Source organism: Spea bombifrons, chromosome 2 (assembly GCF_027358695.1).
Source record: "Spea bombifrons isolate aSpeBom1 chromosome 2, aSpeBom1.2.pri, whole genome shotgun sequence".
Taxonomy (NCBI): Eukaryota; Metazoa; Chordata; class Amphibia; order Anura; family Pelobatidae; genus Spea; species Spea bombifrons.
This window is the reverse complement of record NC_071088.1, coordinates 83,410,276-83,972,732: the sequence shown is the minus strand read 5'-3', so window position 1 is coordinate 83,972,732 and position 562,457 is coordinate 83,410,276. Positions and strand designations below refer to the sequence as shown.

Sequence of the window (562,457 nt, the reverse complement as noted above, 5' to 3'; positions counted from 1 at the left end):
CATATGTATTTAGTATTTATATGTAATACGGTACTAATATTGGTCTATTCAATAAATATTGTACTGAATGTTCCGATGCTTTCAATGTAATGTATCTGTGGCTGGAAAAGAAATATCTATTAATGTCATTACTGTCAAATCCTTCTTTGTTTGCGTTTATAGCTATTAACCACAATGGAAAAAAAAAGTCACTTCTAACCACAAAAATCACTTTGGCGATGAAGATAATATGCAGAATTATATAAATTAATAAATCAAGTTATACTTTTAAAAGAACAGCTGTGCCCATTATTACCCATTAACTGTTAAGACATCATAACCTTCCTCTTATCAGAGTATATTATTATTATTATTTATTGTTTTATATAGCGCCATCGTACTGTATTTCTATAAGCTTAAACCGTCCGCCCATCCATACTTCCCAACATTTGACATGACCATAGAGGGCCACTTTGGGTTTAGGATGTGAGGCTAGATGTGTTGCTGGAGGGTCATGCTTTATTAAGATAAACAGACACACACAGGAACACTGACAGCGAGGATCTGACAGTACAATAGGGACATCCGGGACCCCTGCTGTCAGAGATCAGCTTTGCAATGAACAGCAGGGAGTAATCGCGTAACAGAAGGAGAGAATCTGCATGTTGGTAAAGGTGGGGTATCCTAATCTCTTAAAAGAAGGGTTGTACACAATCTAACCTAGCATTGGCAAAAGACGAGGTGTCACATTGTAATGGGTACATTTTTACTTTTATATTGTGTTCGGTATTATATACTGTAAGTGAAAAATTATTTAAATTACCCCAGCACTGGTAATGAAAACGTAACAACGAGTTTTTATACGAACGTTTGCTAGCCACAAATTGCCACCACAACGTACAGTGTCATCCACAAATATTGGCACGCTTGGTAAATATGAGCAAAGAAGGCTGTAAACATGGTCCTTATTGTTTAACCTTTTGATCACAATACCTGGGAACTTCTGGGGTCCGGCTACCCGGAGCCTTCCCTTGCGGGACGGGGCCAGGACTGCACACTGACGTCAGCAGGCGGTGCCGCTGACGTTAATGGGAGTTCCCACTGGCGTCGGGGGAGTTCCCCGCTGATGTCGGGGGAGTTCCCCGCTGACGGCAGCGGGAAACACCCCCATTCAAAGTAAAATGGGCGGGGAACCCAGAGGATTCGGGTGATATTGGTTCAACCATGACTTCCTTATTCACAGGGTATAAATATTAGGTAATACATAGGCCATATTCCCTAGCCGTGACATGCAGCAAGAGGTTGTTGAGCTTTACAAAATTAACACTTTTGTGGTACCCACACAAGTTTTTTGTTTATTTCAGGACAAGAAGTGCTTTCTTCAGATCATATTCTTTTGATCATATTATCTAATTTCCTATAAAACAAAATAATAAAATATGTTGAAAAATTGAAAAGAAAAGACCTTTTTTCACTTTTATTTGAAAAATCTTTTACTCATCCAAAAAAGCTAATGAAAAAAAACTGCTAAATAGATTCTACTATTTGTCCTGAGTTTAGAAATACTCAATGTTTTTATGTTGTTTTTCTTTTTTCTGCAAGTTATTGGGCTATAAGTACAAGTAGTGTTTTGCTATTTCAAAACCATTTTTTTCCCTGATCTGGTTATTCTGCCCCATCCACTATTTCGGGTATCTTTGAAGCCGGTCAGTGCAATTTACCCCATCAAACCATATATTTTTGAAAACTAGACAACTCAAGGTATTTCATATGCTGGTATTTAACCCTTTCCATGTATGATATTCAACCACCAGCCTTTGCCAAAGTTTGTGGTAGTAATTTTTTTCCCCACACAAATTGTACTTCAGGTATGAATTATAGCTCCAGGTATATGTCACTATCAAACAACAACCCAATATGTGTTCAGCAACATCTCCAGAGTACAGTGATATTACCCATGCATTGGTTTTGTCTGGTGTTTGGGGCTTAAAAGGCCACATTTGGGAAGTGTGCTTTTTTTCCCCCATTTTGGTCAGTCTGTGTCTATGCCCTATCTTTGAGCCCGGCCACTCCAATTTATCACATCAAACCATTAATCCATTATTTTTTTTTTAATTAGACACCCCTTCGGTATTTGAATTGCTTTCACTTTAACTCTTTCCATGATTTTTGTGAAGATACAGAACTAATTTTAGCACTTGCTCATAATAACAAACTTTTTTTATTTTATTTATTTTATTCTTTTAGGACTTTTTAAAAAAAAAATGCTGGAACTGGATGGTCCCTCTGATGCATAATTATTTTTAATAATAACTGGAAATGTTATGAATCAACCTGGAAGAGGACATGTGTCTATATTGTCTCAGTACACTGTGAACAGGATGGTATGAATGGCAAGAAAATATCACTGCTGGAGAATTGCAGAAGTTAGGTGGGTCTTGGGGTCAGAAACTCTCTAAAACTAAAAACTGGCATCATCTATATCACCACAAGTTGCTTGGAAGAGTTTCAAGAAACTCATCCAAAAAACAACCTCAATTGTGTTCAGTTGGCCAAACACTACTGGAACTTCAAATGGGATCGTTATGGTCAGATGAACCCAAAACAGAGCTTTTTGCAATTAACACCAGAGGTAGGTTTGGTTCATATGGAAAAGTACCTCATGTCCATGGTTAAATATGGTGGTGGGTCTTTAATGTTTTGGGGCTGGTTTTCTGCCAGAGGACCTGGACATTTTGTTAGAATGCATGGCATCATGAACTCTATCAAATATTAACATATATTAAATGAACAAATGACTTTCTTTGTCAGAAAGCTTAAAATGAGCTGTGGTTGGATGTTTCAGTCGGACAATGATCCAAAACATTCATCAAAATCAACACAAACAAGGTTTACTGACCTTAAAATCGAGGTAATACCATAGCCACCCCAGTCCCCTGACTTGAACCTCATAGAAAACCTGTTGGGTTAAGTGAAGAGAACAGTCCACCAGTGCTGACCTCGAAAGTTGAAGGATCTGGAGAGATTCTGTATGTAGAAATGGTCTCAGACTCTTTGCCATGTATTCTCCAACCTCATCAGGCATTATAGGAGAAGACTCTGGACTGTTATCTTGGCAAAAAGGGGTAGCACAAAGAAGGGTGCCAATAATTGTGCCACACATATACGGTATTTAAAACATGTTTTTTTTTATAAACCTGTGTTTTAATTGCAGATGTTTGATATCCATGAGAGCAGAGTATTTTAGTATTTTGTGCATTTTTTAAGAAAATCAAAAGGTTAAACAAATAAAGACATTTTTTTCCACAGACCTCTTTGCTCATATTTACCAAGGGTGCCAAGATTTGTGGAGTGCACTGTATATATAAAGTGTCATACCTCCAGTGGTCCCTGTTACCCACATATTTTTCAAACAGGTTCACTTTAACAAAGCATACAATATAGTTTAGCTTCCAAAACAAATAGGACACATGAACTGACAATATTAGGCTCCAAACTAAGGGCATTGGCAATATGCTCTGTAAATTAGTTTTTGTAACCTTTTTGCAGTAAAAAGAGTCCAGAAATATCAGCTTATTTCAATACAAGCATCCCTGTATGAACTGTCTCTGTGATGCTGAGGTACCCCCTAATATTTTTCTATCCCCTCAACAGGGTAAAGCCGTCATGGGTTGTGGTATTCTGCTAGCCACTTTCCATATACCACTGTTTACATATATACCTTGTTCAGAGCAGGCATAGGCAAAATGTCTGTCCAAACCTGTAGAAAGTCTTTTGGAGGCCATTGGTGCCTAAGGACATGTAATGAAATGTTTGCGGCACAGTCTATTTCTACCCATAGCTGCATATGTCAACCAGGGGCACAGTAATGCAAGAGTGTCTCTACTCTAGCATAGATATAAAAAAAAAGCTGAATTACAACATGACGCGTACAAATGACTGCAATTTAAGGAATAAGATCCCCAACCTTACTGCATTGGTAACAAGTGATACTGTGGATTTAGTTGTGGTTTAAGATGTCAATGAAAGGTAAGGTTCTCTTTATGGGGGACTTTTCCCTGATGTAGACTGGAAAAAGCAAACAGCTGGGCCATCCTCGAGTAGAGACATCCTAAATTCCTTTAAAGGAACCGTGTCTTACATAATTAGTACATTACATTTATTTATATAGCGCCAACAGATTCCGTAGCGCTTTTACAATCAGCGAATCATTTAAGGTCGCACACAATAAAAACCTGGTACACAAGGAGAAGAGGGCCTGCAAGCTTGCAATCTAGCAAAACCAGGAAGGATGCTGTGCTGGATTTAGTATTTACAAATGGAGACTTGATTTGAGATGTCATTGTACTAGAGTGTTTTGGTTCCAGTGATCCATTGCACCATACTAAAACAAAGTTTTTTTTATTTTAGAAAGATAGATTTTTCTAAAATGGAAAGATTTTTCCAGGAGTCCAGGAGAACTAGATCTATTAAGAGATGTTCTGCTAAAGGCAGCAGAACATTGCATTAAAAATGTTAGTAAGAATTAAAGAAAAAGGAAATGACTGTTTTGCTCCACAGATGTGGTAAATATATTGAAGGAAACAAAAGTCACTTTTAGGAACAATAAAAATAAAAAGGAGTAAAAATGAGGAAGGTGTGAGCAAATATAAAACTAAGCTTTGGAAGGCAAAACACATTATTAGATGCACCAAAACAAACACGGAGGAGAAAATTGCCAGGTTAACAAAAAGGGTGATAAAGCGTTTTTTAGATATACAAGTGAAAGAAGAAAACATAAACCAGGAATAATTACCGTATTTGGTCGAATATAAGACAAGGTTTTTTTCTGAGCACATGCTCTGAAAAATACCCCTCGAGTTATAATCTGACCTCAAATAGAGGTCTGACTATAGTTGTCAGGATTCCACCCTGCTAGCCCGGACCATGCATAATTATTTTGCTGTCATGTCCATCTGCTACCACTAGTGGCCACCCTCCTCCCTCTGGAGTGCTCAGAATCAGATTACCTGGTACAGTTGAGCTTTATTACCTGAGTGAAGCCCTGCCTTTAAAAGACCTGTCCTGCCCTTCAGTCAGGGCCTTTGTATTAAAGTGCTTGAACTGCTCTGCTTTGGCCCTGTACCTGACCCGGTATTGATCCTTCCGTCTGCCCTGCCAGTGGGCTTCCTTCCTTCTGCCCTGCCAGTGGGCATCCTGCCGTCTGCCCTGCCAGTGGGCATCCTGCCGTCCGCCCCTGCCAAGAGACTTACTGCCTGTACTTGCTGTTCCTGTCACCTTTGTTAATACAGTACCTTTCAAAGTATTCTTCCAGGTGCTGTGTTTCATTGCCCCTGTCTGTACCATCCCACTAGCAGTCATGCATCGTGGGGTACAGACAGAACCCCTTGTATCCCCTGCGACTGGGCTTCTACCCGACCTGCTTACCAGGGTCATGACAATATTACTAAGATCCAGATCCCTGCAGCACTGCAGGCGACCTGGATCCTACTCTCTTGCAGCCGGTGAATGTCTGCGTTATGTGCACTGACAACTTCTTCTTCTGCCTGGCACTTCCCCTGGGTGATATAACTTTCCGGTGCTCCCCCATAGAAGCCCCAGCGGAAGTGCCAGGCAGCAGTGGAGCTTGTGTGTGCGCATAGCACAGACGTTCACCGGCTGCCACTGAGGAGGATCCCCCACAGCGCTGCAGGGGACCTGGATCCTCCTCTCTGGCAGCTGGAAGTACCGGGCAGATGTGGAGGTTGTATGTGCCTATTTCGCAGATGTTCACCGGGTGCCAAGTGGGGAAGCCAGGTCCCCTGCAGAGCGTGCCAGATACTGGTTTTGTTTTCTAATAGCTGTTAGCATTGCAAATCATGCACTCCTTCTTACCAAATGTGACACATAATTGTAAAAAAAATATACATTACATACCTATATTATCTATATATTTTGTATCACTTCTACTTCCAAAACATGTCTTTTATTTTCTCACACTAAGCATTACTAATTAGAAGGGAACACTCTTTCAGTCCAGTATTAAGGGGATTGTTATTGATAATAATATGGACATTGCATACTTTAATCTGCAAACAATATTGTATAGATTTATTTACTGAATTGCCAAATATGCCAGATTTGTGACAGATCCACACAACAAAAAGACACTGGAAATAACACGTTCTGCGGAACATGGTCCAATAATACGAAAGAAACAGTATTTTCCACTGTGTAAAGCTCTTCAGGACATTCTGTTTGCTCATAGTAAAGATTGCATCAAAACAAGTGCAGTAATTGTGTTTTTTACATCACACATTAATATTCCTTTAAGCTGGATCTTCTGCCATTTATGTCTACTGCGGCAATCCATAACCTAGGAAGGCAAAACATCCACGTATTCCCGCTCATCAATTTCTGCAAAAAAAAAAAAGAGGTAAGAAAACTGGAAACTGGTCAAAACTAATTTCTAAAAATAGAATATGATGTAATTGTTTTAGTTGAAGAACTCAAATACAGTAGCTTATGCACTAATTATATTTTTGCATGCAAACATCTCTGTGATCAATAGTAACAGTTTGCTTATTACATATCATGTCTGTAACAGTTTGTTCACATGACTTGCAACTGCAGTGTTTGCACGTCTCCCATTATATGTATTTCTACTTGTGTGCAACTCTAAAAGCACCTTAATGCAAGTCACATCTAATGCTAAAGTAGCTGTATTGTAGTAGATAGATATTGGACATTGCCACCTCAGCCAGAATATATTTATATGTATTTGGAGTGCCTCCCTATTTTTATCAGAATTTTTTACTAAGCCATGTAACTTGTTTAGCGACGCAGTATATACGTTTCCATGCATCACAAAGCAGCCTTGTTGGAGCTGCGATTGAGGTCTGTGTTGCAAAGAGCCCTCACCATCCTGTAAAAGCAGGAGTGTGATGCAGCTCAGCTATGGGCTCTGTTAACATGACTTTAGGCTATTACATTGGCCACACATATTGACCACATTGGCTGACTTTTCCAGGAAACATATATTTTTACATATTGTTGACCAGCACAAAGTGCTGCTATGCAGTATCTGGAATGAAAGGGAATCAGTTTCTGGAGTTATGCATGAAGTAATACATATTATATTTATTTAAGTTATATATCAAATTATACATGGCAGCACTTTACATGTGCTTATCAACTATTTATATGTGTGCTGGAAATCAAGGCTAATCTGGTCACCATGCCTGAGAACTCTCAGGGTTGGGCCAGAAGAATCGCCGCTTCTCTGGTTTTCCGGGTCCACACCTAAATCCTCCAGGTCGTGGAGCAGAGTCTTGACATGCTCCACTCCCCGCCCATTTCCCCTTACTAAATGGGGGTATTTCCCGCCATGTCAGCGGGAACGTCCACTGACGTCGGTGGGAACGCCCACTGATGTCAGTGGGCAGTCCTGGCCACATCCCACAATGATAGGCTCTGGGTAGCTGGAGCCCACAAGTTCCCAGATATGTTGGTCACCCTATTACTGGGACAATTAACTTTAGCCTCAGATCTGAAAAACAATAGAAATTAGATGGGCATGAGTGGTCTGTGTGGTCCTAGAATATTTTTCATAATGACATGAAAATCCATTTTATTATACCGCTGCATACTTCTATTCAGTCAGGATAACATAAACTTTGATCCCTACTTTGCACACTATAATTACCTGCATAGGTCTCTTCTACTTCATTTGATTGTTTTGCAAAGCTTTTGGATTTCGAGGAAAGCTTCAGAGATGTTTGTTTATTTACTGGATAAAGAAGACGGTGTGCCAGACCTTGATTTGGTTTTTCATAGTTGGTAATAAGATCTTTAATATCTTTAAACCTATGTTCTTCAACTCCTTTGGCAGTCTGCAATTGTAGGCACATAATGTTGCTTAGTTTGGCTTTTGGGTTGCTTGCAAAGACTATATTGAATAAGCATATGCATATTTTGGAATATTTCCTAGACAAATGTATTAATTATTTTAACTTCTAATTTAAAATATTTATTCTTGCAATAAGTAATAGATAAATAAGTAACAGATTAAGACATTTCAAGTCCAACATGATTTTAGAGGGAAGGTACAGTGAGGCTGAATTAGAACAGTGCATTTTTTACAAACTTAGGTTATCAAAATATGTAAGTCTTTCATCCAGGTGGCCAGAAGGAAAGAGAAAATATACAATATAAAAAATATATATTTTAATGTGAGTTTAAGAACTAAAACACGCATACAGAAAACATTAGAGGGGATAAATATAATAATATCGAGTGCCATTTGCTTACCTGGATTGAGTACAATCCATTCTTGTTTTGGAATATCCTGTAGGTATAGATCAGTCTTCCAAACCTATCAGCAAAATATAAAATCTGGAATAATCTGCACATGTACTAAAAATAAATTATTGTGTTTTTTTTTGTTGTTTTTTTACCTTTAACCTAAATATAAAATATATATTGTCGTTCTAGAAATCTTTTGACAATGTGTAGATGATTAAAAATAATTATAAAGTATCAAGACTTCGAAAAATGAGATATAAAAAAATCGGCAAACATTTTGACAATGTATGGCTTTTCATTAATTTCAGTTTTCTCCTTAAAAATAAAAGATCAAATTTACTTACAAAATGCACAGACAAAAGGCTCCAGCAACAGTTTCACTGTCCCTCAACAAAAAGCTTCCATTTCTTCCTTTCTTCACTAACAGATGTTCACTAGTTTGTTTGCTTATACATCCATAATAATATGGCAATTTTGACAGGTCATCCATTAAAATGAAAAAAATGGGAATATGGGAAGAAATGCTGTTTTGCTTTCGCAGAGTGTGAGTGAGTGTGAGTGGAGATGGGACATTCACAGTGAATCAATCATTTTAACAAGATTTGTGATATCTACTAGTTCTCAGGTTAGGCGTACAGGAAATAAAGTGGCGATGTCCTGAGTGACCACATACAGCCGCTTTCACAAGTTATTAGTCTTTTTTTTTCCATTGGTAACCTGCATTGTGTGTATACTTTTTTCTATTTTGTATATGGTTTGAACTTTACACAAAACGTGTAAGAAAATAAAAATAAAGACTGAAGAGATCTACTAAAAGGAGAGGGATACAGATACCGTGGACCACTTATAAAATAAATAATATAAGTAGGTGATGGGAGACACATTGATGAGAGAGGCAAAAAAATGATACTGGAAATGGATATAGGGCAAAGATGCAATTTTTTATTGCCATTAGTATGAAGGTTAAGGAGCATGTCCCTGTATATTAAGCAGAGGCAACAATCAGGCTGTTGGAGACCGTAATTTAGCATATTATATGCCTCTTTCATAAATGCCTACGTGTCTCTGGTATAAAATCTAGACCTGAAGCTTTTTAGTTTACCTAACATTGTCACTCTATCCTATTTTAGAATGGTCTGGCTAAAAAAATGTCCAGTGGTTCCATAGCATTTAGTAAAAGATCAGTAAAATCCCTGCTTCTTGGTCAAAGGAGAAGGCTAAAACCAAATATATTTAGAAAATATAAAAATTCCCACCTGATATCTTAAATTTAATAATTTGGATACGTTGTGGAAACTATTTTGAACAAATAAATAATTATAATCTCTTATTTTTCTCTATCTGCCGCCAAAGAAAAGGAAAAAGAATATACCCTTTCCCAGCATAGGAGAGGACGTGATACAGTGGCGTCGCTACAGGGGGGCAAGGGGGGGCAATTGCCGCCCCCCAGGATATTCCTTGCCCCCCCTGTTGCCCCCCCGCCGAATTTGGCGTCACCCAGGACAGTCCCGCAATGGGACTTTAACCCCTTGACTGCTAACGACGGCATGGTGCCGTCGCTAGCAGTCCCAGTCAGGTGCTAACGACGGCACCATGCCGTCACTAGCACTACCCTACCTTAATAGAGGTCTGTGGACCTCCATCACCACCTACCCCGGCGATCTGCCCCTCAAACTGAAAGGCCACCCGATCCGCCCGGTGACGTTTCGCACAATGACGCGATGACGTCACCACGCAACTTTATTAACAACTGACAATTGTCAGTTAAAGAGGTATGGGGGCATGCTGCTTAGATGCCTGTATCTCAGGCATCTAAGCAGCTACAGACCCCCAACATATACCATTGGAAAGGTAATTGGAACGGTATATAGACTGTAAAAAAGAATAAAAAGTTACAAAAAAGTAGTTACTTAAAAAAAAAAAAGTTTAAGTATTCTAGCTAAATGATCACTGTGGTAGCCAATGTTACCACAGTGATCATATAGCTATAAAAAGTCACATTCCCTCTTTAAAAATGGCCGATACTAATTTTTTTGTCCTATGATCCCTTTGATCATGGGGTTAAATTTAGCCAACGGTAGAGGGAGGCAATTTTTGAAATCCTGATGAACTGCAAATATTATTAAAATCAGCCATTTAGCCTGTGCGGTACGTGAGTAACCATATCATCCCTGGAGCGCCTTGCATTTTTGATGCAAAACTTATTTTTGCTGTAAAAGTGATTTTTTTCTCTCCCTTTACCATCATTTATTTGGGATTGTAAGGGGAAAGAATGGTGTGTGCTTCTGTGAGTGAATGTATTTAAAGTATGGTGTGTGCTTCTGCGAGTGAATGGAGATATGAAAGGCGTGTGAATGGTCAGTAATTAGGGTTGAAGCCTTGACGTGGCATTACTGCCCACGTAGGAAGTTAAATTATGGTACATAAAGTACACATTTGCAAGAACTACACCTCTTGACGCATCAAATGAGGGGCTGCATGTGTTTCTAGTACAAACCTGGAGTGCGCAAGACACAAATGAACGTGTCGCTATGGTTAGAAAAAACATATTTTCTAGCCAAAGCGACATATTCCATCACTATTTGTGCACTCAACTTTTGTCCTAGAAATATATGTAGCCCCTCATTTGAAGCTCCAAGGGGTGTAGTTTCTTAAAATGGATGAATTGTCCGAATGAGGGAGAGCATGAGTTAATATGTGGATGAGTTAAGTTAAGGTATTGTGTTGTTTAAAGGATTTCAAGGATTAGTCGTACTAAATTGTGGCTTCAGGCTTCCCATGTTGAATGATCAAGTATTGGCAATATATATATATATATATATATACCGGTGTGTGTATATATATATATATATATTTATATATATATATATATATATATATGTTTTTTCAGTGGTATGATTTAATGGTGGAAATTATTAATGCCCCCCCAGTTTGACTGTGGTATCTTGTGTGCCTCCCCCTATATCTTGTTTCTAGAGTCGCCACTGGTGATACAATAACATGTTGGGCATATTACTTGTTCATGTGTGATAGACATATTACATTTAGAACTCAAATATCAAGAAAACCTTAGCTAGAGGTCATAGTATTTTGTACTATAATAGATCTCTAACTATCCTATCAGTAAGAAACCTTAACGATTTTACATGAGATTGTATGTTATTTAGAGAGGTTGCGTTGTAAGAGATATATAAAGTAGTAGGAACAGAGGTGCTATGTCCGCATCATTTTTTGCTATTTTGGGTACTTTAAAGGTCACAAGACCACTAGCAGACTGTGATGCATATGCTGTCCGTGGGCGAACATTTACTTTTTTCTCATATTTCCTCTGTTTTAAATTATTTTATTCTTTAAATAAGATACATGAGAACCATTGCTGAGTTTAACCCCTTCATGACAAATTTAGAAAAAAATGACTGTTTCTAACTTTTAGTTGAAAAATCTTTTACTCATCTATAAAAGGTAATGAAAAAACCTGTTTAGAAATACCCAATCTTTTTATGTTTTTTTGCTTTTTTCTACACATTATGGGGCAATAAGTACAGGTAGCGTTTTGCTATTTCAAAGCCATTTTTTCCAAATCTGGGAATTCTTCCCCCCATGTGCCATTTCGGGTATCTTTGAAGCCGGCCAATGCAATTTACCCCATCAAGTCATATATTTTTGAAAACTAGACAGCCCAAGGTATTCCAAATGCTAGTATTTTAACCCTTTCCAAGCACTAATTCTACCATCAGCCTTTGTCAAACTTTATGGTAGTAATTTTTTTTGCATTTGTTTTGTCACACACATTTTCATTCAGGTATGAATTAAAAGGTTCTGGTATATGTCACTATCATAAAAGACCCGAATATGTGTTCAGCAACATCTCCTGACTACAGTGATACCTCACATGAATGATTTTCCCTGGCTGTTTGGGGGCAAAAGGGCTACATTTGGGGCATGCGCATTTTTCAATGTTGAACTTTGGCATTTGGGGGTCCACTGCCCATGCCCTATTTGATACATCTTTGAGCCGGGCCATTTCAGTGTGCCCAACAAAACCATATATTTTTGAAAACTAGACACCCAAGGCTATTTTAAAGGCTGGTATTTTAACTCTTTGCATGCACACATTTTACCACCAGAATTTTTTCAAAGTTTGCAGTAGTATTCTTTTGTGTGTATTTTTCCCCCACACACCTATGTTATGTATGAATTTACAGCTCCTGGTATATGCCGCTGTCACACGACACCCCAATATGTGTTCAGCAACATCTCCTGAGTACAGTGATACCCCACATGCATGGGTTTGTCATTTTTGGGGGGAACTAAAAGGCCACATTTGGTACGTGTGCATTTTTCTAATTGGAAATTAGATGTGTGGCCATCCTTCCCCCCGTGTTAATTGGGACATTGTTGAACCCGGCCAATTCAATTTACCCCATCAAATCATACATTTTTTAAAAGTAGACACCCCATGGGCATTTAATATGCCAGTATTTTAACTCTTTCCATGCGAGAATTGTTTTAAGCTAATATGCTAATTTTAGGACTTGCTCACAAAAATATATTTTTATATATAGATTTTTTTTGCCTTTTTTTTCAATATGAAGGTTCCCCTGATTATTATTATTATTTTTACATTTTACTGGTTTTTCTACTATTTTTTTCTAGTTATTATTAATTTTATTTTATTTTTTAATTTATTTTTACTAATCACACTGATTAGAAAGCTGGGCTCCATTGACTTGCATGGTTGAATGCAGTACCTGTATTCAACCTGCAAGTGAAGCCAGAGTTCTCTAGAGGGTCTGGAGACCATCTAGCGAACTTTTTCATCTTTATTTATTTTTTTTCAGGACGGTCGCCATCTTGCTGATGGTGAAGATCACCGGCAGCGGTGGCTGTGACCGCTCTCCGAAGCGGTCACAGTCCATCCTGGGGTAAGTGTTTGATGTCGCTGGAAGCCTCCTGATCGAGGCATTCCAGCGACACCATTTAAGTTTAGGAGGTGATCGTTGATCGCCTCCTAAACGCTTTTAAAACGGGTGTCCACCGCCATACAATGTATGGCGGATGTTGACGCCCCGGGGAGGGGCCAGAGATGGCCCCTAGTGCCGATCGTGGCGTTGCTGATTGCCTCGAGGTTGAGGCATTACAGCAACGCCGTTTGGGTGCAGAAAGCGAAAGTAGATCGCTTTCTGCACCCATTTAAATGCCCGGACCGGCAATTGTCATCAAGGGGTTAAAAAAATAATTCACACGAACTATCCGATGGGGCATCCTGTCTTAGCCATCTGTCTCAGACAGATTTTTCTTTTGTTTTAATGAGATGAAAGCAAATGCACAGAGAAATATATCAATTCATACTGCACATTAAAAGAAATAAAGACATTTATACGTGTACTGTTATTTTATTCAACCAAATATTTTTTTATTTTTTTTTTCATTTAAACTTGTAATTCCACTCTAATTTGACTTGCCGCACAGATTTGTTCTTTTTGGTGTAGTACAAGTGGGATGGCAGGAATGGGGTCCAATAACTTGTACTTTGAATTCTAAACCTGATCACATGAGGATGGTAATGTATGTTATTGTCACAGGGTAATTAAAAAATACGCTCTAGCTCTTGTTGATCTGTAGTACAGCATCTGTGATCCTCAACCGGTTTGTAATTTAACAGCACATACAGATTTGCCTGGTTTTAATTTGACTTCTGAGTCTTTATAGCAGGGAAAAAAGGGTTCATGCTAGATAATGCCCTTTTTTTCAGTTTACATAAGCTTAGACCACATATCACATTTCCTGTTTTGTACTCACCCCAGGATGCTTGAGGTTAGTTTTACTCATTCGGTGAGCAACTACAGTCTCTGAATTTCCTCTGCATTTTCATTTACATTAAATTAGCCTTTATAATATTCTTCCTTCATCAAACTTTTAGTCGTTAGGTGACAAAGCATATTGGGGAAAGCTATACAAACAATCTGTATGACGATAGTAATCCGTAATTTAAAAAAAGGAAGGGTTACATGTGATTGGAAGGGATATGGACCAAACACAAATTGAACCAGATTTAACATAAACCTTTCAATACCTTGAATAATAAATAAAGACACCGACAACTTCAAATTGGATAAAAAGGCCATGGTCTTTTATTTAGCTTACAATGTATCATTAACAAATTACTTACATAAACAAACTTTGTAACCGTAAAAGCACTCTTGGCCCAAGCCCCAGAGTGCAACCATACTTAACCACTTAAAGACCATCCGCCCTAAAGCCAGGACAGTCAAATACACCACCGGTTCAATCCCTTCTCCATTTTTTTTAATATAAGAAAGGGGCAACCTTAACCCCAATAAAATCCATGACAATAGGGGGGCGTGGCCTGGCAACGGAGCTGCATGGACGCGTGAGTGTGTAGCTCTGCCAACACGTGAGCATAAAACCGGCTAAAACAGCTTGAACACCGGGTTTTTACCTGCCAGCTTTCTATCTCGGCACTCCTGAGACAGGTGGGATGTCTGCCAGACACCCTAAGAAGACCCCACACAAGCTACCCCATTACTTCACCAAAGATGCCCGGCACGGTGATAGGCCCCAAGATGGCGGCAAGCCTTCTTTCGCGCCTCAGGCAAACGCTCCAGATGAGGATGAATTGGGCCTCGACCCTGCAGCGCCAGTGACTCCAGTGATCCTACGCAGCATGTTGGACTCCATGCAATCCTCCATGACGGATGCCATAAAGGGCATGCTCACCGACCTCAGGCAAGACCTGGCCCAGCTAGGCACGCGCACTGAACACATGGAACATAAATTTAAGGACTTTACACCAACCTTTAATGAACTGGTCGACCGTCACAACATGCTGGAAGACAAATATGACACATTGCTCTCCAAGCTGGCCGACTTGGAGGATCGCTCCCGTCGGAACAATCTGCGGCTTCGGGGCGTTTCGGAGGATGTACCGGATGGTGAATTAGCGGATTACGCCCGGGAGTTCTTCCTTACTCTCTTACCTGATACCCCGGTTCCAGAGCTTCGTATAGACAGGATTCATAGGATTCCGAAGCCGAAATCTCTCCCGTCAACTGTGTCCAGGGATGTGATTCTGCGACTTCACTATTATTCCACCAAAGAGGCTATTATGCGCCAAGCCCGCCGGCTCTCACCGTTTCCTGCACCGTACACCCAAATTCAACTCTTTGCCGATTTATCCTCCGAGACCCTGAATCGGCGACGCTCCTTTGCTCCAATCACTTTGGCGCTCCGGTCCAATCATATTCCCTACAGATGGGGCTTCCCCACCAAGCTGCTGATTTCCCGGAATGGTGTCCTGCATGTAGCCAAACTGCCTTTGGAGGGCCTACACCTCCTCCAGCGCTGGAATCTAGTCCAGGACGACGAGGACGTCTTGAGCCATCGAGACCCTGCTTCCGTCCCTCCTAGACCCCCTGCGGCGGATGAGCCTCCTAAACCCAGCCGGCAGAGGACGACGCGACAACACTACTCACGCACGCACACTAAGGATCCAGAGAGGCCCTCTGCGTTGCCTTTGGCGACCCCACCGGTGTCTTCCTGAAGCCCAGCAGCGATTCCAGCGATCCTGTTTCCCTCCCTCGACGTTTCGGGGAGTTTTGTCTGTGGACGCTATGCGGGTAGTCTCTCCTGACTGAGGACGGGGCGCGTCTTCCTTCTGGCGACCCGATGCCGTCCTGTTTCGGTTGCAGGGTTGGTGAGCCTGGATGGGCCGTTGCCCTCCTTATTTACTTTGATTTTTGATTTTCATCTGCACGGTGTGTGGTGGACAATGTGTTTTCTTTGCTTTTTGTTTTCTGTGTTCCACCGCTGTAGTTGGGGGGGCTGGCCGGTCCCAGATCTCGGGTCCTGATTCTCGTTGCGCTGGGAAGATTCACTGTATTTTATTTTATGTGGTTTTTTTTGTTTTTTTTTCTCATCACTGACCCTTTTGCTGCTCTTTTGGTGCAGCTTTCGCATGGTTTGATTACACACACATACACACACACACTTTTTCTGTTTTTCCCATACATTTGCTCGTCATATTTCTACCTTCCCTCACTGACCGGTAACTCGGCCTTGTGCCTGGTATTATGGTACTGCTTGTTTAGTTCCTATTTTATATGTGCGCTCCACCTCTGACAAGGGTCTTCACTGTATTTTACACTGCATTGTACTTCTGTGCTGTTACGTGTTAGTGCTATGTGTGGTGTACTATGAGTTTTGCCTCGGTGTTCTGACGTCATTATGTTATAATGCGAGCGTGTCAGCAGTTCCTGGGAATTGCTGTTTTCTTGTTTTCTCCCCCTCATGGTAACACTCTCTGGTGGGTGTTCTGTTTTATGCCTTCTCTCATTGTGTGATTACTTAATACCTACAGTGATTGGTTTTCTCATATAGTCTCTGGCTGCTCATTTCTTCTTTCCTACCTGTCTTCCTTTTTTTTTTTTTTTTTTTTTTTTTGTTGTACGTCGGCTGTCCACATGCCGTTCAGGGTCCTCTCTCTCAATGTTAGGGGCTTAAATACGCCCCACAAGCGTCATATGCTATTTCATGAACTCAAATCACAGCGCGCAGACGTGGTGATGATTGTATTGATGGCGTCCCTTACACACTGCTGAACCTTTACGCCCCTAATACAGGGCAGTTACCGTTTTTGGATAGCGTTCTTGCTAAGTTACATGATGTGCGGCATGGCAGAGTGATTGTGGGGGGAGATTTCAATTTAATTTCAGCCCCTAGTCAAGATTCCTCGGCTCGTTTATCCTCCAAGTATTTGAAATCGCTGATTGCCCAAGGGTCCAAGTTTCAGAAATTGCTTCACCAACATTCCCTTTCGATTCCTGGCGTATCCTCCACCCTATGGATAGGGAGTATTCATTCTATTCCACAGTCCACTCCAGCTACTCCAGGATTGACATGCTCCTTGTTGACAAGCTTACCTTGCAGGATGTACAGGCGGCTGACATTGGACATATTACGTGGTCTGACCATGCCCCTGTGTCGATTTCCATCACCAAGGGCTATGGAGCGGCTCCGTCAGCCAGATGGCGCCTCAATGAAAGTTTACTGCACCAGGCTGATGTTCGTGCGGAGATCGCTACTGCGCTCACACAGTACTTTCAGGACAATGATACCCCTGATATTACCCCGTCCACACTATGGCTTGCTCACAAAGCGGTCATCAGAGGTCACTTAATTAAAATTGCTGCTAGATTGAAAAGACAACGTTTGCGTACCCTGACTGACCTCACTACTCGTCTTACCGCTCTGGAGCTTTCCAACAAGGCGTCTTGGTCGGCTGATACGTATGCACAGCTCCGGGACATTAAGTCGGAATTGCGCCAGCTCCATCTCCAGCGTACAGAATTTGCCCTCCGTCGGCTACATCTCACCTATTATATGAAGGGCAACAAAGCCGATTCCCTTCTCGCACGTCGCCTCCGGATTCAGGAATCTCAGAGTTCTCCCCATCATTTGGTTGACTCACACGGACACAAGATTTTCAATCCTAAAGAGATTGCGGATACATTTGCGGACTATTATGCATCGCTCTACAACCTTCCTCTACAATCTGACCTTCCTCACCCTCGCTCCGTTGACATGTCTGCGTTTCTCGACTCGCTACCTATCCCTAAGCTTCCGCCTCCCCAGTGGGATACTCTGGTTAAACCGCCTTCTACTGAGGAAATTGAACGCACCATTGCCGGCCTCAAGGCCCATAAAGCCCCGGGACCAGATGGTTTCTCGAATACTTATTATCGGACTTTCAAAGATATTGTTGCTCCCCGCCTCGGTGCTCTCTTTTCCAGTTTCATGAGTACCCAGCATTTTCCGCAGGAGATGTCTGAGGCTACCGTGGAACCTCTGGCGATTGGCATTCGGCATGACCCTAACATCAGGGGCTTCGACGTGCGGTCTACAGAAACTAAAATATGCCTTTATGCGGACGACATCCTTCTGACGCTCACTGAACCGATGGTCTCCCTTCCAAACCTGCACGCTCTCCTGGAAGCCTTTGGTCGTCTTTCGTACTACAAAGTTAACTGGGACAAGACGCAGGCCCTCAATATTGGATACCCCGACCACTTGATTGACGTCCTCTCTAGCAATTTTGCCTACTCGTGGCGTTCTAATTTTATCACCTATTTGGGGGTCCGCATTACCAAAACTGCAGCCTCTTTATTTCGGTCGAATTACTTACCTCTGTGGTCCAAAATATGTCAAGATCTCCAACGGTGGTCAAAGCTGGAACTCTCTTGGATTGGCCGGGTTGTCCCTTCCCATCGCAGTGCCTACCATCTTTTTTCGGACTGTCCAGACGCGTTTGTCCAAATTCATCTGGTTGAATAAACGTCCACGGCTTTCCCTTGCACTTTTACAACGGCCTAAACTGCTTGGAGGTCTCGGTGTCCCTAATGTCAAGAATTACTATGTTGCGGCTCACCTAGCGCAGACAATTCTCCTTTTTTCCGACAAGGCGTCGGTGGCATGGGTGGATCAGGAATCTACACTGGCAACTCCGTATACAGTGAGAGACTTATTGTGGCTTCCTAAGGGCAGCCGACCTCCACTTCGTGATTTGTTGCCTACTACTACATTGTCTCTGGTGCTGTGGGATAAACACCGTGCTACGCTCCGCTTCCCGATGGAACTACACAGCGCTGCTCCGCTATCGGCCTTGAAACCTCTTCTCCCTCATGTGGCCCTTGATTGCTGGATAGACCAAGGAATCCTTTCCATATTTCAGCTCTTCTCTCACGGACACATACAGTCCTTTTCGTCTCGCCAGACTCTCTTTTCGCTCCATAGTCGTGATTTTTTCAAATACCTGCAAATTCGTGATGCCTTGCGTAAACACCTCAGGCACCCTTCTGCTACGTCTCCCATGACACCGATTGTTGCACTATGCCTAAAAGCACCTCATGTCTCTCACACTATTTTCCTATGTTACTCGGCTCTGATGGGTCACAGGTCTGAGGTCAAGCTCCCGTACATGTTGCAATGGGAGAAGGAGATTGGGTCAACGTATGACGTTCAGGTGTGGTATCACGCTCTCTCTGCCTTTCAGGGAGTGTCTAAGAACGTCGCGCACTTTGAAACTAATCGCAAGGTTCTGTTCCGCTGATATTTTGTGCCCTCCAAGCTAGCTACCATGTTTCCCTCAGCCTCCTCTCTATGCTGGAGAGGTTGTGGTGAAGTTGGTACGATGTTGCACGTCTGGTGGAGCTGCCCGGTGCTCTGTCCCTTCTGGGCTGACGTCTTTACTCTTATTACTACCTTGCTTGCCAAGCAGGTAGTTGAGGTAGCTCTTTTAGACATGTTTCCCCGATCTTTACGACATACACATAGAAAACTCCTAGCACACGTGTTGAATGCAGCTAAGATTTGTATAGCTCGCAAATGGAAGGAGGCTTCTCCCCCTACTATTCAAGACGTTCTGTATTCCATCACAACGACTCGCACCTATGAGTATATAGCTCACTCAGCCTCCAATACCACACACATCTTCCAATCCACCTGGGAAAGTTGGGATGCATATTACACACACACATTCTGCCCCACCCCACAGGGTCATGCCTTGGGCACCATGCGTACTCCTTGGCTTGTGAGGGCGACTACTGCCGACTAAGATTCTCTTTTTTTTTTTTTTTTTTTTTTCTTCTTTCCTTCTCTCTCTCTCTCCCTTCTTCGGCTCTCTCTCCTTTCTTTCTCTACCCTGCCAGAGTATGTCTTATTTAGTTTGTTCATTCCATTCTAAAAGAAAAATGTTTGAGATGTCCTGATACATGTTATACATGCTGTACATTTTGTTTGTATTTCTTTGTACATTGTACCGTTGACTCCAATATCTGCTGTTCGGATGTTTTGTGACTGTACTCCATTTCTGTCAACTGTGGATGTCTCAATAAAAATTTCAAGTGAAAAAAAAAAAAAAAAAAAAAAATCCATGACAATAATACATTATATATATATATATATTTTTTTTTTTAATATAAATTATGGGAGGGAGGGTGGGCGCCTGAGAAGCAGCTCGTCCATGTTCCTACCCTTGGCTCTCCTGCTATGCTGCTGCTCACCAGACCGCAGGTAAGAAAACACCACCTCAACAGGTTCCATTTTATATGTAACTCCTGACCTAACCTATTCTGACCTTTACACAACCCCTCTATCCCCACAACCACCAAGCTGCTTGGCGATGGTCTTGTAGCCCATTCCACCCTTGTGTAGGTCTACAATCTTGTCCCTGACATGCTTGGATAGCTCTTTGGTCTTTGTTGTTGTTATTCTGTCTCTCACTGTTCAAATAAACCTACCATTAAAATTATAGACTGATCATGTCATTGTCAGTGGGCAAACATACAAAATCAGCAGGGGGATGAAATCATTTTCCTTCACTGTATTTTATGTATTTATGTAATGATGATATTTTGACATATTTTGAAGATAATTTCTCTTTTATCTTTTGCACTGCACAGATCATATAGATATTTTGTAGATTGTGGATGATTGCGGAAGGTTGTGTGACAAGGGACAAAAGGAAGGAAAGCCCCTCTAATAGCGATAAGCTGTCCATGCAGCTGTCTCACTTCATTTGAATGCTGTTTTGACATGCCTCTTGAACTCAAACGTAGTTCTAGTGTAGGCTGGTGCACTGGATGTCCCTGCCCCGTCTGTGTCTGGGAACCAATCATACTCTTAGAGAAGGCTGATGCTGATCCATTCCTTTTGCCCTGGCTTCTGCTGGCATCTGTTGTGGGTTTTCTGTTGGCACAAATGCTGCCAGTTTGCCCCTGGAGCAAAGCTGCTCTGTTCTGCTTATGTATTTGTTAGTTCATACCAGAAGTTAGATATGCTAACTCTTCCTTAAGACATAATTTGCATCTTGCAGTGTACTCTCCCACACTCTCAAAAATGATCCCACACTTTATTATGGGGCTGTACATCAGGGTACGTAGTAATGGTACTATAGTTTTTTTCCATGAAAGTATTAGTGAGAGTAGTGGTGGTGGAAGTCATGGTGGTGTCAGCACATGTAGTGGAACCAGTGGCACAGCCACACTTCTCTTGCTTCTGCAGAGACAAAGGAGAAACAAATCTAACGCAGAAATTACTAGAAGATGTATTGCTTGACTCCTCCTCCTCTGCCTCATAATCCAAATCCTGCAGGTTGATGACCACATCCTGTTCAGATTTTGGACGAGGTGGAATTAGACCCACTTCTGCTGAAAGGGTTGACCTTCCTCCTTCTTCATCAATTTCGTCTGGCCCAAAAACAGATCTGCTGCTATCATCTGACTTTGCCTCTCCATCTTTGCTCTAGGGAGTTGGAAACATTCCAGTGTTGGCCGTGCTTAGGTATGTGGTGGCACCAATAGTGTTTGTGGTGACACTGCTAGTTGTTTTATTCTGTGCTTCACCATAGAATATCTTACAAGAAATCTTCACCTTTATCCCACCAAGACACTATAACATGACTCCTGAGTGAGCACTCCTTGGTAGGGACTAAAATTGCCCTTCACTTTGGTAGGAGGGATAGGGAGGATTTTACCACTACTATAGCCAGGATATTTGCTGGATGTGGCTGGTTGAATTTATGACTCCAGGCAAGCAGGCTTCAGCCTACTTGGAAATCAGAAATGTAATAATGAGCTCCTGCATTCAGCAGCAATAAGGACTGGAATTGCACGAAAAACGCAACTCCAAAAAAATATTTGCGCAAAAAGTCCTGCACTAGTTAAAGTGAGGTGATAATACTGTATTTATTAATTTAATCTATGATCTAGTGAAATATATATATATATATATATATATAGCATACGAGAAAACTATGGAAGAGTAGAAGACCTACAGTACATCACTAAGTGAGAAACAGCTAGTTACCCAGCACTTCAATATATTGAAGAGGAAGTTATTCTCACATCTTGAGATTGACCAACTGTACATTACAACGCAGATGAAAGGAGACCCAGAAGAATAACAAACCTTTGCAGCTGACACCAGAAGCCAGAACTTAACTACTAACCCTGCCATAATAGAGCACAGCATCTGAGATGAGGCATAAGATCGTGGATAAACTAACTACAGTCAACCTCAGTGGAGAAGGACCATCGTCTAGCATGCTAGAAGATACCAATAGATGCCTCACAACCATCCCTACTGCCACCATGACAGTGAACAGTGAACTGATATAAGCTACAGCTGCTGTAATCCTGGAAATGCTTGGCTAGACACTCAGGAAGGACCCTCCATGGAAAATGTGGTCAGAGAAGGGTGTGAAGGTTAAGAACAAGACTTACCTACTTGCAAAATGCAAAAGCCTAACTCCATCTGAAGCTCTAAAGACTGCTAAACAATGGCTCTTTCCACTGAAGAAGAATAGGTTTTGCTGGCAGTATAAGTGCATTACTTATAAACTTTGAAAACGCAAAGAAGGCACAGACAAGTTGTTTGAGGGGGAATTATGGTGACAATGTGTATACAGCAGGCAGCAACCCATTAAAGCTTTGGATTAGCCACATGAGCTTATTGTGGTAAGTGGGAGTCATAAAGTGCACAGAGTGCCAAATGGGTAGTCCAGGCTTGTTGAGTGGGAATATTTAATATTTTCTTCTGAATGCTAAGTAGCTCAGTGGGAGTACAGAGACGGATTTAGGCCAGGAGTTGGCAAAAGCTCCTGAAAAGAGAGATGTTCCTAAAACACCAGAGACAGATGTCTGATTAGGAAGTAAGAGGATTCAAGGATCCTGAGACAGAGAATGTCCTATCATGAACCTGGTCCTAAAGAATGGAGAACAAACTTAAGTGATGGCAAAGTCCTCCAATCATGGGACCCAGTCCAGCATTAACGACAGTGACAGGTAGGGAGTTTGACTGGGTAGTTACACCTGTCAATTGTTACACAGTTGCCCTAAGGTGAGCTCAGTGAGGTAAAAAAAATGATACATGAGGTATAAATGGCTTAGCATCAAGGAGTGAGGCTTCAAGCGCATATTTTATTATTGTGTAAATGAAAGCTCCTTTTAATAAATTGATAGTATGTTTGTTATGTATGTTGACCCAATATTAGAAAGTTTCCTAATGGGGCTACAAATGTTCACAAATACTTTTTTTGGTTGCTGCTACTCCATCTGGTGGCCATCATTGGGGCCTATTCAATACAGAGGGAGTTTGCAAGAGAGTTGAACATTTTAACTACATGTGTCTTATAAAAGGCAAACCCCAGTTAGCTTTATCTGCAATAAGGTCTGAATTAATCTTGCATAATGCATAGGTAATGTGAGACCCTGTAACCATGTATTCCACAGGGGTTGGTCCTTCCTAGAAAAAAGTTCAGGAGTCGAAATGTTCAATTGTCCTGCAAAGTCCCTCTTCAGTGAATGGATCCCATTGAGGCCACAGCCATCTTCTGGTGGCCACACTAGCAAATTCTACTTCCATTTGGTCATACCCGAGTCCTCTCTGGGTCACTCCCCACCCGATTCTCCTTCCACTCCCAACCCAGTTAATGCTACTCGAGGCTATAATCACCCTTAAGCAGATAGGTCTGCCCTCAAGCATTGTTAAACCCACCTCATCTTAAAAACTCTGCTCCGGGTACCCTGCTCTCTAAAGTTCCCAGGAATGCATTTGGTACAATGTGAAAAACAAATAGAAAAAAATAAAATACATATGCGTAACATTAGCATTTAAAACATATTTCAATTTAAACACTCTAGAATCCACTACACATATAAACATACATTCCCATAGACATATACAAACACAGACGCACACCTCCAAACATTTCAAATGCCAAAGATTGACTATTTTGTTTGTCTGTGTGGTTAGAGGTATGTTTAGGGGCCATTGACTTTATTATGATCTTTTATGTCACTTTGTGACCTATTGATAGCTATTAACATAACTGAGTAAGCAAGAAAAAAAGAAAATACATTTTATTTACACAAATTAATTTCATTTCTATACACATTACTATGACGTTTAGGGCTGTAAAAAACTGTGATGCAGTGATACGCAGTAATCATTTCAAGCTTCTCAAAGAAGGCAAGATGGATTTGGTTCCCAAAAAAGGTACTGTCTCTCCTAAACACGAACCATTGTAAGATATGATCACATAGCCTCCCACACACGTAAATATATATATATATATATAGATATATATATATATACAGATATATATATATATACAGATATATATATATATATACAAACACGCACACTCTCCAACATACATACTACCCCACATTGTGCTTGGAGCACTCTTACAATTGCCTCTAAAAATGTTATCATTGAAGAGCATCAGTGTTACCCACAATCAACTTCTGTTGTTCTATGCATGTTTCCTGTTTAAAACTGAATTTCGCAGCTATCTATTTTAAGTGGTTTGCATTTTCCATACAGACATACATAGCAGCATTTGTTATATAGAAGCAAAAGAATGATGTGCTATTTTGTGCAATAAAGATGAACGCAATGTTAGAAGGACAGACTGGAGGTAAGAAAATATCATTAGCATGTAGTTATAAACACTCTTAACATAGCTACCTATTTTAAGTATGTTTACAGTTTTGGGGCACTTCGATGGTATGTTATATCTGCTGATCAATCTCTATGTACAGGGATGCACCATCAAATTAAGATATTTTTTATTCCTTTAGACTGCACACAACTCTGGGCATCGCTTGCAGTTATGTGTCCTATGATGATATTGTCCCTAACCTTTAATATCGTAAACTGTGTCAAGAAAAATAGAAAAGGTAAGTGTGGCTCTAAACTTATAACTAGAAAAACATTCAGTTAGATCATTCTTTTAAATTATATGTGATATTAATGTTCACATTTTGCAGAACTATGTAACATATTATTTGAGGACTAAACATTAGTCTATTAAGTTGCATGTATTACCTAGAAGTTTTGTATACTTCCCAACAAGATTGGGAACCAAACATTTCGATTTCCATGAGGATCCAAATTTGTATTCTTAAAAGAAATAACAAGTAGCTTTAAACTCTTCATTCACATATAAATTTACTAGTGTCCTTTCTAACAATATATACTCACGTTTTTACATCAATCCGGCTTTTGACCTTATTGATGCACAAAACGGTTTCAATATAACCTTAGCTTTTTATTTGCAAACTTTTTTTTATTTTTTATATTTTAAAATAATAATAAAAAAATGGAATTCTATAAAACCATAACAATTACAAATAGTTGCAGTCCAACTTTTCACAGGGCTATATTTACAATTAATAGGGGGCCTGGTTGGGTCCCATACACCCACCAATGATAGAGGAAGTACAAAATAGACATGCTATGGTCCATGCGCTGGCAGAGAAAAGCCAATGGTATAGAAAAGTCAAACACAGATTGTGTTGCCATACTTTATACTTAGCTTGTTGAATTTGACACACGCAAAAAGATGCCTTATTGCCACAGCAACCAATGGGCGGTCTAATCAACTTTTTCAAAAGTTGAGCTAGGATCACTTTCTCTGCTTACCCCACCTCTGTCTTAATTCTTATTTTTATATATCATGCATCTCGTATGGCAGAATGATTACCTCTCATTGCACTTCCATGCACGTTTGCTATAATTCCAGTAAACCTATTGAATGTCAAATGAAATATATATTATTTTTTAACAGGTAAACAACTGAAATACTCTGATCATTGCTCCATGAGGTATGTTTATGTCTTAGGAACATGGACAGTACACGTTTTCCAGCAATAGATTTAAATAAATCCTTAAAATATACAATGAAATTACAAACAAATCACTGAATGCAAATAAAATACAATTTTAAGGACGAGTGCCCTCTTTCTACAAGTCATGAGTCTATCAAACAATAGATTTATACAATGAGTGTAACAGTGTAAGAGTAGTGTAATAGGCTGAAGTGTCTTATTATATACCTACATGTGTGTTGTAAATGTGATATGTACACATCAGGTTTTTATGATGACAGCTATGCTGACTTTTTTATTTAAAAACAATAACAATTCTGATACTCATTAGACTAAAACCACAAAGCAGTGTTCTTTTTACAGCAGCTGCTTATTTTAGCACTTCCTAATTGACAATGTAGTTGACTCAAAGTGTTTTTTGTTAACTTTTTAACCTGATGCTTATATCAGTGAGTAAGATGATATTTGCTGTCATTCTTATGAAGCACTTAATTATCTGGTGTGAATGACAAGAAAGATCGATTCAGAAAAGATGTTTTCTCTTTCTGGCTGCTTGGTTTGGACTAAATACGGAGTCTTTTTTTTATTCCGTAAATTACACTCTGGGCCATACCTAAAGGGGTAGATTCCTGACACCTTCTGGACTCACCTTGCACCTAAAGCAGCATCATCTCAAGGTTCAGGAAGAGATTCAGACTCGATTTTGCACTGCAGGACCATCAGAAATAGCTGTACTGCACCAATGGATACACATGGACCATTTTGATGAATGAATCCCTCAGAGTAAGAAAAGAAATTGCATGGCACAGCAACAGAGGCAGGACAGGGTACATGGTATGCATTGCCAGACAGACACATCCAGCCACCAGACTGAATCCCATCTGATTCTTACAAGTCAGGAAGGAGACTACACCGCAGAGGCAGGACAGGGCAAGGCACATGGCAAGCTCTGCCAGACAGACACAACAAGACTAAATTCTAAACTAGTATTAGAACAGGAACAAGAATTGGTCCCCCAGAGTAAAGAAGGGGATTGAGGTGCAGGCCAGGGCACAGGTCAGACCAGGCACAGGGCAAACAGACATATCTAGCTACTTGGTGTGGGACTGAATTTCCCCAATATTACAAAGAACTAAAAAGAATTGATCCCCCAGAGTCCAATATATCTAACCTTTCCTTTCACTCTTTGCTGATTTGAATCAACACATCTTATAACATTACATTGTTTGCATTTTATGCTAATAAGGACATATCGGACTAATTACATTTTATTTTGTCTTTTTTAGTTATGAACGATATATTGAAAACAACCCAATATATGGCAACCTAAATCAACCAATTCTTGGTAGGTTGTAATGCACCTGCACCTGCATCCCCTTTTGCTAAGCTTTCCATTCTCTCTCTCTCTCACCACCTCTGACATGACATTTACAACTTAAACCAAACTGCCTCTTTTTAATGTTGCTCTATAGCAGACCTGGGCAAAGCACGGCCCGCGGGCCACATCCGGCCCGCTGAATAGCTCGGACCGGCCCGCAAAGAGTGTCCTGGTGACTCACCAATGAGTCCGGTGTCCCCCCCCGCCCCGGTCACTTACCTTAAACTCCTGTGTTGGAAGCGTTTGTCTCGGGTGCCGGCGCTTTACGCTGGGCGCCGGCATATGACGTCAGACGCCGGCGATCAGCAGTGAAGCGCCGGCACCCGAGACAAACGCCTCACGCTTCCAACACAGGAGTTTAAGGTAAGTGACCGGGGCGGGGGGGGGAGATCCTGAGAAGGGGGGGTTAGGGAGTTAGAGGGGAGATACTGAGAAGGGGGGGTTAGGGAGTTAGAGGGGAGATACTGAGAAGGGGGGTTAGGGAGGGAGGTCTTACTGTGTGTGTGTGTCTTACTGTGTTTGTGTGTGTGTGTCTTACTGTGTGTGTGTGTATCTTACTGTGTCTGTGTGTGTCTCACTGTGTCTGTGTGTGTCTTACTGTGTCTGTGTGTGTCTTACTGTGTCTGTGTGTGTCTTACTGTGTCTGTGTGTGTCTCACTGTGTCTGTGTGTGTCTTACTGTGTCTGTGTGTGTCTTACTGTGTCTGTGTGTGTCTCACTGTGTCTGTGTGTGTCTTACTGTGTCTGTGTGTGTCTTACTGTGTCTGTGTGTGTCTTACTGCGTGTGTCTTACTGTGTTCATAGCTTATTCAGTTATTGTAATAAATATTTTAGCCCATTTTTTAGCTCAAAATATTTTTTCCTTTTTTTTCTCCTCTAAAATCTAGGTGCGTCTTATCAGCAGGTGCGTCTTATAGAGCGAAAAATACGGTATGCACTCCGAAGCCTTGTTCATTTTGTTCACTTCTGTGCTGTGCTAATAGTTATTCAGGCCTTACTTATTCAAGCACCTCTACCAATGACGTAGGCTTGAATAACTTTATTAAACAGCACATAAGTTAACAAAATGGACAAGGCTTCGGAGTTTGTAGTTTGTAGAGGTCTGGCCCTCTAAAACCATTCCAATTTCTCATGTGGCCCCATGGGAAAATTAATTGCCCACCCCTGCTCTATAGCATTCTTTTCCTGGTATGTGCTTACCTTCTACTTCAATCACTGCCCCTATCACTCCTCTGTATTTCTGTTTGTGTAGAGTATATAGACAGTTTGGTGGCCATCAAAACAACTTTTTTATTGACCAAGTAAGTATTAAATACATTGGGAAATATATACATTTTATCTGTATTTTAAACAATATTACTATGAAATATAAAGGAGTTCTTATTTGGTCAATACCATTAATTGGTAGAAATGATCATAAATGCTTCCCAAGGTTAAGCATTTGCCACAGTGCCCTTCTGTCTATGACATTGTAGCTGTTCATCATCATCGAGTAAATATATTGATTCTAATATTTTTATTTATTCTTTTAAAGAGAATGTGGATGAAATTTCCAGTGGACAGATGTCCAATGACCCTGTGATAAACAGAGAAGAACGTAAGGTATTTTATTCACCACTTTAATCCTGAAACAAGCATGGTTGGGATAACATCTTGCACATCGTTGGAACATTGCTCCCTAAAAGTCTAGTAACATGGTGACACAGTTGCCATGTAGACCTCTCATGAAGCCCAGTGGTAACTGGGCAATTCTGGTCAACCACTTTAGTAGCCAATAAAAGGATGCCCCTAATGCTCTGCCCTAAGTAAAATGTTGAAATAGTTATTTATATAAATGTAAACTTAGGTAAATGTAAATGTGAGTCAAATATAAAAAAAAACAATGTTCAAACAAGGATAGTATGTAATATCATATGATTTACAACTTTTTCAGAGAAATGGTAGCCATACACAAAAATTTGAGGGATGTGTACAAAAAAGGTATTGTAATAAATGCTTGAAACAATTATTTTATTTTACACTCCCACAGCTGAAATCCCAAGAAACAATGTGTTATGCAACACTGGACCTCAGCTCGACAAGGCCTAAGAAAAAACAAACAAAGACCAAAACAAGACCAATAAATCCTGAGGAATATGTAGAAAAGATATCATCTGGAAATATATATGTTAATACAAATATATATCTTAATATGAATCAGCTAATAGCTGGAAATGAAACTGAAGTTGAAACGATCCATAAGGACCCAATGCAAATTCAAAGACGATTACAGAAAATAAGAAATAACATGGCTAGAGAGTTAAACAGTCAAACGGATTAGCTATACGGAGAGAATATTTGGAACAAATTGGGGTTTATTCACTAAAGCAGGAGAACATTAAATTTTAGCTAATTTCAGTATACATGATGAAGGTCCAACCCTAGTGCTTCAATAAAAGCTTGAATGGACCTATATAATGTAGAATTATATCAGTGGGGTTTTTCTGTGACTCTTAGACAAAATTTTGCATAAATCACTCAGTGGAAGCCACAACTGGCACTCTGCCACTCTACCTTTAGTGAATAAACCCTACTAACTAGGACTTTCTGACATTACACACAACTATAAAACAAGGCAGCAAATATACACTGAATACCAGACTAAGGGAAATACAGAAACGAACTAATGAAAACATCAATACATTTGGCAGTATTTTTAATTTCTTTTTACCAGAAGAAAATTCAGTTCATAGTGACCATTTATTATATATATATATATATATATATATATATATATATATATATATATAGTGCAATAAAGAGAATGTGCATGAATACTAGAGCAGATCTACTTCTTGGTTTGGAAAAATAAGTGTATCTTTGAGCTTTATGGTTGTATATATCAGAACATAATGATAATTATCTGTTCTTTAGCAAGTCTAAAAATTAGGTATTCAACAAAAATAAAGCCAAAATGAAGAAGCCATGTGTGAAAAACTAAGTATACCCTTACTACTTCCATAGGAATTAAGATGCTATGTGGCAGACAGGTGCTGCTAATTAAATGTCATTGATTAATTGATCATCGGCAAGCATGACCACCTCTATAAAAGCTAACGTTTTAGAAGTTTGCTGGTCTGGAACATTCAGGTGTGGGTTAATGACAATGACAAGGAGGAAATACATCAGTAAGGATCTTGTTAAAGCTCATGACAATATAATTAGAAAAAGGCAGAAAAAGGATGGTTTGTTTGGAAGGGTTGCCAGGAGAAAGCCCCTTCTCAGTAAAAAGAACATGGAAGCACTGGTTAGGCTTGCAAAGTTTCATCTAAAGAAACCCCAAGAATTCTGGAACAATGTCTTTTGGACTGAAGTGGAATGTTTGGCTAAAACTAAACACAGCGTATCAGTACAAACACCTCATACCAACCGTCTTGTATTGCAGCCACAGCACCTGGGAATGTTGCATTGAGTTGACCATGAACTCCTCTGTATACCAAAGTATTCTAGAGCTAAAGGTGAGGCAATCAGTCAGACAGCTAAAGCTTGGCCGAAACTGGGTCATGGAACAGGACAATGATCCCAAGCACACCACCAAATTTACAACAGAATGGCTGAAAAAGAGAAGAATCAAAGTGTTGCAGTGGCCCATTCAAAGTCCAGACCTCAACCCGCTTGAAATGCTGTGGTAAGACGTTAAGAGAGCTGTGTATATATAAAAAAAACGCCCACAAACGTTGGGCCAAAATTTCTCCACATTGATGCGAGAGCCTGATAAAGTCATACAGAAAACAATTACTTCAAGTTATTACTGCTAAAGGTGGTTCTACAAGCTATTGAATCATAAGGTGTAATTAGTTTTTCACACATGGCTTCTCCATTTTTGCTTTTTTCTTGTTGAATAAATCATGACACAGTGTAACATGTCATATTTTGTTAGACCTGCTAAGGAACAGATGAACATGTATTTGTAGTCTTGTGCAATGAACCTTCAAATAAATATATGTAATGAGTAAATAATTCCATAAAACGTTTGCAATAAAAATTTGCAGTAGCTTTCAAATTTCTAATAATTATGTATTAATAAGTATGGAAAACAATTGTCAGAAGCCCCTATTGTAAACATACAGTATATAGATACACTATATGGACAAAAGTATTGGGACCATTACACAAACAATGGTGTAATGACATCACATTATTAATTTATATAGCACCATTATATTCCATAGTGCTATAAATACATCAACATTAATATGTATAACAGCTTCCACTCTTCTGGGAAGGCTTTCTGCAAGATTTTGGAGTGTTTCTTTGGGGATTTTTAAGCATTCATCCAGTAGAGCATTTGTGATGTCAGGCACTGATGTTGGATGAAAAGGCCCGGCTCACAATCTCCAATCCAGTTCATCTCAAAGGTGGTTGATGGGGTTAAGATGAGGGCCCTGTGCGGGCCAGTCAAGTTCTTTCACACCAAACTCATCTAACCATTTTTTTATGGACCTTGCTTTGTGCCCTGGGGCACAGTCATGCTGAAATAGAAAAGGCCCTTCCCCAAACTGTTCCCACAAAGTTGGAAGCATAGCATTGTCCAGAATGTCTTGATATGCTGAAGGGGAAATACAAACAATGCAATGTCATAAAAGTCCCTGTTGGCCTAATGGTTAGGTGTCCAAATACTTTTGTCCAAATAGCGTAGCTGTGTGCGAACAAGTTGTTAGCGATTTTAATGTCAATAGAAGAAGTACATAACTCATTACCCATAAGATGTATTGGTTTATATGTTGATGATTATCATGATAAAAGTTTAAAATGTGTGTTGTTTATAAGAGACATGCAACAGAAGGTCTAAGAGGTGATACCAAAAACAAACACAAAAAACACTGCACATAAAAGAAGTAACACTTAAAAGTTTAATAGCATGATATGGTACAAAGCAAGACAAAAATATTACATTGAAAATATAAAACATTAGGCCTCGGCAATTGCCATTTTGAAATCCTTGGCATGATCCAAAAAGGTGGGAGCATGTTTATCTTCTAAAGAGAGTGGAAGTGAATTAAATAAACCATTAACAAATCATAAAAAGCAAACAGAAGCTCAAGAATCATTAATGGTAAAAAGAAAAGTAGAAAAGGACTTTTGTAAGAAGAAGACATGTACAGAGGAAGGACTATAATAAACACTAATCATTTTATTCATGAATACTCCAATACCACAGATTCGCTTTAAGTGAAACTGTCATCGGGAACATTCCATTAGTTGCTAAGATGATTGCTTTGCTTTTAGCACTTTGCATCATAACCTTTCTTTATAAATAAACTTAGTGCATATAATAGTGCTCATGCAAGTCAGACATCCCAATTTTAGTAAGGACCTATTCAGATGTGTGGAATCCTGTTTTGTGAGTTAATCGCTGACAGTGTAGCAATCTGACAAGGAAGGGGACGAAGAAAATGTTTGTGAACTATGAAGGAACGTGACATATAGAAGTAACAGAACAAAAACATCTGTATAGACACTGGGATACCTAATGATCTTAAAAGATCATTTTGTTCTTTTTTTAAAATATATATATATATATATATATATATATATATATATATATATATAATTTGATGCTTTTTCCTCCGTCTCTAAACAAAACGTAGACTGCTGCTTAAATGGTTTCAAACTGCATTCATCCTCTTAATTGTTATACTTGTAGTTGAGTTGCCGGTAAACACTGAAAATAAAAATAAAAAAAGGCGTGTTACAACATGTTGCAAGGTTAGATTTATTTACTTAAATTGTGCTATTATATCTACTGTATTCTTGTCACTTTAATACAAGATTAGAAACATCATTCTTAGTTCTTTGAATGCCCAAAACTTTTATAAAAATAAACAAATATTAGAAAGGTTTCAATCATCCCTTACTAAATGAAAAAAAGACAGATTTGCTAAGGTTTGTTTGCTCAGCATAACATATGGTGCAATTAATGTTTTACCACAGTGGTAAAGGAAATATGTGGGTTAATCACCGTTATTCATTTGTTATGAATAGCAGATAAACATATCACAAAAACTTTCACGAGAATTATTATACAAGATTAATTCTAAGACAAGGAGAGGGAGTTAAACTATCAGCTCTATCTCCCTGATCCAATTACATTTTCACACGTTGTAAACATCTAAATTAGGTGGGATACCCACAATGGATCCACTGAAGGACATCTTCTTTCTTGGAAACAAAAATAGTCGATAGATAAATTATGTTTTTAAGTATAGGGGAAAGGATATGAAGCCCCTCATCTCAAAATACCTGTTATTTATCCTATTTAGAGAGGTAGATGAGCTGCATGTCTTTGGACTTCTGGGACTTCCACCATTGCACACCCTCTGTGACGATGAACCTTTTAAAGAAAAATGAATTATACCAGGACCAAAATTTGTTAATAGGGAATTTTAGCTGCAGAGATGAGGTAGGTAGGACTGTAGCATGAAAATCAAGGCATCATTTACCAAATATTTTCCCATGTAAATATTTGTCTTCATAAACTACGAGGAAGGCCAGGAAGTATATTTAAAGGGGCACTCTAGCCATCATATAGACATTATGCATTTAATAGCTGTGTGGACTCATTATACAGTAACAGGCAGAAGGTCTGTTCTAGCCCTTGTGCACATGTGGGGAATGTGTAATTTCAATATGAGCACTTTCCTGCCACTGATTGGCAGTTTCAAGCAGCAAATCAGTGGCAAGAATAGTCAGACCATGGAGGGGTTTCTATTTTTATATGTTTTCATTTTAGAAGAATGCATATTAAATTACTCACAGAACATTCTTTTTTACAGGGGCTATCAAGGGCATTACATTGCCCCTTTAAAAGGTAACCAAAGAATCTGAGGATGCGGACAATAAGTATTCCATTTTAAGTCTAAAAAGTAAATACTGAAATTGGGCAAAATTATGTATTAAGCCCAGTTAGTAACAAAAGCCCTCTGGCTTTAGACCACAACTCCGAGAATGCACAATGAGCCACTTGCAATTACAATGTGAAAACTACAGGTTACAACACAACACTGTTGGCTTATTGTTTGGCTTTATTCAGTAAGAGGTGAATGTATAAAATGCATGTTAACAGCTGACTCAGTCAATGTTTTAAATCCTAGGTAATCTGTCTAATAGAGAAATAACAGCCTGTATGTGGCCCAGTTTCAGTTCAGATTAAGTGTGCAGAATACATCACATGACTCTCAGAAGGATGTTTAAAAAAACAATTAAAATATATATTTAATTAAGCTTCTGGGAAAGGATGAAAATGGGTAGTACACATTGTTACACGTCATCCACAAGAGCAAAATGCAGTAGTTAGATATACATATCTTTCAGCATTCTCTTGTATTATCTAGATAAAATTAATTTAACATATTCACAAATTATAAGAATGACAGACTTACCAGAGGGAAATAGACTCTGAGGTTGTGTGGGCTTTCCGAAGGATGAAAAAACATCCTGTAATTAACAAAAACAGTATAGATGTGAATCAAGGGATCAGGGAAGAGTATGTCGAAAAGTGTATATTTAAGACTAAAAAGCATTAGCGTGAGAAAAGACTGGAACTAAATCCTAAAACCATATGACTTTGTCCAGAAAAAAAAGCCCCCTACCTTGATAAATCTTTCCAGGTGTAAAGGCTACATAATCAGCCTAATTGCAGATGATGCAGAAAAAAGAAACAAGCTACATAGTGTATTATACTAGTATCATTTGTCAGACACAAATATAACAAATGAAAAATAAATTATTAAACAGAGATCATAGCACATCTAGAGTAAAATGTATGTTATACTTTACAAATGTTGACTTTCCCTCGTTAGATTTCAAGCCATTGGATGTTCCCTTGTTTGTGTCTATTTAGTCAAGTTTCACTACATCAGACACTTGTGCCCGATAAATAAGCGGCCTTCACAATGCGCCTGGCTATCATCCATCATCCTTTCAATACTTATATGAAGTAGTTAAGTTAAAATGGGGGGGGGGGTTAGCACTTACCTACATTTAATATTGTATCATATACTGGATGTACAGTTTCCAGTTTAGATAATTTGCCATTTCAATGAACTCTTGCCAGACCATATCATGGGCTTGAAATGCAATTGTGTTTTTCTTTTTATTATTTAAGAACTCTCATCATGCGATGAGATACCACAGTGTAGCATTTGAATTAATAGCGTTAAGCTCTACGGTAATGACAGAAGAACGCCACTTACCGGATTTCGCCTTGGAGAGTTGCGATGCTGGAATGTGTCTAAAGCAGCCATTTGAGGAGATACGTTTATTCTGCTCCACGGTGAATTCCAGTTATCTGCACAACTTCCTCGTGAAACACGCGGTTCAAAGGAGTCTGCCATACGGTATCTTTTAAGCCTAGATAACGACAGATCGTCACTCGCTAACCTTTTGCCTCTGTTGGAACCGGGTGAATTCACCAGAGCGTTTACGGTGTCTGAAAAGCAAGTTTGAGTAATAGACAATGAGGAAGATTTTTGGTAGGAATCCTCTAGAACAAGCTTCTTATACACCAATTCAAAGGCAACCGAGTAATCCGTGGCGCTTTTAGCAGCCCTTTGTAGACTAGGCAATGTAGAAAAAGAGTGCCTTCTTCTTAGAGTACTTTGAACTTCATGTTGCTGCTTTACCAGTCTGTTGTGGCTTGGGGAACACAGAACAGCGGATTTAATCTCATACTGCTTCGGGGGATTTTGGATTAGGCAAGTTTCCGACAAAAGTTTTGCAGGCGATTTAGCAAGAAGACTATTTCTAAGCAATGACGAGGAAAAACGAGGCAACCTTGCAGACAATTCGTTCTTTTGTCTCCAGCGCTCTGGACTTCCCGTCACACAGGTCTCATTGCACGTGAAAGTCTTGTCAGCATTAAGAATGACAGTTTGGGACAAAACAGGAACTTGTGGCACATATGGCTTGGAAACTTTAAGCATTTGTGTTGTATCTAAACATTCAGAGAAAGGTCTTCTTTCCATACATTCTGTGATGCCAGATGTATGCATATGACTGTTATGCCTAGGACTCCGGTTGCTTGGCTTGCAGTCAATGGCGAACTGGTTTGATCCTTTGTTCGGGTTTGAGGTTAGCATAAGTTTTGATCTCTTCTGTTTATAAAAGGCCTGCTTTGCCTTCACGAGATCAAGCCTATGTTTATTAGCACACCAAACATGACGCCTATAATACCGGATTATATTTGTAGCAGCCCTTTCTTTTCTTGGAAAATCGATCAACCTGCTCAGACACTCAATCATATTTGGGTAAAAGTCAGCTAGGCTGATGTTCCCTAGATCAGAGGCATTGGATTCTTCATCATCATCTGCAAATTCATCATCTGTTTCATGTTCCACCTTCGCTATTTTCAATAATGTAGTACCATGTGGCACAATGTCACTATTGTGCCTCCCAATGAATCTTTTAAGTTGCGTGAAGAAAGAGCATTTAGAAGGAGATGAAACATGATTACTGCGTCCGTTTTCAATATATCTTCGAGAGATATCTTTTTTACAACCTAGAAATGAAAATGCAAAACATCAGGGTGGATCTCTGTGGTTGCCAATAGTTCAAGTTGCAGCTGTTTGGTAACTTGCCATGCCGAATTCTCCATTTTTAGATTTATTTTAGGAAGAAAAAAAAACCCCATAATATATCCATTTAGAATGTAGCAAAAAAATTCTTATATACTGTATTCAGCTGGTTTGTTAATAAGGGCAAAAAAACTAATAAGATCTGCAGCCAGCTGATTATATCCAATTAAAATTATTACTACCTGGGCCATTCAGTTCGGTCTTCAAAGGAGAGTATGTGACTGAAAATCCTTCACCTGCTTTGCGCTCAATCTAGAAAAAAAAAATTATTTAACAAAATCATTAGTCTGGCATGTGTTATCAAAACTGAGGTCAGCCAAAATAATCTATACTTACACAAATCTTTGAAGCAGGTACATGATCATCTGACTCAAGAAGGATGTCAGCATCTGCAACATATGTTTTACCATGTCTTGTATCTGACAGATGCACTAATGGTATAAGACTCTGGGGGGAGAAAGGCATTCATAAATAATGTAAATTCACTAAGACAGAGAAAAAAAAAGGGATTAAAAGTGAATATGTGACATAGTATGTCTAACAAGTAGAAAACTCACTGCAAAATGTATCACTTAAGGCTTATATATTTACCTTAAACTCCACCAACTGACCCTTATTTTCATCTTTGGAAGGCAGTTCATTAGAGTCTTCATCTGCAGAATTGTGGGACAGGTGACGATGTCAAACATTTAGACTTGCGTATATACGAACAAACAAAATCAATGTGACAGTTGATCTTACCAGAAATTTCAAATGTTTCATTGAAGATGTCATCGGACACCTAAAACAAACATATTAGATGCCATATATAATTGGGTGAAAACAAACAGTTAAATTCCAAAAACAGTTAAATTCCAAAAGTATTGGGAGCTAGGAAATAACTGTGTCTATGTATAAGTTTCATAGCTTGTAAAATAGGAAAGAAGTATTTCACCTTGAGCGGACTACAGCTACGAGCCACGAAAAGTAAGATACGTTTTTGTTTTGTTTTTTAATTAAATATATTGTTGCCATGCATTGTTTGTGGTATTGATCATATTTATTAAGAGACTGGAAATGTACCTTAGAATTTCCCAAAGGAAGATCTTGTGTAACATCAAGATTGCATTCACCTTGAACAAGGGGAGGAAAAAAAAATGTTTTTTTTTGCGGTTGCCAATTATTTTCAATGAGAACACAGAGGATCTCATCTAAATACACTGAAAGCACATTTTTAAGGCTGTTTCCTTTAACACCTCAATCTGAAATTACACTAGTGGTTAAGTGTACTGTATTTGCTCGATTATAAGACAAGGTTTTTACAGAGCAAATGCTCTGAAATATATCCCTCGCCTTATATTCGAGGTTGTCTTATACTCAGATCTCAACTTGAGGCCCGACTACAATACTAAGATCAGACAACCTCTGCTGCTGCCGGCACTTCCTCTGCGGCTCCTATGACGGAGCGCCCGCATCACACGACCTTCCGGTGCTCCACCATAGAAGCATTGCGGAAGTGCCATGGAGGTTGTCTGCGCGCATCACACAGACCTCCACCAAGTCTAGGGAAACACTGGTAAGTCGGGGGGGGGGGTTAAAAGTGGCATAAGGGGGTATATTGGTTTTCTGGAGGCAGAGTGGCATATAGGGGGTTAAAAGGCATATCAGGGAGGCAGAGTGGCATATAGGGTTATATAAAGGCTATCTGGGGGGCACAGTGGCAAATAGGGGGTATATTCCATGGGCAGGTTGGCAAATAAAATTAAATAAAAACATTTTTTTTTTCTCAATCATAGTTTTTATTAAATGTGGAAAAATGTGAAATGTGAATTAATATTTACTGGTAAACTCCCCCCCCTATAATCGCGTCGTCTTATAATTGAGCAAATAAGGTAATTACGCCATAAAAGCTAACGAATTTCCTCAGCTGGAAGAAGTCTTATTTGGTCTCAACTGTTATTTTTACTGCTACCTGAATGTTGTGAGGTATATGATGTCTAAGCCTTGTAAACCAGTTATTTTTACTTACCATGTACAATGCTGCCTCCATTGTTTGCATTTTTGCTCTCTCCAAGAACTTGTATCTAAGACATGCAAATACAGAAAACACAATTTTGTATTTGAAGCTAAAACCTATATATTTATTTCTATACACCTATTGTACAAAACAAAAGGCCTCAAGCAGATTGTAAAATGGAAGGAGTGAGGAGGTTCTCTTCTCATCCCATCCCCATTCAGGCTGTCCCCACTGCTGTGGGATTATGCACACTCTGCCTCAGCCCAGGCTTTCATTGTACATCGGGCATTTATAGCCTTTAATTCCCTACCTTTTTTACTTACTTAAAATATGTGGACAATTTGATTTTTGCACTCAGATTAGTTATGCATTTATAACTAAATATGCCTATTTTCCGGTTAACTATGTCTTATCAGACATTAAGCAAGAATGGAATCACCCAGAAAATAGACTCAATCTATCTAGACGTCTCTTCCCATTTGATCAAGAGCTGGCTCTTTCACGGAATTCAGCTTCGGTATCCAGAGTGGTGAAGGTTTGACTATCTCAGATTGAAGATATAGCTTATAAACCCAAGGGAAGAACTTTTGAAGACTATCGCTGCTGTGACATTAGCAGTAGACTTTCTGCACAATGCCTCCTTTGAATCCACCCGTATGGCTGCTACAGCTTCCACTTTTCCGCTCATCGTCAGCTTCTTCCTCAGAAGCATGCCACTATTGTTGCAGTCAATCTTCAAGGCTTAAGCCAAATCAAGTTGGAAGTACTCCAATTTCCAACTGTCACATCAAACTACCTTCCTGGGTCTGCTCTTAAACTCTTCAGGGAAAGTCTTTCTTCACATCAAGATAGAGTGCCTTCTTTTCCTGACAAATCAGGTTCTTTCTTCAAGAAGAAGACCCCTAAGGACATATACTTCCCTCAAAGGTAAAATGGCGGCTGCAAGATACGCAGTATCCTGGGCCCTAGCGCAGTTTAATCGAAAAAAAAGTAATTGGTCTACTAATCGATTATGAAAATATTTGTTTGTTGCAGCCCTAGTGCAACTGCACACCTATGTCAGGACATCCCTCAGCTGGTGGCTTCAGTGCAACTTGCTCTAAGCAGGCAAACTGTGGAGAAAGCTCTACACCATTGGCTGATGTATCTAACTGGCAAGAAAGTCCTAATACAATTGGACAGCGGTGGCCTATATCAACAAGCACGGCGCTATTGTGTGTCGCAAGGGATCAACAGGGAAAAAGGTTCTACGTCTTGCTAATGTTGTAAAACAGCCAATTATTGACTATTCTAGGTACATAAATTCTGCTAATCAAGCCAAAGCTTAGGGGACATTTTTGACTTCAGTAAAAATACCCTTTTAATAAATACCTTAGCCGCTGAATGTCTTCTGGGTATCTTCTTTTTTTCAAATTTACGGCCATTAAACATTTCAACCCCTATATAATAAATATGTTATTATTTAAATTAACTAAAGACAACAAAAATATCAGAAAGGCATTCAAAACATGCATGTGTAGAAACAATGAATGAAGAACACGAGATACTAAGTTGCAAAATAAAACAAGGCTCATTAACTTAACATACAAATCCCACTACATTTCCAAACTAATGTAATATTTATAGCAATATTATTGACAAAATTACCACATTAGGCATAACGCATACTTGCACCCTTACCATTTATAGTGACAGCCGTCATTTCTTCTATATTCAGAATGAGGTCATTCTCAAAGGGCTTGTTGTACTGTATTTACAGAAACACAATAAAATGAAGGTAAAATACATCATTTCCTTAGCGAGCTAGAAAAAATGTAAACAGGAATTCCGTTTCATAACACAGACTGTTGTAGACTTTTTTACTGCTTGTTCCAATATAAAAACATGAATGTTGCAATTTAGTTCATATTTTAAACGTTCTTTATTTATTTTATTTTTTTTAAAGGTTTAATAATTTCGGAATTTCTGGAACGGTCCCAATATCTTATGTACTGCAAACAGCGAAGACTCACCTTTTCAAATATCTTCCTCATCTTCTCTTGAAATATCTTCTCGTTTCGGTCCAATGCAGTAATAAGATCTACATGTGGTTCAGGGGCTGAATTCATATCATAAACCTAGTACGGAATGGTCAAATAGAAGATTACAAATTGGGAAGACAATAACAACAGTGTCATTTTTAGGGGAGCGGGCTCCTCTACTAAGATTATTCCAAATCAAGGCTAAAAGCATAAATATGCGGTGACCTTCCATAGTGAAACCGCTCATCCAGTTAATGTTGCTGTTCCACTTATTCTGCAGAATGTAACATAATGTAGCTAAAGGCAGCATTAACACCACCATTTCCTAGTGGAAATAAATAAGTGTCAATGACTTAAAATCAAGCACTGATAGCCTTCTGTGTTGCTTTGTGTGATTAAACCTGCAGAGAAAAAAAAATTAACGTGTTTGCTAAGGTTTATTTCCTTAATATATTTAAATATGTCAGTGCTTGGACCACTTCACACACACACACCTTATAAATCAGTCATCCTTTGAGTCCTCGTGAAACGTACTATTTCACGAGGACATCTTTCCGCATGTTACGTACTAATTGTTATGTCCTGTCTACCCTTTGTACAGCTCCGCGATATCTGATGGCGCTATATAAAACAATAAGTAAGAACCGTGCAGCAAATTGAACAGTTTATTCAAAGCCCATACAGGATCCGAACAGTGGGAACTAAACAACGGATCCTGGACGGGCTTTGAATACACCGTTCAACCCAGTGCACAATTATCACGCATTTTCACGAGGACTAAAAGAGTGCCTGTTTTGTTTACTTCTGGGACTATATCTCAAGCGCCTTACTGGAGCGCCCTGGACGGAGCACCATCAGCCTCCAGTTAGCCCACAGGGTGAGCCTGTTCCTTCCATCGGTAGCGGCAGCCCAGTAGTATATATCTTCTATAATTGATCTCCATGACCAAAAGCACTATTACTATTTCAGTGCTGTTTCCAAATGATACAGATCTGTTATTGATTTATATAATATCATATTCCGTACCGCTCTACAATGGGTAAACAGGAAATACCAAGTAGTGCATCATATAACATGGTCTTATAGAAACAATAGGCCCTGCCAAAGCAAGCTTAGAATCTTACAATTATCATAGATAGCAGACAATTGCCAAACGTCTTAGACCGGGACAACAATGAAATTACTCAACCCTCCCGCCACTTTGTGCTTGTAAACGGCACTTTTCGTCCCAAACCGGTGCAGATAATAGTTACATACAGACAACCCAGCAAGTCCTGGGAAGGAACGGCCGATATAAGAAGCCTAACACCCGCATGAGGGCGGATCAGGTACTACAAAAGTAACGAGGAATAACGTTTGGCATGGCACGTAGCCACCTCCACGCGGGGAATATAACGATTACCTTATTTGATTCTTGGGAACTTGTTTCCCGCTTGCGCTTTGCCATCACTGCCACTACCATCACAACCAAGTCACAGTAATTCAAAAACAACGTTTCAAACCGCTTTCTATTCCTATTGGACAGAAGGAAGAACGCGTTGATGATGTCACCTGAAAAGACGTAACTGCGGTTACGCGCTCGTACTAAGAGTCTGCCTGAAGGGCGCTCCGTTGTTCGACGTTCGATTATGGCTGGGCTCGCGTTAGTTCGCCATGTTTTGTTCTGGCACAGCGGCATACTCTCAATCTCCTGGTGTAATCCGAAATAGCATTATTCGGGTGCCGTGACATTTTTTTAGTGCTTTAGACAGCATGGCAACTATATAGCTACGTCAGGTATGGTGAAAACAGGCGTATATTGACACGTTTTGGAGAAATTACTTGTTCCTGCCCTATTGAAAAATGGCTGCGGATTACAGTCCGGGAGCTGTGTGTCAAATACATGCGCGTGGGGAGGGGGACAGACCTTCCAGGACAGGGGGTTCTGTAGCTGTAATATGGCTGGGAGCAGGTTGGAGAAATTGGGGACTGTCTTCACCAGGTAATCCTGTTGGTTAAAACCCCCACTCATGTAGCAGTCTTTGTGGCTTGTTTTACTCTAGTTTTATATCCAGATTAATTTGTAACCAGTTTAGTAAAGTCATTGAGTTCTGGCTGGTTACATCTAAGCCTCTGACCCTCTAGTTTTAGACCATGTCCTCTTGTTCTAACATTGTGCCTCCTTTTTAAATAAGCTTGTTTCCTGTACTTTGTTAAATGCCTTTAAGTTTCTATTGCATTCACCCTCTCTCTCTTTTCCTCCAAGCTATACATATTAAGACCCTTTAACCTTTGCTGTCAATTCCTGTCCTGCAAACAACTTACCATTTTTGTAGCTCTCCTCTAAACTCTGTCCAGTGTGTCGATATCCTTCTGGAGAAAGCTTTTTCCGTTGATTCCTTTTTTTTTTTGTATGCTCATGCCATTTATCTCTTTAATAATCACACTACCCTCACACTTGTCCTTCCCATAGAGTACGAGATCTGCTGCGTGCAGGTGTAATCAAACCAAATGAGAAACCCGTGTGGTTTGATGTGTATGCTGCTTTTCCACCAAAAAGAGAACCATTGTATGAAAAGCCACCAAAGCGAATGCGACACCCTCCCGACAATGTGCCTGTCATTCTCTACCAGGAGGATGTAATTCGAGCGTGAGTGAACTCCTTTCTTGATTCAACTTGTTTGCATAATGTCATTTTCTTATGTCCCCATATTTAAGAATTTACTTAATAAACTGTACGTTTGCATTAGAGTTGAATGTTTTCAACTCACTGACTCATGTATTATGACGAGGAATCCCCATTGAGCTGCTTCTGCCGGAAGGACCAGTCAGGATTGCGTAATGTATTGTTAATGTGGGGTGATCCCCACCCGTATGGTCCATTTTAGGGCTGCAACAACTAATCGATAAAATTGATAATAATCGGTAATGAAAATCGTTGACAACGATTTTCATTATTGATTAATCAAATCGATTTTTATCGATTATTAAAAAGACTAGACTGATTAATGCCAATTACTTTTTCTCATCTGTTCTTGAACTTCATTACGTGTGCTGCTTTTTTTTTTGAGACTTTTTAATCTAATTCACTTTGCAAGATGGTTTCTATTTAATTGATGTTTAGATTCATCAGGGCTGGCAGTATTCATGCCTGGGTGTGTCTAGTGAAAATACACTAGACTTGTGCATTCGTCTTCGGGCGAACATGAACACGAAGAGTGCCTTTTCGTGTTCGTTCCGAAGACATGAAGAAGAGAAGACAGCGGCAGTAAAACGTAGACTAAGACCAAGACACACACGAAGAATCTTCATGATCGTCTTCGTCTACTAATCTCCCCGGTCCCTTCCCCATCTACCCTACCTTATCTTCGCAGCATCGCGGGATTGACGGAAGCGGAAATCCGTAGGTTCGCATCAGGGGTTACAGGGCAGTGCGAGTGAGCCTGATGGTTGCCTACAGGGACCTCCTCTGGCATCAACCAATTGGTTGATGCCAGAGGAAGACCTTGCAGGTGACCAATAGGCTCACTCGCACTTCCCTGTAACCCCTGATGCGAACCTACGGATACCTTTTCCGTAGGTTAAAGGGCCGTGCAAGCGACCAATGGGCTCACTCGCACGGGCCCTTAACTCCTTAGGGTGCAACAAGTGACGGCACCAGGATTTTAAAAGTCTGTACGAGCAACTCTAGAGAAGACAGGAAGGGGCGAATATTCGCAGAATACGAAGATCTCTTTATTTTTTAATTTATTTTTTTTACGAACACGAAGAGTCCCCTGGTGCCCAAGTCTAAAATATACCAAATTATCAATTAAATTTTGTTAATTTGTTGTGGGCAATTACTTTTTCACATAGGACCAGGTAGGTTTGCAAATATTATGTTTTTTACCCTTTACATGGAATTATCATTTCAAAATTGTATTTTGTTTACTTGGGTTATCTTTGCCTAATATTAGAATAAGTTTTAATGATCTGAAAGTGTGATAAATATGCAAAAATCAGGAAAGGACAAATACTGCACTGTATATTATGGTTTCTCTTTTAGCCAAATTAGCTTTTTGTTCACACCTATAAATATAAATTATGCATTTCAGTTGCAGAAAAAATATAATTTTTTTTAATTATTTCTCCTCAGTAAATTCTATGAGGCCTATGGCAATGGCCCCAAGATGTTTGAATTGTCGCGAACAAATTTCAAATCGACATGCCAGAGGTAAGATTCTGAGATATTTTAAGTACATCTAGGAATAAATAAAATGAAAATATTTTTGTTTAACATTTCTTATTAGCTTTGTGGATCACACAGCTTTTTTCCTGCAAGACTATGGGAAAATGGGTGGAGAAATGTGTAAATACAAGTGAATTGATTTGGATGTAAAAAAAAAAAAAATCTAATACATCCTGCTTATAGAGTTCATTTACTGTGTATATTGCGATAAGTATTTGCCTGCAACCAAGAGAACCTATTTGAAATTATATGCCGTATCTGCTTGAATATAAGACGGCCATATAGGAAAAAAGTTTTACCAGTAAATATACATTCACATGCAAACTATTTTTTTTTTCATTTATAATAACTATGAAAAAATGTATTTCTTGTTTTTATTTCCCAACTGCCCCCCAGGTATGCACATTTGCTCCCCCTGGCTTGCCATTCTGCCCCAGGTATGACTTATACCCCCCTATATGCCATGTGTATGTGTGTAGACGACCCCTGCTGCTGCCCAGCACTTCTGCTGGGTCTTCTATGACTGGGCACCGGAAGGTCATGTCACGCCGGCGAGCTCCGTCAAAGAAGCCCCAGGGAAAGTTCTGGGCAGCGGCAGAGACGTTCACCGGCTGCCGGAGAGGAAGGAGGATCCAGGTCCCCTGCAGTAGGGTATCTGGATTTTAGTCTTATGCTCTGACGAGGGGTATTTTTCAGCGCAAGTAGGGTAGTATACTCCCTCCCCAAAAGTGTGCATCATAAAGGATGCATTGCCCTTAACAAATATAGATACTTTTAATGCCAAGTCTGGGGTCAAATGTGCATATCTGGAGTAAAACTTTTTTTAGGTATTAAAACCTAGTTTGAGAAAATATTGTGTTTGGGTTTTTGTTCCTTTAAAATATAGCTTTTTATTATGTCAGTAAAATAAGAAGGCAATTAGATAAATCCAATTGTGATAGAGATGAAAGTGTTGTGTGCACAGAGTACAGCGGCACATGTTAATGTAAATTTTAAGTTTTGTATTCTGTTTGTTTTTAACACCCAGTTTGTTCATGGAATAATTTAAAAAAAACGAAAAATTTGCATTTTTTTTTATCCGATTAATTACAAAAATCGATTATGAAAATGTATTTATTATGTTGTAATATGAAGTTGTTCATAAATGGAGGCAAATGTAAATATCCTGCGTTTAACCTTGGGAAAGTCTACTCAGCAATCTATGCAACCTACCATGTGTTACAGTATGCTTTGAATTTAATTGTAGGTTTGTAGATAAATACAACGAACTTCAGAAGCTAGGTGAACAAGATGAAGACAAGCTGTTTGAGGAGGCAGGGAAAGCACTGTTGGCTGAAGGCATCATTTTAAGAAGAAAAGGAGTTCCTATGGTAAGAATGCATAATCAAGTTTTTATAAAAATCCTCTAAACTGATGGTGGAGGCTATTTTATATGTTTTCCAAAATCATATATCATCTTTACTACACTGGTGATAGATCTTCACGCTATGTAAGGTTGCATACTTTTCCAAGTATTTGTGCTTAGCTGTTGTTTGCCATTCGCTCATACTGTTCCTAAATCCAAACCAGAAATAATTATTTCATCATGTGAAACTTTTGCCAGCAGAAACTTAAACTTTCTGCTGGAGACGCTTGTCATTTTATATACAAGCAGTCACTTAAGTTTTTGCCATAAAGATTGGGAAGGCTTATTAAATGTTTGTCATTACACCTTCAAAGATAATAATAAATTGACAGATCTGGGGAGGTTGATTTGCTTTCCATATAAGTGCAATTATTGTTTGCTCTATGCTTAAGAGCGACTTTAAATAGACACATCACCTATGGTATGCAAATTAATATATGTTTTAAATTATGTATTTTTGGATTTGAAAATATATCGGGGGGGGGGATTCATCAGATTCACCAACAGTGACTTTTATGACATCGCCATCTTCATTAATATGTAGTTGGTCCCCCCTTTGCAGCTATAACATCCTCTACTCTTCCAGGAGTGTTTCTGTGAGAATATTTGCCCAGGTCAGGCACTGATGTTGAATGAGCCTGGTTAGGAATCTCTGTTTAGTTTCATCCCAAAGTCATGATGGAATAGAAAAGGGCATTCCCCAAGCTGTTCCTACAAAGTTGGAAGCATAGCCCAAAATGTCTTGGTATGGTCCCTTCAGCAAGGTCCATAAATACATGTGTGGAAGAGCTTGACTGGGTCGCTCAGAGCCCTGACCTCCGCCCCATCGAAAAACTTTGGGAGCCAGGCCTTTTAGTCTAACATCGGTATCTGACCTAAAAAATGCTCTACTGGATGAATGGGCAAAAATTCCCCCAGAAATACTCCAAAATCTTGTGGTAAGCCTTCCCAGAAAAGCGGAAGCGGTTATAGCTACAAAGAGGGTACAAATACATATTAATGTCTATGTATTTAGAGTGCAATGTCATCAAAGTCCCTGAAGGTATAATGGTCAGGTGTTTCTATTCATTTTGTCCATATAGTGCATCTCCTGAGCTGTAGTGCATGTATGCAAGTTACTCACTGCCAGTCATCTCAGGCTGTGGCTTGTGCATGAGTTCCATGGTTCTAGTGAGACCCCTGCGCGCATGTGCAGGAAGTGCTTTCCGTTGGTTTCAGTGGAGGTCCTTTCCGCATAATGATTGGCTACTTCAAGCAGGTAAAACTGTGGCAAAATGCAGACTGTGGAGGTAACCTACCAATGCAGCTTTGTAGTTGCAACTTTTTTCAGCAGGTACCTTATTTATTTGTACAGATAAAAATGCATTTATTTCAAGTGCTGTAATATGCATTCTTTGTTGTAAGGTCCTTTCCTACAAAGATGTGTTTATTTGCCTCCTAACAAAAAAAAAATGTCCTCTAATTGAGCTGCTACTGTTTTCTAGGTAACACATCAACAATCGCTAACAACTGGCATTCAGGATCCAGTACCTGATATGAACCTCAAAAATATGCCAAAAGAAACACAGGAAGAATCATCAAAACTCTGAGACTGGCATACAGTCCACCACTTCCTAGCTTGATTGTTGCTAACTGAATGACTTTACTTTTCTGTATGTTTTTGGTTTTTTTTCTAAATTAACTAATAAAGAATCATAAAAAATGTAGTCGGTTGACTTTTTTTATTTATTTATTTATTATATTCACTTGTTTAGCATATCTGGTGTTATGTGGAGAGGAAACCTTTATCCCCTTGCCTTTTATGCATTATGATGGGTCAAACTTGTAGAGTTCCTCCAGGCAATTGGTTAGACCATATGGATATGCAAGCCATTCCTTCCATGACTGAAACCAAAAATAAGGGCTGCTTCCCCCTCCAAGGGTTAGCCCTTTTCTATTTTTACAGAGACCATAGAATTGGAATTTATTCAATAAACAGGGAGTTGCTAGGGCATTTTACATGAGCTTGGCTGGCCCTGTATGATATATAGTTAAGGCAGTGAAGTTTCATCAAATTCAAATGACACCACTCATATTAGACGGTACTAGATAGTAGGTGCATCTTCAATGCCACTGTCATAAGTAAATCTAAACTAAGCAGCAGCCAGTATACCAACACTTGTGGCTGACCCACAACACAAGGATGAGCTTGTGGAGGATGACCAATATCTTCTGTGGGGGTCCACTGTGAGCAGATTGGCACAATGTCAAGTCTATTAAACACAAGATTAACTTGAAACAATTGAATGTGGAAGCTGCAGAAATATTCACCCCTTCGTTCCCCTATAGACGTACTGGGACGTCCAAAAAACGCCCACAAAGAAACCCCTATGGACGTCCCGGTACGTCCAGCCCTTCGTGCAGCGTCGTTTGACAGCCTGGGCTCCCCACTGACAGCAGAAGCCGGCTTTCTGCTGTCCGATCGCCTGTAACAGCTTCCGGCATGAAAGTCTGTGAGGACCTGCATAGAGATCACAGTGTGATCGGTGCAGGGGGATCGCGGGGAGGGGAGTGAGAAGAAACCATCTCTCTCACTCCCCCTCCCGTCCTGTAAGTGAAAAGCTGAAAAAAAAACATTAGTCATTTAAAAAAATAATATTAAATAAATCATTAAAATAATAATATAAATAATACAAAAAAAATTATAATGTGAGCTGTGATGTCTCTGTGACATCACTGGCATGTTCAGGAGGTCCCTAGGAGGACCTCCTACCATTACTGTGTAAAAAAAAAAAATATAAAAAATACAAAAAAATGTAAAAAAATTAAAATTAAAAAAAAATATATAAAAAAAATTCTTAAAAAAACCTTACATCCCATTGCCCTAGCATAACATCTAGCCAGTATAACCCTCCTGCCCCCGTTCACAACCCCCAAACCCGTTAAGCCATAGGCATAAAAATTATACAAAATCGTACACCTAATAGTATTCTCCCTGGTGCTGGGAAAGTATGGAAAATCTATATAAATTAGGTATTTCTGAAATCAGGACACCTGAATTGATAAACTTGGAGGGGATTTTCCATTACTTTACCTAATTTTGTGAGGATTCAGAGGGAAAAAGTAAAAAAAAAAATAGTTTATTTTTCTAATCTTCGCTAGTTTTTACTAAATTTCTCATTCAAAATTTTCAGCTAATCATCCAACTATGGTATCAAACGAAAGCTCTATCTCTCCTTGAAAAAACAATATATAGTTTACATACACTATTCACAGGAACAGAGAATAATCGCTAAACCGACATACCCCAAAAATGGCAAAATTGCTCTGGGCTTTGAGGTACCAAAAACCCCTGGGATTGAAGGGGTTAAACAGTGTTTTGAATAATAAAAACAATGCCGGACTGGAATGTTTCCCCAGCATTTTCACTTAACCATCACTATTAAATTTCTCTCTCTCTGGGACATTAAAGAGAGTTCTTTTCAGTTAACAAAAATTATACCACATTGATGCAGCAGTGTCACAAATTGAGAGCTGACATGGGATTTAAAATAAAAAAGAAAAACTGAAACTTGATTTTCTTTTTTTAATACAAATATTTTTATATTCCTGTCTCTCCCCTACATCTCCTCACTCATCTCTAAATACACTCCTACCCGGTCTCTCCACTCGTCCAATGATCTATCGTCTCGTCTGATTTTTTAGCTCTCATGCGCACTTACAAGATTTCTCCAGGGCTGCCCCTATCCTCTGGAATGCTCTCCCCCAACCTATCCATCTTTCTCTGTGCCTTTTATTCCTTCAAAAAAAATCCTTCAAGACCCACTTCTTTAAGAATGTGCTATGTTGTAAGCATCAACCCCCCCCCCCCCATATTCCTTTAGCTTTCCTAGTCCCTCTCCTGCAATACTTTTACTAGTGTGGCTGGTTCATCCCTAACAACGGCACTTTTACCTATTGTGTAATACACCCTAACTCCCTCTAGACTGTAAGCTCGTTTGAGCAGGGCCCTCCTCACCTGTTGTGTCTGTTAGTCAATTTGTTATGTTACATACTACTTGTTATGTCCTGTCTACCCATTGTACAGCGCTACGGAATTTGATGGCGCTATATAAAACAAATAATATTGATCATATGCATTATACAAGTGATAAGATGTAATGGCTTTTCATATAGGCCCTGCAATGTTATGGCGGTATCTGCCAACGAGTACATAATAGTGACACAGACAGAAGCAGTCCTCGGAGAAGATAGGGTGACATTGAAAAAGAGTGTGGGAGAGAATAAATGAGGGTTTGAGGGTGTAAGTGAGAGTGACCAGCCCCTAGGCTTAATCAGCTGTGCAGTGGATCTGAAGTGTATATATATATAAAAAAGTCATTAATCTAGCAAATATCGTGTGTCTGTGTGTATGTATGTATATATATATATATAATGTATAATATATAATGAGTCAGGGTGTTTAGTATGTTGGGCCAAGACAATTGAGCTACAACACTTGCAAATGGTTAATGTGCAGCTGCCTGAAACCATATGCAAAAACTAAACTAAAAATGTATTTAAAAAAAATATTTGGTGCAAGTGATAAGTTTGAACTCTGTCATAATGTTTGCTGGGAAGGAAAGAATAAAATGACAGTACTGTTAAGGTTTATTTGCTTATTATGCAAATAATGTTTTGTCTAAGCGGAAGAGCATCTTTATTATTATTACTACACATTATTCATACAGCACCAGCAGATTGCACAGTGCTATTACATTAGATGAGAATACAAAGACGAAGAGGAACACACATATATAATACATGGGTATGGAAGGAGAAGACCTTTTGTGCACTTAGTCTATTTGGATGTTGAAGAATGAGACGAAGGTGAGACTGCTTGGACGAGGTCACAAGAAGAAAACAGCGGCAGTTCTCAAACTGTGGAAAATAGATGGTTTCTTTTCAGAATGCAAGTTTGGGGTATTAAGATATTAGGTTGCATGCTACACTGAACAGGTCCCCGCTGCGGGGGATCTGGATCTTAGTCTCATAATCAGACCTATTTGAGGCCTGATTATAAGACGACCCTGATTATAAGAGGAGGGGTATTTTTCAGAGCTTCTTTTTTGTTGCAAAGAAAGAGGGACCCCTGCTACCCTGCATCGATAATAGAGGATTTAACAAAATAACCATAAAGAACAAGTATCCTCTTCCCCTCATAACAGAACTTTATGACCAACTCAAAGATGCTACCATATTTACTAAACTTGGAAAACTGGTTTTAATACCAGGTATTGGCACTGTGAATACCTTGTAATGGCCCGGCAGTGTTCCAGAACTTTGTGAATTACGTCTTTCGTAACATATTGTTATCTCATATTACAATGGTCAAGAACACATTTGTTTTACACCAAAGCTATTGGCCATTCTATCCCAGAGCGATCAAATTATCAACTGTCTTCATGCCTGCTCTTATTTTTCAAAGACATTTTCTCCCACGAAAGGAACTATTATATAGGGAATCATGAGCTACTGGCTATCAAATTAGCCTTAGAAGAATGGCATCATCTTCTCGGGGGGAACCTTCTACATTTTGCTGCAGTGAGGATCCTCATCCAGATCCACCCGGAAGTTACAGTGTGCTTCGCATCATTGTCCTGTTGCATGTCCTAACTTCAGCCAAGCTTTCGCTATCGGACAGATGGCCTCATATTTGACTCTAGTGTTCTTGGTCGACTCAATGACTGCAAGGTTCCCAGGTCCTGTGGCTGCAAAACGAGCCCAAATCATCACTCCTCCAGCACTGTGCTTGATACTTGGTATGAGGTGTTTGTGCTGATGTGCTTTGTTTGGTTTTCACCAAACATCGCACTGTGCATTATGGCCAAACATTTCCACTTTGGTCTCATCTGTCCAAAAGACATTGTCTTGTGATTTGTTCAGATGCAAACCTAAGTTGTGCTGCTATGTTCTTTTTAGAGAGAAAATGCGTTCTTTTGGCAACCCTTCAAAACAAACCATATTTGTTCATTGTACATTTGTACTGCTAACCAAGGCCTGTAAAGTTTGAGATGTAACTGCAATTTCTCTGAGTTTTGCACGGTCTGACCTTGGGGTAAATTTACTAAGAGGTCCACTCCTGGGAAGATTCACAACTGTCTTAAATGTTTCCCACTTTTGAATACTCTTTCTCACTGTATAATGATAGACTTTCAGTTGATTGGAAATGGCCTTATAACTCTTCCCAGATTGATGGGCAGCAACAATTGCTTCTCTAAGATTATTGCTGATGTATTTTCTCCTTGGCATTGTGTTAACACACACCTGAATGCTCCAGGCCAAAAAACTACAAACACTTCGGCTTTTATAAAGGTGATCAAACTTGATCAGTTAATCAAGGGCATTTAATTAACAGCACCTGTCTGCTACTTTGCCTTTTCATTCCTATGTAAGCAGTAAGGATGTATTTGGTTTTTCACACATGGCTCCTTCATTTTGACTTTTTGTTGTTGAATACATCAGGGCACAGTATAGTTTATCATGTGTTGTTGCTCATCAGAGGTTGAATTTACCTAATTTTTAGACCTGCCAAGTAACAGATGATTACTATTAAATCCTGATATGTAAAACCATTGAATTTAAAGATGATGTACTTTCTTTTTCATGTGACTGTACATCATCCTTACAATAGGGCATTTGATAAACTTCTTTAATGTCTTGAAAGAGCAAATATCCAAATTATACACTTTACTGTGTCCTTGACCATTTAAGGCTTTAAGCATTAAATGTCCAGATAAACTGGAGAATTCCTGTTTCTACTTCAGACTCGTGTTGGCAATAAAGTGGCATTAAAATACAGCACTGAATGGGGTGCATTTGCAATGCCTAAAACAGAATTACATTTACTAAAACATTACTTACTAATAACAGATAACAGTACATAGGAAATCTAAGTACCAAAAACTTAAAGTGCATTTTGTTTTTGCTTACAAATGGGCCTGGGTCAGTGCCCTGCAGCTCTTGGTGTTGACAGCTATAATTTTGTTCCAATTTTATATTTGTAGCTTATAAGCATGCTCACTTTGCCGTGATGTGGAAGCATGCAATTTGAGTTTTGAAAATATGCAGTATTGCGTTAATAGAAAATATCCACAAATCTAGTGTAAAAGGAACATTTACTTTTTTTCCCTCTATGTAACAATGTTCTATATGAATTGGAACTACTATCAAAATGTACTATGTTAAATATGTGTTACATTAATACTCAAAAGAGCAGACGCAGTCTACAGGATGTGTTAAAATGAAATGAAATGTAATTTTAACAATTTTAATATGCTTGATGTCAATCAATCTCTTGAAATTCTTTGATTGTCTTATAACATCTAAATGTACCTTCACACAAAGAGATTTTTTCGCCTTTGGTTTCTCCTCTTACCTCCTACAGTTCAGATAACCTGTGAAGGGCATTTGAACAATTAAACTGTAATTGGTAATGCATTATTTAATACTATCTTACAATGCAGCCTAGTTCTTATTTTCTTTGTTTCTTTTTTTCCCATTTTTTTTACTTAAGTTATTTTGAATATAGATTTTTTACATTTTATGTACCTGAACCGATGTTGGATGGAAATAAAACATGGGAATTATTATTTGAAATGAGACATAGAAAGGATCCTCTTTTTTCACTTTTGCTTTAGAGAAGAAATCAGTAAACTCAATATATTTCATAGATGTCTGTAAACAGGAATTCTTAATGCCCGAGTCTTTATTAATCTCAGTAAAAATATATATATATATAAATATGGAATACCATATTACTTATTCTGTACTAAAACTCATATCATACCTGCAATATTTTCACTTACAATGTTAATGTTTTTTTTTTCTATAATTTATGACGGCTTCTCAATGATTTGAATGTTTAAAATCATAACACTGAATGCAAACAGTGTCTGTACAAACGAGTGAAGGGACACCGAATGAACATGCATGCCTCTTCTTAAACCAAAAACATTTGCTTTTTCCAGTTTCCTCAAAACTTTCTTATATTTTTTATACTTACTTATGCATTATCTAAAAATGGACCCTAATTAAGTGATATAGTAGTACCATCAGTGAGTGCTAAATGAGCTGGCAGGGGACATGGCACACTGCTGATGAGACAGGATGCATACTCTATAGGGGGCAAAAGAAGAAATCAATTTGTTTTGCTCATTATAGAAAAAAATGATTTCTAATCTGAAACTGCTCATCCAGTGAAGCAGCCCTCCAACTGAGAGGCTCAGAACCTGGGAACAGACCTGCCACAGGGATATTAGGGCATTTGGTGAGAGAGATAATATTTTAATCTATGCAAATAAAAGTGATTAGAAATAAAGCACCTTTTAAAACAAAAAAAAGTAGATCACAATGCTCATTGACTCAACTTTTGTCATAATTTCACTAAAAGTTTTTTCTTTATGCTTAGAGAATTATATGTTGTAAAATTCATTGTACTTAGTTGCTTATCATTAGGTAAGTGGACTTTAACCCTTTTGTAATCCGAAGCTCCTACATTGCTTGATTTAGATATTTTTATAGTTTACTCTGTCAATTGGCAGAATATGCTAAGATTAAGTTCACGTAGGGTGGACGAAATGCGTTAGGTGCAGGTTGATATATGCCATACCACGGAACAAGATATGTGCTACCGTGTCATTGTATTTTAAATGATGAATAAAAGCTAACTTTTACTGACCGCTACATGAGGATTATGTTTGGCTGCACCAGGTTTAGTGCTGGCTGTCTGGTACAATGGAATTGCTTTCTTCTTTATGCTAAAGATTTGCCCTAACCATTTTCATCTCTATGGATGTACTTGGCATATTAAGGTAGTTTTAGGGTTGAAAAAACTGTAACCAAAAAAATTGCCTTAAATAGTAACACCACACACCTGAGCCATGGTGCAAGAATGCGCCCATAAATATTGCATATTGGGTTTCATTCTATTAGTGCTTTGAGCATATTTATGGTTTCAACTTATTGGCTGCACTCAGGGCCGACCCGACAATGGAGCCGAGTGGGGCAACTGGTCCAGGCAGACCTTTTTTTTTTACAGCGGAAGAGAGAGAGAGGGGCGCCGAGTGGTTTTCGCTTACCAAGTTGTCAGTACCCGCTCGGCGCCCCTCTCTCTCTCTCCTCTGTGGCGAGTCTTCCTGTTCGGTCTCGGTGCCGGCTTGTAATGCTGAGCGCTGGAAGATGACGTCATTTCCAGCACTCAGCATTTCAAGCCGGCACCGTGGCAGAGCAGGGAGACTCGCCGCAGGAGTGCTGAAAGGTAAGTACAGGGGCGAGGAGGAAGGGTAGAAGGGTCAATTCAGCCATCCTTACTGGAGAAACTTGCCAGTGTTTTCCCATCGTAATGAATAGTCAAGTAAGGGTGCCCACAAATATACTACACACTCTTACCTACTCCCTCTTTGGTGAATAGACCCAGTTGTTTACAGTATGCCATCAGACTCATGAGTGCTGTGTGTGCGAATAACCTTAAATAAACACACAGACAAATGAACTTGGATATAAAAAGGCTGTGGTATTTTATTGAGGCTTTAATAAAACCACAATTAAAATTAACCGTTTATTAACCATAACTTAATAACCATAACTTCATACATAATAATTTAACCATTAAGTCAGCCCTACTAGCCAGACTTACAACCAAAATTAAAAAGCTGTCCACCCCCCCCCTCTAATGGGCAGGTGATCCATACCCTCAATAAAAACCACGACAAGCCATTAATACATTTTTTAAATTATTCTTTTTTTTTTGGGGGTGAGGGGTGGGAAGCTCAGCCCAACGCAATACAAGCTGGCTAGTTACCTCAGATTTGTGCGAACAATTTTACCTGCGCAGCGCTATTTATATTAACGTTTCCCGCCTTAATCTCTCACACGACCCATAGCCAATCAGCGGCTCACCTAACTACCACGCACAGCTTGAATAAAATGCGCTTGTGCTACTACCCGCCCTATTAACCCCTACCCGCCCAAAACCCTCATGCAACATTAAGGGCTATGCGCCCCCATGTTGCCATAAAGGTTAGAAATACTATTAAATATTAACTATTCACATTAGATATTTACACTCCAGCACCCAGCACATAGGGGCAGTACTGTGTTGCAAGCAGGGCCGGCCGAAGACTTAACGCCGCCTGGGGCGAAGTTTAAAACGCCGCCCCCCCCGCCGATGCCGGGGGGGGCGTCATTTTAAACTTCGCCGACGCCATTATCTACCCCCGCCCCCCCCGGTACTTACCTTTAAACAGTCCTGCGGTGAGTCTCCCTGCTCTGCCACGGTGCCGGCTTGTAATGCTGAGCGCCGGAAATTGACGTCACTTCCGGCGCTCTGCATTACAAGCCGGCACCGGGACCGAACAGGGAGACTCGCCGCAGAGGAGAGAGAGAGAGAGGGGCGCCGAGCGGGTAAGCGAAAACCACTCGGTGCCCCTCTCTCTCTCTCCTCCGCTTAAAAAAAAAAAAAAAAAGCGCTTGGGGCGGCAAAGTGCCGCCCCTTCTAAAGTGCCGCCTGGGGCAATTGCCCCAGTCTGCCCCATTATAGGGCCAGCCCTGGTTGCAAGTTATTTTTTTTTGTTTCCAATGATGTTTTGATGTAATGTTAGGAAGTTTATATGTAATGCCAGAAATATTTACTTACTGAGAGGGTGGTAGATAAATGAAACAGCCACCCAGCACATCAAGGGCTTAAAGTGAGAACAAAATGTGCAGACTACAAATGGTTGTCATCTGCTATCAAATTCTGTTTCTATTCAGTTACATTGTATTTTTCTGCTTTAGTGGGTAGAAGGCCACATTCCCTTTAAATAAAACAGTGCTCCATGTAAGACATTGCATCTGTCTGTCATAAGAGTGAAGACAAAACTGTTATAGTACAGCCTTCTCCCTGCAGTCCCTGAGTATCCAACTGGCAACCTTGAGATTTAAAAAAATAGTCAAGTGGTCAAATACTGGCCATTTGACAATCCTAGATGGGATAGTGCCCTGGAATATATTCAAGGGAGCTTTTTCAGTAAAAAAAAGAAAGAAAACAAAAACAGAAATATATCAGCAGCTAAGGACCATCTAACCTACCTATTTAGCCTCACATAAAACCTCAAACCTCATTAGGTTGGCCTCAAGAAAGCATTACGTTTATCTTATGTATGCCTTAAATTCCCCGATGGCATTAACCTAGGTTACTTCTACTGGACGACTATTCCGCACAACCACCAACTAATTAATAAACATTTTTTTTATTTAACTTACAACATCTATAATTACAGAAATGTATCATGTGCAGCTACTAAATATGTGACATCAATGCTTTAAAAACAGAGAGTTATCAAGATATGTTACTCGATGGACCCTTAATTACCTTGTTAATATAAACGTGACGCTGTACACTTTGTACATGTGGGAAACCACATAAACCAACACGGAATACATTTATTGACAGGCATACACAGTGTTGTTTTCACCTTTGCATTTGCTGTAGCTGCCTGAATTTCACTTGATGTGCCACTAGGTGGTGCTATGACATTTGTGGTAGAATCCTCAGCAGAAATGTGGCCTGCACTTTAAATGATTAATATAAGCATTGGACCGATATTAACAAATCTTGCTAAACTTAATTGAGATTCACAACTAGGATCCCTTTCATTTTATCAGTACATCATATACAGGTACTGATATTCATTCTAATTTTGTATAGTATCATCCAGGGGGCTTGGGGTGTAATATTTGGTTCACATAAAGTGAGTAGGTTAATTTACAGATCATTTGTGTAATGGATTATTTGTAATAAGCAAAATAAGTCAAGTAAATTAATCCTTAGTCATTACTGTACCACAATAATTTCTCATAAATTAAATAAAATAAATTTAACGTTGTTAAAAAAAGTTTGTTATGCTGGAACTGGCATGGCTCCTGCTCCTAACTATTAAAGTTGAAACATACAGAATAATACATTTGCCTTACCCTGCATAGTTAGTATTTCTTTCTCAAACTCTATTTTGTATGTAAAACATCTTATTGGGGTCTAGTAGCTGTATTTCCCTTAGTTGTTTGGAGGGAATGGCTCCTTGTAGGACCATCAAGCTGGCCTTCAAAATTGTAAATCCCACCAACTAATGCATTTACTCTTGAAAATATGTTATTGGGGGCTCTCTAAAATGTAGTTTTACATTTACAATGTTAATGTGGTTTATTAAACAGCAGAAGGGGCCATACAATTTTGATCTGAATTGGAAGAGTAGCCTGTTTGTACCTCATACACTATGGGGGCAACATAGAGTACATGTTCTAATTGATTTTTCTAAATGTTCACTTGAGATTTAATTTCCACGTGTGAATTAAGTCTCAATTAAATGGTATGGTTTTTGAACTAAGAGAAAGTTTAAATTGGTCAACAAATAGCAGATGTTTTGACACAACCAGGAGATGTATATACTATATTCAGGTTGCACTCATGCATTTGGTAGCTAAAACTAATGAATAAATTTGACCTAAAATAACTGCTAAATCCGGGCAAACCACATTATTATAAATCTATCTGAATATTGAGACACTTAACAATGAGAAAGCCTATGTGAAAATGTGATTATTCTCACACAAAGAAACTTTCACACACTTCCAGATGATGTCACACACACTTCCAGATGATGTCAAGAAAGACTCAACTAAGATGAGCCACTCAGTAAAGAAAATTCTGCTCTTAAATTATTCCTTGAAGTGCTATACATATTCAAAGTGCTCCCAAACCACCCCCCAGGTTTTACGTACCTATTTTGTTAAATAAACCGTTCAGACGGAAAGCAAAAAACTCATACAGGTATCCAAATGTTTATCACAGGAAGAAAATTAGTCAGTGTGTTTATCTAGTACAACCAGAGCAAGATATGTAAATAGTTAAAATGCAGCTGCCTGGAAAATAAATGTTTTAAAAACAAAAACAGCACAATATGTTTGAAAAACATATATTTATCTGATACTAATTATAGAAAAATTGGCAGGAGCTCCACTATATCAAGAGCCTTTGCACAAATATAACACATTCAGCCCTACCCACCTGTGAGCTTGCAGACAGTATGAAGGGTCAACGCAGACAGTATGAAGGGTCAACGCAGACAAGTTTCTTCTGCAAGAGGGGCTGAGCTGGCTCTGTTTACTGCATACGTCAGTGGGGAGAAAACACTTAATACATCTTATTGATTGAACTATGGATTATACAAAGCCAATACACAAAGCTCACAGGGGTAGGTCCTGCATAATGCATAACTCTTGTTTTTTGGGCACTGACCCTCTGTCTCAGGTAGGTGTCCTATTCTCTAGCTTTTGCAGGCAGTGGGGAGCATGGGCTGATTGGAGAGATCCTCTGACCTTCACAGACCAGGCCTGGGATGTTAAAAAGCAATGGAGATCTGCACTGTTGCAGCTCGTACCTCGTTCGCAGCTCTTACACGCCCCCTTGTAGTAGAGGAAGTTGTTCAGGTAAGACGGATGAGATAAATCCTACTTCAGGGCGGCCCAGGCCCTTGCCAGATGTAAAAAGGTTTCCCAATTTGGGCAATCAGGGGTATGATAATGCATGGTAGTATGAGACAGGTGAGATGTTCTTCTCTGCAGCCAACCTCTAGCTATGTGTGTGGGCCATGAAATGCAACACGAAGCTCAGGTAAGTTATTTTAGGACCAAAATGGTAAAAACAATAAGAAGAAATAATAATTAAAAAAACGTATAATTCAACAAGGCATTTCTGGTAGGAAGAATTGTAGATGAGTAAGATGCAGGGTGAATGCAAGAATTATATCTCGTACGCTGACCCCAGAATAGTATAAAGCATAGCAAAACATGCAGAATAATAAGCTGACAAGATGTATTTGTCATTTTAATGGATGCTGTATAACCCCTATTGCTTTGTGCCTGCTTGTGTTACAGTCTGTGCCAGAGATGATAAAATAAGATTTTGGCCAGAAGATAAAAAAAAAAAAGAGTTCCAATTTATTCATTAAAATGCTTATGTCACCAAAGCAACAAGTGCATAGTATCAAGAACATTTTTTGTCTGTAGTACACATGTGACATCTCACCTTTCGCTTCCCATTTCAAGGTCGTTTACAAGGGGCTCAAGCTTTCAAAGAAACTTTAAAGAATTTTAATTAAGTTCAACTTATGTTAAAATTAACACCAGCTTTTAATGTCTCTGCCAGATGGCTAAACCCTGCAATATTCGGCTGTAGTTCTGCTTCTGATAGAAGGAGATATTTCCTACTTCCTATCTCTTGAATAACTGACTCATCCTCAGATCACAGAACCAAGAAAGATTTACTTTTCATTAAATTTTGTGTGCTGCATGAACTGTTCTCTATTACTGTATGTCTGGCACGACACAACCTTTTAATGTTTGGGGTAAATCTTAATATTTAAAAAAAAAAAAAAAACAGAAAAAACACTCAAAATGCTTTTTGTGTCTTACCTTAATTCTGTGTATTTCATATAGAATGAAAGAACATCATTTTCACATTTGGAAATGTATCATGCATACTCAGGAAGCTTCTAAGGTCTAAATATATAGCGCTAAGAGCTTTAAGTGTATTAATTGTGCATAGGCAGAGAAAAATGATATCCATGTGCACTCACACTTTTTAAATCATAGACCCTAAGTCAGCAACCTAAGTCAGCATCAAAAATGCAATGCACAAGAGAATTGTGGAGTTGTATCTGTTACAAATGATTACATATAAAGATGTCAGAAAAATCAATAATTAAAAGTACCGTATTTTCCGGCGTATAAGACGACTGGGCGTATAAGACGACCCCCAACTTTTCCAGTTAAAATATAGAGCGCCGGGACATGACGTCATCCCCGCACTCGGCATCAATAGCCGGCGTGTAGTGATTAGGGAGCACGGAAGCCGAGGTCTGAAGTGCCAGACCTCGAGCTCCCTAATGTTGGGCTGGTTAGAGGGAGGTCGTGATCTCCCCAACCAGCCCTGCTCATCAGGCACCCGCTGATCAGGGCTAGTTGGGGAGATCACGATCTTGCACCTACCTCGGCGCGGCCCTGAAGACCGAGCCAGGGGAGGCGGATTCTCCGGTTCGGTAAGTTTCAGTACCCGGCGTATAAGACGACCCCCGATTTTGAGAAGATTTTCACGGGTTAAAAAGTCGTCTTATACGCCGGAAAAATGGTAGTCACACTAGATGGGGCTTGCGTCATAGTTAACTAAAGCACTACGTTTACTATACTTTTGAATCTGGAGGCTGCATAGGACCCCATAATTAATTGTTTTACATGATGCATGACAAATACACCAGGTCCCAATACGTCCTGGTGTCCACCCTGGCATTCTGGCATGTTTGACCTTGGGACTTCAATAAAAAAAATGCATACTGCATGAATTGCACTAGTTATATTTGGCTATTCCTTTATATGGCCAAAAGTATTGGGACACACCATTTAATTACTGAATTTAGTTGTTTCAATCAGACCCATTGCCAGAGCTGTATTAAAATGCTAGCCATGTAGTCTGCATTTACAAACGTTTGTGAAAAAAATGGGTCCAACTCAGTGAATTGAAGCATGGTACTCTGATAGGATGCCACCTTTGTAAGTGGTATTGTTGGAAAGTGGAAAAGCATTTAGGAACAGCAGCCATGAAGAGAAGAACACGTAAAGTCACGGAGGGGGGTCACTGGCTGCTGAGGTACATGGTGCCTAAAAGTCACCAACACTATGCTAATTCCATAGCTGAAGTTCCAAAATTCCATTGGCATTAATATCAGCACAAAAACTGTGTCACTGTGTGACAAGTACAATGCCAAGTGTCGGGTCAAGTGGTGTAAAGCACACTACCACTGGACTCTAGAGCAGTGGAAACATGTTATGTAGAGTGAAGCTTCTCTGTTTGGCAGTCTGATGGGTAAGTCTGGGTTTGGCGGATGCCAGGAGAACGTTACCTGGCTGAGTGCATTGTGTCAACTCTAAAGTTTGCTGGAGGAGGCATAACAGTTTTTCAGAGGTTGGGCTAGATCTCTTACGTACAGTGAAGGAAATTCTTAATACTTAAGCATACCAAGACATTTTGGACAATTCTATGCTTCCAACTTTGTGGGAACAGTTTGGGGAAGGCCCTTTTCTACGCGAGCATGACTGTGCACAAAGCAAGGTCCATAAAGACATGGTTGGATAAGATTGGTGTGGAAGAACTTGACTGGCCAGCACAGAGCCCTGACCTCAACCCCATCGAACATCTTTGGGATGAACTGAAACTGTTATTGGGAGGCAGATACATTTAAACATATAAAACCTCACACACCCTCATCCAAACAGAAAAAAAAACAGTTGTTGTTCAGACATGGACAACCGGGCAAATGCCACACAATGCATGCTGGCACACGATATGAGAGCATAAAAATGTACCATGCCCCCAAGTGCCAGGGCCACCTCTTAATTGTTGGTTGACAGGGAGTACACAGTACAATGTCATAGAACAAATCCAGATTTTCACTTTCCTCTAGCTTTCCAGTTCCTGAGTGGAAAAACTGCTAACATATCTTCCTAATTCCTAACGTCTGTTTAATTCAGCCAGGCCATGCAAACAATACTTCCTAGTGTTCATTATTGCACTTTTTTTTACTTTATCTCATCTACCATTCTACTATACATTTCTGCTCATTTTGTTTTTATTGCTAGTCTGGACCAATTTAGATTTACTTAGTTGGGTTCTGGTATTGATCACCACACCTACCATTTATATAAATATCTTGTAATAATTTACTTATGTCACTGCTATGAAAATGCATGAGCCCAGCACTATACATACCGCTCAATGAGTAAGTCCCATCAAAAAGCCATCATGTAACAGAACATGAACATAAAGTTACATTTCATAGAACCACAAATCCAGCTTACAAAATCCATCCACAATTTGAGATGTGTCTTAATATACAGCAGTGTGTACACAATTCCTGGTCCACTGAGTGTTTATCCCTACGGTTCTTTCTAAGCTTAGGCGTGTTGTGCCCTTTTAAAATGAGCTGAACATTACAAGGCTACGTATGGCAGCATTTCAGCAGATTTAACACCCAGAGGTGGTTTTGTAGTTCAGGCAGACACTTATGACAATTTTTGCACACTCTTTGTTTTCTGTTCTCACATCTTCCAGGTGTACCCCATATAAACAATAACTGAAATAGCTTCAAATATGCAAATTCCACAGATGTATAAAAAAAAACATTCTACACACCTCCTGTGACCTGACTACTTTTACATTATAAGCCGTAAACATGTAATGTACTGGGAGTTTACTGGATACAGTGGGTGGGACAACTACCAGGATATATATATATTTATATATATATATATATATATACATATATATACACATATATATATATATATATATACACACATATATATATATATATATATATATATACATATACATATATATATATATACATATATATATATATATACATATATATATATATACACACACATGCACACAGACAAAAAATTGGTGTGACTGCGTATTACCTTCAAAACAGCATCAATTCTTCTAGGTCAGTGATGGGCAACCTTTTTGGCGTGGTGTGTCAAAAATCGGCAAAAATCGTGCATAACTCGCGTGGTGTGTCAGTTCGACAAAAAAACATAATTTTGCGCAATTTATAGTTTAAACTACAAAAATGTATAATTGCAATATATATAATTGTATTTAATAAACCAAAAACAAATTATTTAACATACCTGCTTAGTAACTACTTACCTTTCAGGAATCCTGCGGTGGGGGTGCAAGGCCTCTGTCTCCCAGCTCTGCCACTGTATGGAACAGTATAGAGTGATGGGAGTTATGATGTACTTTAGAGCATAATTATATAATGAAAAATACATTGGAAATGGTACAGCATAACACCCATCACTCTCACACCCTTACCAATCCGCATTTACCAATCCACACACAGACCAGTCCACACACATATACTAATCCACACACATACAACAATCCACACACATACACCAATCCACACACATACACCAATCCACACACACATACCAATCCACACACATACACCAATCCACACACACATACCAATCCACACACACACACCAATCCACACACATACCAATCCACACACATACACCAATCCACACACACATACACCAATCCACACACACATACCAATCCACACACACATACCAATCCACACACATACACCAATCCACACACACATACCAATCCACACACACACACCAATCCACACACATACCAATCCACACACATACACCAATCCACACACACATACCAATCCACACATACACCAATCCACACACACATACCAATCCACACATATACCAATCCACACACATACCAATCCACACACACATACCAATCCACACACACATACCAATCCACACACATACCAATCCACACACATACACCAATCCACACACACACACCAATCCACACACACATACCAAGCCACACACATATACCAATCCACACACATATACCAATCCACACACACACCAATCCACACACATACACCAATCCACACACATACCAATCCACACATATACCAATCCACACACATATACCAATCCACACACACACCAATCCACACACATACACCAATCCACACACATACACCAATCCACACACACACCAATCCACACACATACCAATCCACACACATACACCAATCCACACACATTCCAATCCACACACATACACCAATCCACACACATTCCAATCCACACACATACACCAATCCACACACATACACCAATCCACACACATACCAATCCACACACATACCAATCCACACACACATACCAATCCACACACATACCAATCCACACACACATACCAATCCACACACACATACCAATCCACACACACATACCAATCCACACACATACACCAATCCACACACATACACCAATCCACTCTCACTGTATGCTTTCCTACCTTTCCTCTTTTCTCCTTACAGCTCCTTTTCCTGCTCTTCGCTCCTCTTCTTCTTCTTCAGTTCTTCTGTCTTCTCTGTCTTCTTCCGGTTCAGAGGGCACGGACAGCGGTGGGCGCGGCTTCAGTGTTGTGCGCCGGGATCTGACAACAAACCCCGGTGCACAACAGCTGTTGCCGCGCGGATCGCAAGGGAGCGGTATCGGAGGTCTTTAACAGACCTCCGGCTCCCTTGAGTGATTTTAAGCCGGGTTCAAGGGAGATCCTTGAACCGGCTTAAAATCACTCAAGGGAGCCGGTGGTCTGTTAGAGACCTCCGATACCGCTCCCTTGCGAGCCTGCTCCTCCACCGCCCCGCCCCCCGCTAGGTACGCTACTGCACGTCCCGCCCCCCCCTTTTTTTGGGGGGTGACACGCGCAGGATTTCCTGCGATTCATCCTCGGCTCCTGCACGGCCGCCGAGGATGAAAGAATCTGTGCTGGAGGAACGGCTCCTCCAGCACAGATTCTTTCATCCTCGGCGGCCGTGCAGGAGCCGAGGATGAATTGCAGGAAATCCTGCGCGTGTCACCCCAAATGGCTACGCGTGTCAGCACTGACACGCGTGTCATAGGTTCGCCATCACTGTTCTAGGTACATTTGCACACAGGTTTTTTTTTAAAGGAACTCAACGTTAAGGTGGTCCCAAACATGGTTCTCCTGTGGATTTAGGAAACCTCAGTTGCTTCTCTCGCTTCATGTAATCCCAGACAGACTCGATGACATTGAGATCAGGGCTTTGTGGGACTCCTTGTTCTTCTTTACCCTGAAGATAGTTCTCAATGACTTTGGCTGTATGTTTGAGGTCGTTCTCATGCTGCAGAATCAATTTGGGGCCAATCAGATTGATAAGTATCTCCCTGTACTTCTCAGCATTGAGACCAATAACTGACCAAATCCTCAACTCCAGTTGCAGAAATGCAGCCCAAACTGGGATGTGTATAGTGTAGCTAAAAATATGCTATTTGTTGAGACATTTTAAGGGGATAAACCTTACATTAAGATAATCATACTAATCACAATTTTCCTCCGGAAGAGAAGTGATAATATACTCAAATATTCTTGGTATATAATTCAAGTATAATTTAAAATACAAACAATTATGTGATTATCAACAATTGTCTAAAGGAAAGCAAGAACCCTGACATTATCCAGATTTTTTGTACTGTGCCCAAATAGCACTATTTTGTTTTTTAATGTATTTCCTTATTAACTATGTACTGCACATAACTTACAGTGATACCCAACTCTGGACACAATAATTGAAGTTGCACTGTTTAAACCGTGCATTGTGATATTATTTACCAATGTATTTCTTTATTGGGAAAGGAAAATGGCTGCTGTCACTCAAACCCATTAATCAAAATGAGGTTGCTATGGAAACCACTCATGCAAAAAAAAGCTCAGATGTCTCAACAGAACAAAAATAATACTTACATTCCATAAGAAAATTGTAAACATCTGATCATTGTATACACTATCATATTATTTTGACTGTTTATTTAGCTTTATGTTTCAGGCAAGTAAGATTTTGCATTGCACTCAAATGCATTAGAGCTTGTCAGATGAAAGCATATTTCAGCAAAAACAAGGTATTTGGTATCCAAAATCTACCGCGGCAGATAAAACACACACATTTAGAATTGTACAACGGTTCTCATGGAGATCTAAAGTATCAGTATATTTCCTTTAAAAGGGTCCATTGTGTATCATATATTTCACATCATAGATACCGCTTCATTAAAAGTTTAAAGGACATTAATTGCTGTTTATTGAAATTATATTTTAGAGATGGAGATATGCAAATCATTGGAGCAATCTGCAGCAGAGCTTAGTGCAGTTTTAATTAACCAAATTTGTTGCTTATCTGCAATTATGAATCTGGATTCCTCTGGAGCACGTGGCTTAATTTGCATATGGCAGAGACTATAAATATGGATTAACAAATACCTAGGGCCATACTCTTTAGAGCTAACACATGTATTAACATTTATGATAACATTTGGGATAAAGGTTTCTGGTTATGTTGTCACACAGGGGTGAATTCTTTGTGACAGCAATTTAAGAAAAAAAAGAGTGCTGCCGGAGATTGGGTTCTATGCTGGTTCAAACCTTGTTGATGTGTTAATTCCTGATAATCTAAAGGTAGTGTATAGCATTGTAGTTTGGTTTAAACATCTTAGACTAGCAATGGTAAAAGCAGTCCAATAAAGCAGACAATGTAGACAAAAGAAAACATTTTCATTTTATGTAGGAGTGGGGGACACTGGACATACGTCTTTTTTTAACCGTATTTGCTCTATTATAAGATCCAAAATCTGAATATTAATTTATGAAAAAAAGAAAAAGCCTGAATATAAGACGAACCTATAGGAAAAAAGTTTTATCAGTAAATTTTAATTGTTTTTTTAATAAAAGTTACGATTGAGAAAAATATTTTGTTTTTATTTCCTTTTTTTTCAACCTGCCCCCCCAGTTATGCACATCTGCCCGCTGGCTTGCCACTCTGCCCCAGAAATGCCTTATACCCTCTATATGCCACTGTGCCCCATGATATGCCTTTTAATCCTCTTAATGCCACTGTGCCCCATGATATGCCTTTTGACTCCCTATGTGCCACTCTGCCTCCAGAATTGCCTTATACCCCTATATGCAACTCTGGCATTTAGGGGGTTAAAAGGCATATTATGGGGCAGAGTGGCATATAGGGAGGTATAAGGCATTTCAGGAGGCAGAGTGGCGTATAGAGGGTAAAAAGGCATTTCTGGAGGCAGAGTGGCATTCAGGGGGTTAAAAGGCATTTCACAGAGCACTCTGCCTCCAGAAATGCCTTATGCCCCCCATTTAACACTCCCCCCCTCCTCCAAACTTACCGGAGCTTCTGAGTCCCCGGTGCGTAGTCCGGGCAGCGTGTAGAGCTCTACGCCATGCGCGTACACAACTGCAGCCGGGAGGAGGTGCGGTTAGCAGCGGGGGTTGCGTCCATCGCACAGACCTTCCCCGGCTGTCAGAGATCACGGGGAACTCTGATCTCTGACAGCCGGGGAAGGTCTGCGCGATGGACGCAGACAACCCCCGCTGCTAACCGCACCTCCTCCCAGCTGCAGCGGAAGTTGTGTACGCGAATCACGTAGAGCTCTACACCCTGCCCGGACTAAGCACCGGGGACTCAGAAGTACCGGTAAGTTGGGGGGGGGATCCAGGTCCCCTGCATCGCTGCGTGGGATCTTGATCTTAGTCTCATAGTCAGACCTAGTTGAGGTCTGATTATAAGACGACCCCGATTATAAGACAAGGGGTATTTTACAGAGCATTTGCTCTGGAAAAAAACTCGTCTTATAATCGAGCAAATGCGGTAATTATGTTTACAGAGAAGTGAGGAGAAAACACAGCAGTTCATTAAACGCCACACCACACATATGTCATATGGGTTAGTGGCGTCATGCACACAGGGTTAGATTATGTTCATCAACGTTCTTTCCAAGACATATATATATTTCACATGTTCCCTGGTGAACATTTAACATGTGCTGGTCAACAACATTTAAAATGTATATGTGGTTACGCAAAGTTGGATGCGAAAAGGGTAATGTATTCCTTCCTGTAGGTTTATGCTTTCACATACTGCAGTTCTGAAAAAAGGATATGGTCATCCATCTGGGAAATCAACAAGGTGTATTATTTTACTCCATTTTATTTTAGCAGTCATAGTATTATATAGTTCATGCCAATGTACAGGTAGCTCTTGAATAAGGCCTTGTCACATTTTGTTTCTGTAAGACCAAACAGTTATGTGATTCACCGCTTGTTATGTTCTGTTTACTAGACTTGGACAGCGGCGTAAAGTTTGTGAAAGTTTTCTTCGTATTTGACTAAATTCACCTTTCTCCGTCTTCAACGAAATTCGTCCAACATTTTCGTTTTAAGAAATCCCATTCATTTGTATGGTTGCCATGAAAACAAGAAATAAACGTGTAGAAAAAGTTCAATGGGGAATTAGAGACCAATGAATGGAGGAAAGAGGGTCAAAATTATCATAGAGTTATAGGGTTAAGGATTGTAGTGGACTGGTTAAATGATCTTAATTAAATTAATTAATGGTTTTAATTAGATTAAAACTTCAGAGAGTCTTAGATACTGTGAGAAATGAGAAAAGACTGTCTGAAGCTCACCAAGTCTCACACAGAAGAATCTCACTCTGTAAAATGCTCAGATGCAGCACAGCAGTGTCACAGCAAAATGAACGGATCCCCTGGCTGCTCTGCTCTTATATAGGCTCTCCATTTTTAGTCTGCTTTTTCTTTCTATGAAAGATGCAGCACAGCCATTGGACAAGCCCTCATCATAATGTGACAGGAGTGAGCTAAATGGACAAATGAAGATCAGCTTACTTAAAGCAGGAAAATGGTGAGATTCTCCTCCTCATAAAATGGCGCTGCATGTGAAGGAACAAATGTATGAATTATGAATGTGCAAGACTACTGTTTAACCATTGTTCAGCGCTGCAGAAGTCATACTTCCTAAGTGTTCCCTTTCTGTGGGGCAATCCCAATTTTCCACTTCTGCAGTCAGTGAGAATCTTGAATCAGTTGTTGAAATCCTCTGATTTCCCTGATTGGCCCATTGAGCTGAGAAATTGATTGAGATCTTCGCCGTTGTACTACAGCTCCCATGTGGCCTCCTAGCAATGTATTGAAGCCAGTAACATACCCAGGCTGGGGAGATGGGAACAGATCATCAAGGCTTACATGGGTGCACAACACCCCAATGCACAGCGGGAGTTACGAGAGCCATCGGTAGTAATGGTGTGAGCTGCAGTAAAGTCGGCACAGCTCTCGATACTTTCTTTTGTGCTTCCTTTAGAAGTGGAGCATCATGATAGGATGTCATATTCCAACACCAACTAGGAAAGACAGCAGCAGAGGGGAGCAGGCATCTGGCACTTCCCTCGGTTAAGCCTAGAGACTGGATTGACTATATAAAGACATTATCAACAATAATATTGTAACTGTACATGTATAGTGTTAATTAAGTGTAGATCAAGATTATGACCCTCCCTCCACAAGAAGTTTTGGACAGGTTGAGAAATAAACAGCCTGCAACCTAAGGTGTAACATACCATTGATTTGGGAAACGGTGCCTGCTGTACTTGTCATGGGAAGTCAGTGTCACATGGGGTAGTCCTTTTTATCATAATATTATATTTTAACAGGCATCATTAAGCATGGTAGTGTACATATCATGTAACATAATACCCAACAAGTGTTCACAAGACAGAATGACAACGTCATTAACTCAGACACCCTGCATGGTAAACTGTCAGCAATCTCAATAAAAAGGATATTCCCCAAGGCACATAAGCTCAATTGGTGGGACTGTCCTGGCAAATAGTTTAAATGTGTACAAAAATATAAATGTGCGTATTATATCCAATATTTTGTGACATGTATACATTTATGGATCAGATGTACTTTTTTTCTGACAAACTGGACCCAGACAGTGCATTCAGTTTTATATATCTGTCTGGAAAAAAGTATCTATTTCAAAACACTAATTGATTTTTAGGAACCATTGTCTCAATGTAATTTGCATGAGACTACATAGCTCTCCACTTATCAATAATAGAACAGACTGCAGCTCACTTATTGTGCATTGAAATTGCAGGGAAATAAGTCTTTGCAGCTGTACATATTTTTGAGGGGGACATGATGGCCATAAATGGTGTTAATTATTTCCTGATGGAAAGCTTTAATAAAATATACACAAAATAAACCTCTCCTGCCTTTATGAAAAATAATACTCTTCTTTTTAAAGAGTTCTGCTCCAAAGGTTCACCTCATTCAGGTGGGAATTATCCACACAATTGCGAGGCACAACATCAAAGGATAGTAATAATGGAATATTGGGTGAAAGCATTAGTCCATCTCTTCAATGACTGTGGATTGCTCTGCAATGCCTTTAGTCCACCACATACTATTTACAATACACTTCTTCTTCCTCTGACCATGGAATGAATAGAAATACATATCTCCAGTATATTATAAAGCTGTAATAATAATTTTGGAGGAAGCTTGGAAAGCATTCACCAGGAAGTGAAAAAAATTGCTGTGTAATCCATTAATCCATGTTTAAAATAAAACTCTAAGAGTAACACTGTTCTAAATAAATCTACCCCTAAAATGAAACCTAAAAACCATTGGAGTGTCTTACAGCTGCCATTGCAAATGGACTCTCTATACAACCCTCCATGAGAAATACAGACTTTTTTTTATTGTAAATGATGTATTCTGCCAAGGTGACCACATCAGCTGGCCCAGGGCATAATATATATATATATATATAAATTTCACATGTTGTTGTGTATAAACAGAAAATGACATGCAAATCTTCGATAAGATAAAACAAATGAAAATGAATGGCAACACCTCTGAAATTTTGTTACAATTTGTTTGCCTCGTTTTGGCGCCATTGCAACCCGAATTAGTGCTGTTTAATGAGGTAGTAGTGGGAAGGGATTGTGTGTAGGAGGGTACATATAAATGACTGATGGGTAGAAGATGCCAAAAAATTGGAGGGCTAGTCTCATTGGTGGTTATGGCTGTTATTGAGTGCAGCAACCTGTGGAGTTTTCTGTATTTTTTTTTTCAACCTGGCCAATCATAATTTACAGGGGGAAGGGACAAGAGGCGGCTCCTCTGCCATACTGTCAGTTTTTTCCCATTCTTACCAACAACTACGATCAATTTTGAAAGGTCTGTGAGATGGAATAATTTCAGTTTTTGTGGGTTAGGCAGAGGCGGCAGAAGGCGTGTGTGAGAAAGTAGATGACCCCTGGTATACCAGTCCAAAGTAGTCTGAAGCCTTCTTGTCGGAAATACAACCAGCCACTTGCAGCACCCACAGCATTAATACTAGCAAACATCCTGGCTGTTATAGTGGTAAAATATTCTCCACCAACTAGTGGAAGGCGTTATTTTAGCCACTACCAAGGACTCAAAGAGAGGTTGAGAGAATAAAACAAAACAGAATAGAAGATGCTAACATTATTTTTATTATCTTTTATTTGTATGGTGCCAAAAATTTACACAGCGCTTCTTACAATACATATGTTCAAGGGGTATGACAAGACTAGAATTGACAGACTAAGACAAACCGATAGATCAAGTGGAGAAGGCCCTGCTCGCAAACTTACAATCTTGAGATTACCAAAAGCACTGCTAATCACTGGTACTCCCCAGAGTAAAGATGGGCAGGCACTGTCCGATGATAGCAGCAGATCTATGTTTGGGCCAAAAGAAAGCAGGTCTTACTCTGCCTTGTGCTCAATATGGCCTTGTGAACAATATGGTCAATTACGATGACCTGGATTTAGACTATGACCCAGAGGAGGAGGAGTCAGACAACACATCTTCCAGTTATTTTTTCTGTTAAATGTGTTCTTTATTTCACTCTACAGAAGCAGCAGCAGAGTAGCTATATTATTGGTTCCTCTACGTGCACTGGAACTAGTACCACAACCACTATCACTGGTAGCCTGGGTAAGGTGTTAGGACAACAAATGCATCAAAAACTAAATGAATATTTTGTCCGAGTCAATTTTGATTACAAAACATACTGATGAGCAAATGCATGCGTCCTTATCACATAATGATATTTTGACTTAAAAACTGCATGGATTCAGCATTTGGGCTATGATCCTTACAAATTCGTCTTGGGGAGGGGAATAAAAAAAGATATTAATAGTCTCCTCTTTCCTGTAACAAGTGACTACAAATGAGATCACTCCAAAAGTTTCAGCTCAGATATTTCTCTAAATTGCTGTAGTTCCACTATGTAGCTTTATATGACAGAACAAAGTGTACTACTCAAGATCGCTACTGCTTGTATAATTTGTGTATAGTACAACAACTGAGCATTCCACACATACAGTAATTCTCAAGATTGTAAGCAGGGCTCTCTCTACCTAATGTATTGGTTTGTCTTAGTCTGTCAATTCATGTCATACCCCTTGAATATATGTATTTTATTAAGCGCTGCGTAAATTGTTGGCTCCATATAAATAAAAGATAATAATAATTTAATGACCAAATATTCAACAAGACCATGCATAGATACATTAGATTTATTTACAGCCTGACAGTAAGTTTAACAAATATTCAGATGGAAATGATGGTCTTGCTTTAGGAGCTTACAATCCATTGAAAAACCGGGGGAAACCTCTTTCCTGAGCCAAGAAATTTAGGCAATGGGGAAGAGGTAAAGAGGCTGGGAGGAGATGAGGAGGATATTTTGCTCCCCCCTAGAAAAAATCCTGCATCTACCCATGGCCCAACCATGAAAATCCCAGGCGTATAGGACATTTTCCAAATTCAGGTTAAGTTAATAAATGTATTTTGGGTATTTTTTCTCATTTTTATCTAGCCGTGTACAATTTATGTAGATGAAAAACTTTCTTGTTAATGTTTTTAAATTTTATTCATACATATAATGTCTTAGATATATAATGAATATGGTTTCAAAAAAAAGTCCTACTTGTGCTGAAAAAAACACAATATATAATTTGTGTGGGGAAATTAATTGAGAAAGAGTGAGACTACAGAGATATAGTAAACATATGAAAATAGCTCTGGTCTTGTAGCGTAAAAAAAACAACCCTGGTCCTTAAAGGGTTAAATTTGGTTACTTTTCATGTCTTCTTGCCGCCTAGAAACTCAAGACTGCACAGAGACATAATGTATCCCTGCTTTTAACCTAGCAGCCACCAGCCTTTTTTTGAAAAAAAAAGCTCACAAATTGTTTTTCGTTTTAGAAAAAGAGCTGCTCTGACACTGAGGCTGGAGGAGAAAAGGATATAGAAGTATCAAAAAGAAAGAAATTGAGCATGTTCTATGCCACAAGAATGCCACTTTCTATGGCACCAAGAATTATGCTATCACACAGGAGTATTAATACAAGCCCATGTATGAAGGTAGTGGGGATTGTGCTCCACCAAGGTACTCAACCCTCTCCTCATCCAATAATAGCAAAGAGCTTCATGTGCCGCCACAAAAAACGAACAAAGAGGAGGGAAGGAAGTGACTGCTAGCTGCCTATAAAGATGGCAATGACCCAGGTCACCCTAACTTCACCCCTATATCCCCTTGGGATACACCCCCCCCCACCATGTAATACGCACTCACACTTATGCATGTGCCCTGTACATCAATGTACACTAATTCCCAGGGGCGTTTTCTCATGTAAACCCAGTTTATAATCTTACAGGAAGTTTTTAGGCTGAGATCATAGAATGCATGGATATGTATTATGGGCGGGGGCAATAGCTCCCTGGGCCAGTCCAAAAATCTTCAGACTAGGACAGTCATATTAAAGAAACTAAATCTTAGTAAAAAATGCATCTCTACAAGTATTTTAACCGTTTTGCACCTCTGCTTCACTCATTTTTGAGAGCTACAGCCATCATCACCCTTGTCATGTGGCATGCTGTTGGCGTCTACTTTGCCACCCATGTACCACTTACCTGGTTGGGACTGAAAGGATTAAACTTTCAAATAAAATTATACATCTATAAAGGTTTATTTGTTTAACGAGACACACCAGCCATCATATGGCTCTAACCCCTGGGGGGTTTCGTAACCAAAAGGACCAAAATATTTTTTGTTATTTTTAACATATCTTTATTAAAGCAAGACTCATATTCGATGAACTCACACAAATGGTACATAATTTTGTTTAACAGAAGTAGGACCTTCTTTTAAAATCACATAAATATATAAACCATAATTTATTAGTTAGCACATTTTTGGAATCTTACTTGATTTTTCTTCTACAGCTGAACAATGACCCAATTTTTACCAAACGTGGAAGAGGTCACTATTTTGTTTATTTGTTTTATTATATATTAGCACTGTTCCCAGTGCATTATGGCTCGAGATCCCTTTCTGGATCTCGCATACATTTTGTATGTCAGCGATGCTTCAAGAAACCAATCAGTGGAAATAAATGTTAGACAAGAGTGGAAGAGTAGGGCAGCTACAGCAACAGAGATGCAGCTTCTAGTACTTTATTATGCATTCTTCTTTAATGAACTGTCACTTTACCAAACTGGATTGGAGTGGGAGAGCACCTTTATATAAGAGTTGTCCAAAGGAAATTCACCCCATTAGCCCTAAAGCTCCCAGTAGTTTGCAAGTGATATATCAGAGACCCATGGATGAAAAACTTAATTTGTACACTATCCCTTTAAATTTTGGTTACATAATCATAGATGGGTCTGGGTATCCCCATTTATCAAGTGAGAAGTTTTGTTTTTCTTGTTCTTACACTGCAAAAATGGCATCCCTAAGTTTCCAAATTCCTAAATTATACTTAATATGAGGGGATACAGTCAGATGTGCCGCTAAGCATTCATTCAGGTAGAAAATCAATGATAAAGCTAACAAATGCAGCCAAATGTCTTCAGCTGTAACAAATCTGCATTTATTATCTCAGTCTTTCTTGCATGGATTAAATACTGTGAAATAATTCTAACATTTGTTTTATAATAGAGTTTTATGGATAGAGCAAATTATATGAAGCTTGAATGAGAAAAAAGACAAAACACATTCCTAAGAAGGACATTTGATCAAATATCCTTTATGGCAAAAAAAAGGGTCTGGCATTCAATGTTTCTGGCTAGGTTAAAATATTTTTGTACAGCAATTACACCTCATTAACAGACATTAAGAAATACTTATATATGTACGTTTTTTTATTTATATAACCTGTTATACAGGTTGCTTGAACCATTAAGGAACCCAGCATATCCTGGGATAAGGGAGATATATCATAAGGTAAAGTAGACCTCCTGGATTTATCACATTATCTAAATTACATATATATATATATATATATATATATATATATATATATATATATATATATATACTTGTGGGAATAAATCTACAAAAGTAAACTGAAAATATCTCAATATTCTTGGGTTTCATAATTTATATATTCATTTTATTTAATGGGGGAAGGTCACGCCACTTACCCTTAGGGGGCACCCTCCCAAAAAGTGCATCCAGGCATCCAAGACACTAGGCTCACCTAGTGTATAATTTGACAATATGCAAAACTACAATTGCATTTGGCCTATGTCTCTTTAGGTCGGCTGAGGATAGTGGGTATTGCAATGCATTTTTAATTTAATATAGTGCCCTAGATACTGTTTCATTCAAAATAACATAAAAAGGTAAAATATGCAATATTGGATTATGTCTATCCCGTGGCAAAAAGTGCTGTAAATCTGAAACTCTCAAGAGCTATGTATTAAAACTGTACATACGCTAGAGTCTGAAATCCCCTGAACATGAAACAAATATGTCTTTTAATTAGTTGTGAGATCCTTCAGACTAGCATGGGGTATACTCCTGCCACCTTGATTAATGAGCTAACAAAAATGGTACCAGACAGACGAAGAGTTAATTTGCAGACAGGTATGATGGATGAGAAGTCCTCACTTGTTCACATGTGTGATCTAATTATGTGACAATACACTTGCCACAGGGAAGCAACAGAAGAAAAGACAGTGCCTGCACATTGAGGCAGTTTATCTGATCAAACATAATTTCAAATAACTGTATAACACCTCAAGGAAGATGCAAACAGATGTCTAGGGGATGTATATTTTTATGAAGTGTATGTCTGCAACTGGTGAATAATGAAGCCTAATTGATGGTTCATCGGCAGCTAGGCAGTCTAAGGCCCAACGTATCCTTGCGGGACACGACCAGGGCTGCACGCCGATGTCAGTGGTCATGCTGAGGTGCAAGGTTCTGCAGGGTCAGGTAATGTCAGCTCTGTTTTAAGAATTCAACCCACCCTAGGGGGCATTTTAAACAATACGCACCTAATAATTATACATGTTTTACATTATAGGCAGTCAGGGATGGACATCCAATGCATTACAGTGAACTCCTCATCCCATAATAGTCACCATAACTGGTTAACCAACATCAGTTGTGTCCTACAACTCCCGTCATGCACATTCTGGTAAATGTATTTTGCGCAGCTAACGTGAAGAATTCTTATAGCGAAAATATTTGATATATAATTTCTGTAACAAATTAAGGAAGCATGTTTGTTTGCATTTCATCATGCCATGTGGTCTGACTGCACTCCCTTTAGACCACTTGGCCCTTCTGTTCCTTTGCTGCTGTGCATGTTGAATGATTCATAGCCAGAAATGTTGCTCTCATCTGCCACTGAGCTCTTGAGTTAAACAATATAACTTACTGAGTAGTACGTCATTGCTTCAGCACTGTCCAGGTTTATAAAATACTAATATATTAGCTCACCTTTTTACCTTTTAAATAATCTATCAATCCTTTAAGTTAAACCTTGGGAAGACAAGGTAAAATTACTCACAAGGTAATGTCACATATCCTATAACTGCCTACATTCTAAGAGTAACCCCTGACATTTTATTAATTCCACACCATAAACGCAATTCAAATACTGTGTGAAGGGATGAAGAATGTGTGGAGAATGAAGCAATCTATTTGGTAATACAACATCTTGTAATTTTAAGTCGACACAAAACTACTAAAGTATGGAAAGCAAGATTTATTAGGTGCAAGTAAAAGCAAGTAAAGAGTTGTATGGAACAATGAAACAACTGGCACATGGATTGGTCACAAGCAGGAACAGATGTGCAGGGATAGAGCACGCCTACATTATTATTTAAAAGTTTAAAAATATTCAAATTACTGACTACATCAGAGAGTACATGGTTTGTCGGCCCACATGATTTAGCTCTTACTGCTCATTTTTAGTGTTGAGCAGTCTAACGGATTGCTGGGCCATGTGGCACACCAGGCAAGTGCCTGGTAGACTGGTGGTCAATAGCACTGCAAGATCATAAAATGTAACAACATGTGATTGTGCGTATACAAATAGAAACCCTCTTGAAAATCATCATGGCAAGATTGCTAGTTATGTCCAGTGCCAACCTATTTGTGGTGTTAACCTCAGCTCCCCCTCTTTTAAATTTTTTTTTGTGTGATCTCTTGCACTCTGTCTTTAAGATCTCAACATTTTATACAGCATATATACAATATAATATTGCACTGCATACTTACTATTATTATCTTTTATTTATATAGTGACAAGAATATACACAGGGCTTCTTACAGTACAAAACTAGAACAAAGAAGACTAAGACAAACCGATACATTGGTTCAAGAGGGCCCTGCTCGCTGGACATGTGTTCAGACACCTTTTTTAGTTTATTTGTTCAGTATCGTGCCCATTCTGTTTGGATAAAAGTCAGGGGGCATTTTTAATTTGGGAATGAAATTCATTGCCCGGTGCCCACATTCACTCTCATGCTCTCATTTACTCTCTCTCATGCTCTCGAAATGTTTGCCTACCTTCTTTGCTGAGCACTTCCACTGACCACTTCCACTGACCACTTCCACATCATCTCATCCTTCCGCTGGAGGTTGCAGTGATGTCCTCTCCCAACCCCCGTTTGCCTGAATCATTTTTCCCATTTACGTGTGTAATAAAAACCCTAGTGCAGAGTAAAGAATACTCAATACTGTCCTAACCTCAACATCTGAGAAAAGGTATTTAGGAATAATTGTATCAGAAGACTTAAGGGCAGCTAGACAATGTAATAGAGCAGCAGGAAATGCTGGCAGAATGTTTGGTTGTATAGGAAGAGGTATTAGCAGTAGAAAGAGGGAAATGCTCATGCCGTTGTACAGAGCACTGGTGAGACTACTGAGACCGTATCTCCAAAAGGATATAGATACTTTGGAGAGAGTTTAGAGAAGGGCAACTAACCTGGTTCATGGATTGCAGGATACAACTTACCAGAAAAGGTTAAGTGATCTATAGCTTGGAAGAAAGATGTGACAAGGGAATGTGATAGAAAAATATAGATACATAAAGGGAATAAACATGATAAAGAAGGAGAGTATATTTAAAAGAAGACTATGTGCTCTTGTTGTGGTAGTTTATCTTCTTTTAAATATACCCTCCTCCTTTATCGTGTTTATTCTCTTTACGCATTTAAATGTTTCTATCATATAAAGAGGCAAAGGTTTAAAAGTAAGATCAGGAAATAATACTTCACTGAGAGGGTAGCAGATGCATGGAATAGTCTTCTAGCAGAAGTGTTAGAGCTTAATACGGTGAAGGAGTTTATACATGCATGGTATAGGTATAAGCAGTGTTCCCTCTAAACTGTGCGCTTGTGCGCGCGCACATAGCTTTCAGAGGGAGCGCACACATCCAAAAAATTGTGCGCACAAGGGACTGAAGGGGGGGTCCGCTACTGGTTGTGCGTACGGCAACCCTGCAGAGACGGACAGTAATGTCCGCCGCTAGAGGGACAAGGATCTTCCTTTAACCGTCTTTAAAAAAATCAAGGGAGCGGGAGGTCTGTTAATGCAGACCTCCGATCCTGCTCCCTTGTGATGCGTGCGGCAACTGATGCTGTGCGTCGAGATTTGATGTCATATCCCGGCACACAACACTGAAGCCACGCCCACCGCCTTCACTGCACTGGAAGGACAGGAATGAAGAGGAGGAGGAAAAGTGACAGTGACAGAGAAAAGGTATGAAAAGAGTGAATTAGCAAGTGTGTGAGAGTGATGGGTGTTATGCTGTAGTTTAAACTGAATGTTTGTGAAAGAGTGTGTGTGATAGCATGGATGTGTAAGTGTGTGGGGGAGGGATAGCATGGCATAGGGAGGCTGTAATCATATTCCTATCATGCTCAGGTTCCAGCATGTACTGCTGCCTGGGCATGATAGGAGTGTGATTGCTGTTAGCAATTATATATTTTTTGTCCAATTTTGGTGTGTTAACCACACCTTTATTAAAAGTAAGTAACACACCAAAATTGGACAGAACAATTCGATAACAATATTAATATATATATATATATGATTGCTAACAGCAATCACACTCCTTTCATGCCCAGGCAACCAGTACATGCTAGAACCTGGGCATGATAGGAGTGTGATTGCTGTTAATCATATATATATATATATATATATATATATATATATATATATATATATATATATATATATAAATATTGTTATTGATTTTTTTTGTCTAATTTTGGTGTTACTTTTAATAAAAGTGTTTTTTTTGTTTTTGTTTTTAAAGGTGTGTGGGGGGTCATTTTCGTTTTCAGTCAAGTGAATGCTGAATTTTCAGGTCCAAAATTTTCTTTTTGGTGCATCCCTACTATATACTAGGCCAGACACTAAAGTGGTAGGCCTACACCACATCAATGTTTGGCTTAGTATATAGTGATTGGGGTTATGCTGCATTATTGTCAATGTCTGGCTCAATGTATAGTGTTAGGTGTTATGTTGTACCACGGTCAATGTGTGCCTCTGTATATAGTGATAGGTGTTATACTGTACCACCATCAGTGCGTGCCTCAGTATATAGTGATAGGTGTTCTGCTGTACCACTGTCAATGTTTGCCTCAGTATATAATGATAGCAGTTATGCTGTACCACCGTCAATGTTTGCCTCAGTATATAATGATAGCAGTTATGTTGTACCACCGTCAATGTTTGCCTCAGTATAAAATTATAGCAGTTATGCTGTAACACCGTCAATGTCTGCCTCCGTATATAGTGATAGGTGTTATGTTGTACCACCGTCAATGTCTGCCTTAGTATATAATGATAACAGTTATGCTGTACCCCTGAAATTTAAATATAGAATAACAATTTAAATTTAACATTTGCAGAAGCATATTGTGCGCACAAAATTTTGGCTCTGGGAACATTTTTGTACAAGAGAAATTTTCTGTGCACACCACCTAAGAAAAATTAGAGGGAACATTGGGTATAAGGCCATCCTAGATATAAGATAATGTTACACTTTGATAACATGTTCAGGGTGGAATATATTTTGAGTGCCCATTACTAGTTACAGTACTATTATTAGGTGCCATAGCCAATTTTCATGCAAAGCTAACTGATTGCACCTTCTGTTCCACACATATAGGGTTTACATCCATACAGAGTTTCCCTTGAGATGCAATTGTCTTAATAAATTATGCTGGTCACTATGGAGGTGAGGCACATAATTAGAAGTGTCCAGAACTATCTTTTAGAACCTGATTTGAATATAACATACCCTACATTTTAAACATTGACAATACGTCAATGCAGCTAACATTAAGTGGAATGCAAAGAATGAAAAATGCACAGTCTACAAACATTATTAAACATTAAGATAAAATGAACTGAGTAATATGAGTAATATGAACATTTGCAGCAGTATACCATCTCTCAGAATAAATAGTTATGGATGGAAACATCTCTGGGGGGATAGAGAATAAATGTCAAATACATCATTGTAACACTTCCAAGCTACTGCAGGAAGTCAAATTATATCTCTCTTAAAAAAAGCTCTCCTGCTTGCTTTACTTGCAGGAAACGACTCAAGATACTTCCATAATATTATACTGAGAAAGTCCGCCCTAATGTTGGCATTACTCTAATGAATATTAATGAGTTACAAATTACATTTTGTGATCCATGAAAGACAAGCGCTGGGTGAGAGGCATTGACTCATCCTTTTGCTGCAAGCAATATACTGGATGCTGAACAATTCTGACAGGTTGAAGTGATGAGAAGGTGACATACTGTGTCATGATACAGTAAATTACCTAGACCTCGACTCCAGTCTGTTGTACACACATGCATGCACATGAAAACAAATTCTGACGTGTACTAATGTTATTATCCCACAGAAATTAGAATCAAGTCTGAGCCTATAATGTTTCACTGAGAGAGAATTGGGGTTATATATTCCTGCGTGGAGGAGCAGTCTATTTCAGTCATAGCATTTAATTATGATTGGTATGTTAGAGCCCACCAGAGCATAACAAATTGTCATTATGTTATTCTGCTGAGTCTAATTTAATTGGCAAGTTGTCACAAAAGCAATTATCCATCATTTATTTTGTTGCCATAACCACATCTTGGAGAGCACCTGCTGCCTTAATGTAAAAATGTTCCAAAGTGGACAGAATTCATGCCACTTTGCTGACAATGTTCTATGTTTGACTTGCTTTCTATTATAGTTCATTCTGTGCCAGAGAGGCCAAGAGCACAGTATGATGCACTATGTGGCCTTTATGCAGTGAGAAACATTAAGCAAGTTACAGCTTTCTGCCGAGTGTGTGTAAATATCAACACACAGCAGTTTCCAAGAGATTTGACATAAGGTGACGTGATTAAGGAAAGTAATTATGATGAACAAATCATTTTATGGCCTTTTTAAGGTTTATTTGCTTCTTAGACTCACACGGGTTTATAAAAAGGACACTTTTTTTTAAATAATAAAGATATCGTGTTAATATAAGAAAGAACCCCTCATGGACAGATCCCCAAGAAAAATGGTCTCTCTCTACTATTACCATGAATGTACAAGTGCCACATACACCACTCTGACTCCCAATTCTTACAGTGTAAGTGGACAAGTAGAAGACAGAACCATCTAAAAGTATGGGAAACATCATCTATTTCAGTAGCATTAATGGATAAACAATGAGTATACACCTTAATTTCATGTGAGATAAAAATCATCAGACTGAGGGTACCTGTCAGGCCCAATCCAGGCTGCAGAGCTGCTTATTTCTGGTTTTTCCAGTCCCCCTGTCTCGCTACAGTTCCCCTGTCTTGCTGTAATCCATTCCCGGTTTTCCTTATGCTCTGCCATTAACTTCTGATTCTTGAATTTCGGTCCTGCTCTTGGCTTTAGCTTCTGTTTCCTTGTATAAGTTGTGCCCCACATGTTTGTTATGTTTGTCTCAGTCTGCATTCTAAAGGTATGTCTTTTATCTTAATTCTGTGTTTAGATTCAATGTTTAGTTTTATTAGTAATTCAGTGGGCAGGGTTTAGCGCTAGGACCCACCGGATAATGGAGTACTTTGGCGTAGTGGAGGCTTAGCATATCATGGCCATATGATGTGACTAAATCTCCAATTGTTATCATATAGTCCTAGGCTAGTCCTGTGTTTATGTCTGTCATATTTTATGTACCTTTGCCCTCTTTTTTCCTCAATCATCTGAGGATTTCGGTTCCTCTCTCATCTCCCCATGTCCCAGTTAAGATATCCTATCCTTGCTTAAAGGAGAAGCGTCTGAGGATCTCGGCTCCTCCCTTGTGTTCCTTGCCTTGTTACCTGTCCTTTGTTGTGTCCTGTACCATGTATGTCTTGTCGGGTTATGTTTAGAATCTGTGTTCTGTGTATTCATTTTTCTCTCTCGCTATGTTTCTTGCTTGGTCTCCCTGTTTCTTTCTCTGTCCCCCTTGCTCACTATTTCCCCTGTTGCTCGTTGAGTCCCCTTGCTTGTTATGTTTCTCAATATCTTCTGCTATTACTCTGCTTAGCTTGCCTACTCCCAACCTGCAGCATCCTGCACATTTCTCTGTATAGATATGTCTCATGCCTGCTCCAGGGTGCCTGCAGGATATCGCCAGGTTCTGTTTTGTTCTGGACATCATCCGCTGCCAGGGCCCTAGTTGTGGTCCTACAACCCTAGATGCTCAACATCTGGGAGAACGCAGTCCCCTTCACCCAGCCCTGTCTGACTACGCTTCTGCACAATAACTCCTGTACACCATCATTGGGCGTTCTGGGTCATTGCCGTTGTCTGTATTGGCCCCGCCCCTGACAGTACCTGTCCTGTGTTTATGGCCCTTAGCACAGTCAAATGATGCATTCTCCTTGAAGTTAAAAGCTGTGTTGTAAGCTATACAAGTGTAAGCGAAAAGTGTCATTAATACATTTCCTTTGTTAACATCACAGAGTGGCTTCAAGGCAATTCCTGGAAATGTTGTCATGTTCACTTTAGTTAGTGACTAAATTAATTAAATGCCTGTTAGTTTTCACATGATATTGTGCTGTTTGTGTACACATACTTCCAACTGTATGCTAAATTAAGTTACATTTATATAAACTTTGTAGCCACGGAAAACACAATAAAGCTTTTAGCTGTCTTGAAGGATGAGACACATAGCAATCGCTGAACATTCCTGACATTAGTCAATATCATACACCTCTAATGCCACGCATCGTGCCCCAAGCTACGGTGAACACGTTTCATATTGAGCTTCAGCGGGGTTATATAAGTCATAATACATTTGAATGCAATGGAACTGGAAAGCATCAGAGAGCAGGCTTGAATTTGAACACAACTTTTTAGAAAATGTACCTTATAAGAATGTATAAACGTGTATACACACCGTTACATTTCCTTTCTGCTATTCAGGATTATATGTTTCATTTAACTGTTATATTATATTCAGAATTTTGACAATAACAGTGATTATTGTATCTACCACTGCTTTTTTAAGCAATTTAATTTAGTAATGCCAGATATATTATGCCAAATAAAAAAAGAGGGGCACTTGGGAGAAATGCACTCCCCACCCATTAAAGGCAAGGAGAAATAGCACATTGATATTAGGTCAGAACACATCAGAGGCATACAAGTGCAAAGAGGACAATCCTATAACAAGCTAAAGAATTTAAAAGTGCCATAATTTATTGGTCCTTAACTGCAAGCCATTGAAAGGCTATCTAAAACGGATATTAGATTTAGGATTTGGGCAGGAAATGGGTTTGTCCTGTTAGAAAATAAACAGTTTTCACCATATTCTTCCAGCAGGTGGAGCTTAATAACTGCGAAATGATTGAAGAAGACGTTATTTCGCCATAAAACTGCATCTATATGAAAGTGTCCGATGAGAAAACTTAACCCCTTGAGTTCTAGACAAGTGCATAATTCATTGGTTTTTAGCGACTGAGTACTAAAAGTCATTAATGTGTAAATGCAGAGGGGAAATTCTGAATTGTGCTCCAAGCAATTTACACCCTATGGGGACAGTGCTTGATATGAGAACACACAGGGTCAGAACCAAGGATTGAGGCCATTAGATCTCACTATGTAATTTCATTCATGAGGGAAAATTGATAAAATGAATCCATATTTTAAAATGTACTAAATGACCTTCTAGCTTAGCATGTCCTTATATTATTATTTGAAGAAGTTGTCTAATTATTTTAAACAAAGGTTTATATATATATCAATATATTTACCAATGGGTATAAAACAGTTCACAGGATAGATGAGTGATGAACAACTATTTTGCTTCAGGTAAGCCTATAGCTGCCCAGCTGAGAATGCTTTTTGCCAGGACCCCCAGGGCACAAACAAGTCTTACACATCATGTGCCTAGATCCCTACTGGTGGAGAAGGTATCCAATAGGGGAGTGGACTAAAAGCTGTATTGGGCAAACACCCATTAATATTTGTGAGCAATACAATGATTATTTCTATATGTATTCAAGGCTGCTACATAGGGGGGCCATTTATTGAAGAAAATTTTGGTTTTGCCTTGTTTTTGTATAGCAGATTCTAACCAGTCCATACGGAAGCCAAACTGTAGCCTAGTTAATACCATATATAAGATCAGGTGGTTGAGAATCTATCCACCGTGATAAGATGACTTTTTTTACTAACTGCAAAGACAATGAGTAAGATTGTTTTATCTTTAGCCAAAAATGATTGACCATTGGCTGCAGAATGCACACCAAATAGAGCCTACTCAGACGAGATTTTGATAATTCAGACCTTAGGTATTACAGATGTACCTTTGAACTTCTGACCAGAAGATCTGGATATGTCTACACAACCATAGAATGTGGTATAAATCTGACAACTGACATTTTGGACACATAGAATGGATGGGCCTACTGGTTCTTATCTGCCGTCACTTTCAATGTTTCTATGTAACTGTATATTAGGAGCCAGCTGTTGCTTCAGATAAGAACAAATGAACCTATTGAAATTAAATGTCAATAGTCTAACAGGTTTGAGAGATTCATTATGTGAGGGTTGCTGTAACTTGACCAATGCAATTCTAAAAATGTTATGTTGCCACAAGAATTGTTGTATTTATTATGGGCTCTGATGTCCTTTTTGAGAGGGATAGGTAACATATGTATTGGGTATAGTAGCTTTGGAAATACAGTAAAGATGTTAAGATGAAAATCCCACCCGTAAATGATATGTTAAACTCAGGTGTTTTTTTTAAACCCAGTTTTAAAAAAAAATAGTAAGCTAATGCTAAGATGTCCCGTCCTTGGTTGAAGGCATATAACCATTATTTCAGACAATACTTTAAGGTCTTGATTTAATAGAGAGATTGTCCGATAGGAAGGAAACAAGGTAGCATCACGGTTTGGCTTTGGGAGAACTATGATCCGTGAAACATTAAAATTTGTGGGAGGTGCTTTACCTACCAATAGGCCTTTATAGATGTCAAAAAGGTAGACTGGCAAATGCATAGATAGTAACTTATAATATTCTGCACTAAGGCCATCAGGACCAAGAGTTTTATTATTTGCCGGTGATTTAATAACCAATTTAATTTCCTGTATGGTAATTCAGCTCATCTCCATTTTGTTGAGATCATTTTGGGATTTTTGCCTTTTAAAGTATAAAAATGACTCTCCTTATAAATATTCTGGAAATATTCAGCAAATCGATTTGTGATTTTATCAGGGTCATTGATCATGGTTTGGCAATCATCTTGTAATTTAAGTATTCTATGTCTTGAATTTAGTATGTTTGATCAAATTGTCCAATAATTCTGTTATTCTTATTTATTAATGCTGCCCGTTATGTTTCCGCACCTGAAAAATGTGTTTCTTACATAATTATACCTTAATTAAGACCTGTGCCTTCTTAGTAGCCCAAGTTTCATAAAGGGATTTAATTCCTTTTGTATATTCTAGCTGTCACTTCTGTACCAACGGATTTGTGTTTAGAATATGCATGGGAGAGGTTCCTACTAAGCTGTAATATCTTTGCCTCAGCCTCCCTCCTGCGCCCCACCACATAAGCAATGATGTACCCCCTCATAACTGGTTTGGACACTTCCCAGAATAAATTGAAAATTGTCCAACTTTTATCATCAGCACAGTTGTTCCATTCTATTTCTAGAAAGAAACATAAAGCTTATGGATGGTAAAGAGCAGTTGAGAATCTCCAGTTTCATGATACCGAGCATGTTTTTATTAACCCCCGATCCAACCAGATAGGGGCATGATCTGAAATAGCTGTAGGACCAATCTGTACATCCTTAAACCTATACAGTAAAGTGTCAGGAATCATGAAGAAATCTAGTCTGGAGAAGAGCTGCTGGGATGCATCTGTTGCTAATCCATGGGGTTTTTAATGTATTGGATCACACCAATGAGTCTCCTGTAGATAAATTATATCAGGGCAGAGATTTTTTTAGATGAATTAAAGACAATTCTTCTTTATCAGTTTAAGCCTTCAACAGTCCAAAATAAAAAAGGCCTATTGTATGTACCTTTCCATTGGTACACTTCAGGAAACTGGAGCTAAGGGGCATTAGCCTAGACCAGGGGTAGGCAATCTTTGGCTCTCCTGAGTTTGTGGACTACATCTCCCATAATGCTCTTACAGTCCTAATGCTGGCAAAGCATCAAGGGACATGTAGTTCACAACATCTGGAGAGCCGAAGGTTGCCTACCCCTGGCCTATACCAAGCTGTGACAAACCAGGCAGATAAATCCTAACTTCCAGTCTTAGGGGGGGGTTCAGCAAGCTTCCCTCAAACCAAAAGTGAATGAGTGCAAAAATGATGGACGCAAATATCAAACGCAACAAATGTTAATACTTCCCTGGGAAACCGCAGCCTCCTACTGATGTGCTTCTTCCAAAACCAATGAAAACAAAAACGAAAAGGGGACAACTTGAATACACAGTAGTGCAATATCTAAAAAACATGTACAATAAATAAAATGGGAAGTAGTTGCACTCACAAACAGATGTCTAGGAGCTAAGGGGTTGATGGTTCCAAATGTCCGGAGATGATTGTGCAGACTCCAACAATGCACTTGGATGGAAAATACCCTGTTAATTTCAAAATGGCACTTAGCTATCATATGCATTAAATTGCATTTGATGGCTATAGCATCCATTTAGGCAAGTTTGTAAAAATGCTTAAAAGCTGCTGAAAAATAGGTCTTGAATTTTTAAATTATGTCTCTGTTTAGGGTTAAATTACCACTGCACATAGCAGTAAGCATGTTATGTGTTTCTGCCTTCATTAAAATTCATATGTTATGCAAAAATGGCAGGTGGAGATTTACATTCTGACAGGTGGATGTTTAGATTGTTTTTTTGGAGAGTGTGTTTTGCATTATATTAACCAAATAGCTAGGAAATACATGTATTAAACACACTTATTTTGTATTATGTTTTATATTTCTATATGTAAGTATATTGTAAATTATATTTTTTATAGAAATGTTACTACTACTACTACAACATAAAACATATATATTTAAAGCAGCAGACTTGTTATTCCTCCAATACACAAATACAGGCCAGCGATGCAAGAATCCTGCAAGTTTATTTAGCATGATCCAGTTTATTTAGAACATCAGCTAGTGACACATAGGTGAAGCACTTTTCAGCACCACAGGTGAGGAGTTTGTACAAAAGAACGATGACATCACAAATGTCATGCCTGACGCAGCTGGACATTTGTAGCTGTCTGTTGCGTATGGCATCTCAGCTACAGCCAGTGCTCCAAATGCTACAACATAAAAGTAAGGCTGTCAGCAAATCAAGCTCCCTGGTAACAAATAAGTAACAAATATAACATCAAGAGCTGCCACCAGTCTGTTCCAAGCAAAATATCCAGGACATAATGTTTCCCTGTAAACTGAACAAGTTACTTGCTGGCCTAAAGACAGAAACCATGCCAAAGAAACCTTTGAAGTCTTCCCAATAAAAATATATCACAGGGGACTTAACTATTGAACCCTTGCCTCTTGTAATTATCTAGAAACACAATGTCTTCATGTGCATCAAAACACATAATATGAGATGTAATAAACACAGGTACAAGTATCAGATACATTTCTCATGGGTGTGATCACTAAAGTGTGAACAAAATGAACTAGACTTGTACAAACTTAATTTTTAACAAATTCTGCTTAATTAATGCAATCTAATGAATCTCCAAAAACAAGGAAGGACCCTCAACGAAACAAACAAAAGAAACGTTAAACCTCCAAATATTCACTAGAAAGTTGTACATTTGTTGTACAAAATGAGCTATTGATAGAAGTATGGCAGGAAGTCATTATGGGTGGTTTCAACAGGCTGTGAGGTTTTTCTTTACCATTAAAAGGAGAAGGGACAAGCATAGCTTAATAGCAGCCAGAAACAAATGAGAGTTAGAGGTGTCAGTGACATTGTTGGTGTTAGACTCTGCTGTGAGCAAGGCTCATCTTTCATACTACAAGTAGTTCCAGTGTTCTTCTAGTGCAGAAAATTTACTGGGGTAGATTGTAGAAGCTGTACAACTACTAATATTAGGATTGAATCAGAAAGCCTTTTTTATTTTGCCAAGGTAGCAGGTCAGATTGGTGAACTAGTAGAGAGGGGAGCTAACACCAAGGTCTGTGCCTCAGTTACTAGCATGATCAGTTCCTGACACAGGCAGGTCGGGGAACTATGTATGTGCAGTGTGTCTTGAAGTACTGCCTCTGGGTTGTGTTTCAGTAATACCAGCAAAGCCTCATATTTTTATCGAGCTCAAAATAAATTTGTGTTTTTTAATAATTATTAATAGTTAGGCCAAACTAGTAGTTTGGGCATGTGTGTCCAAGTGGTCCTTCAACTGTACTTTTACACCCACCAGACTCTACCATTGCCCACTCTGTGTGGCTGCCAAAAAAGTAAGTTTTGTATTTTTTCTGGTTGTATTGAGAATCAAAGTTAAATATTTTTGGATCCTAGAGCAACAGTGGGCTCTTCACTCCATGTCCGCGAAAGAGGATCTAATAAGGTTCCATACAAGCCATCGTGGACACCCCAGAGTACATACTGGCCACCCTCTATGACCCAAGGGTGCTTGGGATGCAGCACAAAAAGGGCATGGTCAGTGAAGGAAAGAACACAGCCTTTCCTGCACTTGGCAGAGCAGATGGTTTTCTTGAAAGTGAATTTTTCCCAGTTAGGTTAACCGGTGCTCAATATTCAAACTGAGTGAGGTTCTAGTGATGCTGCTCTATCAGCTTCCCTACTTTTGGTGGAAATGTAGTCCATACCATGTGCCTTGATGTGTCTGTCTGCTCTATTGCCTTTCTTAATCTGAGGGATACATTTGTAAGAAATGTCTAATTTTTGGAGAAATTCATATAGCTCCATGAAATGCCAACCTGTTTATGTCCAATTATGAAGAAACATACACTATATGGATAAAAGTACTAGGACACCTGACCATTACACTAACAGGGACTTTTATGAAATTGTGTTCTAAATACATAGACATTTATATGTAGTTGGTTCCCCTTTTGCAGCTATAACAGGTTCTACTCTTCTGGGAATGCTTTCCACAAAATTTTAGAGTGTTTCTGTGGGATTTTTTTTGCCCATTCATCTAGTAGAGCATGTGTGAGGTCAGACAATGCTGTTGGATGAGAAGGCCTCATAACTGCCGTTCCAGTTCATTTCAAAGGTGTCCAATGGGGTTGAGGTCAGGGCTCTGCGCAGGCCAGTCAAGTTCTTCCACATCAAACTCATCTAACCAAGTGTTTATGGACCTTGCTTTGTGCATGGGCCACAGTCACACTGGAATAGAAAAGGGCCTCCCTCGAACTCTTCTCACAAAGCTGGAAGTATAACATTGTCCAAAATGTCTTGGTATGCTGAAGGGCCTGCCCTACTGCTGCTGCTGCTCTATCACCATCCTTCTGGGTGGATCAGTTCATCAAAATAAAATTAATTTTGAACACACCTGGTGGAGCAGATGGTTTTATTAACACAATTAGGTTACCCAGTGCTTAATATTGAAGCATGCTGCAGGATGTGTCTGTCCATTGCTGTTGCTGGTGGTGGTCCTGCATTGCAACATCTAGCATGGATTTCTTCCTAAGCCACAAGATGATGCTGCTATAAGTGAAAGATTAGGCCAGAAGGTGTCAGGGACCTCCCCCATTCAAAATATGACTCTGAATTTAGCTTCTGAATGAGAATGACACTCCGAATTGTATTCTAACCAAAAGATCAGGAAATTAAATTAGTTGTCTGGAAATGAATGGGGCAAAAATGAAATGAAAAATGTGTTCAAATTAATTTTGTTCACCATGCAAAGTCTAATATGAACTCTTCATTATGTATTGCCACCCCTACTGAGTTTCTCCCACAAGAAGAGCTAAGATGACATTGCATGCAGAAAACTGACATTTTTGGCCAACCCCAACTCACAAAGACCTCACTGTTTAGGAAGTAAAATATGTAGGTTTAAAAAAAAAAAAACATCGGACACAAAATTCACACAAAGATCCCCTCACATCATAAGATAGACACCCAGAATCCCATGCACTCATTCATGGTGGTAGAAAGCCAGACACAGGAGCCCCGGTTTCCCTGGGGGAATGGGCTTTTATGCCCAGCTGTAATCACCAGTACAAATATTGTACTCCCTCTAAACTAGGGTGATCTCATTGGCCATTTCTTCTATGCATATACAATTAAGGGGGTAGCAGAACACTCATCTACAGACACCAGACAAGCCAAAAGGCTTGTTTTTTTCCTCAGAAATCTCATGGTGCTGCCACAACCACAAGGGATTCTGGGTAGGCACATATATAAAGTGTTTTGCACAGGGCAATGTGTTACACAAGTACCTCATCACACATTTGAAACATTTATTTAATCCGTCAAGCTGGTTAAAAGGCGTTTATTAAACTCTATTTTGTGGCAATCATTCAAAAATGTATGGTATTTTCATTCACCCTAAATTCTAAAAAATATTTTCATAGGATCATGTGTTCTTTGATGTAAGCTGAGTTTAGTTGGTTCACTCAGAACACAGGTGTAGTAGAGAATGATTCTATGAGACACTGAAGTTCAAAGGTTATTAAACATTGGTTGACTATTTAGCTATAGCAGAAATCTTTTAACTTCATGGGGACCTTGGCTCTGTACAATTCATTGGCAGAATGTGGTATTGGCTTGGAGCACAAGCTAAATGTTGCTGAGAAAGATTTCTAGAACAGATTCGGAGCTACTGAGTCACTCAATGGGAAAGCACTCCCTGCAGAGTATTCTGGCAGGGATAATGAGCACACTGGAATGTCTCACTGCTGATCCCACCAGGAGACTTGCTGATGAATTGTAACCTATATCAGAGAAGGAGCTGACGGTAATGTCTTATGGATTTGCAAGCCGATTAAGCTGAAGAATCACACCTCACCTTTAAGCCTTCAACACATAGTTGGCTAATATGCTTACCTGTAAACAGTTTGTCTGATGGGCATTTGCCTGGAATAAAACACAAATGTTCCTAGCTTCTAATAACATACAAAAACTGATTATTCTAAATGGCATCTTGTGTTTTATTCTGTAAGATGAGAAGCTGCTTTATTTGGAGGCAAAAAAAGAAGAATTACCTGTAGTTAGGATTATTTGTCCTATGTGTTTTTTTTAAACATAGGTTAGCATCTTCAAAATAATGATATGGACACTGAGAATAATATCGTTATATGTAGATACCAACTACTTTCCATTATGACTCTGTGGAGACAATAGCACAATAAGTCAAGTCCCAGCAAAGGAGCTATATTGCGTTCTCCACTACTTCCAGGAAGATTGTTTCTACTTACGAAGAGCGAGTGCATCTGCCTGTGTGTTTCATAGGAACATTCCCATAGTGTCTCAGAAGGGCATTAGCATGGCAGCAAATGATCCCAGTTAAAGGCCCTTGGTTCCTGAGACAATATTTCTGATATTAATGATACGTAACATTCTATACAGTTCTATGCAGGTTTATTTCTACCAGTGCATACAGTCATTTTCAATTTGTCCACCCAATATCACAAATTAACTAAAACCACATATTAGAACCAAAAAAAAACATTTTGTTCTAATGCCCAGATCAAATTTAACAATAAGCAAAGGCAAATGAGCAAAATAAATTCACACATACATGTAACTGACTGCGTGAACCTTTTTCCTCTATATCTGTGCTTCACAAAAATTACATGTAATTTATGCTGGGTATGTTTCTGCCATCATGTTTATTTACTTTTGATATATGTATGCGAAACAATCACAATATCAGGACATTTACTGTACATAGATGTTATGGGTGAAAAAATGGAAATGCCTTGTTATTCTATTTTAAATAAAAAAATGGTTCTGATAGATCCTGATTGTAGTGTGCTTTATGTCCTCTCTATTTTATAGATCCTGCCTACTACTGATGTGTATGGAAAGTACAACACTGTGACATAGTCGTCATAGATAACAAGATCAAACACAATCACAAAATGGAAATATTTCAAAGTAAATGTCTATTGCTCTCAGAACCTTTCAGAAATGTATTTTGTGGCAATAAGTGATACATTTCCCCAAAAAGAGAATATTTGACTGTGTTTATCAGACTAACTCTCTAATGCAGAAATACAGAAAAGATAGCAGGATATTTCCTACATGGGCGCAGCCTCTACCCAAACAGTTTGGAATCTAGTTTGGCAGATAATAAGTGGAAATTGGATGTCTTACCAAGCACATAAGTAGGTGAAAGTGGCATTTAAACCTACCTTAGTTTGAAAGAAATTGCCATGCGGCCCTCTGCTAATCTGCTAAATGGATTGAAGCACAGATAAATCAGAGATATTCTTAATTATTTTCTAATTCCCTTTACAAGAAGGGAACTCCCTGATTTCTAATGGCATATCTTCATAAATGTACAGAGCCCCTTTATCAGCAACCAATGGCACGTTGTGTTAGAAAATCCAAGTTTAGGTTTAAAAGGCTAAGTGATTAGAAATCCTTTGTGGAATTACATTACACAGCTAGAAATGTTATGAACATGCTTTGGGGCAACCAACATCCATTTTACAAACCACTGCCATTGGGCATGGATCAGATTTTTTTTTTCTTCACATTAGGTATTTCATTTTTTGGTCACGAGAAGTGTTATTGTTTAGCAGTGGCACCCACTTTTATTAGTGTATGTTTTTATATACTAGCACTAATAATTATTACATGTTATGCATTTCAAAACAAGGCCCTACTTATCTTGAAAAGGCAGTGACTACGTTGTGTCGGTACATCAAGCAGGGAAATCGGGATTTATGGTTGAAAGATGGTAAAAATGTTATCAATTAAAAAAAAAGCTCCAGACCCCTGTTCCTGAAGGGGTTAAAGATAGAATTGTAAAAACCTAAACACAAATCATAATTGTGGTTCATGTTGTTAGCGATCACAGCCAATATTTAGTTCTAGGCTTATATACGTGTTTCTTTTCAATCTGCATTCATTTATGCATACAAAAAGGAAAACAGTTTTTTGCCCACAGGTCAGTATGTAGCTGCTTTTATTCAATAACCAGTTGCATCTGATATTTCACTTTGTCTAAACTATGCAGTTTGACTAATGTTATTATTCAATTATCCAATAAGCAAAATGGTTTTTATAGCCTTCTAAAATATCCAAAATGTTTTTTGTATGCCTTTGGATTGCTATAGAGTAATTGTGAAAATGATTAGCGCTAGAATGATTTTATAGAAAGAAAAATAATGAATAACCTTCCGAAATAAATAGGAAACTACTTCTTTCATAAACTGTGTTTTACTGACCAGTTCAGAACAAAGAGGAATGAAAGGAATTTTAGAAATCTACATTTTACTGAATTCAATGATTCCAAACAGTTTTCAAGGGCATAGTCTGATCCCAGGGGAAGAGATTATATTAGTCTCCTCTTAGGCCGTCATTTGATGCAAAATGAGAAATTATCTAGTTGTGTCATGGTGTCTTATCTTATCCTTCACTGTCTCCAGCACACCAAAGGGAAGGCGGGTGCCACATGCCATGCCCTGTCTGTCTGGCTAAGCCTACTCGCATCAGCCTTTACAGGCACAAAGGATCACAACAGTAAGAAAAGGGCTGTTTCTGACAGTACAGACCTTTCTAAACTGCATTCTCTTCTGCCTGGCAAACCTAGATACCACACGTCAAAGTCGATTGTGCGTTTGACTGTGGATGCCAAGCATTGTCCCCTGTGAGGAGGCAGGAGAATCCAAAAAAAAATGAGGCACCCCAGGAAAGGTTCTTGGTATGAAGATATTTATGTAAGATCAAGTCGTGTCCGTTACAAAACGAATAATTGTAACTACTGCCAATGAAATCTTTGCCTGCTACAGTTATATTGTAAACACGCAATACTAGTTGCATATTTATAGTATTAGCTGATGGTGGAAATATATTTTATGAGTCAGCACAACCAGATTCTAAATCAGGAAGAGATGTATGTATTGTTCCAGCCCTCACAATGCACACACAATGGACGAGATGATACTTACTTAAATATTATATAATTATTGTTGTGTAACCCATTCCTACTGTAGGGACTGTAGCCTACAGGAAAGTCCACCTAGTTCTTTACTAGCCTCCCTCCTACCTACACCATATTTGCAGGTGTAACACATAGTTGCAACAGTTGAAAGGATTACCTTGCAAGTCCTTGTCTGAAGCTTGACAACTGCTGTTTTGAAATATTTTTAAGGACCCCCCATAACTTGCCTCAATCTATGCACCGAGAGCACAACATGCCAAATCTGAGAACCAATCGCGCCAATATTTTTACACAAACTGGAAAACATGCTGTGTTGTGCTAGCCCACAACAAGCCTCCCTAAATCTATAACCCCTACCTTCCACCTTGCAGTTAGCCCAGCTTACGTTCTCCACCCCCGCAAACACTGACCGCTGCCAGCGCCTGCTCAGTAAGCAGTTAGCTCCTTTCAGTGTTGTTAATACTACTGAGTACCTTTGATTACAAGCAGTCAACTTGCTCACACTTGTCACAGCAATATAGAAAACAAGAAAACCATCCTCAAAATCAAACTGACCAATATTTTTAATAACTGCAATGTTTTGTATCAGGAACATTTCAGCTAAAAATATTGTAGACTTAAACATTTAACAGAAACAGATTATTTTTATGTATTCTCTACCTTTTTTTTATTAAAAAGCCGTATTGAATAATGATTTTGTGTGTCTTTCCAAGAGCAAATAATTACTTTCACTTAAGAGCCAAATGAACCCAATAGACGGTTATAGTTTTGATCTTCACTGATGATTTTAAAAAGCCAACACGGATAGGCACTCATCAGGATCTTTAAAAATAGGCCAAAGGGGATTGTGCGGTGGATATATTAACTTTAAGGGCAACTGTTTATTTTGGTTTCAGTTGCACTACTAATACTATTGGGACAGACATCTACATACCTGGGAACTTTCCGGGTCACCTGGGTGAAGCGCGGCTTCTTTGGTTCAACAGGTTGACACCGGAATCCCCGGAGTCACAGGTCAGTGGGACCTCCTACTACATCAGCATGAAAGCTGACTTGGCTGCATCCCGCAAGGGAGGCTCCCAGTAATGGACATTAATGGACTTAATTTTAAGTGAATTCTAAGTGAATTAATGTATGTATTGTTTAATTTTCCTCTTTCTTATAAATATAAACATACTTCAATACTGAACATTCCAGGTGTAAATCCGCACAGATGAGATGTCACTTGAGGTGAGGAGGGATGGGCCGGAAAAGTAGGCAGGGCCACACCATGAGTAGATAGGACCAGCTGGGTGCCGTACCTGTAGCGTCGTTGTGCAATTCTTAGCTGCAGAGCATTGTAAGGTGGCCGTATGGGAGCTGCAATGGAGGTCTGTGCTACAACAACTTCCTGATTTCCTGAAATCGGTGGCTCTCTCCTGACAGGCCATGATCTCCACTGCCTCCAAAACCAGGACAGTGAGCAACTACACAAGCTATGCTTGAAAATAGACAGAGCTGGATGAAAACTTGGGAAGTATGCATGTAACAAGTATCTTTGGCCCCCAAGCATTCACTATAGATAAAAGAAGAACGCAAAAGTTTACATCTACTTAAACAGTCAAAGCAATTTCCATGCAGATTTCCGATACTGTCATTATTAATTTTTAAAAAAAAATAATGGAAAAAAAAGAAAAAATGTAATGTTTCTTATCAGATTGGAAGCAAAATAAAATAGTAAGGATTATTGAATAAAGAATAAAGAAAGATTGGCAGTATTGGGAAATGACAATAGAAATGTAAAATAAAAAAATATCATACAATATACAAAGAACTTTCTTACTCAGGGCGAGAAATTCATTTCGCCAAGATAACCACTACCAGGACTGACATCTTTAAACAATATTAATGTCTACATTCTATGACAAGTGCTTCAAAAATTTCCTTTGGATTTAGGTAGCAGCATATCAAAATAATCTGTGGATTGCTACCAGTGAGTTTATCTTATGTGCAGATAGTGTGGGTGTTTTAAGCTGCAAAAGGAAAGAAAGATAAGGAAGCAGGAGTAGGTGAAAACTTGACTGGATGACTAAAATGAATATATTGGAAAAAAAAAGGAAATTGTAATGGGAAATAAAGATTGTAGAAAAGTAAAATATTTAAAAAGATATAGGAGTTCAAGAGATGCGTGAGACATTTCTAATAAGCTGGATGATGGTAGGATGATCCTGGGACATCCATCACCAAAATGTGTGGAATATTACAGAGATAATGGGACTGGAAGAAAATTTAAATAGAATAATTTAATACGTGTAGATTATGAGAACTGACTTGACAGGCTGGTACTTATGGCACAATACTTTGTTACAGAAGACGTGAGATTACCAGTGGTCAATGGACGTAGCCATGAATTATTTCAATGATTAAGGTCATTAATGCACAGTAAAACCCTTCCCCACTTAATGTGAGTAGACACAGACTCGGAGAAACAAGCCACATTAAGACCATAAATCAAAACAGAAAGGCAGCTGTTTTAATTATTCAGTGTCTGAGATTAGAATTTTCCTAAAAGAGAGAGACACATGAAAGACCTGGGGAGGAAGTGACCCTTTATATCTAAGATTTGCCTTTAGCGAAACTTATAGTACTCCATTTGACCATTACCAACCTGTAGGGGGTAATTTGCTAAAGGAAGGTGCTATTAATCTGAAATCTCACTCATTGAAGAGAATGGCATTAATAATTATCTTGTAATCAGTATTTTTCCTCTGTTCTTCCACTTAATTTCGTTAGTAATTTTAAAATAACCTTCTGCTGCTTCCACATTACAACACATATGCTGTGATAAAAAAAATGATATGGCATCTTTAATACTGAGAAATAAATATTGAGATTTCCTGCAAAGCTGTGAACATGTTTTCAGCATTACGTTTTAGGATGTTGTGATGACATCTCATTGTGAGACCATTTATCTGATTTTTACTGAATTAGTAAAACATTGCAAAATGGCCTCATCAAATAAACTTGTTTTATCCCAGCCCAGTGTTATAACTACAAGAAGTGCAGATGAGACTGGTCACAGAGTTTCCTAATAGCAGTAAACCATAGCAGTGTGCTCTGTGTTCTTTCTGGACCATTGCTCTCTAGGTCATGATGTAGGATATGGCATCATGGCGAGTGAATGATGGATAGAACAGCCCCACAGATACAAACATCTCCTGCTTCAGTCCAGTAAACCCAAGGGAGGTCTTCACAGACAATGCTGTTCCTTCCTAACAAAGGAATAAGAGATCATTTTGTTATTTGGATACCTTAAAAGGCAAAGCATAATAAGAAACCAAAAAAAAAACATTTGGTTTCTGTGATGAACCCACTGTAGTAGCATAACTATTAATGTTTATGCGTGTGGGGATGTGTGTGATGATGATCACTCTTATCCTCAGCTACCTCTGATTATTGAAGGGTAGTCTATAACAGAAACACTAAATATGTATTTAGCTATATTATATATTCATATCTGTAAGCCTCCAAAATCCGAGACTCACTACAAAGTTTTTGAATGGCTCATGGTTTATGAACACCCCCTTCATTACTTTTGATAATGGATACTATGGCTGTGTGTGTGTGTGAGAGAAGCAGAATGGGCTATGTAAAAAATTCATCAACCCAAGTTAAAAAAATAATTGTGCATAGGTGATTTTTCTGGAAGCAATTAACAAATTATTTATGACCTAACTGCAATATTTTTATTGTAGTGCCTCAGAATTCTTTCATAGACTAATTGGTGACCATTGAAAAGTCTGAACTATTAGACTAAATTAATGAAACATTTTCCAAACTATACAAACTGTATGTAATCTCACATATTAAGTAAACCTTAAAAAGCATGTCTCTTGTTAGCTTGTTAGGTAGTCATAGCACGTGCCAAGGTATTCATTTTGGGTCCTCAGGTGACCAAGCAGTGTAACCTGCCTTATAACCTATACAATGGGTACAATATTCAATCTATGTCACCTTGTTTGTAAATCCATTGTATTTTTATGTCACTGTAGAATTTATTTGGAGCGTTTTCAAAACATCCGTATTGATTACAACATTTGTTCACTGGAGTTTCCTGTGAGATGTGGATTGATTTGATTTAAAACTCCCCAGCAGGTTACATGGCTCACTGTTCTAATACTTAAGAAGACTTCTGGAGAAGGTGAACAACCAATGGCAAAATTATGGCAATTGTCCTTAACAGCACAAAACACACCAGGCCTTGGTTGTCGTAAAATACAATGTACATGATTAATGGCAATTTTTAAGGCATGCTGGACATACCCCCTTCAAACTTAACCTAAAAGGCCATTATTTTTGTGCGGTGTACAAGAGATCTAGGGCAATCTGGAATGTACATTGGGGTTGATAGTGTGAGGCTGTGCATTAGAGCTATATGCCAATACTAATTTTGATGACCCATAGAAAGAGACCCTGAGCGTAACATTCAGGTTTATTCACAGGAAAGTTTCCAGGACAGTTGTGGGTTTGGTTCCTTGACTCCACTATACATGACGAAGAGCCAACCTCAGCAAGGTTGGCTGGCCCTGTATGATGTATAGTTAAATCTGTGAGATTTTTTTCAAGCACTCCATACACCTTCATTCAGCCCTTCCCAATGGAGAAACCTGAACGTTTTGACCTTTATAATGAACGGTAAAATTAGTGTATTACAACCACAACTCTCCTACAAAGTCTCCTCCTAATTCTCCCTCTAGTGAATAGACTCCCTAAATGTAGTTTTACATGTAGTGTGTAAATTGTTCCAGCGATCTGATTTAGTAGAGTGACGCAATAAATATATATTTTATAATTATAAAATAAAATTTGTTATATGTAAAAAAAAGGGATATGATGATTATCACACATATGAAAAAATGCATAAATATAAGATAAAAAAAAATGATAAAGAAAAAAATGACCACCAACTTCCCAGTCTAGGGCACAGAGTCGAATACGATAAAGGAGGTGTCGTTTTCCATGTACAGATTCCATGAAGTAAAAGCTAATCAAGATAGACAAGACATGGTTATTCCTGAGGGCCAGCTGCTGTAGCAGACACCACTTTAAGCCTCACGCTGTGCTAATTATCAGTCATTTCACAAACTTTCTGAGGAGGTGACTGGCATTTCAAAAGCTTCCCCCTCGCATCAGAAAAGATTTAATAATCAAAATGCTTGGTTTTATGGTGGCTAAAGCCTTATGTGATCAGAAAGCCACAGGAATTGCTCTTCCTAATGCATGCTGTAAGTAGCTGCCAAGTGGATATGGCTCGGCAGGACAGGTGTACCCATGTTGCTTATTTTCCACACTGTCTCTTTATTGTGAAAGACGGCACAAACAAGAATTTAAGAAAATAAATAAATGGAAATGAAGGTGTGCATCCATCTAAGAGTGTAAACTGGGCTATATACGGCATAATAAGTTCAATGCAAATCATCAGTTGCCCTATTGTTCTCTGTCAATCACAAATCACTAGTGGATTATATAAGTAATGTGCACATGAATGGAACCCAACATGCTTTAACTCTATTTTTGCCCTTTTGGGATTTGCAGGCGATATGCTGTTCTTCCCCGTGGCAAGGTGGAAAAAAGAAAAATCTATATTAAAACATTATATTACAAGAGATAAGCAAAGGACACTTTTTATCACTATTGGGAAATCTGGGGGGGGGGGGAAATGTATTTAGTTATTAATGGCTAATATGGAATATGGTTTAGAGTCTCACCAGTGCATCAACACACCCTAAATACAGAACACAAAACAAAATCACCTTATGTCTGTGGCAAGCGAAATACAAATTGCATTTACGTTTTTAAAGCAAATAAAATATCAAGCCATAGTGAAGACCTGAAGCTAAACACTCCAAACGTGTTTTTTTATTCCAGCAGCAGTTACTGTGAAATCCGGCTTAATTACTCACTACTAAGAATGCTTTGTATATTATACATGCAGTTTATTTATACACCTGGTAGGTGATTTCACACATATTGATTCTATAAGCACAATTTAGTAGCCATCCTGGATGTGCTTCCTGATTTCCTATGTCTCTTGTTCAAACTTTTAGGTGGTATCTACAGTATGTTGTCACTATTTCTAATGGACCTCTTTAGGAGGGACAGTTGATCCTTCGTCATCTAACATCCCTCTTTTTTTTTAAGGAGCTTAGAATGTTTAGCAGGTATGAACGTATCGCCATGTTTTACAGCCATAAAATTCACAATGTGTATGTAAGCAACAGAAGATATATTTGTATATAAATTGTGTAAATAAAACACAACCAAAAATAAGTATGCCACAAATCAAAATAAAAAAAAAAACTATATGCCGCAACACTTACCAATACCGTGAATTAACAGTTTAATTTGACCATTTTAAATGTTGGGAGGTATGGCCATGTGAAATCTGCACTAGTAAACAACAATGAAAAGGTAAGAAATGTGAATGCTCAGAGAACTGATCCAAGAAGGTTAAATTAGCTAACATTACGCCATGTATATGATGTTCTGAAAGATATATTTAATTTGGAATCAGCACAAAATATATACTGCCTTTAATCTCTGTTAACTAAGACAAGTGGTTAATAGGTTTAGGGCATGCCAAGTACAGATGAAAATGCAAACAGAAAAAATCAAGAAGGCAATCAATAGACAAAAATGTAAAGTTATACTCCAAAGTCAAATCCACAAAAGGTGAACAGCAAACAATATCTAATGTAACTCAGATGGAGAAGTGAAGAATATGAAAGTAAGTAAAGAGAGCCCCAAGGACTGGAATAAGTGAAGGGGTGGCATGACAGGTTGCGCTGTGGATGTTCAGCCTGCCAGTTCATGGGAGGGAAGTGAGGACAAGGAAGGGAAGAACAATAAGGGTGTTTCTGCAATGGGCTAAAAAGATAGTATGGCCCCTTTGGACCTCTCTTTTTACTGAAGACTGCAGAGGAATGAGAACTTTCCCTATAATGCAGTGGTGACTATTTTGTTGTTTTTTCTTGTTTTCTTCCAACAGGGTTGAAGCCTTCATCTAGGGTGCAGTTGCGCTGTTGATCCTTGTCATCCAACGGGTGTGACAATAAGCAGCAGTATGCCTAGTTGATGATGGTTGTTAATGTTGCCTATAGGCAGTGTCCCTTAAAGAAAGTAAGTTTATGCTGGTCAGCCTGTTATTGTAGAGTTACGGCAGGCGAGGTTATGACAGCATTGGTTATAGATTGGTATAATTTAGGTGATATTTATTCAAATTTGTTTATGACCTTGTGATGCTGTCAATTGAAGAAGTGTTTACGTGGGTGACGAATGCATGACAGAGTTAGCGTCATAATTTTTATGTCTTTAAAGGTGAGTGGGTCACAGTGTGCAGCATAAAGTCGAATAAAGCGATGTGGCCATACATAATCCAAAGAAAGTTGATGTCTTTCATCGTTATTTACTGAAAGAATGAATTAAGCAGTGCGCAGTCGAGGCATTGATAATCATTGCTTTAAAAAATATATAATTCTAACAAATCCAGTCCAGAGATTAGGCACATTCTATGAACCACTATGCATTTACCGTTAAAATTTATGCATTTTGGAAAATGTATGCACATTGTCAAAATAAGCAGCTTGACTATCACCGGCGTCAATCTTCTGTACCTCAGAAAAGGTTGGCATTTCACTGTCACTAGGAAATAACATTACCCATGGCATACCGCCATATACATTACGCAGCTAAACTCATACATTCTTAATAGTCATCTGATATTGTAAACATGCATATATTTTTTCCTGTCTAAATATACAGGAAAGGGAGATACAATACAATTTCAATACTTCTGTTAAATAACACATCTATGGTCTTACTGGATATTCATGCTGACCATCAGTGACTAAAGCTAAAAATAAAAGAGCATATGAAAACTAGGGCGCAATCTGAGCATATTCAAGACGTGGTAGCGATGCTCATCTAATGAACTCAGAGCTAGAAGCAATCTTTCCTTGGAGAAATCTTTATGTTTAAATTCCTAATACATATCCTACAGTGTAGCTCATCATATGGTGCTCAGCACTGCGATATAGATCAGCTCGTTGTTACCCATTTGTCACAGAAAAATCACGATGTCTGTGGCAATAATCACTGGAGGGAAAATAACCTCAAATATATTTAATCAAATTAAATGCTAATGGCAGCAATTAATTCATAATGACATATTCACTGAGAACTTCAAATAAATCAAAACTTGAATCTGCCATGAATTATATTTTATCTGCAAGGAATAATCACAAAACTTTATTCTGTGTATTTATAAGAAACATATTCTGTAGAGGTTACAGCATACTCACGACGCTATGCAGTTTAACCCTGTTAGAGAGGACAAAGATATTTTCCCCTTCAATGTCTAAGGTTTTACACCAGTCACAGAATCTTAGGGTAAATTGATATATTCTCGGGGACACAGAGTGTGGATCTGACTACTTAAAATATGGGCATCAAAACTGGTACTGGTTCTCACTAGTATATTACAGCAGAAATCCCTGCTTAAATATGACTGACTACATTCTGAAAAACTATACCTCCTTACAGGGCTGTTATTGGGATAATTTGGCCATCAGTCTATCTCCATCTAATCAGGTGGACCTAACATAAGCTACCCACCCATAACCCAATAAAGACAAAAATACAGAGTTGGAGTTCAACCAAGCCACAGCGTTTTTTTTCTAAAAACACACTGTAACTCGTGAACGTTTCTTTTGAGCAACCTCTGTAAAACAAAACAATCTGGGAATCTAAAGAAAAACCTTCAGCAAGATCCTGTGAGAAATCGGCCTAGATGTATGTGTAACAGTGTTTCCCGATGAAAGCTCAACCACCGGCTGCAATCCTACTAGCATGGTGGTGCCATAAACCACCAACTCCTCTGGGGCCCCACTCCATAGCCCCTCGGCTAATGCTCTTAAACATCCTCCCTGTGAAGGCTACCTCCTGCTCTAGTGCCAAATTCCATGGGACCATACGCCAGACCAGACAACTACCTAAAAGAAAGGGAGGATGGGAAACAATCTAGATAATATCAGATAAAGTGATGGCATACCATGTGAAGAGCAAGCTTAAATATCCTACTATCACCGCCACCCCCAAAAGAATCTGTCTAACCAACTCCAAGCCTATCATACAGTGCTGGCCAACCTGCCGTCCAATAATATACCCCACACTACTTTAAATCTACTGATATGCATCTCCTCCTTGATCTGGGCCCAGTCATGGTGCTTTTACAGTTAACTTAACCTCCAGAGCTGTACTTTACAGTCCTCATGATGGTATATCAAAGGCTTTATGATCTAATAATATAATAAGTGCTTTGAGGATAGGTATACGTTTTCCAGGTTATACACTTTTCCAAGTTGTTTTCTCTTGTTATTAATCAAAAGAATCTACTAAAACAAATCTTTTATTCTATTGAACTTGTGTTTGGTCATTTGAAATATCTATGAGGGAACAGAGAAGAAAATAGTTTTAACTATAAAATGTCTCTGTACGTGGAGTACACATACCTGCTATAAATTTGGATTACACTCCTATATGTGTGTTGGACTGAGATTGATGTTAGGTGACAATGCAGGACCATGGGAGCAGTGCATACTAGTTAGAAATAACGAAGGGCACCCAGTGAGCTTCTTTTTAAACTATCCACAGACCACTAGTTTAAATATAGGATACACTTCTCGTTATGGTGATTTTCCATGTTTAAATCTGTTCTATCAGGGTGTGTCAATTATTTTAGATTTCAAATATAAGAAGATAGGTAGCCATAAAATGATGCGAATCAAAAGTGATTCTTTTTTTCTATTCTGTGTTGTTGAATGAATCGTTAGAAATATGATATGATATATTATACGGTTCTACTGGATCCACCTCTAACTTGAACAAAATCAATGAGTGTTTTTGAACTGTGCTATCCTTTTGGGGAGAATGGTCACCCTGTCCCCTTTTCTCAGTATATTTGTTGATCAAAATAGTAATGTTTTGAACCAAGGCCCGGGTGGGTGTACGGCACAGTTGGCGCAGGGAATCCTGATCTGCTTGTGTAATTTGTAATTTAAACAAATCTACAGCGTGTGAGTCTTGAAGGTATATTTTTCCTTTGGATCCTGCTTTTACCTTTTCAAGTGCTACGATGTGTATGTTTGATGCGAATAGTTGATGTGCACTGTTCTTGTTGGGAAGCCTAGATTTGTGAAATAGGAGTTTGGCGAAACATACTAGATAGCATATTTTGAGTGTGGAAATAATTTCTATTATTTTATTAGAGAATTACCCATGTCTTCAGCACCTTCTTACTGAAGTAAAATGTATTCTTATTAACAGGCTAGTAGATATTTTAGTACACAAACTTTCTAAAATGTTAATATATGAATGTGATGTTTGCCTACATTTTCCGCAGTAACAATAGATGACAGGCACCTATAAGATTAGATTTGTTCCTGTAATCAGAAAAAAATGATAAACCCCTTGTTATATTAGATATACTGGAATAAAGTAATTTGATGAAGAAGAAAATGTCTACACTATATCCAGAACTACTGTAGGTGCTGCAAGTTTTACTTGAAAGTTCATTATGAGCTATATAGAAGTTGAACATTAACATGATCAAAACAAAAACAATAACCTAGCCTCAATTCCTTTAATAATATTCAAAGATGTTAAAATATATCTGGGAGCAATGTTCTCTCTAAGCGCACACGTTTTGCAGCCAGTGTTTTGGATGCTTTCCAATAAAGCCTTTCTTCAATTGTTGAACTGCTCCAAATTATGTGAATATAAATGTACGTGCACGGAGAGAAAAATAAGACACACGACACACTCTGGGTCAGGTCCAAAATCACTCTGCTTTATTTTGTTTATATTATAGATTATATAGGGACGTCAAAAAGGGACGTCAGGTTACGTAAAGCTTATTAATTGGTTAATCCTGAAACTATGCGGAAATAGGCAGAAAGGCAGAAAACCGTTAGAAACAAATATTAGATACTTTCCTGCAACAAGATATAGCCAGAATGGCGCTTGCGGTTAGTAAAATATAGATAACTGAATACACTGCTACTTGCGTCTCTCACGTATCTGCGTGAGGTGTAACCCTTTATTGGTCGAGGCCAGCTTATATTCATTAAAACAATAAGCGTTTCTTGCTGATATATATAATGGTTCCATAACAGTCCCCCCTTGAATATACGATGGCCGACTGTCCCTAATCCTGACAGATCCTACCGGACATGATCCCGCATCCTCTTCACCTGCAGTGGCGACAAATTATCCCTATTGGATAAAATCCCGGTTTCAGGTCTTGGACATGTCCCTCGGATCTATATGTCCCTACACGGGGCGGGGATTACTGTCAGGGGGAACTATCGAACTAGATGGTGTTTCATAAGAAGATGCAAAGCTTGGCATCGTGTCATCGTACATAAGCATTAACGGGATAGTCTCGCCTACTGCAAACATTTTATCGCATAGGCGTTGAAGACAAGGGACTACACAGAATAGCATAAAAGCAACAATAATCACAATAATCAGTAAAATTATTCCCAGCTGGACCAGAGCTTGTTTCCATCCTTTGAGCCAGCCAAACCATTCGGCCCATGGATGATCGATTCCGGAGTTGCGCTTTAATTCGTCTCCTAGAGAATTTACTTGATTCTGTGTGGGGGGACCGGTCAAATTGCTGTATTCAGCACAATTACCATTAGAGAATTTACCAAGAAATTTGCCTGTTCCTTTGGTGTTTGAAATACAAATATAAGTGCCAGAATATATAGTAATTCCTCCGTTGAGCTTGGGAGCCTCGATTAGTAGAGGATATTCTCTTTTCCATTTCTCACATTCGGTGAATTTGTTACTGGTATTGGTATAAAGACTCAACAGACATAGTAGTGACTGATAGGGCAACTGTAGGGGTACTGTACCCAGATGTGGACGGGCTTTACCACACACATAGCAATTGGACTTATTGTGCTTAATAGCAGAATATTGCATCCACTCGAGCCATAGATTAATATCATTATATCCAGTTTCTATGGCTAAAGTATCATCATAAGTGGGATTCGCTATAGCTATCATACTTTGAATGGCGCGCAGAACAGCATATGGAATTTCCGGTGGTTTCGAAACTGGTTGGTTTGATGGTTTACCTTGTGGCTCTTCCCATTCTAAACTATTGTACATATCTTTAAGATAGAAGGGGGCCTTGCCGCTCATGAAACCATATTTGTAAATCCCGAAAATATATTTTCGAGCATCAGTTGGCCGGGGATTCTCTATAGTAAGGGTGTATCGTTGGTTATCACCAGTTCCGGTGGATATGAGAGTCATTCGTGAGAGCAATGATTTACCATATTGATCTTTGAGGGCTAGGGCTTCAGGGGGCTTATATCCCCATTTGGTTCCTGAATTAGTTATAACAGAGCCCCAATACCTGCAGTCGTCCCCCCATTGCCCTCCAACATAGCATATGTACCCAACACATTCTCCTATTTGAACATCACAATACCCGGGGTCAAAATTGTCGGTGGTATCCCCTTCTTGTGTCATCACCCCGGTATATACATTGGTGTAGCGTTTAGAAACACAATCTATAATGTGACAAAATTGGAATGAGTATGTGGCTACTGTTGTGCTACTGGAGTTGTACCAAAAAATGGGAGGACCTGCTTGTTTTGCATCTCTTGTAATGGCTACCCGACCCCCCTGGTGACTGATAGCTTGGGCTGGTTTTCCCCATGTATGTTGGAAAATGAATGATAATAATAGTGGGATGCCCACTCTTTTGCAAAGGATATGCATTCTAGGAGTCATTGATTGGAGGATCGTATCCTTTGACTCTCTTGCAATGCGATGCGTGTATCCACGTGGGTTTCCCTTGAACTTTTATTGAGGTAGGAGTCGTTAGTAGCACTTGAAAAGGGCCCTCGAATCTCGGTTCCAAAGTAGATCGGACGTGTTTCTTCACGACCACCCACTCTCCAGGCAATAGAGAGTGAGTACCTTCGAGGATATTGGGATCTGGAATAGAAGAGAAAACTTGGGTATATATATTAGATAATTGAGTAGTCAAAGCAATAACATATTTTGCCATTGTTTCATAATTCATTTGCAACTGTTGTGGGAAGTATTGTCCTAACCTAGGGCTACTTCCAAAAAGTATTTCGTGTGGGGTCAGTTTGTGTGACGCCTTTGGCGTATGTCTGATAGCAAAAAGTACGATGGGTAGGCACTGTACCCAATTTAGACCAGTCTCTTGTGTCATTTTCAATATCTTTGATTTGATTATGCCATTTAATCTTTCCACTTTCCCGCTACTCTGCGGTCTGTAGGGAGTATGGAAAGCAAGATGTGAACCTAGGATTTTCCACACTTCTTGAGTGACGTTTGCCGTAAATGCAGGTCCCTGATCACTTTCTATGACTTCTGGGACACCGAACCGGCAAATGAGTTCCTGAATAAGCTTCTTTGCGGTAGTGGGTGCGGTTTGGTTTCGTACTGGATAGGCTTCTGGCCATCCGGAAAACACATCTACCACTACCAGTACATACTGAAATGTCTGACACATCGGCATTTGAATATGGTCAATTTGAATCCGTTGGAAAGGGTATTGAGCATTCGGTAAACATTTGGATGGTGTAGGTTCTGTCCTTCCGGTATTGCACTGAGCACAGATTAAACATGATTCGGTGGTTCGTGCTAGCATTGGGGTGATTCCTGGTGCGATCCAGATTTTGTCGATAATCTCCTTCATAATGGTTTTAGACTGATGCGTCGGTCCATGAGCTAGTGATGCGACTAAAGGATATAAAGTCCGGGGTAAACAAAGATATTGGCCTCTGGCCCAGGCTCCCCGCTCATCCTCGGATGCTCCTTCTTGTATCCATTGATTTTGTTCCTTGGTTGAAGCTTGTTGTTGTAATTGAATTAAAATATCCCAGTCTAATTCCATTGGTGCTTTCTTGGTCACCGTCATTAAAGGGACCACTGAGTCTTCATCGAGAGCTGCTTGCTTGGCTGCACTATCTGCTAAGGCATTTCCTTTTGCTTCCATAGTGTCAGCCCGTGAGTGTGCCTTGACTTTGATCACTGCAACTTGTTTCGGGAGTAGGGCCGCAGTCATCAAAGCTTCAACTGCTTTCCCGTTCTTGATTGGAGTCCCTGCTGCGGTGATATAATCTCTTGCCTTCCAGATGACTCCAAAATCATGTACAACTCCAAAGGCGTACCTGGAATCCGTATAGATATTCGCGGTAGAATCTTTAGCCATAATGCAGGCCTCGGTGAGGGCAGCTAGTTCAGCCTCCTGAGCCGACTGATCCGGTCGTAGAGCTTTTGCACAGAGTACAGTCGTGTCAGTCGTAACCGCCATTCCCGTATGGAAATGACCCTTGTCATCGGCATATCTGGAGCCGTCCACAAATAGGGTCCATTCTGGGTTTGAGAGTGGGGTATCCTGTATATTCGGAGGCGAACCGACTTCCGCTTGCATCATGGTCAGACAATCATGTGGATCGTCCTCGGGTGGTACATCTGGAAAATCGACATTTGATGACTGTGTATGCCACAATAGCTGTTCCTGAAGATCTTCTTCTGTGGCTAGATCAATAAAATCCGTAGACGGAATATCAGTATACCCCCCCCTTGGAAGTGGAAGGAGGGCAGCCGGATTGAGAACATTGCATCGTTGAATAGTAACATTGTCGGGCAACAACAGACTCCCTTGGAGACGAAGATAACGCTGAGCAGTGAGATGTCTGGGTTGAGTCTGTTGTAAAATAGCTGAGATGTCATGTGGAGCTAGAATTGTCAAGGGATGTCCGAGGACAATATCTGAAGTGACGTCCAGAAGACAGCTGGCAGCGTGAATAGCCCTTACACAGGAAGGTGTCGCGCGAGCAACTGGGTCCAATCGTTTGGAGTAGAATCCGAGGGGACGATGTCGACCACCGTGCATCTGAGTGAGAACACCTGTGGCATGGCCTTGCCGTTCCATAACATAGAGACGGAACGGCAGAGAATAGTTCGGAATTCCTAAAGCTGGAGATGAGGCAATCATTTGTTGTAGAGCGTCGAATGAGTCCAGTGCCTCTGGTGTTAAATAAAAAATTGCTGGTAGTTCTCGAGGTATACAGTCATAGAGTGGTTGCATTAGCACAGAAGCGTCGGGAATCCAGGGACGACAGTATGAAATGAGACCCAGAAAGGTCTGTAGCTGATGTGGAGTTTCTGGCGGAGCCAACTCCAGGATGGCCTTTTTTCGTGCCATTGTAAGGTGTTTACGGCCTTTGGTAATACAGTGTCCCAGAAAAATCACTTTTTGAAGGCATAACTGTAGTTTCGATTTGGAGACCTTACAGCCAGCTGTAGCTAGAAAATAGAGTAGGTCCAGGGTAGTTTCTTGACACGTGGATGGGTCTGGAGCACAAAGAAGTAGGTCATCCACGTATTGCAGGAGCTCAACTTCCGGGTGAGCGTCTTGCCATGAAGAAAGCACAGAAGACATAGCTTTGCTGAAACTGGACGGGCTGTTTTGAGCTCCTTGTGGCATCACCGTCCAGGTGTATTGCCGACCAGCATGTGTGAATGCAAAAAGATATTGACACGAAGGGTGTAATGGAATGGAGAAAAAGGCATTAGCAAGATCAATTACAGTGAACCAGGATGCCGTAGGTGGAATACTGGATAGAAGAGTATGTGGATTTGGCACAATAGGGGTATCCAGAACCGTGGCTTCGTTGACAGCGCGTAAATCTTGTACCATCCTGTACACTGGAGGTTGGCCTTTTATCTGCTTCTTTTTGACTGGATACAGCGGAGTATTGCAAGGAGAAGTAGTAGGTATTATTGCACCGGATTCTAGGAGTGCAGCTACTTGAATAGATATTGCATCTAGTTGGGCCACTGATAAAGGATATTGGGCCTTGTATGGAAGAACATTAGGATCCTTAAGCACAACTTGTACCGGTGGGACATTGAGACGTCCAATGTCCATAGGTCCAGAGGCCCATAGGGTAGCTGGAAGATGGTCTAGCATGGTATTCAAAGAATTAAATAGATTATCCCAGGTTTCGGCACCAGGATCATGTACTACTGCCATAAGCATACAGGTTTCTTCAGGGGCAAGAGCAGTGTTGAGAGTGACAGTTCCTTTGTCAGTGAAGGTAATATTGGCTTGGATTTTGCTGAGAAAATCCGCTCCTAGAAGATTGAAAGGGCAAGTGGCACTGACCACAAATTGAGCTAGAGTAGATGAAGGCAGATGTATTGAAGAGCTTGTGACGGGTAAGGGGCGTGTGAGTGGGTTGTGTTGAACCACGCCTTCTAACCCACTACAGGGGAGTTGTATATCAGATAGCCAGGATGGTAATGCATCCGTCTCACAAAGCACGCTACGAGCAGCGCCAGTGTCAACAAGAAATGAGCAAGGTTTTCCGGCTACATCAAGAGTGATCTTAGGGGAAGGGCCGGAAGGAAGGGCGGAGACGGCCATGCAAATAGAGTCCCCCTCCTCCATTTGCTCGCCTATTTCCTATGGCTGAGGAGGAGGAGGTGGAGGAAGAGTGTTCTGGTTCTGGTTTTGGTTCTGGGCTTGATAAGCGGCCCATAGATGGCGACTACAGCATACTCTTTTAAGATGACCGACTTTTCCGCATCCAAAACATTTACGAGGTTGTCGCTGTCTGTCCGTGGCTTCATTAGTGGCGTCGGCTCCGGTCATTACCGCCATGATGGCGGACTTTTTCTTGCTGTTTCCTGCCTCCAATCCTTTAGCAACCTGTATAAGGACTTCAAGATCCATTGACCTCCATTCCGGGCGGCAGGTAGTGAGTACTTTGTTGAGATCAGAATGGAGGCCGTCTACAAAGGCACGACCCAACATACGAATATGTGCCACTTCTTGGAGTGAGAATCCTAGATCACGAAAATGTCGTTTGATTCTGTAGGCATATTTCTCCACTGACTCTCCTTTTTCTTGAGTTATATCCTGTAGAGATACTGTTTGTTCGGACAATCTGTCCTTCGCCCAGATTTCCAATTGCTTGATAAACTGTTGACCTGATTCAGTGGATCTGGGATCGCAAGGTAGATAAGATGGGTCTCGTATAATTTGGTTGAGAATAAGATCTGCGTAGTCTCCTGCTTTTGGCTTGGACAATACTAACAAGGTCAGACCAGGTACATCCATAGGTAGTCCAGGCCTGTGAAACTTTTCGATAAAATGGCATTGGATGTGTATCAGGTTCAGGGAGATCTTTGACGATTGTATACAGTTGTTGCGGATTGAATGCTACATACTTGGAACGCGGCTCCGTGGAAGCGAGACCATCTCGTGGAGTAGCATTTTCTGTGGCGAGTCGGGTGGCTTGTACTATAGCTGCAGACATAATTTCAGCGAATTGAGAAGAAAACGGATTATTGGGATTTGTATTCCCCATGGATGGTGGCTGAGGGGCTGACGTACTTGAGGGCTGTTCGGTATCAGATTGTCGAGTATATCTTATACGGCGATGGCCTATAGGAGAACGTACAAAAGGTAAGCTCTGGTAAATACTTTGGGATTCCTCCCCCTCCTCTGAGCCCTCTTCTGATAGACTGTCATGAGTGCCTATTTCTTCATCAGTGAAAATAGGTTGGTGCTTAGGCCTAGCTCCCATCTCCTCAGCATGGAGAACAGGTGGGTCAAAACCCACCAAGGGGGACTGTGTGTGTTTGGGCTTAGTTCTTCTTTGGGGTTTAGTTATTGGTTTCGGTCTAGGTAACCTTTTTCCCTTTTTAAGTATCATACTGCTGTCGGCATCGGATTGGGTTGGGGCAGCTGTTGCGCCCTCGGTCGTATCTATTTCCTCCCCTTCTGGACTGTCGCCTGGGCCCATCATCATTAACGGGACAGTAGTGCTGGGTGTAGGTACCGGGGGTGTAACTACGGGAGGAGTGGGTGGAAATAGTACTGTTTGAGGTTTTTCTAGTGTTTTGCCTTCCTGGAGTAGTAGGCCTTCCTCAGCCTGGTGTTGGGCCGGAAGCATAACAGCACTAGTAGATATATTTTCCTTCTTTGTTTCCTCACCGCTTGCCATTATCATGATTGGGACCATATGTCTGGGTGCTGTAATCTGGGTAGGTAATACAAATGTGCCATCCGGATTAACTACTGGGTACAATGACACTGTGGGAATAGACATAGAAGATAACGGAGCTGGAGGTAGGCCAGAATTTTGGGCGTTGTCAGTTAACAAAGATGGCCTCGATGCCTGTACCGGATTTAACATGGAAGGCGGGGCAGGCAATTGGTGGGGATTTTCCACTGAAGACAGTTGGTGAAGTGCGTCACAAGATGGCGCTGGTGTCTGTGTCAGACACGACACAGTAGCCGGAGTAGACGGGGGGCGGGGGGCCTCACAGTACAGACAAGAGCGACGGCTTCCTGACGTCATTGCATTACAGGCTGGGCAGCTCCACCCCTTGTCCGACGACTCGGCGCCATTATAGAGCTGTGGCGTATAAGACATTGGAATTTTACACAGATATCTTGAGTGCTTTTCATCATACATTTCTTCGCCATCTAACGATTTAAATTCTTTGCTACAATCTAGCCAGATTTTAACAGTATCTTTCAATCCGTCGTCGTCTAATTTTCCTGCTTTTTCATTTAGGAGGTTTTGCCAGGTGCAAATTGATAAGGTTCCTCCTCTGGGTACTTTATATCGTTTTTCCAACTTAGATAATTGCTTAATGTATCTTTTCCCTCGTCTGTCAGCAACTAATTGGGAGGGAGTACAGAACCCACTTGGAACGCTGTTATCGTTCCCCATTCCGCAGCGGTATCGTAACCTTGTCCGCAACCGTCCGAAACCTTCTGATACGAGCGAGGCACACACACACTGTAGTAATATTATGCACTGGGGACAGGCGACTGGGCTGTCCAAAATAGTGTTAGTCTTACGGCACCGTCTGGGATCAGAGCAACTGGGTTGATCAGGTGTAGACTTGAAACACTTTACCGATTTCTACAGTGTGCTAGGGACAGACGACTAGGCTGTCCAAATTAGTGTTAGTCTTACGGCACCGTCTGGGGATCAGAGCAACTGGGTTGATCCGGTGTAGACTTGAAACACTTTCCGAAACCTTTCCGAAACAGTGTGCTCGCCAGCAAAAGGGAGGCACCACAGTTCAACAAGTGATTATACAGTAGATTTACATGGGGTTCTTTTATTGCCTCTCGAGGGTGCGTCAACCACCTGAGTTCCCTCCTCCGAATACACACGTGAGTAACGAGAGACACACAAGGTAGATAAGAAACGATCTTACCTTGTAACTGGGCTGCAGTCCCAGGGTCTAATCGTCAGCTCACGGCGTGAACTCTCCCCGGGAGGGACCTCCGACAGGTACGGCTTCCTCGAGCCCCACGTTGGGCGCCAACTGTTTTGGATGCTTTCCAATAAAGCCTTTCTTCAATTGTTGAACTGCTCCAAATTATGTGAATATAAATGTACGTGCACGGAGAGAAAAATAAGACACACGACACACTCTGGGTCAGGTCCAAAATCACTCTGCTTTATTTTGTTTATATTATAGATTATATAGGGACGTCAAAAAGGGACGTCAGGTTACGTAAAGCTTATTAATTGGTTAATCCTGAAACTATGCGGAAATAGGCAGAAAGGCAGAAAACCGTTAGAAACAAATATTAGATACTTTCCTGCAACAAGATATAGCCAGAATGGCGCTTGCGGTTAGTAAAATATAGATAACTGAATACACTGCTACTTGCGTCTCTCACGTATCTGCGTGAGGTGTAACCCTTTATTGGTCGAGGCCAGCTTATATTCATTAAAACAATAAGCGTTTCTTGCTGATATATATAATGGTTCCATAACACCAGCACACAAAGACATTTAATGTGTATACAGGGTCGGCGCTTCCTCTGCGGCGGACTGGGCTACATGCCACTGGTGGAGCAGGGCTGTTTGGGGAGATCATGGATCTCCCTCTAACCAGCCCAAAAATAAAGGGAGCATGAGGTCTATTCATACAATTGATGCTAAGCACCGGGATATGAAGCCTCAGCAGTGAAGCCACACACACCAGAATGGAGCACTGAAACAGAGGCCTGTAAGTACAGAACTCGCGCTACCACCACATGACTTCAGAAAGGTAAGAGATGGAGAGGAAGGGGAGAGAAAGATAGTGAAAAAGGGGAGAGATAGTAAGAAAATGGAGAGATAAAGAGAAAGGCGAGAGACAACAAATAGGGGCAGGCACACCGTCACAAATTTTTGGGGGCCCATACAGATTATATGGGCCACCCTTCCCCGAGATATCCTCTTTTTCCTCACACCACAAGGATTTTCTCTCCTACTAATTTATATGGCACAAATGGCACAGGCAGGCTGTTTGGAGGCAGTGACAAACTGTTTGGTGGCAAATGTGGCACTGACAAGTTGTTTCGGGGCAAAGATAGCACAAACAAGCTGTGTTGGGATAAAGATGCCACAAACAAGCTGTTTGGGGACAAAAATAGCAAGACAAGCAGTTTGATGATAAAGATGGCACTGACCAACTGTTTGGGGGCTAAGATGGCACTGGGTCTCATTACAAATTGTAATAAACTGTTTTCAGAATCCACTCTAACCTAGTTTGCTGCTTTTTCAATTACCTTGCGGCTGCTCTTGCGTAACATCCGCACAATCACATCCTGTGCCAGCGTGCAGATGTCATTGCGGTATCGGGGAAGATTAGTAATGCCTTTGTCAGTGAGAGCTCCTGTACCAGCCACCTCTAATTGGTGATGGAGGAGGACAAGAAGTATGGCATCATGAACTCCGCAAATTTAGAAAAAAAACTTGGGGGAAAAAAAGGACAGCAAGACCCCCTTAAAACTGTAACAATTGTAGCCCTTGATGAAGAGTAAAATTAACATGAGAGAAAATGGATTTATTAATGATGTTTTTGTATTATTATTTGTAAAGTTTAAAAATGTTAGCAATTGTTACATGGGACTGAGCTTGTCATGTATATTTAAGATACTTCTTGTATTTAAATATGGAACGGCACATTATTTTTCCAAACACAGCATCCAGTAGACCATTGTCACCGTTTTATTTCCAGCCTACTTTTGGATAGAATTACTATTTAAAGAGTCTTTGGATCAGAATGCTAGCTTGGCAATGAACCAGCCTGGAAAACCAGTTGGTAATGTACTCCTAATCAATTTTACTAAAAACGTAGTTACTTTCTTAAGCATATCTGCAATAAATATTGGCATATCCACTTAATTTATACCATGTAGTCTCCAGAGCCCTGTCTCTATTTTCCACAGATATATCAAGATATCAGTTGTCTCCATAATGAAAGGAATTATCTACACCAGTGACACCAGTACTGAGCCAGCTGTCAGAGCACATATTTCTTGCAATACATCACACCAGTAGCATCTTAGACCATATGGATGCAGCTCCTTTACTACTATCCACTCTGAGACAGTATACTATTAACCCTTTCTAGTATGAAAATCGATTTTGCTATAAAGCTGTAGAAGGTGTTTAGTGTATAATTTTACCATCTTAAACCTAAGGTAACATCTTAATAGCAAGGTGCTACTTAGTACTAAAGGTTTAAAAGATAAGGAACGCAAAGCACGTACGATAGGGAATGCTAAGAAAACAATATGAATTGTTAAATGTTTGTTAACCTTTATATAACCTTTAGAAATCATTAAAAGTGTGAATTTTAACGCCAATACACACACACAGATTGTTCTACCTCTTGGGACATAAAAAACAGTTCATGTAATAGATTAAGATTCTAGGCTTGTTTTTTTAATCATTAACGCAATGCGTATGTACCTCCCCTGTCTGACTCCCCATAGTCAAAGATTTTGACATAAACAGGTTGCTGGGAATTATGAGCCCAAGAAAATAAAAGAAAAAAAATTACTTCTTATGAAGTGTATGCTCCCATTGAATTATGGGTAGAGATATAAAAGATGTAAGATAAGAAGAGGAAATATCATAATTTGGAGAATGTTAGTCATACCCAAAACAAGCTTTATCATTTTGTTTTATTACAGTTAATGTCAAAATTTGTTTTGGAGTAGAAATTGGAGGTCAAATGCAAGACTGGAATGAAAGTGTCTACTTGAAAAATATTATAAAATAATAAAATTAATAATGATTATTCATATATTTTCAAAATGATACAAAAACAGAAATTTGTGTTACAATCAGTATAAAACAGCCCTGGTTGGGATGAATGTTAATATGTAAGTTCCCTAATTAAGACTAGAGGAAATTTTTTTAATGTGGCTCTTCTTTTACATAAAGAGAAATGAGGGGCTGAAATTGTACATTGATGGGAAGAGGACATGTGGGGAGAATGAAGAAAAAACATGATAACAAAAGCAGGAATGTTGCAAGGTGGGGAGAAAAAAATCAATGAGTTACTTGACAAGTGCATTGCCACAGATGGTGGTACAGCATTACTCCTATCATTATATAGCAAGCCAGACACAGATGGTGGAACAGCATGACCACCATCACTGCATACTGAGTCAGAAACTAAAGGTGGTACAGCATAACCCTCATCACTATATACTGAGCCATGCACTGACTGTGGTACACCATAACTTCCATCACTATATACTGAGCCACACATTGGTGGTTTTCCACATGGTGTGTGGAGGCTCTGCCCTTAGACGGAAGCCCTGGTTAAAACAAAAAGTGGAGCTATAGGAAAGGAGTCAAGGACACGAAAGCGGTCGGTGGAGATTCATTGTGTGATCTCATTGATCGTTAGAAAACCCTTTTGCTATTATGTTAACACAGCTAGCAATTTCCATTTCAATAAAAAAACACCAAGTAACCTCAAACATTTGAATGATTGTGTATATATAGTATATCTATTTGTGGTAAGGGTAAAACATGCTTAATAGGTGTAAAACCTGTGCAAAATGCCCAGTGGTTCTGGATAGAAGCCTAGACCCTGAAAACGCCTCCCGCACGTGAAGGAAACGAGTAACTTGTACCAAGCAAAACCCCCCTTCTCGCACCTGCTTTAAAGCAAATAAGTGACAGGATGCCCTGGAAGTATAACAGGATGCACCTGTTGCAAATGTAACGCCCTGAAGGCGGGGATGCTGAAGGGGGTATAAATACTAGACTTGGGCGCCCCGGCCAAGTCTTTGTGTTCATCTTCGTGGGGGGGGGAATCTTCGTATTATGCAAATATTTGCCCGTTCCTGTCTTCTGTTCGGGCGAATATTCGTGTGCGTTCTTCGTGTTAGTTTTTTCTTTGCTTTTCCAGTTTTTAGGGGGTTAATACGGGGTTAACACGGTACGTACAGACTACGCAGCAGCTTTGGCACCAGGAGTTTAAATGTCCATACGAACAACTCTATTGGTCGCCTGCAGGGGCCTCATCTGCCATCAACCAATGAAAACCTGTACTTCATTGGTTGATGGCAGACGAGCCCCCTGCTGGCGACCAATAGGGTCGCTCGTACAGACTTTTAAAATCCTGGCCCAGCAACTTGGCCAGCAGAGACCCCTGATCTCCCTGCTACAACAGTTTAAAATCCGTACGAACGACCAATAAAGTCGCTTGTACAGACCTTTAACTGTTATAGCAGGGGGACCAGTGGTCTCTGCCGGCCAAGTTAACCCCTGACGGCGAACCTACGGATTTCCGCTCCCGTTATCTCCGCAGCATCGCAGGGGTTAACGGGAGCAGAAATCCGTAGGTTTGCTGTCAGGAGTTAAAAAGTCTGTGCGAGTGAGCCTATTGGTCGCGTGCAGGGTCTTCCTCTGGCATCAACCAATTGGTTGATGTCAGGGGAGCACCCTGCAGGCAACCAATAGAGTCGTTTGCACAGCCCCTTAACCCCTGACGCCGAACCTACGGATTTCCGCTTCCGTCAACCCCTGCCATGCTGCGGAGATAAGGTAGGCTAGATGGGGAAGGGACCAGGGAGATTAGTAGACAAAGACAAGGACTAACACGAAGATTCTTCGTGTCGTGTGTCTTCGTGTACGTTTTACCGGCGCTATATTTCCTTCTTCGTTTCTTCAGGACAAACAACGAAAACGCACTCTTCGTGTTCATTTTCATGTTCGCCCGAAGACGAATGCACAAGTCTAATAAATACCCCCTAAGACCCCTTTCTTTTTTCCATGTAACAAAACAGAATGCCTAGATGTGATAATTGTATTTATCAATAATTATTGAAGCTTTCCAAATATTTCAGGTGTTCCATTGTTCAAAGGAAAAACAGTCTTAACTAGTGATTCACATCACTAACGTTTCCATTAATCATATTGTACAGAGCTAAAGAACAGTGGTTTTATTCTTAATACTTATGTATTTTTTGATTAGATCTTATTAGTAACGGCTAGTATAAGCACGAAATGTGTTAAGTCTCTTTTGACCTGTATCCATCTGTTTCTGTAAGCATGGATTCAGTATATTATATATTGAGATAAGTGAGTGCGGAGTTTTGTTCTATTTATTTGCCAAATGTAATTTTCCCTTTCTCCCTAACCCCTTTTTTATTTTGTCTGTTAAAATGTAAACTGCTAAATTAACTAAAATCCACTTTAAAAAAAAATTAGATTCATATTTAGACAAAAAATTTATCATCTAAAAATACATTTTACAGCGGATTTTAAATGAACTGAAACACATACATTTCAACATAGGGAAGCATTAAAGTGGAAGGGACCTCATTTCCTTGTCCATTTCACTGAACATTTAATGACCAGCTGTTGGCTCATAGAATGGATTATTTGTTGCATACTTGAAGCCTGACACTTGTGAGACTTGAAATTATGGCTTTCTTTTGCTTCACTTGAGACTTTGCTTGCTCTCTTTTATTATTGTCTTAAACGGGTGACCTTCAATGTGGAAACATGTCAGATTGGTTACATGCTACAGGAGACATGGAGTTTATAAGTCTCTTATAGCCAAGCGGAAAATAGCACCAATAAATCATAAGAGCAATATCACTGCTTTTATGTACTCTGCCTTAATCACTATCAGTATGAAGGAACATGTAGCTCTTGGGGAATTAAAGGGAACAGAACAGTTAGGTCCATTCTAATAGAGATAATTGCAGTTACAAGTGTACTGAACAACAGATCAGAGGTTTGCTGACAATAATTCTTTTGTTTGTGCAAAATTGCAAGAACCCATGAATGAACTTTTGCCGTCTATCAACTTTTGCCCGTAAACTGAACTTATTTTCAACATCGTTTAATCAATTTTTTATTCATATGTGTATTTTCCATATCCAGGAACAGAAAAAAAAATTTGTGTTATTTGCATTACTTTTTATTGCTACTTACAATTTGCTTTGGTGTTAAACACATGTGCATATAACAAATATATTTTCTATGCTCTAGGGAAGATGTTTATTCAGATGTTTTCACGGTTTTGTATTCTAATACCTGGCTTGCCTGTCACACTTTATCTTGTATTACATTAGAGAAAGTAGACACTGAGATAACAGCCTGTATTTCAAACACAAAAGGCTGAAGGTCATTTCTAAAGCCCTCCAGTGTCACTTGTCAATCTCTAACCTTCCTAACGTGTCCTTCCTGTGCATTCACCTAATAATCCTTTATACTATCATACTGTTTACCCCACAAATATGTTCCCCGGTTTCCAAGAGGATGGCAGTTTTATATATAAAAAAAAATATCCAACAATAATGCCTGTCAACTTTCATTAAGCATCCATGGAAATCCATTCCTATTTCAGGTGATTGTAAATATTCAGCCAAGCACCTCATTTACCAAGGTCCTGATTTTATTTTCTAAGCCCCACTGTCTTTTCCTAGAAGCTTCCAATCTACTTGGCAGACACCGGGTTTCAGCCGCAGCTCTTTGTATTTTTTTTTTTTATTTTCAGAATTGTGGCATAACAAAAAAGGCTTTAATAGGGAACGGGAAGATTGTCAAGTTTCATAAACCAGCCAAGGAATCTGTGCCGCTTTATGTGACAATGTCAGCTCTTCTCGGAGTTCAATAAGCAGGTTAACAAGCTTTCACAAGGATATCTCGCTTAAATATTTGCAACATAAACAGCATGTTTTGAAGGGTGAAACACTAACTTTTTGTGTTTTTTTTTTCCCTCTCTGCTTCAATTTCAGTTTTAGAAATTGAAAGTTTACCAGAGGAACAAAGACGTCAGTCTCAGCCTTTCCTGTTTTCACATCTTTCATTCGATGTACACACTATGGAACACTGAGTCAGAAATAGCTTAAATTCAAATATTTTCCATTTGGAAACAACCTAGTCAATATAGTCTCTATAATCAGCTGAAAATGATCTGAAAATTAGTGAAGTAGGTTATATTATAGGATAGAAGGGTAAACATCTATAAGATGGCAGAGCATTAAAACATAGAATGAATTATGATTGACTGCGAAGCCCTAAGTGCACATTATCATTGCATCCATAAGTGGTTGCACGCAAAATATGTGCCAAATAAATACATGCATTGAGTGAAGAATGATTCTCAATACAAAATATTTTGGTCTTGCAGAATTATAGTTTAGTAAACTTGCAGATGGCTACAGACCTCAAAGTGTTAAAATGCAATAGGTTTTAGGATTTTCTCACACATCATATTTTTGTAAGTCTGTTTCTGTTGTGAAAGAAGCACAGGGAGTGGCCAATTGTCCATGCATATTTATTTGTAGGAATTTAATCTTTAATGAAGTCTCCCAATTTCATGTGTTTCAAGAAAATCTCCGATAATGAGGAGGACCCAGATAAAAGAAACGTGAACCAATGGCAAAATCTGAATTCTGTTATGATTCGTTCAATTGTTTGCCACGTTTTCCCTGCCATTAAAACCTTTTTTGGCGTCATTACAAGCTGTTTTGGTGCTCTTTGATGAGGTAAAGTGGGAAGGCACTGTGTGTAGAAGGGTACATATAAAATACAGATAGGTAGAAGTAGCCTAATGGGGGGATATTCTTATTGGTGTGATTGATGGGTCCAACAACCTGTGTCTGTGTGTGGGGGTTCCCTTACTTTTTCCACACTGTCAAATCAGCACTTATAAGGGGAAGGGACAAGCAAAGACAAATAAGTGTAGTGATGCCATTTTAGCCTGTCAGTAGCAGCCGCCGACTGATGGGAGTTCGAGTATAAGACAGTCAGTTACAGTGACAGTAACAGTGTTGAAGCTGAGTTTGAGGCTCATCTACCATATTGTCAATGGTGCAGACAATTTACTGGGGTGGAGTGGACTAGAGAAACTGTCCAACTATAGTTCATTTTACTGATTTACTGGGACTGCGGCAGAAGATGGACTGAGTCAATTGGGGCCCTTAACAGATTCTCGCACCAGGGCCCTGAGGTTTCTAGTTACGCCCCTGTGTAAGTGAATGGTGATTCCAGAAGGTATCAGGGACCTCCTCTTTGGAAATATATATATACAGTATATACAGCACAGTAGCATATAACAATATGTGCAGCACACTAGAATGAAAGTGTTGGAGGTAGAAATATCTAGAGCTAATGTTAGTCTAAATTGTTAATGGTAGGTAGAATTCTTGCATGCAAGAATACGGGTAAATATATTCATTTCTAGAGAAAGGCAACTGAAACTTGATATCGGAAATGTTCAAACACCATAAGAAAGGATATTAGAAATATTAAAAATAATTCAGAGACTGGAAATTATACAAAAAGAAAAGTAAAGATTGGGATATATATTGCTTTAGCTGTTATGTGGAAAACTATATATTTGCTAGTTTATGTGCTAACACTGTATTTAGAGAGAATGAAGAATTTATTCTATTTGGGTCATCTCTACATAGCTCATTAATAAAAACAAAAATTAAAGCCTTGCTTCTTTTGAATGAATGAATGAATGAAGCAAAATTGCAGTTACATAAATGTAAGGGTCTAATATTAGTTAATTCATGTTATAGAAGACATAACATTACTGCTATTTCACCCCTTTGCAAATATGTTATCATAGAACATCACCTGGGAATGGAACAATAAAATGAATGAAAAATACACTTTTCTTTTATCTAAAGCCACTTCACTGGCATTTCATCCTCACAACCCCCCTACATCCTAAAGATTAATTGATATTGGTGAGTCAACCCTTTCTGATGATTTTTTTTTTTTGATTTCAGAACCCTTTCTATCTTCGTTTAAAGCTTTCTGATTTTTATTTTTTTATAAGCTGCCGTGGCTTTTATGGAATCTCAAATGATTGTCCGGTTTGACAAATTGGTTTCTTAAAGCCAATTCTTTAAAGAAAAGGATGCGGTTTGACAAGACAAGAAACAGCTCATCTTTAAGACAGGAGGATAAATAAAGCAAAAAAAATCCTCTTTCCCCGCACCTAACTCTGCTGTTGTTGTTCAATGGGTGTCTCGCTTGTCACAGATAATCTTATCTTTCTATGATAGGTAGGGAACAGGACAATAGAGACCTAACCAGGCTGTAGGTCTGATAGGATTCTGATTAATAGAACTGTCCAATAAGCACAGGGCACTGTGCAAGATGATTAATGGCATTCAATATGAACTTTGAACCCCCAGCAACAACATATTGAGAAGACAGAAAAGCACAAATAGATGCTGTATTATTACAACTGTGATTGATTCCAGCATCTTTCCCGTTGTTGAAAATTGTGTTGACAAGAAAGCAAATTCAGCACAGTCAGAGTTATATGTGGGTTCAGAGGTTTCATCTCTGACAACTTTAGGTGCCAACTGCCAGAACAGGAAGACATATTACACATCTTGTACAACAGTAATCTTACAATGGACTAATTTGGGTATGAAAGTGTGCCGCCCATGAAACAAAACACACAGCAACATAATGTATTGCATCTCTCCTGAAACAAGCGTAGCAGCAAAAAATGTTTTTTACATGCAAGCAGATTTTATGTTGTTCATCAAACAATACTTTTGTAAAGCTCTATATACAAAAAGACATGCATTGTATCTTGGTTGATTCATTGCATGGGCTGGCACCCAACATTTCAATGACAACGCACTGTTTACACTGTGTATTAAATGGTTAATTCTTCTTCTTATAACACAATTGTTAGGAATACACTTTTTAGGAACAGATTTTTTTAGGAATACATAGATATTTCTATGACCAAAGATAACAGAGACAGCACAGCTTCTAAGATTAATTCGTTATGAGGACAAAGTTGCTTACGAAACAAATTGATAACAGATGGTAGTAACAGGATGACGGCACCTGCTTGCTATATCTGCATGTCTTGATCTTAGGCTTACCTATAAGCCGGTAGTGGTAGCCCAGTGTATTTTTCCCCATGTTACCGGTTTCCCCATGTTACCGGTGGCTTTTATTTAAATTCAATGTTGCCATTTTTGGTGACAATTGCAGTTAACATATATTTGAAGCGTTAGGATAAGTATGGACATCAGCAGTCAGATGGGAACATTTCAGACATATAATGCTTGGTCTTAGACCCCTTGTTTAGGTCTTTTGGTGAGATATAAGCATTATGTACAATTTCTGCATAGGATGCCATTGAGTATGTCTTCCTGTCGCAATTGGGGACATTTCTTGGTGGAGTAACTGGTGTATGGAGACTATGGTATAGCCTGCTTATCTTATGTGTGACAGTAGCACTGTTATGTATGAAAATATCCAGATCATTAGACCAATCTTGAGTTGTAGAGTGTGTAATTACTGACCCTATATTGTGCTAGGAGATATGCAAACCACGGCATCCTAATGTTTGGATACTAGACCACGCTCCAAGATCTTTGTTAAACAGCTCCTTTGTGCTATTTATTGCGATATACTTTGTAATCCTTCCCCATGACACATTTTGAATAATAGGTCAGGGGTATCCTCTTGAAATGTATTGAAAATATTGCGTATACTGCCATAGTTGTTCCTTATTAGTTTCCAACATTTGATGATAACATTTGATGAGTAAATAACTGGATTTTCCCTGACCTGCTTTGGCAGTTCACTGTCGGGTATATGTAGGAGAGTAATTAGCAGGATATTGTCACAAGTTGTGTGTATATGAATTTCTTTGTGTCGTTTATCCACTCTGTAACGCAGCCCTATTATAGATTTTGTTGTCTGGCATATTTAACCCCAAGTCTGTCTGTTTTTTTCTGTAGCTTAGTAAGACTGATTCTTGGTTTTCGGCCATTCCAGTTAAATTGCTTATTTATTTTTCTAATGTCCCCTGGAGTTATAATCAGCGGTAGCTGTTGTAAAAGCTACTTCAGTTTTGGAAAGCTGACCATTTTGATTAAATGTGCTCCTCCCGTAAAGGATAAATGCATTGGTTTCAACACTTTCAATTCTTCCAATACCGCTTTACATGTTTAGATATCTAAATGAGTAATACATTTATCTGCCCATGTGAACCATGTGAATGTATCTAATCATGATAGCATTCTTGTCTTCCCCAAATTTCAAATTTGGCTAGATTGATATTAACAAAATTTGCATTAAAGGTGGGATTGATTGAGATGGGTTTGAGATGAATAACATGAGGTCATCAGCAAAAGCTATTATTTTAAGCGTACTTTTTACCCATTGTGACACCTGCTAGACATTTGAATACATTTGCTGGTTAGCCACCACTGCCATTTACAGATCACCCACCCAAAACAGATTGTTTGCATCTGACAAAACCTAATTGGTACAGAGTTAATAAGCTTGGTAAGAAATTGTGTCATAATTTTGGCTAGTAATTGTATGTCTTGATTTATAAGCAGTGATGGGTCTCTCCCCACTTTATGTATTTTGTTCTTTCTCGCTCTTATATTTGGATATTATGGATATTGTTAAATAGATCGACCAGGATGGGAGCAATATGAAGGGATAGAATTTTATAGAATTCAACTGGGAGTTTTCTCATTAGCTAGCATACTAATGGTCGTTGAATCTGGACCGTCACCTTACTATTCAGAATCTCCCTCTGCCTATTAGTTAGTATGGGGGCGTGTTCCTTTGTGTATAATCCCAGAACGTGTTGCTTGTTCTTGGGCATGTAATGCAATAATTTGCTTGGTTTATTGTAAGATCTAAAAAAATGTTCCTATTGTGATCTAAAGTGTGGTCCAGCGGGCTGTTATTTGCATTAACATTTCTAGCAGTTGTTTTAACTGTGTATACTTTTTGTTATGGGCTTCAGACCTATGTGTTTTATACTCTTAGAAGCACATAGTTTTTCGTACTACTCTCTTATATTTAGCTTCATATGAAATTATATGGCCTCTTGGCATTCCCAAATAAAAGATGTTGGTCCATATGTTCTACATTCTTCTCCGCATAATTTGCCCAACCTGCTTTTATGCTTTGTTTCAAATTTCCCCTTTCATTCAAGTTGGCCGGGAATCTCCAGTGTTGTAATGTAATGGAGATCCAAAAAAAGGCATGGTCCGATATGGTTATATTTTAAATTTTAGTGTGCTGTATCATGAGCAACAAGTGAGAGGAAATAAGAATGTCTATACGAGAAAAGGATGAGTGTAAAACCCTTTTACCTGGGTTGAGAGTGCTGCATGGGTCGAGTAGCTGGAGATGGCGAATCAATTGTTGAAAGCCGTCAGGTATCCCAGAGAATGCAGTAGGGGTCGGTCCACTTTTATCTAAAGATGGGTTAGCAACTGTGTTGAAATCTCCCCTATATTTAGAGATAAAAATTGCAGCATTTGGATTTTCTCTCGCTTGTCAGTCAAAAATACTAATAATAAACATTTTAAAAAGAAATAAAATATAAAAATAGGTGCCCATTGATGCTACCATGGCATCATATGGAGAACCATCTAGTTTCAAGAAAATAATAACAATTTTGAAAATTAGTAAAAAAAAACAAAAACAAAACCTCAGCATCAGATTTTGACGTTTAGTCACAGTCGAGTGACATATCTGTGGCTGCAACATGTAATCGTGGCAGTGATACTGAGGAGTGGGCAGCGCCTTATTGGCCAGCTATCCCGCCTTTTACAGCAATTGTTGACATCAATATTGATGTGTTATATATTATTTGTGGGGATTTTGCACAATATCACTACTTGAAGGAATATAGCTGTGTTTTGTTTACTTTTCAAATTTAGTAATTGGTTCATAATACATGACACACTATTTCCTGGGACATATACACCACTTTTTTTTGCTTATTGATAGGAAAATATCATATCACTCATGTTTCTTGGTCAGGATTTAACATTTCCCTTTGTTTATATTTTTTTCATGTTTTCTGGTTGCTCTTGCAATTGTCTTGTCGTCTCTGAAACCTCTTGGAGTAATTTCAGTTTAGTGAAATGACACCTGCTGACGAGAAGAGAATTCATTAATACCTTTGAGGTTTCTAGATGCTATAGAGTTCACCGTTGCCAGACCAGTGAATACAATAGCAATTTCTGGCGGATGATGTTACAGTGATTTAGGTGGCTGGATTCCTGGCCCACAAATCATTGCAGTGAGTTCATCATGTGAAGGATGGATACTTCCACCTAAAGGATTGCCTTTATGCTTGATTTTTATATGATACTTTATCTTTCTGTGTCTCTATTTTAGAACATTTATACTGTAAATTACTCATTTTTAAATTGTTAACTATACATTCATCACAAACACATGGCTATCTATTCAAACAAAATGAACACGACTGAAGATAAATAAAATTCAACAGCCGTTTGCGTTGACTAAAATGTATCTGATTTAATTTATAGCTTTGTACTTGTATTCAGTTGTTACTTTAGGATATTACTGGAAATCTTTTTTTTTTTTCAAGGTAACATTTTGTGACACAGCCCAACTGAAACTATCATAAAATATCAATATACTGTATGGTCAGGTGTCCCAGTAATTTTGTCCATATATTTATATATAATATATTGGTAAGCCTTTCTCCAATTCTGGAACTTTATATTGACCCATTGACAGCCACAGCATTATTCAGCCTTGGACTGGTAAGTTCCATACAGTGGCATCATTAGCAATCTTATTCAAGGAGACAGGAAAGGAACTACAAAACGAAGCTGTTTCAGGGGTCATCAAAGAAATATTTTGTTGCCACAAAGCTGCATGAAAGTTGTAACAGCTAACAGACTGTCCACACATAACCAGGTACTCATCACAAATAGTTATCATAGGAGATGTTTCTGTCCTTGTGCTGATGAATTTATATATATATATATATATATATATATATATATATATATATATATATAGTACATAGGCATACATACTTCATACAAAGGACTTGCCCCAGTACCGAGTTTCCATCCACGTAACTGTCCAGGACCCATATTGCACACAAAGGACTTGCCCAGAACCCATATTACAGTCAAAGGACTTGCCTGAGAACCTGGATTGTACACATAGGACTTGCCCCAGCACCCAGATTGCATTCACAGGACTTGCCCAGCACCCAGGTTGAATCCACAAGACTTGCTCCAGCACCCAGGTTGCACATATAAGGACTTGCCCCAGCAACCAGACTGCACATAGCCACACGAGACTTACCCAGGACCTAGATTGCACTCACAGTAGACTCCTCTCAGTCAGCGCTCCTCTAAATCTGGTTCATGCTCTCCCTTTATTCATTCTATATCCTTTGGGCCCAAAACAGTAACAATAATGGATAGACTGTCAAAATACACACAAATACCTGCCCATAAACACACATACCTGTCCATACAAACACATACATATACACATATTCACGATTTCCACTACACATAAAATATCTTAGTTTACACTTGCCCTTGTATCCACACTTGTTTGGCCTTAGAAATACTTGCCCTAACATACATTTTCAAAATACAAACACATTCTCTCTTCCCTTTCTCATAATTTCTCCCCTATCTCATTATCTCTCCGGTTTCTGCCCATCGTTCCCCTTTTGTCATTACCCCCTTTATCTATCCCCTTTCCCTTAATATCTCCCTTGCTCATTATCTCTCCCATTTCTGTTTACCTCATCTCTCCCTGTTCTCATTATCTCTTTATCTCTCTCCTCTTTATTTATCCCCTTTCTTTTTGATCTTCATATCTCTCTTTCTCTTTATGTCTTATTTAAATTTCTCCTCTTTATAAAGGCACAGGAGTCTGGATATATATGGAGATAACAGTCTATATTGGAATGTGCTGGCAGAACAGGAGAAACAGGACTGGTCAATAAGCGTGATAAAGGCAGATGCAACACAGCAGCATACAGACAGGGCATTGGACTCATGGCAGGGCACGCGGCAGGGAGCCCTCAGGCAGGGCACACGGCAGGGAACCCTCAGGCTGGGCACACAGCAGGGAGCCCTCAGGCTGGGCACACGGCAGGGAGCCCTCAGACTGGGCACACAGCAGGGAGCCCTCAAGCAGGGAGCCTTCAGGAGGACACACAGCAGGGAACCCTCAGACAGGGCACACGTAGTCAGGCAAGCCGGGTCAAAACATGTGATCACAGGAACAACAGACAACTTGGAAGCTAATAGCAAGGTCAGGACAAGCTGGGTCAGCACCAAGAGATCACAACAGCCAAATCTGAAGTAGAGATTAAGGTGAGGACAAGCCGGGTTCCAATATGGAACAGCACAGGGCCAGGAAGCAGAGAAACAGCAAAGCTGAATAAACTACAATACAAATGTATACACTAAAATACCCAGGCAAACACACACTAACATACCCAGGCAGACACACAAACTCCCCGTCCAGTCCACCGCAGAGAAGGCGCCCCATGTAGATCTGCGGTCTATAGGTAGCACCGGCCCTGAACACACACATCAGCAGATATGTTTAACATGCACAACCACATGCATTCATAAAGAGAAACCCCCACATACACACTTACTTTCAGAAACACATCCAAGTTCCTACCTACAGAGCATTTGTTCATGTATCTCACAGTTCCTGGCTGGGCATAGAGCCATACAACAACTCTTACTGACTGTAACATGTGACCACTGAAGCATCTGTGTACAGGCTGATCCTGTCACATATTATATATCAGCAAGGTGTACCCAAAAAAAAAAAAAGTTATACAAAATAGTGCAATGTATCATATAAAACATATGCAATGTATACTATATTAAAATACACTTCCAAGAATCATGGCATTTTACATAATAATATATAAAATGCAAACAAGCATGTAAAAGCAGAAAACAGCTTCTATTTAGCCCCATGCTGGGGTTCTCATCGTCCTCTAATTATAGCTGTGGTGTCCTTGGATGGGATGTGCAGTGGTCGTGAAGCTCCAAAATCAGGCAGAAGATTACATAAAAACGGAAAGCAGCTCAAACAATCCATGGTGAATGCCTGGCATTCCTAAGTAGCAACTCAATATCTCCAAGTAATTATTCATTGTTTAATATTGCACCATCATAATCCACAGGGCTGCACAATGGGTAAACAGAACATAACAAGTGGTATATAACATAACAATTCATCTTTCAGAAACAAGGGGTAAGGAGGGCTTGGATAAGTGAGCAGATTTAAGTAGGGGAGCCACTATGAAACCTCTGAAAGTAAGTCAGGGTTTTTTAAATGCATCGTACAGACAGCCAGTGAAGTGACTGATAGAGAGGAGAGGTGTTACTTAATCGATGGTTGAGGAACATAAGTCTGGCAGAAACATTCATGGTGGATTGTAGAGGGCCGAGATGGGTATGAGGGAGACTAGCTAAGACATGATTAGGAATAGTCAAGGTGAGGGCATGATCAAGAGCCTTAGTGGAACTTTGTGTAAGGAAGGGGCGAATGCAGGCAATGTTTTTAAAATGGAGATGGAGAAAAAAGGCTGACACCAAGGCAGCGTGAGGGGATGGGGAAAGGATTGCACCATTGACATTGAGGTGAACTGTTGAGAGAATGCTAGCATTGGAGAGAGAAAAGGTAAGAAGTTTGGGTTTAGAGAGATTGAGTTTTAGGGATTGTGCAGACAGGATTGTGAGGGAGGGTGAGATAACAGGAGAGGATTGGTAGATCTGGGTGCCATAGGTATAGAGGTGGAATTGCCAGCCAAAGGTTAAGTTTAGTTTGCCAAGTAAGGTAGTGTAAACTGAGAACCCGACTGAGAGGGTTGGGGGGAGTGTTAGTGGAGGGGAGACACCAAAGGTATGGTCAGAAAGTTGGGATGTGAACCAGGAGAGAGCAGTGACATGGAAACCAAGATTGTGGAATAGTTTAAAGGAGAATACAGTGGTCCACAGTGTCAAAAGCAGCAGAAAGGTCCAGTAGGATTAGCAGAGAGTAGTGGCCCTTGGATTTAGTAAGGGTGGTTTCAGTAGAATGATGGGAATTGATGTAAGCTCTTGGGAGCAGGGCTTTCCTTACCTGTTGTTTCTGTAAGTCAAATTGTTATGTTATATCCTACTTTAAGCGAGGCAGAGATTGAAGATATGAGCTAATGTAGGAGCAAGAGTATATGAGAGAGACTGGGTAAGATGATAAGGCATAGGATCAAGGAAACATGAGGTTGCACAAGAGGGATGAAGAAGAGCATGAATCTCATCTTCAGTGACAAGGGAGAACTGGTTTAACGTAGAAGAGGAAGAATAGGTTAGTGTATGAGAGGGTGCAGAGTCAGAAGGAGGGCAAGAGCAGCAGAAATACTGAGCAGATATTTCACATCTGATTATTTGCATTTTATTATTGAAGTATGTGGCAAAGTCAGAGGCAGTAAAGTTAGTGGAAGGGGTAGTTATTATGAGACAGGGAGGAGATAAAGTAGGAAATGTAGATTTCCTTAGCAAGGGTGAGAGCAAAGTAATAGGAACGCAGCATTGATTTATAATGAAGGAAATCAGACATAGAATGAGGCTTCTGTCAACTACGCTCAGCAGTATGGGAACGACACCAAAGGTTTTGGGTTAGTATCGTGTGCCAGGGTTGGAAACGTGAGAGTCATGAAGAGCCAGTAATAGTTTTGGCTACATCTCAAGGCCAAATGTGAGGTTGGAGTTATAGAAAGAGGAAACAAGGTTCGGACATGACATGTTTAAGATGGGAGAGAGGAAATAAATTGGTTAAGAGTTTCTGAAGATTGAGAGAGCTAAGGTCTCTGGTTGGGCAAGGTTGGGCAAGTCCATAATCTGTGGGCCCTTTCACTCGTACACTCTCATTCTGGTTCACTTCCGCTTCTGCCGACCATTTCTGCTTCAGCATTTTCTTATTTTTTATCTTCTCTCGTTTATCTTCTATTGGAGGATGAGCAAAAGCACCTCAATTTTAGCGGAAGTTCACCTTAGGACAAAATCGCAGCGCTTCCTTTCTTCCCCAATTGGAGGATTGGGGAGAGGACGTCACCAGAAGCACCACCATTTTAGCAGAAGTTCACACCAGGATGAAGATAGAAGTGAGAAGGTAAAAGATAAAGGATAGAAGATGAAAGACAGAAGGTGTATATTCTGCAGGGGGGGGCTTGACCTTGATCCACCCCTGCTTGGCTTTACAAGCCCTCTGGGGCTCAATGTAAGATAGCTGACCTAGAAATTCATTATTTAGCTAAACTTCTCAGTCACACTACTTATTTTCTGGATACTGAATATTCCCTTTTGGGAATACATTTACACCTTCTGAAACAGTTAATCTTTTAATGTGTCTTATTTCAACAGCCATTATAACATACAAGTAGTAATTAATGAAACATTACTAGTACATGTTTAGATACATTGGGGCAAAAGGAAATGATTTGGCTCAAATAGTGTTATGTTCTCTAACCAGCTAGAAATGTGAAAGATGGAAATCTGTCAGAAAAACAAGCTTTGTGATGAAAATCATTCAGGCTTCCATATAGTTTGCTAATGATTTATATGAAGTGGTGAAATTAATTGAATATTCCTGATAGTAAACAGATTCCAACTTCACAGCAAACAGTACTTATTAGAACACCCCTGAATAAGCACACTTAAGTAATACATTCAACTGTATTATTGACCAATTCATTTTGGTTTTATGTATACATTTTGTCTTCTGTATTTCTATAGTGGTCATCCTTGAAAATATTGATTAAGCATTTGCACCTACTAAACTAAAAGCATTCAAAATCACACGTAGTGCCTCTCCTAAAATTTCACTTAAAAATACTAAGGGGACACTTTTTACTACATTGAAATATCAATGGCAATGCTGTTGGAAAGTATTTTACACATGCATGCCATCCGTATTTAAACATGAACACTGTTAATCAACTCTGCCTGTACTGCTTTCAAGAATATTATCTGCCACCCTCCATGACTTACGGCATAGGAAATTTGTTTTTAAATGTTTTTCATTAATTTATTCTGTTTTTTAACATAGCAAAATATTATGTTTGAAATGTAATTTTAGCATACAGTTTTAGATATTTAAGACGTTTTTATTTAACTATTGCGTTTTATCTTTAATGTACAAGTAATACTCCAGGTTCCTTATAAACCATTTCTTGCAACCACAACTACAGCATGTAGCGTGTACACAGTGATAATAAATGCTTAAATATCCTTAGGCAACATCGCATTATTAATCAGGCTTGTAATTCTTCTTCTAATTGCTAATTTGTTTTCATACTTTTCCCCAGCTAGTTGGTTTTGCAATGGTATAATAATTGGTTAGTCATTACCTTATACCATTTGACCTGCACTTTTGCATGAACTATTTGCTTTTCGTGTTCAGCATGTAAACAATACTGTAGTGGTTTACAGCCGAAAGCCTAAGTGGATTCTCTCAATATTTTTCTCTGTTACTTAAAAAGAATTGTTATTAAAATCAAGAGAATTTTAGAGACAGAAAGATACATTTCACAATGTGTGGTAGCCATAGATATACTGGATTTCCCAAATGGCAAAGCTTAGTAGATGCTCTTTTGCACAATATAGCAATAACTTGATCGATCACAGCTACATTTACATTCCAAATTGCGTTTGCTTGTGAATTGGAAAAAAAAATTAACTGCAGCTTGCAGGAGTTGGACAAAGGTCAATCTCGTAAGTTCACCAAAGCCAACTCAAACACGCACTTCCAAAGAAAAACAAAAACTTGTACCCTGTTGGCACTCAAAAGGTGTAAACTTTACAGATTTTCAGGCCCCATCTAGTAAAGCTATTAGTCATTTTTGTCCCAAGGAAGGGGACCATCCAAAAAATGATATACCGTATTGGCTCGAATATAAGCCATATTGGCTTGAATAAATTGCATGCAGACAACCTCAGCTGCCGAGGCTTCTATGACGGAAAAGCACCAGCAGCAGAGGTTGTCTACGCGCATATAGGATGGTATACTAACATATGTACTTTTACAGATGTGTTTTACAGATAACAATATAATAAAGGGGAGGTACAACAAATGCAATCGTTTAATAAGTACAGTAGTAATAGTAGCTTGGCAAATGTTTCGGAGCTCCAGAGACATGGAGTGGCGAAGGAGGAAGCCTTTAATTAATTTATTTTTGTTAAAATATTTTTTTTATATAAGTTCCAAAGTTTCTCTTTCTATCAGTTTTGCTCTTTATCCTTTTATTAAAAAATTTGAATATAAAATTGTGTACCAAAAAGGGTACATTGCCTTTATTACCCACCATGTTTTAGTCACTGGGGCCCATCCATTGTGAATCATACCACCCATCGCTTTGAATAAACCCACAGTGCAAACATGATATGCTTTCTATAACTTCCCAGTCAGTACATGATTACCATGTGTCCTTGCTTCGTACTTCAAGAGCTCTTTGTATAATTACTTAAAGAATATTCAAGTGGTTACATGATTTGTTGTTGAAGCAGGATGGTCTTAATGAAAATATCATCCATTCCCTATAATGTACGTCTCTGAACAGATGTTCTTGAATAATTTTTTATTTCAGGAAACTACTGTGTCTTAAGCTAATTTCTTTTCACCTTCCTAAAAACACTGTTTTATTTAACCAACATGAAGTCTTAACAAATGCTGCTGACAGAATTAAGGCGATAACCATCAGAACACCTTGTCCAATGTGATGGGGGGGTTTTTATGTTTCTTATTTAGATTTTAGGGAATCTAAAGTAATACCAATTCCTTCAAATTTGAGTATTCTGTTTCTGATTTGTGCTAGTTGAAAAAAATGCATCTTTTTGCCACCAACTTGGCCTCTTCTTGCCAGTGCTACAGATATTATCCCAGATCAAGCCATATTTTCGGTCCCACTAAGCTTTTGCTTGCAGTAGGGACCATTGGCTGGTTTGGGATATTCTCTGATCTCCCTTGACTGGATCACTGAGCTCTAAAATAATTGGAGGTCTTAACCTTCAAAATTCAACCTCTTATAATTCCAATCGCTTGAGACAGCAATGAAATAACTACCACAATCATAAGCACCCCTAAGACCCAACTTGTAGGGTCCTCTCTCTAGGGCACCGGGAAGGAATGTCATATACCAGCACTCTGGCAGCTTTTGGGACTAAGAACAGGCTTCCTTAATACAAAAGTTCCAATTACCAGAGAGGCATTCTCAACCATCCCATTAAACAGCGTCCCATAAAATGATCTGCCACTGGTAATGTGGGAATGCAGCCCCAGTATTCTTATATTCCTACCATGCAATACACACATACTTAACGTTTATAAAGGTGAAACATTTGAATGAGGGAAGTGATCCAGAACTATTGTCCTTGACATATGCAGCACCAAGAGATACACTGCCACACCACCACCTAAACTATGTAATAGTTGTAATGTTTAATATACATGTATTTGTACTGTTTCATATTAATTCATCTGCCAGAGTATTAGCCATCACCACTACTTTCATCATTTGACAAGGTAAGGTGGGTTTGGTGCACAAAGAGAGGTAGTCATATGGAAAGGTAGCTCATGCCTACAGTTTAATATGGTGGCAGCTCTTGTTTTGGGGCTGTTTTTTTGTTAGGATACATTGTATCTGTCAGGTGCCTACCTCCCGGCGGCAGCGTGTCTCAGCTGTAATCTTCCATTGGGGGAGGTGCGGGTGTGCAGCGGGGCTTTGTTCAGTGGCGACTCTAGAAATAATATATAGGGGGGTACATAAGATAACACAGTCAAAACTTGGGGACACTAATAAATTCCACCACTAAATCATGCCACTGAAAAAAGTAAAAAAATATATATAAATAAGATGCCAAAATGATGTCAAAAGAGTATCGGGGATTAACTTTAGATATTATATATATATATCTACAATGTGCAGTGTAGTAAATATAAGTTTATTTGCTAAAGTTATAGCACTTTAAATTTAATACAATGAGCTCTTAGGAGCCTTAGAACATATTTCACATTTCTGATCACTTTAAAACATTGCCGATTGTGCACCAACTGAATACCGTGGTACTATAGTAACCGGAACACAATAATGCTACACTGCACTTCCAGGTATGTGCGGTGTTATCACACACATGCGCACTAGCGGCATTGACACACCGATTTTGGCACACACCCACTCACTTTAGATTGGTAAGTTCTCTTGCTATTTTATTATAAATATGTGTTTATTTTATTTCAAATGTCCTGATGAAAGTCAGCAATGACTGAAACGTTGACTTGACTTTGTTTGAATAAAGAAACGTTGTTAACTTGAAGACCTGGAGTGCTGACCTTTGCAACTGGCAAGGGCTGTACACAAAATGTTTTAATATGGTCAAATGACTCCAGAACACATTAAACATAAAATCTCAAATTACATAAATGTGTATATATATATATATATATATATATAAATATGATTGCTAACAGCAATCACACTCCTATCATGCCCAGGCAGCCAGTACATGCTAGAACCTGGGTATGATAGGAGTGTGATTACAGGCTCCCTATGCCATGCCACCCCACACACACACACACTTCCACATCCATGCTATCACACACACACACTCATTCACAAACATTCACTCATTCATTCCATAAATCACGCAAACACCCTCCCCCACCCCTTACCTGAACTGCAGATCTCTCACTCGCAGACTTCTGCAGGGGCCCGGCTGCTTCCCTCTGTCTGTTGCTGTCGTCCCGCCCCCAGGGGAAGAAGGATCAGAGCAGAGTCATGTGACATGCATTCACATGACTCTGCTGGGTTCCTGCTTTTCCTGGCCGGTACGAGAGACACTGCTCGCACAGTGTGTGCGACCAACGGACCGGTAATCAGCCTGGCCCCTGCGGATGATTATATTTCGGCATTTTGCCGATAATGCCCATTTCGTCCGATATATTGGTGCATCCCTTAAATGATCTTTTAATCCTGTCAGAAGCATATTTTATCATTGTTGTCAGTACCATCGACAGAGGCTGCTAAGACAGCAGTTGTGCTGAAGCAAATAGAGGCATGTGCAAAAAAAAAGAATCAAAGAAATGGTATAATTGCACATAGTGCTTGTCTACAGCCTCTAAAAACTGAAGCTTGACAACCTGTATTAAATGCCTATGTCAATGCCAGTCCCATACATGATTGTGCTCTCAAGTTAACGGTGTCTTTCATCTATGTTTTGTATAGTGTTTGCATTCTGTCAAGGCTGTGTGAAACCCTATTGTTATTATGTGAACCTAAGCTCAACAAACATCAACCTAAAAAAAGAGTACAAAGGAAACAATACTTTATGTGCAAAAGTGTGCACGAGATCTGAAAGAAAACTAAGCTAACAAATTAAGTAGCAGACTGTTTGGAAAGGGAGATACAAACATCTTTGATATGGATATGTATACAGCTACAAGAAGACACCATGGTGCTGCAGAGCTTTATCAGTGTCAAATTATGACAAACGACATGGGGAGTAGTCCTAGTGCTGGGCAACATTTCTACTGCCATTGCTGCAACATCTTGGTAAGGATGCGGATATTTTTAGTTTTTGTGCCGCAGGGTTCCATTTATGTGGTAATTAATCAAAAAAAGAACTTCATCAGTTTCTCTTCTCAGTAGTTGCCCAAATGCAAATAATTAAAGAGTCAGAGAGACAAAAATCCTTAATCTGTTATAGGCACATTAAGGGTTAATAGATTCAGTAAAAGTAAAATTGAGACTTCGGTGGACATAAGGGCATATGATATGTCAATTATGTTGTCTGCATTAATGCACTCAGAACAAGTTCGATATAAAAATATTCAATTTACCACTAGTTGCCCCAATGTTCTTTTGTATTTTGTGGACAATCAATGTTACGTGCTTAATTAAAGAAACGGTGTTAGTGAATAACATCAGCTACATGGCCAATAGTTTTAATCACTGATCCTTACAATACTCTTCTATTGTTCCTTATTCAAGGCATGTTTAAAAGTTTTGTAGTTTGGTTTGCTAAAATAGGTTGTAATAAAATATACCGGTAATAGAAATAGCTTAATGAATACCTCCATATATGTATATCTGATCATTGTGCGGTTAATTAACTTAGGGGAGAAATCAATGGTGACTGAATGTGTAATATTATTAAATTTGCAATTTATTAAAATTATTCCTATATTACAATAGTAAAAGATATGAAAACTTTGACCTTTTCAACCTTCTTTTCTTGTTGATATTTAAATGCAATGGAACAATGTCCCTTCATATAATTTAGACCAGGGGCGTCCAACCTGTGGCCCTTCATCTGCTGCAGGACTACATATCCCGTCCTCCTCAGCCAGCCCCTTAGCTGAAAGAGCATTATGGGAGATGTAGTCCTGCAGCAGCTGGAGGGCCGCAGGTTGGACGCCCCTGCTTTAGATTTTATTTTTGGTTGATGAAGTAGGTTCTTATACACCTCAGTTCATGCCTCACCCTTCTTAGCTGCATGGCAGTCAATTATAGGAGTAAGACTGGAGCTCCAGGTCACAGTATCCTAGTATAAATAATGATATAAAGCTGTGTCACCACTCAACTAATTTGAAAGGAGTAAAAATACTAAATTGAAAGGAGTAAAAATATTATTATGGTTATTACAGTTTGGGGCTTATTGCTTCTTATATAGTTGTAGCTATTTTAATTTATAACCAGTAGGGGTCCTTACAGGTCCTATAACCAGAAACCCTTCCATATGCAGCAGCCAGAAAAGTCATGACTGGGCCCAAATAACAACAAGTTGTACCATATAGGAGGTGCCCCACAGTCATTGTGTTCAGCAGTTGCTCTTCTACCCAATGTTTGTTAATTGTTAATGGGTAATTGTTCTGTTTAGTCAGAAAAGAGTTGTAACATCTTTTGCTAAAAAGGTTCAATGCTTTTAGATATGTTATTTTTCAATCATTTTTCACTGTAACTCTGAAGTACATTAGCTTCTTATCATCAGCACTTTTTATATTTTGCCCAAGTGTCTAAAGGAACCGCCTGGTCGACCAGGTGTGTCCGATATCGGATCTATATTCGCTACTTTATCTCAATATGTAGATATCTGTCTTCAACCTGTGGTCATTACTGATATGTTGGGCACCTTGAGTAATGTAACATTGGAGAATTCTTATATCTTAGTCACGTGTGATATTATATCACTATATATGAATATATCACATGAAAGGGGCCAGGAAGGTATACAACTAATACATACCCAACCCATCAGACACAGTTTATACTATTTGGATACTCCATAACAATTATTTTAAGTTTGAAGAAGATACTTTTTATTTACAGCGCATGGAGACCTGCTTTGCTCCCAGTTATGCAAATCTTTTTATGGCTTTTTGGGAGGATTCTTTTGTTCTTTCTTCGTATGCTCACCTATAAATGTTTGGAAAGTGATCTTTATTGTATTCAAATAACACCAACTGGGGTATTAAACTAACTAATCAGTGCAGCAAAAACTACATTTATGTGAAAAACTCCACCATTAAAACTAGCACTCATTTTAAAAAGGCGGATGTTAATAGTTATGTTCTTTTTTTCATAGTGGCCATCACAGTGCCTGGTTGACCAATATTCTATACTCTGCCCTTGGGTTTTTATGCCCTAGATGCATTACTTTGCATTTATCCACATTAAATGCCAGTTGCCACAGCTCTGACCATTTTTCCAGTTTACCTAAGTCATTCGCCATTTGGCTTCTTCCTCCAGGAACATTAACCCTGTTCTAAATGTTTGTGTCGTCAGATATGCAATGTCTAACGTACCACCTTGATCAATTACTTTAGTCACCCAAAAAACCAATAAACTTAGTTTGGCAAGATCTTCCTGAGGTAAACACATGTTGTTTTTGATCTTGATGTTCAACAATCCTGGCCTTTAACATAGTTTCCATTAATTTCCCCACTACAGACTTACTGGTCTGTAGTTGCCCGACTCCTCACTACTGTCTTTTTTGTGAATGGGCACAACATTCGCTAATTTCCAATCCCCTGGGATGACTCCTGTTACCAATGATTTGTTAACTAAATCAGGTAACAGTTTTGCTAGTACACCACCAAGCTCTTTTAATAACTTGGGGTGTATCCCATCAGGCCTCATCGACTTATTTGTCTTTATCTTAGACAACTAAAGTAGAACCTCCCCCTCGATAAACTCACATATTTCTAATGACTCAGTCTTTTTTTCTAATTGAGGTCCCATTCCCTCATTTGTACAAATTAAACTGAAATATTCATTGAGGCAACCAGCTAGACCGTTATCCTCTTCTACATACATTCCTTCTTTTGTTTTTAATCTGACTAATCCTTTGTCTTACTTTTCTCATATATATATATATATATATATATATATATATATATATATATATATATATATATATATATATATGTAATTGCTAACAGCAATCACACTCCTGTCATGCCCAGGCAGACAATACATGCTAGAATCTGGGCTTGGAGTGTGATTACAGGCTCCCTATGCCATGCTACCCTCCCACACACACATCCATGCTATCACACACACATTCATTCATAAACATTAATTTACTCATTCATATACTCAAACTCATATTCATGTAATGTCTGGCATAGTATATAGTGATGGGAGTTATGATGTACTTTAGAGCATAACTCCCATAATTATATAATGAATAAGACATTGGCAATGGTACAGGCTACAGCATAACACCCATCACTCTCACACATTTACTAATACACTCTCACTGAATGTTTTCCTACCTTTCCTATGTTACTGTCACCTTTCCTGCTATAGCTTCTTTTCCTTCTCCTCTTCATTCTTTCTCTTGCTCTTCTTCTTCTGTGTCCTTCCGGTGCAGTGAGCGTGGAAGGCGGAGGGCGCGGCGTCAGTGTTGTGTGCCGGGATATGATAGCAAATCCCGACGCACAGTTGCTGTGCGCATAGCAAGGGAGAAGGATCGGTGGTCTGCATTAACAGACATCCCGCTCCCTTGATTGGCTCTAAGCCGGTTAGAGACAGATCCTTAATCTCCCCAACCGAGCCTGCTCCTCTAGCGATGGACATTACTGCCACCACGCCAGCACCCCCCCTGATGACCAGGGATGGACCAACCCCCCCCCCACTATGTACGCTTCTGGCGATAAGCACACTCTTAAAACGTCCTCCCTAAATATGTATTTTCCCATTTTGTGGTGTGACCAAATTGGTTCAAATAAAAGCAGTGCTGTAGGCAGATAAAGGACAACAATGAGCACATTGTATTATTGTACTGTAAGGAGAAATACAGAGCAGTATACAGGTTACACGCAGTCCTCACAGTTGAAATGATGAAATCCAAGTCAGATTTTTGCATAAATAAACTAAAAAAGTGATACGTACAGTGTTTAGACAAAGGTTATACATTAATTTAACAAGGAACAGCATGCAAATTAAAGTGCAGTATAGAGGGCTTTAGTAGATATTAATAATTCATATGCTGGCAAAATATCTATTTCAGCCAGGGATGGCAAATATAAGTCCTTTTTATAATTTTGCTGCCCTTTTTTGTTGCTGATTTTAATGTCATTGCACTTGCATTATTGTTATAATAATCATACTTTTAAAAGTAATGTTATATTTTGCTGATGCTGAATACACAAGTAGTAATTATAATAATTTTCTATTATATTATTAGTAATAGTTGTATTACTGTGTTACAGCAGGGTAGGGGTCATGGACAGATCTATGCAATACCAGTTTAAAAGAACACTACTGAGATAAAGATAGGCAGAGAGAGATATACACTAATGTTCAAAAGTTTGGGGTCACTTAGAAATGTCCTTGTTTTTGAAAGAAAAGCTAATTTTGTCCATTAAAATAAAATGAGTCGGAAATACTGATAATATTGTTAATGTTGTAAATAGCTATTGTAGCTGGAAAAAGCTCATTTTTAATGGAATATCTTCATAGGCGTATTGAGGCCCTTTATCAATAACCATATGTCCTGTGTTCCAATGGCATGTTGTGTTACCAGATCCAAGTTTAAGTTAAAAATATTAGAAAACCCTTTTAATGTCCTTGTTTTCCACAAAAACAGCTGTGACCCCTGACAGTAGTGTGTATATATACACCGATCAGCCATAACACTATGACCACTTGCCTAATAGTTTGTTAAGTCCTCCTTTTGCCTCTAAAACAAACCTGACCCATCGAGGCATGGACTCCACTAGACCTCTGAAGGTGTTCTGTGGTATTTGGCATCAAGACATTAGCAGCAGATCCTTTAAGTCCTGTAAGTTGTGAAATGGGGCCTCCATGGATGCATCCTGGTGCCATGTGTTCTCCAGGTAAGCAACGCACCCGCCCATCCATGTGATGTAAAAGAAAACGTGATTAATCAAACCAGGCCACCTTCTTCCATTGCTCCGTGGTCCAGTTCTTATATTCATGTGCCCATTGTAGGCGATTTCGGCAGTGGACAGGGGTCAACATGGGCACCCTGACAGGTCTGCGGTTACGCAACCCCATACGCAACAAACTGTGACGTACTTTGTGTTCTAACGCTTTTTTATTAGAACCAGCAATAACTTTTTCAGCAATTTGAGCTACAGTAGTTCATCTGGTCGGCCTCACGGGCAAGCATTTGCCCCCCACGTGCCTTAGTTGGGCAGACTGAATGGGCCTCACGGTTCTTATCTGCCATGATTTTCTATTTGCATGAATGAGACATGGTGGCCCATGACCCTGTTGCTTTTTCACAACTTTTTGTTCTTTGGACCACAAGAGCTTCAGTGTTGGAGATACTCTGAACCAGTCACCTAGCCATCACAATTTGGTCCTTGTCAAAGTCGCTCAGATCCTTACGCTTTTTTCCTGATTCTAACTCATTAACTTTGAGGATGGCACTTGCTGCCTGATATATCCCAGCCACTGACAGATGCCATGTCAGTGGTCATAATGTTGTGGCTGATCGGTATATATATATATATATATATATATATATACATATATATATATATATATATATATACATATATAGACACACACACATACACATTTGTATTCGGTTCTCCAGGTTGACCTCTGAATCCTCGGGGCCGTGGGAGCGGTGTCCTGCCATGCCTCACTCCCTGCCCATTTCCCTTTTAAACGGGGATTTGTTCCGTGAAGTCAGTGAGGACAACAACTGAAGTCAGCGGGTAGTCTGGGCTGCGTCCCGCAAAGGTAGGCTCCAGGTAGCCGCAGCCCAAAAGTTCCCAGGTATAATGATGCATATCATTAACAACTATTTACTGTTACCTAATAAGATAACACCATCAGACTGCATTTATGCAAATTACTTAGATTCATCTGTCACAATTTTCTTACAGTATATGTTGATTAGCTGCAAGGCAAAACATTTATATTCAACTTGAACAAATCTGTGCTAAGTAAATAGTCCTAGGGGCTGCTCAATATTTAATGGCAGATTTTAAAAGAATTTCTGTAAAATGCATAAATGGAGATTTTGGCGATAGGTAGAGATTTCTGAAATGCCATTTAAGTGTTTATAATTATTCATATTTATTTCTTTGCCATTTGCATTGGAAAGTCAAGAAGCATCTGTGTAACTGCTGTTTAAATACTTACACAAGAAAAGGTGGCTGTGAAACAGAGTCATTAGCTTCAGTGGATAATAACAATTTCCTACTAATTTTCATGCAGCGTGAGGAAGATGTCAGTAAAAGTAAATGGTTTACAGTGACTTTGCAAGTCTGCAAAGACATGCTTGGCTAAGGAGTTTTCTCTGTGGGGGAGATTTCCACTTATAGTATTCCCCATAGGGAGAGCTCCAAATGTTTTGTGTCAGCTATATGAGCTTTGGAAGTGAGAAGCTAATTCCATAGGTACCGAGGCAAAGCGATTGTCTCATTAAGGATTTCAACTATTAATCTGACAACTATATTTGTGTTGCATTAAACACTGGATTGTGTGCTACCAATAAATAACATTTTTAAATTAATCCTAATTTAATACCAGTAAGTAACATTTTCAAATGAACCCTAACCAAATGTTATATTGCATCTTCTGTATCTACATAGATCTATCATAGTGCATATTCATCAAGAAATCACCCCCCAGGTAATGGTCGAAAAAAATAAGTTTGTTTGACCTAATCACAAAGAAACAGCAACATTATATCTTAAAAAAAATATTACTACAATGAATAATATGCAAATTGTTCATTCAGCACATCGACCAAATGTGTTTCCATTGGCAGTGTCAGGTAATGTGTATAATGATGATCCATATTCCTTTATAATATAACCCAAACTGAGGCCATTAGCTTTGTTGAACAATGTTAACTGTTCCTGTACAGTATATAAGCACACTTAATTTTATTTTAAGAGGTTTTTCAATACTGAACTACTATTTGATTTGGTATATTGTAAAAAAAAAAATCTAGTAATTATTCACTTGATTTATTCCATTCTGGCTCATAAAAGCTGATCACCGTTTAGTTGTTTGATCATTTGTGGGCAATCCTATCTCATTACCTATTAATTTACAAGATTTGTGGGTGTTTGGTCATTACATAACATGGATGCCTCATTAAAAAAAATATGCTCAATGGTGCAAGCTCTGAACTGGTGTCTAAGAAAGCAAAAATATATGTATAACCAGTTTAATGATGGAAAAAATGACAATAAGTGGGAGGAAAAAGCTAAAGTGAACTGAAAACCAAAAATGCCACCACTAATAGAATAACCATGTAGCCTCTGCATGGAAAGCCATAAAGCTAATAGACATTCAAGTTATTAGTTTACATTATATTAATTCATTTTTGCAATAACTCTCCAGTATAATTTGTGATAAAGTGTAGGTTTCACATTAAAGAACAATATATTTTTTACTTATTTATATGGGAATGAGTAACTTATACTTTGTGCATGTTTTTTTGCCTGATGCCTTCTAAGTGAGTTGTGTCTAGGTAGCTTAATTTATTGTCTGGGCATGTAAGTGCATGTCTGTGTGTCTGGGTATGTTAGTGTTTACTTGTGTCTTTGTATGTTTGTGGGGATATTTCAGTATGTCAACATCTTTCTTTGGCTGTGTTAGTGTGTGTCTGTTTATGTTAGTGTGTGAACATGTGACTATTTTAGGATGTGTGTGTCTGGTTGTGTCAATTTGAGTGAGTATGCTTGTGTCATGTTTATGTGCATGTGTATGGGTGACGGTGTGTTGGTGTGAGTGTCTTTGTGTGTGCATTAGTGCGAGTGTGTTACTGTGGCTGTCCTTCTCAAGGTTAGGCTCTGGATCCTCCCGCGGCTCAGCAATAAAGCCACGGTCACCGTGATACAGAGGATGTAAGTGATGGGGAGATAGAGGAGATATAGATAGTGGGTATTTTGACAGTCTATCCATTACTGTGACTGGTTTGGGCCTAAAGGGTATAGAATGAATAAAGGGTGAGAGCGAGCCAGACTGAGAGGAACTCTGACTGAGAGGAGACCTAAGATTCTGAGAGGAAGCCATTGTGGGTGCAATCTGGGTGCTGGGTAAATCATCTGAATGCAATCTGGCCAAATCCTGTGTCTGTGTGTAATCTGGGTGCTGGGGCAAATCCTGTTGGTACATTCTGGACAAGTCCTGTGTCTGTGTGTGATCTTGTTTGCGGAGACAAGTCCTGGAGATTCAACCTGGGTGCTGGACAACTCTTTTGATTGCAACATGGGTGCTGGGCAAAAACTGTGGATGCAATCTGGGTTCTGGGGCAAGTCCTACTTGAGCAATCTGGGTGCTGAGGCAAGTCCTATGTGTGCAATTTGGGGTGTGTGACCTGTGATCTATGTCTCCAATGTAGGCCCCATCAACACAGGGGGTCACGTCATGTGTATTATGTGCTAACATGACTCCTGCCTCAAGTGCGGTATACAAGGGAAGTAGCCAAGGGGGTCAGCAAAATTAGGTTTTCCCCAAGGTGCTTCCCTAAGCATGAATTCAGTACTTCTTGTGCTGGGTAATGTGGGAGCCAAGATGGCATGGAGCTCCTCTTCTGCAGCAGGGGAATTTGCAGAGACAAAGATAGTCAACTTCCTGATTCCTGTCATGTAGATAGAATCTGTCAGTAAGGCGCTCCTTCTTTAGTTACATGTAAGTCGGCTTTCTACTTGTATGCGAAAATCAAGGGTCTGAGTTGAATCAGGATCCCCCAGCCGTCAACCTGCAGTTATAGAAAAAAAGATACTCGACAGTTAGAAGCTGGAATTTGTTATGGAAGTCAGTGTTTAAGTAGGCGCATGGGGGATACCTCTGTATGAATGCATATGGTTGTAACTATTACTCATGTGTATATCCATGTATTTTTCATTATGTCTTTGTGTGTCTGTGTATATTAGTATAGGAACACAAGCATATAAGCGGCTTCTTGATATATGCAAAGACTTTTAGACTGTCATATCTGATGGGTACTTGGCTGTGTGTGACTGGTTTGCATGTTGACCGCTCCACCCCCAGCTTTCTCTATGTCCCCCTCTCTGTCCCATATATATGATTCTTATGCCTAATAATATCTGGAGCTTTCCAATCCGAGGCTGAAAAAGCACAAATACCTTTGCATATTATATTATACATTGAAACAAAGAATTTGTCATCGGAATTTGTCATCCGATAAGAACAATTTGTCCAATCTAGTCTGTGATTATTGCTGCTCTAAAGACTCAGATGCCAGAGATGGCATAGGCAGGGTGCTTATGGGCAGAGGTGACACAGACAAGCTGGCAGGGGGGAAAGATGGCACATGCATGTTTTGGGGAACAGATGGCACAGGAAAGCTGTTTGGGAGTAAAGGTGACGCTGTGGGACATGTTGCTTGTGAAGTTAGGGTTCTCCAGTGCAACCCATGCAGGATGCATGTCACAACACCGCTCTCACGACCTAGAGTTTTTCAGTGCCAAGCTGGAGACCCGGGTCTACTATATCAATTATGGAGATATGCCTGATGAAACACAGACCCCAATTTTATGTAACGGGTTGGTTACATGGGAGACCATTTCTCCCCAGCTGATCCTTTGAGCTACAGCATACTAGGGTAACTTGCCCCTAGCAATGGGCCACAGGGGTTGCTGCCTACCCCCTGACATGCCCCACTAGTTGGCCTAGATCAGAATAGATCACTAGAGCCAGCTCTTCTAAAAAAAAATGAATGTAATCCTTCATAATGTATTTGTTCAGCAAACACAACTCAAGCTCCAAAAGATCTTCCAGATTACTGCTGTCATATCCCTATAGCATTGTCATTCTTAAATTTAGCCCTACCTTTGGTTCTAAAACCCAGGTGCTGAAAATATTCAGATACTGTTATAGTACAAACTTCATATGCCCCCCTTTTCAATACTGAACAAACAATGAATAACACTATGCACAAATGTAACATTTCTAAGTATGATCAGAAGAAAAAACACTGACCTCAGTTTTACTTTTGTTATCATTACTCTCCCAAGTGACTGCATGACCGAAAAACAACCTTAACCACGGAGGATATTCTTTCATTATCCAAGTAGCACCTCAAACTTCATACCCACAAGGAAACAGTTGAGAACTTAATGCTTGTTAAAATGTCATAGATTGTACTGGATCAATGTGTTACACAGTCCATTATATTAAGTCACTGAGTGACAGAGAGCTGTGCTACACATTGCAATATAACATGTTTATCACCCCATGGAATTTAAAATGTTCCAATAGTATTTTTCTTTACATTGTTGTCAGTGATGTGATACTTCAAATAAAAAGTCTTTTTTATTAGAACATTTTTGTCGGGCCTCTGTGGTCTATCGATACAAGATAAATCTATTGTAATGGAATAAAATGTACTAAGTCAATGCGCTGTGAAGCAGCCCTTCACTTTAGTTGTTGGGGATGCAGTAACATATGACTCAGACGTTACTCTTACATTTGTGTCTCTTAGGGGCTGTATAGAGCCCATTACAAGAATAGTACAACTGGCCTGGCATTGACTCATATAATTGCATGAACATCTTAAAAAAAAAGTATGGAACATCTTGAACAAGAGGTTGGATCCACATTTTTTCAGCTTCTAAAATGTATTTTTGTCTGATACAGTAATTGAGTAAGCGTCAGTATTATGCCCTTTATTTTAGTTACAAACTAAAATCTGAGTGCCTCATAAACATGAAATCAATTATGTTTGTGCTGAAAAAGTTAAATTTGTATTGACATTTTTTTAAAATTAATAAAACATACTAAAATGGTGATTAGATAGTTTATTTTTATTGATGCTGAGGAAAAATTGTTTTGCGTTAGGAACTGCAATGTGATCAAGATTGAACAAAGATGACTGCTGTAAATTTGGACACATATCTCTGTCATGTACCATCGGGTCATAGTGGACCATAGAAGTTAATTTGCACATGTAAAAATTGACAAATATTACATTTATATCTATAAAATGTGTCAAACTGCTTTTGATTAGCTGTGTCTTAGAACAAAGTATAAAATGACTGTGACCATAGCTAAAAAGAAAAAAAAATGGAATATGATCTGATCTAAATAGCTGAATACTGCATTTGTCCAATAAGTGGGCCTGAAGTTAAGTAAAGTAAAGGCACTATATTGTCCTGGATAAAAGCACCTCCATGGCCAGCTCTGGTATCAAGAGCATTTGACCAAACCACTGAGCATGACTTGTTTCAGTCTCAACTGTGAGTCTGCCTAGCCTAACTTCTGCAACAAGAAGTCTTGTAAGTAAAGTGTATGTTATTAATGACCTTCTCTTATGCTCCACCATCAGCATAAGGTATCATTGCAGATGGTGCAACCATTAAAGTGAAAGAAAAAGTCATGTCTCTCTCTAGAGGTTATTTTTCTTCATTTTTAAGCTAGCTTCCAAAGATATATATAATATTAACCTATCAACATGAAAATCCCATAGAACAGAAACATGACTGTTTGCCTTTACTGGTGATGGTCTCTCTCATCAGTGCATCTAAACATGACCATGGTTTAAAATTCCGAGAAAAAAGCAGAATCTGCCAAGGGATTATTCCATTTGTAGCATGCTGAAAATTCACTTTAACTTATAGTGTGCCTAATATTGAAAAAGGATTTCAAAACCCAAATAGATGCTTCATGAGTTACTTATAAGATGTGGAAGTTTGGTATACACTGAATCACTTCAAGCCCTCAGAAAGTTTACTGTTACACCTTAGGTCATTCATTGTAAATGGATAAATACTCAAAAGCATTTTTGGTTTATTAATAAATAATGGACATTTTAATTTTCAAATGCTGACGATATCATGGTGGAAGATGATATACCTTATGTACTTTTAGTGTAGCAAGTTATTGTTTAGAGAAGACCTTGCTAAAGTCCAGCACAGTGGCAGCTGGTGGGTAATTCCGATGGGGGTTCACAATAATGGCGCTTCCGGGCTGGGCGGTGAGTGTGTTGGCTGGGAGCTCCCCCGTTCGCACAGCCTTTACTGTGTGAATGTGGATCAAATTTAGCAAGCGCGGCAGGAACTGAGCAAATAGGGTCTTTCTTCAATTGCACGTGCTTTCTTGTATAGGCAGGCAGGCTACATCAGGGGACAGGAATTTGCAAAATTCATAAAAAAACATTTTAATCTAAATTAAATATAAATAATAAGTGTATTATAATAAACAGTGTTTATTATAATACACATATTATTTATATTTAATTTAGATTAAAATGGATTTTTGATGAATTTTGCAAATCTTTTTTCCGTTTTGCGCTTGGGGGTTCATGTGCACATGTTCTCCTACACATGGTCCAGCAGCAGTACTCTGTCCATCTCTATAACTGTGTCATTAGTGTAATGGAATAATTGGGCAATTTCTATGCTAAAGAAGTGCCTCTGCTTTCATTTGCTAAGGTTGCAAAAGGAAGCCAGTGAGCAGGAACTGAAGTGCAACATACTGACACAAAATAAACATCTCCAAATCAGTCTAGAATTTCAAATCCTAGGCTTTTGTTACTAAATTAAAACAAACCTAAGTACCCAGGTTGTAAAATAACCTACAAACGAATATACATTAATAATATTGTTATAAAATATGTAATATAAGGTATTTAATTTACAACTATTTAATGGCAAGATCAGTATACCTAATTCTTGATTTATCCTGAACAATGACAAGGCCCCAGTGGCGACAGCAGGGGCCGGGCAGAGGGGGCATGGCCCGTGTGCCCTCCCAACTGAAATTTTATTAAAGACGGGAGGCGAATATTTGCATTTTCTTCTTTACTGAAATCCTCCAGAAACAAAGAAACAGTTAACATGTTAGAAAAAAACAACCAATCAAAACAAAGCAACATGTATAAAGTCCTGACCAGACCCCCCAACATCCTCTTTCTATGATGCGCAGGTCAGGTAGCACCGCAACTCAAAACAACTGTAGAAGACGAGCCAAACTTGACCATGATGAAGCATGTAGAGTCTTCGAATGTAGAGGTCGAAAAACATAGGAATCAGGCTAAAAGAGAAGAAAAAACATTGTGAAAGCAAACTGTATATGATATGATAGAATAAAACTCTATACCAAGCAAAATACAGCATAAGATAATCAAATATATATAACGTAATGATATATAACATAAAAAATCAGAATAAGGGTGGGAAAATAAAAGGGCGGAAAATATTCGCCTCCTGTCTTTAATTAAATTTAGATTATCTCTTCACCACGGTTAGAGTAATCCCTAATTTTATAGCAAGACAGGAGACTTCATATTTGCAGTTTTAACGCTATGTAACAAAAACTGAAGAAACATGTGATTGAGGTCAATAGTAAAATGTCCTAAAGGTTGATTCTCTAGACCATTCAGCTGATATTAATAATATGTCTGCTAAAGAATGGCCTGAATCCAAAGCTGCCGATGCCGCAGCACCCCTGACTGAATGTGCACCGAAGACATTGTCAATACTAGACTTGTGCATTCGTTTTCGGGCGAACATGAAAGCGAACACGAAGAGTGCATTTTCGTGTTCGTTCCGAAGACACCAATAGGCTCACTCGCACGGCCTTTTTAACTCCTGACAGCGAACCTACGGATTTCCGCTCCCGTTAACCCCTGCGATGCTGCGTTAGATAACGGGAGCAGAAATCCGTAGGTTAAAGGGCCGTGGAAGCGACCGATAGGCTCCCTCGCACAGCCCCTTAATTCCTTAAGGTGCAACCTGACCACTGGTCTCCCTGCTGCAAAAGTTAATAAAGTTGCTTGTACGGACATTTAACTGACCAGTGGTCTCTCCCAGCCAAGTTACGGCACCAGGATTTTAAAAGTCTGTACGAGCGACTCTATTGGTCACCAGCAGGGGGCTCGTCTGCCATCAACAAGCACCACAGACACATCCCAAAATGAAGAGTACCTCGAGGAAGGAGGGACTTGCTAGCCTAATTCTTCAAAACAAACGGCACAGCTTAGGGTCTCTATCTACACTAACACCCTGACAAGGAACGTGTGCTGCTGAGATAGCTGAGCAAAAGATATTAATGGTACAGTATGATCTTCCTAGAGAAAACAAAAATGAGCCAAAAAAAATCAAAATTGATACTACTGCTGCATCAGCTGTTCCAAGTTCCCCACGCCTGAATATAGGATCTCCTGGGGCCCAGGAGTCCAGGAGTAGGTCTCGAGCGTCGACCGATAATCCCAACACATCCCAGGACTAGTCGTTGCAGACACACTAGTGAATGCAGATTACCCTCTGGATCCGAGAGCAGATCTAGTGATGATGGAAGGACTAGAGGATCTGCACAGGAGAACTTGAGCAGAAGCAGAAACCAGGGTTGTGACTCCCTGCTTGACTACCAGATGTGGAACCCGGAGAATCATGGAGAAAGGAGGAACGCATACGCCCCTGATGTCAGCCATTGCTTGAGAAAACACGTCCACTGCCAGAGAGAGGGGATCCAGCAGCCAACTGAAAAAATTGGCCGATTTGACCTGGAGGCGAAGAGGTCCAGCGACAATGGTCCCCCGCACTCTTTGGATCTAGGCGCCAGTCGCTTGCATCTCGAACCAGTCCGCCACCAAATTCTCCTCTCCCATAAGGTATTCTGCTTTTATGGACAGGTGGTGTTCCAGGCAGTTCCAGGTCAACTCTGAAAGGAGTCTTGAACATGAGCCGCCCAGACAGTTCAGGTCAGTACCAGACCGTGGAAAAAATTGTCGATCTGGAGGACCAAAGAGCAATGGGACTTGTCTTTTTTGTGAAACTTCGGATAGCGAAGGTACTCGCGATCAATTCTAGACAATTTATGTGTAAAGCTCGTTCCTGATCTGTCCAGAGGCCACCTGTGGCTGTGCCCTCGCATGTTGCCCCCAGCCTAAAGAGCTGGCATCGGATTCCAGAATGAAATCTGGAGCTTGACCAAACATGGTGCAACCATTCCAGGCTTCCATATGGTCACCAGCGCAGTTCTAATTGTACCTTGTCTGTGAGGTGTATGGGTTGGTCGTAAGATGTTGAGAGATGCAGGTATGATGTCTTCAAATGTTGCATCGCTCGGTAATGAAGAGGACCTGGGAAGATGGCTTGAATCGATGACGATAGTAGACCTAATACACAAGCCAGATCTCTTAAAAAAACCCTTGGAAGACATAAAAGTCGACGAATATCTTTCCAGATGGCCACTAGCTTGGTGTTGGGCAACCGGAACACTGCTGCTACTGAATCCACTGTGAAACCGAGGAACTGTACATGGTGCAACCATTCCAGGCTTCCATATGGTTGAGTCACCAACACAGTTCTAATTGTACCTTGTCTGTGAGGTGTATGGGTTGGTCATAAGATGTTGACAGATGCAGGTATGATATCTTCAAATGTTGCATCGCTCGGTAATGAAGAGGACCTGGGAAGATGGCTTGAATCGATGACGATAGTAGACCTAATACACAAGCCAGATCTCTTAAGAAAACCCTTGGAAGACATAAAAGTCGACGAATATCTTTCCAGATGGCCACTAGCTTGGTGTTGGGCAACCGGAACACCGCTGCTACTGAATCCACTGTGAAACCGAGGAACTGTACAGATTGAGTAGGGGTCAATTCCAGCTTTCCTTCGTTGATGATGAAACCCAACTGTTGAAGACAGATGGTCAACTGTGTGTGATCGTGTAACGTTGGTTGGTCCTGTGCCATCAGAAGGATGTTGTCCAATTATACTATGGACCTTATCCCTTGAGCACGAAGCTTCAGGAACTTGGTGAAATGCCATGGAGCGAAGCTGAGGCCAAAAGGGAGGCAAGTGAACTGCCATACCTCGTTGGGCCAACGGAATTGGAGAAATGTTCTGTTGCCCTGATGCACAGGGACTGTGAGGTACGCATCCTTGAGGTCCAGTCAAGTGAACCAATCCCGTTCCCTTAGTAGATCTCGAAGAAGATGAATTCCTTCCATTTTGAAATGTCGGTAGGTGACATGAAACTTGAGGGCCCGGAGATAGATAACCGGTCAGAACTCTGCAGTCTTTTTTTCACCAGAAAAATATTGCTGAGAAAGACAGGAGAAAGACAGGGTCGCCCGTGGTCGCCCGTGGAGCGTTCTATAGCTTATTTCTCTAATAATAAAGCTATCACCAAACAAAAGACCTTTGGCGTTGGGACCTAATTCTTTCGTTGCCAGAGTTCAGAGTTGCCAGTTCCGTCAGCTTCCGATCTAAGTTGAAAAGTGCCGCTTTAATAAAATATTTACAAATATGTGAGGGGTGTGCTCACTTTTGTGAGATGCTGTGTATATATATATATATATATATATATATATATATATATAATATAACATGACAGAAATGTTTTGATAAAATTAAACCAAAGGCACTCTAGTATGGAGGGTGCTCATCTGGAGGCTAGCAGCAAAGAAAGAGGATGGGGGGTCTGATCAAAACTTTATACATGTTGCTTTGTTTTAACATGTTAACTGTTTATTTGTTGCTGGAGGATTTCAGTAAAAAAAGAAATGCAAATATGAAGCCTCCTGTCTTGCAATAAAATTGTGTTAAAAGTTTGATGTTATAATATTCTACTCAGATTTCTGATGGATTACACATGCATTTATGCTAATATATGCCTACTTGGTGATTGAGGAGCTGTGGTTTTCTTATAATCAAGGATTTTGAACTCCTGATGTCATGTATTACACTCCTTACTGCAATAAAAGCTTAGTTATTTCAAATTATAACAGTGCTCTTGGTTGCTCCATGGTTAATTAACAGTAATATGTTATATGTGAAATTATCCAAATTGTCTGCTGAGAAACTTAAAGGACACACATTTTCATATTTTTATTCAGTTGTTTTATTGGTAGAATAAGACAGGAAATAACCACTGGTTATGTGATAATGTATAGTCAGCACATATTTTACCATTTAGCACTGTCAGCCATTAATTAATGATGGTGTATTGATAGATTAATAAATATAATGTCTATGCATTCCTAGATAACATGAGCTAATAAGGTACTGATTTATTTGCTAGGCTACTGGTAAACAATTGAAAATGTTAATGTTGGCTAATATGAGTAATATGAGTACTCATCAGATAGACAGCACAACCGACCTAAATTACTTGTTATGATTTTTTTGTATTTGCTTTTTGGGATGTTTTTGACGTCTAATAATTAAAATCAGTAACAGAACTTAAAAGGTCTCTCCAGTTATCTCTTTAATGCATACAACAACTGAGTGTCTCCTTATTGTTTTTATGCATTATTGATTTTATGTGCTAATATGGCTACTTGCTACCATGGGAATGGACAGTGTGGGGTGGGGGATTAAAGAGCCAGAATGCTGTCAGTTGATCTTTTGTTACATCACCTGGCTGGCCTGAGGGTAAACAGATTTGAAAAATCATTTGAAAAATTTCCAGGGACAGTTTGCAGTGCAGCTATCTAATTAGACGACCCCCCCCAAAATCTGAATATTAATTTATGAAAAAAAGAAAAAGCCTGACTATAAGACGACCCTATAGGAAAAAAGTTTTACCAGTTTTGCCACTCTGCCCCAGAAAAGCCTTATACCCCCTATATGCCACTGTGCCCCATGATATGCCTTTTAACCCTCTAAATGCCACTGTGCCCCATGATATGCCTTTTGACCCCCTATGTGCCACTCTGCCTCTAGAATTGCTGCAGCCGGGAGGAGGTGCGGTTAGCAGTGGGGGTTGTCTGCGTCCATCGCGCAGACCTTCCCCGGCTGTCAGAGATCACGGGGAACTCTGATCTCTGACAGCTGGGGAAGGTCTGTGAGAGGGACGCAGACAACCCCCTGCTGCTAACCGCACCTCCTCTCGGCTGCAGCAGAAGTTATGTACGCGAATCGTGTAGAGCTCTACACGCTGCCTGGACTAAGCACGGGGGACTCAGAAGTACCGGTAAGTGTGTGTGGGAGGGGGGAGACAGGAGGATCCAGGTCCCCTGCATCGCTGCGGGGGATCTGGATCTTAGTCTCATAGTCAGACCTAGTTGAGGTCTGATTATAAGACGACCCCGCATTTGCTCTGGAAAAAAACTCTTCTTAAAATCGAGCAAATACGGTACTTACAACCCAGATAATTAGCATAATTTAAACTCTGCCTAGTTATAATGGTACAGATTATATCCAAAATTCCCAAATAGTCAGGCCTTCAAAATGCTGTCTGCATTTCATAGGCAGGGCTGCACAGTTGAATGAAGGAGTATGCCTAATTAAGGGAATGAATGAGCATATGTGAATGAATGAGCATCTGTGAATGAATGAGCATCTGTGAATAAGTGAATGTTTGAATGAGTAAATGAATGAATATGTGTGTGATAGCATGGATGTGTAATTTGGGGGGGCATGGCACATGGAGGCTGTTTGAGGCTAGGATACCACAGGCAGGCTGTCTGGGGGCAGAAGTGGCAAGTCCTATACTTCCAATCTGGGTGTTGGGAAGATCATGTGGATGCAATCAGGGTGCCAGGGCTAACATGATACTAAAGGAGGGCATTAATACACAAGGGGGTGCTGGCTGGGGGCATAAATACACATTGTGCTGGCTGGGGGCAATACACAAAAGGGGGTCAATGAGTAAACAGTATGGAAAATACTTTTTTTTTTTATTATTGTTGATGATTGTTGGTGGGGCAGAGCATGTCCTGTTTGTGTGTTTGGGTGTCGGAGTGGCAGAGCCTGTCCTGGTGTGTGTGTGTGTTTTGGTGTTGTTGTGGCAGAGCCTGTCCTGGTGTGTGTGTCTGGTTATCTGTTCCCTGGCACTTTACTTACTGTAGAAATAGATTGAACTATTTAATTTTTACTTGTCCAGAGATAAAACACCCTCCTGAATTTGTAGTCACTTCAGAGGACAAAGCTTTCAAGGCCCAGAAATCAGTGAGAGGAAAAGTAAATGTTCTGTTTTATTTACTCTGTTTTAATCTGCACATTTTATTAAAAAGGATTAGTGGCACTAAATTGTGACTTCAGACATCCCGTGTATGATTACTTTTTTTGTGCGTTAGAAAATCAGGAAAAGATGGGTATGGATGGTGGGCTGATTCGGTGGCGCAATGGGCCACTTGACTAGACTTGCCCCCCCAGGCCTTAGGCTGGGGATATACTTGGTAAACCTATGCTGGCTGATGGTGTTATTACAGTTAACTGGTTATTTTATGTTGATGTTATTGTTTGTTAAGTGCAATGGGTTGACTCGGTTGCCAAATCATGCTATTGAAGTTTATTATATGTTAAAATGTTTACTGGTATTTGCATATTTATATATTCAAATTACAGTTGTTTAATTAAGTGACATGTTGAGTGCCATGGTGCAGAGATACAAGTTAAAAGCACTGTGGACCACATTTATCTATTAGCCCCTATTTGTTTAGGGTTTGAAGGGTGGAGGGGTGCTAGCTTGAGCTCTACCTCATTCATATCCCAGAATGGAACAGACATGTCAAAAATGTGTGACATAACTGCTCCTTTACAATCATCTGGAGCATCTGCTTTTCAAATTATGAATATCATATTCCAGATCTTAAAAGTATTGCACTGGTATTTTATTCGTTCAAACGTATAAATTAAGAAATCTTGAAAGTATAATTAAACGACATTAAAAGTCATTCGCCTTTTCATTTTCATCTGAATAGTTTCTTCTGTTTTCTACTCTACCAGTGCTAAAAATAATAACAGTAACACGTTAACAAAATCAGAAAACAGGTCAGTAAACAGACCTCATGTGCTGCACCATATTTACTAATTGTAATGCTTCATAAATAACTGAATTGTTTTCAAATAATTACAACTCTGTATTATCGTAATATGCTGTTTGATTAAATTTCTCTGCCCGAATGCACAAATGTAAATTGACAATTCCTTTTCTGTGCAATTAGTCTCCCACTGTAGTTTGCTTTGCTGTAAGAAAATCAGGTCTGCTGTAGACTGAATTCAGTATACCATGACAATATTGTCAACATATGTCTATTCTTTCTGCATTTCTGCTATATTTATTTTTTCCATTTGGGCAATGGCTAGATATCTAAAATTGAAAATGAATGAATACAGTCAATCTTTGTCATATCGTGAAGCCTTTTGTCACGTTCGTCCAGATCCCATTACGCATACACGTCCTTTGCCATCCTCTGCTAAGAAGATTCTCATTACCTGTTCAGTGAGCTACTTGACTAAAAAACATCCCCTGGCTCCACCTCCCAAAACTAAAATAATGCTGTCAGGCCTAGTCGTACTTGGCATCCCAGTCAAGGTCCACCCTCGTGGGCATCATTATTGCACTCAACTCTGTAGGCCCTTGGTTTGACACCATTTGTTATACTTGTCTACTGTCTAACTGACCCAATGTTAAATCTCACACTTTATTGGGGGTCAAGAAATAGGGACAACATCCACTGCTTTTCCATGGTCTTGATTATTACTGTAGGTTCTTAGTTGAGCATTTTGTGTGTAGCAGCAGTGATATTGAAGTTTCGGCATGCTTTGTTATCTATGCCTTATGGACCAGGAATTCTGAAAAAGACAGCTTTTTCTGTAGCCAAAAATAGTTAATTTCCCCAGATCTACATCTCTGTTATTACTCCTCAAATGTTAAAAACCTCAGTTCTAGTCTTTCTAGACTACCCATTTCTGGTGCACATGGGTAGGCACTGGCCTGTTCTCACACTAAATTCACTCTACCAGAAAAAATGTTCTTCCTCCCTATTATCTCCCCAACTGAAAAAAAACTATCCCAAATTGCTGAAAAGTGCTAGGCTATGTAGTTGAGACTTGGGACTTCAGCCTCAGTAGCCTCACTAGCGATGCCTCTGGAAGGATTCAATGCAATCTTTACAGAAAGAATGTGGAAATGAAATACAATTTGCATGGCATGCCCTAGCCATAGCTTTTGGTAAATACTGATGTGATGTCAGTGCTAGAAAACATAAATCTTTCTAAACTTAAAAACCACCACATTATGGTACAATAAATAAAATAATAATAATGTGCATAGCAGCTTTTATTGCTGGATACAGTTATAGCGTCATATCAGATTTGGCAGTTCTCCTTTATTATAGGAAGTAAAAATCCCTGGCCCTTTTCAAAACCATAAGAAATAACGCCGTATTAAAAAATATGTTAAAGAAATACAGGGTCACACATTAATTCTGTGAAAAGGTTATATTGGCATTAAAATGCACATTGAAATTGAGAATGTGTTATTAGGTGATGCAGAGCTTTAAACAGCCTTCTAACTTAGGGAAGCCTTATGTTTTCCTGCTTGGATATGTAAATATATACCAATGCTGTAGATTGGCTTTATCAAAAACAAAATAAATAAATGTCATCTCTCTGCTTAGGCTTTTATTGCACACCCCCACTGAGTTAAATTTTATTAATATCAATTAACTAAAAACCTCTAAAAAATTATATTCATCCTTAAACGCAACTTAGCGGGAAAGCTGATTAGAAGAACACATAAATAAAAAAGCAATTTTATTGTGAAGTTCTTAAGCACTAAGGCTCATGATTTTAAAATACCTTTACCAAGTCTTTTCGTACGTTTTGGGGTCGCAGCCCCTCGTCTGGTGGCTTATAATATACTGAAAATCATAGCATCTTCTGACATCCCCAATGAGAAACCTTTTGACTTTCCAGCTTCTGCCGCATTATCTAGGCCACAAGAAACATAGATATTTTAAGATGAGGATGTCAGCGAGGGTCAGCTTCAACTTGGTTATCAAAACGAGCCGTCAAGATGAGAGGATGTACCTTAGACTGCAGGAGCACATCAATCACACCGACAAGGCCTAATCAGACAAAAGAAGTCGTTTCAGAAGTTGTGCAGAGATTAAAAAGGTGGCAGAAAGAGTATTATTGTTCAAATCAAACAAATGATTCAGGATGGAAGTTTTAAGCCAACAAACAAGACCCTTAGCCCTAACATCACTGAGATATGGTCCTGCAATCTTTTATATTTCTAGTCATCTGCCTCAGGTCTGTCAGATCTTTCCTCTGTATTCGTTTCTCATTTTCAGGTGACATTACTGTCTTCCTTTCAAATTTCTTCTCCCATTTTCCAATCTTGATTTTGATCTTTACTGACGTGACTGAGATACAGAAACATTTCTTTGAGGGGAAGTACGGTAAATAGAAACATATCAGTGTTATTTTTCAAGGAACTTTGTCGAGACTGTATAAGGTGACAGAATTATTCATACAGAGACAGGAAAGGCACCTTTGTTTTGCTTCTACATATTTAGAATTTCTTGACACAACATCACTTTTTTTAGGATGAATCATTACGAGTGGGAAGGCACATCTGATATAAAATATCACACTTTTTTTTGAGGCTGAATCATTCAGAGCGGCATTGTCTTTCCTTTCTCTCTTTCTGAGGCGTTTGGTATACTATTAACCCACTTCTAATCCTAAAAGTGTATATGTTAACTATATATATATAGATATATGCAGAAAAAATATAATTTACCTTAAACCATCTATGATTTTGTTTCTCCCTTGAGTTTCTTTTTAGTGGCCTGTCCCAATTTGACCATGTCTGGAAGAAAGGACCATGGTCAAATTGGGAATTAAAATCGGCATTGGCGCTTTAAGGCCAGTGGCCAAAACAATTACTATGCTTGCTGGATATACGCAGCCACGTGCTACACTTTTTTGTAGCATGCAGCCAGGTGTATACAGTCGACGGCCGCACAATAGTAGACACAATCTGCATTTGCCCTGGAAAAATGACCAATGGAATCCAAAGTGTGGGACACACTAATGTTAACTCCACGACGTTAATAAAACGGAAAAAAACATAAAAATATAATATTGGTTTATTTGAAACAAGTCATGAAATTATATATCAACACATTTGTTTGCACCATTATCTTAAATTTCAATATATTTTTATACATTACTGTCCTCTACTGTTAAATAATGCTTCCTTTTTGCCAACACCCTTAATCCCCTGTTGCATTGAAATAAAATGTACATGCACAAATGGTAACATAATGAAGGTTGGTTCTTGTACAGTATAAATACATTCATGTTTTATGTTTTGCACTCTTAGAACTATCGACATTGTTTACTGTCACAGCATAATGTATTAAGAAAAATACACTTTTAAGATCTCAGTAGTCTTTAGGTGTGACATTTGCTCATGAAGTGAGTGAGATGCTTGCCTAATCACTGGGAAAGTGGAGACAAGATTAGCAAGGCACTCTGTATATAACCTCTTCCAGTACCATAATTTGCATTGCATTGAGAACCATTCTGTTGTGACTAAGTTAATGTACAAAGAGAATTGCCTCTAATGCCATTTGTTCACCACAATTACTGCCCTTAAGAAGCTAAGCCTCAACATGTTTTGGCCAATAGACCATGATGACCCAGTGAGTTCATTAGGTTTTAGAATTAACATTACTCCTAAAACAGTAGCAGAACACCTCAAGATGAAATCAAACAAAATAAATAAGGTGCAGATGCAGTTTGCCAGAGAATTCTCTTTGGGACAGGACCGCTTCCACACTAATGTCAGAGGCATCAATCTCAATCACTAATCAGGATGAGTTAAAACTGGTGCAGTCCGTGTTGGTGACCCTCATCTTTACCGCTTTGCCAGCCTGTTTTCCACAACTTAGCATCAGTTCTGGTAACCATGACTCTACAAGCCTGGATATGAAATAATAGCAATAAAAAATAGCCTAACTCCTTCAAGAGGAATTGTAACCTCCTTCAAGAGGAATTGTAACCTGGTGTTGCTACACTGTTATAAACATCCACTAGGTGTCAGTATACTCAGGTTCACGGGTGATGAGTTAAAAGTGATATTTCGTTATTGGTCCTAGAGAAGATGGTCCAAATAAGTTTGTAACAGATTTTAGAGAGGAATGTAGAGTAACGTAAGCTTTCAGTACTACAGAGGTCCCATGTTCAGGTGCAATATCATTAAATTATAAACTAGCTATTTAATTGTAATAATATATTATTTGTAATGCATTGTCCACATTTTGAGCAAGAGACTACTGAAAAAAAAACACAAACAATTTAAAATGTCTGTGAATGTAGGGAGAATTACAATTAAAACTAACATTCAAATCAACAATATACCGGTAGTAACTTGAACACTTTAAGACATGCATGCTGGTACAGAAACAGAAAAGGAATCTACCTTTGTGAACAAATGTATTAGAAGGTTTAGGGTGAATGAGACAGAAGATGAGGGACTGATTGGACAAGAATGGTTTGATTGTAACTAGGGTCATGCAGAGAGGTCACTGGTAGGAGAGAACATTTATTGGGAGCCCAGTGATGTCATCATGACATCACCGACATCAGAAATCTCCCCAAAGGGATCTCCGGCCATACTGAAATAAGCACGGCCGGCCGAAGACTTAACGCCGCCTGGGGCGAAGTTTAAAACGCCGCCCCCCCCCCCCCGCCGACGCCGGGGGGGGCATTTTAAACTTCGCCAACGCCATAACCCCCCCGGTACTTACCTTTAAACAGTCCTGCGGAGAGTCTCCCTGCTCTGCCACGGTGCCGGCTTGTAATGCTGAGCGCCGGAAATTGACGTCACTTCCGGCGCTCTGCATTACAAGCCGGCACCGGGACCGAACAGGGAGACTCGCCGCAGAGGAGAGAGAGGGGCGCCGAGCGGGTAAGCGAAAACCACTCGGTGCCCCTCTCTCTCTCTCTCTCCTCCGCTTCAAAAAACAAAAAAAAAAGTGCTTGGGGCGGCAAAGTGCCGCCCCTTCTAAAGTGCCGCCTGGGGCAATTGCCCCAGTCTGCCCCATTATAGGGCCGGCCCTGGAAATAAGTATGAATAAATAAAACAAAAATAATATATTTTATATATACCACCATAAGTAAAAAAAAATCACTACCCCCAAATCCCCTAAGCCAATAGTATAAAAAATAGATAATATAGTGTAATATATAAAGCATGGGTGTGACCCTCTTAAACATAACAATATGTATGAGTGCAATCAGATGTGGCTAAACATAAATTGGATCATTGTTCAACTATGGCACCTACAGTATAAAAAACATTTTATGCCAAATTGCACAATAATAGATTTTAAACTGGGAAAGGCAGCGTAGGCAGCGTAAGGTACAGGAATCTCCCCAGGAGATAATATCACCCATTTAAACCTTTTACATTCATATACATTAATATCAAATTCACCATGAGTGGTTTAAGTTAACATAGACATAGTGATATGTTGTGTGTTTCTTGTGTTTCTTAGCAAAATCAGTGAGCAAATCTTGTTTCTCCATAAGAGAGGAGTATCACATATCTAGTACCAGTTGCTTCTCCATAAGAGAGGAGTGGGGTGGATTTCATGACTGCTATGTTCATTGTAGTCTTTAGCAAATTTAATATGTAAAGGGTCTTTAATGGATTCTTCCCAGAGTATCCCAGAGTATGCTTTCAGCCAATATGACTGATCTATTCCTTATGTTCTTAAACCTAGCTTATAAGTGAGCCTATATTTAACATTATCCATATCAATATTGGTATGACGTCCTATTTGAGACTCAACAGCGCTTTCCAGCCATAGAAGAAGGTAGGAAATGTATGCATTCTCATATAGTGGTAAGGCATGTCATATGGGAGCCATATTCACAGACTGGTTGTTATTGAGCAGTAGGAATAAACTCTTTCAGGTGGTTTTGTTCGATGGTATTGTCATACATTTAGTTTGCGATTTTTGCAGAGCTGTGTAGATTAGACTTGTGCATTTGTATTCGGGCCAACATGAAAACGAACTTGCACTTCATTGGTTGATGGCAGAGGAGGCCCCTGCCGGCGACCAATAGAGTTGCTTGTACAGACCTCTAAAATCCTGGCACCAAAGCTGCTGTGTAGGGCGTACCGTGTTAACCCCGTATTAACCCCTTCTAAAAAAACGAAGGAAAAAATGAACACGAAGAATGTACACGAATAGTCGCCCGAACCGAACACACGAACAGGCGAATATTCATGGAATACGAAGACTTTTTTCCCCACGAAGACGAACACGAAGAGTTGGCCAGCTCGCAAGTCTAGTGTAGATTACAGGCTGCTGTTTAGGGCTGTGTGACGAAATTTCCTCTGGAAAAAATCCCCTGGACATCTGGGCTGTGCTGCCTTCTAATGGAGATAGAAATATGTTTGACCTTCATAGTGTAGCAAAAGTTTGACAGGGTATCCCCAGTGGTTTGGTATTTTGCGCATTAGCTCTTAACATGATTCTGTTTCTGTAAGGTTAGTGGTGAGAGATTTGCAAAGAGTGAGATGCCTCCATAGGGCACTGTCAGAATGGTTGGATGTCTTGCAGCTTTCTTTATGTGCTCTTTGGTGTAAAAAAAAATATGTTAATATGTTGCAAGACATATGTACTTTTAGCCAAATTGGTTTGCCTACTCTGTGGGGTCTGTCCAGGTGAATGTCTGAAGTTGAACAGTTAATTAACGTAGTCTGTAAGGCTGTGAGAATCCAGGCTAACAGAAGTGTCTGATCCTTCCTTCTGTTTCTGCGTTTGGTCTCTATCACGTGGGACAGCATTTTGGAATTTCCTTATTTTTCAGTCTTCTGAATTCTTTATTAAAGGGTTTATATGATTTGGGGGTTCTTTATCATATTTTTACTCTGGGCATGTGCAGTTGGCATCTGCTCACATCGGGATCCCAACTACACTGTTATTGTATATATCTTCTTTAATGGTTTACCATTGTTTCCCCTTGTCTCCTAAAGACATGTTACTAACTTGATCCCTGTCAAACATTAACCCTATACAAAAAAAAAGTGTATGTTCTGTGGTGACTCAGGCTGATAAAGGAGAGCATTTATACTCTCCTTGTGATGTATCAGGGTTATGTCACATGACCCTGCAGTGAAACCAAGGCTGCTTGCACAGTGAGATAAAGCTGCTGGAGTGGAGAGAGTTAAGCGGGGGATGGGAGGGAGGTGAAATATGTGTTTTGTGTGTGTGTGTATATATATATATACATATATATATATATGAGCATGGATGTGTACTTGTGTGTGTGGGCATGGATGTGCAATTGTGTGTGTGAGCATGGATGTGTAATTTTGTGTGTGCTTGTGAGCATAGATGTGTAATTGTGTGTCTGAGCATGGATGTGTAATTGTGTTTGTTTGTGTGTGTGAGCATGTATTTGTAGGATCTTTGTGTGGGAGGATGTATGTGTGAGTGGGTGAGTTAGAATCAACGTGCACGTGTGAGTATGAATAAATCTGTGTAATTTGTGTTTACATATGTGTGCCAGAGTGTATGTTGGAAGGGGGTGCAAAGAAGTCACAGACAAGTCATTTAGGGGCAATGATGGCATAGGCCAGCTTTAACGTTGGAGGGCCCCATGGCAATTTTCCATCAGGGCCCTGTGGTTTCTAGTTATGCCCCTGAATGTACCCCTCGATACACCACACAATACACAAACATAATACATACCTTAAATGCATTGTCATCATCTGTCCAGGTACTTTTCAGGCCGTAAGTCTTTTAAATATGTGTGTGTATATATATATATATATATATATATATATATATATATATATCCATGATAAAAAAATGGCAAATATTCATGTGAAATGTAATAGACTTTCACTATGCACAGAATGTATGTCTTTATTTAAAATTTCATCTGTACAATAGGCTCATTGAAATGCCACATCTTGTTTCTTCACATATCCTGAGGGACTCCAGGCCACCATAAACTATCTTCAATAAATCAGTTGTTCTGCTCACATATATAAACCATGAGCTTGTAAAACTAAGGAATGGAAATGTACCAATAAAAGTTGTCGGTTGCAATACAGGTAGCATAACAGCTTATTAAAAATGAATAACTATCAGCCATACAAAGTCAATGGAGAGAGCTTTAAAGCCTCAACTCAAATATGGTATATCAATAATTCTGTAAATGGTTTTAAGGTCATTTACTTTGTAAAACAGTTTTGATGTTTATAGTTGTAATAGCAGCTGGAGGCAATTTGGGGCTCTTTGAAGATGTGGAGGATAGAGCTTGTATGATATTTGCTGTAACTTAATGAACTATATTTAAACCTCTGGAGAGACTTATAGAATACTATTTACTGATTATGTTAGAGGGAAGGTTTTAATTCATATTACACAGCTCTACTAACTATACACATTTCACATAAGAAATGAATTATATTGTTTCTGCTAAATGTGTGCTTGTTTTTGCTGCTAAGGTGTTCATGCCTTTCTTGTACCATGTCACCTTCTTTGCAGATCACACAATTAGCATTTGATTTTCTTTTTTTCCTTGTTCTTTATGCTGGTTTTGCTGGAAAGTTATATATTGAAAACACATGTATTTAGCACTTACTTTATGGACACTTTAATTGAAACATGGAGAGATCTTTGAAATTTAAACCAAATGTAGACCAGTGTGGTTCATTTTTCAGAACAGTGCATATGATTACTATCCGTACAAGCTAGCTTACCTTTTCTCAGTCAAGTGATGATGGTACATCATAAATGCACCTTCCCCTATTAACTATGTTCTAGGCCAGATATACAACATTTTACATGGGATTAAATAGACAGCAGTCAAGGAGGGAGGTGTAAGGTGCATGTTGGAATTTTCAGTTCATGATACATATGTGCGAAGGGGCCAAAAAAAATTTGGATTAATTTTTCTGTTTTTGGACGACAAATTCTTGTTTCGGATGAAAGTGGGGACGGGGCATTTTAGATTTACACTCACTCACTCTCTTAGACTCTCTTTTTTTGTTCACTCTCTCCCTCATGCTCTCTGCATCTCTGCCTACTTTCTCTGCCTACTGTTTCCACTTCCGAGTCTGACAGCTCCGCTTCCTTGTCTTCTTCTTGGTCTTCTATCTCCTCATTCTCCAGCCAGGTGAGAGGACGTCATCAGAAGCTCACACAAAACTATCTAAGGGCAAAATGGCAGAACTTCCGGTGATGTTCTCTTCTCCAATTGTGGGAGAGGATGTCACCGGACGTGCTTCAATTTTTTCCGAAGTTCACCCCGGGATATTTTGGGGCAAAACAGCAGAGCTTCCAGTGACATCCTTTACCCCAACCCTCCAATCAGGGAAGAGGATGTCACCAGAAGCTCCACTATTTTGGTGGAAGTTGACCCGAGGTTACCCTAGGGCAGAATAGCAGAACTTCCGGTGACATCCTCTCCCATGATCCTCCAATCAAGGGGAGAGGACATCGCCAGAAGCACCATCAGTTTGGCCGAAGTGACGTCCTCTATCTTCAATTGGGGAGAGAACTGTCATGACAATTTGTGTATTGCATACATTAATTTGCTACGGGTAGAGATTGTAGGATCAATTTCAGCATGAGTAGTTAATTTAATTGTATAGGCATGTGGTGCCAAAAGGTTTCACAACATGAATTCCTCTTTTGAAGCTAGGACTCCAACCAGTTCCCTCTGCAAGGTGTGAAATGTTACAGATGTTACCTCTAAGTAAACTGCCTGACTAATCTACCATATGCCTGTATCCTCCCATAGACATCAGATTATTTTGACCATTAGCAGTCAGGAGAGCATTTCTTCCAGGGTCATATTCAAGACACACATTAATATTAGCCCACACATTAATAACCATGCCTCCTTTTCAGAACGGGGAAAGCACAGCCTACAAAAAGAGTACAAATATGGCTAGAGCAACTTAAGCTGTTTGGAAGGGATTGGAAGTCAATGGTATTGAGTCATAGGTAGCAAGTGTGACATAACTATTGACGTCATAAATTACTATCTTGGGGGCAAGCACAGGGGAGAAAACAAAATCAAAATTCCCTATTCGGACTGGTATTGTTCCACACTAGTTCCTATAGGTACGCCTTCCCTCTTCTTCCCTATTGTCATAAATCCACTACTTACCCGTTATTATTATTCTGTAGTTCTATTATTATTATTATTATTCTGTATTATTCTGTATTATTATTATTCTGTAGTTATTGTATTCTAAATATGGATGATTATTTTAAAAAAATAATTATTCTTAGGTGTTAAAATAGCCCCAGTAGTCCAGGGCATTATACCAGCAACATTTTTTTTCCAATTAAAAAACATTTTCTAATATTTCTAAGAGACTTTTTTGATTGCTAGATTTGACTTGAAATTAGATTCAAAATGTTGGTCCTGATTTAATAAATTAAAGCTTCCATTCTCTATATCTTTGCATTATGATTACAAGAATAGAGGTGGATGGAATTAAGACAAAGTAGTTTTTAGAAATTCACAAGAAATAAACAATTAATTAATGAAAAATGAATGAATGAAAATATTAAATAGTAAATATTAATTAAATATCATGATCACATCTTTCTATCAGAAGAAAAAGTTAAAGTACCTTTTTCAATACTTATATTTTGTAACTTTTGGTATGACCCAGATCATACTTTGAAGGCTTAAAATGAGACTTCTATGTAAAGCTAAATGGACAGTTGGTTAAACTTATTTCCTCTTCCAGAAAATTCAGCTCAAGCTGAATTTGGTGTCACACTCTTGTTGCTAACAGCATAGGAAACTTTATAGCGTTTCATGCACGTAAGAGTTTATTTCACTGATGTTTCTTTTTGTTGACACAAAAGATTGACCCAAGTCACATCAGTGGTCTTAGACTGCCTTCAGCTTTTATTTGGGACCTGGATTAGCATGCAGACCATTTCTTTATTGTGTCAGATACACAGAGGTCTGCCAAAATAGTCAGCATCCTTTTGATTGAAAGGCATCTGAAAGACATCTTTGCATTACATTTTGGGTCCAATTTGTAGATTGGAGCATTAACCCTAAAGATGACAGAGAAGTCAGCACATTTTATTAAAAAATCATCTGTGGGCTGCTAATCTAACTAGAAGTATTCTTGGATATAGTCAGATATATCCATTGCACATCTGTGTGATGGGTCACATTTATAAATAAATGTAATAAGTGTTTGAAATCTATCATGCATGGGTGGCTAATGAAAGGGTTAAATAGAGGCATTGGAAAATGAAATTCATTGAAATTCATAGAAAAATTAATGACTGCATCAAGGAGAGTCCAGGGGCAAAATAACCAAGGCAAAGCAAATTCCCTGTAGATTTGGGCCGCTCCACCTAAGAAAGGTGTTTATTATTATTGCTGCTGCTAAACTTTCATCGTGGTACACTTTAGCTACCTATTTAAGAAGTTATTGAATTTCAACTGTGGCTCCTGAGGTGAGAAAATGGCAAATATTAGTTTTGATCTAATGATATTGCCAACCATTTACCAGTGGTATCTGTCTGAATCCAGGGATGTGGTAGCTTTATCATACGTTTATTACATGCTAATTCAAGCAAATAAATTTGCTCCAGCTGTGGAGCAGGAGAGATTAATAACCTCGAAGATCACTTTACTGCTTTGATGAGTTTCCTGAACAGAGTGGAGTATATTTAGGTAGAGCTGTGAGATTAGTCGAAAAAACCCTTTAATTATTAGTGACACTGTGCAAACGGCTTCATCTGAGTGGAATACCAAATACTTAACTCCCTGACCTTATTATTCAAATAAACACTTCTTATTATAGCAACATGACTCCTTCGTCAACGCATAACATCAATTGCCTCTGTGGCAGATCTGAATGTCCCTGCAGTGTCAGCTGAGAACAGAAGGACTTCATTAGAATGTTGAACCCATTTAAAACTGGAATCACTCTGCAAACTTTACTTCCTACTCCCTCATAGTACTGAATGAGTTATGAACACAGGATGTAATTTGGGAGCTATCAAATTCTATTTAATATGAATGCCCAGGGCACTTAGGAAGGAAAACCATCATAGATCATGACAGCCATGTCAGAAAGGAATTTTTCACAGAAAAATCACCATTAAACTGGCCACTGCAGACCGATCAAGTCTGTCTTGCTTAGCACTTCAAGTCATGCCTCTAAGTAGAGATTGAGGTCTTGCTTAACCAGGATTGCATGACATCAATACAAAGTGTGTCAATCATAGATTGCAGTCCATTTTTTCTCTTGGATTTTTTTGACCAAGTTCTTGAAGAGCTATAACTTATACATATATGAGTTGAAAGTTATTCTGATTTTAGAAGATAAGATATACCACAAGATACATTGAGGCATTTTCATCATCATATTATTTTAGCATGCCATACTATAACTACTGCTATCAATATTCATATAAAGTGAAGAGATGGTTTCCCAAGAACACCTCTATTGGAGTGGCCACAAATTGGTAGCTTTATGCTCTCTTATTGATACACTGGTAGACAAGCAGTTATCTTAGTAAGTAGTATTACCTCATGTAGAGTATAAACATAATATATATGTGCGGTTTTCTGTTACACTATAAAATAAGTGTTAAAATGTGTCATATCACATGAAACTTACAACTGAACATCAAATGACAACCGGAGTGCAAAAAAGGACAAAGATGGTTAGTAGTAGTACTGGTATGCAAAGATTGCAGTACAAACACTAGTAGTAGTATAATTTTTCAGCACCTTATCTGTTCCCCGAACAGCTGCTTAATCTGATCCTATGATAGCGTCACCTCTGACTGCTTCATACATGTGCAAGGCAGCAGGTGAAAATAATTAGGGCATGCCAAAAGAAGTTTTATTTTGCATTTGCAGATGACATAAAGGTAAAATGTGTATTATTTATAGACAACACACCAAAATCATTTTTTGGAAACAAAATAAACTACTTTCAGTACGTCTCTTGTTAATTCACTTTTGGATTGAATAATTTGGAACATTTTGAGATTGAAAATATTGGTGTCTGCAAAGCGACATGTAAAGAAAACAAATCCTGACAACATATGTTTATCATAATGAACTATATAACAGATCACACAATATAATAAAAAGAAAGGAAGAAGAATTAGGCAGAGCGTAGAAAGTAAGTGGGTTTTGCATGGAAGATTATGGAGACATTATATCGGCAACAATGGACAATGTTAACTCCAAGCATCACTCAAAAGCTTTTCATGACCCTAGGGTTCTTTATGCCCCCACTGCAGTATTATAAAGAGGAAACACATTTTACTTGCTTATTACGGCTAAGGAGTTCTCGTTTCAGTATATCATATTTTATAGGTTTAAACAGTTTATTTAAGGCTATCTGAGAAATCCTCTAGGGGTTATTAATCTCTCATTGGGCTCGGAATTTGTATTGCTCACTTGGCAGTTTAATGTAAAACAGCCAATCCCCTTTCATTTTATGTTTCATTTTACTCAGAGAAATAACCACTTCACTAGCACCTAAGTTGTTGTAATAAAAATGAAATAAAATGTGAATGCTCTATGCTTTTATACTTGACATTGTCGCAGTTTTCATACTCTGTCATTTAAAATACAATGCACACATGCAAGGAAAGGTTATAAAGCACAGTAAGCTATTTTAAGAATAAAATCAACAATTATTCCTAACACAATAGAAGCTGGAATCACATATTTTCCTCGATGTTAGATATTTATATAAAAGACATATCATCAAATCAGCCTACGTATTGTAGACATTTATTTTATCTGTCACGCAACCAGATGCTGATTCTAACTCTGTGCAGGTGGGTACATATAAGATACAGTCAGGTGAATACAGTATACAGCAGGCCAGCTCCATCAAAGGTTTATTTGAGGAAAAACCCTTTTTAAGAGAGGAGTTTATCAGTTATCTCAGACTCCAGATGGCTAAAAGACGTCAGAAACACAACAGATGCCAGGTAACTACTATTTATATTTTCAAATTGCCGGAGTGAGTTATTCCAAAAACCTGAGCACCAAAATCACAAGTGGGCACTGATGTTGCTGGAGTACTAGGAGAAAGGGAGATTAGGATTTAAAGCAATAAATGGTTGCCAAACTAATACAGCATACCGTTTAGAATTAATCATTTTTGTATTCTATTATATGGATCCAATCATTTTTTTCTTACAAAATTCAAAAAAGTGAGTCTTACATTTTCTAAATCCTAAATCTTAGTATATACTGTATAGATGTACTGTTTGTTTTTTACAGATTAACACTAGAAGTGTTTATCTATTAAACGCCACATTATGTTTAATATATAGGAGCCAGCATCATATCTAAGTTATTGCTCCTTTATTGTAAACATGTTCATTGTTACCTATTGTTTTAAGCAATATTTGTAAGGGTGGGGTAGAGCAGAAAGAAGAGAATTCCTATATGTAAAATTCATATGGAAAGGTCAGCTTCATGATCTTTTCCTACAAATCTCAGGATCAGTGAAGTAAAACTGTCCTTTATTAAAGTGTCTTAACAACAGGTAAAATTATTGGAAATCAAAAGCACAATAGGTAGTTTTAAAATTTCACAGGAGGCTACCTTCAGGCAAAATGGTGGATCACACTCTTTCCTCTGATACTGGGTAGAGGATGTCACCAGAAGCTCTGGCATTTTGGTGGAAGTTCACCAGGAGGTCATGGTGGCAGAGGTGAAAGAAGAAAGAAGACAAAAGGGAGAAGAACAAGAAGATGAAGAAGATGCTAGAGAAGAAAGGAGCCGCCGAGACAGGGAAGTCAAAGTAGTCAGGGGAGAAGGTAAGGCGAGATTAGGAGGTGTGAGAGAATAACAATGTGAGAGAATAGGAATGAGAGTGTGAGAGAGTGAACGAGTGGGTTTTATACGAATTGACGAAATATGCAAAAAAAACTAAACTTAGAAAGTCAGCTATGCACACCATAAATAATGGCACTCTCAGGGCTCCCTAAAGAGATAGCTAACAACATTTATATGGTGTAGTAGCATGGATATCAATAGGCATCTTTCTCTTATTAACAAATGAGACCTCTGGCGGGGGAGATAAGTATAAAAATGAGACTTGCATTAAAGACAAATGCCTTACATTTACTCTTAAATAGGAGAAGTTGGCAAATGCTGTTCATTGCTTACCATTAATATTTAATTGGGGGGAACAAATTCATAATTTTGTTCCGATAAAATGACTTAGCTTTATGTGTCATTAATGACAGGCATCAATGATTGACTTATGTCTATTTACAACTAAGATTTTATATATTTGATGTATATGAACAGATTATTATCATAGATATGTTGTCCAAATACATCTATGAAAATTATTTGATGTATATAAACATATTATCATAGATATGTTGTCCAAATAATTGTATTTTATAGGGTATGCCATTTAGCCCATAATTCACTGAGATAATGGAAAAGGCTTATGAAGTATTTCTAATAAATTTTTATTTCAAAATCAGACTTAGCGAGTACATTTTACTCTATAAATTCAGGGTAAAACTACTTATTATTTACAGGATTTTCTCTCGGTAAGCATTTTAGATACAGCATAAATAGATCGGGCTTTGCTGATTATTATAAAAAGATATTTTAGTAAAAAAAAAAAAATACAAACAATACTTAAAAGCACAATGTCAATATGCAGAAGCAAATGAATAGATGGGGGAAAGACATCAATTCACTTGAAAAGCTTTGCAGACCCCTTCAGACATGACTGATTTACATTTGATTGTGATGCACGAAGAAGGTACAAAATGACTTATCATCAACTTTCAGAAAACCATATACAAAATGAGCAGGTCAAAAATGTCCGCTGACTTGAATTCTATTAACATTTTAGCAACAGCATTAAAAGCTTGCATTTCTAAATACGTGTTGGCTAATATGAATTCATAAATATGTTTATTACAAATAAAAGCAGAGGTTGCTTTTACCTTGTCACATATAATTCAAGTTTAACTGTTAACGGTTATTTTCCAGAGCATTTCTCTAGGGAAATATTTCCGGACAAAGACTATTATCAAAACTATTACGTACAGATGGTTTGTTTGTGAATAGCAACATTGTGAGAATGTTCCCTATAGCAAACTCTTACCATGTCACAGGGCTGTATCAGTAAGATGTGATCTTACTGCCTTTGTCCTATTCACTTTAATCACACAGTACTGCAACTGCATGATTCCTAACTGGCCTTTATGATCAATACATATAGCACAGGATATTCCTAGGAGATTACTTTTTTGATGTGGCATGGCCAATCAATTTGAACAGAGTTACTTGTGTTCTTGCTATAGATCTAGGCTGCATGCCATAAAAAAGTTAACCCTTTACACACAGAAACGTAGAGCTTGACAGTAGATAAGAGCAATCTAGTCTGCCCATTATTCCTGATGCAAGGACCCAAACCTTAATCAGTTCGTGGTCTCTTTTATATTCAGGATAGCCATATGCTTATCCCATGTAAGTTTCAATTTCCTCATTGTATTAGCATCTACAACTTCTGCTGGAAGGCTATTCCACTTATCTACCATTAGACATAATTACCACTAAAGAAACTTTTAAAAAGGAGTTAAAACAACATGATGCAATTATATAGGCAATGTTGGCACTGCCTACGGGTCAATGAATTTAAAGCTTTAGAGGGGAAGATGTACAGATACAGACATAAAAAAAAAACATGCCATTAAAGTGTTGAGGTCCGGGCCAGTAAAGTGCAAATTGTAAACCATTCACAAATGGAACAGCAGTGACAAAATTAAAATACAATAATAGCCTTATGTTGATTGGAAACAGTATTGGTTAAAGGAAATATATCTCTCTGCCATCCAGAGTAGTAATATAAAGGTTAAATACATACTTAGCCTGCTGCCTGCTGATTGGGAAGAGATTGGCAAATGTAGACCATAATTACAAGACACATTATTGGCAGGCAACCTGCTTAGCTTTAGTGCTGAACATTGAAGCACTATTAAATTCTTTTGAGTCTTTACACCTCCCTTGTATGTGGAACTAAAATGTTATACATGTATGTTGTGTTTGTTCATTGTACAGATTTTTTCATAAAAAAGTATGTAGTTCTATTTACAAATGTAATTTAGTGCTGCAATCTAGCCAGGATTATCATAAGGGCACTAATTACACTACTGATGTAAAAGCATAGATGTTTTTTTGTATTTTCCAGAAAATGTGCAACCCAAACTTGTACAATTTCATGAATGTAATGAGGATCCCCTAACTGCACACACTAAGACAAGAAAACCGAATGAAGAATTTGCCAAGACAAGCAGGACCTATTATTTTGTTTCTTTATATTTACTTTCATTTCATTTCCGTTTCTAACACAGCTTCAATTCTGCTCCAATGTTTCTATAATTACGTCATCATAAGTATTAAGTTTTGTAGAAGAAACACATTTATTACTTAAAACAAAGGACATCCTTAAAACACTTCATATAGCCTGGTTGTTACATACAACCCACAATTGTCCTTCTTTGGGTCAGTGGCCCATTTCATTAAACCTACCCTTCATTTCCGTTCACATGGGCACCTGAGCAATAAGTGCATTGATATGCACCCAGAAAGGATTCATTCATTAATTCAGTAAAATACACCTCTGCAGTTTTACAGAAATCATTTTTTATACATATAGTTACTAGGAATTTCAATAACACAATGTACACAAAGATACATTTACCATTAATCAAAAAAAAACATAAAACTGCCTATATGTTGTGCTAGTATTGTGAAACCAGCATATGGCAAGATGATTGTAATTTCAAACTACCTGTTGTGAAATTCAATTTCCTTTGGCCACATTAAGTACTCATTTAAAGTTTCTCCTGTATATGGTAATTTTGTTCTACGTAAGTACATCATAAATGCTTTGTACCTTATTAACACAGCTATGATTTACTACATTTGGTGAGCTAGATGTATGGTATTATCAAAACAAATCATTGTGAAGGAAGACAAAGTTACTATTTTAAAACATAAAAAAAGTAAGTTAGATACAAACAAAAGAAAAAAAATACACCTTGAAAGACATTGTTGTATTTGTCAAACGAAGAAATTATTGTTGCAAGAATAACTCATATTTCTTGTTTTCTAATATAACATATCACGTAGATTAAAGAAACAATTAAATGAGAAGCCACAGCAGCCGGAGGTCAGCAGCGCACAGAGATGCATTATTGTCATAGCAAAAAAAGACAAGATTTCCAAAATGCATATCACCTATTCCAGATATATTTAACAATGTCATCCAGCGGGTCAAAAATATAAGCAGCATATGGTTAGTTGTTATGCTTTGCTAATTAATATTTTGTTAATGCTACAATCCATTTTTTCCTAAACTTTTTATTAGGCATCATTGGGGAAATTTTATATATAGCCGTTCACAGTACAATTTTGGTTACAATGTTGTAACCAAAGGTCCTGTAATTTTATGTAATTTTTATGTATATTATTACTGCTTGTGCCCTGCAGATTTTATATGTCTTGTATTAAGTAGTATTTCTTTGGTTTAACCATGGAAAGGTCAGTCTCACACTTGTTTTCCTTGACAATTTATTTTTGGCCACGTTGTACATGGTTACAATTGCACATATTTTATCAATAATGGTGGAGATTTAGGGACAAGCCCTTGTTGTGTAAATAGAGATTACAGTTAGTTGTACACAGCCTAGACAGAGTTTATGTCAAAACAAGTGATTCTTGAGCTACAAAGCCCACCAATTACAGTTACTAAAAAGAATAGGTGAAATATAATGATAGTAACTCCAGGCTGTCAGCTGCACCCTACAGAAGGGGAAGAAGCTGCCCCATTCTTTTTTCTCATAAAGCTCTGTAAAGTTAAAAAAAAAGTTTTTTTGCATGAATAATACTATTGTTGGAAGATTACTGTAGAAAAAGCAGCTGCTGAAGTAGCAATTTGTAAATATTCTTAATTTTCCTTACAAGTTGTACTAGTTTGTACTTCCTTACAGGTTATGTAATGTAGCAAATTCTATGCTTCTATGTGTGAAATACATCCTCTCTTATGATTATATTATGGAACAAATACAAGCAGTTCAGCCTTTTTTCTATTATTTTAAGTCCTTAAAATCTGTATTTACCATTTTATTTTGCCAAACCATTCTCAGTGCTCTTGTTACTATAGGATGTTACCCCATGATTGTAAAGAGGTGAGAGTGTTAACTCCTGCTTTGTGCAGAGGTGATCGCTACACAAAAATATAATTTGGCGTAACTAGGAGAGACAGATGGTTTATGAAATGCAGAATATTTAGAAAATAGTCTATCTACTAAAGGTCACAAGTGCATGGTAGACTGAATTGGCCCAGGGCTTTGCTAGGATAGTCTGTCAAATGGATTTTTGACTATAGCAGAGTGGGTCATTTCAATGAGCTTGCCTGCAAGGCTAAAATCTGTCTGTCCCTGATAATCTTCTCTGTAATGTTTTAATGTGGTGCCAAACCTTTTTGAAAAATAATGTCCGGTTTGTCATCAAACCGTATGGCATATGCGACTTTGGTAATAGAAATGTGGTGATCAACTACTACGGTGTTCTGCTGGTATACGAGCATACAAGAGTCGCAGCTGTCGCAACCGAAGAGAACGGAAAATAGAACTCGGATGGTTGTTTGTTGAAAGGACTGAATCTTTAATGACCTTTACCCTTTGTAACTGGGAGCTAATACTGGTCCCACAATCAAACTGTTTCTCAGAAAGAAAGCATCCTCTGGCCTTGCCTAACGTAGTAAATTTGCAGAAAATAAAAGACAAAAGTTAAAAATTCTGTGCTAGGATAAAAATGCTGCTAGATAGTATGGAAAGATTTAGACATCATTAGGAGAATAAAAGATCAATAAAAAAGTGATTGCATTAACAAGTTGTATAGATGCATAATTTTGATTGTTTTAACAAAACACCTACGAGGTTTGTCTGTTGTTGTATGTGTATGTGGGTCCCCTTCCACATACAGGAGCAGGCGTGATATGATATACCGAGTACTGTTACTCTTTTCATCTTGTTAAAATGTCCCAATGCTTTCCATTACAGAATCGTCTCTGGCTGCTGTAATCCAAATGCTTATCTAATCAAGGATCTGGGGCTTCTTGCATGTAAGAGAGATTAATATGAAATAGCTGACAGTCTAGTACTTTTCTGAACACAATTTATTTAAAAGAAAATCACATAGATTAGAAGCATGGCAGAATGCAATCACCACTAATACAGGCACAAAAACAGATTCCTTTGGTTGTCAGAATCTCACCAGAAATAAAATACTTGTTATACTGAAGACTGCTGCTATCGCATAGATTTATGCATTTTTCAGTCCTTTATAATACAGGAAATCTCTGACCGTTTTTGTCTTTTGTGGCATACTTATATTTTAGGAAGGGTACCTAGTAATGTTTGCGTTGTAGTTGTTTGTTCCTGGTTCCCTCCGTGCACAGACATAGATGGTCCAGAATTGTTCAATGAGGACTGCTCCCGACCTGTATAGGCCACTGAAGAAGGTGGAAAGCAGAGCAGCAGCTCAAAGCTGGAGTGAAATAAGGGGATAGGGAGGATTTGAGTGAATTTTTATGTATGTGTGAGCATGTGTGTGTTAGCATGACTGTGTATGTGCAAGTGTATGCGTCTTAGCATGAATCTATATGTTAGCAAAGTATGTTAGTGTGAGAGTAAGTACGTGTAAGTGTGTGTTAACATGTGTGCCAGTGCATATGTTAGTTACCTTGGGGAGGCAAAGTGCCAAAAGAACCCCTCCTTGGGTATTATCCCCCCCCTTGGGTATTACACAAAACAAATGCACATTCTTCAGCTGTAAAGGCTCAAATGGCTTGCATTTGGGGCACCAGAATTGTGGCTATGGTGCATGTAATCGGTGTAGTGTTACGATATCCAAGAGGCTTCCAGGTTCAAGGAAAAGCTATATGGTTTTACATATCAGGACATAACAACAATCATCTGTTTCTTAGCAGGTCTAAACATTAGGTAAATACAACCTCAGATGCAATCTGTGTTGCATACAGTTGAATAAAAAGAAAGCTCCCAGCATAGTGGGGATCTCAAGCACTCCTTTTCCTCCCTTGCAAGGGACCTTGTACAGTGCTGTGAAAAAGTATTTGCCCAATTCCATATTTCCTCACTTGTTTCATGTTTATAGCATTTAAATGTTTAAAGTTGTCCAACTAATTTTAATATAATACACAGTCAACATGAGTAAACACAAAATGCAGCTTTTAAATGATCATTTCAATTACTGAGGGTAAAGAGCTAATCAAAACCTATATTACCCATGTGGAAAAGTAATTGCCCCCTAAACCTAATAACTGCAAATCAAACATTTGTAATAACTGGCAATGAGTTTTTACATTGCTGTGGAGGAATTTTGGCCCATGCGTCTTGGCAAAATTGTTTTAATTCAGCCACATTGGAGGGTTTTCAAGCATTAACTGCATTTTTCAAGCCATGCCACAGCATCTCAATCAATTCAAATCAGGACATTTACTAGGCCACTACAAAACCTTAATTTTGTTTCTTCTCAGCAATTCAGAGGTGGACTTACTTGTATTGTCCTGCTGTATAACCCAACTGTGCTTTAAGTCACGATAGCCGGATATACTCCTTCGTGAACACCAACCTTAACTGAGGGGCGTGAGGCCTGCAATTCTTACATGTTAGTCTGGTTTCTTTTGTGATCTCCTGGTTGAGTCATCAATGCCCTCTTGGAGGAATTGTGGTAGGCTGGCTACTCCTGGGAAGGTTCACCACTGTTCCAAGTTTTTGTCTCAGAGCCTTAGAAATGGCTTTGTAACCCTTTCCGTATCTGTTCTTGAATTTCCTTAGAAATGTGCTGCTTTTTCAGACCATTTAGCCTACTCCACTTTGCAAGACAGGTTCTATTTAATTGGTGTTTAGATTCTACAGGGCTGGCACTAATCATGCCTAGGTGTGTCTAGTGAAATTTAACCCAATTATCAATTACATTTGGTTAATTGGTTGATTTACTAAAAGGTCAATTACTTTTTCACATAAGACCAGGTAGGATTGTATAGCTTTTCTACCCTCTATATATGAAATCATCAGTTAGAAACTGCATTTTACAGCTACTCAGATTATCTTTGTCTAATATTAGAATAAGTTTGATGATTTGAAGCATTTCAGTGTGACAAATATGCAAAAATAGAAGAAATCTGAATGGGACAAATACTTTTTCATAGCACTGTACATCACCGTGTGATTTACACTGTCCATTTTGGAGCCCCAGATGAAGTAAAAGACTGACTTGGATGGCCAGGTTAATGGTAGCCAGGAGACCTGTGCATTCAGACTTATACTAACGGTAAATTTACCGAAATTTGGTGACTTCTGTGTCTCACATTGTCCTGTTCTCTTTTTCTCATCTTTGTTCACCCACATCTCTGCTGACATAACCTCCTGGGGAACTTCTGGTGACAACCTCTCCTTCAAGGTTGGAGAATTGGGGAGAGAATGTCACTCAAAGCTCTGACATTTTGTCCTAAGGTAACCCTGTGTAAACTTCCTCCAAAACTGCAGAGCTTCCGGTGACAGCCTGTCCCCCTGATTGTAGGATCGAGGACAGGAAATGACTGGAAGTTCCACCATTTTGCCATAAAATAACCAAGTGTGAACTTCCACCAAAATGGCGGAGCTTCCGGTTGACGTCTTCCTTTCGATATGAGGAACGGGTAGAGGATGTTGCCGGAAGCCCCGTCATTTTGATCAAGATAACCTCATGTGAACTTCCGCCAAGATGGCTTGTTTTGTAATGAAAATTGCCTGTTTAATGCCTGTTTTAATGGTGAAATGTTGTAAGGATTCGTCCATTCATTGCCACTTGTAGCTGCTGCCATTCCAAGCCATTTTGCGGCTGTTTGATGAGGTAAAGTGGGAAGGGACTGTGTGTAGGAGGGTACATATCAATGGCTGATATGTAGAACTAGCCAAAAAAACGAGAGGTGTTCTCATTGATGTTATGCCTGTGATTGGTGTGTCCAACAACCTGTGGGAATTTTTCTTTCCCTTTTTTCGCTCTGGCCAATCAGCTTTCACATGGGGAAAGGACAAGCATTAGATATACAAGTGTGGAGCAGTTACAGATTGATGAGCGTTGACAGTGACAGTTAACCTAGCAGAGGCTGAGATTGATGCTCATGTACAATACTGGAAGTTAATTAATAAAGTAACAATATGTTATGTCTCAGCCGCTGCTACAGCATCCGCCGCAGAGGAGAGGGAGACCTTCCTCCACCTCGCAACCGCTGCAGCAGCAGCCTTCAATTGGTGAAGTGCTGCTGGTGTTCCTGCAGTGCAAGACACAGGATGGATCTCTTCCTTAACCTTGAGATGGCGCTGTTGTAGGAGAAAGGTCAGTCCAAAAGGTGTCAGGGACCTCCCCCCTTTGGAAACGCCCCTTGAAAATTGTTTCCGAATAAAAAAAAAAAATCCCCCAAAATGTTGTCGGAAAACAAAAGTTGTTGCCTGAAAATGAATGTGGCAAAGATGAAACACAAAATTTGTCTTAATCGATTTTGCTTGCCTTGCACAACTCTAGTAGCCAGTTGGGGCCAGGCCTGAGCCACATACTGCAGAAAGAGAGAGATCTCATTGTTCCTCACAGTCCTTGCCTAGCTCAACCAACTAGACATGTATTTTCTGTGGGCTGAATGTGTATGGGTTTGTGCTCTGCCAGGAAAACATTCAAGACATAATGAGGATATAATGGCAGCAGTTTCAGTAAACAAGAAACAGATTTATTATTAAAACAGATAGCTCTTACATTGGAGGTTCTCCCAGCAATTTAGGTACAGATTTTCATTCGGTTGCAGCGTACTGCACATTGTTGAAATCAGCCTTGGAAATATCGCCAGTTAACCCAGACTCTTTTTAAAAGGTGCTACCTATCAACACCATATTGTTTTTTTATTATTAATGTTATTACACAGAAAAGAAAGGCTTGTTTTATCTCTGGATTGAGAATTTCCAAAAATATTTCATATCGGGTCCTAATGTTTGAAGGTAAAGATACATTTAGGTATGGTGAATTAGCAAAAACATTTCTTTTTGAGCATAAAATATAGTGGTATATACAGTTACCTAGGTTACCATTGACAAAAGCCTGGCCTTATATAATTTTGTTCCAATAAACTTTATTTAAAAGTTTATCTCAACACAACACTTTGCTGCTCCTCCATAGACTTGTGTCCAAGCTGGGTGATTAAGAAAGAGCCATTCTATTTTTTACCACAATCACAATAAGGAGCCAGGATGTTTGTCTCAAGCATCTTTACATATTTCCCCTATTGTTGCAAAAATAGCAAAATGCTTCTTTATATGTGACTATACTCAGGCTTTATGTATAACGCTCCAAATGTCATCTTAGTGTTTGATGTCCGGCTAGGAAATGCGAGACACAGCTGTAGCAAACACAATGTACTGCCCGTAAGTCACCTTGAGATATACAGGAACGTTTTCCATCCCTTGTGCTTAAACTAATACAAAAATGGACTTTAAAGTCAGTGCAACGACCAATTATGAAAGTAATGTATTCATAATTGTTCTTGTGTGGACCTTGTTTCCTCTTATATTACCCCATGATTGACCTGTTCCTAAAAGTATATTATATCATAATGTCTGTCTATCTATCAGAAATATGGTATGGGTGTTTTTAGGATTTCCAGTGTTGCTGACTATGTGAAATCATCATAAAATCATGGTGCATATTATCTATCTCAAACTTGACAAAAGTGACTGAAATCAGTTACTTCAACTTATTTATTACTCTTCAACCTAGGTCTAATTCTAGTAGATGAAAGCAAGAAGGCAAATGCCCTGCCTGTACTGACAGGGATGAGCGGCTGAGCCCCAATATGATATCCCAAAGCGACAACTGAAGCAAAACCAGGGCCATCTTATTAACAATGGGGATCTGGTAACTCTCTGGTTGGATCCGCTATAGTTTCCCAGGTAACAGTTCACCACCTAAGTCCCCCATCTCAACAAATTACCCTCCATTTCAGCACATCTTCTCCTCTCTCCATCTGTTTCTCTTCCTTCCATCTCAGCTTCTCATCTATGGTTTTTACAGACACGCTTTTCGCTGCAAGATTAAAATAAAAATGCACTGTGGAATACATAGCTGAACTACGGTTACTCCATGAGGAACGCATGCCCTGAGTGATGCTGAAGACATAGGGCATACTTAATGAAGTAGAAGGAAATCGATGATTGCTACTTTTAGCAGAAAAAAAAACCCAGTCTGAGTTTGAACATCATTATAGGAAATACAGCATAAAAGTTTGTGTACCACAAACATGCAGATTACTCTGATGAGATCGAAATGGTTCAACATACTATTCCCAAGAGTCTCTTTGTCGGTTTGCTCCTTTTACCCAGGCTTACCAGCCTAAACTGCTTAAAGCAGCACGTTAATACTTTGAGATATCCCGGTAAAGGGCAGATGCTGAAGAAATGACATAGAATGTGCTAATTTGCATGTGTGTGCCCTGAATTCCGAGTGGATATGCAATTTAAACATTGTGTGATGTTTCACAGACAAAGAAGGATGCATAGAACACTACAGACTAGCAGAGTATGCTAAGAACTGACTAAAAATAAGCTTTTATTAGAAATGCAGCCTTCCGATTTCAGCAAAACACCTTTGTAGCTGAGCAGCCAAGTTTTTAAAAAAAAAAAAATCAATAGTTAATGATGATTTGGACTGGGCTCATTTTCAAAGCTGTCAGGAGTTTGACGTAAGGCACACGAAAAGATTTGGGGGAAAATATGTGTGAAGACATTTGAAGGGGCCAGAAATGTTAAACTGACTGCTTGTTTTATTTGTGTTTTTAAGGTAGAGGCCTCTAAGGTCACAATATTTCAAGGTAAGATAAAAAAGTGTTTGTGTCTTCCTTTGACAATATATAAAATGTTGGATGGCCATCACCATCACCAAATGCCTTCCAAACTTAAGGATGCATGTAGAGTGGCAGAAAATTAACACAAAAGAGAACCGCTTAATAATACTTAATGCATAATAATACATAATAATTATATTATCTCACAAAAGACATTCAGTGGCAAACAATTGCAGGTATCTTACATCTGTGGGTCACTTATAGGTATCAAAGTAAAATAAAAAATAAAATGTTTTAGAATACTCGTTTTTTTTGTTTTTTTTCTTCATTCACTTAACCTTAAACGTTCAATATATCAATGTGTAAAAGTGCTCTCAACTGACCTGAGCTTTTGAACGGACTCAAGGGGTAGAAACAGCTTCCTTGAAAAACATTAATGACGGCGATTAGCGGTGAATGAGATGAGAATCAGCCTACATCCTCTTTATTTCCAAATCTATAATTTTTAATTACAGCAGAAGATACAGTGTATGTATCATTTCTTCTTATGCCTAAGATATATTGATTGAGGGACATTTAATTTATTAGTTATAAGTGACACTATTTTCGTGACGCCACGAGTAATGATTTAAACAACCAGTAGAATAAGACATCCTTAAGAGCATTATCTTATGTGATTGTCAGGGCATTACCACCAGCCACGTGTTTCTCCACTCCAAGGCGGCATTGTCCCATGCTTTAAGGTGCTTTTGTCACTGTCTAGGTCTAATGGTACCTGGAGGCTCAACTGAAAGAGGTGTGTGTTTGACTGTAACAGGCAGAAAACCCTGGGGCCCTTCTGTTTCATCTGTTGTTATTACAGTGAGTAAGTAGTCTAGACATATTCTCATCATTTGGTCTACAATTTTATCTGAATTTTGTAGGGGATTGACAACAAAATTAGCAGCAGAATTGCCTCACCATAACACCCACATAATCTAACACCATACACTAACACCCATACCCTTACTATCTAACAACATACACTAACACCCTTACACTCACTCTTACACCACATGCTAATACCCACACATTCACTCTAAGACCACACACATAAGCACACACTCCCTGAAACACACACGCACACTGCTTTATCTTGTGCGGAGCCCTATCGTTAGCATTCTACTTCTACAGGGTCCCGTAACATGTTACAGAGCCCTACTGCTTGTCTCTGTTACCAAGGTGTCTGGAAGCAATGCATCCATACCAATGTTCCCATGCTGTAAAGTCACAATAAATAACACAAAGGTTCACTTTATTCAAAGGCATATAAAATATTCATCTGACAATTTGAGGCATGTGGGTTATTTAATGAATAAGACATGTCTAGCATTAAAAATAATACATAACATACACAGTATCAGAGAGTTACTATGAGTCACTGATATTGTGCCCTGTTGCTTTGGTCTTGGAGGTAAGTTTCTCCAAAAGGAATGCCTGTTCTAGCTGTATCTGCTTTGATTATACGTCACATTTGGGACATCAAGCAGCTGGCATCAAAACACTATTAAATATATGTAGCACAACTAAAATCACATTGTAAAAAAAAATGTATCTCTAGAGACTAACTAAAAAAAAGTATAAGTTTATGTGCCAGAAAATCAGCCACTATAGTTTCTTAAAAACAAACTTTAATATAAAAATTCAGATGTGCCCCAACACACCACATTTTAACATCAGACTTGTTCTTGTGTGCTTCACCTTATTGCAAGATGAATTAAGGTCAGTGTACGTTCCTCTGTGCAGCCTGCATTCATTATTGAACATATCTTTTAGAAAATGTAATCAAATAATCAGATACCTTGTTCCATGACTACTGCTTTGCTGCCTAACAGCAAATTAGTGAAAATGTACACTCGGCCTTGTATATGCAGGATTTTCCATGCCCTGTTCCTCAGCTATCAAAATAATCCACAGCAGAGCAAATCAAATTGTGTCTCTTTCTCAGTTTTTTTGCAACTCTCATCACTCTCGTTTTATTTGATGTCTGAATGTATTGTGACGAGTATTTCTACACAATTACGTGGCATATTGATTTGTTTGTCTGTCTTTCAATGACTATATGTCTTATCTAAAACAGCCTTCTTATCTCCCAAAATCTAAAAGAGATGAAAAATTGCTTGAAAGAAGAAGGAAAAAAACACAACAAAAAAGCAATTTCAGCTGCATTTGACAGAAATTGTGCTGTGATAGTTGTTAATCTTCTGCTCAGTTTCACAGCCAGAGGTTGCACAGCCTAAGTGCAACAAACCCCAGGTCAACAATATAATAATGATTTAGACACATTGTCTGTCTTGAGATGTTGTTTTGTTCACAGAGCTAACAGGTCTCAAATGGAAACATAAAATTACAATAGGACTATTATCACGCCAGCTAGAACTTGCTGCCAGTACAGTATGTAGCACACCAGTGGTCTTCGCTATTTCTCATTAATGTGTAGATGCAGAGAATATTCCTATATTTTGACAACTTAAGTGTTTTCCCTAGTTTTAGAAGGTAGCCTTGTTGTGTACATTTAGCAGCATTGTCCATTTAGAAGAAATATGTTTTGCATTTAAGAATCAAGCAAAATCCCCTCTGCAATTAAAAGGTCACCAATATCTAGAGATAAAAATAAGGACAAATATACCGTTAAAAGTGTTAATGTAGCTTTCAAATCTTTACAATGTCATAAGGAGACTATGAATGTAAAATGTTAGCCATCGCAACATGAAATAGCTATTAACATAACAATTCATCAGAAATAATAAAATAACGCAATAAAACAGCATAGGCTTACTTTGATTCATTTGGTTTAAAATAACTGTTTACAGTAGCCTTGCTCTGAAATTTAACACAATTACGCTCTTAGTACGTGTAGGTTGTTTGTGGTTCATTTGGTGCTGGGATATAATTTAAGGGAGAGAAAAAAATCAGATTATTCACTTTCTTGAAATCCATCTACTATGGTGCCCCAATGTGACTTCAAAGATAATAACCACAAATTTGCTGAACAATATCATACCAACTTTAAAACCGGGTAAATTATATAGCAACAGCAAACAGTTATTAGAATCCAGGCTTTAATGAATATTTCACTTATGTGTAATATCACCTGGAAACACATTAGTCTTATTGAATCTTGTAAACTATTAATATTGCTAAAGACTGTCGTTCCCTATTTAGGAAATATGAAACAATGGATTCAATTATGGAGGTTAAAAATAGATCCAGCAGTGTTTGCTTTGAGCTGTGAATTCCCCTGGCAGTACTTGCAGCCAATAAAAGATAATGCCAAATGAAGGCATTTTTATGCAGAAGCAGGAACGATGCAGCATGTATGGATCTGGTACAGTAGCAGGACTATAAATCTTCTAGAGTTTCAAACTGCTATTAATGTTTGTAGACACTTTAAGTGATGGTTTTATAATGGCTTCCCATCTATCTATGGCTTTTGCTGTAGATGATGATCATCTGGTTCATCTGTTTAAGTCTTCATTGCCTTTTAACTATTTTTTAATCAGTCATTATTGCTGAGTTGCTATGGTATGCATAACTCCTGCTCTCTTATCCGCGGAATAGTGCCAGTCAATATGTCATGCCAATTAGTCTTTGGTGCATAGGTTGACATGTCCTGCCACTTAATTTTCTAGTTATAGGTGGAGTTTCATTGGTTATGTTCTACAACACAGATTTTATCTTTGGTATGCTACTTTTTTATATTCTATATGAAATCTGCATCCAATCCAACAGAGAACTGTTAAACCTCCTGGTACTCTCAGCTATTTCATATACTTATATGTCAGTTTAGTGTTCACAAGACACGTGGTGTGATTTAGATACAAGCCTCTGTACCTTTAGTTGTAAATCACCAGCAAGACTCAGAATTGGAACTTTCACTCTCTCTCACGCTGTCTCTAAACGTCTCCCTAACTTCTCTGCCGACCGATTCAACGTCCCTGTGTCTTACTGTGCAGCTCCACTTCTTCTTTTGCATCTTCATGTTCTTCTTTCATCATCCGTTTCTCCATAGATGATTGGACATAGCCTTCCGGTGAACTTCCACAAAAGGGCAGAGCTTCCGAGCACACTCTATCCCTCGATTGGTGTAAAGGGGGGCTGTCCCATTGGCTCCGCTGAGAGGCCAGAATAATATAGATAGATTTCAGGAGAAAGAGAGGTGGAAAAAAGCCTCTCTTTCTTTCTTTTTATTTTTTATTTGTTTTTATTGACATTTCAAGATAACAGCATAGTCTTTGTCATAGATACAGCAAATGAGTATACACAGATATGTAATATTTTTCATGAAAACGCTATTACGTAATACAGCATTTTGCTGCCTACATTATTTCCTAGCTCAACATATCGTATTTGCTCGATTATAAGACGAGGTTTTTCTCAGAGCAAATGCTCACCGGTGCGGGGAACTCTGATCTCTGACAGTCGGAGAAGGTCTGCGCGATGGACGCAGACAACCCCCGCTGCTAGCCACGCCTCCTTCCGGCTGCAGCGTAAGTGCGTGGGATCTACACGCTGCCCCGGCTACATGACAGGGAAGTCAGAAGCACCGGTAAGTTTGGGGGGGGGTGCCGGGGGGTGTTAAATGGGGGGGCATAAGGCATTTCTGGAGGCAGAGTGCTCTGTGAAATGCCTTTTAACCCTCTAAATGCCACTGTGTCCCATGATATGCCTTTTAACCCTATATGCCACTGTGCCCCATGATATGCCTTTTGACCCCCTATGTGCCACTCTGCCTCCAGAAATGCCTTTTTAACCCTCTATATGCCACTCTGCCTCCTGAATGCCTTAAACCTCCCTATATGCCACTCTTCCCCATAATATGCCTTTTAACCCTCTAAATGCCAGAGTGGCATATAGGGGTATAAGGCATTTCTGGAGGCAAAGTGGCACATAGGGGGTCAAAAGGCATATCATGGGGCACAGTGGCATATAGGGTTAAAAGGCATATCATGGGACACAGTGGCATTTAGAGGGTTAAAAGGCATATCATGGGGCACAGTGGCATATAGGGGGTATAAGGCATTTCTGGGGCAGATGTGCATAACTGGGGGGCAGGTTGGGAAATAGAAGGAAATAAAACCAAAATATTTTTCTCAATCATAGCTTTTATTAAAAAAAAATAGTTTAGATGAATTAACATTTACTGGTAAAACTTTTTTCCTATAGGGTCGTCTTATATTCAGGCTTTTTCTTTTGTTCCTAAATTAATATTCAGATTTGGTCGTCTTATAATCGAGCAAATACGGTAATAGTCTAACCTGATCCCTAGCATATAAAACGAAGAGAACAGGTCCTTATTGATGAGCTTTAACCTTAAGGGTCAGGGTCCAGAAAAAGTGAGGATTTGAAGTAAGAAGACAAAAAAAAACCCACTTAAAAGGTATATTTATCGGGGGTGGCTTGCGTAGGTATGAATGTTACGGAAATTCCATCAGCGCCTCTATAAGTGGTGCAACCGAGGCTTGTGGGTTCGTAATGGCAACAATAATGTAATCCGCTAACAGTCCGATTTTGCGTCGTTGCGGATACTGCCTGACTCCCTGTATGCGGTAGAACAAATATCAAAGTTGAAAACGAAGTGTGCCACTCGAAACTGAAAAGCTGTTTAAAACAATTAAAGTGCTGAACACCCTGGCAGATCAAGTGGTAGTATTGCTGTTATAAATGGGGTTGCTCAAGGTTTTCTCTATATATAGCCAGTGGAGTTTATCAAAGGCTTTCACACCCATGGAGATCAACAGGCACGGAACATTTCTTTGATGGAGTGGCGTAACATACAGCATCAAAAACACAGTCATTTTCTTTTTTTGTAGTTTACCGCCAATTCAGTTTTATTAAAATAAATTATTAAAATTATTGTTATTTGTTATTTTACCATGCATTCTAAAGGCCAGTATATATGTCCATGTGGCACTCCTACCGCCAGCAATTAATTAAATAAAGAGAAAGATTTTGCGCCTAACTCCTACTCTTAGTCATTCAGCGTAAATAAAATATTCTTTAAAGAATTCGCAATTCCTTTCATTCAAATTCCAGGAGACAATGTAAAACAGCCTTTACATTAGGCCTGTGAGCGTTACAATCCTCACCGGTGACAAGCGTGACATCTAACATGCAATGTGTGTGAGGATTGCCTGACAGAATTTTGTCTATGATTCACTGCCATACTGTAGGTGCTGAAGCTGTACCATTCAAGAAAAGAGACCTTTGTGAGTGTTAATGGTTAGCAGGTGCCTGGAGTCAAGATGCACCTTCAGTTGTAAATAGGCCTGATGAAGGCCAATCTTTATGAATTTCCTACAAGCTAGGGTGTTGAACAGCTCTTAAAGACAGGGTAGTGTTTTGCTAATATGAAATCCACTCCAAAGTCAAAGTAGTACTGATTTCCATTTTATGTGGTTATAATGTTTGAGATGGATTTTTTATACCTAGAGCTTGGCTCTAGGTTCAGCCAAACAAAGGTTGCACAGTGATAGTTGTGGGAAGCAGGAATAGTGGAGACCTAACTTTGGCTGTAATGACTTGACGCTGGCCATCTAGCAACATTGTGGTCTGTAAAACTGGAGTTTTGTCCCTCAGACTACAGATAGGCAGCTTGTGTAATTGTGTGAATGTCCTCCTCTGGATAAGACAGCAGATGGAAATGGGATGTCATTTTAAGTCTTTTTTAGATTTAGAACTCTTAACTAACCCCCCTCAAACGTCTTTTCCTGTATTGACCAGCACATAACTGTGGCCAAATCCATGGTGCGTTTGAAAGATACATTTTCTTCAATGAATTGTCTCTTTTGCATTTTGGTGTCTAAAAGGCCTATGACAAACATACATGCATTACATCATGTAAAGCAGTTCTTAAATAGCCCCTAAATCTTAAATTTACAACATAGGTTGTTTAAATTTTCTCAATGTAACTGTTTACAGGTGTAAGATTTAATCTTTCAGCAATCTCCAATGCTTGGGGTTTATAATGGTCAGATAACAGCTTGAATAATTCATGCAAGGGTTAGCACATGAGTTTTTCTCATGTGGTGTAGCCTGTCCTATAGTAGTGAAGAAAACTTATTTTTATCATCAACAATCTTGTTTGCTGTGGCATATAACAAAAATTGTATCAGAATTGCAGATGTTTCTGACATTCACATTAGCACCCACAAAAAAGCAAGTAACTTGCAAATTTATTATATTGGGGTTTGCAAATCCGTGTTAAAACTGACTCCAACTTGCAACTTTCACCTGCATCACCAGGTGAGTTAAGATGTGACTTGTGAGACCCCCTTTGTCCACCTGAATGCATATGGCAAGTAATAAATAATAGAAGCCCCCTATTAACCAAGGAGGTGGCAGCTATTGCATATTCTTGTTAAATAAATCAAAAATAGTGTGGGGATACCAAGAGCACCCTCTCTTCATCCAGGTAGTAGCAGTGGCATCTCCAGCTGTCATATTTAGGGGGGTACATGGGGGGGCAGGGAGGCCACTGGGTAGTAGCAGGTAGTATCTTACAAATAAGGAAAACAAATGCTGTGACAAATCAAATACAATCCTAATTATTAATGGTATTTGGAAAACGTTTCCTGTCGATGCAGAGGGCCAGTCTTCAGGGACCCAACCAGTTATGTGATCACTGTGATCAGCAAACAAATTCAATATAACAGTCAGTGTTTACAATGCTAGCCTTTTCTCAAGCTATTTGATGACAGGTCTCTGCACTAGATTGGGAGGGGGCAGGCGGGAAAGCAATGGGAGCTGAGGAGATGATGAGATGTGGAGTGAAAGAGGCAAAGAGAAGGAGAGGCGGGGAAGAGTGTGTGTGCATTTGAATGTGTAGATGTACGGTGTTAGAATGCGTGTTAGCATTAGTGTGTGTGTTTATGTATGATGTTTGCATATATGAGTGCATGTTAGTATTTTGTGTTGGTGTATGTGGGTGGGTAATTTTGGTGTTAGTTTATGGTATTATCATATGCATGTCGCATATGGTGTTAGAATGTCAGGGGTAAGCCTAAGGTTAGTGGTGCCTGAAGAGAAAGAGGGAGATATGTGCGTGTGTAGGTGTAAGTATATGGTGTGTAGGTGTTAGAGCGAGTCTGTTAGTCAACACTATACATGGTACTCATGTTTCTTTAACAAAAATAATTATCTACTAAATTTGTGATTACATTTTTAATAAGAATAATAATGATAATTAAAAATTCCACAGCCACCAAATTTCCACCCCTTTGTGGTCTCTTATTCCTACCTGGGAGTAGTTTCCATTTGAAGCATAGTCTTCATTTCACCCTTCTGCTTACAGGGGCTGTATCGAACAATGTCAGGATGTCAGAGTGACTTGTTACAGAGAGAAATGGAATGATTTCTGTGTAGCCACACAATTTTAAGTCTGTAGTGCATTTGGCATTTGGTGCTATGATTCCCATAGAGAAAAAGTATTTGAACAACCTACAGCACAAATATACGTCATATGACCCCCAACAATAGAAGCGATGCAGCATGGCATCTTCTCAGAGACGCACTTACACATGTCTTCCCATACACACCTGTATCTGTCCTTGCTCTTACTCACAAACATTCTAGTACAACCTTGCCCTTGCATATACACACTTGCTCTAATGTATAAACTTTCCTTTACACAAATCACTCTGTCTTCCTTTTCTTTCTCTCTCTCACTACTTTCTCTCTATATTTCCCCCCTTTCCACCTATCTTTTTCTTTCCCTATCTCTTGCCCTTCTCTCTTTTTCTTCCTTTGGTCCTGTGGTGGAAGTGTAAGGTCTGTTCCTACAGACCTCTGTTTCAGACTGTTTTGTGTTGTGCGCTGAAACGAACAGACCTTGTGCTACCTTCATTTTGGGCTGGTTAGAGAGAGATCCATGGCTCTGCTCCTCTCATAGCAGAGAGGTAATTCTTTTTCTGGAGGGAACCGTCAAGGTGATACCACCCCTCACGGCAGCAGTTACCCTGCAATTTAGGGCGGACAACCCTCATCACCCCCACCACCTTGGCATAGGCACTCTATTACCCGCAAGCAAACCAAAGATGGCAGTAATTATTTCATATCATTAGTAATTCATCTTACTATTATGCTGTTTAACCCCTCTCTATTTAATCTTAGCAAAGTGCTCTTCAGGACAAACATTTTTCATGTTTATATTTTTATTAAGGGGCAATTAAGTCATAATTTCTAATTATTAGTAATAGCAGTGCATGTCTCATTTATGGTCTTTTGTCTGATGCATATATTTGGTTGCATCAGGACGCTTAGATTTACAGTAGACTCATTTATTACAATGTCTACATATTTCACTTTCATTTTCTCATGTAAACAGAGACAGATCCAGAAGGGTAACGGGGACAATTCAGGCGCTGATGGAGACAATACAATTGCTGAGGGAGGCATGGCAGAGTATAAGGAGCAGGGTCTTAAACATGGGGCAAAAAGGGCAGTCATTCCTGTAGGTCTGATAGCAGCTGCCGTGGAGCAGAGTGGGGCAATTGCCCCAGGCAGCACTTTTGAAGAGGCGGCACTTTTTTTTAAAAAAAGCCATCTAGTTCGGTCTCGGTGCCGGCTTGTAATGCTGACCGCCAGAATGAATATGACGTCAGCAGTGAAGCAGCACGCACCGCGGCAGAGCAGGGAGATACTCGCCGCAGAACTGCTGGAAGGTAAGTGAAGTACAAAGGGGGGAGATAGGGTAGATAATGAGAAGGTAGGGAGAGGAAGGGTAGATAATGAGAAGGTAGGGAGAGGAAGGGTAGATAATGAGAAGGTAGGGAGAGGAAGGGTAGATAATGAGCAGTGGCTTCGGCAGGGGGTCGGCATTTCAAAGTTCGTCCCAGGCAGCACTATGTCTTTGAGCCAGGCAACAACTACTTCTGCATGGGCCTGCAGCTTACTTCCGTGTTCCTTAGACACTGTGTGAGCAATCTCTATTGTACCACCCAGGGGAAGCAGGAACGCAGCAGGGTCACATTACCTCTCCCTATTTAATATTTCCCTCTTTACAACAGGTGTTACATTCTGTTTATAATGTGCCCTACTGATTTCAATATTTAGAGTCTAGGTAAGCCCCATTAGCGATCTATGAGCAAAGCTGGCGATTAACTTTATTGCTTAGTATAAGATTATATCATTATTGGTGACAATAGGATCCTACAGTACAGTGACAAATGATGACCTCTGTTGTGACATCAAATGATTATTCCATAAACATGATATATACCCCTTGTCTTGGTATGGATATGTATCAGAAAACGTATGGCACCATTACTTTAGTCGCTGCACAATATAAACTGTACGCAAGACAAATGCCTTTTCTGAGCAGAAAGAATCTGTTTATAGCAATGTATCTATAAACACAAGAGGAAGAGCTCCTTCTGGCCTTTGCAGATGGTCCCTCCACATAAGATAACAAATTTACAAGATAAGAAAAACATACGGCTTTAAAATGCAAATTAACAGCAGTTCTAATGGTTCCAGTTGACTAATGGAGCAATGATTATTTTGTTTTTCAGATGTCGTGCAGTAATTCTTCGCAATCCAGTTTACATAAATAAACCATGCATGTTTTCACCGTTCTTTTGCATCAGTGGAAGACAAAGAAAAAGCTATTTTCTCAAATTCCTGGATGACACTTTCATACCCCTCAAGCGCTTTCTTAAACGGTTGCTTAGAAGATATAAATTAGTTTATCTATAATCTATGTTTTATTTGATACCATATGACAGAGAATTTGGGTCATCTGTGAGTAGTAAGATAAAATATAAATAGCAGGCAGGTGCTTCATGGTTTACATTTTATGTGCAGTAAATGTGCCTCACAATGAAGATATATGTGATGTTTTCAAGACAACAAGTTGTCTTTTTTCAGTTCACACAAATTGTAACGTTAGCAAAGATCTGTAGCTACCAACAAAGCCACTGCATAATGGCAATACATGACAGGGGTAGCCTCGACTCTAGTTAACCCCCCCCAATAAAAACACAGACACCAAATGTGGGATGAATAAAGGCCACAGCCGATTTATTAACGTCATTGCCACGCAACCTGTAAACATAAAAAGGTGCATTAACACGGCAATGACCCAAATACCATAAAACACCTGTATGCTTGCCAGGACCAACCGGGGCCGAACCGTAAGCATCACCTTATGGGAGGGCATACCATGATGCCCCTCCCCCACCTGAGGTTCCAGCAACCGCCCAGCCAGGAACCTCCCACCGACACTTGAACACCAGTGGCAATAACCACATAACACCCCCCGGCAACCTGGCAAGCTACCACCCCCCGGCTGTGACAAGATCCTGAAATAAAACAAAGAAAATTAGTAAACAAGGTCACATAACCACATGACACATCACAAAATAAAGGGAGGGAGGGTGGGACAAACACACTGGGTAGGCTGGCACAACAAAAAAGCCCAGAACCCCCTTGTGCCCCATCCTTATATACCCCCTCACTTCCTCCCCCTCCCCGCTGAACTTTCTTTGACCCCCTGACCTAGCCCTGCTCTGCATCCCTGTCAAGGCCCCCTCCGTTCCATTCAGACTACGTGGGCATCAATAATTTAGCACATTGCATGAAGATAAACTCCAAAGTTGCATCCTATGTGCATATCTTGGAACATCCCATGGACGTTGTGCCTCATGCTTCTAATGGAAGGCAGAAGTAACCATGGGTGGAATCAGACCCCAATGGTTAAGGAATGAGTAGAACACCATTTCCCATGTTAGATAAGAACATGTATACATATGCTATTATCCCTGGAGCTTCATGGGCTACAAAAAAAGTGTAGCCTAGAATTTGTTTAAATAACCCTCTTGTCATTTTTGTCTACATGTGTCATATGCCATTTGAAATAGTCTGAGATTTTTCTTTTTGAACTGTTGATTGTTTGTTAATTTATTAACAGGGCTATTTACTTATTTCATCAGCTAATGCTATTCTGAAAGATTTATACGCATTTTAGTGCTGTCCACCATGACACTATTCGCCAAACTGTGAGCTGCCTGACCATTCACTTAAGTCAGTACTTTCTAAAGTGTGTTTGGGGAGGTACAACATTTATTAAGAGGTATCAAAAAGTAATCCTCTGTTACCACCATAGACTATAGGCAAATTTAGGGAAGCAGTACTGAGGTCTTTTAACTGATTGGCACCACAGTAACAACATACTAGTTGGTTGCCTATAATTATATTTTTAGCAGGTTTAATCAATGGGATGGTTGATGCTCATGACTGGATACGTTAGGACACACAATGGGCTTTATTAACAGGGCTAAGTTGGCCCTATATAATGCATAATGCAATAAGACAGTTAAAAGTGCACCTCTCCTGGTGCCTGACAAAGTAAATATGCTCCAAAGCCTTCCAGTCCTGGAATAGTTCTACATTTTGCAGCAAGTAAATCCTGGAATTCGACTGTGACCAGGCACCCTTGTAGGTCTGTTAGAAAATACCTCATTTAGATAGTTTGCACTATTGTATACTACTTGAATATTTTAGTTTGGAGAGGAAACTCATAGCTTATAAACATTTCCTTCGTTTATCCCACAAGGCTACTGTATTTTTTGCCAGTTCTAAAGCAATTGACTTTTTTTTAAGTTAAAATACACTGATTTTTTTTTTTTTTTAACCATTGTCTTGAATTACCTGCAGACGGTTTAAATCTTTGAAGCTGCTCATTTCTTTTAATAGAGGGGTTCATTGTCTGAAACTGCTCATGGCTGGTAGAGGAGCTAACTCTCTGAAACTGTCCCATATTATTCTAAAGATGATGCAGCGGGTTTGATTGCAAGAAATCTAAGTCACGTGGAAAAACAGTGAAGATGGCCTCAGAGGTACGGCTTAATCTAGTAATATATCAGACTTGGCACAGATGATTTGTAAAAAATAATAAAAAAAAAGCATATCCTAATGCCCTGCAAAGAAATGCATATGAAGAAAGTCCATTGATTTAGCACAGAACTGATCCCATCAGACTTACTGTAATATACTGTCTGCAGCACAATTTCTCAACATTAGGCTCTGAAGTCTTCATAGAAGTTCAGATTTCAGATGACTATTTAATTAGCACAGGTAAAAAGAAATTACTTTCCCAAGCATGTTTAGATTCTCCCACTGGCAATCCACTACCGATGGGAGGCAGTTTCATTTATCTACTACCCTCTTACGAACATAAAACTTCTTTACATTGTACCTGGAAGCTTTAACACCAGGGGCGGATCCTGTATTTGGCACCCCATGCGAAGTTAAATTTTCTGATGTTACTTTTAAACCTTTGCCCCTCTAGCTTAAGACTATGTCCTTTTGTTATGGTAGTACTTCTCCTTTTAAATAAATGTTCTTCATTTATCATGTTGACTCCCTAAGTATTTAAATGTTTCTATCATATCCCCCCTGTCATGTCATTCTTCCAGGCTATGTAAGTTAATATCCTTGAACCTTTCCTGGTAAGTTTTATCCTGTAATCCATGAACCATTTTAGTAGCCCTTCTCTGGACTTTTCCCAACATATATCGTTCTGGAGATATGGTCTCCAGTAATGTACACAATACTCCAAGTGAGGTCTCACCAGTGATCTGTACAATGGCATGAGTGCTTCCCTCTTTCTACTGCTAATACTTCTCCCTATACAACCAAGCATTCTGCTAGCATTTCCTGCCGCTCTGTTGCATTGTCTACCTACCTTTAAATCCTCAGAAATAATTACCCCTAAATCACTTTCCTCGCACGTTGAGGTTAGGACAGTATCAAATATTCTATACTCTGCCCTTGGGTTTTTATGTCCCAGATGCATCACTTTGCATTTATCCACATTAAATGCCCGTTGCCGCAGCTCTGACCATTTTTCCAGTTTACCCAAATCATTTGCCATTTGGCTTATCCCTCCAGGAACAAAAAGACACACCTTACATTATCGCTAAAACATTTGCTAATTTCCAATCATCTGGGACGACTCCCGGTTAACAATGATTTGTTAAATAAATCCGTTAACGGTTTTGCTAGTACACCACCAAGCTCATTTAATAACTTATTTTTCTTTACTTTAGACAACTGAAGTAGAACTTCTGCCTCGATAAACTCACATGTATCAAATGACTCAGACTTTTTTCCTTACTGAGTTCCCTTTCCTTCATTTTCGTCTGTAAAAACTGAACAAAAATATTCATTGAGGCAGTCAGCAAGACCTTAATCCTCTTCTAAACACCTTCCATCTTTTGTTTTTAATCTTACCACTCCTTGTTTTACTTTCCTTTTCTCATTTATATATCTAAAAATGTTTTATCTCCCTTTTTTACTGACAGGGCAATTCTCTGTTCTGCGTGTGATTTGGCAGCTCTTATAACTTGATTTGCTTTCTGCCTAATCTTATAGACCTGTCTGTCTTCCTTACTTTTTTTACGATTTTGGCCACTTCTGGGGAGTACCACAGTTGTTTCTTTATTTTTTTTACTCTTACTGACCAGCCTAATATAATTTTCTATTATCTTCAATAATTCAACTTTTAAATAATCCCATTTCTCCTGGACTCCATTTAAATGGCCCCAGTCTGCACTTTTACCAAATTGTAATGTAACCCAAACTGACTATGTTCTCCTCACCAACTTGTGTTAGGTTAGATGTTATTTTTCACATATAGGGCCACCCCTTCCCTTTCTTTTGCCCTTTCTGTCTTTTCTATATAAATGAGTACCCCAGTATTGTTATGTCCCAGTCATTTTTCTCATTATACCATGTTTCAGTATCATGAATGCATCATACACATGACATCACATGAGTTGATGGTACCTACAATGCAGACATTGCTCACAGGTCACACACTTCAAAGGCTAGCCCTGGCACCCATATTGCACACTTAGGACTTGCCCAGCACCCATATTGCACACATAGGACTTGCCCCAGCACCAAAATGTAATCCACAGAAATGCCCAGCCCCATGGATTTGGCCCAGCACCCACATTGCACATATAGGACTTACTCCATCACCTAGGTTGAACACATATGATTTATTCAAGCACATAGATCCTCCCATCTCTCTTTATCTCCCCCATGTCTCCCTCATGATTCTTTCTCTTTATCTCTTCTCCACTTTCTCTTTACCTCACCTTTTATCTCTCACCACTGCATCCTGACCCCGCCTCCTCCTGGAAGTTAGGGAGATAAAGAGGTAAGTCCATGTGTCAGACATTACCTCTTTATGCCTCTGTAGCAATGTTATACAAGCAACCTGCAGAGGGTGCTAGAGACTTCAGTGTGAGTTATAGGAACTGGAGTTTGGAGCTAACCAGCTCAGCATGGCAGTTATATGTTATGAAGCTATGCATAATAAAGAAGCCTGTTTTACCCTTAACTGAGAGTGCATCAATCCATGCATAGGAGGTATCAAAAAAGCATCCGTCTATTTTCCTTTTGCACCTCCTACTGAATCCGGGTAGGAGGGAGAGCCACAATTCAGAGGAAAATGTAAGTGGTTTACATGGCAGAAATTATCAGGAACTATAAAGGAATCGTGATATGTATAGCTTAGAGGAAAGAAGAGAGAGGAGGGATGCAATAGAAACATTTAAATACTTAAGGAGTTTTATTCAAAGTACAGGATGCAACCTTATTTAAAAGGAAGAACATTGTTAGAACAAGAGGATCATAGTCAAAATTAGAGGGTCGGAGGCTTAGATGTAACGTAGAGAAGGTATACTTGTTATACTGAGAGGGTAGAGGACAAATGGAACAGTCTCCCAGCAGAAGTAGTGGAAGCTAATACAGTGAGCAAGTGTAGATGTGTGATGGGGCACCGGCCATTCCATAGCGATGTCCATCGTCTGCTCCGCTGTCCAGTACTTCCCTTCCCACGTCCATGCGGGGAGCCGGAGGCAATGGCTATGGGATGATGGGCACGTCGGCTTGAGGGAAGGGGGGTGGGACAGCCCTGGGTTTAGTTGAAGGGGCAGCGCTTACAGCGCCGTCTCCTTCAACAGAGGTTTGTAAGGGGGAGACAGGAGAGGGATCTTCAGACATGTCATCATACATCACGTCCCAGATACCTATAAAACCTCTGAGCACCCTTATGGCAGTGCTCAGATATTCTGAGACGCTCTGTTTTCTGCAGTGCGTCCCTAGTTCTGCACTCCTATCCCTACTGTGACAATTCCGCCTATTGTTTGCTACCTGTACCCTGGATTGTTCTCTGACCTTGCTTATTGATCGCTGCCTGGACCTGACCACGTATTTTTCTCTGACCTTGCTTTGGATTGCTGTCTGTCTAGACCTTGGTTTGCCTATTGACTTTCTCTCAGTTCATTCAGTTACTTGGGACTCTCTCTCTAGACGCCCCTGCATATTGGACTCCTCCCTCACTTGCACCCCAGGTACCTCGTGGTACCTGACAGTATCAGTGTGGCACCTTGCCTGTGACCCTTGAAGGTCTGACACCCTTGTCTAGATAATATAATTTAGTAACGTTAAATGTGCCATACAATGCTTTTTTGAAGCAGAAAAGGTACATGAAAATAACATGTTTTGTATCACACAAAAGGGCCATTGTAAAGTTTTACATGGATGCAGATGACCAAAGTAAACACAAACCAGTATTTTACGACAGTTTAGCTGCCTGAGAGCTGGACCCATCATGATATGATTTCAAGTACATATGAATCATTACAATCTCTATCAAGGCTTGGGCATCATTACTTTTTATGTAGATGAACTCAAGGAAGAACAAATCATATTTTTGCACCCCAAAAAATTGAATTTTTCCGCCCCTTCCTATAATCAACATCAAAAAAGGCTATTTCCAAAGGCAAATAATTTCATAGGAATGATATGAAACAGTGTTCTGCTAAACATTGTGACTAACATCAACCAATATATTCATCTGAGATTCATGTTTTTAAACTGTCTTTTTTAAAATCTGCTGTATGATTTCAGATCCCATGATTTTACAGGGTTCTTGGTGTCTGCTATCATCGTTTAATATATGTATATTTATATTTTATGTTTATTTGGTATGGTCACTGACACAACATACTGTCAGTTGATAGTTTGGTTTTTGTGGTTCCTGCTGTAGTGTCCTCTTGATAATAATATAATGGAGACTGGTACACAATTAGCCATGAAAAGACATTCTCTACTATATGAATAGAATGTAAGCTTTCAGGACTACTTGAATTTCTTCTTCAGTCATGTTGAAAAAGAGAGACCCAAGTTTTCTTGAAAGCTTATACTAATATGTTTCACTTTGCTTGTTTTCTCTTGATTCTAGATTAGTCAAGGCAGTGGATCTATAACGTACAAGCTTTAATTAAATCATCTATACCTCTAATCATGCAATGTCTTCTTTAAGGTACACATGACTTGTATCATGCCTATATCATGCTCAGTTTGTTTCTCAGGAGATTCAACACTGACCCCAATATATCATAAGTCCTATCAATCCAATCTACAGAAGCTTATCGGTTCCCTTATTGAATAAATTGATTGATGTATCACAATATAATAGAGTTTAAGATGTGTCTAATGCAATCACAAAGTATGTATTTCAATTGTAGATTATCATATCAACACCCATGCAGGAATATATTGAGGAGCTGGTCAGTTTACAGGCAGCTCTGGTTGCAATAAAAAGAAGTGTTACTTTATCGCTGTTTTCTTTTGTCATAATAAATTATTTAGCCTGACATACATGATAAAAAATGAGCTGCTTAAGCTGTCTGACAGGTGTCAGCAGCTTTACCATGTGGGGTGCTGTCTCAGTCTATTAAAATTTTATAACTGAGGCAGTAAATTAGTTTAGCCATCTTGGTGTTCACAGTTTGTCTCCGTCATCATGTAGCAAGGAGTAACATTTTCTGCAGGTGGATATGTAATATATATATATACATAGCGATATATGCGAAAGTGAACATTTTTTTACTTTTCTTTACTACTCGATAAAATGTTCTTGACATGTTGTGTGGCTCTCACCAGGACCACACTCCCAAAAGGGCAATTATCTCCTCGCAGTATGCACAGCATGAACAGTTCACACCCCCTCTAATCCAACCAAGCAATGTTTTCTGGTACAATGTCCATCATCTTCCACTGCCCAACACTGCATAGCAGGAAAATGTAGTAAGTGTACAAAAAATGTTTATTTGTATTCCATATGCCATAAAAAATAGTTTGATTATAAAGTAAGGTCTTCTAATGTTTAACTTGTTCTGCCCTTCATGTTTTTACACAAACACTCCTTGAAACATGTAGAAACATAACCAAAAACCATAATTATTAACATTGTAATAAGGAAATTGAGTGAAGGACATGAGAAAACAACAAATCAGGTGTATAACTTTCATAGCAAAAAATAAAAGTGATGCCTCTTCTTAAATATATGACAACATATGAAAACCTTAAGCATTTGTTGGGAAAGTTAGAGAAAAGTACTTACCAGAAAACTGCAGAAAGTGATGTACTAAAAAGGCATATTTAATCAAAAGAGCCCAAATATATTTAATGCTTCTCAGTGAATAATATAACCATAAAACAGGGGACGGTTGTGTGTGTTTGTGAGAGAGCATGGATGTGTACTTGTGTGTGTGTGTTTGAGCATGGATGTGTACATGTGTGTGTGAGAGCATGCGTGTGTACTTGCACGCGTGTGAGCATGGATGTGCAATTGTGTGTGTGTGTATGAGCGTGGGTGTGTTATTGTGTAAGTGTGTTTACATATGTTGTATGTTGGAAGGGGGGGGCAAGGGGCAAAGAATGAACAGACCAGCTGCGTGGGGGCAACAATGACACAGACTAGCTGTTGAAGTTTTTGGGCCTGGGGCAATGTTTCGCACCAGAGCCCCATGGTTTCTAGTTACTGTTTTAGGTAAGCCCAAATTCACGGCAATGGCACTGAAAGCTAAAACGTAATGATTATTGTGGAAATAAAGGTTCAAGAAGTTATCTGCTTTACTTAAATGGGTAGTTCTGGAAAGGAAGCAATGAAATACTGGTTTACATCTTAAAAGCTGGTGTGGCCAAAGTATGCCATTATTCAGGAGCACTTACATGAAAATGTCAACCAATGACAACCAACGAAGTATTTCTGATTGTCCTAAAATATGATACAGTAAGGATAGAATTGTTAAATATCTTAATTCAAATGACTTACAAGATCAGAAACAGTATAGGTTTACTGCAATGAAATCTTATCATACTAACCTATTTTTATGGTTGTAAAATGATGACTAAAGAGAGTAGATGATTTCAGTACTGGACACTGTCCTTCTTCATAAATACATTGCATTGTTTACTTGTTACTAGTGGGGTACCATAATGACCAGTTCTAGAAATCCTTTATTTGAATGCTACAGATAGTATGTATATCTTTATGACTAAAGATACAAAGACATTAGTAGCAGAAAGAAAAAGAAGGTGGTTATGCTACCTTGGAGATCTCTGGTGAGACCTCAACTTGAGTATTTGCGTACTTTAGAAGGATATACATATATACTCAGAGTTCAGAGAAGGGCTACTATAATAGTGAAAGATACAAATTACAAAGAAAGACAAGATGTATAGTTTGGAGGAGAGAAAGAAAAACAATAGATATAATTGAAAAAACTAAATACGTAAAGAGTTGTACAAGAGGGAAGTATAAAAGTAGAAAATCAGAGGTTTATCTGTAATTGTAACTCGTAAGAGCAGGGCCCTCTTCTTCTTTGTACCAGTTTTTTATTGTGTGTGAACGTAAATTATTTTTACTGAAGAAAGACAAACAGCATTCCAGCAGAAGTGGTATAAAATGCAGACAGTCGGAAATTCAAACATGCATGGGATGAGCTTAATTCTATTCTGAGCATGACAAGAGCAAGGACCAAAAACATACACATTTTTACAGCACTAAAAATTGACAGAATTTTATCTACCATCAATTTCTTTGTTTCTATGTTACTCCCTGCTTAAGGTGCACATGAAAGTGCCACTTTATCCTCACAGAATCTATGGGGTTCCAAAGATAAGTTGTAAGCTGTTACAGAAGAAAGACAGGTTACAGTTAAATATGATTCATATGTGCACCCGCTTACAGGACAGAAAAACATATTTGTTCATATCTGACTAAACAAACATGTATGGCAAATAACTCTCACAAGTCCCAAATTGCTGTCCTGCTGTTTTCCTCTTATTGCTCCCTCTTTTATAGCAGCTCAGAATGTTTGGAGGATATGCGTGTATTACAGTGTTCTGCATCCCTAGGTGTAACAATATTATATCATATATTATATAGTCCAAATTGTGGGACACACTTAGTCACTCCAAAGTTCTTTGTGGTACTTTAGGTATATACACAACTCACCAGCAGCTGAGAACATCTGCAGGTGAAGCAGTGAGAAACTACATAACATCCTAATTCATCAGCTAAATGGAAGAAAACAAAGAATACACTGCCAGAGACAATCCTTACTCCAGAATCTTCTCCAACTTGCACCTGAAGCTAAAAAATTGAATATTTCTACAGAAAGAATCAATAGGGTCTCATCAGGAAAAAAAAGAAGAAACTGGCAAACCTTGCACAGAACAAAAAGATCACGAAAAAAAGATCAACCTTTTTCACCACTGAAAACAATCTACCGTATTTGCTCGATTATAAGACGACCCCGATTATAAGACGATCCCCCAAAATCAAAATATTAATTTAGGAAAAAAACAAAAAGCCTGAATATAAGACGACCCTATAGGAAAAAAAGTTTTACCAGTAAATATTAATTCATGTAAATATATTTTTTAAATTTCCTTTTATTTGCCAACCTGCCCCCCCCCCAGTTATGCCACTCTGCCCCCAGAAATGCTTTATACCCCCCCTATTTGCCACTCTGCCCCATGATATGCCTTATACCCCTATATGCCACTCTGGCATATAGGGGGTTAAAAGGCATATCATGGGGCTGAGTGGCATATAGGGGGTTAAAATGCATTTCTGGAGGTATATATGCATATCATGGGGCTGAGTGGCATATAGGGGGTTAAAATGCATTTCTGGAGGTCCAGAAATGCATTTTAACCCCCTATATGCCACTCAGCCCCATGATATGCCTTTTAACCCAGCATGTACTGGCTGCCTTGGCTTGATAGGAGTGTGATTGCTGCTAACAGCAATCACACTCCTATCAAGCCAAGGCAGCCAGTACATGCTGGAACCTGGGGATGATAGTAGTGGGATTACAGCCTCCCTATGCCATGCTACAACCCCCACCCCCCTTACACATCCATGCTATCACACACAAACACACATTCACAAACATTTAAATACTCATTCATTCCATTAATCACACATACTTCACACATTAATCACACATACTTACCCAAAAACCCTCCCCCACCCCCTTACCTGAACTGCAGATCTCTCACTCGAAGACTTCTGCAGGGGACCGGCTGTACCAGCAACTTCTCTGGCCCCGCCCCCAGAGGAGGGAGGGGGAGAGAGTTCTGTGAGGAAGCTACAAGCTTCCTGTCCTCCTGCTTCTAACGGAAGAGACGCTGCTCGCGACCGGTAAGCAGCATGGCCCCAGCCATTTTTTTGGGGTCTGATTAGAAGACGACCCCGATTATAAGACGAGGGGTATTTTTCAGAGCATTTGCTCTGGAAAAAACCTCGTCTTATAATCGAGCAAATACGGTAATATTCACTGAAACTGTCAATGTCCCTATCCAAACTAATATGTTTAACCACCATGAAAGCAACACAGACAATGATGAAATTGTTAACCTCTTGAATCATCATCTATCAATACCTGAGAAAACAGTCCTATCCAAGGGGCTTACATTTTGTCCAAGAACAAAATTGGACCACATTCAATTATACTCAGACTTGGGAGAATTCTTTAGAAGACTGAGGCTTAAGGAATTCTTCATTGACAAAGAAAGCACCAAATCCAATCTGGTTAATAATGGGAGAAAAAAGAACTTTACACCTGCAACACGACATAATGTGAAATTGGACAACTATATTGAAAGCTTCCGCACAAGAGTAGTATCCCTTGCTACCACACAACAACAAACAAATCATACACAACCTCCTATCTCCAGAAAGAAATGCCTTGCATAATTTATTGAATAATAAGTAGTCATCGTGAAGACCCAGGACTACATTGCAGAAGGAAACAGACAGATGTCTCGTGAATTCTAGTACAAAAAAATTTAACCAGGACCCCACCAGGGAATATACAGAAGAAGCTCATAGAATTTATACATACACACATCAATTTCAATTGCAACAACACTAACTACCTTCAAATGACCGGGACAGCCATGGGCACCAATATGTCAGCGCAATATGCCAATCTTTTCATGGCCGACCTGGAACAGAGATTCCTAGCCACCCACAAACCATATAAATATTATCGTTATATCGATGACATTTTCATAATATGGACAGAAGGAGAAGAAAACCTTTCAAAATTCCATGAATCTTTCAATTCATTCCACCCATCAATAAAACTCAAAATGATTTTTTCTTCTTTTACAGAAAACCCACAGACAGGTACAGCTACCTTTACAATTCAAGCTTTCATCCCAACCGCACAAAACAAGGTGTCATCTACAGCCAAGCTATCAGATACCACCGTCACTCCTCACTTCTCTTTTTTTTCATACACATTGAGATCTTTCCTGATAATTTTGCCCTGGAAATCATTTACTATTTTGGTAGTCCTCTTCAGAACTCTCTCCCTATCTGCCAATACTCCTCCGGGTCTCCAGAATAACAGAATGCGCTGTGCTCTCTCCTGCCTATTACCCTATCTATTTCTAGTACCCAGCTAACACATGCACATATCCACACAAAAAGCACAGTTCCAATTTAGCTGTAAGCATGCCTGCTTTCAGGTCACCTTCCCTACTACTGTGAGAACTGCCTTCTTAAACCCAGAGATCAAACCTTCTGATTGATCAAGTTAATTAGTTCCTGGGTTTATCTGACTGCTTGTTTTAACCCGTGACTGACATAGCAAACATAGCAAACATCAATTACATTTCTTTTTCTCCTGTGTAATCTGTCACAGTGTAGATGAGCTTCCAAAGTTTTTGTTAATAGCCCTTTATGGCATCCACCTTGTCAAATGGCCCAATTTACTTTTTTACCTAGAGAGGGCAGAAGGAAAATGCATTTTGGCTGCTCTAATTTACATGTTTTGGTCTATTACATATAGAATTAGTTTAATTTGCAATTCTTTTCTCAGCATCACCAATATTCTACTAGTGTAAATGTGCCAGATATTTTTAAGTTGAACTCAGTCCATAATCTTTATGTTGGTCATCTCCACTGTGAAGAAAGTTATCACACCATCTATAAGTCCTCTGTCACTGAATGGGACCTGCACAGTCCAAGCATTCCTCTCAGTACCTCCCCAAGCAAATGTGTATGTATTTTTAATTAACTGCACATAACATATCACATACTGGTTCAGACTTGCCATAGTGCACCCATGGCAAATGCACAGCATGCCATAGCAGTAAAGACCCAGTGCATTATATTACAAATACATAAGCAACTGTGTAAGAACACATGCTAGAAATTGATAATGACAATCCCCTAAAACATATTAAAAAAATACAAAAGCTGAGAACATTTGGGGATTTTACATTTCCCAATAGAAATGTGTGTTACTGGAAGCTGTATTTTCAGTTACTACAGATGAAAAACCAGAAAATGCCAATTAGCACTCATCTGCCTTGCCTTTGTTGTTTTACACCCATGGGGAGCTTGCAGTAATAGAATTCCCTAGTATATAAAAGCTAGTCCATAATGTGAAAATAGAAACCAACGTAGCACTGATTTGCAAAAGCATGAAATCAACTAAGGTATTGAATGTGTTTAGAATATCAGAATTATATAAATCAGAACTGTCTCACTTTTTGGGCAGATATTAGATTTGTAGTAAATACATTTTTTTTTCATGCAGGCATAGGGTCAACTACATGCCATAGGGCAGCAGGTGAAAGAGGGGGCCATAGTCACCCATTGGCTAAAACAGGTATGCAGATCACCTTCTTGGGCAATCAAACCCCCAACTGTCTGACGCTGCTCAATGGGCCAGTTAAAAAAGAAGCACCCTAATAAGACACACCCTCCATAGACTGCTTTAAAAAGCACTGTGCATGTTTAAGTCACACGGAGCGTTGACATATGACATCAAGTTCAGTGTTCCTCAAGGAGAACAGCAGCCATGGAGGGTGCTGCCCTGGGCTGGGTTTAGGGTATATACATCACCGCATAGGGCCACACAAAACAATATAGGCTGTTAGATGGACAATGATAATATAAACATACCTTGGAACTTTATGGCTCCGGCTACCCAGAGCTCCCCTTGCGGGATGTGGGCTGGAAGTACCGCTAATGTCAATGGGTGTTCCTGCTTATGTTAATGGCAAGTCCCGCTGACCTTAGTGGGACACACCGCGGTTTAAGGAGGAAATGTGCAAGGAGTGGGGCGTATCCACAACCCAAAGTTTTCCCAAGTATGGATATAAATCATTATCAATCTACTTTTTTTGACTGGATAGGGACCTTAAGCATCTTAATGAACGTGGAAACACTACAGGTGGAAGCTCAGAATTCTGCGTGTGTCTCTGTATATATTTTAAAAAAAAATGAGCTTGCCAGTCCCTTCACTTTAATACCACTACATTTACTTAGAAAAAGCACACTTTAATAATAATTGACTGTATTATGCAGCAAAAGGTAACCTAGGAGCAAAAGTAAATGAGTGCAAATTGAGCTAATAATCCAGAGAACTGCCTGTGTTTTGCTTGCATGTAACACCTGCTTTGCTTTCAGTGCCTGGATTCGATTCAATTACAGTTTAGATGAAATGAACTGTTTAAATACAACGTTTCAATCTATTTGTTACCGAGAAAGGAAGGATCATTAAGAAAAACTCATTGAGGCACACAAAAAGAATGATATGCGCTGCTAGCAATTCTGCTGCCAAACAACCCTTAAAAATCTGTCAGACTATGTCAGCTGCTAACGTTAGAGGGCGCATTCATACATTTGTTAAAGGGTATTGAAAACCTCAAAGTACACATAAATATTAGTTTCAATATGGGCATAAATGACGAAAAGGAAGATTCTTCTGACATAAAATATGGAGGAGAGTTGTAGCAGTTCACATATAATGCATGATTATCAGGGCTGGTCTTTTTTCAAGGTGAGTCATGCAGCTGCCTGGAATGGGGGGCGGTGAGAGTCACCCCTGGAATAGTCTCTGACAGGTGGAAGTTGTTCTGATACTTGAAAGGGATGCAGTGGGAGTCTCCATAATGTGTGAGTGACATGCAGAAGCTATGCCTGCACTGGTATTTTAAAAATATAAAAAAAAGTGAAAAAGCCTGGGCCACCATTTAGCCATGGACTGGCCCATGCCAGTTTCAACATAAAATACATTTCCAGATGTCTCATCCAAACCTCTTGCAATATACATATATCTTGTTCAACCATTTCTTCCTGTCTTACTGAGGGGACCCCATTATTATTATTATTAGTATTTAGACTATCAACAATATCGAATTACTAATTAATTGAAATTCACTGGAGCTCCTATCAAAGTATCCACAGCCTGCCTGGCATCCTCACATAAACATTGTGTACAGACATCTAATCAACTTATTATTTAGGCATTACAATAAAGCCTCTTATAATTCACGTTGCCTCCAGTATTAAAAGCTTTGGCAAAATACACTATATGACCAAAAGTATCTGGACACCACTCCTAATTATTGAGTTTATGAGACAAAATCGTTAATAGGTGTATAAAATGAAGCACATAGGCAGCCGTCTGCGTAGACAAACATTGGCAGTAGAAAGGGCCCTACTGAAGAGCTTGGTGACTTAATTGTGGCACAGTAAGTTCAATAAATTTCTGCCCTGCTAGAACTGTAATGCTATTTTTGTAGAAGTGGAAGCGTCTAGGAGTAAGAACAATTCGGCCACAAAGCAGTAGACCATGCATACTCACAGAATGGAGCCACCAAGAGGTGAAATGTGTAGCACATAAAAATCACTTGTCTTCTATAGCATTGATCTCTAGAGTTCCAAACTTTGGTACCTTTGGTAGCAACATCAGCATAAGTACTGCATAAGTACTGTGCATCGAGAACTTCATGAAATGGGTTTCCATGGCCAAGCAGCTGCATACAAGCCGAAGGTCACTATGTGTAATGCCAAGCGTCGGCTGGAGTTGTGTAAAAGATGTCCCAATAGAATCTTACTATTGTTTCTGGAGCCTGATGCTAGCGGCCAATCATCCATATAGGGAGCATTTTATGGACTTTATTGACTCCATGTTGAATGTCTTATAATGGATAAAATTTCAGACCCACTAACAATCAAAAGCCTCCTGATGCCAAACTGCTATATGGAACTGCTAGGACCATATTGAAACTAGAAATTGTTCTGGGCTGATGAACTGGCAAGCTCCAGACTATACCCTCTGGAAATTATCTCCAGAGTCCATCCGTGATGAGCTCAATCCTGTAGGAAACACCTTAGTCTTTCTCCTACAGGGATGCGTCTGGTATCAGGCTTTCCAAGCAGACTGTTCTCTTGGCACTGGTGCTTAGCCTTGTCTGCAAATCTGGAAAAATAGGGCATATCTCAACATATTACATCAGATCTAGATGATTCTTGAGTCTTAGGGGCAGGTTTCATAGATAGATAATATTTGACTCCCCTAGCCCTTTCACAAAATGACTCCAGCTCAGTCCCAAAAAGGTCTCTAATCCACAAAGGGAATACCCTAAAAACAACTCTTAGAAGCATTGCCTGCAGTCTTCAGCCATTAAGCCTTTCTGAAGACTGCAGATGGCTCGGAAGCTCTGGTCACCAAATAAATTCAATCCTTGGCTGCATCAGAAAACAAATAAGCCACATACATAATATCTCTTTTTCTTACAAGATGAAGGAACAGCCAAAGTCATGCTGATATGTACCTTAACTGTGTGGTGTTTAAACCAAATATAAAAATATAACACAAAGGTTCGTCTACTTTAACAGATATTTAATAAGAGACAAAAACACAGTAACATACAATAAATGAGTGACAGCCCAACATACAATGCAACACTTTCCAAGACTAACCTGCAACCTAAAGGTCCAACATAACCAAGCACACCGATTACTCCATCCATGCAGGATGGTGGGCAGAGAGAGACTGAACTAAGATTTTGCATTCAACAGGCATATTGAATCACTGTATGTGTGCCCTCGTTAACATATCAAAAGACATGTAATACGGGAAGCGTTCAACTGGCAAAAACATTGACAACAATACTTATGTCACCACAAACTGCAAGGTGGAAACACTGTCTGCCAAATCCTCCAGCCTTCAAGGCCAACTACTGGGCCCTAGTGTGTCTCATCACCTGAGCAGAAGACCTGTAGGGTATGCATGCACATGTCGTGAACGTGCCAACTTTATCTTTACAGGCCTCTAGATTCCTTCTGCAAGAGCAGAAAGAGTACCACAAAGCAATAGGACTTATCCAAGGAACTATGAAACTGACCCCTTTTTAATATAGCTATCATACTAGATTTTTACCACAATGTGTGTTATTATTATAGTAAATAAAAAGTAGGTTTATTAACAATTCATTATCCTACTGCCTACAAACACCTGCCACCTTGTTCTCATGCTGCCACTCAATATGTTATCAAGTGTAATGACCTACTTATCAAATATGTGTAAGCCTCTCCTTTGAACAGGTTAGAGAGATAGGTTTTTTGAATGCATGAGACTTTACAATGGGAAGGACTAAGCAAATGTTAATGCAAATAAGTACGTCATAGTGGGTATGAATAGATCATTTGTATTCTAGGGACCATCTTTTTGCTGACAATATTTAACCCATTCCTAACATTTAAATGCATTCTCAAATACTCTTATTCAATGAGACAAAGTAAGCCACGGTAAGTAACAAATGACTGCATAACTGGGCCTCTCTCAGGGAGGTTAGTGAGGTAATGGTACTGGGTGTTCCCAAGCAATAACTTAATAAAGATGAATTCTCATGCAGATCCTGAGAACAGAAAGTAAAAATGGCTGCTACCATAATACAGACAGATCCCCACACATGGTTATTTTGTGTGCAGAACTGATTATTTTTTGGCATGTTGTGTCCCTGCAGATTGGGTGCTGCAGAATGTGAAATGGCTGGCCACGCACTAGGTGAGTGTACATGTGTACATGTGTACATAGTTTCAAACATTTATAAACAAAGAAGAAGCTATGTTCTGTACCTTTCAATTGCTGCAAATATTCAATATTTATGTACACTTAGCTCACACATTCTTTTGCTCTCTCCTGCCCCCTCTTCTAATTCTAAATCTGTATTTCTTGAGGGTTTTGGCACATTTTGACAGAGAGTGAACAAGTTACTGTGACACATGATTTTAAAGGTGTTAGTTTCAAAAGTCATCAGATGCTAACTTTATAGAACAGTTCTTTTTCAAACGGGGAGATACAATAAAGTGTGGACGACATTACTGATAATTCAAGCAAACAGATTATCAAGTAACCTCAATAAATACAATCAAGCGGCACAGGACAGTTGCTGATTGATCACAGGAAAAAATATGACATATCGTCTGATAACATTTGAATGTGCTATAAGTAAGAGTTTAAAATAATATAATAAAAGCTTTAAAACCTCCAGTATCCCAGCATGCAACTGTCTTTGCCTCCCTTACTAGCAACAAATTTATAAATCTTTTGAATTGATGAATCCACTCTATGCTCTATAGAAAACTGATTTTCATAGCATTTAGTCTGAAATGTTTTATTACAAATATCCTGAAAATTACCATATGAAAAGTTAGATAAAAGGTTAACGGAACATGTATGTGGTTTACAGCATATGCTCTGTTGATTAATTCCAAGTTTAGTTTTGCGAGAGAGACACTTTGAGTTGGTGTTGGAAGAGCAATCATAAGGGTATATCTAAATTGTCCCAAAGGATTGTTGGCAACGCAAAAATATCACCTCATAAATTGAGAAAATAAAGAAAATGTATTCTCACTGGTGTAAAAGTGCACTTTTATATTTTAAATTGCACCACTCATGCAAATACAATATGGTAGCATCTTATAGAGCATAAAAACATCTTATGGAGCATTTTACTAAATTTAGATTTTTTTAAATCTAGGTTAAAAATATAGAGTATCCATGTAAGAAATATAAACATGGCTGCCTAGCAGGGTGCACGCAAATTTCTCTGCACTATTAGAAAATATAGAGCATACGATTAAGGATATGCTCATGCCCAAAAGGCAGGTTCTACAATGTTCTTACTATGGAGTATATGAGGGGCTAAATGTCATATCTGCCATCACCCTGGAACACAAACTGGGGAAGTGAATTGACCCGAAACACCTAACAATAGGTTGAGCCCCAAGCTAAGCAAACAACAGCGTAGAGACTCACACAGAACAGGCTGGTAAATGTAGGCACGGAGTATAATAGGCAAAGCACAGAGAAATAGTCAGATACCTGGATAGGCAATACTGCAGGTAGATTTCCAGGGCAGGTGACATTGGGTGCCAGAGGGTAATGCAGAAAGGATAGTCAGTCAAAACCAGGTTTGGCATACTAAGCAGGGAGTCAGCCAAGTCAAGGTCATTACACGGAGCAGGTAGTCAGACAGATTAGCGTAATAAGGTACAAAATTGCTGGGCAAAGAATGGTCAAAAACAAGTCACGAGTCAAGGTATAACATTCCGGAATCAAATGGCAACACAGGACCATACTAGGGTTCTCCTGCATAGCAGTTCCGGATTTTTAAATCTGGCCCCTCGTCTGCCCATTGCACCATGTCACGGCCGCGGCCTCTGCTGCGCATCCCCAGTGCGTCTCCATCCTTCTCTATCCTACGTGACCATACATAAGGGACACGTCCGGTATATGCACACCGCCTGGAGCTGCCTTTACACTGAACAATTTTGTTGTATGTTCAATTATAGCAACCATGGTGCAATCCAGAGCAAATTTCTTCACGTTGCTGTAGCCATAAGACTACTTTTCAACTTCACACCAGTATCACTTTTAATACATAACCCAACAATCAAATAAAACCACACTCAGCAGTGGTGTAAATGACAGGTTCTGCATTATTTTTTATTTTAAACAAACCCCACAGCACAAATACAAAATTTTAAAAATGCATTGAGCTTTATCCCATTTTCTGACTCGTTGCTCTTCCTTGGACAGCTAAGCCTATCCTATACCATTCTAGCGTTTGGTCACCAATAGAAAATATCCCAAAGGGAAGGGCAGGTACATCTCTTTACGTGATCATCACACAAATTTCCTGTTCTAGCAAGCTATTTCAATTCGTTCAAAAATAAAAGAAACCTTCAAGAACTAATCCTAAACTTAGTGTAGTGATACATTGAATGCATTTCACGCTTAGTTATGTAGGACTGTTCACCCAGATCCAACAACATTATGTTTAACTGCCATAATAATGTGCCAGTAGAAGATAATAGTTCCTCTGTTATAATATTTCTCTGTTTAGCTGTTCTTAATTCGCATAATAGTGGTTTGCTTCTGGTTGCCAAATTTTAGGATGTTTATGCCATGACGATCTTCATTTGTTACCTGGATTGCGTCCATACGAAGCTTTCTCTTCTGTAAATGCTGTTTTAAAAAGCTGCTCCTGAGTCACAGCTCATCAAACACTATCCGTATAGAGCAATCAAAACCAAAAATGTGCGAGGGGAGACAAACGATTACATGTCTTATTAGCCAAAGTCATATCATTCTTTAAAAAATGCAAGGTTCACTGGTTATTTATCTTGTACATCTCATTGGATGCCAAATGCCTGATTCATCAGTGTGATTTCATCCCATTACAAGATGCTCACATAGACAAGAACTTAAGGAGGTAGAAACTGTTTTCTGGAATATGATTAATGCCATAAAAATAAGATAAACAGCATGAGACATGGTGTGGCTAATATACTGTATAATGTATAGTTTATTTAGTGTAAAATTGACTTCAACTTGCATTAAAAAAATACACTTTTGGGGACTAGACTAAAATTTTGTTATGATAATTGATATTTTCCAAATGTTACATTAAAAAAAAAACAAAACGACTTAACGTAGCAAATATATAAAATGTATATAATTTAAAAATATCTTGTGAACTGCAACGTTAGTAATAAAGACAAGAATGTTTCTTTACAACAATATAGCCCTGAAGAGCGAGTTCTGAACTGGGATGCCATATTTCATTTCCCAGAAGGATCAATAAATATATATGGAGGCTGCATAATGACTCAGACCTGTAAGTTGACACTATCTAGTAAACTACAGCAAAAGCCAATATTACAAATCATACGATTTGACTGAACACAGATGCAGCAGCCGGCATTCATTTTCACATTGCAGGCTCCTGGGGCATGCTGCGTATATACATGTATTGATAGCCAGAAGAGCATCAGCATACGCCTAGCAAGACACAAACTATGATTGGCAAATCAACTTGTAGAAAGTGAAACTATTATAAGCATACAGTCTAATGACACTGCATGTGCACACTCCAAGGCACTGACAGGGATAATGGAATCCTAGATAATGGGGGTTGCTGACAAAGGGTCCCAAGTAAAGTCAACATTCATAGCTTAATGTAGACCTTGGAAAGAAGATGCAATGACCCGTTTTATAGGAAAATCCAAATCCATCTTTGTTTTAAAAGGTAACAAAGTGTAGGTCATTTATAATAATGGAAAACTAAAAAAATAATCTAAAATCGTGCATTCCAAAAATAGGAAAAACAATAGTGATTCTCTTAGATTTGCTAATTTAGCCATATGGATTTCAGACACTCACCCATTGTAAACCTCAATATTTTGACTATTGTGTAACACATCTTTAGTTGGCCACCTGATATTCCTGTTATGCTATTTTACCTGGCAACATAGTATTTTAGGTTGAAAAAGACACAATTCATTCATATTCAATCTTTCCGTTGATCCAAAGGAATCGTCTGGACTCCAAAATGGCAAACTGATTTCTTACTGCAACAACTAATACTTTCCTTATAACCAATTATATCCTTGTATATTCTTCTTTGCTCAAAAAAACATATAGCCCACATTTAAAGGAATTGATTGAATCTGATAACACAATGTCAGTGGTTAGTGAATTTCACATCTTTTTTGTTCTTACGGTAAAGAACACTTTTCATTGCTTCACGTCTAAATGGATGGCTTCTTGTTCTTTGCATAGTCCTATTAGTGAACAGGTCATCAGAGAATGGCAGATATTGTCCCTGTATGTCTTTGTATAATAATATGCTATGCCTTCTAAGGTGCCTTTTTAAATATAAACAATTTGAGCTTATCTAGCTTTTAGAATGGTGTTCCATTCCTCTTATTAATGTTGTAGCCAACTTCTGTACCTTTTTAAATGTCCATTCTGAGAAAAAGGTGCCTAGACTTTTCACTGCATATTCAGAATGGGGTCTTACCATTGAGGCGAAAATATATTTTCCTCCTGTGAGTCAATACCTCTTTTTTATACATGAAAATATCTCACGGGCTCTGCAGCAGCTGACTGGCATTGAGCATTGTTGCTAAGTGTATTGAGCACAACCCCATTAAGGAATAATTCACACATTTATTTTTCCTCCAGAAATGCATAACCTTGCATTTGTCAACATTAAAGTTCTGCCACTTGGTAACAAAGTGTAAAAAAAAATTTGGGCTGGGTAATCCATGTACCAAAAACACTTAGAGGAATTTACAGATAGCGGCAAGGACTAAAAATAACAGTTTTTGTTTATCTAATGTGGGATAAAACTAGTTATCCTAATTGCTATATGTGTGGCCTTAAAAGTAAGATACATTTATTGCATGCATTACGGAGAATTTGGAAAATGAAAATGCTTCATTAAAATGTATAACATGTTTACCTATAAGTGTTTCAAAGCCTTTTTGTTATATTTCAGTGACATATCTTAAGTGACGTTATTGAAAATAATCACAATACCACTTCAAGTTTATGTAATGGAACTCCAGAATCATTGTAACAGTCACCCACTTGTTTATCAAGATGAAGTGCTAAAACAATTTGTTCCTTTATCTGTTATAGTGTTTAATGTCTATTTATCAATTGCATTTGTGTCACAATTAAGGGATTTGCATTGATAAACAATAACTACAATGCAAATGTGATAAACAGGCAACTCTAGAATGCCACTTAATCCTTAGCATTTGCATGAAAACTAGGCTGCTACATTGACAGCTATATTCTCCTAAGAGTGCAGTTCATTTAAAGTCTGCAGCTCTCACGCTATTGATTGCCTGCTAAGGATGTTATTTAGAAGGATGATGCAGTTTCAGTCGTCACGGCAAACAGTATGAAACAGACCGTTGTCGATATTTAAATAAAGCTTTAATTTAGTATAACATTAGGTTAAACTCATGTCACTGCTGCATTCTGAACCACTTTTTTTACCACACTTGCCTTTTCCTGCTATGTCACAGTGCAGGGCCCAGGAATCTTGGGTCAAAGATCCCACCACAAGCTGACATCAAATCCACTTCTGGAAGTGAAATGAGGTGCAGCATCATTACGTTGGGTAGCTCAAGAGAAACCCTCACCCATGAAAGTTATGGCCCCTTTGCTGCATTCGTTTAACACACTTTAACCACCTGTTTTTGTCTGGTACATCATCTCTCCTTGGCACGACTTGGGGTGCATATACATGGGAAAAGAAAAAAAAAATACAAACCTTGAGCAGAGCTAGATTCTCCAGAAGATGCAAAAATGCCCGTTTTGCATCTTCTGGAGATTCTAGCTCTGCTCATGTTTTGTGTTATTTTTTTCTTTTCTCATGTCTCATGGCACCCCAAGTCGTGACATTGATTTTCTAAACACCAAGAAAAGAATACCGGGAACATATTATCTTTTGCTTTCCCACGTGGGATTGGTATATTCTTTCATGTCTACATCATCTCTCCTGCCTGTCTCCATATCATACTAACAGGAAAGGGTTACCTCTCCATATCCTCTTTTGTTGGTTGATTTTAATTGTTAAAGGCTAATTGTGAAATATCTGCTGATCTTGTCACATGTGGGGTAGTCCAATAAATTATAGTGCTCTTGGCTGGAGCAGCAATGTTGTTAACACTCCTTAAGTGAACTTTTAGCCATGTAAGGACAGACATAGTATTGCAAACCATGATGTAGTATTATAATAACTGCAGAAACATTAACACTATTTCCTTTTGACATCACCAGCTACTCTGTTTCAACTTGTTTCACATGTGCAGATAGCTGCCAATCCGTGTCACAAAACCTCAGACCGCAGAGGAAGCATTGTGCTGCAGCTTCTTCTGGAGAGTTTAGTAAATGTATATTAAAGTACTCACAAAGTACTTTCATATGAATTATTTGTTCAGAAGGCTATTGCACCTTAGGCAGTTTTGGTTAACGCAATATCCACTACATGGACAAAAGTATTGGGACACCAACAGGGACCTTTATGACAATGCATTTTATACATAGACATTAAAATTAAGTTGGTCCCCCCTTTAGCAGCAATAACAGCTTCCAGTCTTCTGGGAAGGCTTTCCTCAGGATTTGGGAGTGTAATCCAGTAGAACATTTGTGAGGTCAGGCACTGATTTTGGAGAAGAAGGCCTGGCTCACAATCTCTGATCCAGTTCATCTCAAATGTGTTTGACCCACACAGAGTCCTCACCTCAACCCCATCAGTCAACCCCAAACTCATCCAGCTGTGTCCTTATGGATCTTGTTTTGTGCAGTGGGGAACAGCCATGCTGAATTAGAAAAGGGATTTCCCCCAAATGTTCCTACAAAGTTGGAAGCATAGCATTGTCCAAAATGTCTTGGTATGTCCCCTTCAGTCCCTGTTGGTGTAACGGTCAGGTGTCCCAATAGTTTTGTCCATATAGTGTAAATTCACATTTAGGGAGCCTGGCAACGGAATTTGGGATCAGGTGTTCTTGTTGCACAAACAATTAATACCTTATAATTTTAAGATAGACCCTTGGGTGTGTCTTCTAAATAGAAAAAAACGGTGAATAATTTAATATTCTATGTGTGTGGGCATAAGGGCACTTGTTGCAGACAGATGGATTCTTACACTTTTATTAAAATGCTTGGGAAAATGTATATACATGTATAAGATGTTTGGAAGAAATAAAATTGACCTGTGTAACCTTCTAAATATTTCAAGCCCATTGTTAAAGTGTAACTGTGCAAAACATCTGCAGATGCATAATCAATTAATTTATCTATGATAGGCTTATTAATTATTCATGATAACATTTTAGATTGAATATTTAATACCGTTTTCATCCTGTTTATAGGAGCCTTAGGGTTACATTAATATTTAGTGAGAATGACACCCAGGAAAACAATTTATGACAACAATCATTAGAACAAAAAGTAGTTCAGCTTTTAGTTGATCCCCATTTACTCATATCTATACCTGGAAACCTCTGGGTGAAGCCCTACTTCCCTTGGTTTCCACGTTTCTTATTTCTTCAAGCAAAGCAGTGGCACTTGGCTGTGCTCACTCCCTCTGTATTTGCTACCAGCAGTGGTGAATCCAGAGCCTGATCCTAGGAGGGGCGCTCACACTAACACGTATTAGTTAACACACATTAACATACCCAATCACACACACATACAAACATACAAACACAAAGATGCTCCCCGTGAAGAGAATTCCAGGTAACCTAGACTGGGAAGTTCAATGGTTTGAGTACAAATATGAGTTTTGAGATGTAGGCGTCTGAGATGGTAAAAGCCAATTTAACCATTAAGCAATTGCTCTTACTCTATTAACTACAATACATACAGAGTCAGTTTACTGCATTACTTCCTTAAAGCATTCTAACTACACCAACCACAGGGCAGCAGGATATACAATAATTCAATTTATTTATTGCATTCCCTAACACTTGTTCTTTTGCTCCCATTACTGATCCTGCTGAGATAATAGAACTGACAAATCTTTTTCTGTAACTTTTAGCCAATCATGGATTGAGATCTTTAGTGTATGATTGACCACATTGCAAATGTACTGTCAAGTAAAGCTGTTAAGGAAGATTCAGCAAATACCTTGACAAACTTTAGTTACAGGTTTAGCTTTTTTTATCATTCAAAAATAAGAAATCAGAAATAGCATCAAGATTTCTTTTCTTTTCTACTGGATGACTAAGTAAGGATATTTTGGGATGATTCAGCTAGATGACACTTTTTTAAACAGCTAGAGCCATTAGGCTCTGATTTTGAAACCACCAGGTGCCCATCATTAAAGTACACAAGGCATTTGGCCCTCACAGGTAATTTTCCCCCATCATTTTGGCTGCCCTTATTTCCTGCGGTAGAAACACCAAAACGTATTAATCATCGGTCATGTCTTATCTTCAGGATACCTTTATATATACTCAGTAGCATGCCAGGGGGGTGCCACTCATAGGGAGGGTGCCACCATGGCCGGCCCCGGGTTTGCGCCCCTCCAGAGATGGACCATACATGGATCTCCCTCTAACTGGCCTGCTCCCTTGCATTACATGTTGGCTTCTGGGGGTTAAGGTGTTCCACCATGAGTGCCCTGCTCACTATATAGTGATGGGGGTATGCTGTACCACTGTCAATGTCTGGCTCAGTATATAGCGATGGCAGTTTTGCTGTACCAAAATGAATGTCTGACTCTTTATATAGTGATGGCCGTCATGCTGTACCATTGTCAATGTCTGGTTCCATATATAGTGATGAGAGTTTTGTTGTACCGCCATCTCTGTGTGGCTCAGTATGTAGTAATGGGAGTAATGCTGTACTACCATTAAAGTGTGGCTCAGTATACAGTGATGTGAATTATGTTGCACCATTGTCTGTGTCTGGCTCAGTTTATAGTGATGGGAGTTATGCTGCATACTGTCAATGTCTGCCTTAGTATATACTGACTATATATAGAGTTATGCTATACCATCATCTGTGTCTGGCTCAGTATAACATTATTGGGGTAATGGTGTACCACTGTCTGTGTCTGGCTCTGTATATAGTGATAGGAGTTATGCTGCACCTCTGTCAATGCCTGACCAGTATATAGCGATTGGAGTTATGCTGCACCAAAATTAATGTCTGGCTCAGTAGAAAGTGAATGAATATAGCTTTGATGAAGTCACTGATCAATTTGCAGAAATGGACACACAAAGGCAGAAGATGTAAATCTATTTACCTTTACAGAATAGGCAGAGTGGTCACTTTAGACTTGTTTTTTAGTTTTGTTTTTATAGAAAGCAGTATTATCTGTTCAGTAAATGTTATTTATTCAACAAATTTGTATAAAAAATATTCTTGCAGAGATTATTTTTTAAGATGTTTTTACATTTTAAAGTTTGAGGGTTTTTACATTTTAAAGTTTGGGGTGTGCCACATATAGGAAGAACCCCAAGTCCAAAATACTCTAGGTATGCCCCTGTGTATATTGCATGTCCATATATATGTTTTGTTTTAAAGTCATTGAGAAGACAAATTGTTTTTTTGGTGCCAAAACAAGAAGGAAAGTTGTTTGGAAACATGATGATTCCATATGTGTCAAAATGAAAGAACACCAGTTGTCTGGAAAAATGGTTCATCGTGTATCAGTAACTATTGTAACTTCTAAGAATCAATAGGTTGCCTATCAAATATATGCCAGTTTATATTGGACTAGAATTACCAGTTTATTGGTATGATACATACAGCCCGTCATTGATTTTCTTGTCTACTTGACACAATAATTTCGACTGTTCCGATTCTCTGGCAACCACTATTACTGAGAAATGGTTAACGAAACTAGAGCACAGCTAATTTGTTGCAGGCTGCATCATATATCAATAAGACGCAGTTGGGTTTTAAACTCCTTGTTACACTTCAGACATAAATGTTTATGACTGGAGGAAAAGGAAGTAAATCACATTTATATCACTGTTTTCTTTTTTATCAGATAACTAATTTGACAGGCAACCAGGGAAAAGGAAATTTTTGCTTATTCCACAACACTACTCGGGCTGTGATTTGATTTCAGTAGCTGGGAGGCAAAACACGAAAGCTTATATTTCATTTCTTTGAGTTTATATGAAAATGTCATATTTTCAGAGATGCCCTTACTAATACCACAACAAAGATGAATGCAGCTTTTCACAAGGGCATAGCCATCTCAATCATTACTGTAATCCATTAATATTTGCAGAAATGTGGGTTAACAATCACAGATGCCCACACAATGAGTTGTACAGTTTAAATACAGTACATATATACTCTTAGCTGAATCATTGATCAAATGTATTGTATAAATGCCTTTAATTGGTTACGTTTGGTGGTGTAACAATGCAATACTCAAGGGTCATGATTCCACCAGAATCGTATATTTCTCCAATTAGCATACATACTTTAGCAAGCAACATACTTTATGCGTCGTTTAGCAAGGTAAGAAATTATCTGAAACACATTGTCCTCACTTTATTACAATAAAATGCATTATTAAATGGCAACTATGAGCGTAGCATACCATTGCATAAGGTTCCGCTGTTACTCAAGTCTTCTCATGTGATATTTGCAATCAAATCATTCCACTGAAAGATTTTGTAGGGTTCATTTTTGTCAAGATTTATCTTTTATTAATCAGTGAAATAATCAGTGAGCTAAACTCCTTGTCTCCTAGCATGTTATTGGTAATGTTAAATATTGTAAATATTAAATCTGCCAATGTTCTATAAATACAAAAAAGCTAGAAATTCCGTCACACTATATGGTCACATATTGCATGGCCGGCTACTACATCAAAGTACTGATTTCAGTGAGTTCTATCTAACGTTACATGGCTCTAACGCTTACCATGGAGCTGAATCATTGGAACGGCGCTGCATTTTAACCCACTGAGACCCTCTTGCAATTTAAAGACATTATTAATGAGGCACCTGTGTGGTTGGTGGGGTGCTTAACTCTAAAGCTTAGTCAGAACCGCAAAAAATATACAGAAAGGGGAGCACTGCATAAAATATCAAAACAATTAAATAATAACTATATTTTGGAAACAAATTATCTAGCCTTCTGACTTCAGGATGTCATTTTATGTCCCTAAAGTCAAACCCTTGTGAATATTAGCATAAGCAAAATGTAATGCCATCTTCATCAATGTACCAAGTGTCAAACTCCAGGGCCAGGGTTTCTAAATATACTTGCTTATGCACAAGAAGTGCATGCCTAAGTGCCTGACCTTTATTAACACACCGGTATCTATGCACGTTTATCCAGACATGAATTTCAACACCACTAATCTAGCAGGAAAGGACTTAAGTCTATTGACAAAATGGCATTTTTTTATATTTGTGGATCCTTAACACTCTAGTAGGTCTCTATATGGTGCATTTCCTGAATCGCCTGCACAAGAAACTATTTGTTTTATTCAGCGCCTTTTTCTTTGACAAAAAAATAAGGAGGTTAACTATGTAATCAGTATGAAATTGCCAGCAATCAGATAATATTGAAATGAGAGGAATAAAAGAACGGATACCATCTGGTTTTTAAAGCCAATCACCGGTAAAATATCCCCTCCTTCCGCATGAACAGAATAGAACATTATTTATCTTTTTAAACTACAAGTGGTTTTCAAATTGTGAAACCAATTTCATTCTGGAGTAGAGAGAAATATTCATAAAAGTCATGATTTCTAGTCTGTGTGCAGATCAGCCGTCCCTTCTGTGTTTCACGTTTGAATGTAATGAGTGTCTAAAATGATTTATGACTTAAACCTAAAAGAGATGACTAATTTTATTTTACATTTATTTCAGTTGAGAATTGTCAGTATATGCATGCTGGAACAATACAAGGAAGGTGCGCTTGCCTTGAGGGGAGCATAAAATTAATTTGCATTTGAGGAGCCATATAAATAAAAATGCTGTAATACTGGCCAAGCAATGGTATGTGGAATGGTGGGAAACCAGTTGACTTGCTTGGCCTAAAAAGACATGCAGCTTAGCGTGAACTAAAAAGTTTAGTGGAATAGTAGTAGTGGATGGCGCTTTTTTTAAAGCACTTGTATCATCAGATGTTACATTTTCATGAATGATAAGCAAATTGCTTGGTGTTTGACCAAATCTCATATGGTGTATGAATGTATTGGGTCACAGTTACAGAGCATTAGCCTGGGGAGAAGGAAGATGTGCCACTATATACATTTTCTATTTCACAGTCAATATGCTAATAACAGTAAAGAACTATGTAGGGGGAAGGTAGGGATTTCTCGAAATACTTTGTAATGGATGCAAACCCACATGGTAGTTTACTTAGTAAAGAATTAGCTAAGCATATGTTGACATTTGGACCCACTGGTCAGAAAATAAAGGCCTTTTTGTTAACATCTGGCACTTTGCTGTCACTTGTAGGAAGAGCCTGAAACAGCAATTAATAGAACCAATGAACCTGAGTTTAGAAAGTGGGGTATTAGTTGAACAAAGAGGTGTTAAGTATGATGCTGAAATAAAAGACAACTACAATTAGTGTATTTATTTTTTGTTTTTTTTTGTTAATTATTTCCTATTCTATACCTTTTAGAACTCTTAAAAATGGGTTATTAAATTAATAATAATAAATATAAACTGTATTCATCTCATATTCTTCAACACACTTCCAAAAAGGCTAATTATATTCCAGTGAGACTGCCCGCATAATGACAGGGACTCACAAGTGAGAAAAGAACTGAAAGTTCATTCTAGTTCCTCAGCGAGCTCAATCTTATCAGCAGAGACAGGATTTTTGCTTTCCCACTTTTCTTAATGCCGCAGATCTGCATAGGGGCAATGTGTTTATTATGATTCCATCGGGTGATTGATGCCTGTGAAATTTCTTGGGTAAGTATTGATTCATTTTTTTTAACGATTATTTCAAGTCATAATGACCATCTCTCCTGTGCAGTATTTACATTATAAGATGACAAATATGACTTAAAATTGGCGCTTTTACAAAGGATCGTGCTAAAAGGAGTACATTCAAAATTAAACCATCTACACCAGTAAAATAGCCCCAAAGAATCATTATTGCAGAATAACAATGAATTAAATATACAACAAACGCCAGAAGGTGTTGAATTGTCTGGCTATTAAGTTGAAATTGTACTGAAATGCATTGCTTTAAATAACACAAATTTAGCCTTCCATTATGCCACTGTCAAGAAAAAAAGGCAATTATGAACACATTTCCATGTCTAAAGCAAGTCACAAATGTTTCCCTTAGAATCATATAAAATGCAGTGTTTCTAACTCTGCAAGGCATTCTAGGTAAAGGTACACATTTAGTCTACACTGTGTTTCAAACTTGTGTTTCTATATGTTTAGAAAAAAATAATTAAAACCAAACTACTCATGTGCAATTTTGTTTTGTTCCCGTGAATACTTTTGTATTTTATTTTTAGTGCTATAGGAATCCCTTAGTCATGAGGAAACTGTAGCTAACTGGAAAACATTTTTGCAGTTGTCTATTGTTTATGATGGTCTGAACCAGGGAAGGCTGGCACCTTCTGGCCAGATGGGCGGGTAAAGCCAAGTGGCCTCATAAGCCCCTTGCCCTCACTGGTAACTCACACACTGGCACACATATTCAAACACACACTCACACCTTGAGAAAACCAATCTATGATGTGAGTGAGTAGACTAAAAATTAAAAGACTTTTTGGTTTTACAAATATATTGTTAAAATAGCAGTAATGCTCCCGTAATTAGAGCATGGAAATGTCCTTATAATGAAGGGGTTAGTGAATGGCAAATTTGATTCTCTTATAGGCAATGTAGGCCCCTAAATTATTTAGATAAATTGGATATTGTACATAAGACCACTGGGGTGAGAATTTCCAATTATTCAAGTGGGAAAATAACTCATTTCACTTACACACAGATATTCACACATCATAGATTACTATACCAAATCTGCTGGACTCAAAACAGGTTATTTGTCCCTCTGGGTAGCATAAACACCCAGCAACAGCTAGTGGGTATGCAGCAGCTTACCGGAAAGACTGTTGCCTACTGAAAACCCTCTCACCGGGCTACTGCTTGGCAGCAGTGCTTTCCAGCCAGTCAGGTAATTGGGACAACCATGCAGCGTGCGGAAGTCCCAAATCATCTCAGACTACTGGAGGACTCCATCTCTGTATCTGCCAAAGATTTGATGGATGGCTCTCCTAGAGGCAGTATCCAGGACATTAAAATGCTCCAGAGAGCCTGTCTTGCCACAAACCAGTCCTCTTCCTTTTCCGAGGAGGATGTGGTGCCAGTAAAAAAAAAAACAATAAAAAAACATCTGGAACAATACAATACAACTTCCCTCCTCTTCTGATTATTCTGAGGAGAATTTGACAGGAACTTCTCCTCCTGCTGCTCATTTGAGGAAAAGCACACTTAAGGGGACAGAACACCATAAAAATAAAAGTTTGTTTCGCTCGTTTGAGCATCTTAAGCAAACTTCCCTAAGGATAAGGCTTATTGGAGTCAGTGTAGTCCCCCTGCTTTTTCTTCTGGAGCGTTTACTCATTTAACCCCTAGGAGTCTGACTAATGCTGTCATGGTTTCCCTGACTGGGAGTCTGAGGAAGTGGTATGCTCGGCTGCATCTTCTGAGAGGGAAGTAAAGCAATTTACAAACGGTAAAAGGTAACTTACTTGGCAAGACTCTACTATCCAGTGGCGTCGCTACAGGGGGGCAAGGGGGGGCAATTGCCCCCCTAGGTTAATCCTTCCCCCCCTGTTTCCCCCCTGCCGAATTTGGAATAAATTCGCAATGCGACTTTAAATCCCGTCTGCTACTTACCTGTGGGAGGGTCTTCTGTACTGCATAGAGGAAGCGGAACCTAGCAGAGTTCACGTGACATCACGTGACTCTGCTCCAGTCCTGCTTCCTCTGTGCAGTACCAGAGAACGCAGAGGGAGGCCGCGCCCTCTGCTGAAGTCTGTGAGGGGCATCGAGGAGCTGCAGTGCAGGTAAGGGGATGGGGAGGGTGTTTGAATGAGTATGCGTGACTGAGGGAATTAATCTGTGAATGAATGAGTATATGAATGAATGAGTGTGTGTGTGATAGCATGGATGTGTAAGTGCTGGAACCTAGGCATGATGGGACTGTGATTGCTGTTAGCAATCCCACTCCTATCATGCCAAGTCAGCCAGTACATGCTGAAACCTAGCTAGCTGCCCCCCTTGTGTATTGATGCTGCCAGCAGTATGGGGTCTACACATCACTTACAGCCACCCTGTACCAGCATGTACTGGCTGACCTGGCATGATAGGAGTGTGATTGCTAACAGCAATTACAGCAAGCACAGTCCCATCATGCCTAGGTACCAGCATTTACTGGTTGCCTGGGTATGATAGGAGTGTGATTGCTGTGTGGGCAGTGTGGACGCCAGGGCTGGCTTTGGGGTGTGCAACCTGTGATCTATGCCTGTAATTTAGGGGGTTTTAAATATACCTTTTAATGACGTGTTTTTATGTGAATTCCAATTGATCTATACCTGCAAAGCTGGGTTGCGTTATTCTGTAGATCCATATCTATATATTTCCATACGTTATTTATGTATACCTGCAAATACAGTGTTTGTATGTCTTATTCAGTTGATTAATACCTGCAATGCGGTTTCCATGTATTTATTTGATCTATACCTGCAATGCTACGTTTCATATACTTTTGTATTCCTGCAAATACAGGATTTGTATGTCTGATTCTGTTTATTTGATAAATACCTTCAGTGCTGAGATCACAAGTGCATTTCAGTTGATCTATACATGCAAAGCTTGGTTTGTGTGTTAATGTGTTGACCTATACCTGCTATCGGCAACTGGGGCTAATATTAATATATATGGGCAGCAGGGGCATCAATACACAAGGGGCAAAAACACTAAGGGGGGTATAAACGACAATGCAGTGTGAAAAATCCATCCTGATGTAGACGTCTGTGACGCAGATTGTGTCCTGCTGTTTGTGTGTTTTTGGTTATCAGTGTAGCAGAGCCTGTCCTCGGGTGTGTGTGTATTCGGTTGTCAGTGTGGCAGAGCCTGTCCTAGGGTGTGTGTTTGGGTGTCAGTGTGTCAGAGCCTGTCCTGGTGTGTGTGTTTGGATGTGGGCGTGGCAGAGCCTGTACTGATGTGTGTGGGTATCTGTGTGACAGAGCCTGTCCTGGTGTGTGTGTGTGTTTGGATGTGGGTGTGGCAGAGCCTGTCCTGATGTGTGTGGGTGTCTGTGTGGCAGAGCCTGTCCTGGTGTGTGTGTGTGTTTTGTTGTCGGTGTGGCAGAGTCTGTCCTGGTGTGTGTATCTGGGTGTCGGTGTGACAGAGCCTGTGTTGGTGTGTGTGTTTGGTCATCTGTTTCCTGGCACTTAACTTACAGTAGGAATTATTTAATTTATATTTATCCAGAGATAAAATGCCCTCCTGAAGTTGTAGTGACTTCAGGGGACAAAACGTTCAAGGCCCTGAGATCATTTAGTGTAAAAGTGATTTATTGTGTTATAATATTTATTTCACGGATTAGTCGCACTCAATTGTGGCTTCAGGCTTCCCATGTTGAATGATCAAGTATTATTTTAGCCCAATAACAAAAGTATAATTCCATAACACATTACTTCTGGAAATTATGAATGTCCCCCCAGTTTGACTGTGGTATCTTGTGTGCCCCCCTATATATTGTTTCTAGAGTCGCCACTGCTACTATCAAAGCTCTTTACCTCTAGATAGGCTATGGATTCTGACTCCGAGGTTAGATATTTTGCTAAACCGGCCTTTAGAGCACCTTTGGTGAAGGAAAATTATTTACTTCATCAGCTTTACTTTCTATTACTGGGAGTAATGTATCTACTGATATCATAGATCAGCCCAGTCAAAATCGCAGACGCTGTGGGGCTGATGCTTTTGATGCTTGATAAAGCAGAAAGAGAAAGGGAATCGCAGATTCTTCCTCAGGCCTTATGGATCCTAAATTGGAGTTACTTAAGACATCAAGCAAATCATTGAACAGTCCTTCAATTATATTTCCAACAATAGAACAACCCGATGGCTCCAAGCTGTGGGAGGGTCAATACAAAGCAAGGCAATCATTTGCTGGAATCTTCCTGGTTCCAATCGGCAATTTTGGACCGAGAGTCATTCCTATAGGGCTTCAGGAACATCCTATGATTTACCCCAGCAGGTCCAGAAATAAGTTCTCAATTTGTAGTTGAGGCTTCTATACCATAGGTGGCACCAATGGAAACTCCGAACCTTCTGGTTTAAGTAAGTGCTCAACCTCCTTTAGGTTTACAGTGGGAAGACAATACGATAGACAAACGAGTACTGAGAATTTTCCAGAGAGATCTACCACTACCTCTTCTGAGATTTTCAGTGCAGCATCACTCTTCCATACATGAAGTGAACCTAGTTCTAGATCTAGATAGAATTAGCAGACCAGTCAGTCCCCTATTTCACAATCAAAAATTGGATGGTTTGTGGAGACCAGTGTTAAACGTAAAAGCCTAAACACCTTTCTCAGGGAAAAGAGGTTCATGATGGAAGGATTATCAGAGCTTCCCGGTGCAGAAAGAAAGAGATCATTCATTTCTCTAATGGCACTATCCCCTGGGTTATGCAGGACAACCCAGTTGTTTCTGGGATGTCTGTGGGCGTCAAGGGTACACCTTCCTTACATAGGGGAAAGTTAAAAGCAGGGGCGTACCTAGAGTATTTGGCACCCAGGGCGGATCCTGTATGTGTCCCCCCACAAAAAAATTAATGTTGGCCAGAATTTTTATTTCACAATTTATTTTACTGTATGTCAACTGGAAAAAATAGAAATCTGGAAAAATAAATTAACTCATAAGTAAATTAAATATGTTTAAATAAATAACATTTACTGAAAAGATATTGTATAGCGTAATTCCCACCACTATACACTGAGCCAGGCATTGACGGTAGTGCAGCATAACCCCTATTACCATATACTAAGCCAGACATTAACATGGTAGGCCTCTGCCCCTAAAACAGCCTGCCAACATCACGCAGATTTGTCAGCTGCACATCCATTATTCAAATTTCCCGTTCTACCACATCCCAAAGGTGCTCTATTAGATTGAGATCTAGTGAATGTGGAGTACAGTGAACTCATTGTCATGATTGAGATGATGTGAGCTTTGCGACATGGTGCATTATCCTGCTGGAAGTAGCCATCAGAAGGTGGACACTGTGGTCATAAAGGTATGGACATGATCAGCAACAATACTCAGGTAGGCTGTCGCGTTTAAACAACACTCAATTGGTTCTAAGGGGCCCAAAGCATGCCCCACACCATTACACCACCACCACCAGCCTGAACCGTTGATACAAGGCAGGATGGATCCATGCTTTCACGTTTATGCCAAAGTCTGACCCTACCATCTAAATGTCGCACCTGGAATCGAGACTCATTAGACCAAGCAATGTTCTTCCAGTCTTCCATTGTCCAATTTAGGTGAGCCTGTGCGAATTGTAGCTTCAGTTTCCTGTTCTTACCTGACATGAGTGGCACCTGGTGTGGTCTTCTGCTGCTGTAGTCCATTTGCTTCAAGGTTCGATGTGTTTCGAGTTCATAGATGGTATTCTGCATACCTTGGTTGTGACGTTATTTGAGTTACTGTTGCCTTTCTGTTATCTCGAACCAGTCTGCCCATTTTCCTGTGACCTCTGAGATCAACAAGGTGTTTTCAACCACACAACTGCCACTCACTGGATATTTTTTTCATACCATTCTCTGTAAACCATAGAGATGGTTGTGCATGAAAATCCCAGTAGATCAGCAGTTTCTGAAATACTCAGACCAGCCCGTCTGGCACCAACACCCAAGTCACTTAAATCCCCTTTCCTTTGATTTTGATGCTCGGTTTGAACTTCAGCAAGTTGTCTTGACCACATCTACATGCCTTAATGCATTGAGTTGCTGCCATGAGATTGGCTGATTAGCTATTTGTGTTAACAAGCAATTGAACGGGTGTACCTAATAAAGTGGCAAGTGAGTGTATATATAAGGCAAGGAAGCGTCTAGCTCATGTTGATACTTTTACGCTTTTTTGGGTATTTACTTTATTCCGTGTCTTTGCTGGGATAAGCAAACCATCCGCCGTTTTCTATTTTAAATTTGAGTTATTTGGGACTTCAGGATTATCCCAATCACCAGGTCGGCTTGAAAGCACTGCTGCCAAGCAGTAGCTCGATGCAAGCGTTTTCAGTAGGCAACAGTCTTTCTGGGAAGCTGCTGCATATCTACTAGCTGTTGCTAGGTGGTTCTGCTTATTTTTAGGACAACAAAACTCAATTTTTCTTTCCACAACTTATAGCTTTGCAGCAAGTTTGATTACTGGGAAACTTCTGCTGAACGCAAGATACTTTCTTGCGTTATCGATGTGCACAATGTCCTGGATATGTGTAACATATCACCTCTAACCCAACAGAAAAAGGCAAAAGTATTCTTCTATTGATTAAGAGCTTTCTTGCTGACCTGGTGGTGTGAAGTAGCAAAAACAAATGCAACAAATTACAGAGTGATTAAGGATAATATAGTTAAATATATTTCCAAGTTCACAGGAACTTGGAAAGGTTCCATGTCTCCATACCATCTGTACTGAGGCATGGAACCTTACCCCTCCCATGAACGTTACAATATATCTGGCTTTATTCTGCTTCCACAGTGGAAAGATACTTTATTGGCACAGGTGGAATTGAACGGGTCGGCCTAGTTGTCATTTTTGCCACCTGAATTCTGAAAAAAAGGATTATTCTAATGATACCTTTAAAAATGTTATGCCGAAAGAATAAACTCTGAGGTAATACTGTACCTCAGTGTATACAAATGGAGGCATTACCCTATTATCTGTCCTGCACCTCTGTCTTTGAGTGATTTTGTTTGTTGAAGGTATATTAGAAATAAACTTGGGCTGACTTTTTTCCCCCCCAAACAGAGGTGAATTGTGGTCCCTGTATTGTGTTCTCACCTACCTCTATCATCCTGTAGCAGGGAAGGCGGCATTACTATATTGCCAGAAAACAAGGCTGAGTAGAATACTTGCATGGGAGCACTCAAAAGCGGCTTTTACCAGTGCCGGCAAGCAAACCTGTGTAAGAAGAGGTTACTAATAGGAAAGCTAGGGCACTAGAAAAAGATGAAAATCCTAGGTATTGATGTGGCTAGTGGTACAACTGCCCTGAAAGGCAATATGCTTCTGGGACCAGATAATTTTCCATACATAACATTGAATGAGACTTCCGCCTACTTTGTTTAGCAGTGCGGGAACAACGCCGTAGGTGTAGGGTTACAGTCATGTGCGAGGGTTGGAAACGTGAACACCATAAAGAGCGAGTAGTAACTGTGGCTACATCCTCAAGAGCAGATGTGAGAGTGGAGTTATAGAGAGAGGAAGCTTTGTTAGGGCAGGACATGTTTGAGATAGGAGAGAGCAGAGGGGGTAAATCAGAGTACAAAAAAAAATAGAATGATAACATTCAAGCAGGGTCAGTTACAAAACCTGTGTGCAAAATGATTAAATATATGTCTCTGGCCAGGGCTGTAACATCCTTAAAGCAGCTAAGGCATTTGGGTGGAGCAGGTGAAAAAGTTAAGGGCTTAAATGGAGCTCTATAAAGGTCATTCCTTATGTGTGAGCCATCCTCATAATTTCATATCACACCATTCTACAATCAGGGCCGGCCCTACAATGGAGCCGACTGGGGCAATTGCCCCAGGCGGCACTTTAGAAGGGGCGGCACTTTGCCGCCCCAAGCGCTTTTTTTTTTTTTTTTTTTGAAGCGGAGGAGAGAGAGAGGGGGGCACCGAGTGGTTTTCGCTTACCCGCTCGGCGCCCCTCTCTCTCTCCTCTGCGGCGAGTCTCCCTGTTTGGTCTTGGTGCCGGCTTGTAATGCAGAGCGCCGGAAGTGACGTCAATTTCTGGCGCTCAGCATTACAAGCCGGCACCGTGGCAGAGCAGGGAGACTCGCCGCAGGACTGTTTAAAGGTAAGTACCGGGGGGTAGATTATGGCGTCAGCGAAGTTTAAAATGCCGCGGCGCCCCCCCCCCTTCGGGGGGGGCGTCATTTTAAACTTCGCCCCAGGCGGCGTTAAGTCTTCGGCCGGCCCTGTCTACAATAGTGCTGAAAACTGGTTTGCTTTCAAAGAATCTGTTACTCTAAGCAGGGCTGGCCCAAGTGCCTCCTGGGGCGAAGTTTGAAATGCCAAAGCCCCCCCCCCGCCAACACCACTGCTCATTATCTTCCCTCCCCCTCCCTCCCTCCCTCCCTATTATCTACCCTATCTCCCCCCCTTTGTACTTCACTTACCTTCCAGCAGTCCTGCGGCGAGTCTCCCTGCCCTGCCGTGGTGCGCGCTGCTTCACTGCTGAGGGTCGGAAATGACATTGTATTCCGTCACCCGAGTTAGAGGGCTCGCAGAGGAGAGAGAGAGGCGCCGAGCGGGTACTGAAAACTTGATAAGCGAAAACCCCTCGGCGCCCCTCTCTCTCTCCTCTACTTCAAAAACAAAAAGGCGCTTGGGGCGGCAAATTGCCCCACTCTCCTCCATGGCAGGGCCGGCCCTGACTCTGAGTAATAATTCAGGACTGGTAAGAACCCACTTTTTTTTACCACGAAACATTAAAATATATTTTTTTAAAAAAAGAATCCACAAATCACAGCTGGCATGTCTCCTCACGCATAATGTTGTTTAAAAAAAATGTATGTGTTTTTGTATACATATTTTTTCCCATCCTTGTGTATCTCCCTACTGTTTACTTTGTTCTCAGTGGGAATATTTTTCTTTGTTAAATTAGAAAAGCAGGCTGCGACACAGCCTTCTACAAATGTGTGATTTTGACAATTTGACTAAACATGTCATTTCTGCATTTCCATTAACACAGACTTTGATTAGACCGTCTGACTTCCCAAGATATTCTCCATGCAGACAGGTACTTTCTCCACACCTGGGAAAACCTTCTTATAATTATTCTATTCTCACTTATCCCACTTGGAGTTTCAATTGCTCTTATGGTGAATTCTGCCAAAGCCTTTATTTACTTGCTCTGAATTAATTCTTGACACAACCAGCAGCAATATATTAAATAAATCATTGTATTGCTTTTTTAGAGGAAAAATATATTTAATAATCCTTAAGTGACACTGAACGATAACTGATGTTGCTGTATTATGCCCAGGGAGACATTATACTAAAAGGACTAGTTAACCAGTGGCAAAATGCATTCACAAAATTGAAAAATGCCACTTTATATTATACAATTACATTAAGGCAGTATTTCAAATTTAACAAAATTAATGATTGATTAGAGGCTGTAAAAAAAAAAAGGAATAATTCTGTTGTTTGGTTAAAACGTAATTTTCCATGAAGCATGAGCCACATAACCATAATGTAAAATGGGGCTTTAAATTGTGTTATAAATAGGCTTTTTTAAGCGCAATTGAGCAGTGACACAATTGTCAATTTTCCTTTCAGCTTTCACATTAGTTTGTGATGATTCACAATGCTAAGCTCCCAAAAGGCATATTATTCTCTATAAGGAAAAGTCTTGTTTCACCACTGTATAATAAAATATCAACCAGCAATGCTAAACAATAACTATCTGTTTCTAGTACCATGAAAAAAAGTACCAAGGAGAGGGCTGGCACCTTCTGGCCCAAAGGGACAGTAAAGCCTTATGAGCCCCACCCCCTCAACTAACACAAACGTGCACAGATTTCTCAGCCTAACACGCACTCGCACCACAGTCTAAAACACACTCTCAAATCACTAACACCGACAACACACTCAATCCCCATGTACACAGATTGTGTTCATAAGCAGCACTGGGTGGGATCAGAGACCAGCCAATTGCAGACAATGTCCTATAAAGTGGGCATCACCTGAAAATAGGCAGTAGGTCTGTAGTGCCTGGGGAATGTTTGCCAGGCCCCAGTCGAACGTGGTTGAAGAAGGCAAAAAACCCAGTTGGGGCTCTTTCCAATTTTGCACAAACTAGGGAAAAAAAATCCTTCTTGACCACAGAATGGCAGTCAGATCTCTCCTTGAACCAAGAAGCTGTTTCCCAATAATTTAAAAATTATATCCCTGAATATTATGTTTTTGCAAGTATTCATCCAATTGTTGTTTATATGTCTGTACAGACTCGCTGTCTGCAGAGAATTCCACATCCTTATTGTCCTAACTGTAAAAAACCCTTTCCTCTGCCTTAGACTAAATCTCCTTTCTTCCAGTCTAAATGCGCAACCACGTGTCCTATGACTAGTCCTGTTTATGAACAGATTTCCACTGTTTACATCCCAGTGTGCACGGTACAGTCTTCCCACTGAGCACTTTGCTGCCACTGATTGGCTGATAAGCTATGCTATTGATTTCAATGGAAATACTCCATGCACTAATTGACAGTTTCAAGCAGCCAATCAGTGGCAAGAAAAGTTGGATCAGAGGAAGAATTTTACAGCACAGTGATTTATTATGCTCACACAGTACTTTAATATGCATTCGTCTATAGTAGGTGTGTCATGGACACCGAACTGTCCCTTACTGCCCACCAACCCTATAGTATAAAAATGGTTTGTATTGGCCCCGAATATATTTATATGATGCTGTTGTATTTAAATTAACCTTTCTTCATAACTAAAGTGTTCCTTTTATTAATTTTGTAGCCCGCCTCTGCACCTTTCCAGTGCTATAATATGCTTCTTTAGAATAGGTGCTCAAAATTGCACAACATATTCAAGGTGTGGTCATTCACTATGTGAGTCCAACAAGAGCCTGAAGAAAACCCTACAGGATTCATGGCTTGCTCAGCCTTGTGAGCTGGCTAAAAATGTGTGTTTAGGGGAGCAAACCTGCGCAAGTAAAACTAAAGTCCAACTGGCAAATTCACAACAGCCAACTAACATATGCAGGACAGGCAAGTACACTCACTGGCCACTTTATTAGGTACACCTTGCTAGTATTGAGTTGGACCCCCTTTTGCATTCAGAACTGCCTTCGTTCTTTTTGGCATACTTTCTACAAGGTGCTGGAAACATTGCTCAGAGATTTTGGTCCATATGTACGTCATGGCATCATGCAGTTGCTGCAGATTAGTTGGGTTGCACATCCAAGATGCAAATCTCCCATTCCACCACATCCCAAAGGTGCTCCATTGGATTGAGATCTGGTGCCTGTGGAGGCCATTGGAGTACAGTGAACTCATTGTCATGTTCAAGAAACCAGTTTGAGATGATGTGAGCTTTGTGATATGGTGCATTATCCTGTTGGAAGTAGATGGGTACACTGTGGTCATAAAGGGATGTACATGGTCAGCTGTCGCGTTTAAATGATGCTCAATTGGTACTAAGGGGCCCAACGTCTATGGAATATGAGTGACACATACAGAATGGCTAAAAAAAATAAATAATCAAGGTGTTGCAATGGCCCAGTCAAAGGTCAGACCTTAACCTGATTGAAATGCTGTGGCTGGACCTTAAGAGAGCTGTGCATAAACAAATGCCCGAAAACCTCAATGAACGGAAGCAATTTTGTAATCAGGGCAGCAAAATACTAATTTACCTTCTTCTCTACTGGGGACAAAATATACATCCATTCACCTTTCTCATCTGAGATGAAAGGTCTTCCTGGGCAATCCTTGTAATTGAAGAGGCTGAAATGGCTGGAGAATCAACTACAACAACTAGTAAGCTAGTAGACTCCTTTGTCACCTGTAGCTCTGACTTTATCCAAGATATAAGCCCATACTTTGATCAATAAGCTCTTTAGTAGGCTGGACAAATCTGCTTCTTAGGGTTTCAGGGTCTTGTCACAAATTAAATATGCCAAATGCTTGGTTTTAGCCAAAGCTTTTTACACTTTGGACTAACAAAGGGCTTAGGCTGAAGCATGCTGAGGGGTAGCAAAACTCACAACCAACTCCAAAATAAAAGCCCCAAATTAAAGATGCTTACTTGAGCCCACAAACAGGAGGTAATCATTTCATCCATGGACCACTGCCTCTATAACATCCTGCTCCTTACTGGGTCTGTCATACTATAGAGATGGGAAAGCACACAGAGTGGCCTTGCTACTTAAGGTAGATTAAAACCACAGGGGCATGGAAGGGATATGCCAACTTTACTACAGACATTTAACTTTAAGATCTAAACTAACATGATCCACATATAAGTTATTAACTTGCCTATTACTATTAATATTATTATTACTATTATTAATTTGTGGCCTCACTTCTGTCTTGTTTGTAGCTGTTTCCCAATGCACGTGTCACCAATTACAGCAGAGTAGGTTGTTGGTGGCTACCCAGAGATCCAGGCCAAGCCCTGACATGTCAACACAGCGGATTGCTCACGGAGCCAACCAGCAGCTGACAAAGTCAACGCCTTTTTTTCAAAAATAAATTGTTGGGAATCATGTCATTGATCCCATTGCACTTGATCCGGCATAGTTCCAGTGAGTTCCAGGACTAGCTTTGCTGAACTGTTTACATCCCATTGTCTGCCCACTGAGCACTTTGCTGCCACTGATTGGCTGATTAAGCTATGCCATCTCCAGGGTACGCTGCTACTTTTTGCACTATATTTTAGGAAAGATTGGCGGTAGAATGGCCCTTGTGAAATGGCAAACTTTACGTGCTTTTGTGAAACACATACTTTTGTGTGGCTGTTTTGGAATATGAGTGCTATTAAGACTACAGTCCCCCTTTTAAAAAAATGTGTAGTTTGGAAACAACGTGCACTTTTTAATATTTGCCTTGTAATTACCAAATAGGTTAAAATATTTGAAATATATCAATCTAGTTTCAGGCAGGTTCCAGAATCCCTGGGGTTCCTAATGGAAAGCAATGCTGCAATCCTCGCTTTCCATTAAATGTGCAAATAAAGACACAATTTTTTTCAAAACAGTTTATTTTATTTATTTTTTGTTGTTGTCAGACAAACACATTGATTTCTGGACCACAGTAGAGGATGGAAACCTTTCACAAACTTATTTATTTTGAAAATACAAATATAAAATTATACTTTCCACATCTATGATGTGAGAGACCCCCATCCACATAGTAATTTACAAGGCTTCAGGAAGCCGTACACAAAGACCTGAAAGATGCAATGCTTGAGATATATATATACATACATATGTATATATATATATAAAAAAAAATAGTTACTACCAAAGTTCTCGTTAGTTCATACTAAAGTATAAAAGTAAGGGCTAGGTCTGCCACAGTGCCATTAAGGTTAATTTGTGTTCAGGTATGTAGACCCACCAAAACCACCTACTATAATTCAGTCAGCTTTACACAAAAAGCTCAGATTCTAGAACTCACAGAATACATTGATCTCTACATTCAAATTCTGTTCCAAAGGAGGCATGCGGATCTTGCTTTGTGCAGTATATAGTAAGCACTGGTGACCTCGGTATTCTTTTTAGAAATATTTTCTATCTACCCTGTTAGATCGAGAAAAGAAAAATCTAAGAAAACAGAGATAAAATAACCAAAGTTTTAAAGTCTTCTGAAGAACAGTACATTCTGATTGTTCAGTTATAATAAGCACAGATCGAGGGGGCAACCTGGATGTCTATTGATTTTAATTTTTATTGATTTAGATTTTATATATATATATATATTTCTTTCAGGTATTTTTGGTAAAATTCATTACAGTATATTGAAGTATTGCTTAACATACAGAATTCTCGTAGTGTATATTAACATGTGAATGGTCAGATTCTGAACATTAATGAGGAGTTGTACAATGTTTATATAACATGACTGTATGAAACTACAAGTGTATTTTGACAGGGCTTTGTTCCATAGGATCTACAACAGATGTGTCTGCTCCCTTTAGGAAATAAACACAAGGTAAGTAGAAGTACCATGCACACTCCAAATTCAACTTATATAATCATAGTATTTGTTTATCCTACCAATGTTTTGGCCATACATGGCCTTCATCGGGGCAAAAACAAATTTTATAGGCCTATAAAAAGTGTTTTTGCCTTGACAAAGATGTTCTATGGCAGAAATGTTGGTAGGATATATAAATACTGGGTACGTCTCTTCATACCATCTGTGCCTCCATGAAGCCTGTATTTTCTCTCTGATGTGCTAAACTGCTAAAAGTGCCCTTTAGGAAATAACAGATTTAATCAAACATGATAAACTCATCTTCAAAGGAACGTTGCTCTTTCACCTTATTTTCAAGTCAAATACAAGTTAGTGTTTTTGTAAACAATTGTACGTCACACAAAAGCATGGATGATTTTCATTTTCAATGTAATAAACTATATTGCTTTAGTCTTGTTTATGGTGTGTATGGCAAACACGTAAAACATCAGTGTGGCCCTAGCCCTCATTCACACTTCGAAATACAAAAAAATGGTATTTAAAAAAGGCTGAAACGAAGAATAATAAAAATATTTTTTTTCTTAAAAAAACAAAAAAAAAAAAAAAGAAAACCTTTCAGGTCGTCATTACCAACAATTACCCAATGAACTAGTCTAGTACAATGTGCCTCATTCATCAGCTGTAAATTGCTGTACAATGATAAATAAAAGAACTGCAACAGAGCCATGCTACCTTAAAGTCCAAGCTACAAGTTCAACTTAAAGTGAACATAAGAGAACCTAAAAAAACAAATAAGACATTAAACCTTTATTTTAACCAAGGGGGTCGTGCGTTTTCATTTCTCTTGCTGGTTGGAAGAGAACTGAAGTAGAGTAGTGAGATGTATGACTCTTCTGCATTTGCTACGAGGAAATGTTGCTATTCTATATTCACGTGTGAGTTTTACAGATTCTGTAATTTACCACTAATTGTGCAAGATGCCAAAAACATGTTCTCCAGTCATCTAAATAGCCAGTAGCATGTTGGGCAGGAGATCCTCCATTTTTTTTTTACTAAACAATCCACCTAGTGCCTTTTCAGAGAAGCACTGTGATAACAAGGCTCGTAGTTACTCATACCTGCACAGAATATGTTGGAAGAACTATGCATCCTAATTTTTCATGTATTTTTAGTTTTTCCTCCCTAAGCTTTAGAGTGTATTACCATCCTTTTTAAACACGACTTTAGTTTTACCACTACTTGTATGTTTATGTAGCTTTGTATTAACTACTTTTGCAATATTCTCTGGTATGGAATAATTTATATCTATAAAACGTGGCTTTATCTTCTCGTGTACATACAAATATTCCATGTGCGCACAATATATGTGCTCAGCTGGATTAATGTAAAACAAGTAAATGTTAGTAAGATACACTGAATAAAATAATCAGTAATGATTTCGGTCAACATAAAGAACACAACTTTACCTAGTCTATGGCTGCTCTCATTCTAGGATTTGAATCGATTAAGCAAGTGTAATAAATGTACTAATCAATAAAGTATGCTGTGGGCATGTCTGTTAATTTGAACTGTACACCGAAAATACTATTTTTCTTTGACTTCAATCTGTGGTTATAGATTTTTATAAGTGTTGTTAATAATCTAGAGCTGCCAGGTGCTTAGTGAAAGGCAACGAGACAAAATGTCTTTATAGAAGTCATACCGTATATAAAGAATAAAGAAGAAAATATGGTGCATGAGACGCTAGCGCCTGGAGGCTGTTATGCCCCTGTATACATGAGCACATATACCTGTCTATGTAAATGCTATGTATACAGGTCTTTATATTCTTTTGGATCAAGAATAGGAAGGTTAGGTAGAAGGGTTGAACTTGATGGACTTAGGTCTTTTTCCAACCTTATTTACTATGTAACCATGTAACATTAAAGTTCTTTACTGTATACTGTATACTGTGAAAGTATTTTTGTACTTTCTGATTAAGAGCTAGTTAGTATGATCAGGATTAAACATAGTTTCCCTAAAACTTGTTATGAACTAAAAGTGGTAAATAAAATGCAGTTTTTTTGTGCCAAATATATAATCTTTTTCCATTATTGTTAGAAGAAGCTATATCTTCTTTCATCCATCCAGTGAAAGAAAGAAATGTTGCAATTTTCATACAATGTGCAACTTCCGGGATCATCTGAATGTGTATTACTAACATAGAAGAGTGGTTTACACATAACTCTAGTAGAAAGTCCCTTTTCTTTACTAATTAATGCTACACAGGGCTTGGACCCAGAATCTTAACTGATCAAATATAGAGTGACCAGGAAAATTACTTTAGAATATGTAGATTTAGTTAATCTGAACACAGCATTAATTTAAAATATAGCTGTTAAGGACACTTTAAAAGTATACTTTGAGCAATGACCCCTGCCAGATGTATGGCATATGGGAAAGATGATATTCAAAATATTAGCACGAAGGTCAGGCAGAGTCCACATATCTGTTCTGTGTGTGTTAGTATAACAACGGCCCTGTACACTATGGCTACTCTTTTGAACTCTAGGGTCTGGAGAATATGCAGCTGCTTAGTAGTCCGGCTTTGTTTCTGTAATCTATCTGAGGTAAAAAGTGTTGTTTGCTGCTACAGACCTGCGCAGGTGTGTAACACAGCTCCCAGGCATGGTGGCATACACAACATGCTTTGGAAACGCGTTTCACATTAGCATAATGCGTATGTCTCTTTTCTTCCATAATGGCCATCGTGTTCACTGTGCTTGTCATTGTGCTATCCAGTTAGTGGTTGTGTTTGTGAAAGAAGTGTATTAAGTGCGTAGAGAGTAAATTGAAGTGATCTAATAGACCTAATAAAAGTGTGTCTCAAACCTATGAGCTAATGCTGGTATAGATACTTTACCTTCTCTGCTTCTATTATTTCAAGAAAAGTACTACTGTAGAAGAACATCTCTTGTAGGTTATAGATAAGGAGGCACGACCCTTTGTCCTTGAGTAAAATAAAGACTAACACAAAACTTTGTACTAGAGAAAAGTCACAAAACTGCTACATGAATAAGGGGACAGGGCTAACTTTGATCTAGGTAGCCACACATAGCAGGTTCCACACGATTTAAGCTGTGGGCCAACGGGATTCAAAGGGTATATAAACATCTAAAACATATTCACACAGATTATCGATTTCTTTTAAGCATTCTTAAAAAAATATTTGTTTTTCTCTTAGTAAAATCATTTGATATACCATGTCTCCCTCTTTTTAAAAAATAAATTAAAAAAAAATCCAGTTTTGCATATATATATATATATATAGCATTAGCATTTAAGGTAGTATGGCATTCCCCTTTAAAAAACAAGGGAAGGGAAGGGCAATCTACAAAATGCCTATTAGAGTTTGCCAGCATTTTAGCGTTGCAAGACCTTTGGTTAGTTGAAACCACATCAGATTGACAAAATAACAAATAATAATTATTAAAAACAAGAGGAAAACAAAAACTGCTCCAAAATCATTTTTTTTTCTTAAATTAGAGAAAGTTCTATCCTTACTGGTCCTAAATCTGAAAAAACTACAGCTAATTTTGCCTTTAATGTTAATTACAATACATCTACCAATAGTATTACTATAAGAGGAAATTAATTTAGTACATTAGCATCAGGACAGTACAATTATACAACAGCCACTATATACAGTGCTAAGATATACCGATAAGGAAGAAAGACTTTTCTATGAAGTGTCTGGGAATGAAAAAAAGGAAATGCATTATATATATATATGTATGTGTGTGTGTGTGTGTACAGTACATCTTCAAAAGACAAAATATTCATATATTCATTTTAAAAAATCCCCTGATTAGATATTAAATCGTGGGGATTGTTTGTACTCCTTTTTAGTTTTTTTTTAAGCAGAGAACAATTTGGTTTCAGTTTTTTAAGTGATTGAATTTTCATATTAAAAAAAAGTAGCATTTTGCTTTTAGAAAAACAAAATGGTAATTGATTTACAGAATTCCATTATCAATTGTGAAAAATAAAAAAAAAAGCTAAAAAATATGTTTTTTTGTTGTTTTTTTTTTCTTTGTTTTTTTAAGAGCATTCCCCCCTTTGCTTATTTACCATAACAATTCTATTTAAGTTTTATGTTATCGCTACCTGTCAGTAACATTTATAAAAATAGGAGTGCAGCAGCTTTTGTCTCAGAAATGTAGCATTCAGTGTCTTGTACTGGCTGTACGAAATGAAAAAAGTACCAATTTCATACATGTAACAGTTTTTAAAAAAAATGATAAAACTTGGCATATGCTGAAAAATAATATGCACACAAAGTTGTTAATGCCAAATATACCAAGTCGGCTTCTATTTTTGAATGAATTCTATTTTAAAAAATAAATTAAAATATCCTTCATAATTTCCCCAAGTAGAGGACCAAATACAAAAACAGCCAAAATAAATTGTGCAAATAGGAAATTGTATGTTTTCCCTACAAGTCACAGTGCAATGATGTACTATATCTTTGTTATTATTATTATTATTAATTCTATAATAAATTAATCTTTTTATCGCTTCTATTGTGATACTTGGAGCACTGAGGTATTAAAACAAATGGTTTTCATTCCTAATTTGTTAAAAGAGAAAATAAATGTTATAATGTAACAGAGGGTGAAGGATGCCTTTCCTACCCGGCATATGTCAGTCACTGGGGACAACAAACTGTGGTCTAGACAAAGCTCTAGAAGAGGACAGGAATATACAGAGCAGCTGAAATGACAGGACAATTATTTCAGTTAATTGAAATTATTGAGAAACTTAAAAATAAATGGTATGCTTCAAACTTTAAATACTTTAAATATTAAAATTGTAGCTTCATTTTCAACTTGGGTAAAGTTTTTGTTCCTTTATCCTTTAAACAACATAAAAATAGAACTCGACTTTTTTAAGCTGTGCACATAGTATAAATAGGTAATATGCTGGTATGACGCTAGTACAGTTATCAGGTCTAAAACACCTACACAACAAGCTCAACAGTGTTAATCTAGCTAAAAGGGCACACCTTGGCAACTCACTCAGGGGTTTCAAAGCCTACAAAGATGCATTTTATTCCCCGTTTTGTCCAGAGATGCTGCAGATAATATGCCCTCCCCCTCCGAAAAAAATAATATATATACTTTTAAGATTTCTCTTTCCTACGGGTTTACATGTAGTTAATGGAAGAATATTTACAGTGCTGTTTATCTTAAGAATGAATTTCATAAAACCTTAGAATATCACCTCTTTCAACAAGAAAAAAAAGCACTTATAGAAAAAACCAAGGACTCAAAAATTTCTTGTCCTTAAGTTATTGCCGAAAATATATAGCATCAGTTTAATAAAGAGAGACATCACAAAAAAGAAAACTCCAGATATTCACTGTAGTCAGCTGCTCTTTTACATTATTTACATCATGAAACTGAAACTGAGACTTCGCTATAACGCAACCATACACTCGTTTTAAATGTTTTGTGCGAAAACCCTACCTCTTCAGTTGAATGCCGGTTTAAAGGTCATTTTAGGGTTGTTTCTCTTATATTTATACATCTGACTGGTACCCAAGTTTGCAACTTTTGTAAAAAAAATCGCAATCTCCATCTTACAAAATAACAATGATGAAAAAAGGACAAAGTAAAAAGAATTCAGCTGTTAGTGATAATAATCTACTATGATTAGCTTCAGCTAAACGCATAAAAGATTAAGAAGAAATAAAACTAGAGGGGTAGCTCAACCCCTATGCTTTCACTCCCAACACTTAATAAAATGTAAAACAAATTACAAGCAACAAGAAAAACATGTGATGTCTGCGCTTATTATTATTTTTTTTTGGAAATAAAAAGCTGAAGATTCTATAGCACAGCAGAGGTTCATGAGATGACAATGTTGAAACCATTGCAGTCCACGGAATGCCATCTCCAGATGTGTGTCTGTGTGTGGTTGTCCTGTACTAGTGATAATGTAGTACTCAAGGCCCGATGACATCATCCCAACATGGGACCATTCAGAAGCTTCGTCCAGTCTTGCCTGGGCATCCAGACAAATTCTACAGTAAAGGAAAAAGTAATAGATAGATAGATATTTAAAAGAAAAACATTCTGGAATCATACAGTCAAGTAAAAAATGCAATTTTCTCTTGGATAGACAAACAATTTCAGCTTGAACAATTAGTACAGAAGTCAGGAACATATACGGAGAAATCAGTGCTTTTAAATAGATAAACATGCTTCAACTTAAAGCATGGGCTGCTTACTTTACATTCTGTGCTTTGCCATAACTACAGGAAATCCGACAATAGGGATAATTAGCATATCTGCTAAATCTGTAATATAATGGGGTGAAATGGGGCAAAATAAACAGCTAAACCATTTCAAATATCACTTCCACTCTTACTCCTCTTTTCCCCACAATGCACAGGGTAATTTTAATGCTACACTTACAAATACAAAGTTGTTTTTAGGCCACAGTTGTGGTAAACATAATTCTAAATATTACAAAGTGCTATTGATCTATTCCTCAACTGTAATACTTATTTATTTGGGATTACATACCTTGTAGAATTGCCTTGTGGTAGGTCATTTAATAAGCGTGTTCCTGAACTATGAGTGACATTTTGCTGACACGGTTAAAAGGACCTTTAAAGTCCTAGAGCAACGCAGAGCGAGCAGGATAATAATGTCATTATTATTATCCTGTCAGCTAATTGTATGCCTATGTGACAAATAGAATATGCTACTTAAAAATCTTTAAACGTACATAAAAAAAAGGAACACAAATGTACTTCAGGGAATCACTTGAAAAGTTCACTTTGTGTATAAGAAAAATACACTGCAAGTACTTATAAGATGTAGGCCGATCAAATCAACTGCACTGTAATTTTAAAACATCAATAGCAGAGCAATTTTTCAAACGGGGTAGCAGCCGAAACGCCTAAATATTATTGAGGCTTCACAAGAGAAAATTAGTTTAATGCTCCACCAAAAAAAATTGCTACTCGATTTTTATACCCAAGAGAGGAGCTTGAAATGACAAGACAAGATTGCATTTATGCAAAATTACTGGAATTTACAAAGAAATATACAGCGATGAATTCAAACATCTGGTTATTTCTTTAGTTTCGTCTCAGGTAGTCGCTTAACATTGCTCTCACAGCCAGCGCTCGTGAAGAATTGCTTCTTCCATTTGTGTGGCATCTTGTTAAGAGAATACAGAAAGACTGCAGTGATAAAGGCTATTTAGCATAACAAGGTGTTTATTCCCTTCTGCAAAACACAATTGAAATTAGCTGATAAATAGTGAAAAAATTGCGTTGTAACCTACAGGGATGAGAAAGTAATTGAATTGCTGTTTGGGAAATTTATTTTCTGTGCATTATTTAACTTTTTTTAATTTCTAGCTTTTTCGCCACTGTGTCCTTCGCTCAAGCACATGCTTGAGTGAGAACTGATCACAAGATATTTGGGTGTACAATGTTATTTTTCATGTATTTACAGATTTGCTGACTTAAAAGTATTGCTAAACTTGAGGCTTTGGAGAAACAGGTTTAATCCCCATAAACCAGCTATCGTAAAACAGAGCGGTTTTGCTAGATTTTGGAATAATTCCATAGAATCCACTGGAATGGTTCTGCCAAAAAATTACATTTTGCACCAAAAATGCTTTAGTGTTGGGTTAATGAACACAATCAATTACTGAACCAGAAAAGCTATTATTTCTCATGCAGTCTGACAGGGAAAATAATCTTAAAATAGATTTTATTTCTTATCTCACGCCATCACAATTGAAAAATGCTGTCTAGTCTACCAATGTCTGTTTCTAATGGAACTATTCAAAATGTTAAGTAAAAAGAACAGTGTTTATTAATCAGATCAATTAAGAAATACATTTACAAAAATACAGAATTATGGCTAAAAATGTATACGTGTATATATATGTAAGGTCAACCGCATCAGTAAATGTCAGTTTATTGCAGGTATAACTAGCAGTTTTTGTTCTACACACAGCTATTAATGTGTCATGCACAGCAGCAAACCATGTTATAACAAATTGCTTAGCAGAGATAACTAGGGTTAATACATTTTCAAACAACAGGTTCAATGATTATTTGTCTATGCACTAGAAAATGCCAAAAAAGGGTATGGAAAATAAAAATAGAGAAGGAAATAAAACAGGCATAACAAATGCATGCAAAAAAGGATGGGAAACTGGCATTCGTCCAAATTTGCTAAGAAAAGGTGATCTTTACCAGTATATGTTTTGAATTTGACATAATTGTCTTATGTGATTTCAAAATACGCCATCATCGGCTTTGCTTAGGACACTGCTTAAGAAAAGCATGTTTTGTGCAGTCAGTATCTAAAGGGGCTCAGTGCGAACAGCTAAGCTATTTATGTTGCTGCTGGCAATGTCCATACCCTCTGACGGAATCTCACTGTTGTAAGTTTCTTTGCTTTGTTATCAAATGCCTTTAGGTGAAAAATCTGACTTTTAATATAAGTAAGGAGTAAAAGTATAGCGCCTCCTTTAAAGTGTTCTCTCCTGTATACAATGTGTGCGGCTTTCACATTATCTCTCAACCAACTAAAATAATTCAGTAAATGACTGCCAGTTTCCCATTGTGGGATGCCTAGAGTTAAAGGAACAAAAAGTAAGGGGAGGAGCCTACATATTTTTTTTAAATTGATAGAAAAAATGAAATCACAGTTTTCCGCATCCTAGCCCATTGGAGCCCAGTTTTTAAGCATGAAATTAATCAGTTGTTTTAATCATTCATAGGTCTGCAACTAAACATACGTGCCCATTCCATGGGCAGAAAATATTTTGTTATTTGATTTATTGTGGGCCCCATAGGGTTAAAATGGGGGGAGCGGTAAGTCTAAGCGTATACAGCAAAGGTTTAAGGCAAATTTTCACAAAATACAATGGTAGAGATTAGAATACCTCAAAGTGAGATGGCAACCAACCACATGAAACGTTTCAATGGTATCCATTTGTAAAAGCCGTTGCAATCAAAGGCCCCTAGAATTGTACAATTGTTAAGTTGTCAGTGCTCTATTGAACAAGAACATATTTCTGCAATTCATCTATAGCAAAAAATAATGATCAAAAGCCCTGCTTGTGATGGTGGCATGAATGTTTAGCCGTAATCAAACTGTTTAATAAATTACTCATGTCATTTGGAGTGATGGCATTTTTATTATTAGCGCAAGTAATCAGAGAGGTTCTTATTTTTCATCCAGTTTGTGGATTTTGCAGGTTGGTAATCAATGTTAGTTTTTTTAAGTCACTACCACCAAGAAAGGCTGCCAATCTGCACTGTAACATGCACATCCCAGGCACGGCGGAGAACTTGTCGAGGGTTCTAGGCTATGCTTTCATCTGAACAGCTCAGAACATTCACATTTTCTAGAGCAGAGGGGTTTTCTAGCAAGAACACAGAGAAACAGAGTGAGAGAGGCTCATTTTCCCAAGGCTAATCATAACGGCTGTATTTGATAGTATAGGCATTCATACTATGTTGCTATGGGAAGAGGTGTTCAACAGGACCTAAAGGTTAGGGATGGAAGCCATGGGAAACAGACCATTTACGGAAAAATAAATAACAGCCACATTTTGCAGGTCATTTAACAGGACCATTATGTTTTTAATCTTTGATCCAATTTATCCTATGCTATGAAATGGCTGAGAAGCAGGAAGGCTACCTTGCATATAAGCAGGAGAATGCGCTGAATGCCAGTCTATACGAAGAAACTAGCTAGCTTTTGCCCTTCACAAGGCATAGTTAATTGATTTCTACAGCTTACTGTTGGTAAGTGAATTTACAGGAAATCAGTCCTACACAACATGGTTCAACAACTTTAGACCCATTGACTGCAATGTATTGGGCTGAATTATAGTTGCAATACTTTGAGCTGCCATTTACAGAAAAATAGGAAAGCTTATGACATAAGTGTTTCTGTTTGTAGAGTGCTCAGATTGGCAGCCTTGTCACAATTAAACTCTTCATCACACCCTCATCCAGCAAAGCTTTGCTATGTGAAGTGAAAGCATGCAAATTGGTTACATTTCTATCCACATTTATAAATCGTTAAAGCAAAGCCGAAGCAAAATTCACAGTTCCCATTGGTTATTTGATACATGTTAGTAACTCATTAAGTAAACTTTTAACTAGATGTAACTACTTGGCATTAAACATGGCACAATGAAGAGGGATAAGGTACCAAATCTCCCACGTTACTAAATATTCCCTTATTGTCATTAACATGTTTAAACACAAGGTTATTCATAAAAAGTGTCCGTTTGGTTTTACCATCATAGCAACCAATGGCATATTCCTCTGTTTCTATGCAAGGTAAACCTAAAAATAATCATTTATTATACATGATCTTATACATGACATTTTATTTTAAGGTTACTTTTCAAGGTTTATTTCTCCTTTAAAAGTAAGTGCAGAGAAACATTTATTTTGCAAGTTCTAAATCAAGTATCTTTTTATTTTAGCTACAGGTCTGTATTTATACAGCACAACTTTTGGGTAATAGCAAATATACCAGTTGGGTGCACACTTTAACCTGTTCACCTTCTTTAAGTTTCACCTAGATATTATAGGAAGCAGGAATTAGTAGGAATTAAACACTGTGGTTTACTCTCTTTTTCACCACGGTTCCTCTGCACAGCACTGAACAATAGTGTGGAATGTGATATGACATTCAAGTCAAGGAGGACTCCTCTGGGTCATCAAACTGGCTGAGTGGCATTGCTGGCTCCCCTTGGTTTACATCTGAAGTGTTTGGTGAAAACGGCTCATCTTGCCCTTAACGGATGAGCAGATATCAGCCAATGGAAACCTATTACTCTAATAATTGAAGAGACAGCCTGTGCACTGAAGCGTACAGGTTTGAAACAGGTCTATTAGTAAATTCTGCAGTTGATATAAAATGATAGCACTGTGTGTCAATGGGCTAAGTGAGCCACATAATGAACAATTGTGCATGTAATCTCCTCGGTGTACAAGAAGTGAAAGGGTTAATGGAAAGCCAAAATAGATGGCTGGAGGACAGCATCCCGTTCATGTCAGCTCTCTATAAATATTAAAGATAACTGTATGTCTAACAGCTTTGTGACCATGTCTAGCCCTCAAGGACCTGTAAGAGGCAGGATTATGAGGATATCACTGCTTGAGTATAGGCAAGCCAGTGAGAAAGAAAAAAAGGTCACCGATTACACCCCAGGGTTTTATGTTTGAAATCCATAAAACCTGCCCCGGATTTCAGATTTATGGTCTAAGTTACATCCTGTTTCTTCTTTTATGTGCTTCGTATTAGACTACATCTTCTCAAAATAACAAATCTTAATAAGCATGAATGAAATCGATACTTACAGCCATTCCATGACCAAAGCCTGACCCTGGTTGAGGACTTGCAGCACTAATGTAGTTACCCACAGCAGAGTCTTGACTGGCGGTCCCATAGATGTCTGCTACAGGGCCTGGGCTGTTGGCCCCTGGAAATCCACCTGGTCGAGCTGGGTTGGTGCCTGCTGGGGATGCGGGTGCGCCATAATTCGGTTGAGTGCTGTAGCTATTCAAAACTGGTGTGCAGGGAATAAAGGTAGGAATAAGGGCTAAATCATAACATGTAACATTAATATACAACAAAATAAAAGATAAGGCAAACACGGAAGAAAACAGGCTGGGCCTGACTTCTGACATTCTATAAACCATGGCCATGCGGAACAAGAGCACATACCCAACAAGATAATCAGCCCACACTACCACTAAACAAGCTTGGACACCTGATCATTCAATGCTGTATTGCACCCGGGGGTCAGTGAGGTTGATTTCATTAAACCCACTACATAACAGATGACATTGTGTAATATTTTGTGCAAAGTTCATGCTCTTTGTTTGCATTTTATTTGGAAAAGAGGACAGATCTGGACATGTGGAGACAGCATTCACATCCCATGCAAACTACAAAGGAACTAGATTTAACACTATGTAATATGCTCATTTCAGAAACAAAAAATTACAAGATGTGAGTTTTTATCTGAAGAAAAAAAAATGTAAAAAAAAAAAAAAAAAAGACATGAATTCTAGACAAAGTTTGGGGACCATAACCGTCCAAGAGATTACAGATTACAAAAGTCTGTATCTATGTTTTAGTTTTCAAATTGTGAATATCATTAAATAAGACAAAACCTATGCATTATACTCAAAGGTGAAAACACTATTAATGTAATTAATGAAATGTCGGTGCTACTTTAGCCTGCAATCTACCGGTAACCTGTGGCCTAAATGCGGTCTACCATTAAACCGCCGTGCATTCTGTCTAGCACAAGTACCAGAAAGAAGTTCAATATGCCCGTATAACCCTGCTATAATGATGTTAAAAGATTTCTATAAAAATATAATCTGTACAGAAGAGGACGCAGTTGCATTTTTACGTGAATACGTATCGACTCGATGCACCACAAAACACAGAGCCTTATCATCGATGTGGCAGTGATATGCAAGAAAAAAGAAAAACGTGACAGAGGTGGGGAAAATAGACATGTACTTCAATGTGGTCTTAAAGGGGGCCAAACTTCACGCTCTCTGTTTGAAAAGGAAACACATTTTTCCATTATAGGGATATAAAAAACAAACTACACCGCGACCTGAGTTTGTGTGAAATTTTAGAATGGCTGTTCTTTGTTGTAATGGAAATATCCATGAACACAACAGTGACTCTTACAGGAAAGTCTAGTAGCACTGTAACTGATAATTTCAGATAGACCCCGTGCTAAAGTAGGAAAGTTCAGGTAGACTGCGCACTAAAGTAGCACTAATATGTCAGTATAACATAAACCTATTGAGTGAAATACAAACATGCAACTAAAAACAAACAAATTTACAACATCCTAATATTGAAGTCAAATATTCTAGGCCTCATCCAAGAAATTTAAATGTGGCACCTATTACTATTCTACCAACTCAACCGGAGGTCTTCAAAGTATCTAAACAGATTACATTTCCATAAAACAAACAGACTGCTGGTGTAACTGCAAGCAATATATAAAACGTATTTTTATAGAAATCACCATTGACATATTAACCACTGATGTTGCCTTAGGCCTGACCCTAGGCAGCTATCTCAGCTGCCCCTCCACAGCCACCACCCTTGCTGTGGAGCGTGAGGATTTGACACCATATCTGGTGCTGTGTGTCTTAAAGGTGTGCAAAATGTACTTCTAGACCCTATGCACTAGGAAACTCTTGAAGAGTGGTCCACAACCCGCGTCTCCAAGGGCCGTAAACAGGACAGAATTTCTGGATAGCATTGTTTGAGCATCGGAATTAAAAAACAAAAATCAGGCATGAATACATAGAATTCCCAGCCTTTCCACAGCCCTCGAGGACTAGAGTCATGGACCCCTACCCTAGAATAAATACCCCAAAGTCTCTAAACACTAAGTAAAGTTTTGTAGCGTTGTGTGAAGTCTATGAATGCCGGTGAGCGAATTCATCCTAAAGAAGACTTAAAATGGACAGTTAGCTTTTCTTTGGAAGGGGTAGATTACACAATTCTTGAGGTAGGGCCCTCAAAAGTCCTTGTGACAAACAATGCAAATTACAAATTGTGGTGCTGTTGGTCCAGTAAATCCGACTCTTGCTTTCTGCCTCAATCTTGCGGTCAGTAAATGCTGTAACTATCTACATCTGGACTGTGTTTAGTTTTTAAGAGGCTTGCGTGAAAACAATTAACCCTTCGAATTCCCCTTCAACCGCTGATTTTCTATACAAATGTGACAAAACATTACTTGAACCTTCTAGCAAATTACACAAATAAACCTCAACATGTCTGTCATTTAATCCACCATTCCCTGCTTTTACGTCTCTTGACTATTAAGTGTTCTGGGCAAAAACGAATATGATGAAGATTTATTTCTGGCACAGGTTTGGGCATTCAACAGTACCAGGAGTGGTGTTTTAAATGCTACATTTTGTTACAAAAGTGTTAAATTCAACAAAGTAGGTAACACTGTTACAGCTTACGCTCTACATAATATATATATAATATATCTGGTTTTATAATTATAAAACTTAGTATACTCTAAAGGTCCAACAATACATAATACTGGTAAAATGCCATGGATTCATATTGCCACCTTACTGTAAATAAACTATGCTTAAGGGCAAATGCTTCTCTGAATAATATAGGCAGAATGCAGTCAATTTATTTTGCAGTCGTATAACTGTAATAATCATATCTTCACAAAGCCGGTTCATTTGCTCAGTGGGAGCAAAAGCAAAAGGTTACTCCAAAACTTAATCATTTCAATGTTCGTATCGAGAAGCACTGCAATATGTATCTCCCTATGCAAAAATATACTGCCACAAGCAAAGCTATTTTAACAAATATAAATGACATGCATTCTGAAATTGGATTTTCTGTTAGAATTTGTTAAAGCTTTCATAGCCAATGAGACCCATGTTACGACTTCCGTTTGACACAGTGCCGTTCACTGGGGTAAGAGGAACCTAAGAGTTTTTGTAATAAACAGGCCACATAACGCTGAAAGTATCTGAAAATACTGCAAGCACTATAGTGGGGAAAATAGTTTAAGTAAAAACGCCATCTCTCATTTATTATTTTGCTTCTCCAGAGGTTTTACAAAGAGATCAATGAGCAGTCAGAAAAGATTTTGTTAAAGTTTGTGCGAGAGTAACATCAATCTAGATACAAAAAGATCCGTAATTAATAGTACTTCTACCTACATCACCCCATTTATGTGGACATTGGCCCAAACCATTCCCTTTAGGTTATACCCCATGTCTCGTTAAATATCTATGCTTTGCCTGGAACACTTTTTTCTGGGAAAGCACTAATAATGCTCGTCTAGCACGTGCCCACTTTTCTTAAGACTGTGGTTTTAGGGTACGTCACATGCTTCGTCTCTGTTTTAAATGTTATGTTTTACACAGCTCTGCAAAATTAGTTGTGACCATAAAAACAAAGAATATCTTACAGTTTAATGAAATCTTAATATTAAATAGATCTAAATTTCAATACTTTGGGCTAATAATTTAAGTCATTAGTCAACTAGGCCGCCATACACATTTTTCTCTTCAGTATTCTACTCTGGCTTTGAAGGTCCTAGTTATTTAGTGGCATGCAGTTCTGCAGAGATCCTGCGCGCATAAGCAGGCTTTACGTTATGTTAGTATTTAAAGTATTTTATAGTATAGAATATAAGATTGTTTTCAACTAATACTATTATTCAGCCCGATAAAAATAGATTAAATTATACAAAGTATTACCAGGGGATCATGTGTAATACAAGTCCGCAATTTGTAGCTATGCGAATATGGATCTAAGCAGGGGAATGGCTGTTATGTTTGCTTCAATGGACTAAATCAGGCTTTTACATTAATGATTGAAGTATATCTATATACTTTTGAGTCCACAGCAGATGCCGGACAACTGTACAGAGAAGATCGGCTTTGGGTCAGAGAGAGGATTACATCTACTGGCATTTAATCATCTAGACGAGACAAACTAAAAGTACACAGATCCAAGCAATGATTAACTGTGCTGGAAGTCTTTGCATGTATCTGTATGTACGAGTGTGCGTACAGATATAAAATATATGTACTTAGAAAGTAAAAAGTCGCATTAACATGAACTACGTACAAAATCAATCATGACATTTACACTAGCAAAATTACATATGAGATTCATGTTATGATCATATTGGAAAAATGTAAGTAAAAAAGACTGTGGAATAAAATGGCAAGCTATGAATAAAATTATGCAGGAGAGTATGTTTATAGTCAAACCTCATAATTTAAAGTAAGTGATAACAGAGTAAAATCATCGCAGCTCATTGAACGTGCATATATTGCTGAATACATTCGCACTGATCATGAAGTTGAGTGCAGGAATGATGTCTGTGACAATATCACTCCTACACTTTCATTACTGCCGGAGTGTTCCATGGGAGTGGCGGATGCGCAGGTTTATGCATTAAACAAACAAATAACAGGCTTCAGCAAGCTACCTGTAGGAGGGAGGAAATTATATCTCCAGATAATAAATCTATCAATTTACAGAAAAGAACACAAAAGGTATAATTTAATAAAAACACCTGTTTTTTTTGTTTTTTTTTTCTCTTGGCAGAATATTCCAAGACTGATCACTGATTGGGATTAGCAAGAGTTATACTAGAGGTCCTGAATCCTTTCATTGTATGTTGTAACCAATTTAAACATTACATTGTATTTGAAATGAAACAAAGACTAAGAGGCTGTTCATTTTTATAAGGTTATCCTTAAAAAAATCTGCTTAACATAATAAAGTCTGTTTTTGAGTTTAAAGGAGTAGTGGGACAATACACACGCTTACCTGTCCATTAATACTGATGCTCAAGTAGTGAATTAAATAATAAACTTTCCATAGCATTATAGTTAAGGAATTCTGTTGCCAGTAACAAGGATTTGGGTGCCAATGTGTGCTTCTCTCACTACTAGCAATCTGAAAAACTGTAAAACGGTGGCAGAATGCAATCAAAGCTCTCGGACCATATTGTGGTATGAAAACTAGACAAGATTGCCACTGCAGCAATATTTAAACTGTTTTTGGACAAAAAGAAATGCCCAGAAGGCTAAACTGTAACTATAGACAAGGTGGAAAAATAGCCTCCTTTGTTCTATCAATATGTGTTATTAATGCAGCTTAGACACCGGCAAAAAATAAAATGGCAGCCACACAATGTAGATGGATTCAGCTTGCGAACTCCTGTTTTTTCAGTACACTGTAAATGTCCCATCCATCCTAGGAAAAGCATTTACATATCTTTAAATGGGCTGTGTCATATCTAAATCCATATTTTTGCTGTGTTAATGCATGCAGGTTTTGAAAAAATATGGTTTTGAACAACAATCCATATGAGTTCATGAACAAATGACGCACTCAAGTCACATAGTGTTCAGTATATATCTATATTAAAAATGACACGGTATACATTTTAGCCCACAATTGGTCTCTACACTCTAAAGATAAACCACCGCTCTGCTATACACCAGTGATTGAGGATTTCCTGCTATGCCCTGCACAGTATATCTGAGCATTGCGATGCTGTACAAAGTGGTTACGTTGGCTTATCTTCCTCGCTGGCTTATAAATTACTACACTATATGAGCTAAGTGCCTCGGTGCAAGTGAATACAGCACTGGATATGAAAGGTCGACATTAGGAGATAAACCCTTGTCCAATAAAACACACCGAAGTTTCAAGTCGTGAGTCATTATGCCATTTTCCTGTTTTCCAAGGTATTATATCGGAGTGGAACTCCTTTCATAACAGAGAATAACGGAATCACTTTGTAGAAATCAATTCTTAACGGGTGTTAACATGGCAATACATTGATGAGAAGTTGGTGGAAATGCAGGTGTTGCACCAGAATCAGGACATTAATGAAGCGAATGCCATTTTACTGGCTACAGAGATGCAGAAAAACATGAAAAACAAAACTATACATGCAAACAACAGGTATTATATATATATATATATGTAAAATCTATACCTATCCATGATAAATGTACATCTGCTCTGCAAAAGTGGTAATGGCAATTTCAAATATATAAAAAAAATATGTGGGGGGAAAATTGGGTTTAAAAATCTCATAACACACACCTTTTGACAACATATTTGTTGGGGACCATTAAAAATAACCATTATGCTAAAACAGTAATTATTTAATTATGGCAAACAAAAGCAGTGTATCTAAGCTACATGTCCCAAAGTACGGATATAGGTGTATGGCTGTAGTGTGATGGTACATCCCTAGAGCGAATGTTAGTATGGTTCCTTATCAACATGTAAACGGACTATACTTTTCAATGTATTAAATCCCCATATTTTAAAGCATGCAAAAGACACACTGAGCTTTCAATGTGTACCTAACACGCAAGTCTTGGCTACGTCTGGCATCACCCCAAAGAGATCAATTGCTTCCACCCCCCCACCCAGAAGAAAATGAAAGGCTGTACAAACCTGGACTCTTAAACTGATCCGGGCTTGGAAGGTGATGGAGTGGGGAGTTACTTGCTGAAGCAGCATGCTCACTACGAAGCATCTGTGCCGCTCGAGGTCCCATGGAACCGTAATCCGCGAACGATAAAGCAGCCCGTTGGTCACCGGGCGAGGTATAGAAACCATAATCTGGGATTCCTAAAGACATATTGACTGCATCACTATGGGTACTAGATTGTACTCAAGACAACGTAGTCAAGAGAAGAAATGCAAGATGGGGGAGGGGGGGACAACAGAAATTTCAAAACAGATAGGCCGCCAGCCCTTGATATCCACGATACTGCCAAGTACAGAGCAACCATGGTCGTTTTTAAAGAAATAGAGAAACATTTTTACATACACAAAAAAATAAAGACATTTTACATTCATTCTTCAAATCAACAAGGCAAGACAGGATTTGCCCCTCGTACCACACACCTGATCTCCCTTGGATTTCATGGAGCAAATAATGTTTAGTATGATGTTCAGCAACCCTAAATTCTAAATTGAATTGTGTAGATTTAATATATTATTCTTTTTTGTAGATGCCTTACTCATTTACATAAATAAAGTCACACAAAAAGTATTGGTAGATCCCTATAATCATCCATTCACCTACACAAAAGCACCAGCTCTTTGGCCATTCGTGGTATTGGTAGCTATGAAATCTCAGTATTTTGGTATGGTGCAAATGATGCGTTAAAAAAATGAACATTTTCAAGGTTACAAACTCAAACAGCTGTGAATGTATATTTACTATATTATACAGCATGACAAACAAGTTCATGGCTGCATCAAGCATAAAAGGCACAAAGTTTAATAACCATGTCTATGCAGCCACGGACTGGCCATCCAGCACACCATCAAAATGCCCACTTTGGCCAGTGCCCAACTGGGCACACCTTGGTGCCGGGGCAGAAATCCAGTGTTTTAGGATGTGTCCACTTGTTGAATACAAGAGTGTACCGCTAGCAGGTGGCCACACGTTACATCATTCATCAGCTCCCAAGCCAACATCGTTCAAGAGCTCTTTCCTGCCTTTATGCAAGTAACAACCTGAGACGTTAACAACCTTTTTGTACAGTTAGTAAGTAAGGGATTAACCCCATTGCGTGTCCTCATGAAAAGCACTCCAATATCCACTCAATACACTATACCGTTATCTACATAGATTTACCTATACCTCCTTATTATAGCATTCAGAAATTAAAAACACCAAGCATGCATCCATCATTTTTTTCCCAATTGTCTCTTTTTTATCAAGTGTTAATATAAGATAAATTATGATGTTTCCAGCAAACATCAATTCAGTTCAAGCATGGTCGTATAATAGAGCATACTTTATTCCTTTTACAAAACTGATGCGGAAAAAAAAAATTCACTTATAATTGCAAAGAGCTCTGCATACAGTCTGGAGATCAGGATATGATTTTCATTTTCAAACAGTGAGCACTGAAAAAAATGTTTCTTTTCATTAAGAAAGGGGAAATTACTATGTACTGTTTTGCAATGCCAGGCAAACTCTGGCGCAGTGAGGAAATTTGTCCCAATACCGGTGCTCCTGCTAACCCCTTCCGCACAAAGGTTATAATTGGTCTGAAGCTTGAAACAAGCCTAGATCTCATTCCACACAACATGGAACTAAACCACCCAGGGCCCCAAAGAAGGCTTACCCAGAACATTTACAGGCCAAAAATCAGTGCAAGCTGGTGTGTGTCTCTCTCTCTCTTTAAAACCGAGTTCTGATACCCCCTACACTTTCTAATTAAAGGCCGGGTGAAGTGGTGGTAAGCCAAGTGAAATAATAGTGGCAGTCAGAAGACGGCACCTGCTGAGAAGCTAAAGGTGTGGGCAGACAGGGAAAAATTAAAAAGATCTTCTTTCAAAAATAACGCTGTGGCTAGTTCTTCCAGTGATTTAGTCTAATTTAATGCTAGTGTCGAGGCAAAAAAGAAAAGGGTAAAAATAATCTTTTTTCAGAAAACACTTATGGAATGTTACATCCAAGATGTTGAGGGTGCACACTATATAAGTATCAACACAGAAAAGGATCATTCTCAGAACCTGTCCAGTGGAAGTGGCAATGTGTTTTTAATGATTATTGAAGGGGTAAAGGGGTGGCTAGGGTTGTGACTTTTATACCAACATTTATATGTGACTTTGTTGCCTAATGATAGTTATGTATGTATCACACCGAGAAAACATTCTGAGCTCCGGGAGAAGAATCACATCAGGGAGAAAGAGGAGCAGAGGGATTTGGGTCCAAAAAAGAAGGGCTGCCCATCCTAAATATAGATGCTTAGGATGCGTGCTTTGCATAACCATTTTAAGTCACGTTCACAGTTTTTATGATTAAGATCAGCCATAGTGTTTACTTTTAGTTTTCCAATCTGTGTGGTTGTTTGCAGATATTTGGTTTCAAACCAGAAACCTGCGCAACAATAGTAGCAAAACTACCATTACAATTTCCTTTTTGGGGTTATCTCCATTTTCTCTCGCTTTACAAAAGCCTTTAGAACCACCAGGGGAGGAATGATCAGTGTACCTACGCATGTGTACAACAGTGTAACCCAAAATCCAATTTCCTTTCTCAATGTATGTAACTTGTTTAGGACCACATTGTTGAAAGTAACAAAAAAGAGTGATAATTTATGTGCACTTATATCAATGAACAAACAAACACAATTTGGCTCTAAACATGAGCTAGTGGTAACAAACAACTTGTGTATTTTAAGGAATAAAATATTACAGATGCCGTTAACAGCAGATTCTGCAGCAAGATGCTGTACAATGGTTGTATAATGTAAATGAGTAGACATACTCAAGTCATGTAGGAAAACGAGTGACAGAAATGGCATAGGCTATTTGTTTACAGGGGGCAGGCAATGTGTTAAACTGTCCAGAACCTAAAGGGTTAGATCACGATTAGTAAAGCAGAGTGACAAGCAATCTCTCTGTGACTTATGAAATGTAATCATGTCTGGCAAGCCGCAAGCTAGGGCCATCAGAGGTGATCCTGATTCTGACGGCAAGGGGCACAGTCAACAGATAAGGCATTAAAAAGATTGCCGGATGATTGCTAAACAAATCACAAGACAAAGCAAATAAATAAATAACAAGCATCGACCGTTCACTCTCATCGCATTAGAGAAAGGAAAGTCTGAAATATGTTTGAAAATAACCAAGACTAAAAAGAGCAATTTTTGTATGTTAGGACCTCCACTGATGTGCAAAACGATGTTTGATTTGCAAGAATAAAATACCGTTGTTCCCCACTGTGAAATGTTTTCCGACACTGACCACTTTCTTAATCTAAAGTGTTCTGGAGTGAGAAGAAGGCAGGGTGTGAGAAAGATGTTTCTAAAAATACAGACACCTAGCATGTGGGGGGAAAAAACTTTTCTTAGTTAAAACTACTTGAATTTCCTTTTCAATTTAGGTTTAAATTGTTCAGCATTTGAAATCCAGAAATTGTATAACTCGAATGCAAGTTTCATAATAAGCAGTTTATTAAACTTTACACTATGTCAGTGCTAAAACATGTTACAGATTTTAAAATAAGAATGTTCTTTGGGGACTAACCCATGTAGTTCACGTGTGCATTCACGATATACTAAGACCACATCAGCTAAGAATTCTTAATGGACAGGGATTTCTGTCTAGAGCACAGAACGTTTAAAGAGGCAAACTCTGTGATTCCCAAATAAACGTTGCTGGGTTGAAAAAAAAGTGCTTAGGTTTGAAGATCAGTTTAGCCGGGACACTTTAAATAGCAAGTGTCTCACAGACTTAATGTGGAACTCAGCAGGGCACACAATCTCGATAGCGTGTGACATCTTCCATATAAAACCCATTATTAACATGTGAGTTGATAATTATAGGAACAAGAACTGGATAAACACCAAAGAGTTAAGGAGAACGGGTCCCCTCATGAATGAAGATCCAAAACAAAAATGGCAATTATAGAAGAATAAAAAAAACATACATTTATCCGAACGATGGAACTGTGAGGTGTCTCAGACCACGTGTGCGCTCCATATAGGTAATATAAATGTCACTAGATACAGGTTAAGTGTTTGATCACCGAGAGACAAAAATTCTGTTCACAGTGTGAGCCTTTGTCAAGGAAGTTAGCATTAAATATCTAATCACCTACATTACACTTCAACGGGATGACAACTATTCTTCCTACATGTATTTATAGCACCTAATAGAAAGTTCTACTAAAATGAATAGGTGACTGATGAACAAGATGAGAAGGATGGATGATCAATCTAATCTCGGCTTATACAGCTGGAGTGCAGCATCACTTGGTAGCTGTGGATAATTGGTTCTGGTTTATACACTAACACAGGGCAAACTGTTACTAAATTAGAGCAGCTGAAATGGAGATGCAAATTCCTGCCGTTCCACCATCTATGTAATGCCCTCAGCATCTCAAAACCTTATCTGCATATTGGGTTATGTTGGCGTTCTTTAATTCACAATATTGTTTTTCTCTAGCTTATTTCTCTAACTTTAGAAATGTACTCTTGGTGTTCAGGAGTGTTTTCATGCTTGAGTATTCTACCAAATCTTGACAGGCAAGATTACTTTTCCAAGTCTAATCCATAGCTACTGGACTAATCAGAAACCCAGTCTTGAATGAAAATATACCAGCGTGTGTCGTTTCTAGCATCAATAAGAAAAGTAAACCTATATGCACAATGCATAATCATTCTATATGTGTATAAAATTAAGAATATATATTAATGTACAATAACAAAAAACAACATACCTGCAAAACAAAATCATACAAATTGCTAGTCATAGGAAATAACATTTGTTTTGCTGGCCGCAGCTGGGCTCTTTAGAATCTACAATCGCTTTGTAAAAACGCAGGCTTACGCTGTGCGTAGACATGTTGTTCGTTGAATTATTTTAATTTGAAACATGAGAGGGTTTCTGTTCCCAGCTTCGCTCTATTGTGCACAGTGTCTGGGAAGATGAATAATTACACTCCTGGTAATTTCAGTGCTATATTATATATGTACCTGGGAGCTTTGGGTCACGGGAGCAGTGCTGCGATAGGCCCCGCACCTGCTCACTTTCCCTCCAACCACAGTATTTTCCTACGTGCGGGCCTAGCACCCAACGCAATGTCAGCGCATCCCAAAAAAAGGGGCTCCCGGTAGCTGGAGCCTGGATGTTTAGTGTTCTATGGAGACCACTGCTCACCAGACTTCTCCGGACAGTAGATGGCTGATGGCACTGCTGGCCATCTTCTGCTTGTAAACTATAGTAAGCAAGATGAACCTTTAATCTGCTGCACTAACTTTCCTTGGCTGACCACTGTGTCTATGGTCCTAAACATTGCCCGTTTCTTTGTGCTTCTTCAAAAAAGCTTAGGTACAATACCTGGAAGTCTCTGTCTTGCCCTGTCTCTCTGTCCAGCAGAGACCTTGCTGATGCAGTATAACCACCTAGTGTCCTGTGGCGTTGTCACACTTGTCATATTGTATGACTTTTGACATTAAAGCAGCCTCACCTTGTTAGTGAGCTTGGCTGTTCCTCACCCAGTTTTATTCCTCATACACAGCTGTGTTTCAGTTAATGATTTGGTTTCAACCTACATATTAAATTGATGAGCATTAGCACTTGTTTGGTATAATTGTTTAATCGTAGCCCTAATTATACGTCTATAAAATCCCTCACTTTGTGCAAGTGGGGTGCTAGAAGATTTTTTTTTAAAAGCAAAATATGCAATTACTTTACAGCATTTTTGATACCTACCTAAGATTCCCACCCCCAACATTTCAGGTGACCACATTTGAACACTTGTGTTGGGGGTTTGGTAATAGGCGGGGGAGGGATTGGTGCTGAAAGTGGATGGGGCCAGCCATCACAGGGTGGAAAGGGAAAAGGGCTACATAGAGAGTTGACTAGGAGAAAATCTTGTGGGAAGGCCCTTTCTTCAGACAGCAATGAGGCTAATGTTTTAATGGATTTTCTCGAACAGGAATCAGTTTAATCTGACCTTGTATATAAAATCTGTGACATTCTTTTAATGCAGAACACTTTTGTAAATCTTCCATGTGTCCTAGTATATAAAGAACATATGTACGTATAAAAATCAGGTGCAAAGTTTAAATGAATCTGCATGTACTCTATAGATTACTGAGAGTTATTAATGAATTATGAAGGTACGCCCACAGTGTGCGTTTGTTCTAGATGAGTTTGTTGACCCTGTATAATGCATAGTTAAATCAAAAAGTTTTCTTTAAAAACATCTAACTCACTGAACACTCCTCTTGCTGGAGCAGCCCTCTCTATAAAGACACCTTAATAACCCTTTTGTCACCAATATGATGCTTTCGATAAGGAGAAGAAAAAAAATTCTCTGAGTGGAAAACTAGCCTGGAAGAATAAAAGTTCTTTCATAACAGAGGAGTATATTTTTTTTTACTATTTTAACTGTCCAGTCTGAAACAAAATCAGCAAATAAGTTATATCACAAAAAGCACACATTACAAGATAAACGAGAAAAATCAGTGTGAACGCGGCATTCATTTTCATATTGCACTTGTGTCTATAATGAAATAAGCTTTGTCTCAATTGAACTGCATCTTTTTTTCTTTGCTGTGTTCAATATTTATTGTCTAATCACATTCCCCATATTGCAAGTTAATGGTGTCACTTTATCCCAAGGTTGGAGGGGCAGACCCTCTACGGATGCTTTCTCACTATGAGAAGCTGCAATCAGGCGGCGGGGCTCTTGTCACAGCCTTTACAAAAGGATTTCCACTCAAGTGGCTCATCTTTAATCATTATAAAAGCACAGAGGTTTAATCCATTTTTGATGTAAGCGCTAATAGCTTTGTGTCCTTGAAGTTCAAAGTGGTCTTCGTGCATGTCGCTAATTAGCCAAGCAAAGCAGCCATCCAGCTCCCTCTCGTGTTTCTAATTAGATCCTCAGCAACAAACAAATGTCTAAGCTCGCGGAGGCTCTTCTGTGTAGCATTCTAAAACCTACTGTGTTTGACTGGTACAGCCACTGATTGAGGTCCACTTAACACTCAGGGAAGTACATACATATATAACTTAAAGTGCTCTGCCAAAGTTAAACACATTATTATATAAAAATGTGAAAAAACTGGATTTTCCCTAGTTTCTATGTGTCCTATACTAGCTGCCTTCATTTCCTATGTGTCCTATCATTTTTGGACTGTAGAGACTCTAAGTTAGACTGATATTCGCGGAAACCCCAGAGGTTTGGATTAGGCCAGATAAATGTAAAATGCACAAAAGTACAAAGTAAGAACACAGCTATGCCTCTCTCAAAGGGAAGTGTGAAGAGTCGTCATGCACTTGCTACATGAAACTTTGAGGGGAGACCTCCTTCTGAAGCAAAGTTGTTGTGTTTCAGAGAATGTAAGTGTTCTCTATAATGCCTGCTGCATGACAGAGCTTTGACAGGGTAAATATTAAATGAAGAGACTGGCGGGAGTGACTGCTTGCCACAGAGTAATAAAACTGGAGATATCCTGCCAGGGGGTAGACACATTTGCATTCATTGTTTACTATGTAGCCTGGACAGATCTTTTATTAATATTAATGAATAGCCAGGAACAAAGGGCTCCTTTATTTTTAGCCAACTCTAATTGTGTAATAATTACTCATCTACAAAACAAATGAGCCAATCTCGGGAGCCATGGAAACCAAAGCTAAGGGCTCTCACAGTAATACATTAACTAGCTATCATTTCTGTTAATTTCAGGCTGGAGCCTTTTCATGCAGAGACTGAAAGCGAGGAAGGAAAACAATGCAGGCCTTTCGTATACCCAATGAGATTATGAGTATGTTTTGTCATAGCAGTGCACCCAACGGACCTATAATATTCTCCTTAAAGACTAATGGAATGTTATTTGTCCAGATCAATTAAAGATAATAATTGGGGAACACTTGGTTAATTAAAAGATTGAGAGTCATGTTTAGAGACTACACGGCCACGCGACAAAGGAGCATAATGTACAGAATGGCAGTTCTGTTGCATCTAAAGTATGGCTGTAGTCAGCTCAGTAATAAATAACGCATTTTATGTGGGATCCTCAGAACAAACCTAGATGGTTTATACAAGAAGTGTGAAAGTGAGGTCATGTGGCAAGTGTATGTGATGAGCCAGTGTGTCCTCGAGCCCAATGTCTTATTTGGCCCAGCTTGCCAAAAGTGAAGGCATGCAAGTTGGCTCAAACGCCTCCTCCACTTTATTATTTTGGTCCTCACACTCATCCTTACAAACTTTACTTGTTGGGTCTGGCTTGGCTCACATAGTGCTCCACAAACCGAGTCCACTCCACCACCATCACACCCACACCTGATGTGTAATATAGCAAATGACAGCCATAAGGAAGACTTTCATGACTAGAACTTTATATTTAGATTATTTTTTTGCGAGTATAAAGTACACAGACCAGGGAGGGTGTCCTTGGTGTCCGATGTCATTTAACAGTGGCACACAAACATAAAATGGCCAGCTGTGCTTATTACTCATATTGCTATATCTGTTTAAACTAATTAAAAAGGAAGAAACCAGTGGGGCTACAATAAACAACATTTAAACAGAATACTAATTGTAGCTGGATAACTATCTGTTCCGTGTCCTGGGAATCCCTGCCATCTCTGTCAATTATAGTAAAGTAACAACTTATAGAATATTTCCTGATTGCCTACTGAAATCTTTTAGTCTTACAGTTTTAGAAAATATTACATAGTTTAAAGAGGAGGGCTTCACATCTTTTGTCTTTGTTTCATTATTTCAGAATTATATATAACATCTTATTCCAGAGTGCTGCAGAATCTGTTCAGCACTGCATAAATAAAAGTTAATGATAAAATTGGAATACGATAAAAGTAAAAACAAGTCCCAAATTTGTAGCAAAGCTGAAAGCAAAATCCATAACCATTGCCTGGATATTGAATCTTAAAGTAACATCGTTGAGCACACCTCTTTGAGAATCACCATAAAGACAGTTAACTATCTGCTTACAAACGAGTGTAAAGCACCTGTAATAAGCCTGTTCCCACAATAAGTACGTCTCTATCCTACCGCTGGGGACAGTGAAATTTTCTTCTCTCACTGCTTGGCACCACAGTTTATCGAAGCCCATCCTGTCCTTAATCCTCATATCAGGTTCTGACACCAATTACATTCCAGATGCTTTAACAAGGGCACTGCATAGCTCCCATTGCTAAATTATTGATTGAGCAGATATATTTTATCCAGTCGACAGCTCAAGCAAATGCTGTGAAAAGCACCTAAAACTGAGGTCAGTCTGACAGTGCAGGAGGTGATCAGAGATTCAGCAATACTACTGAATGTTTTATGATGTTTGAGTCAGATTAAATCCCTGGAGGATTTGAAGAATACTTCCTATCTAAACAGTGTCCACGCATGAAGCAAACTGGAGAGAGCACTACCATGCCAGGCCAGCTTCCAGTAACCCTTCCTTTCTTTGAGCAGTTGCCTTCAAACAAAGTAGCTCTCGACTTTGTAGAGGAGGCAAAATGTTAATGCAAAATGAACTCTGAATGGGATTGAAAAGGAGTCAGCCGCTTCCTAGCTTTCAGTTGTGTGCAACCTGAGCATTTAATAAGAGCAAGTACCATTAAAATAAGGGCCTGTCTTTTAACACACTGTTTAAACAACACCACATTTTAAAGAAATGTTTTCGCTCCCCATAACCAGAACCACCTTCACCCATGGTCTGTACCATGGGACCCACTCTCAATGCTCTCAATGTGTCTGGCTAAGTGTGTCTCACCCCAGTGTACATGGACATCCCTCTCTGCTGTGCTACGATATGGTCAAAGGGACAATAAATTCCTCCTACTCACAGCGATAAGAACACAAGAGTCAATTTCCTATATATAAAAAAATTATCAATACACTGTACAAATACCAGTAATGAGTCCATCAGATGTGAATTTTGAAAGGAACTATTTATTTAACAAGGAAGTTACCTCTGTGAACGCATCAGCTTAGTATATTGATCAATGTGTTTGATATGCATTTCCTGCTTCTGCTCCTTTTGCTACCAACCAAGCGTGAAGATCACAATGTTCCGAAATGCAAGTATACACAGAACGGACATTGCTTTTAGTGTTGAAACAGGCATTTGTTTCTGACATTTAACAATAGTTAGCTTCCTAGTGGATAGCTTTATAGCTGATCCCATCGTGAGTTTCATAAATTAACTCTTTGGGGGTTTTTTCCCTATTTTTCCCTATATTCTTAGCTATGAATCCATTCATAGTACATAGTATTTGAAACTTTGTATATTTTCCAATAGCTATATGTGTGTGTCATTACAATTAAATATACAGGTGAGCTTAAAAATATTTCAATGGCTTTGAATAGTCAAATTAATGTGCTGTGAAGTCATCTCTAACAGATACATCACTAGTAGGAGATGATATGATAATATAAAAAACATATTGCTTCTTTAACCAGGAACACATTAAACAAAAGCATTGCATTGTGATACAAGTCACCCTAGAACTACTAATTCGCTACTCCTTACCCTTCTTTGGTAAGCAAAGGAGGGTTTTAATACCATTTCTCACATAAATCATACCAAGGCAAGCAATGAAAAGAATAACTTGGTCAGTTGGTTATTGATATCAGATTATACATATGTGCATTATCTATAAAAAGTGACTCTGGTTTAATTTTAATGCAAGATTAGGACCACGGAAACCAGTAAAATGGTTCAACCAGGAGGCAAATTTCTGAACCAGATTCTCTTTTCAGACAGTCCTACAGAGTATTCTTGTAGGACTCAAACTGAAGATATGGCGATACTAAAGTACTAAAAGAAAATAACCGCTCATCCGGTGCAATAGTCTAACTAATGGCACACAGAAAACCCATGCCTCACTACACAGCTTGTAATAAAGCAATAACAACAGTCACAAGCCTGAAGTGGTTGATCTGCAGAGAAACAAAGCTTTAAGCCACAATATTCAGGTTAACAGCTATAAGAAATCCCTTACTGTTCTACTGTACTATTCAACTGCTTAATTTAAAGGGTGAGTCTATTCACTAAAGGGAGAGTTGTCAGGTGAGCTGTGGTTTTAACTTCTTGACTTTACTACATATGTGATGTCAAGGACTTATGTGAAGAAAAAGCCTGGCTAGACCTGTATAACTTATAATGCATAATTAAATCAGTCTCCTTACCCACGTATTTATGCATTATATAAGGCAAGCACAGTATTTCCTGCTGGAGGAGTAAGCAACCCAGTGCTGGCCATTCATAATGAATAGTAATGTGAGCGTGTCGAAACTCTCTTGATAACTTTCCATTTAGTGAATACACCCCATTTCGTCATCCCCAACGTGCACTGTACCAATGACAGCGAGTCACAGCGATCACTGGGGTCAGTTTCTTTGTTGGGGTATTAGCTACGCACACGGGAAGAGCCAATCATCTGTGCCCTTTCTTAACGCAAGGCTGGCTCATACACAAACAGCGCAAGTATTTTACTTCATCAAGGAGTCATTTTATCAGATCATTTAACAAAAAGGACAAGGCTACTGATCAATTTACTTTTAATTTGAAAATAAGACTACGTGCCATCTCTTTTGTTTACCTTATACATTGTTTCATATAATTAATGCGATGCAGAACTTATCTGTCAGCTGTCCCTGTGCTGCTGACTGTGCTACTGTGTGTCACATACTTTTAACTCTAAACGAGTATGAGGAAAACACTCTTCCACGGGTATCTATCTTCATTGGCTCGCTCTGTGATGGAAAACACTATGTGGTAGCATTCGGTGTTCATTAAAATGATGGCTATAGAGAGGCTGAAGCATACTGGAAATTTACTTTTTCTGCAATTCCAATTTGTGGTGGGGGTTTTTCCCCCACTTACCACACAATTAAGCCCTTGGGTTCCAGAGGTCAAAACAAAATATGGCGCTAACATGCAGCTTCTGGAACCCAAAGGGTGTAGCAACAGTGTGAATGATCAGTAAACCGTAATATTTAAATGTCGTTCAGCTAAATTGTATTCACAAATGAATTTGTCATAGGGGTAGGACAGAGTTCAAAGACGTTTCCTTTCTGCACTTGTTAGTTTGCGGCAACTATGTGGCAAATATGACACTTGGTCGACAATATAACCCAAACCATGGCATGCCCTTGCTTTATAAAACGAGCCAAGTCAAGAACGAAGAGTTAGCAGGGCTCAGAGTTCACCTCCGCCACAGAATCACAGCTATTGGCAAATTGACGAATACACCGCAATTATGCTTCATTTGTCCTGTTAAACTGGTGACAAATGGACTCCACGAAATGAACCATTGCACCGCTGCTCGATATTCGTGACAACGTTATATCAAGTCGTTGATTAAAAAAAAAAACACGAATAACAACATTTTCTATGTCTGACAAAACTCCACTTACTATAGTGCATGCACCAAGTGAGGTCCCAAACAGTCTACGCACAAGCAGGGGATGTGCGATGCTATGCAGGGAAGGGGAGAGTGCTGCTTCTAACGTCTGTTACTACTCATATCACTAAAGGCAAAGCTCAATTACACACCAAACGACAAACGTGAACGGACAGTAAGGAGGAACGAAAACTTATGCTGCTTAACGAACTGACACGGACAGCATCGTAAGACCTCTTTTTGTTTGTCTGAACAAGCAAAAAACATGCAACCAGCTGGTACTAACATGAAGCTGGAGATGGAGAGAGGGTTAATAGGTGTGCACGAACCTTCCTGCTGAGAGCGCTCAGGAGAGAGTTTGAGAGGAGGTGTGCGGGTCCGAGTGTAAGAGAGGCTGGAAACAATGCCTCAGAGACACTCTCTCTCACAGCAGCCTCAAACAAGCAAGAGAAAAACAACAGAGACGTAACTGCTCACCATCAAGCTTAGGAAGCTCATCGTTACTTGGCTATGCAGGCCAGCAAGTAGAAAGGGCAGCATGGGGGTCTGCAAATGCATGGCGTGTATACATATTTTTTTTCACTTATTTAAAAATTTTTAAGGCGGTAGGTGTAATAGAAAAGTGAAAAATAGCATGAAGCTATAGGGAATATTTTTAAATTGCCACAAAATATTTAAAGGAGAACAGGCCTTCGATTATGGCATTTGAAACAGCAAGGGCACTTTTAAAGTGAAGAGTGTCTGCTGTCTTGTATGGTTTTCCTGCAAATGTTGTCTAATGTTGCCACAAAATGAGGCAGTTTTTTTTGTATAGCATAATTGTTTGCTCCGTGCAGTCTTAAAAAGCTACACGTTACAGGAAGACTTAGGTTAATTCAAAGTGCTCATTAATACCCCATTGCTCTTTGTACCTGCGAAACCCCAAGGGCTGGCGTTAAAACAAATGTTAAAGTAAACCTTTATTAAGCACAAGATTTATTTAAAAAAAAAAAAAACATTTCAAGGACAGGTAAAATATAGTGAATAAAAATGAAAAAAAAAATGAATAGGGAAAAATAAATCCATAAGCATAACATTAGAAGACCAGCAATGAAATTCTTTGTAAGGTTCCCACTCCTACGGCTCAGCCAAAACAATAATGTACAATGTTATCCAATAAACATCACAGAAGATGAGGTAGTATTGCATATATCTGGGGAATACTGAAATGAGAATCCTTTGCAGCCTCCAAGCAGTGCTAGTTTGCATGGAACGGAGTTTGGGGGGTTAAATTGGACACCTATATGCCTTTCAGCAATAGCAGTTATGGGTGATGGTATATACCAATGTGCTGTATGTATTACAGAAAACAGCAGAGTACCTAAATAGGCGCCTATGTGTGTGTATGTATTTCAATCTGCCTCATGACCTTGCCCTATGGTATATTAATACCCTTTAAAGCCATAGAACAATAATTGTTACAGATGAGAACTACAGCTCATTGGCATTTGTTCAACTAGGTTATGTGTGTAATGCATGTTCAATACAGGGCTTGTTCAGTACAGTGGTTGTATACGTCTCTTACACTAGAAGACACGGAAATTACTGAGGTTTTGACATTATTTTAAAATTAGTGTCATATTAGCAGAGTTTGTATGGATGACAGAGAACAGCTCACAGCTAAACAAGATAATCGCATTAGTTAAATAACTTTGCAAGGCGAGGGAAAGCCAAAAAAACAGGGAGAAGAGAAGAATTTGTCTTGATTACTGAAAAACGGTAAAATATTGGCATAGATTCAAATGTGAAATATGTATTGATGTCTTCATTACCCAGAAAGGCTTTACAAGGCAGGTAGACAGTGCTGATCACCAGCAGTATAAGCCGCTGTGGCAGCTGTACAGATAATAGGGGCATCATTAAAAACTCTGCTTTTACTTGTCCAACACTGGCTCATCAAAGGGAAAATTAAGCATGTATCCCTTTACATACTCAGAGAGATACAAAAATTATTCTTTTCTTTTAGTCTCTTTGGTTCTCATATGATGGAGAGATTCATAACACAGTAAATGGTATAATACTTCACAATGGGTTGCATTTCAAAAGAGAAGTCCTTTTTATTGCCTACCAAGTGTAAGGGCTGAGACAAAAGGTAAACATATAATGCATCCACTGATCTGTGTTACACAGGGTTGGGCTATGTGTGGTCCTTGCACCTGTGGTTAAATGACAACTCCTATGATGCACTGCAGGCAAGGAGGTTTTATTGAGCAGCTGTGGTTTAGCAGAATCTTGCGGACACGTATGTTGGCCAACGCTGGCTTAAAACATCTGAAAGGCTGGAAAATGCAACTGCTACATAGAATATCCCCAACTAAATAATGTGCCACTTTTATAATACGCAGTCCCCCAAACCACTTCACAATCCCTCCTACCTGATCCTCTTGCTGCTGCCACCGCTGCTGCCGCTACTGGTCCATAGGCTGCTGCTGCAGGAAAACCTAGCCAGGGAGAGAAGCAGAAAGACCTTTGAACAACATTAGTTCGGTTAAAAAGCCCTTCTATTTTTTCAGATAAACACATTTCTGATAAGCTGTGCCCACAGCAAAACAGGGTGCTGTTTGTTTTATTGAGACTATTTAATGCAAACCAGTAACGTTTAGCCATTTGCAACTCCATCTGGGGTTTATAGTAACTGTATAATTAATCTACGCTAGGCAGCAACTGGAGACTGTACATCAGCAAACTGACTGCATATATAGCGGCCTTCTCAGAAACAAAAAGGCGTCAAGAAATGATTTGCAAAAGAGGCGTAAAAACTGCTCTGCTTCAATCAGGGCTTAATTTACTTTCCTGACAACCTCTGTACAAAAGCGCATGGCATACAGAGAATATGGGTAGGGCATAAACAAAAAGGATAAAGAGTCAATATTTAAGAGAAAAACAGTGTAGGGCTTCTACATGGGTCAACAGGATCACCATCATTTCCCGTGACTCCCTAAAGCTAATGACACTACTCCCACGTATGTTTCGCCTTATGGAGAACCAGAGCCTGGTTATAACTAGCCATTCTCTAGTGATCAACCTACATTAGCAATGGGGCCAAAATGCATCACGGGAAATATGCACACAAAAACATAAGCCTGGGTACAAGAACATCTGAGGAAATGGCTCTGAATAACTACAATACAAATACAAATATTTATTTTATTAATGCTGGTGGAAATGTGTTACATGTTAGTTTTTTGATGATTTGCAGGTAAAGGGCATGCTTGCAGATTTAAAGGATATTTTATTTAAAAAAAACAAACTGCCAAAACAGTAGCAATATCTGGGGATGTTCCACATACTGAATAATGGAAGGCAGCTGCAGAGAAAGCCATGCCTTGAACACTAATCTAGGTGTATGGAGCTTGGATAAAATAAACCGAGCCTGGCTCAAATTCTCATTCTGTTCTTTGTTACAAGAAAAGAATGCAGAAAAAAACACAAAACATACATACAAAACAAAATCCAAAATTGTACTAAACAGTGCCATACATATTGTTTCCTTTATAGAAGCACCAAGACAAAGAAGGAATTAAGTGTGCACAAAAACAGCCTTCATATGAATTTCCTTTTTTGCACATTCTTGGTCTACATCTCATCTACATCCCATAAAAGGTCTATACTATTGGTATTGAATAGATAGCTTGGCCTTGAATTTGGGACAGTATGAGACAAGCCAAGAAGTTAAAACATTTACTATAGATAAAAGCGGTGGGTTATCTATGAAGAACGGAATTTTACAGTGGATTTTTCCCTATGGGAAATCTAGACATTTATCTTCAATATGCATGCAAGTGACACACAGAAAGACAGTGAATAACTAAAAAATAAACAAAAATAAAACTATATAACTTATTCTAGCTGTACTATTGGAACAAAAAAATCACAACAACTAATCTACAGTCTCTAAACTACTAGAAATCAATTAAAGACATACTTGCATTTAAATATGGTAAAAGTGCTGTTAACAGAGAAAAAAATATCTATGTCAATACAAACACAAAAAATGGCAAGCTGCATGAAAGAAGTAGCAGTTATTAAATGTTTATGTACAGAATTCCTAGTTCAACACCAATATCATATTAATTCCACTTAATAACAAAACACTGGTATTAAACAGGTGGACTCGGGTTTCACAAGGAACGAACTAAGGGTTCTACAGCTCCAAAAAAATCCAGAAATGTGTATGGAACCAGCTGAAAATGTGTTTATAAAGTATGTTTATAAAACACATTCTCCGTAAGGACCTACCCCTAACCAGACCCCCTTTTGCAAAGGTTTTCCATCTTTGGCCCTTTAGGGGTATGAATTAGTGGTGGTAAGCAAGGAGGAAGCAGATGACAGGCCTGCTAAGGAGTAAAGAAAGTTCTTCATGCATTATAAGACCAACTCATCCCTGAAACAGTTCCTAAAACGTACTACTTAAAACGGTTTTACTTACATCCCAGAGCCAAAATTGGTACAATCAGTAGGAAAAAAACACATACCGGTATTATAGTGATAGCTGTGAAGCACTATGGCTGATTATATAGCAATTTATTACATTAACACACCAAACTCAATATGTTTTTAATACTATCTAGCTCTCTTTTTTAGGCATATTATACCATATTACAGGTATAATATGCCTGGGGAAGAGACCTATAGATAGGCTGAAAAGGTTGCACTCTATTATACTTCAGTTAGACACCAAAGGCTTCATTCTTACCAATTTATTTATTGGATTAGTATTCAGGTTGAAAGACAAGCTTAAAAGTACAAGATAGCATAGTGACAAATCCAGGGGAAATTCAGAGCATATTTCAACTGTGGTTATGTTCATAGGAATGATTAATAGTCCAATTTAACTCTGATTGTCTAGGTGTCAAACAAGAGGAGGAACGAGAGGATTAGAGATAAGAAAAAGAGAAAACAAAAAAAGAGAGGAAAACAAAAAAGACAAGATTAAAAAAAAGAAAAAAAAAAAGAGAGAGAGAGCGAGAGAGAAAGGGAGTCCACCTCTCCATCCACACAGATCAGGCTGAACATTATGAGGGTGACGGTTACAGGAAGGATTAAACCCGCAGCCCCCTTTTGTGTGTCTGGTCATCCTCAGCTTAGATGTTCAAAAGCAGGCGGTAGGATGAGTCAGACTGACTTGAACGCAGTTCCACTCCCTACTGGTAGCAAGGGAGTAACTGGAATTAATGAGCTATGTTAATGCAGCAAATAACCATCTGTTGTATTTAAAGAGTTTATACTCAAAGATTTAATGAGGGACAAACATAAGAGGATTCATTTTGGATCGCATCTCACCACCGTATTATGGTTATGAACTCGCTAAGCTTCCCCTAGTCTGTAACAATGGGCAGAACAGCATATTACTTTATGGAAAAGAACATTTGTCATCGTGTATTGAAGAAAGAGACGCTGGAAGGGAAGAACTGGAATTCATTCATTTGCGTTTGCAAATTGTTGTCAGAATTTTGTAGCTCAATTTTAAAGCAACAGATCTGCCTAAATGTATTTTGACAGGATCATTCTTTTCATTTGAAGGGGGAGCTCCCACCATTTTTTATTAGTAAAAATTAAAAACATTTTTTCAAAAACATTGTAATGTTTTCTCTCTTAAAACATTTTGTATAATATACATACCTGGGAACGCTCCTGGTTTCACCCAGAGACTCCGGGCTTCTGACCATTTCTCCGGGTGAAGGAGGAAGTACTCCTGATCACCGCTGACAATGATTTGCAAGCAAGGCCGGACTGGCCTACCGGGAAAGCCGCCCCTGCAGTGGCCAGCCATCCAGTTATAGGTATGGCCGCGCAAAGAGATTTGAGCCGACTAAGACACAGACCTCCTATTAAAACTCCCACTGCCAATCTGCGCCACACCACAGATTTAGAGACAGACACCAGGCTCAGAGCAGAGAACAGGGAGGTGAGGGGAGAAATAGGTGCGCATGAATATGAATGGGGTCATGCTAAGGGAAGGGTATGAAGATGATGCGGAAATAATGCTTGGTGGGTATGGAGACAATGAAAGGTTTTGTGGGGGGTATGATGATAGAGGGGAGTAACTGTGGTGCAAAATAGGGTAATAAGGGTAAGGGATGGAAACGATGGTGAAAGGAATATGGTGATTATAATGGGTGGGTACGAATATAGTGGTTGGGGATAATGATTGTGAGGGGGATAGGAATTAACCATATGGGTGGGTATGATGATGGACTGGGACTGCGCTACACTTACACATACATACACACATACACATACATACACTTACACATACATACACACACATAACCCTTCATATAGTGATCAATATTGTTGATTGTTTTATTACATACATGAAGTATGCGGCAATGACAGACATTTATTTTGCGGGGGGCCTCAGGGTAAGCCATTCATTAAAGTTCCCAGGTATAAAATATGTTTTTAGACAGATGCATATTAGCCATTTCTATGCGTTGGTTTATTATTACTGTTATCTTTTATTTATATAGAGCCAACAATGTATGCAGCAAGATAAGATAAAAACAGGATTTTGCCAGTGCTAACCTACATTACTGTACACAGCACTGGATTTCATGCTCAATGAGAAACATTTTTTAAATAAATCCCAGACTATTTTGGCATGGGGGTGGGGATCTCTGCAGAGTGGTATGGCGTCATTGCTTTTTGCTTGATGTGGATCCACAGGATGGTGTGCAAATGTGACAGACCCATAATCTCCTCAGACTCTGCCCCTACAGGAGAAGGCAATGGGATCACATAAATGCTCGTCCACGCCTGCACAGTATATAGAGAGCAGTAGCTACTGCTAAGGCATGACATGTTTTATCTTTCGTCTTTTTTTTGCATCACCTAACACGGGCTATGTGTAAAAAGTGATTTTGGTACACCGGAATATTCCATTTGTTACTGGTGAAAAGACCATTTTGCAATATAATCCCTTGTTTAGATGTAATAATCAACGTCTTTAGGGTGAAGAGACTGTAAATGGACAAGTACCCCTAAACATGTCAATTTTGTGTGTTAATTTTTATGTTTAATATTAATTTTCATTTCCCCATTTTAGTAATGCTCCAGAATCTGCTGGTACAAAACATAATGTCGCCGAGTGAAAGCTCAGCCTCAAAGTAGCCCAGCATTAGTAGTTTTGTGAGCTTCAGTGGCCATTCTCTTGCTCATGTTCTACAAGTTAGCAGAGGGAAAGGAAGTGTGTAAAAGATCTATATCCAAGTCAAATAGAAGTCCAACTATAACAACTAGAAATCAAACTTTGAACCTAAAGAGTTGCTAAGCTTTATAAAAGGAGAGTAGATTAATTGTGTAGTTAATCTATGTGATTTTTAAAGTTCCTGTGAGATCCAAACTCTTTTAGATTCATTGCTCCTCTTATATAATTAGCATTCCGCTTCTTGTCTTAATCATAAAAGCCTGCCTCAGCTTTTTGGAAGAAACTAGTAGCCTAATAGATCCGTTTCAGAGATGTGCCAGGTACACTTTCCACTTTCTAGCAATGGGCTAACCACACCTTGGTCTTTAACGTACCGACTGGTGTAGCTATAAAATGTAGGCAGGGTATCTAAAAATAACATATCTATGACCTTGGAGGAGGTCACAAACTACCTGTGGGACATAGTCAATGGTTCATGAAACTGCCAGGAGGACAAGAGTGTAAACAGAATAGAACTGATAAGGTTGAGCCTAGAGGCAAATCAACAGAGGTCAACAGAAGATGAACGGGATGTAGCATCAGACACTGAAGGACTGATTAGAAAGATTGGAACAGGACCAGGGAAGAGTTTTGTTACCAATATTCCGGAGATTGTTGAATTTGTCAGCATAGAGTCTGATCAATACTGCTGAAAGTGAAACAAAGATTGCCAATGATAAAGAGATTGTGGTGTCCTTGGGACTTTGCCATTTGGAGGTCATTTGTTTTGCAAACAATGTCTGTAGTGTATTCTCTGCTAATTACTCATTACAAAACCGTAGCTTTATACATTAACACATGACCCAGAATATCTAAATAAAATACAGTTTCAATAACAAAAGGCCAATTTATTGTGTTTATATTCCTAATATTGCTTGTTTTTATTTTCTCATTCTCTCATTTGCTGTGTATATATTGAGAAATATATGTATAAATCTTGATGGGATGCATTTACTCTAATTGTATGTATTTAAGTATACATAAACACACACACACAAATTCTTAAATTGATGCTTGATGAGCCTGAAGATGAAGGAGAAAGCAATGTTTTTTTCCCCAAGATGTATCCATGTCAAAATGGGGAAGAAATGCATGCTTTTACTATTTTGTTTAATTAATGTTGTGGAATATGAAAAACGTGTAAGGTACGGACTCCAGCAAACAATCCTATTTTCATTTAGATGTGTTAGTATTAAGCTAAATGATGTTTGGGGTCTTTTTCAAGATAATTTCTCTTCCTTGTAAGGGGCTCCAGCAACATCCAGCTTTATATAAAATGAAAAACACTCCGGGATTCCCTGGCAGATTATAAAATAAACTTCATTTGTTACACCTCTGAAGGTGCGAGGTGGGGCATCCTGGTGCCATGTGTTGTCTAGATAAAAGCACGCACTCGGCCATCCACGTGATGTAAAAGAAAACATGATTCATCAGTCCAGGCCACCTTCTTTCATTGCTCTGTGGTCCAGTTCTTATGCTCACGTGCCCATTGTAAGCGCTTTTGGCAGTGGACAAGAGTCAGCACGGGCACCCTGACTGGTCTGCGGCTACACATCCCCATACCAGCATTAACTTTTTCAGCAATTTCAGCTACAGTAGCATGTCTGTTGGATTTGACCACACGGACCAGCCTTCGACCCCCACGTGCATCAATGAGCCTTGGCCGCCTATGACCCTGTCCCTAGTTCACCATTTTTCCTTCCTTGGACCACATTTTACCACAGCAGACCGGGAACACCCCACAAGAGCTGCTCTGACCCAGTTGTCTAGCCATCACAATTTGGCCCTTATCAAATTCGCTCAGATCCTTATGCTTGCCCATTTTTCCTGCTTCTACCACATCAACTTTGAGGACAAAATGTTCACATGCTGCGTAATAAATCACATCCAATGTCAGTGTTACACACTTTACCTGTCAGTGGTCATAATACACACACACACAATGATTTCATTACTACTTTAGTGGCTCTCGTTTAATAAATTAAGAATTCTTGTTTTGGAGGAACAACATATCTAAAAATTTACTTTGGCTTCCTGCGAGTAATTTTGTTTCCTTTTAATACGTAAATTATTTCTTTTAAGTCTTAGAGGAAATGAACTGTGAAGGTGGTCAATTAAGGAGGGAAACTAATGCTTTGTGATTACTAACAGAATATTAATGTTTTATTGGTAATCCAAACAGCATAAAATGACAAATTGCTAGGTTGGTAACCATGCAAAGTGATGGTTAAGTCTGAATATCTGATGTGTAGTAAATGAAACCCCAGTTTCTGCAGGCTACAACTCCCACCAACAAGAGGTTGCCTTTCATTGTCTGTGATACCACACATCCAGACATATTTAATAATGCAACCTTGGTGCATAGTACTTAATCACAGTTAATCCAATGTTGTGTTGAATTTTGCGCAAACAAGTTTTAGCCCATCTCTTTGGTCTACAATCCTTGACATCTTGATTATCGTTGACAATTCCACAATCCACCCAACATTGGTGTCATACTTGAATTTGCACTCTTACATCCCACATATCCAGTCACTCACCAAATCCTGCCAACTTCACTTGAGAAACATCCCTGAATCTGTTCTTTTCTCAAAAACCAAAATAACAATGCATTCACTTGTAATCTCCTGCTTTTCCCTGCTGTAAGACTAATTTTGCTTTCTCACTGCTATTTGTCTCCTGCCCCACTGCCGGTCACTCCATTGGCTCCCTATACCCTCCAGAATGAAGTTCAAACTTCCGATCCTTATCTATAGAGCCCTAAACAACTTTGCACCCCCCCTAATATCTCTACTCTCGTGTCCAAATCCTAACCACCCTTTTTTGTTCCTCCCAAGTCTCTCTTCTACCATTATTAGCCCTTTACTCTTACGTAGGATTTTATATGTGTTTTCATTTCTCTTTTATTCCCTGTCCCATTCTGTCAGACTTTCTCCCGCTTCCTCAAATTTCACTAAAAGCCATCTGTTTTAGGAAACGTGCATTGTTCTCTCCTAATACCCTACAAGAAGCCATCCACCATGTACTGACACTGCTTTCGCTACAATTAACTTATCCTCACTCAAGCAGTGCAGGCTTACCATGCAGGGACCTATTCTCCTTCTGTACACATAAGTTTTAGTTCTGCTAATGTTGGAATTTTTAAATTAAATTGGTTAAATATCTTCACTGTTCCTATTATAACAGAGCTACAGAATCAGCCAGCATTATAGAAGCCTAATCTCCACATAGGCTGATTTCTCACTGTATACATGGAATACCCATTTTTTCTAAGAAATGGTAATACCTACAATCCCTATGGGTTTGCTCTTATACAGACTGTTCTAAAACACACAACTTCTGACTTTTCCTATGCATTCTGATAATAAGGGAGCACTAAGGATAAAACGTAGAAGAAAGGCACTAAAAAGGTGACATCATATGAGACTTTTTTTGTATTATGACTGGAGGAATGAATGTAAACTGCATATGAACATCCGTAAGCATTTACCTGATCTGACAGATCCAGCTTCCGTGGGTATAGACAAGCTTATCAGGAAGACAGTATTTGATTTATTTTTGTTCCAAGACACAATCAAATGTTCATTATAGCTCAACGTGCTATAATAAGGAATTCCAGTGCTCTGTATGACAGATGCAAAGTATGCTTCCAAGGTCAAAATGCAAGAAATAACATGGATATAATTAGATGATTGGGGCTCTTAATCAGATTCCTGCTATATAAGCATACATTCACAGTGCAAACACACATCATTCTGACACATCATCATACTTCTGAATGGGTCTTATTGGCCACTCAGAGAAAACAAAATACCTACTAGCTAAAATACAATAGATGACATCATCCACAAACGGCACATAGGTTTTCCAGTTTGTGTGCCACTAGAGTGTTAGTTGATGTGTCTAATCTGTTCCAGGCCATTCTATCAAGAGCACTTACAAACTTCCTGAGTACGATGGGGCTGGATTTACCCTCCTGGAAAACAAAACCACTAATAATACACACAGGCCTTTTGTAAATATACAGCATTTTTCTCCGAGACTGTGTCCAAATGACACACAGCGTGTCGAAAGCGAAGAGTTACGAATCTTGGGAATTTAAAGTAAGTTGGCCAAAAACCGGCAGCATGTTTGCTGAAATTAGAAACACGCTCATGCTCTTACCATGATTTACCTTTTTACCGAATACAGTCACTATGTAAAGTTTTTTGTATTTAGTCACTGGAAAAAGTCTGAATAAGTAGACAGGTGGGGTCTGTTGTTTTGATAAAATGTATAAAAATAGAAGAGAAACAAAATTAAATCATTTCTATTTTTCCAAGCCATGGCATTGACCTTTATCCTCCCCTATGGCACTATTTAGATTTGCACCTTCATTTGTGATACCAACACTCCACCTGGTACAACATAGCCGTGTATGAGCAGCTGCTACTGTTATTGCCATGATCCAAATATATGATGCCATGGAGAAAAAAAAAACAAAAAACAAATGCACAAAGTTGTCATCACTAACACAAGGCAGCATATGTTTTTGTTTCCTGGAACCAAAGGAGGAGTGACTAAACTCTCTATATTGATTTGATATGCCTAGACTCGAGTTAGTTTATACTCCAAGTCTCCAGTTTCACTTCTACTCTTGGCATCCAAACTGCTGGAACGATTAACTTATAATCAACTAAGTTTCTCTCTGCTTTACCCTCTGGTTTCTGTCCACAGCATTAGATGGCGACCCCCTCCTCACAGCTAAAACAAAAAGCTACTTCTCACTGCTTATAGTCTTGGAACTACAGTCTTCAACTCAGTTGACCCCCCCTCCTTTTTCTACAAACGCTTCATGCCCACAGCATCCGTGACACAGCTCTTTCCTGGTTCAAACCTTAACTCTCTGTTCGGATCTTTAGTGTCTTGTTCCTCTCCTCTACCGCTATCGGTTGGTGTTGCACAGTGTTCAGTTTTTGGGCCTCTACTGTTCTCTACATCTATACCTCTTCTCCTGGACAGCTCATATCTTCCTTTGGCTTTCAGTACCACCTATATGCAGATGACACGCTAATCTATATCTACTATCTTGATGTTTCACCATCTCTTCTAACCTGCGTCACTGACTGTCTTTCTGGAATTGCATCATGGATGGCGTTGTATTACCTGAAGCTTAACATCTCAAGGACGGCGCTTATGCTTATCCCACTATCCCCTCCATCCACAACTCCTGGCATCTCTATCACTGTTGACAATGCTACCATGCAACCGACTGACCAAGATCCCTGCCTTAGTGTCACACTTGACTCTACTGCATCCCCTACATTCAGTCCCTGACCAAATCCTGCCACCTTCACCAGAAAAATATCTCCTGAATTCACCCATTCCTCACACAAGGAACTACCAACATATTAATCCACTCCCTTGTCATATGCTACCTGGATTATTGAAACTCTCTACTAACTGGTCTTCCCCTCTCCCACCTTTCATCGCTCCAATCCATCCTCAACACTGCAGCTAGAGTAATCTTTCATTATGCATTACACAGTTTACCCTTCAAAATAAATGGTGACGTAAGGGAGTTGAAGCCACAACTCTCTTTAGTCAATAAAACCCCCTGTGAAGTGGGTATTGCGGGCATTTACATTTTTTGTGGACCTCAGCCCTAATCCTGTGAAAAGCAGTCAACGGACAGTTAGGATAAATTTAAACTTAGCTGTTAATATGCGATACAATAAATGCCATACTGTAGGTATCGCAATCTGGTTGGGGCCATACAAAAACCTGGTGGGCCTTACCCTGCCCTTATGCTGTAAACCCTTGGTATAAGGTACTATACTCCACAAAAAACTGTATTATTTGGTTACTATACAGAATACCCATTAATACAAATAGGGGAAATCGGTATAGCATTTTCTTCAGAAAAAATATGTTGGTTCATGACTTAAAGAAAGAGCTATTCCACTTACACGCACACACTATTATTGTATTTTAACATTATTTCTTTTTGACCGGCTAGAAACCCTTAACCTTTTGCTTTACAAGGTTATACTGCAGAAATATTTACTTCTGGGAATAGAAATAAATGGCAAGGAAAGCAATATTAGACCTGCATTTAAACTAAATAGTAATGGCAAACTGTAATCATTACATAGTGTGTTATGAAATGATGTCTCATAAAAAAGTGGGAAAGTGAGCTGTTAACCCACCATGCCTGGAAGGTCCGCACAGTGTAGGAAAGGGCTCAGCGACACTGAAAACCTATGAAAGCTTCATTCACACAAGATAATTCCTTGGAGTAGCGAACATCGCCCAGAAAACTACTCTGCAGTTTTATTTCTTTATCGAAAAATGAGATAACCAAAATGTCAGTATGATTCAAAACTAGCATCATAGGAGTCGTATATATCCTATCTATGTAGACATCATTCAGTGATATTCTTCAACAGAAAGTGTATGACAATAGGCAGCCCTAACATGACAAAACTCATTTAGAAGGGTTTTGGATTGATGTGCAAAAGAAAAAGTGCGTTTATTCACAATGCAATACATATTTAGTAAATGCTCAGATCTATTACTGGTTACAATAATAACGTACGCTATTAAAGAAATATAAGAATGATACCCTGCTGCATGGAAAAATGATCTAATAGAACCTGATTTCACAATCCTAAGGTTTATTCACAAAGCTTTCTTTTGCTTTTGGAACAGGGTCAACATTTGCCAATAGCCACCTTGGTATAAATTTGTATACAACCTTTTGCTTCTGTAAGTCCAAATTGTTACGTGATGCACTGCTTGCTATGTCCTGTTTAGCAATTGTACATCATAGCAGAATATGACAGCGCTATATAAGTCAATATCGCTTGATTAAACTAATTTGATTAACTTGATTTAGTCAATGAGAATGAAGCCGCTTTGCTTTTACTTACGAGAGAACACAGTTCTTTCCATAGGAACAAATCAGTCGTATTAACATTTCTAGCACCTGCATGCTTGTCTATGGTTACTTATCGTGACAGCAACACAAAGCTGTTTCCTTTGTCTTTAAATTGTGTTCTGTGGAGCTTATTAAAATCTATTTCACCAGGTTAGAAAATTAGCGACTCACGGCACACCATGCATGAAGTGACTTCATTTAACACCTAACTGGTTTGAACCCGGCGTTCCTCTCCGCAGTCAACAGAATATAAAGAAGTATGCTGCAGATACGCTGGAGTTTAACGAAAGAAACCTTTCAGTGAAAAACACAGTACCGATGCCACCGGCTCAGGCATATGCCCGTCTACAGTCAGATGCTATTACAATCAATATTCCTCCTGCTGGAACGATTAGCGGCTGACAACTACTAATTACAAAATTGGCACTTTCCTTTTCAGGGTGATGCTGCCATTCTTCACTTCTAGTTTGGTGGTGCGTTTTTTTTGGTTTTTTTTGGAAGATCCATCATGAAAGTATATATAACCCAGTAATAACCCAGTTACGAGATTCTACTGTGTTAAGGTGTCCTTGGTATGACTGATAATGACCCTTAATTAATAATCAATAAAAATATGTTTTTCCCAAGACAAGCACTATTTAAAAACCAATGTAAACAGCTCAAGGCGCTTTATAGCTAGCGGACTTAACAAATAAAACTGTCATTTTGTCAACATACAGTACACAAATTGAGATGCATGAAGACCTTAACTAAGTGTTGGCTGCCAGCATTTAAGTTAAGTATATGGGAAAGGCATCTTTTGACTTACAATTTTGTTACGATTGTACCCTATGGTAAATCCAACCCACTTGTCACTTTCGGCACTCACTCATATGTTTTATATAGTAATCTTATCTTTGTACAATCCTTTACATTGTCAATGCTGGCAATTTTTCAATGATGGGTGGAGGATCATCAGAAATCAGGACAGTGACTGGGTGAGCTGTGGCAGCATGTATCTTTTGAGCATGGAATCACATATGACATCACACCTAGGCGAACAACTTTCAATGAGCCATAACAGCCTTCCCACTTAAGTCATACGAAACACATGCTTATGTATAGTGCCGCCATGTGAATTTCACCATCTTTACAGAACACAAAGGGTAACGCCGCAGGTTCCATGAATAGACGTAATTGTTTATAGCTGCTGTGTTAAGAAAGAACAGATTACGTATTATCCCCTGAAGGTTTCCATTGTGACGAAGGTTAATATAACAGTTGGAAAAAAGAAACAATTCTTGACAAACTGTGCACTATTACATCACAGCTTAAACGTGAACTCCTCAGTTCAGCCAACACCAATTGTCTGTCCCCGAGTTCCAGTTAATAGCTGGATATTTCATTTAATGAGACTGAAGGGGGTTATACAATATTATTTCCTCAGAACTTTGCAATCTATCAGGAGCTGAGCAGACCTGTAGGTGTGTTTGGGCTAACGAGCAATAAATTGAGTGCAATTAACCTTTGAATTGATGTTCTAAGGATAACAGCAGGCAATTTTGCCATTTAAAGGTGATAGAAAAGAAATGCACTCTGGATAGCATCCCAGTTAAATGCTCAACACTGTGACATCCTGAATTCTTAACTCTTTGTAGTTTTCTACTTACCCTGACACTGGTACTTTATTTCATGAAAAGACATTGCTAACAATATGACGTTTTACTGATCTGCAAATTGTTACATGACAAATGATGGTTTATCTGGGTGACAGCAGAAAAAGTGATCTTCGATGTCCACCCTCCTGGCACCCAAAGGATGTATATGAAGGGCCTCCCCCCACATATCTAGGTTATTTAGAGAGGTAGGAATATTTTTTTAATGAGATAAGTGGCCCTGGGAAGCGGACACAACTTTAAATATTAATGGTAAAAGGACATTTAAACAGTGCCCCTCACTAAGTTGGTTGAGGTACCCACATGCCATCTATCAATGTATTTAACTAGCCATACATAGGCTAAGGGAAGTGGTGTCATCTGTTGCCACTTGTACATAAGGGGGTCCTAGGGAGCCTGTATAATATTTTTTTTTCAGTTTCATAGCATTTTTAGATTTGACTGTACTGGTGGGTTTGGATGCACAAAGAGGTGGCTGGATATCAGACCAGAAATCTGTTTCTCGGGACAATTGCCAAACTCCCCTTTCTGATTGTCTGTTAAACATCTCAATATTGAATGCCTTTCATGTTTATCTTGATTGCAGGGCATCACAAGCCACATTACAAGCATTGCTGCCATAATGCGAACAGGAGATGGCCACTATGCAGAATCACAAACATTTGCTAAATGTAACACGACTGTAACAAGAACACCCAACCTAAATAAGGGAATTAACTCACGACCTTGAGATAAAGCTTTTTATTAGTGGTTAACGGAATTGGAAATAAGCAGTAAAAATGGTTAACTTGGCATCCAAAACTACATGTAATATACCACAATCTCATGTTTATCCATTATATTAACAATACTATGCATATATGCATGTGTGAGCCATTTTCATTTGCTATGTGTTGATTGATTGTATAGGTATAGGGTAGTCTAAGCCCCAACATAAGAGCTTAGGTCTACTCAAACGTATATTACATTTCTGGCTAGGTTTCCTCTGTTGCATCTGTTGTTAAAGGGGTTATTAGTGAACTATACATGTGCATTTATATTTGTGTTACCGGTTGCTGTAGGTGGATATAGAGAAGCCAACCAACATAACGTTTGGGTGTGCGATGTCATCTATTCCACCAAAGCTTGGCGATCCAATTTTAAATCAGCATGCAGGAATGACACCTTTAGTTTTGCTTTGTAAAGGGAAACAATCTCCATTGACATGAAATGAACGGTACAATAAGAAGTCTACATATTTAAGTGTACAGAAAGAAACACTGGATTTCTTTGTTTGGAATTATATGTTCATATTTCACAGTTCAGAGAGGGATTTTTCTCCCAGCTCATGAAAAGCTGCTTTTAATGGTTATTGTTTTCATTACAGACCATCAGGGAGTGATCTACCGAATGATTTTATGGAAATATTGCAATGGCTTTACATAGCACCAGCTGTGTTGATAGTGAGACAACTCTTGTAACATTTTTAAAAGCCTCTTAGCTGCATATTGCCAAGGATCAGGCTGTGCACAGTGTTCAACTCTCCACATCAGACATCCTTATACTCCAGAGTCAAGCTACAAAGCTGCTACTGTCTCTTCATGGCCCCTTATGGTAAACTGTGAAGTCACATCAATGCATATTGTTTAGCTGTAATTGCAACTGGCAATCTAAAAGAGATACAGATTTACAGAACAGTTGCTTGGTTCTGCCTTGAGCGGTGTAACTATGTGATGTGCACTGCAGATACTTCGGTATTTCAGGAGAGTGGCTATTAATTTACAAGCCACACATGACACAATGTAAATGTTTAGCTAACGCATGGGTTCTATAACTGTGCACTTCTTTATGGTGTGGTTGCCTGAAGTAGAGATCAGCTATTGTAAAACCTCACATTGTTAAAGGCTGACCCCGACATGTTTCTTCTGCAAGAAGGGATGAACAGGCACTGCATAATGTATAGTACTATGTATTAGGTGAATCTTAAGAAATGCAACCACAAATTATACTGGTCAGCCAAGCACTTCCTGCAGAAGACCACTAGCTTGTCCCTTTGTAATGTACAGTAAAGCCAAGGACTTCAAACTGCAACTCTCCTGTCAAAACCCTCTTTGTTCAATAATCCCCAAAGATGCTTCCCTGTACTTAAAAAGCAGCCTTTAATTGACAGGTTCAAAACTCAGGTATGAACTGCAAACACACATTAGTTTTTTCCAGCACATATAGCTGCACCTCGTGGCTCCTCTTACTTAACTCTGGTTATTAAACCAACATAAAAACTCTCTATAATTATATGCAGCTCCTTCGTCAAGCTTGGTAGTAGTCCCCAGTAAAAAAAAAATGCAGAAGTGGCTGCTCAAGCATCAGGCATGGGTAAAAAAAAATGTGTAACTTTGTATCTGGATTCATTACATAAATATAGATTATTGAAACAGAACCAATGATGGAAACTCAACTGTGAGTATATAACACCATAGCTAAATATGGCTGCAAGTCATGTTTGACACCAAGGATATAAAGAATGCATAATGGAAGCTTTCATTGAATTTTTTTAATTTTATTTTATTTTTGAACAATTTAATTATTTTTTACCATTTTCAAAGATCCTATTTTATAGTTAAGCATATCTACTAAACATATATATATTATAATCCCATCGGAGGCAGTCATCCTAAATTCCCATTCCCAAAATATTGCTCCATTTCTGTTATGTTACTGAGCCCTTTAGTGCAAGGGTGGGGTGAGAAGATGCTTTTGGAACATAAATCTAATTCATTTACTAGTTTTGTCACTAATTCCCTAGGTAAAATAACCCAAGCTCAATCAATTATTACCACAGCCTGCCACAATATCTTTAATGTCACTCTAGGTTTTGTGCCTGCCATTAAAACTGGCTATCATCATACTTCCACCAAACACAACTGTGTTTCAGCTACCGTTCCCGAGCAGACAATAGGAAACTGGAATGGCAATAAATGACTGATATAGTTTTTAAGATGATCTCTATGTCAGGAAAAAGCTCATACACTCAAGCGAGAAAAGGATATCATCAGCTAACTGCGGTGCTTTCATTGGTGAGATGCATGACTCTTAAGGAGACACGCGGTGTACATATAAGGCTGCTTTCCTGGTAGATAAAATGGGACTTCTCTTTGAAATATTTGTAGGTTATATCACAATAGAACATTTTCGTATGCCCACATTAACTTACATGGTGGCTTGTAAAACAGTACGTCAAATTAATGGAATCACTTGGAATATTTGTAAACTCGTTTGTAGTGTAAATGTTATTAAGAATCAAGGAAAAATAAACAAAAGTCAATCCATAAACGGCTTCTGTTCTCCACCATTTCCATTCTAAATGAATTCAGTTTATTGCAGCAAGACCCAAACTGTCTGCTTGGCCCCCATGGAGGGCCTCTGTCACTGCCTTGCATCCTAGGCAGCAGACTGTATTTCTTGGTTGGTCAGCTGGATAGTATGCTAATCTTCAGCGATAATGGTGACCAAAGTACTGCTACGAATACTAAACAGATTCATGAGCAGGAACAGTCTACTCATATGCACAGTCCAACTTCAAGGTAAACATACTGTTTTCTTTGAAAACACTACCGATGATGTTTAAGATTGGAAAAGATTGATACTTATGAGCTATGGGCAGCAGACCCTCCTTGCTCTTTTGCACATGTACTATCAAGGAAGGATCCCTTGCTTCCTCCATTAGAGTAAGTCAAGTGATGAATGTGGATTAATGGTAGTGATTCAGAGTCAAAGATAACATATGGCAAGGACAACTTTTAATGTAGATTTCAGTAAACAAAAAAAAAAAAGGCAAAAAAAAATATAGCACGGAGCTAGCTGAGCAAACGACAAGACAACTGCAAGACATTTAAGCTTGTTTCATTTTGTATCCATGTGGAATGTAATGTTAAGTATAACAAATGCTATCTTGCACTAAAATCCAAATTAACCATGTGTATTACATTTGATCATGTGTATGAAAGAGCAGAAGAAAAGCGTGAGTCTGTGTTTAAGACTCACATTGGTATTAAGGTACATGGTGCTTGCTTTTCTTAATAATTGGAATAATTCTGACATTCCTTAAGTTCCAATATACAAGTTAACAGTCTCCTACTCCTTACAAAACCACAGACTGAGACCTACGGTGGTTGTTTATAAACCATAGCTGGTAAATTGGTTGCATGTAATCCGTATGAACATGTGCATAAATATACAGAGCAGACGTGTTGAGACTTTAAGTTAAGCTATGAAGTTTTGATTGAATCCACGGCTGTACTTACAATGAGGAAAATCAAGACAGAGTAAAGAACAGCCCAAAAACGCTATTGAAATATTGAATATTGTTAGAAAAAGGAAGAAAATCAGAGGATACAGAATCATTGCTGATTCCAAGCAGGCTGAAAATGCTGTCCTACGTTACTTCACTCTCTTAAAGCAACCAATTTAATTTCTACTTCCTTGGAAAACATTTTGGGGTTTGTTTTTGTAGAAATTTGTATTCAGATTTTTCATTAACTTTCAATATTGATGTTTTTTTCTTATGGAAATAATTTGTTATAAAGTGAACTAAACTGAACATCAGCATGCAAAAATGTCGAGTCTTAATGTGGCCTAGCGAAGGCTTGGGCTTGGTTTAAATTGAACATTTTGGTTGGCGTACATGTTTTATTATGTGTGAAACTACAATCTAAGAGATGGACACAACATTTCACCATTGTAAACAATTTATTTTTTTATGATTCAAGATACTTTACAGAACAAAAAAATGACGGTTGTCAAATATATATACAGAAAGCAAAAATAAATGTACACAAGGAATGTAATGTCAACTAACAATAGCTAAAATGGTTGGTGCACGGTTTGTGGCATATTCACTAACCCGGGAGTCTGAAGGTAAGTGTCAACTCTGTGATATCACTATACATCGTGACATGCAAACTCCGATGAGCTTTTCTGTAAGAAGGGCTGAGCAGACAATTGATTTCACTATAATCACTGGCTCAACTCTACTCTTTTGGCAGAGGCTCACAGGGGTTGGCCCTTCATGATGCATAGTAAAATCACAGTTCTACAAGACTCCAAGGATGGTGATTATATCCCAATGACAAGCTATCACAGTTCATGGTCATAACAAAAACAAAAAGGCATATTGATTAAAAGCAATTGTGCAGAGCAAAAGAAAAGGGAGCCAACCAAAACGCAAATGAGCAGGATGCAAAAGCAGGCACATCGAATGCAGTTGAATTTTGTTTAAGGGACCCAGGTGCGCTATGATAGTGTCAATAATGAAATTTGTGTAACCTTCACCAGGATTATTTCACCTAGAATTGTGTATATGCTCACTTAGCTATGATGTGATGCGGTTCACAAACACAGGGGCCTTTGTTGTTACACCTGCGCAGAAGGGGGTGAATGCTAAAAAACGCACACTACTGTTCAAAACTTTGGGGTCACTTAGAAATATCATTGCTTTTGAAAGAAAAGCAGAATTTGCCCATTAAAATACCATAAAATGGATCAGAAATACAGTGTAGGCATTGTAAATTTTGTAAATGACTATTGGAGCTGGAAATGGCTGATTTTCAGCTGAATATCTTCATAGGCGCACAGAAGCAACCATCACTCCTGTGTTCCAGGGGCAAGTTGTGTTGACCTATCCAAGTTTAAAAGGCTAATTGATAATTAAAAACCCCTTGAAATTGTTACACAGCTAGAAATTGCCATGTTTTCAATGAAAACAGCTAAGTGACCCCAAACTTTTGAACAGTACATTTTGAACACGTCATGCTGTACTATATAATTAGAACTAAATGCCACCCTGCAGTATGTAGGCTTTATAAAAGTCACTGATTCTGTGAATCCCTATACTGTAGGTTGCACTTTACATGTGTTATTAGCAACATGTGTAATATGTGTTCGTCCTAGAAAAAATGGCAAGCGTGGTTACCTAGTGCAGAAATGCGTGCCTTTGATATTCTGGTTTGCCAACTGTGATAACTGCATTATAAACCTGCAGAACTGTAACATGCTTTTCCTTCCAGAACTGAAAATTTAGATTTCTGTAATAAGATATTTATTTAGACAGATCAGCAACAAAATGGAGTGGCATATGGGTTGGGGTGAGATGAAACATTTAATTTCATCAATTTAACTATGTGTTATGACACAGGCTTCCTCTGCAAAAAGGGCAGTGTAATGTGTAGCTCTGACATTTAATACAACTTTAAACAAAAAATTGTAATGAATGAGAAAATCCCACCTTCACTTACATTTTTAGTGGATAGTTACATAAAAAAAACTATATATTATGGTGCATTTAAACAGCTGACATTGATGGGAAATTATTATTGTTATTTATTATTATTAAAAATAACACCAAAGTTTTAACATGATCATGGAGGCAGCCTATGGGGTTATCCATTTGGTAGGATCAGCTGAGTATAGGGTCTGGGGACTTAATTTTCTGTGCTTAAGAACAAGAGGCATTAAGTATATGTTTATGTACTTCCACGGAACTAATGTGGCCTTATATATGGTGATGGACCATATAACATATTTAAATTGACAAGCAAAGTTTTCATACCATGATTCCCGTAACGCCGGAGTGAATTAGTATGCTGTTGTGATTGGTATTTAATTGTATAGACCTATTGAGTATTATATCAGGAGCTGAAATAAGTATTTTTATGAGCGCTGCAAACATCCGTGCCCGTGTACATACAGAAATGACATATATTCAGTATTTGAGGACTCCGGAGGCTGGCTCCCTTTCTCGCAGCCCCACAATGCAAATTATGTTGCAAATTTCTAGGCAAAAGAGTGATGGGAAAAGCAGCTGGGATTTAACAAGCATTTGACAGTGAGCACGTGAATATAAAAAAAACAATGCAATTACAGCAGACACAAAGTGCAGATTGCTTCTCACAAACCCTTGAACATGCAACTGAGCAAAAAAGGCACAGTCAAAATGGAGCAGCAAAATTACATGAGTGACCCATCACCACAGCACATAAACAGAATTAAACGCTTCCTAAACCGCTCTGAACCGGCTTCATCTGGTGAGGGGTATTCAATGGGCATCCAGTTAATGGATATTTTAAAAAAATAAAATGCCCCTGCATGGTAACACGAGGCATGCACCCTTCTAGGATTAGGAACCTGATTTATATACAATGAGTTACAAGAAGTATAATATATATATATATATATATATGTATATTAAAAAAAACTAACTATGGGACTTACCAAGAAGACTTGGTCATACTTTTTAGCTCACAAATAAATACAGTACCATAGGTTAAATATGTCATTGGTTTCATATTATTATCATATGTACTAAATAGAAAAGGCTGCCTTTAAACATTGTGTAGCTTAAACCTTGGGCACTTTCAGTGTCGGCATGATTGTGAAGCAGGGGTATTTGCAAACCAAAAACCAGCATTAAAAAAAAGAAGCAAACGTTTGGACAGATGGAGGCAAAAAATCATTGTTTAAGTTGCCATGAAATAAATTAGAAAGTCTTTTCTGCATCTATTGTTAAATCGAAATCAATGAAACACGGGCATATAGAGACGTTTATAATGTGGATATGTGCAGAGGATAGTCTGTTGCCCATAGTTCATAAGTAAAACCCACCCGTGGGGTTGTCGCAGAGGTGCAGACATAGTTCAGGGGGCTACTATGCCAGCTTCTTAGAAGGCGTTACAGAAAAGGCTCCGGTGCCTTCCACCTCTTGCGGCAAAACAAATGTATTTCTTAACGCGGCTGGTTCCGTCAGACAGGAGATCGCATGTAAGGCGTTTGTAACTCGATAATGGGCTATCACACTAGCAGTTAAAACTCTCTTAGACACTGACATCTTTTCTAGATCTATCCATCAAATGACTATGATTATGACTGAAGGCGTTTGCTGCTGTGTGGCAATACAGCTGGCCTTGCTAGCACAAGCTGCAACGGAGCCGAAGCGTGGGCCGCCGCTCCGTCCTCGAGATGACAAAACTGGATTAGAACTTTCATTTTTCACACGTCCCTGTAGCTATTAATGATGGCAGCTCCTAAAGGACATGTCAAAAGAAAACCAGGGTGTCTGCTAATTATGCAGTTGCCAGCTTCAATGTTTCATGTGCTACCTCATCATGCATTCTGGATAATGTTTTTTTTCTAGACTACCTAATTGCTTAACAATAGGACACCTCGCTAGTATGCCCCACACTTATTTTTTTTCTGTGCCGAAATCTTAAAGGCTCAGACATGTCCATTAACACAACCTGCGATCCATCGCATGCCGCTAAGAAGTTTGTGAGAAGTGCTTTTTCTGCATTAATCTCCTTTTCCACAGAAAATACGTACAAAGAACAAACTGAAAGAGTTTTAAAAAAAAAGTGAAGAAAAAAAAATATTCCTTAAAAATAATAATAAAATGAACAAACAAAAAGTGACTTGAAATAGGGAGCATGAGAAAAGGGAGTAATGACAATTAAAAAAAAATGAACAAAAAAAGTAGATACAAATGTAAGAGGAGCTGGGGAGATTTTAATAGTGCCACTCCGCGCTCTCCCTTTAGATCAGCAGTTAAACCCTGGTTTATTTGTAATGCCTCTTTAAGAGCTAGTTGATAAAAATTATGTCTTGTGATACCGGCAAATAGTCTGCAAAGTGAAATGAGAACAGGAATTAATTGACTGAATCGCAAAGAAATGTCCCAGATATATATATTAAGAAAAAATAAATAAAATTAATTTACAAAAAAAAACGGAATATGGAGAAGATGATGTGACGAACACATGCAGCCTAAAGAGAAATTAAACAGAAGGAAGGTATGATCTAGGAACGAAGGAACGTATGGAACTCAAGGAACGTGTAAGGTCTAACAAGCATATGGGCTATTGGAAAATAGGACGCCAATCGTATTTTATACCTCCAATTTAATTACTGTACTATGATGGTATAGTAAAATATTGGAACAGTTTTATACTAAGTGAGTCTTTTGAGCTTTGTCTAAGCCAGACCTCTTTCCTAAGTAAACACTAGATCCTTCATCTCTTGACAAAATGGGTTTTCCAGTACATATAGGACGGTCCAGGGCTGCACTCAAATTAATAGTTCAAACACAGAACGGAACAGAGATAAATACATGCTAGTATCATAATATTCAATTTATATCCTGTCTACCCCTTAAAAAAATGCAATTAATTAACAGAATTATCATCCAGCATGTAATTAAGGATCAAATGGGATTAACCCCTTTGCTGCTAGTTGTCAGATACAGCAAAGCTGTTAAATTCTTGTGTGTCTTTTGACAGCTTCTAAAGCCTTATAACTACAATCTTGGATCAAGCCGAAATCTTGCCACAAGAGACAAGTGTGCCAACTCAGTAAGCAAATGAATAAATACATTAAGTCTCTTAGGTGTCTTGAGGCAGGACTGAAATTACAGATGCTTAAGAAGAATCTATTTTTTCCCTTCCTTTGCTCCACGTCAAGTCAAAGACTCCGCTCCAAATATTCACATATTTCAACCCAGAAGAACAAAGCACTATCGCACCTACAATACCATATAATACTGTTTTATAAACGCAAAGTCAGTGAACATCCAGGGCAACTAATGAGTGGGGGTTATATAGTTTTTCACTTATTTTGTTATGCATTTATTTTTACACACTGAGCATGTTATGGGAATTCTTGTATGTGTATATGTGTAAGCGTGTGTGCATGTGTGTATATATGCGTGTGTGTGTATGTGCGTGCGTGTATATATCTGGTCAGGGGATAAGCTCTAATGACTAGTAATGAACTTTATAACGATGCATAAAACAGAGAGGGTTCACGGTACTTACAGACAAAAAGTTAAGATTTGTGTTTACAACAAATACAGCTGAACCCTTATAAAATAACTAATAAAACCGCTTCAGCTAGCACAATAACTTCAATATTTTTTTTACGATCTACGTTACTGTTGTCATTCTCGTGACCATTCTATGTGTGCAAGCACAATTCTGCCAACAAATCCTATAGTGTCTGCTGATTTTTTTAACAATTGTGCCAGATAAATGTAGCATTTATTTGCTGTATAATAGAATGCATGTTGGTCCTGCTGGTCTAAGTGTTTACTGATAAAACTGTTTAAGTGATGGTTCCATTTGAATACACTATACAATCAAGCCAATTTTTATACAAGCCACTTTCGGCCTTCCCCTATTAAACACAACAGAGCAAAACATTTTGTGCCTCCAGCAGGACCCTTGTGAATTTTTTTTTCGTACAGTCTTTAGTTCATGTTCATAACAAAACGTTATATATATAGCTCAGAGCTTTCCGTATGTTAAGTACCCATACAGAAGTGTCTTTGCTACTACAGAGGTAATAACTCCAGGATATCGGATTTATGTCACCCATAGGGGATACACAACAATCCCAGGCGTATATTTAGACCTTTCTGGGGTTAAAGTAGGGTTCTGACACTGAGGCAACGCAAACAGCTCCGTAAAATGCTGGTGATTATTTGTCACTTAACTAGTACTCAAATATTTAAACAAGGTTTACTGTTGATAATGCTTGAAATTAATCTCTAGTATATGCCTAAAAGTTCAGGAGAGGGAACTGGTAACTTAAATATTTATTAGGCACTAAATTGAAACATGATGACATATGTGCATTAGGTAGGATCACATATGAGCACAGACTAGAATAGACGTCCATAGTCTTTGAATGCAGCATGACTTAAAAAGGCAACAAAAAGAGAGTGGATGTTTTCATCCTAATTCTTTTTGATGATTTCAGATATCCCCTGTGAATGTGGACTAATCTATATCACAACAGAGAGGGGATTAAAAATGTAGAGAGTTAAATGCAGCGATCAAGATGAAAGAGAGGTGACCGAAACATAACTGATAAGATGCTAATTGGGAAGCCAAAAAACGCAGAGCCACACCACCTCGACACTCCTCAAATTAATCCCTTGGGTGCCATAGTAGTGGGAACAATGTATTGCTTGATAAAGATGTCTATGCCACAAATAGTTAATGGAATGCACAGAGGTTATCTTTTCATTCTTGCCCTCTGTTTTCCTCCGTGTGTTTGGTCAATTGCTGTAGTATGCCACACCTGGCTCTGTAATGGGTTTCACACCGTGACCTCTTCTCACACACACTACAACGCTTTGTATTCACTACATCATCATAACTTGCTTCAACAACTACTAATTGGTCTTCCCTTTTAACTGGATGGCCTGATTCTTAACCTTTATGACCTCACACAGCATACTTATGTAAACCCAGTTTAATGAATATATAAGACCTTCAGTTCGACCAGGGAAAATGCTTGTTCTTACTGAACGAAGAAGAAGGTTAACAAGTTTTGTTTAAATAAACTGCGTTAAGTCCTACATTGAATTACTTGGTTATAGATAGATGTACACACTAATGATGAGGAAGCACTGGAAAACATGGGTTGGCAATGAAAGAATACAAACGCACAGCAACAATGAATTAATATTAATTATAATAATTATAACTAACAATTTAGAATTGTTAAGAAAATGTGTTATCATACATGATGTTCCTCTTGATTTCAGCTGTACTCATGTGCAATAATAAAGGAACACCTTAAAGATGGTCCAGCTATGCTGCACTTTCTAGATAAAACATGGGTGTTCCATATGAATATTTAATAATATTAGAAGGATGAGTTCTTTAAAATGCTTGTAAGTTCATATCCTCACTGTACAAAATATCAAAATCAGGCAATGAAAATGGTATTTTGCTTTCTTTCTTCACTTAATATAAGAAATGGTTGAAAATATGTAAAGATCATTGTCATTCTTGTTCAGTTGTGTAAACACTAATGAATAACAAAATTGGAAGTTGTAAGTCTAGCGAAGCTTGTTATTGGTACAAAAAGCAAGCCTCTCAATGCACGGCGGCAGTAGTCTACAAAGGCAAGCACACGGGAACACTAATATTGGAAGAGATGTGAACTGGAAGGATAGCTGAGCTGAAAGAGCAGGCCGTCATCAGAAAAGCCCAGGTCATTCAAATAGCCAGATCCACGTAGCCTTTGGATTTAGGATATACCGTACCGGAGCTAATGCCATGAAACTCTAATGCAGGCACGTCACATGGTATCACTCAAGGATTAAAATTTATATTCCAGCTGCTCAGGATGGCAGTGACATGAATGAGACAGATGGACGCTCACATTGCATAGTGCATAGATACACTAAAAAGAAACACAACACGGACACGGAAATACCTGGGAACTGGTAGCTGTAACTTGGGGCAAATCCAGGGTATCCTCGGCCGTACGTTGCGACAAAGTTTGGGTAACCTTAAACAAACAACAAACAGAAAGAAAAGGGTCAGTATCGTTTCCGTATTTCCTGGTAAAAATGGACCGGTTTTTAAAAGTGCTAAGAGTAGAGCAATCAGCAAAAGTATTCCACCGGTTGCCATGGTGATCATTTCATATTTGGGAACATGGGCCAGAACCGTTCTTTATAATCACTAGCTAATAGTATGTAACAAACCAAATTATGATGGCAAAGAAATATAGATCTACTCTCCGTGATCCATTGAGCTTTTTTAGCTTGAATAATCATGGCTACCTTGCTCATGTTAACCCCTCTGAATGCTCAGTTTATAGCAGATTACAAAAGAATAAATCACATTAGATAAAGCATAAAGATCAAAGAACGGTGGTTTAATATAACATTTTGTTTCTATCCAACTTGATTATTCATGTACACATTGTTATTTTGCTCTTGTCTAAACAGCAACTCTACAGGGACAGATGTTCATTGTTTATTATTAAAGCTATGCAGACTCTTGAATTGTTTCTTATTACATCTATAAAGAAATAAAGCAACGTGAATTGGTGGACACTGCTGTGCCAACCCAAAGAAACGAGAAGCAATGCGTGACTGGCAGGTCTTGAAAGTGACCTCCTATAGCAAAAGTCCATAGCAGGCAAAACCTTCGTTGAAAGGGACAACGCTTCCATGAACACACTTAACCCCTTAAGGACAACGGGTGGTCCCTAAACCCATTGAAAACAATGCGTTTTGAGCCCGTACATGTGCGGGCTTTGTCATTAAGGGGTTAAAATCTAAAGAATGAGCTATTTAGAGCCAAATAACTTTAATAAATTGTGAATTAGCAACCTGTAGGTCTTCTACAGAGAAAGCATCACATTTGACACTTAATTCAAGTCAGTGTCTCTTTTGGGACTTTGTAATTAGCAAGAGATCTATTGACCATTCACCTGAGAGAGGATGTGCAGCTAACAATATGTACCCGTATGGGTTAACATTCTGCTGCTGAATCCAGGGAACCGCTGTTTTATGTGCAGTAATTAAATGCCCCTTTGTACCCCAAGACAGATGAATGTCCATACCTTTTAGTTGGAAGAGTAAATGCCAAGCACTCAAGCTAAACACAACACAGGTTTGCTGTGACATTTGGAAAGCTTAGAATAGATGTACTTTGCATTACAGCTATTGACAGTTTGAGATAAAGGTACTAGTAATGCTTTATCCCTCAAGCCCAAAGTACCACAGTTAACATATCAGCGGTAGATTGTAAAGCTCGATACACTTTTTGAAATAACAAAAGGATGATATCGAAGGCCCGGGGGGGGGGGGTTGGTTGGAGAATTGGGTGTAGAACAGCTGTGGTTCTCAGATACGATGTGTAAGGCTGAGCAGGGTGCAATGCAGAGGGGGCACGCATGGTTATTTCTTGGAGTCATCTTTTTGCTTGTTACATGCTCTGGCAAACGCAATGGTTTTAGTTGTTCTAAAGTCGCACTTTGGGAACAGTTCAAGTTCATATAAGCAGCATCATGTGTGTTATCAAATGCCCAGACAGGGCATACAACATTAAACAAATGGCTTTCAAAAGAACATGTAAAATATAACCAACACAAATAGGTTGTATCAGTAATATTAATGACATTCATAAATTCACCTTTATAAAAAGTCTAACATAAGAGTATACAGAATATGCGATGCTAGCATCAAACCATGTTTTAAATAGTTATACCACGGATCTTGCATTTAAGATCCAAATGAAGGCACATAAAACTATGAGAGAGTTCATGGACCCACCCTTCATCTAACCCTGTTGCGGGCTGTGAATTGCGTTCCTGTGATGCGTTTGTCAAACATATTTGACAAATATTTAACTCAGTACTTGTACATGCATTTGCCATTGCAAGCAAGGTGTGCATGTTTCTCTTGATCTGCTTTTCACTAATATTGAAGGGGTCTTAGACTACACATTTATTTTGTATAACATGGCTATAGCCCCTTTGTTATATGTTGCTCAACAAATTATATATATTATGTATATATTTATATGGGCATGCACACACTTTTATGTGTTGAACAGTTTGTTCTCTGGTGGGTGACATATCAAATTACCTTAATAACATCCACATAGTACAAATAAAAAACAAACAGCAATCCATCTGCAAATAATTATCTTGACACCTGCACTGGAATCCTTTTATAAGCAAAGCTAGTATTTATTTTAATGTGTTGAGCTTGCAGTTCTTATTTTGTAAAAAAAAAAAAAAAAAAAAAAATAACAAAAAAACACTGCACAATATCACCAGAAGGTTAAATATCTGATCCCTGGACCTTAAGTTCTTTATACGGTTTCATGTGTAGAAACTATTTCGAAATTTGACTCCTTCGCCCTCAAGCCATAGGGGGTTTAAACAAAGAAAGAAAGCAAGCTGATGTGTGCATCCTCTAATAGGCCAGTGTACACTCCTCTATCTGGCACCATTTCACAAGTCTAACCAAGATAAAATGTGTTGCTTCTGTGTCTGACGGGTCTAATCATAAGCCCCATCACTGAACATCTTTCAGGTCATGGCAGATGAAATCATAAATTTATAATACAACATTACTTCAATTTTCCTCATCATTTGCTTCTGTGATGCCCGGCTCTGCTCTAACGAGTCACAGCCCCTGTCTGAGCGGGGAAATTGGCTGGCTGAATATCAATAGCACATTAACACCATGCCCATGTGGATACTTCATCAAGCCAAATTATGGTCAGGATGACCTATCCTGTGCTCCCATTAGGAGCTGTGCTCGTCCTGCGCCCGGCCGCTGAACAATTTGTTTGCTTCAATACTTCCAGGGAATGATCAATCTCACGATAATTATGTCTTGTCACTAAAGTAAAAATAAGAAGAAATCACAGCTCTGCTTGGATACCCTGCTCCATGGCTGTTGTAGAATGGCATTAACCACTGTGTGGCCCTGCCAATGAAATGGATTGTTGGACGGCACATCGAAGCCATCTCACAAATACACGAGCTGCTGACTATCGCACATGTCATGCATACATAGAACTACCAGATCTAATGGAAACTTAGGAGGAAAAGTGTGTTTTGCACAAATGATATGCTGTTTTAGTGCAAGTCGACAAAACATTTAAGCAAAATGTCCAGATTTTTTTTCCAAATAAAGATAGTAAATAGAATTTGGGGTTTAACTAATATTTTATAGATATGAATTGATAGTGTCCTGACAACATTCCATCCAAGAGTCCTGCGTCATATGGAGGCTGTTATCTTTGTAAGTAGTGTGCCCCTGCAGGGGACATCTCATGTTTGTAGCACCCACCCGAGATCTTTGAGTGCACTCAATTTAAGTATAGAAACTTTTTGTAGTTTGTTTCTAACTGTCGGATGACCAAAGCTAGGTCTGGAGCCCAGGACAAAGCCGTGAATCATGATTCCCAATCAGACAGCTGATCTGGAGTTATTTGCAGATACAGTGAATATGCACAAACAGAAAGCACAAGATCCACCATGCCTAGATTTGCTGGCAATAAAGAGTTAGTATTATACGATGAAAGCTTGTTTTATCAGTATTTGTTTAGGAAAGTGCAAGAGAAGAATCAGATTAAAAAGGAAATAGAAACATATATCAGTTACCCAGTAACTACCGGTACTCTGGTTTGCAGAGTATTTCACATTACTAAAATCCGTGCTTGCAGAAACAGGCAATCACAACAGACTTCTAAAACTGTATTTAACTTAAACATTGTCTGAGAACCCTAAAGGGCGTTACTTCCTGTGAATTGGAGCTTTGGTGGCAGGGTTGCCATTTTGGGACCAGCGTCACCGATTTCTTAACATTTCTGGCATTGAAGTACTTGTGCGTTTTTCAATTATCCCTTTGTCTATTTTAATGATCTTGAGGGAAAAGCTAAATATTATGTCATCCAGTGCAGGTCGACGTACTTCTAGATAAATACATGGGGATACTAAAGACATATGTTTAAGTTTTACTTCCATTTTATACTGGGCCCCTGGATGGAATGGCACAATAGCACTGAACCACAAATAACCACCTTTTCCAGATTTTATTGGGGGGGGCAACATTCTGTTCCAGAAATGGTTCAACTGCTGTGGAATAGAGAATTAGCTACTGAATTTCAGAATACATAAAAATGTAGCACATTCAACAATCTGCTGTGTCTGATAAACCCAGGATCTGCTAAGATCACAGTAAGTGGACATTTTGGCATTTATATACCAAACTCATTACAAAATATTTCATTAGATCGGCAATTTAAATTCTGAATAAAAAAATATGTGACCAAAAGATCCAAAAAAATGCACAATACAATAACCAGCAAAAGCTTCCATTCATGCAATGCACTGTACATCTTCTATATGACAACTCTAGCAGAATGATGGTCGAAACAATCATGTGTCAGGTAAAACAGGATAATGTCTTTCTATGGCAGTGACACAGTTAATTCTTTTTCTAAAACACACTAGCTATACATGTAATACAGTAAAACATCACACTAACCAATCACAGCCAAAGTGAATTTATATAAATCTACATTTTCCAATAATGGTTACGTATTAATGAACAACTTAAAAAAAGACGGGGAGAATTTCTAATCCAGGTTTTAATAAATAGTTCACAGTTACTGAATGACTGGATTTTATCTTTAAACTGCAATGTTCAACAGAAAAAAAAAGGGGGCTTCAAAGGTGCATTAATATAATTGCTGCCCGAGATCACAATGACGGTACTTTATAGACACAATGGGGTTTTTTAGTCCATGTGGTGGAACTCTGCACTGGGATCAATCAGTCCGTGGAACAATATTTAGAAGACAACGTTCTATGCCGTTCATAGGTCCTTAAAGGCAAGTGTCCGCATAGGACATCCAGATACGCGAAGAATGCGACCCTTACATTGTATACAATATAAATTAGCACATTCAACTTTAAAACGTATACATTATGTAGCATTAGAGAGCAGGAGATCCACCACCAAATTATATTTATTTGAGATACATTTAACAGACTGCCACTATAGCATTTCTCCACCACATATAAACTACATAAAAAAGCCATTTCGAATAAGCTCTGTGGATCTGTCAAAGCTATATTAGGAGATGAGAATAAATGTGTGACTCAATTTCTCTCCAGGAGAAAGGATCATTTTTAGTCGGAATGAACATACTGCATCCTTCATCATTCTATTTTTGTGAATAAGGGTAAAACAGTCTATTTAAGACATCCATTTAAATGCAAATGTGGCTATCCCAGGAGGAAATGTTAATCATTTACAAAGAAGAGAAGAATCTTTAAGACCATTCTTGCAGCAGAAATACCAGTTAGTTGAAGCTTCTTGTGTTGGCACAGAAAATGCAGTCGGGTTATATCACTGCTATGGGTTATTTGGAAAAGAGACACAGCTCACCACTGGAACAACGGGCCACGGCAAATGAGCTCTTGCTTGATTCTATTGAGGTAGAATGGTGTTTACCCATTTGATCCCTTAGGATCTTAAAGGATTGGCTCAGGAGTCAAGTGACTGTACACCCTCATCTGTCCTACTGGGTGCTAAGCAAAAGTGACAAGTAAAGTCTGTGTTGTTGTTTTTTAATAGAATTTTATTTCTGCTGCTTTGCTAAACATTTAAATGAGAAAATCTTTCATATATATACATACACACACACCACTATCCTCCAGCATAAATAGCCAGAGATGGGGCTGTCTTAAGCATGCCTCTGCTTGTTACCTCCGCTCCACTCTCTTGCTTAAACTTAACACCTCCGATCTACCCTCATCCTCTTTCACAGCTTGCTTTGGAGAGGCAACACAAGTTGAATTAAACAGGCCCCAGTTGGCCATGGAAACACATTACCACAGAGTGTTCCAGCCCTGACAGAGATTGCAAATTTAAAGCTGAGCACACCACAAATTACTAGGTGCCTATGGTAAAGAAATGTTTTGGGTTTTTTGTTTGTTTTTTTCAAAAATTGGCACTGCAAGCAAGATGGCTGCTGTGGGTTCTGCGCCATGGTGGGTACTTTGTAGAAACCTTTTTTGAAAATGAGTTACCTGTAGGGAGAATAGTTTAATCCAATACGGTCAGGAAAATCAGGCAGCTAGTTTAACTCTTGCGTTTATAAGGCAAGTGTATATAGGATATTTTTCCCCCCAAACAACATATTATTTCATGTTTTAAAACACTGGCATTACTATAAAAGGTAGGATACCTACATTCAGCTACTTGATAAAATAGGTAGGTGGCAGTAGCTGCATATGGGTTTCTTAAATTTATTTTCACCAGGAAAGCAAAATGCAAAGTATTTTTGTAATGTCTAAAAATGTTTAACTTGCTCACTTCAAACATTGAAAAAGCATAGATTTTTTATAAGTTTGAAGGCATGTGAATAATATTAAAACCTTAGAATTACTTTATGTACAATATGTTTGAATACACCTGAAAATCTGCTGCGTATGTACACTGGAAATAAAAAGTGCGCCAAATATTGTGTGGGCAACTTACCCAGCATCCCCATGCCCAACATGAAAGCATCCATAGTGTAGGGTAGGCCCCTCGCTCGGCCTCTCGTTCCTGGAGGAAACATAACTTCTTTAGGTTGTGCCTTCTTACATTCAACCTATTAAAGGAAGACAAGCAAAATGAGATGCAAATTAATTCCATTCAAATGTCAAATAACAATACCAAAGGAAAAAGTAAAACACAAATTAAAAAAGTGTGTTATAGTCACTGTCTTTAAATTATAGGCCAGTTGGCAGCACAGATATCAAATTTTGTCCTAGGTTAATATTGCCTGCTATCAGTGAAATAACTAAAAGAACAAGTCACGTAGGCAGCACAGGTCGTAATGTAAACAAAGGAACAAGACTGTATTATACACTGAAATACATTTATAAGAACAGTAATGTTTAGAAACCCTCTATTTCATCATATTCATTGTTGAACAGATCTTACCCACAGCTGATGTTACGGGATGTAGTGAATTGTCTCAGGATAAAGTGAGATACAGTTGTCACAACAACAATTGGTGCCCCCTGCCAACACTCCTTCATGCTCTCATTCACTCTCTCACACTCTCTCCATTATCCAGGTACGAAAGGGCTGAGCAGATGGAATCGCGGGGAAAGAGAGGTGCAGAAACACTTCTTTTTCTCCACGAACTCACCATCTACTGGCCTCTAAGAATACTTCCGCGAAAGGGTGGAGCCATGGCATGCACCATAGGAACAGACTCTCCTCTGTTCTTCCAATCAGGGGAGGGGGGGGTGTGGAAGCTCCACCCTTTTGTGAAAGTACCTGGATAACGGACCTGATGCCAGGAGAAGCAGACGAAGAAAGAAGACAGGAACAAGAAGAGGAAAGAGTAGTAGAGGGGCTAGGGAAAAGAAGACAGGGACACGGAAGCAGTCAGCTTAGTAGGTAGGGAGTGAATGGGAGTGTGAGTAACCAAGAGTGTGTGGAAGCAAAAACTTTTGATTTTGACTTTTAGTTTTGATTTTTGGTTTTCCCAATAGTCTTTCCCCAATATTCTCATTCCTTTTTTTTCTTTTATTAAGATCCAAAGTTTGGGGGTCATCTTATAATCAAGTAAATACATCACTCACACACTAACGTGAATACTTAATGTGAATAATGTGTATTGATTTTTTTAATGCCTTTATTTTGTTGCTTTTCTGGATTTTTGTCAAGTCGTTGGTTATCCATGGGTATCTGATTAGAGTTTTGTTTTCTGGAGATTAAGCAGCGAGCTGATGCTGTACGTTACCTTTCGCTAACTATGATGTGCAGCCAGTGAGCCTTGAAATGTTTATTTTATACAGTGTGCACTATGCATGTTGCATGATGAATAAGTTATAAACACAGCTGGGAACTTCCCAGGGTTTGTTCCCCAGAGCTCTCACACAGGGACAGAACTAGCCTCAAAATGACTTTACAGGGCAGGAAGAAGGTAGAACCTAGGTAGATAGTGGGCATGACCAAACACGTCTCCCTCTACCCAGAGATTGAAGAAACTGACTGGAGGCTCCAGATGGAACCTTGCTAGTTCCTGACATAGCTATAATAGGTACTTATAAGTCAATCATTCTCAACTGCTGAATCCTGCTAAATTCTGTAAAACCTGTATGTTAATTGCCAAGGATAAGAATGGCTACAACATAAACCTGTCTGCTGTACTGATCAGTTCAGAAATGTTTTTTTTCCTCTTTTAAACCTATTTTACAAATCTCCATTAACTTAATATGCTTCTCCAAATAACGGAACCACAAAATATGATGAAACCACTAAAGTACCTTTCCAAATTTATTATCCTTCCTTCATCCAGGTGCTGTGCAGTATACTTACACATTAATAACAATTAACATTTACATTGCTTGTTACCTCAACTTCAAAGAGCCAACTTTAGGACTAAAGCTTGTTCATGGTAACTTAAAGTGTTAAAAGGCCTGCTGAGAAAACCCCACATGGCTAATTCCTTCCCAGCACCAAGCTAAACTCCGTATCTTAACATTTTCTTATGAGTCTGAAAGGACAAACCAGCTGCTGCAAAATGGCTGGAATTATCAAGCAACTCTTTGACACGTATTTAAAATGGCTGATTTCACTTTGCTGCCATATGGTCAGACGAACCTACGCAAGATTTCATTAAGTCCAACTGAAAACCGTTAAACAAGAAAAGAACCTGTCACAAATCAGCAGTACAACAAAAGCCATTATTTCTGAAGCAGAGTGAGACATCAGTGTTTTGATTAACGGATTAATTTATCCTGCACAAGATAATGTGTGATTTCTTGCTTGCTGGACTCAGGGGAACCAGCAGAGCTGGGACTTGTTTAATCCATGCAAGCCATGGGAGTATAGTATATGAAGCAGACGTGATTACACTGGGCTTTATATGAGCCTCTGGATTTGGCTGTTTGACAAGATCGCATTGGAAATTCTTTTGTACCTATTATTGTATGGGAAGTCGCTGGGATGTCACATTGTGATCATTTCCCTATCCTGGTTCACCATAATTTGGGTCTGAATGTCACCTTATAACAAGAAAATTACCAACTACCGATCGTTAAAGTCAATGGTATTCATAGTGTCTTCTGAAACAATATATCTAACACAATAAAGGCAGCTCGACATGCATTCTACAGCCTTTAAAAGGTAATAGGATGAGTAATAGGTTAAAGCAGAAACTGGAATCACCATCCGAGAAGCCGTAGAAAAGTATACTTGGATTATTAAAAGGACATACACTTTAATATTATAGAATTGTCTCCTGTACTTGTTTTAGATTGTGAGCTCTAGGTCAGAAATGCCCATTGTTTCAGTCTCAATATTGACCTTCTATACTTCTTTTGTATGCTTACCTACTGATAAAGAATATGAAATCTTCTTTATAATGTATCCTTATGAATACATTATTATTCATTATCAAATAATTAATATCCCATGATCAGTTTTTTTTTTTTGTTTTTTTAATAGCCCCGGATAACCTTTTATTTTCTGATCGCCAGGTTTATTGCACTCACACCTTGCCTATTTTGCCCCCTTACACCCATGACAGATCCAGTTATCATCTTACCCCTCTTAACTGTGCTAAATTCAGCATACATTCAAGTGTTTATATATATATATATATATATATATATATATATATATATATATATATATATACACAGTTTATATAAACACGCGCACAGTTTCAAAAATATTTTTCAATCCATAACTAGGTGCATCTTCCAGCCACAATCTATATATATGAAAGAGCATACCAAGGATTTCTGCTTAAGAATCATCAAGTTTGTGTCTATGAAAACCACTACTGATTGTCTGTAGAGTCAAGAAGGATTTTACTCTTGAGACTATAGCAGATTAAAAAAAAAAAGGTTTATTTTGCATTTTTCTTCCCCATTTCAGACACATGCGTATGTTTTCCATTAACTCATGAATAGGAAAGCCGTGTACACGTAGCATACCCGGCAGATGAACACAACCAGCAGTTACTATACTAAAGTGACATTTATTAATCTTTTCAACTGTAAATGTAAAAAAATCCATTCGAGGCTTTACATTCTCTTTTCTGCGGCTCATGAAACTTCAGACAGCTTGAGTTTCAACATTCTATTTTATTACAGATCTCCATGCAGTGGGATGCGTGCCAAAAATGTTCTGTTACTGTACTTCAAATGAGGACTTGAATAAGATCTCTGCTTGCAAAGAGCAGTCATGTAGGAGAGCAGTGTACAGCACTAACTGATCATTACGCGAGGAGAACGGAAATAACGGGATGTAGCAAAGTGTGGCTAAACATTTCGCTTCCTATTACCCCTATCGGTGACAGTCTATTCATTGTCTTATGGATACCTGCTGCCTGTTACCAGGCAACTCTATCAAAAGAAATCTCAGGTTTATACAATTTTCATTTAGGTAGCAGAGGTTAACTCACTGTAATGGGATGATTTAAAACAAACACAGCAACCCTTTGCTTTCCACCGTTCAGACACGATACAAAAAACCACAAAAGAGCGTGAAGAAAAAAACCCAAAACATTTTATACTTTGACACATCCTGATGTGTGAAATATTTCCTTTGATACATTTCTCAAAACACCTTCATATTTCACAATCTCTGTCATGTTGTTACTGTCTGCCAGACATCCGCTGACAGGAACGTGGGAAGGAAAAGAAGGCAACAACCTCACCACCCAACAATAAGGAAAGAAATTACGAGGGCTTGGAGTAGGGTGCTCATCTGAATGTCTGCTAACAGTTCCAGACGCAGCACAGAGCATGCAGAAAAACACAATGCAAGCCGCCAAATCAGTGGAGAATCTGCACATTTGCAATCTACCCCCCACCATCTTATTTCTGATAATGAAGACTACTTCAGATGCAGAAAGGTTACCAGATGGAACATCTTCCAATTTACAACTGCTTATGATTTAAATTTAATTTCAAGTGTTAATGGTCTACAAGGGAACTCGGAACGATTAGCAACTGAGTCTTTGGCTTACGGCCCTTCAATCAGTGCGCCAGAGATCACAGACAACAGGCTTGGGACTGATTACTGGGCAAAAAGGGCAAATGGCCTGTAGTGCCTCTTATGTACCTCCTTTTAAGATGACGCAGTGTGCGACTATGGTCCCACCCGTGTAATTTATCACCTGTTGGCTTTAAAATGCAAAGGGACAAAATTTAATCCCAAATCTAGCCCTGCAAGACGGATTCCCATACCAAACACTCTTGCCTATTAGTGTCTAGGCTCAACTCTCATTCAAATATACCTTATTAGCCCAGATACACCGGGTGTTGGTTGGTCAAAATTGGTCTCATATTACCATACTTCAACATTAGCTACAATCTCATCAAGATGGAAATAAAGATAGCAGACACTGTCTATTGCTAAAGACATCTCTGCTTAAATGACCCAAATCATGTCCTGGTAAGGACGATTGGAGATGCTACAATTTAAAAATGTTGTAACTCATTATGTACATTTTCTTATTACAATAAATTATATACAGTAATACATGCAAGGATCTCAGAATTTGCAAACAATGCTATTTTGTTTAATTGTTGAGTGGCTTGGGGTGAAGAGGGAAGTGGTAGTGTTCCATGTACACTCCAAGAAATATGGATTATTTTAATATTGGTAATTTTATATTGATTTATTTTTCAATAATTTTCTGAAAACCCACCTTTTGCAAGACGCCAAGAACCTTTCTTCCTAACACTCTCAGCCATCATCATCTTTAAGCCACCTGAACAATAAACTTCAACAGATAATCCGGACCCGATTAACTCATCCCCATCCAAGCAGTCCTCTCCTATTGTTTCACTTCCCCCTCAACCACCGGCTAGAATATAAGCGCACAAGAGCAGGGCCTGCTTCTCCTTTTGTACCAGTTTGTTATCATGTATGACTTCAAATAATCCCCCCGATTGAAAGAGTGCTACGGAATCTACTAGAGCTATATGAATAAATATAATGTAAACTAAAGTTTTTAAAATATAGTTCGCAAATTAAACAACGCAAACCACATTAAAATGCATTTCAATGTTGTAACAAAAAAATGTGTGTGTAAAATATGCCTATATACAAACCCTATATACCACATCAGTCTAAATATCGTGTGTCCCTCTTCTCACGCTGTTTCATTACAAATGCTCAGGGTAATAATACAATCTCTTCTGGCTGGATCAACAATTAACAAGAAAATGCAGTTTGGATTAGCGCTGTCAGAAACAGTCACCCGGTAATTAGCTTCTGCAACCACATAACAGGCGACTGCTGATATTAGAAAGACAAGCGGCGTTTAGGATTTTCACAGCATACGAGACCAGACACAAAACATTTATAAACAGACGACACATGTCAACTGAGAAAAGAAAAGTTAGACTGTGAAATAGAATGTAAAATAATTGCATGCTGCACAGGGATTCTATTACAATCCCTATTCAAATCACCAAAGGAAGAGCAAAGCTAAATTGTATTCACTGAAAGACAAAGTATAGGAGGGCAGTATCTTTATTGTGGTGCAAGGCTGTGGTGCATGAGAAACCCAGTTAAAATAATAACATAGCCTTGCCTTATGGTAAGAACAGAGCCTGCCCGTACAAGTATATATACACATGCATACATAAACATATACAGTCAAACAAGTACACCCTCTTTGAATTCTATGGTTTTACAGGACATAACAATCATCTTTTCCGTAGCAGGTCTAAAAACTAGGTAAATACAACTTCAGATGAGCACCACCACATGACACACCGTGTCATGATTTATTCAACAAAAATAAAGCCAAAGTGTAGAAGCAATGTGTGAAAAACTAAGTGCACCTTATGATTCAATAGTTTGTACACCTTTAGCAGCAATAATTTAAGATAATCGTTTTCTGTCTCTCACATCATTATGGAGGAAATTTGGCCTAATCTTCTTTACAACGTTGCTTCCGTTCATTGAGGTTTTCGGGCATTTATTTATGCACAGATCTCTTAAGGTCCTGCCACAGCATTTCAATCAGGTTGAAGTTTGGACTGGGCCATTGCAACATCTTTATTATTTTCTTTTTCAGCCATTCTGTTGTAGGTTTTGCTGGTGTGCTTGGGATCATTGTTGGTTCTAAGCTTTAGCAGTCTAACAGATGGCCTCACATTTGACTCCTTGATATAAAGAGGAGTTCATGGCTGACTCAACAACTGAAAGGTTCTCAGGTCCTGTGGCTGCAAAACGAGCCCAAATCATCACCCCTCCACCACAGTGCTTGACACTTGGTACGAGGTGTTTGTGCTGATATGCTTTGTTTGGTTTTCACCAAATGTGACACTGTGCATTACGGCAAAACCTCTCCACTTCGGTCCAAAGGACATTGTTTCAGAAGTCTTGTGGTTTGTTTAGATGCAACTTTGCAAACCTAAGCCATGCTGTCGTGTTCTTTTTAGAGAGAATAGGCTTTCTCCTGGCAACCTTTCCAAACAAACCATACTTGTTTAGTGTTTTTATAACTGTACTGTCATGAACGTTATCATTTAACATGCTAACTGAGGACTGTACAGTAGAGGTGATATATAACTTGGGTTTTCTTTTGGCAATTTCTCTGAGCATTGCACAGTCTTGCCTTGGGGTGAATTTGCTGGGATGTTCACTCCTGAGAAGATTGGCAACTGTCTTTCTGTTTTTCATTTTTGAATAATCTTTCTCACTGTAGAATGATGGACTTTAAATGGTTTGTGGATGGCTTTATAAAGCTTCCCAGATTGATGGGCAGCAACAATTGCTTCTCTAAGTTACAGGAGCCGATTCTCAGCGTTATGGGCAGTGTCTACGACCCATCAACAAACGGCTTTTTTTTTGTAATTTGTCACATATCATTCTTCTGCTTAGAAGAGTTAATCTGCATAATATCCTATTATCATCACTCTCTTTCTGAGGAGCCTCTTCAGCTTTCTAAGTGTGAGCACTGCCATGGCAGAGAAACCAGCTGCAAATAAATCTGGGTTAATTTACATAAATAGCTTTTACACCAAGAAATAAGAATGTGCATACTTAGATATATCTGATCAATCTCTCCCTCAGTCTGAGGTTGACCATCACTTGAATTTAAAAAGACTGGGTTTGGGGAAGAGGGTATGCATAAAGATTTTTTCTGGTGCATGGAACGATCAGCACAGCAACCTAGATCAAGACAGTAAGATATAATGAGCATGGGCCTCCAAAGATTCCATCAATGTTTCTTTTAATATTATATTTATATATAGCCAACCATTTACACAGTGCTTTTCACACTATACACTCAATACGTATGGAAAAATCAGAATTCTCAGACTAAAACCTATACATTACAAGCTTACATTCTAGATGATATTTAATATACCGTTTTCATGTGCAGCCCTGTGGAATCTACTGTTGCTATACAAATAAAAGATAATAATCTTAGCAACCAAAAGAATGTTTGTACCGACAGCACCACTTTACCGTCGTATTCAGGAGAGTGAGTCAGGCGAAGGCCATGCACGGCTCCCCAGGCCCAGCTCAGCTCTCACTGTTCTGCGCTCAGCTTGTGCTCCTATAGCATTATATTTATATACTAATATCTGGGGCGCTCACTAGCTTGGGCTTGACTGCACAACCCCCAATGTTTGAGAGACCTTTACCATAGCAATTCACATGGCTCCTGGTATTGTGCCAGTATGAAGTTCTGAATATCAGAGGCATGTACGCTGCTCTCATATGTAGAGCTAGGGTAATACTGGAAGTAACCAGCATCCAATGTCAGGGGATCTCAGTTTATACTTGGTATAGTGAATCTGAATAAATACATACGCAACAGCTTTATTGTGGTATTCGATCAATTCCCCCAGAAGTGTGTAATCTGGCTTACATACTGTATAGCTCTTAAGAGACACTGACGTCTTAGGATATGAAAAACCTCTGGTTCTCATAAAAGAACAATGATTGTATAAACTTTTCAATACGTTTTATTTTTCTGCTGATAATTATTCTGTACCCTGATAGGCGCTGGGGAGAAAGGTAACTTTAACAGTGAGCACATAGGAGCAAATCATGATATCAATTAGTTGTTTTTCATAGATGAATCTAAGATGTCGGGTAGCAATCTCATTACAAGTCAAGTAGAGAAATGCTAGCAATCGCTGAACACGTGCTTTTCAACCCAAGGATTCAATCTTTGGCTTGGTTTAAAGGGAAGCTATCACTTTTACAACTAACAATTTCTTACAAAAACTACAGGGTTTCTGTTCTGCCTATAGTTTTTAGAAACTCAGATGCATGGCAAAGCGGGGACATAACTGTCATATATAATTTCCTGCCTGGACGTTTCCTCTCTTCTCTTGATTCCACTTTGCAAAGGCAACCTTAAAGGGTGAATGCATCCATCATATGCACTTTAATATGTATGGTAGTTATGTCTACTTTTTTTTTTTTTTTTTTTTTTTTTTTTACCAGTGCAAACGTATGAACTATATCCTCACCTCTCAGCTCCTTGGCATATAGGTAATTCAGCCAATACACCCACTACCAGGTCCATCCCTGGCTCACTTGAAAATGGGACCATCTCCATGGGCAGAAAGCATTCCCAGAGCTTTTGCACCTCTCTGCTGAGCTCTGTTTAAAGGCTGTCTAGTACAGCGTAAATGTGCTCCAAGGGGTTCATGTATAAAGTTTATATAGAGGCAAAAAAGGTTACCATTTTCACACGCCTACCCAGAATCCATTGCATCAGTGGCAGCACTAGGAGATTTCTGTGAGAACAGCAAGTCTCTGGGCTTGTCTGGCGGTTGTAGATTAGTGTATAATAATGCTATCCCCATAGTTTTAAGTGGAGGGGTTTTCCATCACCTTTATGTGGTGTGTGCTTCACTGATTTCAATGCGGTTTATGCATTCTTCATGAATTAGCTGTAAATAAGCTGCTATCGCAATGATCTGTATGCAGAAATGTGATCTGACTGTAATAAGAAGAAGAATGAATGGTCAATAAACGTAAACATTGTTTTTCCTAAGTCATTTTAATCGTTCAAGGCCTGGACAGGACTATCTTATATGACCACTCGTCCAGCAGACACCATTTCATGAGACTTAACATTGTGCCACAAAATACTTGTGCGGAAACTGGGGAATGCTGCCATGTCCTGGTAACCAAATCTGACCCCAAAATGAAGATCAGAACCAACACTGTGTGATTGTCGGTGTAATAGCTTCAAATGTTGCATTAACGGACCCCGCCACGCTCATTACCTGCACTGATAACTGCGAATAGAGTTTTAATCAGTTTTGACAGGCAGCCAATGTGTATTACCCACAGAGTTGAGATCCTGTGCGTCACTGGAAGGCACTTAACTACTTTTAATATCTGAAAAGTAAATTATTTCACTTGTTAATTTCCCATTCCATTAAGATTGGTTACACATTTCTAAATATCTCACTACTGCGCGGGATTCTATTTAACCCTGGGCTCTACAGAAGACACACCGCAAAGCAAGGGGCTTAAACAGTGAATACAAATACACTACGCATTCTAAAACACGTATGTTTGTTTCTCAACTATTCTTACCATGCATTACACGGTACTAAAATGAAGGAAACAGAATTCATACTTAGTTATATGTCATATGTGATATGTTCCAATTAGACACTTGCACTCCTAACTGGCCTGCAAATGATCAAGTATCTTTTCGGGTGAATGAGACTGCATTACTACTACTTCCCCCCATAGACATGGGAAATAAAGCATTGGTAATTGTCCGCATGACAAAAGACAAAGCTCTACACGGCTTGGCATTTCTTCTATCAGTGATGGAGGCTGATGCCATGCTGTCCTGAGGGGCAATGCTTTCAGAACAGAAAGAGTTCTTTCTGCATTTTGTACCATTAACACGTCCACTTATTTTGTCTTCATTTGCCTGTGTGATTCTGTACCGCCAACATCCTGCTGTGCTTTCCAGTTGACAGATGGAAGTGACAGAGCTTCACAGCCTTGGGTTCTCATAAGGAACTGTACCACTTAATGTTACAATAGCTGCCTCGAAAGGCAGCACTATCACAATCCCCCTTGTGGCATTTAGTGCAAGCGCCAAACAAACAACAGTTGTCTTGTCAGAGTCTAGACATCTTGCTGTGTAACACTTGTCTTTCATCAGTAAGTGTGAATTAAAGGATATTGGCGACGCTGGGCCTTCTGAGCCTTCGTTTTCCTGAGGGACCCTTCATGACTAGCACACACGCCATATTGCAATTCCTCTTCTCCTTAAATATCTAGAATTGATGTAAGTCAAAATTTCTTTACTAAAGAGGGTGACAACAAACACAATACTTCTTTATACTGATAAAGCCACATTAGACTGGTGAGGGATGCAGCAGTTTGCAGAATAATGGCGGCATCCATCAAGGACATAAATGTTTGTAAACTTAAATCTGTTATAGGTCAACACTATTCACTGAGTTGTAGTCATATTATTATACTGAAATCTAGTTTCATCTGGTAACAAGAAGGCAACTTTCAATCTCTAAACAGATTGTAAAGGGGCTGGCATTTTTGTCCCATTACTAGATAGGCTTGAAAGCCCACACATGTTTTCTTGCCAACATGTGTAAGCACTGGTCACGGTAACTGTAACCATCTGGAGGAAGAAGAGATGTGCTCAGTGACATATTCTGGATAAAAGATGAGAGTTGGATAGGCAGTCTTGGAGTAGAGCGGCAGGTTCAGGGACTAGAGCTGCATGAGCTGCATGTGCTAAGCAACCCACTTGAAACCGTACAAAAAAAAAAACTCTTCAACAAATGCAGTTTATGTACCATTAAAATGCACAAAGGCTGTAAATGTGAAGCCATTTCACGCACATTTCCACCACCTAAACTCAATGTTTATTTATTATTAAATGCTTCACCATTTTTGTAACATACTAGAGAATCTAGCAGCATCAGACCAAGGAAAAAGGACACTTGGAGAAGAACCAACCAGAAGATTACAGGAAGAACAGGATGTTCGGTTCCCTAACTAAATGACGTTATTGCTGTCTCTATCAATAACGTGAAACACACTCACTTAAAATAAAACGGGGCTAAAAAACCCCATTGAAATATAAAGAAAGTCTTGTTATTTTATATAGTCGTATCTTAGAGGTAATGACAGGCATCTTGGTCCGGGTTGAGCCAGATCAATATGTTTGGATGTTCGGACTGGGTTACATGTCCCTAGGACGCAGTGAAAGATCTTCCCGGGAGCATATAAGCAAATAACACACCTAATAGTTAACTGCGGATTCTATATCCATTTTGCCCATATTTTAGAAAATGACCAGGGGTATCAGCGTCAGCGAAGTTAGAGCATGTCCATAATACAAAAAGTCCCTGGGGAAAAAATAAGGGCACAGTGAAGAGAATACCACATGCATACTTGAAATAAAATATTGTGGTTTGCAAAGAGTACCTACAAAGGTCTCCAAAATGAGTTGTGTTTTGCTGTATCTGTTATATGGGTGGTTCTTTGTTGATATACTGTTTTTTTGTTTACAGCTGTGTTGCAAGTAGTGAATAGGTTAATTCTTGCAGCAACTTTGACTTTGTTATTGTATACAGCAAACGGCTGCTTCAGCAGAAAGGCTGGGCTAAATTTGAGGACAAGTGCAAGCTGGAAGGCACGGAATCTGATGTTATCAGGGTAACAATTGTTAAGGCACCTATAACAAATTACCTAGATTACAGTCCACGGGTGAGAAGAAGTATATAAACATTGCAATGTCAACACCAATGAGACTGTATAGAAGAAATTCAATTAAAATAACCATTATAGGGAGCTGATGAGCTGCTTTAAAATCTAGTTCTACTAAATCAAAAACTTCTATCCCTCAGTAAATAGCAATGAATTCTAAAATATCAACCTATATATTAATATATTTCAGGAGAGCCGAAGTTACCCAAGCCAATTAAATAAGCCAAATAAAGTATGGGGCAGACTCATGAGAATGAATCGAACTCTCTTTGGTATTGGCTGGGGGTTCACTATTACTTTATGTATAAAACAGAAAACTTCTTCCTTACATAATAGATTCTGTCTGAAGGTTTCTCTATATGCGGGGCCTTTTTGTCATTACAGAATTTTGTTAACACATTTGCAATTGCATCTGGCCTCCTCCTCGTACTTAATGCTTGCTGTTTTTGCTCTTAATCTATGCTGTATGTTTTAAATTGAAGCATATTATGTGATCTTAATGGCTTCCTGGGTTCCATAGCCGCAGATTACGGAGATATATTAACTATTATCCAATAGATGTAATAATGTGCTGTTGATTATTGTCACCCCACCAGACACCATTACTCTAATAAACGTCATCATATAGATCATGATGGAGGGATTATTATCACGGAATGATCAATTCCTTATTCCCTAGAATATAACCTATCGTAAAATATAGATTACTACTTACTTTTTCCATCATATTGTGCTTTTTTACCATATTTAAATATTGGAATTTGACTGAAAGAGGACAATATAACGCGTTCCCTAAATTGGAATACATATTTTTTGGAAATCGCTCATTTGTGATGCCTACAAGTAAACAGCAGTGACAAAGATATCTGTAAATCTCAGCTCAGAGATGTAATGAGGCTACTTTGAAATGTATTAATCACTGGCTTCCGTATGCTGAAACATAGTTAACACATTATAGCTGACGATGCATCATTAACTTTGTGAATGGATACTAACCAGTACCGTGTAAAATTCCTTTAGCGATGCTGGGGCTGTTTGCCGCGGAGAAAGCGGAAGACGCTAATTAACTGTGATCATGATGATGAGAATAATCACACTGAAAGATCCCAATAAGTCAATAGAAGGTTTTAACACAACAAGCCCTATACTGGCATTGATACAATTATTGCAAAGTGTAATCGGAGAGCAGATACTGAAAGCAAAACCCAGCAGCACACCCAACACAGCTTGCTTGTGATATATAATTATGGGAAATTTGTGGCTCCCAGCACAATAGCAATTACTAAAAACTGAAATCATTAAGAATATTAATAATATAAGAATAGTAAGATTTATAGAAGATAAAAACGGTATATGCGATCAGAGAAACAATATTAAATATTTATAATTAAGTTGCTCAGCAATTCAAATTATTAAAGAATGCTCACACATGCATCAGCTGTACCTAATTCCATTTTACTGATCACAGTAATGCGTTACCAGCGGAATGCTCTCCTCTCCCTTAATTTGATTGGCAGCTCTTCAGGCTCACACTATTACACAATGGTATATAATAACGATTTAGGCAGTATTATATACCACGATTACACATTGGTATATAATATCGCCTAGATCATTTCAATGTTAGTATAATTAATGGTGCATCATATATAAATACGGACAATCAGCTTTGCAATTTGTACTGATATTTGTAGTAGACACAGTGATAGCTCTAATACAAAATTTAATGTGATGTAAATATATGTCTCAACGTATCTACTAATGACATCATAAACAACCCTCAAAACCTACTCTACGGTGGGACAGAGGTTCCGTTGTAGAGGTGGTTAACATTCCTTATTACGTATACATACGTTACAAATTCTCCAGCGTTCAACGTATCCCCACTGTTTCACCTTATGAAACATAACGGGTCTGATTGTGCGAACAAATCCACTTCTAATAAATACAACTGCTTTGGGTAATGCCTAGTAGTCATAGCTTTGAAGGCCTGAACTGCTCTTGTGATTAAATGCCTTATTGACTTGAGCTGAAGCCTGAGAAATGGGTAGTGTATAACTGATAATAACACACAGTCTATCATAGGAAGGAGGGCACTAATTGCTGAATAGATCAATTTCTTGGACTAAAAATGAGAAATGCTGTATTCTCAAAATCTGAAGCATTCTATTGCAATCTCACAGCAGTTGCTTAGTGAATGAAGATGAATACATTTCAAGCGAAGTTCAATGTACGAGTACAACATATTCAAACATATATCACACAAAGGCATTTTTTCCATTACTTTGAATAAAATGCACATTTATTATGCATTAACTTCCATTCCATCACTCTGAATGTTGGAATTAAAGTTACATTCGCACTTTTACAATAAGACCGTAATCATTGTTGCATTATAAAGCAAAGGAAGTTGTGTTCAGATAACATTAACCCTACAGCACTTTCTCAAACAGAAACTCTGTCTCACATGTGATTAAACTGTGGACAGCTCCATCTGCCATCGTTTGTTTGTTTATCTATTTATCTCACCTTCACTTATTAACCCCTTATTGACAATTGCTGGTCTGGGCACGTCATGCACATAACATCCAGTTAGTGACAATTGATGTGCCAGGACCGTCATAGCTTTAAACAGGTACAGAAAGCCATCTATACAAAAAGCAAAAAAAAAAACATAAAAACATTGGGTTTTTCTAAACTCAGGACAAATAGTAGAATCTATTTAGCAGGTTTTTTCATTAGCTTTTATAGATGTTTAAAAGATTTTTCAAGTAAAAGTCAGAAAAAGTAGCTTTTCACAAAGGGTACAAAAATAAAATCAGCCATTGTCACGAAAGGGTTAACATTAAGTGTATTTACAAAGTATTGGTTGCATGACCATGACATGGTAACACCAGATAAGTTCCAACCAGACACTGTCCAAGGTGCTGAAAATGGATAACTGGGCATACAAGCTGCTTGCATACCTCTTAGGGCAGATCAGCTGGAGGATGTGGGTGTATTTGTCAAGCTATAAAGAGTTTCTTTGTGTTATTTTTATCATCTTTTATTTACATGGTGCCAACAATATATGCAGCTCTTCTTACAATACATACAATACATGCAAAGGGTATGACAAACTGAGACAAACGGTTCCATTCGGTGAAGAGGGGCACTGCTCACAAGCTTACAATCTCTGAAAGCCCTCAGATTTAAGTCCCAGATGCCTGTAAATGAGATCTGGTACATTAAATTACCTCTGAAAAGACAAGCCTGCTATTTGCGGAAAGTACCGTATATTCAGTTGTTCATACAAAGAGCACCATCCAACTCTCTAGTATACTAAGGACAGCTTTTAGTGTATGAGAGTTGGTGTCACCCCCCGCCAAATGATTGGTATTGCTCATTTTAAATGGTATAGATAACACAAATGATGTGAAATGTAGCTTATGGTGCTTTTATGAAAGTAGGGTTATTTAACAGCAACCAAAGGGCCATTTGCAGTAACCAGATGTGGCAAGTTAGTAGAAACAAGCTGGGCGTCAGGACAAATGTCCGAGCAAGATAACACATACCCGCAGCTCATGTCATGATGTAAATGCCAATGGACCAAATCTACACAAATAGCCCCCCTACCAACTGTAACCATTAAACCAAAATGAGATGATCACACAGCAGCTGTTCTTTCCCTTCCTCGGATAAATGAAAATCAGGCAAACCCTGATGTTTCTGCGAAAGGGTTTCGTATCAACTTTAAAACACCACACAATTTGACAGGGTGCCATATGATTTATGGATAATTTAGAATTGCAAACTTTTATAATATGGTGAGAACTTTAAAGGTGATAGAGGCAAATGCTCCTGAATTGTACAGTGTATGCGCACAATGTCATATTTTGAACACACCCGATTATTACAACTTGCCTGGCAGCAATTCCTTCACCATGCTTCCCCATAAGTGGCATTATATGTAGGCATAACTTATTTCTCTACATCAGTTACCATTTGATTCTAAGTTCACAATATGCCTTAGTCTACGTTAACCTTACTGTCAATTTTGAATGGTCTTTGTTAAACACTTTTCTTATGGTAACAGCTCTACAGAATTAGCTGGCGCTATATAATGAAATGTGATATAAGAAGTTACTTTATTCTCTGAATGACTCATTCCCATGTCATACGGATTCACAGTGAAGGTTGTTTAACCCCTTCGAGACAAAGGCTGATTTTACTTTTTGTACCCTTCGTGACAATGGCCTTTTTAACATTTCTGCGCTGCTTGTGTTTAGCTGTAATTTTCTTCTTTCCCGTTTACTGAACCCACACACATTAGATATTGTTTTTTTCAGGACAAGAAGGGCTTTCTTTAGATGACATTGTTTTGATTGTATCATATTATTTACTATTAAAAAAATTATAAAATATGGTGAAAAATTTAGAAAAAAATGACTGTTTCTAACTTTTAGTTGAAAAATCTTTTACTCATCTATAAAAGGTAATGAAAAAACCTGCTAAATAGATTCTACTATTTGTCCTGAGTTTAGAAATACCCAATGTTTTTATGTTTTTTTGCTTTTTTCTACCCATTATGGGGCAATAAGTACAGGTAGCGTTTTGCTATTTCAAAGCCATTTTTTCCAAATCTGGTAATTCTTCCCCCCTTGTGCCATTTCGGGTATCTTTGAACCCGGCCAATGCAATTTACCCCATCAAGTCATATATTTTTGAAAACTAGACAGCCCAGGGTATTCCAAATGCTAGTATTTTAACTCTTTCCATGCACCATATCTACCACCAGTCTTTGTCAAACTTTATGGTAGTCATTTTTTTGCATTTGTTTTGTCATACACATTTTACTTCAGGTATGAATTAAAATGTTCTCGTTTATGTCACTATCACAAAACACCCCAATATGTGTTCAGCAACATCTCCTGAGCGCAGCGATACCCCACATGAATGATTTTGCCTGGCTGTTTGGGGGCAAAAGGGCCACATTTGGGGCATGCGCATTTTTCAATGTTGAACTTTGGCATTTGGGGATCCACTGCCCATGCCCTATTTGGTACATCTTTGAGCCGGGCCATTTCAGTGTGCCCAACAAAACCATATATTTTTCAAAACTAGACACCACAGGGTATTTTAAATGCTGGTATTTTAACTCTTTGCATGCACACATTTTACCACCAGCATTTTTTCAAAGTTTGCAGTAATATTTTTGTGTGTGTATTTTTCCCACACACACCTACTTTATGTATGAATTTACATCTCCTGGTATATGCCGCTGTCACACGACACCCCATAATGTGTTCAGCAACATCTCCTGAGTGCAGTGATACCCCACATGCATGGGTGTGTCATTTTTTGGGGGAACTAAAAGGCCACATTTGGTACATGTGCATTTTTCTAATTGGAAATTAGATGTGTGGCCATCCTTCCCCCCGTGTTAATTGGGATGTTGTTGAACACGGCCCATTCAATTTACCCCATCAAATCATACATTTTTTAAAAGTAGACACCCCACGGGCATTTAATATGCCAGTATTTTAACTCTTTCCATGCGAGAATTGTTTTAAGCTAATATGCTAATTTTAGGACTTGCTCACAAAAATATATTTTTTATATATATATATTTTTTTTTATTATTATTTTTTTTAAAAAAAAATTTAACATTTTTTTTCAACTTGGAGGTTCCCCTGATAGTGACATCAGTGGGAAATGATTTTTACATTTTACTGTTTTTTTACTATTTTTTTCTAATTATTATTAATTTTATTTTATTTTTTAATTTATTTTTACTAATCACACTGTGATTAGAAAGCTGGGCTCCATTGACTTGCATGGTGAATGCAGTACCTGTATTCAACCTGCAAGTGGAGCCAAAGTTCTCTAGATGGTCTGGACCATCTAGCGAACTTTTAAAATTTGTGGTTCCTGTTACAGGACGGCGGCCATCTTCCTTGATGGCGAAGATTGCCGGCAGCTGCGGCTGTGACCGCTCTCCGGAGCGGTCACAGCCCATCAAAAGGTTAGTGTTTGGTGTCGCTGGATGCCTCCTGATCAAGGCATTCCAGCGACACCATTTAAGTTTAGGAGGCGATCGTCGATCGCCTCCTAAACGCTTTTAAAACGGGCGTCCGCCGCCATACAAAGTATGGCGGATGTTGACGCCCCGTGGAGGGGCCAGAGATGGCCCCTTCGTGCCGATCGCGGCGTTGCTGAATGCCTCGAGGTCGAGGCATTCAGCAACGCTTTTTGGGTGCAGAAAGCGATAGTAGATCGCTTTCTGCACCCGTTTAAAGACGTGCCGGTCCTGGCACGTCAATTGTCGTAAAGCACATGCTTTTCCGTGCCGTGCCAGGACCGGCAATTGTCATTAAGGGGTTAAAGGGTAGGCAGCTACAGGCACATTCTGTGTCATATTAATGTTTGACAGCACAACGAGACTTTGGATGGGAAAGGTTTACTAATATTTCTGCATGATAAACAAAATCATCCGATATAACAAAACTAAGTTGCTCCAGAACTGTTATGTGTACTCGGAGAGAAAACAGTAACGCTGAAGTGTCATACTTTGGAGTGCCGCTTATTTCTGTTCACCTGTGACTCCACTACTTCCTCTGGACTGGACTTTCTTTAACCTTGAATCGTTTAATGTGCCTAAGTATTGTGGCTTCGGTTTAACACCCCCCCCCCTCCTTTAATGTGCCGCCACATACATCAGTTTCAAAAGCTTTTATCTCTTGTTGCAACTTCAATCTCTCGCTTGGTCGATCGCCAGTAACACAAAGACCGTGCTAACTCCACCAGGAGAAAGAGTTATTATATTCCACAGGTGTCTGCGAAGCAGCACTTTGAATTGTAACCAGCTGAAAGATGAAAGCCTTAAATGTCAGCCCAAAGGAGGGCAAAACAATTCAAAAAAGACCAAAACAGAAAAAAGATGAAGGTGGACAAAATGCCCAGCAACTAGAGCTCTCCTACATGAATGTTAACATGCTAACGGTTGGCTACATGGTATACTAGGCTAGATGGGTGCTAGCAAACATCACTATATTCAATTCACTTCAGGTGCATCAAAGGGAAAAACACACAAAAAAAACAACAAAGCTGTACTGGCTGTAAAACACAGTGCTTTTATGAAAAACAAAACAAAGCAAAACTCTGGTGTACTCAGTAGTTGATGTTTAATCTTTTTTTTTTTTTTTTTACATATTCCAGGTGATGGTACATGCTGTGTAGAAGCCCCTAAGCAATGCACAAATCTGCACTGGGAATATTTGTTGATTTATGCACCTCCAGGGCCTATATTTATGTCCTCCTGTAAAGCTATCCTCCTAAACGATACATAATTGGGACATCTTTAAAACAAGACTGCCCCTAGGGCGAAGCTCTTTTCTAGATCCTGGTACAGACCAAGATTAGGAACTTTGGTAACAGCTTCTGATATAGGCACAGATACAACAAATAGTCTTCTACAATTACTGGCGGTCTCATAGAATTGTAGGGGCTCCAGCCTTTGTGTTGTTGAAGAAACAGAATTAATGAGTTTTATGTTTGCAATTTGATTTTTCTAAAGTTTTCTTTGATAAGCAATGCTATCACCTTAGCTGTCAAAGTAACGTTCTTGCAGACCGGACCATTATATTAGATAATGAAAACACTATAAGCTTGTCTCCTCCAAAACCTTCCCTTTCCATGGGATTATCTGGTCCACAAAACTCTTACATTGATTCATTTTAAATTTACAAATACCTAACCTTAAAATTAAACCCTTTTAAGAAGATTTCTTGGAAAACATGTAAACTTAATAAGGTAGCAATCACTTTAAAAAGCCGTTTTACACAGATTACTATAAGAAATACTTTCGCATACTATATTGGTATACCAGCCACTCTGTACATTTTAGGGGGCAAAAAAGGATTTAAACTGAGTTAATGCAGGACTTTTTTTTCCATCCTTGTTGTATGTTACCGTAAGAACAAAATGAACAATATCATTTCCTCACCCTAGGAAAGAATTAGCAAGTCAAATATTGAGTCAGGCCTCCAGCATATGCTAAGAAGATTGCTTTGATCTTATCCACTCTAAAAGCTCCATTATTGAATTTATACTCTGTGAACACATACTAGGCCAATATACAATGCACACATAACCACACTGTTTGAAGAAGCCCGAAACAGTGCTTGACAAGTCAAATATGATGATTATATATATATAATATTTTACATACATAAAAACAAACACACAGTAATGCGCAAATGTTTTAGGTAGGTGTGAAAAATTATCTAAAGTAAGACTGCTTTAAAAAATAAACATGTTAATAGTCTTTTAAAACATTTAACAAAAATGTAAAGTTAGTCAACAGAAGAAAAATCTAAATCAAATCCATATTTGATGTGACAACCCCTTGCCTTCAAAACAGGATCAATTCTTCTAGGTACACTTGCACACAGTTTTTTAAGTAACTCGGCAGGTAACCCCAGACAAACTCGATGATGTTGAGAATTTACCTTTTGTGGGACCATACCATGACTTCTAGGACTTCTTGTTCTTCTTTATGCTGAGTTTGGGGTCAGTTAGATTCCTCCCTGACGGTATTGCTTAATGGATAAGTATCTACCTGTAATTCTCAGCCTTGAGGAGACCATTAATTTTGACAAAATCACAAACTCAATTTGCAGAACTCTCCAGCACTTAAGCTAACAAACTGACATTTGCTACAGCTAAATGTTTCAAATTTTGACTCATCAGTCCAGAGTACCTGCTGCCATTTGTCTGCACCCCAGTTCCTGTGTTTTCGTGAATAGTTGAGTCACTTGGCGTTGTTTCCATGCTGGAGGTATGGCTTTTTGACTGCAAGTCTTCCATGGAGGCCACTTGTGACCAGATGTCTCTGGGCAGTAGATGGGTGTACCAGGGCCCAATGTTTCCTGCCAAAGCTGAGCTAATGGCACTGATGGACATCTTCTGTTTGCAAACGGAAGTGAGCATGATGTTGCTGCACAACGCTTCCTTGGCTGACCACTTTGTTTACGGCCCTCAGCATTGACCATTTCTTTCTGCTTCATGAACAGAGCATGGACAGAACATCTGAAAACCCCTGTCTGCCTTGAAATGTCTGCCAGGGAGAGCTGATGCAGTATAACTACCTTGTGTCCTGCTGCTGTGCTCAGTCCTGCCATGGTGTCTGAATCTTGTTAGTGAATTTGGCTGTTCCCAGTTCAGCCAGTTTCATTCCAGTCATGGATTGTGTTTCAACCTACATATTAAATTGATTAGCCACTGTTTGGTTTTATGGTTAAATTATACACCTAACTATATACCTACAAAATCCTTGACTTTGTGTAAGTGTACATAGAAGAATCGATGCTTTTGGACGGTAAAAGGTGGTTACGCTAAATAGATTTATTTTTTGGCCTGTTGACTCACTTTCCATTTTGTTAAATGATAAAATAAACTATTAATATGTCTATTTTTGAAAGCATTCTTACACGTGGAGCCTTTCCAAATACATAGCATCACTGAAGGATATAATAGAGAGCTGTTCCCTGCTGCAGAGAGGCACTCTCAGTGCTGAACATTATCTAGCGGGGAGGTGGGATTACCATTTCAATTTACTATACCTAACTGCTGTGATTTCTTAATGTAAAGATCTTTATATACACATTGTGTGTGCGATGTAAACATTTTTGTTAATGATTATGGTACATCTTCTTTTGTTAGAGAAAGAGACAGCAACAGCTCTCAACATACTCAGACCGCTTATCGAAACAAATGATGAGAAATGTAGAGCTGAAACAACGAATCGATAAAATCGATAATAATCGATAACGGAAATCATCGATAACGATTTCCGTTATCGATTAATCGAGTGATCAATTCGTTGTTGGAGCACTCGGCTCCTTTTACTTACCTCCGCGAGCGTTCCCCGCTTCTGCTACATGCTCTGCCGTCTCCGCCTTCTAGCTACGTGACGGATGTGACGCGTTCCGGAGGTAAGTATTCTGCACAGATCGCACAGAGCGAATCGCTCTGTGCGAATGGAGCCACTCGCACAGAGCGATTCGCACAGAGCGGTTCGCTCTGGGCGAGTGGCTCCATTCGCACAGAGCGATTCGCTCTGTGCGAGTGGCTCCATTCGCACAGAGCGGTTCGCTCTGTGCGAGTGGCTCCATTCGCACAGAGCGGTTCGCTCTGTGCGAGTGGCTCCATTCGCACAGAGCGGTTCGCTCTGTGCGAGTGGCTCCATTCGCACAGAGCGGTTCGCTCTGTGCGAGTGGCTCCATTCGCACAGAGCGGTTCGCTCTGTGCGAGTGGCTCCATTCGCACAGAGCGGTTCGCTCTGTGCGAGTGGCTCCATTCGCACAGAGCGGTTCGTGAGTGTGGGTGCAGGGCAGAGTGGGGGTGGGGGTGCAGGGCAGAGTGGGGGTGGGGGTGCAGGGCAGAGTGGGGGTGGGGGGTGCAGGGCAGGAGACTGGGTGCAGGGCAGAGTGGGGGTGGGGATGCAGGGTGTGAGTGTGGGTGCAGAGCAGAGTGGGAGACTGGGTGCAGGGCAGAGTGGGGGTGGGGATGCAGGGCAGGGTGTGAGTGTGGGTGCAGGGCAGAGTGGGTGCAGGGCAGAGTGTGAGTGTGGGGGCAGGGCAGAATGTGGGGGCAGGGCTGGGTGCAGGGCAGAGTTAGAGACTGGGTGCAGGGGCACAGTGCAAAGTGCTGGGTGCAAAGTGCCAGTGCTGGGTGCAAAGTGCCAGGGCTGGGTGCAAAGTGCAAAGTGCTGGTGCAAAGTGCTGAATGCTGGGTGCAAAGTGCTGGATGCAAAGTGCCAGGGCTGGGGCAAAGTGCTGGGTGCAAAGTGCTGGGTGCAAAGTGCCAGGGCTGGGTGCAAAGTGCTGGGTGCAAAGTGCTGGGTGCAAAGTGCAAAGTGCTGGGGCAAAGTTTCTTGAACAGTAATAGTCCACCTCTTTTCAGAATGTTTGGGGTTATTTTGTTTCATAAATATTGTGTTTGGGTTCTTGTACTTTGAAAATATTGTTTTTTATTACATCATAACAAAATAAGAATGTTAATGTAAATTTTAAGTTGTTTTTTAACATCCAGTTCATTAAATTCTTTTAAATAAACGAAAAATTTGCATATTGTTTTTTTTTATCCGATTAATCGATTAATCGAAAAAATAATCGGCCGATTAATCGATTATTAAAATAATCGTTAGTTGCAGCCCTAGAGAAATGTATTTTAACGGTGGTGGTTAGCCTTTTTCGCTAAAGTGTGCACTTGCAGCAAAGTTGTTCTTTTATATCCCTGACTACACAATGTACTTCAAAAGTCAATCCTTTTTAAATAGGATAAATTCATGAAGGTAAAGGTAAAAGTTAAAGTTTCTAGCAAGCTCACCTACAAATCTCCCTTTTTCCAGATACAAAATAAATATTAATGAGAAAATGCTAATCCAATACCTGATTTTAATGCAGAAACAGAGCTGAAATGAGGTGTTTGAGTGAAACAAAGCAATGTACCCAACTAAACTAAGAATGACAGTTAAACCATTTATGGTGTCAGGGGTGTATGGTTAAAGATGCAAACTCTCTCATTATAAAAATGTATACTGGATAAATACCAGTTTACATTCCACACAGTAACATTTCTAAACAATGCCAAAGAAATAGATTCCTAGTACAGCATTCTGAATCAATAAGCTGCACCCATTGTATCAAATGACACTGTCAGGGATATTAAGTTCATAAAGCACTTGAATAATTAGAGAGAAAGGTTGCTGACCATGTAGCCAACGAGTACAATGGATAAGACCCCAGATTGGTGTGAAGCCTTGGTCGATGAGGAGAACATAACACTGATGGCCATGATCATATACTCACTGCATGTACATCACCAGATGGAGTGATTTATTATCTATATATACTTTTAGAAATTGCGTCAAGAAAGATATGGCCAAAAGGGGTAAACGGGTATTGGATGGTGCTATGTGATTTTCACTTTTTTAAACTCCATCTCTCCACCCCAAACCATGTCATGAAAAACATTTCAGAACACAAATTTGTCATATAAGGTAGGAAACACTTCTGTCAAACAACTGTTTTTGCAATGAAATGGATTAGAATTTTTTTTTATCTTATACAGGCTGGCATATAACTGAATTGAGTGAATGCTAAAATGGAGAGGAATTTTGGAGATGTCAGCAGATCTCTTAGTAATCCACATAAATTATTATTACGTCCCTAAAACTTTGTATGTTTGCCTTTGACAGGATTAATCTTTCTTTCAGCTTATTCCACAGAATTGGCATTCATTCACTGGGACATGCTTTTTAAGTTTACTTTGGTAAATGTGCTTGTAATCGCATTATTAATATATCGCTGATTTTCAGTGCCGGCCTGTGAGTGCTGTCTTAGAAGTTTGAATTGTTCTACATTCTCGTCTGGTAATGTAGTATAACTATATACAAACAACCAGTTTTTCATCCAGACATGATAATACAAAAACATACCATTTTGTTGTTTATTTCATGGAAGTGAATTTCACAAACTTTTTCCACGACATCTTCATTTTCAAAGGTTACAAAGCCGAAACCTGATAAAGAAAATATTTGGTCAAATATTGTGTAAATTCAAACACTGAATGTTCTAAAACAAAAAATCAGCAGTAAGTCCAATAAAGAAATGTCCCAACAAATTTGCTAGATGTAGCATGAACAGAATTATTGTTTTCAAATAATTAAGTGCCAGAGGGTTCCTGGAACTAAATGGAGAGCACCACGGGTCGTTCTGGAACTGAATCAAAGTACTAGCAGGTCAGAGCAAAGCAACACAAGGAGCAGAAAATCAAAAATCTATGTTCCACCAAATGTAATATCGCTTACTTTGGGCTAAACAGTTGCAAACTCATGTATTTTTATTTGCCCTAAATGTAAACACCAAGAGAGTGAAATGTGAGTCATACAATGTGATAATAATACATAAGCATCTAAGAAGAAACAATAATGAAGCATAATGTCCTGGAGGATAGAGGGCAGTAAGAGACAAACTTGCTCGGGTACACTGCAAGGGCCACCACATTGCTAGAGGCCCTGCCCATCAGCATACGTTGCCTACAGCAGTGCTCATCAACCCTCTCCTCAAGGCACGCCTAACAGTCCAGGATTTGGGGAACTCAGGTGTGTCTAAGGTGTTTCTGTTTTTTTTAAATTTTGTAACACCTTAGACACACCTGAGTAATACCTAAATCCTGGACTGTTGTGTGTGCCTTGAGGAGAGGGTTGAGGAGCACTGGCCGAGAGGATAATCCAGAAAGGTGCATTTTACATAGCTGGGACAATCTTTAGCCTATTACATTCCCACGTTGCAGTCTGTGTATGAGGGTTATAGAGTAGAACATCCTTATGTCAAAACCATGTCCATTCCTGGTCTAAATGGGTAATCACCAATATTTTCAGATGTGTTATAATTAGCAATAAACTAGATTATAGGTATTAGTGTCACATTCTGCCATGTAGAATTACAAGGAACAACACATTTAAAGGGAACAGTAGCATATGTTGTTCTTTCTAATGTGCCGGCACATTCAGGACTTCGCTGCATAATGAGATAATAACAGCCTGCAGGAGAATTCCACGGAAGCTCAAATACAATCCACTCAGAAATCAACATACACAGAATGTATATTCTAGCTCTCAGCATTACACAAATTATATGTTTGTACTGATAACTATGTGAAGTCTCCTCAAACACATGAACAAAGCTCTGCATAAAGAGAGCTAAGCAGAGTAACTCAAATTCCACATATGTGGCTTGAGCTAACTATGGGATTTGCGCTGGATGCAAATTCATTCACCTGAGACTGCAGAACACCTCACCTCCATAGAACTATTGTATTAGAAGACATATTCCTCATATCATTGTGTAGATAACTTACCTATACAATACCTTTATATATATATCGCTAGACAGAATAATGAAAAAAATGTTTGTTCACATATGTTTCAGCCATGTTCCCACCTAAATGTAAAGATGTAAAAACTCTCTTACTTATGATTACAGAGTAATGGTGTGATTTCTATACTACAGGCAGACATCCGTCTCGGTCATTTTTCTACATCATTGTATACTCAACATGGACAAAAGGTTTTGGGACGCCTGACCATTACACCAACATAGACTTTTTTTAACATGGCATTCTAATATAGATATTAATGTGTAGTTGCCCCCCCCCCTTTGCAGCTATAACAGCTTCTCTTCTGGGAAGGCTTTCCACAGGATTTTGGAGTGTTTCTGTGGGGATTTTTTGCCCATTCATCCAGTAAAGCATTTGTGAGGTCCGGCACTGATGTTGGATGAGAAGGCCTGGCTCTCAATCTCTATTCCAGTTCATCCCAAAGGTGTTTGATGGGGTTGAGGCCAGGGCTCTGTGCGGGGCAGTCAAGTTCTTCCACATCCAACTCATTCAACCATGTCTTTATGGACCTTGGTTTGTGGACCGGGGCACAGTCATGCTGAATTAGAAAAACGCCTTTCTACAAACTGCTCTCACAAAGTTGGAAGTATAGAGGGGCGTAACTAGAAACCACAAGGCCCTGGTGCGAAAAAGGCCCTGCCCGCTCAAAAGCTGGTACGTGCTATCATTGCCCCCAAACAACTTATAGTTGCCTTTTAAAGGAGTCACAAGAAAAACATATTTAATTTTACCTTAGGCAGGTGACAAATGTAGTTATCTAGGTCCCATAGGAACGGGAAGTCCATGCTAACATGACAGACAGAGATAATGAGAGAGAAAAAACGATGACAGATGTTTTATAGGTCATATTTCAACCAACGCAAAGACGGAACACAGAATGCTTGCACTGCACTCCAACACATTCGCTCCTGTATGCCCCGAACATACAACGAGACTATAAGTCAGTAAATTCTTAATAAGATGACGGCGTAGGTCACAGAACTCGAGAATAATGGTAATGGAGGATTGCTTTGTCTACATTACTGCAAATTTTCAGCCTCATTCCTGAGGTGTGTTATTTACGCACCTGCTTTTTCATGTTTACACCGATGCTTTGGCAGCTGGCTCCCGTAAACTGTAATAAAATGCCTTTCACAAAATGAAGAAATGTGACCAGACAAGCCAAGCATAATAATATTAAAGCCTGTGTCAATTAATTTTTCTTCCCCTTGATAAATGGGCCCATTCCATCCATTAATAATGAAGGGAGGAACAAGAAAAGTTGACACCAGCTTAATTTATTTTCTCAACTTGCCTGGTCATATCTCTTCTTCTGCTGGTAAGCTTTTCTGCAGCAACTGGGAATTGCGAGCGGCTCTCGTACAGAGTATGAATAGATTGGTGTGAATCAGTGTGCTCGCACGTTCTCCTCCCCCAATAATCAGAGGGGAAGTTTCTTAATATCCACGTATAGCACCTGAGCCTAGCCTGTCATTAAAAAGTAGAGAAGAAAAAATAATGCCCAACTTGCATACCTCATAGGCTTAACAGCTGATAAAGAGGTGTTTTCAGCTCCAGTTTCGTATCTAAAAAGAACTGATCCTGGAAAGGATCGTCATACACACGTAGACACAATGTGTAAGGAAGGCAACGGTTATTACAATCAACTGCTCGGGTATTACGAAAAAGGCATTTTCCGAGCATGGTAGTGGTACCTGTAGGCTCATATAGCTTATATTCTGAAAATGTGTGAATATTACCCACAACATATTTAGCTATAGGATTTGTGAATAAAAAGGCAAAGGATTTTAACCATACTGGGCAGAAATATTTTCGAGAGGTCATTAAGGGAGCAAAGGATTTTAGGGCAGAGTATTGGTTTGCCCTTTAAAAATGGCAAATGCTTTGTCAGCATACGTACGCTTTTGTGTGGTATATTCTAAAAGCCCTTTCCAACATGAAGAAGATTTAGGATTGCAAGTCACAACACCTTGGAGTGAAACCGGTGCATCGTGTCCTTCATACATCTACCAAGCCTTCATTGCACACCTGTTGCTCATAGCCGTGTGTGTGTTTGTATGCAGCCATATACATATTTTGTTTCTTTCGATGAGCTAAGTCTCTGTCTGAATACAGAAGGCTTTGCTACTGGGAGCTAAGTCCCCTACTCTGAAATAAAACATTTCTGTGCATATTTACTGCCGCTCAGGCCATGGAGAATTATGGCTGTCAGGTCTCTTGCGGCTCCGTAACGAAAACTTCTAAAACATTACATTGTCTCATCATGTCAAATTCGCCTTTATTGTGTTTGACAATACGGGTAATCACATACCATATGCTGTTATGTTTTGAAAAGAATTTGTGTTGACACTTTATATTTATTTATTTTAAATTTAATGATACGGGCACAGACCAGCTAGGGTTGCGTTTGTTAAATTAAAAGCATCGCAGCTCCATCCGCCCTGTGATTTTCCAGCCATGACAGTACTCTGGTTTATCTGCTAACCACATCCCTTGAGAGCTAATGACAGAGCCCAGGAAAAACCGTGTTGCCTTCTGAAGTCAATATTTTACAGCTATTCTCCCACAAACTCCAAGGTCCAAATATTTAAATAAGTTAGATTTGTGTTCTCCCGTGAATTACCTTAATTATATATTTAATTAGATGGTTTTAATCAAAACCAGGAAATTAACTTAAGCCTAGGATTATATACAATGGAAGTAATGTAAAGGTAGAGGGCAATTGCCTTCTCTTTTGGTCTCAAGAAAGCAATGCTAGTTTTCCCCTTTCTTCATTTAATCTTAATAGTAAGGCGACCTGTTTTATGAAAATACACGACAGATCCAAAGAAAGTTCACGATATGTGAAATGCACAGGCCACTTTATAGTCCCAGTTTTGCTCTGTTTGACCATGTGGGTAACATAAAGCTTACACTATGAAACTGCCTTAGCTACATCTTTGGTAGAAGAAAATAGGATACCAGAGCTTAAAAAAAACAGAACGTTAAATTAGAACAATAATGTGATAATACTAATGGACGGTGTTTTGTGCCCGACTGTGCAGTGAACGATGTATATTTTGTAACACTATAGAAAATCATAATAGTCTATAACAACCTACATCATTTTTGTTTCTGGAGCTGTCTTTGCAATGTGTTTTCATTTGGCATCAGACACAAAAGGTATGCCTTGTATGGACCAGTACAGGGAGACCGTCTGTGGAGGGGTAGCTTCTAAAAGCAGTTCACATAAATGACTTAGCCTCTAAAAAACAAATGCATTAAAAAAAGTGATAGGAATGTTATTGTTGATTAGATTTGTGCTGCTCAAGAGCAAACAACACCATAGTTTATAGGACAGCGACAACACCTGAAAGGTAGAAGTGGTGCAGTGCTTCCTTAGTAAAATAAGCATATTATACAATCTGTCTGTGTACATATAATATATATAAATATATATATATATATACACACATACATATATACATATACACACATATATATTTATTTACATACATACACACACACACACACACACAACTGAATTACATCATTTGTGCACAACCACATCACAAGGAAGAGCGTGACATCCCTGAACAACATTTGTAAAACCACATAAGTTCTGATTGCTTGTTTAGTGGATTTATTATGTAGACATTTATTCAGTTATGTTTTCTCTGTGCTATGATGTGAACCCAGCTGCTATGGGGCCTGGGTTCTCACAGCATGAATAATTCATGCTGAAATAAAACATATATAATATACATAGCGATTGCAACATTAGAATGTATGTGATGACATCCTTTGTTTTGTGTTTGAGCCTTCCCAAAATTATTTCAGGTGACTACATTTGTAATTAGTAAGATTAAATAAACGTCGCCACTGATGAGCACAGCCAGCGAAACGGAGGCCATGCCCATGCTGGGTGGATTTGCTGCTAGGTGACACTTGACAAGCCTGCCTGTGTCTACTGGTCATAGTGGAACGCAACAAATCATGCTTACTCTGCTCCGAAGCCCAAATCGGATTACATCCCGAAGGCAGATCACAAACAGAAGGCAGATATAAATGCACTTGTCCTGTTCATTAGAATGTGCCAAAGGAAATGAGACATTGCATAGTAAGGGATTTGTTTTGCTAAGCAAAGCATGGCCACTAAGCTTCTCAAAATTCATTTAACCTCTTTTACACCAAAGCAGAGTGAGTGCATGCACTATAGACAAGGAATTGTCTATACAGACATTCGAATTCCTGTAACAAGTAAAATTATTGCCTAAAATACACTGACAGCTCGTATGCTTAACAAAAAAAAAAAGAATATGAATTATGCGGTTCAGTAGGAGTTGACTTGCATTATACAACCAATATATATATCATTCATTATCAATCAATGCACGCTGGAAAACTGTCTAATGAACGTTTGGTCAAAAACGTGGAGCAGATAAAGGAAACTATCTTTACGAAAGCGTGGAAGTTTACACAGCTATCGCCTATTGCAGCTTCAACTCCAAAGAGACGAGGAAAATGTATGTTAAAAAATGTAGAGTGATTGCACTAGTTAACAGCATGGTCCTGCGCGATTGGGAAACCAGGAGGGGCTACGGAGGACAGAGAGGGACAAAACCCCTAGGCTGTGAAGACACATATGCATGCTGACAGAGCAGATAAGCACTCGCATGGCTATACCGAGGACACATAGCTAATGAGGGGGGACTAAGAAACAGGCGATCACGGAGTACGTCTATGCTGTACAAGGATAACCCACCACATTGTAGCCATCGGGAGATTATTGTGAAATAAGTGGCAGTATTATTTTGGAAAATCTGATAGAATATAGTAAATATGGTATTAAGGGTGCAGTTGCAAAAAAACCCCAGCTGCTTAGATGAATACCTTTGTGTATACATGGGGAAGCGTATACATTGACATATGCATTTAGGGGCATAAAGTGAACCCCTGCGGTGGGAAAACATCTCAATCATGTGGTTTTCTTGTCTGAAACCAAGTAAGATTTATCTGACCAGTGTAGCCAAGCCAGGAAAAAAAACACACTTGCCCATCTGGAATCAGCAGTTGAGTGAAGATTATGATTCACCAGCAGGTGGCACCAGTGTCCTGGTGGCCAAAGGTAACTTGGAAACATTAGGTGATAAAATGTTACAGTGTAGGAAGAAGGAGCAGGTCTTTATAAAACCAAGCCACATGGAGCCTAGCAGCTAGGAAGGCTAAAAAAGATCATTCATAGGGCCTACTGCAATACAATATGGCGTTCACTCAACCCGGTCCACTAGTAGAGTCACAGTGTTTGCTTCTTTCCCGGCCCCCACAGCTCCTTGGCTTGCAGGAAGTTCAGATGAACCCATTTATTGACAGTTCACATGCCTACCTTACCATCTGCCACCTCTAGCAATGACTCCGGCCTGAGTGCCACCGATTTCAAGGGGCCATTTTTCTACCACTGACTGGCTGCTTCAAGCACAGTTGCAGCTTCTCCTAAAGGCGAGTACATTTATCTATTTCATTTAGGCTAAGATTGCATTCTAATTTATTTTATTATCTATTCGTTATTGGTGGGTCTGCATAGGACAGTAAACAGTCCCTTTAACTGAAAAGGAAAAAATAGTTAATAGTACAACTATCTCATGAGTATTTCCATAAACAAACATCTAGCCAGTCCCACCACAGCCAGAGGGCAGCTTGTCCGCAGCCTCGAAATAGTGAGAACATTAGCGCCAGAATAATTTCCAGCCCAGACAGTTACCACCCAGTGATGTCACGACCAAATAGCTGGTTTACACAATTTTAGTGGCCATTCAAACAAAAGACCACTTTTTAATACACCTAATTAAAGTTAGACTCATTGCCACCAAGAATGGAACCTTAGAGTGACAGGCAACATCAGCAGGCTTCTTTCTTTCTACATAAAAAGAAATCATTAAAACATTTTAAGTAATTTGTAATAATAGTACATAGTTTTACTTTCATACAAGAGAGTGTGAGAGAAAAAGTACCCTTTTCTATTGATATCAAACCGTAATCTCATCAATTAACTTTAAAACTATTAAGAAAACCTAGGTCAAGTAGGACGACAACACCGGAAACATGGCCAGTGAATAAGCTGCTTGGGGCACAAAATGAACACAAAGACAGTGTGCGTCAGCACAAAGAGCAGGAAGCAACGGCCAGGCCGTGAATGCCAGGTCTGCACTTCTGCACAAAACTGTCACATTTTGATTTCTGGATTTCTTACAGATTCCTCATAGCAAGAAATCTCACCTTCGTCATCTGGTGAAATTGCAGCTTACACCCTCTCACTTACATAAATGGATGAAGGCATCCTTGCAGACATACACAGTCTAGCCTATTAAGTAAACCTCATTAACACTTTAAATACCTAGTCTAGAATGTACAGGATTCGGAAAGGTGAAATAAAGGCCCTTTTATTTTTCGATCGTCCCTTTAACTAGCCAACATCCTTAAAATCCTCCATCCTCCCTTAGTGGAAATCAATCACACATTTATCACCCAAAATGCATTTGATGCTTTAAAGACAATAAAAAAAAAAAACTATTTGACAAGCAAAAGAATTTTGAACACATTTTTTTTTGTAGTTGACGTAAGGAGACTCTGAAAAAAGGAATCTCAAATCTATGCTATACAATCAGGCGGAACGATTATCTAAAGTCATCTCGTTTTGTTAAAATCTATTACTGCACAAGAGAATCAACCAAGACCTCAAGGACACAATAGGTGACACTTTACACAGTCATTCAGAGGAGAACAAAACGTATTTTGCTTTCCTGGTTATCTTGACAGATGTGTGTAGAGAAAAGAGATAGAGAGACCTTCAATTAGCCCCTTGGCTGCTAAAGATGCCTGTACCGCAGCGTTCCATAATGCTTTGCAGGCCACACCGGGAGCAGCAGATTAAAATAATACTGGCCGCGAGGTCTGAACATTATATAATTTTGTGCATGTGTAAGATATGCTCCAGGAAACACACCAGGGCAGTTGTTCCAATAAGCATAGCAGGTGTAATATGTTCTGTAGCAGCAAGCCAGATTTATTCAGAAAGCAAGTATTTTGACAATGAGGAAATCTTTTTTTTTTTCCAGTAAACCCAAAATGCTTGATTTTCATAATTTACACTATGTGCGTTTCTCTTTTGTTGCTTTATGAATTCAATATGTCTTCCCTTAAGCAACAATGATATGTAGCACAGTGTCATCTAATGCAGTGCACGGAGTCCCAGGTAACATGGAAGTCATTTTTCCATATGGCACGGAGTCTCCTGGCTGGACAAATCCAGATATAATTCAAGTTAAGGTTTACACATTCAGACTAGTATCCTCTCCTACCCTGTGTTGATATGGTGATTTTCTTATAACAAATCCATTTTAGTGTTCAAAGACACCTTTTACAGTAAGGTTAGATTTTATTTAAACAGAAAACATGTTTAGAACTGTTTCACAGAGTTGCACATTAACCTTATAAGGTTGACTGTACATTTCTTTGGATTCTTTATGCTTTCCATCAGCCATGGTAAAATCTCCAACAAGATCTCCGCATTATACAGGAAACCAATGCACAAGACTTGGACAATCAACACTATACAAATGATACAAACTATCCAGTTTTCTGAATGGTGGATACAATGTATGTCTATACATTAAGTAAGACTGAATCTATTAACTATGAACCCCCATTGTTACACTATACCTTAACATTTCTTTGGCAGAGGCTAAAGAACAAGGGGTTACATTATATCAAGTGCAGTCATCTTAATGTGTGCCCTATGTCATGTGTTCCATTCAGGTCAAAGGGGTCACAGGGCAGCATAAAAGTGCATCTATCTAATGTAGAGCTCTTGGAAGAGAGGCAGAGAGCGTGGAACAGGTTAATGCTACTGAACTTGATAGTAACCCAGCATGGACAATATTATGAATGACACTTGCAAGCTGGCAGCTCAGGAACTCATTACTGTCAAGGTACAACATGGCGGCCTGCCAACCCCTCAGCTTTCACACTCACTGTGCCAGAACATCCACACACAATTTAATTGCATTATAATTTCAAAAGTGCTTTTCAAATGGGGAAAAAAGGCATTCACTGATTAACCAGCGAAGAGCAAAATTGTTTATGAAATTGAATACAAAAAGCTACAGAATGTAATTGGGTCGTTCTAGCACCTAATTTTCAAGCCATTTTCCCACTTACTTAATCATGGGACACAAAAGGAGCTGCTGAACTGACTTCATAGTAATTAGATTATTCCCACTGATATGCCAAGTCTCCATTCCAACTGAATGGCATAAGTGTTTTACAATAGTGGAGAAGCCATTGGTGATGCAGTAAGGAGAGTGGTATAGTAACATAGTAAAGGGACCTACACTGCTACCAAGAAACAGAATTTGATGGCAGATTGGAAAAATTCATCCCATTCAGTCTGCCTAGTATTTAAGCTATAAAGACTTAAACCTTAACTAGTCCTTGGTCTTTTCTTGCATTTAGAACAGCCTTATGTCTATTCCATGCACTTATAACCCCCCCCCACACACACACACACTGTTATCTTCTACTACTTCTGCGAGGGGTTGCACTTCTCATCTACCACTCTCTCAAGTGAAACCTCCTTACATTTAAACCTCTGACCGTCTTGGTTCATACTATGAATGCTTGTCCTAACATTTTTCCTCCTTTGATAAGCTATGACATGGAGATCTTTTACATGTCATCATGATTTCTTAATTATCCCCACAGGATTAGATGATCAGATGATTTGCCATCACTTCATGAAGTGCAAACACTGGGTGATATCAAAGTACTTTCTCAGATGTTGAATCAAAGCATCCACACAGTATCTGTGACACATACCAAAGACACATATTCTTGCACATCAGCATCGGATGGTCCATCTGCATTGAGAATACAAACAAGTCATATGTATTTGAGGTCAAATGTATTTTGTGTTTCCCTCTCATAATTTAACAAGATGTTTGCGACTGATAATGTAGCACAGTTGCATCCCTAGGGGCCATGCCCCTCCCTGCATAATATCCTACCTACCAAACCTGCTGTGGTGCCACTTGAGGAGGAGAGATGGGGAAACAGGGGAAAGAGCAAGAGAAATTAAAGTGATGAGGAGAGCAGAAAAGAAGAGGGGAGAAGAAAAAAAAGAGCCATGATGGCAGAGGAAGAGATCAAGAGAAGAGATGAGAAAGGGGAGCCATAAAGTGAAATAGGAGGAGAGGTAAAGAGAAAGGGGGAATCAAAGAAAAGGGGGTAGAGAAGAGAAAGATACGTAAGGGCAAAAAAAAGAGAAAGGAGGGGAGATAAAGAAAATGGGTAGGATAGGGAAAAGAGTGTGGTAAAGAGAAAGATGAGATAGACAGGGGGAAAGGTAGAAATAAAAAGGAGAGAGAGAGAGAGGAGAGAGAAAAAGAGAACAAAGAGATAAATGTGCGTTAATGTGCTACGTTGTAAGCATCCTTAAAGAAGTGCCATCTGTGACCTATGCCTGCAATTTAGGGTTTATGTGATATTGTTTATCTGATCTATACCTTCAATTCTAAGTTTGTGTGTTAAACAGTTACTCTATATCTGAAATGCTATGTTTCCATTATTTATTTACACTATACCTGCAAATACAGAGTTTAGTATGCCTTATTCAGTTGATCTATGCATGTGTTTCCTTGGGTTGTTTATTTTACCTACACCAGCACCACATGGAGGAGGAAAAGAGATGTTGTACTGAGACGGAGGGGACGAAAGGGGCTCTGGGTGCCTGAATACCTAAGGCCAGCCCTGGATATAGCCTAACAAGCGCTCTCTCATCGTGCCCATGAACTTCAGCCGGCAACGGTGCGATTTTCATGCAGTGTCTGACATCACTGGCCGCATATAAGAGACTCTTAGCGGAGGACAGGAAATCATCCTGAGCAACCACCACATCGATGAAGCACAACATTTTTCTTTTTTTAGATTTAAGTTCCTAGTTAACCCGAAAAATGGATATCCGTTTAATATCATATTTAACCCCTTAATGACAAAGCCCATCCATGTACGGGCTTAAAATGCATTGTTTTCAATGGGTTTAGGGACCGCCCATTGTCCTTAAGGGGTTAAAAATGGCATGTCTAAAGACTATGTCGCATATTTCACAGATGTTGCTATAAACAAATCAGAATTTGGTTAATTTACAAATGTTTTGCAAATATATGTCTGTATACTTCAAATTTTAAATGTTCAAAAATAAAAAATGTTTCTTTACTTAAAATGCTAAAAAGTAGTTTACATTATGGGTGCACATCATACGATTAGCTACATATGTTTCTCATACAGAAGGAAAGTGGAAGCGATACAAACTTTTGCATGTTACATTTTGGTGCAATACCTTTTAAATGACCTGCGATTTAACTAGAGGCAGGATAATTAATGACACAATAAAATACAAAGTGTTAAATCACTTTGAAAGGGGTGGCACTTTACAGGCCATTGCTTCAAAAAAAACTACTTAGCATCTGATGCAGCCACAAGCTCTGGATGGGGACAAGTCAGAAAGATATTGTTTGATGAGGAATAATTAAGACTAACTCAAAGCAGGGGTCACCTCTTCAAACCTTGGAACTCTGTCGTGGTGCTCAGTGAAGTCCTGCCGCAGTCTTAAATTCTTAAAACATATCACTAATGCAAAATTGCAAAAATATGGCAGCTAATGGTATTTCTATAGGAAAAATACCTTAATTCACACAGCTAAGAATAGTACAATATCTACCTAGATAGATATTGCACTATATTGATGCCAGCTGTTTTTATTCTATGTATAGGCAGCATATCAAAGACTGGGGTGACCCACTTTACAGGGGGCAAGGTTAGAAATACTGTGGCTTTAGTAAGGACATAAGGGTGGGAAAATGCAGGAATGTATATAGTATTATACCTTTAATCCTTATTTAAAGCTCCCCTGGATTTCACCCTGTTTGGATTTTAAACAATTCTTAGAAAAATGTAGTGTTCTGCATGTACACCGCCCATTCACATTTTGCAGGTACTCCAGTTTAAGCAAGGATTGAGCCATCATAGAGCTGTCCAAAAGTGCAGCGAATGGGTTAAGATACAGCTAGACTTCACATTGGGAAGAGGCCTAATATGCTCATTTTGCTTTAAAATTTGAAGGCAACAGTTCTTTGTTCAAGACCACAGGCAAGGTTAGAGATAAGATCAGTTTCTTCAGAGCAAACATGCTTATCAAAGAAACCAGGATGAAAGTGGCATAGGATAAAAAGAGAGAGAGAAAAAACACAAAGCAACAGATTGAATGTGTAAGGAAGGGAAAGGTCCAGCAACAGACCAGGAGGAATCTCAGAAGCAGGTATACTCCGTGTGTTTGGAGAAGCCTGCATTACTCCATGATATGAGTGACTCCTGCTGCAAACACCGGATGGAAATGAAAGGAGGAATAGAATGCAATTTACTTTGTATAGTTAATACAAAATGATAGATGGTATTAAAGTAATCACATTCTTAGAAGGATATATAAAGGGGACATAACAATGAAAAATGTCAACTACATAAACACTGTTCTAAAAACTCATTTCTGTCATCTACGATGACAGCCAGATAATAGCTTGTAGATGAGCTGATTGGATTTGTCCCAAAGGCACTGTTAATATATATTAAAGTGTAAGCGGGTTGTGTAAAGGTACATTTCCTCAGCAGCTGTCAGTGATCATGAGAACGACATTTCATTATTCTATGTAGCTCAAAGCAAAAGGATCGCTCTGTGTCTTATTTGCAGGGAGTGGATGTCAATTTCAGTGCTTGGACAGAAAAAATTACTTCAAAACGCAAACAATTCTTCCAGGATTAAAAATGGGGGTTAGCACCAAGCTACGAAAGTCAATCTCAGAATATGTTATTTATTTTTTAGATAAGAAAGTGATAACCAGACATGGAAAACCAGCACTAGCTTAAATCATTTTACCCAGAGACCCTCACTCACAAATTCTTTAAAGGAGAAAAGTGACACCAAACTAGGCAGTTGGAAAAATGTTTATCAGTAAGTCTGAATTCTCATAAATCGTTAACTCTGTCCTGACCCCCCAAATGCGGTTTAGAGGAAAAGTTTTTTTTCTTTGAAATAATCAGGTATATGTTAATTACACACAGCACTTATAAAGAGTGTTTTCTTTATTTACTATAGGTAGTCATGTGATATTTGTGAGATATTTCCACTAAAGGATAGAGATAAGTGGTGTATTCACTAAACTGCATTAGACACTTAAAAGGGCCATGTCCACTTCTTCAGGACGGGCTGAGCAGATCATGTCTAACGCATTTGTTGGAAGATGAATTAAGCCTCACTTTCCTGATGAAGGGCCAGCTTAGCCATTCCTATGGGATAGACTCACTTTGGTTGATCTGAATGCAAAGTGATATCAGGAAGCTGAAACGGCCATATCACTTGCAAAACATATATTTAGTGAATGTATTTTTTGTATTCCCGGAGTGGGTTATACATTGTACAAAGGCTTAAAAAGGCCATTGGTTAAGGATCGTTATGAAGTCCTGTTCTAGAAAGAGATTGGTCATTTGGGAACCTGGCATTGATGGGAGTTGTCCAGCTGTCCAGTACCATGCAGCTGTTTCTTAGTCATGTGAGCTCTGGGATTTGTAAACTATTAAAATCCATCAAGGTTGAGGGAAAGAAAGGTCAACAAGGAAAAAAGTGACTGACTTTTGAAGGAGCTTTTCAACTTTCAGGCCTCCATGTGACAATGTGATAGATGGCTCAATGTTGCTAGCTGCTTCCAGATTACTATTGTGTTTACTAGATACATGGAGGCGAGGGTCTGTGATAGCAACAAGAGACCATTCGTAACCTTATATATAACCCCCATCAAGATACATACAATACAGGGGTTCCCACCAGCTTTATGGCTGTTTCATAACACAAGCTTGGAGATGGAGGCATACCGTATAAGACAAGTAGGAACAAGCCAAGGGTGCAGATTCTGAAGATGACAAAGTGGGAAGTGTAACACATCATAGTATTACTATGACTGTACACATAAACTAAGATGGGGAATTAGGGATAAACCTGGAATCGTGAAAAAGCCAAGCATGGAAAAAGCATAAGGGAAACCAACCCACCAGTCACCCTGCCCACCACAGAGATATAAGGGAGAATGTGGGATTCAGGATTTTTGAAATTTACTAATTCTACACCTCTATAAATATATATATGTTTGGTGATCTTGATTTTTTTTACATTTAGTTAATTTACTAAATTACCAAATTCCAAAAATTACTACTGTACCTAGAACTACTAATCACACCAACTAAGCAAGGACACAGATATGAGGTTTCAAAAACAGAGAGGTAGTTTTATATGTGAAGCCCAGGAAGTACGTGTCTAAACATACAAGCAACGTCACCCGATCACTCCAAATAGTTACCACAGCTAAATGTTTAATGTTTTATATGAATCTAAATGCAGATGGGGATACTTGATGGCTTTGATAAAGTATGCTTTCCATCAACTGCTGGGACAATAATACCTTGTATCTGTCAAGCTGAAAAATGCATGTGATCTGTCCTAAATCATCACTGAGTTAGCATTCAGAATTATACAAAACCAAATGGAGCGTACATGTTTAATCAAAAAGAAAATCACGCAAAAAAGGTAGTGTGCACAAAAAAAACCTGGAGAAAAATGTGTCAGTTCCAATTTACGCATGATATTACAAAACGATATCTCAAACACTCCAACACCCTTTTCTTCAATCACTTCAGCCAATATGTGTCACTTTCCCTCAATTTGATTAATGACATGAGACAATGTGAAAGGTAGGGCTTGGTACCATATCCTGCAACCGACATGTGATGTCTGACGACCACATAGCTCATTCTGCTCCCAGTAAAAACAATCTTATACTAATTTGCTTAGTTTTGGTAACCAAGAAGAATGGACTTTTACAAAGAATAAAATATTGCCATAATCGGAAAAAATACAGACAGTACCCACGCAGTCACTTTACAGCTGTAGAATGTTACCCCATTATGGTGTCTATACGTCCGAACGGAGACATTTATTTTTAAAGCATGCAACCCATGCATATCGACAGTATATACAGAAGGTCAAGTAGTTGCTTTAAAAGCATTCTATCTTAATAGCACCATCCAGCCAAAGCTCTATGAGGCATTACACGATACAGTGTACTATATGAGAAGTGGTGTTTCAAGAGGACTTGATTATTTACACACATAAAAATACTATTCAGTGTTACGTTGGGTAAAACAAATGAATAAAAATGTAACTTGCAGATCATTGCAAAAATTGTAACATTCCCAATATTCAAAAGGGGTTATGTTTTAGGGCTTGGGTCTACCACAGATAAGTCAGCCCCTCAAGCTGGGTAAGCTCATAGCACTCTGCCATCAGACCTCCACAAACACTGGCACACTCCATGTGTAAAAGAGATAGGAGTGTGTGTATCCTTTATATATACACACACACACACACACCAGCCTTTACAGTAACTTGCATGCTGGCAGAAAGGGTTGTTTCTATACTTTTCTATATTTTTTATTTTTCATGTCAGCCATTCTACAGATTCGTGGCACTGATGCCTTCTGCCTAGCTCTGGAACACAGATCACAAACATACGAGGTCTCACACAGTACATGCCACACTCAGTAGCGCAAGTAGCTGGCTGATCCTCATACTGCAAATGTCACTGATAAGGACAACCCTATTTATAGAGTCAAATCATTAGCAGTATTAATACTTTTTAACGTATTACTCTCCATGTCATTTTTCAGTAACGCCTTCCTACTGATGGATGCTAGATGACAAACTGCGGAACTGAGTGCGGGTAATTTATATGCCGGTTCATCAGACTGGGACCGCAGCTCTGCAGACTTTCTCCTTGTAATATTTAAGCATGTCTTTTCCCCTGGGGCTCTTATTTAAATATTATATGTCAGTTCTCAACACTTTCTTCAACGGGAATATTGCTGTGCAGCAGAGTTCTGCAGGACCCATTCAGGCTAACAAACTAACGTTCAGACTAAACCCCTAAAGATGTACTATTGCATACTGGGGACCTGTAAACTTGTCAGTTGTCAGTTCATGAAACCAGTCTAGTGTATGTACGTATGCGGCTCAAAGGACCTGCCGTCTAATTGTAAACGCTTCAAGCCCAAGAGGAGATGTCACTGGAACACGCCAGCCTGTATGGCTTCTAAATTGAGCTAGATTCACCTTTGAAACAGAAAGAACAAGGATATGACAGCTCATAAGAAAACATGATGGCTTTCTTTGACATCCACTGAACATAAGTCAAAAATGTCCCAGTTGAGGTGCGATGCAAATTTTGTGCTGTACCCATAGGGTACAATCACAATGGATAAAAGAGATACAGATGGTGATGGGTATGTTGCTATTTAACATATGAATATAATAACTGGGAATGGTCCAGATACAGGAAGCCTGCTTCTGGCCTGATGTAGGCATAGCTTGATCAATACTGGCTTCCTTCATAGCTGACCTTCTTCCTATCCTCATCTAAAATGTTAAACAGTCTACCGTGCGAAAAGCACACTAAATAACTTAAAAGATTACAGCTCATTATACCTTTTGTATAATCGTTAGGGAATCTGTAAGATTATTTAACCTATTTAAATGTGCATTATGAAAGTTGCTAGAGCTTCCTCTTTATCATGTAACATCAAGCTAATGTCCTACGCCACCTAACAGCCACACTTTAGTAGATAACCACCTTCTGGTTGTATTCTCACATACACTGTGGGGTAATTAGTTAATTCTGTCCCTGGTGGAAAGATTGTGATCAGTGCTTTACCCAAAACTCCAAAGATGCCTTGAGGTACACCTTCCTGTGATGTTTTCTCTGCTGCTAACTAGACAGCTATCCCGGTAACTTTTCAGTAATTGCAAGAATACTGGCTTATTTGACCGGTTCCTTTTGTCAATACACACAGCCCATTTTGCTTCTTACCAACACAATTGTAAACTTGCGTTGTATGAACCTCTTCAGACCTGTCCAACAGGTAACTTATAAGCCTCTCCCCCACTGCCTCTCCATAAAAAGACATTTTGGAACTAGAGAAAGTTCAAAGGAGGGCCACTAACAAGGGGAATGGAAAGTTTTAGTTTTGAAAAAAGACTAGAAAAAAGTTAAACTTGTACACATTAGAGAAATAGTGTCTTAGAGGGGATATGATAATGTTATGTAAACATGTACAGGGTCCATACAAAGGGCTCTCTAAAGATTTGTTCATTAATAGAATATTTAGTGCTTGTTGATCTTGTTGATCCAAGGAGAAATCTGATTGCCATTTGGAGTCAAGAAGGAATTTTTTCCCCATTAAAAGCACAATTCGAAATTGCTGACAAAAGTTGTTTTTTGGAGTAACAAAACCCAACTTTGAAAAAGTGGCCAATTCTGCACCAAAAATGGCATAAAATACTGCATATAAGATCTGCTAGCGCGGAAATACATCATCTTCCTCACGTGAAGCCAGGCATTGGATCCATCTATAAGTATATGTGTGTGTGTGTGTGTGTACACCCAACGTTATGGTTCCCCCATCCTATCCAATGCTTCAAGTATTTATCGTGGCATAACAATTTCTGTTTTCTAAGTTACCGTACTTGAAGAGCTGTTAATGGTCCGTTAAGCTGCAGAACTTGCTCAGGGAGCAGAGTGTAATTACTGTGCCACGTTGCCCCTGCATTTCTGAGAAGCTTTCCTCAAACTCTTGATAATAAGGGCCCCTCATTAGCAATACACTATCTAGCTCATTCCTCTGGTTGTCATGGCACTAGAGGAGCTCTCCCTATGTCCTCACAGCGTTGCACAGCTTTCTAAGCACCCACAGACCAAGAAAATCCGCGGGTCTGAAAATCACCGAATCCCCTTTACCATTGGAAAACAACATAATGGATCAGGCCAATGCCATGTTTATGGACCCTGTTGGGGGCCTAATACCTTTTCAATCCAACATGAAACCGTTACAATACCTCCTCCCAAGCTCCACCAGGCTTTGGCTGCAGCCTTCTTAAGCAGAAGTATTGCGTTCTGCTTTCATGTGCTCTAGCGTGAGGGAGGAAAGCGTTTAGATGTAAATTTAGTCTAGCAAGTGTAGCCTGCGGCCCCTGCCTCACCAAAGCACTCTAGCCAGACTGCACACTTCTGATAAATATAGCACTTTTAGGAGAAAATAAATGATATCTCTTTGTGCCTAGGAACAAATGGGAAGATGTGTGTGGAGCGGAGGACAAACACTTTATTTCCCAATGTTCAATAAGAGAAACCTTTAAGAGATCAGAAACGCAGATAAAGACTCAAAGTGAATAAAACTTTAAAAGGAAAATAAAAACTGCACGGCAAGAAGGCCCTATATGAAGCTTTAGTACTATTCTGTACAAAGCATATCAAAATCCGCAAGTGAATTTTGTTTCTAGGATCGTGCCAATTTTACAAATACACCTCTTTATAGAATAAAAAAAATCTAATTTAAAATGAGCGCACACAAAGAAGTAATTCGGAGACTATGATTAGGGTAACATGCCACTCTTGGAAGCAATCTACAATATATTTTTAACAAAAGAAAAAAAGAAAATACTTGCTTCCTGTTTTGTACCGAGACATCCAGACGTTATAATGCAAATGTAGGGGTTACCAGCTTCTTGGAAATGATTTGTGAGCAGATACATTGTTACAGAGCTGACAGTTCAAGGTTAAAGTTAAAACCCAAGTAAAAGGGTCCAATCCAACCCATATACACAGAACGGCGAGAGGAGCCGGCTCTGATGAACTGATTCATGCACTCATATCAGATGTGAGGTGTGCATAGCAGTCTAATCATTCACTTCATTAACATAAGTTAAATTGGGTGAGCTGTAGAACAGGCAATTGCTGAGCAGAGAAATGATGTTTCTTAAAGGAACATGTTATAAATGTATTAAATGTCCCTCTCCTTTCTTCCTCATACATTGCAGATTTTCTGGTGTGCTAGCATCATGACGTGGCTCCGTTGACTTCAATTGCGATCCCTACCGCTAGGGGAAGATGCAATGGCAGTACAGACGCCCAACACCTGTGCATGCGCACCCCCGGAGAACAGGAACAATGAAGCAAACAGCATGTTTACTCATTTGCCATGGCTTAAAAAAAAAATTAAGATTAACTGTAATGGCAGCCTTACAAACGTCGTTTTGCATATTAGTAAGTGTGCATGTTTTAATTAAACCGTTTTAATATGGGTTCGTATACAGAGTACATTATGAGTAGATGCATTACACAACTGTAGCAAAGCGTATATGTATATATATATATATATATATAGTCATATGGAAAAGTGGGAAACTGCATGCTGCAAATCAATTGATCTTAAACATTCAGAGGGCTAAATCAACTACAGATCTATATCCTTAAGGTGTCATCAATGTGCAAAGCCCTTGTGCAGTAAGTGCAATCACTGCCCTAAATACAGCTATAACAACACAAACCCCACCACAAGCACCACTTTCAAAGTACCAGAAGAATGTTGCGGTGGTCTTTTACCCATGCATGAGCAGCATTAAAAACCCAAAGGAGACATTAAAATGCTTAGCATTGCTTGTTAAAGTCCTGCTTGGTTACCCACATTCTGACCGGCTACACGAGGCAGAGAAGAAACCCTGAACTGTCCACCCGGCATCAAAACCTAGTCAACTGATTGTGATCATTTGCCTGCTGCCATTTCATTAACACAAATGACTGCCCGGATTCTCTTATTAATAAAAATGATAGAGTGGTATATGTATTTGCTTCTGACTTGAAATCTCGTCTACCTACACAAGCCATCCAGGCATCCCTCCAGCAAACAGCCCACTGGGAAATTCATTCCTATTAACCTCAACACCTGCGCTCACCAGCTAGGCATATCAATGCAGAATCGAAATACACCATAATGACATATCCCTTCATTGCCTTATGCGAAATGATGTGCTTTAGTCATTTCGAAAAAGAAAAAAAAAAAAAGTTAAAAAAAAACACGCCAATAATAAACAAGTAAAACAACCCCCCCTCCTCCTCTATATCTCACTTACTATCCACCTGTGAGATGTCACAAGTCTTATAAGATAATTTCATCCTCCAGGCCAACATTAGCAGTTCCTGTCTTTCAACTAATCAGCAAGCAATTAGCTACACGAATCCAGGATTCCCGCTCCAGACAGAAAGCCAAACCTTTAGATACTAAATTCTATCTTCATATAATGAGACTTTATTACAATTTCATACAGATAATATTGCCCCGCGTTACCTCTAGGAAATGGCATTAGCAGATTTCAAAAAACGGAGAAATAGAAAAAGAACAATTTCTCCATTCCCACTGCTCCTTGGGTATATACGGGGATAGTTTCTGGAAATGCTTTTCCAGATAGCTCAGTGAATGAGGAAAAAAAGCCAGCGGAGAAGGTGAAGAACTTTTTCTTTTTTTTTTTTTTTTGGACAGCTTATGGGATGCAGTTTAATTTGTGCTGAATATTAAAAAGAAATATCAATTAGCTGTAATGCCCGCGGCTTCCCTTCTCATAACTTATTACTGAAAAGCGCTCTGAATGACTGTAATTCTGCGCTCGTTAGTACCAGCCGGTCTCCGCGTGTGCGTTACATAAATAAGTGAAGCTTTTTAAACACTTTGTATGTCTAAGCATCTATAGTTTCACAAAAGGAAAAAAAAATAGCTTATTTATTTAATCATTTAGAATCCTGCCCATTCCAGAAGTGGAATACAGTCTATAACACATAGCCAGGCAATTCACTGCACTTCCCTCTGGCAAGGGAGTAGGAATATATACACATTTTATCACATACACAATTAATCTATAGGCTGATAGGTAGGAATCTTATATTACCTTCGCTGAAAACAGATTCTTCCATCAGGTACCCAGGATTACACGCCACTGTGTTTAAGTGTGGCAATAAAACACGCTGGCAAAAGGCCTACAGTTCCAGTGCTATACTGAATAAACACTGCTCTTTTGTGAATCATTACAATACAGTTTATACGGTTATGATCATTGCTCATCTCTGCCGTAACACAAAACTATTCATTCTTCTGTAAATACAACCACGGGGGAAGGTAAAATGTATACAGTCCCCAAAACGCAGCTAGTTAGACAAATGGACATAATGGGTCATAAAACTTAAATAAAGGGAAATGTGTTTTGTCATATTACACCAGAATATAATCAGAACCGCAGTTAACAGAGCAATATTCTCTTATTGACACGTAGAATAGTTTTAGGTAAGCCACCTAGTTAAAATAACACTGAAAATGCACAACTGCCAATCGCAAATGTGCCAGGACAGAGAACACAATGCAGCTTATATCCCAGCAAATGTCCTGTTCTTTGGACTGCTGGAAGGCCAGTGGGTAATCCGTGTGCAAACCGTGTCCAAGTGCTGCCTATGTATTGTGGATTGGCACACAAAGGACATCACACGTGCTAGAATGTTACATACATCCCACTTTTCAAATCATCAAAAGAGGATTGCATTGGGTTTAAGGCATAGCTCGCAGCAGTCCTGTTTTCCTGCTCTAAAACCAACGAAGGTCTCCGCTGTTGCAGCACAGACCCCCACTGCTGCTCCGATATCATCTCCTTGTGATGCTAACGTCGAAAGAAAATGAATCAGAAGCAGGTGGGTGGCCACTCCTCCCTCCACACCCACTTCCACGACTGGTCCCATGCATCCCCGCCTCTTGCCACACCCCCAATGAAGCTGTCCAATTTGGTCACAAAGGGGAATTGGCCTTCCTAAAGAGGGACATTTGGCATGTATGGTGTACAAGCGTGGCTACTAGGCAAGCTGGTGAGAAAGATTATTAGGGAATGCAGTATTAAAGTAAAAGGCGATGTCTCAGCTACAGTCTCAAGAGGTATAACTAACATTTGCCAATACCATGGCCAAAAGATTGTGTTTAAGGACTTTGTAACATCCCATACTATGTTCACTTGCAAGTAAGGGCTTAACCTGTGGTGAATGGTTAGTGTATTTCTGTTAGAAATAGCTAGATAAGTATACATTTTGTGTTAATAGTTAAATAACAACGAAAAAACATAATAGTAGCAGATATCTTTTTAAAAACCCTTTAATGAGAAAAACATACAAATAAAGACTGTATATTTAAGAACGCCTTTCCCAATGGGGGGAAAACTCCTCAATTTCATAAACGCGAGAAACACGTTTCTAACTTTCTTCCACTCAACGATATAACAGATGCTCCGTGACATTGAAGGGATTACTCGGATGGAGAGGCTGATCTCAAATTCACGTCATCAAAAGATAGAGAACCAAACCATACAGTTCAACTTAGGACTTGATAAGGCACGAGCCACGCATACGGTAGCACTATAGAACTATTTAGTTTTAGAAACTGAATTATCAATATTTCTCTTTATAATGTGTTTTTCATTCACCGGGTGCAGTGCCCAGTGCAGGAATTTCCATGTAATAGTTCATAGCTTTAGACCTTCTATTATAATGAGCTCAAATTCTTTTTTCACCTTTTTAGCAGATGAAGTGTTAAAGAATGCAATACTCCAGAAGCACAAGCTCCATTTCTTCCTGCGTTCTCCACCAAAACGAAACAGTCTACAATCAAAAGGAAGAAAGTGGGGAATTATTCTGAAAGCTAAAACTGTGCCTGCCAATTGAGTCCACGCAGCTGCTCTTCTGATGCAGCTCTCCAGAGCAAAAGCGCATGAAGGACAACCAAGAGGCATGAAGCACTCCTGCACCACCAAATCGCAGCCCTGTGTCGTGAATCATGATGAGAACATATGACACAGTTCAAAGATCTGAAATGCCAGCCTAGAAGAACAGATGCGCTCAGGTTTGACTTGAGTAAGTGGCTCTTTGCTCAAATCAGCAGCGGCAATCTATGTGGCTGACTGTGACGGGAATAAGCTTCAGCTCTGGGGGATGCTTGGCTGGAATGACACAGATGCAAGGCGCAGGTTTCCAGCACCAAATGTTTGTGCTGAGATGTCAAAGAAAGGATCCGTGCAAACACTCTAATTATGCCATTAGTTTTACTTCACTTAGTGTGTGTGAGTGCGTTTGTGTATGTATGTATGTGTGTATGTATATATATATATATATATATATATATATATATATATATATATATATATATATATATATATATAAAAGCATGAACACTTGCTCTGTAAGTGGTCTCACGGTGAGTTAATTGAGAAGCACAACCTTCCAGCCAATGTATGGTTGCTGCACCTTTGGCATGTATGTTTTATAAGAATATCAAATTTTGGGGGGCGAAAACCAGAAGGGTAGAGAAGTGGTAAAGCACTACACATTTTATTTGCAGGTAAAATGATCTGTTAATTAGAAATTGCAAAGATAACAAAGAGGCCATTCTCTACATGCAAGCACAAAAATGCAGGCTGACTTTCCTGTCGAGGTGTAGATATATGATTGAAGTACTACGTGTTTCTGGATCAAGAAAGGGGCAGAGTGGGGGTACATGGAAATACAATTGTGTTTTGTTACCGCACACACCCCACTAGCCACACATGCGGTGCCTAACAAACCATGCAAAGGTAAAAGGAAAAGCGAGTACACTGAGGTCACATCACAATTAAAGGGGCATGCACCCAATATAATACTGGAGGGGGCTGTGACACTGTGCATTATTACATCATGATTAAAAACAATTACATAGCCTTAAACTGAACAGAATCAATTACAATGTTCTCTAGCGAGCAGATTACAACGTTGTGAGATTCGATTTAGTGGTTAAGAGTCCCGCAGGAACATGCAGCCATTTCCTTATATGCCTGCCACCGCTGTCCCTTTTAGTTTTCCCTCAGCTCACCCCGGTGTTTACAGCTCTCCACTCCACAAATCTCTATTTCATGTCACCCACTGGCCCACGCTGTCCCCACTCACTGTTTCTCCTAGACAAGTTAATAAGATGGAAGGCTCCCGTGAGGCCTGAAGCCAGGGAACATTATCACTCGGAAGCAAGGCAGAAATACTGACACATAGGAAATGACTTCAAGCCTATTAATTGCCCTTTCTTTTCTGTCAGGTCTTTGAGAGAAAGCTTGACAAATTGAAAGGAAGGATAGCTCGCCCTCCCCTAATCAGCATCATCCCCACACAGCAGGTCTAAATCAAAGTGTATTTTTGCCTTATTATTACTCACGTTGAAATCCAACTTGAAAACAATAGTGAGCAATTAGGGCAAATAACGCAAAAGGTAAAAACAAAAAAAAAAAGTTTACATTGCTTAGTTATTGCTGTTAGCAACAAAAGTACACGGGACCTGTACCTAAATTCAACAATAAAGATGATCCTTGGCCTTAATTCAACACATGAACCTAAACTTTAACAAGGCAATCAAATATTTTTTTTGGTGCAAATGAACACACCTCCAAACGTTCTGTTTAAAATGTGACAGTCCTGATTTAAGCACAATCATGCTGAGCTGTCCCATTTCTTGACCTGTTGGACGGTGGTGATCATGTGCTGGTTGGGGAGAAAGAAAGGATCTCCCCAGAATGGAGAAGAAGAATCAACCGGAAGTACCTTTACTACAAGAATACCACCTGCTTAGTCAAACTGCGCTTGGACCCTGGGACACAGAGACTACAACAACAAAGTCAACACAAAGAATAGGCTACCTCCCACTGTCATCCAGCTCCGAGAACATCCATCCGCATCTGGCATATGATGTAACATACGAAGCTGAATTTCTAATGAGTGGGAAAGAGTTCAATATGAATGGCAAAATCACTTTTACCAGCTGAAAAAAAAACTGTTTTAATAGTGTTATCGACTTTAAAAAAAAAAAAAAAAAAAAAAAAAAAAAATCCTGAACTGGGTACCTTGTACTCATTCACAAGACCAACCAAAAAAGTAATTTTATTTGTATGTCCTCTCGATGCCATATAAGCCGGACCTCACTTTATGACCCCGTGAGAAGCACGGTAATATTGTCTCTGAATGCAGCCAGTTCACATCTGCCTCAAATAAGAGAAAATAATTGTCAGAATCCCCACTTAAAGACTTGAAGCAAAAGGCACATTTATATGGCACACGCGTAACGCGAGCGCATGAAGATTTTATGCTGAAAGCATATAAAATAATGACTGTGTATTTTTCCCAGAGTGCTTCAGATATGACATTCCTAATTTTGATGCAAAGCAGGAACCAAAGAGAAGATAACAGAGCACCGAACATTTGGATGGCTTCATTTTTTAAGGTAATTTTGAACAACTCCTGCTTTTGAACGTGAAAACAAGTGTGGAAAAAAAATATGTTTCCCACGCAAAAAACCTATTGAGTCATTTGTTCATTATTTTTAGTGTCTTTTGTAATTAACGAGAGTCGTATTTCAGAAATATATCTTCGGCGGCACTTATCAAAACACATCCTCTAGCCTATCAATTAGTATTACAATAACTTTGCTCCCTTGTTGCCTTTGCTATTAGCATTTTGATTGAACGTCTGTTGAGAAGTGACTGCTAACAGAAGATTGTGTTCACAGAGTAATGTCGCTTTATTCGTTACCATTGAAGCTTGTCTGGTTGTCTCCAGTCCCTATACAAAGCAGACAAGACACTTCCTAAATTTCATCATATTTTTTATGAACACTGATAGACTGGTTAAAAGTGAAGTCACATATGCCAGGCTATGCATGAGCCACTGAAAGATGGTTGGACGCACCAAATAAGCTTTATGACCCACTGCCTGCTGAATGGATCCAGGGCTTCCCTCACAAGGGTTTCATAAACGAGCAGACCCTAAGAGCCTTCAAATAGTAACACTTTAATAGCCCATTACAAGAAAATATTGTACCTTGTATTGGGGCTTCTAAGGAACTAGATATTAAGTCACATGCGGTTACACTGAGATTTCAACTCTGATACAGTAATGAGAAACACATCAATCAAGACACTAGGATTACATCAAATTAGAGTATGAAAGAGACATTTGGGGAGCTAAACTGAAAACTCTCTCTTGCCAACTACCACTTTAGTGAATAAACCAATAGATCCCTAAGAGTTCTCAGGTATGCCCGTGATGCCTGGCCAATAACGAGACTCCCTTACATCTGTAGTGTCCAGTGTGCGCGTCTCTACAGGTCAACTTAACTCTGTGGAGAGAGTTACAGCCGAGAGGCAGTTCCTGTAAAATAACATCTCAAGCAATATGTCAGGTCGATTAACTAAAAGGCATCATCACTCGCAAAGATTCTACGGTTCTATAAGTGCCAGATTATTTTTCTTTTGTTTTTGCTTACTTAATCCTTCAAGGCCAATAGATGCTGATGTAGGCAATAACACCACCTGCAAAATCTTCTGCCTCACAGAACAACGTTTTATGGTATGGATTATTCTGAAAACATTACCGCAGCAGCTCTGAGGCGTATACCTTAGATGTCAGTGAGAGTGACCATCGCAGCAGCTTAGGTCGTATGCATTATAAGATCATAAAGGTCCGGCAGAGCTGAGCCTGAGGCTCTTTGTAAGATTAACCCTTTAAAGCATGTCTGTCAATTAAAGTACTTTGAAACTAAGTATGCTAAAAAATATAGACATGTAGAGCTAAGTACAGAGTTGGTTATGTCTGCCAAATAAATCTAAGAGAAATAATAAATCCATAAAGGGAAAGGACTACTTTACTTGACAGGGAGGTCTCCAGAAGCAGCAACACTTCCATCACATAACTATCCCCCTTCTCACAGGCATGTAAGATAGACCTTACACAGAGTCTATGTCACTTCTAAACTTTGTTTTTCTATGGCTATGGAGGAATATTAGAGATTTCCAAATGCAAAAATGGTTCATGTTCCTGTCAATATATTAAGGCCTTTTGGGCAGATATCCAATCATACATTTCCAACACAAATTACAACAACGTAGGCTCTTTTTGGGGTCCTACCCTCATTAGGTTCTGGGTCATTCTCTGCCAGGGACAAAACATTATGTTTATATGAGGTTGGTGATTTGTCCTATGTTTTCCTCTCTCAATAAAAAGTTTCAAAAATAAATATTGTGCACGGTTAAAATGAACCCGCATGTTATATCTGACTACAGTGACCTGATTCTTTCTCGTGAATGGATTACTCGGTGCCAGCAGAGGATACATGTAATATACTCTAGTATGCTGTAATAATGAGTGCACTGCCTGCTTCCAGTCCGCTAACGCTATTACAGCAGCACTTGGAGCGGAGGAGCTAAAATATGACGTAAGATTCAGAAGAGTGCTATATTATGTGCTGTGAATTCAGGCCAGCATTAATACCAGAGCCATGAGTTTAGCTGCATTCAGAGGCATTTGCATTAATATATATACACTGTCTAAACCTTTTGTGTGGTCTTTTTTCTTGGCATGCTGCTCTACTTTCTGATATTCCATTTTATTAACCCAGCGTTGGATGGACTACTGTGTCTTCATATGCTGTTGACAGGCAATGACAAAGAGCCATGCTTCAGGAAGGCTTACAATTAGGCTCGAAGGAGTAATAAAAACCTGTGTTTTGAATTCAAAGCATACTTCTCCAAGTAACTATGTGTGGAGCCTATGTCATGGTTATTCTCTGCAAGTGGGAAAACCTGCGGATCACAGTATAAACGGACTTTAGAGACAAAAGACTGTATATGTGTTAACTGGTTCTTTAGAAAAAGGCAAGGAGACAGTGCTGTTCCTGTCCGAGACACCTGTGTGCAAGCAGAAAATGAGTCAGTGTACAGCATGATAGAATGTTAGTGAACAGACACCACCACCTACAAGTATTCCTCCTTAGTCATTTGTAATGCTGGGGGCCGTGGTATAGGGCATATATTTTCTTACAATAACAATGAGTGTCCCTTTAAGCCCAAATGACTAGTTGTAGCCCCCTGTTTATAGGATCACCCAGGGAGGGAACCATCATATGAAGCAGGAAAGCATAAAATGTAACCAACATTAATCAGTGCATCTACAAATCTGGATCAACAAATTGCTGTGCGCCTTTAAAAGGTTGTAAATACATGCTAGACTATCAAAGTGTCATTTACTAGGGCATTTACACAGGGTAATAAGCCATTAAAAGAAATAGAGAGGTACTATTCATTACATAAGCCCTGGTGGTTGGAAATGATGTTATTGTGATTCAAAGTGTCTTTGTACTCTCCATCACATGCAGCTCTAGAGTGAGAATGCTTTAACTAGCGTCATTAGGAGAGAGAACCAGAATGTATTCTCCAGGTATAATGAATTATAAAGACAAGGCTTCATTAAACCCACCGTAGTCAAATAAAAATGACCTGCCATTTTCGACAGTTCTATTTACTCATATTCCCTTTGCTGATGCCTTTCGCTGATAAATTAAATGCCCCAGCCGCAGAGGACAGACATGTAAAATGGAAAAATGCTTCAATTACTGACTCCACTTAACCCACTGGCTGCTGCAAGGTTAGTAAAAGGTTGGCACGGCCTGCAATAAAGCAAAGCGGTGCTCCCTAGATCTCGCCGCTAGCGAAGTGCAGGATGATCTGGGGTTTGGAGAGGTTTGCATATAGATTACACCCTACATTTTTTTTGTGCGCGTTTCTAACATGAATAATTCATTTTTATTTGGTGGGCAGAATTTAGTCTAGTGTGTATCATAAAGGGAAATGTAATGTTGTAGCCATGGATAAAGGGTAACTTGTCCAATAAGTTACTAAATGCAGCATGTTGCCGTCTTCCATAGCAAACAATCTAACATAAAAAGTTACACAGATGAGGAAAGCGATAGAAATCTCCCAGAGATAACCAGTATCCGGTAAGATCCTAGAGTCCAAGCTAGCCGTAAAACGGAATAAAACACAGTATTCAGGCAAGGCTTATCAGTTTCAGATACATACCAGCTTGCAGTGCTTTCAGTCCAAAATCCTATAGTCACATCATCAGGTTTAATATGCGGCACAACAGTTATGATGTCCCCAATACATGATGCCAGTGCAGATTATTAATATACTCTTTCAGGGCGATAGTTTTTGCTCTTCTACATGTGAGTAGCTCTAGTAAACTGTTCAGGTAAAATAATGCATTTGGGGCATTTGCAATATCCTCGGAGCACACACATGTAATTAAGGCTGGAGATCCAAACGTATAGGGATGGACTGCGAAAACAATTGCAAGTAGCCATACATTTCCAGACAGTATAGCAGTCAGAAACCTTCATATATACAGACACTAATTCATTAGAATGTGTTTGATAACTGCATTTTTGACTCTTGGAGAAAAGGGTTGATGTGCATCTTCATCTGGAAAATCCACTCTGCGTGTTTGCCTTTTTTACGATTTTAATCAACATAGTGTGACCTTGTAAGCATCTGCTGTTAATACACCATTTTATTATTTATCAAACCAATTCTTTTTGGAATGACTAATTTTATATCCACAGCTGCTACCTCCTTGCCATCACAGCTGCCTGTTCCAATGTAACATATTCCCGATTATCCTCTCTTTGCAGAGCAGACTCACTCACCCACAAGGGCTGCAAAGTCCTTCTCTGTCAAGCCAAGGCTCTGCAGACAATCTCCGGGGTAAAAAGCTTCTAGCGCTCAGGTGAATGACCACACAACATAACGTTCCCGGCAATTACTCTGGATACAGCTTCCAGGTACCACATCATCCCACAGGCTTTTTACGGAACCACACGTAGGTATGAAATGAGCAACACCAGGGATGGAAAAACAAATCACTAAACACCCTTGTAGTGAAATGCATTTTAAAACCCTTAAGATATGACTCAAGGAGGATGGTTTACTCTCCAAACTTTCTCTAATATAACCGCCATCCAAAACACTGATTATTACCTACTTAACCATTGTATATATTTATGAACTTATATTTATTATATTTTTATTAGTTTTAACAAAGACTATATGTGACCAAGATAAAAAGAAATCAGGAAATGCCTCCTGTGGATAATGACACAAATATGTTAAAATATTAGAAGTTTAGTGGCTTTAAAAATAACGCCAAAAGAGACATCTGTATGTCTTGTGCAATTTAAATTCTAAGTGCTGAAATTCAGGAGGCCCCACAGGACTGAATGTGACAAACAGCCTTTTCAGTCTCTATTAGCAAAGGACTCGAGAACATTAGTTACAGGGTCCCAAGAGGCCTCCAAGCATAAGGAAGCTTACAACTTTACTTAAGAGACATCTGGAACAAAACTGTAAAATATTATATATATATATATATATATATATATATATATATATATATATACTGTATTTGCTTGAGTACAAGACAAGGTTTTTCAGAGCAAATTCGAGGTCATCTTCTATTCAGACCTCAAGTAGAGGTCTGACTACAAGACTAAGATCCAGATCCCCCGCAGTGCTGGATCCTCCTCTTGGCAGCCGGTGGTCGTGATGTGTGATGCGCCCAGACAAACTCCGCTGCTGCCGGCACTTCCTCTGGGGCTTCTATGACGGAGCGCCGGCATCACATGACCTTCTGGAATATCAGGGAGGCAGAGTGGCATATAGGGAGTTAAAAGGAATATCAGGGAAGCAGAGTATCATATAAGGGGTTAAAAGGCATATCTGGGAGGCAGAGTGGCATAAAGAGGGTTAAAATGCATATCTGGGAGGCAGAGTGGCATATAAGGGGTTAAAAGGCATATCTGGGAGGCAGAGTGGCATATAGGCGGTATACGTCTTATCTGGAGGCAGAGTGGCATATAGGAGGGTATAAGCATATCTGGGGGGCAGATGTGTATAACTGGGGACAGGTTGGCAAACAAAAGGAAATAAAAACAAAAATGCATTTTTATCAATCATAGTTTTTATTAAATATGAAAAAATAGTTTACATGTGAATTAATATTTACCAGTAAACTTTATTTCATATAGGGAAGTCTTATATTCAGGCTTTTTTTCCCTATATACCGTATTGGCTCGAATATAGGCCGCACTTTTTTCCCCCACTTTAAGACTTTAAAGTGGGGGTGCGGCCTATATTCGGGGTCTAGCGCCCGACGCCCAGGACATGCTCGGTGCAGGGGTGCAGGGGACCCGCATCCTACTCCCCGATACGCTCAGACAGCCTCCCCTGCCAGCACTTCCCACGGGGGGGGGGGTGCCGGCACGGGAGGTTGTCTAAGCGCATCATGCGGATGCGTTTTACCTCTGCACCCCCTCCCCGGACTTACCGGAGAAGACTCCCGGGTGTCTTGCGGGGTCGGCGGGGGACATCTACGCAATACAACTTCCGGTGCCGGCACTGGATGTGCCGGCACCGGAAGTTGTATTGCGTAGATGTCCCCCGCCGACCCCGCAAGACACCCGGGAGTCTGTTCCGGTAAGTCCGGGGAGGGGGGGGCAGAGGAGGACAGTGGCAGCGTATCTCGGGGAGGGAGGACAGTGGTAGCATATCTCGGGTAGGGAGGACAGTGGCAGCGTATCTCGGGGAGGGAGGACAGTGGCAGCATATCTCGGGGGGGACAGAGTGGCAGCATGTTTTTTGGGTGCTTTTTTAAAGAAAAAAACTTTATCTTTAAAAAAGCACCAAACTTTTAGGGTGCGGCCTATATACGGGGGCGGCCTATATCCGAGCCAATACGGTATATATATATATATCTACACACACACACACACACAGACAGACACACAGACTGCCTCTCAGTAAACTGTAATGGGTAATAGAAACTTAAGAGGTGTTACAACAAAGTGTTTTATTTCAGAGCCATCTTTTGCAGTTTGGAAAACTTTTAAACGCTACCAAGCCAACATCTACCATGTAACACAGAACAGTTGATAAAGACGTTAAAAGTTCTATAGCACAGTTAATAAGAGAAACTTAGCTGTTTGCTCGGAGCACACTGACAACATCAACTTTCTAACTAGCTAAATGCTGAGAACAAAGAACAAGGTAACCGTTTATTATTTTATATAATGTCAAGTCAGCAGAACTTCCTGAAACCTATAAATACAGCCAGACACAATGAAACACACAGCCATATTTAGAAGGTCTTTATTTAGAAATGTTCTCATAATATCCCTCAAGAGGGCCGATGACATCCTGTTGAACTGCAGGTGCCAGGTGGCTTTCACAGCTCCCCTCAGATCTGTTATTTATATATATATATATATATATATATATATTATATATATATATATATCTATATATATATTACACACAGACATAGATAAAAATACATTGGCTGAATCGGGACTTCTTCCTCTATGGTTCGTAATTAATCAGCCTAATTAACAAAAAATCTCCTAAGCGATGCTTTGTTACCTGAAGTTGGAAAGTGCCGGGTTTACCCACTCAGCTTTTCCCACCTATTGTTTAAACGTGCTGTGAACAGCAGTCTGAGCAGTAACCCTTTAAAGCCATGACACCTGTCCCTACACAGCATACTTCCCAGTTACAAACCGACAGGGGAGGAATTACATGTGTCATGAAGAACACTACAGATATAACATGGAAGTATCACTTCCCTATTTTGTATCAAATTCTATCTTGCTGTATCATTGTGACTATGCTTCATTGTATTATTATAAATAAATGAGACTTGAAAAAAATATTTTGTCTCAAATTCAACCACCTCCCCCATAAAGAATACAGAAAAAAAAGTGAAAACAAAGCTGGCAAAGAACTATATAGTCAATTAGCGCTTCTGGCTCTGATTTCTCACAAAAAGCTGATCTTTGCACAAAAAAACTGTATCTTACAAATACAATTCCGTCATGTGACTACAAAAAATGAACTTGAAGTAACATTTTTCTACTTACATTTGGAGTAGCAACTAGAGCTCAGGAGTTTTACTCCTTAGTAGCAACACATTTAAGAGGAAAAAAAATAAATGAAAAAAGAAACTGGCTAAGATTTAGAGCATCGACGTAAATAAGAAAAAATGTAAATCTTAATACTGGCATACTTAGTATACACGGGTAAACAGTAATACAGGTAATATTTTATTTTATTGATTTCCATACCTGTAGCGTGTGTGCGTGTATAATAAGGAAAAAAAAAACGTAATACAAAAAAGAATGTTAACTTATTTCATAGAAAAGAAAAACTAGTTCAATCATCATCAGTAGACTTATAGGCAGGGTTACAAAGATATAAAAGGTAGACGAGCTTAACACACAGCGATATAAATTAATGTGACAAAACCGCAATTTGACTTGCTGTTTACTAGATCATTCCACTGGTAAGGGAATATGTTATCTGTTAACACGAAAAAAAATTAAAGATTCTTAGGTTAGGATGCTGAAGGAGCCCCAACTTCTATGGGACCCAAGGACCATAACGTATGCTCTGTCCTGTAAGCAGGACATTTATCCTGAATTCCATCTAGGGCAGAACTAAAAGACTATTTTGTGAAATAATATCAAAAACTTATAAACACAGGAAAAATAACCAACCTATGTTAGGAATCTCTAGACTCCTTCTATTTATGACAACATTTAAAGCCCAGGAGTGTGCCAGGCACTCCATGGTCTCATTGGTGAATTTGCCTTATTGTGTAACAATTACCCAACAATAATTATTATTATTATACAATTTGCGTATCAAGATATCCAAAAGCCAACACACTACAGCAACAGGGATGGTGTGTACAACTGGTCTCTATAAAATCTCACATCATATTTGGGCAAATGCAAATCGTTATAGCTCATTATAACATTAATCGTTTCAGGAATACCTTAATATTGCATCACATCTCTGTATATATCTGACACAAGAAAACAGATGTTTCGAATCAAGGCTTCCTCATCATGATTCGATTTGACTTGATATAAACACTATCCGCCCTAATGTACAGTCTTGTCTATATCAATACCCACCTGGTGGAACAGACATCGCTGAATGTATAACTTTTGTGATTTAAGAGGAATTGCCTGAATTTCACACTGTCCGTACATGTATTCTGGAGGGTTTTAATGAGGATGTGTCCACCTGTGAAGTAATCTTATCTGACTGCAGCATGTCAAAGTGCTACTGCAAAAATACATTGCAGCTATTCCTTAAATTGTTATGCTACATCAGAGCTGTTAAAATGAGAAGATCTCAAACTAACAGATAGTGAATCTACCTGACAAATAAAAAAATAACTTATCTTAAATGTAATAATATAAATATATAGTTTTTACAACATATATGTCTTTGGCCTGTTAAAATGTAAAAAAAAAAAAACCATCACAAAAACGCCCGCATGGCCTATCCTTGTTATTTATTTACTGAGCTAAAAATCTTTACATTGCTTGATTAAGTGTCAGGCTCTGTCTCTTGTAGTCTGCATCCAGTTCCTTGTATGTCTGTGCCTTAATTTGTGTTTCTCGGTTCTTGTATTTATCCTGCTCCACCCGGTACCTGGTTTGGTTCCTAGTTGCTACAGAGAAGGACCTTGCTTTTATGACCCCTGTTTTAATTTAAGTGTTCTGTTTTCTTAGCTCAAGGCCATCATTAGGACTTGCCTAATGTGAAGTACTGTGAAGTGGTGCCAAGCTTACATCTTATGGCCATAGGATCTTGTCGTAGCGCAAGCCTGTATGTTTCGTTTCTATTTTTGTTTTATGACTTGCCATGCCTGCTGGCCACCTGGATCTGTTTCAGCACTTGAACCATGGGAGTAGGTCTAAGCATGGATTCTGCAGGTATGGCTTCCACTTATACTTGCTTTATGCTGGACGCCTACTACTGCGACCCCTCTGCTTACCGGACTCCCACTCAACATCAGACACCTGCGTGGATCCTTACACTTAGATAGGATGACCGTTGTACATCCAACTAAGCCTTTTCATGGCCCCAGTCTGTATAAAATCTCCATAGGCTCTACTCTATCACATAATTCCAGCCCCTCAGTAATCCTTCCTTATAATAGCGATAGTTACATGTTAGAAATGTTAGGTATTTGTGTGCCACACGATATTTTGTTATAGTATCTTGTTTTCTAGCATAAAAGAGCAAATTCATTGAGCGTTTATACACGCCTGAAAGCGTGTGGATCTGAGTGCATCTTTAACATAATGTCACTTATTCAAGGGCTTCGAGTTAACAACTCCCATACTTGTGAAGAGCGCAACATCCAAACCGATTCTGAAAAGCTAGCATCGCAAGATCTTATTATTTCATGAAGCACCATGAAGAGGGAATAGAAAGCAACTTGCAGGCAAGCTGTACTCATTGCTCTGGTACAACCGCATGACAAGATGACAGAATTTGCATCTCTGAGGAGATGCATAATTACTTATCAATTGAGCTCAAAGATGAAAAAATAAGAGAGATACGAGTTGCAAATACATTCAAAATAAGATATTCTAATATTATCTTTTAAGCAAAACACTCTATTTGTGAAATCCTGACTATTATTACACATGCGAGTATATTCAAATCTCCTACAATTCACAGACAGGCCTCACTTGAAAAAATTGCAAAACAAGTTTGGTACAAAAAAAAAAAAATACACCAAGTGGAATATGTTATTGCTGGAGGAAAGAATAACAGGTTGTGAACCTTACACCAAAGTGACTTTGGATCCCTCAACAACAACACAATCGAGCTTTGTGCTTAAAAAGTCGTGTCCCAGGGAGTCCCCTAAACAAACAATGGGTATGAAAGTTAAGATAAAGAAAAAACGTACTTACCTTCTCTAGGTTTCCTGAAGATTCGGACCACTGACTGGTTGTTTGAAGTAACCAATTACCAGCATTTTCCATGCAATTGAATGGGGGCTCTATTAGCACTGACTACAAAAGGTTGACAGTGGGGCCACGACAGAGTGCCCACAATGCAGTTCTGTCCTGCAAAAAAACTGCTTGGGAGGAATGCTGCCGCAAACTGTTCTTGTGGATTTATATTCATCAGGACCAGGTCATTTCTTAACATCTGCTTACATGTCAAAAGCTCTCCCCCTTGCCCTCAAAAATGAATACATAAAGTAACAAAAAAAAAAAATTTTTAACAAAAATAAAACAATGGCCAACCACATATAAGTAGATTTTTTTTTTACTTTATTTGGTTTGGCAAATGGGAATAAATTATGTATAATTTTTTGGTATCTGTACAAATGTGATGTGATAAACATGTGATATGATACAAAGTTTAAACAAGGCACGTATTAATAACTTAACCTGATTAAATCTTCTTTTAATTATGTATAACTTGTTGACTGGTACAGTGGACAACCCCAATCTGAATCTCCGCTAGATGCAAATACAAAATATCAGACCAGTGAATGTGCGTTCCTACGGCTAAAGGACTCTTGGTGGGGTATTAGCATCATAATAAAAAGCTCTTTGTTCCAACAACATGTGGAACCATATTTTCTGCTTAAAAATATTCAACCAGAAGCAAAACACTATGTGTCAGTGAGTTGGGAAAATAGGGAGGTTCTGATCACAGCTTGCAAGAGCTAAAGGCAAGTGACCTTCAATAAACATTGTACTAGTAACGCTTCACGCACTTTAAACTGATTAACCATTAAAAGAAAAGCATGGAAATTCGCCTGGAAAAAATTACCTAGATCGCAGTACTGATGGAGAAGCTTTTTAAAACAACTGTGGGAAGCTCAATTACAAAATTCGGTTAGCTGCTTCCATTGCATCTAAAGAAAGAATTAAAATGGGATTTCTCAAATCACGTACACCAGCTACCAAACAACAGATAAACTGGAACATGCGATGCATACTGGTATCCAGGCATGCTTTGATTACTGTGTTTCTTTTAAAAAAAAAAAAAAGAGAGAGAGAGAAGAAAGAAAATAGAAAAAGACTAAATACAACCAGCTTCTTATGTCCCAAACATTGTAAATAACAGCTGATTTTTTTTGTACCTTTTCCAACAAATGTTCTAAAAATGTAATGTATCTTATAAACAGGTGTATCTAGCTTTCCAGAATGTATGCTAAATTTATTTTATATTATGAGTGGCCTTTTTAAAATCTTCTACCGCACATTCTCCTAATTCACCTCCCCCACATGGCATTCTATTTCTCACATAAGATGGGGCTCTTAACAGGCCAAACATGATGGGGTAAATACCATATTTCCATACTGGCAATAACGCTTAAAGTAAAAGTGGAGTGCTTATGACTGCATTTTTGTGAGTTAATCTTTGAATAATTATTCACTCAAATTGAAGAAGCTGTTCCACCGACTCACTTTTTCGATTAGATGCATCATTAGAAACCTAATTCCAAGTAATGTTGAATGCCCAAAACTCTTTCCAGAAATAATTACTTTATCATGTAATACTTTGTATTATTCATAATTTTCAGGGAATGCTTGATTGTAATATGGCACAAAAGCACACTAATACAAATGCAGCCACAGAAACTGGGGTAAAAACTTCTTAAACTCTTGGTGCATCATGATATTCTATACGATCCCAAAACCACTGTAACTTAAAGGACCCCTTTAATGCCTATAATAGCTGCGACTCCACTTTAAATTTTTGTGGTGTTCCTTTTGGAAATGCATGGGGGGGGTGCAGAATCATTTACAAATATGTGATTTCCATTTCAATGGAAGCGCTTTCCTGCTACTGATTGGCTGCTTCATGTCAGATGAAAGCAGTGACATTAATAGGGGGGGGCAGAGGGCAACATGGCCCCCCTTCAATGTATCATGCTCCTCAACCTGTACTATCGTCTGTGATACTGGAGGAGCAGGGTCAGTAATGGAGATCAAAGATCAGATCAGACCAAAGTAGTCTGGGTGCAAGGTCTGTTTATACAGACCTCCGTTTCCCGGGTCCCTCAATAAGCACGCCACCTGAATGCTAAGTGCTGGGATATGAAGGACATCAGCACTGAAGCCACATGCAGTGCCACAGAGCAGGAAGAAAGGGGAGAAATAATGAGAAGGAGGAGATATGGTGATAAAGGGTGGGAGGATGAAGAGAAGAGAGATAAAAAGGAAGGTGAAATAAAGACAGGTTGGTGAGATAGGAAGAAGAGATAAGGCGAAAGGATGAGAGATAAGAGGAGGGAAACAGGTAACAAAGGGGAGAGGTTATGAGAAGGGGGAACATGATGAGAAAGGGGAGAGAGAGAGTGCGTTTTGTTTTGAAAGTGGTTGCATGCTAGAGCAAGTATGTCTAACGGCAAGCAAGTGTGTGTATTCAAGGCCAAAAAGTAAGCCAGGGTGTTTATGTGTAAGGGTAAGTGTTAATGTGCATTTGTATGTATGTGTGTATCGGCAGGTGTGTGCGTTTATGGGCAGGCATGTGTAAAGGTAGAATATATGTGTGTGTGTTCTGACAGTCTATCCATTAATGTTACTGTTTGGACCTAAAGGGTATAAAATGAACAAAGGGTGCAAGAGAAGCCTTGACTGAACCAAGACATTAGACTCAGAGGAGACCACTGTGGGTGCAATTTGGGTGTTGGGTAAATCATGTGGATACAATCTGGGCAAGTTCTGTGTCTGTGTGTAATTTGGGTTTTGGGGCAAATCCTGCGTGGGTGCAATCAGAATGCTGGGGTAACTCCTGTGGTGCAGTCTAGGTGCCGGGGCAAGTCCATAGGTACATATAAAATATTACATAGTTAAAATGGAAAAATAGTCCTAAAGCATTTAAAAAAACAGGTTTTATCTCATTGTAACTTCCTGGAAACTGCCATTGTCGTCTGCTATGGGATACTTTGGATGAATTTTCCTGCTCAAACACCACACTTAGCTGATTCTTTATGGCACTGCTAATGAAGTCTTTTCCTCCATCAACTTTCATTAGTGGGGATGTCCAGATGTGCGAGTAGTACCGAGATATTCTATAGTTTACCACAGGCAGTCTGGTAAGTGTGTTTGTCTAGTCTAGTAGATAACAGACACAGAACATATACAAACCGTTAATCGGAGAAGTGGTATGGTGACACCACACAAATCGCAAGAATTGTATCGACCTCTCTCGCTTTTGCGGGATGCTGGATAGCACTGGCAGACTTAGAAGTGACAGGTTGAGTTAAGATTACATGAGGAGTCTCTTGCCAATAAATCCCTCTCTAGTGAAATAAAACAGTACCTCACATCTACTTACCTCTGGGACACCTAACAGTCTGGATATAAAGGAACAGCTGCATAAATACATGCTTAAAAGATGCTCAAAAGCTGTATAGGTAATGAAAAAGGAAAATCTTTACAAACTGAACATGTTTTTTTTTTCTGTAGATGTCTGCAAAAGCCAGCATAGTATTTATTATTTTATCTAGTGATCCTGATACATTAAACTTAAAAAATTAAAAATAAAAAGGTGCATCTGTAAAACATCTAAATATTATGACTTTCTCTAGCTCTCAGACATCGTAGATTAATCGAGTTAAACAAAGATGACGGAAACGGAATAAACATTTTCCACGTAATATAACTTTCCTGCTAACACTATGCTCCTCCTTATGCACTGGATTGTTTCCTTTAGGGTGAAAACAATTCAATGTTACAGGAAAGATCAGAAGGAGAAAGACACCACTGGCATGTATAGCCTTCATGTACATGCATACACTCGTGCTTTCCTTCTAACTGCAACAGATCTGAACTACCAATGCACATACTTGGATTCATCCTGGGTCCTTTCCATCTGTGGCATTTAAACGCATTCCCAGACAGTGTCCAGGTTATACAGACAGCCCAGGCTTGTGTACAGTCTGCAAAACCTAAATGACCGAGCCAACTATTTTCAGGAATGCACACAAATGGATATTTTTAACATTTACAAGGGTTTCAAGAATGTGTCCAGATAATTCAGTAACTATACAAATGCCTACTACCTGTGACTGTTGTCCAATTACCCCACGTACCTGGCTGTGATGTGTTCAGACTGATGGAGTTGAAAAACACATTGCACTGAAGTCACCTTGCCATTGTATTAAAGAATGGGCTGCTTGTTTGCATACGTCGATATATTATTAATAGTGTATGGATTGAATAGGATGAGTGATAATTTGTATAAACAAATGCATTTTCACTCATCTTTCACCAAGGAGAGCCACAGATATTGCTACAAGAAGAAACCCCCTTCTGGCAGGCAGATGTAGCTGCAAACCACATTTGTCAGAGTGCTTCCATCACCTGCTCTGCTGCAGCAGGAAACGCTTACATCTGACAAATCATATACATGACAGGTAACCTTGGCTCTCATCCTCTATGCAAGTGATATTCACCAATGTTTATAGCTACATATCAAAGACTAACACAAAGGAACTGTTTGGGTGAATTACTTATAACAAGTCAGATGAAGTGAAGGGGTAAATAGCAACTGCTGTAGACACAACAGTTATGTTCTATTTAACAAGCTCTCTCATGCCTATGTTTTAATCCCTAGAACATAGGAAGGACAAATCAATACCTCAGCCCCAAGCAACTCTACAACTAGCAAATCACAAGGACACAGGCTTCGTTCTGTGGAAGAACATTTTGTGTGCTAATTTATATATATATATATATATATATATATATATATATATATATATATATATATATATATATATATATATATATACACACACATAAATATATACACACACAGGAACACAGCAAGTGGTAAGAGATGGCTGTTCATTATCAATGCTTGATGTCCTAAAGCAACCAACTCACTTTGAAGAGACAAAAATATACTTTGCCACATTTACAATGCTAGTTAATATCTAGAAATATGGACTTTCTGTTTCAGTGTAGAAAACAAACATATTAAAGTCTTTAAGAGATGATCGATGCACCTGTGTATATATGACGTGGTCCTGAATACAAGTATTGTTGGAGGTCTTTGAAGGTCAACATTTAGAAATTTTAATTTGTTAATTACTTGCCTGTCCTTATATTTACCTGTTTGCTTGGTAATGGCGATATACATTATATTAATTATAATATTAATCACTATTTACAAATATTAGCCAACACTATTGATACATAATTTAAAATGAATAATTCCTGGACAGAAAACAGGTAAATTATTATTTTTAACAGCAATCTTAAATCATCAGCCATCAGAAGAGTGAAAAGATGCTTACCTCTATGTCTGTTGGTAGTTTTGTCGAACATCAACATAGCATCCTCAACCTGAAACAGAAATGCAAGCAATTTTTAATTTCATGCTAGTTGTTGGTTCCACAAATAGTTTCTGTATTGTTTCTTAATGCAGGGTTTCTGGGGAAATACAAATAGACAGCAAGATAAAAACTCTCCATTATGATGTAAAACCCTTCACATGCATAAAATAGAATACATGCATACAGAGAGTCACACACAGAATGCGTACAATATTGTGCGATCATGTTATGAAGCTGCAAAACAGTGGTGTTGCTGTGAGTAATAGGATCGATTTTCACTTTCCAATAAATATATGCATACAAAGGATGATCATACTACATACTACACTTTTTTTGTAAAAAACAAAAAAAATGACTCCTTGTGTTTCTTCCTGTTACCATATAAAAAGCTGATTACCTAAAAAACGATTCCATATATCACACTAACAGTACAAAGCCACTAAACTCATACCCTCTCATGAGTCCCTTTTTTGGAGGGACAGTCCCTCTTTGAGACCCAAGTCCCTCAGTGCTTCTTTCCTTCCCGTTCTAGGTGGTCACAGTGTTCTACAACCATAAAACTAACAATAATAGGGATACAACTAGCAATACTATGGATATAAAATCACATAGTCTTAGTTAGTATCCTTACCATTGTACCCCTTAAAAAGTGTCCCCATCTGCTATTTCAAAGGCTGGGAGGTCTATAAAACAAACTACCCACAGAGGTAGTTTACCATCGGAGAGCCAACAGATAATAACCTTTAACATACAACGTTTAGGAGATTAAAGGAAAAAATCATATGCATAAATAAAAGACACCAATGAAATCAAACAGCTATCTGCACAGAAAAAAAGGAATAAAAGGTAGCTGACCAGAAGCATGTTTTTATCATATGTATAGGGTTTATCTTTCTAGGTTCTAGGTCAAAACTGGCCATTTTTTAAATGATGAAAAATATGCACCAAAGTAACAATTTCCAAATGATAAACAGCCGTTTTGACAGATTCCTCCCCGTAGCAAGACATGAAAGAAATGATGCAGTAGAAGATTGGTAGCTTTGAGCTCCAGGTGCTTCAGATCCACCCAAAGATAGCAGGAAAAGAAGCAGAAATCCAATATGGATTTTAATGTCACTTCTGGCGTATTAGTAATAGAAGATGAACTAGGTACCCCGGGATGCCCTTGGGAATAGTGACTCGTTTTACCAAGAATAGCAGAAGCATAGAGCCATACAGATGGCCTGCCCCAGCCACCTCACCCAACCCCACAAAATGTCAATACATTGTATGAAGTTGAATGCCATTCTCCCAGGACTCTCAGTTCCTAGAACAAGTCACAGTAACTGCTGCTGAATCCCTTTTGTGAACTTCAGCATACTTCAGTTTTAACAAAATACTTTCAATTCCCTGCATGTTTCTTTTCTTCAAAAGACTCTTGAAAAAAAACAAAAACTAAAAAGAATTCAACAAAACAGTGTTTCAAGTCTGAGCATTCACAGGGAGAAGTTGGCTTGCGTTCCCAGCCAGCTGGGCATTTTGCAATTTTCCAATTGGAGTATCTGGGAAGAGGACTGTATCGCATTGGGCTCCCGATCAAATCTGGTTGAGGTTGCTGAGTTATTGAAGCGGCTCCTGCAGATGAGCTAATACCAGGGCTTTTCAGGCTTGTTGGTCTCTGTAATTACACTAACCCCCCGGAACGCTCCCCTGAGCTTGGCCACAGTGCTTGGATCAGAACCATCGCACCAATTTTGAATACTCATTACACAAAAATGATCTCGTGTGTGCCCTTTTCTGAAATGTCATTTTTAACAAAATGCTTCAGGATATTTTCAGCCATTAAATAACCACTATGCTTGCTAGGGCCTCTGAACATGAGTTTTTAAGAAGGTACACTACAATAAATACACCTTATAAATCCTGGAATATAGGGTTACCTACATGGAGAAAATGGTTAACCTCCATTATCAAGCCTTTAATGATATTGCATTGATTATTTAGATTTAAAATGGTTTGCCCTATTCTTGATGCAGTGGCCAGGTATGTAGCGAAAGTACAGCAATAGCGTATTTAAATATATTCCCCTTTTGGGTATTTACTCGCAGTCTCTGCCCCCTGACCTTACTAAAGTATAACTTTACAATATTAATGGTACTAAAAGCACATGTTATTATGGATTCAAATAACATTTTTATAGAGAGAGGTGATTTAATACTGTTACAAGCCTACGAAGGGAAAAAGAAAATCCATAAAAAAAAGTTAAGAAAGGAGTTCAGCTCTTAAGAGAAAAGACAGAATAAATAGGAAGGGGATATTCTAATCGCAGCAAACTGTCTTTTCTTCCCAACTCTGAAAACCTATCAATGTGCTGGCAAAGTAGAAAGGCTGTAACAAAAATACTCCAAACCATACAAAGCCTGAATAGAGGAGAAGAAAAAAAAATACAATCCCAGCCTGAATTGCTACGTTCTCACGGTTCTCTGTGAATCAAAGAAAAATAACTTGCATGAGACGCAACCGAGGAAAAATGTGAGGCAAAGTCAAGGTCTGTGATTGCGCACCCGGCTCAGGCAAACCTAGGTCTTATGTTATGTTCCTCTCTTGCCTAAAATAAAGAAACTTGTGACGGGATGGTTACTGTCTCAATCACAAGAAATTTTCCACAGTTACACCTCCCACATTTTAACAAGATATCACATACAGCAAAACCATTGGAAATATGAGAATGCTATTTTGTTTCTAGAAAGACAAAATAATCCCAAAAATGATAGCAATGCAATAAAACATTCACATTTCTAAATTTGCTGTGCAAGATGTCACCCCTGACCTCACAAGACCAGGATTCCTGCTATCTCACTATTATCTTATATATGTTTATTAAAACAAATAAGAATATATTTCTTCAAAGAGTTTGTTTTACTCACTTGATACTGCTAGCCTTTTCTCATGACATGTAGCACCTTGATCTACTCACACGAGACTGCATTCAGAATTGAACCCATGGTACTCATGGCACGCCATTAACGTAAATAAGATGGACCAGCAGCTCTGCAGAGGGGTTCACACTGAAACGCTCTACATGGCAAGGCCAGTGGCACTTCTAGATTTCATTTTTTTAATGATGGTTTTTTTTCCCCTTTAGTCCCAGGTAGCCCCAATAAGTTCTTAAATAATAAAAAATTGCCCCAATATCAAACTATTATCCAACAAAACACTTCTAATTCCAATCTCAATTATCAGGAAATAAGATATACAGTAACCCTTCCCCTAAAAACTCAGTGTTAGTTCAATATATGCCTACACACAGAAAATGCAAAATTAGGGGAAAAAAAACAACCTAGATAACGCTAACACTAATTTTAACACATTTTCTTTGACTGGCATACGACATAGAATTATAAATTTGGAAACATTTTGTAGCTAAGAATCTGTAATCTGCTTTAAAGCACAAGATATTCCAGATAAAAATGCCTGATACGTTTACAAAGTCCATACAGCAGAGCCATTTGCTTTAATATTGGTTTACATGAATGTCTTGACATAGGCAGACGAGTAATGCCACAGGCAAGCATCCCCGCAGCAGTCCAATTCCACCGTCCTATATATTGCTGGAAACACTATGGAGGAGTCTCCGGCGCTCACTCCAGCTTAAGGCAAGAATTAATCACAAGTAATTAGGATCCTCCTCAGACAAAGACTTATAGAATGAATCTTTTAAACATTACAAATTGACCATAAAAGATCCCAAGGAACACAAGCAAAACATTCCTTCTCATAGAGGAAGGCCGGGCAGAAATGTAACCTTTCCGATGTCAGAGACTATATATTGAGTTGCGGAGGTTGTGGTTCGGCTGCCAATAACCAGGAGAAGAGCAGAAACGTTGCTATGAAAAAGATGGGAAGAATAAGGAAACGTGTATTTAATGGCTGCCTGAGACAGAAAGAGAATGTAAACCTGGAGGAGACAAAAGTTTCCTAGCAGTAATCCTAACAGTTCCTCTGCACGGCTTAAAATAGAATGATCAGTTCACACCAGATGGCAGAGAGACAAATGCACAGGATTTTGGCTTCCAACAGCACTATATTATTCAAACAAACCAGTGCAGTTTAATACATATTAAACCATTCATACGTGCATGTTTTACACGTGACTAAACACAAATTTATCATTTCAGCCATGATTTACTTTAGTACTTCATGGATTGTTATTTAGGCCATTTTTGTGTGGGTGGCGAAGGTAGCAAGCTCTGCGGTGAAGATTAAGACGGAAGGGTCTCTACGTCAGGAAAAAGAGTTAGATTAGATTGGCCGAATGGCTCTTATCTGCCGTAAATTCTGGCAGTAATTCAGATAACAGCAGAAACGAACTGAATTGCCATGAATTGCCTTTATTAAAATACTATGTACATACTTATTCCACAAGATAGCTTTATGCACATTCCTTCACAGGCCGATGATACTTCTGTAAATAGATTCTTTTTCTATTACCCCCCAGCCTTCTAATGTCAAATCATGACCTCTAGTTCTTTACTCCTGCTTATGAAAAATGATACCCTCTTGATGTCGCTTTATCCCTCAACATAGTTAAAGGTTACAATCATATATCCCCGCTGCCTTCTAATGTGTACATATTAAGGCTTGTGAGCATGTATTCCTGTATGCTTTGTTAGTAAGGCCATGTACCATTGTAATTTTGTTTTTTTTCTTTCTTAATTTCTTAAAATTATTTACGTAGTTCTGGAGCCATGGTCTCCAGAATGTGACACAGTATCCTAAATGAGGTCCCACCAATGATCTACAAAGTATTAATACATCCTTTTCCCTGCTACTGAACCCTTTTCCTATTCAACATAGTATCCTACTGGCTTCCCCACTGCTTTACTACACTGCCTGCACGCGTGTATATCTTCTAGAATAACCCCAAGCCCTTTTCTTCAGATGTAGATTTTAAATATGTAATGTTCTGGGAATTTATGTCCTAAAAGCATTATTTTTACATTAAAGTGCAGATCCCAAACATTAGCACCTTGCTCTAGTTTCCCTTCAATGGGAATTCCCACCATCTCTCGGGTATTGACCTGTGATAGTAAGGGATATGTATATATAAATGCATTAGAAAAGTTATTTTACCAATTATTTCTAGGTTTCACACAAGTACCAACCTACTCTCTGCTATTTGAGAAGCTGGTTCTCGCAACCTTGAAGCTTTTTGGAAACTGGAACACAGCAGTGATTGCATTGTATTATTTAACAAACATCTTATCCTATCTATTATCAAGACTGTCTCGTAATCTTGTAAAATCATAATATTTTTTTTTACAGGTCTGCTTCCACAATAAGTCATGAAAACAGAGCAAAGCAGAACATCATTGCCAAAGCAACTTAATGCTTCCTGGGCTGCAGGTGGATTAATGTGAAAGGAACCACACAAGGGCATAAAAGAAATGTAGGCAGGAGTAACAAGGAACGCACTAGAAAACCAACAGAAGTTGATGGCAGTTAACGCATCCATTTTTTGTGGTGAATTCGGTACATAAATAATAGAACACTGGAAACGGCAAGGTACGTCTCCCAAAGCCACGCAATCCGATTATTAAACAGCAAGAAAACACCTCATATCCCCACATTAAGCAAAATGACTTATTTCTTTATTTGCAATTGCAAAGCCAAGTGCCCCCCAAAGTCTTCGGAGCAGCAGAGGTTTGGATTTTGTCTTCTTCAGGCCTTCATGAAGTCATTAGCCATCCAGTGAATGGTCTACTACAGCCTAATTTTTGAAGTTATTTATAAAGGTTGCTCTGTACACAGCATTCATTCGCTTTTCTGAAGAAAAAAAGTCTTTTAGCTGCTAGTAAAGTGTCAGGTGCTATTACATGAAATTCACCAGCTAAATCTCAAATCCACCAGCATGCTCCTTCAGATTTATTTCTGCTCTCCATGTAAATTAACAAAGACAACTGCTTCTAGCACGGCAGCCTGCCTGCAAAATCAGTCTTCCTGTTTCCTGCCTGGGGTTGCGATTACAAGCATAAAAACAGAAATGCTTTAATCTTATTTTCGATGTAAGGTTTGTTTGGATAATACCTTTAAAGTGCCATTCATTCAGTGGGAAAACGCCCAGGAGCTCTGAGGAATCCTCCGCTCCTAACGTCTTGATGTCAGCAGTAAGAATCTCCCTCAGGCGGAGGAAGGAGGTTTCCTTCTGCTTCATATACTAATTATTGATCCAGAAGACTGCGTGTAAGATGCATCAAGAATGTAATAAAAGCAGCCAAAGACCACTGCGGGCATATGCACAACAGGAAAAATGTTTTATTGCATTATTATTTTTTCTTTTCAAGAAAGCAGCTTAAATATCCTGAAACATAAACGATCCATCAACCCCTAAAACAGATCAAATGACAAATAATCTATCAGTGTCTCATTGCTGGCTGATCTACATAAAATTAACATATGTTATACAGTTGCTATACAGATTTTCTGAAATAGAAGCACTAAGCTAGCTGTTGTATCTATACATTTTGAAGGGCCAAGCTGAGATGACCCGGTATATTGCATTGTTAATGCGCTGAAAATCGTCATCTTGCTGAAGCGAGTCTTAGAACTTCTGTGCTGAGATTTTTTTTTTGTATGCGTACCAAGAGAACAAAATATTGTCCATGATTCGTCATCATTCTCTTTTCTCTGATCCAATTAAATATCTTTGGAAATCGTTTTATAAAATACATTAAGCAGCATATGCCTTTTTGACAGCACTACAAAAAGCCTGAAATGCAATTCCAGAGCGGAATAACGGGTTTAAATCATCTGCTAACCTTATTTAGCTCTAAAATGTACAGCCGTCCTTTGGATGGCAGTGACTTGCGCGTCTGTCAGCTGGTGCTAGTGTCATTAATTTCTTTACAACTAGTATTTCTACATAACCAGTTGGGCTATAAATCATTCTGCTTATTTATCATATCTATTTTTGTAACCTTCTGTTCCTTCCCACGAATATAATGAAACCAGGTTACGCTCTCGCCAGATGTAGGACGGCATATCGAGGCCGTCACGAGCACCGTTAAGTCACAAGCCAACAGCGAAGCAAGCAGTCAGCACACTGGCTGCCAGCACAGCAAATACGCCTGAACTTCAAGTGAGCAGCAAAATCAGCACAATATATTCTTACTTCATGCGGTGGAGCAGGGGACATCACATCCAGAGGTACTCTGCCGTCTCCCAGGGGGAAAGCTGCCTAAGCAGTAATGGCCTGAGGATGTGGATATGCATGAGCAGCACTTGTCACGGTCTGAAGGTAGTAAGCTAGGTTAGGAGGGACTCACACCAGCAGCGGAGATATGAATTGGAAGTTTCCTTGCCAAAAGAGCTTAAAAAATAGGCATGTTTTAAAAAATGTAAAAGAATGTCATATAATTGCGCAGATTCACAGTTTAATATGAATACGCCATTGGCACAAAGCCAAATAATACATGATAACCATGTACAGGGTCCTTTCCTATTCCATCAGGGTTTGCTCCTTGAGTCCTTGAGGAAAATGATTTCCTGAAGGATCCCGTTAATCTACACATAATCACAAACTCACCATAATGTCCAAATTCTCAACAGGGCTGTCCATACCAACATGTCTTCTTGAGTGGGGCAGAGACAGAGCATGCTGCAGACAGAACTCGACATGACATTACACAGACTGCAGTGTTCTAGCACCGGGGCATCTAGTGTTCATTTGCAGAAGACACACAGATAGTATATGATAGATGAATAATAAATCCAGAAGTAGTAGTTTATGTACATATACAATCATACAGTTCTGTATAATCTATTGATGCCATATAAAGATGATAAATAAATAATAGTTATTTGCAGTGCCAGCATGCCACCTTGAATGCCACTCCTGCACAGATAATTTGCACCATATAAAGAAGGGTTTTTTTTAACAGTTTCCATTAACAAGCGTTATGCAAAGCTTCACCTATTTCCGTCCTCTGGCACAAACATGACATACAGAACCCTGTCAGGGATGTTTCTAACACCATCTCCAGGGACAGGAGTAATATGACCCAAAGATTAACAGGTTTCACTGCCAAGAGAGATCACATATCTTCTAAGGCCCTTCTGAAATATCAAAAGGTGCAGGAAAGAATAATATTTCCCTGAACCCAGACTTTTCACCATCCAGGCTCATCAATCTCCGCACGCAGGAAGAACAAAGCTCAGAGGCTTCCTGGGCAACTGAGCTGTGGAACGAGCTGTCACTGTGGGTCCTTACAACCATAATTATCATCATCAACTGGCTATAGCAATACTCCCTTATTGCTTTCCGTTACACTACGGTATATTAGAAGTTTCCGGTGGTACAGGAACTATCAAATGCAGCAGAGCAAGGAAAATTGTAGTCGAGAAACTCAAACTTGGAAGCAGAACCCTCATTAGCAACAGCCAAGCATCGACTGGCTGAGGATTAAGGAAGTTTTAGTCAATTAATAGGTGGAGGGCAGGCAGACAAAAAAACGTAATATATTCAAATCATTTTACTTACTAAACTGTCTAAATGGTAAACCCTAGTTTGCCTATATAAGAGTAGGACCATCTGGTTTAAAGGTGCGCTGCAGAAAGTGCGCCAGCTAATGAAAACTACAGAAGTGAAAAGACTTTCAGACCATAAGTCGCTTCCCTTTGTTTACTGCGCTTTGCATATCAGTCAAGCATCTGACTTGACTAACAATGTTTTTCCTATACTCCTCACAAGCCATATGCAGGGTCTATGGATCCAAGCGTACTTCATCATGATGCTTGTATTAACAAGACAGGGAAAACATGTCAGAGGGAAACGCATGCCAGAAAACAGAGTATTTCTCTTCCCTGTAATTAGAATAATTCTAGCGTGCAGATTTGCGTAACATATTATTTATATTATTATTCATATTGTGTGTGAAGACAGCACACCTGAAAGAGTTCACAGCATGCCACGGCATCCTTAGAAATACAGAATGCCCAGGATCTGCACCATGAGACATTCTCCCAGTCCAGTTCTTAATGGCTTTTTTAAGCAAAATATACCGGTTAAAAGACCTTTGCTAGTAACATGTTCTTTTTCACAAACCAATGACTGAACTTTTCCAGATCACAGTGGTACCATCCAAGCATTCACATGGAATGCCACATCAGGCTTTCAATACAAGAACATATACAAGACAAAAGCACACGTTTAATATAAACATGGAAACGCCATCAGGAAACGTAAAGGTAAGCACACACAATAGTATAGTAATTTGTGAGTATGCTGGTCATTTCAAGACTCCCCAAACCTGAAACTAATTTCATAATAGTCAAAGTCTTACAAAGTTATAAAAAATCGTTTTTATGGCAATAATTACACACCGCAGCCAAATATTTGAAGTAGGAAAATCTCTCTCATTCACAACTAGTCTGCACAGTGTTGCTTACAAAATCCAGAACTATTCTGTTAAAATAAAAATGTTATCCTTTTTGTCCCCAAATCCTCCCGCACTCTATGAACCTTAGCACAATGACTTTTCAGGGACAGCTGGAAGACAACACAAAAGATGAAGTGGAAAGCTAAGTTCCTGATATAGCTGAAGCTACCCGTGTGAATAGAGGGGAGCTTCAGACTTCAACTGTCCTCCAGTAAATACCTGCTGAATACGTGTGAAGATAAGACAAGGATTGCATTACCTGGGTTCCTGATGCATGAAGGGCTTTTTTTATTGCACACGGTAAAAAGGAAACAATTGGCACAGTCAGACCAAGGGAAAAAGGCTCAGCTGCAACATCCGAGACTGTCATTTATTAGCAGCAGAGAGAAAATAAAAATAAACCCAACTCTGTTTTCTCTTTATATCCACACTGTAATGAAAGACTTTTGAGTTTATTTCCTGCCAGATTCTATCGTTTCTTTTGTTACTTTTTTCCCTGCTGATAATTGAGTTGTATTGGAGACGCCAGAAAAAGAGCAGCGACTGGTCATCAGAGTTTAAACTGGGAGGAGGACAATGGCAGTTCTCATGACTCACAAAAGGTCCTCAAGCTCAAACTCCACAAAAGTGAAATTGGATAAATTTGTTAAAAACATTTTACCAGTGCGCCAGGCGCTTTCTACAACGCTGGCATAAGCAGGTAAAAAAAGGATTACTATAAAATAAGTGGTGTGGAGGAGGTGGAAAATGTCCACCTGCACGTGCCTACTGTTTGGTCTTGTAACGTCTCCTTCGGCCTGATAACCTGTGGACCTCGGTTTTAGGATTTAGTTTGGAGTAGAGTTTGGATCGAGTTGTCTAACTGCTAGCCCTGTACACTGTGTGGCCATAAGTGTTTGCACCTATCTAAACCTGTCTTAACCTGTGTGCCATGTACACCTGTGTACAGCTCTAGAAAACTCTTTATGGCAGAACTACAGCCAAAATAGACTGTGTGCATTATCTTACTATTCATGCCTTCCTACCTCATTAATAGTAATCCTAACTTGGAGCTGTAAAAGCTAAACATAGCAGAAAAGGCGGTTTATTCAAAAATCTGTGTGTTATCCGATACGGACTATACATTTAAGACATTTTTTAGTTTTAGTTTAGCGTTACAATTTATTATGCATGCATTATAAAGCACATGCGCAGCATCGACATAACAGATAGTGTAGACGGATTCATTGTCATGTAGTTCACAGAAATGCCACCTGGTCATGGCTTCATAAAAGTTTGTTATCCGACTTACAAAAACTTCAGGTTCTCCTTTGGTTCAGCAAAATGCCATTTTAAATGGGGAAAAAATATTATGATGGATTTCTTTGTAGAAGCAATTCAAAATGCATTGGCCTCCTACCAAGGAGATTCCTACCCTACAGGTAATGAAAATGAAACCCTTGGTATCATTTCAGTGACACAAACGGATAGCAGCATCGTACCCCGGCTATGAGGAAGCCAGGCGTGACGGGCGCAGAATACTACCGTGACAACCACTTATCTTTCATATCCAGCTTAGAATTTGACTGTATTAAACTATACTTTCATCTGGTGCGTCCAATATATTACAAGCAAGGAGCACTGCACTATGTACACCTACACTAATCATAGAGCACATTACAATAGAAGGCCATTTCATAAAGGAGGAATGGCATAATGTCAACTAAATTTGTTTTTAAAATAGTAAAATGGATGAAACTATATAAACAATATATGTATTCAATTATATACAACTATATAAAGTATGTAGGCAATTCCACAAGGAACTTATCTACAAGGAACTCTCTTGAGGTTGAGATGTTATCCTTGTGTGCTTTGTGTCACAAGACACTGGTGTGGTCACTGGTCGTTCTTTCCTGGACTTCTTGCTGCTAATAGACTATTGTCATGAAAACTGTATTCAATCAACTGGAGAATATGAAATGAGCAACAGAAAAACAATTAATTTCACTCAGGGCTGAATAAATCCTTTACGATATAAACTGTTTTACTTTGCTAATGGTTCTAAGTGGTTTTGTATCTGTTAAATTTGCTACATGATGCTGGCCGAGAGGTACTGGAGTTATGGTTTACAATCTGTAGGGCTAAATTTTCCTATGTACTTGAGGGTCATTTTCCTTTATGAAACAATGTCTAGAATGCAGTTAAGACGCAGAGTACAACAGACGAAACGTCTTCAAACCATGGTCATAATTCTGCAAATATTAAGCTGCATTACAAGAGGCAGAAAGAGAAACCAAGTGGAAAGAGAGACAGGGAGAGGGTTTAGTTGAAGTCTGGGACTCCCCTCTCTACCAGATTTCATACCCCTTTTCTACTTTAGTTTTACAGGCCCATCTTCTATGTACTCTTACTACAGGCAACTTGTTTAAAATAGATTTCATGCTGCTTTATTTAATGATCATAAGAAAAGATCCCTGAGCCTTTCCAGATAAGATTCGTATTATTTTGACTGTCAGAACCCAACCCTTTTTAATTAAAGCACCTCAAAGGTCTTTAAAATAAACGTTAATTGGGTTGCATCAGACTGCGAGTCCAACCGCAAGGAATTTCAGTAATGATATAGCCACCTTCACCACTGTAGGACCATAAAACACATCACAGACGCCTTGACCCTTCAAGTGCTTAGCAAGTCCCTGAGGTCTTACTGAAAAGCCTCATTTGGACAGGATGCCAGTATTCGGCTTTCTGAGAACAAACCCTGCATGTGGCTGCTGTTTCCGCTCTCCCAAATGCATTTAATTTATTAGGTTTGGGGTTAACAGATTGTGGGCTGACAGGGGTCTGCCTTAAACACGGGGAAACCAAGCAAGGAGAACAAGGATGCAGATTGTACATTGTAAGTCTGCCCCACTCAGCTGGAACACAGTACAGATACAGTACGCAGGCCATAAACACATGGCTACGCTTTCATTCGTTAGCTTCCTCGTACAAAAGTAAATTGTACGTTATCAGTCTAGCACATTTATACACAAGTTGTCTTGTTTTAAGCATTCGTAAACACATAACATCTTGGAGAGGACCAGCAACATGTACACGGAATGCTTCTGCCCCAACAACTGGTATATGAAAAAATCTCTTTATGGTTGAAGCCTACAAATGAGTAATCAGTGGGCATGGGTTTATAAAGCTATTCTTCATAGTATGGGATAGAACGCCTGCAGTATGTTGTATACAAGCGATATCAATAAGGTGTTGGGTCCCCATTTCAGACAGTTTATAAGAAATATTATGGCCTGACAAAAACAAGCATTTCCCTACCAATTAATTAACTATTGGGGTTATGTACGATTGCTATGGTAATCAGATCACTTTCCAAACTTTGCACCAGAATTTTGCTTTTAATTTTTTTTTTTTTAACACTACGTAAAAGGAAAGATTATTTATAACAGTAGGTAAAAGGAGATAATAATGTAAACAGAAATAATATAATCTGCTTAGAGAAAGAAAGATTTTGTTTTGATAGGTGAAGTCATGAGAAAAGATGGCAACAGGAGGTTACTTGAATGTTCACCCTTTTTGATGTTGTCCTTATTCCCCCCATGCCCATTTTCCACTCCTACCAGGGGTGCGAGCATCAATTGGTCCTGATTGACAGGCCATCCTTACCACTTCTGACTCTGCTCCGCTGGCTGGCTTTATTATGCTGGAATAACACAGCCTCCCATAATTAAGCTCAGATCTCAGCGGATTGTTCACAGTGATAATTCCACCTTTTGTCATTCGGCTTCAAATAAACCCCTTTTGTTCTGCATTATAACACAGATTCTGGTATCATTCAAGTATATTAAGTTTAGCCTATTACTGTCACATAGAAATGTTCCCTGAGCCATAGCAAAAAGACTCCCCAGACAAAACTTTATGTCATGTTAATCCAAGCTTTAATAAATACGGGGATATGTAACTGTATTCTAATTGTGCTTTGTGATCCTCCGCACACATGGCAGGGAGGGAAGGAGGGAGGGAGGAAGGGGCTTTTCTGTTAACCTTTTCAGCGCTGTACAGCGTTTAAAGCGAAGCGTGTTAGAGCAATTCTGCTAATTGGAGGATGCATTTCAACGAAACCACGCCGTTGTAAAATCTAAAGCTTTTTAACTGCACTTTAATACAATATGAAGGTTTCAAACTATGACTGTCTACCTGACGTCATGTTCTTGAACAACCCACCCTATTGTGGTTATCGTAACAATGCAGAAGTACACACGAATCATCAAAAGCAATTTGGGCCGAGGTGTATATATTCAGGTATATGCAATTAGTACTTATTTGAACTGAACCACTGCAGCAGGTGATCCTCTAGAAAACCTTTTCATATGGAGGATTTCTGCATTAAGGGTCCAAATCTACAGAGCATCTGTCACAGGTATGCTAAGGAATGAAAACAATAGGGATATTCTTTTACTTCATGTCTTAGTTAGTTAGTATAGACTTCTGACCAACCCATTTAGCATTTCTAGAATGTTTAATTCATTTTGTCCCATGCTAAAGCTTTCATTTGTGTTTTGTTTTTCTGCTCATTAGGAAAAAAACTATACAGAAAGTGGTGTGCTTAACAGAAAAGATGATTGTTTTGTTGTTATATTGAAGTTATATTTTGTACATCAATACTATGTCTCAATACTATATCTCATACAGAGAAGTACCTTAAAACACTTCCCAGCAATTCTACTGTATTGCACTGTATATTTGGGTCAAGGCACTTTGCTTTGGGCAAATGTTAGCACCTTCCCTAAAAAAAATCTAATAAGAACTGAAAGTGAAAAAAACAAAAACATAAAATAGCCCCCTCAGAGGCCTCAAAAAAGCTTTGCAATTGACAGCGTCCATTCCCCTATGAGTATTTAGTGGTGTTGTACAAAAGCTTTACAGCGCTGTAAAATATCAGTACAGAGTTATTAGTGCCATATATTTTGTCAAAGCATTTGTTCAAGAGACAGAATTTCATAACAAGACCTCTTGAGTAGCGCATGGTTGGAAGGAGGACAGCCGTGGAATGCACTGCAGCCACCTCTGCTTCCAGGATGGAACGCTTTATCTCTCCAAATGATCAATAAAGATAAATTAAATTGGAACCCCATGACGTCTTATTTCAGGAAAAACTTTATACTTTTATAAGCCCCTGAAGACCTCTACCCAAACAGTATTACAACTAATACCATGGCAGTAACATATATAAGGATTAGCATCAAAACAGCAACACTGATTTCCAAGTCGCATCTGAGCTACTGTCAATGGCTGATACCACTGGGACAATTAAATGGTTAATGCATAATATACTGAACAAATCTTATAATGTTACTAAAGGCTGGTACATATTAAGCATGTTGTATCCACAACCCTCTTTGCCAGTTACAGTAAACCTACGGCGATAGGCCTTCCTCCATAACATAGTACGGTAATACCATTTAATGGGCCTACATTCATAAGATCTGTGAGGGCTTTCAAGACCTCAGTAGCCTCCTTTTCATACCTGAGGGCAAGCATACAGGTGTATAACAGGCTTGTTAGCATTCTGTGGCTCCAGGTTAAGCAAGTAGGACAGATTATCTGTGAAGCTATGTAACATGAGGTAGCAAAATCATACAATGCCTCACCTCAGGGGCTTATCAAATATGTAACAAATGGGAGGTTATAATGTCAAATTATCATACAAAAATTTAAAAAGGACCCTGATTTGTATCAAAGCCCTGTGCTCTGGGTTGTTGATGCTAGATCCTGTGAGTAGGCTGAAGATGTCTTTACTCCCTGACCTATGTAGCTGCAGAGAGCAGCACGTGTCTCGTAAAGTGTGAAACAGCAGCGCATGCAGAGCTAACAGAAAAATAAATACGCTACATCATTTGTTAGCAATCTTGATTTATGCCGGGTAATCAACATAAATGCTATTTCCTCCTCTTCCCCTCCTGATGATGCGAGGTAAATGGCTGCCGTATTTTACAAAAGGATTACTGACAGGCAGCTGAAGGATTTACGTGCCCAGTCTTAGCGTGAGGTCTTGGGGAACCCATTTTTATTAGGCAGAGGGAGCAATTTAGCAAATCTGTACAGCTCCGAGAAGCGAGAGATGAAAACGTACAGAAGAAAAACAGCCCCAGCGGTAGTGCCAACTGTAAACGTAATTGAATTATTTATAAATGAACAAAGCAAGATTTAAAAGTGAAATAAAACAAAATGCAGAAGTGCAAGCGAGGGGCAGACAAATGACAATTTCCTGTCTGGTGCTCATCGATCTCTGATCCATTACATGACATGATCTCCTTTCCAAAGGAGGTTATTGCTTGGACTATCTCACAACACACATCCCCCAAACAACTCTTGTGTTGCCACATATTAAAAACGGCAGGTAGACCTGTCTGCGGGTCAGTCCCTTACACATTGCTGCTACCAACTCAATTGGAGCCTTGGAGATGGAAGTTTTATATTATTTATGTTAACCACATACTCTGTTCTTCAGGGAGGCTTATCATACCAGGCCACCAAACCTTCCATCTATCTCTCCCGACAACTCTGTCTCACAACATAACAATGTAATATCACATCTGATATAAGATCGTAAGTCAATCCAAAGTGTTACTCTGATATTTTCCTCGCATCACATCTGTCTCCACCATGGCCCAGTTGGGACATCCCATGTAAATGGAGACATAGGAAATCGAAGCGTCTCTTTCCCAGCAGGAAGTTGTGACATGCTTCCTGAACTCTACCTGTATAGTTTTAGTAGCAACCGCGCATGTTTCTAGCATTAGAGAGATACAGGTTCTACCAACACAAGACAAGATGACGCTCTTCTCCAGGCATACGATGCAGGGGTTGATGTGTGCCTTTGACAGCTACTTCATTCACAATCTCAGCATGCATCTTGTCTGTTTTTAATTCTAAACAGCAGCAGGCAAATATGGTGCTTAGGGATGAATTTGCCAGACAGGAGAGAAAAAAAATCAAAAGCAAAATTTGCTTTTTTGGCTCATATTTTAATTTCTAAACATTTATTCGGAAATCCCAAAAAAATGCGTCTCTGTTACAATCTAGTCTTCCATTTAAAAGATCGACCATATTAAAATTATCACTAGTTTTTTTTGCCGGTCCCCAAATACTCTATTCAGCTAAAGGAACATTCATTCTATACATTTTAATAATGTATATCATGAAAGAAAGTTTCTTTGCTCCACAAAAATTTCTTCTCCTCAGCCAAACCGCGCGGCCACGATTTTCATGTGAGGCATGCACCAGATAAAGAAACGAAGGGCGTCAGTATACCAGAAGAGGCATGATTAGACAGACTTCATATAATCAACACAGGTAGCAGTAAAGCTTAATGAAGGCATTATGGTTACATTTTATGATTTGCAATCACGCAAAGGCCTTAAGTACAGCACAAGTCGCTGAATGCATTATGCCAGTGTGACAGTTCCTTCCTTCTAAGAAAACTGTTGACCAGAAAGTTAGAAAGGCAATTCTCCAACTTAAGGAACATTACACAACTGCTGCTGCTTGTATTAACATGGAACCACAAAATGAAGGAATATATGGCATGCAATATTGAAATGTTTCCTCTTCTTATTTAATATCCGACCCAGAGGTTTTTGGTATAACCATCAAAAAAAGTTTGGTTTCCCAGTTGTTAGGCTGTCCCAGTTTTGTCTTAATAAATGTGACAAATGTGCCAGTGGCTACATGGCAACCTCCATGAAAGGGACCTGATATCTGGACACCAAAGGACTCAATGGAAAGCCATTAATCATGTTAAGAACTGTAAAATGAAAGGCCAGAAAGCTAGAAGATGATTAAAAAAAAAACAAAAAACAACAAAACAGACATATAAGGTAAAATATGACATGGACATGCAAATCACAAAGAGAGCTGAAAAGAACTGTTGTGTTGTCTTTTCATGTTGGTGAGTTGCTTCTAAGCGACAAGGAGAGGCAAGAAGAACAAGAAAAAGCACACAGCACAGTCCCTGAACAGGCATTTAGTAAAACATGAATATACAGGAGCTAAACAATGTCTGTGGTAACAGAGCAATGTATTACTCGATAGACTTCATTTATTAGCCAACATAAATAGCACTTACTTGAAGAAAGAATCCGGTCTGACACAAGAAGAACAGGATTTTATTTAAAGAATATTTATAGTGTTTTCAGAATTTCCTGTTAAGCCCCAAGCGGACCATAAGGATCAAAAACACATCTGCCTTAAGTGTCAATAATTCAAAAACAGCTCCTTAAATTCTCCAGTCTCTAATTAGAGGGATTGCACTGAATACATCCTGGGCCTCTTCCAGGCTTGTATTTTTAAACATTTCCGTAACAGATTTTCTCTCTCTCTCTTTTTTTTTTTTTTTTTTACTGGCACCAACTAGCCCTGTATAGTTTCTGAACTTTACTTCAATCATAAAGAAGATTTAAACATAATGTGCCTGGGGAAATCAAGCCTAAATCCTTCATCCATCTCTCAGGCTTCCCCGCCTCCTGTCTTAAACCAAAGTGCAAAGTGCGACCATCCTTTTCAGGATGATGGGGGTAAGTAAAAAGAAAATAAAAATCTGCAAATTGAGAATCACAAGTTGTATCTGTGCTTTTTGTGCTCAGATACAGAAAATTACTTTTTAGGTGCCTAAAAACAAACAGGAACGGTGCCATCAAATTCTACACAAAGCAAACAGGCAATCAAGCTACCAACAACCTCAAACATCAGAATAGGATCAGGTATGAAACAAAACAGTGTAGGGCATTTCTAGCAAAGATCACAATACCCTTGACACTTGGCTAATCTAAGGCGGGTTAATCCCCGTAAAGGTTAAGGTTCCTCAGCAGCCAGAGAACCAGGGCAGAGGTGGCACATTTTGATGGGCAGGGTATAGAGTTGGCAACTGGTACACTGTCTAGCATGTTGGTTCTGGACAGCCCTTGTGGGAAGGATTAGACTGATACACGTACGGAGATTTTTCCTAGGTATTGGCACAAGCGAGATACAATTTGCGATCCTCTCAAGCTGAGACGCATCATATGGCAGGCTTTTAACACACTGTCCATTTTTGGTTGAGCTAGTTTCATACCTTTTTGTACATCAAAGCATTCATTTATTTTCTTAGATGGGGAAAATACCAGGATTAACATTTCTTTTTAAATTCCCAAACCTTGTACAATTATAAGTAGCTTATTCTGATCTAGGCCAATTTGGCCCAAAGCAGTAAGATTCCGACAGACCACCACTCCACAACCAGTGTTGTGTATTAGAAATCCACCACATAATGCAGCCATATTTCCTACAAGTCCTGACTACCTTAGGAGTAACACTCACAGGAATGAAGCAGAGTTCAGGGAGCAGACATAAATAGTATTGGAAGCTTTACTCTCACCTCTGAACAGACTCATGCTTGGAGAGCAAAAAAAAGTTACACATTGTATAACAATATAAAAATCGCCCATGACATAAAGATGCTTCCATGCAAGCTGGCAATGTCAGGATTTGTAGCGTGCCAGCAGCATAAGGCTGTGTTTTATGGCTGAAAGTCAATCATCTACCATATTTCCCAAGGTATTTATCATCCCATTTAGTCATTATTAGGTTTTAATTGATTAATGTGCTTGAGAAATAATTAATCTGGGCCAGCTGGCATGGCTTCCAATGCCTTGCGCTCCTAAGATGATTTTTTTGGCTAGAGACTACATGTCAGAGGTAGTCTCATCAATACTGTGGCAGAGATAAAACTCAACTGCATGTTTTAAATTGAAGCCTTCCTAGCCCCACAAGCACTGCTCATCCCTAAACATCTGCAAGCCAATTATGATAAACACCATATTTACCAAGCAGTGCCGTCTCTGGCATTCGTGTGTCACACAATCTGGTAGCATTAGAAAATGTCTCCTAGCCCTAATAGCAAATGACAGAACATAAGATGCAGCACAGTGCCTTGGTTATTTTAAAATAAACGAAGACAGAATCCTCTTGTGACCAAGACAGGTAGTGGGAACCCTGCTTCAGCTGCACTTGTGAGCTATGAGGTACTTGGGTAAATGTACCCATAGTACTTACCATACTGCTATACAACACCGCTGATAAAGTTCTTGCGTGGTACTTAATGTTGCCTGCCAGCTATAGAATGATCTCACAATTATCAAGATGCGAGTCTACAGCTGTAATTAAAACAAGATGGGAATATATAGAAAGAATAAACTCTCTGTCTTAGGGAATGCAGATAAAGTCTTACATATTCATAGTTAATTTAGAACATTAAGACACAAATGGCTTCACACCTTCACAGAGACAGGTCCTGACACAATCATTATTACCATATTTCCTAAATGAAAAATTGTGTACGTGAATTAAAGCATTCATTTACTTATACATCTCTCGCATCGGATTTTAGTTCATTTCAGCTTCTTAAGCCACTTCATTGTGATCGATGTCATCTACTGGAGGAGGCTCTCTAATATATGGCAGGGAATTTCTTACATGTCCCTCTTGTACCGTATTGGTCAATAACTTGTTTAGTGATGTTATCCCTCCTTATCCAAGAAGGAGGGGAAAAAAACTAGACACAGAGCCGCCACAGACTGAAAAACTCCCGGCATAATGTCAGGATCAATATGTCGACCCAACGAGTCATAGCAGCTTTAGTTTCTCCATGATGTGATCATTATCTCTTAACCTGAAGTGCAGCAGCATCTGTCACATGAACACGCAGGCAGATTACTTGAGATTACTTATAAAACTCACCACTCTTCATTTCACTTGACAACCTGCTGTTGGCAAACTAAAAACTTAAGCAATCTTTCTCCAGTCTAAGGAGTTGGGCTTCTTTCTCCAAATTGCAGCATCGCTATGGGTCTTTGGTACTGTGCTGGAGAGGGAGGCATGTCAAATTTGAGGCCTTGTTTCATAGAGGACATCCTTTAATCAAGGTGACAGACAACAGCAGTTCTGATAAAATGACACCACAAAATTATAATAGTTAAACTTTTTAAGCCAAAAATATCATGCTCCACTGCTCCAAAATGTAACATTGGAGACCATTTAAGTTTGTTTTAAAAGCTGCTGTGGAAATGAAAAGTGTCTCTTGATCTCCTCCTCCAACAGCTGTGTGGAGGGAGCTAGCCTCGCTGTCTCATTCCCTCCCTCCAACAGCGTTTTATCAGAGGATGAAAGTCATTTGCATTTGAGGATAAAACTAATCTCACAGTCAGCCCAAGCATTAGAACGCACACAAACTCCATTATGTCACCAGGTATACAGTAAGAGCCGGAGCATTTACTCGGCCTAGGAGACAGAGCCATTATTGGATTTGGGTTATTTAAATGGTCTACAGAAAAGCATTTCATTTTACATTAAAAGTGTTTCATTGTTTTCCTTGTTTTCTTTTTATAAAACGGGTTGATACTTTTATAAACTAAAAGTAATAAAACAAATATTGTTGGAATTATTATTATTAAGGGGCATATATATACCATTGATTATATGCTGAGGGGTATATAATGTATATGCCATTTTTCTACCAGTGTAAATACATTATATATATATATATATATATATATATATATATATATATAGTAGCAGGGTCACTTTAAGCAGTATAGGGGATAAGGGAGCATGCTAAAACAATGCTTTTAAAAGCAGATTTGAGGTATGTGAGATGTGTGAGTTTTGGTCTATTTCCAGCTAATGTGAAATGTCTCTTTCAGCCCTCTCTGCTGTGGATCTCCCAGGACAACACCAGATAAAGAGGCAATTTATCATTCAGCTGAAGGTTGTGCGTAATGCATTATCTGCCTTCCACAAGGATCCACGCACTGTATGCGAGGCCTCTGTCCAAGGAATGACCTACGCTCCTCCATTTTCATGGTGTCATAGTAACAGCACATTAACCCCTTTTCTAGCTGGAGGGTGTGCGTTCACAGGCTATGAGTTTCACATTATTAACGCTTAGTACTAAAGCCGTCAGTGGCATCTGGCAGTCTTCGGCTCAAATCTACAGAAACAGATGCAAAAAAAAAATATATATATAAAATATTTTTTCAAAATAAAGGGAACTCCATTCTGCACAGAAAAAAAAATGCAGTTAACTAGAACTGATATTTCATGCCAAAACCTTATTCTGAAAAAAATTGTAACACCATAATGTGTTGTAGTGTATACAGACACACTGGGTAAAGAAAATAACAACTATGGTGGTAATAACAATAAAAGAAAAGGAATGCTTTGCAGTATTTTATATCCCAGCCAGACTTCAGCTGTATCAAAATACAGTTATTGTAAATGGTAATGTTTGACATTATTATTATGATCATTATTCTTTTATTTATATAGGGCGCTTCTTACAACACATATATTCAGGGTATATGACAACTGACTTACAAACACGGTCTATTACATTTTACTGCCATGTTAAATACACGTGGAAAAAAACATTGCTTCCAAAAAGATTTTTTTTCTATATAGTAATAATATTCTATAATTGTATTCAGTCTCCCATGTTGTCACTTTAAAATCCCTAGAGATGTTCAGTTGCTGGGGGGAAAAAAGATAAGTGTGGTTTCAATGACAACTGCAGAGTGAGATTTATTTTAAAAGGAGTCTTTAATGCAATCAGAAAGATACTATTTCAGTAGAAAAAAACAAAACATCTTGTCACACAAGTTGGGGTACTTGTAAAAACAATGCAATAATAAAGCAGGCAGAGTTTAATACCGCTTAACAGATCTCTGTATCGGCAAGCAGATTTCATGGGGCTTCCTAATGGGGGGATGCAGAACAAATCAGCCAGGGGCATGACAAGCACTACTATGCCGCTTTCTGGCTATCAAATAAAAAATCAGGGTGCCAGAAACTTAAACAAATAAGATAAGGTCATATATGGTAAAAAAAAAAAAAAAAGGGTTAGGCGTCATAGTCCTGGTATTAATTACTGTTCTAAGTTTCCTATTTATCCAGCACGTGCTCAAATAAGTAGCCACAATTACAAATGGTATAGTGCTTTCCAATACGGCCCTATTTTTTGTTGATATAGGCAGCTTTTAATATTTGTGGAATTTTTCTTTCGTCAGGATCTTACATAGCCTGATATATCCTCATGCAGTATGATTACATCTGAACATTTATTTAAACATGCATTGAACTTATAGAAATATCCACGATCAGTAACAGACGTGGAATATATTTTGGGGCTGTAGGCAGGGAATCAGAACGATTAACCTAGTCTATGGTTAGGGTGCAGTCACAGTGATGTAAAAGACCTCTTTTTGTCCACCATTTGCCAATCAGAAACATTAAACCGTGAGGTCCTGTGATGCATTTGCAACTACTTTGTTTTCAATTTTTTTTGCAGAAAGCCAAATCACGTAATTTTTGCACTCACACAATACTAGACTAGTATAATTTTAAAAGGGCTGTCAGGCTATGAAAGACTGTTCCATAGCTGGATTGTTAAATCATGGTCCATTCATGGATAACTAAAGAGATATGCCTCTTAATAAGCTTGCTCTCAATTCTAGTGCACTCACGAGACACAATAAAACGTAGGTATTCTCTTTTAGGGTAAGATTAAGAAATCTAGATTTCCGTGGAGACGGATGCTTTATGCGGAGGGAATATGTAAACGGTCTAACATTCCCTTAAACTTGCCTTGCCTGGCAGGCAATGAAGGAAACATCTCATTGGCAAGCCCTGCTCTTGATGATCCTGGATAGAAGGCAGATTATAGATAAACTCCCCAGAAATTCTTTAAATGCCTCCAATATGAAAGAATTCCCAGCCAGCCGGCAGACAGCAGCTCAGACACGGCAAATAAACCCGAGCCTTTTTTTTTCTTCTTCTTTTCTTCTTCTTTTCTTCTTACCCGTCTCCTGGGTCCACAGTCACATGCTGGCAGATGGGGTTTGGATGAGTGCCATGGTACATACCCTTAGACTATCTGCCACTGAAACCCATTGTAATCAACATGCCCGCTGGTCGGCTGCAAGGAACTGGAATGGCCCGTCCAGAAAACCAAAATCATGGTGATGGACAATTTTGTGAATGACGCGGCTGAAAGAAATGCTTTTTTTCGTACAGTTATTCTTGGCACCAGTGATTGCCAAATGCAGCTGAACTATTAAGAGAAAACTCAAGTCTTTTTTCAGAAAACCCTTGTCTTTTCTATACTATTTAACCCTTAAAAGAAAATGTTGAGTTGAATGTTATTAGGACAACCAATCATGAGGCTCGCCTGGTCCAGGAAACAATTAAAGGAACTTGAACAATGCATCAGCTGCACTCATTTTGCTACAAACTAATCTCCTAATATGAACCACAGTAAGCGAAAACCCTGCAGTCTCACAAAAAACTAATGCAAAAGTACTTTAATATGCAGTCTTTGTTGGCTTGGCTGCATGGGGCACTGGAGCGTCCTGTTCATTTCAACTCTAAGGTTGCGTTATGGGCTTTTGTTACCTTATTGCGTTAATCAAATTGAATTGTATTTACATTCCTTTCATTTTTAAACTCATTAGATCACCGGTACTTTATCAAATTGGGAGGATACGGCCATAAATGCTGCATTTTACGAACTGCAGACAAAAGATACACATTGTGAATGTTCACAATAGGGAAGGAAAATAATACATAATAACATTTCTTGTTAAAAGTGTGACCTCATACAGAACTGGTATGTTTTTTCATGATGCCATAAACACAAACAAGAGTCACTGCTTATCAGAGCTGTCAGCTACTAGATAGCGAGTACAATTTCCAATGAGTAGTCTGATTCTGACTTGATGGCTAAACACAGAATCTATTAACAATCAGGCATAAGAAAAAAAAAAAGCAACCAAAAAAAAGAAAGTGTAGAAGCCCACCATGTGAGATGGGAGAAATGCCTTGGAATCCAACTCAGGCCATACATGCAAGTTAAACTAAAGCACACTGTTAGAAATGATTACGGCTCTGTGATAGCACTCCAATTGTGGAAAGTTAATAGTTGGTATGCTAGGAGACAATATTTATCGGAAAGACCCAACTTCATAATCTGTCAGACAAACCCAGATACCTCCTCGAAGAAATGCAAAAAGACATAGCAGCCACATTATAAAGGCGTTTTTTTTGTTGCAATGCTCAGTGTTTGATGGAGAGGGCTCTCACCTGTCCGATAATCCAACTGCTTAAATTTGCAAGAACAATAGGTAAAATATGATTGTGTATATATCATGGCCTTTGCTGCAGAATGCTTATCTGGGAAAAAAAAAGACCCACACAATACTATGTAACAGCCAACACTGACGTGGCCCAGTTTAAGGATTCTGTAGTGTGTTAGTGGAAAATACCCTCTGAATACTGTTTTCATGAGGTGGGATCTCCAGCTCTCCAAACCTGAAATGGACAATCAAGACCAAACCCATACCTGCCAACAGTCTCATATTTGCTGCCTATGCACAATGCATTAGTACACTATTCACAGGTAGCACTGCGTTTAAGCTGTGTATGTCTGAGAGACACAGCCTAAACACTGATAAACGAGCCCCAGACGCCTAGAGCGAAAGGTGGCAAGTATGCAAACCCTTTCTCTCTTTTATAAACGGTCACATGCGGATTCCCAATGACTCATTGACAATTCCTGCTAATTAATACTGTGCAAACACATTAACCATTCAACTCTATATCATATATACAATGCATACAGCAGCAGGGACGAGTCTAAAGGTGAGACTGTAGGGATTATTCACGTGCAAAATTTAAAAAGTGGTTTTATCACCAAAGCAACCTGACATACCAATCAACATCTGACTGTCGGTTCCTATAGGCAGTTTTAAACTACAATATATGTTTTTTATATATATATATATATATATATATATATATATATATATATATATATATATATATATATATATATATATATACACACATCCAAATAAAATAAAAATTAGTTTAAAAAAACAATATTAAATATCAGTCATATTTAAGCTTTCCAAATTAAATTAAGGGGATTTTTTTGTCCCACCACCCCTCTTACCTATTAAGGATTTTGTTCTATTTCTTAAAGAAAAAAGTGTACACAGAGGAGGGGGAGAACACCTGCCGACCCAGCAATCAAGTGAGAGCATAACTGGCTCACATTGAACGGCTTTTTTTTTCCACACTATCTAATTGAATATGTAACAGAAAGAGTGGCATGGAACATAGAAGCACTCCAGAAAAAAAGCAGGGAAATCAGAGCCCTTCCAGAAACAATAGACAGGCTTAATTGAAGTGTTGTCACTATATGGTGGACTCAGATTAAAACGTACTTTTCTAAAGCTCTTCTTTTTTCGTTTTAATTCCCCATCACAGAGTGTCTCAGCGGTGTGTTATTGTGTGACAGGTAATGGGATAAGATGTTTCATTTAAAGCACCCACTCTAGCTGTTTTATTGTCTTTAGCCTGTCTTTGTTGTTGTTATTGCCGTCACGTGCATCAGGAAACCAAAAGTGTTCTGCTCCTTAAGGCGCCACATATGTAACACTCTAACAAAACACATGGAGATACACAGTAAAGGCACAAAACCATTAAATCCTTGGGAAGGGTAACTGGAAAGGACACACAATGAAGCCTGGTTCAAAGATGGCATCATGGAGTAAGACTCCTTGGTAAACAAATAAATCACCTGCGCGCAGTGGTGTACATGAAAGAAACACTTGTCTCTGATCTAATAAACCACCAAGGTCAAATGCAGTTCAGAGCAAGACCATCAAATCCTTGGTGGCAAAGTGTTTGATGGATTGACCTTTCAATAGTAAATTCTATGTACTGTGCGGCAGGAACAATGGAGTCTCAAGATACCCATAAGAACACACAGAAATACTATTGGATTTATACTTAGACTGGACAACAAAGCCCACACAAAAACACAAAAAGGTATCAACCAGATGTTTTGTTCTACTTTAAAAGGGATATATCACTAAAAAGTATGATTAGCAAAAACATATGCGGACTCAGACCCCAAAACATTCAAAGCACTTTAATGTACATGATAGCTGCGTGGTCCCTTGCGTTGGGGGTTCCTACAAAATGCCCTCATGTGCATTTGCCACTTTCCCTGCACCCAAGTTACGTTCCGTGCACGTGATTTGCTTACTGCCAGTCAGCGCTGGCTTGGTGACTGCTGCAGCTGGGGGTCTTTTCAGACCATCAAGTAGCCAATCAGTGATGAGAATCCCCGGAGGAAGGCGGCAGCTGGAGTCTCTACCTCTTGTATTTTCTTTTTTGGTTTTAAAGAACTCGCACTACTTTAATATGCATTCTTCTTCAAAAATGCCAGCATTGCTTACACTGCTTGCGAGCAGGACTCTCTTTACCTAACGTATCGCTCTGTCTTAGTCTGTCAGTTTTAGTTTGGTCGCTTCCCTTGAATATCGTAAGAAGCGATGCGTAGGTAATTATAATAATATTTCTAAAGATGTTATTGCTACCTTAACAGTGCTATGCTAAAGGATTTTGTTACGAATACTTCTGGGAAACCCCTAACAAAATCTTCTTTATGAGATACGAACAGCACGAGGGGTTTCTCCACATTTACAATGAGCTCTCCCCGCATTCCGAGTAAAGCTTGTGAGAACACTGGCGTTTACAAACACTTAAAACAGCATTGGCACATAAATAGGAATATTAAAAAATGCTAAAGGTTTTTATTTGCCTTTTTTTTATATTTCAGAAGCCTCTGCATGGGGTGAAATGGGAAATCAGGTTTATAGTCCTCTGCCAAGGCAAAGTGACCTAAGCCAAGTTAATTTATCTCTCCTCCCTGCCTACACCGTGCCTTGGGCACCAATATTAAATTGTCTTCAAAACTGTATGTTTGTAAAATCAATTCATATTTCTCCTGCATTCCGCTAAGGAAAAAGGTAAAAAAAAAGAAAAAAAACGAAGGTTAAAATAACCTCTTATCAGTTACCAAAATCTGATCTGCCAAAGTGTGGTTTCAAGGGCAGAGGGTTAATAGCTTAATTTGCCACAGTCTTCAGGGATGTGACTTGAATATGCACACAACGACTCCCGAGATTGAAGTGCTGCAGGGTTCATAGAGGAAGAAAAAACATCTACACTTGTCCAACTTCTTAAAACAAGGCAGGGGAAAAAAAAAAAACAGCTTTTGCTTTTATGGTTTTGGTTTAGCAAACCTCTCGCTGGTATCATCTAAAGGACAATTAAATAATTCCTGAGCTCTGCACCCGGGGACCACTAGCTCGTGCCGAGTCTAATTTTCTAGTTATTTGAAAGGAAAATAACTCCCACCAGGCCAATGGACGGAAGTGCCTCACGTCAGGAAATGATTTGGTTTTCATTTCCTTCCCCGTCAATAAATTCCACTCATGGTTATGGTCTGGAGCTGGCCCTGATCCATACAGAAGCTAACCAGAAGCGTTTTGTACTTCCCAGTAGGGCAGATGGATGAATTTGTTAAGTAATGGCACGGAGCTGTATTTCCTTAACCCCTTTGTGCCAGATAAGCCACGAGAGGCATTTTCGGATTGCTGGTCTCGTACCCATGTTTGTTTCCATTACAGTGAAAGATTTCAGGGGAAAAGAAGTTGAAAGCTCAGAAAAAAATTATAACAATTGTTTATTTTATTATTTGTATTTTTGGTTAAGCTTCAAGCCTGTGTTGTTTAAAGATTAACAGAGCACCTTTGCCTAACTATCTTAAACAAAGCTGAAGCCACACGGTATTAGTGAAACGCGTTTTTTAGGCACACAGTAAAAGCCATATTATAGGCATATTATACACAGTAAAAGCAGGGTATATTCACTAAGCTGGGGGTTTGATGGCGAGTTGAAAATCCCCAACTTCATCATGAAAGGCAAACCCCAGAAGGACTTAGCTGGCCCTATGTAATGCATCATTTATGTGGGGATATTGCTTTAATGTAAATTTCATTAATTTAACTATGCATCATACAGGGCAAGCTCAGCAGTTATTTAAGGAAAAAATATTTTCAATAGAGATAATCACACACTTAACAGAAGGAATACGTGTGGTTATAAGTAAAGGAAGCACCTTTAAAATACAATAAGAAGCATGGTTTTTTTTTTAAAACGTTTGTTTTAAGTTTACCGAAAGAACAACATGTATCATTAATCACTGCTTTATTTATATACAAGACTGCATCAACATTAAGGTGTTCACTTTTTTTAGGATATTCATTCAAAAAACATGAAGGAAACAAGATAGCGTATTAACAGAAAAATGAACATGCGCTCTAGTATTAAGTGTGTTTGACAAGTATTTTTTGTTTTGAACATTTTAAAGTACACTGGCTGTCTTAAGGGTAACGTACGGCCAGTTGGTGCAAATAGCGGTAAGCAATGATTCCCTAGGTATGCTACGTTTCCCCTCTAACCAATTAACCATTTGCAAACCCTGACAAGTAAAAAGCAACAAATATCCGATGCTAAAATCATATTACAATCAGGTAAGTGAGGTGCAGCAGGGGGAGTAACGATTCTGTACTTCTGCCCTACGTAAACAATGTCCGTATGGGGATATTCTGCCTTCTCCAGATGCAAGACTCAACAGGGCTCCCAAAGGAACCTACTGTCCAAAACAAAGACTAGCCAAGCATGAAGAGAGCCTGCTTTCTCTTCTTCCTGATTGTTAAGGTGTGATAGGGGAAAAAACATTTTGGCTCCTGTTGCCCTTGTTTTTTTAAATCTAGATTTCATGTACAAGGAGAAATTTTTATTTATTTATAGATTATTAAGTATTTAAATTGGGGATCGCAGTGTGTGATCAGGACAGATGAGACCTGTTCTCCTATGTCCATAAAGAGACATGATCCGTAGAAAAGAAAAGGTCTAATCTCCCACCACCACATGGGGGGGGGGGGATATCTAAAGCTTAATCAAGCCAGCTCACAGGGCATTTACAAATTATTTCAGGTAAATCACAAAAAATGTATTTGTTATAAATATGTTTTAGAACTTTAAACTGTATTTTGGGTTTCAATGGAGACAGACATACCTGCTAAAGGGAGATCTATGAACCTAGCCTGGCCATTTTTCCATATCAAAAACTGTCATCAACATCTCAATGGAAAAATCAGCCAAAATGTTACAAAAAAAAAATACAAAAAAAACTTATGAAATATGAAATACTATAATAAAATTTACAGATATTGTTCCTTTAAACTCAAAGCACCCAGGCTGTGAGGACTATGGAGACAAGGGAAATAGAAATATATGTGAGAGAATAAGACATTGCAATAAATAACTACAAAAGCTTCAATAAATAAAATGGAATTTATAGCCCATAAAGTTAAAAAAAAATGTGAATAGATTTTTTTTCTACTGCAAGAACTTTTTTTTATCTTTCTGATCTAAACTGAAATGAGTAAAATCCGGACTTAACCCTTTCTATTATGTGCCTCATCAGAAGGGCAAAGTAGCATTTCCCCGATGGCTCCTCGGCACTCTTGTTATTCACTGCTAAGCGTAATGGAAAAAATTGACTCTGTTTGCTTGGTGCAATAGGGCATGACACTGTTTACACAGAAATAATAGCCAAACTGTGATGGATTCTAAATCTCCATTACAGTGAAAGATTTCAGGGGAAAAGAAGTTGAAAGCTCAGAAAAAAATTATAACAATTGTTTATTTTATTATTTGTATTTTTGGTTAAGCTTCAAGCCTGTGTTGTTTAAAGATTAACAGAGCACCTTTGCCTAACTATCTTAAACAAAGCTGAAGCCACACGGTATTAGTGAAACGCGTTTTTTAGGCACACAGTAAAAGCCATATTATAGGCATATTATACACAGTAAAAGCAGGGTATATTCACTAAGCTGGGGGTTTGATGGCGAGTTGAAAATCCCCAACTTCATCATGAAAGGCAAACCCCAGAAGGACTTAGCTGGCCCTATGTAATGCATCATTTATGTGGGGATATTGCTTTAATGTAAATTTCATTAATTTAACTATGCATCATACAGGGCAAGCTCAGCAGTTATTTAAGGAAAAAATATTTTCAATAGAGATAATCACACACTTAACAGAAGGAATACGTGTGGTTATAAGTAAAGGAAGCACCTTTAAAATACAATAAGAAGCATGGTTTTTTTTTTAAAACGTTTGTTTTAAGTTTACCGAAAGAAAAACATGTATCATTAATCACTGCTTTATTTATATACAAGACTGCATCAACATTAAGGTGTTCACTTTTTTTAGGATATTCATTCAAAAAACATGAAGGAAACAAGATAGCGTATTAACAGAAAAATGAACATGCGCTCTAGTATTAAGTGTGTTTGACAAGTATTTTTTGTTTTGAACATTTGAAAAGTTTTTCCTAGAGATCTGCACAGTCAATGTCTGTCCGGGTAACCATAAGTGCATTTTATCTTGCATAAAAAAAGACAGAAAATGCAAGCAGCACTTAAGGTGTTAAAACATATAGTTCTACAAGAAGGATTTCCAGCTCACTGAGCATCCTGTTAAGCATTCATAGAACAAATGAATGAGTTTGCTAACATAGGAGTTAAAGTAGACGGTTCTGCAGCATTTGTTGAAATGGCACTTATATACGTACAGCTGCATTGGGGAACTGTATGTGACATTCAGCTGAAATATGTAAGATTTAGCAAATCAGGAATACTAGCTGTAATACTGGCTGGAGATAAAAACGGCAACACGCAGATAAAACAGATATGGGCAACAAGTCCCTTCAATTGCCAAGACAGCCATCGGCCGGGACATAACCACGTTGGCAGGACTGTGCCCAGGCAAACTCAGCCTTGTTGGAGTTGATACGAGGACGCAATACCAGCTCGGGCTGCCATACTACGCGTTTTAGATTTGCTGCAGACTGGAAATCGAGAGCAGAGCAGAACCAGGGTGGGAGAAACGGAGAACGATTTTGCCAGAGGTTGATCTGCTAAGCTGTGGAGAGAGAAAACATCTCTACCCTACTGACAGACACACACATACAGTTCACAGCTCACTGCAATAGGGGAACTGTCCTCAGGTCGCTTCATTGCCACATCACTCAGGCTTTGATTTCATTCACCAAAATATGTCCTCTGTTTTATTTTCAAGGTCATCCACGATATAAAAGACTCCCTTTTCATGGTGGAACTTCCCCCTTTCAACATCCTACCATTAAAGCCAGTATTCGCTAATGGAAATTTACCAGCAAAACCCACAAACCAAAACCCAGTAACAGAAACTTTCAAATTAGTCGCACATAAAAAAAAATAATAATAATAATTGTGAAACCTTTTCTTAAGAAGAGTGGAAAAATAATTAAGACTTATCAAATCTTTTTTAGCAAACAAAAGCATGCGAGGTAGGCATCTAAATTATTTACAGCGGCTCTCATTATTTTTTGTGACAAGACACAGCAAGGAGTATATTGGTGGAAGCGGCTGCTGGCATTTGCAATATCCGCTGCAGAGATTTCAAAAGACGAGCAGCCTGTTTGATATCTCGGCCTCTGCTTACAACGGGCCACATTGCTTTAGGTCATATATGCATACAAAAGAAGTGATGCTGTGCAGCCATTATGCCGAGCAGTTTAATCTGTTGTTAGGCAGTGGGATCCATGGGGTAGAGGTTAGCCTCAGACTTGGAGCACCTGTGGAGCGGACATTAATTTTTCACAAATTTCTACTCGTTGGCCTTTCAAAGCCAGCCAGGGGAACATTCCTCTAATAAGCATTATCAACTTAATTTGGAAAAAGCGCTCGCACGGATCATTTCTACCTGTTCTACGGTTCCTAATGGCGCCAATTAAACGCAACTGCGAGGCCTTCCGCAGGATGCAGCCGCGCGCGAGATACGGGACAGAGAGCCGGAGAGAGTGCCAGACAAACATCAAAAACGTGTCTGTGAAATAAAAGTTTCAGGAAGCCTTGCTCAAACGTTTGTTATAACCTCCCGCTGGCTTCCTGAAGCGAGATTAGGGAGAGGTGTGCAGAGCAACGATAAGATCGAACTGCCACATCTAACCATTACCACGCAATCTGCTTAGATAAAGCAATACGTTACACAGCGTTCCCAGCAGCAAAGGATTACTGACAAACAAATATATAAAAATGATTAACGGGAGCTCTCAATTACAGGACCCCAACTCAATGTAACGGCAATAACGTCTGTTCATCTGCACACGCGTGCGTATATCCGCACGCACAACATCTCACATACAGGTATGCTTTAGGCAAGGTCATGGCAATAAATAGGAGTTTTTATATTAGTTGCCAGATTAGCCACATATACCGTTCTAAATCCCAGCCTCCACTGAATGTTTTGCCATTTCACAGAAAAATAAGCTTTTGGAGGTTTTGTCACAGGCTCTAGGGCAGTCACTAGTTTATAAAGCTTACATTAAAACGTAGATCCTCAACGATAGACTTCCCAACATATTCTATGAAAATTATCAAAACATAGCAACAGACTAATATTGCAATGTCTGGCACAATAAGGATCCATATTAAGGGAGCCATCATTCAGCTGGAAGGCCTTATTGTAACAAAACAAAATACTAAGAGACTGCAACATTACGGCAAATGTTTACGCTGTCCCTGATGGAAAAAGTAGCTGCTGCATTAACACGTTACATTATCAGCGATCAAAGGAGGCTCCTTATAGTAAATGAAGGAGGTTTTCTCCACATGTACCTGGTCTATGGAGGCCGCGCAAGTGTATTTGTGTAAGCGCTCATAAGGGAAATCAGACTGCATAATCAAACACGCCGCACCAACTCAACGGGAAGATTCCTGCTGAATCAGTCATTCCTATGAGAATTCTGGAGGATGAGCCTACGAGGAGTGGATTCTTGCAGTGACAGGGCTCGCTCTCCTATATAAACAAAACCTGACCTTGATTAAATTAATAATAATAGATAACTTAGCATTTCACGTCCTCTCACCGGCTGACAGTACACTCCAAAGATGATAATAGGCATTTCTTTTTCTTCACATAACACAGAAGTCTTTCTCTTTTGCGATTCCTCCGTAAAAGCCTAAACAGCCTCTCAGATGGATAAATTTTTAATAAGTCAGCACTTTGTATTTTATGTACCTATTAAAATTTAAGTTGGCGAGCCATTGACCCCTGTAATTTTTCAATAGCTGGAACCATGGTGTCAGGGTTGGCTAATTATGACTGAACAGCTGTTGGAGATGACCTTGCCATCAAGTGAGGAAACCATTGAAATGCTGTCAGTCTGCAAAGATTTAGGAGTTTTGCGATTTCAAATTGATTCACAAGTTAATTACATGGCATAATACAGAGGGTTATTTGGGGGGGGGACACCTGACAGTCTCGCTGCTTTAAAGCGTTAAGCATTAGACAGTTTGCTTGTTTTTATAGGAAGCGGACAATGTAAAGCGAGCTTTTTACAGTTACAATTAACGCTGATGTAACCATGTCGATGCCTAGTGAAGATTTCAGTACTTATCATCTACATAACAGCAGAGATATGATAACTTACCAGAGTAGCAACACTATGTTTGTCCAAGCATGAAAAGACGCGAAATGAGCAGAATACAGGATAATTAAATAAAAACATCAAGCCCAACGCTTTAAATGGTCCATTCATGGTGCAAACAAGTGGAATAAGACCACTTCCTGTATCCATCGTTGGAACCATTTTTGTTAAACACATAATTGTTGTATTTATAGTGAAGGTTATGTGGAAAATGTGATGTTGGTGCACGGTCATTAAAATGGTCACAGCTGAAACCAAGGGATGGTCAAAATAGAAGGAACTTACTTTGGAAATAGGAACGCTTTTCAAATGTTATACTTTTTATACACAACCACCTAACATCATGAAGGACAATTACTAGATATGGGTGTTTCTATTTACATATAGTAATAATATTTGTCTGCTTTGTTCATTAAATGTCTCAAAGTCATATTAGGATGCATTGCATTGACTCTACCTCTCAAGAAGCCTTGTGATTTGAAAGAAAGGAATGGCAGGGATTATGTAAAACATTTAAACATATCTTTCAGCGATAATGGGATCTGATACCTCCCAGGATCCACTTTATGGATTTTTTTCACATTTTTTCACAAATGTTTGTAAATGCAGACTGCAAGGCAACGTGCTTGATTTTATACACCTGTGGTAATGGGTCTGATTGAAACACCAGAATTCAATAATTAAGACATGTGTCCTAATACTTTTGTCCATATAGTGTGTGTGTGTGTGTGTATATATGTGTATATATATATATATATATATATATATATATATATATATGTATATATAGTAATTATTGATATCGATATTATACAAAGCATGATGGAGAATTAAGGTGAACAACAGATCGCTGCAAAATTAATGTTTTTTTTAAATAATGAATCCTTATCTGTAGTTTTCATGAGCCAGTTCTATGAATATAACTGACTATTTATTTTTGCATGCACAATGTTTAGGTGAAAACAGGCCTAATTAAAACAAAAATACACATCCTTGCGAACGCAGGCTGTCATCTGCTTTAATTTCATTTTTTAATAACTACCCTGTCACTTGAAGTTTATGAAGTGTAGTGTCCAGAGAATAACATAACACCTAGAAACATCGCCACTCAATTTAATGACCTCTAACCTTTCAACGGAGAACCTTAAACCTAAAAACAAATGGCCGCTCAACCAATTCCCATGGAGATGTAAACGCCATTTCCAGCATCCTCCGTAAAATTAAAAGCAGAAACAATGCTTACTTTTATAAAGATGGATGAATAATGGCAGTTTTTTTGTACGTAAGAGTGCATTGCCAGTAGGGGACCAACTTATTGCAAAAGAAAGAGGTAAACTAAACATTACGTCCCATATGTAAGTACTTATATACTGCAGTGCTTATTTTGAGGCAGCAGCAAAGCTCCTAGCGTGATAACGCTAAGAATAACCCAAAACTTGTTAGACTGGATGAAATGTGCCCACTTTTAGAACTTTCCCACTGGCCTGTTTGGGGAAGAGTAACTAAACATTTCAATCTCAATATCTGAATTATGCCTTAAACTGGCCCTTAGTGCAAAAGTACTTCATCAGAGCTGACCCTTCATAGTTGTATTATGGTTTTCCCAAAACTGAATGTCACAGCTCAGTGAATGCCCCAGGTATATAGTCTATATGTAGTTTATTGTATTGAGACCAATGAGCAAAGCACCATACTGCAGCACCACATCAAGACACGTGTGTGAAACCGGCTTTAAACATGTACTTTTAGCAATGCACAACTAAAGAAGATAAACAAAAACACTTACTGTCATATTTATTATTCTTTTCTTGTAGATCTGTATTTGCAGGTATATTACATTATCAATTTACATAAATGTACCTCTTTAGCCAGAACAGCTCCCCCTGTCCATCTTTCCTCTTTAAGTGTCCGTTGCACTGGAAACATGTACGATTTATGTGCGTTCAGGTTATTATTGCAATGTTTCTACTAATAGCCAGGTAAGTGATACCTAAAAAATATTCTGCATCATACAGCTGTGTTAACACATGCTAGATCTGTTCTGGGTCCTCCTGTAAATAAATTGCTCCCAGCAGGGAACACGCTTTATCGGGAACTGCAAAAATAATAATGGCGTTTACGCGACTCAGTCCTGAAATGTTGTAATATGGAGAAAATGGATGCAAAGCACAGACCTTATTGAAGGCTCAAAAGACGCACACAAGGGCTTCTCTAATATACAGGACACTGTATTTACAAATACCCAGGGCGCTCCACAGCCTTTGTTTTTTGCTAATTGTTAATTTGCATAATTCACTTCAATATCAAGGTTTTACAGCGACTTAATGAGATCCTAAAAAGGGCTGTAAAAAGAAATTACACAGTGCGAAAAACATAATAGTGCCTTACGATGGTGGAATTAGGAGGCAGCAATTGAATACTGACCGAGAAAACCAGAGAAAGGATTAGGAGCCTCTCTCTCTTGAAGGTAAGATACACGGTTAAGTGTTGCCATCTGGGAGAAAGCCTTTTCCTTGAGGATTATGAAAAGAACTTCAATGCTATACTCTAACACAGAATAGCTATTTCCCGTTCCATAATTTCAAGACTGACGCACAGTTTATAAGAGACTTATAAAAACTGCCAACGCCATTACAAATAACTTGTAGATTTTAGGATGTCAGTGTATGCTCATGGCCATTTTTTTTTTACTAAATAGTCTCGAACAGATTTCAGAGAGAAGTAGGTAAGACGGGACTGAATCTGAGGCACCATGTTAGCTTGGTTTTATAGCGTCTCAGAGCACATCACACAGTTCACTTCATTTTAAAGACCTGGATGACCTCATGCATGACAGGCAAACAAACAGAATACATGTTAAAGCTACCAATATTTGCCCATATGCGAAAATGTTAAATAAACATGGAAATACTAGAAGGACTTCCCCTTTAAGAGCACCTTCTACCATTGTACAGTGTTTTGGCCCGCTAAACAACATTCAGGCCAAACTTTTACAGCTAGATTTATTTACCGATCAACTTTCCCGACATTATCTTAAAGTCTCAGCAGCTGCACAGGAAGCAGGTTTGAAAAGCCAGACAGTAATTTATTTTGAGCGGTCTGTGTACGCCTTCTCCTTGTTGGAACCTGTTACCGGTGACAGGTGGTTTGTACGTCCCTTGTCTGCGAGCACTGGGATCTCTGAAGCTTGAGATCAAGACTGCCATTCCTTAGGCCAGTGAAGCAGTGCAATACCTGGGAACTGGACTGACAGCCAGCTACTGCTGCTCCTGCGGTTTGGCCAAACAATAGCCAAACGACTGCCTGCAGCAAATGGTTAAGAAGCTGTCTGAACAAAATATAATAAGAAAAAAAAGCAGTGCTTCCTTTAAGAAACACCTTGCAATTTTTTAAGCCACTTTTATCCAAGTTAAACAAAGCCCTGCGCCATTTCTAATAATTCCATAATCACTCCGTGAAGTTTTTCAATTCATTGAAAGCAAAAAAGAAGGCTCCTGAACTACATTCCCCTAAGTTCCCTCATAAAAAACAAGCCCTGACTAATTGTATACTGTAATAGGTTTCTTATCTCGCCCAGTCAAATTAGAATGATTGTAATAAGCTTTGGAAAACATTTAAACTCTGAAGCAGTCTGCCCGTCACACATCTTAATGCTCCTTCAGCAATTTACTGGGCACAGAGAAGGAAGCAGCAGAAATATTGGTCTGGAAGCAAAATGCCTACACTGATGGGTATGAACAAGTAAGGAAACTGGTGTCTGAGCATAGCTCAGTCATAGCCACTATGAAACCCAAGGAGTCATTTTGTAAACTGAAAGTCTCACAAGCCACAAAACCTGTTTGCTTTGCCCTCACGAATCATTACAACTCATACCATACAATGTATTTACTTAAATTAATTCTCTCAAACACGCAAGGGTATCTGTCCAGTACAAAATTGTAAGATCAGATTGCTGGTTATCCAGCAGGTAGCTACTCAAACATGGGCCCAATCCTGCCCTGGTCAGAGAAGATGATGAAGAATCAAGTTTGAAATCCCTTTGGGTTCTTTCACTGGTACGGTTGTGGACTGGTGCTTTCGCATAGTTCTGTTTGGACGTAGGGATGATGGCGTATGTGTAAAACAAGAGCATGAAGAGAATGTAGGTTTTGGATTCATGAGAAGGCTGCCTACAAGTAGACCTCCAGCTGCTCATTAGCATCTGAAAGCTGGAATGCTTCTGAGCACCACTGTTCAGGGATTTTATTGTCTGTTGCTGTGACATGGGTGAAATCAGAATATGTTTGTGCTCTGTTTTTTCTCAGCTAAAATGCCAGAACTAAAATCTATTGCAAACCTTTAACAAACCTGGAAGACAGTAGGACAGTGTGTCCAATAGCCATAACCTGTTGCTACACGGGTATATACACACAGACAGCGGTAAGTTTTATAATACAGGACATCCTTTACCCTCATGGCCAGTTTTGCAGCCTTCACCCTGCACCACTGTAACTTGATCAAATGTGAAGAGGGAAATGCTAAAGCCAAGCCAAGCCAGCCTTCTCCTAAACACTGCAGAGACCAAACTGGGAAACCAGAAAACAAATACAATTTAAAAAGGAACAAAAATCACAAATTCCTTACGAAACAAACACCAAATAACAATCTGAATGAAATTAAAAGAGAGAGCATGATTCAATCAAAATAACTTTTGCTTTCCAAAACATGGCACTGAAATAGGATGACGATATGTTCCCAGTCCTTAGATTGAAACATCTGTCCTCAGAGTTCTGCAACTCTCAATTGTCTGGAGTTTGCGAGAACATGGACCATTTGGTAAGATGTCCTCACCGTGGAAGGACAACCCTCATTTAGTGTGCAGCTGACCTAGGAATAGTTCCAAGGGAAGAGTCATCCAGCATCAAATTGAAAAACTGAAAATAATGCAAATAAAAAAAATCTTACCCAAACAAGGGATTTCTTTGGTAATCTAGCAGGATCTAGAATCCTATATTCTATGTGTAAGGAGAAAAAATACGTTCTCTACCTGTGACCGAAACATAAGCCATATGTGAAACCGTGTTACCCAATAAAGCCATTAAGCTTCCCCAAGCGGAGAAAATACATATCCTTTCTCCATTATCATGTTCATGTGTGCCACAAACCACAAAACAGGTATACATAAGGGTTTCCAGATGTGGCCGCAGAATGGTTAAAATCCAACTGTTGTTCACTAAACTGCTCTGACCTTCTCTCCTCCCTTCATCCTCTCACCCCTCCCAGTCATGAGCCACAGAAATTAAATGGATTCAGTCTATCAGCACTCTGCATCTAAGTGATTAAATTCAGCTGCTGGAAAAATCTGTCACCCGCCGCATCTGAGAAATGATCCTGCCATTCTTGCACAGAAAATAAAAAGGTAAAAGTATGTCCCTCCATGCCATAGGTTATCTACAGCATCAGTACTGTGGAGACGAAAAGAAATGGTAGTCACTACGGTGGGCAGAGTGAATGCAGGGTATTGGCAGGAAAGGGACAGTAATGTTAAACTTAGCAATGGGCGTGTTTAGGTTCCATCAAATATAAGGCGGCTTTTAAACCTGAACAGGGTCACAGCATGAAAATGTACCATGCCCAAAGAACCGCCAGGCGGTGTTCCCTTCCTATACAGGATGTTCCAGTCCACAAACAGCTGGAATGTATTTTGCTGGACACCTAGTTCACAGATGCCATTAAACAAGCAAAGCCAATGACAAAGCCAAACTTACTTCTCATAGAGGGATAATGCCCAGTACACAGAGTATAAACACAAAAGGTTTGGGGAACAGATCACATATCATTGAAAATGGCTCCGGGTACCATTACTGCCAAGAATGGTGGGAAAGAAAATGAAGAAAAGGGGAAAAAAAAAGGCAAATATTTCTTCCTTTTCCCCTAAACTATAAAAAGTCTTTTGCTTTCAAGCCTCCAGCAAGGAAGAATTCAAAGACTTGCAGCATCAATGGCCAAGGTCAGATTTATAAGGGTCACTGGCGGAGCAAACACTGGCCTTACTGTTCCGATTCATTCCTATGGCTTCTCACCATCTGAAAGCTATCTGACTAGATCAGATTTCCTCCCCTGCCATCCCTTTCTCAGCACACTATGATACCCAGAATAACAAAGCGCCATGGGCCAGTACACCGTGCAAGCAGAAAAAGAATTCAAGCAATCATTCCCACAGCACAGCTAATGCAAGGCGGCATTCATGGACACCATAATATTTGCTCTTCCTAGACGGAACAGATTTTAAGAGGTCAAAATCTGGCATGTAGGTCACTGATGCTATGTTATATAATACACTTGCTGCATGAAGCAGTCATGTATATAAATCTTATTAATGTACACCTAAGAGCATCAGTGGGACATAAAAGCATTTGTTGAGTGCAAATATTATGTAATGTTCCTGAAGCTGGAATTAGTGAAGGAGACTACAGTTCTACAAGGGAGGGGGAAGCAGACCAGCTTCTTCCCAGAATGCACCACTCACACTCAGTGCCAACTGCTCTTACATTAACCTACGGTCTAATATTGCTTACAAACAAGCTGCCTGCCAAAACACAAACTGTTCCTGGAAAAGAAACGTATCTGTGCATGCATACATGGAAGAAGACCTCTTAGCATGAACACACGTAAGCGTATGAAGGAACGGCTGCCAATCACTTTTTTTTTTTTTTTTGCTTTTATTTACACAGGAAGAACACTTACTGCGTTCCTAGGGATGTACAAGCTTCATGTCAAGTAGAGGAGATAGTTAATAATTAAACAAGGAAACGTCTGTCCTGCTGAAAATTCAAGGTGATGCTATAAGCCATGCCTGGGAAACGAGAGAGCGAGCACCTTCCCGAAAATTAAGTCACACTTCACCTCCCAAGATCACTTGAAACAGAGAGGCAGAGTACGGCCATACTTTCACTGTTACCCTCTATGTGATAAGAAGCACCACAATGTATTTTCACCTCACACACAGATGCCGAGGTTAAGGGAGAACTAAATGGTTTTTTCCCTTCTAGTGCAAACATTTTCTTACCGCTCGCAGACCGTGAAATAGCTTACAGCACACTCTTGGCATACAATAGCACTGAAAGTCACTTAACAGAGCGCAAGTCAAAGGTTTTACTCCAGAGTCTACTGCGGTGTCAAAGGAATCGCCATTAATGTTCTCATTCAAACATATCATTCAGGTATAGGTTTCAGGGCTTTGTTATTCCACAGACAATGGCAGTTTACCATTTACTTTTTGGAATAATACTCTTTAGGTTTCAATTGCTCCATCTCCATCACAAAATTTTCAAGCAGCCGTGACATGGCTGGAATTTTATATTAAAAACTAGCAAACTTTACGTAAAGATCGCAAGAGTTTGATGTGGAACACACAGAAGGTAAGTGATCTCAAGAAGAGAGGATAACCTTGCTATGAAACTTTACTGGCTTTTCCTTTCTACTCACAAGTTGTAGGAGGAAAGCTCCTGTGGTTTGTGAGCATCAGAGATAGCCAGGAAATCCCTTACTAAAGCACCACAAAATACGGTGAAGGTGTACCTGCTCATTTGATAGCTTATATGTAGTTAGAGAGGTAATACTACTTAGGAACATTAAATCGAAAATGCTAGAGGTGAAGAGAGCCTGTGTTAGACGATAAACAACAGAAAACCTGACATCTTAAAAAGGTTTATCTTGCTAGCAAAACACAGTCCCCGCAAACCGAGAGGGTTATTTGAAATCAATAAAGTCACTCATCTCTATCCCAGATATGACATGCAATTACATTACAGTACCTTAACTGCTAGATGCAACCAAGCTGCAAGGATTATGAATATGATGTAAAGCGCTCTTACCCTGTACTAAGAAGCAAAAGCCAAACGTGTACTCGCAACCGGAGGACTCAACATTTCCCTGAATCCAGTCATTCCACTGTACGACTAGCACCACCACTTACCACTGTCCCTAGCTCTTGGCACAGTGCTAATTTGCAGCAAATACTCCATTATAATGTGGACACTGGTACCACAGTCAGTACCTTATGAGAAGCTAGTCTTCTGCAACAAGAAGAGCTATGGAGAAGACTACAGTACCTCTACAAGGCATGCATGGAACGTGTATTAAAATACTAAACGTGTAATAAAATACTAAAATGTATTCTCATTGCTCAATGTGCTCAATATGGCATGGTCTACTCTCTTCCACTGCTCAGAAGAGCACATCAAGACTGTCATTGAAGATGCCCACCATGCTGCAAACATCCAAACTTCTTGTGCTAAAAGCATAATGCCCAGACACTTATAATTAAAGGGAGGGGCTTTCTATTAGTGGCTGGTAGGAGATGTATTTTTTGCACATAAGAAGCGTAAATATATATATACATGCAAAATTAGTACACTCAGGATTTTGTGCTAAAACAGGAAAGGGAAAGAGACATCTGCATTCATTTGCTAGTCTGCCAAATGCACCTGCAGCCGTGCCCCTTTCAGCTCCAAACACTGGATGTATGGGGATGCCAAGTGGTCTTAGTACCATTATTATAAATGCCTGCAAATTGTTAAAACAAATGTGTTTAAAAGTTACCTCTGATACTGTGGCATTATACTAGGCCATAAGATATGTGTGATAACTGATCCCAGCGTGACCGGGTGTTGCTGGTGGTTAGTATGGCCTGTACTGTAGTTCGCTTTTTTTCCCCCTGCCGAAGCCGGTACCTATACCAGCGAGACGAGCATTGGGTAGCTGCAGTTTTAGTTTAGATGCCAGATTTAAAGCGAATCATTTTAATTAGTAATTGAGAATTGATCTAGTGTCTGATGTCATCTATCTACTATTTCCCTTTCCCTATAGTTGTCTAGCTTTCGAAGGGTACATGAATTTGGGGAAAGGTATTTATTATATGTATATATATATATGTGTATATATATATATAGATATATATCTATATATATATATATATATCTCAATGGCTTTTTTAACTATTAATTAAAAGGTTATCTATTTGCTTGCCATGTGATGACCCTGATCAAAACTATCACCTGTGACTAAAGGCTCAGCTTTCTAACACAGAAGGATGCAAAATACAGAACGCCAGCTATTAGAACAAGAACGTTTATGTCACCACTCTACTAATGCTCACAATTACACCATGCACAAACACAGTCTATGGTTGCCTACGCAAGTCTTCAGCGTTTCGTGAGAACTTTCCAGATTCTCTCAGCCCAACAAGTATAAGAGGTACTTCATTTAATGCACCAAGCTTTCAAGTGTTTGTTAAGAGTTCAACCCTTCCTCATATACCCAACTACTGTGTATAACCCTAGATTTTATGTAAAAGGCTCTGAAGTTTACAAAGCTTGCTCCTTAATTCACTAGCTATATAAAAGGATAATTTTCATTATCTATGCCTGAATGTTCTCAGAAAGCTATGTAAATTTGTTTCATCAATGTGGAAAAGAACACAGTCTAATGACTGTACTTGGTGGACATTTGTCAGTATAACAGAAATTTAACCAACTAACTAATGAGTATAGAACTTCGTGTTCCTCTGTTGCAAAGAAGCTACTACTGATCCTTCACCACAGGGCATGAATAAGAGGAAGGGTCAAGTTTGCTACAAGGGTTCTCCTTCGTACCAGATACCTTTTAGCGGACAAACATTAATAATGTAAGATGTAAAGCTTTACAGACCTGAGAGGGGTCATGTAGCTCCGTAAGAGACTTTATCATTCTGTATGAACGCTGCTCCGCTAAAAGCTATGACAAATTTCTCGGAACAATAAGGCAATAGACATTTTTGCTTCAGAGGACTCACTGAAGTCAGTATGTGAATGGAACTATGTCCAAGGTTCAACACAATCAGAAAATCAGAGGGATGGCAAGAGAAATATATGTTTGGCTTTAATGAACATCTCCCTTAATAGTAAAATGTTCATTTTTAATAGTACAAGAAAGCTGGTATGAAAATGATTTTTCTCATTAAGGGTCTTTTATTCATTAATGTAAAAGTACCTCTTCAGTAAAACAAATTATATTTAGTGGTAGCTCTATTATATCTTAATGAATCAAGTAAAACAAATGTACTGAGCTTTGAAACAGTGCTGTTTTATCTATGTAGGCAAACTATGCTCTTACAAAAACAGCAATTAAAAGGGGGCAGGCAGTTTTACGTAAAGCATGCACCATTATATGGAAATATTTGCACGTAAAAATTAGTCCGCATCCGTCCAACTCTGGTAATAGGAACAGGAGCTCAGGGCTTGGAGTATGCATTGCCCCGAGAAGGTACCGTTGTAACAAGAAGGCTTGAAGCAGGCACTATCCAAATACATACAGTATCTCACAAAAGTGACTACACCCCTCACATTTTTGTAAATATTTTATTATATCTTTTCATGTGACAACACTGAAGAAATGACACTCTGCTACAATGTAAAGTAGTGAGTGTACAGCCTGTATAGCAGTGTGAATTTGCTGTCCCCTCAAAATAACTCAACTCACAGCCATTAATGTTTTAGACCTTGGCTACAAAGGTGAGTACACCCCTAAGTGGTAATGTTCAAATTGGGCCCAATTAGCCATTTCCCAAAAACTAAAATAAAATGTAAAAAAAAAAAAACACAAAATGATTTTTTTTTATTGAAACTGATATTAAACACATTTTTATAATGTGCATCATGTGATAAGCAAGATAAAATGGACTGGATGAGTATTGGATGAGTGTCCGGTCAGCCTGTGAGTTAAGTTTTTGTGAAACCTCTTTCCTTTCTCTAAAAACAACATTAAATCTAGTTTTATAAGCTTGCCACATTTCCACAGGGGTCAGTGGTTGGAGGGGACTAGTATTTTCAGAGGCATTTTATTAAAATGCCCCATTAAAGGGAAGGTAACCCATAATGAGAAATGATTCTAACCGCTGGAGAATCACTCTGTGCCAGTGTCTATAGGAACCATTACTGGCTGCCTATATTAATCAGCTGATCCCACACCTGCTCGTCCCAGGCATATCTAGGACGGTCTGTACAGTTCTAGGTCTTCCAGAAATATGGATCGAATATCCCACAGTGTACTGAATTTGTCTGCTTTACATCACAACCTTTCTGGATCAAGCGAGAAATATTTTTAACATTAATGCAAAAAGAGCAGAACAGTATTTGGGATGCATGCAATCAAAAAAAGTACAAATAAAATGATTTTTAAATATGCAAAAAGTTATGAGTAAAGGAGAATGAAGCGGTCTACACCATTAAAAGACCAAAATGCACACCGTAAGAGAGGACATCCAAACGCCAGCAGAACATTAAAAGGCCACGCGTACCACAAGCATTAATGACCCCGCTTTTAAAGCAACTTCCATTCCAGAGAATTATGGCTCAACCGCAGTCTTTAAAGCCAAATGATTATAAAAATAAGGATTTAATAAGAAAATGTATGACTATGCCAATGAATCCCAGAAATCTATGTTCCTGAGCAATAAACAGAATAATTGGTGTCAGGTACACTACCAAACGCTCCCACAAAAAAAAGCTAGTGATTTCAAATGGACAACATTATTTTACTTACATAATTATTTCCCTCCTTTTGCATCAAGGCTATTAACATTAATAACGCAGTAATAATAACAATAAAAATGTAGCAATTCATCTGAACAGTGCAAATTGACTGCTAAGCGCTTTAATGCAGAATGTTCCTCATCAATATAAAACAACCTAAGTATTTTTAATGAGATGAGCAAAGCACCCCACTGTTACAGTAATACCTGTCCCTTTATAATTACCACGCAGACGTGCAGGAAGGAGGGCAACAGACTACATGCTGTTTTGGGAGACACGTACATTAAATTTACAGACAAAAAGTTATATCGGAAGGGGGCTACAGTTGGGCTTAAGCCCGATGCTCAACCCAGGCCACCTTGCCAGGAATGGAGGACTATAAGCGGGAGACCACTCAGCGTAATCGTGTCCTCTTACACAAGGGCATTTTGTATCCAGTCACCGAGTCCAGAGAAGTGGGACAATCCCAAGTCTGGCCATGTTACGATTTATGTATATACTACTGTATTTCTAAAGTAAATGTGCTTTCTAAGCAGAATTCTTATAAAGAAGTATATTCTATTGTAGCGCATAAATGGGTTTATCTAACTTGGTGTGTTATATATATATATATATATATATATATATATATATATATTACAGAGCTGCTCAGACACAGCTATTCATATCTAATGCACAAATCCAATGTGCTTTCTTCTTTGATTCTATTTACCAGATTTTATGCATTTTACCTGAAAATCGATGATAAACTCTCAAGGCCATTAACAGAAAATGAAGACCTACACAGGCAAAGGCTGTATCTGGTATCCAAATTTGTTGAGTTCTCTTTTACACATCTAGTATTACAATCTACCTTAATCATAAAAAGATATGTGCCAGCCCAGTGTCTTCAGGAACAAATTTGCTGGGTAAAGTGCAGTACAAGCTCATTTGCAGCATTGCACAGACTCTTCCATATAAGTTCTTTGGATAACTTATTGTTCCTTACGTGTTTGTTATAAAACCATACTATAAGCATTCTGCCGGTGTATGCACAGACCCTTTCTGAAATGTAACCCATCTATTTTGAATGTGAAGATGTAACAAGCCAACTAGAAACATAGAATTTGACAGCAGATAAGAACCGTTCAGCCAATCTAGTCTGCCCCTTTCACAGTTTGTCCCTGCTGACAACCTAATGAATCAGTTTCACAGACCAACGGGACCAGTAAGCCCTTCAATTGCTAGCAATAGTCTTGGGGTTTCCATACTTTTAATGTGGCTGTGGTATGGTGGATGGCTTGCAAACCCCTACCATTAAAATACACATTTTTACTTATCACCGTGTTGTTCTGTGCTACTAAATGACATTCACTTGTTGTCTTAGGACACTTTCAACAAATGAGTATCCATGTTTAAAGTCCTCCTGTACAAATATTAAATATTGAAAACTAAATATTGAAAACTAAATATTTGTACATTTACTGTTTGGGTTATTTGGTCAGACCCCCCCACACACACACACGTTTTGCAACATATATTGTAAGTCAGCCATGCAGGGACCGAACACTTGTGCTCTGCTGCACTGTGTATTGTTGAGTTTCCATAATCATGGTCAAGTGGGAAGAACAGACTCTGAGACCATAAGGGCAAGTGTAGCGTAGAATTGTCAACCCAAGAGATTTGGTTTCTTTCAACCAATAGTTCCTACCGCTTACAGACCAGCTACTGTTAATTTTGTATCATATGCAGTGTCCCATTCACATCACACCAAATGGGTTCTGCCCATGTAATAATGTCTGTTCTCAACAAACTTAAACTGGAAGAGCTGAACCATGCAGGCTAGAAAAGAGTTAGAAATGTTGCTCATATGCAGCACCTGGAAACATTACCTGCTGAAGTCCGTCACAACAAAGATTGGATCCCCACTGAAAAGTCTTTATACCAGCTGAAAAAAATCTGGTCCATTGGGTTACCTGCATCAGTGGTACAGATGGACTGAATAATGGCAAAATATCAGAATGTTTTACAGAAAACTAGTCAGCAACGTAAGTTACTAGTCCAGGTATCCAACAGTCTTCATTTTTATTCTTATACAAACCTAGAAAGGGTAACTAATTAAAGACTACGACCATCCCACACTCCTATGTTACTGTATGCAGCAGCCTACATCGTTTGATCTATTACCGTATTGGCTCGAATATAGGCCGCACTTTTTTCCCCCACTTTAAGTCTTTAAAGTGGGGGTGCGGCCTATATTCGGGGTCTAGCGCCCGACGCCCGGGACATGCAGTCCCGGGCGCCGGGCAGGCAGCGGGGTTAGGATACAGATCCCCCGCAGCGGTGCAGGGGACCTGTATCCTACTCTCTGATACGCTCAGACAGCCTCCTCTGCCAGCACTTTCCACGGGGGGAGTGCTGGCACAGGAGGTTGTCTAAGCGCATCGCGCAGACGTTCACCGGCAGCGGCGATGTGCATAAACAGCCCCCGCTGCCGGCACATCTGCATGATGTGCTTTAACAATCTCCCTTGCCGGGAATTCTCACGGGGGAGTTCCGGCAAGGGAGATTGTTAAAGCACATCGTGCAGACGTGCAGGCAGCGGAGGTTGTTAACGCTTGCATCTCTGCAGCCGGTGAACGTCTGGGCGATGTACGCTAACAATCTTCCTTGCCGGCACTTCCCACGGCGGAAGTGCCAGCACCGGAAGTTGAGTATGCGTACTGTGTAGCTGTCCCCCGCCGGCCCTGCAAGACCCCGGGGAGTCTGCACCGGTAAGTCTAGGGGGAGGGGGGACCTCTTGGGGGCAGAGTGGCAGCATATCTCAGGGGGGGCACATCTCGGGGGCAGAGTGCATATCTCAGGGGGGGATAGAGTGGCAACATATCTCGGGGGGGCAGAGTGGCAGCATGTCTGGGAAGGGCAGAGTAGCAGCATATCTCAGGGGGGCAGAGTAGCAGCATATGTAAGTGGGGTTTTTTTTACTAAGAATTTTTTTTCTTTAAAAAAGCACCTAACTTTTAGGGTGCGGCCTATATCCGAGCCAATACGGTAATATGGACAGAAATAATGGTCCCGGGACACGTTTATCTTCGGAGACAACATACTTCTCTCCATGAGCACAGCATCCTCCATTATTGTAACATTTATTTGTAGTGATACAGCCACATTTGAGTGACATTTAAATTGGCCGAAGAATAACTGATAAAAGTGAAACCCTTGAATAAAACGAACTGCTCCTCCCTAATATGAATGTGTGCCAAACGCCTATAGCACACGGTTGGGCTGCTGGGCACTGCCTCTGGAGAGAGACACTTTCCCCCGTGAACCATTAACAAATATAGCAGGGAAAACATTGGCACTTCTGCTAGTTCAAGTCTGCATTATCGGCGGCTATCTCTAGGGAGGACTGGGCCGCTGAAATAAGCAGCTGGAACATCCCAATGATTGCCCCTGCAGGAGATGTATATAATAAAAATTGAAAGCTGCAGTATGAACTTCTCACATACTTGTCCTCTTGGTTTATTCATCAGAAATAATTATCTGTGCTAGCTTTCACGGGAGCACATATTTTATGATGTACATTAAAATTTAATGGATTTTTAATATTGTAACTACAGCAAGAAGCCAACTGAAAATTAAGCAATACATTTTTGCTGCGATTTGTTGTTAGCCAATGCATCAACAGGGTTTAAATGGATTAACAGATTTAAAAATAAGCATTCACACCAATACAGTAATAAAACTTCAATTTTACAAGAGCTGCAGGGGGGATTTTCATTATGGAACGGTAATGTCAATATGTCTAAAACCTCCAGCTATAGGGAGTGGGCAGCTTTATTAATGGCACCTATGGGTATCATGACAACAGGAGGTCAGATTACAGTTAGTGATATAGTGAGTACCCTGTTGCTCTACATTTTATACGTATACCAAATAGCACATATCACTGGGCAAGAGGGCAGTGTTTTCATTTGACTCATTACAGTGTGTGTTGAGTGAAAGATAATTGAATGGAAAGTTGAAGGATTCTTTTCATAAATAGGGATAAGTGGACATTCAGAGTGTTGCTTGCTAGAGTGTATCATTATGAAAAATGAATAACATAAGGGTTAAATTAGACTTGCTATAGCAAGGCCCACGTGTAGACTCAATGCGGTTTAACCCTTACAGGATCGTGGTTGTAGTGGCAGCCAGCTAGGTGGTATTGGGGAACAGTAGAAGAGGAGCATTCCCATAGGCGTTCCTCAAGTGGTTTTCAGAAAAGAAAAGTGTGACTGAATAAGGATGAGCGCACATGAATATTGTATTAGCATGAATGGGCAGTGACAGGAAAAGGTGGGCTAAGCCATCAGTAGACAGAAGGATCTGGGATTTAAGATAAAATCTGAGGTGTTGACCAGAGTGGACTAGTAACTAGGCGTTGTAAGTATCCTGGCAGATACTAGCCACCCACTTCATGACTGGCAGAGAAATCTGGTGATAACGCGGTGATGAAGATCAGTCTGGGCAGGGTACGTAGGCTGGATTGAAGGATGGTTTGGACAATCAAGTCCAAATAAAAGAAGGCTGCAGTAGATGAGACTAGAATTGTTTAACACATTGTACAGTGTATGAATTAGGGTTTAGTCATGTAACAGGTAACAGACCTGCTACAAAAGTGTGACTTTTTTTTAAACAACCTAACTCAATTTAATAAAATCTGCAGAGCAATTTAACTACAGAATTATGCAGGAATGAGAGGGACAAGATACAAAGGCAAATTATATAGTAGATGCTGTACCACTGCATTATTGCCGACTGCATGCTGCATACATATATACAGCAATCACTGAATGGCGATGTGTGAAGCAACAGAATATTAAGTAATGTAAAGATAATGTACCTAGTAAAATAGGATCGGTTATTCCAAGACACCACCCACTGCTACTACAAACATCAAAGGGCCAACACAAACTGCAATAGAGACAGCTTGTAATTCTAAAGAGGTATGTGGAAATTGTTCAGCGCCACAGGTAAACCAAGAAGTGTACAAAGGAGTTAACTTTGAATATAACGTGCCATAAACTGATTCACAAAATGTGTCACAAAAGTTGGAGATTAAGGCACCAAAATGAGACCAGATGGAAACCAACAGAAATTATGTTTTTATATGATAAAGCAAAAATATCTAAACCAAAAGTAGAGAGGTACCAGTGTGTACAAATGTTGACTTCCAAATGCATCATTTCCAAAATTAAATGCATGAAGAGATGTTTTGTGTCAACTATCAACATTTTCCAGGTTGCCAGAAGGACCAACATAACTCAGCTGGGCAACGATAGAGACAAAGATCTGTGATTTGTCATCAACCTGAAAACAAGGAATCGCCATCTGCCAGTTTACAGAACAGAGACGCCTGCTATCTATTGCTGGAGAACTACACCGTATCCAATGGTATTTGAAGACAAGAATTAAGGTTGGGGAGCCAGGCAACCCTTTGCGATTAAATGATAAAGTTGTCAGGAAAGCCAAAAGGCCTAATAACATTTCTTCCTAAATCGCATCACTGTAAATCTTTCAATCCCATCAGTTTGTCCCCAGCTTGTACATTATTGGTTATGACAGCAAAAAGTATGAACCCTCTTCATCAGAAAAGCAGAGTCAGTTACTTACAGCACAAGAGCTTGGCATTTTCCTTAGCTGTCATAAATACTCTTTAAAAAGCACTTAACAGAAAGCTTTCACCTCATATAACACAATCATTAAAAAATAACCATATGAAATTATATTCTGTTGACTTGTATTATTCCAGTAGCATACGAACGGCTAATATCAAACAGATTACACCACTTCACAGCTGATGTGAGCCGTCAAGACATGTATAATGTTACTTATTACTATAGAATATTACCAGAACACACATTTACTAGAGCCGAATGTCATTATTGGCATAAACTACTGTTCTGTGGTCGTAAAGAAATAAAACAGCCTCTAAATAGTAGCACCAACATTATAGCTGTTGATATAAATTATATCTTGGAAGCTGGGCAGGGGGAACAAAAAAAAAAAAACAACCCACGAAAGATCTGAAAATGGAAGCAGTTCAAACTTCTTTTACAGTAATAGTCTCCAGTTGAGCATAATCACCAAAGCTACAGTGATAAGATTGCCAAAAGTAGACAAACATCTGTGAGAGGAATTCATCTCCAAGGGAAAGCCAACAGCTTGTTATCATTAAAGAGGCGATGTGCGCTCTGCGTTTGAACTGCAGGCCGTCTTGTTACTGCCTTTTCTGAGGCAATTGCACCAGATGTTGGCAACTATCCTCAGATGGATGACAAGCACCTGCTGTTGGGGAAATTAAATGCTCCTCTGCCCTTTTTTTTATTTATTATTATTCTGCAGGGAACATGGAAGACAATAAAGATAACTGACCCTTAGAAATCACCTATACCACACAGTCTCAATAGTTGCTGACTGACAAGAACGAAAGAGGTTTGTGAAGCAGAATTTGCCTTCAGAAGACTTTTCTCTGGTTCTTAGTCCATATCTTTCTAGAGAACTGTAGTTGGTCTTTACTAGAATTTATTTGGGTTGCCACTCCTTTGGCTCAGGAAGCAACAGACATGGCCATAGTCATCAACATTGACTCACCAGCCCATAATTCTTTCACATAGTGGGAGCAAGACACACAGAGATGGAATCAGGCAGTGATCAGTACGCTTCTAGAATACAGAAAGAGCTAGAGTGGAAGAGAATGGGTGGGAAGGCTCATAATCATGCAGAAGTTGACTGGCTTGAGTAAAAACAGCCATGTGCACTCTTACAGGTAGAGTTTGTAATAAAAAAAACTTCCGCCATTGGCAACATGTTATACAACATATCTTTTTGGTGTGAGTGTAAATGTGTACAGTAATATGGCATATTAAACGTGGGGTACCTATTAATGTGTGCTATATTGGTTTTTGGTTCACAAAACAGAAGGCCGGGAAAACGTGTAAAAGTTTGCTTGGGTGTTGGTTCCCTTTTCCCACACAGTACATCCAATGTTCACTATATGGTGGGAGTTCCACTTTAATTAGTGGATGATATGATATATTAGATTGTCACGAGAAACATAAACCGACACCATCTTTATCTGTAACCAGAGCAGGCTTCCTGGTGGTTTAAATTTTTGTAGTGTAAAAATATACTAATGTGTTTTTCAACACGCTTATTTGTAACCTGATAATTGCCATTACGGATGGCCACGTACAGTAACATAGTTTAGAAATGCAATCAAATCCAGTGGAGAATGGTGCTGTTGAAAGTAAGAGCATCTCATCCAACAGAGTGCACCCAAGATACCTTTTCACAATGTCTGTAATCCTCGCTTCAGACAGATTAGCCAAATTAGACTGAGCCACTTTGACCTTGTCCTTGTGTATATGAATGTATGCCAGAAAGAAGATAGTCAAGAGACAAGATAATGCATCCAGCTGACCTAAATGAGCGAGCATTCAGCCCTGTATATGAGAGGCTCTAAATAGAAATCACTGAAATACTTTAAGTCCGATAGCCAAACGATTCATGACCATGAGCTGGATAAGAGAACTTACGATGCCGGTGCTTTACATAAGGCATAGAGACAAGATATTTAAATGGGGCAGATTAGCGGGATACTGTAGGTTTACAAATTTGTGTGACAGACACAACCAACAGCACCCTCAGGTCATTCAGCTTAGAGTCAGGAAGAGGATAAAAAGTGCTAGAGCAATCCATTAACAGTCTGCAAATAACAACAGCTGTTGCCAGACTGTGTGCAGAAGACAATTGGGAAGGTTAACCGCAGTCCGCACTGCCTTCCACATCTCTCCAACATAACATACACAAACATAATACTTAAAACATACATTCTCCTGTGCTTTTTTTTTTTTTTTTGATTCAAATGAACACAACCAATTCCAGAATACAAAACCTGGCAGCAGAAGAAGGCTAACAGAGTGGTCAAGTCAGAGGTCAAAACTGGAATGCTACAACAATGCCTTGCATTGTATGGTTAAACTCCGACTGTTACAGGATGTGTCCATTGTGGATGAAAAGAAGCTGTAAACACAACCGGTAGGAAACCTTTCAGTCACAAAATGAATCACATCCATGGTGAAGAATAAATATAATCTACCAGAGTTGTATGTACTGAACAAAAATAAATAAAAACAGAAAAACAAGCAAAATAAATACCCAGAGCATTGACGATATACTATACGGCCAAACTTTCCATCATTCACAGACGGTTCATTCCCATGATCATGGCAAACAATGTTCATCATCAGCCTTCCAGTACACCTGGTGCTCATAACCAAATGGGCCTCCCATTTCTATAGATATCTAGCAAACACTGATCAACAGAAATGCATAAACAAGATGTTAACTATAACTATATATCACAATGTAGTTTCTTTTGGGCTTCCATAATTCTTTTGAAAACTAAGGTTTCCAGGAACAAACAATTTAACAACATGCCTGTCAACTTGCTACTGATGGAGAACAGGGACCAGTCTTGTTTCAAGCTGCAGTACCCTTGGTCTTCCTCTAAAGGTTTAGGTTCGCTAAGTAACAAAGGACATTTGTATGTGAACAAGCAGATTTCGAATGCACAAAAATAAAACGAATAATTGAAGTTTAACAGGAAAAACTGGAAACTGCATCATGCACATTCCATGACTGGGGACTACTTTGTTTCATTCCTCTCCATTTAATCATAAATGCAGCATTTTTTTTAAGGATACAAGCTTTAAAAAAAATCCATGATAGCTGAAAAAGTGATAATGAGGAATGGTGTTGACATTTAATGTACATCAGTGTATATTGTTTACAACAGCCAATGTGGGAACGGTGTAGATCCTGGACGCATTAAAAGTATATGCGCAGCTTTGCTGAGAGTGTAGTCTGTAAGGTTTATGGTTAAGCAACAGGGTGCTGAACGACACAGTGTTAACATACTAAGCCACTAAATAGTCCAGTTTTCTCCGTCATCACTCCAACCCTCAGCGAACACAAACATCCTTTGGGTGAAATGAAAGAAATCTACATGTCAATGTCTGCGAGATGAAACAATTCAGCTCAAGTGTTGTTTCAGGACTAGATGAACTGTGCTTTCACTGACACAAGACTAAGACTCCTTGCACCCATTGGCACCAGCTCTTCAGCACTATTTCAGGCTCCCCTCCCAACTCCCCTTGGAATGAGCCTACACGGAGAAAGGCTGCTTTTCTCATGCTAACCACTCCACAGAGTTCAATAACATGCATCAGAATGGATCCTAGGAGCCTCTGGGGAGTTCTCAACCAGCGTGTTTAACTCTTTACGTTCACATACATACATACATTTACACTCTGTGGTCATGCAGCTCTAAGTTATAACATAGGGCAACTGTACTTTTAGTGCCACAACAGCTACTTGAAAGATGGATATATTTTGTATATGTATTGTTTTATATAGCACCATATCATATTCTACAGCACTGTACAATGGGTGTGTGTGTGTGTATATATATATATATATATATATATATATATATATAAAATATGTTTTTTTTACAGTTAGATCATGTTCCTTATTTTAATTTAGCATTGTTTTTACATAAATCTTACACAATATAATAGGAAACACACGCACACATAACATTACATAAACACATGTTCACAGACACACTGAGTCTAACATTGTCAACTGATGAACAATAGAGGTCATCTTCATCTTGGGTTCCCCATCAGGGGTGATCAATGTGTTTGGGTGTGAAAGAGTTAAAATGTCATGTCAGACAACAAGGTTTGGCACAAGCCCAGAAGCCACATGGGAACCAGGGCAGCAGAGTCATAAAGGCCTGATTGTAGCAGCCCACTGGATTGGAAATGACTTGTAGGCCTAATGAAACAAAACTTTGGCAGGGAAACAGAATGAAAGGAATGAGACAATAAAAGGCAGGAACAAAGCGAGCAGAGTTGTTTCAGCTTAGCAAAATAAGCTCACTTTGTTGTTGGGAAAAGCCAAAAGCCGATTAGGATAAACCAATGACTAAGCATAAGTCTTCCAAACTAATTACACAGTTCACCGTGTGAAGTGTGATTGCACGGCTGAAAAGTGGGGACCACCTTATCTTTCAAAGTTACACTACATAGAACCAGTACTACGTACAAAGCCTTTGCTATACATGCACACAGATGTAGAAAACAATGCTCCAGATTAAAGATCAATGAAATAAGCTTCAAAGGGCATGTTAGTAAGTGATGAACATCTAAAGGGCAGATTAGCCTTTGGCAGTACCTGGACTCACACTGGTATGTGTTGGTACCATGTCGCAGAGGACAATGCATTCTGTTGGCATTGTTACCAGGTCCATCTCTGTTTCCCGTTTCTAGGAACTGAGTTGGATTTAGTTAGCTTCTTCTGTAACCACCAAACTACGTCCCCACTTGTTTTTATGGCAATATTCTAAATCTTTTTCTTAAAGCTTTTCTCATAATAGTGGAAAAGGACACATATGCTAATCAACTGTCTTTGGATATTATTACTTAAGGCTTACCATTTTTGAAGGTTTTGAAAAGTCTAAATTAGTTCTTGCTTTATTTTTATTCTTAGAGACACAAAAACTGTTTCATAAATCACCATAAAAGTCTTGCTATAAGAAGTCATGACATTGCTGTCTCCTTAAAAGTAAATGGAGATGTACCCTCTTTAAAACAAGTCTTTCACAGGGGCACAATCTAAACTCATCAAGACCAAACCTGGTACCAGATATATATAAATCTGTACAATACGGGGACATCTGATAAATTACAGATTCATTTAAAGCGGAAACAAAAAGGGAGGAAGTCCCTTTAATTACATGTATTGCTGGTTTTATTACACATACATAATATTTATGAATACAGTCTCTGTAATATCAAGACTCCATAGGAATGCGGGATCCTTGTTTCAAATGTAAGGAGCTGTTCCTAAACAAAAGAACACGAGCCGACACATTCATGAATCTGCGATTGGTGCGACACAGAAATCACTAGAATGAGAAGTCTCTGTTTAGCATATTAGAAAGAACACTAAAATAGAGTTGTGATCATAAAGTGGGAAGGTCTGTGAAATCTAACAGGCAGAGATAGCATCTGAAGTGTTCACCTTCATATCCCCAGCACTATTCCTTTGATCATAGTATTTCAACTGGTCACCTACAGCCTGTGTTCTGTAACAGCCAGTGTCCTTCTTACTCTATGAACTTGGTAACCTTTACACGGTTATGTAGATCAGCCCCACAGGCAGTAATTAGATTTAATAAACATTCTGACCCAGTGCATACCTCTGGAATGATTTCTGCTCAGCTTACAGAAGATCTGTCACATTCTCAAAATTTGACTATTTACAGTCTGGTAAACCAAATAAACCGTAATATATATATAGTTATGATACAAGTTATTTCTCCCTTCTACTAATTTACTGTAACGCTTTTGTTCTGGCTGCCACCAACCTACTAAAAATGTAAAAAAAAAACAAAAAAAAAACTAGAGGTTAAACATAGCTGGAGGCATATCGCTTTGGACACTTTGTTTCGTGTGAGCTGCCAGGCACTAATTAAGCCACACAGAATAATAACGATTTCTGGTCATATACTCAAACTACTTCAGCCTTTATGCAACTGGATATTTATTTTAAGGAGAAAAAGTCAGATGCTTTAAAGTCCCATCCACATTGCCTTAAGCACCATCTCCCAGTTACTGAAACCATATGTGCTCCTCTCAATGACCTGCATATCAGATCTCTCTGGTTCCCACCAGAACTGCTCACTCAACCTCATGTTGTGTACTAAACCTTTCAGTTTAGCTGGCCCTTCCTTCATTTCAGACGACAAATACCTTCGCCATCCACCTATGCTTTACATTTTGGTTGTTCACCTTAAGATAAATGCGGTACTAAATTATTATTATTGTAACATTGTATCAGGTACATAGTTAAGCCCAATCATTCTTGACACTGTCTTTCTGATTACAATACATCAATGTATTTTAGACAGTTTTGGAGAGAGGTACTTGGTAGAGAGGTAAGCTCTGTGTGGTCTGTGAACCGCGAGTGACGGTTACCGATTTATTTTAATGCACAAAGATAAGAAAGGTTTTAACCGATGAGTGATGAGGTTAAAATAAAAGTGATAGCAGGAGCCACGCAGACTTGTTTCCTGGGCTGGAATATAGAGGGCACTGGGCTTTCTATCCCGATTGGTGTACTGAAATAGCTATGAAATACAACCATGGGAAAACATGTAGGGGGATTGAAAAGTGGGAGAGGGTTTCTAACAATCAAGAGATAAGAAGAATGATCACAAGTAGAGTACGCAGAGTACCAGAGAGATGGTAAAATAAACAGGCTTTGTCGTTACCCTTAACTGCATGAAATACGAGCGTGAGGAAACATTTATACTGTAGCTGGACAAAAAATGTTATATGTTATAACAGACCGCCTGTGCATGACTACTCACGCACACATATGTAAAGAAAAAATAATAATATAGCCCATGCCTGCCGCACTGGATAACAATGCATGAACATTTATCATGGACAAACCATTAAGCTTTAACCTGCGCAAGACAGGCAACGTTAACATTCTGTAAAGGCTGCCAACTATTTTAAAGCCAGGATTATGTGCTGTGCCATTATTTTGCTAAACAAATTCCTGGCTGCTCCTATCCACGATTTTCACCTGCTCCTTAAACCTATTCATGCCGGACAAGCAAAAGGGTTTGAAAGGGTTAAACTTTAATCAGAAAGCTGCTACCGGGCTTGGACTAACCTAAGCATAAACACATGCTGACGCATCTGTGCCAATAAACATCTAAAGTCTATGCAGACATCCAACTTCATGCTGAAATGATACATAAATCAATAGTCTAGACACATATGTTTAATTATAAGGCATTTGATGCTTGGTAAATCTGAGTTAGTCCTGAAAACTAAACTCTGGCTTTACTATGCGTGTCCAGCCAAACGCACAAGAATGGACAAGCTAGACCCGGCAGAGCACCTGTGTCCTGATGCCACCAGCCAGTGTCCCGATAGTTGTAAATGCAGCAAGCTGCTAGATAAAACAAAACTTACATCCATCATAAAAAATTGGGGATAACTCAACTCACTGCCACCATTCATCTGACTTACACACATTGTAACTTCTGCTCATCTATAATATATAATGTTATGGTTTTTTTCTGCTCACATGTCAAACTCATGGCTGCGTGAATTATGTCACAATACAAAACGTCTCGACCAAAGCTGTCCAGAATCTGCTGCGACTAATGCCATCGCGGCTGGAACATGGATCGTGTGTGAACAAGAGTACACATCATGCAAATCCAATAAAAACAATATTAAAACATGCAAATCCATGCACATGCTTATATTTTAGGAGAAAATGAGACTAGAGTCTTTTTTTCTTCCTGCCAGCCTGCACCCACATCAACGTCATCTATACAGCTCGGCAGATTTCAACGACTCGCAGCTTGTGAGATGAGCTCCTGTTGCATTCAAGGGATCCAAACTCAATTGGAGAGTTATGAGAAGGCAACCCACAAGGTCCCATTTTCAACCCCCATTAACTTCAATGCAAGCTCAAGTCCCAAATAGTGCGTGAAGATGAAATATGCACGCGAAGAATTCCAATGTATGTTAGATGCACCAGGGAGTACACGTATGGGGAAATGGACAACGAGACCAATGTGTCATCTTTTCGAAAGCAGCGTAAAAATGCATGCTGGTTTTTTTTTTGCATGTTTAAATAGATTGGACTCGTTCGTTTTAGGTCCATTGTAACAGGAGTGTTAGGGGTAGAAGTTACAGTAGCAAAGAGGAGATAAGACAATCTATGATGTAGAATTTGCAGGAGGTATTCTGGGTCAGTGCCACTAAATCTCGGATAGTAGGGAGGAACGTATGTATATCTTTATTGTCTTACATCGGCAGGTTGGAACTTACCTTGCCAAACTGTTCAAAGTATTGCTTTACATCTTCCACTACTGTGTTCGCTGATAATCCACCTACAAATATTTTCTTTGTTCTTGTGACCATCTGCACAGAATGACAAAAGAGGCACATGGTTTAATCAGATTATTTGTCACAACAAAGTCGGACAAAAATATCACCCAGATACCCTGTTAATCCCATTAATTAGAATATTTTGTATGAAAGGAATTTAGATCTCGATCCAATTACATTTGATGCAGTTAGTGTTAGGGCATGTGTAGACAACATGTTAAAAAGAAAGCGCTTGCCAGGGTATCAGGGATGGCAAATAAAACAAATATCTGTTCTTTCCCACGGTGCAGTTCTTAAAGCCGGAATCCAGCATGGGACACACACAAATACACTTTGGAAATCACTAAAACAAGGGAATCAATAGCTGTCCCCATCCCAAGCCCAAAAATGTCTGGAAAAACAAACAGGCAAAAGGTGAAGGACATTTCTCTACTCACAGACAAAACATTCCTGCTTACACAGCCCCTTTAAAAGTCATCAGACTAAGGCTCTTTAAGGCCCCTCGTGAATGCATGTACATGTATGCATGTGTTAATGGTAGACTTCTGCGGTGCACGGCAATGCAGTAAGCTGGGTGAGCATTATGAGAATCAAAGAACACGTACATAGGAATGAGGTTCCAAGCCAAGCACACATCATGCTTCCCATAGGTGTAAGCATGTAAACAGGAGCATGTATAAAGCAATGTGAGGGGCTACACACTGCAGCCTGCCTGAAAACATATTCAAATCAAGTAGCATCTGTGAGAAAAGGTATTCTTTGTGTTGGTTAAGTGACATTTACTTTTCACTTTATAGTTTATTTCACACAGTACAGAAATCCTAGTCAGGCTTTTAGTTGATGGGAGCTGCACACTGTAGAGCAGAACTTATAAATCTGTTGGTAAGAGCGTGGAATGGGAAAAAGCGTGTGTGTGTGTGTGCGGCCGAGTGCAGTTTGCTCCGATATTCCCCCTGTTTGTCTGAGTCTGTTGCGTTCTAGACACTGAAGACTCAACTACCTTCTCCTTAGTGAGTACCGAGCATCTAAAAGCAGTTGGATCAAGTTCTGTACAACCATCCATGAGTCTCATGAGCAGCCCATAATTCTAGAACAACCAATGCCTATGCAAAACCTTTTGCTTTCACATGGAATCAAGGGAACTTTGATTTTAAATCATACGTTTTACAAATTAACCTAATTTAAAATGACTAAACCTGCACGCACTTACACGCTGTTGTGTATATATGTATTTATACAAACTGGACCACTGATTAAGCGTGATATTAGAAATGTTGCTTGGTTCCTAACTGAAGAGCTGCCTCTTGATGACGTGGGTTCCTTTAATCAGTACTACGTGTTTGCACAGAGGTGGATAGGCCAGCATGGTTGTACATTGTGCTTAATCACACCTAAGTTTCTAAGACAGCATCAGAAAAAGGACCAACAACTGGAGAGGAGGGAGATGTTTGCCAGTCTGTGCTCATCCTGAAAGGCCAGGTGTTATGAGTCCGCACTGCCTCCCTTACGCTAATTAGTTCAATCAGCCTTTATAAGGGTGCTGGAGGACACGAGACAGAATATGTATTATAATGCTGGTTCTGCCACAGGATGTTGCCTTTCTCGGCTTCCATGAGGCAAAACTTACACTAAATCTCCAAAACAATGACAGCAATTGGCAAACAAAAAGCATACAAAAGCTTCCTTCAATAAACAAAAGCTGTGATGGTGACAGTTCCCATTAAATGTTGATTAAGAGGCTTGATCTGTAAAATTTAGCATACTGGATTTCCTTTCACCTACATTCATACGGAAGTTCATGCCCGGGATCCCTTGCTTGATGATGTATATGATCTACTTGGGATGTACTGGCCACAATGCTCAACAAAAACAGCCGTCAGCACTTACATTTTCAACAAATATTTCGAGGATGCAAAGAATTAGTTTTTGTTTTTTTATCTATTTCACCTTAGTGAAAGCACAGATTGCTTGACAGGCTATGGATACCAATCAATGAAACAATTAAAGATAAACACGATCCTATATAATGATTTCTGCAATTTGAATCCAGATATTCTCAAATGCTCGAAACAAATCTATGGAAATTAATGAGAAGCGAGGATGATAAAAGCGCTTTATTTAGGGAGAGAACTTGACAAACTCACTATTCTCAAAACTAAAAGTGATCCAAACCAATAAGCCTGTCTATTCGTGTTAATTATTAAGCCAAAACAGAAATTATCCTTAACGGCAGAGAAATGCAAACTTTGTGACTTAAATATACACAGTAAAAACAGCACCACAGAGACTCGGATCTTTGCACTTGGGCGGATAATACAGATGTCTTTCAGGAGTGCCATTCTCTCCCGCAGAACGTGTTCGACTCCAGAGACCCCTTGGAAGTAATGAAACACTGATTGCATAAAACACGTGGCAGGTTCGCCAGCTGTAGGTTCACACAGGTGAAATATACTTGAGTCTAAGTAGAGCCGACACACTGTTCTTGGTGCCCTACGTAAACTGAGTTTCATTCAGCCTCGTACTGGACATGATAAGGCTCCGTGTCCTCGTGTCTTTAGTCAGATGCCTCACTGATGGGCAGGCCCATGGACTTTATTTTTTTCTAAAGCAGATTGGCTTTATTATTTTTACGTAGCAAATATATTAGCAATTATAATATGTAGAGATGACAATATGGGTAAAGCCAAGAACCCCCCGCTCCCAAGAGTGTTATTGTACATTTTCATGGATTAGGCCGAGGTACCACTTCCAAAGCTAAAAATAATGGAGCCCTAAATTAAGCATGTGTCACCCCCTGTCCTTACATAGCACAAGAGTTTTCCCTGAAACAAAACTTCTCAGAAATGTGTCCCACGCTGTCTCTAAAAGCCAACGGTGCAATAATAATACATAAATCCAAGTCTTACTTCATCATCACACAAAATGCTGTCAAGCGCTGCAGCAAGAGATTCAAACTCTAGGCATCAAAGGCTATGAACAGACTAGGAATTATGCATACACTTGCATGAACACAATAGATTTAATCCATTTCAATCATTTTTTCTTTATCAAGCTGCCTGTGGTCAAAGCCGGAATTCACTAAATTATTGGCCTGTCTGCAGATTTCAAGACCAGTGCCTCTAGTCTACGGTTGTTAAGGTTGCCGAAAATCAAATCTAACCCTTAATTTGAGATTTGTAGTAATATAATTTAAACACGGATAGAATATGCATATGGTTACCCTGAATCTAAGATAAGACCAAGGACTCGTGAAGTTGGCCAAATTTTCCTATGCCTTGAAATGGCACGTTTCTATGTAAGCGATGAAGTCCTCTTACCATAGCCTTTAAGATGCCATTGTTAACGATGACAGATATCATGTTTGTCTAACACTTAACTCGCCTTGGAGGAGACTAAAATGGAAGGCACGTTATGTTCTCAGGAGTCATTTATACCCCTTCAGGCTACTTGCCTTCTTTCCAACATAATTTGACAGGTAGCTTCAATGGAAAACATGCTATTTGCATCACAAATTGCTCAAATTAATTTGACTTCTGAAGAAGTTAATTGCATATAAACGGAAATGTTTCTCCGCATATCTATATATTAGGGGAAGCATTAAGGCTTGTTTACCTAATCACGAAGCTTGGCATTTCATCAATTTTACACCAAGATCTTACAAATGCATAACTGGAAAAAATCATCTTTAGGCTTTACAAGCCCCTGAACAGCCAGTTTCTTTTCAAGTCCAGGCTCTTGTGTTATTTTTATTATTGGGGACAACCAATCATTTAAAGAGTTAAAATCAAAGTAAAGTCTGTTTCTGGAAAAAAAATTAAAAGAGAAGTCTTTGTTCCACCTAAAACACGGGTGTTTTTCACCGACGCTGGAAATCTCTGCGTGACTTGCCATCCCAGTGCCAGACTAAAGATAATGCACTAAGCTGGTAATAGAGTAAGTGCCGCTGGGGGAGTTCCTGGTATAAAACACTGAAAAGAACAGCGTGCTCCTTCAGTGTAGTCCACGGTACACATAAACAGAACATCTTCAGACATGTGAACAGAGGTCATGCACAAGCCAACCAATTGTTAATCTAAAGCACATCTGATTTTTCATCTCTTAACTTCAGTCCACGGTCATCCATTTAGAAAACCTCAGGTTCCAAACCACCAGCATTCACAAACCTCTAAGTTACACTTTCCCTATAACAAATGACGATACTGATCTGTGAGAAGCTTGTATTCTACATGAAATACAGGTGAATTTTAACCCATGCCTACTGTAAGAAATACACTGAACAGCCCATGCATCTTACTTTTCTGTAATAACTAGACATGTGTGAACAATCTACCTGGAAAAGGTTATGGTCTCCCCAACGCACACACGTCATATAAGATAAAAGTTCTTTTAAGGGGATACATTAACAGCAAATGCACACCATCAGTACACAGCAAAGCCGCCTGGACATTGATAAAAGAGATGGGAAGATTCCCCTCTCAAGCACAAACCGCAGCAAAATATTGGCAGCGCGGAGTGACAAATGCGTGTGTGTTTTTGTGTACGTGTGTTATTTGCACTGTGAAAATAAACAGCATGTGAGGTTAAGGCACAGCACTCCATCAATACGATGGGAAAATAAAGCACTTCTTTACTGAAGTGGCAATGAAATAATGGCCATGCATCTGCGTTAGACGCTCTGTCACAGACAGCTGTTCGGATGGGCACAAGAAAGCCATGCTCCCTCGGAGGCTACGAACTAGCTACTGGACATACATTCTAAATAAACGATTGTCCTGATCACAGACTGATCACTTGAATGCCACTGGACATTTCAGCCTCAAACAATGACAAGCTACTCAACTAACCCACAAAGGCATATAATAATTCTGCATCAAACTGGACATTCAGGAAACAGACAGGGGGTGAACTTGGATTTTACTTAACTAGTGGGATAGAGGTCAAGTATTTGCTACAGGGAAAAGATGTGTGAAGCCACACACTGTACACTGTATTCATCCTCAGAGTTTCTTTCATGCGACATGTCTTACTCAGCAGTCACCTGTCCATGCAGGGGCCAAGGGTCCTGTTAACCAAAATGCTACAGAGAAGTCTTATGGGTGTGCAGAAGCAAAGGCTCTTTGGATTTTTCCCTCCAAAAAGCCAGGCTAAGCATGCACATGTAAAATGAACACATATATATATATATATATATATATATATATATATATATATGTTTGCTTGCTCTCAGAGTAACTAGCATGGATGAATTCGTATCGTACGCTGACAGTATCTTATACAGGCAAGACCATTCCACAGAAGCCCTACAATCCATTTTGTTTTGCTTGCAAAGTACTTTTTCACCAGAGCGGAACGTTAATAAAAGCTGTACATTCTGATTTTCTCAGCGCACGTTTCTAGGCAGCCTTTCGATTATTTGATGGAGGCTCTCACTTACAATTAAGACAGATTTCTTGATACGCCAGATGCGGCACCCAAGGCAATGCTACATGAGGGGAAGGAGAAGCTTCGCACTGACTCACAGCTACTTAAGACCTAATAACACAATCCAGCTTCATTAACAAAAAAATCTACAGAGTTAAGTGAAAACAGGAAATGAAAGCTGACCCACAATATTCATTTCTGGCATTTAATCACAGAAGCACATCAAAAGCCTATTTCCTTCTTCATTCAAATGAATAAAAAGACACACATATATATATATCTATATATCTATATATATATATATTTCACAGAAATACATACATGTGTAAAAGTAACAGTGAGTGGCTGTAGTCACTGATCATGGAAGAGGGGTCTGCATGTAGCACAAAGGTTTAGTGCAATTAGTATTTAAGCTAATAGGGCCCTTTGCCTAGAAATAACACTATTACAGCTGATCGTTTCATGTCCCCATGCAATCACATCAACATTTTCATGGTAATGTAATTAGAACAACTTGCAAATAATCCTCAGATCTTAAATTGTTCCCAGTGATGCCACTGTTACATGGCAAAGTTGAGTAATCCAATGATATCTTGGTACGTCGTCAGAGTAAAGAGGAAAAAGCTAAGCATAACGACACGTTAAAAATGGACGGAATGAATACACAAAAAAGAAGAAACAGCAGCATCTTTAACCTTTGGCCTTGATTAATTGAATTTACATTTTTCACTTGAATATGGTAATCAGTTACTGATGAGCAAATGTGCACCAAATCTGCCTAGAGAAGATAACAGGTTGTACAGTAACTTCATCTGGCTGACCAGCAGTGGCTGTGACCTTCAGGAAGAAAAGCTTAGTCGAGGACAAAGTATCTTCTTTGCCTCCCAATGGCACACAGAGGGCATGGTGCGGATGAGGGGGATGAGCAACAAACACGTAGAACAAATTCTTTAGTTATTTCAAATGGCACGTATGACCCCTGATTTTGCAGTACATATGACATATAAAGGACACCTTATCAATGGAACACCTTTGTGTACCCTGTGTGTAAGCATGAGCCATTTATTTATGGACGGGCGATCCATCAACACCATCTTCAAGAAACAAAACCTGGCTTCTTTCTATGTGACCTCTACTGTATTATTTAAGCTGTATGAATGTGCTTAAAGGATTACATGCGTATGTATACCTGAAGTATAAATATCCATGTATATTAGTCTCAGACCACGCGTGTTTCTAAATGTTTCAGAGGTTGGGGAAGGGGTATAGGTAATGGCATGTGAATGGTATTATGTAACCAGATGGGATCTACACAGTGATCTACACAGTGCAGCATAACAATTGTGTTAGCATTTTAGCATTATTTCAACTTGATTACTGCAGAGAATAAGCTTACAGTGTGGATTGACGAAGCATGTGGGTGGCTGTGGCTCTCACAGACCCAGATAGGACTAGTGTCTGGCCTTCCCCTTTCCGTCTGATGGAATCAATGAAAGGGACTGTGTAGGATGAGTCTAACAGGAAGGAATTCCGCTCCGGAGATGCCACAAACACCGGCCTCCCATGCTCTAACGTGCCTAAAAACCAGCCCACACAAGAGCCCTATAATCCAGTGGCATCCGGCAACTCGTTTATCATTAATCCGCAAACGCCATATTTCTATATTTATGCATGAAGACATACATTACCTTAATTAAAACACGGTTAATTTTCTCTTTCCGGTCTAAACTATTAACAAGTACTTATTCAAAGCAATAAATCCTTTGAAAATGGATTATTCCCAGCTGTGAAAGGCTGCTTTGTCAGGTAATTGCCATTAGCTCTGCCTCCGGATAACTGATTTATTGCAGTCTGCCCCTTCTGAAGTGAGACCTGATTTGGAAGTTGTCATTAGTCATAATAAAGCACTGTATCTCCATAAAGCTGGCACCAGGGGACAGAGCCGACACGTTAGCCTTTTTTTTGTGAGGAAAGTGACCATAGAAAGTATGGGTTACATTAAGGGCTAGTATACAACACGTTTCGACGAAGCCATTTCTGCTCATTATATCCTGTGTCGCACACAACAGCGACAAGATTTGACAGACAATAGTTTATCTATACGCAGGGCTATCCAATGTCTGCCCCCAGATAATTATACAGACAAAATACAAATGAATATCCATCTCTAGTAACTGCTGTGGACAGCCCGGATATACAGGACAGGGACTGATATTAGATGATAAAGCCAGAGACACGTCAATTCATCTCCATGTCCTTGTGTTAAAAAGAGGTTGCAAACACTGGAAGGCTAGAGCTGGTAAAAGTTTATCAGCAGTAGTAGGAACGGTACAGCCATGAACCTATGTTTTCATCGCCTTGCCTTTTTACTTTAAATACTAATAAAAAAACACATGGATTCCAAACACACTATCACATTCCCACATTCCTCGTATAAGACTTGTGACACACTGAAATGGGTGTCCATTCAAGACGTACCAGGAAAAATGGCTTCCCAGGCATAAAATATATGCTGCTACCCACCTCCCCGCCAGTCATGGCTTACCCATGATAATCCTAATGAACAAAGATAGTGTTACTCGGTGACTAACTTGGCCCTTTAAAACTAATCATGTATACCCAGGAATGAAGCCGGTCATGGTAAGGTTTAGTCTTGGCCTACTGTGTCTTCATCCAACTGACCCTTGTATTAGGTGGTAATGAAGCCCAGGACATATTCCAAGCAACAATGAATTGGAACAGGAAAGATATCCGAGCCGGAATCATGTCACAAGACTGCTCACACTGTAGCCTAAACAAGCCCCGGGTTAAAACAGCCTAGTAAACCAGCCCATGGATGGTCTCCAGTAACAATAGGCAGAATGACATGTTATCTACGGCTAGACTTCGCAGGAAGTCAGACACCCAATGAAGTCACTGCTCTATTCAAACAGCCAGTAATTGCACATTGCATGTTACACGGGCCTCTAATGAAAAGCTGCAGTTGTAGAAAAATAGTATTTAAACATGACAGCCTCCTCCACAAGCCCCACACTGTTAACACCTTCAGAGCCTGGGCAATGTCTTGCGTGTTTTAATACCTGGGTACTGAAGATGCTAGCAACACAGACAAAACATGAATTGCACTCTCTAGATTAAGTAAAAATTGGTCAATCTTTCGTTTAATCACAAACGTTTAACTTTTCTATGCCAACAACCGTAGTGTCTAAAGAGCAAAAAATATGCATTAGACAAAATTTTACATGATTAAAAAAACTACCGGTATTTCTGGGAAGGATTTAGGCATTTAGTAGCATTATGCAATGTTTTTTCATGAGCCACACAGATGTAGACTTGCCAAATAATAACCTCTTTAATTAGAACAATACTTTGATTATGGTATTTCTTTCTAAAACATTTCATACCTGGATGCACCACTTTTGTAATTAAGCAGCAATTAAACATCATTTTTAGTACTTCTTATAATGCTAGGCTTCCAATCCTGATTCCTTTATCCTGTGGAAGGTCATTTTCAGCCTCATTCTGAAGGTAGAACCCGTATCATACGATAAACACAGAACAGACTTTTTTCCTAAATAGTACCTAAAGTATTAAAAAGTACTATTTCAGCAATATTTAAATAACAAATACATAAATGAAACATCCCAATACTCCACATGCAGCATGTGCTACATCTACCATCTCTATAGAACAGTCATTGCGTGACGCACGGCTATTACAGGCCTGCTCTCCTCATGGCCATGTGTTTAACATGTCCACGGTCATAGTAGCTCAAGGCTATGAAAGCTCTTAAATCTTCCAGGAATAATCATCCCTGGCTCTCTGCACTGTAACTACCATGGAAAGCCCAGAGAAGCAGTAGGACCTCCATTGTTTGTAACCCACATAGGCTACTGTTTAGAACGGAAACATAACTTTTCCTTATACACTAACGCTTCATTCATGAAAACACACAAACACACTTATTTCAAGTAAGCAAAGCATGTTTATCCTCTTCCGTGTTATTTAATCACAGTTAGGCACTCTGCCCTTGTATTGTGCGTTCCATACAGGATCAAAACGTGCTGATGTTTTCTAACATTGAAAGAGAACACTCTTAGAAATCAACCCAAGCATAAACCCCACTGAAAAGATCTTGTATTGTGGGTATAAAATATATGAAACAGAACAAAGGCCTGTAACACAACACTTGTCACATACCACGAGAGCAATAGAACATTCACACGTTCCGCGCTCTGAAAAGCTGCGAGGTTTTCATTGCATCTGACATCGAACAAGTTATATCACACATTTCTCAACTGGCAATAAGAAAAGAATTTTGCTCACGCGTCTAATAATCAGCCTCTATGATGAAGACCCAGCCGCCAAGGGCTTGGATGCTTCTAACAGAATCACCTCTTTGAAACAAATCCCCTCCTTTGTATACTATACAACTTATGATCCTTGTCAAACAAATGATCAGATGAATTACTTTTTGCAGGTCTAGACCGCCTTTCCTTATGCCCAGGGAGAATGTCATGCACGTTAGCACATGTGTGTGCGGCGTGTGGCGGTCTGAGTGAAAGCAGTGCTCGCACATGTAAGACGTTAAGCAGCGGGACACATCGCAGGAGCAGCACAACAAAGCAAAGTGATGAAGTCCAGCTACTTCCGGAATCACACGCTCTCATACTCGCTTCCTTACAACTCATTAGCCAATGACTTATTACTAATTCTCCAACCCTTCACTCACTTTGAAATCACAGACCACACGCTGAGAGCTCAAGGCTTATTTATGCTCTCTGGAGGCAAACCCGGGAATGATTTCTACCAAGTGTGGAAGCAGACCCTTAAAATGCTGGTCACAGCTATCTAACAATAACGTCAACTGCTCTGGAAATAACTTTTCACAAACACACAATGTATGGGAAGGATAAGGGTGGAGGAGTAGCCGTATCTTTCAACTTCAAGATAAGCACTTGGAATATGCAAACTTTAATATGGTTTATTTTACTGGTAGACTTATCCCCCCCCCCCGCTCCCTATTAAAAGGTTTTCCATGAGAAAATCTGCCGATTAATTGATGTTATAAGTTCAGTAAGGAGTAGCAAGTTACAGGCCTCATGCGCACACATGCTCTGGGAGTGGGCTTTGGCAGTGAACCCAGCACAGACATGGCACTAGCTAAGGTCATCGGAAGAAAGCTTCATACTCTACCCAGATGGACAGGAAAAAATCTTCGCATAACACGGACGCAGTCAACTAGTTCTAAAAATTGATTAGATTACAGAGAAATGAATATTTTATTCTCATGCTAAAAATCTGTTTAAACACAAAAATGCTTTTAAATATAATAGGATGCCTTTAGCACCCTAAAGCAATTATAGTTTGAGTGTAAGGCCCGATGAGTGCATTCAGTTTGTTGGATGTGCGTTTCACCAATGTCCTGAGTGGCAGCATGCGGAGGAATGTGACGACGGACCACAGAGTCTACCATAAATCCATCGACAAACAATACTGACGGCTGGCAGGGGGTCCAGCAACCCGTCCTCCCCAGTAAAGCCTCTAGGCCAACTGGCACAAACTACATACACTCAGCTTGGCATGAAGCACAATAATCCTATAACAAATATTACACAAAAGAACATTTTCTGCATGCAGCGTATTACATTACATTTAGCGCTAAATAATGAGATCAAATGACAGCCTGGATTTTGAGGTATATGTCCTTCATAATCAGACTGCCCCCATTATCACAACTTAAATGCAGCTTCAACAAATCGGCCACTCACTCATCCGACAGCTGAATTTCAATAATTTAGAAACTGGAGTTGATAAGAAAAAGCCGAATACAAAAGTGTACCCCGTATCAGGTCGCAAAAATACATCACATATAAATAGCAAATTTTATTTGGCTGACATCAACAAATAATGGAACACTTTAAACACCAACACCATGCCTAGCAGATGTCGATATTCTGTTTTTGTGTAAGAGCAGAAGAGAGGTCTGCACCCCAATAACTACACAAACAATCATTTTTAGCATATGGTCTGATAGCTTAGAATTATTCTCAGTGTAAACACACAACTTATGTTGGTTCTTATTCTCTTAGTGTAAGGAAATATACTAAAACCTGGTGGTGCATTATCATATCAGTGCTACAAACTATAAAGAGATATCTTTAAGTATGGACTGGAAAAGCATAGCAACGTCTGGGATAGAATTCTTCAGAGTCTTCAGAGCAATATGTTCGACAAGCAGTTTTTGATACTATCTAGCCACACATAACGTTACTCCTGTTTGGTGCGCATCCTACCAAAACTCTGAAGAGACCGATTTCCCTCACTATCACTTTGCCAGTAGCTTAATTGCATCCTCCACAAGGCTAACTCACATGCACACCATAATGGAATTGCAATGCGCTAGATTATGTTTAATCTGTACTAAAGCTGTAAACAGGGCAGAAGTTTGACATCGCTCATACAAGTTGTTATTTCTGGCCAGAAAACGTAGAAGGTTGGAGGAGCTTCAAAACAAATGTCAGGTCTTTTATGCTGACATAGCATCTCAGGGATCTCCAAGTTCCAAGACAAAGCAAACACTTAAAGAACACCAAGATTCTAAAGGATCACAGAAAGAAAAGCAACAAGTCTTCAGGTAGTTCCTTTACATGGAACACTTGATGGTCTGAGAAATGGCGTGACCGGCTTTTAAAGACAAAGGAAAACCACAAACTAGTAAGTGAAATATTCTTTTAAAGGGGTATACACTTAAGCATGTGGTTGCTTATTCTGTACAAACAAATGATATATGTAATGCAGCTCTTGGAGCAGTGCAGAGTTCCAGTCGCAGGTTCCAGAACGCCAAATGGCAGTTTCTCTAAGCTTTGGGGGGGGGGGGAATGCTGCTATGTCATCGAAAGGCTGACTATATTCTTCAGCTTTCTTCCACTACAGAGTAATCATGATGATAATATAATAAGACTTTTTCCTAGTTTCAGGGTGTTTGCGGTAGGCATAAAGCGGTCCAACGGGCATGCAAAGGGTTAAAATTATTGAGCTCCATGATCCTCAGCTCTGGGGTCATACCAGCTGGCGCTCTGTATTTGCAAACCTAATTTGCATACCACATTTACAAGCTTCGAAAACAAGCTACCAGGTTTAGCACATGGAGAGCTAACTCAAACTGACAGCCATAACAGTGACGGCTGCCAGACTTGATTGATTGGCCGGATATATTTAGATTTGGAAAGGCGGTAATGCCTCTGAACGCCTGTATGTTGAATGCAAAAAAGGAACAAACATAAAAACAATGTTACTTTAATGTACTGATGCTTCACAGATTCCTTATATGTAATGGATTATGCGACAAGGACAAGGGCAGAGGCATCTTACAGCAGGCTGCTGCGATCAGGTTTCACACCTGCAGCTTAGACCGGGCTAATGTAATCAGAGTCTAGAATAGCTGCCGGTTTGGATCCGCAAGATCAGTTTGATCTTCATCGTTGGGGCAGGAATTTGCCCTGTGTAGGGAAGACACGCTCTCCTGTCTCACAGCACAAATGCAATCAATATTAAAATCTTACCTGGGCTCATACAAAAAAGCCAAAGAGTCTATGCACATGGTGAACACGTTTGGAGACAACCTACTACTACCACCTCGAAGCAGGTCCAAGAGTAAAGATCCAGAAAGTACTAAGTGGCCATACACCTGAATTAAAGAAGCGAGCCGTCACTGCACCCCAATTGCTCACTAAACAGACACAAGCTGCTGGTCACTGGGACAATCTAGTACACATATGCCACACACATGAACATTCCACATACACGCCACACCACATCCTAGTAGTGATGTTAGACAAGAACCTAGCAGGTTTGTTGGTATGATATACATGAAAATACTCAATGTTTTTTGGGAACGCTCAGGCCATCTCAGGAATTTAAGCAAATCATTTATATCAGCACAGTGATTGGGGGAAAAGAAACAATAAATTAGGTCAATAATTCATGTTGCTTTCCATATGTAAGTGTAATTGTATGATGCACTTAAAGCCCAATAGGAGGGTGAAACTCGTCACACTCTGCCTGTTTGCGGTACCGAACAACCCATCCGAATTTGTTGTTCTCTTCGGTCTCACACCGGCTTCCAGGCGGATATCTGAATTGGTTTCTATTCACACAGCTGGTTCTCTATGTGAAAAGCCTCACATATAATGTAAGAGACCGTCTTTTTTAACTTTGCGATAAAATATATATATATACGGGTATACGATGAGACGTTCTTTTTCCTTTTCCATTGATGATCTATGAACCCACTGAAAGCAAGAAAAATCAAGACCAATTGTGTACTACATTTGATTCCATCAAAAAACCCAGAGAGCAGGAATTGCTCTGCAATTTGTGAGTGAATTTCCTTACAAAGTGGAATTTCACCTATATACAGAACGCACCACGTTTTGTGAGATTTTTTTTCACTTCCCTGTATATGAAGATATATGAAGAATTACATCATGATTATTTAAGTATATGTTTCATTGTTTATATTTTTTCCCCATCACTGTGACGTTTAACATTTTAATATAAAGAGGATTTTTTTTCTAGTCTGATAGAAATCGTTTGTGAATTATAAGACGGAACCCTAAAGTGAGCAGCAGTTATTACACATTGTATATTTCAAAATATTTTTAGGTATATTAGGTAAGTAGAAGTGGTATATGAATATACTGCTTGCAACGGAAATGAAGGCTTGAACAAATCTGTGTATTCACTTCACACGCAAGGAACCGGCATTATGTTCCATATTTATATGGAAATAGACATGGAAGTAAAGTTCATTTGAGACAGAGCAAAGAGTAGGGCTACAATCAAGAGTTTTTCCTCTTGTAATGCGGTTGACCTTTCCGAGCTGTGAAAGCGTTGGGTTTCAAGTGGAGAAGGATGATGTCCTAGTCTCCTTTTCATGTTGGCCTATAAGGCAATATAAAAGCATAGTAAAAGGCAAGCCATGCCTTCAGAGTACAAATGGCAAGTTGGTAAATGTTAAACGCACATGGTCAAAAGTAACCGCGCCTCGGATAGAGGCACAATTAAATGCTTAACCTATTCGAGACTGATGGGCTCCACAGTCTTTAAAGAGCATTTTAAATGTGTGCCAGTGAATAGCAGACCTTACAAAAAGCCGCTTTTGTGGGAAGATGAATTGGTATTTATGTACTGCATAAATGCAGAGATCACAATGCACGTTAGTACGGTGCATTAAACCAATGCTAAAAACAAGAGACCTATGTGGCGTTATTTAGGCAAGGATACCGGCTACATTGATCCTGTTTTTCCAGACATACGTCATGCACACAACGTGCAAGGTTTACAAACTTAACCAAGGGAAGATAGAAGTCGCTGACAGGCAATTATCAGATTTCACAGAGATGATAGATAAAAACAAAAATAAAAAATATGCAAAAAGAAATGTATTTCCTTAATATCTAACTAGGGAAACATAGATGAAACACAGCAGGTGGCAAAGAAACTCAATCTGTAGAGAGCCGCCGCTCTTTTAGGGCAATCAGAGTTAGGTTGAAAAATGTAATTAAATGGCGCCAAGGCTGGAAAACCCTTTTGTAAAGCAGCAGCATATTGCCCGTTTCAACAAATGCTTCTAGAAACGCAATTTGCACACTGCTTAATTGACAAAGTATAGATTCTGGGATCTAAATTCTGTTACCGCAAACAGGGGCTGGCATCTAATTTCAAGGAAATATACGATAGAACTACTGTTATCGAATCTTACTAACATTATTTCTGCACACTAACCAAGAACACGAGTAGTGATAGGAGCTTAAAGGTTCATGATGTTTCCAAATATTCAAAAAAGTTAGGATTTCCTTCCCTAAAATAGACATAACGCCGATAAACTGTACATGGAGCTCGTTTCCATGTCTTCAATAAGGTGCTTCTTATTATATAATAAAAAAATTCTGTTTGTATATAACATATGCTGACTAACTGTATAATATATACCAAAAATTTTGAAATACGTGTTTTCATGTTCATTAGATAAAATACTGTCTTACTATTTTTTTCTTTAGACATAAATGTTCCTTTAAAATAGAACCAAACTTTAAGGTATACGGTATATGTCCTGTGGCAAAAACCGTCTAAAATGTGGGATTTATAATTAAAGACACTTGTTCATTGTGCCCCGTTTAATAACCAGAAGAATGTGACCTGATAAACCGATAAACAGTTAGCTAGGTACTGGCGTTATTAAAATGCCATTTAAGCTACAGTCAGACTACACCTCCTGTCTGGGTCCCCTCATTTTCCTCTTTCCCTCTGCTAATTTGGCTCGATTAGTCATTCTTCATTAGACTATACAACACATTACTGTCACCCAGGGCCGGCCCAAGGCATAATGCCGCCTGGGGCGAAGTTTAAAGTGCCGCCCCCCCATCATAATCTACCCTTCCTCTGCCCCCCCCCATAATCCTCCTACCCCCCCCTTGTACTTACCGTTCATGAGTCCTGCGGTGAGTCTCCCTGCTCGGTCTTGGTGTCGGCTTGTAATGATGAGCGCCGGAAATTACGTCATCTTCCGGCGCTCAGCATTACAAGCCGGCACCGAGAGCGAGCTAGAGGGCTCGCAGAGGAGAGAGAGGGGCGCCGAGCGGGTAAGCGCTCGGCGCCCCTCTCTCTCTCTCTCCTCCGCTTTATTTAAAAAAAAAGGGGGCTTGAAAAGTGCCACCTGGAGCAATTGCCCCACTTGGCTCCATTGTCAGGCCGGCCCTGCTGTCACCCAAACAGTTTGCTCTAGAGTATAGATACAGTTTACTCTCTCATAAAATACTGTGAAGGAAACTTCACCTCCCTCTCCCCACACATCCCACATCTTGAAGAGAAAGATTGTAGGTGTGTAAGTACCACAAACGTAATATGTCAAGACAAAGGAGACCAATTAAAAAAATAAATAATAAAAGTAAGAAAGAGCAGAGCCTTCAAGGCTGCCAGTAACATGATACCTCTAATTAAGTCTGTACAGTATGAACTGCCTGCTGTTCAGCATGCTAGTGATGAGGAAAGTGAATCAGAAGCAGGGACCTTCTCTTGCTCTAGGGTACACGATGCAAAGCTTTTCAAAGTATACCTTATTTCTAACAGTGCGGTTTGTTATTGGGATAAGAGGCTTGAGCAACTCGCCAAAGACAGCATCATTCAAATTCTAGATAGACAGTATGCTAAATGCAATTTGGCCAGCTAGTATGCAGTCCTGACGCATGGGCATTTGTTTTACGTACTCCTTTGCAGAAACAAAGTCCTACCTTCTTCTAAAACAAAACGTTGTGTGAAGTGCTGTATCGGGATCATTTAGAAATTCAGTATTTGCTTACAACGCCACATATGTTTGTCATCAGCATGCATGCTCAACAAAAGCAGAGCGCTGTGAAAGTATATGGATCAAAGTACAAGATGACAGCAGCACAAAGTGTTAATACAGAACTAATGCTCATACTTCTAGTCACTGTGGCGTGCTTGTGCCTAGTCCCGTACCTTACAGGAAACATTTATTTAGCTCTACTGACACATCAAGAGAACTAATAAAAAAAAAGGCAAAACAGGATCTAAGAGTACACCTTCCATTAGCACAATACTAACATTTCCACAAACCATTGTAGCAAGGATCAACATAAATAAATCCAAGATAAATGATTGTCATTCACAAATATGTTAAGCTTACCACGGAAAACAGGGATGCGTCTTTGGTGATACAATGACTGCTAAGCAGACAGCGGTCTTGGCATTCTGAGGAACGTACGACCACACAGTATTGTAGGAGCACAAGCAGCTAGATTCCCGGCTGCTTCAGAACTGCAATGAAGTTTGTATACCCACCGTCTTTTTAACAATCTTTTTAACATAAGAGCATTATGAAAGTAGCAGTTCCACAATGGCAAGGAGCTACTTGTAGCCTAAACCTGAACTATAGAATGCTGTGCACATCCGTCTAGCTCTCATAACTTTACATGTTAAAGCAAACTCTTTCAGGAAATATACTTTCCAATTATGCTGTCTGACTGCATTTTCTGAGTTATTTGAAGTTCCGGGCCTATACTGCGGCCAGGGATGAATAGGCTAGCACAGTGATGGCAAACCTTTTTGAGCCCAAGTGCCCAAACTGCAAACCAAAACGACTTATTTTTTTTCAAAGTGCCAACACTGCAATTAAACCTGAATAACAAGGTTTTAGTTTAGAAAAAACTATTCGTACTAATTAACAGCTTTTGTTTAAAAAGAAAAACACAATAACAGAGCTTTCCATTAAACATTTTTTTTATTGAAAAAAAAAAAAAAAACAACAACTGTACACGTGCATGTATTTTTTTAACCCCTTAATGACAAAGCCCGTACATGTACGGGCTCAAAATGCATTGTTTTCAATGGGTTTAGGGACTGCCCATTGTCCTTAAGGGGTTAAAGACGCCTTTTGTGGGCACAATTAATGTGATTTTTGCTGTTGTGTGTCCACACACTTAAACACTTGAATAACATACACACGCATGCACACACTTACGTACACACACATAATGGGTTAAACATGTGTTACAGGGAATCATTCTCTTCCCTTTATGTATGACATGCCTGCTCATACACACATATGCACTGCTCTTACGCATGCCTGCCCACAAACACACACATATACACTGCAGTTGCCTGCAGATACACACTTGCCAGTACTCACACATATGCACTACCCTTATACACACCTGCCCAAACATACATAATCTGCTCACAAACACACACACACACACGCCTCCCCATAAATATACACTGCCCTTGCACATACTTACAAAGACGTATACACTATAAGACAAATACACTCCTTATATACACACATATACACTGCCCATACAGACATACACATATACACTGCCCATACACACGTACACATATACACTGCCCATACACACGTACACATATACACTGCCCATAGACGTATGCACATACACACACATATACACAGCTGCCCTATACACACACACATATGCCTGCCCAAGTGCCCATACATATGCCTTACCATACGTATATGCACACACAAATCTACCATCAGACCCCCCCAACCCACCTTTGTTCTCCACATCAGACCCCCCCACAACCTTTGTTCTCCACATCAGACCCCCCCACAACCTTTGTTCTCCACATCAGACCCCCTACCACCCACCCACCCACCCACCTACCCACCTTCGTTCTCCACATCAGACCCCCTCCCACCCACCTTCATTCTCCACATCAGACCCCCCTAACCCACCTTCGTTCTCCACATCAGACCCCCCAATAATCAACCACCCACCCACCTTGGTTCCCCACAAATCTTACCTTTTCTTCCTCCTTTCTGCTTTCTCTTCCTCCTTTCTGCTTCCCCTTCCTCCTTTCTGCTTCCTCCTTTCTGCTTCTTCCATTCTAACTTTCCTTGTGTTTTGCCGCTCGCAGTCTGTGCCGTGCGGCTGCGCACAGCTGTTTATGCTGAGCGCCGGGGCTGGATATAAACGTCATATCCAGTCGCCCGGCGTTCAGCAGAAACAGCTGGAGGGTTCTCCCCAGAGAACTGTGGGAGATATAGTCCGCGGGAGCCGACGCCGTGACTACAGTGTATGACTGTAGTCACGGTGTGCCCACAGAGACGGCTCGGCGTGCCAACAGCGGCACGCGTGCCACGCGTTCGCCATCACTGGGCTAGCAGAACCCCAGGCACTGCCCAAAACACATGTTCCTCAAACATTCTTACAAATCTACAACAAAAACTTTAGGGTCAGCTTCCTCACAAGGCAGAACATGCATTTGCCTAGAGCAGGAGATCTCAGTGCCTGTCCTCAAGGATCGCCAACAGTATAGAATTTTTAGGATACCCCCAATGGCACAAGGTATAGCTCAGTGCCTTGGTTGCACCAGAGGGGTGGGATTCAACTCCAGCCTTTAGTGGCCACATTTCTTTTTTCATACCACAACTTGAGGAGGGATATCTTTTTGTTTTACAGTGTGAGGGCACTGTTTGTGTTTGGGCTTAGGGACACTTAGGGACGTTCCAAACCAAACTACATCTCTGTAACAAGACAGACTTTCAGTGACTGTTTTCAAACAGAAGAGCTCAGTAATAGCTTTTTAAAGCTAAATTAATGGCAAAACCTCTGCTTATCTTTAAATAAAATACACTGTTGAATATAATTGATTGATAACCAGTGTCACGCTCTAGAGGCAATTTTACAGGAATTATACTGCCCTTTAGGCGGCAAGCGTTTGGTTGTAAATACATACCGTGGATTGTTGCAAATGTCAGGCAATCTAGAAGGATGTAGAACCGGTGGCCACGGTTTACAGTAGCGTGGATACCATGTCTACTTGGCACCCTCAGAAAGTGATTTTCCTTTCATTTTAAAACAATTTCCAGTATGTTTACATTTTGAAAATGAGTATAAACAAAAGTCAGGGTCAGACTTTAAGTAAGGCTGGAATATAAATGCCCTGACCCGTATTAAGTCTGGAAACTGTTTTTTTTCCCTAGAGCTACAGCTGAAAAGGTAGTCAAGGTGAGAATTCTTCATACTATCACTCAGGTTTGCTTGGTACCCTCAGGTAAAAACCTCGATTTTTCGATATGTAACAATTATCATGCCGTTCACTTTGTCGGCGGGCTTTATCTAGTAGTCAATCTCCCATACGTAGGGGCTAGGAAATTGTAGTTCAGTCCTTGTTTGCAGTTTTTGTTTTACTAATTTGTTTTTCCCTAGGTGTTTTGTTGCTGTTTCCCGCCTAACAAGTGGAAGAGTGAATGCTACCATTGATTTAACCCACTGACGGTTGGCAATTACCAAGCAGGGGGTTAATTTTGGTATAATTCTTCTTTAAAGGCTCTCACATCAAGTGCTGATTTACTACATAATGGAAGTTTTTAAACAGACAGTGTTTCTATTGTGGTAGAGGTCAGAAAGGTCTAACTTGGTCAAAAAACAACAATTAAAAAAAGACCTACTTTGACCATGCACAAAGCAGTCACCCCTACGGGATTCATGTCTACTCTGGATTAATATCAAACATTGGATTTTTGTAGCAGCAAGAGTGTCATTACTAGAGGCTCTACAGACATTTCTGTAACAGAGAAGGCCTTATAGTCCTACATTTTAGGTGGGTGGGAAGGGTCTGCAACAGCTGGCATGTTAACACAATAAAGAGCTGCTTTCTGGACATGGTAACCCAGATATTTTTCCCACAACAAAAAAAAAACGGATAAGAGTTTACCTCCTTAACCACGTCAACCAGTAATTATAGTTTAAACACCAGAACACTGCACTTTGTTCGCAGAGTTCCCGAAAAGCATTTGTTTTGTTTAGGAGGCTCCCCCCCCTTTGGATTAAATCCTCCTGAACAGAGAAAGAAAGGAAACATGATCAAAGTGAGGCGCTGAGGCCCAAGCACTTAACGCTGGTCCCATGTCTGCAAATGTTGGGCTCGGATTCATTTTGTAGTTTTTATAACTTGTGCCATATGTAGCCAGGTGTTTGGATGATGTATTGTGCAGCGGGGCAGATGGACTCTACAAATCAAGCTGTGAGAAGCTGAAACCGGAGCCCAATGAAAATCGTCAGTTAATGCAGATTATATATCATGAACTCATCGACACTTTGCTGCTACCCTTTACTTATGCGTGTGTGTTCTTTCAAAAGTCCAAGAAACTGGATCCACTGGAGCACTACAATGGGGGTAGACACGAGCACATTAGGAAAGGCAAGCATCAACATTCTGCTTAAGGTACTATTGAATTGATATTTACTAGCATTAGTTTCTAGCCATACAGTGGAAAAACAGAGCATTTCACTGTAGAATTAATGATTAAATGTCCACAGGGACTTTTTGTTATAACATATTCAGACCTAGAGAACACAGAACAAAACTGATGAAAAACCCCTTATTTACAGAAAACGTGGAACCTAGGGTCATAGTAGTTAGTGTAATACTTCAATCCATTTGCAGATAGATTACATTCATATTTTACCCTATGTCATCATATTTAAAATCCAGATCTCCCACCCTGGCCACCAAACTTTCTTACCTGAAGTGCCAATAGAAGAAAAACCCAGATATGTTTTAAAACCTTTTTTCTACAGTAGCATTGGCTGCGAAAAAAGCAAACATATGTGTAAAAACCTATAGTTGCCCTACTGGATGAGCAAAATGAAGGAAGGTGCAAGTTGAAATTTGCAAATACAGAGCTCACTGGGAACATTAAGGCACTTTTACACTGGGTTGGGCGTTGTAATCCACTAATGATAGCCATAGGCAAAGAATTAGTGAGCACTTCAAAGGTAGAGCCCCATTGAGACTGAGCACAGCATGATAAGATAAAGAGTCAATTCATATTAAGTATTTAACACAGTAACAAAATGTTAAAATATTCTGTGAGTAGTTAACCTTTAAGTTTCTCCACCCCCCATTGGTTGCTGCCCTTTTTTGCCTCCTTCTTTCCTGCTGTGTATCCTGAACTCTCCTGTAGCTGCATCCCTACTGGGGGTCTCCAACGTTCACATTTCCCCCCCATTCTGGAACATCTTCGCAGCTAGCTTTTAAAAGCTGCTGCATTAAAGCCATTTTCTCTCCCTTGATTCCTCTTATCTCCCCCCTGCCAGTGCCACCCACAGATAGTAGAGGAGTTTTAACTGCGCTGTGTCAGTCACAAAAATAAATGAGCTCTCTAGACCACTAACCATCTTCTTCAGCCATCCTTCCTTACATGACCCACGAGACAGCCAGATCAACAGCTTGTTTACTTTAAACTTGAACATTACCAAGCCAGCTGTCCTCTACTATCGGTTTAATTTGCATTTACAAGTTAATAAAAAAAAACACAACCTTACATAGGAACATAGAATTTGACTGCAGATAAGACCCATTCAGCCCATCTAGTCTGCCCAACATATTTAAGGTCCTGCACCATCTTGAACATACATTTCCTTGACAAATGGTGCCCCTCAATAAGGTTCTGCTGAAGTAAATAACTGAATTGTGCATATCCCTTATTTAAACCCATTTACTCAATCTATCCTCTCTGTGTTGCTGATGGTAGGAAGTGCCATACAGCCACACCACTTCTTACAGGTACACACATAGGCAATTGACACTAAATATGATTTTTAATTTCCCGTGTGTGCAATCACCCACATTATATATACTATACCCACAAATTCCTGACTGCAAAAGTCTTAAGGGAAGCGAGGAGACTTCCAGTGGGCACTAGAAAACTAGGTTAGTAAAGTATCATAATATAAAATTGAAAACCAGTCATGCAACAAAAATAAAAGACCTTTCACTAGAAGATACATTATAAAAAAGGGAAAATAAAACAGGAAAAAACTGATATACAGTATGATTGTTTTTACTGCATACAACCTGTTTACCGACCTTTCACAAAATAAATACAGTTTTCAAACATTCCTAATGATTATGCAATCTACAATTAATTATGTAGTGCCCCCGCAAGGGTGTTTAAATTACTATTCATTGGCTGTGTATAATTAGATTTGTCCTATAGGGCTATGGCATTAACATACCCATATGGCAACATTTCCATCCCAACAGCTGAGGGCATGAACCTGCATCTTTGTAGGGAGGCAGGCAATACTTTCAAGCACCGTCACCCTCTATAATCAATGGGCAAGGTAAACAGGGTATCACAACTGTCGGCTGCTGACTATTTTCCCTTGTAACGTGCGTACAGGACGTCCGTGTCCCAACGAGGCGGCTTGCCAACATCCCTCAGATCCACATCAAATATAATTTTCAAACCAATTAGCTCGGAAAGCATCAAAACCAAAGCAGTGCCTTCCACATCCTAATTACCAGGCCATCCTATTCAATTCCTAATGAGAGCAAAGACAAAGCGGGTATATGCATTAGGGTCTACTTCAAGAATTCTCTTTCTCTTTGCAAACAGATCCTCTTTTGTTCCGGTTAAACACCAATTACTCAGCTCTCTCTAACATGCAAATGAGATGAAATGAGGGCACTATCTCGATTTCGTTCGAGTGAAAGTTTGTGTGTGTATGTATGTATGTGTGTATCTATATATATATTTACAACAGCAATAACAATAATGAAATTAGCGTACCGTAGTGGCAGTAACCCTTTGTCTGAAGTAGGATAAAAAAAAAAAGAATGACAAACAGGTTTGTGTTGTATCTGTAGCAGCCCCTATAAGTTTCATTCGTAGGAGGAGGATGAATGAGAGACTGTCTCAGGTGGATATATGCCACAACCTCTACCCTTTTCAGTTTCAGCTCTGCCTGGGAAAAACTCCACGACTCGTTTGCCTGGAATAAAGTGCAGTACATCAGTGCCATATTTTTCAAAGTTGAAAGGGATTGACCCTGGGAGAGCTTGAGCGGACAGATCAAGAGCCACATAACAGAGAGAATTTAATTTCTTCACAGGTTTAGAAATAACATATGGGTTAGCATCCATATAGTGATAAGACATGCAGTATACGGTAGAAAGACTGTTCTTTGTATTCCTCAAGCTTTCTAAATACATCTTCATAGATGTTGTGAGTTACAACTATAAACTGAACAGTATGGTCCTCTTTTGAAAGCAAGGATGTGTAAGAAGTATTGCTTTTCTATCGCCAAACCAGGCCCCTGAGGATATCACAGAGCAAAATGAAAAGAAACAAAGTTAAGAGACTTTTAATATACATGTGGTATTAAAGAAACTCTGTGTCCGAAGAGGCTCTATATGCTGCGTATCAGATGGCGGAAGCTTCTACTGCCCTTACACAAATCTTTGTACAACTCAAAATGTTTTATATGGAGAACACAGTGGCCATCGTGGTCTGCCTATGCACAGCAAACGGCACCAACACACAAAAAATGTCGAAGAACACTCCATTCGAACCCTCAAACGTCACTGCTTCCCAAAAGTAGCGCAAGTGAAGATCACCAAAGTGTTTTTATTTGCCAAAAACACAGGTCCTATAAATTAAGGAGAGGTACAGAATTATTTCTTCATATTTCATGGAACTTCCCCATTAAGGAGTTTTCTATGAGCAACAAGGGGAACGCAAAGCTGTCGCACACCAGCTGTCTAGTGCTAATTCAGCCTCTTCTGTTACACTTACTAGAGACCACAAGTGCTTGGAGAGAAAAAGAATGCAAACAGCAAAAGAGTCGCATCACTTCAGCTTTATATAGTTTTTCTTTATTGAGCTTTAATACTCCAGGTTCATGGTACGGTCTGTAAGGGTCTGTATATTGGCCTAGAAAGGAACTGCCTACACAACTATGTATCAAGGTAAAATATATTGGGATGGAATATAAACGTTCTTAAAACTTAAAGAATCCTTGTGAATTCCATTCATAATATATTTACCCAAACAATGGCAAACTACATTAGATGAGTTTTATGGGTGTAACATGTTCTATTAAATACATTAAATAATACAATACAATAAACAAATTGCACATTATTTATAGTGTTATCCTGCGTCCTTCACGGCCCCCCAATAAATCTGGTGTGTAGGTGAGCTCAGTTCCTCTGAACTCTAAAAAAAATCCCAGTTGCACATTAAAATCATCTCAATTTATGTATTGCATGCATCATCTACAGCAGACGGATAGCTTTAGGTTGATTCATAGCCATCAATTTATAAAGGGAAAGTTGTTGTTCCGATATTTGTGTATATGTTTAGAAAATGGCATATAACAAAACATGATGAGTGCACTGAAGAAAAAGGCCAAATTGTGCGTCACGGAGAAACGGTACACGGGTGTTATACCAGTGGTAAAAAAGGGGATAAGAGTAAACCCTCTGATGTTATTAACAGGTTCTAATAAGCTTACTGTTATTGAAGGAGAATAACAAAAAATTACTGGAAAACCATGCTCCAGAAAAAAGGCCTGCTCTACATTCATCTATGTTATTTGGGGTAGTACCAATCAGAAGCCGTGCGTTAATAGAATTCTCAATGAACAAAAGTAATTTACAGTTTTTAAACAGGTCGGGGCAAGGAAAAAAAAAAAGCTGTTTCTACATAATAAAGCCAGCTCTGTGAGAAAAATGTTATTAATAAAAATAAATTAACCCTTTCCAGAGCACCACCCACTAGCACATAAATCTTGCGGAAGGATGGAGTTTTAAGTGACAGCATTTGAGGAGATGTTCACACATGCAGGGCAAAGTATGCCCTACATAACATCGGGGTAGAGCAATATACAGCCTAATTCTGCACTACAAAGAGCAATGATGAGGCATTTAATATCAAGGCATAGAACCTTTTTTTGTGATTCATAGAGAACCAGGCACATGATCGCAGCCCAGGGAACATGCCTCATATGCATGGGATACTCAAAACACTTGCACCATGTTCAATCGGCATTCTCCTGTGTGATAACTTTTATTCCTCCAAATGACGGAAAACAGCCCGACTAGATATACCCCCCAAGGATATGTGAGCAGCAAAGCTCTGCTGTAAATCACTGAGCTTAATGTTCTCAAGTAAAAATGGACTCCCAGAAACGGAAAGCGGTTAAGGGAAAAGTCACGGCTGACTATAACGCCACTGAGGTAACAATAAGCTACTTCCGTTAGAGCACGCGGCCCGCTACAGTATCGCGGCCCGCTACAGCATCGCGGCCCGCTACATCCAGCCAGTGCCTGGGAAACGAGGGGAACGCAGGGAAACTGGTCAGTGTTAGCAGCTCCAACAGTGTGGGGTCTGTGGGAAGGATTTCACAGGAAACTGTGGCTTTTAACTGCAGGTCTTTGTTGTTCACCCTCCCCATTTGTGGTGTAACTTAATTGCAAAGAACCCGACCACACAACTAAATTAAAAAGGCCTCTGTGATTGTGAAGCCGGATTCCAGCTGTAGGGAAGCTGGTATCAATTAGATAACAAACACGCAGCTGTAACGCGCCCACAAACACCACTTTCTTCCAGGATACATTAAATATATCACATACAAACTGTGCTTTACAGAAACACCTCGAATCATTTACCTGGCAAGATAAACCCAAATGAGAGGCTTTGAATGCTCTACACACTATGGATCTCCTATTCCGAGGACAAGGAGTGCCTAATGTAACATACATGTAGTTAGGCAATAAAAGCAAATCCTCAATTCCCTAGAGTAAGGCAAATAGAAAACATTTGCTCTGCTATGTAGACATTTCTGCATAGGTAGCTTATTAACAAATACATATACACTGCTTAAAAACTAGGATTTCTGTTAAAACTGGCTAAACAATGCTAAGAAGAAAGCCATGCCGTCCAAAAGAACTACTAGTCCCACTTGCATAGTAAAATGTATCTCACAGAGGATTAGTGCCAAGCCCTTGGGGCTAGGTTCCCTACTCCACAAATATTCTTTGACAGCCATGATGGTCCCATACTTCGTCAGCAAGAGCAATAATATCATTTGTTACAGTAAAATGGCTTAAATGGTCTGAGTGTCCATCGAGAGACACCAGTACCCAGTGTGCCCTGCCAGGATAAATCCTGCTGCTTCACAGTGTGCCCTGGCACAGACTAAAATAACTTCGGCCTTGTCATTTCCAGTGTCTCTGGTTCTGTGACACAAAGCACCGCTGGCCTTGTACTGCCACGGGCGTCCTCGTATGAAACCTCATTCATCACAAAGAAGATTCTACAGCAGAAATGGCCTCTGTGCAGGACAACAGCATTTTCTTTTCACAATTAGTCTTTGTGGATATTTCTTTAGAAGGTTATTACGCTTGTTTTATTAGATATCTGTTACAGTACAGCAAGGATTTAAGCTACACACACACACACACACACATATATATATACGGTATATATATATAGTTTTCATGTGGCACAGAAAAGTTGATTGAAAGACAATTGGACACAGCATGTAACCAAAATGCTGCATTGCAGGATGATAATTATTCTCATTTGGGAATCAGGGAGATAGTTCTGTCTGCATTCACTGTTGGTTTAATATATTATCACTCTTCCCTTTTCATTTAGTAAATGTCTACACTGCGGTGACTTAAAGCCAGTATACCTGCACATACATACAATTCCCATACTTCGATTAAAGCGGGTACCACACAATGGTGGAAAGAAGCACCAAGTATGAAGAAATCATCAGTTCTATGCAATACACACACACAAGATGTTAATTCAAAGTACAATGTCAGGAGCTTTTCAGCTCACAATACAGTTTGCCTATGCAAGAAACCTGATACATACAGACAATAACCTACAGCCACACACATCCTCTGTGCTCACATTAACCCACAAGAACATTTCAAGAAGTAGTTCAGAATGGGCCACACGGGTCAAAAGGGATATTTCTTTCTGAGCAATGCTTCCATCAAACCATACACAAAAAAAAGCATTATACCAGGGGCGAGATTATTGTTTGTCACTTGGCACTCAAATGGTAAAAGGAAGCGGTTATAGGATATTATACATGTATTGATGTTCAACCCCATTTTGCTGCTAAATAAGCGAGTCCTATCTGGCAGCAGATGTCTTGACCTCTCCACCTATAACTGCTTATTAAAATGCATCGATAAGGTTTGCTGTAGAAAAAAAAATACAAATATACAAAAAAACATAGGCCCCTAGTCCAATATATTTAATTATACTTAACACAAAAATAGAACGCAGCCTGTATCAAACTTCGATTCAAAGTCCATGAGGCAAAATGACTGGCCAGTGAGCTCAAAAGGTATTATTAATGCAGGAAAGCCAAACAGGGAAGCATCCTTTCAGCCTACATCCACGCAGCTTGTAAGACTACGCAGACATGACCAACAGCTCCAGCATCTCGGCTGCTATAAGGTCCAATCATCACAGCTTTATTTTTGGATACCCAAGAGCGTACTTTATGGAATGTGGTAAATCATACTGAAGGAGCTTCAGCTGCCAGACGGGAGAGATAATAAAAATCTCACATGGAGGGCTTCATTATATTATCTATGATGAAGGGCATGGAAGAAACACATCTATTTGTTATCATTTCAACCTGAAAAGTGCAACGGCATTTAAGTATTAAAGAGATTTATAAGCAGGCACTGCTTTTTAGTGACCTGTGTAAGAATAGAATATTTACTCGCCACCAAAACAAATGCACATTTATACTTGGACCCAACTCGTACCGAAAAGGAAATTACATATAAAACCCCCATATTTCCCTAACACACATACATGAACATGGGGCAGCTAAATCTTCTCATTGAGAGCCATTCAGAAAGTCTTGTGTATAACAACCAATGTCCCCTCTGCCACTTAATATACAAAAATCAAACAAGGTGATAACATTAACTGTGAAGCAGACCCTGACACTTGCATGCAAAGCGCTTATATGGGCTACAGAGCATGTATGGATGTATCCTATGTACTCCATACCCCAGACACACTGATTCCTGTGTGAATGTGGATTGAATTCAGATTGTACGGAGCTTCAGCTACAAATTGTTCATATGGGTTCCAGGTTAATAGAACCGGATAGGTCACCTTAGTTTTCTTGCCCATTCAAGGTTGGACATGATCTGGAAACTTCAGAGCTGCCCCGGTCATCAGTTATTACTCAACAACAAATGACTGCTATACTTAGAAACATTTCCATGTGCTAACAGTATTTAAGGGTTGTCCGGCTGGGAAGTATTTCCAAAGGCAGGAAAGGTCTGATCTGATCTCAATTTTATTACACAAACTACTCCAACCACTGGCTCTGATTTCCAGTCTTGTGCTTTAGTAATTTCCTTCCAAAATACAACACCCCACCCTTGAAACAATTCTTAAATTAGCTACAACTCGGGAGTGGAAAAAGGCCTCCTAGGCCAAAGACATGGGATACAAATAGAATTCAGCTTTTCATATTCATTTGGCTTATAGATGCCCAAGGCATACAGTATTTGGTTGTACAATGCTTCACTTTTCTTATTAATTCCAAAAGGAAGACAGCCATCAGTTCACTCAGAATTATGGAGTGTTCAGGCATAGCTGCTTACTATATCCATTCAGATGTGATCACCTTGTTGTAGAAAGGCTGCTTTTAACAAACATCATTCATTATTGTACTTTATACAGATAGTAACATTGTCAGGCAGGTGCTGTTTTGTGTCGTTAAGTAAAGCAATCATAAATGTAGAGCAACCTTGTGTCTGAATGTTTGAAAAATAAAGGCTTTGATTCAGACTCATTAAAAGAGAGATGGGGTTCTGCACAATAGCCTGTTAGCGGCTCTCGGCTCACCAGGGCCATGCTGCTCAATGTGAACGCAGGCACAGTTTTAACTCAAGCTCTCAGGCCACTTCAGCTGATATCATAACATGGAAGGGAAGTGGCTGCAAGACTATGTGGATATGCAAGCATTTTGAGTAGGGAGGTACAATTAAATGTCTAGAAAGAGAAAAGTGAACATAAGATAACAATGCAAAAAATGAAAATCTATGAAACAGCAATAATCAAAATTAAGTGCACTCTGTCATTGGTGCACCACCTTTTGAGGCAGAAGGATAATACATTTATGACATTGGAATACCAAATGATTGCTCGCTGACCTAACACTAACCAAAAGCTGAGCCCAACACTTGGCCCTGACAGGCTTGGCTCATTGCGAGCAGAGATATGCAAACCAAAGCCAAACCAGACCAAGGAGTACCGAAGCAGGGGTCCAGTGAACTGCAATAACATAACTGCACTAAACAAATGGAGTCAGGAGACAGGGCAGTGTAAGTGCGTAGACTGGTAGAGAACCATTATGCACTGGTCATCCATCCAGCAGCAGAAGACTGCCAAAACACACACACTAAAGAAGATGAAATAATTACCCTGAAAAGTCAATCAAGAGCCAGCAATGTTTTTAGCTCTCAACATCACTGGCAAAAAGGGTCAAAGGTTCAATGTAATAGTCTCCTCAGTTTTCTCTGAAGTGTATGGTACAGGAATGCTAGCTTGGGCAATACTCTGGAGCAGTTAAAATGTCGTGTCAATCTCATTAAAGGCAAGCTGCTAAAACACAGTTTTAGCCTTTAGAAGAATTATTTTTGCGTCATGCTGGAAAAGTTATATTTAGTATACAAGTTACAGACTAACTAAAAAAAGGTCTCAATGCCTCTCACCTGCTCATGAACTCCACTCCGAGACACAATCAATAGTTACAGCTTCCTTCCTCGTCCATAAGCTTCACCCTTTACAGGATGCCTTCCAGAAGGAGGACAGATAGGTAGGAAAGTGGTGTCTGGACACTTTTTCATTAATCATTTCCTGAGCCCTATTGTCTCAACATTCAGTCTGGCAGCAGATGAAACTTTGTTCACCGCTCTTTAGCAGATGTGTGTCCTGGAACAGTTCATTACAAATGCTAGCATGTACAGTCGGAGAGGGAGGCATGCTAAACGTTACAGCTTCCCAGCGTACTGTATGCCTGTTTCTGTACCAGTTTACTTCCTCATACATAGCAATAATATGATATACATTACTTTAAAGGCCTGTATAGTTTGCATGTGAATGCCATAACAGACTGGCCAGTTCTTTCAGTCGGTGCTGAAAGAGTCTTGAGGGACTAACTTTGTGTCACAAGCAGAAAACATTGGCCATCTGCAAAAATAAACAACAGGACTTAATTATGGGCATTCACCTCCTGTAAGAACTAAAATGTTAATCTGCACAGCTCTTTGGCTGCGATAATAAAAGAAACACACATCGTACATGAATGTTTTGTAATTAACGTTAGCACCCCAGTAACCTCTCTACTTGTGACCGAGGGAATCCCAGAGGAACTCGTATATTTTCACTCCTCAAAATAACTACACAGAGGCGGGTAGCTGGCACAGAACATGAAATATTACAGTAATTAGCAACTCCTAAGTGTACAGTGAAAAGCAGGGCCAAGGTAATACCTTTCATTTCCCACACAAAGGCACCCCCTCAGCTCAGTTCTACCCTACATCGCCCAATAACACAGCCAAGGAACAGTTTGCTCCTGGATACTGGTGTAAAGGTGTTTGGCTAATCAATACCAAAGAAAAGTCACCCCTGAATGTTCATTTCGAATCACCAAGACCAGAACATTAACAAAACTCTTACATTCCATGCCAAAAGCTTGTTCCACTGTAATCGAAGCCCTAGGAGACCTTCAGACCAAATTAATAACAAGAGCGATTCCTTTGTTCGCTTATTGTTGTTTTAAGGAAAAGCTACTTTAATTGGTTTGTTTAAGAAGCCATGCTCAGCTCTTGTTAAGTAGCAAAAGATAATTGGATGTGGCAGTTGAAGCCAATTGCTAGGTTAAAAGAAAAAGTACACATCCAAACCTACTGGCGAGAACATACCCAGATAACCTGTGTAGAAAGAGCAGTGGAAAGACACTCCTGGTCTATATACCCTGGGACACCACCAGAATTCTACAACAAAAAAGTCCTCCTCACATTCGTTTGCCTATTTTACAGTACTGTGTGATATTCTCAACATATCTCGTATTTATTAATGTATATTTATGTACATTCACATTTTACAGCACAGGGTAATAATATGATGGGGCTATATAAATCGATAATAATACTGCATACACCACTATTTAATACTAAAGGGAAGATGTCGGAACCACTTTTACTCATTACTAGTATGATGTTAAAGCAGACGAAGAAATACATCTTAAAATGGTGTAATGAAAAGCTACTGACAATTTACAATATGGGAAATGCATTTTGTAATATAGAAAATCAATTGCCGTTAACCTTTAGTGAAGTTGGGGGGGGGGGCATTCGAAGGACCAGACTTTCTAAAGCCTCACTGATTATAAAGGCTCTAGCCACGATCAACCACACTGAAATCAACCGCTCATCACACTGGGCAAGGCATCCTCACATGTGTGCATCCATCCAAACTTCCTTCCAAATATTTTGGAGAGGTAGAAAAAAAGAGTTTCATGTCCCTCTGGCACTCTGGGTTAAGAGGCTTACTGATCTGATCCAGAAGACATGTTTTCCAGACAATTTTCTTTCAATGTGACATGGTTTTACATCAGAGTCTGTTGGAACTTGTATATTAAACAAAACTTTGTAACACACAAGTGGTCCACCTTTCTCTTTTATATTCAAACCAACAACATTAAGAAATCCCCGTGCACCAAGATTACAGGCATGTTACAGCTTGCACAGTGCAGAAGATATATACACACACAGACTCAAGAAAATGAAAAAATAAGAAGTAAAAATCTAATTTACTCAGGTTAAAAACAAAGATGTAGATGCTTACATTATTCATTCTAGAAACCGCAAGATAAAACCTGTCCCTGTTATAATTTTGTTTTCTTTTTTTTTTTAATGTTACTGTTGTTAAAGCTGTTATAGCAGCCACATTAATTGGAGAATTCAGAGAATTTAATATAATAGTCCAATAATTATCTGATTTATGCATCTGCTGTAAAATCTTTCATACTTTCATAGCAAAAACTATATATATTATATATCTCCAATTAAGCCTAAGGCAATTTATACATGCAAAAAAAGGTCCCCATAAGATCAAACCAATATCTAAAGACTACTCCAAAGTAAACCAAGTTGCATATTAAGGGTTAAAAGCCTTTTGATTGTATATAGAAGGATGTAGTTTGCTTGTTGTCCTGGGTGATCAGTTAATTACCGTCTTCCGATAAGCAGTTAATGCCGAATTGTTGTTATATACTACTTGTTATGTCCCGATTACCCATTGTACAGTGCTGCAAAATATGACGGTGCTTTATAATTATTATAATAATAATAAGGCTTAGACTATTAACAGTATCATTTTATAGCCCATTTACTCTAATGATTCTCTCTCGTGTCAACTGCTACAAAAATCTGTATCTGAATAGCAAAAAGGGTAGGGATACGGTGTAGCCCTGATAAAAACTACGGAATGCCAAAAAGGGGTAAAGAAGTTGTAAGTGATTGTCAGGGGCTGTGTTTCAGAAAAGCAAAAGGGGACAGACAAAGGGATCCTCGATATGCAGAGTTCAATTAAAGGTGCCCAGGTGTACTCTGGGATACATACAGTGATGTCATAGCTTTTACAGTCGTTACACTAGCTAAGCGTCTCTCGTATAAAGTGACACTAATACACTGATGTAGACACTCCCATGCAGGAAGCAAATCATTCACTTTCCGAGACGTGGGACTTGTTGTGACAAGATGTCCTCAAGCGCAACAGAAAAAAAAAGAAAAGAAAAAAACAAGAAGTCATTAGTGACTCGCTCAGATCCCTGTGCACACAGAGGGAAAACATCATTTTGGCAACACAGTTTTTTTTTTTGAAGTCCAGGATGATTTGCAAGATTTTGTCTTGGAATGAGCCACTCCCCAAGGGGCATACTTCTGTATCAAGCTGAAGTGCAATTGTCTGCAAGTAAGACAAGGAACAACTTTATTTTTTGCAACATATAAATACGTAGGTATTCGCTGCACTAGGATGCAGCACGGCAGGAGTTAAAGTCATAGTACTGTATCTAACTTATAATAACGGCAAACTCTGTACCTAAATTAAATTCCAGTGTGCCCCGCATGACATACCCTCTCTTAGCACAAAAGTCAAGTGTGCAAAGCTTCTGGCATTCTCTGGCCAGAAAACCAACAAACCAGTTGCGTTTAAAGGGCAATGTGACATCAAACTGCAACCATGACGCAAGACACCAGTATTAAGAACCAATTTTGTTGTATATGTCTGTTAAAGTGACGTTATATTAACATTTTTCAGAACATATATAGGGAAGAGTTAAATGCCATCACGTACACTGGTTTGGAGAGGATCACTTCCCCACTATAAACTGTTTAGTCCCAGCTGCACCAGCACCATCTCACTGCCAAAATACCGTAAATGCATGTGGTTAAGATAACCTTCACCACTAAGATTATGTTTAAGCAGCGCTCAATTAATGTGCATGGTCGGCATTAAGCAAGCCACAGAAACAGCACGAATCCAATTAGTTAGATGTTAAATTAAGAGTCTACCAGGAGATTTCCTGTGAAGACATCTACACAAGAGCAAAGATCAAAGCTAAACTGCGCACACACACACGTTTACCCTCATTTCTCCGTCACTCAAAGCGACTGAAATACAGATTCAGACTGTGTCACCTAGACAATCATTTTTACACAAGAAACTTTCCCAAGTGTTTCTTAGTACATTTCTCATTCTCCAAATGGGATGAACTGGAGAGAGGCAGTAGCCTTTTTAGAAGCCATAGTTTTCTATGTCCCTGTAACCACGAGGTTATCCGTGTCTTGTCCTTTGGTTGGTTGATTGAGAAATTTCCATTGTCTTTGTATCCAGGCATAAAACATCTTATGATCTTTACGTAAAGCTGCAATAACTACAATTACGGTATTTGTTTATCCAAAGGGTCGAATTCTAATTAATGCATCAACACATCAAACTTTATCTTTGGAACCAATCAGAATGAGAAAAGAGTCTGCATTTGGCAGAATGGATTTTAAAATATCCGACTTTTGATAGCATGTGATACCGTGCTACTCTTGATGTTTCCTTTAATATCTTCATCAAAATGATTCACAAAAGAAAAAAAAAAGTTAAACAGTTGACCCAGTTGACTAGATTTTAGGGATCAATGGAACACGACTGTGCCTGTTGGCTGTGTGTGTAGAAACAATGCTAGCACAGATGTAGTTGAGTAAAATGGGAAATAAAATATATATATTCTGAAATATGCATAAAAAATACCCAACAGTCAACAGAGTTTAGCCCTCTGTGAAAGTTGGAACCTGGTCAAGAAATACAATATGACGCAGTGAATATGCCATAATAAAGTGATGTTATTCGGTCTATATCAATCCTGAATTATTTTCTGCATTCAATCTGAATTATTTTCTGCATTCAATCTGGATTGTATCTCATCCAATAGTCCCACAGGGTATTAGCAGCCATGCTAGTGAGCAACCAAGAGAAATGTTAGTTCCGGTTATAATTCATTTATACTCTCCAGGCGACCGATAAAACATAAATCTTTGCTTACAATTCCAAGGTGTGAGAAGGGGTCATAGCCACAAAGCACAGTATGGCCTGTTAATAGATTGGTTAACATGAGCACAAAAATAAGCTATTAATCATGCATACGACCCAATCAAACTTACTAACTGGTTGGTTGGTTACAATTAACACTTAGATATCTGTTATTAGGGTTGCAAAATGGGGTGGTAGCTACAAAACACATAAACCTTCTAATGTATTGCTTAAGAAACTATTTAGAATATTGTTTTTTTTATAGGGCTACTTTGATTTCTTCTTCTTAGTACAGTTATGTCTCAAGAATGGTGACACAACTTGCCAATGCCCTGCTATGGACAAAAAATAAAAACTTGTGGTATCCTGCTAAACATGGACACCATATAAATCACATTATGGACAAACACACAGGTAGCACATCATACAAGGCCATATGTGATATATATGCTGTGGAACCAAAATGGTTACAATACACAACACTCCAATAGGAAAAAATAACACTATTTATTGGCAATCATGTATAGCCAGGCTACCTAGATTTTGCCCATATGTTCTGTAAATTATTAGCATTTTTTGGTGTTTGCCTCCTGATACTGGCCTGAAATTTGGTGGAAACCCATGTAGGCTGACCATATGTGACAGGCCACTCTGTCTCCTAGCATCTCATTTTTTATACTTATGTTCAAACAAGGGGCAGGGAAAGATAACGGGCAACTAGCCAACTGCCTGTGTGACATTTACATAGTTTAAAGACTAATGTTAGGTTCTGCTAATAATACCGGTCAACATGAGATAACCATAAAGCTTTTCAGAAGTGTCATATCTCCCACTGAGGACACCAGACAGTAAGTCATTTTCATTCTCAGGAAGAAACCAGTGTGGTTTAGGTGCACGTGAGTAATGCGATCCATTTAAATGGTTACCCCTTATAAACATCAAGCATTTAAGTAGCCACTGCACCATGGCAAAAAAATCAGGCCTTATCACCAACAACCTTTTTACAAAGCATTTTCAGTGTATTTCTGCTAAAACTATTGGTGAGGTTTGCCCTATCATCAGAAACGTATATGGATGTAGTGATGCTACCGTGGTGTATCCAAGCCTAGAGGGCAGGTCTAGCTGGGAAAGACAGTCCCCTGCTACAAAACAGCGGGGGCAATCAAGCATGATCTGCTGCACAATGGGATGGTAGCCTCCATAGACTGCACTAAAAGGCGCTGTGCACTCGCCATTTCAGATGCACATCGCCTTTTAATGCATTCAGGGTGCCAACTGCGGAGGGGGCGGCTGGGGCTCTGCCCTGTGTCGGGCCTAAAGCAACACTCAAGGTAAATACACCACTCGCTACGTATGATCTTTCAGCCTCCATTAAATCAGGTAATTAGCTTGCTTATGATCTGCTACTGATCTCAAGAATAAGGAACAGTCACCTCTTCATATTTAGTGAAGTACACCGGTGTAATCCCAACCATCAACTGATGCAGTGTCATCACACTCTGTATACGTCCTACTTGATGAGTGATACTCGTATACTATATCATGTCTAAAAGATTTGGTTTACTACCAAAAGAGGACCTGCGTGAACAAGGAAAGGTTACAAAATACCATTGTGCATTAGTTTTTATGTTTTGGTCTTGCGAGTGTACGTTTCGCAGTAACCAGTGTCAGATGTAAATGATTACGTAATGTGTTCCTCTTGACCTTACTCGCCCTCCTCACTAGTGACTCTAGTTATCTTCTAGTTCCGCACAAGTCCTCCCCAAGCTGCCACTTCCCCAACGTTTACTCCATCCCTTCCCAATGGCCATCTGAAATCTGCCTTATCCACCTGTCTCCAATTTATCCTTTTATTTATTGTTTCTTATCTTGTGTTGCCATTGCTGACTTATGCTTTGATGTCCTATCACAAATCTTTGTAAAAGCATACTGGGAAAAGGGCACTGTAAAAGAAATGTAAAATAAATAAAACTGTCAAAACATCATGGGAAGGAAACACAACCGTCTGGAGAAAAGGCAAGTATGATTATAAAAAATTGTGTGTGTGTATAATATATATATATATATATATATATATATATATATATATACCGTATATATAAAACATATACTGCTACTAGTGATACTTTCAGTTAAACAAATGTCTTTGGCATCTCACCTTGTGCGTTTTGAGCAGGCTTTCTAATACACTCTAATAAACATAACCTTCTTGTAATAAGTATATCCACATTAGACAATGTATCGACTGCAATGCTGCCTCAAAGTGACGGCTGTTTCAAGCTTGGATTACTGTGGGGGATGAAGGACACTGACAGGACTTCATTAAATGCCCAGACTAAGCGAAAGAATCATCCCTGCACAGCCAAGCTAGACATCTGAAAAGGAGTTTGATAAACACTACCAGATAACTAAATAAATATAAGGACAACGTGTCATGTGTGTATGATGATGTTTTTAGAAATGCACAGAAATCACTTTTTTTCCTATAATACGCAAGGTCTAAAACGACATACGACCTCATGATATATAGTCGCCATTGAATGTAATAATACAGAAAAAACATGCAAATCCTGAGTTCTTAGTGATTAAATATCATCCAGGTGTCTTGAGCGTTTTACTGGGAGTTGAAGAGACCATTTACAATAATATTAGATTCTCATAAACGTAGTATTCCTGTAGCCTCAGGAGTTAATGTGAACCAACTAAAAGATTTATTAAAGAAATAGTTTGTCATAAAATCAAGCTGCGGGAGAATACCAATAGAAAAAGAGCACAAGCTTGTTCGTGTTAAGCTATTATGCTGATGAAGAAGAATTTTCCATTCAGTTCCAACTAGAGTTGGTTGTGGCGGTGTAGAGACCCCAAGAAAGGAGTAGCAGCAGAGATAAAATTTGCATGGCGAACAGAACTCCAGATTATCCCCTAGGTTTATTATTGCTCATAAATAGCATATTCATCACATTTTGTTTTCCTATACACAAAAAAAAACCCTTCGCTTTCTCTTGTGCTGTACACAACGGCTACCATTGTGCTGCCACGTCACATTTTAAATTGCTTGCCCTAAGATAATAGTAATCATTGCTTTCCAAAGAAACTGCTTGTTTGTGCTCAGTTCCTAGAGGCCAGGGATAGTGTTATAACGCCCTGCATGGGCCGACAAACTAATGAAATGCAGAGGGATCGTGGGGAAATTTGCATGAAATGTCCTAGCTATGGTTTTGGTGTAGGCCAGAGCTAGGAAATATAAGTCCAAATAACTTAAAATAAACACAGTTGATCAATGTTTATCAGTGCTCCATTTACTTTTGATTTTATATAGGACAATGTTTCCCATTTAAACAGCCCATTTAAAATCAAAATCAATGTGGAGACAAGCTTATAAAGATACAGCAATCTTAAAGGCTCTTTTTTTGCATTTTAGTTCTGTAAAGATAACAAGAGATAAGTAAATGAGTATGAAACCGAAAGGTATAATCATGAAAATGTTCAAACTATGGGCACATCTTAACTATTTACCGCGACGGAAGGGATTCTACAATGAGTGAACCGTGAGTGCTGTATGGAACAGGTAGATGTAATAGCAGCACATTGTGTGCTCCAGGATGGAAGACTGGAGAGAAGAAGACTAACTACTGATTTTTTTTATTGTTATTCTTATTATTGGGATCACACATAATGGTTGGTGGCCTGGAATTAAAGGCTACCTTTTCTGGGTTTGCAGATAGATCTTTTTACGGTTCTTGAGAGGACAAGCTGAGAGGGTAATTGTGTATTTCCCACCAACAGTCTATCTTTGAAATTAATGACAATTTTTCCATACACCATGAAGAGCTGGTTACCAAGCAGTAGCCAAGTAACGAGTACTTGTGGGTAAGGAGAGCACATCTGCTGCTTTGCTACATTACTGAAGTAATTACCTGTGTGACTGCAGGTCTGGGATCACACATCACCAGGTGGCACTCCCTATAGGCTAATTTACGGGGCTCCTCACGCAGAAGGTACTTTAAATACACAAGTCATTATTCTCAAAGAAAAGTACAGAATGTGCAGGAAAGATTCATCGCTTTTAAAAGTTTCCACAACCTTAACAAAGTGAGGTGGAACTCACAACGAGAGTATTTTACATTTTAATTTTTACCAACTGCGTATCATACAAGAAACAGAGGTCCAGTTGGGACTTAAAGGATACATTTAAGGTGCCTTTGAACCGTACCGAGTTCTGTGCTGAAGAAGGATGCTTTCTCCATTAACCACCTTTAGTAAAGAGAGGACGTATAACAACCGTTCAAGGAGTTAAAACATTCACTTGCTTAATTCTTTAGTGATATGTAATGGAAATATGCGACGCGGCTCGAAACACAATGCGGCTAGACTCGTAACACAATGCACTGTGACTGCAAGGATTTAGAACGCCACGCAGAAGCACTTGCCTTTGTGCCTTCGTTGCTATCAGCAAGCTCCAGTTTTGACACCTGGCCACTAGAGGCTGACGACAGCGGCTCGGTTACACCTCCCCACTGAAAACTCAGCAGGTGCGGAGCACGACGCCGACTGCCGACAATCACACTGACACGCAAATAAAGAACCTTCCTCTGGCTTTAAATGCTGCAGAAATATTAGATCCTAAATGGGAAGCTAAACGTGGTTAACCATTTAACGTCTACTCCACAAAATCATAGCATAGCTTTGTAATGTTTAGGCAAATGATATTGTTCACAATTACAAACTCATATATACTCTATGTTACACAACATATGCACAAGCTAGATGTTTTTCCATTAGTGAAAACCGTATTTTAGTAAGAAATATAGCTGTATATAAATTAAAAGCATCTCTGCCTGAATGAACCTTATAAATCATACCGGAAATTACAACAAGTGCTCGAAAGAGAAATGTTAGCGTCATAAGCGTGAATGCGTAGATATTTCTGGGCATTAATCTGCTCACCCCTTGGATAGGCAAAGGGTTAACGGCAGATATACTGCCCATGTACACATCATTTGAATTTCTTTGCTTAAATAGAAATTTGGAATGTATGTGAACATTTTTCTGCATTTTAAAGACATCTGTCCATTTTGCTGGGTTCAAAAGAGTCCTAACATTTACAATGAATACACCTAGGTGTGTATAAAGCTCAGAATAATTATGGTGGTCCAGGCACGCCACAAAATATGCAAAATGCATTACTTCTCATAACATTAGCGGGATAAAGCATCAACCTCTCACAAATATCCACGTCTTGTATATCTCACAATGCTTTGAGCAAGGCCAACTGATATTCGCATGGGGACCGAAAGCAATCAAAGACCAGGCTTGTGCAACATGGCTATGCTGCAACAACTGCATTGATACATATGCTCTGGGTGGTTATTTTTGGTCATCTAAAAAAGTATTCGCCCTGTATATTTCTCACATGGATTGTCTAATCAGTTTGTACACAGACAATCCCTTTCTTGTTAACTCGGAGAGACGTGAACATCAGGAATGTGCAAGGTAAGTCAGTGCTAGCCTAATGGGAAACCTATGATATGTCTTTTACTGTGAAGGGCATGTACTAAACACTAAGATTACCCTTCAAGTCCAAAATGCCCAGCTCTGAATTTCATTGACTTTAAACAACCAGAAAATGTTACTTTAAGAGAAGAGAAGCCCTGCTTCAGCTGCAAATCCTTCACATTATACTTAAAAAGCAAATTAGCATAAATGATGTCAACCAGTCGAGTGTGATTTGAAGATCTGACATTTCATCAGCATACCTGAGCAGCTGAATGCTACAAGCTAACAGCAGAAGGCATCACCGGTTGTGTGGATGAATGCCCTGCTACAGCAAGTCATTCATGGTCTTTGTGAATAACTCCCATAATCCCTTTCCAGCCACGAGTCTCTGTCGTATGTTTATGAGCAATTACAATGAATATTTACAGCTTGTCGAGACGTATTTTTCTTGTTAGATTTTTAGCTGTAATGCAACATATTTAAGCTCTCTGTGACCGTTTCATATAAACTACCCTGATACACGCAATGAAAGAACTACCAGCGTTAGATTTCATTGTAATAGTATCACATTGGAAATGTTGCCCTTACAAACAATCCGAAATCACTGCGTGGAATCCAGGGAGAATGTACAGGAATTCATTTGCCCTTCTTCAGATTCCCAATGTCAGATTAAATTCATCAATTCTTAAAATACACTATACTACGACCGTGTTTACATAGAGAACATTTATCACCCAACAGCTTTGTTTGATCATCAAATATTTCTCCTCTCTGCTTCCAAGTCGGTAAACCCTCACTTATCTTTCACTGAAACCCTGTGCAAATGTTGGTCAGGGCCCTGCATTTGTTTTGAAGCCATCTACTAGTCCTTTCGTGTTTGAACAGATCTCTAATAAAAGTCACCCTGTATGAGCTAAGTCAGTCCTTAATCTACGCTTCTTTTAGCCACAGGCCTTGCAGAAAACCTTGTTCCTGTTACAATAACTACAATGCCTATGAAGCATTTAGGTTGTAACCACACAGTCCAAAAAGGCCAATGAATATTCCAGGTACCTTCCAAAGTGCTACTGTAATATAAATAATTACTATAATTATATATTTCACTGTCCGGGCAGCTTTTTCTCACAAATGCTGCAAAGAATGATATATTACCAATGATGACATGAAGGTATCTTGGGTCTTACATGCTAAAGTACATGGTGACAGAACACCAGTGATCATGTAATTTGGTTTTACACAGGATCCGTATGAAGTATGAACATAGGCATACAAACTATGGTGGAACCTGTATCAGCAAAACATCAGTATAAACGTGGCTTCATGAAACACAAGAAGCCTCTATACAATTGAGTCTATCTTGTAACATCACAGGACAAGTTCCCTTTTTTTTTTTTCCTTACACGCCATGTGCATGGCGGTTACCAGGTTGGTGCATGTGATGCTAGCTTGTTAATTACGTTAGACGTTATCGTTGTTACCTTGTCACGAGTGCAAATTTCCATCAGTGACAGAAATGTGGGATTGTGTTACCACTATGAATCTTCTCTGCATAAATAATGGAACAGAAGTCAGGGTACCTTTTACTTAAATAGGTAGCCCAAAAAGCTAACTTAAATACGCACATATTTAAAAGAGGTATTACAATACGTAAGATGGCTTATTTTTGAAATCACTTACGTTTTAATAAATAAAATACCTTTGAATTAAAAAAACAAATCACATTGCAATTTCATACACTTTCATAGCAGAAACAAGGTGAGAGCGATTTCAAAGAGCCACATAATAAATGCCTTACCCATGTGTTAGAGAGCTGTCAGTCAAATGGTTATTTTCTACAGTACTAAAAATAAAATAATTGCTTCCTTTCCAACACATACAGAGACCACAAGATGATGGCAAACTCTAGAAACTCCCAGGACTAACAGCATCAACTAAACTGACTATATGCATTCCTGTCTGGCGGCTGTTCATAATGGTGGTATTGGCCATTATATACAGCAATCCAATGTATAAAACAATAGACCTCAATAGTTAAAACAAAAATGCTAGCGAAGAGAGGGGAAGGGAGAGGAGAGACGGGAAGGGAGAGGAGAGATGGGAAGAGAAGGGAGAGGGGAGACGGGAAGAGAAGGGAGAGGAGAGGGGAGAAGAGTTTGTTTCATTTTCGTTTGTTTAGTTGGGATTGTCCACCACTAACAAACGGTGCAATTCAAAAACTTGAAGAATTCACTCCAGAAGAATCAAGAAAAACAATTAAAAAGTGTTTTTTTCTTTTTATTTGTTAATATTTCCATCATTTCCTTTTCAGTTATAGAAAATGTAACGTTCCTATTTAAAACACGAAAGTTCTGTAAAGCTTGTGCAAGCTCTAGCACGGTTGATTAAAACTACACATATAGCTGTCTTCTGGGTCCTTTTTTCATTGTTTGTTTTTTAAACCCAAGTTTAATTTTCAGTTTGCCATTTGAATAGTAAAACTAGTTACTATAGTTCATGGATAGAAAGACACGGAGGTGCAATACACTGGGTGCAATATGTAATTAACTGAAAAGATATAGATTTTTTCTTTCCTTTAAGATTTGGTGAATCTGAAAAGAAAAAAAAAAATTCCCCAATTAGTTTAATTTTCTAATCCTTACCTTGTGTTTCGGGACTCTTTATAGTTCACTCTCTTCCCTTTCAAAAGCCAAGAGGTTCGGTGAGGACATTCCCCATGGTGTAGTTTTAACCTTTAGAATGTCAGAGGCGCTAATGATGGCAAGGGGTCTATAGAATGCTAATCCTAACCCATACAACATTTCTAGAATAGACAGGCCAATCTTCTGCATGATAATTTCTAAGAGGTTTTTCATAAAGTGTTCTGCAGCTCATTCTGCATACATAATCGCTTCTGCAGCTCAGAAAGCATTTCTATCAGGTAATAAGACATTGTACCTACTGGGTCTTTTACAAGATCCTCTACCCTGGAACCACAGGAGTGACACATGGTCAAGCGACACAAAACAGCAAGGGGTGAAGAAAGGAACATATGATGGCTGAAGTGTCCCTTTAACTCTCTGATGTAATGATTGGTGGTCAATACACAAGAAAAAATAGAAAGCATCATGGAAAAAGGAATGGGAAGAAGAAAAAAAACAGGGGGATGACATGTAGGGCTACTTCATGGTGTGAATCAAGAGTAGCGAGCTTGCTCATCTGCAGTTCCCTCTCACAGATATAAATCAAAGTTAATAATTTACTTTAATATAAAAGAAACTATAAACTACATGTATTATGCCTTCTTACAAGTCCGAACATTTATTCACCTCAAGCACATATATTTGTCACATAACGGCAGTCATACTATGAGTACAGGACACATGCATTTCTTAAGGTGGGGGTCTGCATGAAATCCAATATGAGAACGCAAGATATATCACTTTGAGTAGCTGGATTCTTGGGACCTGGTACAACTTATGGTGTATATCACACTTGTAGCAGACAAATCCAAGAGATTGTTTCTTCATTCCAGCCACTGCATTAAAATACATTAAACATTAGCATAAAATCAAAATACATTCATTGCTGCCAAATATGTAGAGACTTTCCAAATAATTACCCAGAAAAGTACCAATCAATACAGATATACCCAGAAAAAAAGATGATACGTTCTCTAAAATATGCAGTTCTCTTCCATTTCCCCTTATACTGATTACACATTCTGTACAAAGGCAAACATGGGCCGTGTGCAGGGAGAAGCAATCAGCTTTCGACGGCAGACACTTTTACAAATAATCAAGGGAAGGTGGCAGCTTATTGAAGAACCATTTGCTCCAATATATTAACAAGAAGGGGCATTTTTCTTCCTTCATGAATATCTCTGGAAAACGGAGAACGAGCAGTGGTACATGATGTTTTTCCAATAATAAAATATTTAGAAAGGTGCATTAACTCAATTGCTAGTACATTAATTCCTTCCATTTTAATGCAACGCCTTCACCTTAACTGATTAAGCAGTCATATTTATACAGCTCAGAGGAGAGAAAGACTTCACTATATTCGAGACTTAATAAAATAAGGCAGAAATGCACTGAAAGCGGTGAACACGCAGAAAGGACAGGGATAGTAGTTTGCGGACAATTTAAACATAAGGAAAGTCAGCACTCTGATACTCTTTGGAGTTGCAGATCAGGTAAGGTTGTATATGAGTACATTTGCAGAGTATGCCGTAAGCCCAAGCTAAGTTGAGCTCTAATGGAGTGTTTGTAGAGCCACCAGCCTGCCTGAAACATCCATGGGATCTAATGCACTGAAGTAGACTCCTGTAGTTTTCGCTCAATAAAAGGCCGACCCTTGCACGTTTCAGCTGTAGGATATAATATACCTGCCCGGGATAATGCAAAGTTCAATCAGTGAGGTGACTGTCAAAAATCTCATTATAAAGGCTCAGCCAAGTTCATGTTGTAGAAGATTCTCACTGGGGTTGGCCCTTTATAAATGCATAGCAAGGTCTGCAATTTGGAAGTGCAACCCTCCTGCAAACTTCAGTTAATGAGTGAACTTCAGGTGGTTATCCCGCATACTCCCATAAATAATTTGAACAATGTCTGCTCTAGCTTTGTGGAAGAAGCCATGTAGACGATTAGAGGTACGCACACAGATATAAACAGCATTCCTGCACATGGCTCCTCCAAATCTACACATTTAGTAGATGACGGCTATAACATGACAACTAGGAGTCAAAGGGCATCCTCGTGGCAAAGGTATCACTGCAAAGGAAAGAGAAGCCGCAAATAAGGAAGTCAAACCACTGCCTTGATTTGGAACCCAAGTGTTCAAACAAGACGACATAGCACAGTGTGAGTCATGCTTGAAACTTGGTGGTCAGAATAATGTCAATAATTGTCATTTTGTTTACAATTACATAGATATCAATAAAATGTATTGTATAATAATTGGAGTCCTATATATAAAGTAGCTACTGTACACTGCCACTATACCGATGGATAACACCATTAAGCTGGGTTTTTGTTATAGAGCTATACAGTCACATCCCAGCGAGCAGTTGAGATGCTAAATACTAAGAAAATGCAATAAAAACCGGAGAGAGGCGAACAGCAACAAAAGCAGTGATACAATCGCTTATGATGTGGGCTTCAGGTTGGCCTATTAACTACCTTGGAGAGATGTCAGAATATATAACCTGATAATTCACTAAGGTCGTGGGGGATAGTTAGCAAATCTGTTAAAATAATGTATCTTTTGTTCACAATGCATGGAAATTGCTGTACTAGAGCGGTGCATGATTGGTATATGATTATATGTGGTTAATGCTGTACATTAATACTTTGCTCCATGCATATAGCTCCCGCAAAATCACTACCACAACAGGCTTGAGACACAAACAACCAGATGTCTCCCAAATAGTATGTTTTGCAGAGAGTCATTTTTATATGCATTGCTAACCCTGGTAAAGTTCCACACGCCACCTCCTTCCTGTAAAAGTAGAGCCAAGAGAAACATTGGGGATTGTGATTTTATTGCACACACACAAGGTCATCACCTTAATTAGATGACTGCAAATACACAAGTCTCTTTTTCCTGAAGAATACTAATCACACAATCTAAACAAAGATATTTAATAAGCCTCTGGTGTTGTCCTTGCAAAATAAGTTGAATGTGCTGTCCTGTGGCGCAGCGGAAGAGAAGTCAGCCCGGACATACAGAATGACACTCCTTAATGTATGGATAATATTATGTCTATTATAATGTTATAAATGCCCGCTAATGAAGCTGGCATTGTATATCACTCTACAAATGTGTCACTGCCATAGGTAAACACCGACGAGGAAATTCCTCTTCATGGCCGCTCTAATATAAACTCAAGTCCTTGCATAAGCATATTCCATTACATACCGGCGCCAGCAACGCATCCAAAAGGTTAAAGTGATTTGGCACCACACAGTTATAAGGAAACCGGATTATGAAATCATCCTCTCTGACAATCGGGGTTATTTACAATGCAGTTGAACGGGTAGCATTAATCCATCCATTCAGATTTCATTTGAACTTTACAGAGGGGGTTTTTCCATTAATTCAATAAGGTATAATGGTCAAAACAATATTCTAGAACAGAGTTGTGTAGGGTAATAATAATTAAAAAAAAGTAATAAGAGACACCACCAGTTCCTCCCTACTAACATCACTCTACATGCAGTGTTTTATCCGAGATGCCCCGTATGCCATGATATCACAGGCAGCCAAGTAATGTGATGCTGAACATCACTTTTCGGAAGCATCTCACGTTACGCGACATTACGAGTGGCCATGTGATATCACAGCATTTGTGACGTATACTTTGGAGGAAACTGAAAATGGGCCTCTATAATCACGTTTTTGAACCTCGCTGATTGAACTTTGCATCATACTAGGCAGGTATATTATATTCTGCACAACAAAGTAGCCAGATGAGCGAGTTTTAGGAAGGGCGCTGCAAGACACAATGTAGAAGAGGTTTGATGGCAGCATCGCCATACACCACCTAAACTACACAATGAAGCCGGTTCCACTGAGTTGGAGGTATTCTCTGCCCATTTCCACCTCTGTCCCACGTAAAGTCTTTTTCTATCTTTGATACTGTGTCTAGAGTTAGCAAGGAAAAAAGTGCTGCCCCGAGGCCAAATGCTACAGTTCTCTGTATAATGTTTCAGAAATAAACACTGCGAGGAGAAGGCAGAGACCTGGGGGAGGCTGTACAAATGGAGCAGTCATGTTGAAGAAAAGAAAATGCTGCGACTGGTTATCTAAATTTGTATCCAGGAAGTGTTTCATATATTACATTTTTTAATTTGAATGATGGAACAAGCTTCCAAATTCCGAGAATCTGCTCAACTTGTAGGCGTTTGGTTAGAAGAGACTGTTGTGGGTAAAAATAAATAAATAAATACCGAGTAATTACCTAGCACCATGGCATGTTCATATATTCATTCCCAATAGAATCTTCTTTCTCCCTTTACATGTATTCTTAACCGTGCGTCTACATCGGCAAATGAAAGCACTGCTACGTAATAGTGTTTTATGGCTACTATTTCACGCTCTGTTACAGACCACTATACCGGCTTCATCGTGCACATCTACCACGGCACTCGCAATTCTGATACATTTATCAGGGGCTGAGAATTACACAAAGGACATGAAAGCAAAAATACAAGTTGCTGATATTTTCTTTATTATTATTATTATTATTTGTTGATCTCACATGTAGATCCAAAAGAAAACCCTCTCTAGATGCACTTCTTAAGATTAGTTCATTAATACAATCTTCCAGGTAGAACAATTTATCATATCCCCAATGTTTATATAGAACAAAGCAGATGATCCAGTATTTTCTATCCCATTCTTAAAGAACCACTGCTATCGTGGAATCAGAGAGCTTAAAAACTGTCATTGACACATTTCCCCCCCCCCAAAAAAAAGTATATAAAACGTGATATCACATGACCTATAATGAAAGCCGAGATGCTCCAGAAAAAAATTGTGCAGTGACATCACATGACAACTTGTGATGTCACGACACATGAGGTATTTTAAGACAAACACTGCATGCATAGTCATGTTTGGGGGGTAGGAGCTGTCGAACTGCCCCATTTTTCATATTATGAAAAAAAGTGCAAGCCACGATTGTCAATTCAATAATTGAGTCAAGCACTATGGCTGCGTTACAACGGTGTTTAACTCGTGCCATTTATTTGCCCAGCAGTATGTTTTCCCTTAAATATTGACCCTAAATTGAATTTACTTGACAGAACAGCTTTAAAAAAATACACAGTGCATAAAAGCATGAAAGAAAATGTTCCCATATCAGAACATGGAAAATCTGTAAGTGTGTAACTTTTCTGCAAAGCTAAGAAAGCAAAATCAGTACTGCGAGGAAGTTACATTTTAAAGCTGCAATCAAATTTAAATGGCTAGCATCTGTCTTTGCTCTTATGCCCATAAATACATTTGCAATGATCTATTAAACAATTATGCTATCAAGTCATATAACCTGCCATAAAATAAATTGATTGAAAGAGAGGCAAAGTGTAGTAAAGACACAGCCAATACTCATTTGCGATAAACACTGAAGATAGTAAAGGATAATTCTATGATAAAAGTTCAAACGTATTAATTCTAGAATGCCTAGGGCTTCCATATTGGTTGGTCGCTCTACATTGGAGAGTTCTGCGGGCTTCCTGAATGAACAGTGTTTTAATGTAACAGGTCAACTGCCTCCAGACCAGGGAGAATGAATACCGTATATAGGACTGCCGCATTGGCCATGTTTTTCAGGACACCCATATTTCACAGATTGCCGATGGGATGTATATACTGAAAGTAGGGAATTCATTACTCAGTGCTAGATCTACATACTGCAGGACAGCTCTAAACATATGCTTGTCAGCAATATGGGAAATATAAGGGCTCCCAGGACAAAATGGCCAATACAGCAAACCCAATAATGGAGCTATCCAACACACTTAACACAGCCTTACATGTAGGAATAACTTGCCCAATTTGGTAGGTAAAAGAAATTAGCACCTGTCAAGCTTTAGCTAAACACACACACACACACCGCTTCAAATAATCAGACAATGCAAATCAGGCATAACTGACGTCAGACCCAACCTATTTATATGCTCCCTGTTGTATGTCGCTCATCATTTATAATCGGCTGCAAAAAGTTAGGGGCTCAAAGTAAAGGCATTTAGCGTATATATAACAATGGTAATTGCGAGTTTCTGCCCTTGGTCCACACAACCACCTGTTACAATAAAGGCAGGCCAAACCTGTTAAGCTGCAGCTAAAGTCAGCTGGGTGGCGTAAGAACTGAGACAACCTGGAACTAGCAATATGCTTTAATGCGTGGAACAGCTACTGAGAAAAGTCCGCGTCGCTGGAGTTCAGTGTTCAGAACCCAAAAGCAATGGATGTCCCACCTATTATTCTGGATTTAATATATAACTAAATGCAGCATTAGAAACAATTTCTAGTACAACTAAATGCCCAACTCCATCCCAGAACACTTCGTTGTCATATGACACAAAAGAGGGCACTGATAGGCTGTTGCTGTGCTGTTTTTACGTGATTAACCCTTCAGAGGAAAGAATAAAGGACAGGATTATGTGTCCCGTATACCACAGACTGCAATTAATGTTTTGTGGAATAGCACCTTACCGGACCCGCTGAGATTAAGGGGTTCTCTGACAAATGTGTGCTTTAACGTGTTTTTGCTTTAACCTAAACAATAGTGAAAAAGGGAACTAAAAATTGGAATAAAAACAGATTTACAGATAAAAATGTAAATTAGAACAATCCTGTTTAGATCCAAGAAAAAAGCATTTAACGCGGCGATCAGCCTAGACAATACTTAAAACGTGATGGAGAGACATTTAATGTAAAGCAATGAGCCACCGTTGAAAGCAAAGGCCTTTTTAAAAGCCTACATGAAACAAATTGTGTTTCTTTTATCTAACAGGTTTCCACGCGTTCCACCTTCAATTATATTTCTATTAAACTGGTCTGTCACATCCTCTTATCCTGCAAAAAGTGATTTCTAAAGAATGACCGGAGGAGAGTACCTTTCTTGATGCGGTTCAAAGATAAGCAGGGAGACGGAGGCCAAGATAATGCCTCAGCATTTATATACTTGGCCTGGGGTGTGAACCTCATATTCCAGAAGTAATAGTGAAAAGACGTCCTAATCCAAGCACAATTTTGAACGTTTAAATATATAAACTGCTTAACTAAAGGCCAATGTAAGTAGCAGCGGAGAAGCAATATAAGCTTCCCTTGTTCTTTCGGAGTGGGTAAGCACTGTGCTGTTTACAGTAGCTCAGATTAAAAACAAATGAGCTGAAATATTTGCGGGCACGCTTCATTTCCTCCTTTCGTGAACTACTGCACCCCTACCCGACCCCAGCTAAAGTGTGTCTTTTAACCCATTAAACATCAATGGGTCCCAACTGCCGACAATGTACTATTCTGTACATAAATTTACCAAACTTTGTATGGTCAGACAAAATCTCACATTTTTTGATTGCTTGCCGGATAAGTACGAAACCCCTGTGAAAAATATTACTGTATTAGCTGCTTTAAACGACTGCTGGAGTTAAAATCAATACAGACATAGGCCTAAAGGGTTAAAGCACACAAAGCAATGAACAGAATTGACCCAGAGCTACAGCAAATTGCGACCTGGTACAGACATGTAACCTGCCAACTTTCACCTCGCATGGTGACTTATTCTACCATCCGTGTCTCCTGAACCTGCCTCCACTGCTGGAGAACATATCTCATTACCTCTTGTCCATTTCCCGTCCCCATTTAAGGCTTCAGAAACAGACCAACACACAGCTCAGCTAGTGATATATCAATTAATAATAATAATAAAAAAAGAATCCACTCCCAGATCAAATGTTATGGCTAAATTCATGCTGAAATGCAATCTATTTCCCTGCATTCACATCTCCTTGATTTGTTTTTGTTATTATGGTAACCATTTTTAACGCTAACACATGACTTCTGTATCTGGGTGCATCGCGAAATAAAAACGGCATGCAGACGACAGAATCTGATTTTTAACAGATCTGGCAGAAACCAAAACTAATCTATTTTGAGTGGAGTTCTGCTGATTTCTAAATTTAAATGCAGGTGTGAATCTTTAAAAGCATGTGATTATATACCAAGAAAATACACAAGGTTAAACCATTCTAGAATGAAAAAAATCACCACGTGCCAACTTCTGTTCTAAAAAGGAGAAAAAACAAAGAGGAACTGGCTAAATAGGCCACTACTTCAATATATTATCACTTTTCACCTTAAAGATGATCAGTAACTATTGCCAAACCCAGCATTTTACAGATTAAAAATAATTATTAAAAATAATATATGTACGTCACCTTATATTTTTCCAGTGAGAACAGCTATCTCTCCACAAAGTCCTCTCCATTAGCTTATCTCTGGTATTTTGCTAGGTTGCTGATTGCTGCTGATTGGTTCAGGTAGCTCCATTAAGGGCCAATTAGGAGAAGGAAGAGAACTTAATGATTCCCCTGCCACCTGAGCTTCCATGAGGGGAAATAATTGCATTGATGGCCAAACAAATAGGCCAAGCTATGATTAGTTTTAATACACTGAATTTATAGCACATATAAATACCAGGTTTATAACCACACCACCCAGTGCTTGGCATAGTTCCATGTTAACTTTACTTTATACGGGATTGTCACATTCAAATTAATGGTCCTTTAGACATAAACCAACATAAGCACTGTATGAAGCTGTCAGGCAAAGAAATCCCTCCCGTAGGTTTATTAATGCTTGTGTTGTGTGAGCACAATATTCAGACAGATTACCAGCCACGGATTTATTACAGATTATCCAGGTTCCATTATCTTGCTATTAACTCCCAAACAGCCAGATTTAAGGGAAGTCATCTACTCTGCTCAGTCTCTTCTGTAGAGCGCAAGGGGCAGCTGGCCAGGGCTTAGGCTTCTGTAAGACAGCGCTAACGGATGTAGCTCCTCACAATTTACCAAAACATGTTTACAAGGGCTTTTTCACAAAATAAAGTGCCATGTAAGTTTGCTTTCTATTGTAAAAGGTCAAGTATTAAAACATATTTTCCTTTCAAAAGCTTATCTTCAGTGTTTAAATTACATCACCACAAGAGTGGAGCAGATCAAGGGTGGCAAGAATGTAAAGATTGGTCTACCAACAAGCTCATCCAGTCTACAAGTAGCAAAGGCAGAAATATTGTTTTTAAGTAAGAACCTTGGGTAACAGGTGAAAGCTTTGGTATTTAGCCCAGGATAATAGCACACTAAATGGGATTTGTTCCCTTACTGCTAGCACCTAGCAAAGTAAATGCAAAATTACAGCCTACTGCTGCAGCATATAGCGTGCCGCTGATGTGCCAGCCAAATAACTTAAATCTGTACTAATACCAGAGAGACAGCTGGGATTTCTTGCAGCTGCATGACATCCGTGAAACAGCTCCTTCATTTCTTTAGGAGTTGTGCTGTGACGGGGACACAACGAGCTACAGGTAGGGCATAAAGAGCAAGGCAGACTCGGTACAATCCCACACAGGTCGGACCTGAAACTCATTTCCAAAGGAGGCTAAAAGCCATCTTTAATCAAGCAGGCTCTAGCCACTGGTATTGACTGGCATCTTTATAAAAGAAGCAAAATAACAGCAACTACACACCTTGCCCAGGGGTTTTACCCTAATGCACTTGAAACAAGCATATCGACCATTTTTCCCAGGACACGGTTAACTTTTACATGTTGCTGACCACCACCTATTAAGTACTTCCCTACATTATGGGGAATACATAAGCTTCATTAAGCAAACGATTTCCTTCTGTTAATTTATACATCCTGTATACTGCAGGGCAGTGGGGGTTGGCATGTAAGAGGTAGACTCTATTGCCAACCCTGTCCTCAAAGCGCACACCAGTTTTTTAGCATTAACCACATTTTATTCCAATAGGGATTTGAGGACTGGAGGACTGGGTTGGTAACCACTGCACTGAAATATCTGTTTCTCAATGCAAGTCTATACTTCCTAAATGAATCAGTACATGTGTGACGATCATCTGCAGGGCAGAGATAATGTCCCAGAGTTCCAGAATCCATGGTTTTATCTGCAAAGAACAGCTATCAACCATCTTCTGTATAGGAGGACAGATGAACATATACAGAACACCACACATAGTTCAAAGCAGGCTCACAAGCTGCCTGTACATATCTGCAATCAAAAGACACCTTCTGAGCAGCCACTCTATGTTACAAGCATGTATTGCATTGATGTAGAAAATAAAACACCCATTTTTGTGGTGAAACTGTATCCCACAAACATCAGTCTACAGCCTAATGTAAGATAAACTGCCTTACAGCGCAAAATAAAGGAAACCGCTCTTTAATGAGAAATTGGATTCGTTTTATGTTAGACGAGGGTCGCACATTGATTATACACTTGAAAGACCAAAGGTGCTAGAGCAATTTCAATCCACTGACCTTCACTTCCTTTACTCAGACGAGGAGGTTAAAATATTGCTCGGCTCTTGAGGAGATTTGCAACAAGCCTCAGAAATGTATGGGGTATTGTTATTAGCGGTTATTAGAAGCAAGCACCATAACACACTGTAAATAATAGTTTGGGCCCATTTGTTATATGGGCTTTTTCTAGACTAAACCCTTTCTACCCCCACTTATATTGGCGAAGACTTTCGGGGGGGGGGGCGATGGGACTGCTTCCTTTAGCTCTACCTTGTTACTTTTTATTCTGAATTGTGTAATGCTCAGAGTACATAGCATTCATTTTATTTCGCTTTACTTTGCCTTTATGTTCATAAACAGATGTGAACGCTAGCAAGGGAAAAGTAAATCTTTTTCAGTTTGCCTTCTGTTACTTCAGAGGCAATAACATTTTTGGATATATATTTCTATGGTGTGTGAAATAAAATTAAAGTTTGAAAAAAATATATAGTTAGGCTCCGATTCTCGTACAGTACGAGGTATTTTTTTTTTAAGTACATTTTCACCTTCTTCCATTTCTTTATTTCCCTCCAGCCATCTTGAACATTCAGAGACATACCTTAATTATACAACTGGGGGAAAGTGATGTTTAAAACAATAAGCAAAGCACAACCCAACAAAATTTTATTGGAATACAACTTTATAAGCTGAAAATGACTAAACCCCTTTTAACACTGAGTTATGTTTCCCCAGTAGCAATGTGTACATATGCCGCTTGCATCAACACCGCATATGCCAGTACAGATTACCAACTCAATGAGTCTAGGGGAAAAATACTCTATTGTCCCGATTTAAGGCCTAGAATCGGGGTTTAGACATTGAGGATGGCGAGCGGTGTTTTTACCTCTCCTATGCTGTCACTACCAGTGAGCAAACAGACTGAGCCCAATGAAATGCAGCGCTTCTGCAGTCCGTCAGTAATGCGGTCCCCTGGCAATGCGAGCTGATAAAACTAGTTCCACCCTGTGACCTCCACTTACTGCCCCCTCTGCCACACTAGCACTGCTGACAAGGCGAACCGTTGAGTCTCCTCCGGCTAAAATTTAGGTAAGGAGGTGGCTGCCTTCTACCTTAAATAAAACAAACACACAATCCATGTTTTTTTAAAAAGCAAGCTCTAATCATAAAGGGCTTGCCTTTCTATGTGGTCCCAACCTTGAAGCCCTTTTAAAGTCCGCAAATTAATTCATAATGGAGCCTTAGTTGGAGGCATCATGATGCACTGAGGCATCATAATGCATTGGTGCATGATTAATTAATGGAGGCCTTAAAAAGGCTATAAAAGTATTGTAGCCCCATAATCATACCTGGGAACTCTCTGGGTTTGACCTGCTCCCTGCCCATGTCCCCTTTAAATAGGGGTGTTTCCCGTGACAACAGCGGGACCGCCCACCGACGACAGCGGGACCGCCCTTGCCGTGTCCCACAAGGGAAGGCTCCGGCTAAGAAGTTCCCAGGTATGCCCATAATTGATCTATGTGGTCCATAATCGGGACAACACGGTAATTTGACAAAGAATGGATATGCACAAATACACTGGGCTGAAAAAATGTATGTACTATTTAGGAGACAGAAAACTTTGGGAGCCAGTATTCTTTGGAAAGAAAAATTGATATGTCAATAGAGATCAATATAAGGTAGTAGCAAAGGCTATAAGTCATTGTTTACATTTTAGAAACCAACAAGATACAGTATAGTGAAATGTAAAATCTAATTAAACATCCTGCATTCAAACACAACTCATAAAAGAGGACTGAAGAAAGTTGTTTGGATATAGTATTCTAGAACATTAGAACACAAAGAATTAAAAGAAAAATTCCACAGGTAAGGAAACAAAAAGTATGAGCGGAGACCAACATGAAGGTTAAGTTATGAGGTGCAGTTTAGTACTGTACGGCAGTGTCCCTTTAAGAATGTATGGTAGGCAGTGAACACGTAGGGGGCAACGAATAATACAGGACATTCTGGTCTCAGGAGAGAACAACTTAAGGTTTAGAGCTCAGGAAGCCCTAAAATTCAGCCCCGGCCAAAGGGATTATCCAACATAAGCTGCGCAGTCATCACGGGTTCCAGCAGCTTTGTTTTAAAGTGGCAGCCAGGTTCTCGGTACACTCGAGCAAGCTCACTCATCACTCAGCTTATTGACTAAGTATATAGAACCAGTGTCTTTCAGGAACCCTTACGGATTGTTCTATTTGTGCTGCTTGGATCAACATTGAACATTACATCTTCCCGACGCCCTCCCCATGTACACATTGATTTCCAGTACAAATCAACAGCATTTTAAGCAATCACTTCTGACAACAGGCCGTTATAGGCACCCTATGAAGCTGTGGTCGTCTAAGGCCCCTCTCAAGCTTCACACCCCTGTACAGAGAGCTGTACAGAATTTCCAATAGGGTCCAAAAAAGAACTTTCGGAAATGAGACCACTGAAGCGTTCAAGTGAAAATAACACTTTAGTTGATAGAGAAGCGGCACAGCAGTGCATTGCATTGCAAATCTGTGGCAGGCTCTCTAGAAAAGAGAACATTAAATACACCATTTCCTTAGAAAAGAAACAACTGATCTTCAAAAGGCATGTGAAAGAAATGTGTCAAGTATGAATACACACACAAAAACACGGCTGGGCACAATTATATAGTATATGGGAACCAAGGGAGGACTTGGACCATACAGATCAACATTAAACAAAAATTTATGCGTGACGCTACAAATATGAAAAAAGGTATAAGTACACTGCAACTTGTAAATAATTTATACTAAGGAAGTACATTTGTAGACATACATATATACAGTATATATACATATATACACACATATAAATAATATAATGTCAGGTTGCTAGATACATCGCCAAAGGTTTTACAATCAACAGGAGATACGACATTTGATGAAGAACAGGGATGAAGAGAGGATTTTATCAGGTACCAAGGTAGATACAGATGAGCCATACAGTATGACCACTGACAGTTGAAGTGAATAACACCGATAATCTTGTTATCATGGCACCTCTGGGAGTGGGTGGGATATATTAGGCCGCAAGTGAGCAAGCAGGAAATACTTTATCTCAAATTGTTGGAAACAACTTGACAGATGTGTACCTGACTGGTGAAGTTACACTCCAAAATTCCCAGGTTTTACCATAAATATTGTGAACATGCAAGGATTTGGTATGTTTAATAAATCCCATTTACAGAAGCATCATAACCCACAACCATAAGCGTGTGCTACAAATCACAGATTTCCATTTCAACCATTGCAGACAAATGCATGCTTCCAGCTTTTCATGAGCATCTACACATGGACAGACTCATGTATTATTAACAGAAGCCTATTCAGTAGACCTGTACACTAGGGTATACGCAAAGTACTCTTTTGGATACTCTAGTCTTCAATGTTTTCATTTAAGCATTAAATGAAGAATAGTAAAAGCTGTTTTTTTTATTGTTGAACGAATACAATAATGAGATCTGTCCTGGGCCACGCAGAAGGAAATGTCAGACTGAAAAGAAGCTGCAAAGACCATGGCATTCTTTCTGTGTTCATAGGTTTAATGCACAGAATCAAAGGAAACCTTTTGCGATTTCTTCTATGAAAGGTAGATCTTTGGTGGAACCTGCGTACCTTTCACAGGGCCTAATAATTATCAAAGGGCACAGAAAAGGGGCAACCAACCTCGGGCACCGGGACCTCAAAATGTCACAAGATACACTTCCAGCTTAAACCTGTTCGTTCTCTGGTTCCTCCTTTCCACAAGAAATGTCTAATTATGTGCCATAGAAACAATGCATGCAAGGAGGGGTGAAAAAGGCACAGGTGTATTTATTCAGCGGTGCAGCACTATTACGGTTAATCCGACACTGAAGCGGTTTAACTGCTTGCCTTTCCTTATGGCAAGACCTCTGGCAAATGATTCCTCCCCTACAAATTCAAAGCCCGCTGCTGAATGCATTGCTTCCGCTACCTACTACCTAGCCCACTCTATGGCAATACACAGAAAGAAGGTGTGATACGGTCTTTCCATTGCCACAGCAATGTTAATGTTACAATAGTTTAAAGCAACGATAGCGGTAACACAACTAGCCTTTGGTACATTGGTCAGGGGTTCTTTATTCAATACAAACACCCCACGGCTTCTTTGTTTTAAATAAGAAAAAATTGATTCCGTTTTAGCAAACAGCTGATCAAGGGAGATTTTTTTAGGGCTTGTCTTTAGAACCAATAAAGATCTCTTAAACTAATGATCTGTACCAGACCCTTAAAGCAGCTGGAAATCCCAGAGTGACATGTAACCAAGCTGGATATTTCCATGAAAGAAAACTAAAAACAAATCCTTAAGAGCAGGGGATCTACATATAAATCAATACATTATTTTAAATGAATATCACACACAACGGTTCAAACTCCACTCATATGTCTCACCCTTGATGTACTTATCCTATTAAATGTGAACACTATACTCATTTTGGAGGTCTACGTCGTTACTGGGGGCTATTTTATCGTTTGCAGTACTGTCTTGGGATTTCTATTGGAAATACTGAATTAACCTGTCCTGAACTCTCTCCAACACTTCACATGCTGAGAACCCTTCAATTTAAAGTTAAGATTTAAATATTAAATTTGCATTATAACTAAATTAAATGTTTACAGTGTTTGTGTATGTGTTTAATCTGTAAACACAATTACATTTGTTTGATAAACCCATCAAGTGTATAATTTGGAGAAATGACAATGGTGTAATGCCTGTATTGTACCACCGTGCCCTACATGAGAGTATACAGGTTGCCATGCTGTTGCTTTACCAAGATCACCAGTGTGCTAAGGGATATAACACAGGAAAGTATTTAAGAAATAAATTATACAGTCAACTTGAAATAATCTTAATTTAACAGAACTCCATTTACGCCAATGACTGTTTAATCTTTTTGTTGCTAGTTTTCCATTGTGATGCACTGAACCCAATTACCTAAAAATGGCTTGTCTATCTCTGCAGCAGCTCTTTCATGCATTTTTAACTTGGGATATGAGAAAGCACTGAAAGTATTTCACAGTGTGTGCTGTATATGTTTCAGTACTGTGACAAAACCCTACCTGTAAGCAGTAAATAATTCCATATTAATCTTCTTAGACACGGCATGGTAAAATACTTATTCTGGCAAGCTCCTTGGAAAGAAAGAAAGAAAGGCTTCTTTGGGTGTGCATAATAATTTGCACAAGTGGTCAGGTGCTCGCAGACATGATCGCTTATGTTAATAGCGATTTCTCGCTGTGGTAATGTCCATGTAAATAGGCTTACATTTATAGATCTTATAGTGAACCAGGCTGCTAGGGAAGGATGCACACAACATTATGCAACCTCAGAAAGTAACCTACAAAATGTACCACGCCATGCTTCTAAGCCGAATACTGCTTGTTTTATCCAATCAAGCACTTCCCAGCGGCCCATCACTGAAATGTATAGGGCATCGGCGTGACATGCCGCAAATACTATGCACAGTATAGATCTGCATTCTTTGTACAAGCAACCAACTGTGCAACCGGCCTACGTAGAATATAAAATGAGATTGTGAAGACTAACGGATGACCTTTTTAACTTTTGTTCTATACATTTTCTATTACTTCTGCAAGTATATTGTGTGGGTGCGCTTTTTTATCTGAGCTTTCCCAAGAGTTAGGAGACAGGATCCCTTTAAATGTTCTTCAGCTCGTGGCACTCTACATTGACTTGTTTGCCAGAGAGTGAAAAGTAAAGAGCATTCTCAGGACTGAAGAGCAACTTGTGTATGGTATAGATGCCTGTTAACTATAGTAGCAACTTTTATGACCAAACTGGGGTGCTCTTAAAATTCCACAATATTTGCTTGTTTCCATAACATACAAGCACTATTTTCACGCAAAGATCACAGAAACAATGTGACATTTTGTAGAAAACATTGGGTTATTTGTGGAAAGCTGAGCAGCCCAGGCTTGGAACTGGTTCTTTAGGGTTGTAAACTCCATATTTCGATCAGCAACGCTGGCAAAAACAGAAAACTTCAAATTAGCTTGTGCCACCATAAAAGCCGAATAAGCCTGGGTTGTGTTCTCTTACGTAAAACAAAGGGTAAATTGTTTACCCTTTCCACACGCCCCAGACAGGGCAAAATACAATAGCCTGTTGAATGTACTAGTTTTTGGTTTTGAGTGCAGATCTGCTTTTAGTGCTCTATAAGGCACGGCACGCATGCGGACTAATATGCTATACCTTCTAAAGGGGTGTCTGAGGTGGCAGAAAGCTGTACAAGTGGTCCTCAGATATTCTCTGTGTTCCCAGAAAAACCCAACATATGAACAGTAGGCCAGCCATGCAGAGATAGTGTCAACGGAGGTAATATAGATATAGATAATAGTACTACAGATTAATGTGGTGGGTAGTGGGTTGTTTTTTTTTATTTTATTTACCCAGACACATGTCCAGTCAATACAACACACAACACACACATTACTAACGGCACAACGCCCAAGACACGCTGTTGCTTTCCTTCATCAGCTCTCAAAATTCTTTCCTGGTTGGCACATGCCACTGAAGACGTGGCAGCCTTTGATACACACTCATACTACATTAGTAGTATCATTCTTACTATTATCATCAAGTAAAAATCTATCAACCTTTCACAATGGAAATACATACAAGTGATAGAATACATCCCTATAAAATAGTGTATGTGATGTGCAATGCTTTACAGTCGTTGGCTTCCACAATAAAGAATGCTTAACGTAATATTCCTAATCAGTCTTAAAATATCTTAAAATCAGTACACAGAACCTTGTTCAAATAGCCAAGACGAGGGGAAATATGTATTGGATTTTCACCCCCAAAGTGACCCTTTATACAACAAATACGGTTATAACTTCAAACCTCCTACCCAAAAGCTACAATCCAATATCTGCAATCACATTCACTAGGAGCATATTATATATATATATATATATATATATATATATATATATATATATATATATATATATATATATAATTTTATTTTTTTATTATTTTTTTTTGAGGCAAACAGCGCATGAGGACTCAAAAAGCGTATCCCTAACAAAGGAGTATGAGGTAAATTGCCTCACTGAAGGTTAATATCCTGTCGCCGAGGTAAAAGACTCAACAAAACCTTGAGAAGAGTTCCTGAGGAGCAGATCGGCCTGCAGTGACAGCCATGGCTTAAACAAGCAGAATGTACTCGGAACAAAGCAATTGTACCCAGAGGAACAAATAAAATACACGGCTCACACAGGACAGATATTTTACCAACTAGAAAATGCACGTAACTCTCGTTATGGCTCACGCAGCTCATCTATTTCATCCTGTATAAACATATACGTGCATTAAAGGCGGTAGAACCAGAATCCAGTCCTGCACTGAAAGACACCATTATTAGTAAAAAAAAAAAAAAAAAAAAAAAGTCCAGCTTTTTTTGAGTTATTGTTATTGAGGGCTCCGACTCTACAACCCCATCTGCCTCAGTGGGACATATCGGTCACATATAGGTATAGGGATTAGGATTGAGGGTAACCTGGAATGTGGCAGCTCCTGTTAACAGGAGGGAAGTATTTAATGAAATATTCATAAGGAAATAAATCCTCCAGTGACGTTAATAATACACTGGTGATTAATAAATACACAAGCAAGCCAGATTCCAACTAATACCATTCTTACGTGTATGCATAAAACAAAGGCTGGTTAAAGTATTTTGCTTACTCCATTGTTCTCCCAGGTTTATATAAAGGTAAATGCCAGATATCTGATTAACCTTCCACCTCTAAGCCTTTGGTAGCACATAATTTCCACATTCCCACGCCTTCTACATGGAGAAGACTCCTGTGGTCAACTTGGTGTGAACGGCTACGGCACACACAAATGGTTAACAGCTACGCGCTTGAGAAATCGTTCTAAAACGGTAATAAAAGGACTAAACCATCAGTACCACATCTATGTGAATACTCATTATGATTATATTACACAGGGGCATGCATAAAGACAACAATTTAAGAGCCACCGGACTTAAAATGTTCCACAGGTGAAGTTGGTTGAGGTTGAGTTTGAAACAATATAAAACAATAATAGTCCATCTCCAGTAACCTGTTTCTTTATAGCGTTATACTATTGCAAGGACTTTCGGAAAGGTCTTAAAGGAGGCTGCTCCACTGGTAGCGCACGCTGTGTTAGCTTGCCTATACGTTATCCCTTGATGCAGGTTGTTCAGTAATGTACGCCAGACATCCGATGACAAGCACAAGGGTTAAAGCAGAATAGCGCTTTCTCTAGAACAATAGGTTACGGGCAAGTATTGTGGTATCCCAGATGAATATAAAACCACTTTGCAGCAAAAGTGACACTTGGCAAGGTATATAGGAGGTGAAAGAAAATGAAAGCACACGCCGACAGAACACCTTCCCTGCAGTTTTCTTTTAACGATTGTGTCAAAACTTCAGACGTGTTTCATTAGATTTACAAGATATAATGCGAAAAGCTAATTTATTAAATAAGAGTGGGGAAATGGTTTACATTAGCCAACAAAAGATAACCAACGTCCTCTCTCTCCATGATTCTGCGATCTGGAATCCTGAAAAGCAATGCATTTACTAAAGAAGTTCTTGATTATTGCTTCATCATCCCGGTGAAGCTTAAGCGATGCAGAGCAGCTGTATAGGCATTGAGGGAATATCTCGGACGTAGTTATAGAGAGGATATTGACAGCCAGCAGTAACCCACAAATGCTTCTCGCCTCTGCCTGTGCATTTTAAACATTATGCAGGGTTATGGCACCGTAAGACTACAAAGTACTCAGTCTCTGACCTCTGTGCTGCAGCTTTCCACTTGCAGTACTTCTGCCAAAGCAGTCTGTCCAGGTTAACATGACTCTTCTGCTTTAGGCCCGAGGCCAGAGGACCTTGAATGATGGCTGTGTTACAGGAGGCTTTAACTCGGATAAGTCAATGTGCCCAATCCACTATTGAATATATATTGATGCATACATTATTTCATTTCTGCCAACTAGCCGGAGTAACACAATGTTGACTATTAATCTTGTGTTGGAAATGAGAACAGGCATGCACTGAGGTGTAATTACGACATGGGCGCACACTGCGGTGCCAAAGGAAACTATCACAGTAACTTTACACAAAGCAGCATGTCTGCTACTAGCCAACTCTTCAGCTGGGTGGCCGTCTAGCACTAACAGTGACAAAGCAGATGTACTTTACAAACAGACAGCTGTTTAATTCAAATCAATGCCAATCACCCTAAAAAAAGGAGTATATTTATAGTTAAACACTCGTAGCACACTCCATTTACAAGCACTCAGGGGTCGCCATGGCACTAATGCTTTGCCTTGGGAAAACATTTCTAACTTATCGACAAATTCCAGGGGGGAAAAGCAAAAGAAAAAAAAAAACACACACAAAAAAACCCCCAACATTTAGAATCTTAAATCTTTCAGGACAAAAGATCAGCAGAAAAAAAATTCTCAACTCTGTGCATTGCATGTTCATACAGGGTTTTAATTAAACATCTAACAGAGCTATTAAATTATTTCAGTTGTCAGAACTGCTTAGTTAAAAGCAAACAAAACAAGAGACATTGATTTACCAGCACACCGCTGCATCTGCTGCATAAAAAGCAGGGCCAAGGACAAACGCTAGAAAAGCAAAAGGAAAAACTTCTACCAGAACTCCAGGATCTTCTTACTCATTCACACCAACTCTTAATAAGTCGCCCTGGCAGGAATATTCTTTGTAGTTCTACAACCACCACTGGGGCATCAGCAATACGAGGATAAAACTCTACTAGCTAGCGACCAGAGGACTGTTGTGGACTAGAACTCCCATTGGGCTCAGCCAGCTTACAACAGCAGCAGATTGGTCTTGCATCGTTAAGCTGGGGAGTTGCTGGTTGTCTACCCCTCACCTAGGTGCAAAGGCTTTCCCGGAAACTATCTATTATTATTATTACTACTAACATGGCAAGTGTGGCAGTTGAGCAGAATGAACAGAATACTGAACATTTACCTTTCATTATGTCATTTCAGGATGGTTCAGGTTTTAGAAAGGATAATATCACTTTTTTCCTTTCAGCATGGGTAGAAAGCAGACATGTTACGGATAAATGTGATGGGCTGGGACGTATTCTGGCTTAGGCCCCTGGTAAAAAAAAAACAGTGAGGCAGATCGATCACCCCCTCCGGTGTCCCACTGCAAAACGGGTGCTAATATGGGTAATCTTTGCTCTCCCCGACTGGCCTATTTACACTATGGAGGCTTGGCACGGCACAGCCTTCATAGACTTTATTAAAAGGCTCAGCGTGCCTGGCGCGATGTGCAACCCCATTTATTGTGTTTAGGATGCCGACTACATAGAGGGCAAGGATGGAGGTGCTACATTGACACTTACCTCGGGCATTGCCCAATGGCCATAGGCATATTAATCTGGATTGATCACCCACCCTATTACACTATTATAATAGCACCTTTGTCCAATTTGTTCCAAACAGATCAACATGACCTCAATTAGCTAAGAAAAAACATTTAGCATTTAGCGTCAAGCCCTAGCAGCGAGATTCATCCAGAAATTGCCTCTAAGCACCTCACGTAAAGAACCAACTCCTATTTTGATGTTAAATGCAATGCACAGCTCATTTTGTGATTCAGTGAATTTATTTCAAGTAAATCAGCTTATATATTACTCGGCCATTAGAGTTAGCAATTCTAATTTAACCCCTCCCTCAGCTGCCTATAATGAAGGCAGGAAGCATACCACGGTATGCTTATTTCACATTTATCATTCCTAGTCTCAATAGAGGCATCCAGAGGAGGAGTTAAGCGCGACAGCCCTCCCCTCATACACATAAACAATATACGCTCCAATTTGGGGACAAGACTGTTCCTTCTGGATGCTTTCATTATCAAAGTATTAAAGGAATATCTTACCACAGCGAGTATGCAACAATCACAAGAAAACATGCAGTGTTTAGAACTTAGTTCGCAGTTGGTACTGCATCTCACACACAATTATGTTGCTGTACTACTTACTAGAGGGCCGTATGTCACAGACAGAATAAGGGATCCAGACCATCCCGGTCACATAATTATTAATATATTGTCATTGACAGTGTGACTTCCCAAAATCTCCTACAGAAAATGTAACAAACACACTGCATGCTACTATATACAAAAAGACCGGAATCTGGTCTGCTGATCTTTCTCTCTGCCTTTGGACGAAGCTGCTTTTATTGTGCTTTAGGAAATAACTTTTATTTATTTTTTTAACCCAGAGCTATGATGCAAGAGAACCTCAGAAGCTGAGGGAACACGAGGCCTTGGTTTCCAGGACGGGGAATAGCAGAGAGATCCCATAGAGAACAGCAAGCTAAGATTGATCGCAGCGTCAGGGGTGTACCGTTCTGGCACTAACCCACAAGGGATGGGGGCACGAGTTCAGGTGTTTATCTGTTTTCTCTGCTACATATGTGATCACACTGCTGCAGGAAACCTGTCTTTTTCAATGCTAGAAAATAAACAAAGATTATTACGGAGGGTTTTTATTCCCTGCCCCTGCCGCACAATTAAAGATGACAGCCTGCACACACTAATTTGCCATTATCTGTACAAGTAGTGTTTTCTCTGGCAGCTCAACATCTCTACAACATTGAAACATTTTTCAACAATGAAGATGAAGGCAAACCTAGACGGTGATACAGCGTTCCTACAGCCAGATACCATTTACTTAGAGTTGGAGTTTAAACATTAAAAAAAGTTTAGAGCACAGTCCCTCATACCTCTAGAACTAATATTTATTTAAGGACCCTTTGAGGACAGAGCCAGGCAATCTCTGGGACTCCAGCTACAGTCATATTTCACATATTTGTTCCTTTGTGTTAAATACTAAATGTACAAATCTAGACTGCTTCACACTTGCTCTTGTCCACCCCATCTCCATAGGATGTAAACCTGAAACACCTTTAAAAAGTGTTAAGACATCAAAGCCTTTCAACCTTTGCTCCTTGTGTGATCTCACTACAGCCAAAAATGAATCCGGCCAGTAGAACACAAAATGGGAGAGTTGAGTGTTCAAACTTTTACGCTTCTGGGCAAATCATGCAAGATTTCACTACAAAAAAGCATTGTATTCAGCAGAGTAGCTGGAACCGCATCTTTATGTTTGGTCTTGGAAGGTTTTTTTTTCAGCCCCTCGCTCATTATGTTACAATCTTTAAATTATTCACAGAAAGAAAAGTCGAAGAAAAGCAAAACCCCTTAAGCACTCGCATCCCCACAGCAGCACTGAACACTGTGGTCCTGTGTGGTCATCAGAGAAAAAGAAAATTCTGCAAATTCATCAGCGCCACCCATACATAGATCAAGAACTGTATGTAATCATGGCAGCCCTGCATCAGTAACTAACCCCTTCTTTCCCCATTCCACCTGTGCGCAAACCTCATTAATGTCACTCAACATCAGTGTTTGCTACAGTAGTTTCTCCTGAACTTTACTCCTCTGCATCAGCTTGAAACCATTCCCATTGTTAGCACAGCGCAGGATTCTGTGGGAAAGTTTTTTTTTATTATTATCATAGAGGATCCTTCTGGGGGCCTCTTTCTTTGTAAAGTTTCTTCTTGTAAACTGTGGCCACTGCCTCCATCCCTCCCTTTCATTTCTCTTCCTGAGCAGGCACAAAGCCCAAGGGGTTTACAGAGAGCAATATTAAAAAAAGAAAACACGTGTGAGAATTTCACTGACCATGGGAGTCCTACCAAGAATGGGTGGCTTAAGGAGATTAGAAAAAAATCTTTAATAAATTGCAAGGCGAAGGTTGGGGGGGGTGTGCAAGGACACAAAAATTCCTTAAATTTGCAAAAACTAGCCAACTAATCAAATGTGTTGATAGATTGCAGCCTCTTAATAAAAAAAAAAAAATGAAGTTTGTGTCTAGTCCTAAGCCCAACTCTCCGTAGGAATTTGGTAACTATTCGGTAACTCAGACCTTTAATAAAATACAGTAGCTCGTTTTCTTATACCGACTTGCTCCATCTGTAAAAGATACGTACGGTATATAGTTTACGGTACACTTCTGCAAATGGATCAAAAAAGTTTTGGACAACAAATCTAATTTGATGCCCTGTTTTGTTGTAAAATGCCCCCCTCCGATTTTTGTCCAAATTAAATTGTCACTCACCCTAATTTACTCTCTCTTGCTCTTTTCGGATGCTCTCTGAATGTCTCCCTACCTTCTCAGAGAACCGCTACCGAGAGGTGCAGAAACAGACGAAGAAGGCATACACAAGGAGCAGAGGACAAAGAAAGAAGACACATGGAACAGCAGACAAAGAAAGAAGACAGAACAACAAGATGCAAGAAAAGAAGCTAAGCTGTATGGCAAGGAGACAGGCGACAGGAACATGGAAGTGGCCGGCAGTGAAAGTATGGAGACATTCAGAGAGAGTGAATGAAAGAGTGAAAGAACCAGCAAAATCAAAACAAAAATTTGGGGCTCTTTGCATTATTTTTATTTGTTTTGTTAGGGGGGCATCCTCATTTTCAGAAATTTGTACAAATCTACAAAATTGGCAAATTTTGTAAAAATTGATGCAGGAATGCATACCAGGTTTCCAGAGAATAAACTGCACACTGCCCAACCATACATACTTTTGTTAATCAGAGAAAAGCTAAAACTTGGTCAGGATTTGGACCTTTGGGAACTTCCTTTGACAGACGATTTAAATTAAGGCAAACAAGTAGAACGTAAAGACAAACAGGAGAGAACACACTCACAGAGCAATTTTCTGATCCTGGCAGAGTTTAGAAAGGAAAGTCAACACAACTATATTTATTCTAGTTGCTGGCTGTACATTCGGAGGACGAGCCACTCTGACACAAGCTGGATACACACTACAGTGATGACGGCTTATAATAAATACAGTTTTATATATATATATATAAACCCACATATATACATACACATGTATAAAATCAATCCCTAAATAATCATTAAGGATATTGTTCTGCCCCTACTATGGACCCTATCTTCATTCAGACTTCACTTAACTTTTTACATCTCCGTACACAAAATTTATATGGGGGGGGTTAAATAAGATGGCAATGGCAGCCATACCTCAATAAAAAAGTCACACATCAGCATGCACCAATGAGTGTACTGTGTTTGAGTGTACAGATTTTACCCTATGCAATCGGCTATGTATAATTTAGCACAGTACAATGTTCATGTTGATTTGTTTTTCCCACCTACAAGTATAAGGTGTTCAAATATTTTGGAACATAAAAAGTGCTAAGTAAAATTAATATTAAATTTGAGAAATGACTCATTTTCATATATCCCAAAAATGCCCCCCTTCCAGAAAGCCATCTGAAGTTTGGTGTCACTAAAGAGCCGTACAAGGTATCAATGAATCTAAGCACAAGAATATTAGTCATATTCTAAAAATATTGACAATCCTCATTTTGTTTACAGTAGACAAAGTCATGGGATGGAGATTGGACAATTTTAACATTAAAGAGCTCTTTTTAAGGGTCCGCATCTACTGAAATGAAAATAAATAAGCACTAAACGAGCCAACAGTAAAATCCTGCGCCATGCAGCATGGGATTTAGTTCAGCTTTGCAATGTTTTTTGTATCCTGTATACTTCATATAGCAGAATGCCATTTTTTAAATAGATAAATACGAAAAAACTATTTAATCACTCACAGAATGGCTTTCGTTGCATTTGGAGAAGACGACAATGATGCCGGGGACTTGTGAAAAGAAGCTGCTAACGCCACAGAAAGTAATATTAAGCTTCTATATGTATTAATTATTCAATGTAACTGTCATACTTTCAAAAATATATGGAATTCTTTGAATACGAGTGAATACAGTTGATCTCCTCCCTTTTTTACTTGTTTCCTACATCTATGATGAGCCAGACCACAAAATCGCATCTGATGAAAAGATGAAAAATGCAGATGTTTTCTAGGAGGTAACCAATAGGCGCCACAAACAAACAAACAAAATGGATCAAATTTGTCCCACAAAGGCTGAAAAATACTCCAGACATTAAAACAGCATCGGTCCTCAGCATACGCATTTCCAGCACAAAGGAAGAGGTTACAAATACTTAACGGAGACATAGAATAAGCCTTGGCCATTATAACATAGAAAAGCAAAGGGTCTACAATTCAGAGTATGGGGCCAAGGGATACTGACGGTAACAGGATCTACAAACTCAGTCTATAAAATATAATTGAATGCACATAAAAACGTGGCAAGTGGCAATGCAGCCTATAACAGAAGAAACAATAGAGGTGACCTTTAAATATCATAGTGCACTCTGTCAATTTGTCTTGTAATGCTTCCTACACACACAATGTGAGATCTGCAGGGGATTTCGCAACCTGATTATATATACGCATGCACACGTGTGACATATATATATATATATACACACACACACACACACATATATATACATATACACACACACAGGTATTTACTGTATTATAGTGCAAAAACATCCTAAAGCCGTGTTCACAGAAGCAGTTCCCAGGAAAGACATTGGTTTAGATATGCTTAAAACCATAAGAAAGATAAAAACAAAAAAAAATAAAAATCACATATCGTACGTCAGCGGCTGTGCTTTTAAATGCACTGCAGCCTCCTCTCAATCCAATGGGTTAACAGATTGTAGAAGAGCTCAGGGGATGAAACAAAATCCCTGAAAGCCTCTCAGTGTTAACCTCTTCCCTGCACGTATCCCACAGTTCTAGCCTAATCCGACAGCAGGAGTTTTGTTTAATTCCAGCACAAAAAGTGTTAATTCCGGTCTCTATCCAAGCCGGATACCCAAGGACGTCACAGCTCCCACTCCCAACAGCTGAAATGAAAGCTGAATCAAGCACGCCAAGCGTGCAATGACCGGAAAAGCAATCAATCTGTGGAAGCAACAGCAGAGACTTAGTCCATGAACTTGGGGGGTAAGAACGCGTTACATTCCAGTGTTTCAGGGAACCGCCGTGAACGCTGGCCTTTGCAATACGCAAGTATAAGACTGCATGCTGCTTTAAAGACCAACGCATAGGAAACACCAAACCGCACGCCTGTTTACCTTCACAGAGCTGGGATTCAATGTGTCTTGGCTTCTGGGAGCCAAAGGGTTAAAAAACAAATGAAGCCAAACCGCAGAAGCAATTAATTGTATGCCAGTCATATTGGGACACCTGACGAGAGCGGCTTCACACAATGTGTATGCAAGTCCCTATGATCAGCTGTTTGCTGCGTCCAAGCTCTGCTTTCCTACCATGACTTCATAGAAATAGTTTCCAGTAAGGGAAAACATTTTTTTAAGCTACACAGTGAGCTTCTTCACTCAGAAAAGTGTAAACAGAAAGTACCTAATGAATATGAGACGTTTCCCTCCTCCCACATGTGTACTCTTGAGTTTGCCTTCTATTCCTAGGGAACCTGGCCGCTGTAGTAATCAGATCCTCTCATAAAAGAGTGTATGACGGAGCTCGCCCCGTGCTCAGCTACCGATCACTGCAAACGCAAGCCGGGTGACGGCAACCCAGATGTGAGCGGTTTTACCACACTCAATGCCAAGGCTTAGAAGCCAACGAGGAAGAGTGGGGCTTCATAACAACAACATTGGAAGCTTCATTCATTGTTCCAAGAAGCCTTGTCCCTGTTTCTAGAAAATGCCTTGCCTGTTCCAGCAGCAGGATTCTGTTCATGCCTTTCCAAAACCGAATGCTTAATTGGCGCTAGACATATATATATATATATATATATATATATATATATATATATATATATATATATATATATATATACATATATATATATATATATATATATACAGACACACCAGAAAAGAGAAATGAAAAGGTCTTTGTTCCTGAGGCCAGGGGTTACAGTTTAATTTCCTAGAGAAGTAACTGACGGCCTGTGCTACAATGTTGAAGTTCACCTCTAGGCTGAAGTTACTAGAGACAAAACCCGGTTAGGTTCCAGCGGGGTACTGGCTGACAGCAGCGCTTACCCCTAGGAAGCCAGTTATTCTGCAGCTGTACCGACTGGGGAAAATGTCCAGAAACTGTCAGTGTCCCCAATTAATGTAGGCGACAGTGAACCGTCAGACTGAGTGCGAAAGCAAATAACCTTCACTTCTTTCCATGGTCATTCACTAACTGATGACATTTCAACATTTCTTAACCCATTCCCTGCTTAAGTCTCTACACAGCTTGAGGATGCCGAGGCTCCGAATGATGCAAATATAACGTAGTAATGGGCTTTTGGGGTTTAAAAAAAAAATTACAATTCAATTAAAAAAAAATCCTTAGGGTAGATCCAATATATAGCATGGTTTGTCAATCCCCAGTCACTAAAGCCAGTGGCATGTGATTGTCTTACACCTCACTGGCACATTATCTCTGCTTTCACTCATCCATAGGAGGCTACACATGATGCTCTGTATGACGCTGCCGACAAGCCTGCGAAGGTCATCTGAAAATAGGGAAGGAATTCTCTGCTCTTGTAAACCTGCCATTTACCGCTCACTAACCAATTTGCATCGTCATGGGGTTTTGCTTCTCTCTAGCAAATCTAAAAGGGAGGGGGATATGAAAGGAAAAAGATTACCACTAAAAAAAATAAGGCATACGTATCACTGAACAGTGTGTGCGCTTACATGGATAGCAAACATTTAAACCACGTATATGTGAATACCATTTTACATAGAAACAAAAATAACACATTGGAAACACACCACATCTATCCAATTATATAATGCCAACAAAGCGTGTTTATTTATCTGCATGTAACAATTAGACAAAGACATTCGAAATGCAATGTTCTTCAGCACACCGAGGGCAGCAATTCTACTTTCTCAGCATGTAAAAGACACACATAATTTAAAAGCTCTGCCTCTATGTTGGACCCACTGCACCCCACGGAATACCATTAAGGAGATCAGCGCTGCCCTCCTCCTCGACGGGAATAGTCATGTTACCTCGTGCCACAGCTTATCTCTATCAGGGAACCATCTCGTGCGCACCATTTTACTATTTTTTTTTAAAAGATGATATTCCTGTCCTGAATTCCTCTCCCTTCAACCCTGGCAAAGACCACCAGAACCAGTGATCAGCTTAACAGGGGGAGGTAAAATAATGCAAATCCTAAGAAATTGATTATATACACAAACATTCAGGAAAAAAATGTAGGAGTTAAGAACATCAGATCAGCTTTATCATGAGAAAAATATGTCCCTGTGCGCTGTAATATATTTCTGTATGACGCAGATCAACAGCATGGATGGGTCACCACTGGCTCCAGCGCTGGCCTGATTTCCTCTCTGCTCACACTTCAGTAAAACAAGGACTGACCCCAGAAGTAATAATAAATATTTATATATAGATACAGATCAAGGATACTCTTACCGTCATTATCAAACATACAAACACTCTGAAAACACATTGCAAGCAAAAATGGAACATACTACTGCAGCCGTATCCGTTTGCCCTGACGTTGGCACTTGTGGCCATGCAGGGTAATGGAAGACTGAGTGTGAAAAAAACATCCATGACTCGCCATGATTCAGTTTCTAAAAGAACCTCTACGAATGGATTGAAAAATTTAATAAAAAACATACAATAACAAAGTATTCATCGCCAATACAATAAACACCAAACACTGAACAAATCTCTCAGCCCTAGAAACAAGCAAAAGAACAGCTACTTAACCAAGTGACTTCAGTCATGAGTACATACTCCATTTCTTAACTCCCTGGTGGCTAAAGAGTGTGCTGCATGCCACCCTGGAAGGAAGTCCGATAAGCTAGCATGAAATAATACTCAAATGGAAGCAATGTGATCCCACAGAAACCCATCTGACATGGGAGGGCAATATGCAATTTCAAAAACACTCTGTACAACGGGTGGCAATGGGCCACCAGATACCAAAATATCAGCTAGACCTCAATACAACATGCGCACAGAGCATGTTGGGTGTTGAAGAAAAAAATAAAATGGGCTGTAAAAGGTATCCCAGCTTAACATCCTTAAGCATTAGAGTACACATCAGTATCAGTGCTATGTAACCACCAGATAATATTCAATATACCACCACATTAACGTCACAACGACAAGAAGTCAAAAGTGCACAAATGCTTGTAGGAGAGAATATTAATAAGACTCCCCTGCATGCATCTGGAAGGAATATAAAAGTATATCCTGGTCTGGAAGATATATAACGAACGCCTGTTTTCAATTGATTTTTAATATGAATATTGTTAGTGATCTAGACAATAAAAAAAATGTAAAAAATAAAGAAAGAAAGAAATAAAGAAAGAAAAGTTGCAGATGTGATAACACGAGATGAACCGTCTGCAGTTACTTGGATCTGCTCCTTTCAGGATGACAGCCGATCCCCAACTCTGAAGGTAGGTGGGCAAACAGCAGAAGCAGGCGAGTGTACCCAGTGTCTGCGCTCATTCTTACGACATCTCACTTCCTGGCAGGCAGGCAGGATCTGGAAGAGCTGCCTGCCAGGAAGTGGGCAGAAGCCAACGGTACCCAAAACAAGCAATGTTTTCACCATTCAGTTACACGGAAAGAAAGGTATCAGCAAGGCACACTATTAACGCAATACTTTCAAACTTCCTAAGGGCATGTAGCCTGGTGGAATTTTCCATCCCTGTGTATATGTACTATTACCAAAGATTACCACTACCAGCCAGAACACCACAAGGCTAATATTACTGCTGCTTTTTCTACTGCTAGTAAAGAAAGTTAGAAATAAACAAACCATTCCATTTATTCAATATCATGGCCTATAAAACGTTGCGTAAACAGGGCCCGAAGTAACTGTAAAATGCACCTGTTATAAAACCAGCAGGAAATTCAAAATATACCTTTGTATAACAATAATAATTTCCTACTTGCTATTTCAGCATTGCAACTATGTGACAGAAAATCCAACACTTTAAGGTTAACCAATTCTTGTTTATTAGGGAGTTTTTTTCCTATAATATTATTGCACTTTAAATCGGCATATATTCTATGTGACTTCTGCAATTTGCATAAACTTTGGTAACTGCATTTTGGCACGCAAAACAGAAACAAACTTAGAATTAGAACTTAATATGCCCTCAATGTACCCAAAAAGTTTCCAAATTACGGCACTGCATTTGTAAAGTTCATCCGGTGATTTCGGGCTTATAAAGTCTGTATTGTTTAACAAGCTCGCCATTACAAAATACAGTCGGCGCAATTCAATCCTAATCATAAATAAAAACCGCACCGATGCTTATGCATTTAAACATGAGGGAATCTGCTTGATGCAAACGGGTTAATTGAGCGTCATCAATCTCTATAGGCCCAGATCTATTCAGTTAATAAAATGCAACTGTACTTCAGTTTAAAACACCGAGAATTTACTGCTCAGCTGGGATAAATGAACTGCCGAATCCAAAAACCCTTAATTCCACAGGCTTTAGCAGCTAATTAAAAACGGGTCAAAACAGGTTTTTTATTTATGAGATATATTAGGGAATATTGAGACAGAGCTAATTTTAGTCTTCAACAGCAGTTAATCGCGTCTTGTGCTACTCCATGTATTTCCTCAATCACATGCCATATATTATACCATTAATACATGTATTTGGTAATCTACAAGGAGGTTATGAACCAAAAATTAATAATTTAGCTCTGTCAGCTCAGGAAAAAAAAAAAATCTCATAAAGCACAACGTCTAATTTCCCAGAGAATAAAGCGATTAAATCAGAGCTATGACATACCACAAAGAGTTAAGCCCTTCTGCGTAAAAACTTTTTAATAGACACGTCTCTTAGCTGCAGCTCCAAACAAGTTTTTTTGGGTCTTATTTACCGCCGTTTCACAGGTGTCGCTCCAAAATATGTTTTAACAAACAAGGACATTCGGAATTTAATTCTGAAGTGAACACACAATAATGGCAGCTTTGAAACCTCATCCCAGTTTGAACAATGTCCAGCTAGTACACAAGGCAGCAATTCTCCCCTGAAACGGAGGAGGAAGCTTCCCATAGGTAACGTAGACCTGTGGCAGATCTTCCTTGTAAATGTAAGAAGCTGGACTGCTTTCAGAGCCCTAGAACATTATAAATATCCCAAGAACACTATGTATGTGCGCACACGCATTTTAATCATTAATGTGTCTAAGGGGACCTATAAGTTACTATAATACATTTACAGTGTTATGAAGTTTTACGTGTCCCAGCAGTAAAAGAGCATAAAATATACCACGCGTGTAGTTTTCTTCTGGATGTGTGCATCACGGTTTTATTTTTTAACACGATCATTGAGGAGCCGTATTAGTTCCATAGGACAGAGTGCTGCGAGATTACTTTAGGCCACATTCCAACAGAATGCTTGATTACTTCTACGACTGGGGAATTCATCCATCCATCCATCCATCTATCCAACTTCTTGTAAGTAGCTCAGTAAACTAGAGTCTAAAGAGTGGAGGCTGTTGGGTGTCCTTCTTAATAACAATACTACACGGATGCTAAAAGGGCCAGGCCTACAGCAAGTTGCCCTTCAATAATAAATGGACAAAAGCAACCACAACTGTCAAAACATATTTGTAAAATGTTTTCGATGTGAGCTTCGATGTGAACCAAGATGTAGAGTAGGACTCTCGTCAAAAGAAAAGGGAATAGAGTGATGAAACCTCCTACGAGGAACATGTATTACAGCCAAGAAGGCTCGTGCACAGGCAAGATCCAGCAATGTATTTTCTACATTCTATTTAATAATTAAACCGGTGCGGTCTTATCTTTCTTATACATTTACTCCTCAGGTTTGTGTTCTGCTAGTTGCAGAATGTATCAAAGCAAACCCGCAGGGAACGATACGCTTTAAGCAACGTGGAGAAGACAGAATGCAGACGTACATTACTGCGCTCTTCTAATGTACGGATGGTTTTAGAAAACACTTATAAGAAAGCTAAAAGCTACGAGCCGTTGTTTACCAAACTACCCCCCCTGTATTCTCAGTGGATTTGGCAAAACCAGAAATGGAAACTTGAAGATTAAATCACAGAAGATTAAGTAGTTTATACAATAATCTCATTATAATCTATTCACAGTTCAAATACAACAGAGGAGGTGTATGGAAAACAATGCTATTTTAAGATACAGTTTCTTAAAACAAATAATTACTTCCCAAAAGAGAAGAAGAAAAAGTACCAGTTTTTGTAAGAAATAAAACATGGATAGCTTTGCTGTAAATTGTATTGTTTAGAGGTGAACACCATCTCTCGGTTTTTATCACCCAAAGAATAATCGCCCAAAAATATTGCAGTGACACAAATTTAGGAATTAGGGCTCTGGAGAAAAAACACAAAAGGGGGCAGCATATACAAGCCTGTTCTATTTATAATTCCCACTGATTTAATTTCCGTGTCTGTAAGGCATGTCTAAATTTGTCTGAGTGGGTTTTTACACACTAGTTATAGAAATTCATGCACTAGTTAATCCTAGCGAGAGAAAGACACCTAAAAATTACAATCACTTTTCTACTTTGATGCAGCGGAGCTCTGAAGTCTACTAATCATATTTTACAGCGACATACTGCGTCGCGACTGCTCCGTGTTAATACATAACCCGCAAAGCATCAACCGCGTGATCAACCAAGAGGTTACTCCAGCACAACACAATGATAAACATCATCCCACACACAAAACTGGATGACAGCGACCAAACGGGCAGAAGCCAACAGTGCTCCACCGTGCCATCCGCACACCCACCTGCTACAAAGTCTAACATGCTAGTGCAAGAATGAGGGGCTTACTATCATCATAGATCATTTCTATCGTAAATTATCCAAAAATTACTTTGCCTTTAAGTAAATCACCATTAAAAATGCACTTGTGACCTGACCTAATTCCTTACAGCTCCAAGACATGGATGTCAATAGGTCATAATAAAGCTATATGAAGATTTATATTCACGTCATGATACAGAGTTTACAAGATAATCATATTCTCTGCTCCGAGGAATAATTACTTAATGGCTAGACAGGAGCAAAATTAAACTTCTTATCACACACCCATTTAGCAGAGAAAGCAAACCTTAAATATTCACTTTCCATGGAGTGTCTGATACAAAGAACAGACACAGTGGAGAAGAGGTGTGCAGAATGACATTCCATGTCAGTAAAGGAAGCAATACATGTCAACCTTTCCACCCTTAGCACAAAGCCATGAATACAATTTACAATATAAACCCCTTATATTTCTGTGCCGGCAAACTATGGGGCGTCATATGGCATGTATTGGAAAAGAGAAAAATAATCATGCACTTATATATATATATATATTACATTTATCTATTTCTCATTATTTCTTACCAACTGATAACATACATAGGTCACCTGGCTCTGCATAAATCTGTATACCTATTATCTCCGTCAAACAGCAAACCTGCAACTTTAAGGAACAAAAAATGCAACACTAATCCGACAACATAATCCTGCAGCTAAAACACAAGCTGCCCGGCACACAAATAACCAGGCTTTTTTCTCCTCTCTAATTAATATTGCTGGAGGTAAGAGAGGAAAGACAGACTTATTCCGCCTGACTTATGCAGGGGTCTAAAACAGAAGAACAGAAGCGGCCGCTGTGTGGCAGGCAGTGGTCTTAACCCTTCGTAGATCACAGGTGGCTGGGATGCTTCTTCAAACAGGAGCTCCAACTGGACACATCTCTAGACGGTGAGGGAAATGGCGGCGATCTTCCAACCCTCATAAAGCAAACCCCGACGGATACACCAAAACGTTTAAGTTTACCGATTTATCATACAAAGAGTGAAATAGGGCTCCAGGAACATCAAGGGCTTAACGTGTTTTGACGCCAAATACGCCCACTTAATCATAGACCAGGTGTCACAGTCGAATTTTATAGCAAAAATACTTCGATAATTTAATCAGGAACACAACCTGAACCCATTAAATAGTGAAAACTATAGTGAACGATAGTTAAATAGTTTCATTACCCCTATTATAGCAGTGCTTCAGAATGTGCTGGACCTATATCAATAAACGCGATGTAAACTCAAATTAAATGGCCTGGCTAGTGGCTACGCATTCCTCCTGTATATTAGAAAGCTTTTTTTCAATTATAGTACACACTCCAACCACATAAAATCATTAGAAAGCCGCCACCTACTATTCCATGGGGCGATACGGAAGACTAAATCAGTTTATGCCAATTGGGTAATTAGTTATGTAGTTTTTTGTTTTTAATAAAGCCTTAGTACTGCGGTGATAAAGTAGTCTGGAAAACTTGAACCATGTATTTCTAAGACAAATTACATTCGTGAAAAAACAAAAAGGCACGGACTACAGAAAGCACAGTAAATACATTTAATGAGAAGTTATACAACAGGATCATTTACAAAAATATACGGTACTTATACAGAAAGTCAATTACCTCAAGTTTTTTTTCCCTTTAAATCATTTTATATATTTTAGCTTTAAAAGGGGGAAAGAATTGAGTTCAAAAATACAAGCCCACGTTACATTATAAAAAAAAACCCAAAGCAGGCACTATTGAAAAATTGATTTTAGGAGCTGCTCATTGAGATGCACTTTATGTAGTTTACAGGGAATATGAAACAAACAATAGGGCAGAGTAACAAAAAAGGTTTGTAGCAGAGTTCGTATTAGGTCTTATGGAACTTGACAAACTTATATGCTTGTCCTACCAAGCTCAGCTGAACTCAGCACCTCCCAATATGTTTAACTTGACCGATCTGAGCTGCCAACAGGCTTTGAGGAGTTAGAAGCCACATTCAGGAGTGGGGTTACATTCTCTTTAATGAATGCTCGACGAGAACCAACTCACAAGTGAACTCAAGTTTAAGTGAACAGACTACACAAATGTCATTTTGGTTATCCTCAAACGATACTATAGCAGAATATGATGGCACTATAGAAATAATAATAGTAATATGCACGGAGAGTGAGCCAGGAATAGCCCAAATGTTGCTTATATTTAGTGTTGCTTCACAAATAATTTGCCATAAGACCATAAATTTGAGAAGACATATGCCAGCAACTCTTCTTGGTACCACTTATACCAGTATTAATGTACAGGAAACATAAAAAATGTAAGACATACAAACGTCATACTTCAAAACTACAAAAACCTTATAAAATTATAAAGCCACAACATCTGAGAACCATCAAAGCCAAGTCAACAGAGATTGCAGTAAAATGCATACATGATACTGTCTCCAATTCCGCAAACCCTGTAGTAGGGAAAGTAGAGGTTTAAGGTTACTATGCGCAAAGTATAGTGGGCTTCCAGACATTTAAGATTTATATTATAGATACTATATAATATCCATGTAATCTATTGCTGCAAGAAGAAGGAACATTCAACAATGTCCCCACTTAATTATGGAAGTGACCCTTGTTCTAAGAATGTTCTCTACATGCAGTGTTTATTATGATGGGGCAACAATTATATTGCTTTTAAGAACACCTAAAATATGGCCCCCTTAGGGGAGCGGTGAGCGTGTTGTAGGATGCCCAAACAGTTATGGTGTTTGATGAACTCATGTTCACACAAACGCTCTCTCATGCCGGGGTGTTTCACACCTCATTTTCTACTATGGTCAGGGGGCCAGAGACAAGTACTTTCTGCAGTCAGCCATCTACAATAAGTCACATCTAACTCAACTATAAAAAATAGTAAGTTATTTAATTTATGTTCCTACAGTGGCATAAACCCGCACTGCAAAATAATAAGTTCATAATCATTACTTTTGTCCAGTATTAGACTGCTTTGTTCAAGAATGATTTTATGTATAACCAAAGGCAGATCCAGATTCCTTTATTTAATTATTTTTAGTAGAACTTTTATACTCCCTGATCTCTACATATTCACTGTGATATCTCACTTTTAATAAGGAATACCTCAAGAAGAGCCTTCTCAGGTGTCTAATATCACCTATAGTAATACAAAAATTTGAACAGACCTCCCTGCACAGCCACCAAAATCAGCCAGCAGCCAATCCATCTTAGTAGGGTGGTAAATAAACCTGTAAGCTGTAGTATACCAGGCACACTGAACAATGATATAGCTTTCAACTACGTAGATCCAGCAAGCAAGCAGTTAAAGCAGGGCCTCACAATACGGCTCTCCTGTAGTTTCAGCCATATGCTGATACCCTTAAGACGCCATGCGCTTCAGCTTTAAAAGCTTTCATCTCCAATTCCCTGTTTGAAACAAGAACTGCTCGGTAACAATGACTCTCTGTGTGCTGAAAATCCTATTATTGATCCACCTACTTACCTTAGGCTGTGCTCTTCTGGGAAATGCAACTTTAGGGTCAATCTACAGGGAAGGGAAAAAAAATTAACCAGTTAGTGGTTTGTAGTGTTAACATTTAAGCATTTAGATTAATGGCTCATTTTTAAGACATGCTTTCTTTACAATTACTTCTCAACAACACGTGAGTGCTCACTATAAAAGTCTACAGCTCTGTTAAAGTCAGGGGAAGGTTGCTATTATAAGGGTGACGACCACAAAGCTAACATGGTCTGTCAGTACCTTACAGAAATGACATTGAACTCCCGGGTACACAAGAGACTGAATTATATCTGTATAACAAAGTACTTCTCTCTCCCTCAGCATGTTGAACAGATGTTTGTGCCCCATAGCTACAAACTAAAAGTTATTTGCATGGATTTCATAATGTACCACACTGCAGATGGGTTAGCAAACAATCCGGGATGGAAACCTTTACCTCGAAGGCTTTAGACAGCAAATCCAACCATAGCCATACGCTCCAGCCAGACAACACAACGTGACAAGGGGGCTTCGTACACAGCAGTGTGGTGGGGAATAGTGTCACCAAGTGACTGTTTAATACGCACATCTCAGCCACCATTACCTGCTTCAATACATAAATCCCTTCAACTGCTAAAAAAACAACATGTAGGCTATTACACTGTAGTCATAAATAAGAGGATTTCCCCCCGGAGGACGTGAAATAAGCAAATGTTGTGGCTGGCAAGATACTAAGTGTAAGCCTTCAAATGTTTTTGAGATAAACATACAGATCTAAGAGGCTCTAGACACAAATCTGTTACAAAATAATTTTCCTTCTGCTTTCTTGGAAATCAGAATCATGTATCCAATTATGATATATATATGTTGGTGCTTTATTTGATCCAGCTGAACACGCTGAAACCGATTTAAATGATTTCCCATTGATTATTTGTATCATTATTTTAATGAATGGATCAGAGCTGAATGACAGTGGCTAAATGGTACCGACTCTTAACTGTCCAGGGCAGTTATTTATAAGCAGACAGCAATAATGTGTACTCTGGTTCAACGTAATATGGCATCAGAATTATGCTTAAAAGTGAATATAAATCTAAAGATACAAAACAGATTCATTATGGCAGAAAAAAAGGCTTTTAAAAAGGTAGTTTTTTGTAACGGACGCCCAAAAACTTTGATCTTAAAACACATATGTGGCTTGTGGCAAAGTGGTTTACATCAGTAAATGTACTTTGTGAGGTTTTGCACAAATTGAGACATTTAATGTAAAAAAGGAATAATTAAGCTTGATATTTAGACATTGCCTTTAAACTCAGAGCTAGGAAAGATTGTGGTGCTGTCTCATAAGGGGTTAATAGATCTACAAACATCTGCGTGCATTGTATCTTACAAAATGAGCCATTGACCTTTCTTTATTTGCTCTCTCTTGGTTTTAATAAGACAGCAGCAATAGAAAAATGTTGAAGCATCTTGAGAAGCATTTCACATCATCATCATCATCATCATCATCACAATGTCTACCAATACAGTCCAGCACCTTCTGAGGTGCACGTCTACAGAACGAATGCAACAGGTGAGAATTTTCCAGTCAGCAAGCCGAAAACACGAGCATTTAGCTGCTCTGTTCTGCTACGAGACAAATCTGAGAAACCAAATGCGAATCCTAGAAGGGAGGGCAAAACCTTGTGCTGCACGTCCTACAGACACAGCCTTGTTCATTTAAAAGGGGGCAGCAATAGAATACATAATAATATAATTGAGGAAATTAAATTGGATATGCACCATAATATTTGTGAAACCCATGGACAATCATTATATATTATATATAAATCCCCTATATGATGCCCTTGTTTTATCACTAAAATTGTTTTGTTCATACAATGATCCCCGGTGTAAAATCCTTTCCACTAGCAAGGACCTCGGCTACATGGAGGCCTCTCACCTTTTGCACCAATCTGCTACAATTACATACAATAAACATCTACCAACAAATGAACGAGTTAGTCAGACAAAATCTACTTACTGTATCTACAAAATCCTCTAGAAAAAAAAGGGCTATGATACTATTTCTGAGGTACGTGGGCCATTACCTAAAATCAAAGCTTTTAACGCAAGCGTAAACAAGAGCGGTGATTCCGTGCCAAAACCCAACCGAGCTGTCTCCTGCACTGAATGTTGAAACACGAGTCAAAGGCTAGGTAAAGCCACATCAAAATCATCAAGAACGAGCTGATGAATTATCCTACACACAAACACAACACTAGCACTTTTTGTGATCAGCCTTGCAAAAGAACCCTTCCCTTACTCCAAATTAAGCTTTCCATTAGGAAAGAGATAAGAAATTATTTTGATGGAGCATGCTTTGTTGTTAATACCCACACACATATTAAATTATATATATATATATATATATATATATATATATATATATATATATAATTATATATACACACATATATATATTCTGCAGGAGAATACATCACTAACTTGCTTAGCCATTAAAGAAAGACATTCTGTTCCATTTAAAATGTAATAAGTGTAATTAATAGGTGGAGTGGTAATGGGTTAGAATATGATTTAGTTAAATTAAAACTAGCGTTATGAAAAGGTGCATATTGCATTGTGGCAAAACATAAAAAGTGGGGTGTCATCAACCCTGCCACGTTTGGAATTTCATGGATGTTTCCCTGTTTGAGTCAATAATTTGAATACATACATACTTCTAATGTATACATAGAGAGACAAGCAGGAAAAAGTGTTCAAACGCACTCATCGATACAAAAGAAACAATCCAATGTATCCACAACATTTAAGTGGCGCACAGAGCAACACAGTTGCAGAGATTGTGATACTAGGCAAGCTTTACTGGCTCAGGGCTGTCTGGATGTACAGTTAAAACCTGACATTTAAAGGTTGGTAAAGAAATATCCTTTATCTAATCAGGGTAATTAGCTCACCTTTCCCTCCTCATTAGGCATGGGATGAGCAATACAAGGGCATCTTTTGTCAGTGTCCCTTCTGCAAGCTTTGTTAAGGCATAATTAAACTGGGTAATAGAGCGCAAAAAGGCTTTTTTATTTTTTCTTTTAACTTTTAGCAAACACTCAAAACTCTTGTGAGATGTGTAAAATCTTCCAGAAACCTTCACTATTCATTAAAAGCAATGCTTCTGCAAACTGATGTCTAAATTATGTATCCCAAACAGAATGTTTAAAATGTAATGGACGGGAAAAAAACTACTAATCTATGGGCCGCTTGGCCTTACACTAATTAAAACATCAATCTACAATTACTGAAGTGTCGAATTTATTTAGGGTCTTGGATGCATAAGAAGTTGACACATCCTGATTGCACACATTCACTCTAATACCGTTGTCACAGAAAACACTTATTAATAGCCCTTCATAGCAATCTTATGATTTATCTAAAGCTCCGGCTTTATTGTTATCAGAAAAAACAGCCTACCAGTTAGGCATCAGAGTGAAGTTCAAAAACTTGAACAGCTTAGGATCAACACAATGAAAATGACACTGTCACTTTAAACTGTGCTGACACAAACACGACGTTGCAGAAGGGCGCACATCAACCGATAAAAACGAAGAAAAAAGAAAAAAAAGCACAACATACCGTCTTGGAATCTAATTCATGGTGGGGTTGAGCTAACACTTTATCTACACTTGCAGGATCTGCATACGTAACGAAACCGAAGCCTCTGAAATGAGACAAAGAACAAGAGAGGTGACAATGAGAGCTAAACACAGAGCACGAGTAAACAGAAAAATAAAGAGAGAAAAAAGGACATATTTACAGGTCAAATTCACATATCAGGATGTGACATGCTGTGCAGCCTCCTGTGTTCTCAAAGCAGCCCCAGAGTAGTGGCTGGCATCGGAACACAGAGACACTGCTGTATTTAAAGAACCAAAAAACAGTCCTACGTAAACAGCTTCATAACATCACACTTCTTCAAACATCTGCGAAATGCCTCCATGCAATTCTGATTATTGGAAGCACAGAGCTATGTATGTCACGTATAACATGGAAAAATGCAAATACGCAACTGTGTACGGGAACAATTAAAAAAAATAGAAATAATAAAAAAAAATGGTATAACTTAACAAGTTCACCGAAATCACACTGTAAGAAAAATAATTCTTATTTTAAAAGGAAAAATATTTAAAAAATAAAATAAAATAAATAAATCACACCACAACAGTGATTTCAGTTCGGCAGTAGACAGTGTGGAAAAGCACACAACTCCCTCTCTGTATATACACACTGTGTGTGTGTGTGTATATAAATATATATATATATATATATACACACACATACATATATACACGCTACACAATTTGTCACATCTCACATACAGCCTACAGATTATGTGTAATTTTAAATATATATATATATATATATATATACGTACACACAAATATATACATACACACACGTCCACATAATCAGCACACAGCATGCCAGATGTGACAAATTGGATATTATTGTTCAATTCTTTCCAAATATCACAAGATTGGTGAGCTCACAGCAGGGGGGTTTTGCTGTGAGACCGGGGGTGTGACAGCGTAAAGGTATGGAGCAAGATTTCATCCCTCTGGAAGAAGATATGTAGGAGAGCAGAGAAGTTTATCAAAGCCCTACACACATTACAAGAGACACAAAAAGAAGCCGAGAGGTCGGGTTACCTGGATCGCTTCGTGGTGGGGTCCCTCATCACCATGCACTCCCGGATTTCGCCAAATTTGCTAAAATAATCTCTGAGGCTATCTGTGCACAGGCAATACGGAAAGGCATGTCAATAGGATGCTATCAGCTGTCACAGGGTACCCAGCCCACCCCTTCTCCATCCATCCCACGGAGACCCAAATAGCGATAGGGGTCGAATAGAGGACTCGGAAAGGAGAAATAAATAAATAAGGAGAGCGAGAAGTGGGAGGCAAAGAAAAAAAGAGCTTGTGCATGGAAAGAGGGAGAGAGAGCGGAGGAAAGGAGAGAAGCTTAACCCATACAACAAAGAGCCGTAAAGGAACCGGGGGGTGAGGGCTGCCTTACCTGGAGAGGTCTGCCAGCTCAGGCCGCCGATAAACATTTTACTAGAAGAGGACGAAAACACAACACAAGTGAGCACAGATGTCAGATCGGCCATTTTGACGTGTAACTTACAAAAGCTTACAGAGAGAGAGAGAGAGGGAGAGAGGGGATAGTGGAAAGAGAGATAGAGAGGGAGAGGAGAGGGGAGGGGAGGCCCCTTCTTGTCAGGGACCCAAGCACACTAAAGGTGTCACTTAACAAGCAAGAAGGGGAAACGGCACGCAACCTTTCGTGTCTCCTTCCCTGCACACTCTCTGCCCACCTTCTGCACTTGCCCTCTGGCAGGAGAAGGGGGGAGCCCGTCTGTCAAAGTGGGCTCAGTCGGGGCACATGTCACCTGAAAGCCCCCCTGTGTCATCCCATTCCCCTGTAAACTTACCCGGGGTCATGCTGAGAATCATTCGGACTCCCAGAGGTGGCCTGGCTCCCATCTGCCTCCATAATCCCTTTTTAAAATAGTTATTAAAAAAAAAAAGCAGAGGGGAGAGGAAAATTAAAAAATGAAAAGAATAAAAGAAAATTTAAAAAATAAGCAAAGCTACCCAAAGCTGTAAAGTGTGAGAGGAAAGGCAAAGCCCGGGCGCACACATAGGCACTGGCACTGCTGGGGGCTGAGTATCTCTCTCAGTCACACAGGGAGAGAGGCAGCAGCAGCAGCAGCTTAGCCAGGAGCCGCTAAGAGAATATTATTGAGCCGGGAAGAAGCTCGTCACACGTGGGATCAGCTCAGCACTGCTCTGCCTCCTCCTCCGCCCGCCCCCCGACAGGCCCTCCTCTCTCTCCCCCCCTCTCCTCACATAGCACCACCACAGACCGTGGGAGGGCTTCCACAAGGTGGCGTAGCCTCTCCGAGCCGTGACGTCATGGCCCAATCCGGCTCCGCTCCTCCTCCACCTGCCGAAGCTTCTGGTTAGTAACAGCCGTATAGCCGTATTAATCCCCGTGACGCGCTGCGCTGTTTGGACACAGAGGGATTAGAAATGTGCCTGCGTACAGCCCCTCATCGGCTCCCCCGCGGGAATTTGTCGCTTAAAATAGGCGAGCGGTGACAGGCGGCGCTGGGGCTCGAACCCTTGGCTTCTATGGAACGGGGCGTGGAACCTGTCCCTAGGTGTTCGAGGTGCTGGGCTGTCCGGGTTTGACCTCTACATTCCGGTACCCAGCAGGCTGGAAATCCGGCATTCTGTGCTTTATGGCTGGTTGAATGACTTTCAATTAACGTTCTGTTACTATAAAGAGTGCAATGATTACTTCGAGACCGGCAGCTATAGGGTTAAAGACACGGACCGTGAGCGCACGATGCTGATCGGTGATCGTTTAGGTTAGATGTGCGCACTGATGGTTGTTTGGGGTTATGGAGCCGGTATCCCAACCGAGAGACTTGTGTTTGTATATAATAGTATGCTACTACCTAAACAATGTAACGCTCCCGGGTACCCATCTATATAGAAGGGGGGGGGGGAACCACTGCAAGAAAGGACAGGGGTAAAGAGATCCCTCTGTATCCAGAGATCCCAGCCAGGTGTGTGACGGATGATCTCACTACACGACCACTAAAGTGTTAAACCAGGGGTGTCCGAGTTTTTTCTGCAGTGGGCCACTTCATCAGAAATGTATATGTTCGGGGGCCGCACTCATTTTTACTGAAAGAAAATATGGCCTTTAATAAGATGCACATTGGAATAAAGTAAATGACACAAAACCTTTACTTTTCCTCTCACTGATTTCTGGGCCTAGAAAGTGACTACAAATTCAGGATTCTGTTTAATTAAAAATTAAATAGTTCTATTTATTCTAGGGATGCACCAAAATGAAAATTCTGGGTTCACCTAGCCAAAACCGAAAATGACCCCCCACACCTTTTAAAAATAAAAACAATAACCACGCTTTTATTAAAAGTAAGTAACATACCAAAATTGTACAAAAAAAATGTTTATATATACATATATATATATATATATATATATATATTATAATTAACAGCAATCTCAGGCATACCCAGATTCCAGCATGTACTGGTAGGCAAGCATGGGCATGATAGGAGCATGATTGCTGTTAACAATCATATATAAATTAATATTGTTATTGTATTATCTTGTCCAATTTTGTGCTTAACACACCAAAATTTTACAAAAAATTCAAGAACAATATTATATATATATATATATATATATATATACACAATATCTCACAAAAGTGAGTACACCCCTCACATTTTTGTAAATCTTTTATTATATCTTTTCATGTGACAACACTGAAGAAATGACACTCTGCAACAATGTAAAGTAGTGAGTGTACGGCCTGTATAACAGTGTAAAATTTGCCATCTCCTCAAAATAACTCAACACACAGCCATTAATGTCTAAACCTTGGCAACAAAAGTGCGTACACCCCTAAGGTGTGAATGGGGAGCAGGTGTGTTAAATTTGGTGTTATCGCTCTCACACTCTGTCATATTGGTCACTGGAAGTTCAAGACGTCACGTCTTGACCTCATGGCAAAGAACTCTTTCAGGATGTGAAAAAAATAATTGTTGCTCTACATAACGATGACATAGGCTATAAGAAGATTGCCAAGACCCTGAAACTGAGCTGCAGCACTGTGGGCAAGACCATACAGCGGTTTCACAGGACAGGTTCCACTCAGAACTGGCCTCGCCATGGTCGACCAAAGAAGTTGAGTGCATGTGCCCAGCGTCATATCCAGATGTTGTCTTTGGGAAATAGACGTATGAGTGCTGCCAGCATTGCTGCAGAGGTTGAAGGGGTGGGGGGTCAGCCTGTCAGTGCTCAGACCATAAGCCATACACTGCATTAAATTGGTCTGCATGGCTGTCGTCCCAGAAGGAAGCCTCTTCTAAAGATGATGCGCAAGAAAGCCTGCAAACAGTTTGCTGAAGACAAGCAGACTAAGGACATGGATTACTAGAACCATGTCCTGTGGTCCGAGAGCAAGATAAACTTATTTGGTTCAGATGGTGTCAAGCGTGTGTGATGGCAACCAGGTGAGGAGTACAAAGACAAGTGTGTCTTGCCTACAGTCAAGCATGGTGGTGGGAGTGTCATGGTCTGGGCCTACATGAGTGCTGCCGGCACTGAGGAGCTACAGGTCATTGAGGGAACCATGAATATCAACATGTACTGTGACATACTGAAGCCAAGCATGATCCCCTCCCTTCGGAAACTGAGCATCTGTGGGGCATCCTCAAACGGAAGGTGGGGGAGCGCAAGGTCTCTAACATCCATGCCCAAGAGGGTTTAAGCAGTGCTGGAAAATAATGGCGGCTACACAAAATATTGACACTTTGGGCCCAATTTGGACATTTCCACTTAGGGGTGTACTCTCTTTTATTGCCAAGGTTTAGACATTAATGGCTGTGTGTTGAGTTATTTTGAGGGCACAGCACATTTACACTGTTATACAGGCCGTACACTCACTACTTTACATTGTAGCAGAGTGTCATTTCTTCAGTGTTGTCACATGAAAAGATAATAAAATATTTACAAAAATGTGAGGGGTGTACCCACTTTTGTAAGATACTGTATACTGTAATGTGTGTGTTCGTATAGATATCTCTATATATATAAACACACACACACTCCTGGATACATGTGAAACACTTATATGTACTGAACATTCTGAACTGAGAAAGGCCATCAGGAAAGGAAGGGATGACCAGCCCAGAACAGTACCAGAAATCGCAATTAGGTCGTGGAAAATCCAGAAAAAAACAGCCCTGATATTGTATTTTAAGACTTTACATCGACTATGTGTTCCTTTAAAACAGTCAAGGAAAAGACAAACGCAGTTATGTTTATGAAGGGAAAATAGAAGGAAGCATATGATCATGGACGCTAGCAATACAACTGTACATAATTGAATTACAATAGGTAGGCTGAAATATTTTATTAATATTTTTTATAATAATAATATTATATCTATCACAGCGGCTGCCATAGGGTTTGTTTGAGAAATGTCCCATGAATGTCACATTTGGCGGTAGGTATGCTGGAATCGCCCACGACATACCTTCAAATGTAAGCGGAAACCTACAGGCCACGCCGTCTCACATCTGTATTTAGATGAGATGCCGATCTCTGGCATATTGGAGCCGGGGAAGAGCTATACAGGCCTGTCCATTTCCTCTGTATATTTTAGAGGAAAAGCGCTTTCCCGAAGGGCAAAATTCCGCACAACTCTACAGGATAAATATTTCAAATGCCGCCAAGGACAACATTCTACTTTGTATCATCCAAGGTTTGCAGGAAAATGAAAGAATTCTAGCCATAGGTTCGTCGGTATTTGTAGAGACTATTGACATCCACATTCCATATGATACCCTGAAATGGATTTCTTTTAATGAATTTTTGAGGTAAAGTCTCAGGAAATGTAATCTTAACAGAATAACTCCCAAACACGGCCTTTAACCCTCAGATGTCTCAGTAGGCAAGCCTTAGCGTAACCCAAGAACACATTTTGTATACATTTTTGCATATGTCGGTACTATAAAGGTGCGGCAAGATCTCACAAATTACAATCATATTTCATATTTTTTGCTATAGCATTACTTGCATTGTTTACACACACCTTTGTCACTTCACACCACTGCAAGAATAATTAAAATGTAGAATGAATCTGAAGAAGTTACATTCTACTATCAGTTTGTCTTTCCAACAATTTGTGCATATTAAAGTACCTTAATATGTATTTTGTACCTATGGAAAATAAGCCTCTTTTAGAGAAGCTTCAGCTCCAGAGCTGCAGCACACCACCTCCTCCTTTGTCCACTAATTGAGCCTTGAAACCGTTCCCATTGAATCAGTGGGAGTGCTTTCTGCACATGTGCGTGGGGGTCTTGTTAGACCCTTCCCTGGAACTCTCACGCGAGCCAGTGCTGTCTGGCAGTGACTAAAGTGTGTAAGGTCACACGTATCTTCTGCACGCCAAGGAGCAGGGATGGGAAATCGGTGCAAATGAATATGGGGGGTTCTGCCGAATCCCTCCATGTACTTGCAAGGGGGGCAAAAACAATCACTTAGAGTAATAATTTAAAGTCAAGGAGCAGTTTTCTGATAGAAACGTCCTGAAACAATCCAATCAAAGGTGATTACTGGGTGGTGGGATTAGATATTATTACACTGCAGATGTCATGACCACAGTCACGTTTGGTACAACTGGAGATGTCAATACATACAGTAGACCATATATTAAACGCTGACCCTGTTCATTTAGAGAATTAGCTCATGTTTTAAGACCCAGAGCTTCAGTGATCTGTTTTTTTTTCTCAGGCGAAACAAAGGACACAGCCAATATAATAATATCCTATGGGCAGATAATGATCCCATTATCCAGTGTGATGGTGACACTAAATCTACTTTATGCACGTGTCTTTAATGCAAAGTGCTAGGTAGCTGGTCTTATCGAGCAATTTTACACAAAGTATTAAAGGGACAGTTGGTTTTTTGGTCATGCATCGATGAAGCCCATCTTTAATGTAAACAAGGAGCTCTTCAATCACCAACACAACAAATGTACTTTTCTTTCACCTGCAGCCTGTCTCTTGGCAGACAGCACCATCAGATGTCCCAGGTATTGCAGGTGCTTGTTCATGCACTCCGGCTGGGTTAAGGATGAGCTCTGCCACTACCTTCCCATGCAAGAAGCACCCTTGCCCGCTGAACAACGTAGTATGCCAAATCATAGAGGTGGTGGGGCCACACGGCTTCACACAGAGACAATCACTTTACGCATGAGACAGGGTTAAGTCAGCATGCCATGACACAAACCGCTCATTTTCACAGGTTTTCTTTTTGAGGATCTTGTGTACAAAGCACTTAATATTTGTTATAGAGTTATAGTTAACAATTGAAGTGCTGCTATTCACATTTGTTAACAAAGATTGATAAATGTACGTGTTTTTCCTTCCCGTTGCTGCTGATGGAAGTAACTAGATAACTAAACCAGTATTACTCAGGAACAGCTCAACAAATGCTTCTGAAAGGCCCAGAGGATAGGTTTTCCTACATTTTATTTAAATATTAATATCCATTTAATATTCACCAGGGGTCTACTTAGAGCCATGAAGGGGGTCTCCCTTGGGTGGGCGTAAAAGTGTCATTGTAATTGTGTGCTTGCACTGCCAGTTTCTAAATAATCCAAAATAAGAGGAAAACCTGATCTGGGGGAATCCGCGGGTTTGATAAATCCAAGCTGACGTACATTTTAATGCTAGAGAAGGTGCACAGAGTCTGAAAAAGATAGATGAGACAAAAATAGAATTTTCCTTCTGAAACCACCATCACCCGTCGGTAGCTTTAAGAGAAATGCTCTGTGAAAGAAAATGCGGACAACCCTGACATGCCAAAAATGTGTTTTCGTGTGATATAAAGTCCCAAAATGTGTATTTGCGCATTGACCCTTTCTCTGCTGTTATATATACCTTGCCATAAATATTTTATGCTAATTGATTAATCTAACTTAGTTAAAGTTAACATAGAAAAAGTGGTAGAATAACATTGAGAATAAACATCAATTTTCTATGTCAATGAATGCAATGCGTAGTTTTGGATCATACAGCAATCTCCAGTACATTCTGATTGAAATGATGTCATCCTTTATCTAAATTTAGATGATTGCTTTCTATTACCATTCGTAGGTAATTAACAACAAAAGGAATATATCGTTTTCATTTAAAAAAAATAAAAAAGCATATACAAAAATAAACCTGCTTTGCATTTCTATTCTTTTATAAGAAGCAAAAATGTCACTAATCTGAGTTCTTAGAGGTCAAAATCCCCGCATCGATAACATTTGGTGCAGTAAGAAGAAGGCAATCGGGGTTGAGTCATCATCAGATAACTGTGCAGTAATGGGTCGCATCAGCCTGCCATCAGATAATATTGTCCTAATAAGCTTTATAGGATAAGCCTCGGGCAGCGTAGCTGTGAGCAGAGACTACACGAGCCATCAGCACAGTACTACGTATTGGTGACCCAAATCATTACTGCCTTCCTATTGCCATGGTGAAGAATAACATTAGAATTGCAAACGCTGGCAAAATAGCTTTCAGACATAGCCATTAAAGGTGATTCCAGACCTTCCACATACATATATTACCATAACTACTCGTAATCCCATTTTACGGCACCGAAGAAAATGACGGTATTATATAAATCAATAAATAATAATGTAAATAAAATATAAAGATGCTTTGTCCCCAAAACAAATCCTTAAATACAGATTTTATTTTAAAGATTTGCTTTGGGGACATTCTTATTGCCTAATTATTTCTGAAATCGCACATTTTTTCTTCTTCATTCACATTTTTTGTTGTTGTTCTATTATGTTAACAGTATTACTTGCCGTCTGACTAGCCTTGTGACTTATGCAGTGTGGACCCGGTTTATGGTAATGCTTCTTCAAAGAAGGTCACATGTACCAGGTTTTATATTATTTAGAACAAATACATTAAGAAAACATTTTTTTTTTTTTTTTTTTTTTTTGAACAAACTGAACTAAATCGCCAAATTGATGATTTGTAAAGAATACAGCAGCAGAGGAGGGCTGGCAAAGATTTACAGGTAATATAAGGAAGTTTTACATTATTGATAAGGTGGAAGCTAAATGGAACAGCCTCCCATCAGAAGTGGTAGAGGCTAATACACTAAGTGCATTTAAACATGCACTAGACAGGCATAAAACAATCCTGAATCTAAGACAAGATCACGGACTGATTAAAGTCTAAGTCTTAAAACAGTCCTTATCTCCCGTCAAATTCTATATTTGAATATTTTGTACCGCTACATTAATGCTTTATTGGGCATTTTCCTTGTAGTTTCACATACCGCCACCAGGGGCTGTAGAGTAACAAGGACATCAGTATTGCATGATAACTGGCTTCTTTCTGTGCTCTTTATATCGGTTTTCCACGCATTCTCTTTGTGCAGATGTGTTTTAAACAAAACCGGACCGTGCACATATGTGCATAATGCCAGTTAAGACAACATTTAATGGGGTAGAAAAATGTAATAATTAGTTTATTATTATTTTGCATTTACAGATTTATACATGTTGCAGGGTATTTTTCATATTATTATTATGGATGTCACTTTACACTGCTGTGGTCATTTTCGAGTTGGATTTCGTTTTTAATGCTTGCAGGAAATAAACTACAGTGAATCAAAGGTGAAGGAAAACAGTCATTCTAACTTTTCAGTGAATGTTACTCAATGCGATATCAAATACGGTCAAGTACATTGTTCAAGAGTACTTTACAGTGATATCACAGTTTGAACTACATTTATAGTTAAGTGTTTAATTGTGATCAGTTTGGCGGTGGAAGTGGTTCCTTCACCTAGTAAAACATTACTAGATACGGAATTCAGTGGGAATAAAGGTAGAACTGTCACATCTAAGATATAACTGTTATTGAATCCCTCATCTTCTGCCCCCTCTTTCCTCAACTGCTTAATAGAATGTTAGCTCAAAAAAGCAGTGCCCACTTCTCCTACATCAATATATCTTCTGTAGATTCATATTATTGGTTAATTTGTTCACTGTAAATCATTATTGTTAATTCTGCATTAACTTCTATTGTAATAGCACCTAGTTGTAACTAGGGTGCCTAGGGTAACATCAGAGGTGAAGGGAAGCACAAGAAGGCACATGGACGTTGCTGCTGTGTGGCTGAAGTGCCCCTCATGCCCCTGAGCAACTATAATAAACACCAAATGTGTTATTTTTCAGCTCTGACTTAAAATATGCCTCCGCCAAAACCATTGCCATAATGCAAATGTTCTTGAATGTTGTACTGGAATACCTTTATCAGCTTAGAGAAGACTACATGAACCTCTAACATTATACAGAATGTTTACAGCTATATCTAAAGTTATTATCACAAATACCTCTGGGGTAAGACAGCAGCCAGATGGCAGCTCCCAGATTCAGCAAGAAAGAAAATAACTCAGGAAAAAGGACGTGGTTATAATGTTGTATATACATGTATGAATTAGGATCGAGGATAATGTGGAGTGTTAACCTTGCCTTTTCAGTAAGAAAGGACTCTGTGTTTCCATTTTCTTATGGCCCTTTATGTTGGACCCTGGGTTATAATTGGATAACATTAGAATTTAAGCAAAAAAGGCTATATCACCCCCGTCAGGACCACGGACAGTGGCCAGGACATATGAGGATGGATACTAAATGATGCTGTCTTCATCTAAGTGCCTCCAGTTTTAACGTTTTCACTTTGCATAAGTGCATCACTTACTGCCTGTATATTTGAACACTACACACATAACTTATGTATTTTACTGGTAGACGATGTAAACATAAGCACCTATATTTTCTAGCCACATCAAATTGCCCAGTTATGTATCCTGGTCTAGGTCAACTAGGCCCAGGCCTTGGGCGGCAGATCACCCCATGCTGTCTTGCTGCTCAATGGGTGCTGTGGGCCTTTAAGACACGTAGCACTGGGATATGACATCATATACTGGCACTCTTGTGTATTTTAATGTGCGGAAGATGCTGACAGCAGAGGGCAGCACAGAAGATATATCCATCTTTAGTGGTGCCCCTAAAAAATGGCTCTGATACATTCTGGCCTGAACTGTTGGGTCCAGCTGTAATGTCTGTTGGGCATTTTCAGTACCACGGCCCCAAGATCCCTTTCCTGACACCTCTGCCTTGAGCTTTGTGAAGGCTTAATGCTCATGGGGTAGGAAACAGAACTGGTCTATAGTATGCGTGTCTCCTCACGATCATATTCAGTGCATTACAAAGGTCCACTCACACAACGGCCAGGCCTTGGTTCCATGTGGTTACTTGTGGACAAGTTAATTCTCTGCTATTGGCCAGCCAGCGCCTGAGGGTTTCTCTTGTGCTACATGTGCAGTCCTATATAATCCCATCCCACACTCCAGTTAGTGCTCGTCCTTATGTGGTACTTTTTATATTATTTGTGATTCTGTCCTGGTCCCTTGGGGTTGAAACAGGCCAATAAAGTTACTTTCCAGGTCAAATAATTTCGTATGAGGACTGTTAATTCTGCAAAGAAACCAATCTCTGCTTAGCCTACCCATTTCTGCCATCACAGAAATGTGCTTGTGATTTTAGTAAAGTTCCTTCAAGCAATGTAACATACATGACGGGACTCGATTGATAAGCAACTCAGGAAAGTTCATTTACCTTCTAATGCTGTTTTTACAGGACAGGGATTGTGGAGAAAAAAATAAAATTTTGTTTCTGTTTATTTTCCTTCTGTCTCTACAAGATGCATCAATTGTCTAGCGGTATTTTATGAAGCACCTTAGGAAAAGCACCTTTACAGAAAACGTCTACATTATAATGCGTAAAAAAATATGAACTTTTTAACATAACCTGGCTAATAGTTAAGGTGTTGCAAAGTTGCACAGTATGGAGCCCTGGATAATCACTTTTCCAAAATGGATAAGAAGCCCATTTCTGTGTCTTATGCGTAGGTTATTATTACTTTTAACATCGGAGTGGAGAGTGCACCTTCCCTTTTGATCAGAACTAATCATACAAGAGCGGAAAAAATAACTAAAACTACTGTATTTATCAGTTAAGTACCACCTATATTTTGTTAACTTGACTCTTAATGACATTGTGAGTTGTGAATACAAGTTTTGTAGTGATTTCATATTTTCCCTTTGGGTTTTTTCATGCATTTGTCCCTATATTTTGACTGTTAGTAATAAACCCTTTTAAATATGAATCATCATTTCTATTAAATTGAGCTTCTGAGTTTGTTGCACACTTGGCTCTTTTATGTCATCTGAAATAAACAGCTCTGGACTTGGAAACAACTTCCGAGGAGATGTTACAGAGGTGATGTTCATTAAGTGTTATCAAAAAATTCGAGAGGTCAATCTCAAGGAAGGAGAATAAAAGATTGTATGCAGAAACAAGTATTACAGTTTTAAAATGAATTACCTACAAGAAACAATTATTGAAAATCACTTACTTGTACTATATACAAAGTGTTGTTTTATTTTCCACTGATGCCTCTAATTAATATGCCCAAAGGATAACATAAAACAAGCATGAGGTTATTAAAGAGGGGAGGGGGATATCAAAGGCGATCAAAATTGTTAGCGTTCTTTTCATTAATAGACATTATTCAGACTACTTCTAAATAAGAAGCAAAAATTTAATTCGGTTGACAGACAGGTTTTATTTAAAATTAAATGCAAAAAAGTGATTTAAATATTCAATTATACTAGTGCATTCAGTAGGTTAAAATATGTAAAAGAAATCTCATTAAAAACCCTGGCACATACTACAAAAGAACATAATTGCAACATTACCAAATCTACCAAGCTTTAAAGTAGTCTCACTGTCTACGCTCTTCTGTTTTATCAATCATATTAATAGCTTTGTACCTTTTCACTGAAGTGTTTTACTTGTTTGTAATTTTACTCCTTTGGATGAATACAGGGTTGATGCACATTACACAATAAGGCAAAGAATCTAAAAGAAAAGACACACACTCATTTCACCACTTTGGAATGCATTTGCCTGTATCAGTGACGTTATCATCTATGGATTCCCATACTTGATCTTTTGCCGTCTGTTGATTGATCCGTCCATCCATCTCATAAAAATCTTTCTGTATACTCAATGAAAATTCTATTTCTAGAGTAAGCAAATCATTATTGATTAATAACTGGACATATCACTCATACTGTCACTCACTGGAAAAATAATTTAGAAATCAGCTGTTAACGAAAAATACTCCAGTCATAATCTTAAAGTGCTGTTAAAAACACTTTCTGCCCTGGTATATCAAAACAACCGCACTCATCTACCAAATCTACTAAAAAACCACATCGAACACGTTTGGGATCAACTGGAACCAAGATTGCGAGCCAGGCCTTCTTGTCCCACATCAGTGCCTGAGCTCACAAATATTTTACTGGATGAATGGGCAAACATTCCCACAGAAACACTCCAATAGCCTTCCTAAAAGAGTGGAAGCTGTCATAGCTGCAAAGAAGAGACACACTACATATTAATGTCTATGTATTTAGAACAAAATGTCCTAATGTTCCTGTTGGTGTAATGGTCAGGTGTCCCAATACTTTTGTTTATATAATGAAATATCTTCATATATGTACAGAGGACCTTTATCAGTAACCATCACTCCTGTGTTCCAATAGCATGTTGTGTTAGCTAATCCATGCTTAAGTTTAAAATGGTAGTTGATCATTAGAAAACCCTTTTGCAATTATATTAATAGTGACCCCCAAATTTTGAACAGTAGTGTATATACACCGATCAGCCATAACATTATGACCGCCTCCCTTTTGCCGCCAAAAGAGCAAGTCATGGACTCCACTAGATCTCTGACGATGTGCTGTGGTATGTGGCACCAAGACGTTAGCAGCAGATCCATTAAGCCTTGTAAGCTGCAAGGTAGAGCCACCTGCTTCTAACGTGTCAACTTTGAAGACAAAATGTTCACTTGCTGCCTAATATATCCCACCCACTGACAGGTGCCATGATAACAAGCTTATGAGTGTTATTCACTTCACCTGTCGGTGGTCATATTGTTATGGCTGATGGGTGTATAACAACCTCTGTGAAATATGCAACCACATCTATCTGCTTTAGCTATCCCATTTCAACTATATAATATGTACATAGGGACTTGCCCCAGCAACCAGACTGCACCCACAGTGGTCTCCTCTAAGAGTCTGAGGTTTCCTCTCAGTCTGGTTCACATGCACTTTTTATTCATTCCACACCATTTAGTCCCAAAACAGTAACAGTAATGGATGGGCATGCTTGCCCATAAACAAACACGCCTGCCCATAAACACATACTGTACATACACGCACATTCACACTTGCCCTTGCATGTAAACATCCTGGCTTACACTTACCCTTAGACATACTTGCTCTAACATAAACACAAAATACAAACACACACTCTCTCTCTGCCCTTTTTCAAGATTTATTTCTCCTTATCTCTCCTCTTTCTCATTATCTCTTCCCTGGCTGCCCATCTGTCCCATTTCTTGTTACCTTCCTTTATCCCTGTCCTTTCTATGTCTATGTCCCCTTCTCTTATCCTCCCCTTTTCTCTTTATCTATTTTTGGTCTCTTTATCCCCCACCTTTCTCTTTCACCTATTTCTTTATCTCTCCCTTTTCTGTTTATCTTTCCTCCTCTTTCTCTTTACCTCACAGTTTTCCATATCTCCCCCCTTTCTGTATCATATCCTGTCATATTCCAGAGATTGGCATTAGTAGCCAGCGAGCAACAAGACAGAAGTTTGTATGAACAGACCTTTTTATTTTGGGCCAGTTAGAGGGAGATCTATGGACTCACCAACATGCCCTGCTCCTCCATCGACGCCGACAGACAGTTGCTGACAGTGTTTCAGCTGTGGGGGCACATGGGGGCACTGGGTTATGTAGGGGGGGGCATGTCTCCCTCTAGTTTACCCCAGTGATGCCACTGCTCACAGACTAATTTAATATGCATTCTTCTTAAATGTAAACTGTTCCTTTAAGGAAAAGGAGGGAAACCGATAGTTTAACCTTATGAAACATAGTGACATTGTTACACGAAGGCATACATATTTACCAAAAAATACATTTGTGTTTATTTAATCTTCATCTTTTTTTCCAGTTCGGGCATCCCGCGATACATATTTTTTGTGCAAGCATCTTGTTCATCAACGTTCATCAAGTCACATGCCGTTCATCCTGTATTTGATCTATTGCTGTGATAAAGCCCGTCAGATTTGCCTTTTGAACCTGAATTCTCTCAGTGAGCAGAAAGCTGCCGCCAGCACAGAATGACCTGTTGATGATTGTAGCAGTTTTATTCATTTTTGCATATGCTGTGTTGCTATATAGGATCCATATGGCTAAGTGAGACGCTAAACCTTCTAATTGTAGAATTATGGGATGTGAGGTCAAGCCCATGAGCCCTTGAATGATGCTTTAAATGTTACTGTCATATTCTTCTTTATTGTTGCCAGACACTAGCATTTGTCTGAGAACAGCATGAAGATCCCCCTTACTGTTCGGTGAGAAACAGTATGTTATACTTTTTCACTCCTGATAATTCTGTTAATTGTGAACAACTAGTAGTTATTACTTATTTATGATAATAGCACTGAGAAACATATTAGGCAGATTTTAAAGGTCATCCAAGACTTCTGTATTCTAGCTACATTGCTCCTTTTAACAACGAATGAAATATTTTATTTATTTTTATGGGCCCCTGAAGGATTTAAAGGCATATCATGGTTAGAGTCTGTTCTGGCCAAAAGTAACTTACCTTGTTTTCGTACAGTCCCCAGCTGTATACTAAATAACTCCTAGGGGCAACTTTCCTATTTATAATTAAGCATAAGACATGCTGCGGGATTGTTACATTGTGGAAAATTTAAAGCTAAATATATTGCCAATATTTTAATTCTCTTTAACATCAATAAATGGTTAGTGTCCAATATTTGACGTGTTTTCTAGTCTTGCAATACATTTGCCTACACATGTCAATCTCAAAACAAGAAGCAGCATGTTGTATCAAAGAGATGAACTTATTCTACTTTTGAGGTGATTTATGTTATGTACGCAATTTAGGTGTGATGGAAAGCAACAAGTGATTGTTTCATCATCTGCTATTCAAAGGGTTAAAGTGTTATTTTTGACAATTGATGTAAACCATTGAGCTTGCTCCTGCAGACAACATGATGTGTCTCAAGAGGGGTTATAGCTCTTACCATGCTCACAAGAACTCTCTGTATAAGAGCAATTCAGCTATCCTATAGTTGTCGTCTGCTTCAATTCTCTACATTCAAAGCACTTCAAGGTTCTACAGAATAGACAACTCGACTGGTAGCTGCCATCTCCAAGTATGTCTCATTGATTTAGTTCTGCTTCCCTTTTAATACTTTTTTCAGTATCATTTGCACTTCTAGTTCTTTTTTTCTTTTGTTTTTCTTCAAAAGATCTATAAAAAAAACTCAGCTGAGCCACCTGGGTTTAACATAATGCAGCATACCAGCAATAAGTCCAAAACCTATTTGTTCTGCATCTGCCAGTGGAGGTTTTGTGCCTATTTATGAAACAAAATAATGTACATATTTTCTGATGAAGAAATGAGAGAGGAAGAATCCAGACAGTTCTTTGAGTACAGAAACAGACTGTCTTCATCTGCGGAAAAGTTGCTAATCACTTGGTAACATGGAGGCAGACTCAACAATCAGTTTCCTTCCACATTACCGTGGATAATGCACTTCTCTGATCAGTTTGTTGAATGGGGATTTTTCTTGCATTCTCAACCTATCTTCTGTAAACCATTTCAGTTTCCTTCCTTTTATTCAAGAAAGGGAAAAATACAGCTATAAATTAGTTTCTCTAGGGTCCATGTTTCATCCAGTGTGAAAGTATCAGGTCATCTCAACTTGGGCTGGGTTGTCACCTGTTGTACATTGCGCTTGCAGGTTGATAGAACAAGCTGTCTGGACCCACATCCTGAGATATGAAAAATAGCTAATGGAGAGACATTAAAGTCTTTAACAAATGCTCTTAAAAACTTCTCATTATAATGAATGGAAGCATTAATCTGGTGGCCCCCACTTAAAATCAGCACTGGCACTAAAAATGTCCTCTGTGCAGAGTTTTGAAGACAGCTTCTTTCCCAATATGCTAGCTTATGTTAAAGGGAAACTTGACAGGTAGACACTTTTAGACACGAAAGAACCCATAGCCTTATGTGTTGCAATGAATCAGTAGGAATAACCTTGTGATGTGGTATGTTGCCACAAATTAGATACCCGTCTTGATCACATTCTCCATAAATATTGGGGATTTGTTCTTTGTTTATTATTCCAGAAGTTATTATCACTATGTTCTAAATATATATTCTAAATTGCTGCTGATGAAGCATACACTGCCCTTACACTACACATCTAAATGGTGCGTTTTCATGCACTTTGGGTGTCCAATCCAGTTGGCATTAAAACTAGATTAATGAGCATCTTGTGTAAATCAAAACATGATTTCAGCTGTTATGGCTCCCCCACTTCATACACATACTATATTCTCAATTGAACAGCTACTTCTGGTAGACATATACTGGTCAGTTTTGCATTATGCTTACGTGTGGCTTGTAATAGGCCCTATGGCCCCTACGTCGACTTTCTTAACATGACAGTATACATTATTGTCAGCAACTCACCACAACTCATTCATATTACTTTATCCATTTACTGACATCTCAGTAGATTTGAACGTTTTAAATAAATATGCAGTGGGTTTTTTTTTTGTAGATGTTTAAGTGATTGCATAGGATGAAGTAAATGTCTAGTGCTATAAGGTAGTCTAAAATGATTAATTACTGTAAGATTATCAGATAAATCATGCCTACTGGCATTTGCTTGCCTTTCTGATGACAATCACTCAGTACGTGTGTGTGTGTGTGTGAAAAGCAACTGTAGTTGTAATTGCACCTTTTAAAACACTCTGCTTTTGATGCATTATCCAGCAGAGGCTCTGGCATACAGTCATGGTCCAGTCATACTGCACTTCGCTTAAAGTCCCACACAGCGGGACCACCAATTCCTCCTGTAGCAAGGTCTTTGCATGTAGAGAAAGTTACATAGACAAAGGGTCCAAACTCTAACTAACTTTATGTAATGAAAACAGTTGTGATAATATCTATAAGTGTGGTCTCCAAATTCATCTGTGACCTCAACGCCATTCTGATTTAATTTACCAAATTATACTAACACAGACTGTATATGTCATGGCCATTTGCAATACATAACAAGTTTATTTTTTCATGATAGCTCCTCTTTAAATGAAGTCCAACATACAATGAAGTCCCACTAATTCCAGAAGTACTTTAATATCTTCTCTTCACCCTTCCATGGCCTTTTTTTTTCCTGCCACTCTTGGCTAGTTGAAGCAGCCTAATGGTGGCTGGTACTTGAAAGAAACTCGGTTTATGGGTAAAATATTTGGTTTTACCCAAAAGCATAAAGTGATTTTTTCAAGCCTGTCAAACTACACTGATTCCAATTGGGATTTAAATACAAGTCTTTTGGCTCACTGCACATAAATAGCAGCTTGCATAAAGTTAGCTAACCAGACTTTGAAAAACTCTAAATACAACGACTGCAAGCAGAACTTGTGAATAGAAAATCTGATCATTTGTCCTCCACATCTATGGAAATCTAATTCGGCAGTTTGGAATTACTACATAAAATAGATAAGCGTGTTTCCTTTTTTGGTTTATAATCACCAGTCTTACCCGCTTTGTCCCTGGCTGGCGTTTCATAATTTGTAAAGTGCTATTCTCATAGATTATAATTATAATAATAGAATGCTGTTGTTATATTACACATCACATGGTGAAGTTATGAATTTGGCGAATAAGTAGGTCAGGTGAACAGGAAGGATTATCTGGGCAGCTTGGTTCAACATCCGTATCATTGGCATGAAATCCTCACTCATTTCGAACCGGAAAAAATCAGTGGAGATTTCTTCCTCTTTGGAGATCAATGTTATATGGTTACAGTACTAGTCTACTGCTACAGATACATGAGGAGGTCAGAGTTATCCTCTTTCACAAGCTGTCTTTTATGTTAATGGGGCCTTGTGCAAAGCTGTTTTATTTGGGCCCCATATATACTGTATATTTTGGGCTTTTGTGCAGAGAATACAACCCAATATGATCATATAAAAGCATATTGTTTTATGGAGGATCACTGGTCGGACCTAGGGAACGGTAAAGTCAACGGAGGTCATTGCAGCTTCCTGTGGCTAACTGTCAATGGTCTGAAGCTAAACGCTGCAAGGTGGCTCTTCTGGTAAAGTGGACAGATAGTCCTTTGTCCATGCCCCCTCCCCTGCCTATCTACATCCCTTAATGTAGTGCCCACCAACACCTGAAATTGTGGGCATACATTTAAACATTTATGTATACATTAGATTTGTCTGTCTATATAGAAATTATTTTTTTCTAATGATAAATAGTATTTTTGTTCAGAAATGGTTAAAGGCACACAACTTACACGCACTCACAGTAATGCCTTCGTAAACACAGCTGTCACAGTTTCAATTATATTAAAGGATATTTTTAATTATTCACAAATTAATTCAATAAAGCTTTTCTATTTACTGGGACCATCCCAAACACAATAAACATTATAATCACTGAATAATAATAATTACTACTGCATTTGAACACATACACATTTGGAGGAAAATCACACAGTCTCTTGCACCTCTGATCCACATCACCTGGCACAGGAAATAATTCCTACTCATACTCTAGATATGGCGTTCCCATGAAGCATGAGACACACAATGGTCATCCAGTTTAACTAAAAGACAATTACTGGGCAGTTACCCTTTTTTGCCCCTGATAGTTTTAGAGCAAAATCGCCATATATTTTTACATTTGCTTTTAAAAAAATCTGGGTTATGATCCTGATGGAATTTGTTGAAGACATTATTATTGCCAAGTACTATTGACAAGGAACATCATCCAACAACCTCAAACCTCTTCAGTCCCATACATAGACAATGCTTTTGGAATGCAGGAAGACCCTTTAGTTTCTATACTTTCTGTAACTCCTTGAACAGCTCTTGAAGACATTAGAGGCTGCACTTTTATATATATATATATATATATATATATATATATATATATATATATATATATATATATATATATATATATATATATGCTGGACTGGTTATTACATTCATAGGTAGCCAACATGGGTGGGGAGAATGATAAAGGTAATTAATGGCTGATATTTGTAGTGCATTATTTTGTTAATTTTATACAACAGGATATATATATTATATTGTATATTATATGTTATAATATAGATTATATTAGTGTTAAAAGGCTCACAAAGTCATATTGGACATACTTGGTGAGGATGCTTGGATGAAAAAAACATTTACTGGGAAACCCTGCCTTAGTCAAATCAGGGCTAAGCACATGACAAAGTTGACTTGTGAGATTTCCTGTGATGTTGTTATAGTGGTTTTATGTTTGCTGGCAATATGTCATAGCTATGGTAGATGTGGAGTTAAAACACATACACGGATATGCGCTCACACACACAAACATCTTTGTCTCTCTGCACTATATAGGCCCAACACTGTAACTGATGTCCTTCTTCTGTCAGCTTTAATCCAAAGGCGAATGCTTCTTTCAAATAAATATTTTTATTTCCAAGCAGTCACAGGAAACAAGAAGCAATATCATTTGACAGTTGTCAGCATATGTTCAAACATAAAGCCAAATATCACTTTCTATTGAAAACTTACGTTTGATATTGCTACTTTACTGCTGGGTACATACAAGAAATATTTCTGCAACTATGATTATTTTAGATGCATAAACAGTTTTTTAGTTCTAAAAAGTATTATTACAGATAGAGCTGGGTGAAATGTGAAATTTTACCCTCAAAACTACTCGATGTTGCCCACATTTTGGGTAACTGGGGGGGGGTTGTCTAGCAACATACACTATATGCAAACACTTCTTAGCACCAAACCTGGCTTGTGTGCTATTTGGACATGAAATAATGAATAGCATGTTGTTATAGAACATTTCCATTTGTTTGAGCCTGGTGGGCACTAGACTGGCATTTTGCTGTGGGAAAAATAGTGTATTTTCTTACAAACGTCAGGTGTTCATATAATGATGGCGTTCACTCATTGATCTCCTCTTTTGTGGAGCTGCCACTGGACTACCCTTGTTGTACTCCCCCCGCCTGCCTACCTCCAGTATTTATAAAGACCTCATTGTGAGGTCGAAACGTTGTTGCTGTCTTCCTTTAATAAATCTGCCTGAGCTGGAACCCTTGAGTGCCTGGAGCCTTTATTTATTTTGATCTACTGGGGAGCTGGCCCTTCCTGGCACAGTTAAGCACCTGAGTTCCTTTGGTGTGTGTGCAGATTCCTCATTCTGGTGCCTTCAGTATTTAGACATGGAATATTTCATATTTAAGAAATATCTACACCTCAGCTGGAACACATGATCTATTGTCTTCTGAGTGACGGATATACAGTAGCTGTATATAGTAGCTGTATTCCACACACTGCCATTCCCACCACCACGAAAAGCTGCGAGCCCACTTTTTGTAGCTGTTCTACGCAGCATCTTCGATTATGTTGATACCAACGTCTTCTCATGGCCCTCTGTGTGCTTCCAGCTACTGCACATGCTTTGGTGTAGTTCATCCTCCATCATGCAGTTCTCATCTCCATACATTTGGAGTTGTATGTATGGATCCACTGATCCTACTCTGCTTTGGCAGAAAATTGATCAATTAAATCTGTAAATTGAAGGTAAAGTTGCCAAAAAACAGTCCTCACTGCATGGAGGTTATGTGCCGATCATCCTGCAAACCGTGCAGTGGATTGTTTGCAAGGTCACACATCTCCATGTTTTCTTTGTTCTGACACTCAAAGGTCATGTTCTGCAGTATTAGTTTACATTTTTAACACCAGGGAATGTGTCACTTGATGCAGCTGGGCAAAAACATCACTTGCCTTGGATGAAACACGATCAAAGCTATACATGCATAAAGTCTCAGCACATTGCACTGTTTGCAAAGCTCAGTGAGGGTGGTGGTTTGGGGGGAAGATCTGCGCACATGACAGCAGTGAGGATGGTACCCAGCGAGCAGTGACAGTCATGCATTCAGTGCTCTGGTCACTCATCCACATATAGGTTGTCAAATTAATCTTCTGGGCAAAGGATTTCTTCAGTTGGTTGCTCACTACATCAATTAATTATACAATTGGGGATAAGCTGTTCTGGAACAAAAAAATTAGGCATAAATAGATTTACTTTGAGGAAAAAATGTGGGTCAATAAGCTCATGCCCCCCTTAACTCAACTATAGATCCATTGGAGGTGGAGGTCTGTCCAGCCACCAGCAAAGACCTCTGAAGGAACACTTCCTCCATGGTTTGTCCGCAGACGTATTAGGAGAGATGTGCTTTGGCAGCTACACTGACCTCCAATGGACTATGGCGGCTGCAGATCATTTGCACTGCAATAAAGATGTGTAAGCACCAGTGTGTTTTATTAGAAGAAAATAGCATGCATTTTTTAACTGTACTTCAATGAATTTCAGTCATTTTATGTGGATTTCAAGTATTGTGCATATGTTGCAATAGATCACATTTTTAGTTTGTACTGTGTTTGTGTGGATATTTTTATTCAGGTGTTAATTATTCAGTGGTTTTCTTTAAATCACTAATCTTATGATGTTTTTCACTGGTTATAATACTATTAAATCTGATACAATTAAAAAACCTAAAACATTAGGAACATTAATGCCAAACATTCACAAATAGGTCAATTATTTTTAAATAAATAGAACTTTAAAACAGCATAGAGAGAGAAACACTGTGTCTCCTGCAGAAAGTGAGGATCTTTGAGAGGAATTTTAATGTTTTCCATACAATATGTCTTAGAAGTATTTTTTATAAGTATTTTGCTTCTATGTTTTCTCATTTCTTAGTGCCTTTTTATACACATATTTTTGATTTTAAATGATACGGGCTTGCTTTATAAAACCATAAAAATGGTGCTTCTGCTTCTATTTCTCTCTCTATTCTTTCTTAAAACGTCTCTATATTGAAACATTGAAACATACTATTTTTGAATGTTTGGCATTAGAGTTTTTTTTTAAGTGTCACAGATATAACAGGTTCATAGATTTAAATATCAGTTAAAAAGTAAACCAAGGTAGTAAAAGGGAGGGAGACATAGTGTGTACTTCTATACATAACACATAAATCCTATCAGTCTAGTATCTTACTCTGCTCGCGCATGCTATGCGTACAACTGGTTTTTTTTATGCTTAATAACAAAAAGTAGAACACTTGAATGTTTCTAGTGCAATAAAGTGATCTAAAAATGTGTATATTATTGATTGTTTTCTATACATAGTCTGTAACAGAATACTTAGCTTAAAATAGATTGCTTTTCTATGTTGGCACGGATAGTGCAAAATTGCTTTTTCAGGTGGTAATCGTGTTATTCATGAGTCTTGAATCTAACAGTGTTCCACCTGCACTACTTTTTGCAGACACTTTCATACGAAGTTGGAGTGGGGCACCAGAAATCCCAGAGCCAGCCCTATTAGCCCAAAGTTAAGCTGTAATTTGAATGTACATTAGACTCTGTGTAATATTAGCTTTTTTCAGATCATAGGCTTTTGTGTTATTTTGCAAAGTGTACTCGCTGTCCCTAAGGTCCAGCAGTTCTTTGACAATTCCACATAAGTGACAGGTTTTCATATTAATATGAATAAATCAGAGGTATAAAATGTAACTTTAGATGAAAAACTAGACACACAGCTTAAGGCTCTATTTGCACCACTTGCTTGCTTTATTTGAGAATTAATTTAACAAAAGCGTATAAAGAATTATTCAGATTCAACTACGCAGAATTCATTTAAACTTGTAGATATACTTTATTTAGATTTTAACTGGGTTTATTATAGGTTAGTGGTTTCTACTAGTTGCAGTAAACAATTTCTAGGTTTTTCTGGAAAGGATATAAAACATACAGTCTGTCAAGCGCACCTATACAATAACTAAATCCATCTTTTTGTTACCTGATGTCCCTTATTTTAACCCTTTAAGTACATGGTCGCCTAAGTCTCCACATATTTTTCTGTTGTGTTTTGTGTCTGTTTTTTTTCTTTAAGATTATATCATATGAGGAGTTGTACGCTTAAATTTGGTATCTATGAATAGCTTTTCCCAAGGTAAAGTGCAAGGTGTTTTTGACCCTTGGCCCTCAAAGCAAACCTCTGACATCTAAGGGGCCGATGCAGGACAGTTTCATTGGAGGGTGTGGTTAGAGGTGGGCTCAGTGGAAGGACCATCAACATACTTTACTTGTCCATGGCTTTGCCATGTGATCACTTTAATTCACTAATGACAGCAATCACGGGAAAGAGAGAGCAGCACCCAAGGCTGTCCCTTGCACCTTCAATCGTTGGGTAATTTTTATATGACATTCTTAATAAGGGCTTGTGCAAAGGCTCAGATGCCCTCACAACCCTAAATAAGGACAAACCAGCAGGCACGTTACAGTATTTTATCACTTGTTTCCAGAATTACTCCTTATGAATATGGCTTATTGTACACAGGCTATAGAAAGGCCAGGAAAAAAGGTGGTCAGAAGAAAAAAAAGCAGCTAGAATGCTAATAGGGCACAAAATCCTATCAAAGAAAACTAAATAAAAGAGTAACCCTGCAGAAAGTGACACTCAAAAAATATAATGAGTTAAAAAATAAACTCCATCCTCCAGTCTGCATATGAAGGCGCTGAAATGTAACAGAATGCATATAGTGTAATATAGTATACTAAACTGGGAAATAAACATTGGTGGTTCCATGATAACGTAGAGCTGCGTATAAGGCCTCGAAAAGGATGCCGAGGAATGATGATCCTTATGGAGTAAAACGAGGTCAGAGAAAGGTCAATGGTAGAGCAAGTCACTGACATACGCAAAGTGGGCTAGACAAAAATAATTTTCATTCAGTGTCATAACGGGGCACAATAATATTTAGAGAAAATGCGTAGTGTGCCTCACACGGAATTCACTATGATCTAGAACAGTTCTGCAGAGTTCCATTTTAAATGCTGTCAAGTATAAACATATTATAATGTCTCTTTGAAGCATAAATAAATTATTGATGTCTTTCAAGTCTTTTTGTTCTTCCTTGCAATCCCTTCTTGACTAATACTCTAAAAGTGCTGTAACCCCAATTCTAGCTTTATATATGTTACAACAACGATGAGGTCACACTAATGGTTCTTCTCTTGTGTTCAGTTAATTACTATTCTTACCATACCTTAAGTTTTTCTTTTTTTAGAATGGCAGGTAAAATGTCACATCCAGTATATCCCTAAGCCAAAAAATGAGAACAGCTATTTCTCTATTCCAGTGCTAACAATATGAGGTTTTAGTCATTTTGTCACAACTGAATAAAGTGCAGCAGTAGAGATAATCACATTTATTGCTTTTCAGTTTCTATAAACTTGTCAAAGAAATGATGTGTTTTGTTCTGTAGGAAATGGCTTTACCCATTCACCTTTTCATGGGAAGGTCAAAATCACGAAGCACACTGCCGTTAGGGGGATGATTTGTGGAACATGATGAAAGGGATGCAACTGATGATATTAAGATAATCATTCCATTTTATAAATCCTTTCTTCTACTACCTGACTGCAGGACAACTTTTGTACACTAGAAATAATTAGGAAACGGAATATTTGTGCCAATAGAGAGAACTGGGAAACCATTTCCTCGTGATGAGAAAACCCACCAAGCAATGGACATTACATGAAGGGACCTGAGAGGTCTTGAAAGCTTGCAATCTATATTTACTCAGTTAGCCAATAAAGGTATCATTCAAACTCCACTTGTCTCCTGTAATTCTGCTGCTAAAACGGTACCAACTCTCATCTTTTATGTTACATCATGGAAATGCAGTGCTACGATTATTACATGAATCAGTCCCCAGCATCTGAGCAAAACAATATAGGGAAAATTTGTTCAAAGACACACTTGTGAATTAAGAAATCAAGGAAAGTTGTAAAATGGGCAGTTTTCTAACACTAAATGTATGCCTTAAGCTCATGACATGGCAGTCGGGAGTAGGATATACCGTATTGGCTCGGATATAGGCCGCCCCCGTATATAGGCCGCACCCTAAAAGTTTGGTGCTTTTTTAAAGAAAAAGTTTTTTTTCTTTAAAAAAGCACCAAAAAAAACATGCTGCCACTCTGTCCTCCCTCCCCGAGATATGCTGCCACTGTCCTCCCTCCCCGAGATACGCTGCCGCTGTCCTCCCTCCCCGAGATACGCTGCCACTGTCCTCCCTCCCCGAGATACGCTACCACTCTCCTCCCTCCCCGAGATACGCTGCCGCTGTCCTCCCTCCCCGCGATACGCTGCCGCTGTCCTCCCTCCCCGCGATACGCTGCCGCTGTCCTCCTCTGCCCCCCCTCCTTGACTTACCGGAGCAGACTCCCGGGTTTCTTGCGGGGCCGGCGAGGGACATCTACGCAATACGCGTATGCAACTTCCGGTACCGGTACCGGAAGTTGCATACGCGTATTGCGTAGATGTCTCCCGCCGGCCCCGCAAGACACCCGGGAGTCTGCTCGGGTAAGTCGGGGGTGGGCAGAGGTAAAACGCTTAGATAACCTCCCGTGCCGGCACCCCCCCCGTGGGAAGTGCTGGCAGGGGAGGCTGTCTGAGCGTATCGGGGAGTAGGATGCAGGTCCCCTGCACCGCTGCGGGGGATCTGTATCTTAACCCCGCTGCCTGCCCGGCGCCCGGGACTGCATGTCCCGGGCGTCGGGCGCTAGACCCCGAATATAGGCCGCACCCCCACTTTAAAAACTTAAAGTGGGGGAAAAAAGTGCGGCCTATATTCGAGCCAATACGGTATGTATGCAAAAAGAAAACAACTTACTTCATAAATAACACTGTATCAATTATATCTGTGATGAAATGTAATATAAATGAATAAATGTATATATAAGTAGATAATAGTACAAAAATAGTATAAAAATATATATAGCTGATCAATAAATATAATAATAGATATATATAATCTATTGATTATCTTTATATATATATCTATATATATATATATATATATACATATATACACACATTTATTAGCTTATATTACACTCAATCAAGTTACAGTGTTATTTATGAAGTAAGTTATATTTATTAGCCCCACACTTTAACTAACGCAGGACTTATTTCCTTTTTGCTCACATTTTTCAGAGTTGTATTTTTGGTGCGGCTTCAGTCCTTATTGCTGATTAACACAGGAGCTCATCATTCCATTCGCTATTTTGTAAGATATACGGTATGTAAGTCAGGGTTATGCTTGGGCACACATCTCAGGCCTGCAGACAGCTCAACGGGGTTTTACCTTCATAGGACTTGAAATAGCCTTTTGACTAGTCAAGCTGTATTATTCTTTAAGTTTATTGCAGTAAGCTGCCTGCTCTTCTGTTTTGCCATTGGGGTATTTCCACCTGCAGCCAGAGTATTAATGACCTGCTCCGGTCACCTGCTAAGCAGAAGTATTATTTGTCTATTTACTCAATTACGTGCTCCGATCAGATTTTCTGAACTCTATTATAACCTTGTGGGACCATGGACGTATTCGGAAACCATGATGAGTAATAATTCAAGTTCAAACGCATTGCTTACTCTTGATGGGATGTTGTGCAAAATTGAGCTGCTATAATAATGCAAGTTGAATGGGATATGATCTCTACATCTCCACATTTGGCACAGGGAATTGAGTTTCCCATATGTAGCAGTGGTACATATTATATACATATTGTGGTGACTTTTAATGCTGTATGATACATCAAACATTCAGAGGGACATCAAGGGAAGAAGGACAGAAGGATTTGTGACAGTGGGGAAGGAGGACAAAATGTCTGTCTCTTGTCCACAGTGACAAGAGCGACTCATGATGAACAAGTGTGGAAAGAACCTGTTGAGGGATAGCTTGTGAATATCTACCTCCTGTCCTTGTGCACAAAGGGGGGGCATATTTATTACGTTATTTTAAAGTAATTATCAAGAATATATACTGACAATGGAAACTGAATGTATTCCTATACTTGAAACAGGTCAGAATTTGTTAATTGTGTTATTATAAGTTTATAACAAATACCCCGGCTCCCCAAAAAAAGCATGCTGTTCATAATTTCCCTTTTAAATTTTTGTGAACAAAATTTCAGAATGATGATTTGTCTAAATGAATCACTTATTGCAAGAAAAATCTTCCTGTCTGGTGTCAGAACATAATATTGTAATGTATTTAATATTACATATGTACTAAACAGCTGCTAGGAGAATGTTATATAACTCACGATCTGTGATCAGAATTGATTTCATATTTAAGAACACAAATGCTCATAATTAATTAACGGAGATATTGTAAAGTAAATAAATAATGGAGTAGCTACCAGATCCCGTCGTCAGGAATGGTGGGTGAGTTGATTTAAATAAGCTGGCTCTACCTGTCTCGCAAAACAAAACTGTCCCTTGAGCTTCAAATTTTACTTTCCTCATATAAAAAGATTTAAAATCCAAACTGCTATCTAACAGAATAAATAAATTAAAAAAAATGGAATTGTTCATAAACCACAGCAAGCACTGCAATTTTTCCGTTCCTTACAAAAGATTTACCTCTCTGCTGCTCAAGTTGCATTGTATGCCAGGATATCCTTATTCAAACTGATATGCATTCTCTCAGTGAGCCTGAACAATGCTTTGATTCTCTGCGTCCTACTTGCTGCTGAAGGAAGGGTTAACGCAAGGAGGGAAGAATTTCTACATTTAAGACTCTGTAAAAAAAAAAAAAAAAAATCTAATAAATGTGAAAAACATGCATTGTTACGGGAAGGGGTGGCAGAGAATAACAATGAAAAGGATTTGTTGTCCTGTAGTGAAAAACTCTTGAAGCCTTGGGCTCCAGATGTGCCAAGTGTTTGAAAGTTTAAAGGTTACAAGTGACTTTGAATGTTCTCCTTTGAATGCTTAAGTTTCAAAAGAAAAGGCCAAAGTTACATAAAAAAGTTTCAAAGCCAACATATACATTTCTAGTCTGTCTTTAATTACTTACTAAAATCACGATTTAGAGAGGCCCTTCAAATTCACTACATAAGACCTCCCATAAGTTTATTGTCCATAATATTACTTAATTTATTCTACAGAAAGCCCTGTAGATTTTCACATACCTTTCATATTAAAAGATTTAGCTGCTGTTAACAAGTATAAACATATACCCTACATAGTTACTGATATAACACAATTAAAACATTTTTTTTTAGCTTTGTTACCATCTCTCCAGCATCTAGAAGAACAGGATAAAATGTTCTTTTGTCGTCATGCTCCCCCTGTACTGCTGAAACCTCAGTTGTTTATTCACTATTTAAAACAACTTTGCCAACAATCATTACTTTGCATGTCACTGACATTCAAGTGGAAGTTATTTTGAGGGCCATCTGTTTCCCTGCGATGTTCATTGCTGACTTCTTTCTTCACAGACAATCAAACCATCTCCGAGACGTACCCATTACCCCACCATAGTCACACTGCAAATTAGCCTTTCACTTCCAGCTGTTTGCATTTTAAAAAATATATATTTGCAGAAATCTATTTACGTCTACTGTACACAAACTGTGCACTGATTTCTGGGCATGACAAAAACATTGTTTGTAATGAAATACAAATTATAATCCGCAGTATTTCCAATATATAAGCCACACATAAGCTGCGCCCCAAGCCACTCCTGATCTTCTTTCTGAGGGGGGCTCTTCTCCCTTTGTGCAGAGCACTGGGGTATGGCATCATATCCCACACGCTCTGCTTAGAAAGCCATTCACAGAGAACTAGCTGTGTACCATTAAGCACACACAGTAATATAAATGGACCAGTTACAAGGGTGATCAGATGGTCTTCCCAAATGGCTCATTGAACTGCAGCACACTGAGGAGTCTGATGTACACAGGGGCTTGCACTCCCTGGAGCTGATACCCTACACTAACATAAGCCATTATATATAACTAATCATACATTTTAGATACAAAGAATAAGGTAGGGGATAAGAGAACCATGTCTTCAGTTCTGATACTGCGGACCTGATACTGCTCCAACCTCAAACTCATTCACCCTACCCTCCTTTTTATGTCCTCTGGAATGCACACAGTGTTTGCAACAAAATCTCTTGTCTTCTGACACTACCTCTCCCACTGCCCTTTTTTATTGTGGTGACAGACAGGGAGGGGTTGTTGATATCATTCTCTCTAACCACTGCAAATTTCAGTGTTTACCAACACTTTCTCTTCCATTATAGAAACATTGAAACATAGAAAGTGACGGCACATCAGGCCCATCTAGCCTGGCCAACCTTTGAATATTTTCCTCAGTACCTGGCCTTATTCTATATCTAGCTTAGCCTTATGCCTATGTTCTCAGTACTGTACACAATGCTCCAAGTGAGGTCTCATCAGTGATCTGTACAACGGCATGAAGACTTCCCTCTTTCTACTGCTAATACCCCTCCCTATACAACCAAGCATTCTGCTAGCAATACCTGCTGCTCTATTTCTTTGTCTACCTACCTTTAAATCATCTGAAATTATTACTCCTAGATCCCTTTCCTCGCACGTTGAGGTTAGGACAGTATTAACTATTCTATACCCTGTCCTTGGGTTTTTGTGTCCCAGATGCATTACTTTGCATTTAGCCACATTAAATGCCCGTTGCCGCAGCTCTGACCATTTTTTCAGTTTACCTAAATCATTTACCATTTGGCTTCTTCCTCCAAGAACATCAGCCCTGTTAAAATGTTTTGTATCGTCAGCAAAAAGACATACCTTTCCATCAAGACCTCCTGCAATATCACTAGTAAAAATATTAAAGAGAATGGGTCTAAGTACAGATCCCTGAGGTACCCCATTGGTAAACAAGACCTTGCTCTGAATATACGCCATTGACTACACTCTGTTTTCTGTCACTCAGCCACTCCCTAATCCTCCTGCATCCAAATTTATCACTTTGACACATGATGGTTCGTTCTCTCCTATACTAATCCCGAGTGACTTCAATATACCTATCAAAAATCCTACCCTGCTTTCTTTTGCGATGATGATGACACAGCACAGTACATCCATTTACCAGCCTCAGTCCTAGCCCCTCACCTTCTACCTCAGTCATGGCACGCTAAACAGACCTCCAACCTCCAAAAGTGCTCTTTTAGTACTAAGTGTCTGTGGAGAAATGCTTATCTGAGGAATTTGTACACTAAAGGTTCATACTCCGTTCATACACCTCTGCTGTCTACTTCATCAAACTTACATTATTTCAAAACCCTAAATGTCTGTTTACCACTTTTAACAACCCAAGTGCATTCCCTTGGTATTATACAGGACTCCACTCTCTCCTTCTCCCCTCACATATATTACTCCTACAAAGGACTACTAAAATACTAATCAGATGCCAATCCCAAGTCCTTTATGTCCTAGAAATTACCAGGCTGGTGGCGGTTTCCAAACAGCGATGGGGCAGTAGTGTAGCAGCTCACACTGTGTAAATAAACTGTGTCTGTGTGTGGGGTCTGTATGAGTGGGTGTATATGGCAGTGTCAGTGTGTGTGCTTCTGTGAGTGTCTGGGTAGTGTGTGTGTGTTTGTGTGTGTATTAGTGCAAGTGTCTGGGTATGTGTTAGTGTATGGATATGTTAGTATAAGAATCTATATGTTACAGTGAGTGTGTATTTGTGTGTGTCTCACTCATCTCGTCTCATTTTCCTATATTCTGGTTTTCTCCCTTCCCTTCTCTTCATTGCTCTTATCCCACCCCTTCTTCTTTTTTATCTTCTCATTCTTTATCTTCTTCTTTATTATTGACTCTTTATTTCCTCTCATTCCTCTTTGCTCTCTTGTCCCTCTTTACTCTTGTCCTTCTCTTCTTCATTCTCTCTTCTCTTCTTTCTCTTTAGTCTCCTCTCCTTTTTTTGTAATATCTTCTTTTTCTCTTGTTGTCTTCTCTCCCCTAAGTCGTCTTTCATTTTCTTCTGTCTCCTTTTATCTCTAAAGAACAAAATGCAACTTTTTTTATTATGAATTATAAAACCATGCCCCTGGTTACACCCCAAACACACCATGATCACACCCTGGTCACACCCATGTAAGTAACCCATATATTTTTTTCCAAATACTCTACTAATTCTATCCTTTTTGTTTCACACTCGAGTATCCAGGATTTCATCTGGAATTCCCTACCTCATTCTGTCAGACTCTCCCCTGCTTTCTCTAACTTTAAATGCTCGCTACAAACCCACCTATTCATAGACGCATATAGTCTATCTTCCTAATATCCACTACCTGCTTGCTGAAAACAAATCTCTTGAAGATCCATTCGCTGTTCCTTTAAACCTGTCAACTGACAACACGGCATATAAATACTGATTTAAATAAGATTTAAGGTAAGATATGATTTAAATGTGTCCTGCCCTTTTACACTTGCTTGGTTATAGTTTGACGTCTGGTAAAATGATTCGGTCTGGTACCCAAATCTGACAGGTTACCAAATAAAGTTTTGTTTATTTACTACTAATATTACAGGAATTTGAGCAAATTTATAGAAATATTTTAGGAAAAATAAATATTGTACAGACGGTTGGGTCATGCCATATGAACTAAACATTAGATATTTCTGAAGTTCTATACAGAGGGTAATTCTGCTCTAAACAGATAAAAAGGGTGCAATTCTAAGAGACATTCCATTGTTTACCACATTACTCTAGTTTTATACTTCATATCTAGTCCTAATGTTTGGAGGTGAGAGTAAAATGTATATTTGTTGATGTGCCAGTCTAAGCTAAGTGCCACATGGCAAACAACACTAATGGTAAATGTGCCTTTAGAATATAAGCATAATGTGGTGACCAATAAATCAGTGGAAGGCTGACAACTTATAGTTTGAGCGTAAGGACAGATTAATTGCCCGGTAACTCTATGGACCAAAACACGATAGGTCTCTTAGGTTTTTTTTTTCCCTATTCACTATTCTTGAATTTCAGTACACTTTTGGCCTTATCCACTTCTTTCCACTCCATTCAATCTCTCGTTAGCATTTCTATGACCATCTTTCTTTTTGTTATCCCCCTATAATTGACTCTGATCTCTGTCTTCAGTGACCATTGTAAAGCTTCTATTTTGTATTCAGGTAGAGTTTGTATAATCATCCCACAGCCCATCATCATCACGGAAGTAGCGCTTAAGAGTTTGGTTTTACAAGCACCTGCAAGCCCTTCAGGCACTAGAGGCTTGGAAAAATGCTGGCTTATCACAAAGAAAGTGGCTTAGATCCTGGTGACTCTTGTAATGTGATGATCTGAGGGTTACAATTAGTGATACAGGTTCATATAAATAACCTTTTATATAGGTAGGTCTTATAGGCAAACTATCACAGACTCTTCTTAATACAATATTGCTGCTGATTCTGTATTATAAAAATATGTACATTTATGCTTACTGACCTTTTCTATTCTGTGCCCTTGGGATTTTATGAGTGGCACAAATGAGTTTCAGAATTCTGCATGATGTGGGCAGAGCTATATATTTCATGGGTTCCTAAAACAACAATTAAGATACATATTTAATACTTCCCAAGAAAAAAGAAAAACAGCAAAGATATTTAACCATGCATTATAAGAACCTGTATTTGAAATTGCAAATCAATTTTTCCCTTTCCTTCACCCCCTTTCTTCTTTTTCGCCTCACTCTTTCTTCCATTTCCTTCATCACTCTCCTGTCTCATTTCTTCTCTTATATTACATTATATTTATTTATATAGCGCCAGCAGATTCCGTAGCGCTTTACAATCAGAGTCAGTAGGATACATTTAAAATCACAATCAATAACAACCTGGTACAAAAGAAGAAGAGGGCCCTGCTCTTGCAAGCTTACGATCTAGTCACAATCTCTCCTCCTCTTTCTCCCCGTCTCTTTCTTATTCTCTCTTTATCTTATCTTTCCCTACATACACCATTATTCGGCAGCCCCAACCTCCATGCACACCTACTTTTTTCTGCACCCCATTTCCTGTGTTTTCGTGAATAGTTGAGTGGCCTTGTTTCTGTATTGGAGGTATGGATTTTGGGCTGCACGTCTTCCATGGAGTCCACTTCTAACCAGACTTCTCTGGAAAGTAAATGGGTCTATCAAGGTCCCACTGTTTTCTGGCAAAGGTGACCTGATGTGGCTCTGTTTCCTTGGCCAACCATTGCGTCTACGATCCTCAACATTGCACATTTCTTTGTGCTTCTTCAAAAGCGCTTGGGCAGAACATCTGGCCCTTGCTAAATTATTATTTCTTAAGTTATAAGAAATAAGCAAATTAATCCATTAGTGAATTTAGAATAATAAAATTGTCACATAATTTACCTTGTAAGTGATCATATTAAAATAGCACAGAAAATAATATAATTTGTTAACTTTGAATGTTTTTTTATTTGCATCAAGTTTGCATTTTACAAATTTGAGAATAATAAATGTCATTACATTTATGGGAAGTAAGCTGAATTTTATGTATACAAAAATGTATGTATAGAAATACGTTTCTGTGAATTTATCGGAGACTAAATACTAATCGCAACAATCTTCAATAAAAAGTATGAATACATATAATATAAAGTATGATATAGTGTATAACAAAAACCCTATTTTTTATTCTCTGATTAGTGTTCTTCACGTGTGTTACATACACCACTACAGCTCAAAAAACAGTTCAATTATGTTTTTTTTTGTTTTTTTAAACTGTACTTCCTTTGGGGATATCAGGATATCAAGGTTAAATAATAAAAATAAACCTCTAAGGTTAATCTGCCTTCAAAACAAATAGTGTAATTGGCATAAAGCTCCTGAAGGCAGAGACAGTGACACCACTTGCAGTAGAGAACAGAGATTTTATTGTGTTAAATTAAGCACCAGAGAAATTTTATAGAATGCATGTTATTTAATAGATGCTCCAAAAATTGGAAGGCAAGTGGCCCCCATTGGTAATTCTTAATCATGGCGGACACGTGTCTGGTATTCACAATGACCACACAAACATACAGTGCTATGCTTCTAAAAAGCGATTGTCCTATCATATCCCAAGCTTGACCCCTATTATACACCTTTGACTCCAATAATTTAATTTCCGTTATCACATCTGATATTCATAAGGTTTTACAGAAATGTAGCCTTGTATAAGTGATCTGACTGCTAATACAGAACAGCTAGGATGTTGTGCCAAATGCTAGGGTACAAAAACCTCTATCTATATATATATTCTATATTCTATACAAAAATCTCTATTTATGATGTGGATATAGAAAGGTAAAATATGCACTGTATACTCATGAAAAGGGTCATAGTCTATGTGACGGAGACCCGTATTTGGAGTAGCTCCATCATAGAAGTCCTCCTTGCCGTGAATGCGCAATTGCTCATGGGATTAACCCTTCATATTACCGCAAACGAGATTTAGTGTAGGGGTAAAACAGAACTTTATTGAAGATAGCACAGATATTTATACACAACACATGATAAGATTAGGATTAGCCTGGCGCTGCTATACAGTTCTGTGTCCAGTAATGTCTACTGGACATTACCGCTCCTTTGGTCGATGCTAGAGGAGGCCCCTGCCGGCGACCAATAAAGTCTTTCTTATGGACATTTAACTCCTGACGGCGAATCTATGGATTTCTGCTCCCGTTAACCCCTACGATGCAGCGTAGATAAGGTAGGCTAGATGGGGAAGGGACCAGGGAGATTAGTAAACGAAGAGGAAGATTCTTTGTGTTGTGTGTCTTCTTCTTCGTATACGTTTGGCTGCCGCCATGTCCGTATGTTAAGTATTCGGGCTGAACAACAAAACGTAACCTTTGTGTTCGTTTTCACGTTCGCCGAATACGAATGTACAAGTCTAGTATTTACTATCAATAGTTTTTACCCTCCTTCTTGCAACATCACTCCATGATCTTGTAAATTGCATACCTGGAATTATTCCAATATTTTTAACATCTCTCAATAAATGTGGGTCAATAATCTAAAGTGCAAATTATAATAAGAATATAGTGCAAAACAATATATAACAATGCAAACCCATATTCAATCAATAAAAATGCCATTCTTTGATTTCTGAGCCTTTCAAGCATCATTTCACAAAGACTTTTGGGTTCGCAAAAAATTTACTTTTCTAGTCCTTTAGCAATGTTTCAAAGTCAATCTCATGAGCAATGGCATTCTCAATAGAAACCATGGCCAGCTGTTTTTTTGAGGTAAGGGGCACAGCATAAGCTTTATTTTGAGGTTAGGGGCAGCATAAACTTAATTCTGAGGTTAAGGTTTAGCATACATTTTATTATGAGGTTAGGGAACATCATCAATTTTTTTTAGAGGTTAGGGGGACAGCATCACCTTTATTTAGATGTTAGGCGGCAGCATCAACTTTATTTTAATTACCATCATGTGACCTGGCAACCTTTGAAGAGCCAGTATAAATACAGGTACCTTGTTGTTCAGCCTGCAGTTCACAGCCACCCATTCCAGACGTGTCCCATCCACTAGATAAAAAAAATTAAACTTGGAGACATAGTCATTTGAGCGCATCATACACATGACCTGCCTTCTCCATTATAGTCTGGAGCAGGAGTCTGGGGGAATTTTATATAAAAAAGCACCGGTGTTTGTCTTTGGGGCCTTCCAGATGCTGGGACCCATATAGCTGTATTGGGTGCCCTGCTAATATGGCAAATACAACCTAGAAGGTATATTGTGCATAATATATGAAGGAAATAAGATATTAATAAAAGACACAGCTCATGGACTCATGGAAACAGTTCAATGCATTTAGTGAGTGTGCTAAAGTAAGAGGAATGTAAAACTTTCATATATACAATTAATACTGTAGTGGAAAGAAGCAAGTCTTAAGACTTTTACAGCAACCCTAGGTTAATGTTTAATGCAAATGTACAAAAAAACGGGAATTCGTTTGGAAGCTAAAGGGTGTATAAAAAATATTGTGTTCTAAATAGTATGGGTTCAATTGACTCTGTAGATATCCGTAGTGTTACTATGTAAACATATTGCCTTGTCAAGCTGTATAGTACACATGTATTGAGCATTATAATTTTTAGAAAAATCCGTATCTGTAATTGTTTTATTCACGTCTAAAGCAGAGACAAAGGAAATAGCTGATAAAATGGAATTGAGCCCGTGGGAACAGAAATTTGACCAGGTCACCTCAGACGTCAGTTGCTTTTGCACTACAATTAGAACTGCAGTATTTGTGAAATTGTAAACCTATACAGTCACATGGGTGTAATCGGATCCCGATGGAGGTACTGGCTTCAGACTAACCCATAATTACTTCATGTGGAATATGCAGATTTTTCAGTTTAGCAGAAACATTAGAACTGCAATGGCTCTTACCGTTATAATTACTGTAACTATTAATTCCCATTGAAGGATGACAATGCATGCAATGGGAATGCACCTTTGTAATAAAACATATTAACATCATGGATCCAGTCACGTAAGGAATACTGAATAAGATCTTCAGTTCGTTGATAACAGCGATTGGACAATTGTTTTGTGTATCCTTCCTAAAATATGGCAATGCTGTGAGCTCAGGGCAAATGTACACATCGATGCACTTTTACCTGAATGTTGCGTTCCGTATTCATAATGACACATTTCTAATTGAAAGTAATGTGACAGTAAGCTAAGTGCTGCTTGAAAAAAAAAAGAGTGGACATGTTACTGTGTAACAAAACACACAGTAATTCCAAAGCCTGACTAAATCTTGTAGAATGACTGTACAGAAAATGCTATATTGACACGATAGAAGATCCCTCCCTTAGATTTCTGAGCATCGAAAACGGAAACATTTTTGCCCGTACATTTCAGATCATCAAATTGTTTGTCTAACTTATGTGGGTTTGTGCAATGGTGGAACTTGATGGACTATGTCTTTTTTCAACCTACTGAACTATTTAACCTGCACTAGACCTGACTAAACTAAATATGCACACCCTACAAGTTCTACATGAACACACTGCAAACACACCCTTTCATTGCTGATACGTTATGTAGCATCCCTTAGCAGTCTGCCAATTTGCCAAATACACAACCCCCAGCCGCTCCCCTGTACTGCCTTAAAAAGCGCTGTGTCTTAAAGGCACGGAGCACCTGGATATCATATCCCTGCGCTCTGAGCCTTAAGGGCGTGCAGTGCCTTCTACTTCAGACTATGGGAGCTATGTTGAGTTGGCACAGCCTCAATAATGTAAATGGGCTAGTTGAGGAGATCAAAGATGTCCCCTGTAACTGGCCCATTAAGCAGCGGAATGCTGGAGGACCTGATCAACAAAGAGGGCGATCTGCTCCCCGGTTTGGCAGCAAGGAGACCGGCTTGCACATACATATGACCCCTATTTAACACCACTAACCACACTCTTAAATAAAAGTTTAAAATGTGTATTAAAGTAAAAAAAACAAAACGTAGTGTTTGTTTGTGATATGTGCAAAGGTGTATTATGTGTAATTTGTCAAATATCTCCGGTGTCTGTCTTTTTCTCTCTATCTCTCTAATATCCACCCCCCCTTAGGCCTGTTTTGTAGCTCAACAAACTGATTTCATATAGGTTATTTGGTAAGGTTGGTAAGGTAGTTGCAAATGTCCTATCCCAGGACTGGCTGTAGTCAGCATTTGCTGTGGCTATGGCACGCTTCAAAATTGTTTTATGTTTTTCTTTGATCTAATTTGTGGTTGAGTGGTTTGGCCGTTGTCGTGGCGCATCTTGTGGTGTGATTACAGCATCTGATATGGCCGCTTATTGCTTATGTGCATTTTGGCTGAGGACAGTTGTTCATTTGCTTTTAGTTTGGGAAATTGAATTAGTACGTTAGTACGTTCATACTGTGCATCGAACGGCCGTTGTGTATTTTCCGACTTGATTTCATCAGGTCAGCCCATGGTTTCTGTATACCTCCTTCATTTGGAGTAAATTTTCTTTCCCAGTGTGTTTTGGTTTCGTATTATATAATGAATTACACATATCAAGGATTGTTCACTAAGTAAGATATGAAAATCACTGCAGTAACCGTGTATTTTGAAGGCTCTACTCCCACCAGGAAACCCTCCAGCTCCATAGTTGTTTAAATTAGAGTCTCTTTATAAATGGATTAGTGAACTGAGGAGCAAAATCCTAGAAAAAAATGTGATTCAGTCATATATACAGCACGCAAGACTGTACTGTTCTACAAAACAGTCGTTTATATGAGATAGGGTCTGTAAATGGAATAGCTATAAGACAAGGCCAAGGACCAAGTAAGTGTTCATATTTTTTAGCAAGTAGTAAAAAAGGCAGATTAGATGGGTCAAATGGTTCTGATCAGCCAACTAATTCTATGTGTCTGTGTTCAGTATCATTAAAGGTGATAGCTGCATTGTCCCTCCTAATTTTACACATGCATACACACACGGCCCTCCTCTCCCTCGTGTCTTCATTGCAGCTCGCACTCTCCCTGTGAACTGCTGCTCTGCTGCCGTCCTAGTATTGCAGGTTCATGTAACATGGGTCACGTGGCCCTGCATAGTGCCTCAGTTACTGAGTTGCCTGGGTGCATGTGTACCCACTGCACCCACCTTAATGCACCGCTGCACAAAAGTATTATTCAAATCACATGCGTTACTGTCACTAAGTATAACATCTGCTTTACTGTCCTAAAATCTAAACATGAGTAGCCAGCAGCTTGGGTCCCTGTGTGTGAGTATACTTTGGGTTCCCTGCTAATTCCTCCTACCTTTCCTTTATTACTTGTTCAGAGGGAAAATGTATGGTGATCAGAGTAAGTCATACATTCTTTGCATTTGTAAGTTCTTTTGGCTATTCTTGACTCATTTGTTCAACGTAGAACATGTAATACACGTAGAAAGTAGTTCATCGACTGATGTTTAAAGCAACCAGCTTGCTTGAAGTATTCCTTGATTACAGAGTATAGATTAAACACCTGCATTTACTTCCAAACAGTACTCACCAAATAAAACGTAGTATCTTTTGAAATTTGCATGCATCTTCTGTTAAAACACAGGAGCTTGATGGCAGAGGACACCTGCGGCCCATATAAGTAGAACAGTATTAATAGAAGCCACACCAAGACCATTACCCTTCCTTCCATGCCAACTTACAGAAGTTTCAAAACATGTGGCATTCCTTCAGCCAAATGGGTTTTCTACAAGAAAAAAGGATTATACAGTATTACTATTGTGGTTATGGAACTTGGACTGTGTTTGTTTTATTCCTGCATGTCGCATTGTGTCTTTACTCATGCATGACCTCTGCTAGCCTGACCTCGTTTTTTGTCTGCCAGTACTTAGTATGCTATCATCTGCCAGTACCCAGTCTGGTTCCCTGTCCGCCGTCGCCTGCTAATCCCCAGTCTGCTGCCGTCTGCCAGTTCTTGTCCCAGTTCTGTCCGTATAGATGGGGCCTAAGAAGAAGTCCAAGACTGCAGCAGGTAGTCTTCTGCAAATGGGCGTTCGAATCTACGTGAAGCATTAACCTGTCCCTGTGGGTTAGAGGATGCGCACAGACAACCTCTGCTGCTGCTGGCACTTCCGCCTGGGCTTCTATGACAGAGAAACGGCGTGACATGACCTTCCGGTGCTCAGTCATAGAAGCCCCGGCTGAAGTACCGGCCAGCAGCAGCGGAGGTTGTCTGTGCACATCGCGCAGACCTCCATGTCTGCCCACATTAGACAGGAAGGAATCTGAAGCACAGGGGGACAAGTCTAGGGATGCACTGGTAAGTCGAGGGAGGGTAAGAGGGGCATATGGGGGGTATAAGTGCTTTCTGGAGGCAGAGTGGCAAATAGGGGGTTTAAAAAGGCATATCAGGGAGGCAGAGTGGCATATAGGGGGGTATAAGGCATATCTGTGGGGAAGAGTGGCAAATAGGGGGTTAAAAGGCATATCAGGGAGGCAGAGTGGTATTTAGGGGGTATAATATCTGGGGGGGAAGAGTAGCAATTAAGGGATATCCAGGGACAAATACCAGGAAATAAAACAAAAAAATATTTTTTCTCAATCATAGTTTTTATTAAATATGAAAAAATAGTTTACATGTGAATATTTACTAGTAAAACTTTTATCCTATAGGGTAGACATATTCAGACTTTTTCTTTTGGGGGGTCATCTTATAATCAGGGACGTCTTATAATTGAACAAATACGGTAATTGTTATGGTTAACTTGGTTTGAGAGTACGGGTATATACAACAGGACAGAAATTTACAGTATATATATAAATTTGCTGTCCCCTCACAGCCATTAACGCTCTCACACTCTCTCATACTGGTCACTGGAAGTTCAACATGGCACCTCATGACAAAGAACTCTCTAAGGATCTGAAAAAAAGAATTGTTGCTCTACATAAAGATGGCCTAGGCTATAAGAAGATTCCCAAGACCCTGAAACTGAGCTGCCCACGGTGGGCAAGACCATACAGCGGTTTCACAGGACAGGTTCCAGTCAGAACCAGCTTCACCATGGTCGACCAAAGAAGTTGACTGCACGTGCTCAGCGACATATCCAGAGGTTGTCGTACAGAAGTATGATTGCTGCCAGCATTGCTGCAGAGTTTGAAGGGGTGGGGGGGGTCAGCCTGTCAGTGCTCAGACCATATGCTGCACACTGCATCAAATTGGTCTGCATGGCTGTCATCCCAGAAGGAAGCCTCTTCTAAAGATGATGCACAAAAATGCAGACAAACAGTTTGCTGAAGACAACCAGACTAACAACATAGATTGTCCTGTGGTCCGATGAGATCAAGATAAACTTTTTTGGTTCAGATGGTGTGAAGCGTGTATGGCGGCAACCAGGTGAAGAGTACAATGACAAGTGTGTCTTGCCTACAGTCAAGCATGGTGGTGGGAGTGTCATGGTCTGGGACTGCATGAGTGCTGCCGGCACTGGGCAGCTACAGATCATTGAGGGAACCATGAATGCCAACATGGACTGGACTGGCCAAGCATGTCTCCAGACTTAAACCCTATTGAGCATCTGTGGGGCATCCTCAAACGGAAGGTGGGAGAGCACAAGGTCTCTAACATCCACCAGCTCCGTGATGTTGTCATGGAGGAGTGAAAGAGGACTCCAGCGGCAACCTGTGAAACTCTGGAACACTCCATGCCCAAGAGGGTTTAAGCAGTGCTGGAAAATAATGGTGGCCACACAAAATATTGACACTTTGGGCCCAATTTGACATTTCCACTTAGGGGTGTACTCACTTTTGTTGCCAAGGTTTAGACATTAATGGCTGTGTGTTGAGTTATTTTGAGGGGACAGCACATTTACACTGTTATACAGGCCGTACACTCACTACTTCACATTGTAGCCGAGTGTCATTTCTTACACTGTTACATGAAAAGATATAATAAAATATTTACAAAAATGTGAGGGGTGTACTCAGTTTTGTGAGATACTGTATATATATATGCGCTCTTTCTCCTGGAGCTACTAGTAATATAGCAGTATTTCCTAAGGGAACACTGCAATGAATGTGGAAATATCAGAAATTAAATAAAATTATTATATGCTTCACTTTTTCCATAAAATTGTGTATTTCTAAGCATTTAAATGAAAATTATCATGACTAGTACTGTAAATGATATAATAAAAAACATTGTCTTCGTTTATAGTCTCTTTACGGGGAATGCAGACAATTCAATATGCTAAACTAATAGAAAGAATATATTTGTGTTCTTATTACTGTAGCATTTTAAAATCAGGTTAGATGAAATGCGTGTGTGTTTGCTGCTTAGAAGCACACATCGTGTCATTTCCCAACCCTGCTCCGTTTTGTAGATGCCTGCACAGTTATGCGCAAATAATAACATTGTCATCTGGCAATGAAGCGGTTAAGATCAAGGGCTAGTAGTCCAGTATTTCTGGCTATCTCACTAACTGTACGGATCTCTAAATAGAAACGGCACTGTAGGTGTGTGTGTGCGTGGAGGCCTACAGGGAGGAGAACCCACAGTACAATGGAGCAGTGTCTTTATCCTTCCTGACTACTGTGTAGGCTACTGTATTGCCGCAATGTGTTTCGACCGAGTCGGCCAGACTTAAAGTCTTATCCCTGTGTGAATTGCAAACAGACTTCCACCATCCAACATAATTCTTAAATATATATTCAAGTAAACCAGTTTTTAAAAGGGCAGCTACTCACCCAAATGTCTGCAATATTTTCTTGCAGACAGGTAACATGGGACCCATGGGTATATTTTGAGCTATATTTTTTAATTACGAAACCACATGGCTTTGGGCTCTCATTTTAAGTGTGTTCTTAAGATTTTTCGGAAACATCATTTTTCACACTGAAGTTTAATGTTTATATAACAGAGAGGATAGTTTTAGGAAATCCCTACATGTACATTGTACAAGTGTCTCTCTGGATTCTTTAGTTACTCAGTAGTAAGTCATGAGTCATTTGCGAAATGCCGTATTCCTTAACTGTTGCATCATCCACATAATTTGCATATCTTGAAAAACAGAAGGAAGGTAATATTATATTCATTGGGGAAAATGTATAGTTTTATGATCCAAAATAAACTGGCAATTTTAATGGCTTGGTGCTCTCTCTGCAGCTTTCTATTCCGAGACTCTTCTAGTCTACATGAAATATTTCCATTTCTTGCATCTCCTCCTGCACTGTCAAAATCAAGAGAATAGACTCGGCTGAGCTGACGCTGCGCTCCCTCAATGACTTTGCTACATAACACGCCACGTTCAGTTAAAATAGCTGTCCTCAGTGCCGCCATGGCCCTCGTTCACCTTTTGGAAACTTTTAAATGTGACAGTTTATCAGCATATTTTTTAAATCATTGCAGTGATAAAAAATGCAATTTAGGACACTGAGTCACAAAACCCATTATTCAGGGGGGTGTCTCCTTCAGTAATTGGGTCATCCAAGCTGATTTCCCTTTGACGACTCGAGTCACCAACTAAACTGATCAAATCTTTGAATCCACTTCACGTCACAGGTTTAAAAGGTCTAACTCTAAGACCTCATTGCAGAGGGGCCTCAGATTTACTATCAGGTTAATACTACTGCAAAAAAGGTGTGTCATATGAGGTGATGTAAGAAAAAAAATTCCCAGCCCCCCTGTAACCCTTCCCATCGTTGATTTTACATTCCAGCATCATCATGCTAAGCTCCTCTCATTCGAGCGTCTGTTGCGTCGTCACTCGAATGGGAGGAGCCTAGTGTGAGGACGCTGCCTGAAACGGAACAAGCTTGATACTTCCGTTCTGCTGCTGTGTCTCCAGCATTAGTCCCCAGCGGGGTATCCGGTAACAAACCTATTTATTGAACTGGGGGACTGAAACAGAACAAGCTGATACTTCCGCTGTTGCTGTGTCTCTATTAACGTCACACAGCAAACAGGGAAAGTCAGACCAAGACAGGGTCATTGCGCTCCCACTGCCGCAGTCAGGGCTGCACCGCGGCTGGTGGTGGCAGAGGAAACAGGAGGGCCCCTCTCTCCTCTGTTCCCTGCCGCCTGGATGCCATGCACCATGTGCACCCGCCACGGCGCGGCCCTGGCCTTTGTGATTGGACAGCCACCTGGTAACCCTGCTGCCATGGCGCCCTGTGCTGCCGGACAGCTTGTACACCACAAAGGCCTGCTCTGCGGCTGTGCTCCCTTGCTTTCTGAGCCAGTGGCAGCGTCACCTCTCGCCCCCCCCTATAGATACGCCACTGCATTGTATGGTGATATTCATTAAAAGTAAAGGAAATTGGCACATGACATTTGGTGGTCAATTTGCTGACAATACTTGAATTTTAAAATATTGGTGCGCTAAACTAGCAATAAATAACCAATATTATTCATATCCCTGCATAGTTTGGGGTGGGGGGTGGCTGGTAATAAAGAATGGGAACCCAATACCAAGACAGCATCACAGGAGTTGCAGTTCCACAACAATTGGAGCAAAGCTAATTGATTTTCCCTGCTCTGGAGTGGCAATCCACATTGATGTAGTCAACTAAAATAATTATAAATTAAAACATGCAACACACAGATACTAAGAGTTAATATCTGCCTTGTCAGCACTGTAACCTCTTAAGTAAATACTATAATTTATTCACAGATTAGAAATGAGACTTTCAAACCTCATCTGAAGAGTTCACCTTCTTACCAAAATATTTCATCTTTGGAAACATAATGCTTGTGGTGCCCTCTTGAAATGAATTTACTATGCACCATAAACTTAATATAATTACTTACTTACACTTACTCCTACAATGCATGTAAACCTCCCACCGCACCCATTGTAAGCTGAGATTTCACTAGAGGGGTGTTGTTCACCCAAGTCACTTTTTATTCTGTTTGGTGATCTTATCCATGACTAATATTCTAATTTGTTATATTCTAACATTTCCTTTTTCTGCTATATAAATGAGACTTTGCGTGCAATGGGAAACTGGGAGGCATCTCAATTCTCCAGTGTCTGCTACTGATAGGATCTGACATAACATGAATCATTTGTCAGCAGGGGTTCTAGAACTGGGCTGTCAACTTCGTCAAGACAGTTGAGCTATTTTATATTTTACAGTGGGATGCAGGATAATCACTGAACTGTAGTTTAATGGCTACAATAGGCATTCATGTACTTAACTCTTATTCTTTGAAGCCACAGTGTCTCGCTTCATGACAATAGGTCATATTGCATGAAAATTACTAAACATATGGCCAACGATCAACTTACATTGAGCTTTTGATTACATTGTGCATAGAATTACATTGTGTAACACTGTGTTGCACCAGGTTAAACCAGGTCTTGTGTTGTATGGGTTATCAGTGTTGATAATGCCAACGAGATGCATATGGAAATGAAACCGGTTGTGCAATGTGGTAACCAGCCATTCATGTACATCCATGGTATTTGCACAGCTAACCAGCTGCATGTAAGCTGATTTCATTTTATTGAAAGGTCAGTTTATTGTCTTGAAGTGCCCCACTAAGAAGGAATGCATATTAAACTTTAATACACATTCTTCAAAAATGGAAACAAATTAAAAATACTTACCCAAGGTTGACTACAGCTGCCCTCCTCCTCTGTGCGAGGATTCTTGCCTCTGCAAGTGACCTGACTACATCTTTTAACGGCCAACAGGTAAAAGTGGCACTGGTAGCTAAAGGTCATAATATACAAGAAATAGGACAGTTGGTGGTAAACCTGCCAAAACGTTTAATCTACCCTTTCACAGCAATAAAAGAGTCCCTGTGCCGTACCAACCCCGTTCAGCTCATTATTGTCGTACATTGCTGCTAGTGTCTCTTCCTGCAAGGAGCTTGCTAAATCCCTTTTTGAAACAGTGGCAGTAGTGCGAGAACTAAATGCAAGACAGACATCTCTGTCAGCATTAGCTATGTTTCAACAAGACAAGAGAAGGATTTGAGCCCCGCTTCGTCCTCATCCTCATCACTGCCTGCACTTCTGGGACATGACTTCTAATTGAAAAAAAAAATCTCCTCAGCCTGGGAGAGAGCTCAGAACAGCAGGCTAAGCGGTGAATCATAGCCAGTCAGGCCTCTTGTTCTGCTGCAATTGAAGACTAACCACTGGGCCATCTGGACAATCCCATGACTATTTTCTGAGCCAGTAATCTGTAACTGATTACTTTCCAAAAAGTAATAAAACAGACAACCCAGCTAGAAGATATTTTACTTTTTATTAGAGATCTGACACGTGATGTCACCTCAATAGAGAGGGTCTATTGTGCTTTGAACGAACACCTTTGCCTTTATGTTTTTACTCTTACAGGTGCCATAATAAGGTCAGTCACATGTCGAGAACTGATTGTTTCAGGTGGATTGTGTGAACCAGTGCATCTGTTACATCTTTTCGTAACATAGCATCCACCCAAAATATTTCCTTTCAGTCATGATTGGTGAGGGCATGAGGGGTTAAATTAATGCCGTTTTCAAATTTAATTATATGGCCCCTGCTTAAAATGAAATACATTTTTAGGATCAGTTACAGACGCAACAAACAATTTTCTGTAAAAGGGGACCTTCTTATCATGCTATGCGATCACTGCTGTAAAATTTGCCAATAGTATTACAAATAGGCGGAAATAAAAAGAAAATGGGAATGCTAATGCTTGTATCTAGTCTAAATCACTGCATATTGTTTACCAATGTAAACTTTGCTTAACTATAAGTTGACATTATATATATATATATATTATATATACATATATATATACACAGACACACACAGTATCTCACAAAAGTGACTACACCCCTCACATTTTCGTAAATATTTTATTATATCTTTTCATGTGACAACACTGAAGAAATGAAAATCTGCTACAATGTAAAGTAGTGAGTGTGCAGCCTGTAAAACATGATAAATTTGCTGTTCCCTTCAAAAATAACTCATCTCACAGCCATTAATGTCTAAACCTTGGCAACAAAAGTGAGTACACCCCTAAGTGGAAATGTCCAAATTGGGCCCAAAGTGTCAATATTTTATGTGGCCACTATTAGTTTCCGGCGCTCAGCTGTGAAGCGCGCACCGCGGCAGATCGGGAAGACAGACGCCTCCCGCTCCCACCGCAGGACTCCGGCAACAAGGTAAGTAAGGATAGGGAGAAGGGACGGGGGGGGGGCAGTGAGAAAGGGCAGAGGGGGGGCAGTGAGAAGGGGCAGAGAGATGGTGGGGCGCCAGAGGAGTAGTCCGCACAGGGCGCCAGAACACTTAAGGCCGGCTCTGCCTGAGACCTTGTAACACTAATGAGTCACATGACACCAGGGAGGGGAAATGGCTAATTGGACATTTCCACTTAAAGGTGTACCCTCCTTTGTTGCCAAGGTTTAGACATGAATGGCTGTGTGTTGAGTTATTTTGAGGGGACAGAAAATTTACACTGTTACACAGGCTGTACACTCACTACTTTACATTCAGTGTTGTCACATGAAAAGATATAATAAAACATTTACAAAAAATGTAAAAAAAGGGGTGTACTCACTTTTGTGATATACTGTGTACACATACACATTATTTAATATAAATATAAATGATATAATATAAATTAATGTAAGCTACTAGTAAGAAAAATTATTTGTTAGTTTGTAAATAGTGCTTAATCTAATCTTGTGCCAAGGTTAATGCATTTTTGCAGTTTGCTTGTTAATTTCCAACAGGTGATTGTCCTCTAA

At 39.1% G+C, this 562,457-nt stretch overlaps 5 protein-coding genes across 9 annotated transcripts; 2 read left to right on the top strand and 3 right to left on the bottom strand.

Annotated features, from left to right (window-relative positions):
• Window positions 1–6,041: 6,041 nt before the first annotated feature.
• LOC128473738 (SH2 domain-containing protein 1B-like) lies at window positions 6,042–8,752 on the bottom strand. The gene is made up of 4 exons (XM_053455979.1): window positions 8,607–8,752; window positions 8,269–8,332; window positions 7,664–7,850; window positions 6,042–6,375 (listed from the first exon to the last, which is right to left on the bottom strand). The coding sequence occupies exons 1-4, from the start codon at window positions 8,750–8,752 to the stop codon at window positions 6,335–6,337; spliced, it is 438 nt and encodes a 145-aa protein (XP_053311954.1). The 3' UTR covers window positions 6,042–6,334.
• Window positions 8,753–24,704: 15,952 nt separating this feature from the next.
• Window positions 24,705–30,073, top strand: LOC128473737 (T-cell receptor-associated transmembrane adapter 1). Its single transcript, XM_053455978.1, has 7 exons — window positions 24,705–24,760; window positions 24,924–25,022; window positions 25,913–25,949; window positions 27,239–27,297; window positions 28,582–28,630; window positions 28,805–28,931; window positions 29,359–30,073. Exons 1-7 carry the CDS (start codon window positions 24,730–24,732, stop codon window positions 29,647–29,649), a joined length of 693 nt encoding a protein of 230 aa, XP_053311953.1. The 5' UTR covers window positions 24,705–24,729; the 3' UTR covers window positions 29,650–30,073.
• A 2,844-nt stretch (window positions 30,074–32,917) lies between these two features.
• LOC128473736 (uncharacterized) lies at window positions 32,918–42,467 on the bottom strand. The gene is made up of 14 exons (XM_053455977.1): window positions 42,363–42,467; window positions 40,952–41,056; window positions 40,620–40,686; window positions 40,311–40,378; window positions 38,952–39,006; window positions 38,006–38,055; window positions 37,685–37,724; window positions 37,535–37,596; window positions 37,280–37,390; window positions 37,126–37,195; window positions 35,564–36,867; window positions 34,751–34,805; window positions 33,612–33,702; window positions 32,918–33,033 (listed from the first exon to the last, which is right to left on the bottom strand). The coding sequence occupies exons 1-14, from the start codon at window positions 42,420–42,422 to the stop codon at window positions 32,997–32,999; spliced, it is 2,175 nt and encodes a 724-aa protein (XP_053311952.1). The 5' UTR covers window positions 42,423–42,467; the 3' UTR covers window positions 32,918–32,996.
• Window positions 42,468–42,853: 386 nt separating this feature from the next.
• On the top strand, window positions 42,854–104,739 carry MRPS23 (mitochondrial ribosomal protein S23). 2 transcript variants are annotated; one of them, XR_008346414.1, is made up of 6 exons: window positions 42,854–42,941; window positions 43,413–43,589; window positions 45,075–45,152; window positions 46,414–46,537; window positions 48,057–48,228; window positions 104,725–104,739. XR_008346414.1 is itself a non-coding variant. In XM_053457393.1 (5 exons), exons 1-5 carry the CDS (start codon window positions 42,898–42,900, stop codon window positions 48,159–48,161), a joined length of 528 nt encoding a protein of 175 aa, XP_053313368.1. In that variant the 5' UTR covers window positions 42,854–42,897; the 3' UTR covers window positions 48,162–48,275. The 2 variants fall into 2 exon arrangements, 1 of the variants encoding a protein (XP_053313368.1); XM_053457393.1 differs by lacking the exon at window positions 104,725–104,739 and having other exon boundaries at window positions 48,057–48,275.
• Window positions 104,740–244,224: 139,485 nt separating this feature from the next.
• Window positions 244,225–516,259, bottom strand: MSI2 (musashi RNA binding protein 2). 4 transcript variants are annotated; one of them, XM_053454976.1, is made up of 15 exons: window positions 515,968–516,257; window positions 515,550–515,590; window positions 515,183–515,264; window positions 514,110–514,194; window positions 510,486–510,527; window positions 430,096–430,188; window positions 370,668–370,716; window positions 329,183–329,265; window positions 304,480–304,594; window positions 297,894–297,968; window positions 272,257–272,322; window positions 257,390–257,566; window positions 250,735–250,943; window positions 248,295–248,372; window positions 244,225–245,400 (listed from the first exon to the last, which is right to left on the bottom strand). In XM_053454976.1, exons 1-14 carry the CDS (start codon window positions 516,027–516,029, stop codon window positions 248,331–248,333), a joined length of 1,221 nt encoding a protein of 406 aa, XP_053310951.1. In that variant the 5' UTR covers window positions 516,030–516,257; the 3' UTR covers window positions 244,225–245,400; window positions 248,295–248,330. The 4 variants fall into 4 exon arrangements, with proteins under 4 accessions (XP_053310951.1, XP_053310952.1, XP_053310953.1 ...); XM_053454977.1 differs by lacking the exon at window positions 248,295–248,372 and having other exon boundaries at window positions 515,968–516,259; XM_053454978.1 differs by lacking the exon at window positions 257,390–257,566 and having other exon boundaries at window positions 515,968–516,256.
• Between the last annotated feature and the right edge of the window lie 46,198 nt (window positions 516,260–562,457).

Excerpts from the sequence above, each read along its gene's own strand:
- LOC128473736 (XM_053455977.1), bottom strand. The coding sequence starts at position 42,422 with ATGGTAGTGGCAGTGATGGCAAAGCGCAAGCGGGAAACAAGTTCCCAA. Across the intron at positions 37,725-38,005 it reads TTCCTTTGGGAAATTCTAAG|GTGTCCGATGACATCTTCAA; the intron begins GTACATTTCCAG and ends TGTTTGTTTTAG. Across the intron at positions 36,868-37,125 it reads GACCGAACTGAATGGCCCAG|GTTGTAAAAAAGATATCTCT; the intron begins GTAGTAATAATT and ends TTTCATTTCTAG.
- MSI2 (XM_053454977.1), bottom strand. The coding sequence starts at position 516,029 with ATGGAGGCAGATGGGAGCCAGGCCACCTCTGGGAGTCCGAATGATTCT. Across the intron at positions 515,591-515,967 it reads GATTCTCAGCATGACCCCGG|TAAAATGTTTATCGGCGGCC; the intron begins GTAAGTTTACAG and ends GTCCTCTTCTAG. Across the intron at positions 245,401-250,734 it reads GCTTTGGTCATGGAATGGCT|AATTTGTCTGGATGCCCAGG; the intron begins GTAAGTATCGAT and ends CCTTTACTGTAG.
- LOC128473738 (XM_053455979.1), bottom strand. The coding sequence starts at position 8,752 with ATGGATGACCTGTCAAAATTGCCATATTATTATGGATGTATAAGCAAA. Across the intron at positions 8,333-8,606 it reads GCCTTTTGTCTGTGCATTTT|GTTTGGAAGACTGATCTATA; the intron begins GTAAGTAAATTT and ends TTTTGCTGATAG. Across the intron at positions 7,851-8,268 it reads ATGGATTGTACTCAATCCAG|ACTGCCAAAGGAGTTGAAGA; the intron begins GTAAGCAAATGG and ends CTACAATTGCAG.
- MRPS23 (XM_053457393.1), top strand. The coding sequence starts at position 42,898 with ATGGCTGGGAGCAGGTTGGAGAAATTGGGGACTGTCTTCACCAG. Across the intron at positions 45,153-46,413 it reads TTCAAATCGACATGCCAGAG|GTTTGTAGATAAATACAACG; the intron begins GTAAGATTCTGA and ends ATTTAATTGTAG. Across the intron at positions 46,538-48,056 it reads GAAGAAAAGGAGTTCCTATG|GTAACACATCAACAATCGCT; the intron begins GTAAGAATGCAT and ends ACTGTTTTCTAG.
- LOC128473737 (XM_053455978.1), top strand. The coding sequence starts at position 24,730 with ATGAACGCAATGTTAGAAGGACAGACTGGAG. Across the intron at positions 24,761-24,923 it reads GTTAGAAGGACAGACTGGAG|ACTGCACACAACTCTGGGCA; the intron begins GTAAGAAAATAT and ends TTATTCCTTTAG. Across the intron at positions 27,298-28,581 it reads CCTAAATCAACCAATTCTTG|AGTATATAGACAGTTTGGTG; the intron begins GTAGGTTGTAAT and ends CTGTTTGTGTAG.